The sequence below is a fragment of the Microcebus murinus genome, chromosome 15 (genome assembly GCF_040939455.1).
Source record: "Microcebus murinus isolate Inina chromosome 15, M.murinus_Inina_mat1.0, whole genome shotgun sequence".
In the NCBI taxonomy this organism is placed as follows: Eukaryota; Metazoa; Chordata; class Mammalia; order Primates; family Cheirogaleidae; genus Microcebus; species Microcebus murinus.
Genome location: NC_134118.1, coordinates 14,967,348 through 15,544,063, shown reverse-complemented (window position 1 = coordinate 15,544,063; position 576,716 = coordinate 14,967,348). Strand labels below are relative to the sequence as shown.

The following is a 576,716-nucleotide window of genomic DNA, read 5'->3' as shown; positions in this document are numbered from 1 at the left end:
GGTTGACCATGCTAAAAGGTTAGCCTAGTTTTGGGTTGCACCCGCTCCTACCCCCAGGTATTTTAGCAGACATGGCCTTTGCACTCTGAGGGGTCTCTCCCATTGCACCAAATAAGGCATGTCTCCTATCCCACAGCCAGCCTTTGCACACCTCCGAGTTGTGCTCATTGCACGAGGTTAGGTGGTTGCTGGTAAAAGTGAGGCTCTGCAACCTTGATCGCACGGTCAAAGGACGGTGCTAAACGGTTGCTCAGCTCTCATTAAATTAATAAAACAGGGGGAGATGTGGGGCGCGGTGTCAACGCCATTACAAGTTGGCGCCTGTTTCCGGCTTTGCCTAGAGCAGCAAACAAGTTCAGCGCACGCGCAATTGTCGGTTGCCCTGTGGCGCGAGCATGCAAATGAAGGGTCCTGCTATGGACTAATGCTTTGGTGGCTCGACAGCTGAGCGGCCTATCCCAGCTTAGGGGTTGTGCTTCTAGGGTATATAGCAGCCTGCGCGCTGCTGGGATGGGTCTTCCGCATCATGTAAGTCTAAAGGGAACCCCATTAAAGCACTGTCAGAAGAACTCCGGTTGCCGCGTCTTCCTTGCTGGCGAGGCGGGCGCGACACGCGGTGGCTCACACCTGTAATCCTAGCTCTCTGGGAGGCCGAGGCGAGCGGATTGCTCGAGGTCAGGAGTTCGAAACCAGCCTGAGCAAGAACCAGACCCAGTCTCTACTATAAATAGAAAGAAATTAATTGGCCAACTAATATATATACAAAAAATTAGCTGGGCATGGTGGTGAATGCCTGTAGTCCCAGCTACTTGGGAGGCTGAGGCAGGAGGATTGCTTGAGCCAGGAGTTTGAGGTTGCTGTGAGCTAGGCTGACACCATGGCGCTCACTCTAGCCTGGGCAACAAAGCAAGACTCTGTCTCAAAAAAGAAAACAAGACCCAGACCATAATCAAGGCCTCTCTCTTTTTGCTATGACAATGGGTCTGGTCACCATCTATGGCATGTGTATCTTGGTCTGTAAACCTATATCCTGTGTTTGCTCTATAATCCTATCTTTCCTCAATAAACCTCATTTTTGTGCTTGCCTTACTTTGGTGCGTCTGGTCATTCTTTGGCCAAGAGCGCACCCAGAACTGACACCCTTTCCCTGTAATAAGTTGCTCAGTAAGCAGAGGAGACGAGATGGTCTTTGAGGCAATAGTCTGCCACCATCTCCTCAGGCTGATAGCACTTGAATTAACCACCTTTCCTTCACCAACACTCGCTCTCCTGTCTGGTTCTTGGATGTCAGGTAGCCGAACTTGTGTTTGGCAATAGTTTCAGTACAATTTTGAGGAATTCCTTTAGGTACCACTTGTCTCATCTGCAAATACTCTTTTAGTTTATACAGCTCTTATATTCCAGAAGGCCATGATTTGGTCTTGAAGTAAACTAGAAATATTTTACCCCAAAATATATTTCTTTGACATATTTTGAGATGGCTGCCCTAAGTTTTACAGACAGAAGTAACATGGCAAACCTGTCTTTTGTTGGGGGAAAAATTTACATCTGTAAAAAATGCACCCAGGTCTATCCTCCCCCATCTAAAAAAGATTAACTGACAGCCTGACACTTCCTAAGGTCTGAAAAGGAACGTTTAACATCTGTTCTCTCTGAGGCCTCCTACCTGTAAGATCCCATTTACATGATGAGATCACCACTGCAGGCTACTCAAGCCTCTTTCTCTCTCCCTCCCCAAACCTGCTTTCTGCTTTCAAGCTCCCCGCCTTCTAAAAACCTCTGTACCTCATGGAAGAGTTGAATCTTCATTTTCTGAGCGTCCTCATATATACACGTTAAAATAAATTTCTATAGCTTTTCTCTTACTGATCTACTTTTTTGTGAGTTGATTTTTCAGCAAATCTTCTGAAGGCAAAGGGGAAGTTTTCTCTTCACCCCAACAGTCTTCAATATATCCCAACCCTACTTTTGGTTAAAAAAAAAGATGCGAAAACCAATGCCAATGTAGCCCCTTCAGGATTCCCAAAACAAAACACGTCTGTACTTTTGAACACTTCCAGCCACCAATTTGTCATCTGTAGACCCTGAGATGTAAAAATAAGAATACCTGATTGATATTCCTGTTTTTTCCCATAACTAGCTGTGTAGCTTTAGGTGATAAGGAAGACCCTCATCAACCTAATACTAACCTAATTACCTGGCTTCTTCAATCATGCTTACCTATTACATCAGCCACCTGAGACCCCACCCCTTGGACCACCCCAACCTAATAAAAGTAGAAGAAACTCGGTAGATGGGGCTCAGGATTTGGTGGCAAGTCCCGACTGAGCCCACCGGCAAATAAACCTTGATTCTCTGACTCTCCAATGTGCCACTCGGTTTGTCCTTGGGACCACCGACTCTAACACTTGCTGTAACATAGGGAAGTCACTTAACTCTGTGGACTAAGTTACCAGAAAAACCCTAAGGTCCTTTCTCCCCTTAGTGAGTCTTAGTGAAGGAATTATGGACTTTAACAAATGCATTACCATAGTATGGTTTTTAACAAATCAAAGAAGTTATTTATGCACCACTATAATTTACAACAAGAAGACATTTTTATAATGCCTGAAATGGTAACAGTGAGAGTAGTTGCTATTTTAGCATGTTGAAAACAGTTGTTCAGTTGTTTTGATCTTGAATGAGAAGATCCTGCTTTCCCCTATCCCAAACCTCCACAATGAGGTTCTGTGTTCCTTTATGGCAGGAAGCATTTTTTTAAAACCCTGAGTGCTCTGTACCAGGGGAAAATCCCAATGGCAACATCAGCAAGAGCTCCTGGGGCTCTCGCAAGACATTTTTCAGGATATCAGATTTCTGAGATCGAAGAGTGTGAGATGTATCTTGGAAACAAGGTAATAAATGATGTATTTGGACAGAAGTCTCTAGGAAAAAAATAGGAGGAAATTGCTGGCTTGATTTTGCAGTAAAATTACCAAGCAGACTGGAGAATAAAAGGGCATATGATCCCAGAAAAATATCGTGATTGCAATAAAGTTGATTAAGTTATGTTGTAGGTGAATAGGGGCCAGTGTTCCGAGTCATCCAGGCAAAAAATCCAGGCAGAAGGAGGTGGAAAGAGAAATGTTAATGTAGAGAAGGATGAGGGGGAGGGGCAATCAACTATTAAGAACCACCTTGTTCATTAATATCTGCCTGTTTTTCTTCCTAAGGTCCCAGCTGCTGTACTCTGGAGCCACTGAAAAGATCCTGACTGTGACGCTTAATTGCATGTGTCAACTTGCCTGGGCCACAGGATGCCCAGACATTTTGTCAAACATTATTCTGGGTGTTTCTGTGAAAGTGTTTCTGGATAAGATTAACATTTGCATCAGTAACTGAGCAGAGTGCCCGCCCTACTGGGGGCGAGCCTCATGCAATCAGGTGAAGACCTGGATAAAACAAAAGACGGAGTAAGAGAGAACTCCTGTCTGACTGACTTTGAGCTGGGACGTCCGGGTTTTCCGACCTTTGGACTTGGAAGTGAAACATCAGCTCTTTCTGGGTCTCAAGCCTGCCGGCCTGCAGGCTGGAACCTACACGTTGAGCACTCCTGGTTCTCGGGCCTTCAGACCCAGCCTGGAACCGCACCATAGGCTCAGGGTCCGAGCTTGCTCACTGAGGACACTAGGACTTCTCAGCCTCCATGATCACATGAGGTGTGAGCCAATTCCTTATAATAAATAAATATATATATATATGATATTATGAATATATATTTGGTCTTTGTCCCAGTTTTCTGACACATAGCTCCCCCAAATCCTTGGCATCAGCCAGAGTGATAAGAGTGTCTTTTGTATGCTAATGAGATAACTGGTCCCTGAGGGCCTCCAGATAGCCCCAGGATGGGGGCTGGTTGCCATGGAAACCAACTAAGAGACTAGAGGGTTGAACTTTCACTACCCTCCCCCACCTCCAGGGACATTAGAGGGGCTTGAAGGCTGAGTTGATCACCAGTGGCCAATGACTTAATCAATCATGCCCACATAATGAAGCCTCTATAAAAACCCAAAAGGGCTGAGTTTAGAGGGATTCCAGGTTGGTGAGCAAGAACTCATCCATGAGCCAGGAGGGTGGAGCACCTCCATGCCATGAGCTCTTCTAGAAGCCCCTGCACTCAGGAACCTTTCAGGCCTTGCCCTGTGTATCTCTTCATCTTGCTGTTCATCATCATCCTTTAAAATTACCCTTCGTAACAAATGGGTATCTGCAAGCGTTTCTGAGTCCTGTGAGTCACCCTACCAAAGTAATCAAATCCGAGGAAGGGACTGTGGGAACCCCAACGTTCCGCCTGTTCGTGAGAAGTTCTGGAAGCCAGGACTTGTGACTAGAGTCTGAAGGGGAGAGGGGAGGGTCTTATGGGACTGAGCTCTCAACCTGTGTGATCTAACCCCAGGTAGATAGCATCTGAATTGAATCCAACTAATGTACACCCAGCTGGTGTCTGCTGCAGAATTGATTGCTTCCACACACATATTTGGTCAGAGAAGCATTCTGTGTTGTGAGAGTATAGTAGGAAAAACAGTTTTTCAACTCTATATATGTATATATCTATAGCTACATCTACTGATATCTATATCTCTTTTTATATATCCATATATATATATATATATTTCCTATTGGTTCTATTTCTGTAGAGAACCTTAATACACTCATGTTCAAGTATGTTCAGATACAAGAATGTCTATCCATTCTGTAATGGGGGAAAAATAGTTTACGGATGCACAATGGTTGCCCGAGAAGCCAATATGCTGAGCCAGCAGGTTTTATGGCAGAGAAAGAGCTTTTTTCCACATAGCACTAAGCGGGGAGACGGGAAATTTCTCAAATCTGCCTCCCCAAGACTTTGGGAGACAGGGTCTTTAAGGATAGTTTAGGAGGCAAAGGAATCAGAATTACAGGGGTGTGGAAATCCTCTTCCTGTGTTGCTCCAGTCCCTGGGGTCACAATTCCAGTTGAGTCAGTTTCTTGGTCTGGGCCACTGGTCTGGGTGGGCCCATCGATCCACTGGAACGCGCGGCCTAGAAGATAACTTGAAAACTACCTTTTAGGTTTCGAAAAGGTGATGTTCGTGTAACAGAGGGAATGAGCTGGAAAACTTCCCCCACTCTTTTGGGACCCGCAGCCTGGCCTGCATCCCTGAGACAGGTTAAGTCTTTCATTAAAACTCCCAGGTGGCTGCCAGCCCTCCCCCCCTCATGGGCGGTTGGCAGGGTTCACAGGCTTTGTTTTTGGCAGAGAAGGGACAATTAGAATAGTTGATTAGAATAGTTAACCACGGTAATTGCCTGAAGCTGAGAACCTTCCCTTTAAAAGCTCTGTGTTTCTGGCTGGGTTCAGGAAATTTGGGATTTTGAGATGAGAAGGTCTACCCTATTTCCTCCTTTGCCGGCAAAGTAGACCCTCTCTTTCCTTCCTCCTCAAACCGATTGTCCTCGTCATTTGGCCTTGCGGACAAGTGGCCAAGCTGTCGGTAACAGTATCTATGGAGAAAGTTAAGAATCTTTATGGACACCAGCTGCATTGCTCTGGAGTGGCAATTACAGGGGACAGTTACTAATTATTATCATTACTTATAGCTAGACCTGTGCATTATTTTTAGCTAGGCCCTTACCACAGTTCTCGGCTTGCACCCTGTTATAGAAGGGCGGTTTCACTGTAAAGAAAGTAACATACCATGTGGCTCTCGTAGCATAGAAGTGCATATTCACTCTATTTTGTTCACATTCAAAAGCTTACCTGGGGACCTAACTGGAGAGACAGGAGTAGGACCCGAATTCATGGGCATTGTCTTTAGTCTGTAATGGGGAGCGGGGCTGGGGTGCGCTGCAGTTGGGGGGGCAGGAGTGCAGGGAGGGGAAGGCAGGACTGAGGACACAGGGACTACAAGCTCCTGTGCCCCTCCCCTGGGCCAGGCTGGGCCAGGTCCCCCACATGCATGCTCCTAACAACAGTCCTGAGAGGTTGGTGTTGAATTTTTATTTTTTCAAGGCAATTTAGAAAAGCATATAATCCCACTGACTTAAAAAAGAAAAAAAAAGGTAAGTTGGGAAAACAAGGCAAAGAGAAATTAAGAGTATAGGAAAATAAGATGGATCCAGGGGTGAGGTTCATCCACAAAATGAAAATCATAAAATCTTGTGCACACTCCAGAAACAGAGCACAGATTTGCCTAGTCATGCTCTAGCATCAAGTACAAACAAGAGAGCGAGATCAAGTATGTGATGAAGCAAAACTCCCCCTGGGATTGATACAAGGGAGACATTTCTTCCAGGCATCCTTGGAAAGAGCACCTGGGAGATTTGTGAGCAAGAGCCTCCCTATAGAAGTTCCAGCAAGCGGCTGCACACCATGCCCTTCCAGGTGGGCAAATAGAACAAAGCCAAGGGCAATTCAGCCAAAACAATTATACAGGATGCAAAAAACCAACCGTGTGGCCCAGATACACAGGACTCTCTTAATCCCAACAGTAAATATGAGAGTATCTGGAGTAGAGGCTCATAAGGGTGCATTTTGGGAATTCGCCCTGGAGTCTGGGGTTGTCACAATGTGAGGGTGCTCCTGGCAGTTGGTGGGCAGAGCCCAGGAATGTTCAACCCCTTGCAATGGGCAGACGGTGTACGTGATAAAGAAAGAACTGTCCCACATCCAAGGAAGAACTGCCCCATATCCTTCGTGGCTTTTTAAATATAATGTTGGATGTTTGTGTAGGAGAAAAACTTGTTTATAACACGTCTCATACACTGCTGGTGGAAAGGCAAAATGGTGCAACTTCTACGGAGGAGAATTTGGCAATGTCTAAAACTCTAAATGTTTCATCCAGCAATCTCACTCCTAGGAATCCACTCTCAAGTTACACCTCCACAAATACAAAACAATATGCGCATGAGGTTATCGATCACAGCATTAGTTGCAATAAAAATAGATTGGAAACAGTACAGATGTCCATAAATGGGGCACTGGTTGAATAGACTAAGATGCATCTGGCACAATAGTATGATGTGGGCATGAAGAAAAGAATTGGGAAGATGTATAGGGACAGGCTTCAAGATGTGTATAACATCTACAAACTGAAATAAAATCTTAGGGCTCCCCCAACCGGCTGACTGAATGGACCCCTTCCTGGCCAAGGGAATATCCTAAAACTAAATTGCATATCATGAAGGGGAAGGTCAGATATGCCTCATCATGTCCCCCTACCTTCTTATAGATAATGTTTGTAACTCATTAACAGGACTAAGGCTGTGCAAAACTAACCTACAGGTCTCCAATTTAAACAACAAACGTATGTCCCCTGGCTTGTCTCTGATTAATAGACCTCCTTATCTTAAAACATTCTGAACCTTGAGACAAAGGCTCATGTCTTCAACCAATTACAAGTCAAAGAATCTTCAACCAATTACAAGTCAAAGAATCTTTATACACCTATAACCTGTAAGCCCCCCCACCTTGAGATGGCCCACTTTTTCAGGCCAAACCAATGTATGCCTTCCATGTACGGATTTATGACTTTACCTGTAATTCCTGTCTCTCTGAAATGTATAAAACCAAACTGTAACCCAACCACAGCGAGTCCACTTGCTCAGCGCTTCTTGGGCATGGCTCTGGATCTTGGTCCTCAAATTTGCCTCAGAATAAATCTCTTTAATGTTATTTTAGAGAGGTTGGCTTCTTTTCAATTGACACATCTATAGCATAAAGTATGTTGCCTTTTTATATTAAGAAAAGAAAGGAAACAGAAGGGCCAAAAATAAGAAGTGTTACTCTTGGGAGGTTGGGTAAGAAAACGGAGTGAAGAAGGGAAGAGGAGAGGTGGCAAGACTTCTTGGAGGAAAACTTTTAAACAGTTTTCATCCTTTAAACCATGTTTATGTTTCACCTATATTTTAAAAAATAAATCAAAAGAAAACAAAACTGAATGCAAACAGAACCAAATGAACCTAATCACACACCATAAAATAACGATCATGGCAAAGAGAAAAGAATTAGTTCTACTAACTTTTTTTTGAACACGATTCTCTGACAATTCGTTCTTAGTGGGATGTAATCTAAGGGCAAAATTAACCATAAAGAAACCTTGAAATTGATTAAGAAGGTTTATTGTTAATAGTACTGAGACAGGGAACTGGCAGGTACTTCCGCCACTGCTTTGAGCATTGCAGCAGCGTTGCCTGAGTCAGGAAGTCTCAAAACAAAGTTTCTAATTGCCCTGCTCAAAACAGGATGGAGCCAGGGCAAGTTCCAATGGGTTAGAACCAAGATGGTGGAAGGATAGAGGGTGTCACCCTGACTCCAGGAAACTCTGCCCCTTTCATGAATATTCCTCTCCTTGTTAATTAAACCATTGCTTTAATAGCAAGGCAACAGGAACCAGGGGGCCAGTACTCTTCTGCTGGGAGAGCAAGCCTCTGCTCTTCTGTGGAGTAGACTTTCTATAGTTTCTGAATAAATCTCGCTTTCACTTTGTACTGTCAGCTGGCTCTTGAATTCTTTCTTGCATGAAGTCAAGGACCCACTTGGACTTCAAGTGGCTCCCAGCATTGAGTCACTTTCCTGTGTCAGCACCATTGGTATGGTTTTTATTATTATTTTTTGGAGACAAGGTCTCACTCTGTCACCCAGGCTGGAGTGCAGTGGCGTGAGCATAGCTCACGGCAGCCTTGAATTCTGGGACTCAAGCGATCCTGCTGCCTCAGCCTCCTGGGTAGCTGGGACTACAGGCCTGTGCCATCATGCCCAGCTAATTTTTTTAATTTTTTGTAGAGAAAAGGTGTCACTAGGTTGCCCAGGCTAATCTTGAACTCTTGCCCTCAAGTGATCCTCCTACCTCGGCCTCCCAAAGTGCTGGAATTACAGGCATAAACCACTACACTCTGCCTGAATTTCTTTTAAAATATTTTTATATGTTGAGGGAGAAATAAATAAGTGAATACGTTAATGTTTTAGGAACATAATTTTTCAGCCTAAGAGATACAAGTTGGGTGTGGGGGCACACACCTGTAGTCCCAGCTACCTAGGAGGCTGAGGCAGGAGGATGGTTTGAGGCCAGGAGTTCAAGGCTCACACATGTGAATAGCCACTGCACTCCAGCCTGGGCAGCAGAGCAAGACTCCTTCTCTTAAAGAAGAAGAAGGAGATACCAATATAAGTAAATTAAAACATGGGGGAAATTCCCATAATGTTTCGTTTGAATTAGAGAAAGCATATAATTCAATTACAAAAATACACACACTGTCTTAGCTCTATCCACAAAATTAGAAATACTTGGATAATTGGCTGATCCCAATTGTAAGGAGGGAAAAGCAAAGTTACTTTCAAAGACTAATGGCAGATGTGTAAAAAGTTACACATCAGAATCAGAATTGGACATTATATAAGACAACTGGCTTAGACTCTTACCCCCACCAAAAAAAAAAAAAATCAATGTCTTTGGGAAAAAATGTGAAGGGATTGTTCTAGATTAAAAGAAACCAGTAAAACATTAAATAAATACAATAGGTGAATGCTATTTGGATTCTGATTTTCAAAAATCACATCTATGAAAGTAATGCTTAGGTCAATTGGAGAAATTTGCATACAAACTAGATATTAGATGGTATGAAATTATTGTTAATTTTCTTAGGCATTATAATGATATCATAAATATGTAGGAAAATGTCCTTGTTCTTAGATGCTGCATAGTGACATAAATTGTTGTGATATCGTAACCACTTTCAAATGATTCTGAGGGAAAAAAGGTTGAATTTGAGTGGAGGATATACACCAGTATTCATTTTGCTATTTTTTCAACTCTTCTATATGTTTGAAATTTTTCATAGTAAAAATATCAAGTAAAATACTTCTAATTTTTTTAATGTAGACCCTCACTCCATTTTGCACACAAGCTGAAATTATTTTTCAGTGTAGCTCTTATCCAGCGAATTTTCCAGCAATGCGCCTACTATATGAATCAAGGGAAGCTTTGGCTTAGTTTTTAGGTTTGTTTTTTTGGAATGTAATCAGTAGTTATTCGCTCCAACAACCTGTGCTGATAGCTGTTGTGCATTCGCGCTTACAGTGAAGCATCTAACTACTTCATTTTGTCTTCTAGAGTGGTTGTGCTGAGCATTTAATACTTACTGAAATGCACAAACATGCATTATACATTCATCTCCTTTTTTTTTTTTGAGACAGAGTCTCGCTTTGTTGCCCAGGCTAGAGTGATGCCGTGGCGTCAGCCTAGCTCACAGTAACCTCAAACTCCTGGGCTCAAGCAAGCCTGCTGCCTCAACCTCCCAAGTAGCTGGGACTACAGGCATGTGCCACCATGCCTGGATAATTTTTTCTATATATATTAGTTGGCCAATTAATTTCTTCCTATTTATAGTAGAGACAGGGTCTTGCTCTTGCTCAGGCTGGTTTCGAACTCCTGATCTCGGGCAATCCACCTGCCTCAGCCTCCCAGAGTGCTAGGATTATAGGCGTGAGCCACCGTGCCCGGCCTTCATCTCCTTTTAGATGTCCTGTTTATATTCTAGTTAGAATATTATTTTGGTGTTTTTAAAAATTGTGTGTGGGCTGGGCGTAGTGGCTCACGCCTGTAATTTCAGCACTCTGGGAAGCTGAGGTGGGAAGATCACTTGAGGTCAGGAGTTCGAGACCAGCCTGAGCAAGAGTAAGACCCAGTCTTTACTAAAAATGGAAAAATTAGCCAGGCATAGTGGCACTTGCCTATAGTCCCAGCTACTCGGGAGGTTAAGACAGGAGGATTGCTTGAGTCTAGGAGTTGGAGTATGGAGCTATGATGATGCCACTGCACTCTAGCCTGGGCAACAGAGCAAGACTCTGTCTCCAAAAAAAAAAAGAAATGAAAAGAAAAAAATTTGGTATGGAGATGTTATATTTCTCATGAATTTCATTTTAGAACAGTAAAAGGAGTCTTTATAAAATTTTGTCATAGACCAGGCGTGGTGGCTCACACCTGTAATCCTAGCACTCTGGGAGGCTGAGGCAGGAGGATCGTTTGAGCTCAGGAGTTCAAGACAGGTCTTGAACAAGAGCGAGACCCCATCTCTACTGAAAAAAAAAATAGAAAGAAATTAGCTGGACAACTAAAAAAAAAATATATATATATATATATAAAATTAGCCAGGCATGGTGGCACATACCTGTAGTCCCAGCTACTCTGGAGGCTGAGGCAGGAGGATCGCTTGAGCCCAGGAGTTTAAGGTTGCTGTGAGCTAGGCTGATGCCACGGCACTCTAGCCTGGGCAACAGAGTGAGACTTTGTCTCAAAAAAAAAAAAAAAAAAATTTGTTATAAAAGGGTAGCCCAATAGGGTGGAGAATTATTTGGCTGAGGGATGGGTGCAGTACACATTCTTCAGGCCCAAGGACACAGGCCAGACATTGAGTGGCAGCCCCATAAAGGGGACGTCTATCAGGGAGCCGTCCAACAGTCAGCAGAGACACCTGACCCCAACCACAGACCCGGCCTCAGCACAAGCTAAAATCTCCACTCCTCTACCTTCATGCTCAAAGATAGAAGAGTTACCAAGAGATATGTATTACAGAGCAGAAAAAGTTCCATTTTAGGGTTAATTTTTGGTCTTTGTGAGAAGAAATTTGCACTGTTGGAGACTTTCTTTTTTTTATAGCATTTCAAGAAGTTTATATCTCTGATAATAATTAGAAATTACCTTTTTCTGAACCAAAATTGGAACATGGCTTGACAAAGAATCATCTATGATTTAAGAAGGTATTATAAAGAAATTGTACAACAGTACATAATACAAAAATGAATGGTTATCTAGTTAGACAGTTAATGAGTATTCCTTATTGAAAAGAAAATGTCACTGCTGATTGTTCCAGAAAATACAGGAAATAAGTTTGCTTTAACTAAAGTTCTAGAGGGAAGCAACAATCATTCATTCATTCATTCATTCATCCATTCATTCGTTAGTATGTATTATATGTGCCAGGCCCTGTATCAGGTGCTGAGGATAAAACCATGAGAGACAGTGCTTGCCCTCAAGGAGCTTTTAGTGCAATAGGAAAATAGGGTTAGTGAACATCAGTGCTAGTGGTGCGTGTGTTGGGGGAGTGTCGGACCAGGCAAGGACACAGAGGTGCTTGAGAATCAGCCAGGGAAGATGCCATGGCACAAAACACTGCTTTTGTGGACAGAGAGAAAAACAAAACCCCACACGAAGCAAGGTCAGTATACTAATAAGAAGAAAGTGAAAGATATCCTATTACCTTGTAATACAATGCCAGGGCTAGAGAATTCCTCCTAAAAAGGCAGAGAGAAAATGCTGCATAAGTGAATTCTACTTGAAAGAAGGTGTCTGTGCTGTAGAATTAGAGCATAAAGTCCTGGCTACTTGCCTTAGGGACCTCAGGCTGCTGAGAAGTGCAGAGGACACTGGTGTTGTCTTTTGGTTTATTTTATTCATTCAGGATCTGAACTTCCGTCCCCTCTGCAGGACCCCCTTTGTATGAGTCTCGACCATTCCATCTCCCACCATGGGAGCCAAAGAGGGCCCACCCTTCTCCACCACTCCCGCAGGGAGGGCGCGGACACCTGAGCTAGGTGCAGCCATGGGATGCTCCGGCCCCAACTCTGATTCTTAGCTGAGCATGCAAAGCACAGCGGCAGCTTAAATCCATTTTCAGGGACTACATCCAGCGGTGACAATACCTACTACGCCTGTGACAGTGTCCTAACTGGACTGCTTCTGCGGCATGACCTCAAAGCTACTCAGCTTCCCTAGGCTCCTGCCTGCTTTGACCTTGTTCTTTAGCTCTCCATCAGCTTGAGCACGTCTAAATAGTCTTGCTGAGGATATATGGGGATGAGTAATTTTTTAGACAGGAGGAGAATAGGTGAAGGTAAGGCGAGTAATTAATGAACAGAAAGTCCTTCTCAGCCTTCAAGATAGACAAGATCGATGGGCAATTGTAGAAAAAAAGACGTGGAGAAGATGGCGAGGGGTGGGATCAATGCGAGGCAATTTAAGAGACAAAATAGGCACGGGAGCCAACTCGAGGCCCACACGGAGTATTGACGGGGGACTGTCGGGGGAGGGAAAAGAGCACTAACAAAATGAGGCCAATGTGCATCAGGAAAGCTGGATGGGGGGAAAATGGCAGAAGAAAACTTCGTTAGGAAAATGTGGAAAGATATCAACTGATGCAGAAAAGGGGGCAACAAAGCTCAATCTTGAATAAATCTAGACCAGACCACCAAAAAGAAATGGAAGAATTTTTCTCAGATGTGTTCATAGAAAAGAAAAAGAAAGGAGGAAATATTAAAGAGCCATCTTCGTTAGATTCTTTGACAGGCCTGCATTTTAAAAAATTATTTTCACTATAAATATAATATCAGGATACAGAAAAATGAGGGGAAATTGCCCATCATCCTGTTAGGCCTACCATAACCCTATTAGCATATTGACATGTGAGAGTTTTTTGTTTTGTTCTTTTTCAAAATTACATAGGGGTTTTTTAAACATGGTAATAATTTGTTTTTCTTTTTGAGACAGAGTCTCACTCTGTTGCCCAGGCTAGAGTGCCGTGGAGACAGCCTAGCTCACAGCAACCTCAAACTCTTGGGTTCAAGCAATCCTTCTGCCTCAGCATCCTGAGTAGCTGGGACTACAAGGATGTGCCACCATGCCCAGCTATTTTCTATGTATATTTTTAGTTGTCCAGCTAATTTCTTTCTATTTTTAATAGAGATGGGGTCTGGCTCTTGCTCAGGCTGGTCTCCAGCTCCTGAGCTCAAACGATCCGCCCACCTCGGCCTTCCAGCGTGCTGCGATTACAGGCGTGAGCCACCGTGCCTGACCCATGGTAATTTTTCTTTTCTTTTTTTTTTTTTGAGACAGAGTCTCGCTTTGTTGCCCAGGCTAGAGTGAGTGCCGTGGCATCAGCCTATCTCACAGCAACCTCAAACTCCTGGCTCAAGCAATCCTCCTGCCTCAGCCTCCCGAGTAGCTGGGACTACAGGCATTCGCCACCATGCCCAGCTAATTTTGTGTATATATATTAGTTGGCCAATTAATTTCTTTCTATTTATAGTAGAGACAGTGTCTCGATCTTGCTCAGGCTGGTTTCGAACTCCTGATCTCGAGCAATCTGCCCTCCTCGGCCTCCCAGAGTGCTAGGATTACAGGCGTGAGCCACCGCACCCGGCCAGGTAATAATTTTTTAACATGATTTTTCACTTACTAGTATTGAAATAACAGGTTTCTCTGCTGTTAAAAATGTCTTGATTAATATAAATTTAAATGGCTGCATACATCTATAAAAAAACAATGGTGATCTAGCACCTCTTGTACTATCCTGGATAGAGCTGGAGCCCATTCTACTAAGTGAAGTATCCCAAGAATGAGAAAACAAGCACCACATGTACTCACCATCACATTGGTATTAACTGATCAACACTTAAGTGCACATATGGGAATAACATTCATCGGGTGTCGGGCAGGTGGGAGTGGGGAGGAGGGGATGGGTACATACACACGTAATGGGTGTGATATGCACTGTCTGGGGAATGGACATGCTTGAAGCTCTGACTCGGGTCGGGCAAGGGCAATATAGGTAACCTAAACATTTGTACACCCATAATATGCTGTAATTAAAAAAGCTAAAATGAAAATAAAAGATCAACTTGATTTCCTTGGTTTTAGATGTATGCGTATATGTGTGTACCACTTATTGTGTGCCTACTCTGGAATTAGAGTGCTAGATGCATTCTCTTTAGTCCTCAAACAATCCCGTAAGTCAAATACTATGGTCACTGTTACAAGTTCAGAGAAGCACAGTGGTCTGCCACAAGTAGGTGGTAAAAGCAAGATCCATGTTCAAGTTTGCCTGATTTCAAGTCAGTGCCTTTTCCATTATGCCATGTCACCTCCAAGTTAGTAGTTGCCAAATGTTTGTTGTCTTGAATAATATTAGATTAATATCTTTATGTCAATAGTTTTTGCCTTAGTTTGGATTGATTCCTTAAAAGTGTTAATAAAATTACTAGGTCACAAGAATATTTTTGTTTCTTAAATCTCAATATACATTGCCAAGTGGATTTCCAAAAGGTTGAATGCCATTTATAGGGTTCTCAATAATGAATGAGTATTTCAATACACTCTCATCAGCATTGAGGATGATCATTGTCTTTCTAATTTAATTGTAAAATTGTCTTAATTTTTTGACAGAGGTTTTTGATGTAATTGGTTAAGGAAGAATGACAAGTTACATAATGCACATTTTTTGTTTAAAAATTATTCCGGGATGATAGTATATCAAAAGGCCTAATCAGTCACCATTCCCCCCATCCTCCTGGCCATCAGAACCCCAATTTTCTTTAAGAATCTGCATTCCTGTACAAGATGTCTGGGATGGCTGGCCTCATCTCATCCCTATGCGGGTAAATTTTAAGTAATTTAAACCAATCATGATAATTCCTTTATCTTGCCAGTGATGGACTTGGGAAATGACATATGATCCTATTCTGGCCAATGAGCAAGGGGTGATTCCTAGGAACAACTTCTTTGCTCTTATGCAAGGATAAGAGGTCCCTATTCCCGCCTCTGGACATTGGCCGACGTGAGATGGGATGACTGGAACCACTGTAGGCATTTAGGAACTGTGAGGGGAGCTAAGTGACAACTGAAGTTGGCAGGCCAGAAAGGGGGAAGGAACATGGGCCCTTCATGTCATGGAGCCACTTAGCTGACCATCCTCAGAATGCCCCTCCTTCCAGATCTCTTAATTTCTTTGCTAGTAAAGCCCTTGTTGTTTAAGCTTGTCGAGTCTCAGTTTTTGATCCTTCGCTGTTCTTTGTAGCAGACGGTATCCCATCTGGTACACGGAATCCTGCCTGAGTCAGAGGCCTTTGATTTATTGGACTGTAGTATTTCAAGCACAAGTGTTGATCCTGTCGGGAAGAATGTCACAGACACTGACAGAGTGACACAAGAGGCCCAATAGGGCAATAACAGGAGACAACATGCAGTGAGTTTATTCCCTTTGAGAAACTGTCACTTATAAAGGCAGAGCGGAAGTCACCTTCCTGGTGAACCAGAGTCCAAAGAAGACCTTGACAAGACCAGGCTTCACTTCCTTCTTTAAACCCTGTGAGTCCCTGGCCTCTACCCAAGCTGTGAGGTCTGTGGTCCCCAAAAGAGGAAAACACAAATGTGGCGATGGGTCACACAGTGAATGAGAAGAAACCAGCAAATGGAGCCCATGTACAGTCAGGTAGTTTGGAGGTTCAGGTATCAAGTGTCTGGGGGTTACTGTATGCTTAGAAAAGTCACCTCCTTTTCCAGGGCTTTAGTTTCCTTAATTGTAAATTTAGTTTCTTCAACTGTAAGTTGAGGGGACTGGACTAAGCGATCATTCAGATTCATTTCAGCTCCAAAGTTAACCAATCGGTTCTACCAATTTTGAGAGGGATAAAGTAGATGATCATGCGGCATTTACCTGTATGTATTACTCTAATTCTTGTTGTAGTTATCACTAATACTTTTAAAAAGAGAGAGAGAGAGCTGCAGTGGAAAAGAGTAACAGCTCTGAGAACATACAAAGCTGGGTTTGAATACCACTTATTAGAAGTGTGATGTTGGGTGAGTCACTTACCCTCTCTAAACCTTGGTTTCCTCTCCTGCTCTCTGAGTATAATAATAGTAAAATCCCCCATTAAAGGCTTGTCATGAGGATTAAATGAACTGCTGCGTGTAAAAAGCCTACCCCACAGTAGGCATGCAATACCCTGCTAGCTATTGTTTATATAACAATACCCAGCCTTTATATAGCACATTACAGTTCACGAAGCCAGGATTAGCACTGGGGTTTTCTAACTCTCAATTTTGTGTTCTTTCTGATACAGCACATAGTCTTTCAAGATAAAGTTGAGTATCAGATCCCTAAAATAGAGAGAAAATGAGAAGAAAATATGTACAAGGACAGCTGTGTTGTAGCAAGCATGCATAACACTGTAATAATAGATAAACTACCATAATACTATATCCTATTCCATAAAGCTGCCTATATTTGCCACTCTGCTATCTCATTTGATCCCCAACCCTGCAGAACAAGTAGGCAGTTAATTGTTTCCTATTCTGCAATGAGATTGGCTCTGCCCAAACCAGCATAGTAATAGTTTTCTCCCCTCTGTGCAATGGTGATAATGAGTGTTGAGAGGACGAGGGGACAGTCTGGAGTTGGGCCAGCCATTTGGTGGAGTCAGCTCACTTATCTAGGAATAGGAGCAAAGCAGAAAATCTGCACCCAAAACATAGTGCTCTCAGAAATTCAAAGTCATTCTTAAATGCACATATTAATAGTTCTCAGGGTAGAAAAGAGTGTGAAACACATTATCTAAAAGCAGAAAAGAAAGCCATTAAAAGCCCAGCAGTATATTCAGTGTTAAAGGATAACAAAACAAGAAAGAAAGGGACAGATAGAAGTTAAGGACTATAGAGCCAGGAGCAGAGCAGCCCTAGTCTCTATGGAACAGACTCTGTCTCTTCAAAGAATTTCTAATTCCTTTAGAAAATATAAATATATGTTATGTCTGACTATAAACAGTCATAGTCAAATTGTCGCAATTGAGTTTGCATTTTTGTTGTTTATTTTTATAGAACAATAACCAAATATAGCATATTAATATATTCAGGCTATAATTCATATTTTAAAATGGTGAAAAAGAGGCTGGGCGCCGTGGCTCACGCCCGTAATCCTAGCACTCTGGGAGGCCGAGGCGGGCGGATTGCTTGAGGTCAGGAGTTCGAAACCAGCCTGAGCAAGAGTGAGACCCCGTCTCTACTATAAATATAGAAAGAAATTAATTGGCCAACTAATATATATAGAAAAAAATTAGCTGGGCATGGTGGCGCATGCCTGTAGTCCCAGCTACTCGGGAGGCTGAGGCAGGAGGATTGCTTGAGCCCAGGAGTTTGAGGTTGCTGTGAGCTAGGCTGATGCTACGGCACTCACTCTAGCCTGTGCAACAAAGCGAGATTCTGTCTCAAAAAAAAAAAAAAAATAGTGAAAAAGGGAGTGAAAGATATCTTTGATTCAATCTGCAGTTGTTATCTGAAGGTCACAATAACCTTTAAGAAGGATAAGAATGAAAAGCCTTTCTTCCTGGAGTGGTTTGGGTGAGAAATAAAGAAATAAAAAATAAAATAAAAAAAAAAAAGAATGAAAAGCCTTAAGAGACAAAGACATAAGAAAAAGGAACACTGTGAGAGCTCAAAGCATAGTAGAATCTTCCTTTTGCCTCTTCTCAAAACCCTTAAATCCACCATATGTAAAAGGGCATGCACAAGGGAGCTTTATGGCATAGGGAATAGTGTAACGATAGTATATCTGTTATTATAGTATTATGCATGTTCGCCCTGACAGTTCTTTATGTATGTTTTCTTCTCATTTTCTCTCTATTTAAGGAGCCCAATACTCAACTTTATCTTGGAAGACTACATACTGTATTAGAAAGATGGAAGATTAAGATTGAAATTGGGGCTGCTAGGAGAACCAGAGTTAATGTTCTCCAATTGGAAACTACTGCAATTTAGGGAAACTGTGGAAGAGCACAATTGGAACCTGGGAAGGAATATGGAGGGACCTGGGGAATATTTGCGCCCAACTTAGACAGCGTAGGGACAGGACTAGGGCTCCTCACCCCTGACCATGGAAGTCCACATACCCAGGCCTAATGAGCTACAGGAGAGCTAAGGCAAATAGTTTCCTAATTGCCAGAATTCAGCCCATACCTATATAAGGAAAGGGCTAAACCATTTGTCTTGTAATATTTTTCAGGGCCACTGGAACAGATACAGATGTAAACTGATAAGACACCTGGTTGCAGAGAAACCAGACCTAACCGCCTCAAGCCAGAATAGACCCCCATACTGACTTCATCCTGACTTTTTCCTTATTATAATACTGAAAATCACACTCAGGGGTGGAGACTTTATATGCTAATGAGAAGAAGCACATCTACATAGATGCAAGAAAATCTCCACCTCTGCATGCTTACACTTCCCCTTTTCCCACCTAAGCCTCTTTAAAACTCTCCCTGACCCCAGGGAGTCCGAGGACTTTTCCTTTGTGCTGTCTCCCCTGTGCTTGAGCATAAGTCCCAATAAAGCCGTTCCTGTGACTCCACTTCCTCTTGTTAATTTCTATTACAGAGAGAGCCCCAGGGCCCACACCAGTGCCACAGTTCTATCGAATAAGAAAAAATGCAGATAGGAATGAGGTATATGATTTACCCCAGGTCTCGCAGGGACTAGAATGCACCAATTGGTGGGGTGGAGGTCCCCTCCAACCCCCAGGGAGAATTACTATCTCTTCTCCTGCACCCTCGCAGATAGCTAACAAACCGAAGCCAAGTAGACCTCCCTCCCACCTTCCCCAAAGCCCTTCAAGATAAAGACTATATTTCATTTGTCCCTTCATCCACAGGCCTATATAGAGGGCTTAATATTGATCCTCATAGTTGAGACTCAATAGGTGTTTATGGAATGAACTAATGAACAGAAACGTAGATGGTGGGTGGATATGTACACGTGGCAGAAAGACACCCAGGGCGCCTCCAGGAGTCCAGACCAGAGAAGGTCTCTTCTAGTCACTGAGCACACAGTTCACCTGGGAAAGGGTAACTAGATTGGGGAAGGTTCTAGAAGCTTACAAGTGCATTAAGGAGTCATGGAGAGAACTAGAGGTAGTTAGCTTTAAAAAGAGACATCTCAGGGAGTGGGAAATTATCAAACCGCATTGATTATTTCTCAGGGGTGCCTAAGGGGCTGCAGGAAAATACGGAGCAGAGAGGCAGTGGGTGGGACAACAGGCCCCTCACCCAGCTGCAAAAGGAGAGGTTCTGCTTTTAACTGTTTTATACATTGGGCTGTGGCATAAGATTCACATGGAAGAGTGGTGGGCAGTGGGAGTCCTCATAGTAATGAAGTTTGAAAAAATCATTGCCCAGAGCACTATGATAGGAGTCTTTAAATAATTGGAAGGCTGCTGTATGGAAGAAGATTTAGACTTCCTGTTTGTGGCCCTAGTAGTCTGGACTAGTAACACAAGGCAGGTCTTGGGTCACACAAGGGAAGTGACACCCAAGCATCAGACCCAATTGTAAGGACCTGTCTAGATTCTGCCCTATGTAGTCCAGCTGGGGCCACTCAGGCCTACGGGCCTGGTCAGTATGTTTCCAAGTTCTGCCCCACCCCTGACTCTGAGCAGGGATTGAGCAGGCCCGAACTCAGGAGCTCAGAACACTCTGCTAAATGGGTCTTGCTGCTGGTTCCACTCTGGCCCAAAGTTGGGCTCTTGTCTTACTCCTCAGCAACCATGCCCCCAAATTATATCCCAGGTTCTGGACTGTCCTCACATACCCAAGCTTTACAAACTTCTCAGTCCTACAGCCGGTTCTCAAAAGACCGACACTTCATTTCGGAACCTTAATCCTCACTGCCAAGGCCCTTCGTCATAGCCCACCAGCTGTCTTGATCTCCTCCACAATGCCTGTGAAAATGATGCCCTCCCTGTGACATGATAGCACCTCCCCGCCCTCTGACACCTGCCCCAGCACCTAGCTCCAGCTCTCCTTGTCATCCCCCTCCCCTGCCCAGGCTGGACTACTGCCCAGGAGCTGCTACTTGGCTCTTCTGACACTTCATGTGCTTGTCCACATTTCCTCCCAGTGCCTGAGGCTGGGTATTTAACAAGTGTCCAGCCTCCCCCGGAAGATTTTGATTATCATATGTCTTTCTCTCATATTATCATATGTCTTCTTAGAATGTCAACTCCATGAGAGAGCTGTTTTGTTCACAGCTATAGCCCAAGTGTCTAAAACAGTGCCTGGCACATAGTAGGGACTTAAAAGTTATTAGTCATTGGCTTTGTTTAATTCCTTGGTGCTGACCCTTTTAACTTGGCCGGTGTGTCACTGACCAAACTCCCTGGGGACAGAAAATGGATAGCCATTCTTGCTTGGAGTGTCACCAAGGTAGTGGGGAAGGAGGCGGGTGACTATACTGGATGCCTTCCAAGGCGCTTTACTATTTATCAGGGACAGATTCCATACAAAGATGTCACTCTTAGTTCAGAAAGAAAATCAACTTCCTAGGCCCATTAGTCATGCCCTTGATGGACTGCAATAACTGTCAGCTGTCCATCCGCCATGCCCTCGTAATGAGACAGTTCTCACTACCAATGGGCAGCCATCACTCGGACCCCTGGCCACGGCTGGCTGGACTAGGGGAGGCACGTGTTCTAGGGAGAGTCCCCTGATAGTCTGGCTAGGACCCCAGCCGTGACCCAGTACATTGGGCTGGCTCAGTCATGTCCCCACTCAGGGACAGGAGCTGAGACACACTGAGAGACTGGAGTGGATAACAGGGTAACCTGAAGCTGAAGGAATGTTCTAGGGTGGAGTAGAGACCATGGTGCACCATTTTCAGGGCAAAATTATGAAGGAGCAGGAACCAAAGAGAAACAGAGACCAGGAATAAAAAGCATAACACAGAGAGGAGGATGGGAAAAATGAGGCAGTTGGAAGAGAAACAGATCAGAGAGGAGCCTGGTGTGGCCAAGAGCCACCAAGTCTCCTGCTGAGGTTCCCTGAGCCACTTTAATAGAAAGCTCCCCGCCCCCTTCCTAGCGGGTGGGCTTCTGAGCACAGGTCTCCTTAGACTAAACACCTCATTGTTGGCGGTACACTGTTAATCCTTGTCACCAAAACAACCTAATTAAAGCATGCTCTGATTGGGGGAATGTTTGAGTTTCCTGTTATTTCTGTTACAGATTACCATAAACTTTATGACCTAAAACAACCCAAATGTATGGCCTTATGGTTTTAGAGTCCAGACTTCTAAAATGGGTTTCACTGGGCTAAAATCAAGACATTAGAAGTGCTGTGTTCCATCAGGAGGCTTTAGCAAAGAATTCATCTCCTTGCCTTCTCCAGTTTCTGGAGGGGCTTTTATTTCTTGGTTGGAAGACCCCAGCCCTCACCTGCACCACTCCAGCCTCTGCCTCCCTCCCCGCTCCTCCTCCGGCTCTCCTGCCTCCCTTCTTCCTACTACGGGACCTTGGGCCCACCCATGTCATCCAGGATACTGTCTGCATTTTCAAGGTCCTTAACCTATGTCACATCTGCAAAATCCCTTTTGCCATCAAAAGCAACACATTCACAGGTTCGGGGATTAGGATGTGGACATCTCTGGGGACCAATATTCTGAATACTACAGGCAACAAGGGATAATCCCCCTAACAACAGCAAAGTAGACTGGGCCCTTGCAGATACCCACAAAATTATACATCAGCTAGCAGAGGGCTGCTTACGTGTTAAATGCTTTAAGATGGGAAGGAATCAAGATGGCAACAGGCCTCGCACAAGCATCTGAGCAAGAGGAGCAAACCTTCTCCTAGATCTAGGATTCTAGATCTTACATTTAACACGGGGGGGTTCCTGGGAACAGGGGCTTCATTTGAAATGCAAGGTGAGAGTCTCGCCCTGCTGGAATGAAGTTATATAGAAGGAAGTAATATTATCATTGCAATGAATAAGCAAGCAGTCTAGGGAAAGCGAGGCAGACCAGAGTCATGGGAGAGATGGGTAAGGACCCACCTTTGATTACAGTCCTTCCTCATTACAGAAATGTGCTTAGCTATGTTTCACTCAGAAGAGCCCAGTGACAGCCGGGATGGAGGCACACACTGTGTAATTATAGGACTCTAAGAAATGACATGATGGGAAGAGGGGAACATAAATGATAAGAAAATAATTCCTGGTAACAGCGTTGACTGACAGCGCAGAGCTGGAGCACCATGCCTGGGTGTGACAGGCAGGAAGGAAGGGAGGCACCCCTGTTCCTTCTAGTCATTTCTTCTCAAGGCCTTGTTTGGGCTGTTTGTCTGTCATATAAGGAACCCCAGGTGCCTTCCCTCGTGTTTCTCTAGGAAGAAATCCCAGAGGCCTGGCATTTCATGAAAACCAGGAAGTGGTTGGTTTAGGAAGCAGAAATGCTTACCAAAAAAACCTGTTTGTTGGATTCAATTTTAAAAATATATATATAGACCCTGTTATGGACTGTCTGTGTCCCCCCAACATTCATATGTTGAAATACTACCCCCACCATGGGATGAGTATTAGGAAGTGGGGCCTTTGGGAAGTGATTAGGATTAGATGAGGCCGTACCAGTGGAGCCCTCATGAATGGGATTAGTGCCTTTGTAGGAGTCATGAAAGAGATTTCTTCCCCTTTCTGCTCTCGTTTGCATGGGGATACGAGAAGGCAGCAGTTAGCAATCCAGAAGAGCTTTCACCAGAACTTGACCACTCACGCACCCTGATCTCAGACTCCCAGTCTGCAGAACTGGGAGAAATAAATGCCTGTTGTTTATAATCCACGCAGTACATAGTATTTCGCTATATCAGCCCAAACTGACTGAGACAGGCCCCAAGCAGCCAAGCATAGCACCTTCAGAAGTCAGTAACTGACTGTTCAGCTGTGTCCAAGGGTGACCCGATGCTCACCCCTGCCATTCCTGGGTTCTATAAAAGTCCAAACGGATTATGCTGCAAGGATTCCAGACAGGTTTGTAAAGAAAATGAAATCAGCATGAAGCAACCAAGTTGATTCTTTTCAATTTGATACTGAGTAATGTTTCACACGCGGACAGAGGGCTGTAGGGCTCCCTGTGACACTTTCGGTCTCAAAGGGATCTGCATTTGGTTAAAGAGAGATCCACGTAGAGATGCAGAACTGTTAGACTGAGATATGAGGTCAGAGAGTTCGCTGAGTATTCCATTTGGACATTTTTAGGTCACTGGGACCTAACTGCTCATACCGAACCAGTCAATGGAAATAACTTCCGTCTTTAAGTACATTTACTGGACGGCCAATAATCCACACGTGCAACGTCTTTGTGTGGGAGGCAGACCATGCACAAGTTCCTTCTGTCTTCAGTTTCTGTAGGAGCTCTTGCCTGCCCTGGTGTTGCTCAGGTAAGTGTTCTGTTGTCCCATTGTGATGAGCTCTGGTTACAGAACAGTAAGAAAGCAAGTTATGTAACAAATGAGATCAGGAAGACAGTGGCAGTGGCGGATGGGGGCAGTGAAATTGCTTCTTACCTGTTGAAACAACCTAAGGCAATTTGGAATATAACGGACAGCTCGTTTGACCTATCAGAGCCCAGAGCTGAGCTAATTTCATCCCAGCATGTGGGTTCTGTGGACTCAGGAGAAAGGGAGTCGGAGGGGAACAAGTGACTCTTGGTTCCAAGATGGATTTATCCTGACAAGAGAGCATACAAAAGAGGCATGGATACATATAGCCAACTCCTAAATAGAAGCACAGTGGAATGATGAGTCTATTATGGGCTCCCAGATAGAAATATCCGTGCTTAGGAGCAGAAAGGCGTAGAAAGCCTGGAAGAAGAGTTGCTTGTGCTCTCTGATCTGATTCCAAATGTTGTGTCTTCTATGAAAAGCCAGAGGCAGAGCCCTTATGGGCCCAGAGGGAGAATAATGAAATGACCTTTAGAAAACCAAAGCAGTACTATTTGAGGCCAGACGTGTTCTAAATAATCTACCACAGTAACATTAAATAAAGATTACAGAGAAGGAAAGGGGAATTTGTTTTTCCTTCCTGCTATGGTAGACAGAAAAATATTCCCCCCTTCCCTAAAGATTTCCACAGTCTAATCCCCAGAACCTGTGACTATGTTAGGACAGAGAAGGGGAAGTCAGGCTGCAGATGGCACTAAGACTGCTAATCAGGTGGCCCTGAGACAGGGACATTGTCCTGGATTATCTGGGTGGACCCAAGGTAATCACAGCCTTTAAAAGTGCAAGAGGGAAGCAGAAGAGAAGGTCAGAGAGACGAGATGTGGTCAATAACTTGGTTGGTTTTGAAGCTGGAGGAAGGGGGTGTGAGCTGAGGAGTGTGGGCAGTCTCCAGAAGCTGGAAGAGAAAAGGAAACACACAGTCTCCTAGAGCCTCCAGAAGGATCGCAGCCCAGTGGATAGCTTGACTTTAGCCCAGGGAGGGCCATTTTAAGTGAATTTCTGACCTCCTGAATGATAAGATGACACATTTCTGCTGTTTGAAGCAACTATGCTTACGTAGTGTGTTTTAGCAGCAATAGGAAATTCACACCCCTGCCGAGTGAGTGCAGGACGGTAATGCATGTCTGAATTGGTCTAGATGAGCATTAGATGTGTACATCATGCTCCCCGCAGGAAAATGTCCGAGTCCTTGAGGAACTCTAAGCAGTTGCTTGAAGAAAATATTTTCAGACTCATTGATTTTAACTCTTCTGACTATTAAACTGGGGGAGTCTGAATCATGCAGAGGGCCCACTGTAACGCAGCTGAGCAATGAACTTGACCTCCAGTGAGGCATAGGAACCTCTACTAAGGACTGTGTATTAGCAATGAAGAGATTTCCCTGACCAACAAGGCCTCCGCTCTGAGAAAGATTTGAGATATGCTACTGTGTTTTCTGTTTGGGTAGTTTTTTTTGTTTGTTTGTTTGTTTTTGTAGAGACAGGGTCTCGCTCTGTCACTCAGGCTGGAGTGCTATGGCACAATCATAGCTCACTGCATCCCCAAACTCCTGGGCTCAAGTGATCCTCCTGCCTCAACCTCCCGAGTAGCTGGGATTACAGGCATGTGCCACCATACCAAGCTAATTTTAAAAAATTTTTTGTAGAGATGGGGATCTCACTATGTTGCCCAGGCTGGTCTTGGACTCCTGGCTTCAAACAATCCTCCCACCTTGACCTCCCAAAGTGCTGAGATTATAGGTGTGAGTCACTGTGCCTGACCCCTATTTTGTTTTAAAACTAGAATTTCATATATCAAAGTCAAGGTGTAGAAGATACTATTGGTAGCAAATAAAAGATCATTCCCCATTTCTCCTTGCTAGAGAACTCCTGTTTTGTTTAGGTGTCTACTCCTCTCCATGAGACTCAGGTCAAGTGATGACTGATCTCAGCCCTTCTCAACAGCCATGGTTACCTATCTATGCCCATGACAGGTGTCACCATGGGCACATGATGCCTTCTGGCCAATGAGCTCTGAAGGGAAGTCAATTCAAGGGCTTCTTGTGGAAAATCTTGAAGAGACTTGAAGAGACTCAAGGAAGAGAAGAGCCTCTTTCAGTGTCTGGATGTTGTTGTGATAAGGAGGTGATTTCTGGAGTTATGAGCCACCCTCTCCAAACCATGAAGGCATGAGACTGAGAGCAACACCATACGTCAGGGATGGCAGAGTGGAAAGACACAAGTTATCTCTCATGGGGCCTCTGAATTAACAAATTCCAGAGCTTCCCTACTTGGGTCTTTATATTTATAAGATTACAAATCCCTTGTGTTTTCTGTTGGTTGCAACTAAAAGTACCCCACCTGATGAACAGATGGTTAATTAACATCCTTAAAACATAAAAGTTAATGAGAAGAAGATGCCTATTTCAAGATTTTAAAAATTAAGCAAAAGAAGGGATAATTCTCAAATGAAGAAAAACAGACAGTAAACATTTGAAAAAGTACTGATAACTAAGCAAAAGCCCATAAAAATAACTAGATACTACTATTTTTCCCTCTAAATAGATGATATCATTTTATTAATAATGATATCTAATATTGTTGGTGGTTTAGGGAAGTGTGTATTTTCTATCGAAAATGTATATGGACTCAAACTTTCTTTTCTTTTTTTTTTTTGAGACAGAGTCTCACTCTGTTGCCCAGGCCAGAGTGCTGTGGCATCAGCCTAGCTCACAGCAACCTCAAACTCCTGGGCTCAAGCAATCCTACTGCCTCAGCCTCCCAAGTAGCTGGGACTACAGGCATGCACCACCATGCCCAGCTAATTTTTTTTTTCTATATATTTTTAGTTGTCCAGCTAATTTTTTTCTATTTGTTTAGTAGAGACGGGGTCTCACTCTTGCTCAGGCTGGCTTTGAACTCCTGAGCTCAAATGATCCACCTGCCTTGGCCTCCCAGTGTGCTAGGAGGCCTGAGCCACCACGCTCAGCCTGGACTCAAACTTTCTGAAGGACAATTTAGTCACACGTTGTAAAGAAGAGAAGATCCCTGATGGCTGAACCAGAGATTAGAATAACCTAGGCAGACAACATCCTTCTTCTCTAATGATATCATAAAAGATATCATCAAACAGCCATTTAAATTCACTTATTTGCTGGGAAGCTAGGAGCTGTCCAAAACCATGTGCTCATCTGAAGTTCAGGCATATTTGGTAAACTTAGATGGGCCACCTGAAGTTAAAGTTTCTAGGAAGAAATATGGAGTCCTTGGGAGGAAATCTTCCATGAGGAAGGAGAGGCAGGCAGACTCAAGAGGCCACAGGGTTTCTGAATAGAGGCATAGTGTCCACACACATTGGCAAGTGCACCAGGGCTAGGAAGGAGGCTTAAGGAGCTGTAGTTACTCGGATTGAAAGAGGGGCCCTCAAGCTAGTAAAAGCCCAATTTCACCAGATTTTACATGTGTCCATATGCTGCAAAGACTTGAGTGACATTCACTACATCAGAAGACCTAAATCTGTTCATGCTATTTGATCTGGTAATTCTGCTTCTAGAAACTTATCTTTGGCTGGGTGCGGTGGCTCGATCCTGTAATTCTAGCAGTCTGGGAGGCCGAGATGGGAGGATGGCTTGAGCTCAGGAGTTAAGACCAGCCTGAGCAGGAGTGAGACCCCATCTCTACTAAAAATTAGCCGGGCTTGATGGTGTGTGCCTGTAGTCCCAGCTACTTGGGAGGCTGAGGCAGGAGGATCGTTTAAGCCCAGGAGTTTGAGGTTGCTGTGAGCTAGGCTGATGCCACGGCACGCTAGCCAGGAAAGCCGAGTGAGGCTCTGTCTCAAAAAAGAAAGAAAGAAAGAGAGGAACTTAGTCTAAGAAAAAAATAAACATTCACACAAAGATCTTTGTGTAAAATAGTCATCATAATATTTTTATAATAGCAAAATACTGAACAACCTAAAGGTTCAAGAATTGGGGAAGGTCTACGTAGCAATTTATGATATCCTCATTAAAAATTATGTTTCTAAAAATATGTTGAAAAATGCTAAAAATTAACTAAAGAAAAAACTAACACAAGAACGTAATGTATGTTATGATTTTCATTTTATTTAAAATAAAAACTATAGAAGAAAGACTGGAAGTTTACATACCTCAATTTTTTACAATAATTAACTCAAGATGTGGGATTTTACTTTTCATTCTTTTAAGGGACAGTTTATTTTTCCTTTTTTTTATGTTTTACAAATTGTTTCACCATGAATGTGAATTACTTTTTAAACCAATCATAAGTTATCATAAAGTTATGAGAACTCAATGCTAATGAATTGGAAAATTCCTATTCACAATCTGATGTTTCAAAGCTTATCATTTTAAGAGAAATGAAAGGAATAGAATGAATAGTGGTGGGTATCATGTCCAGAGAGTAAATTGGCCACCAACTTCTCCTCTGTTAATCAATCTGCAAGACAATACATAAGATGATTACATTTCGAAGCAGGCTCTTTGGAAAGCTATATCTCTTTGTGAGCACTTGGTACATTTCTCTGTGATTTAAAAGAGATGATTATTTCCAGGCTGAATGTCTCATTTGTTGCCAAGTTTTCCTCTGAATTGAGATATTCAGTTTTAATGCAAAATTGAACCATCATTTCTCTTTAATCTTTCATTTGTCTTCTTTCATGTAAATAGAGGGTTTAAGCATAGCTTTTTTTTTTTTCACTTAATGAATTTGAAACTAAACTTTAAGGAAAAAAAATGTAAAAGCTAAATAAAAATATATGTATCCTCCATTTTTACATTTAACCCCACCTCACAAGAAAAGCAAATTAAATGTTTAGGTCAAACTTACCTGTGGTGTGTCAGGGAAGAAGAGCACGGTTGTTTGAACTTGGCAGTGGGTCTTCTGACCCCTGAGTCCTCGGCTACCCTGGGGAGCAGGCCTGGCAGTCTCCGTGGGGCGGCAGCCCAGACGGTGTGGGGGGAGTCCTGTTCCCTCTTGTCTGGCCTGAGACTGCCTTCCACTAAGCTAAGCCCGTGGTGTTCCTCTAGCAGAGAGTAACTGAAGCGCACCAGGCTTCAGAGCTTGCAAATGTCCCTTTGGCCCTGTTGTCTGTGAGCAAGATGTTCAAGTGCAAAAGCCTTCTCCATTCCCTTCACTTTCCTGGACGTCAAGACCCGATATGGATTCCTGATGGCCCCTAAGGAGCTGGGCCCTCTCAGAGCCAGCCCTACTGAGAAACAGGAGGAAGTCAGGGCCAACCCACAGTTCCTCGGAAACCAGACCTTGCCCTGAATTCCCACTGTGTCATCTCTTATGTCAGTCGCATCCATTGTCCTCCCTTCTTCCTCTCTCCCCACTGTCTCACCAACCTTCTCCTCCTCCTGCTATCTTTGGCCTTCCCCATTTCCATGGCCAAGCCCATGTCACTTCTCTCTCACCTCTCTCACTTGCACACATACTCTCTCTCTCTTCCTCTCATTCTCTCCCTCTCCTTCCACAGAAGGACACGCAGCACACACACCTACACACGTTCACCAGGGTTTTGGAAAGAATTCTCAGATGACACACTATCAAGTGAACATGATTTGCTTTAAAACTAAATATCTCGGTGGCTGCCTTCCAGTTCTGCTCCTCGTCTTTTTAAGTATAAAGGTCCCTTTCTTCAAACACCAGTGGAATGTCCACAGGCCGATAGCTGTGCCGTGAGCACCCAGGCCACACACAGGATTTCCAGAATCTTTCCAATACCCCCACGCCCCACCTCTGCCCAGCAGGGCTGGGGGCAGTGCTGCAGGTCAGGACAATGGCATTCGGTCTCAGCTCCATACAGAGCCACAAGGAGCGCCAGACTCCAGACGCCCAAGGACTGTGGACGATCACATGGTGTCGATCTGATCAACCGCAGAGAGTGCCCGAGGCTAATCGCATTATCAAATTACCAGCTCAGCTCCTCGAGGCCCCAGGAGTGGATGTTTATCTGTGTCGCTCTGATCATTCTTTTGCTTCAGTAGCAATTCCCTTACAGGAGCCTCCACAAATTAGGAAAGAGGACTGCGTGACTAAAGCCTCACATGGTGGTCATTGTGTGACCTCGGCTCAGGGGACCACAGGTCTCCATGACCTGTCATGCTCCCCACTCTCATGGACCTGAAACCCCCTGCCACAGTCTAGCTCCTTCCTGGCCTAAAACTCTGCACCAAACCCCACTCTTCCCAGCTGTGCTTCTGACCCTCAGCCTCACTCTTGCCAGCCCCCCTCCTTTATGGCCGCATCCAGCTCCCTAAACCCCAATCTGCAGAGTCCGTGGCTATGCTGCAAATGGACTCAGTGCCCAGAACTTTAGCTGGGCTGCTGCCTGACTTCACCTGTTCAGCCACGGCCTCTTGTGCTGCCCCCATGCCAAACCCAGGGAATTAGAACTCTGGGATTATGACAACCTCTAGAATCCAGTCCACCTTTGACACAATCTCAAGACATCTCCTCTAAGGAAAGAAAATCCAGTGGCTGGGTTAGTTTGTCCAACCTCTCCCCCTACTCTATTTCTCCCCAACCCTTCACCACTACTCGTCCTCCCCATTCCCACCTCATTTGAAGAGTGGGATGCAGCAGAAGGGAGCAACTCTGGAAGCAGAAACACCTGGATTCCCATTGCAGCATTTGCTGCTCCCTAGCAATACACGGTCAGACAGGTGTGCCCCTCTCTGCCTCACCCGCTTCATCTAAGAAATGGAAATAACACGTCTGTTTTGCAAGGTTCTCTGGAAGGTTAAGGCCAGGTGTGGTGGCTCACGCCTGTAACTCCGGCACTCTAGGAGGCTGAGGTGGGAGGATCACTTGAGGTCAGGAGTTTGAGGATTAAAAGCAAAATATGTAAATATAATGGTTGGCACACAGTAGACCACCAAAAAATGATCACCACTATTATTATTCAGTCTCAGCATATACTCCCCTGGAAACTCTGGTCATATATACCCAGATACAAGAAACTGGTAACAACCACAGCACATTCCTGAGTGTTATTGCAAGACTGGTAAATTGTGGGTCAGTTTCCTAGACAAATGTAGGCTTTCGACCTGCCTGTAGTCTATACCTGTAATTTCTCAATTTGGACTTTGGCTTGTCATGAAATCCCCCTAATGCCTGCCTTTAACAACATACACTCACACCAAAAATGGAAAGATATTCTATGCTCATGGGTTGGAAGAATTAATATTGTTAAAATGGCAATACTACCCAAAGCAATTTACAGATTCAGTGTAATCTCTATCAAAATATCAATGACAGCAATAGAAAAAAATAATCCTAAAATATATATGCAGCCAAAGCAATCCTGAGCAAAAAGAACAAAGCTGGGGCCAGGTGCAGTGGCTCACACCTGTAATCTCAGCACTTTGGGAGGCTGAGGTGGGAGGATCACTTGAGATCTGGAGTTTGAGACCAGCCTGGGCAACATACCAAGACCTCACCTCTAAAAAAAATTTAAAAATGAGGCCAGGCGAGGTGGGTCACGCCTGTAATCCTAGCTCTCTGGGAGGCCGAGGCGGGCGGATTGCTCTAGGTCAGGAGTTCGAAACCAGCCTGAGCAAGAGCGAGACCCCGTCTCTACTATAAATAGAAAGAAATTAATTGGCCAACTAATATATATACAAAAAATTAGCCGGGCATGGTGGTGAATGCCTGTAGTCCCAGCTACTTGGGAGGCTGAGGCAGGAGGATTGCTTGAGCCCAGGAGTTTGAGGTTGCTGTGAGCTAGGCTGACGTCATGGCACTCACTCTAGCCTGGGCAACAAAGCGAGACTCTGTCTCAAAAAAAAAAAAAAAAGAAAGAAAGAAAAAATATAGCCCAGCATAGTGTTGTACACCTGTAGTCCCAGCTATATGGGAGACTGAGGCAGGAGGATCACTTGAGCCCAGGAATTCAAGGATGCAGTGAGTTACCATCTTGCTACTGCACTCCAGCCTGGACCACAGAGAAAGACACTGTCTCTAAAAAGAAAGAATATATATATATATATATATCAAAGAACAAAGCTGGAGGCATCAGGCATTACACTACCTGACTTCAAAATTTACTACAAAGATATAGTAACCAAAACAGCATTGTACAGGCATAAAAACAGACACAGAATAGAGAATTCAGATATAAATCCATGTATTTACAAGCAACTCATCTTCAACAAAGGTGCCAAGAACACGCAATGGGAAAAGGACAGTTATTCAATAAATGGTGTTGGGAAAACTGGATAACTATATGCAGGAGAATGAAACTAGACCCCCATCTTTCACCACACCCAAAAATCAAATCAAAATGGATTAAAGACTTAAATTTAAGACCTGAAACTATGAAACTTCTAGAAGAAAATATTGAGGAAACACTCCAGAACATTGGTCTGGGCAAAGATTTCTTGTGTAAGATCCCAAAAGCACATGCAAGCAAAGTGAAAACAGACAATTGGGCTTGTATCAAGCTGTAAAGCTTCTGCACAGCAAAGGAAACAATCAACAAAGTGAAGAGACAATCCACATAATGGGAGAAAATATTTATAAATGATCCATCTGACAAAGGATTAGTAACCAGAATATATAAGAAGCTCAAACAACTCAATAGCAAAAAAATAAACATTTCTACTAAAAATGGGTAAAAGATATGAATAAACATTTCTCAAAAGAAGACATACAAATAGTATATGAAAGGTATATAAAAACATGCTCAACATCACTAATCATCAGAAAAATGCAAATCAAAACCACACTGCAATATCATCTAACCCCAGTTAACATGGCTTGTATCAAAATGATAATAACAGCTAGTGAGAATGTGGACAAAGGGGAACCCTCATACACTGTTGGTTGGAATGTATATTAGTGCAGCCACCATGGAGAACAGTACAGAGGTTCCTCAAAAAATTAAAAATAGATCCACCATATGATCCAGAAATCCCATTGCTGGGCATATATTCAAAGGAAAGGAAATCAATGTATCAAAGAGACATCTGCACTCCTATGTTTATTGCAGCACTATTCACAATAGCCAAGATATGGAATCAATGTAAGTGCCCATCAGTGGATGAATGGATAAAGAAAATGTGGTACGTTATACAATGGAATATTAGTCAGCCATAAAAAAGAATGAAATCCTGTCATTTGCAGCAACATGAATAGACTCCAAGGCCATAATGGTAAGTGAAATAAGCCAAGCACAGAAAGACAAATGTCACATGTTCTCACTCTTATGTGGGAGCTAAAAAAGTGGATCTGTTGAAGATAGAGCTAGATTGGTGGTTACCAGAGGCTAGGAAGGGGAGGCGTTAGGAGATGGAATGAAGGGGAAAAAGAGAATATAAATGTATTTATTACCACTGAACTATATATTTAAAAATGGTAAAGATGGTAAATTATTTTTTACCTCAATAGAAAAGATTTTGAAAAAGAAAACAATATTCACTCATCCAATGGCATTCTGGAGCTGGTTTGTACTCACTAAGAAAAGCCAGTTGTTAAATTTTCAGGAATTTTGCTAGTCAATTGAAATCAGCCATGGCAGAAGTATTTACATCAAGGAAATTGGCAACCATTATAAATAAGTCAGGGCTGATTCATTAGCTCACCACTGTACCCACCACTTCCTCCTGGATGGGAGTCATCTGTGCCACATTCCCTATACATGTTCCTCCCACCAGCTCATTGCCTGTAACTGAGACCTCACCCAGGTAAGTCCTTCCCTAGGACCTAGTCTCCAGATCCACGTTCCCCAGTGTGGCATGGACAGGGCCCCTGATCTCTCACTATCCACTAGAATAACACAAACCCTAGGCATCCGAAGGAGATTCAACGCTTTGTTTACTATCAAGTTCCCACATATCTGAGACAGCTCCTGTCAAAATAAAGTCAATAGACCATTTCACACATTAATTATCTCAGACTGCAGCCCTAATGGGAAGATTTGAGAGGTTCTCCTATCGAATAAACAAGCCCTGTCAATGTGCTATATAAAAGATTCTGAAAAGACATGAGCCCAAATGACAATCTCCCAGTTATATTTTAATTGAGATGATGGCGTGTGACAGAATGGATTCCATTCACGACTTTCCATTGGCTTCCATGTGACCTTTTCCCCCATTTCTTGACAGATGCATTTTGCTGAACATCTTGTGGAAAATGTAAAAAAAAAAAAATCCCTTTTTTCCTGTCATGCTGAAATTTGAATCTCATGAATTTATTTTCCTTAAAATAACAGTTGCTGCATATTCTGATCACTTCTTGCTTCAATTATATTTGGTCTGAATCCTCCTCTTCTAAATAGCTTCATGCGTTTTCTCTCCTTCCTATCCTTCTCCATAGTCTTAGCCCACCAGTTGAAGGTTACTGTTTTGACCTTTAAGTTGACCAGAGCTAGGGAATTACCAAAGGGATCAGTGATCCTTTTCTACGGCTATACATTCAGAGTATAGGTTTTTCTTTTTGAAACCATCTTTAATGCTTTTAAGCTAAGCCAACTAGCTTAAGAAGGTCCTGTAAAATAGTCACAGATTTAGGACAGTTTGCAACAAACACTCCTATCCATCCAGACATTCATTCAGTTCACCCACATTTATGCAGCTGTATGAACTAAGCCCTCTGATAGGCTCTGAGACTCTTGAGGCCCCTCCCCTCAACTGTCTGTCTAGCAGGGGAAATAAACAGGCCAGCAAATAAACACAGTAGGGTCTGATATGTGCAGCAATGAAGGTATGAACAAACTACAGGGATAGACAGTAAAGAAGAGGGAGTGACTACATCAGTCGAGCAGTGTATCAGTTTCCTATTACTGCTGTAACAAATAAGCAGTGACTTAAAACACCAATTTATTCTCTTACAGTTTCAGACGTCAGGAGTCCAAAATGAGTCTTATGGAGCTAAAATCAAAGTGTTGGCAGATCTGGTTCCTTCTGAGGATTCTAGGGGCAGAAGCCAGGTCTTTGCTTCTTCTACCTGCTAGAGACTGCCTGCATTTCTTGCCTGTGGGCTTGTCCACTCCAATCTCTGTTTCCATGGTCACATTGCCTTTTCTTTCCTGCCTTCTCATGTTATAAAGGAGTCATGCGATTATATTGGGCCCACCCAGATAAACCAGGATAATCCCCCATCTCAATATCCTTGGCTTAATCACATCTTCAAAGTCCCTTTTACCAGGTAAGGTAACTCACTCAGCAGGTTCCGAGAATTCAGACACTGGTGTTTGGCCCACTGCAGGGAGGATGGAGGGGGGAGTTCAGAGAAATTTCCTCCCATGCATCAAATAATGGTGGAGTTGACTGCTGTGTACTGACTAGTTCTTGCCACTCTGCATCTTGCAATCTCACCTATCATGGGGGCCAGGCTCCACCTGCTGCTGCCACACTGCTGCCCTCTTTACTTGGGAGGTGACTTCAGCCTCCAGCTTCTCTGTGACCATGGGGGCCTATTGGGCTGGAGCTGCCAAATAGTCTCATCCAACAGTTGGCTAGCAGTCCACCTTAGGGATGGACTGCCAACCACCACCTTCTTCAGCTAACTCAGCCAAAGTATAAAGAATTTCCACCACCAGCATTCTTTACAGATCTAGAAAAAAATAATTCCTCACTTTGTATGGAACCAGAAAAAACCTTGTATAGCCAAAGCAATCTTAAGTAAAAAGAACAAACTGGGAGGCATCAGTCTTCCTGACTTCAAGCTGTATTATAAAGCAATAATAGTTAAATCAGCCTGGTACTGGCACAAGAACAGAAGCATGGATATCTGGAATAGATCTGAGATACCAGAGATGAAACCTTCAGTATACGGTAAACTAATCTTTGATAAAGCAGACAAAAATATACAATGGGTAAAAAGAATCCCTCTTCAATAAATGGTGCTAGGAAAACTGGTTAACTACATGCAGAAGATTGAACCAGGATGTCTACCTCTCACCTCTCACAAAAATTCACTCAAGATGGTTAACAGACTTAAACCTAAGGCATGAAACCTTAAGAATCCCAGAAGAAGATGTTGGGACAATCCTATAAGACATTGGTCTAGGCAAAGAATTTTTGAGGAAGACCCCCAAGGCAATCGCTGCAGCAGCAAAAATAAACAAATGGGATCTGATCAAATTAAAAAGTTTCTGCACAGCCGAGGAAACTATCATTAGAGCAAATAGACAACCCACAGAATGGGAGAAAATATACACTTCTGATAAAGGTCTAATGACAAGAATCTTTCTAGAACTTAAAAGAATTAATAAGAAAAAATCAAACAACCCCATCAAGAAATGGGCAATGGAAACGAAGAGAAACTTCTCCAAAGAAGACAGAATAACAGCCTGCAAACATATAATAATATGCTCAACATCTCTAATCATCAGAGAAATGCAAATCAAAACCACAATGAGATACCAGCTAATCCCAGCGAGAATGGCCTGTATCAAGAAATCCCCAAAACAACAAATGCTGGCGAGGATGTGGAGAGACAGGAACACTCTTACATTGCTGGTGAGACTGCAAATTAGTGCAACCTTTGTGGAAAAGAAATTGGAGATACCTCAAACAGCTAGATATAGAAATACCATTCAACCCTGCAATAGCATTGTTGGGCATCTACCCAAAAGAGCATAAGACATTCTATTATAAAGACATCTGTACCTGAATGTTTATTGCAGCACAATTTACTATTGCAAGGTCATGGAAACAACCCAAGTGCCCGTCAATTCAGGAGTGGATAATTAAAATTTGGTATATGCTCACAATGGAATATTACTCAATTCTAAAAAATGACAGTGAGCTAGCACCGTTTATGCTATCCTGGATTAAGCTTAAGCCTGTTATCCAAAGTGAGGCAACACAAGACCAGGAAAATGGGCTCCACATCTACTCGCCATCAAATTGGTACTGACTGATTAAAACTATGGTGCTCAAATGGTGGTAGTACTCACCAGGGATCGGGGGTTGGGGGGAGAGACCCACATCCTAGGGATGTGGCAAGCATTGTGGGGTGGGGAAGGAAATGCCCCTAACCCTTGTTAAGAAGAGGCAAAGATATACAAGGTAACCAAAATGCAAAAGAAAGAAAGAAAGAAAGAAAGAAAGAAAGAAAGAAAGAAAGAAAGAAAGAAAGAAAGAAAGAAAGAAAAGAAAAAAACTTTTATGGGGTGGTGGGCAGGTAGGGGAGGAGGAGGGGAAGGGTGTATACTTACACAATGGGTGTGATGTGCACCACCTGGGGGCTGGACACCCTTGAAGCTCTGGCACGGCGGAGAGGGAGGGATGGCAAGGGCGATATACGTAACCCTAACAATATCTGTACCCCCATAATATAATGAAATAAAAGGAAAAAAAAGAATTTCCCAATTTTACATTGCAATATAATGATAATTTCTTTATTCACTACCTGTTATTAGCACTTATTATGTGTAATGAATGATGCTAAGTGGTTTACAAGAATTCTCTCATTTAACCCTTGAAAATAATCTGTATGGCAAATACTATCTATATTATCATGTTCACAATAAGGAAACTGAGGCTTAGCAAAGTTAACCAATTTGCCCAATGTCATTGGCTAGCAAGAACAGTAGCTCAGACTTGAAGCCTGCTTTGCCTTGTTCTAGGGCACTTACTGTTCCACAGCTCTGTTCTACTGCCTACTGCAGCTGGTTCCCCTCATAGAGAGCTATTCAGGAGATGGCTAGAGGCAATACAGTGGAAAAGATAAGATCATGGGTCTTGGACTTTTGCCATGTATAAATGTATAAAATTGGGTCAATTGCTTAATTCCTGTGTGCTGCAGTTTCTCATCTGTAAATTGGAGATAAAAATATCACCCATTTCATAGAGTTATAATGAGGATTATGAGATAGTATTTATAAAGGTCACATACCTGGCACACAGCAACTAATCAATTAATGTTAGCTATTTTACTGGTATGTAACTAACTGAATAAGAGTTGTTACGTTGTTGAAAGTAAAGAACAGACAGACACATCTTCGTGAGGACTGGAGTAGGGAGAGGTGTTAGTTGACACGGAAACGTCAAATGAGATGGATGACAAGCTGCCTGGTGCACAATATAGGTCCAAACAAATGTTAACTCCACAGCAAAGGGCATGCAAGTGTAATCACCATGGGGAAAGGACCTTTGTCTGTTATGAAGTGTTGTCTCTCAGCTCTTCACTCTCTTGAAGGGACTCATTGCCATCACCGTCGGCAGCACCCAGGGACAGCTCTCCATCCTGGCACCCGCAAGCCGGTTCTAGTCACAGGTTCTAGTCCAATCTCCAGCTACTTCTCGCTCTCCTGGAACCTGGTTCGGGGAGCTCTCAGCCTCTCCTTGGAGGTACACGTGCTTGCTGTGCAGCACCCTTTCCTCCGGGATTGAGTCCCAGCTCAAGGGCTCCTCCTCCAAACTCCGGGGGTGCCAGCAGCAGCTGGACGGTGTCCTCTCCTTGGCAGTCTGTCATTCACATGGGGCCTCCATGCAGGCTTCTCATAACCCCAACCTCTCCCCTGTGTTCTCCCTGCCCTAGAGTTTCCCGTTGCCTCCTCCAGTGACCATCTGTGTGTTCATTCACCAGAGCTCCCTTTTTGCTTTTTCTGTCCTTTAGCAGCTATTGAATCAATGCCCTATAGTAAATTCTCTCTGTTAAGGTAACCAGTGTGGATTCTGTTTCCTGACTAGACCCTGGATGATGATAAACATACACACACACTTATGTACAAGCATGGTACATGGACATTTGTGTACACACACATACATATTTGCATGTATCGCATATGTGCATGTTCAAAGCACTTTCCCCAGTATGTTCCAGCCCTGCATCAGCTCCACTAGGCTTCGTTCATGCTCTATGATTCATTCATGCTCTTCTTTGTCTGTCTTGTCCTTTTTTTGTATCTGAAGTACCCAAGAGAATACCCAATGCTGAGTAGAAAGTTACGTATGTTGAAAAAATGAAGTGGTGAACGATTCGATAGGTAGTCTTTACACCATCGAATTGTTTCAAATTTCCTGGTTGAGCCAGTAAGTCATTGACAAATGTTACCACCACAAATTTCTAATGGGAAAAAGAGTTGTCCTGTAAGTTTTCGGCTATAGAAAGCATCAATCAGATGCTTTTATTTATACAAGGGAAAAGATGTTGCATCTAGAACTCTGTAACTCTGTAACTAGAGATGGGGGGTGGAAAATGGTGCGTACACAGACCCGGGACAGGGAAGACAGCCTGTGTGTGAGAGCTCTGGAACCCACCATCCGGGTTCAAATCCTGCCTCCACTACTCACCACCAAATGACCTTGGGAGAGTTCCTAAACTTTTCCTGTGCTTCGTGTTTGCTCTTTATACAATAAGTACCTTTTTCGAAAGATCACTAAGAAGGTTCAAGAAGAAAATAAGCAGCTCTTGGCACAGTGTAGGCACGGGGTAAGTGCTGGTTTTCGTTACTCTCAATGTCATCAGCAGAGCTGTGCTCGGAGGGCTCCTTTGCCTTGACACATCCGACCCATTAATCTGCCAGGGGGCCCAGAAGGGCCGACGGTCAGATCCTTGTGTCGCCATTCCCCAACTGGGTCATCTTGGAACATTACATAGCTTCTCTTAGCAACCATTTCTTCTTCGTGTGTAAAAGGATGGTAACAGTGCCTGTCTCGGAGAGTCGAGGCTTACATAAAAGCGCCCAGTGTATACACAGCCACTAGTACCTAGGAGGTGCTTAATTAATAGCACTCACTCCTCCAACACATACTTCTGGGTCCCTACAATGTGCCAGGTGCTGTTCTCGTGGTGGGGTGCAGTCATGGACGTGACAAAGTTCCTGCCCTCAAAGAGCTTACATTCTCAGGATGGGGGGTAGACAAGAAGCAAGGGACAAGCCAATGTACGCAATTCCATAAAGAAAAATAAAGCAGGGTAAAGGGGTAGGGAGCTCAGGGTGGTGGTGGTGAATGAGGTGGTCAGGGAAGTTCTCCCTGGGGAGGTGACATCTTAGCAGAGATCTGAAAGAAGTAAAAAAAAATAGGCTGCGCAGAGATGTGGGAAGGATAATTCCAGGCAGAGGAGAAAACAAGTGCAAAGTCTCTGGGATGGGAATGAGAAAGGGGCATTCAAGGAGCAGGAGAAACAATGTGGCCAGAGTGGGGTGAGTGAGTCATGTGGAGAGGAAGGTGAAATGGAAGGGTGGGGCGGGCCAGATCAGGTAGGGCTGATAGGTGCAGTGAGGGTGTTGGAGTTTTCTTGTTTTGTTTTGTTTTTGAGACAGAATCTCACTTTATTGCCCAGGCTAGAGTGCTGTGGCGTTAGCCTGGCTCACCGCAGCCTCAAACTCCTGGGCTCAAGCAATCCTTCTGCCTCAGCCTCCCGAGTAGCTAGGACTACAGGCACACGCCACCATGCCCGGCTAAGTTTTTCTATATATTTTCAGTTGTCCAGATAATTTCTTTCTATTTTTTTCCATAGAGATGGGAGTCTCACTCTTGCTCAGGCTGGTCTCGAACTCCTGACCTTAAGCAATCCTCCCGCCTCGGCCTCCCAGAGTGCTAGGATTACAGGCGTGAGCTGCCGCACCTGGCTGGGGTGTTGGATTTTTAAAGTGATTATCAGGGGAGCTATTGGAGACCTGAGGTTTTTCTTTCTTTTTTATTTTAAAGGTTATTCCAGCTGCTCTGTGCACAGCTGTAAGCAGAGAGAATGGAAACCAGGAGTCCACAGGAGGCTGCCATATTTGAAGCAAGAGGTGGGAGTACAGAGGTGGGAGGTGACAGGAGGCTGAATTGAGATGTTTCGAAGGTAGACCTAGAAGCATTTGCTGATGGGTTGGCCAGGAGGATTCAAAGACAACAAGGAGCCCCGTTTCCCCGCAATGGAGCAGAGTGCGAGAGGAGCGTGTGGGGGCAGAAGAAGCAGCAAAGGTAGCTGGAGTTCACGGCCATGAGAAGCAAGATGCAAGTCAGACACCGGAGCAGGAATGGAGCACGGGCAGTTGGATACCCACGTCTGTGCTGCCTTCTGCCCACCCACCTCTGCTTCCCTTCCCCCTCTACAGGGTTATTTATGGGAGTCAGACACTGACCTAAATAGAGGCATTAAATCACCATTTGGTCATTGGTGTGAATTTAGTTAATTATCCAACTGCAGTTTGCTAAGGGATTGAGAATTTTTATGGTGCCTTGGAGCTCCCACCCAGCCCTGGAGAGAGGTGGGGGGTTCCAGGGTGGCAAACGGGGCACAGAAAGGGGTGGCATCTCTCCATCTATCACGTGGCAGGGCTGGCACAACCTGCACTGCCTTCAAATTGCACACGAGACTGATGAATCACACGGAGAGCCTCCTTCGGGTCATTTATTCCCTCTGTCAATTACCAGCCGGGCCAGACACAGTCTGAATTTAAACCAAATCACGATCGCTTTTTCCAACCCACCACCCACCCATGGAAATCCTCATCAACCTCGTTATCGGCAACTGCCCGGAGCCTGCATCCTTCCTTCCAGGGAGGGAGACAAAGCAACACCCACGTCTTGAAAATGAGCTTTCCGGTTGCCTTTCTTCTCTCTCCACGTGAGCCGGGCAGCGCCGTGAACCCCATCCCTGCCTCTCACCCTCGCCCGGCTCACTGCTAAGCAGCGTTCTTTATCATCTTAATTGCATCTCGCATGCCCACCTTTCTGCTCCAGGAGCTCTGAGTATTAATCACCTCCAAGTCACTTTGGGTAATGCTGACCGCTTTATCTTTTGTTCTGTCACCAGCGTGGAGGTGCGGGAGGGCGCAGCAGGCAAACACAGCTTCCTCTTGGATCCCAACCTTCCTGAAATCCTCACGCAAAGCTTCTGGCGCTTTCCTCTGGGGAGCCATTCCTCACTCCGGTGCGTCTCCTCCAAGGACAAATTTGTCAATGTTCCTTGTAAAATTATAAACCATTTGATGCTGTATTAACCCTTTGCAAGCACCCTGTGCAGAGGTGAAAGAGCATAACAGAGAGCACTAGCTTCAAAGGACCGGCAGCATCAGCATCTCCCGGGCCTCGTGCAAACACAAATTCTCGGGCCAGCTGGATGATCAGAATCGCTGGGCGTGGGCCCCAGCAACCTCTGGTTTATCAAGCTCTCCAGGTGCTCCTGACACATGCTCAAATGTGAGAACCACCGAGAAAGTGCTCGGGATGGGAAAGGGGAGTGCCAGCCACTCCGGAGATTAGCAAACTCTGTGCCTTGAGTTGGGCATCCACCTTGCAGCATGTAGTTTCCACGCTCGAAATCAAGGCGGTCTGACTTGATCCTCTCTACGAACCCTTCCAGATCTGAAATTCTAAGGGGGGAGGGGGAAGGGGCCATGGTATGAAATGATGATCATGATCATTGTTAATATTTCCTGAGTGCTTCCTGCGAGTCTGCCTTTTGGACAAGCATCTTATTACCGTTGAGATGCAGATATCTTGAAGGTGGGCAAATATCAAATTGTTCTGGTCCCCCTGTAAGACTCAACTCAGCCTTTTTTGACACACCCTTGCTGGTGGAGTTAGGTGCATGCTCAGGGCTGTGCCACCTCCCAAGTTCATCCCTGTCCCCGCACTCAGCCCTGGACATTGAGACTGTCTGCCTTTGTCCTGTTCTCCCCCACTAACTGTGAGCTCTTGGAGGGGAGGGGGCACATTTGTGTCCCAGCATCCTGCCAAATGTCTAGTGCTTAAGTGACTCAAGGTTAGATAGATATGATTGTATCAATGATAATTGGAAGCAGGTCTATGGCAACAGGAGGGAGAACCTGTATCAGTGGAAGCTTATTGTGCACACCTGGGGACATACTGACTCCACTGCATCCAGCATTGGGCAGATCTCAGCTAACATCATTTCTTGTTCAAAACACATTTGGAAAATGTCTTCTGAGAGATTGGGGGGTGAGAAATATGTTGGGTGGGCAAGAGTTGTAGGCTGTGTTTGTTGGCAGGAAGACAGCCAAAGAGGGAACGTGGCACTGGAGTTGAAAACTGAGAACCCTAACCCTAACCCTAACCTGAGCACTCTGTGCTCAGAAATTCCACAGGCATCGACAGGGTTATGTCCTTGGAGTCCCTTCAGTTCTTACCTCCTCCTCCCTGCACATCCCTACCACCCCTTTCTTATTGTTGTACCTCTTTCCCACAAACTCTTCATGGTGGCCGTTATATCACTTAACCAGTGGTCCCCAACCTTTCTGGCACCAGGAACCATTTTCATGGAAGACGATTTTTCCACGGACCAGGGGTGGGCACAGGGTGGGGAATGGTTTCTCAGAATGATTCAAGCACATTACATTTATTGTGTACTTTATTTTTATTATTATTACATTGTAATATATAACAAAATAATTATACAACTCACCATAGGTTGGGGACCCCTGACTTAAGCCACATCCCTCCATGGAGCCCACACTCTGCACCTCTTAGCTCTGCCTTTGTTTCATCAGAGAACGAATTAGCTGGTCATTTCCTTTATAAGTTTGTATTTGTAAATATCCCGTGAGAGATGTATTTTGCCCATTCATTTCATGTGTGGTGCACGATGTCTAAGTGGAAAGTATAATGAAACTGTTTTCATCAAAATGTTCCTGTATTTCCCCCCCTCCAACAGAAACAGCTCTCCTCCCTCACGGACTGCCCCATGGTAGATTGCTTGGGAAGTTCAGCCTTAGGTCTCCTTGATGAGTTGCCGTTAGCGTTACCATAATTCACCCATAAAACAAACGTATTGTGCGAGGACTGTATTACAATTCCAAGACCAACCCCAGAGACCAAGCAGTGTAGTGAGCAAGGATAGCTAAGCAGGAAACCTCAGGATGTGGTGTGCCCAGTCATGGCTGAGCCACTGGGCTCGGACACTGCTCACACTCGCTGGTATGTTTTAGGAACTTTGTTGAAGATGCTGCTTCGGGCAGAATTTTAAGAGGGTGCCCAAGATTGCCCTGGGCCCTGATGTACACACACTTCCTCCTGTAGATCAAACATGAACCCAGGTGCTGCTGTGAAGGCATTTTGCCAATATAATTAAGGTTCCAAACCACTTGACCTCAAGAAAGGAAGATTACCCTTGGTGGGCCTGATCTAATCAGGGGAACCCTGGAGAGCCAGGACTATTCTTAGCAAGACATTGAACTGTGAGGGGCAGTCCCAGATTCTGGCTTGGAAGATGAAGGAAGCCACAGGCAAGGGATGCAAGTGGCCTCTGGCTGACAGCCAACAAGGAAACAGGACCTCAATCCTACAACCATAAGAAACTCAATTCTGCCAACAACCGGAACAAGTTTTGAAGGCGGATTCTTCCTTAATCTCCTGATGAGACCACAGTGTGGTCAACACCTTGATGTCAGCCTTGTAAAACTCAGAATCGAGGACCCAGGCATGCTGAGCCCAAACCTCTGAACTGCAGAATTGTAAGTTAATAAGTAGGTATTGTTTTCAGCTGCTAAATGTGTAACACTTTGATAGCAATAAGAAACGAACAGAGAGGCCAGGCATGATGGCTCACACCTATAATCCTAGCACTTTGGGAGGCTGAGGTGGGAGGATTGCTTGAGGCCAGGAGTTCAAGACCAGCCTGAGCAAGAGCGAGACCCCGTCTCTACTAAAAATAGAAAGATTAGCCAGGCATGGTGGCACACACCTATAGTCCCAGCCACTCGGGAGGCTGAGGCAAGAGGATTGCTTGAGCCCAGGAGTTTGAGGTTGCAGTGAGCTATGATGAGACTACTGCACTCTAGCCTGAACTTGTCTCAAAAAAAAAAAAAAAAAGAAAGAAAGAAAGAAAGAAAAGAAAAGAAGAGACCACAGAAGCTGATAAGTAACTTCCCTCCACCTTTATCCTAAAAGGTAAACCTTCCTTACCAAATATATGCCCCATGTACTCCACACTGACCCCTAAGCCAGTCTTCACCCTGCCAGAGAAAGTTCCAGAAATATAACAGCAACCCCATGGTAAAAGAAGGCCGACACAGGTGCGAGGACAGGAAAAGGCCAGCTATTCTGTGACAGACTGTGCCACCCCTGCATTCCCTGCCTTGCCCCTGAGCGTGGATATCATGTGCTTTTTGCAAACAATCCATTCCTTTTATGCCTGTGATCATCTAAAACATAACCTCTCACCCTCACTCCAAAGCTGCTCTGTACTCAGTGACTGAAACATCAGAGATAGTGCCAACCGCTGTGTGACTTCCACAACCCTCGAGCTGTCTGCTTTGTTTTATTGACTGAGATCGATGGCCTGGCCTTGCTACATCACAAAACCAAGACAGGCCCTATTCTTCAAATTCCTCCACGCACGCGCCCTTGCAGAGGGAGACTCATTTATGGTCTCTCCTGCCGGACTCTCTGTAAATTACAAGGCTTTCAAGTTTATAGGCTAAATGCTCTGTAGGAATATCCAGCTCAAGGCTGAGGAATTTCCCTGCAGGGGTGATGACAGGGAAAGTGAGGGCAGTTGCTTTTTTTTTTTTTTTTTTGGTGGTCTAGGGCTAAGCAGTTAATATTGAATGTAATACATCACCATGAATCACTGGAGGAGGCTCTCCCATGGTACTCATTAGCTTATTAAAATGAACACAACTGTTCTGGCTGATCTAAACATAGAATGATGACAATAACAGTAATAATAAATCTTATATCCGTTAATTACCTTTTTTCCTGCAACAGTTCAGCTTGTCCTCACCTGAGTCTGTAGAATAGGGATGGGAACTTGTAATTAAAAGGGAAACCTACCTTCCCAGCCTAAGCAATCCCACCTTCTCAGCTCAGGATGGCTCCCACTTGGGATTGCTCTGTCCTGGTAGCTCAGGGAAAGCAGGAAGGGATGAGTGGTCTATCCTATACACCCCAGCCCAGCAATTGATCTTCCTTTGAGAGGCAAGATAGCCTAGTAAATGTTCCCAAACTTTACTGCCCATTGGCACCAGCTGGGGATCTTCAAACAATACTGATGCCCACTCCCTCCCCAGACATTCTGATTTAATTGATCCTGGGTGTAATCTGGGTGTGGGGAGTATTCAGAGCTCCCCAAGTAATATGCAGCCAAGTTTGGGACCCACTGGCCTAGTAATTAAGACAGGCCTCATGTCAAGGCCACGTACAGCTGGACAAGCTGGAGCAAGTCATTTATTCTTTCTACACCTCAGTTTCCTCACCTGTCCAATGGAGATAATAATGGTACCTACCTCATTGGTATCATTAAATGAAATAATACATGCTGACGATTTCCCTCAGGCCCTAGGACATAGCATTACATGTTGATTATTGATATTCTAATTATTGTTGTAGTTTTTTCTCTTGGCCTCTCTGGAGATTGTCGAGCCAAAAAAAATCCTATGTTGCCAAGGATATGAGGGGCCATCTACATTCAGGAATTATATTCCTAAAGTGCCCAGCAGGTGACTGTCCACTTCTGGCTCACTAGTGCTTCCTGTGCTCCATCAAAATTATCCTGATATTTAGATCCCACAGAGACCCCCCATGATGTGGGGGAGTTTGGGGGTCAAACTGGACAAGTAGGTAGTGTCAGTAAAGTTTCATTCAGCAAGCATTTGTTGAGCATGTTCTCCACTCCAACTACTGCGCTGGGCACACTAAGCAGAAAGACTCACAGTCCAGTTAGCATGAATTGCCAGCTCTCAGTCACTCTACAGCCAGTTACAGCCAAGAAGGCCATGGCCAATTTGTAAATCGGTTCTCTTGCTGGGGCCTTTCTGGTGCTTAGGATCCCTCAGGCCAGGGGTAGCCCTGCTCTTGAGCCCTGAGGCCTCTCCCCATTTGGCCCAGTCTAATGCTCTCCCTGCCCTGCCCCTCTCCCTCCTTTCTCTGATCAGCTGTGTCAGTACCACACTCCAACTCTCTCGCCTTTTCCAGTGTCACTTCTCTGCCTCTCCTCCATGTGGGATATTATCTTTCCAGACAACTTGTTAACCAGGACCACATGTCCTAGTTCATTTTGTGCTGCTATAACAGAACACCACAGACTGGGTAACTTATAAAGAACAAGGATTTATTTCCCACAGATCCGGAGCCAGGAAGTACAAGATCAAGATGCCAGCAGGTTCAGTCGTCTGGTGAGGGCTGCATGCTCCGGAGGGGGGGATGCCACACCCTCTCAGGGCAGAAGGACGATGGGGACTGAATGCTGCCTGAAGCCTCTTTTATAAGGGCCTGAATCCCATTCACAAAGGAGGAGTCTTCATGCCCTAATCACCTCTTAAAGGCATGTTCAAATCACAGCACCACATAATACACACCTGCTCTTTAATAATAACTCATATGAATGCTTGTCTAGGGCCTTATTCCCTTACAAATCAACAATCAACAATGGAGTAGAGTTCAGTATCATCCTACCATCCTATTTTTCTGTTCCCTTTCCCCAAAAATTCTTCCCAAAGCAGTTGTGTCTCTACTTGCTTTTCCATATTTTCTTCTAAACCCTCTATAATCAAGCTTCCACTCCAGCCACACCACTGAAATCACACTCAGCAATACTGGGGGTATTGCAGTGCTTTCTGACACTACTCACATGGAGTTCACACCAGACCCCGTTTGTTAAGGTCTCAATCCTTGACAAGACTGCCCTTGCTTCAAACACCAGCTACAAGTTTGGGAGTCTCCAGGCCATCTGCACTTCTGACCAATTGGCTACAAATTTGGGGATTCCCATGATCCTCAGGTTTGGTAATTCTGATACACAAAATTCCAGAAAGTGCTATATTTGTGATTATAGGTTTAGTATAAAGGTTACAAATGAGGAAGAGTCAAATAAAGAGATACATAAGGTGAGATCTGATAGGATCCTGAGCACAAACTTCCAACCCTACGGTAGAATAAGACTGTGCCACCCTTGTCTACTGGGAGTTCACTACATATGCATGACTGATTGCATCAGCCATTAGCTACATGATCGAAATTCATCTCCAGCCCCTCTCCATGCCGCAAGTTTTGGAGATCAGGTTGATATCATGTGGCTCAAAGCACAGACCCGTTAATCACATGGTTGGTTTTTCCAGCACAACCAGCTCCCATCCTGAGTCATCTCACTAGCATAAACTACCTAGGGCCTCACCCTAAATAAAGAATACACTCCTATTGCTTGGGAAAGTCTAAGAAATTAGAATCTTTCCCCCAGGAATAGGGACAATGACCAGACAAATTCTTCATTATACATCAGCCCCCGTCCTGCAGAGCCAAAGACTAGTGTTTTACCTCTCCACAGCATTCGATACAGTGGATCACTTCCTTTGTCTTGAAAGTTTCCTCACTGAGCTCTCTGCTCTCCTACCATATTGACTCTGCCTTTTCCTTTGTTGGATTCTTCTGTAAGCCTCTTCCTGGACTTTCATTCTCAGGTGCCCAGACCTCTATCTGTTCTTTCACCCAGATCCATGCCTTTAATTTTAAAAAGTACATAGATAGTACCAAATCATTATCATTGACCCAATCAGTCCCAAGAGCACCAGACCTACATATCCAGCTCCCTACTCCACTTGGCTATCTGATGGGCCTTAAGCTTAACACATCTATCTATTAGCGGAAAATGTCTTCTCCATTCCTGGTGTTCTCCTGTTTAAGGAGTTCAGCTAGTAGAACTCCAGGCCTCTCTCTGTCCTCACCTCCTTCCACAGCTTCAAGTGTTCTGATTAGTAAATGTTTGGACACGCTCACTTGGAAGCAAAGAAGGCATGTTCTCCTTTGTGCTCCAGGATTCACCAGAGGGTCTGACCTAGGCAGCACTGCCTGGGGCTGTTGCCCAGCCACTCAAGAGCCAGACTTGAGGGCAAATGTTGGTGAAGGAAAGGAGGTTTATTCAAGTGCTGGCAGCCGGAGGAGATGGTGGCTGACTATTATCTCAAAGATCATCTCAAAGACCATGTCATCTCCTCTGCTTCCTGAGAAACTTACAAAGGGAAGGGGTAAAAGGGGTTGGTGGTTGCAAGCTTTGTGCAAGTCACCAGGACTTGCCTGGTCTTCTGGTGGATCCTATTATAAGCAGTCTATGGTTGGCCTGTTCTGGACTCTCGATCTGTTTTTCCTCAAGGTCATTTTCTAACTCTAGAATTTCTTTTTGGTTCATTTTTATGTTTCCTATCTCTTTATTGCTATAATTCAAATAATTCTCAATTATTCTCTCAAGGTCATTTTCTAATCTTGTGCCTCGCAGCTGTATAAGCAAGCAGCAGGTTAATTCTAAACTATTAAGACAGAACAAACCAAAAGCATACTGGAAACGAAATGGCTTCCTTTCAGCAAGCCTAGCATGATAGTCTGAAGGGCCCTTGGGGTGCACTGCAAGACTGAGTGATGAGTCTGCCTGATTCTGGAGGTCAGTTAGGGGGTCATTTGCTCTCACTCTAAGCCACAAGCTCCAACTGTCTTCTATGGGCAGTAAAGTGACATTTTGGCCTCTGTTCTAATCTTTATTTCTCAGGCAGAGAAGAGAGGTGCCACTTGAGGGGGCTCCCACCAGTGTCCTGAGCAGAATGCTTGACTTCCATCCCTAAGCATGATCCTCCCATCCATCTAAGCAAATGACAATTCATTCCTTCCAGTTGCTCAGATGCATTACTGACTTCTCTCTCCCCTTTGCCCCTCCCCATATATCCTGAATCTGGCTACTCTTCACCACCCCCAGGTCTATCAGGCTATTCCAAGCTACATCATCTCTCAGCTGTACTACTGAAGTAGCCTCCTGACTGGTCTCCCTACTCCCAGGCTCCTTTGCCCATGGTTCACTCTGTCCCCAGCAGCCAGAGTGACTGATCTCCAGAGACGGAGACCATGTCACTGCCCTGCAGCTCCCCATCATGCTCAGAACCCCAAGCCCTTACATGGGACCTGGCCAGGCCTCTCCCTCCATCCTCATCTCTCACCGCTCTGTCCTGTGCTCTCCCCTGCTAGGCCACACTGCGGGCCCCACCTCAAGGCTCCCTACGTGGGAGCCCTCCTGCCCAGACATTGGCGTGTCTCACTTTCTCACACTCCTTCAGGTCTCAGCCCAAATGCAGCATCTCAGCATGCAGACATTCCTTTCTAAAGAGCTGGCACCATTCCAGGCACCCTCTGTGCTCTTACCCTTATCACCACTTGTTTTTTTTTGTTGTTGTTTTGTTTTTTGTTTTTTTTATTTTTATTTTTTTTTTTTTTGAGACAGAGTCTCACTTTGTTGCCCAGGCTAGAGTGAGTGCCGTGGCATCAGCCTAGCTCACAGCAACCTCAAACTCCTGGGCTCGAGTGATCCTTCTGCCTCAGCCTCCCGGGTAGCTGGGACTACAGGCATGCGCCACCATGCCCGGCTAATTTTTTATATATATATTAGTTGGCCAATTAATTTCTTTCTATTTATAGTAGAGACGGGGTCTCGCTCTTGCTCAGGCTGGTTTTGAACTCCTGACCTTGAGCAATCCGCCCTCCTCGGCCTCCCAAGAGCTAGGATTACAGGCGTGAGCCACAGCGCCCGGCCTATCACCACTTGTTTATTCTATATTTGCCCATTTTTATTTATGTTTGTCTCTACTGGTAGGGGATACATTAGTCTGCTTGTGTTACTGCAACCTCAGCACTTGTACCAGAGGCCGTATCAGAAGAGCAAGGACAAGTAGTTTAAGGAGAAGGAAAGAGGAGTTTATCAATTTGAGAGCAAATGAGGAGTATGGCAGACTCACATCTTAAAGTACCACAGTCCTATGTGTAAGCAGAAATGCAGAGCTTTTAAAAGGAGTTTTCAGCTTGGGGCTATGGCTGTTTAACTATAGTTGATGGTCCTGATCCGCCAGACCCATCCCTGGAGAAGACAATCTCCTGACCTCCACCTAGGAGCCATCTCCCATGGTACAAAGAACAAAGGCCACTGCCCTGCCCCTCTGGTACTGGCCCTAGGCAGGGATGCAGGTCTTAATTCCCAAAAGAGTATGTGAGTATTGGGGAGGGGGGTATTAAAGAGACAACGCCTGAAACATTTTACCCTTTTGCTGAGACGTTCCCTCTGTTAACCTGGGGCTGCCATAACAAAATACCACAGACTGGAGGGATTTAAACAACAGACTTTTAATTTCTCACAGGCTGGAGGTCCATGATCAAGGTGCTATCTGGGCTGGTTTCTGGTGAGGGCTGACTTCCTGGTTCGTAGACAGACGCCTCTTGCTTTGTCTTCGTGTGGCCTTTCCTCTGCACATGTGGAGAGAGAGAGAAGTCTCTGATGTCTATACCTCTTCTTATAAAAAAAACCACTACAGTGGATTAGGGCCCCACCTTATGACCTTGCTTAACCTTTCTTATCTCCCAAAGGCCTCAACTCCAAACACAGGAATATGGGAGAAGGTACAGAATTTGGGAGGGTTGAGGACCAGATTCAGTTGTAAGCTCCTTGATGGCAAGGACTTTGTCTTCCTTGTTTACTATGATAACCCAACACTATCTTACTGCCCAGCACACAGTAGGCACACAGAATGGTCGCTGAAAAAAAAAATGTCAAAAGTTACCAGCTTTGTAATCATATTGATGTGCATTCCAGCCCTAGCTCTTCAGCTTACTAGCTGTGTGACATTGGACAGCTCCTAAACCTGCCCTAGCCTGAGCAAGGGGGTAAGGCTTCTCATCTGCAAAATAGGAGTAGCAATAACCTTGTTGTAAAGATTAAATGAGAAAGTGTTTGTAAAGCTCTTAGCGTAGTACACATCCCAAAGTAAGAATCTAGTATTTGACAGCTACCAATAATCTTATCAATACAGACTTATCCCCATCTCATATGGAAAGCCACTTGGACTTTCCAGAAGTCACCTACCCAATCTCCATCATCCATCCATCTCCTTCTCCCTTATTCTCAGAACTCCTATGCTCTTGGCTGCAGCAATGTCTCCAGCTAAAAATACTACATTTCCCAGCCTCCCTTGCAGATAGTGATGGCCATGACGTATAGCTCTGGCAGATGCTATGGAAACAGCTAGATGTGCTATCACTAGATTAGCAAATAAAAATACAAGACTCCCAGCTAAGTCTGAATTTCAGATAAACAATATATAACTTTCTTAGCATAAGTATGTCCCAAATATTGTTATATGCCAATTAAGTATTTGTGGTTTATCTGTGATTTCAACTTAATTGAGCATCCTACATTTAATCTGGGAACACTTCCTGGTAGTGGGACATTTGAAAAATTTCCTTAGAGAATATATTAGTTAGGCTTCTTCATAGAAACAGAACCAATAGGATAGAGACACAGAGAGAGAGTATGTGTGTGTGTGTGTATGTGTGTGTGTTATAATTATAGCCTTGTGTCTTTTTCTACTTCACTACTCTGTGAAGTGTTCTTCATGCAGCAGGTTGTGCTTCATAAATCAGCATGATATTTTTCCCCTAAATGTTCAAAACAGCAACCAGACACAAAACCATATCAGCAGTCAACCCACCAGATCACCTGACAGGTCCCACTCACTGCATCTGTGCCTCTTTTCAAGTCCTTCCAAATATTTGTACAACCACAGAGCACCATCAGCTACTGACATGGGCAGAACAAAGAGGCCACCCAGGGCCCAGACATAAAGGGAATCCAAATGACTTGTATGCAAACACTATGATAGCAAACAAAGACTGTGACTTTCATTTCTGTGACACATCCACATTGTTTTGGAATTCATCAGAAAACACTTGGACCATATAAACACTAGAAGAGCAAAGGCTATGAATTTGCCCAGCTGTCCAGAGCCTCTTGTAGACAAAGTTAAGCTATTTAAGTGCTTGTGCATGGCTACAATTCAGCACTTCTGCCCCTCGAGCCGCAGAGCTGAATGAGAACTACAATTATGCTTTGACCTTGACTCTGATTTGTACATAGCTCATTCAGCAATGTGGTCCCTGAGCTTATCCAAATGGTAAGATTTTTAAGAACTAGGAGCTTGTCCTTATCGTCTCTGGATCTCTTGCCCTCCCTACGGTTGAGCTTCATAATCAGCACTCAAAAAACATGGATTGGGTCTTTGGCACATGTTACTGAAAAGTGACTGGGCTTCTTCGAGTTTGGCACATTACCAAGTGGAGGTAATATTTTATGTAATAACACGCATTTCACTTGTAGGTTATGAAAAGAAAGTCCATATCATACAAAGAACTTTCTAGAAAAAAATTTTAAGTTATAGCACCAAAGAGGAGAAAAAAATGTCACAGATGGTTTTAAATAATAATAAGAAAAAGCAGGTGTCTTGCTGTTGCTAGCAGAGCTGTTTTGACTGAACCCTGCATCAGCCCCTCTCTCGTGTCTGGGGACATGACCCAGTGACAGGAGACTCAGGCACAGACACCTGGGGGCTCACTCGGCAGTGAAGAAATGGCCCAGAGGCCTGACCATGCTGCAGGAGAAACTGGCAGACACTTTGGTTGCTGGAAATGGTAAGTCCCTGTAAGCTGTGCCAGGCATGGTGTGTACATTCTTCCATCCCAAATACAGTGGTCCTCTCTATACATATATGATAATACATGTTCCATATTTCTCTGGGTGTCTGCAATAGTATGTCTTTCTGTGCAATCAGGCTTTCTCCAGATGGCAAAAAGTGCACCCACCATACTTGTCCACCAGTAGCCACTGTTTTATTTTCTTTTGTTTTTTCCCTGAATACATTCTGCACAGAACCAATAGCCACTGTTACGGGCTGAATTATTCCCCCAGTATTTGGGATTCCCAGTACCTCAGAATGCGACTGTTTGCAATAAGGCCTTTACAGAGCAATTAAGTTATGATGAGGCTGTTAAGGTGGACCCTAATCCAGTACGACCAGTGTCCTAAGAAGAAAAGGAAGAGACACCAGGGATGTGCGTGCACAGAGTAAAGGCTCCATGAGGACACAGCAAGGGCGGCCATCTGTGAACCAGAGAGGCCTCAGAGAAACAAGTTCCACTAACACCTTGATCTTGGACTTAGAGCCTTCAGAACTTCAAGGAATTCTGTTGTTTAAGCCTCCCAGTCCATGGCATTATATTAATATTTTGTTGTAGCAGCCCCGACACACTAATATAATTACCAACCGCTCCCCACATTTACTTCCGACAGCTTCCACATCTAGATAGAGTCACCCTCTCTGTTCTAGTTCCTTAGATACCCTGGGGGGACTGGCCTGGATTAGAGGCAGGTCACCCTTGGACCCTGCAGGCCCCAGGACTGTGCTGCCATTCCCCTCGGTTCATTCTTGCTGATTCCCTTCAGGGTTCAATCAGAGAACCCCCTGGGCAACCATGTAAGCACACACACGTAAACACTTATCACAGGGATGTGACCTCACAAAATGGCAGGCACTGGTTTAACAGTCTCTGCAAGGCCGTTTCTTGGTGTCCAGTGCTGGAAGTTGAAATTTGCAGGTCAGATAGCCTAGGAGGAAAGATGGATGCAAATTTTGTGTCCATGCCCCTCAAATTCTTACGTTGAAGCCTAATCCTCCATGGGACAGTATTTGGAGATGGGCATTTGGGAGGCAATTAGGTCATAAGGGCGAAGCCCTCACAAATGCGATTAGTGCCCTTATAAGAAGAGACACAGGGAGATGATCCTGTAGAGACAAGCATGAAAGGAGCCATTTGTAAACCAGGAGAAGGGTCCTCACCAAGAACCTGACCCTGCTGGCACCCTGATCTTAGACTTCCAAAATCCAGAAATGTGAGAAATACATGCTTGTTGTTTAAGCCACCCAGTCTATGGTATTCTGTTACAGCAGTCTGAGCTAAGGCAGTGGCAGAGAGTGAGGACAAGCCAGAACCCACAGGATGGACTGAACCCATGTCATCCCCTCACTGCCTCTACCCTTGAGGATCGAGTACCTGCAGGACTCAGAGCCAGGCCTCTTTGCCACAGAGCTAAACCCCCACCTGACCCAGAGTTTGGAAACGCTGAGAGGGATCCAGAAAGTGCAGTAGCTGCAGGCCAGCTGCTGTATCACACCAGCAACAGGAGTAGTCAGACAAATGACAGCATGCACAGGCTGCCAAGGTGCAGAGCTATGGAGCGCAAAGCCAGTATGCTGCCCACAGGTACTGTGCAAAATGTCTGCTGTGGCCCATCCTAACTGGAACTATTCAGGGAAGGGAACTCTGGGAAGCACATGGCAAAGTGCTAGTCAAGGCGACACATGATAAAGGCAGCACACTTGTAGAGCACAGCTCCTCCCTGCAGAACTGCATGGGTGGGTCTTCACCAGAGGCAGCCTGGCCTTATTTTCCCACATCCCTCTTCCCACCTGGTTCCCTCCTCACTGCCTGTCCACTTTCTCCCTTATCCATGAAAGCCAAAGAGCCAAATGATTGGGAGTGTTTCAGTTGAACCTGCTTGTTCGGGTCAAGAAGGGCCCAGAGGGCACTGCAGCCACCAGCTGGGCTGTGGAGACCACTGCTCTTCAGTGGTCAGGAAGCCTGGGCCCAGACCCCCACCAGGGGCTGCCAGCACCCCCCCCCAGTACCAGTCTGAAATGGTTTTTGATTCTATCTTCTGGAACCCAAAAGGTGAGAATGAGGAAGATTATAACAATAATTTTACTTTTTCATATTTGAAAACATATCTATCTAGTATTGAAGAATATTCTGGAAATAGAGGATTTTTCCCCCTTCTTCCCAGAAGGGGACAATTACCTTATTATCACAAATGGAACTTTAACAGATTCAGAGAAAGTGCTGCACCATCCCTAAGAGGAGTCTGAATCCAGGTCCTTTGCACACATGCCATGGGCACAAATCTCACTTGTTCATCACCTCTTGTTGATCATCATCAGAGGATAGAAGTGACAAATTTTCAAGAGGAGGATGGGTCCTCAAGTAGAAATACCTGTTTCCATGGTGACAGCCTATTAAGTTACAGTTTAGAACAGGGAACTGAAAAAAGTAGTTGACTAGAGATTTCAAATTCCATACAATAAGTTAGAGAGTTGGGGGATTTGAACACTCCAAGAATGACTTCAAACGTTTGGAAGGATGAGTCACTACTCATTTCCTAGCCATTCCTAGCTTGGTGGGAAGGCCTTAGATCTAGGCTACCAGGAAGGCTCAAGGAGATAGACATGAGTTTAGAATGCTTAATGATCCCAAATTGGGGAAGCAGAGCTTTTTTTGCCCAAGTACTTCACATTTCTCTGAAGCAGGGGTCCTCAAACTTTTTAAACAGGGGGCCAGTTCACTGTCCCTCAGAACGTTGGAGGGCCATTGGAGAGTGCGGCACACATTCCACACATTCGCACTGTGGGCCCGGGACAAGTCGGCTGCTAAGCAAGACAGCCACTGCTGGCAAAAACACCCACTGGGCCAAATAAATGTCCTGCGCAGGCCACATGTGGCCCTCGAGCCGTAGTTCGAGGACGCCTGCTCTAAAGAATGACTGAGGAATTACTTATTCAATGTGTAGGTTTTCCTCTCTTGGGGTCAATTAAATTCTCATGAGAACATTGGTTTTCGGTGTCAGCTGTAAATTAGAATAACCTGGAGGGCTGCTTTAACAGTCCTGATGCCAGGGTCCTACCCCCAGAGATTCGGATTCGATTTGCACCGGAACTCAGGGGATGGCATTGTTTAACTCCCAGGTGAGTCTAATATGCATCCACAGCTGAGGACCATACCTGGTTAGCTAAGCTTCTGTGGTTTGTCTTGATAGAAGGTGTGTCTTTGCTGCTCATACTTCTATTTATTGAGTGTTTATTCTGAGACCTTCATTAAATTATCTCCCTTAACCTGTCAGCAACCCTTTGGGGTAGATGTTATTATGATCTCCATTTTGTATATATAAAAACTGAAGTATGCAAAGGTTACACATTTGCTCAAATTTACACAGCTGAAAAAACATACAGCTGGATTCAAACTCCAGCTTGAATGACCCCAAGCTCATTACAGTGGCTGCTCCATTACTGAGTGGCCCACTGGCCACTGAGAAAATGCCCAGTTCACTAATCCTCATCCTCTTCAAGGTAGAGGCAGAAGTGAGGAGAGAAGATAATGGCATATTGGTGACTAGACTCTAGAGGTCTGCTGAAAAGCCCGTATTGTCTTGGTCCTGGTGGAGACCTTCAACGGCACCTGTTTCAACCACTTCATTTTATAGATGAGGAAATTGAAGCCCAGAAAAGTTAAGTAAGCTTCCAAAATTACTGTAATATCCAGATTGACTTCAGGGCCCCATCTCCTAGTTCCAAGCAAAACTTTCCCCGGCACCCCTTGGGCTCCTATGAGTCATCTAGCAGAGGAGAGGAGACAAATGGATCATCAAACATAATCCACATCTGGCTAACATGAGTGCCATGATGGGGGATGGGTGGGATTGGGGACAATTTCATGGAGGAGGTGGCATTTAATTTGAGCCAAAGTAGGTAGGCTCTCAATCTGCTATACTGAAAGAACATTCCATAGGGAGTAAAAAGTGTCAGCGAGGGCGGGGAAGAGGGGAGATGTGTTCTGGGAAGGGGTGGGGCAGCATGAACTGTCTTGAGCAGAGGGGCTATGCGCAGAGAAGGAACGAGAGACAAGACAGGCCAGGAAGACAGAGCCAGCGCCCCACCTGAGGGGCCGTGCGCTAATCCAAGAGCAGCGGGGCCATGGCGGCTGCTGTCAGTGAGCGATGACTGCACTTCTGAGGCAACATGGCGCAGACGGAAGGGAACAAGTCATCGAATCCACACCATCTCAAGGCAATGAAGGCCTGAACTGCTGTCAAGGTCGTGGGAAGGGGAGAGAATCACGAGGGAGTGGCAAAGGGAAGAACAATAAAGCTACAGTGGGGAAGGGGATGAGAATGAGGGAAAGGGAAAGATGTGAGAGACAAAAGTCAAACCTTGATGGGTGATGGAACTGGGCTTACACTGGACCTCAGCCCGCACAATGGAACCAAGAAAGAGAAGGAAAGGGGTGATGAGAAAACCCTCTGGTCCTTTCAGTGAAAAATCTGCTTTCCAAGGTGAGAGCTCAGTGGGAGAGGAAAGCCCTGCAAGAATGAGAACCAAGGACAGTGGCAGGTGGGAAGAGAGGAGAGGGCGGGAGGTGGGAGGGACGGGCAAGTGGAGAGGAAAGAACTGGGAGGGGCAGGTGGGAGAGCCTCAAAGGAGAGCCTCTATTTCCTGCCCCTTGGCCTGTCGGGTAGGCGACCAAAGCGATCTCCATGGTTATAGCGTGTGGCAAGGAGCAAAGTGCCGGTGCTATGAATTCAATTTTATTGAACCAAATTCTCTTGAACACAAATTCCATGGTATCAATAGAAATCATGGAAAGAGAGAATTCTGTTCAGGTGCTTCAGTTGAAGAGACTTTAGAGAAGTTGTGGGCAGAGCTAAGGAACCAACAAGAGACATCAAGGCACACGGAAACTAGCAGTACTGGGAAGCCATGACATCCCTAGGCTTGCAGGGAGGACAATGAAACAAGGGCTGTCGTCACCGAGGGACACAGTTGCTGTCTCCATTGTGGCACCAACACAGGATGGGCAGAGAAGAAATATCCCGACTTCTCTCTTCTCCCACCTGCCAGGGTCCCACGTGCTTCTTGTTGTCCTGAACAGGTCAGGAAGCCGAGGCAAGGCAGCCCGGGGTGCACTTGCAAGGGATCGGCCTCCCCAGGCCCAGAACAAAGCAGAGAGGGGCAGGGAATGGGCTTGGGGGAGGAGGAAGAGCAAATGGAGAGGAGCCAGCACACCCAGCACAACTAGCGTGGGACACTACCCGTCAGTGTGCACCAGTAGGGGACTGGCCCAGCTTCCTGGGGGGAAGGGGGGAGGCAAAGCTTTGCTGCCAAAACTCACCGGCTCTTTCTTCTCAAATGTCTCATGACTAGCATCTTTGGAACCCTGCGTGGGTGTTTTGTTTTGTAAAACTTATAACCAGAAAAACACAAGCCTTTCATGCGATGGCCAAGCTTGAAGCCCTTTTATGCCCATATTTTCCATAAACAGACATGGGATTTTGCAGTCTGGTAAAGATTTTTGTCCTTCCTAGGTGTGGGAGGAAGTTTGGGAGATGTGGTTTGGCAGGTGAATCATTGAAATTCCCGGATATTTTAGGTTTTTAAATTGTATTGTAAGTTGGCACTTTATAATTGTCTGCATTTATGGTGTACAAAGCGATGTTATGATTTATGAATACAGTGTGGATAATTAAATCAAGCTAATTAACATATCCATTGCTTCAAATACTTATCACTTTTCCTGGTGAGGACATTTAAGATCTACTCTCTTAGCAATTTTGATCTGTACAATACACTGCTATTACCTATATTGACCACACTGCCATAGATCTCAAAAAAACCCATAATTCCTCCTGAGACTTTGTACCCTTTAACCATCATCTCCCCATTCCCTCCACCCCTAAGCCTCTGTAACCACCATACTAATCCCTACTTGTATGAGTTCAATAAATTCCACATATAAGTGAGAACATGTGATATTTGTCTTTCTATGCCTGGATTATTTAACTTAGCACAATGTTCTCTAATTCCACTCTTGTTGTCACAAATGAAGAATTTCCTTCTTTCCTAAGGCTGAATAATATTCCATTGTGTATTATACCACATTGTCTTTATCCATGTATATGTTGATGGACACAAGTTGATTCCATAACATGGCTATTGAAAATAGTGCTGCAATGAACACAGGGGTGCAGACATCTCTTCAACAAATTGATTTCAAATCCTTTGGGTAAATACTCAGAAGTGGAATTGCTGGATCTCCAGATATTTGGGTTTTTTTGAAGAGAAGAGAAAAAAAAATCATTGCATCCCTCATTAGGCCTTTTGCCACACCAAATGCCAGATAATTCATTGGAGCAAGAGAAAGGAAATGCAGGGAACAACTTGTGATCAAAATGTAAAGTCATAGAAGATTAGAAAAGACGGAGATGAGATGACAAGTTACAAAAGCTAAGGCAGGGCGAGGTGGCTTATGCCTGCAATCCTAGCACTTGGGGAGGCCCAGGTGGGAGGATCATTTGAGGTCAGGAGTTCGAGACAAGTTGTAAAACTGAGAAAAGGTGAGAGTTATTTACACAAGAACAGAATTCCAAACCTTCCTTCCATGGCCTCACTCATCTCCACTGCACCCTGGAGACCACCTCTGAGCCTCAGTGGATGCCACACCAACACCCCCCTGGCCTGCAACCCCCTGGGCCTAATTCGATGGTGTGCTAAGATTCCATCAAATCAAAATTGCATCATCAGTTTAAAAGTAGGTTTTGTTGAGGAGAAAAAGACACTACCAACCACACCATATGTATACATTGATTTTCCAGGAACATAAAATTAGAAAAAAATCTTCCATCACACTTCAAATTTTCCAACTTCCAGAGTGCCAGCTAAAAGTTGTTTCCTTGATTACAGCGATTCTCATGAAAGTGCCAATGAGTCTTAGTTAGCTTGGGGAGAATTTCTCTCTTCAAAAGAGTAGCCTGCTAACTTAAATGACTCTCCCATTTGTGCAACAGGGAAGAGGAGATATTTTTGATCCAAGAAAACTATCTTCAGCCATTTGGCATTCTGTTTCCAAATATGACTGCCTCCAGGCTTTCATCTCAAAACCTCCGAGGGTTTTACTGTGTTACCCTTTGTTTTCCAAGAACATCAGCTAAAGGACAGTAGAAAGGGATGAACATCAACCCTCTAACATCAACCGGCCCTCTAACATCTATCCAGCCCAGCATCAGCAAGGCCCCATGGCGTCACCTAGGAACTACCTGTGATTTTTGACAAAGTGTCACCAATGATAATGAGATAGGATAAGCCTCTTTTAACACAAAAAGGTAGTCCTGCTATCTCTAAACCAAGATGAAAGCTCACTTGTGACCAGTGCTAAGAAGGAGAAAGGCGTATACATGCAGGACAGAAGATTAGAGGGTACTGTATGGGATACCAAATGTTTGTGTCTTCCCAAAACTGATATGTTGAAAACCTAAGCCCCAGTGTGACAGTGTTTGGAGGTGAGGCCTTCGGGAGGTGATGAAGTCATGAGGGTGATTAGTGCCCTTATAAAAAGAGAACAGAGAGCTACCAAGCTCTCTTTCTAGGATACAATGAGAAGTTGGCCATCTGCACCCCGGAAGAAAGCCCTGACCAGAACATGACAATGCTAGCATCTCGATCTCAGACTTCCAGCCTCCACAACTGTGAAAAGAAATTCTGCTGTTCATAAGCAGCCCAGGTTATGGTATTTTATTCTAGCAGCCCAAACTGACTAAGACAGAAGATTTGCTTTGTCAGGAATGTAGGGAAGTCTTAACCTGAGATCTGAAGAATAAATAGACATCAACTATGCAAAGAGGGTAGGGAAAGTATGTGCAAAGGCCCTGTGGTAGAAAGGACCATGACAAGTAGGAAGTATTCAAAGAAGTCAGTGCGACTGGGACAGAGAGAGTTGGGGACAGGGAACATGATACAAGATGGGCCGGGATTTTCAGGGCCAGTCCATGTAACACCTTATGGCCAATATTCAGGAGTTGTTTTTTGTTCCCTTGCATGTTTTCCATCCTTCAAGCAAGAGAAGGTCCTGAAACATTTTAAACAGGAAGATGGCATTAGCAGGCTTTAAAGGTGATCACTCTGGCTGTAACATAGAGAATTAAATGAAGGAGGCAAGAGTGATGTGGGGCAAACCAGGTAAGAGACCAGGTGAGAGATGATGGGAGTTTCAACCAGAATGGAAACAATGGCCAGATTTGAGAGAGAGAGAGAGATTTAGAGGGAAAAATCATTGGACCTGGAGCTATTAGAAAATGGAGGGAGGAAGTTAGGCATCAAGAATGGTACCTACATTTATGGCTTGTGCAACCTGGTGGAAGACCAGGTTGGGAGGAGGAGATGGCGAGTTCAGGTTGGGACATACTGTGCTCAGGATGCCCTGGAGAAATCCAGGAGGAAATATCCAGGAGGATGTGGGTATGCCATTTAGAGTGAGGTCACAACCAGATGGAAATCTGGCAGTCATTTGCATGAGGTTAATTAAAGCCATGGGTGTAAGCAAAGAAAGCATACAGTTAAGGGAGAAAATAAGGTTGGGTAGAGTAGAATATGCCTAAAAGGAGAGAGCATGGTCAGAGGCAGTAGGAAGAAAATAGGGGGAGGCGAGGGGAAGTTCCCAGAACCCTATTCAAGGGCACTTCCAGAAGGACAATGTGGTCGATAGTCCCAGAACACCTGAGAGGTCAAGAAAGATGAGACCTGAAAATAGGTCTGTTGACTCGGTAGACATAGAAACTATTGTTGAGCTTGGTAAAAATAATAATAATAATAAAAAAATAAATAATGAATAGGCCGGGCATGGTGGCTCATGCCTATAATCCTAGCACTCTGGGAGGCTGAGACAGGATCCGCTTGAGGTCAAGAGTTCAAGACCAGCCTGAGCAAGAGTGAGACCCAGTCTCTACTAAAAATCAGCCATGCATTGTGGCACGTGCCAGCTACTTGTCCCAGCTACTTGGGAGGCTGAGGCAGGAGGATCACTTGAGCCCAGGAGTTTGAGGTTGCTATGAGCCAGGCTGATGCCACAGCACTCTAGCCCAGGCAACAGAGTCAGTCTCTGTCTAAAAAAAAAAAAAAATGTGTTAATAGATTTTATGTTATCAGTAAGGCTTCCAGTAGTTCAGTTTTGGGGAAGTCAAAAGTTATACACGGGTTTTTGACTGCTGGGGGGGGGGGTGTGCTCAGCACCCCTAACCATGGTGTTGTTCAAGGGTCAACTGCACTGATGTTTGATGAAAGGGTGTGAGAGTTGGATTTGCTGGAGGAAAGTGGGAGAATGTGTAGGCATCAGATGCCTCAGGCAGGCGGAAGGAGGAGGGGTGAGAATCTCTAATGGGAAAGAAGACAGCTAACTTTACACAACTTGTTGGCTTTAGGCTGACCCCAATCAAGAGACTACGCATGATTGATTGATAACGGTGATCCATCTTGGTTATTTTTTTTTTTATGGATATAATTCTAGCTACTAAGAAGTAAGGCTTGCTGACCTGGAAATGTGGAGACGGCAGCCCCCTAATAAGGTGGGGAGCTGGTGCCAGTTGTTCCAGGCTATCAGATGAGCATCTTTCATATCTAGGGCATGGATAATAGCAGGCTTATCCCGTTTCATTATATCTGAAATTCTGCAGTGCTTTTGCTTACACCCCAGGGCCACCTCTATAATTTCGGCTTGTGCCTTAAGATGGCTCTCCCCTTGATAAATCATGCTGGTAATGTGAAATCACTTTTTAAGCTGGGAAGGAACCGAATGTGTAATCGAAAAGCTGTACTCAATTTGCTCAGCCCAAGAATCTGACAGTTCGAAAGGTAGAAAAGTGCTTCTTACGAGGAATGTGTTGTGAAATGGATTAGAAAATCAAGGCTGTTATTGCAGATGCTACTTTGCAGCTCCTAAGTACCCTGACAGCTGCAGTATAACCCCATCATTTTGGCTGAGTGGGGATTGTGTCTACGGTTTCAAGTCACTTTAACCATATTCTCCCCCCAAACTGCAGATAAGAATCAGGATTCAGAGTTAACTCCCTTCTCCTTATTAATCGGTGAAGAAAAATGAGCCTGTTTACCAGGTTCTCGGGAAGTTGGAGATTTAGCTAGATTTAGTAATACCCTATGACAAAGACAAAGTATTTCCAAGAATAATAGAAGCAATACATAATGTGATATTCTAAAAGTGTGTTCAATTATGCATTCCATTAAAATGAAAAATAAATTGTAGGTAAAATTGTACGTAACAAAAAAGACTTCCAAGCTCTATCCCTGATGCACTTATAAAGAACTGTATTCAGTAGGTCAGAATTCTGATATACCAAAAGAGGTTGGCATATCTTGAAGTTTGTCAAAATGAGTTCGACAGGTAGTAATAAAATAACAACAATAATAATAATACCTAATTGAAACGCTTATCATGTGCCAGAGGCAAAGCTAATCACTTCCATGCATCATATAGTTGGCACAAAAATAAGCATTCAATTAATGTTAGGTATTGTTACAGTTATCACATGTAACTATTATAATCCTATGAGTTATTTATACTTATTACATCCATCCCCATTTTGCAGATGAGGAAACTGAGGTCCCAAGCCATCAGGTAATTTGCCCAAGCTTCCACAGCTGTGTATGATAGACCTGGGATATCGACTCGTTTCTATCTGAACTGGGAGCCCGTACTTTGGACCTTTGTGCTTTAGTGCCTCCCTGCTGTCCACGTTGTCCTTGTTCGGGTTGCATTCATCCATGTAGCAAAATCAATTATGCAACTGAAAGTAAAAATCACATAGATGATACATGCAAATTTTAGCATGATGGTTAAGAGCGTGGGCTTTGCAACCAGCTCTGCTATTTACCAGCTGTGTGCCCTTCTGCAAATTGCTTAATCTCCTTAACTTTGTCTCCGTTTCCTCATCTGTAAATGAGGATAATAATACCTCTCTCATAGGGCTGCTGGAAGAAAACAATTAATGTCCACTGAACTCTCTGTAAATATTACCAATTATTATTACTAAATGTACCTACTATCTTAAATGTATTATAGATGCATAGTAAGTAGCCTCCCTGTGGCATACTTGCCTAGACAGTGTCTGTTAAAAGTTATAGTAATGTCTGAAGGACATTTTTTCAACTTGGAGAGATACCATCATCCTAGCTGATAGCTGTAAATTCTAGGGGACTGAGCACACCCCTGTCCTGTGAGTGATGGTTGGAGAGAGCCCTAAGCCACAGGGAACAGAAAGTCTATGGTGTCAAGTACATTTTGCCTTTGGGATTTGCAGACACTGATGGCCATGTGTGAAGACAGCCTAGGACCAGAGTCCTTTTTACACTGAGCATGTGTTAGACTGTCATTTCAGCTATGGCCACAGCTACTGCATACAGAACAGCCAGCTGAGTCAGCTCCTAGTTAGAGACGAGGCTTCTGCCTTCATTGGAGAGACAGGGGACGCGCCAGGCAGGCTCTCCCGCCAGAAAGTATTAATCCCAGATTCACCAGCACAGCTTCACCCCTCTACCTCTCAAAGGTCCTTTCTCCCCCCGAAGAATCCACTAACAGGATTTAAATATGCCTGGAGGGTTCGGAGCCTTAGCAGAAGCCACCTGGATTGGCTAGTCCGATGAAAAGCACTTCCAGGAACTGGATCTGGGAGAGTAATGGAGCAGGCAATGAAACCAGCCTGCGGGGCTCTGTCCTGGTGTGGGTCTCCAAGCCCCCGAGGCATGAACACTATGTCTTGCCTACAAAGAGACATTCAAAAAAATTGTATTGACTGTTTGTTCCTTTGTCTACAAGATTATATAGGAAAACTGATGCCCATAATACCCAGTCTTCACATGCCTACCTGAAGATTCCAGGAACGGTCTCAGGCTTTCCAGAATGAACCAAGGGCCTCATTATTAAATTATGCTCGTCATTAAACCATTAGGGATTCATACATCTAAGTCTAACTAGACATCAGCAACTCTGCTTACTGACTGCTGCAGAAGAGGTGACTGTTCAATATTTCTAAACATTTAACCTCTGTCTTTAGCAGGAAATACACGGGCTGGGTTACCAGGGCTTTCTCATTAAACACAAGTTACTCTCAGGCAAGTTCAATTATCGTCCTTCTATTAATAATGCTACCTTCAAATTCTTAGATGCTGACGTTATTCAATTATTTTTAAGGCAAAGAGGCAAGAAGGGTATTGAAGAAGCTGGTGCATACAATCGTAGAAGAAATTCTCTTTCCTGTTCTTTGCAGTTTGAATGAAAAAGTTTCTTTACCCAATGAAGACATTCAAGATTCATACCTAAATCTTCATTTTGAAAACTAAACTGTTTTATGTTCTCATGTACTGTATTTGCTTTTCTTCCCTCTGAAGTATGTTTGCTCATTTTTTAATTCAAAGTGTCATAATTAGTTTTCACACACACACAAAAAAACTTATTGCCTTTTGGGTTTTGTTTTTGTGAGTTATTGAGAAAGAAACTGATTACTGAATGGTTATGCTGATACCTTTATGTATCCTTGCTCAATCCCCCACCCTTGAAAATCACATTTGGATTTTTCAGGCCTGTCCTATCTGTTCAGTTTTCTAGTTATGGAGATGTAATGGTAGTAATGTATAATAAGGATGATGACAGACAGGAACACTGTTCATAATTACTTCTTTCTTCTCCTTTCCTAATACGATGTATAGAATTCAGAAACAACCTAGACCAAGGACCCAACTTTTGCCAAAGCCTTAAGAGCATTGGCTTTTTCTCCTTATTGGGGACCCCTGCAGAGTAAGGACACAGGCATATGGCAGTGACAGCTGGCTCAGAGGTCCCAGGTGCACCAGGAAATCCCCTCTCCTGGCTACTGAGGAAGCACAGTTCGGAATCAAGAGCTGGCATTTGGCTTGGAATCTTGGATCTGCCCTTACTAGTGAGCAAGACATGAGAACATTGTTTCCTAGCTTCCTGAGCCTCTGTTTCTCCACTTACAGAACTATGGATTGGAATAGGTCCATCAAAGATTTGTAATGAGAATCAAACAAGACCACATTTGAAAGCAAATGGAAAAGACATTTAATCCATGTCAATTTCCTGCCTCTGATCTGGTGATTGATTATGAGTTTCCAACTCCCTCTATAAACCATTCTCCTTTTCAGAATCTTAATCTAGTCTGATCCTTAGCTGCTGTCCTCAAAGGAGTTATGATTTATGAAGGTTCAAGGCAGAATGATAATATAAAAATCTTTGAAGCTGCTAGCAAGACTGACTTAAGCAGCACATACAGAACAATAAATATTAGGTGTATAATGTGCTGAATGGTTCTCTCTCCTCCTCCACAAAGATATACTCAAGCCCTAATGCCTGGAATCTATGAAGGTGATCTTATTTGGGGAGAAAAAAAAGAATCTTTGCAGATGCAATGAAGTTAAGGATCTTGAAATGAGTAGATCTTCTGGATGATCCAGACCCTAAATGGACCCTAAATGCATTGACAAGTGCCCTTTTAAGAGACAGAGGGAAATTACATAGAAATGACTTAAAAGGAGGAGGTAAAGTGACCACAGCAAAAAAGACTGCAGTGTTGCTGCCACAAATCAAAGAATGTTGACAGTCACCAGAAACTGGAAGAAGCAAAGAACAAATTCTCCCCCAGAACTCCCAAGGGATTGCTGCCCAGTTAGATTTCAAGCTTCTAGCACCCAACCTATGAGAGAATAAATTCCCGTTGTTGTAATCCACTAGATTTGTGGCACTTGTTACTGCAGCCACAGGAAACTAATACAAGATGCTACTATTATTGTTAATACATATAGATTGGTTTTATTTCATTTTAAATGTTTACTTTTTAGCCTTGATATAGAAAGGGCAGAAAAGTCCCTACTCTCCGTAGGAAAGGTTTCTAACCAGAACCCTTACTCAGACAGTGGCGGTTGAGATGGGGGTCAAGGGCAGATGGAAGAGTTCCTCAGAACATTGGAGTCATATTAAGTCATTCTGCTTTAAATCACCAAATGTGTACCATGAGTACAGGAAAAAAAATAAGAAGAGAAATGACATTTAAAGAAAGTGTTAACCTTCACACTTGCTTACGATTTTGATGGTGCCTGTGAGTACCAATACATCTGATGTTCTCACCAGTGGGGGATTTCCCAGCCCCACCTCACAACCACCCCAAATCCAGTAAACAGGGATAATGGAGACACTTCATGACTCCATCACCTCTCCTGCGTAACATGCAATGCCAGTAACCCCCAGCATGATACTCTTAAATAGCAGAACTAAAATGCTATCTCCCTTCTCTGACCTTCTTTTAAAAAGTCCATGTGTCACCATTTGGCATCTTCAGGCTTGACTCATTCAGGATATTGTGTTCTTTTCATGAGTACAAAATGAGCTAAGGTTCTCTCAAGGGTATAGCTATGTGCTCAGGAAGGAAGGTGTAGATTTTCTTCTTAACTCTCATCATTGACAAGTAGTTTTCTCATAAAATAAAACAATTTTGCTTTTTTCCTAGGGGTGTAGTACAACTGGAAGATCAGAGCACGTCAAGAACAAAATATCAAATTGAATGTAAATGTGGTATTAAGAATGGTTTAGAACTTTGAGCGACAGTGGTCTGCTATTATTAGGATTAGAATTTGGGGCCATTGTTTTATATCTTAGTTCAAATGAGGTTAGCAGGCTTTTGAATCGTCACTGGGGAAGGGCAGGTAGACCCCAGGATCTTTTATGTAATGCTATGAGTTCCTTCACTTGTTTTGCAATTCCTTTAGTCAGTATGTGACCTTTTATTTAAGTCAATACTCCCTCTTTTTTCATTTCTTCCACTTATTGGGTACATTTTAATCTTCTTTTCCATAAGGGGCAAGAAAGCATCAGATAGAAAGCACTTCTAGCTATTTTTGGCTCTTTTTCTTCAGGAGAAAGTTTCATATACGCATTTCCTGCTTCTAAATACAAGCTCTCCCTGGAGACTAAGCAGTTTATCACAGATTAGGATACCAACTTCACATATTCCTGTACCTTTGTTTCCAGCACACAGTAGGTACTAGATAAATATTAGCTGGATCCTGAATAAATAATAATAAATATTAGGTGGTTCCTGAATTAATATGTATGAATGTACATGTTGAACATAATAAGTAAAAGATGTCAAATCAGGCTGGGTGCAGTGGCCTCATGCCTGTAATCCCAGCACTTTGAGAGGCTGAAGCGGGAGGATCACTTACGCCCAGGAGTTCAAGACCAGCCTGGGTGACATAGCAAGACCTAGACTCTACAAAATATTAAAAAATTGGCTGGTCGTGGTGGCATTACCTGTAGTCCTAGCTGCTTAGGAGGCTGAGGCAGGAGGATCACTTGAGCCTAGGAGTTTGAGGTTACAATGAGCCACTGCACTCCAGCCTGGTCAACAAAACAAGACCCTGAAAAAAAAAGAAGAAGAAAGAAAAGGAAGGGAAGGGAAGGGAAGGGAAGGGAAGGGAAGGGAAGGGAAGGGAAGGGAAGGGAAGGGAAGGGAAGGGAAGGGAAGGGAAGGGAAGGGAAGGGGAGGGGAGGGGAGGGGAGGGGAGGGGAGGGGAGGGGAGGGGAGGGGAGGGGAAGGGAGGGGAGGGGAGGGGAGGGGAGGAAGGAGAGAGAGAGAGAGAAGAGAAAGAAGAAAGAAAAAAAAGAAAGAAAGAAAGAAAGAAAGAAAGAAAGAAAGAAAGAAGGAAGGAAGGAAGGAAGGAAGGAAGGAAGGAAGGAAGGAAGGAAGGAAGGAAGGAAGGAAGGAAGGAAGGAAGGAAGGAAGAAAGAAAGAAAGAAAGAAAGAAAGAAAGAAAGAAAGAAAGAAAGAAAGAAAGAAAGAAAGAAAGAAAAGCATCAAATGAATAAGTTATGAAGCAAAGAATAAGACACTAGCAAGCAGCAGGAAAGAATGGAGTGGACATGAGCAGAACACCACAAAGTAATCAGCATTTAGCCAGCACCTACTACTGACACAGAGACATGAAGTGAGCACATGCTGTTGGAAAAAATGGCACCAATAGACTTGCTTGACACAGGGTTGCCATGAATCTCTGCAATTTGTAAAAAACACAACTTGCAAAGTGCAATAAAGTGAGGTGCAATAAAATGAGGCGTACCTATATTCCACAGGACACCTTTGGAGAATACTGTTGAAGATAGTGAACTAGTTTTTTAGTAGAAATGTCTTCATTTTGAAGCAGCATAGCACTCAAAGCAATATGAGTTTAGAATTTATATCCTTTAATCAGAACCTGATTACTTTTGTGCATTTTAGCATTTCTGCTTGTGAATTAACAGACCTGTCTAGAAAGCAGATTCTTGTGAGTTCGGCTAGATGAATCAGACCCTGAGATCCTGGTCAGTTCACCCCTTGGGCAAACTAATAAAGTCAAGTTTCTAAACCTGAAGCAAAGGGCTCAACTTCATAAAGTCTAGGCTAAAACAGTTTCATCTGCCTTTATCTATTATTTTCTTCAATCCAATGGGCTTCTACATTCAGGCCACCACCTGTCACACAAATCTTTGTCACTTTCAGCCCAGGACCTCTTGTCCTACCACCATCACAGTGGTCTTCCCTGATAATCTTGTGTTTTCCCCTAACTTTAACCACCAGTACACCAGTGACTCCCAAATCCATACCTCCCGCTCTGTCTTTCTCCTGAATTCTCGGATGGCATTTCCGACTGCCATCAGCACCCGTATTGCAGTATTCTAGAAGCATCTCAAACTCAGTGTTTCCCAAATTGAGGTCAACTTTTCCCTCTAAACATGTTCTTCCTCCTAAAATGTTTGTCTCAATTTCTACCACCAATTTCATTCCTAGTTTCCATTTTCACATGTATAAATGCCGAGTCCTCATGCAACTCGTATTTGGCTTTCAACCCCATTAAGCCACAAAAGGGAGTTCCCAGCAGCGCATCTTGTGATTCAAGTTTTTCCCTTTAATTTGCTTGTTTGCCTCCTTACAGTCCGCCCACGCTGGAGGAACTGGAAAAATCCAAGAGTTGAGACCAGAAGACAATTTAACCACCACCCTCAAAGTCATCCCTCCTTGCCAATCCCTAGCCCATGTTCCAAACCAGGTTGTACATTTTGACTTTCTGCTCAGAGTGAGTTCCTTGTCTCTCGAGGACACCACCTAGTGAGCAAATTGCTTACAAGTTTTAGCATGAAGCCAAAGCAGCAGCCTAATTTGGCTGGAGTCATGGTCTTGATGAGCCCCAGGAAGCTCATCAGACTCCCATAACCCATGGCGTTAGTGCCTTATGGTTCACCCACTGCCACCCTCGCTGTGCCTCTTGCTGGAGGTTCAAGGCCCAAGTCCTCTCTCTTGCTCCAGGGATGTACAACGCTGGGTGTGATTACTCAGGTAATTACAGCACAGCACTTACCATGTGTATACCATAATTATCTGAGAGAGAAGGAAACTAATATTTATTGAGAGCCTAGTATAACCCAAGTTGTTATTAGATGCTTTACGTACGTGATATTATTTCATCTTCATGCCCATCCTTTGAGAGGGGTATAATCATCTCTAGCTCACACATAAGGAAATAATTCAGAGACATGATGTGCCTTGTCACAGGGTCGCACAGCTAATGCAGGGCAGAGCAGGGAGTCACACCTAGTCGTCTGACTCTGACGTCTGTGCTCTCGCCTCTCCAGCATGCTACCTCCCTCCCGATGACCGTGAGCTCCTCCTTGGCAGTAACTACCAGTAATTTGTCATTGTATACCCACTGCGTCTGTCATACGCTACGTAGGGGCCCAAACGGCATTTCTCCATGAAAGAAAAAAGGAAGGGAGGAAAAGTAAAGGCCCTGGACTTTGCCTTGCATTTACCATGTTTCCCCAAAAAATAAGACCTACCCATAAAATAAGCCCTAGCAGGATTTCTAAGCATTTGCGCAATATAAGCCCTACCCAGAAAATGAGACCTAGTGATGGGAGTGGCTACGCAGCGTATCTGCACAACCCACGCATTTCCTAGCGGAGCGGGAAAGAAGACGAGCAGCCCTTCTCATCTGCCCCATGAGAGCTCTATTGCTTGACATGAGAGATTGGGGCCAATGGTTCTAAAGGAAATAGAGTTGCAAGGAATTCAGGGTGGAATTTGGGGTTTGGAGAGTTATGATGATGTTCCAGAAGAAGACGACTTAACTATATTTGAATAAATGTAGATTGTTGTACTGTACTTAAAAAAAAATAACATATCCCCTGAAAATAAGCCCTAGGGTGTCTTCTTGAGGAAAAATAAATATAAGACCCTGTCTTATTTTCGGGGAAACACAGTAGTAAGTGGTTAATAAGTGTTTATGAATGAACACCAAGGTTTTCGATAAGCTCTGGAAGCTTCCCCTAGGACCATGAAGCAATCTGATTGGCAGGACTCAATTTATCAGCCTCCCCCAGGCAAGCTTGTGAAACAGCAAGAATAATGGCACTGGAACTAATGTAATTTCAGATGAATCCATTAGAGTCCTTGCCACTGCTGGAACTGGGACGTAGAATTAAAGTGCCCTTTATAATTTATACTCAAACGCAAATGGGATGTGCAAAGTGAACCCTTGCTTCCTATTCTGATGCCTTTTCCTCTGGCCCTGGAATTGGTTGTGAGACGAACAGAGCCTCTGTAAAGGGAGAAAACTGGGGTGATTTAGGCAGGACCCTTATCCCAGCCCAAGAGCTAGATGAGCTGGCTTCCCGAGCCCTCCTCCAGCCTTTTGGTTTTATGATTCTGTTATTTGGATAACAGGAGGCAGGAGATGGGCAGCCAGACTCAGAGAACGGCTGTCTGATGAGATGCCATCAGGTGCACCAGAGCATATTTCACTGTGGCCCTGCATCCTGTCACTGAGACACTGGGATAAATCATTGCACATCAGGGTGCTGATGTTCCCACAGCCGCTGTGCATAAGAGGAGTCAGCTGGAAGAGTATGACATCCATGTCCATGGACCTCTGCATATGTTACCATTCGCAAAGAGATAAAAAGAATATTTCAGAGCAGAAGTGAAGAGACAGAGAGAGTAGATTTTAAATTTATGCCATTATCTCATCTCTGGGAAGAAATTAGAGGAATTGAAAAGTTGAAGACTTCCAAGGCAATTCTCCCTCTCGCAAGACCTCACAGGCTTTAGGAACATATGACTTTAGAGCCAGAAGGGAACTGTCATGCATCTTCCTTATTTTGTGGATGGGGGAGCTGGAACCCACCAGCGGATGAGTTGGTAGAAGCTTGCACTGGTGAGAGGCAGAGCCCTGGCCAAACTCAGGAGTGGAGAGCCAGCCACTCCTGGAGTACTTAGTCCCACCCTATTCTCTTCTTATCTCTGCCAGCATCTCAGGACTTAGGGTCCTTCTCCGTAAAATAAGGATAACAGTACCTACTCTTTACCAACTTGTTTTAAGAAGCAAATGAGGCTGCGTGTGATGGCTCTTGCCTATAATCCCAGTACTTTAGGAGGCCGAGGCAGGAGGATCACTTGAGCCCAGGAGTTTGAAGTTGCAGTGAGCTATGATCAAACCACTGCCCTCATGCCCAGGTAACAAAGTGACACCTTGTCTCAAAAAAAATAAATAAAAGAATCAAATGAAACCATAAATGTGGACTGAAAAACCATGTAAGATGTTATAAACCTCTATGCAAATATATGCATTATTAATACTACTGACATTAAAACAAATTTGCCCCTATTTTATCATCAATATAAATAATGACAGATTTCCATTCTTCACAGAAGACTTTTCAGTAGACATTCCTTTTTCAACCCTATGATAACAATTTCTCTAAGTTTTCTTTATAAGCTCTTTTTTCCTCATTATAATAAAATGTGCTCATTATAGATAATTTTAGAATACCAAAAGACATAAAGAAAAAAATGTCATCCATAGTTCCCAAACCAAAAGATAACCACCATTAAATTTTTAATATATTTCCTTCCAGTTTTTCCCCATGTGTATTTTAGCAATTGTGATCCTATTGAATTGTATATTCTATTTCCTAGTTTTTCCCATTTAACATTATAATGTATATGTTTTCCCATGTTACTGAAAACTACTTTTTTGAGACAGAGTCTCACTCTGTTGCCCGGGCTAGAATGCCGTGGCATCAGCCTAGCTCACAGCAACCTCAAACTTCTGGGCTTAAGCAATCTTTCTGCCTCAGCTTCCCAAGTAGCTGGGACTACAGGCATGCACCACTATGCCCGGCTAATTTTTTGTATGTATTTTTAGTTGGCCAATTAATTTCTTTCTATTTTTAGTAGAAACGGGGGTCTCGCTCTTGCTCAGGTTGGTTTTGAACTCCTGACCTTGAGCGATCCTCCCGCCTTGGCCTCCCAGAGTGCTAGGATTACAGGCATGAGCCCCCGTGCCCAGCCTGAAAACTACTTTTTTTAATTTCAAAATATTAAGGGGGTACAAATGTGTTTGTTACACGGATACACTATATAAAGCGGAAGTCAGGGCTTTCATTGTGCCTGTCACCAGGACAGTGTTCATCGTACCCGATAGGTAAGTTTGTACCCCTCATGCCCCTCTCACCTTCCCCCTTCTCTGTTTCCAATGTCCGTTACTTCTCTTTGTGCCTGTGTGTACCCCTCATTTAGCTCCCACTTATTAGTGAGAACACGTGGTGTTTGTTTTTCCATCCCTGAGATACTTCACTTAGGATAATGGTCTCCAGCTCCATCCAAGTTGCTGTGAAAGACATTATTTCATTCCTTTTAATGGCTGAGTAGTACTCCGTGGTGTATACATACCACATTTTCTTTATCCACTCATGAATTGATGGGCACTTAGGTTGATTAAAAACTACCTTTAAAATGCCCTAATTACTGTATAACATTTAATCCTATAGATACACCATAGACTACTTAATCATTCCTGCATATTAATGGAACAACTAACTGCAAATAAAGCTTTACTGTATCTCAATTTATGAACAACATTTTAGGATAGTTTACTAGAAATAGAATCTTGAAAATTTGTATTTTCTTTTTTTTTTATTTCGGCATATTATGGGGGTACAGATTTTAAGGTTTCAATAAATGCCCATTTCCCCCCTCCCCCCACAAGTCTGAGTCTCCAGCATGACCATCCCCCAGATGGTGCACATCTCACTCATTAGAAAATTTGTATTCTCTTAAGAAAATACAAATTAAGATTTACATCAAGATGATTTACAATACATCTGTTGAATTGCTTTCAAGATTTTATCAATTTACAACTAGCCCACTGAAGGTATATATATTAGTTTCCCTGAGATGCTGTAACATATTACCATAAACTAGATGGTTTAACACAACAGAAACTTACTTTCTCACAGTTCTGGAGGCTAGACGTCTGAAATTAAGGTGCCATCAGGGCTGTGCTCCCTCTGAAGTCACCAGGGAAGAATCTTCCTTGCCTTTTCTAGCTTCTGGTGGTTGCCAGCCATCCCTGGCGTTCCTTGGCTTTCGGCAGCATAACTCCAACCTGGGCGTCCATCTTCCATAGCCTTCTTCCCTCTGATTTGCGTGTATCCAAATCTCTCTCTCCTTGTAAGAACACCAGTCTTGGATTTAGGGCCTGCTCTAACTCAATGTGATCTCATCTTGATTACATTTGCAAAGACCCTATTTCTAAATAAGGTCCCATTCACAGATACAAGGAGTTAGAACTTCAATGTAACTCTTGGGGGTGGGAGTCACAGTAAGTGGTATATGCAAGTTCCCATCTCATCATGTGGCTCCCAGCAATGTCACTTCATATTTTAATTGCATCACTTATATATTCAAAACAGACAATAGATTTCCATAAAGATCTTCATCAAAGTTGAGCATAATGGAGTTAATCACTTCTAATTACATTTTAGGTTTTTTGTTTTTGTTTTTAGTCAGAGTCCATTGTACATAACTAGGCTTGATGTTATGTTGATTTGGGGAGCAGCATTGATCTGCTTTGGATGTGTACTGTTTGCCATCCCTGCTGTGGGCACTAACCTCCCCAGAACCTAGGGAGGAACTTCTATCAGGAACTATCCTGAAAGGGGGAAGCTCAGGAGCTTGGGAGTGAGATAAAGCTGGGTTCAAATTCCAGCTCTCCCGCTTAGCACTGTGTCACCTTGAACCATGTATTTTGTGTCTCTAGCCTTAGTTTTCTCCTCTTTTAAATGAGAATTTAAAACATGTATGAGTTAAGCACTTAGCCCAGCACATAATAAATAGTGAATGCATGTTAGCTGTGATTATTCATGTTCATTAATGCTGTCATTATTAGAGTCATTATCACCCTGATGCCAGTCCTTGCTAGTTTTTTGTGTAATAAGGCTCTGTCCCCTTGCCCAGGCACTATTCCTGGGGCTCAAGTATTTTCTGTCTGGGCTCTGACTCTGTGACCCAGTCATTTATTGTCTGTGTTTCTAACTGGCACCTTGCATGTCTGGAGTCTTACCCAGATGTCTCCAGGTCCCTTACAGGGACTTGCAATCTGCTGCCAGATTTTCCTTTCATGTCAGTGGATATTTTCCACTACAGAACTAAACCCAGGTTCAGAAGTAAACCCTCTTGTGCCCATCATATTTCAGAACTCTAAACCTGGCCTGCATATCTAGAATTTGCTTTGCATACGAGTCCTCCTGCCTATTCTGCCAAGTATATTCCAAGTATATTCCTTTAACCAGCCCTTCCCTTGCGATCATTATAGTCCATTGAGATTTTCTGCTACTTGGTTACTGCTGTCTGGACAATACCAGGCTCAACACCTTTCTCTTAGCCTATCCAATCTCTTCTGTACTCAAGTTCTGGATTCAACAATTAAATTAAATTCCCTAAAATTATGGGCATTCTCAGCTTTGAAAGGATTCTTCAGTATCATATACAATAATTCCTATAATAAAAAACCAAAATGACATTTTCCCCCAGATTCAACAGTTTTTTGTTCCTCGTGTATTTTATACCCAACAGGATCAATCATAGAGAATGAAACGAAAAGAAAAAGAACCATCAATGCTAAAGTGGTCTGGGGCCATACAATGACACACACATTCTCTCCCAATTCTAATCAGGGGAAAAATCACTTATTTCACTTAATAAGGTAAGGGAATTGTAACACTTATCTATACATATTTTATCCTGTGTATTTATGCTACTTTGGGGTGCCTGCTTAGGGTAACTAAAGTTAAATTCATTAAAGATGACTTTTATCTCTTCTTAATGTCAGAGCCATCTGCTTGACCTCCCTTCATGGATATTCATGGTGTCATTAACAGCAAGGCCCGTCCCCTCAAGATAGGGGGAATAGAATGATGAGGCCGCCACAACCTGAAAGTGTATGATAAAATATCACACTTTAAATAATGATGTTCCACACAAGCAACACTTAGTTTTACAGTTCAGAAACGGCTTCATTGCCCTACAACACTATACTTATGCTGTCCTAAATGTTGCCAAACATCTGCAAGCACGCAGACACCAGCACCTCCCCTGTTGTTCTTTCCAGGCCCTCGTGAGAATCAAATCTTTTAATTTAAGAAAACAGCCATAGAGATTCAAGAAAAGTTAAAAATGCCAAGACTTTGGTTTTCATCAAGGCAAGTCTCCAGAGGCCAGGGAAACGGACTGGATCTGATCCAGTTCTCCAGTTGTGTAGCTCATTTCCATGCTTTGTAACTCATAGTTATTAATATTAATGTGGTATTACATGCCTGTATGTAGGTCTACACATGCCCATACACACACACACACGCCTATTGAAAACTCTGAGTGTGGCATTCCCATGCTCAAGTTTGCAAACTGGCAATGGCTTTGCTTAATGACTTGATCTCATCACACTTTATCAGATAGACTGGTGTAATACAGTGGTAGAAATAAAAAGGCTTTCCCTTTGGGCCCCTGAGGTCACACAATCTTATAATTATGAGAAAGACTCGGGATCTTATGGAGGTAGCAACCACCACTAAGGATTAGAATCCAGGGAGGTGCTGAGCTCAAGCTCAGGTCAAGAAAGTATCAACAACTCCAGGGTAGAATTCTAGAAAACTGGGAGCTCTGTTGTTGTTGTTGCCTAATTCTTAAGAATAGAATCTTGTGGGAAATCAGATGTCACGAAAGACTCATGTAGCTAAATAAATAATAAGCAAATGAAAGAAAGCCAGGAAGATGGGAACCAAATTAGAATCTCCTTAAATCTGACTGATGTTAACAGCTAAAGTTTGGTGATTCAAGGAATATTTACTTTCGTTGCCCTAAAGAAAATGAGTTTGTGCTAAAGTGTAAGCAGTCAAGAAAAATCTTATTCACAGCACCCATGGAAAAGCTTACCATGTGGATTATTTGCTGCCATCATGGAAGAGCTGGGAGAGATTGGCAAAGAAGTAAACGAAGATGCACTCTTCACTGTTAGAAGTGCAAGGACCTCAGGGCTGAGTTACACAGCAAAGTCTGACTGTGATTTGGTTTTAGAGACAGTTTGACACTGGAAATTAGGTCTCTAACTCAGGGTTGCAGCCTCACATCAAAGGCCATTGCATTCCCTCTGCCACATGCTGGTGGCCTCAGAAGTCTCCCCCCTTCACACCCCTCTCTTGGGGCCGTCTGTCTGGACCTAATCCAAGGAGCTCTCACTGGCCTCTTGGCTCTGTCAAATGCTGGAATGTTACTCTTCTAAACAGTGGGGGCACCTTGTTGTCATTCATTGTAAAGTGGGAAAAATTATTTTCTCATGCTCCTGGGCCTCTCAGCAAGGGTGACAAAATAAAACACGAGTTTCACTCTGCTTCTGAATAAACAAAAGCCTATGGTTTGTAATTAATTTTTTTCTGCATCATATTCTTCATATTAGGAATTTTAATCTCCCCTTTCCTTGAAACCAATGTCCATTCCTTCAGTCTTAAGAATACTCCTTATGTCAGGGAAACGTTATCAGACTTTATCTTCACCTTCATATTGTCCAACAACTATTGTGCATTGACTTAGCTACACTATGCATAAGAAATACGTGGCCAGTCCTAACGGTCAGCCTCTATTCATTCATTTGCCAACATTTCTTCAACTCTCTCACAGTTCTCAAAGATACAAATACACAACTGACACCTCAACAAGTTCATATTCAAACACAAAGGGTGAGGGCAGGAAAGTTGAAGGTAAGTCAGGAAGATTGGTTACCAGATATTTGATATTATTTTAGGAGTGTCAGAAGTCCTTCGAGAGCCTTAATTAAAGGCCTGAAACTCCTAGACATCCTTAAAAATACTTCATATTATAAAAACAGAGAAAAATCTCTACAGCATTCAAAAGGACAAAAAAGGGAAGCTTGCCCAAAGAGGAACAAAAATCAGACTCCATAGTGGTAGTTAGAAGACAACGGTGTGTGGTTCTCAGAGTTTTAAGAGGAAAAGGCTATATCCCAAGAATTCTATACTCAAATTGTATGTAAGTTAGGGCTGCCAGATTGAGAAAATAAAAACACAGACACAAAACCCAGTTAAATTTGAATTTCCCATAAACAATAAATATGTTTTTTATGTAATTATGTCCCAAATATTGCATGAGACATACTTATACTAAAACATTATCATTGTTTATGGGAAATCCAAATGTAACTGAATTTCCCATAAACAATAAATATGTTTTTAATGTAAGTATGTCCCAAATATTGCATGGGACATACTTATACTAAAACGTTTTCATTGTTTATGGGAAATACAAATGCAACTGGGTGTCCTACATTTTATCTGGCAACTCTGATATAAAGGCAACAGAAAAATATTCAGATGTTGTTCACACATTAAAGAGAGAATTTACCACCCCTATATTTTTTCTAAAATAATTAGTTGGAGATATTCACAAAGTGAAGAATTTGAAAATTTGAATAAGAAACTCATGACTTAAGGAGACTAGGGACTAGCAGTGAGCAATCAAACTAAGTTTTAAAATTTGATGTAAATATGGCTAAAATTCTAGGAGAAGCTATGTATTATTAAAAACTAATTACTTCAAATTAATACAAATGCTAATAATTTGGAGTCTATAATCTTAAATAATGTCACCAAGAAGTGGATATGACCAATGGCTGGGGACAAATTGTAAGCATATTCAGAGCACATTTCACCCAGCATAGCAAGCTTAGAAAGAAGAATGATAACATGCCTCCTTATTTTATAGAGTGCTATTGCGTGTATTATGTCATTTGGACATTATCTCATTTGGTTCTCACATAATCCCGGAAGAAGTGAGAGAGTCAATAAGGTAGACAAGCACACACCTTCTCACCTATACAGTTGGGGAAATGAGGCTGAGAGTGCTTCAATGGCTCACCCTCTGTTTAGAGGGCTGATATGGGGTGGGGAGAAGCTCTCACCAGTGGCTATTTGCCAATTGAGATAGCTTTACCAGTACAACCTAGCTGAATATAAACCCTGATTGTGGGAGAAAAAAGGAGAGAAAGAGACAGCTATGAGAGTCTTTTGACAAGCAAAATTGATGGGCTTGATTATGAAGAATGAAGTGCAAGAGACAGTGGGTAGAGACAGCATTATCAATAAGACATAAGGGCTTGTTTTCCAGGTAATCCAAGGTTGAGGCTCTCAGGGTGTTTCCCGAGCATTCTTTGTCCCAGTCCCTGATACTGATGCTAGACCAGTGCAGGGCCCTGTCTAGGAGATGTTAATGAATTCACTTCTCAGACTTTAGATCCGATGAGGATCCTGGTGTGAAGCTGCCAGCAACTGCAATGTGTCAGAACAGACTGTTTACCAAGCTCCTGCAAACATTGCAAAGCCCAGGGGACTGTTCTAAATTAGGAGAAAACAAGTTCTTTCAAGACAGTTAGTGCCCTAGCCAGAAATTACTAATAAAAGGTTGCTTTTCAGTATCTCTGAGCTGATTAGGAGTTTCGGTGGGTCCTAATTAGCATGTGAGGCTTATTCATCTGTAAACTTGAAAAAGGAATGCTCCCTAGGGAATGGAATAAGAAAGAACTGTTGTTCCCACTGCTAGGACTTAACTAGAAATGAAGACAATTTGCCTCTGTGTTTTCCCCATTAGGCAGGTAGACTGGAAAGGAGATTATTTCTTGATGATCCCTTTCAAACATTTATTAGACATCAGTACAGGCTTCAGTGATCTAGCAAATCAGTCCTTAGTATTTTTGGTGAAAAAATTATATGAAGCCTCATTAAAAGTGCATAATTTGACTCAAAGGGCAGAAAACTGAGAACTAAGGTCAGCAGAGCAACTCACACTCTATTCTTCGCATAGATGAGTAATCACAATGGGTGCTTTATGCTTGATCAGAAAAATCTCTAGTGAGCATTACAGAAAAAGTAGAATTGCATAAGTGTAATTTGCACTTATTGCAAAAGTGGAGTTTGTTTGCTATAAACATGCGATAGTAATAATAGGTTGTAAGGCAGTGGCGCATTCCTCCCCACCCCCTGCCCCCACATGAACAAAGTGAATTTATTTATTTTTGCTGTCATGCAACTATAGAAAGAAAGCTCAAAATTTAATAGACTCACCACCAAAGAACAATGAAGTCCTGTTCTGCACAGATACCCACTAGGTGTCACACAGCTTCAGAAAAACAATCCTTGCCTTCCAGGAGTTAATATTTTAATGAATCCTTAACTTTCCAATGCTAGGCAAAAATTATTTCCATTTCATTACATTCATTTGTTACAGATGCTTACATTTGATTTCTCAAGAGAATAGAAATAAAAGACTGCAGAAAATGCCTTGACCTATATTTTCCAAATCCCTATCTCTAGCAAATCCCATACTTCCCCCTTCCCAGCAAAAAAAAACTTCACTGGTTCTGGCTTTTTTTTTTTTTTCTCCTTAAGAACTGTGTAATAAATCACAGGAAATCAGAACTGTTTAATACTCAGCTAAACACTTATGAAATGCCCTGAGGTTAGACCATCTGTATGATCAAGGCAGCAACTCCATCTCCCCGCATCCAGATATCCCAGAACTACTTCACCTCCAAGTACCACCGTCTACGGGCAATGCTTTTCCCGACCGAACAGAAATCAGGCATTGGGTAAAAGAGGCGCCAGCAAGAATCCTGGCCCTAGATTAGTTGCTTTTCACAGTACAAAAGAGGAAGGTGGGCTGAGCCTGAGCCTTGACCAGAGCAAGAAATGAGAACAAGGCGATGCGGCAGCCAAGGCAAGGCGCTCTCCCATCTCCTCCCGCCAGCAGCGCAGCTGACCCAGGGCCCAGCCGCTGTGCTCGGAAACCCGCCCCACGGCTTCCTGCATGTTCCTCGCACCGTGGGGATAACAAGGCAGGCCTGTCCGTGGGAAACGCGGGAAACTCCCCTGACGGGCAGCTTTGCCCAACTTTCCCCAGAACTGCATTGCAGTCTGAGTCACTTCTATCCAACCTTCCTTCCTTCCTTCCTTCCCCAGCGTCAGACTTGCATCATGGTCAGACGGCTCTCCAAGCCTCTCCCTGCTTCCTTCTCTTTTTCTTTCACAGTTTCCCCAAATAAATTTCTGGCACATTCCACAGATCTCGGTGTCTGCTTCTCAGGAGTATCTGGACTAACATAAACAGGGGGCTGCCAGGAGGAGCAGAATACAGCTGGGGAAGGTGGAAAGGGCCTGATCAAAGAGCAAACTCAAGTTTCTGAAGGTGGGCCACAGCCCGAGGCCTATACATCAGAACGGCCACTGCGGTGGCTTTGTGAGGCGCTAACTTGGCTAGACCCGACTACGTTTCCCAGAACTCCTTTTCTTCCCACGTTTCCGGTTAGTATGAGCTGAAGGAATATTCTCTCGCGAGAGTTGGAAGGAGGCATGGTGGCAGCAGCCATTTTGTAGCATGTCGAATGAACTTTGTTGGTCTGTTGATTCATGGTGTCGGGGTGAAAACAGTAGCTAGGCCTGGCACTCCCTTTCCGTGGACCTTCCTGCAGTTTCTCTGACCCCTGGGCCAGATGTTTACTTTTTTAGCAACTGACACAGGGCCTCGGCTTCTGCTGGATGACCTCGTCATCAAGGTCAGAGGACGTGGGTTTCAATATGGCCTCGTGGGGTTCCAGCTCTTGCCTGCGGGGTTCTAACCTAGTTTCATGAGCTCCCCTCCCTGACTGCTTGCTCATGGACATCTGGCTCCAATATTAGTCAAGGAAACAGCCTTGGGGAGACTGCTTAGCCAGCTCCTATTTGTGTTCCCAATGAATATATATCTTGTGTGGTTGAACCTTGAGTTATACGCTCCTATGTTCCATCTCCCCAGTTTACTTCAGGGCAGTGGTCCACGGTAGGAGCAGGAATAGGCACTCAACCGTCACAGAGAACACACAATACCAACTCTCTGCTCTGCTGCTTTAGGTCAGACCTGGACACCTACAAGGAAAAGCGGGGTGACACGGCATTTTGAGGACAAGTGCACATTCACAGCCCACCTTGCAGTGGAGGAAGATGATAGTCTGAGCTCAGATAACAACTGCAGCAAAAAGACATTCACCAACCATGTATCTCCTCTCCTAGCCCATAAAAGCATGGAGGGAGAGGAACATGATTTTATCAAACTCCACAACGAGGATGTCAAGTAGGTAACATAGCTTTCAGTGTACCCATGGTAGACATTGTCAGTAAATCACAGTACTTTTTCTGCTGAATCCAGACATGGCTCCACTTAAATTTGCTCCATAAACCCAAGGGGTAGAAACAGTATAATTTTGTTTGTTTTGTGTTTTAAACTAAAAATTATTTGGCTTTGTGCCCCCACCTCCTTGCCTGGGAGGACATCCCAAACCATTCATTATTGGGACACTACTACCACCCTCACCACCACATCCCCGTTGTATGGAACAGGAATCTTGAGAGTTCACCAGGAGATGGTGCAGGGCCTGGCTTTTAGTCCAACTTTGTTGCTGTCACCTCCCTTTCTCTTTTTATTTCCCAGTGCTGGTGTTGAGTCTGGCTTCCGTTGTCTATTGGGCATAGCTGCTGTAAGGTTTTTCGGGGGCGGTGAAAAGAAAAGACAGAGAGAGAAAGAGTGGGGGCCAAACCACATGGCTTTATTATACACTTGTGGATGAGGTTCTGGGGCCCCAAGAGAGGGGGGCCCCCGGAAGTCACCGCCGTTTGAATGGGCTGAGGCCTTTTATATCCTTTGGGCCTGGCTAGGGACTTTTGGCGGAAGAGCTGGGGATTTTAGGAGGGGCTGGAGGAATTTGTGGAATCCAGGAGCGAATCCAGGTGGACATCTGGGTGTGGTTCCTCTCAGTGGGGCCTGGCAGTTTGTCCTTGTCAGGTCACTAAGCATTTTCTTTTTCCATCTAGGGAGGGGAGGAGCCCCTGCCACCAGCCTTACAGCTGCCACAGAGAAACCCATCAGCATTCCAGTCTGCCTCAGCCTGGGCCACAAGGCTCCAAAACCACGATGGTTAATGATGTCCCAGACAACCAGATACTACATCATCATAGGTCCTGGCACCTTGAGGGGCGCATGGGGGCAAATACCTATACCATCCCCACTCACAGAATGTTTCATGCCCAAGTCTCGGAGAATTCAGTTATCTCTGGTTTTAGCTACTTCCAGATGAACCCAAACTCATTTTTTACCCTCGTTAGGTTTCAGTTATCCAAAATAACAGCCTGTTCATTCCCTTCAGTGTTGAGAGAAACCCCTAGGGAATGATACCTTCTGCTTCCGTCATGGTAAGTGTGAAAATTTTTATTTCTTTTTAATTTTTAATCTGTAGATTTAGAAGTCAGGATAACTTTGGGAGGAAGGATGGAGGTACAGATTGGAGGGATCACAAGGTGGGTTTCTGTGGAGCTGGAAATGGCAATGTTTTATTTCTTGATCTAGGTGATAATTTTACAAATGAGTTCACTTTTTGATAACTCATTGCTATGATTTATGTGATTATCTCTGTGTTATACTTCAGTCATTGAAAGTTTAAGCAAATTCAAATGCTAACAAAAAGGTTTAGAGTAAAAAAATTTTAAATCTCTTTCCCACCCTTATCTCCCACCCCTCATTTTCCCTCCCCCAGTGAATACCCCCATCTAGGAGCTCTGATACCTAGTAAACTTTGGTAGGCCTGAGTGCTGTTCCGCTTCTCCTCCCACCCGAGGCACACGGTCCCATTGCATTTCCTGGCCCTCCTGTGGTTGAACAGGGTTGTGTGACTAGTTCTGGCTAGTGAGCTGTGTAAGAGGAAATTATGTGTATCACTTCTGGGCCAGAGCATTCAATTGCCTATATGAGATCCTCAGGATATCTCATGTCCTCTGCCACATGACACGTAGTTTTTCAGTTAGTGTTCTCCATCCGTCTTGGTTCCAGAGGGAGGATGACACAGAGGTAACTTACAGTGGGAATGAGCAAGAGGCCTGGGCAAAAAATAAATATTTGATGTTTTAAGTCACTGAGATTTTGGGATTGTTTGTCACTGCACTGATTCATAATGAGACCTCCTGTTGTGTGTATGTATGTGTGGTGTGCATGTGTATCTCTCTGAAGAGTACACAAGACAAGAAAAAGAAATATAGGGGAAAATGTGAGAATAGTTAATATATCTGTATCAGAAGTTTTCTGGATTTAAATATAGAAACCCAAATTGAAAATTGTTTACACAATAAGACTATTTATTGCATTATATAAATAAGGTCTAGTGATTCCAAGATTGGTTGGTTCAGCTACTCAATCATGTCATCAAAGACCCAGATTCTGCCCCTGCTGCAGTCCTCAGTGTGTTGGCTGGCTAACTCCCCTCTGGATGCAGGATGGCTACAGCAGGTTTAGTTAGCACTGTTGTCTCTGTCTGTTGTCTCTCACACACACATATGCTAATATCCAGAGACAAGAGACTATTTAGCAAAATGTTGAAAATGGCAAAGGAATACAAATCAAGCATATTCAGGATATTATGATCTTCTTAGCCATTGTATGATGGTGACTTGAAGTCTATTTTAATAGATTAGTGTATCTGTTATTAGGACTTTTAATGAAGTACAAAATGTTTTTTGTTTTTGTTGTTGTTGTGGGCGGACACAAAATGAAGTAGGACCAGTCACTGCCCAAACTAAAGGAAAGTGATAGGATGACATTTATTATTTCCCAGTACCTTAATTTTGCCTGATGCTGAGCTTCATAGTCTTCAGCAAGTTACTTAACATCTCTCAGTCTTACTTTTCCTCTCCTCCTTATAAGGGAATTAACAACTGTAACTTTATCACAGTTCTGCTGTGAGACTTAAGTTAACACATATAAAGTACTTGAACCATTTCTGGCATATAGTAAATCCCACAGAACCGCTATCTGTTATCATTTTAATAAGGTTTATAGGAGAATCAAATGAAAAGTACATGTAGAAGACTTGGAACAATGCCTATAGTATATTAATAGTAAGTTTTTAATAAATCTTTGCTACTACAATTATTATAGTTTTAAATAAGATTGAGGAGTTAAAGAGGTTAAAAAATAAAATTAATCCTTTAAAAATGCATTTAACTGTATAAGACACTACTGTCATCTTATTGTTATGATCAATAATAAATTTTCACTGAATGTTTCTGTGCTACATAGTAACTGATCAATAAGAAGTCATCAGCCCAAATATGCTCTAAAAACTTTCTAGGATATCCAAATTGTACAAACCATCTTTTAAAAAGCCTTCTGTAAAAGACAAAACTGCCCAGGAAATGTTTAATACTTATGTTTGATACTTATTGTCATCAGCATATTGATCAAATTTATAATGCAGGATATTTATATTATTTATGTGTTGTTTACAGAGTTTGTGATTCATTAAGACACTTTATATAATCTTACACTTTTTTATGGGTCTTAGAGCAGTACCATTTGGTTTGAATATCTAGTTTGTAGTTTGGAAACTGTATCAAACCCTAATATCTGTTGTTAATGGGTTAGGGAGGTTTGAATATGATTCTCAGTTGGCATATAATAATTTGCATTATTTGCAAGCGTAAAATTAATGGTGGAGTTGGATCTGGCTAGGAAAATAAAATCAGAATTCACAGTGTTCTTGTGGTTACAGCCATGAAAAACCATGATGTCATAGCAAACATATCACAGAGTGTAACATACAGTTTAAGGTTTAATATTTCAACCAAAGAGGCACAAAAAAATCTCCTACCAGTAGGTTCTTTTTACTTCATATAGTAAGTGACCTTCTGAAGTTACAAATTCTTGGATAAAGTTAGGAGCAGAGGATGTGCTTAACTATACCAATGTGCCATTGGTGTAGTTAAGGGTGGGGTGGCTGTTGTTTTTTCCCTAAAGGTTTTGCTGTTTGGCTTAAGGCCTCATCTACTTTTTCTTGTACTAGGTGCAAACATTTAGAGTAGTAACTAGTATTAGTACTATTACTACTAAAACCACTCCTATTGTACAGATCAGAGCATCTTAGACTTTAATCTGCATAGGAATCACCTGAGGATTTTATTAAGATGCAGATTCTAATTCTCTGGAACTGGGGTGGGGCTTGAGATTCTGCATTTCCAACAAGTTGCACAGGGCGGTGATGCTGCTGGTCTGTGCACCACACTTTGAGCAGCAGGCTATGATCGATGACACTGGGTTTAGAAATTATCCAGATTTCTAGGAAGTAACAGAGTATGTATTCAAATCTAAGTTAGCTTGACTTCCAGGTCACTGACTAACTACCTAGCAAAACAATCATTTACCTTTTGACTCAGCAATCCTACTTGTAAGAATCTATCCTGAAGATTTACTTCCAAAAATATGAAACTACGTAAGTACAATGTAATGCATTACAGCATTATTTGTGATTGCAAAATATTGGAAACTATCTGAATGCTCATACACAGGTTGAATGTATGGCACATTCACATATATTCACACAATGAAGTACTATGCAGCTCTCACAAAGAACAAGGAAGATTTCTATGATCTGATTTAGAGTGTCTGGGTTACAGTGATTTTCAGGACATACTGATAAGTTAATAAAGCAAAATGAAAAAGAATACCTATAGTATGCTACTCTTCAAGTAAAAAAGAAAGGGATTATAAGAAAACACATATGTATCTCCTCATTCAGTGCAAAAGAAATACAGGGAGGGTAAACCAGAACTAAAATGGTTGGTTACCTTCTGGGAATGGAGTAATAATGATGAGGAGAGAGCAACATTTCTGAGTGTACCTTTTTATTTTTTATTTTTTTAGGAATGGGGTCTCACTATGTTGCTGGAATGCAGTAGCTATTCGTAGGCACTATCCGGCTACTGATCAGCACAGTAGTTTTGACCTCCTCCATTTTTGACCTGGGCTGGTTCACCCTTTCTTAGGCAACCTGGTGGTCCTCTGCTCCCAGGAGGTTACCATATAGATGCCAAACTTAGTGCTGGCATGCCAGTGGTATAGCGCACTACAGCCAAGAATTCCTGGACTCGAGTGATCCTCCTCCCTCAGCCTCCCGAGCAGCTGGGACTACAGGCATGCACCACCACACCTGGCCTGAGTGTACCTTTTGGTGTAGTTCCAACTCTTAGAAGTATAGTGATATTTTTCTTACCCTCCAAAATAAATATTAATAAAGTCAACTAGGGCAAGGAGGCCGGGAGTGTGGATAGGGCCCAAAATGCAATACAAGCAATAACAAATGAACCTAGTTGTATTACAAATGAGTAATATAACCATACTGAAAGGAACAAGGGAAGAAAACAACTTCAGAAACTTTAGAAAATAATATCTTGACTGGGTGTGTAAGTACGTAAGACTCAAGACAAAAAGAACTATAGACAATTACTGTACTCTAGTTGGTAAATCTTTCCCATAGGGTATGGGTTAGCAATTCCGTAACTCCTCTCTGTAGTTTGGACAAATACATACAATGATCAACTCATCTTGGGACTGACTGTTTTGAAAACAGAAAGTCCCATGTCCCAGTAGCCTTCTCAGTCCTAGACAAACAGGTAAGTTGATTACCCTATAAACATGTGAATACGTTTTACATCAGGAGAGTGACACTTCTCATGCTTGCTGATAAAGTTACACATAAGGAAGGGGAGAAAGATATGATAGAATGGACCTTGTTGTATTGGATTAGAAATGGAGGTGTCCATATAAACTCATAGTTTTTAATATATATATACAGATAAGTAGATATAAAAATAAACACAGTTGAGTGTATAAACATGAGTTAGTATACATACTTATATTTCCTAACTGTATGCTGAGAAGGTCTAAGGGCAATGACACCCAGTAGCACCCAGATCTTGGTTTCTAAATAGCATTCTCTAATAAAAGGAATTAGAGTCTTTGGAAAAGCTGATTCCAGGCAGGGGCAGGGAAAATACAAGATAAGCTTGAGACATTTTTGGTGCCAGAAGTTAAGAAAGTGCTTGAAAAAGGATCAAATACATAAAAAGGACACAGGAATAAACCTGAAGTAACTCTCAATTGCCAATTGAAATAATTTAAGTGACAAAATAAATGATAGCATTGAATTATAACCCATAGAATAAAGAATAAAGTACATAGAATAAAGTACATATCCATGAGTTCACACTGACATAAATAATTGCATAAACGAGTAAACAGAGGAGAAGAGATAGCTTTTCTTTATTTTTTTATAGTTTTGAGACAGTCTCACTCTGTTGCCCTAGGTAGAGTGTAGTGGTGTCATCTTAGCTCACTGCAACCTCAAACTCCTGGACTCAAGCAATCCTCTTGCCTCAGCCTCCAGAGTAGCTGGGACTACAGGAGCATGACGCCCAGCTAATTTTTCTATTTTTAGTAGAGGCAACGTCTTGCTCTTGCTCAGGCTGGTCTCGAACTCCTGAGCTCAAGCAATCCTGCCGCCTCGGCCTCCCTGAGTGCTAGGATTACAGGTGTGAGCCACCATGCCCAGCCAGGACAGCTTTTCTTTACAGAATAATTCTAATCAATAAATGTAGAAGGACTGAGAAAAATAAAAGTCATTACTAGGTGAACACCACAGTAATAACTGTTGTAGACAAGGTCTACTGATGGATGTTAAAATTATTTTGTTGTTTGAGACAGAGTCTTGCTTTGTTGCCCAAGCTAGAGTGAGTGCCATGGTGTCAGCCTAACTCACAGCAAACTCAAACTCCTGGGCTCAAGTGATTCTCTTGCCCCAGCCTCCCAGAGTAGCTGAGACTACAGGCATGAGCCACCACACCTAGCTAATATTTTGTTTCTATTTTTAGTTGAATGGCTAACTTTTTTTTTATTATTTTTAGTAGAGATGGGGTCTCATCTTGCTCAGGCTGGTCTTGAACTCCTGACCTCAAGTGATCTTCCCACCTTGGCCTTCCAGAGTGTTAGGATTGTAGGCATGAACCATCATGCCCGGCCTGGATGCTAAAATTAATGAGCAAAAATTTGAGAATAAATGGAATATTAGCCTAGTCTCAAGTATCTCCCCAAGATATTTATCAATTACCAAGGAGAAAGTGGTAACTTTACAGTAGAGAAACTGTGTACACCCATCTAAACCAAGTGATCAATGTTAACACCAGAAATAAGACATTAACCTCATGAAACCCCGATATGATGCACTAAGAAGGACAAAACACTACTTCTGTGGTGTTTTGTCAAAAATGTATAACCTCAATCTAATCATGAAAACACATCAGACAAACTCAGAGAGATGTTTTATGAAATAACTGGCCAGTGTTCATCAAAAGTGTCAAGGTCTTGAAAGACAAGGAAGGACTGAAACACTGTCCCAGATTGGAGGATACTAAGGAGACATGACAACTGAGAAAATTATGCTGCCCTTAAAATAATTATGAAAATAGTGTACAATTATAAAAAGCACTTGATACAGTATTAAGAAAATGAAGTAGAATATAGAGTTGTGAATGCAGTATAACAATGAAAATAAAAATGTGCAGGAACAAATATTGGAAGAGAATGTGCAAAAATGGAAATTATTTTTCTGTTTGAAATGGTTAATATCATGCACCGATTTTTCTTTCTTTGAAAAATTATCTTTAATATTTTTATTATGTTCTTCAATTAAAAAAAAAAAACTCAAATTACCAGCATTCTTCTCTTTTCTACTTTCCAGGCTTAAGTAGGTACTTTCCTAAGGAAACAGGGTTGCAAATTTAGCAGAAAATAACACAGAACACATGGTTAAATTTGAATTTCAGATATACAATGAATCATTTTTCTAGTGTTTATATGTCCCATGCAATATTTGGGACATGCTTAAAAATTGTTTTTGTTTCTCTGAAATTCAAATTTAACCGAGCTTCCTGTATTTTATCTGGCAAACCCTTTCGGGAAAGAATGCAGTATCTTGATGTACTGCACCCGAGGCCTCTGTGTCATAAGAAGGGTGATGTTAGGACATCTTCTCAGGTAAAAAGATGCAAAATTTTTCCCACTCAGTATTACACTCTCCCTTTCAAAATTCTTAACATGGTCTGTTAGAGGGAAAATTTCTCCCTCAGAGAAGAGGAAGAGGCTGCAGGAAATGAAGTCCGTTAAATTATTTCAGGAGATATTGAGTGCAGCTTTGGCCTCAGCTGACCCACCTCAGCAAGAGGGGTGGGGGAGAAATGGGGACCTGGGAGCGCAAGAGAAGAAGAAGATGCCCACAGTTCCATAGCAGGGTAAAAAGACCCTCATTTCTTCCACATTGGCCTTATAGGAAATAAAATTGTGGGCCTATTTAGATTCTTATAAAGCTGAAAATATACCTGTCCAGGCCAGTGCCAATCTCCTGTTACTGCCTCTAGGACCAAGCTGTAGTCCCAAACAGACTACTCAAGATCTGTTTCCAACAAGCTTGCTGCAGAGCCTAGTTCCAATATAAAATTTCTGGAACACAAAGCAGTCATTTAAGAAACACCATAAAAAGCATCCTGAGACTTGTACCAGTGAGAATCCAGCAGGTTTCCTTTGCATGGGAAATGTTGACTGCTGCCTCACTTAAGCTCCTTCACCAGAAAGGCACAGTCACTAACGCTCAGAGCTGGGACCGTTCTCTTGTCCTTCTCCCTCCCTAGTCCCCTGCTGGGTGTCCACACTACACTCCATCCACCCCACTCCAAGCTCATACGTTGACCAGAGTGACCTTGAAGTCCCCTTTGGCTACCACATGGAAGCTACTGCTACCACGTGAAAACTGCCTGCAATTTGAGCACCACTCCTTCCAGGGCTTTTAAAATTTCAAATAAACAATTTCCTTGTTGTGCTGCAGTTTTTCATTTATATAAACTCTCTGTTTTTCCACCTGCCTCTGCTACTTCCCTTGGAAGCCCTAACTTAAGTGATTTTTCTCCCACTAAATATGAACATGTGTTGATATTTAACCCTCAGAATAGCCCTTGAAAATCAGTCCTACTGCTTTGAGGCTCCCAAAGGCATTGTGGACAGTAGAAGCAACATAGAATCTAGAGGAAGAAAACATGGATTCAAGTACTGGCTATATGACCTTGAATGACTTAACCTCTTCAGATTCCTATCTCTTAAAATGGGATCTGACCCTGTATGTTTATCTCACAGATTTGTGATGTGATAAAAATGGGAGGAAATGATGTCAGAGTTTGTAAATTGTACACATTAGTACCCTGCTATGCTAATAATTTAGCAGGCATTTCTCGGTATTCATTTTGTGCTAGGCACTGAACTCTGGTTGGTTTATCTCACTGAATTCTCACAGTAACCTACAAGATAAATATTATTCCCATTTTACAGATGACTATGCTGAGGCACAGAGAACTTAAATAGCCTACTCACTTGCCAGCTACGCTGTGCTACTTGCCAATATAGTGTACTAAAATCATTGTTAGAAGTTAAGGCTGAAGCTGCTCCTGCCCTGCCTGACTTCACTGGGGTAGAAGGCGATGCGGTTGCCATGGGCTTTTTCCTGCAGCCTTTTCGTTCTGTGTCTTTGACTATGGATCCCTTTGTGAGGCTAGTTTGGAGGAATCAGAACTACTCACTACTTAAAAAGGTCTTTTCTGTGTCCAACTGTTTTGTTTCAGGGATATATGTGCCTGGCAGCATAGCCAAATTTGCATGATAGTGAGGTGTGCCATAATGGAGTCCTGCTGTTCTGCGGTAAACTGGATACATTTATGGTTGTGACACGTCAGGCATGCTGGGTGTAGCATAGGATTTCTGAAATGTGAATCAAGTACAGACACATTTCTAAAGAAAAGTGTTCTCGTGTATCATGAAGACCACAGCCATGGACCCTCAGTTTGAGAAATGCTGATGTATAGTAGAAAAGGCAACGCCAAACCTGGACTTGGGGAATCTAGATTCTTGTCCTACCATTGCCACTACTCAGACAGGTCATTATTGTTGCCTCGTCTATAAAATGAAATAGGCCAGATCAGAGCTCACAAGAGGCTGCAAGCCCAAATGGGGCACGACTGTGAGCTAAGTGTGTGCCCAGACCTGGTGAAAGCAGGAGTGAGTAGCAACTCAGCTGCTCTGTGGCTGAGAAGTAGGCAGGGACATTCACGCTTATCTTCTGATTTTCTAAGAGGAGCCTGGCATCCATGTCTTTCTGCAAAAGTCTGCTAATTCTAAGGGTTAAAACTAACACATTTAAAACATTGGGAGGGCCGGGCGCGGTGGCTCAAGCCTGTAATCCTAGCACTCTGGGAGGCCGAGGCGGGCGGATTGCTCGAGGTCAGGAGTTCGAAACCAGCCTGAGCAAGAGCAAGACCCCGTCTCTACTATAAATAGAAAGAAATTAATTGGCCAACTAATATATATTATATAAAATTAGCCGGGCGTGGTGGCGCATGCCTGTAGTCCCAGCTACTCGGGAGGCTGAGGCAGCAGGATTGCTTAAGCCCAGAAGTTTGAGGTTGCTGTGAGCTAGGCTGACGCCACGGCACTCACTCTAGCCTGTGCAACAAAGCGAGACTCTGTCTCAAAAAAAAAATAAATAAATAAAAAAAAAATAAAACATTGGGAGAACCAAACAGAACACACATATGTAAGCCAGAGCCATGACTCTAAAACCACCAGTTGGAGACAGGAGGAGATCAAGAGTTTTCAAACCCAGTCCACCAAAAGGTTCCATGGAGCTATTGTGAAGGCTCCGCTCCATGGGGCTGTGGGTGGCCAACTCTTCCCTCATCCCAACCAGAATGGCTCTGTCTGCTTTTCTGTGATGCTCTACCAGTTTGTTTAAGAAGTGTTTCCATGGCTAACCACTGGAATAGTTGATATTTAAGAGTATTTCCTGCTCTAACATCCACATGTCTACCTGCAACTTTAGAGGGAAGTGTCGATAGGAAAGTCTTTATGGTGTGCTTGTTTAAAAGAAACTACTCAGTGGGTCCAGAGCAGGGGTCCTCAAACCTTTTAAACAGGGGGCCAGTTCACTGTCCCTCAGACCGTTGGAGAGTGCGGCGCACATTCCACACATGCGCACTGTGGGCCCGGGACAAGTCGGCTGCTAAGCAGGACAGGCAGCGGTGGAAAAACACCTGGCGGGCCGCATGTGGCCCATGGGCCGTAGTTTGAGGACCCCGGGTCCAGAGGGCTGGAGTAGGAGAGTGTCATCTCTTTTGGAAGCGGCGTCTGTGCTCATTGCTTTGGCGGGCTCAGTTTTACTGTGCACTGCTCTTGCACCTTGGCATTTCGCCACAACTGAAGCACGAAATCACTGTTCTAGAAGCAAAGTCCCAGCTCTAAAGAAATAACCAAGTTCAAACAGCCAACCAGCCTGTCTCAGTCCCTCTCAAGTTCTTTGGGCTTATTTTGCGGTAAGCAGTGGTGGCACTTTCTTGGAAATGGCTCTCTGAAAAGCAATTAGTTTCTGTATGCAGTTCAACCTCCCCTGCTTGTAAGTTCTTTTTAGACCTTTCGTTGCCTGTGTAGGTAATCCGTGGAGAAAGAGGCTGTCATGTTTAGGAGTGCACGCTGCAGCAAAGCCGAAAGGGACACAATAATACAAGAGTTGGGGAGCCTCTCCTGGAAACGTGTGAGGAGTGTTTGCTGTATTTGCACAGTTGAAAGATGTAAGGTGTTGACAATCCTGGCAGACTCAACAGATAAAAACTGCTGCTTGGATGTGGCAGGGAACCAGCATGTGTGCACACACATGTTTGTGTCAAAGACTTGTCTACCTTCTTTCTTTCAGTGATAATTCGAATAGTTCTGCAATTATTTTACCACATTATTAAACCACTAACCTAACAGTGGGGATTTCTTTAGAATGGGCTAGGGAAACCAAGGTGGATGTAAGAGAATAAAAATGAAGGAAAAATGTATCCCAGCACTTTGGGAGGCCAAGGCAGGAGGATCAGTGAGGCTGCAGTGAGCTATGATCATGCCCCTGTGCTTCAGCCTGGGTGATAGAGTGAGGCCTCATCCCCCACCCCAACCCACCCCACCCCCCAAAAAATAAAGGAAAGAAATACAAAGATCTTGTCAGGAAAATCTTTTGAACATTGCTATGTGATTATCTTAATATAGTTTCTCAAAGGGAAATAGCTGGAAGGTCCATCACAGAGAATTATGTAAAACTGAGATGAAATCATTTCACAGCATTTCATTTACAGAGGCTTTATGTTGAGAGAGTGGGAGGAAAAAGTAAAGGACCATGTGATGTTTTCCAGAACTCACCCATGCCTCTAACTCTCATCCAAACAAATCCGGAAAGCTCAGTTAGTGAGATTTCCAGGATTTGCTTCACTCCCCACAACTTCTCCCCCTTCTCTTGAGAGGGAAGGCGTGTTAGTTAACTCCCTGCATCTTCTTTCAGTTCGATCCAGTTTATCATGAGGGAGACAGTATTCCAGCACTGGTCTATTTAATAGTATTCTTCTGTACTTGAGTGTCTTTCTGCCTGGCTCGGTGACGTTTACAGGCTTGTATATATGTCACCAACTTTTCTGGGGCTCTAGTCAGATCATGCTTTGTCTTTTTTTTGTTTCTTTTGCTTCCTCCCCACCCCCAAGAAGAGCTCATGTGAGTTTGGGAATAGAAGCACTACAATAATGTCTTTGATGACTTTCTGCTTGGAAATCCTCTCCCATACTGCGGCACACTTTCACTCACAAAAGCATTGAGCTGTTGTGATTTTAAATGGGATTGATGGCATGACCTTTCTTTGCTTTTGATGCACACCCATAATTACAGGTGTCCTACAAAGCAGGAACTCCGCCTCCCTTTTCTCTTCTGTCTGTTTGGGATAAACAGTGCATTAAGCGCACTATTAGTCTGTCATGAACTGAAGCTCAAATGTGAAAAGCCAGGGGCAGTCCTAACCCAGCCGGCACCTCTTCTGAGTTCCTTGACACGTGTATTTTAAGTGTAAACCTAAGCATAAAAGTTGCTGATAAAAGCACTGTTATTTAGATGTTCATTGACAAACCATATAAGATGTTCTTTTGCCATTTCACACAAATTGATGTTTTGACAGGTGCCATGTTATTTAGTTGGCAGAACGTAATGTACTGTTTTTCTCTTCAGCCCTTTTTGAATTTCCTGTACAAGGTACAAATGCCAAGCTAGCATAATAGATAGATTCGTTGGTCAGAGGTGATTGTCAAAAGACAAAATTAACACATTCTAGAAAAGACCCTATGAGTACTTCATGGTATTTTATCTCATAAAATGGTTTAAATGTAAGTTAGTGAATTCTTTTTCTTTCCTCTGGTGAATCATTGATTCCTCAGCCTTGAAATGGAGAGTCAAACAAATACGGGGCAATGCAGATGTGATGACCCTGTCTGTTTTACTAGACGGAAAACATTCATCCTCTTTATAATAGCTCTGTGGGCTTCACTGAAGTGTTATTTACAAATCTCTCTGGAGAATCGCAGCACTCTCTCTCGCTTTGGCTGTACTACCCTGTGGAGAATTTACATTTCCTTTTTTTCTGTTGCTATAAGGAGGTGAGTTTCATGGAAGACTATAATTTGGACAATTCTCATCTTCCTCACTTGATTTCAGACAAAGAGAATAGGTACATTTCATGAGTAGTATATCCAGAAGCTAAACTTCTCTGAGTTTCCTTTCTAAGGGAGAGTTCAGAGAACCTAACACCTCTCTCCCTTTTTTTGAAAGCTTTTGCTTAGCAAGAAGATGCTGCTATTTGTATTCTGCCACTTAGATTTCTATATTTCTATATTTGAATTTCTATATTTGAAGCTAGACTTTAAATTCCTAAGCTAGAGTGCACCCCCAACACCCTCATTTACTCCCATTATCTTAAGGTTGTTGGGATGTGGTCACGCTCGTAGGACTTGATGGACTTCAGATCTCTCAGAGGTTGTGCTTTTTATGCATTTTTCCCTGTTGGCTTCCCTCAGCCTTTGTTCAGGTTCTTTTGACAGGGCTGTGTGACACCTCTCTGTATTCCCTTCACCCCTGACTCATTCATTCAGAAGAACTGGGAGCTGCTCTTCAACTGAGAACATAAAGAACTCCCTCTCCTTTGGAAACCGTTGTATACCTTTGATAAAAACCTCTCTCAATCTACCCGAGGAACTGCTAATAAAAGAATTAGAAGGAACCTGATAATGTCAGCATTCTCTTTGGAAAGGCAGGAGGGCCACCAGGGAAAGAGACTCTCTTCATAGGGTGTGCAGCATGGGAAGTAGGGTGCTGTCCAGATCCCCACTTCATGAAGGACATCCCATCAGATTGCTCAGCTGTGGAGAAACTCCCTTGGCCAAGGTCACTCCCCTTCCCAGAGTGGCCCACAAGCTATGACTGACCAACGTGGGAATATAAGGGCCGGGTCATCTTGGCCCAACTTGGGACAATTCTAAAGGGACCTTTTAGTTCTAGCACTCCCAGTCAGCTGAGGCTGTTGTGAGCCCTGAATTGCAGCTTCAGCTTCTGTCTACACCTTCCACAGATGTTGATCCTGATGCCAGTCCCTAATCAGCATCCTGTAAGCTATGCTCTGGGGGGCCCAACCTGTGACAGGGTGATGTTTATTTGGGCGAAGGAAAGGACGTCAGCATGGTACGCTGTCTTCTTTATCCTCCTCAGATGCTGGCCTGTTATCACTAACAATAGCTGTAACTAGCCCATGGTAAGGAGACAGCCCTGAAACAAAGCTGGACAGAGTATACGCGAACAGCAAAGGTGGAAAAACTGGAGTTTTTACCTCATCAGCAACAGCATCAGTGGCACTAAATTGCCAGCCCTTCATTTCTGTTACTTCATTTCAGCCACACAGATATTTCATGAAGTAGATCCTATCCTCATTCTGTGGGTTAGGAAACAGACGTGGAGATGGAGAGTAACTTGACTAGACCACAGGGCCAGAATGGATCTAGAGCCCCAGACTCTGGAATCGACCACTGCTCCTCCTTGCCCCCTGCTCCCTGGCTGCCCAGCTAAAATGCTGCTGTATTCAACACGTAGTTAAATTTTGAAAACTGGGCCTTGCTTGAGAAGGATATTGCTCTCACATAAAGCTGCATTCTAGTACACTAGTGTAAAGTTCATTTTGTGGTTTAAGGCAGTGTCTAATTCGGTCTGTGTAGCATGGAGGCTGCATCAAGTTGAGTCTCTAAAACCCATTGAAAAGAGAGGGTGAAACGAACAGGTTTTTATTATGCCTCTATGTTACTCCTGTTTTCTAATATTTAATATTTATGAACAAACTCTGTATGAGGATAGGTCAGCATTCTTGTCCTCAGAACTATTTTATTAAAATACTGTTCAGTCCTTTGACCCCTGCTAACAGGTGTCTTTGACCCCATGTCAGGCGTTTCATGTTCATACGGCACCCCTGGCTTCCTCTTTATCCTTCATTGTTGCTTTGCCCTCATTTCCTTCATTACTTAAATACTTGTTTCATCTGTTAACCTGCTGTTTATGTTCTTCTCAGCTGTTTCAAATCCTTTTTGGAAAATCATTTCTGTGTTCTGTATTAACTACATTTTTTCCCTGTAAGAATAGTACCCAAATATAATAATGACTTCTTAATCTTCTAGAAACCACACAGATATCTGAGTCAGCATGGTGGAGGAGTAACATAATATGTGCTTCTCCCACATATTTGCTATCATTAGGGAGGCAGAGTTACATGGTAGAACGAGCGTACGGTTTAAAGTTAAATGGACATGGGTTCAAATCCCAGTGCTACCAGTAATGTGGCTTTGAGCACATTACCTTTGTACACATTGACCTCTCTGAATGTATAATAACATTTAACCTAAAAATTTAGGTAGACTAAATAAAGTATGTGAAGCACCAGAAGTTGTTCAGTAAATGGGCCTATCATTATTTTTACTAGACTTTAAGCCCCTAGTGGGCAAGGATGGAGCGAATTCGACTCTGGCCTCTCAAATCATACCTGGCAGTATTGAGTGTACTGGGAAGTAATGATGCTCAACTGAACACATGTGGTGACATCGTGGTGGAAGGAAGAAGAGTGACAGATTGTGGGCTCTGCCATTAGTCAGCTTTATGACTGTTGGGAGCCTTGTTGGGCCTCTGTTTCTGCAGAGGTAAGAGAAGGAGGTTTTAACTGCATCATTTCCATGATCCCTTCCGGCTTTAAGTTGGATGATTTTATGGGGTCTGACATATGTTTAGTCCCAGCAATGGGTAGGACGAATCAGAGATGCCCCATCCTCTCTCTCACCATCGTCCTGCTTCACAGGATGATGGCTGTGTACTGAGGTTGACTTTGCCTGGGGCTGCCCTGCGCCTAGCTCTGCCGGGGTGGAGAGGTTGGTAGGGCGACTCCCAGGAGTCACACTGGCAGGAATAAGAGAGCTTCATCCCCTGTCACAATGCCTTCCAACCAGACTTCCTGGCTCCTTAGGTTATCTAGGAGATATAAAGGACAGAAGTCCTAATACCAATTAGGACTTTACTTACCACTCTGGTTGAATTTGCTGGCCCAAAGGAAACCTGGAAAATACTAAAGGGAGCTTAGGAAGCTCCAGAAAGGAGGGTTGGTCCTCTCATTTGAGTAAAGATTATTAAGTTTGAAAGTAAGAACTATGTCCATTAGTCTACAATTAAAAACATTTTCAGATTTCTGGTTTTTTCCTGGCAAAATTCCTATACTGGTAAATCTGATAACCTCTGGATGGGTAATATGGATTCAAAAGATCTAAGAATTAGTCAGACTTTGAGTATATAGGTATTCATTCTACAATTCCTTTAATTTCTCTGTATTTTGAAATTTTTGAATCCTAGTTGGATCTCTTGCAATCTGCATGACTTCAGATGGGTTAACCACCTTCTGTAAGCTTTGGTTTTCTCATCTGTTAAACAGAAGGGTGGGGGTAATAACACCTACCTCTTGGAGTGCCATGGGGAATATGTAAAGTGTCTAGTATATAAACATTTAAGGAAAGTTGTTCACTTGACCCTTGAACAATGTAGGGTTAGGGACGTCAACCCCTGCACAGTCAAAAATCCAAGTATAACATTTGAATCCCAAAACTTAACTACTAATAGCCTACTGTTGACTGGGAGACTTTACCAATAACATAGTCAATGAACACATATTTTATATGTTATATGTATTGTATACTGTATTCTCATAGTAAAGTAAGCTAGAGAAAAGAAAATGTCAAGAAAATCCTAAAGAAGAGAAAATATATTTACTTTTCATTAAGTGAAAGTGGGTCATTATAATGATCTTTATTCATTATCTTCATGTTGAGTTAGCTGAGGAGACAGTGGGGGTGTTGGTCTTGCTGTCTCAGGGGTGGCAGAGGCTGAGGAGGTAGAAGGGAGGCAGGAGAGGCAGGCACACTCTGGGTAACTTTTATTGAAAAGCATCTGTATGTACGTGGACCTGTACAGTTCAAACCTGTGTTAAGGCTCAACTGTAATAGAAATTACTTCTAATCATAGGGGGTTAGGCTGTGTTTTAAAGCCACAGTGAAATGGTGTATACAATAGAAACATCCTATCTCTGTCTTCTCTCTGGCAATATAGTAACATAAGATATCTCACCTCCCCCAACCCCCCACACTTTCAAGAGCTCTCAGCCTTTGGAAGAAGTGAAAATGCCCTGGAACAACACAGCCTGGGCTAAAATGGCCTCCTGGCAGATTCTAAGGCTTTTCTGATTCATTACTCAGCTTTCCAGATTTATTTGTTGTTTTTCTTTTGTCACATAGTTGCACCAATTTTTGCTCTAACGGTTTATTTCCAGTGAGTCTATCCCAACTGGGGGCACCCAGCAGACTCAACTGATCAATAGTGTGTGTTGGGACCAGACGATGACAACAACCTTAAAGCCTCCTGACTTTTAGATTGCTAAAAGGGCCCCTAAGGAATAGTTTCTTACAAAGAAGTACATTCCTTCTTGTAATTAATTGTTTCATTAATGTGTTCCCAATAGATGTAGTGACAAATATCAGGGATGTTAAGCCCCATTGTTTTAACATGTCCAGCAGCCTTGGCTTGTTTTGTCAACTTATCCATCAGGAATGTCCTCCTTTCACAGTCTTCAAATTAAGACCCAGCTTGACAAACCATTCTTTGCCCAAAACTCTACTTTTTGTCTTATGTAATTTATAATTTATATGCCTACACATTAATAGCTAATACTAATTATACCAGATGTTGGACTAAAAACTTGACATGTTAATGACTTGCAGCAATGCTAGAAGTTAATTGCTAATGTTACCCTCACTTAACAAATGAGGAACCTGTACTTAGTCCCAGCAGATGCAGCTTGTTAAGAAGCAGTGTTGAGATTTGAATCTGGATCTAATACCAGAGTCCAAGCTTATAAAATTTATAGGACTTTCTATCCTTTTTTGAGCCACCTCTTTAGTAGTCTCATGAAACTTACTAACCCCTTCTCAGAATAATGTTTTTAAACTAAAAACAAAATAGACATTACAGAGAAAACCAATCGTATTGAAATATAGTTATCAAAATGTTTTTTTAAATATGTGATATAGTAATTTTATTAACTAATTAATATATAGTAATTTTATAGTTAATTTTATTAACACCTTAGATAGGAAGATCTGGTGACAGTTTGTGGGTATAAACAACAAATTTTGAGATAGTTGCAACAAACATGATGTACTATAAAAATATCTATGAAATCTCACCATGGACCCCCTATGGATTCCAGACTAGGAACTTCTATAAAAGGCTGAATGTTAAAAAAATAATTTAAAGCTTTAAGACCTGCATTATCTTTCATGTGTTCTATATACAAGGAGCACCTGGTAAGGCATTGTACTTGGTGTACAATAGTTGAATGAGACTCTCTGCCTACTCTCACCACCTATGAAGGGAATAGAATATATAAACTGATAATATACAATTATAACATGGCACCAAGATATAACAAATTATTATGGATGCATTTGTTTATGATTTCTAAGTGTAAGCTGTTGTGTGTACATTCCCTCTGGCTAAACAGTCTGAAATAGACTTCTACAATTATTATATATCCCTTTTCTGCTTCTTTCATCTCTCACAGATGCCTTCTACCATGCATGCATGTTAAGTTTGCGGGTTTTCCAATTAGTTGCTCTATTGGTCAGGGTCTGAGTATCTAAAAATGGAGAAAAAGTACTGCAGGGAATCATTTACACAGATGGTGGAAGAACTGAGAAAACAATAGGAAACTGTGAGGCATCTGAGAGATTAGAGATGGAAGCCTTTAGCACCCATAGGGTGGAGGAACAATGGGAGGAGGTCATATGACCAGAGTCCAGAGGCAGGGATAGCCCACTCATCGGAAGGTGAAACCATAACAGGCCAGCATTCAGTAGGAGTTGGAGCCACAGAAAATATACAGCCATGGCAAACTTACAGGAGAAAAAAATACCCTGGCTTCTCCCTTTTTCCTATCTTTCCTATCTACCTGTGCCTCCCACTGGACAAAACCAACTTGAAGACAGCTGATAGGAGAGCCCCAGAGGTGCAGGCTCTGAGAGTCAGCCTCTTGTATAATACAGTGGAGCTGGGGAAAAGCAAGAGGTGGACCCAAAGGCAAAGAAGCCCAAAACCAGTATAGTTGCATTCCTTCTTGACATACAGTGCTACTTCCTGTCCCTTTCCTAGGTGTAAGACTTTGAAAAGTCCTAATAGGTATAAGGGTTAAATTTAGTTATATTGTTAAGAGAGAGTTTTACCTAGTAGTTGCTTTTTAAGCTTACTTTTTTGTGTGTCCTTACTGTGTATTCTGGTATGTACAGGAGGGTGTAAATGTCACCCCAAAACTCTCTTTTCTTGTTTTGTTGTTAGAGTTATAGAAACTTCTTTTATTAGTAGTCCTTCTTTGTCATAGCCATAATATCTGCACATTTGGAGATCAGACTTCAAATTTCAATCTGATATTGCTTTATCAGCCATAATCTCCAGCTAAACTACTAGTGTTCAAAAACCAAATTCCACACACAAAGTTGAATCTGGTCTTTTCATGCCATCTTTGTGGCAAATGTTTACTGCCAACATCTTCCTTTATCTTGCAGATTCAAGGCCTTCAAAGAAAAAAAAAATACATGAAACAACCATCTGTGATCCACTCACTGCTTAGGTTTCCTAACAAAGGCTTCAGAGTCATTGAAGATATATTCCACATTATTTCTGATGCGAAGTTATTGCATCTGAGTCTCTGTTGGTTTTCCATCAAGTCTCAGATAAACAGCCCAACCTCTCTGTTGAGCTGATACAAATCTACATTTTGTTGCCCCAAGCCTATTAGCAAACACCAGAGACTCTGTCTCTTCTTCTTTGGGTCTGTAAGAAGATTTCCCAAATGTGCCTAAAAATGTTTGTTCCAGAACCTTAGATACTACTCTTTCTGAAATAACCCACTATGGGACAAAGTTCCCTATGTCTCATACCCCAAAGCATGAATTCTCAGGGGAGATGATATTTCCCCCAAGAGAAAAAAATTGTTCTTGGTGGGGAGAGGAGAAGGAGTGAAAAAAATCTTGGATTTCATAATGATTTGGGATCCTCCAAAGCTCAACTCTATCTGACAACATCTTATTCCTTAGTATTTAATTTCTCTTGTTAGAAATTTAATTGAATTGTAAACTTTAAATAATTTAATTTTTCTCCTTAGGAAACAATAATTCAAAAACATAGAGAAACATTTCCCCAAAGGATAAGAGTACTTTTTTCTTATCTTTCACCTTTTTGATACATTCTTATACCAATAGAATTTTTCACTTAACAAGCTTTCTTCATGTATTAGTCCTTTCATCCTGCTTAGACACTCTTCTTTACAACTGCAGATGTCCCAAAAGTTGCCATTCATAGGAAAAATGGGAAATTGTAACTAAATGTACCTTTAATTACAAAATATTTATTACAAAAGTTTTCCTTTTGGGACTCCCTGTAGAACTATGGGTTCTAATTGTAAACAATAAAAATCAATTTTGGTGGATTTAACCAACAAAAAGACTTATGAATAGATTATTGAGATCTTAAGAAAATTTTCTAAATTACAACAAAATAAGTTTTTTAAAAAAAACTAGAGAGAATGATTTGATAAAGAAAAAAAAAGCAGAAATTTATCAAAATAAAAATAAATAGATATTACCAGGGGAGGATCAAGATGGCGGACGAGAAACACCGCCAGAAAGAGTGTCTCTGCAGAAAAGACAGATTCTAGCAGAAATTAGAAAAAAGAAGCAAGAAGGCGAGCATACAGCAGACAAGGGCCGGAAGGAGGGGTACCTGAGACCCCGGGAGACTCCACGGGAGGAGGCTGTGGAGGAGAACTGGAAGCTGAGACCGCCGGAGCAGCCCGGAGACCAGCGGCAAGGGTAGGTGGATAAATCACCTTTCCACTCCCCTGCATTTGGGACTGCTGGTGGGCTCCCCAGGGGGTGGAGAGACCTGCGGACACCAGCCCAGAGACGGCCGCCGCCAGCTAGCGGTGAGCCTGTAGCGGACGCGGCACCAGACTCCCAAATCCCTCAGGGAACCTCCGTGTGCACAGACCCGAGCCGCGCGGCAGGCGCCATATTGCCTCCTTCCCCCCTCCGCTGACCCTACCTGTGGCTACCCAGAGAGACAATACAGCCACCAGCCGGAGGCACCTCCAGGGAACGGGACCTTCCCTTCTGGGACCCTACAGCTGACTAAGGGGAACTCAGACTGTGAGCTCCCTACCCGCCAGCCCTCCCAGGTGCTGCTGGCACGGTGTTCCCAGGAGAATGGTGCCGACTCAGAGGCTGAGAGACACAGACACAGCTTGGGCTCCCTGTGGGTGAATTGGGACCAGAACTCCTCTCCCTGGTGGGGATACAGTTTGAACTCTGGGACGCAGAGGTCAGACCTGCAGACCAGATCCTGTGCACTGAGGTCTCGCATTGCCCGGGGCACAGAAGGGATATTTGTGAACAGCCTGCTGAGGTGTGTGTGCCTCCAGGGGCAGATCAGTGTCCTAGAGGGCAACCCTCCCACCAAAGGGAGACCGTGCGCCCAGCCCAGGTGGCGTTCCTGCACAGGGAACCTCCCTGCCAGCATCACAATCTGGGGAGGCCTGGTGGCGTGTGGTCTGGCCTGCTGGCAGAGGCCCAGGAGTAGCTGCAGAGTTGGGGAGGGTGGAAAGAAGCGAGGCCTGCTCCAGACTGCAGGTCTCAGACAGCCCCACCCCCACAAGCAGACTTTCTGGCTGAGCGGGACCATTCCAGCCCTGCCCTGACAGCTTTTCCTGGAAGCAGAGAACAGAACTTTGACCCCTGCTAACGGCATTGGTGGTGCCTGAGGGCAGGCTTACCCAACCCAGCTCCGCCCAGAACAAGAGCTGATAACAGGACACAAAATCACCAGCATAGCCTGTTCCTCCAAGCAAGCGCCACCTACTGACAGGGACGGCATCCTGCACAGCCTTTCCACGGCACCCACTGACTCATTATACAGGGAGTGGTCCAATCTCACCCACAGACACCACCTAATGGCTCAGAAACTAAACAAGGCGTGTGAATACCCAAACAAAAACCTAAAGGAAAGAAACAACAACTGATCGACATGGGAAGAAATCAGCGAAGGAACTCAGGAAATATGAAGAACCAAACGGAAAACACACCCCCAAAGAGGAGCACCAGCCCCCTAGAAATGGACACCAACCAAAATCAGGCAACCAAAATGACAGAAGAGGAATTTCGTATGTGGATCATAAGAACACTCACCGAGCTGCAACAACAACTCAATAACCAACACAAAGAAACCACAAAAAGCCTCCAGGACCTAGAACAAAAGTTCACTAAAGAAATAGACACAATGAAGAAAAGTTTAACTGAACTCCTGGAAATGAAGAATCAATTCAGGGAACTACAAAATACAGTAGAAAGTCTCAAGAACAGGGTAGATCAAACAGAAGAAAGAATCTCAGAGATTGAAGATAACACCCTCCAACTAAATAAAACCATCACAGAGATAGAGCAGAGAAACAAGAGAAAAAACAAAGCCTACAAGAGATGTGGGATTATGTGAAGAAACCTAATGTGAGGGTCATAGGGTTACCAGAAGGGGAAGAGGACAACACCCAAGGGTTGGACAAGCTATTTGAAGATATAAGAGAGGAAAATTTCCCAGGCCTTGCTCAAAATCTCAATATACAAGTTCAAGAAGCTCAGAGGACCCCTGGGAAATTCAATGCAAACAGGAAGACGTCACGACATGCAGTCATCAGACTGACCAAAATATCAACTAAAGAGGCCCTTCTAAGAGCTGTAAGACAAAAGAAGCAAGTGACATACAAGGGAAAGCCAATTCGAATAACACCAGACTTCTCTAATGAGACTTTACAAGCAAGGAGAGACTGGGGCCCCATTCTCACTCTTTTGAAACAAAACAATGCCCACCCTAGAATCTTATTCCCTGCAAAACTAAGCTTCGTATATGAAGGAGAAATAAAGACATTCTCAGACAAGCAAAGTCTCAGAGAATTCACCAAGACAAGACCAGCACTACAAGAAGTACTCAAAACAGTGTTACGCACGGAACCCCATAATAAAAACTCACGAATATAAAAACAACTAAAACCCAAAGATTAAAGGCCAGATAATACAATGGCTCAAGAGAGAAATCAAAGCAACAACATCCAACCCAACAGAATGATCAGTAATCTACCTTACCTATCAGTTCTCTCAATAAATGTGAATGGCTTAAAGTCTCCACTCAAGAGACATAGGCTGGCTGAATGGATAAGACAATACAGGCCAAGTATATGCTGTCTTCAGGAAACACATCTAACCTGCAAGGATGCATATAGACTAAAAGTAAAAGGGTAGAGATCAGTATTCTAGGAAAGTGGAAGCCAAAAGAAGGCTGGCGTGGCAGTTCTAATTTCAGACGATTTAGTTTTTAAACCAACAAAAGTAGTGAAAGACAAAGAGGGTCATTATATACTGGTGAAGGGCACACTTCAACAAGAAGAGATTTTAAATATATATGCACCCAACTTAGGTGCACCCAGTTTCATAAAGCAAACCTTACTGGATCTAAGCAAATGGATTAATAGCAACTCCATAATCACCGGAATATTCAACACCCCACTGACAGCACGACAGATCCTCCAAACAGAAAATTAATAAAGAAATAATGGACTTAAACAAAACCTTGGAACAACTGGGTCTGACTGACATCTACAGGACATTCTACCCAAAATCCACTGAATATACGTTCTTCTCATCAGCTCACGGGACATTCTCTAAGATTGACCATATCCTAGGACACAAAGTAAATCTCAAGAAATTTAAAAAAATAGAAATCATACCATGTACCTTCTCAGATCACAGTGGAATAAAAGTAGAAATCAACCCTAACAGAAACTCACATTTCTACACAAAAACATGGAAATTAAACAACCTCCTACTAAATGATTACTTCATAAATGAAGAAATCAAGATGGAAATAAAAAAATTCTATACTCCTACACTGCTGGTGGGACTGCAAATTAGTTCAACCTCTGTGGAAAGCAATATGGAGATACCTTAAAGCGATACAAGTGAATCTACCATTTGATCCAGCAATCCCATTGCTGGGCATCTACCCAAATGATCCAGTGACACTCTACAAAAAAGACACCTGCACTCGAATGTTTATAGCAGCACAATTCATAATTGCAAGGCTGTGGAAACAGCCCAAGTGCCCATCAATCCAAGAATGGATTAATAAAATGTGGTATATGTATACCATGGAGTACTATTCAGCTCTAAGAAACAATGGTGATATAGCACATCTTATATTTTCCTGGTTAGAGCTGGAACCCATACTATTAAGTGAAGTTTCCCAAGAATAGAAAAACAAGCACCACATATACTCACCAGCAAATTGGTATTAACTGAACAGCACCTAAGTGGTCACATAGGTAATACAGTAATAGGGTATTGGGCAGGGAGGAGGGGGGCGGGTATATACATATATAATGAGTGAGATGTGCACCATCTGGGAGATGGTCATGCTGGAGACTCAGACTTGTGGGGGGAGGGGGGAAATGGGCATTTATTGAAACCTTAAAATCTGTATCCCCATAATATGCCGAAATAAAAAAAATAAATAAATAAAAATAAAAATAAATAAAAGCAGATAAATCTAAAAGCTAGTTCTTTGAAAGGAATAAACATCCATAGACACAGGAAAGATTAAATATAATTATAAATAAATATTAGGACAGGTGTGGTAGCTCACACCTGTAATCCCAGTGCTTTGGGAGGCTGTGGCTGGAGAATTGCTTGAAGCCAGGAACTTGAGACCATCCTGGGAAACATAGTTAGACTCCATCTCTATGAAAATATAAAAAGATTAGCTGAGCATGATGATTCATACCTGTAGTCCCAGCTACTTGGGGTGCTGAGGTGGAAGGATCTCTAGATCCCAGGAGTTTGAGGTTACAATGAATGATCTGTAAATCATGCCACTGTACTCCAGCCTCGTTGACAGAATGAGACCCTGTCTCTAAAATATAAGTAAATATTACATGTACATGTATGGCAAAACATTTTAAAATCTAGAAGAAATAAATGATTTTCTAGCAAAATTAAAATTAGAAAACCCAATAATAGGAAGAAAGCTTAAATAACCACTTACCATATCGGGTACTGGAAGGTATTGGCTTAGAGACAGACAAATAGACTAATGGAATAGAGCCCAGAAACAGATCCATGCACTAGAACTCCTTATCAAACTATAAGCTTTTTCTCAAGAATTAATACTTTTCCACAGGAGTGTGACTTTGGTTAAAACCCAAGGGTCCTCGCTGTAATTTTCCTAACAGGTTTTTCAGATGGTCCATACAATATATTTTCTGCCACAAACACTTTATTTATTTATTTATTTAGAGATAGAGTCTCACCCTGTTGCGCGGGCTAGAATGATGTGGCGTCAGCCTAGCTAACAGCAACCTCAAACTCCTGGGCTCACATGATCCTCCTGCCTCAGCCTCCCAAGTAACTGGGACTATAGGCATGTTCCATTATGCCCGGCTAATTTTTTCTATATATTTTTAGTTGGCCAATTAATTTCTTTCTATTTATAGTAGAGACGGGGTCCTGCTCTTGCTCAGGCTGGTTTTGAACTCCTGACCTTGAGCGATCCTCAAGTAAACATGATTTACCAAGACACCTAGGCTGCCTGTTACTTCCTGTTTGCAAGTTTATCAGTATGGGGTCATTAGTCCACACTCCATGGACTAAACTTGATAGAAAGTCAGAGAACTGGCATCACCCTGAGGCACTGTGCTAAAAGAACATTGCAGATTGCCAAATGAAAACAAACTTCTTCTGGTCTCCCACTTACAGGGATAGAAAGAAAAAGCAGAAGATACTCAGTGGGGATTCAAGATTCAGGATATTCTCAGTAAACTATGTTAGATTACAAAGGCTGGAATGGTTTTAAAAACTGGTGAGAATGATTCTTCAACTTTGGATGAAGTTATCTTAATGTGGTTTTATTTTTAAACCAGCAAACAGTAGTGCAAAAGAATAAAAATTTAAAATATGTCAAAAGTTTGGTAGAATCAGTAGTCTTCATGGAACTAGTAAGGATTCTGATCTGCCATTTATACTTTCACTCCTGGGGAGCCACAGAGGAATATGTGAGTATCCAACGGTCCATCTCATTACTACCTAAGAAAATTCTTATGCTCCACAATTACACATTCCTGCATTCTATTTTTGAATTAGGTAATTGGGTCTTCTGTAGATTTCAGTGTAGCATGCCTGGCCATGGCCTACATGAATCATCTAAATCTTCCCGTTCAAATTCTCCAGGCCCACTCTTCCCCCAGTCAGTGCTCCAACTTTCTCTTTAGAGACCAGCTGAGAATATGAATTCAACTCTTTTTAATTCAGAAATTTTTGTGATCAAACTGTACATTTGGTATTTAGCTTTCTTCGTATTTCAGTGGCAAAAGATAAGAAATGCTTATAACAAAGCCAGGGAAGCCCCTGCTTTTTAGCATATGCTTTGAACTGAGACTTTAGGAATTTGGACAGGTCTTTTTTTTTCTTTATGCTATCCATTATAATTAGAAGAAGCCATCTTATCCTTTGAATTCCCCATGACCTTCATATTATTCAATAGGTTTGATCTTAGTTATCCAAAGCTTTGCCTACAATGGGCAGTTCTATCTACATGCACACAGATGACAGTTTGATTCACTGCTTCACTCTAGATCATGACAAGAATCCTGGGTTTTCTTTGTCTTTAACCTCAGTCAGGCCAAATAACAGCACTCCCATATTCCCATATGCATCCCATATTTCTCTAAGGCTCTATGGCCTGCAGTTACTCTGTTTCTGGTTCCAATTCCTGGATCATTCAGAGTTCTTAGTTTCAAAGACTAGAAAAAATTTTGTCTGATTGAAGCAGAAAATGAATTTATGAAAAGGATATTGCGTGGCTCACAGAATTTCTGGGAAGGCTGAGGAGTCAAGTTTGCAGCTAGGCAGCCAGGAAAAGTGCTCACTAAGAGACGATTGCACAGGCAACGGGCTAATAATTGGACGTGGGGCTGCTTTCGTCCCCCTGGCACTGCTACTACAGAAAATCAGTCACTCCGCTGCCCCTGAAAGACCCGGGTTCTCCCAACTTCATGACTTCATTTCACAAGTGGAGGCCCTGACTCCCATCACTGTAGCAATGGAGACGGGGAAAGCAAGCGTCTGGCCTTTCAGTTTCTACAGTGGAAGGTACATTGTGTCTTTCACTAACACAAGATGGGAAAATCCAAATATAGGAAAGGGTTTCGTACTGAACAGCTAAAAACAAGAACAAATGTTCACTTTACCTTCTAATCAGCCTCAACAGGGAGAGCTGTCCCTTTCTCTTCTTCTCCAATATAGAAATAAAATCATATCCAGCAAGAAGACAGATATGGCACATATCCTGGGGGGTCACTGAAACACTTTTATAATTGTGCCTACTGCCTGAGTCTCACATTGAACCACCGCAGTGTGTAGTTAGGGGAACTATATTAACTTCACTAACTACATTGACTTCAGTAGTCAATTTATCTCTCTCCACTGGGGATTTGCCATAGCACAAGAGCTTACTTGGCCGCTTGCCTCCCTCTGGGTTCCATCCTCTGCTAACCTATTAAGTATTCATATCTCACACTGATTTTTTACTGAAACCTTGTCCTTCTCCTACTCAGTAGCAGCTTGTTTGATGAGCACTTGTTGAACATCCATGCGTGCTAGGTGATGTGCCAGGCTTTGAGGATACAAAGACTCACAGCCTAAGAAGGTAGACACATACAAACAGGGGCAATTGAAGATTCAACAAATGTAAGAGCTCTCAGATCCTTGACAGAAACATCTCACATTTAAAGTATCTGTGTCTGAAAACGAGCAGAAAACCAAAACAAAAGAACCAACAACTCCAGTAAACTCCCCTTGCACTTAGAATAAGCCCACACTCCGAACCATGCTGGGCCTATAACACCCTACGTGATTGTGCCTAGCGTTTCACACTGACCTCAGCTCCCACTGCACTCCAGATCCAGCCCCATTAGCCCTCTTTCCAGGCTTTGAACAGGGAATGAACCAAGTTCATTCCCACCTGAGTGTTTGCACTTCATGTTCCCTATTCTCCATAGCCTTCCCGTGGCCAGCTTCTCAGGGAGGTCATCCCTGACCACTCTGTCAAAAATAGCCACTCTCTTCCCAGTCACTCTGTCTTCACTCAAATTTCCATTATGCCGTATATTTTCCACCCTCCTTCCCACTAAGAGCACATGCTGCCAGAGAGCAGGGACCTTGCCAGCCACATTCATTCCTGTGGCCAGGATACTGCACAGTACCTGCACGTGTTCTGATAGAAAATGTTTGCTATATGAATTAAAGTAGAAATGAAGGAATGATGTCAGTCCATTAGTGCTGCTTTAACAAAACACTTGAAGCTGGGTAATTTATAAAGAATAAATAGAAATGTATTTCCTCACAATTCTGAGGACTGCAAAACCCAAGACCAGATTCTGGATCACTGACAGGTTCGGTGTCTGGTGAAGGCCCTGGTCTCTGCTCCCAAGACGGTGCCTTGAGCACTGTGTCCTCACATGGTGGGAGGGGTAGAAGAACAAACAAAAGGCCGAGGCTAGTTCACTCCAGCCCTGTTAAAACATACCATTCATGAGGGCAGAGTCATGATTTAATCACTCCGCCAAAGGCCCCACCTCTCTTAAGACCACAACAGTGGGGATTAAGCATCAACACATGAATTTTAGGGGACATCCACACTATAGTAAATGATAAAGTTCAAGTCCAAACTGATAGCAGGGGCCACTGTGGACATTCAAGGGATCCAGATATAACAGTGATACAAATTTCCAAGGTATGCTAGGGCATCCTAGATTTTCCTATTTCTGCAGATTCATATCTCTATTTATAAGTCTCACCAGAAAGTGGAAAGAAGAAAAGGAGGTATCTTTAGTCAAGAGAGGACAGTTCAGCCCAGGGGGATCACCAGGACACTATGGCATTAAAAGCTAGAGAGGCCTGAATTTGGTCATTATTTAAAAAAACAATCTTTTCCAATAGAAAGCAGCACTTGTCTGCAAAGGAAGCCTCACCAAAGGCAGGTAATTTGGGAAGGCCCCATTCTGGCCTTTTCTGTGTAGTCAGGCATGGCAGCATCTGCCCTCTTGTCTGGTCATGTGAAAACAACACTGTGTTCAGTCTCATTAAATTTGAGGACTAGCAGCAAATAATGGAGCCAGCTCCTCCAAGTCCGCTGCTTTTCTTGTTAGCAATAGTCTTGGCAACTGTTTCTCTTAATCTCAGTACTCTAAAGCTATTTATACACTGGCATAGGAAAACATATTATTTGCAGAAATGCCTTAGGATCCTATGTCATTTATACAGGCACAGAAGATGTTTTCAAAGAACCATATTTCTGTAGTATTTTTTGCGACAAAGACTGTACAGCAATGATCTGCCAGGCTGTGTGGGTGTAAAAACAGCCTCCATTAACTGTTCTTTAATTCTACTTCGGCTGTTTAAATATCTATTCAAATATTTCAATCTGCCCAGACTCAGATTTTGGATTTCACTCATGATCAACTTGCAAGCTCTGGGAATACAATGGAGTGCCCAGAGCTCCTTTCTCAATCCTCTCCTCCTCCCTGTTGGGTTTTACTTGAATCGAACCAGTATCAGTGCACTGTGGAGCCCTTACATTAGATGATCTGGAAACATACAATTGCAGGGATAGTGCAGGTCTCTGGTTTCACTTGCATAGGCTCCTCCTTAGTTCGGATCCTCTCCAGATGCCAAGAATGCTTTAGAAAAGCAAGAACTTTATTGAAAGAAATGCCAACGAGGGGAAGGGCAGAGAACTGAACGAAGCGAGGAGAGCTGAGAAGGATGAGCAGGAAATAATGAGGGGGCGGGATGGGCAGTCTCAGATGGCAGCACAGTTCCAAGAAAGTCTCAGCCAGGTTGATGGCGAGCCAAAGTCACCCATCAGAGGAGTCCCCCATCTTGCAGGAACAGGCTGGCACTAGCAGTCCTGAGGCACTCAGTGGGGCAGCCCTGGGGGAGCATGGACCCAAGCAAGTGCTATGGGGGATTCCCATCTGTCACCCCTGTTCCCAGCAGAGCAGCAGCTGACTAGGGCATTTTCATGGCCACCACGGCTCCCACCCAATCTGCTTAGAAAGAGTAAAAGGCAGTAGCCTTTAAATTGTTTAAAGCTGTGGGTTCCTAACACGGCCCAGCAGTCCACACAGAGAGGTCAGGAACCACTGCAGAGATCCCCGTCCTTCTTCACCCAGAGAGACGTTTACTGTTTTATACATAGGGGTTCTACGTAAGATTTCTTTTAGGGGGAAAATGATGCTACTGCTTTGATAGTTTCAAAAGGTTAGAGGAATACCACTGGTGGGGAAGTTCTTAGTAGGACCCCAGGCTCTGCATTTGTGGGTCACTAGAGGGAAAAGATGTTTCTACGTGATACTCATTCCCACATGCCGTGTTCTCCCTCACATCTGTGGCTTGCTGTAATCTGCTCCCTGTGCCTGCAATGCCTCTTTTGTTCTTCTCTACTTAGAAAATTTCTCATCCTTGACAACCCATATTAACTGCCATCTCTTCTCTGAAGCTTTCCCTGACTTCCTTGGGCACAGGAAGCAGCGCCTGCTGCTGTGTTCCCGTTGCACTTTGTCCTTGATTACAGCTTTTGTCATATTGTGTAATAATTTGTTTATATATCTGTGCCCTCCAAATAGTAATATTTTGATGTTTTATTCTTTCCCTCTTTTTCTAAAGAGGGAAACATCGATATCATTCCATAAATATGCACATGAATTCTCTGCTCTGTAACCATAACTAATGGTCTAGTCTATTGTTAAAACCTTCCATTGTATTTTGTAATTTCCTAAATGAGTCTTCATTTCCAGAAGTTCTGTTTATTTATTTATTTTTTTTTTAGGTATCTATCTCTTTAGAAATTTTTTTAGTCATATCCTGATTTTTTTTTTTATTTCTTTGTGTGGGTTTTCAACTTTCTCTTGGATCTCATTGAGCATTTTTGTAATCCACATTTTGAATTATTTGGTATTTCAAAGATTTCATTTTGGTTTGGATCCATTGCTGGAGCATTAGTGTGATCATTTGGGGGTGTTGTAAAACTCTGTGCTTTCATATTGCCAGAATTGTTTCTCTGGTTCCTTCTCATCTGGAGAGACTATTTATTATCATTATTATTATTATTATTATTATTATGGACTTTCTTTTCAGTTGCACTAGGGATCCAAACTGTACTGTGTATAGTTTATTATTGCCTAGCTTTGGCTCTGGGTGCTTTCAGTGGCAAAAACTCTGTATGAGTTCCTTGGTTATAGAAAATCTTTACGTGGTGGCTTTCACAGATGCTGCCTGTAGTAGCAGTGTACTGGATGTGTGAGTAGGTTCACTGCCTCCTTCGGGGCCAGGATGGTATAAGTCTCATGAAGCTTATCTCCTTCCCCAATGATGTGCTCTTTTGCCCCCCATACTACTTTTTTCACTGAGTTGAGCAATTCAGCCTTCAGCCAGTAGGTGGCACCCACAGGCAAGAACAGGCTGCAGCAGAAGCAGATGGGTATATGAAATACTCAGTGGTGGGCAAAAGCCCCAGCCCTGTTGAAGTGGGAGGAGAGGGCCAGCGAAATGCAGTGAAGTCTTCACGGCAGGGAGGGAGCCGCCTCAGCTCCACTACCAGACCAGCAGGAAAGCAGTCTACCTCCCTGTCACACCCCTGCCCAGTTCCAGATATTCAGATCAGAGACCTCTGTCCAACTGCAGGGATGCTGACATTCTGTGTAGAGAGAAGGCGGGTCTCCATCCCTCGTGCAAGCCTGAGCCTGAAAGGCACACCTCCCATGGGGACACAGTCACCCCAAAATATACAAGAAAGGCCATCCACAGGCACATCTGCGCTGAGCTCCCGCGGGAGAAGCCCTGGCTATGCCCACAGTGCTGGGTGAGGGAAGAGAAGTCCTCCCCTCCAATCACTGCTCAAGCACTGGGGCTGCTCGACTGCCGGGGCATACGCTCAGTCTTCCCCCACAGAGCCCAGCACAGCGCCCATGCCTTTGCTAAAGAAGCTCAGCCACGCCCTGCCCACGAACGGGAAGTTCTGGGGCACAGAAAAAAGCTCTGGCTTTTTTAATCCCATGGGGTGCTCCCTTGGTGTAATGCACTCCCCCTTCCCAGTCCCTGAGGGCCACACCCCTGGGAATCCTGCTGCCCCTCTGGGTCTAGCTGCCCTGTGGGGCTTCCATAACCCAAGTGGGTGCTGGGGAATGTCTGTGGAGGCTCTGGTGATGTGAAGACAGGGTTGAAGGTCTCAGGGCAGGACAAAGTCCCACAATGGGTGCATACCCAGTACGTGCCTGCCACCATGGCCTGGGTTCAGAGGGGAAAGCAAGGGACCCGGTGCAAGCTGGTAGCCCAGCATAATGCCCTCAAGAAGTCCCCAAATCACAGCCCCCTCTAGTACTTAGACTTACAAGAACAAAGAAGCCCTCCCAGGTTCAGATGGCAGCAGACTGCCACAAGGGCTGAGGAGCCAAAAGCACTCCCCCTACACTTTTCCACGGAGTACTAAGTCCCTCCAGATTTGATATCTGCCAGCTTTTCTTTATTTCCTTTTTTTTGTGTCACAGATTTTTCCAGTAAACTCTCTGATAGGCTCCAGCACACTCCCCTTAACACTCCACTCCAGCTATGACCATGCACCTGTAACTTCTGTTTCTTCCCTATGAGGAGAATTGGTCACCAACATCTCCAGTCAGCCATCTTTAGTTTTGATAAATTGTAACTATTTATCATAGATGTATGTATATTTTATAGTAGTTAATGATAAAATAAACTAATATCTACATATATTTTATGCATTCATGACATACTTTTTCTTAATTTTTTTTGATACTTCTAGGCTATGTGGTTCATCTGTGAGTTTCTTCAAATTGTTGCAAATCTCAACAAAATTCTAATATGTTTATTGAAAACATTGGTGTATAAGCGGACCCACACAGTTCATAATATGTTTCTTTTGGTCATTGCTCTTATAGAAAATTCAAAGTAATCTATAGTGACAGAAAACAGATCAGTGCTTGCCTGGGAACAAGTTGGGGGACATAGGAAGGAAGGATAAACTACCAAGGGGCAGAAGAACACTTGGGGGTAATAAAAACCATTTGTTAACTTGATAGTGGTGATATATACATGGATATATACCTATATCAAAACTCACTAAATCATACTTCAAATATGTGATGTGATGTCAGTTATATATGGATAGATGTGTAGAAAAAAATTTAAGTTTATTGGTGTGTTTTTAGATTTAACATTGCAAGTAATTTTTAGGCAACCATCACTTGTCAAGTTTTCGTGTAGTAGTAAAGAAGATTATCTGTAACAATTTGAAAAGGTACTAAAACACTCCTCCCATAATACACTATTTATCTGTTTGAGGCAATATTTTTTTCACATACTTCACAAGAACAACATATCTCAGTAGATTGGATGCAGAGGCATATATGAGATCCTGCTGCTTATGTTAAGCCAGACATTACAGAGATGTACAAAAATTTTAAACTTGCCTCTTATCTGACTAGTTTGTGTTTTTGAAAATATAGTTATTTATTTTTCATTAAAATGTTTATGTTCATGCATAATGGGTTTTTATTGGTAACTTAAAATTGAATTAATAAATATTTTTAAATTTTTTATTTAATTAACTCCTTTCCATTTTAAGGCTGGAGCCAATGAGACCATGTTTATACAGATAAACATACTTTGTTTTTTTAACATGTCATCAGACTCTTATAGAACATCTGGATGCATCACATGATTTTTAGGAATGGGGAGCATCTACAAGAAATTTTGATGCAAGCAAGGAGAAAAATATACATGTATATTTTTAAAAATCAGTTTAAATATATGTATTTTTAAATCAGTTTCTATATAACCCAATCCACTGGGATTTTAGGAGAGTCCTCTGAGCTAGAAATAAAAATGTACTTTCTCCCTCTTATCTGCAGGAAGTTTTTAGCAATCAGCCATGTACATTTCATGAAGACCCCACTGACCCCAATCTTATTGTTTCAGCAAGCTTATCAGTCATGATCCAGAAAGAAGACAGAAATTACACCAGTTAGTTTAACAGAGAGAATGTCATATAAAGGGCTGCTAGCCCAATACTGGACAACTGAAAAGGCGAAAAAGGAATAGCGAGGTATCTCAGAGATAGCAGGCCCAGTATGCAGCGTTCCCCTGAGGGCTGAGGCACTCGAGAAAGGGGTTGGAATTATCGAAACTCAGCACTTTGGAGAGCGGGCACCACAGACTGGAATTCAGACCTCTGAGGAGGGGAGCTGCTCAGATATACAGGTGCCTCAGAAACCTGGGAGCGGGTCCCTGGGAGCTGAGACCCAGACCTGTGAGGACAGCCCGGGAGGTTCCCCTGTGACTGAGGCTCCACCTCTGAGAGTGCATGATAAGGCTGGTCCTTGGAGTTTTAGTAAATCAGTTCATTGGAATCAACTGATGTTTCTGGAAGGAGCTGCTGCTGCCACGCAGAGGAGTGTGGCTAAGGTGATGCCATCAAAAACAGAAAGCAAACAGGAAGGGGAGCACCTCCTCTTCCTCCTCCGGCCTTGCAGTGTCTCTCCAGTTTCCAACTGGCAGAGCCTACAGGAACCAACCAGCGAAGAAAGGTTGCAGAGTCACAGCGTCACAAAACAGAAAATCAGAGGTGGGTTTGAAGCACGCTAGCTTAATCAGTAACACTCTAGCAACACTTAGATTCCAACAGTTTCTCTCAACATAATACTTAGCTTGATGTGTAATTCACACATATATAAATTATAGTAACATATATCATTCATGACTGTGTCCCTCCCTCCTCTCATGCTCATCTCCATAATAAACATGAGCTTTGTTTTATTTATCTCCCAAAGCCTTTTGGAATGCCTTTCATGGAACGTATTTGTCAAATAAACTATTAATTAAATAAAAACAGCAAAGAGTCATATGCTATTAGATTCAAACTTTAAAGCCTAGCAAGGTGAAATGTCTGAGGAACTGATGAGAATTGGCATGGATAATTTATTCTGGAGGCATTTTAAGATGTTCACTCTTTTGGTCCAAATTTAATGATAGCTAAAGATGATTCTTGTGGGCCATAATGTAAGATATAATTGATTAATTCTGAAATGGTCCTTTACTGATATTTGGAAAAAAATACCATGCACAATATGGGTGTTATATCAAGCAACTCATAGCATATTTGCATAGTTGATTTGATCAAGTTCAAAATAAAACTCCAAAGCATTAAGAATACAAGATAGGGCTATTTCCTTTCTGTATACGCAATAAGAACATCAGACTACATTTCAAATATGAATGCACCAGTACGCAAACTTAATAAATCCTCACTCAATGTGAGGAGACGTACTCAGCAAAAATCTTTCTGATAGTCAAACAGAGCCCCACCTGTAAAAGCTTCTCCTGGACATAGATGTGTTGCAGGGACTCTGTCCTTACACCTTTAAGTCCAGTTCTAGAATGTTCTTTTAAGCTCCAGCATCCCTAGTCTCATTTTAGACTTTTATTTTCCAGTGCTTTCTCTCTCGTTAGTCTTATGTCTACCCTCTTCTTTCCAAATGTGCCCTCTGTTTTCAACATTGTATGTGATGCTACAGGAAATACAAAACAAATATAAGACATAGCTCCTACCCACTGCTATCTTAATCTAGTTGGGGATGTAAGTCAGCATTCATGAAACAATTAATAAAGCAGTATTACATACATAATATTATATATTAACAAAAGAAATTACTAATTTCCAACATAAAACAATACTCAATTCATTTCATGTAAGCTAAACCAAAAAGTTTTTCAAGTAACCTAAAGAGCCTTATTTAAATAATCCCTTTATAATATGTGAGACTTCTAGGATCAAACAGTATTTTTGAAAGGAGATATATAAACTTGATGACTTTATGAACATTTCTAATTAATATTAAGCTGTCACTCAGTGTTTTGGAATAGTAAGTGCCACATAGCAAATGCTGAAGAACAGCCTTGGAAAGTTAGTTATTTTGGCATTTCCCTTGTATATTACCATTGGCCTTTCTTTAACCTAAACCTGTTTTTGCAAAGGGCATTGCATGTAAACAGCAGTATATGTAATGCCACTCTAGAACTGACCCTTTAAATCTTAAGAATTATATACATTTAATGAAGGATCGGACCAAAATCCTTAACTTAGAACATAAATTCTAAGTAAACTTTATGGATTCCTGCTTTATCCTATTCCCACCCTGCTATGGTTTGGATGTTTGTCTCCTCCAAATCTCTTGTTGAAACTTGATCCCCAATGTAGGCAATGTTGGGAGATGGGGCCTGGTGGGAAGTATTTGGGTCATGGGGGCAGATGATCCTTCATGAATAGATTAATGCCCTTTCTCAGGGTGAGTTCTCACTCTGTTAGTTCCCATGAGATCTGGTTGTTTAAAGGAGCCTGGTGCCTCCTCCCTCCTTGCTTTCTCTCTACCCGTATGATCTCTTTGCACCCACCAGCTCCCATTCTGCTTTCCATCATGAGCGGAAGCAGCCTGAGGCCTTCATCAGATACCGATGCCCAATCTTGAACTTTCCAGCCACCAGAATCCTAAGCCAAATAAACAACTTCTCTTTATAAACTACCCAGTTGTGGGTATTCTGCTATAGCAACACTAAACGTGCTAAGACACACCACAAAATTCTGAAATAGAGAGAGACAAATGCCCAAATCAAGAAATTTAAAGCTCTTAAGCCATGTAAACACATCAATTAATGTTCTGTAAACATATTTCTTTTTCTGTAAAATTACTTTAAAATAACGGCGCTCGAATCAATGCCTATCACTAGAAAATGCCAGAGAGTTAGAAACACTTGGCTTCTCCCCCCTTTGTAATCAGCCAAATTCATTATGCCTTCTGCCTAATAATTATAGATCTTATTAACAGAGATGGGTTTAATAACATAAAAATAATAGGCATTACAAATTGCATGATCTCTCAAGGGACTAGAGACTTATGTCATTTTGTATACGAATATGAAAAACATGACTTTTGTTTAATGCAAGTACTGGAGTCCTCTAAATATAGTAAAATTATGCAACTTCATAGTAATGTAAGATGCACACATTCTTTCTGAGAAAATGTCATTTTAACCCTCCTTGAGGAAGTAAAAATGGTATATCATACCTGTGCCATTAGATTTCTTTTTCCCTATGCATGAGTCAATTCATGTATAACTAATATAGAAATATGCCACTGCCTCAGAATTTTTTAAAATGTCTTTTTGGTTTTTATTATAATGGTAACAGTGCTCATTGTGGAAAATTTGGAACATAGAGAAATGCATAAAGAAAATGAAAATCACAATCCCACAATTAAAAATTAACATTTGTCAGTATTTTGGTGTCTTTTATTCCAATGTTTTTATAAATATATATTTTGCATAGTTCAGACAATTTTGTATCATTTGTATACTAATTTTTTTCATTTAACATAAAATTGTGAGCATTTTCTCTTTTCATTAAAATCTTAGTAAATGTACTTTTTTTTTTTAATTCTTTTTTTTTGAGACAGAGTCTCACTTTGTTACCCAGGCTAGAGTGAGTGCCGTGGCGTCAGCCTAGCTCACAGCAACCTCAAACTCCTGGGCTCAAGCGATCCTCCTGCCTCAGCCTCCCAAGTAGCTGGGACTACAGGCATGCGCCACCATGCATGGCTAATTTTTTCTATATATATTAGTTGGTCAATTAATTTATTTCTATTTATAGTAGAGACGGGGTCCCACTCTTGCTCAGGCTGGTTTCAAACTCCTGACCTTGAGCAATCCACCCACCTGGGCCTCCCAGAGTGCTAGGATTACAGGCGTGACCCACCGCGCCCAGCGGTAAATGTACTTTTAATAGGTTTATCCCCCATAGCATGAATGCACAATGTTACCTTGTCATTCCCTTATTGATGAACATTTAGATAGCTCACTTTTTTTTTTTTTTTTTTTTTTTTTTGAGACAGAGTCTCGCTTTGTTGCCCAGGCTAGAGTGAGTGCCGTGGCGTCCTAGCTCACAGCAACCTCAAACTCCTGGGCTCGAGTGATCCTTCTGCCTCAGCCTCCCGGGTAGCTGGGACTACAGGCATGCGCCACCATGCCCGGCTAATTTTTTATATATATATCAGTTGGCCAATTAATTTCTTTCTATTTATAGTAGAGACGGGGTCTCGCTCTTGCTCAGGCTGGTTTTGAACTCCTGACCTTGAGCAATCCGCCCGCCTCGGCCTCCCAAGAGCTAGGATTACAGGCGTGAGCCACAGCGCCCGGCCTAGATAGCTCACTTTTTCACCATTGTCAGAAATACTTGATAAATACACATGAACATTTATTCTATGAACTGGGATCAAGGCTTCTAAAGAAGAAGGGTGAGGGTGGTTTCTGTATTGACTGAGGCCATGCCGCTGAGAGTTTTTAAGGAAATAGTCCTATAGAATTATATGGTCAAAGAATACAAAAGTCTTTAGAGCTCTTAACACGTACTAACAAATTACTTTCCAGAATATGGCCCCAATTTATACTTCACTAGTAAAGCATAAGAATGCCCCCACTTCGCAATACCTTTGGCAGCATTGAGTTATTAATATTTTTTAGAATGAAATAATTTTCCAATATTATTTTGATTTATGTTATTGTATTACTACTGAATGTGAACATTTTGCTGCCAGGATATTTTAACTCTTGATGCAAAATGTATAAAAATACATTTTTGTAGAATATTTCCTTCTAAATTGATATGATGAATCACCTTTTCAGCCAATTCTGAATATTTATATGAAAAATTCTGTAATTGTCATTCTTCATTTGAAGTTCTCTTTCCCTGATTTAAAAGAGACACTGTTTGTTTAACATTAAATTATGGCTTAAAGCCAATTCTTCAGTCAAGGACACAATCCTTTTCTTTTTCTAAGCCAAAGGCTTCAATATATTAGGAAATATAGAAGGATACAGAACAGTGGAAAATGCAAAAAGAAAAAAAATCATGATTCAGAATTTTGCTAAAAATCTGTATATCCATCCAGTGGGGCTTCCTTTGCCATGGACATCATTTGCATGTCCGTGGCAAATGATTGCCTGTTCCAATCTGAAGCCTTTTCCTCATTGATTTCTCTATATGTGACCTGTGTTTTAAAGCTAGAACTTAACATTAACAGAGAATCGACTTTCCTTTTGAGCTCTTCTCTTTACAGGCATCACTCATTCACTCACAAATCTTTTTCTTAAAGGTCTACAGTTCATTTTTAAGAAGTATTTCAACATTAAAAATTATGTACAGTTCCGAGTGATTTCTTCAAAATTTCAGTACACACTAACAAAGGAGATAGGTTAGCTAAGAAGGCAACAGCCAACAGAAGCAAAGACAATGTCTGACCACAGTCTGCCTATTCAGTCTGCCTAATAGGATGCAGATGTCCTAGCACAATCTCTGCTTCATCCCCCCATAGACTTGTAGATAATAACATTTCCTAAAGACGTGCTATGTGCAGACCCTATGCATTCTTTACATATGTTATTTCTAAGCCACACAATGCTGCTGCTGCCCATTTTGTATTATGATTCTCAGTCTATAGATGGAGAAGCCAAAGTTCAGAGAGGCTAGAGCTGGGATTTGAACGTAGGTCTGTCTCATTTCAGAATATAAGCATGCTTATTGTTTTCTTTTCCCTTTCAATAAAATACATACACAAAGAGTACATAGGAGTATACTGTTAATACATCAAAAAATAAAATAAACACCATCTCAGTCACTGTCAATTTACCTGTACCTTTGAAGCCCTTATGTGCCTCTCCTCATGACATATGCCACATTGCCAGGTAACTACTCTCCTGAACTTTGTGTTACCAATCCACTTACTTTTCTTTGTAATTTCACTTCATATGTCTGTATCTATGAGTATTGCATATTTGAGTTTTGCATGTTTTATATTTTATCATTATTCAGAAATCATGAATAAGGTCTATCTCTGAACACTTCCTTTGTCATGGATTAATCAGAAGCCTATGACTCTATCTGTAGTTCTTGAGTTCTGAAACCAGCGTAAGTAGAAGCCTAGATTCATAGTTTTCAGGTAGAATTGTGATGGGGCTCAGAACACACCATCCTATCGTATGGCACTTTGGCATTTGAAAACAATTGAAGCAAGAAAGTTGTTCTCACTTTCCCCTCACCTTTTCTCCCTTGAAGTAGGTCATAAATCTCTCCCTCTAGGAGGCCCACCCTGTACCTGGGGGAAAAGAATATGCCTATCTCTGAAGACAGAGACACCAAGAAGACTCTGAACAAGCGGGCCTTGTTAAGTGCCCTTCTGTTTAATACCATTAGATTGGCTGCGAGCAATGGCCCACGTCTGTAATCCTAGCTCTCTGGGAGGCTGAGGCAGGAGGATTGTTTGAGCTCAGGAGATGGAGACCAGCCTGAGCAAGAGTGAGACCCTGTCTCTACTGAAAAATAGAAAAAAATTAGCTGGAAAACTAAAAATATACATAGAAATTAGCCAGGCATGGTGGTGCATGCCTGTAGTCCCAGCTACTCGGGAGGCTGAAGCAGAAGGATCGCTTGAGGTCAGGAATTTGAGGTTGCTGTGAGCTAGGCTGATGCCACAGCAGTCTAGCCCAGGCAACAGAATGAGACTCTGTCTTTAAAAAAAAAAATATATATATATATATATATATATATATATATATATATATATATGTATATATACAATTAGACTGGACACCTTTTGTCCAGTCATACTAGGACATACAAACTGTGTCCATAAAAATATACATTTTCTCTGTTCCTTTGGATAGTCATGCTGAAGGTTCCCATATCACATAAAACTTATTTCAAATAAATTTGTTAAACTCCTCTCTTGTTGATCTACCTTTTGTTACAGGGATCTCAGCCGTGAACCTAGCAATGAGTAAGGAAAGAAATCTTTTCTCCCCTGAAATTGCCAGATTTAGCAAATAAAAGCAAGTATGTCCCAAGCAATATGTAGGACATATTTATACAAAAAAAAAAGTATTTGTTCTTTATCTGAAATTCAAATTTAACTGGGCATCCTGTATTTTATCTGGCAACCCTATTTTAAGGAGTCTTATTACATCAGTTTTGATACTTTAACACAGCCCTGGAGGGTAATCAGCATCTTTCTAGTGGTCCCAACCCCAACATGATGGTGGAAATCACAAGGATTCCAGAGTTAGGAGACCCAGGTCCTAATTTCCACTCTGTCAGTCCTTGGTTATGGGACCTTGGACAAGTCCCTTGAACCTCATGAGCTTTGGTTTTCTCATCTTCAAAACAGGAATCCTAAGAGACTTCCTCAAAAAGGCTAAATCTTCTTTTATTATGAGAGAAACTAGATTGACAACATCTAGACTTGATAAACCGAGAAGTGATACTATGAACACATCACTCAGAGATATATACGTGACTCCAAGAAATCCTAAAAATACAAACAGCTAAGGGTTCCCAAAGCCCTCCTCTAGCTGCATAACTAGGAATGTGGGAAGGAGTAGAATAGGGAATGTTCCTCCTCATGACAAGCTCTTTAGTGGTATTTAATGTTTTTTGTTTTTTTTGGTGTTTTTTTTTAATTTTCACTGATCATCTCTCAGGTAAAGTATTTCATGTTTTTAACACCAGTTTAACTTCAAAAAAATTAATATTATTAAAACACAATTTGAATTTTAAAAACAGAGATTGAGTTTTAAAATAACAACAAAATAAGGATAATCATAAAATCTCCCCCACAGGGTTGAAGAATATAAGAACGTGCGCGTAAGAATTCTAGGAAAATTCCAAAGTTGATGTCCCACCTGTCTTTTTAGATGAAGTGAAAGAGGAATGTCATCCTGATGTCCCTGAAGAAATTGACTGATAGCAGGAGAATGTCCCTCAGCATTTTTGATAGGACAGTCAAGCTTGACGGGACAGCGTCTGTTTATTCCATGATCAGAAGAGTACAATGCTCCTAAAGGACTTCATAAAATATTTGTTATGCTGATGATGAATTCAAGTTACAGAATTCAATCACAAAGAGGAAAACTCCTCCTGGGCTTCCGATGCAGGGCAGTGTCGTGAGGAAGGCAGGGTGCCCCTCCCTAAGTTTGCCTCTCAAATAAGATAGACTCTCCCTACCAGTTCAAGCGGGGAACTAACTGACAGCTGGTGACACGATTGATAGGTCGTTTGGCAGCTGATGGGAGCTGCAGCGCCTTCTGGAGACACACTGGGGAGATGCAATGAGGTGACTAGTTGGTCCTGCATCCTCGCTACCAGACCGCTGGCCGAGGTCTGCCCTCTTGTGGCTGAAGAGGCCAGTTACACTTCAAAAATGTTCAAGTGCATCAGCGAGAGCTTTGAGTTGCAAGTAACCAAATAGGTAACTGGGGACACAGAGAAATGAGAAACCGTTTCAGATGGCACGTGATTGAGATGTAGATGGGAGAGTGAGTTTCCACTCATTTAGATTTCTCTCCTCTAAGCCAGTGGTTCTCTAGAAATTGGAAAAGTACGGCTAATAACACAAAGTAAAGATGTGTTTAAGTTACAGGATTGCCTTTCATTCTGAGATTTTTGCTCTTCTGAATTTTGGGGAGTTTATGAAATGGTGATAGCCAAACACAAAAGGTCACATATTGTATGATTCCATTTACATGAAATATCTAGAATAGGTAAGTCCACAGAGATAGAAAGATTAGTGGTTGCCAGATTCTGGGAGTTAGGGGGGAGGGAGAAGACTGCTTGATGGAAACCGGGTTCCATTTGGGGAGAATGAAGATGTTTTAGAACTAGATATGTTACCGAAAGTTCAGTACTTGTCCCCGAGGCAGAATCAATGAGAATGAAGAAGGAAGACAAGTGGCTTGAGGCAAAGGAAAGATAAGTTCATTAATTTGCCAGCAAAGGAGGAGGCAGACTCAAAAGATCACCAGCCTAACAGCAAATGCCTGGAGGCGCAAGTGTGCCTGCCTGTTTGAGGAATGAGGAAGACAGTCTGACTGGAGTGGGAAAAACAAGGAAGAGAGTAGCAGGTGATGGCATCAAAGAAATCAGGAGGGTCCGACACAGTGGCTGATGCCTGTAATCCAAGCACTCTGGGAGGCCAAGGCAGGAGGATAGCTTGAGGTCAGGAGTTTGAGAAGTCTGAGTAACAGCGAGACCCATCTCTACTAAAAATAGAAAAAATTAGCTGGGTGTGGTGGCTGGCACCTGTAGTACCAGCTACTTGGGTGGCTGAGGCAGGAGCATCCCATGGGCCCCGGAGTTGGAGGTTGCAGTGAGCTATGATGGCACCACTGCACTCTAGCCCAGGAGACAGATAGAGGCTCCATCTCAAAAAAAAAAAAAATAGTCAGAAGGAGACAGGTGTTATGGAGCCTTTGGGTCAGAGTAATGACTTTTGCTTTTCTTCTGAGTGAGGTAAGAAATCATTAGTAATGTTTGAGCAAAGAAGTGACAGGATATGACTTTCATTTTTCACAAGGTTGCTTTGACTGTGATGTTGAGAGGAAACCAAAAGAAGGAAGGGCACAACAGGGAGGCCAGGGAGGAAGCTGTTGAGATAACCATGTGTCTTAGTCCAGCCAGGCTGCTATAACAAAATTCCTGGGACTGGTAACATCTAAACAATAGAAATTGATTGCTCCCAGTTCTGGAGGCTGAGAAGTCCAAGATCAAAGCACCAGCAGATTCCATGTCTGGTGAGGGCCTGTTCCTCATGGATGGCACCTTCTCTGTGTCCTCACATGGTAGAAGGCTAAGGACAAATGGATCTAGCTAGTTCTCTCCAGCCCTGAAAAATGGACACTAATTCCATTTATGGGGGTGGAACCTTCATAACCTAATCACTGCCCAAAGGCCCTACCTTCTAATACCATCACTTTGGGGTTTAAGTTCCAATATATAAATTTTGGAGGGACACAACACATACTTTCAGCCCATAGCAGCAGGTGAGAGATGAGGGCATCCTGGAGGAAGGAAGAGTGAGGAAGATGAGAAGTAGTCAAATTCTAATATATTTTGAAGGTGACATCAAGAGGATTTCTTGATGGATTGGAGGTTGGGCATGACATACAGAGAGGTCACAAGTGATGCCATCGTTTTGGCTTGAGCAAAATCACAAAATTATCATTAACAGGATGAGGAAGACTGTAGGAGGCAATATCAAGAACTCAGTTTCAAAGGTGCCACGTTCGAGATGCTGTGCTTTGAGAGGTAATTCCAGCAAGTCTAGAATTGGCCTGAACTCTTTTACTGAAATGAGAACTACACCTGCACAGCATTTTCCCATGTGAAGACACAGAACATGCTGGTTGCTGGTGTTGCTTTTTACCATGGAGTTTCTGGGTGGTTTGTATGAGCTTGTTGGCATTGTTGATTAACAATGGTGAGACCGATGATTTACACCTGGTCTCAGTGAGGACCCTCCCCACACCCCACACCAAGGCTCTGCCACTGGGCCCAGTTGCATAGGAGCAAATGCCCATGTGACGCCTATCAGATAGGCACCCTGGCCTCTCTGAACCCCTTGCTGTGAGAATGCCTTTGGCTGTGACGCATGCCCTTACTTCAATGCTGTTGCTATATTGTACCCTTTTCCTGCAGTAAATTGTAGATTAGAAAGCATTGTCATTTTGGGTCCTGTGAGTCTTCTTTAGCAATGGAACTCTGCTCAGCTGCCACCATTATGCAGATACCTGTTAAACATTGTGGTAGGTTGATTACAGAAATGGACTTTAAAGCTCCTCCATCAGAGGTGAAATCTTTCTCTACCTTTTGAATTGACCTGTGACTTTCTTTTGCCAATAGAATGTGGTGATAGTAACAGTTGCCAGTTCTGGGCCTACGCCTTGTTAAATTCAGCTAAATTTGGCCTGAGGTTGTCTCTGTACTTTGAGTCCTTATGTAATGAACTGCAACCTAACTTAGTACGTAAACTAACTGGAAGTCTAACTTAGGAGTAGACTTTTGTAACAAACAGCTGAGTCCTAGCGAATCACAGCAGCTGAGCTTCCATCAATCACAGGTGGCCAAATGATCAGACCATGTTCAAATAAGGCGTTTTCGGATTGGTAACTGAGCTATAATCGATCAAGCTGTTTCTCTACCTTGCTTCTGGTTTCTCTATAAATGCTGCCTGTCCACATTATGAAGTGGAGCTCTTAGAACCTCTTCTGGTCCTAAGGGTTGCCCTATTTGTGGATCATTCTTTGCTCAATTAACCTTTATTAAATTGATCTAAAGTTTTTCTTTTAATGACCTATAAAGGCCCCGTGTGCTTCCCCTTTCTCTCTCTCTCACTCTTCTGCCTTTGCAGAAGACGAGACCATGCTCAGGCTAGCCTGCTGGAAGATGAGACGTGTGGAGCAGAGCGGAGTCAGCTCAGGTGACCCAGCCGAGGCCCCAGACATTTGCGGAAGCCCAGCCAAGATCAGCCCAGCCACCTGGCAACCCCACAGCCGATGGCAGGTGCATGAGGAGCCCTCCCAAGCCCAGTTCCAATCATCAGAACTGCCCAGCTGACAGCTGACCCACAGACTGTGAGCGAAAGTAACAGTTTGTTCCTGCAAGCTCCTGAGGTTTTGTGGCTGTGTGTTACACAACATTATTGTGGCAATAGGTAACAGATACAGATGTGCAAGTAGAGATGTCAAGTAGGCAGTTGGATACGCATGTCTGAAGGTGTGAGGAGGGCGCTCCGTGGCTAGCTTGTGCTCCAGTGCAGCCTTCGGGAATTGGAAGAAAAGGCGAGTGGCAACAGGCAGATGAGACGTGCTCTTTATTGTCGGGGTATACAGCAGCGGCGAAAAGCATGGCTGAGAACATGGCGAGCGCTTATACATGGCCCTGAACAGTAGTGGCACCACGCCATGGGAAAGCGCGATCACATGGCTTCACACAGGAGATAACACCTTGGTTACACGAGTGTGTGGACTCACGCCTCCCCGGATAGCCAGCTAACCAGCGGGGCTGGCCTGGAAAAAAACACTGCAGCAGTCGTCTTAGTTTGGCCTAAGAAACCTGTTGCCTATACAAACGCCATTTCCCTTACAGGTCAGAGAAGTCTAAGCTGGAGGAAATTTCGAGAGCCGTCAGCATGATAGCGGGCACTGTCTGGGGCTCCACCCAGATCCCCTTGAATACTGGTTTTTCTTTTTGTAGAGCCTTTTGCTTCTAACACCTCCAGCACCTGCAACTTCCTTGGCGAACTGGTCTTAGGCTACTGGAGCCGCTTTGCCCCCGCAGCCAGAGAGCAAGAAACGCCTGGATACTAACGTCCCCCCAGGACAGTCCTTGACCGATGACAGACACAGGCATGGGGTGGGGTGGGCAGGGTGTATGCAAGCCCAGCTCCCTTGTCTCAGAAAAGCTCTGAATCTGTTGGTCATAAATAAATGAGAAGGAAAAAATTTTTTTAAATGCAGTCATTGGTCATAAATAAGAAAGGAAATTAAAAATTAAAAAATAATAATAAAGAAAAACTCTGAAGCATAACTTAATCCCCAGATTTTTCTTACACCCAAGATCAGGTCAAAACTACCCTCTAGAAAGACTGCCTGACATTATGTGTTTGCTGGGCTTCCTCTCCTCCCTGTTTTGCATCTCCCTGCCTGGTCTACTTCCTTCAGAAATAACATTGCCGTAAGCGCTTATCTCAGGGGCTGCTTGGGGGCATGCTATCTAAGACAAACACACAAATGAAATTTGAAGCCATGAGTCTAGATGAGCTGCAAGATAGCAAGGGACTTGATATTTATATTCTCTATATTTAGGATTTTAAGAGATTTGGGGTTTGACTGCATTACTTTTTGGAACCAAGGCAATTCTGAATGTTTTCAAGTATAAAATTTGCCCTTGCATTGCTGAATTTATAAAGCAAATATCCAAGATTCTGCTAGAACAGGATTTTCTAACCAGGTCAACATCCCCTTGATACATAGATATTGGCTTCTGGATGCAAGTATGGAAATTAATACAGGAATAAGAGTATGAGAGTCTATGTGTGCGTGAGTGGGTGTGAGTCTGTGTGTGTGTGTGTGTGTGTGTGTCTGAGTGTGAGTCTGTGTTGAGTGTGAGCCTCTGAGTCTGAGAGTCTGTGACTGTGAGAGTCTATGTGTGTGAATCTGTGAGTGTGAGTCTGTGTGAGTGTGAGTCTGCGTGTGTGAGTTGAGACAGGGATAAGGGAGTCCTGTGCCTGTGTTTTGCCATCAGGCAAGGGGAGGAACAGCCCCAGCGGAACTGGAAAATACTTTCTGGACTCTGGAATGTTTTGTCCAATATTGAAGAGTAATATAGTCAAGCTCCAAAAAGGAAAAATGTCCATAAATGTACATCATTATTCACTCAAAAATATTTACTTTCGGTCATCTACTATATGCCTGGCACTGCGCTGGGCACTGGGGTATGAGGTGACCTGGTCAGACACGATTCTGCCCTCACTGCCCTTAAAGTCTAAAGGGCAGTAGGGGCGGGGGGAGTAGAGACAGGCATTAAATAACTACCCAGGTAATTATTTACTTACAGTTATTTGTGTTAGAAAGAAAAAGTGCATGGCATTATTGAAGTAAATAACTGGGGACTAACGTCCTCTGGATCAACAAGAGAGGCCTCTGTGAGGACGTGACCTCCAAGCTAAGCCTGAAGGATGAATCGAGTCAAAGGGACATAGAAGGTGCGTGCTGGGGACTGGGGACATGGAGAGGGGTTTTCTTCAGAGGATGTTAAAGCCCTGCTCCAGCCCCACGAACCATTCCAGCAAGACCACGCGTGCTTCACCCCCTCCAGCCTTTTTGTCTGCATGTGGACTTTGTCCCGGCCTGAAATTTCCCCGCCCTGAGGCCATCTGCCCATCCCTCCAGATTCAGTTAATGCCACTTCCTCTTTGCAGCTTCTGCTGAAAAGTTAGACAGTCCATCCTCCGTGTGCTTGTGTGTGCCTGTTAAATTTTCATTAAATGTTTAGCAAATAAATCTAACAGCGTGTTATTCGGTAACCTTCTTTTACGTATTCAACTCATCCCCAGACTCCGAGCTCCCGGGGAGCAGAAGCTGTGTCTTGTTCATCCTCCAGCACCATACCTGATTTGTGGCACTTTAACACATTAACTGCCATGTAAGTTGTATTTAACTCACGCTAGTTTTGAGCCCAGGGCCTCGTGAAGCATAGGTAACTCACATCTCTTCACCTTGGGAGCCACGAGAACTATTTTTCAAGTTGCATAATCACTCATGCACAGAAAACAATAAAAGAACAACAAATTTTTTGTTAACTTGGAAAGGATCGTTTCATTTTTTAATTCTGTTTTTTTTTTTTTTTTTTTGAGACAGAGTCTCGCTTTGTTGCCCAGGCTAGAGTGAGTGCCATGGCGTCAGCCTAGCTCATAGCAACCTCAAACTCCTGGCTCAAGCAATCCTCCTGCCTCAGCCTCCCGAGTAGCTGGGACTACAGGCATTCGCCACCATGCCCGGCTAATTTTTTTTTTTTTTGTATATATATTAGTTGGCCAATTAATTTCTTTCTATTTTATAGTAGAGACAGGGTCTCGCTCTTGCTCAGGCTGGTTTCGAACTCCTGACCTCGAGCAATCCGCCCGCCTCGGCCTCCGAGAGAGCTAGGATTACAGGCGTGAGCCACCGCGCCCGGCCTTAATTCTGTTTTTGTAATAAAACAACCTTGGCTCCTAGGAAAAAAATTTTTTTCTAGTGTGGCAGTCAATGTGTTAAAAATGTTTGTTGAATGAATGCATGAGGTTAAGGATAAGAGCTGTGATACAGGAGACTAGGAGATGAGCTTTGAATGTAAGTTAAGGTCAGATCATGGGAGGCTTTAAATATCCTTTGAAGGAGTATGGACTTCATTGTGTGGGGCCTGGGAATCCACTGAAAGTACCTGAGCAAGACTGACCTGGTTAGAGCCGTGCTTTATGAAGGGAACTCTGGGGAGGCGGGGGCAAGGAGACCGGTTAGAAAGTTACCTACATTCGTGGTTTAAAAAGGAGGAGCTACAAGGGGATGGTCAGCACATCAGAACCTGAGAACTGAGCCCGAGTGAGAGAATCATTCTGAGGCATTTGCCACCAGAAGCTGCATTTTGCATAAACTCTCTATAATGTTTCCTAAGAATTCTCCAAAGGCACATGAGTTTTCTAGTTAGGTAATTAAGAAATAGTTATGTTCTCAAGAGAATAGCCGAATGCCCTAGATAATTTCTCCAATTTTGATTTAGCAAAAGGGTGAGATAACTGTGCCATAATTCCTTTTTGGTTGATGTCCACTAGTTTCAAACTAAATAACCATTTAATCAGGCAGCAGCAACATCAGTCTTCTTTGTTTCTAGAAACCTTGTTTCTAGAAGCTTCACTATATCAGCTCCTAGATTCAGGCTTCCCTCTGATGTTTATGTTTCATTTTTATTGCTCCATCTCCCAGTAACTTTAATTACCAACATTGTAGATAATGCTGTGGGTTTGTTTGTTCACTAAAAGTAAATAAAACCAAAAGAAAAGGGAACTCACAAAAAACTAACACCGTATTACAAATTTTATACCAGAAGTCGGGAATGAGAAAATTTAAGATTCTCAAGGCACGTGAATGTTAATTTCTCTGCCCTGCATATGTTTTAAAAGATGTTTCAAATCTGATCCTGAATCCAGATCTAATCATCTATAACGTGGGTGGGTTATCATTAGCATAATTTATCTTCTGATTTTTTTTTATTTCATAAACAATATTTATGAGCATTCTGTGCACTCCTAAACATTTATGAGGGCCTATTATATGCCATGCACTGTATTTTGTATCTTTATGTATCTAAAACTGTAACTTTTATGAAACTCCTGCATGATGTTGTATCATCATCTCTACTGTACAGTTGGAAAAACAAGCTCAGAGTGGCTCAGTGACTTGCCTGAGGCCACACAGCTCATCTCCGAAAGGAGCCTGTTGGGAATTGAAAATCAGCTTGGCTCCAAGCCCCCCTGCACCCCCCCCCCCACTGCCTCTCTCTAAGATTGAACCATAGCTCCACAACCTCAACAAAAAGGTTGAAAATCTTTCCTAAAATAGGTAAGTAGAATTAACGTTTTCGTGCTGTCCTGTGGTCAAAGCAGAGGATAAGCCTCAGTAAGTCTAACAGTTTGAGCAAAAGAAAGAGATTCCCAGTGGCAAACAGAATAACCACCACAAAGTATACGCTCATTTTAAAGTCATTTCCTCTTTCTGATGAAACAGTTTTCTCAGAAGGTCGTGGCCCTGTGTCAAAGGTCACCGGACAATGTGATTGTAACAATATTACAGGCCCCAGTGACCCGTCTCATAAGAAATCTCTAACACTTTATAATCGTGTGGAACAATTCTCCAAAGTATCTCAAAATAACTGGTTGATTGTTAGTACTGACAGGGGCCCTACAAGTAGATTCATGCTTAATATTGTTTATATTTTCTTTCCTGTGATGACTTATGTCTTGAAAAATCAGGGAGTCCTAAATGGACCCTGCAATTAATATTGCAATTAATATTGTTCTCTTGCTATAAATCAAGTGGGCCTTTATGTATTTTAAGATGCTCATTTATTATCATATCTAAGAAAGTATTAATAATAAACATAGATATAATCCTTAAGGCTGCAAAATAGAATTAATATCCTCATCTTCTTTTCTACTTCTGGTGTTATAGAAGAAGGAAGCTGTGAATTCTTGTCCTCCTGCTATGCACTGCTGCCAGACACAGTGTCACCATTGTGTCATTTGGTCCCTCACAACAATCACATGTGGTAGATATCATTACTTCCATTTTACAGGAAAAAGAACCTCGGACATTTAGGAAGTGCCCAAAGTCACTTGTCCAGCAAACGACAGACCCAGGGTTCAAACCCAGGTCAAGCATTGCCCCTTTTGTCCTACCCTTTTGGTACTACCTCTTCTCTTGTTATTTTTTAAAATACTGACATCTGTCAAAAAATTTAAGAGATAGGGCATGAGAACAGTTAAGATTCACAGAAAACTGCTAATTCTTATTTTAGTTTCTCTTCCAGATCTCTAATTAGAATGTCAGAACAGTTACGTAGTCAGATTGGCTGGTTTGAAATTCCCTGCTACCTGCTGGCCTACGCTCTGCTGGAGGTGAAACTGACAAACGGTGACTGTAAGGCCACACCAGTGTACATTTCTGTACATTCAGGACTTGCTTTTGCTTATATGCTACTGTTTAAACAGTAAATTTTTAGGTTTCATAATTTTATATTTTAAATAGGACATGTATAATACCAGTAAGAAGTAAAGTTTTTTTTGTGTTTGTGTGTGTGCGTGTGTCATGGAACTTCAGGACAGGTATTTTTATCATCATAACAGACTAACATGCCTCATTTCTTTCCCTGGAGCCTACCTGCATTGTGACACAAATGTGCCAGGAGAATACTAAACAGTTTTGTTCCTTTTTAAACAGAAATAGATATGGAGCTGATGGGGAAAGGTTAGTAAGCAACTGCTGTCATCAAAAAGAAAGAAAGAATCAGAACCTAATCTGTTATTGTCAAGCATTTTTTTAAATCTGGGTTTATAATAAACAGAAGCAGCAGCTTTTGTTGTTAAAAGGTATCATTTCAAGATAGCCTTAGGATGTTATGTTCTTTGTAGATTCCATCAAATTAGTCACTTTAAAACTCAATAGATCATAATAGAATTCAATATGAAAAAGGGCACACAACAGATTTTTAAGAAATTACATTATCTGAAATTCATATATGCCATTTTTTCTTTTTCTTTTTCTTTTTTCTGAAGGAGTCTCACTATATTGCCCAGGCTGGTCTCGAACTCCTGGGTTCAAGAGATCTTCCTGTCTCAGCCTCCTGAGTATCAGGGACCGCAAATACGTGCCACCATGCCCAGCTCATATGTACCATTTTTAAAAACCTGCTTTTAGAAACTGTTAGGAAACTCAGGGTAAAACACATTAACAAAATATAGTGAAGGAATAGACTGCCTCTGATTTTAAAAATACCCATTTCTAGCCATATAAAATTCATATACACAAATATTCACTGCCAACTCACCCCCCACTCACCACACTCAGTGACACTGCCATGATGTGAGATAAAGTGAGTTCAGTAGCAGCAGAAAGGACAATATTACAAAGAGAGGTTACAATGTCAGAGAACTGACTCTAGAATGGTGAAGTGGAAAATCATGGATTTTGGAGTCAACAGACTTAAGTTAAATTATTGGCTTTATTGATTACTGGCATATGCCCTTAAACAAATTACTTAACCTCTCTTAGCCTGAATTTCTGAATCTATAAAATAAGGGCAATAATACATGCCTCACAACGTTACTGAAAGGGTTAAATGACATGATGCACATGTAGTCCTAACTGAAGCCACAACCCACGTGGCCCAGTCCCAGAGGAGTGCCACAGAAACATAGACTCTACAGGCAAAAAATCAGGGGAAAGCAATTCCAATATTATTCAAGTTTCTCAACATTGAAGAGAATCTAGCTCATAACCAATTGCAATATTTCTCACTGCTGCTTGTTTCTTCTGCCCAATTCACTTATATCCCCAGTCTCTGGAGTTCCTCATTTACCACCAAAGAACACTTTCCTCCCTTCCTTGCTTTTTCTGTCACTCCCACCCCAAGCCCTGCCTAGCCATTCCATCTCTTTCCCAGTCTTTATGACAATGGTAATTTAACCTCTTTTGGAAAGTCATTTCTTTTCAACTCCAGTCTCCCAGATTCTACTTTTCTGTGGCCATTCTGTATTACAAGTATACAGAAACCATTCTGAGAGAGAAAGATAAATGGCTTTGATTTAGGGGGATAAAGCTTGGCAGAGAAGGGAGTTTTAATTAAACTAGAAATTACAGAGTTTTCCTTGTCAGTATGGGAAGGTGATATGGTAGAAAGTCTGCCAACATTCCATGTTGATAATTTTCACCCCGTGATACATGTAAAGAAAATAGCACAGGATCTGGCACAAAGTAAAATCTCAACATTTGTCAGTCTCTCTTCCATTTAGCATCTGTTCCAGATATCTATTGCTGCATAACAAGCTATGCCAACACCAAGTGGCTGAAAACAACAATTATCATTGTCTCTCACGGTTTCATGGTGGACTGCGCTCAGCTGGCCAGTTCTCACTTGGTGACTCTCATATGACTGCAGTCAGATGGCAACTGAGGCTAGAGTCATCTGAAAGCTCAAATGCATGATCTAGTGCCTCAGCTGGGATAGGTGGAAGAGCTGAAGGCTAGCCAGAGAACTAACACACACACATATCACATACTCTCTTTCTCTCTCTCTCTGGTCTTTTTGTGTGGCTGGTTTGGGCTTCCTTCCATTATGGCGGTCTCATGGTGGTCAGACTTCTTACATTGTGTCTGGCTTCCTCAGAGTGAGCATTTCCAGAGACCCAGATAGAAGCTGCAGGGCCCCTTATTAAGTAGCTTCAGAAATTTTACAGACATCATGCTTGCAAGTTAAAAGCAAGCCATGGGGTCAGCCCAGATTCGATGGGAAGAGACTATGTCAGGGCTTGGAAACCAGGATGCACAGTTGATTAGGGGGACATCTTTGGATATCACCTATCACACAGCCCACTCAACTCCCCCCCCAAATTTTTCTCCCCATTGTGGAAATTTAGAGATATTTTGTTACACTTTTATAATTAATTTTGCCAAAGAATCAAGAGCCTAGGTCAGATTGGCAATCTCTTACTCTCAGACAACAAAATCCAGTATCAAAACATCCAGTCTCATCCTTCTTGGAAAAGCAGTATAGCACTAAAATCAGACCGCCTGAGTTTGACTCTTGACTCCAACCTACACTGTATCTGAGCATGAGCTAGTTTTGAAATCTCTCTGGTTCCTCAGCTACAGAATATTACTGATAATGTTCATCAGTTGTTAAAAGGAAATGGAAAAGGAAATGAGATCACATATATAAAAATGCAGGCCGGGCGCGGTGGCTCACGCCTGTAATCCTAGCTCTCTGGGAGGCCGGGGCGGGCGGATTGCTCGAGGTCAGGAGTTCGAAACCAGCCTGAGCAAGAACGAGACCCCCGTCTCCACTATAAATGGAAAGAAATTAATTGGCCAACTAATATATATACAAAAAATTAGCTGGGCATGGTGGCGAATGCCTGTAGTCCCAGCTACTTGGGAGGCTGAGGCAGAAGGATTGCTTGAGCCAGGAGTTTGAGGTTGCTGTGAGCTAGGCTGACGCCACGGCACTCACTCTAGCCTGGGCAACAAAGTGAGACTCTGTCTCAAAAAAAAAAAAAAAAAAAAATGCAGATAGTCCCTACTACATAGTGTGTGCTCAATAAATATTATCATTATTGAATGTGAATACTTGGTCTATTCATAGGAAAATTTTGCCTGTAACTACAACAAAACATTCTGGTAAGGAAGCATTTCAACCTCACCCAGGGATTCTAGGCAGTTAACACTAGTTTCAAAGCATACAGATAATATAATTTATAATGTGAATATAACAAATAAACAGCAGGTTTCTGGCAAGAATGTTTATGGATAGAGTCTAATAAAACTTGCATTTATTTAGATTTGGAGCATCTCCGAACAATTTTGTCTTCTACTTCCTTAGGAAATGATGCAAAATAGCACCTTACTCAGCCTGAAATTTTTCCAGTTCATTTTATTGTGCTGATAGAATTCAACCAATGACAGATTTATTTGGGTGAACAAGTATAACCAAGCTTGGCAGACAAACAATAAAATCTGCTGAGTGAATTCTGGAGAGACATGCCTGGCTAGAAAGGAGTGAGATGTGTAGGGACTGGCTTCTGAGATGGGTGGGAGGAGAAGGAAGATCCGAGCCTCACCATTCATAGGGAAACAACAAACCAAGCTTCACTCATGGTCCAACAAACCTTTAGAATCAAACAACAGAAACAGCAAAATTTCCAAGGGCTTCCTTGGGTGAGAGTATTGAGATAAGAATTCGGGTTTGAGTGAGATCCCTCAGTGGAATAAGAAATATCTCATCCTTTTGAGATTATTGTCCCTGAGTTCATGGCACAGACACAGCGACAGAGTGGAGAGCTATATCAGGATTCTTTGTGTCAAGCAATAGAAAGCAACTCTGGCACACCTGAACAAAAAGGAATTCTTTTGGAAGGATATGGGGCACAGAAAGATAGAAAAGAAGGATGGATTCCAAAAGGACAGGCCCAGGCATCTCTGGAAATTCCTAGCAGCAGGAATTACTAAATGGTCTTGTCTGGACATCCTTACTAGGAAGAATAAACCACTTTTCATTTTCACTCTTTACATGATTAAGGTCAAGGAGGATAACAGTGCTTAAGCCTGGTGGTTTGCCTGACCCTTGGCTAGAAAAAAGGGGAATGCCGTAATTCAAAATCTCACTTGGGAGAGAAGTAATGCCTCCCAATGGGTGCTTCTGCCCAAGGAAAGCTAAGGGGTGGTGGACTGCCAAAAGCAACATGCATGTATGACATACATCAGTATTTGCATGCAAGAACAGTGACACCAGTGGTGAAATGAAGCATCCTGCCTCGGCAGGCAGAATAATCAGGCACGTGGGTTGCAGTGTGCTGCTGTGTTGCCAGATAAACCAGGAGTGGCCGGCTTTGCCCCAAGAAGCTAAGAGGGGTAATTATATATAGTCTGAGACAACCCTGTTATGGTCCAGTGTCTGAGAAAAGACCACCTTAGAAACTGAATTGGGTCAAATTGTGAGTCTTTATTTACTGGCCAGGACTACTTCTGCCCTGCAGAGTGACAGGCTCAGAAAGTAGTGATGAGCTAGGAAAAACGGCCCCTTTTTAAAGGCAAAAACCACACTCTAAAAATCTAGTTAGCAAGCACTTTTATAAAAGCGAGAGAAAGCATTAATCTTACATTTCTATCTTGTTTTAGCACAATCGGGGGGTTTGGAGCCTTGAGATGGGTTTTGTAGGAGTCACCGGCTGCAGCTAAGATTCAGCCGAGAGGAAGCCTCTGAAGTATCCTAATTACAGACATTAATCTTAGTTGAAATACATTCTGCATTCTGTGATCTAAGCCTGAGCACCTCTCACTAGGTGCATGAAGCATGTCAGGTGTCTCAGGGGTCCAGGATGTTTCGACCCTGGACTAGTGGCTATATCTTGTGGGCAGTTGTGCCATGCACCACTGCCCTTCTCCTTAATTTCTAAAGTCAATCACACTAGCAGAGGCAGGATGGCAGGTACGGAGTCAGATAAGGGTCAGCTGAAAATTTTCCACTTTCCTAAGCAAGTAAGCAAGCATAATACTGAAGCTAATTGCCTGGTTATTGGCTACCTATGGTCCCTAGGCCCTAACAAACCCTTGGGAATAATAGATTTATTATTGTCTTGTATTCCCTTTGATCCTCCAAACTCCTACATCCAGGTGATATTGCAAACACAGAATCACCCATTTGCAAAGACCTGAGTACTTACAAAGAGGAAAAGGCTCCTAGAAAATCAGATGTTAATTTGAGTTAATTAATTCTGTTGGGTTTCCTGTTAATGTCAGTGATGCCCATGGTTTGAGTGAAGAAATGGAGAAGGAAGTTGATGATTTGAGTGCCCTAGAGAAGTCAGGGCCAACCTAGATGAAGTGCAAGAGCTTAGGGCAAATGAAGGCTCAGAGCCCCTGGAGTGGAAGAGGATGATTTAAGCTGACCTTGGACCCAGTAAGGAGGAGGAACACTTTCTTCTCTGCCTCTTCACTAAAGACATGGTTCCCCACTCCCAGGCGCAGAACTCAGGCTGGTATTGTCACTCAGCCATGTTAGGGGTTAAACAGCCTTCTATACAGTAGGACTTGCAACTGAATCACCATTTATAACTTTGTTGCTTAGGGGGAAAAATGCGTCTTGGGTTGTTAAACACAGAAACTTTGGAGCCCAACCTTTTCATGGATTAGGCGCTGTCCATAACGTATCGTTTATGCTCTATGATTTTGTTGGATTTATTCTGAGCGCTCTGGCTTGGGGAGTTCCATCATAAAGCCAGGATTGGTCTCGCACGCAGTAATTCAGTTGAGCCTTTAATGATGCCCAGTGGCTTTTATCATGTCTGTCTCTGTGTCTTTATTTAGTCTGACTGATTTACTAACTGGCCGCAACCCTGTGCCTCCGCAGGGTATATAGACAAATAAGGGTTCAACCAGGTCTTGTAAACAAACCCAAGGATACTTTACAATTTCCTAGGGGACAGCGAAAGACTTGAGTAGCCTTTCTAGGGTATTCCTATCAGAGAGCTGCCTGCCCCAAGGGTACCCAGTAACTAGAGGCTAAGTAGCTAACTGGGTCAGATTACCAAGGTTAGGAAACTGCCAGAGGGCAGATGTGGGGGGATGGGGGGGGACCTCTGGGCTCCCTGCAGAGAATATCATGAGCCCAGTGAAGAAAAACATCTTTCCCTTCTCCCTAGTCTGTCCTCTCTCCCTGCCATACCAAGAGAACCTAAAAGCAGAAAAAGGAAGAAGAGCAAAAGTGAAAGTGCAGGCCAGGCCTCACCTAGTCCTCCTCTCCTCAAAGGGTCCAGTGAGCCAGGCCTGAGGCTCCAGAGGGCAGGAGACCAGGATGGAGCTTTAAGCTGGACTAGACTCTGTGCGCATGCATGTGAGCACATGTGTAAAACTACGAGTTTCAAGAAAGCCACGCCCACGACAACTTTACAATGTGAAAAAACCAAAACTGCAAGTCTCCTTCAGTTAACTTATCTCATTGCTATCTCTGTTAGCTTAGCAAAACTATAAAAAATGAGAATGCAGCCGGATGGTGTTTTGATCTTAAATCATCTATATGGCTAGTCATGAGGTTAAAAACCGTCAGAAAACTGAGGTGGCTCTTGGAAATTAAGCCTGAAAATTACTACAGTTTTATAGAATGAGAATTTTTAAATATCCAATTTATAATGCTAATCTTTATGTATCTCACTTTTCTTTTTTGGCAAACACTGTAGATTTTGAAAATAAAGTAAAAATGAGCTCTTTTTGGCAGCTGGCATCCATGCACCCAATGTGCAGCAGAAATAGTCTCATCTGTGAAATGAGAGGATTAATTCACCTCTACCCGGCATTTCAGCTCTGAACTCTGTGAAACTTAATGCTGCTGAGAAGCATGGCAGTTTCCCAAATGCCAACCTCCAGGCTGAGAGAGCAAATGTACCATGGGGTCACCATCTGCTATTATAGTGACTTAGTTGGGGTCGTATGTTGTTTAATGACTAATTGGCTACTAACTGTGGAGTTCTCCGGAGTCATTTATTCTAGTCAAATGAACACATAAGCTAAAGTTCACAACTAAGAACTGTGCCCTTCATTTACCATCTGGAAATGAATAGCTTAATTTTACTTTGGGCAAAATTGAAGACATGGAACTAAAATATCAATAGGTAGCAATAAACTAAGTTTAAAAAAATTCACACCCCCATGCCTCCATTAAGTCTAAATAATAAGACCTACTGACTGCCATTTGAGGAAATTGTATTGCAACCCACTTCTTTCTGCTTCTTTTAATAGTTTGTGGTATGTGTGTGTGTTTCAATTTTGTGAAAAACAAACAAAACACTTTGCTATTTTATTTTATTTTTATTTATTTATTTATTTTGAGACAGAGTCTCACTTTGTTACCCAGGCTAGAGTGAGTGCTGTGGCGTCAGCCTAGCTCACAGCAACCTCAAACTCCTGGGCTCAAGTGATCCTTCTGCTTCAGCCTCCCGAGTAGCTGGGACTACAGGCATGCACCACCATGCCAGCTAATTTTTTCTATATATATATTAGTTGGCCAATAAATTTCTTTCCATTTATAGTAGAGACGGGATCTCACTCTTCCTCAGGTTGGTTTCGAACTCCTGAGCGCAAACGATCCGCCTGCCTGCACTTTGCTATTTTAAATTGCTGAACTTAAGGTTTCATTTCGACAGAATATATTTAGCATAGACCATGGTAGTTTTGCATTTATACGAAAATTTGATAAGGTACTGATAAGGTATTGGCTTTGTTGGCAGGAAACCTATAATTAATATTTATTTATGCAGTTTTCCAAAAAGTTTTCAAGGGTAAGTAGCGCTCTGAGGAGGTTTTTCTACCTCCTGCTCACTAATGTGGACCAATTCTGGTGAGGACGAGCAGCGACTGTCTGGAAGGCAGAGCCAGAGGATACCCAGGGGAATTCGCTGGCATTGACTATGGGTGGAGTTCTGATACCTGAAACCACAGCTGACACTAATCCTCACTCCCATTCCCATTTCAGCCTCTAGCTATTTTCAGGGCAAAGAACTTGAGACTTTACATCAGAGGTTAAATTTAGTGATAGATATGAAATAGGGAGTTAATGGAAACTCTCTTCCCGCTTGAGATACATCATCAGGTTTGGGTAAAATGCACTTGCCTCAGATGCAAAAAGAACATAAAGAAATGACAGGAAAAGGGGACCAGTTTGAAAGCTGGATGTGATCTTTGGCCGAATTCCATTTGGCCTGTGGGACAAGCTCCCAGATCCGATTTGATTTAGAGCTGCAATTGTGAAAATGCAATAAGGTATTACAAACATTTAGTAGTGATATGATATATTAGAAAATGAAAACAAGATGGTTTATGGTTCCTTAGGAGTAGACAAAGCATTTTGAAAAGAGAAAATAGTCAGTGTGATCCATGTTTCCCAGACTGTACCCTACAAAAATAAAAACAAGGGGGCCTGGGGACAGTAACAGTTTTCTGACTTGCCAACCTGCCAAGGCCAAACTCCAAAATGCCAATATATTCTGCTTCACCAGCTTAAGGAGTAACATTATTACCCAAATTAATCTCTAACTCACCTCTCACTTGAATGCTTTTCTTCCCTTCTTAGGTGTTCTTTCTCCCATAATAAATTCAAGAACTCAGAGATTGTCTTACTTGCTTTCTCGTGGCTGGAGACAAAGCTCAGATTCATCCCCATGCAGCTAGAGAACAACTACTACTGGCGTTGTAGTCGTTGGTTGTTCCGTGCAAAAATTGTCCTGCACTCCCAAAGAAGCCGTGTCTGTTGACACAAAATCACACATCCATTTCCCACACCTAACCCCAGATCCTTCACTGTGCTCAAAGTGTCCTTCACTAATAGAAGAAAGGATGTGCTCTGGTCTCAGGTGACCTATACAAAACTTTCCTCTCTTCCCCAACCTATCTTGCCTTTCTATCTTGCTCCCCATGGGTCCTCCTGAGTGAGACCACCTTGACCTATCTGAGCTGTTTTCTGTTGGAGGACTTTCAAAAGAGAAAGAGCGAGTGTCTCTATGTTTGTCCTTTCATGGGGCTCCCTGGACCTTATGAGAATTTGCTCACTTTTTGACTACAACCTTTAAGATTGACCTACTAACATGTTTTATTATACCCTTCCTCCGTAATAATGGATGCATGTTTGCATTTATCTGTGTTCCTGTAAGAGGCCACAGGAATGATTCTGCTTAGAAGACAACCTGCTCCAAGATAACTTGCTATCTCTACTATTTAGACCCTGACGCATGCTTCCCTTAGTAATAGGTTTACAGATATTACAGAGGAAATGGCCTGAAAAAAAAATGACAAAACTGTTTTATGTCTCTTTAAAACATCCCCCACTCCTTTTGGAGAAGTAGGACCTGCATCCCTGCCTCAGGCCAGTGGCGGGGAGAGGGAAGGGGATGTCTTTTGTTCTTTGTGCTAAGGAGATGGCTCAGTGGAACTGCCAGCCTGCCCAGACCTGGCAGACAGAGGTGCTGGGCGGAGGTCATGGCATTGTCTTAGGGGGAGATGGGACGGCAGAGATGGGATGATCAGAATCGGCATTTGTAGTTGAACAGCAATTGCCTGAAGCTGAGAACCCATTCTTTAAAAGCTCTGTAATTCTGCTTATTGTTAGGATGATGGCATTTTAAACAGGAGTCTCTATCCTTTTCATTTGCTGGCAAATTAATAAACGTCTCTTTCCTTTTCCTCAAACCACTTTTCCTCATTCTTCTGATGTGGCCTGGAAGACAAGTGCTCAGCTTTTGGTAACACAGGCACTTGAGAAGTTTGACCAGTTCCTTCTGAAAATTCTTTCTCAGAGAGTACAAACTGCCTAAAAGTCAGTTGAGTCCCAACAATTCAGGAGGCCAAGGTGGGAGGACCGCTTGAGTCCAGGAGTTTGAGGTTACAGTGGGTTATGATTGTGCCACTGCTCTCCAGGCTGGGTGATATAGTGAGACCCTGTCTGTAAAAATAATGTAATTAATTTAAAAAGAAAACACTAATCACCTTGTAGCTGTCACCTTACCTCTACATTAGAAGCTCTTCAGAGGTTAGCGTGTGCCTTTATGATACCTTATTTCTTCATCTGTAAAATGGGAAAACAGTAAGTGTAAAGTGCTTAGAATCCTGTCTGGCACAAGTGATCTGTTAGTAAATAATAGCCATCATCATCATTAAAATAACAATTTAAGATAATACTAATGCCATTCCTACGTCCCTGGCATCTAGTAGAGTAGCCGGCACAGGCAGAGCCTCAACAATGGTTTGTTGCGTAGCTGATATAGCAGAAAACCATGAGGAGACAAGCCTTGCTGGATGGAGGGATGCATTTCAGGAGGCAGTGGGAAACCGGGAGATGTGGCGTGCCCTGTACTGTCCCCAGGCCCCAGCCCTGTCATACTCTGCTTGTAACGGAAGTAAGGGCCTAAAAAAAGGGTAAAATGTTTTTACAAGCTGTCTCTTTAAAACACCTTCACCCTTTTGGGGAATTAAAACTTATTCCTGCCCAAGACTAGTAATCAGAAGGGCAGGGGAATGTCCTTTGTTCTTTGTACCACAGCAGATGGCTCAACAAACTGAACAGAGATTGCGAGATCTCTTCACCCGAGATGCCTCTTTACTGGAGATGACGTAAACAGCAACAGCCTGAAGCTGAAAATTCCCTTTAAAAGCTCTGTATTTTTGCTTCTAGATAGGACGATGGTTTTTTTTCAGTTTTTTTTTGTTTGTTTGTTTGTTTGTTTTTAAAGATGAGAGCCTGGCATCTTCCTCATTTGCCAGCAAATTAATAAACTTCTCTTTCCTTTTCCTCATGCCACTCGTCCTTGTGTTTCGTTTGGCCTTAGGGACAAGTACAAGTACCAACCTTCCGGTACCACACTTATGGGCCCAGGGTCTCCTCCTTACTGCAGCCTCCAGGTGAGGAAGGGGGTCTGGGAAAGGATGGGGCTCCTGCTTTTGGATACTGTTTGTCCTTTGACATTTACACTATTTTAAAATGTTGAAGTTTTATGGAAAGTCCTTCATTGACTAGCTAATCCACCCCCTCCCCCGTGCCAGGCTTCCTCCCGAGGCCCCACAGGAGACGAGTGGTGGCTGGCCAGGCTTGCAGGAGCTCAATAATCACACTCGCTTCAGGAACAGAACTCCGGCTACACAGCAATAGGCCACCCAATGTACTCCACAGGCTTTCCTTGGCTTATTAAGACCACAAATGCATCGGTTCACTTCCGTTTCTGTGTATAAGCAAAGACAATGCATAAAGTAGGGGAAACCAATATTTCTATATGTAAGAACTACTTTACGCGAAAAGACTCAATTCTGCTTCATAGAAAATAAAAATAAAAAAAAAATAAAAAAAAAAAAAAAGAACTACTTTACTTCCTTTCCTCTGTTACTGAGATTCTCAGCAAATCATAAAAGCAATGTTTGAAAACTTACCCTTGACTATATATAAGCCTCTTAATTGAAGCAACACCAGTGAAAACATTACCTGATAACACACCCAATACATTGTCTCTAATTTAGCTAGTAGTGGTTTATTCCCCCCTCCTCTCCCTTGCAAGGACTAGGAAACAGCCCCCCATAGTCCAAAAGCAATTCTGTTACATAGACAGCCGGCCCCTCCTGGGGTCAAAGCCAGGTGCCCCAGCAATTGCTACATCTGGGGGAGGAGGGAAGGCCCTACGAATCAGCCAATCAGAACTTAGTGTGCCAACTGCAAAAGAATGCAGAGGACTCTCTAGCCCTCATGCCAAGATGCACGGGTACAGTGGCGTCTGGAAGGTGACATAGGACAACCTAACGTTAATTGTGTCATGAGTTTAAATCTACATTGCAGTTCACCCCACCAAATGGGCTTTCAGAGAGGCTCATGGGAGATCCGCATGTGCAGTGAGACTCAGGCCAGTTACAACTCCCAACTCTCCATCAGAGTGGTTCCATGGTGACGTCTGAACCACGAGGAGGGAGGGCTCAATCCAGACACTATCAAAGAAGACCCCAGACCATGACCAAAGCCTTTTTGTTATGAAATGGGGTCTGTAAATTGTGGAGAATGTATCTTGCTCTGTAAACCTGCATCTCTTGCTCTATAATCCTTTCTCTCCTGAATAAGCCTTGTTTCATGCTTACCTTGCTTTGAGTGTGTCTGGTCATTCTTTGGCCAAGAGCACACCCAGAACCGACATTTCAGACTGCTGACCTCACAATGCTTGCCCTGTTTTGTATGGTTTGACCCTGCAACCCTGGTCACAGTAGACTGGGCCAGGGACCAGTACTTGGCCCACAGGCAGACACACATAGCCTGGGGTGGCCTGGCACAGGGACTTTGCTTCCAGGAGGCATTCTTTGCTAGAAGAGAGAGTGGCAGTGGCATTCAGAGACGTATTCTGGTTACTCGGGGAGGGGCACAATCGCTAGTAGTAGCAGAAACCAAGAAACTTGGAGAGAGGAGTTGTTAAGCTGAAGTCATAGGTGGCAGATGTTATACAGGAAAGCAGCATAGAAAGAGTAAAAGGTATCATAGAAGCAGGGAGAGTCAGGAACAAAGACAAATGGGACTGGAGAACTTGCCAGGGGAAAAATGATGGACACTTTTTCTGACATGACAGCGACTGGAGGTGCTATTAGGACAGTAGAGTGTTTGTTGTTTCCCTGAATGGTATAGGGGGAAAGAAATATCTGTCCCTCCCATCTTAGGTTCATGGCTGAAGCCCCTATGACAAAAGACAGAATAACAAGAGAAAAGCATACAAATGTATTTAATATAAGTTTATGTCAGACAGGAGCTTTCATAAGGAAATGCAGACACAAAGAAACAGGTAATCTTGTGTATTTTTATGCTCAGGTTTGTTGAAAAGTGGAGGAAAGTCATGGAGAAATATGATTGAAAGACAAAAGGGTGCTTTCCCTCAAAGCAGGCGGCGGCGGTAGGGGCTGAGTAGCAATGGTCAAGATTAAGGCTCGGGACCTTCGTGGCAAAAGAAGGAGGAGTTGCTGAAACAGCTGGACGACCTGAAAGTGGAGTTGTCCCAGCTTCGTATCGCCAAAGTGACAGGCGGTGTGGCGTCCAAACTCTCCAAGATCCGAGTCGTCCGCAAGTCCATTGCCCATGTTTTCACTGTAATTAACCAGACACAGAAAGAAAAACTCAGGAAGTTCTACAAGGGCAAGAAGTACAAGCCCCTGGATCTGCGGCCTAAGAAAACATGTGCCATGCGCTGCCGGCTCAACAAGCACGAAGAGAACCTGAAGATGAAGCAGCAGCAGCAGAAGGAACGGCTGTACCCACTGCGGAAGTATGCAGTCAAGGCCTGAGGCCTGAGTCTCTTGGCATCAATAAAAACATGAAACTGGCAAAAAAAAAAAAAAAAAAGACAAAAGGGTGTGATCTAATGGCAGTAAACTGGTGGGAGATTAGCAAGACCTGCTTATTCAGATTTTTCTTGGTGTCTTTGTCTTTGGCTCCTTTCCTCTGAGTATAGGGAGGGACCCTTTCACATGACAAACTGCTCATGTGACCGGCTACAGGGGACAGTCAGAATATCGTGCCTGGGGCTAGGTGTGATGGCTCATGCCTATAATCCCAGCACTTTGGGAGGCCAAGGCGGGAGGACTGCTTGAGACCAGGAATTTGAGACAAGCCTGGGCAACACAGCAAGACCCCATCACTACGAAAAATAAAAAGAATTAGCAGAGCATGGTGGTGAGGGCCTATAGTCCCAGCTACTCAGGAGGCTGAGATAGGAGGATCCCTAGAGCCTAGTAAGTTCGAGGCTGCAGTGAGCTACAGTGATGCCCTGCACTCCAGACTGGGCAATAACAGAGCGAGACCCTGTCTCAAAAAAAAAAAAAAAGAAATCCTTCTTAGGTTTTAGGACATGCTTCAGAGGAGAAGGGTGGGGTTGGGGTAGGGAAAGGTCAGAGAGAACTTTTTGCTTCTATGGTTTTCTCAAATGCCAAGGTGCCATATATTGGGGTAGCATGTCCTGAAACCTATCAGTGGCAACAAGAGTCTTCCAGTTCCAGGAGGCCTGGCTGCCTCTAGGCACAGTTGATTCAGAGCTTCCTCCCTTTGCTGTGTAGGTATCTTTACAAAAATACTGCATCCCTCGGGTGGCTCAAGCACACCTCCAATCCTGGCAGCCTGACAGAGCTATTGCTTCCTCCTATCAAGTGTCTGGTTTAACTTTCTCTTTTGCCTTCATCTCACACTGTTGCCTTCAAAGTCAGCTAGCAGAAGTGCTGGGTGGAGCTTGCAAGGGCTCAGACAAGTGGTGCATGAGCTGGGAAAGGCGAGGACCAGTTACAGCCTGGACTCCTGAAGCCAGGGATGGGCTCGTGGATTCCAAGTTCACAGTTGCTGTTCTAGCAAGAGCGCCTGCGGCCTTCTTCTGCAGGGCGGCTCAGGTCTCTGTGCTTATCTCTTGTTCCAGTCCTGACTGCACCTTAGAATCATCTGGGAAGCTTTTAAATAGTATGGATCCTCAGACCAGTTAATGCGGGTCTGGGGATTGAGGCCAGGTATTGGTATTTTTATTATAAAATGCTCACCACACCGTTTGAAGGTGCGTCCAGGCTTGAGAACCATTAACTTAATTGCAATTATAAGTATCAATTATTTTAATTAATTATTAGGCTTTTCCCCTTGCATGTATTGAGCTAATAGTAAACTACAGGTAATAATTGTCTCAATCTTCTCTCTCTCTCTCTCTCTCTCTCTCTCTCTTTTGCTACTAATTCTTTTTTTTTTCTTTTTTCTTTTAGAAACAAGGTCTCAGTCTGTCACCTAGGCTGGAGTGCAGTGACGCAATCATAGCTCACTGCACCCTCGAACTCCTCTTCCCTCAGCCTCCCGAATAACTGGGACTACAGGCATGTGCCAACACGCCTAGCTAATTTTAAAATTTTCTTTTGTAGAGACAGGGTCTTGCTATGTTGCCTAGGCTGGTCTCAAATTCATTGTTACAAATTCTTGTTAAAGAGTTTCAGTTTGTTCTTAAGTTCTCCTGATCAAAGATATTTCTATGCCATAGTAGTTCAGTAGATGTAACTTTTTAGATATACTCTGTCTAGGGGAAACCATTTATCTGTAAGAGTACAAGATGTAGTCTCCTTGCTCATGTAGAGTTCCTACACTTCGAAGAATGGATTCACTTGGCTGTTTATGAATATTTTATAGACCATGTGGATCCAAACATAGATTAACAAAAAAATAAAAGAGGTTTCCTCTTCTAATGCATGGTGTAGTACCTTTCTTTTTTTTCATGCAAGCAAAAGACAAGGGTAGGTGTCCAATTATTTTATTATAGTGGAATAAAATTTTGGAACTCAAGTAGATGCAGCTGAGATGTTCTTTCAGTTTATCTCATGTAAAATACTCATTCCCAACTTTGCTGTCCCAGATGTAACTCCAGACAGTGCTTGCCATCTAGGTCTATTAGTTTCTGTCTTCAGACTTTGATGTCCTCTACCCTACTTCTCTTGTGTTCTCCAATTGCACTCTAATCTTTGCTCCCATGGGTTGGAATTCCCCTCCTCTGCCTCCCTGGTTTCTATCTCTGCTTTCCTTTTCAAAATGCCATGCTGATGTCACCTTTCTAGCTTTATCTAGCTTATCTTACAATTAGAAATACTCATTGCTTCACAAGAAACATTTAGAGCTTTTACATGGATTCTTCCAGCATCTTTAAACTCTTAAAAGTTAAAGATATCAAAAATATTTACCTTTTAGTTTAAAAAAAAAATCACAGATAAGTTAGTAACCATACACTCAAACACCTTTATAAATCTAAGTTAGGTTTTTGTCACTCAAATGATTATAGTGCCTTTTCAATTACTTTAAAAGACCTCTGCCAATAAAGTGTGAAATCACCTGGGTCCTACAGCCTCTTCTTTAATAGCAGCTTCCTCTGTGTTCTAAGTCTATCAAATCCTCATTTATCACTTTGTCTACAGTAAGAATCTATTGAGACAGGAAACCCCCTTTCCTCAGCGAGTGTCACAGAGATGTGCTTCTCACATGTTTTTTTTGAGACAGAGTCTCACTCTGTTGCTCGGGCTAGAGTGCCGTGGTGTCAGCCTAGCTCACTGCCACCTCAAACTCCTGGGCTCAAGCGATCCTTCTACCTCAGCCTCCTGAGTAGCTGGGACTACAGGCATGCACCACCATGCCAGGCTAATTTTTTCTATATATTTTTAGTTGGCTGATTAATTTCTTTCTATTTTTAGTAGAGATGGGGGTCTCGCTCTTGCTCAGGCTGGTTTCGAACTCCTGACCTTGAGCAATCCTCCCGCTTTGGCCTCCCAGAGTGCTAGGATTACAGGCATGAGCCACTGCGCCAACTCGGGCCCTTCTCACATGTTAACGGGAATATAAATCACCTGGTGATCTTGATAAAATTCAGATTCTGATTCAGTAGGTCTGTGTGGAGTGTGGGATTCTGCATTTGCAAGAAGCTCTCAGGTGACACCCCCTGCTGCTGAGCACGAAGCACTATCCCAGGGAACATTTTTATAGATTTGATGCTTTGATCAGTTACTTTGTACCAGGTACAATTTCTGAGAGGTAGAAGAGGGCTCAGTAAATGACACCCCTCTTTCTTACTTTTGTGAACCAACTGAAAAATAAGACAGTAGAGTCAGCACAGAGTCCAAACATCACTTTTATTTCAGGGAAGGCTGATGAAGCACATGGCTTATATTCATGGGCAAGCAAAACTCCTAATACGGAACCTCAGATTAAGACTTGCCCACCTAGTCACAAAAAGCACTGAGTCACCCCAGCAGCCGGTCCTTATATGACAGAATGAATTCTCTTTGTTGGATGAAAAAAGGGAAAGAATACAGGACCGAGATCCTTATTTCCCGGCTCACTAATCATCATAATCACCTACTCTCCACCAGGAAAGGCTGGGTGTGTTATGTTAGTGGAGAAGCTTCCTCCACCTGGAAGAAAGCATCAAGAATGGGGAAGAGGTGTTCCCCCAGCCATAAACCAAGCACTTTAACTTATTTAATTCCCTCAACAAAACAATCAGTATTGTATTTATTGGGTGTCTGCTGTGTGCCATTTACCGGTAGGTGCTGGGGTTAACAAGACAGGGGCAATTCACAACAGGGCCTGTACTTGTAATGCCCACCTCACTCCCTCAACCAATTCCAGCACTGTCAGAGCCTGTCTTTATTTAAAATTTAGATATTTTGTTCATCACGTATTTTTTCACAAATTTTGAATTTTTAAATATTGCATTAAAATATTACTTATCTTAATCACTGAGCTTTTTGGTTCCCCCTTAAATTTTGTACCTGAGGTGAATGCCTTATTTGCTTCACCCTAATCCTAGCCCAGGTTTTAAAATAAATTTGTAAACAAATAAATTAATAAATAATTATATTAAATAGGTATTAAATGTTCTAATGTGTATTAAGTTGAGAAACAGGATGTGTGATAGGAAGGGATTGGGTGGGTAACTTGAACAGTCATCTTTTGAGATGTTATTTAAGCGGAGACCTGAATGTCATGAAGAAGGCAACCTGGGACGGTTTGGAGAAAAGCTCATGAAAAGGCCTCAAGGTAAAAATGAATCTGGAATTTTCAAGGAATACAAAAAAAGCCTAGTATGGCTTGAGTGTCAAGGAGATGTTAGGTGAGTAGTAATCAGTTTGGAAAAGAGTGTCAGAAAGGATTCAAATTTTAGGACTTTTCTGGGGTAAGGAGTTTGAATTTTATTCTAAGTGCACAGGAAGCAATTGGAGGATTTTAAGCAGGGGAGCAGCATGATCTGATTGATCTTTTCAATAATTCTCTCTGGCTGTTGTGTCAAGGATGGATTCCAGGAGTGTGGATGGCAAAAGAGCAGAATCAAGGAGACCTGTCAGTGTTTCTAGTGAATGATGATGGTGCCTTGGACTAGCATTGATTATACTGAAGAAGTAGAAAGGTGAGCAGCTTCCAAAACACTTTAGAAATAAAGTTGATTGGATTTGATAGGTTAATCTGGAAGATGAGGAAAAGAAAAAAACCAGGTGTGATTTCAAGTGTCTTAACTTGAGCAACTTGGTGGATGGTAGTGCCATTTACTGAAATGGAAAAGACAGGATGAGCAGGTTAAGAGGTGAGTATGCAATGATATTTTGTTTTCTGTACATTGGTTTGAGATGTCTGTTGGATACACGTTGAGTACACAACTGGTATGAACTGAAAGAGAGAGGAAGGACGGGGCTGCAGATGGAGATCTGGGAGTCATTAGTGCCTTGATAGAATCGCCTGGGGAGAGCACATTTGGAGACGAACAGGAGCTGGGATGTACCCTTGGGAGCAGCTGTGGAAATAGGAGAAGAGGTGAGGGGGTTGCGGGAAGGGAGAGAGGAAGTATGGGGTCCTTGAAGGCAAGAGAAGAATGTCTCTTAGGGATGGCCTGATAAACCGCATTGAGAGGCACTGAGAAGTAGAGAAAAAAAAATCAGAGGAGTAACAAGCACAACACAGAGGCCGCTGGTGACTTGCAAGAGGCTATCTCCTTGGTGTGTGGGGCACAAAAGCCTCATAGGGGTTAAAGGAGCGGATAGTAAGGATGTCGAGGCGGTTGATTCTTATTGCCATTTTATGAATGGAGACACCGAGGCTTAGAATGTTCGTCTCCTGCAAGGTTAAAGCCAGCGGGGTCAGATCCTAGAGCCAGATCCATAAAGTGATCCGTTACAGGGAGCTGCAAGCTATCGACGCAGGAAATGTATCCAACTCTTCCAAACCCTGAAAACCAAAGCTTCACTCAAAGAAGCCCTCAACGCAAGTCACCCTCCCACGAAGCCACTTGCATTCCAAAGGACAGGCACAGCCTGGAAGGAACGCGGAGGAGCTTCTCCCCCCTGGCCCGCAGGGAAGGCCCGCCCCTTTTCCGCGGCCCGAGCGCGGCGCGGTCCACTGCGGCTGCGCGGGCCGGCGCGCGGCGGGGGCGGGGCGGGGCGAGAGCGCGCGGGCGGCGGGAACGCGGAAGGGGCCGGGGCTGCGGCGCGGGGCAGCGCCGGGCCGGGGGCGGGGCCGGCCGCGGGAGTGCGGGGTGCGCGGGTGACAGGTGCTGCGGGAGGCCGCGGGGGTCGCGGGCGGCGGCGGCGGCGGCCGCGCCAGGCCTGAGGGGAAGCGGCCGGCGGCGGCGATGCTGGAGACCCTGCGCGAGCGGCTGCTGAGCGTGCAGCAGGATTTCACCTCCGGGTGGGTATGCAGTGGGCGACCGAAAGGGACCCGCTCGGGACGCCCCGCGCCGGCCTGGCCCGCTCCCGGCCTGGCCCCGCCCCGCCCGGGAAAGTAACGAACTTCCCGGCGTCCGCGCGTCTGGCGGCGCCAAGTAACTTCGGTCCCGCGGGGCTGGCTCTGACCCGCACCCCAGGGCCGGGAGGCGGCGGGCGGCGTGCGTGGGACCCCTCCGCGCCGCTCCCGCAGCATCGGCCGGGCCGAGGAGGGGACTCACGGGAGAGGCGGTCGCGCCTCCCGCTTCCGCCCGCGCGGGACAGCGGCCCTGCGCCCCCTCGCCCCCGCCGACGCCGCCGGCACACCTGCCCCCCGCCCGCCCGCCCGCCGGAGCCGGGCCCTCCGTCCCCTCACGGGCCGCGGGGGCGTCCCCGCCGTAGCCTCCGCGGGCCGCGACCGAGCCCTGCGCCCCCGGCCCCAGCTCTCAGGTTCGCCTCGCCGGCCTAACCCGTGGCGAGGCTGGCCTCTTCCCTGCAGCCTTTCGTGTCTGCCTCTGCCCTGGGCTTAACGCCGCGGTGAGGGAACTCTTGGGCAAGAGAAACAACAGAACTATAGCAATGCTGTTAATACCCGGCGGTTAGGAGCACAGAGGTTTCCAAACTTTGCTTAGAGCCGCCTGGGAACGTTCACAATCCGGATGTCCAGGTTACACCTTATACCAATTAAACCAGCATGCCTGGAGATGGCGTTTTAAAGCTCTCCATGTGATTCCAGTGTGCAGTCAAGTCTGGGAGCCACAGGCCTGCACTCCGGCGTCAGGTTGCCTAGGTCCTCATCCTGACTCTACCGCTTAGCCAGACGTGTGTCTGCAAGTTTCTGCAAGAAGTGTGTTGCCTCATTGTACTGTTTCTGCGACTGTAAAATGGGGATAATGATGATACTCGTAGGGTTGTTGCGAGGATTAATGAATTAACATGTAAACCAAGAAGTCACTATTTTTAATACTTTGCACTTAATCACTTTAATTTTTTCATTACTTTAGAAAGAGTGCCACCTTTAAAAAAGTTCTGTCACCTTTAGCTTACAAATCATTTTGGAGAATGCTGTGAATGTGGGAGGTTCACAACCATACTGTTTTCAATTTCTAAGGGGAAAGATGTTAGCCAGCATTTTATTTTATGCGACAAAAATATTTATACTGTTCTCCTATTGGGTGCTGAATGGTAACAAGCTGTCAAATGCTTTAGTGCTTACCACATATAAAAACATTTTTGTTAGTTTTAGTTTGGTGTTCTTTAGAACGTTATAGATATTCTAGGAAACATTCATTGATAGGTGTGCTTGCATGCATGCATTTTTTTCTCCTGATAAATTTAGAAAAAGTAACTTAAGGGTGTTAAATTAATTGTTTTGGAAACTTTTAGTGCTGAAAATGAGAGTGGCCATAGATAAAACCATCTGCATACACTACTGTTACTGCATCAAGGAATTCCTTGAAGGCTTAACAGTCTGTCTTTGGGTACTCTCTAGCTCATAGGGTTGCCTCAGAACCATTCATGTTACTGATCTTTGCTTAAGAAGATCTTACCTAGGATTATGTACTCTGGACTGGGATCTGGACTGCCCAGGTCCAAACCATCCTGGGAGATCTGGGTAACCCAAAAAGTTTAGGGTTCAGTTAGGGAGAGGTGCCAAGGGGATCTAGAACTCCTTGGAAACTGACTTGACTTCTTGAAGATGCCTTAGCCTAGGGCCATTTTAGAATTGGACATCCTGAGAAGGCTTCATTCCATTTAGCTACTTTGTTGGCTTCCTCATCACTTTCAGCTGACAAACCACTGGGCTGTCAGTGTGTGCCATTAGCCTATCATCTGGCAGAAAACTCATCTCCAAGTGACCTCCGTCTCCTAGTTGACCAGCACCTCTAACCTCTTATGTTCACTTTGTTCAAGGCCTCGATTTCTTATACTATTCTTACTAAGAAAAACCCCACCTAATCCATTGTATTAAATTCTTCCATATTCAGCTTAAAATAAATCTAATTTATATAACTGAATATTTTTGCGTTGCTGGGAAAAGTTGAAATTAAACTTAGCACACATATGTTTATTGAGTGTAGGCAATGTGGGATTCAAACATGAAAGAGACATGAACTGGCTGAGATGGTGTGCACCTATAGTTACAGCTACTTCGGAGGCTAAGGTGGGAGGATTGTTTGAGGCCAGCTTGAGTTTGAGACCAGCAGCCTGGGCAACATAGCAAGACTGTCTCAAAAAAAAGATGAAAGCAGCATGACTCTGGCCACCTGTAGAACACTTGGTAGCAGAGCAAATGTTTAGAAGCCAGGACAACTGGAATCACCAAGTGTTCAGGTTGCGCCAGGGAATCAGCTGAAGGCCTGGTGCCTTTCTGGGCTCCTTCAGTGTGGCCAGTGTCACTCGTGATTACACCCAGAGCAGCAACCTCTCCTCAGAGATGCTCTGCTCATTTTCAGTTTCTGAAAATTCATATAATTGGAGCTTAACTTTAGGCAAATTTACTTATTTTTTTTTGTAAAATATTCCTCATCAGTCTCATAAGAGAATGTCACATTAGTGGTTAAAGTGTGTCCAATAAACACAATGAATTTCTACATTCCATGCAAAATTAGAAAAAAGTGCAACTTCCCATGATTCCTTAAGGGAAGTGTAAAGATTACTGGTGGTTTTGGGGGAACTCTAGGTTGTCCATGGACTTTGGCCTTTTTAATAAATTTTTATTCATTGTAACAATATGTTACAGTTTGTTCAACATTGAACAAACTAGTAATTATATCACAGTCTTTCTGCCTTAATTGGATGGCAGGCTGGCCCAGAGGCCATGGGTCTAGAGGGCATTGGTTCTGGGTCTTACCAACATCTTTTCCTCTCACCTGGGTCCTAATTTGATTAAACTCAGAATCTATTTTGAAGCCTTTTGGAGGGTTCACATAGAACATTCATTTTATTTTTAGGGATTGGCTTGAGCTCTAAGGGAAACTTGGACATTCTGAAGCACATATTTCAAATCCACTCTGGTCTTTGATTTTTACCTTTTGAGCAGTTATGACTAAAGCTTTCAGGATTGAGGTATTTAGGCATGCAAAACCCTTTAGGGAACTGAAGATCAGATTTTCTGAAGGTTTATAACTGCCTGTCACAGGCTGGTGTTTCCTGTTTGTAATACTCTGGGTTCCTGTGGTTAGGGATAAAAAAACCTATTTGTTGTTGCAGCTAGATAATGATTTTCTGTCAAAGCCTCCACTGCCCCTTGACCTCCACCTGCACTCAGTATCCTCATTCTCTCTTCCCTCCATAGTATCAAAACCTGCACAAAGGAGAGGATCCAATAATCTAATTCAGTGTATTCAAATGGTGACACTTTGCCTGAAATGTTGACTTTTCCAGGATTACTAACCTTTTTAATGAGGAGGAAAAAAAATCTTAATATTCAACTGGATTAAATAAATAAATAAATAAATATTTACTGAGTTCCTGCTAAGTGCCAGACACTAGGCTAAGCACTCAAAGTGTCCTTTTTTATAGTAGCTTAAAAAAGATTTTAGAAACCATGTGCTTAGTTTTGCCTAGTTTTTACTCAGCAGTGTCTGTATATTGGGCTAAATCCTGGGGCTACAAAGCTAACTAAAATAGACTTTGTCCTCAGGATGCCCTAGACTGGTGGAAATGTAAAGCAAAGCAGAATGAACTGAATGTTATATACAAGTGGTGTGGTATCTGAGCCCAGGGGAAAGAGCCATTAATTTGGATGCCGTTACAGAAGGCGTCAAAGAGTAAGTGGCTTCTAAAACTGGACCTTGAAGAATGAGGAAAAATTATGATAGATTTGGGTAAGGGCATTTCAGAAATGGAAGCAATCCTGGGAGATGAAGCTGGAAAGGAAGTTTAGTGCCTGATCATAGAGGATCTTCAACGCTTTGTTTAATTACTTAAATTTATAAAATATTTATTGAATGCTTACTCCATGGCAAGCACTATTTTAAAAGGTGCTGAGGATATAGTGGAGGAAAAAAACAGACAGCAAATATGATCCCTACTCTCATTCTGGTGAGAGGAGGTAAAATACCTAGAAGCTAATAAATTCTATGTCTAAAAATCAGGTAAAGGGAGAAATAGCCTACCTGTATTTCTGGGAAAATATTTCTGTATTTCTGGAAGGATGACTTGGGAGGCAGTGTGATAGGAAGATTAGGGATGGGGAACATGGAGATTATTTAGGAGGCTGTAATTATGGGCCAGGTGAAAGACGATGAGGTAGTGCTGATAGAAATTTAAAGGAGAGGTTTGAAGTGACAGGCACTGGTCAAATTTGTCAGCAGTGACATGTGGAAGGTGAAAAAGGTGCAGAAATTGAGAATGTTAATTTGGGGGTACCTTGGATAAATGATATCATATACCAGCATAAAAGGATTTAAGAATAGGTTTGAGAGAGAAGGAGCAGTTTACAGTGAATTTGCTGTGCAGCAGCAGCTTGACATCTGAGAAGCAGTTAGAAATTTCAGATGCACTCACAAGAGAGGTGAGAACGTGAAGCTGTGTATTTGGGGTTAATTAGGGAAAAGATAGTCTAGATTATTCTCCATTTTCCTGAGTCTTGTGCAGCTTCTGTGTGAATTTCTCAGGCTTTGGACCTGAGGGGTCATTTGCACTTTTAAGTGTGATCACTGCTTTTGCTTTCCCTGATCTTGTTTAAGGTGAGAGAAAGGGAGTTGATAAATACTAATATGTGAAAATATAATAGATTATGGTTAAAAAGGAATTAAGCCTTATGACAAAATATGCTAATTAATATACTTTTGTAGTGTTATAAAGCAATCATCCTCATCTTTTCTAATAGCTGATGATTGTGAACAGTTGGAAATTGAGGTGCAAATAATGAAATGCCATCTAGGTCCCCCCACACCATTGAGTCAGCCGGGGATCTGCTCATCGTTTGATGTGGTGCTCAAGGCATCATTCTGATTATCCACTTCTTTTTACACTTTTCGTCTAAGCAGTTTTGCTAATCACCTTCATTTCTTAGTAAGATGCTTCCATTTTAGAATTTTCTACTAAGCTTGAAGAAATAAATATGCTGGTGTCAAATTAAGGTTAAGTCTTTGGGGCCATCTAAAAATAAAATTATTGAACTGTTTTGGTGATTTTGAGGTTTAGTTCTTTGAACTTGAAAGTTGTCTTTAGTAGAGAATAACTGACAGATGGCTCACTTAAGTCTGTATATTAATGTGCTCACACAGCAGCACTTATGTCTTCCTGGAGGTGTATGGTATTGGGGAAAAGATTGAGAATGGGGCTGGGCAAGCCTTTTATAGGAACTAGTGCATTGGGGACCTCTACTGCATTTCACCCTGGCCCAGTAATGAAGTACATAGTTTCTCAACTTTCTTGATGAGGATGATTTTTATTATACCTTTCATTTGCATTAGCTCTATAGTTTCCAGATGTCAAGGTCATATTTGGAATTTTATTGAATTCATAAAAATTCAGATCTTTATGGTTGTGTATAATGCTGCCATTTTACATTTGAAGAAACTGAAGTGTCCTCCGTAGGTCAGTATTTCCTTCCCAGCATGTCATGATACTATGGGATTGTAAATAGACGTTATGGGTGGGTTGTTTCCAGCATAGGGACTGTGTGAGAAACTTGAGTTATCCTAAAATAAAAATGGTAGGCTACTTTCACATGAATTCTGGGTTTTCAGGGTATATTTTAGAGAGGACCTTTTTGCTTTTTTGCTACTTTGTTAAATATATCTGACCTTTTTCTTTTGTCTTAAGAATAATAGTCATTTTAACTCTTTATCGTTTTCTCTCCTGACCTTTCATAACTGTTTCCAACTTCCTTCTGGCTACTTTGTTTTTTCCAACAGTTTCTATTCTGAATTTGGGCACATTGGTGATTTATTTGGAGAAGAGTTGGTGAGAAAAGATGAATATCTATAAGACTTTTTGTTGCTAAAGAAATTTAGTTTTTTACAAAGTTTAAAACATACACAAAAGCAGAATAATGCTATGAATCCCATATATCCATTTTTCAGATTCAACAATTTTCAGATATTGCCATGTTTGTATTATATACGTATTTATAACATAAATCTCAGACTTATCTATTATACCTCTGATAATGTCAGCTTGCATCACTAAAAACAATACAGACGTTGCATAAATACAATGCCAATATCATAACTAATAAAATTAACACTAATTCTTTGATATTATCAATTGTGCAGTCCACAATCAGATTTCCTTGGTTCTTAGAAATGCCTTTTTACAGTTGGTTTGTTCTAATCCAGATCTGATAAGTTCCACACATTACATTTGGTTAAAGACCAATTTTTAAAACAGATGGTTGTTAAAGTGTCACATGGGGAAGCTCTTATTGAATCTTTCCATGGTTTTATTTTCAGCTGCCTATAACACTCCTTCTTTCCCTTTTATTCCAGACGAATTTTTTCTTTTTTGATGGGGGAGAGAAACTTGGCATGTTACAATTGAGAAATTAAAAGTTTATTTTAGGAATAAATGTTTGAAATACCAACTTAGAGATTTGCCAGACCACATAATTAGAGTAGTCCAAATAGGATTTTAGGACTTCTCTTTCACACTTAACTGTATAGAATTGTCCTGAATCACTAAAAATAATCCTAGAATCATCCTGAGTGTGATGTACTGCTGTGTATAACTATCCCAGGATAATTTTGTCTGGGATCTCTCAGCTAAGTTCCTTTCTCAAGTTTTGGAGCAGAAATAGTACAGCATGGCCATAAAATATATTTTTCCCTAGCTTTAGCTTAATCTTGGTTTAAACCAGAATTACTAGTTTCCAAGATAAGCGTAGAAACTTATGTTGTTTCTCTGGGACAGATTAGACTTTTATACCATTTCCTAGACTTATCTGGAGAGATACACATACCTATTTTGTGTTAAAAATATTGCTGAATATTTTGAAAATTATAGAGAAAATCTCATTAATATTTTATTTTTTGAAAAAGGTCAGAGAGCAATATGAAACTCTTTGTATGAAATTGGCATTCTAATTTGGTTTAAAAGATGCATTTGATCAGAAGTCCCCTTTTGGTGCTTAACAGGCTTTATTGAAAGGAAAGATAGAATCCTGTGTTAGGGCCTGTGTATGTAGTCACAAAGATTGCATGCTGTACAGTGCAGGGTTGAGGCATTTATGGGAGAGACAGCTTGTAAGGACCATTTCTGGCTGATAGCAGTAAAGTGTCTTGAGAGAAAGGAGCACCTATTTCTATTTTTACAGAGACTTTGTAGGGGCCTATGTTTCAGTTACTATTTAGAAATGAATAGGTGGTGGTATAATTAAGAAGAATGTATGCAGCAATATCTCATTTTATATGCGCTTATCTCATGCTTTAGCACTGTCTGTTACAGAGTCCACAGCCAAAAGAAAGTAAAACCAGGCCAGTGAAGTGAAAATAAATTGGATAGTTTATGAATGCATTTTATATTTAGAAGAGCCAATAATTTAATTTTATAAATGTAGTTCTAGCCTATGTATCTGTTTTCTAGCTCAATAATTTAAAAACAGCAAATAGAAGGAGAGGAGGCTGCTAGCAAAAGCAGTAAATGGTAGCTGATAACCAGATGACCAGTGGTGGAAATTTAGAAAAAAATTTAGAAAAAATAAATACAAGAGCCCAAACAAACACAAATGAAACTACCATAGATTGGTTGGTTCAGGTTAGTAAATGAAGATGCATTTCTAGCTCAGAAGCATCTGAGAAGAGTATTGGTTTGCTGAAAAATGCAGTTAGTAGTTTTTTTTTTTTTTTTGTTTGTTTGTTTGTTTTTAGACAGGGTCTTGCTCTATTGCCCAGGCTGGAGTACAGTGGCCACATCATAGCTCACTGCAACCTCAAACTCCTGGGCCCAAGTGATCTTCTTGTCTCAGCCTCCAGAGCAGCTGGTACTACAGGTGTGCAGAACCACGCCCAGCTATTTTTTCTGATTTTTGTAGAGCTGGGGGTTGTGCTATTGCTCAGGCTGGTCTCAAACTCCTGGCCTGGAGCAATCCTCCCACCTCAGCCTCCCAAAGTGCTAGGATTACAGGCGTGAGCCACTGTGCCTGTCCTGTAGTGTTCTTAATAATGAGCTAGAGTTATCAGAAAATGTTAACTGGGATATACCAAGTCCTCTTTAATGAAAGTAGTTTGTAAAATATTTTAGAAAACTTTTTAATCAATGAAAATTTCAACTACTATGGGTGTTTAAAGAGATTTGGATATCTGGGATAGTATCTATTTAATAAAGTGTGCTGCTTAGATATCTTTGTTACATATTGAGTTCACTTATGTGGACCACTACTTTTTGTAAAGATACCAGATAAATTAGGTTTCTCCAGACTGATCACATTTAGGGAATCATTGTTTCTACAAAAGGTATTTGGGGCACATAGAAATATAAAGGCACTTGCTACATATTTTCCACTTATGGTGTCTAACATGGTAAACACACAACTGTTATTTGCAGAGGTGCTTAATTTTTGCTTAAAAGATTAGCTTATCTGACCTAAAATTTTAACAGATGTGAAAATTTGTGGTTGAAAAATATCTTGACCTGTAAAAATATTATATTTTATACTTGTTGAATTATAGGCTGAAGACTTTAAGTGACAAGTCAAGAGAAGCAAAAGTAAAAAGCAAACCCAGGTAAGCTTGTGCTAAGATTTTAATTTACCATGACTTAAATTTCACACAACTTTTGGTTGTATTCATAACAATATAATTACTTTTATGGATTTTAGAGTACATCTGACTGCAAAACAATATATTGATTCTTTCTAAATTTTGTAACAGGAAAATTTTCTGATGAAATTGTGAAATGATTGAAAAATGGTGAAGTATAATTGTTTTACTCCATGACAATCAGTGGCTATTATTCGATCACAATTAATCATTTTTTGTTTTTATATTAAGAGCAAAAGTAAAAGTCCTGCATTACTGAAAATCAAATTAATAATGAAATAATACAAGTGAGGCTTTTTAGCTGTTACCTGTTTTATATGAAAACAAGAGTATTGTGCTGTTTAAAAATTTTTTTTTAACAAAGTATGTGACCAAAATTCACTTTCAACCTAGAGATGATGAACTTTGATCATACATATTTATTCTTATGTAGCATCACATTAAAGTGTTTATTGTATAGTATGCTAAAAATAATCTCCATGGGCCAAAATGATGGTTGATTGTAAATTATAGTTCATTACATTAACTCTGAAATAAAATAGTATATTTTTCTAAAAGTTTAGATGAATTGTCATTAGTGATTTAAAAATACCTTATATTACAATTGGCAGTGTTGAAATTCTTGTATGTAACCTTTTTTTTAGTTGACTAAATCAGAAACAATTTTAATAGAATAAGTGTTTCTTTTAGCAGGACCGTTTCATATTTGCCAAAATACTCTGCTGGACTGGAATTACTTAGCAGGTAAGTGCTTTCATTTACAGAGGAAGGTTATACTTCTCACTATTTTATTGGCTAAAAATATTTTATTATTTTTTTAAACAGTCTCGCTTTGTTGCCCAGGATAGAGTGAGTGCCATGGCGTCAGCCTAGCTCACAGCAACCTCAATCTCCTGGGCTTAAGCAATCCTGCTGCCTCAGCCTCCCGAGTAGCTGGGACTACAGGCATGCACCACCATGCCCGGCTAATTTTTTCTATATATATTAGTTGGCCAATTAATTTCTTTCTATTTATAGTAGAGACGAGGTCTCGCTCTTGCTCAGGCTGTTTTCGAACTCCTGACCTTGAGCAATCCGCCCGCCTAGGCCTCCCAGAGTGCTAGGATTACAGGCGTGAGCCACCGTGCCCAGCCTATTGACTAAAAATATTTTATAATTTTATAGATAAAACCTTAAAACACCTAAATGTTACATTAATATAGTGATTGGAAATTACTTATTCTTTTCTCCAAGGGCTTTCATTTTTCACTGATTAGTACAAAGGCCATTAAGATTTTGAGCAGATAGGTCACTATTGTATTTACTAGTCAATACTTTATTATGTGTATTTATCATATGTATGGTTGCTTTGTTGTAAGAATATTGATTTGAATTTGAGAACTCAATAATTTTGTTTTTTACTTTAATTCCATAGCATGTCTCTTCCAATCCATTCTCATTGACATACAGATTAATATTAAAATACATGGCATGACATGACACCAAAAGCACAAGCAACAAAATAGAAAACAAAGAGCTGAGTGTGATGGCTCATGCCTATAATCCCAGCCACTCAGAAAGTTGAGGTGGGAGAATTGCTTAAGGCCAGAAGTTTGAGACAAACCTGGGCAATGGTGAGACCCCCATCTAAAAACTTTTGTAAAAATTAGCCAGGTATCGTGGCACAAGTCTATAGTCCCAGCTACTCAGAGGCTGAGGCTGGAGGATTGCTTGAGCCTTGGAGTTTGAGGTTGCTGTGAGCTAGGCTGACACCACAGCACTTTAACCTGAGCAAGAAATTGAGATTCCGTCTCAAAAAAAAAAAAAAACCACAGTGAGATACCACCTCATACTCACTAGCATAGTTATAAGCAAAAAGACAGATGGTAAGTGTTGGCGAGGATGGGGGGAAATTAGAACCTTTATGCATTGTTTGTGGGCATGTACATTGGTACAGCTACTTTGGAAAACAGTTTGATAGCTTTTCTCAAAAAGTTAGATATAGAATCATAGGTTGAGTATCCCTAATCTGAATATCCAAAATCTGAAATGCTCCAAATCCAAAACTTTTTGAGTGCTGACATGATGCCCAAAGGAGATGCTCATTGGAGCATTTCGGGTTTTAGATTTTTGGATTAGGAATGTTCAACTAGTATGATGCAAATCTTCCAAAATTAGAAATAATCCTAAATCCAAGACATTTCTGGTCCCATGTATTTTGGATAAGGGATACTCAACCTGTACCATGTGACTCGGCAATTTCACCCAAGAGAATTGCAAACATATCCATATAAAACTTTTACATGAAGGTACATAGCAATATTATTCATAATAGCCAAAGAGTAGAAACAGCACAAATGTCCTCAGCTGATGAATGGACAAAATGTGTATATCCATATAATGGAATATCATTCACTCACTAAAAGGAATGCATTATTGATACATGCTATAACATGGATGAGACTTAACATTATATGAAAGGAATCAACACAAAAGACCACATATATGTTTCTCTTTATATGAAATGTACAGAATAGGCAAATCCATAGAGACAGAAAGTAGATTAATGGTTGCCAGTGTTTGGAGGGAAGAGAGAATGGGTAGTGACTGCTAATGGGTTTGGGATTTCTTTTCTAGGTGATAATGTTTTGGAATTAGTGGTGATAGTTGTGCAACTTTCTGAGTACAGTATGGGAAAAAAACTACTGAATTATATACTTTAAAGGTTGAATTTTATGTTATGTAAATTATACTTCAATAAAGCTATTAAAAAAGTATAGTGTATGGTTTAAGCATGTTACATGCAATTCTATATGTAATAACATGTCATTTGACAGACTGCTTTTCCTTATCTGCACTTAATGTAACACAGTCCTTGATATCTACTTTTTCCTGTTTCTTTTCTAGCTCTTTATTGGGTTTCTTTTTATGGTTGCTCAATCTAGAGATTTTTCTTCTTTGAAATGAAAAGTGCTTACTTTGATATTAGTTTCTTCCTTGGTTTTGAGTAAAGAACAAAGTGAACATAGAAGTGAACGTGAAAGGAAGTGTATTAAAAATTAACCAATGGTGTACCGTTTACTATTTACATTTTATTTTTCTCTCTTAAGACTTAGTCAAAATAACTTCATTTCATTTAAAAATTTATTTTGGAGACATACACTTTTTTGTGTGGTAGTTTTTTGGAATGAGGATGTATTTTGGAACTTAATATGAAAAATTTATAGCTGTAGGAAGGTGTCTATAATGTGTCCATACAGTACACTGAAAAACAGTGTTTTCTCATTGGAACTAATGTTGCGTGTGGGGAAGACCATTTTAAATAGCAAGTATCTAAAGCATTTTTTTTTTTTTTTTTTTTTGAGACAGAGTCTCACTTTGTTGTCCAGGCTAGAGTGAGTGCCATGGCGTCAGCCTAGCTCACAGCAACCTCAAACTCCTGGGCTCAAGCAATCCTCCTGCCTCAGCCTCCCGAGTAGCTGGGACTACAGGCATGCACCACCATGCCCGGCTAATTTTTTCTATATATATTAGTTGGCCAATTAATTTTCTTTCTATTTATAGTAGAGACGGGGTCTCGCTCTTGCTGAGGCTGGTTTTGAACTCCTGACCTCGAGCAATCCGCCCGCCTCGGCCTCCCAGAGTGCTAGGATTATAGGCATGAGCCACCACACCCAGCCAAAAGCATATTTTTTTAATTTTTAAAAAATTGTGATAAAATGCCACATAACAGAATATCATTTTAATAACCATTTTTAAGTGTGCAGTTTAGTATTGTGGAGTACATTCACATGGCCCTGCATTCAATCCCCAAAACTCTTTTCATCTTGCAAAATGGAAACTCTGTACCCATTAACCAGCAGTTCCCCATTTCTTCCTCCTCCTCACTACCCCTGGCAACTATCATTCTATTTCTCTATGAATTTGACTATACTAGGTACCTCATATAAGTGGAATCATGTAGTATTTGTTTTTTTGTGACTAGCTTATTTCACTTAGCATAACATTTTCAAGGTATATCCATGTTGTAGCATATGTTGTAATTTCATTTCTTTGTAAGACTGAGTAATATTCTGTTGTATGTATATACCACATTTGTTTATCCATTCAGCTATTAATAGACACTTGAATTACTTCTACCTTTTATCTTTTGTGAATAATGCTGCTATAAACGTGGGTGTACAAATACCTCTTTGACATCTTGCTTTCAGTTCTTTTGGGTTTATATCCAGAAGTAGAATTGCTAGATCATATGATAATTCTATGTTTAATTTTTTCTGTGGCCATCATAGTATATCCTTCATGACTTGCACCATTGTATGTTCTCATCAGTATTGCATAAGGGTATCTATTTCTTCACATCCTTGCCAACACCTGTTATTTTTCTGTTTTTGTTTTGTATTTTATTATATCATATTCACTAATGAGTGTGAAATGGTATCTTATTGTGGTTTAGATTTGCATTTCTCCAATGACTAATGATAGCATCTTTTTGTGTGCCTAATTTGGCTATTTGTATGTCTTCTTTGGAACGTCTATTCCTTGCCCATTTTGAATTAACTTATTTGTGTCTTATGCTGTTGAGTTTTAGGAGTTCTCTATATTTTATGGATATTAACCACTTATCAGATATGTGGCTTTCAAATGTTTTCTCCCATTTTGTAGGTTGCCTGTTCGCTCCATTGATTGTATTCTTTGATGCACAAAGGTTTTTAATTTTGATAAAGTCCAGTTTGCCTATTTTTTCTTTTGTTGCCTGTGCCTTTGGTGTCATATCTAAGATATTATTGCCAAATCCATATCATGATGATTTTCCCCTGTGTTTAAGAGTTTTATAGTTTTAGCTCTTATGTTTGGATCTTTGATCCATTTTGAGTTAATTTTTATATATGGTGTTAGGTAAGGACCCAACTTTATTCTTTTGCATGTGAATATCCAGTTTTCTGAGCACCATTTGTTGAGAAGACTGTACTTTCCCCTATTGAATGGTCTTATTTTGACAACCTTGTCAAAAAATTTTGACCATATATGCAAGGATTTATTTCTGGGTTCTCTATTTCATTCCATTGGTTTGTATGTCTGTTTTTTATGCCAATACCACACTGTTTTGATAATGTAGCTTTATAGTTAGTTTTGAAATAAGAAAGTCTGAGTTCTCCATTGTTGTTCTTTTCAAGATTATTTTGGCTATTAAAGGTCCCTTAAGATCCCATATGAATTTTAGGATGGAATTTTTTCTATTTCAGCAAAGAATGTCATTGAGTTTTTTTAAGGGATTGGATTGAATCTGTAGATTGCTTTAGACATTACTGACATCTTAACAATATTAAATCTTCCAACCCATGAACATGGGATGTTTTTCCATTTATATATGTTGTCTTTAATTTCTTTCAGCAGTGTTTTGTAGTTTTCATTGTACAAATCTTCTGCCTTCTTGGTTAATTCCTAAGTAGTTTTTAATGCTATTATAAATGGAATTGTTTTCTTAAATTATTTCTGGATTGTCCATTGTTATAAAGAAACAGCTGACTTATGTGTTAATTTTGTATCCTCCTTTGCTGAGTTCGTTAGTCCTGATAGTTGTTTGTGTGGAATCTTTAGGGTTTTCTGTAGATAAAGTCACATCATCTGTGTATAGAGGTCATTTTACTTCATGCTTTCCAATTTGGATACCTTTTATTTCTTTCCTAATTGCTGTAACCACAGCAACTTCTGGTACTATGCTGAATTGAAGTAGAAAAACCAGGCATCTTTGTCTTCCTGATCTTAGAGGGAAAGCTTTCAGTCTTTCACCATTGAGTATAATGTTAGCTATGGGTTTTCGTTTGATTTTTCCTTCTATTCCTAGTTTGAGTGTACCTTCTATTTCTAGTTTGAGTGTTTTATCACAAAATTTGAATTTTGTCAAATAATTTTATGCAGTTGAAATGATCATGTGGTTTTTTTCTTTCATTCTGTTAATCTGGTATATTACATTGACAGATTTTCATATGTTGAACCATTCTTGCATTCCAGGAGTAAATCCCATTTAATCATGGTGTATAATCCTTTTAACATCTGCTGAATTAAGTTTGCTAGTATTTTGTTGAGGATTTTTTGCATCAGTGTTCATAAAGGATATTAGTCTGTAGTTTCCTTTCCCTATATGTCTTTGTGTGGGTTTGGTATCAGGGCATAATGGTCTCATAGAATGAGTTAGGATGTTTCCTCCTCTTCTTTTTTTTTTTTTTTTTTGGAAGAGTTTGAGAAGGATTGGTGTTGGGTTTTTTTGAAACAGAGTCTCACCCTGTCACATTGCGTAGGGTGTGGTGGCATCATCATAGCTCATAGCTCACTGCTACCTCAAACTCCTGGGTTTAAATGATCCTCCTGCCTCAGCCTGCCATGTAGCTGGGACTACAGAGGTGCACACCACCACATTCAACTAATTTTTTTTTACTTTTGATAGAGACGGGGGTCTCACTTTTGCTCAGGCTGGTCTCAAACTCCTGAACTCAAGCAATCTTCCTTCCTTGGCCTCTCAGAGTGCTAGGATTACAGGCGTGAACCACCATACCTGGCTGGTGTTGGTTCTTTTAAAAATATTGGTGGAACTCACCAGTGAAGCCATCAGGTCCAAGGTTTTGTTACCTTGAGGTTTTTGATTACTGATTCAATTTCTTATTTCTTCAGGATTCAGTCTTGGTAGGTTTTATGTTGTGTAGGAATTTGTGCACTTTATCTTGGTTATCCAGTTTGTTAGCATACAATTGTTCATAGAACTCTGAGTCTTCTTTTTTTCTTAGTCTAGCTATGAGTTTGTTAATTTTGTTAATCCTTTCAAAGAAACAACTTTTGGTTTTGTTGGTTTTTCTCTGCTGCTTTTCTACTTTTTATTTCATTTCTCTGATCTTTATTATTTCCTTCTTTCTACAAGCTTTTGATTTAATTTGTTCTTTTTCTAGTTCCTTATGTTGTAAAGATAGGTTGTTGATTTTAGATCTTTCTTCTTCTTCAATGTAAGCATTTATAGCTATAAATTTCCCTTTTAGGACTGCTTTCCTTGAATCCCATAAATTTTGGTAGGTTGTATTTCATTTTCAATTATCTCTAAGTATTTTCTGATTTCCATTGTGATTTCTTTTTTGACTCATGAGTTATTTAAGAGTATGTTGCCTAGTTTCTACAAATGTGTGAATTTTCCAGTTTTCCTTTTGAAATTGATTTCTAACTTATCCCATTGTGGCTGGAGAAGATATTTTGTATATCTGTCTTTTTAAATGTATTGAGACTTAATTTGTGGCCTAACATATGATCTATCTTGGATAATGCCCCATGTGCACTGGAGAAGAATATGTATTCAGGTGTTGTTGGGTAGAATGTTCTCTTTATGTCTGTTAGATCCAGTTGATTTATTGTGTTCAAATTCTCTCTTTGCTCATCTTGTGTCCGGTTATTCTATCCATTATTGAGAGTAAGGTATTGAAGTCTCCAGCTATTATTAGAGAACTATTTCTCCCTTCAATTCTGTCAAACCTTGCTTCATATATATTGAGGTTCTGTTATGTAAATGTTTGGAATTATTATATCTTCTTGCTATATGGAACCTTTTATTAGTATATAATGCCATTCTTTGTCTCTTGTTACCCCCCTTTTAAAAAAACTAAGGCCTATTTTGTCGATATTAGTATTTTTTAGTTAGTATTTGCAGGGAATATCTTTTTTCATCCTTTCACTTTCAACCTGTTTGTGTCTTTGGATCTAAAGTGGGTTTATGTTTTGTTTTGTTTTTTAAAATTCTTCTGCCAATCTCTGTCTTTTGATTGGAGAGTTAATTCCATTAACATTTAAAGTAATTACTAGTAAGGAGGGACTTACTTACATTATTTAGTTATTTCTTTTCCATATGACTTATAGCTTTTTTTGTCCTTCATTTCCTGAATTACTACTTTTCTGTGTGTGTTTGAGTTTTTAGTGAAACATTTAAATTCTCTACTCATTTCATTTTGTGTATAGTCTATAGCTATTTTATGTCTGATTATCATAGGGGTTACATTTACCATCATAAAGCTATAACATACTAATTTTCATTTATACCAGCTTAACTTCAATAACACACAAAAACTGCCTCTCATACAATTCCACCCTGCCCTTACTTTTAGCTATTCATGTCACAAAAGTACATCTTTATATGTATCCAGAAATACAGATTTATACTTTTTAATGCGTTTGTCTCTTAAATCATGTAGAAAACACAAAGTGAAGTTACGAACAAAAGTTATAATAACACTGGCTTTTATAGTTGTCCATGGATTTCTTTTGCCAGAGATCTTTATTTCTTCATATGGCTTTGAATTACTGTCTAATGCCTTTCATTTCAGCCTGAAGGACTCCCTTTAGTATTTCTTGCAGAGCAGGTCTAGTGATAACAAACCCCCTCAGCTTTTGTTCATCTGGGAATATCTTAATTTCTTCTTCATTTTTGAAGGGCAGTTTTGCCAGATATAGGATTCTTGTTTGAGTTTTTTTTCTTGGTAGCACTTGTAGTATATATTAACTAACTTCTGACTCCTAATGTTTCTGATGAGATATTTGCTGGTACTCTTGAGGACCCCTCAGTATTATTACAAGGGATCTTCAGTAAGGATATTTATATATATTTCAATATATATAAAATTAGTAAATATTTGTATGTATTTCTTGTTGCTTTCAAGATTCACTCTTTGTCTCTGGTTTTCAACAGTTTGATTATAATGTGCCTCAGTGTGGATCTTTTTGAATTTATCCTGGTTGGAGTTTGTTGAGCTTCTTGGATGTTTATCATGTCTTTCATTAAATTTGGGAAGGTTTGGCCATTATTTCTTGAAATAATCTCTTGTCTCATTCTCTCTTCTTTAAGGACTCCAGCAGTTTGTATATTGGTCCTCTTGATGGTGTCCCTTAGGCTCAATCTTTTCTGTTCCTCAGTTTCAGTAATTTCAATTGGCCTATCTTTGAGCATGCTGATTTCTCCTGCCTACTTAAATCTGCTTTTGAATTTCTCCAGTAAATTATTCATTTTAGTTAATATACTTTTCATCTCCAGGATTTCTTATTGGTTCTTGCTGATGTTTTATATCTCTTTACTGATATTACTATTTTGTTCATGTATCATTTTCTTGACTTCATTTATGTCTTCTTTTAGCTCTTCGAGCATCTTTAAGATGGCTGTTTTAAAGTCTGTCTGGTAAATTCACCATCTGATTTTTCTCAGAGACATTGTCAATTTATTTTTTCCCTTTGAAAGGGCCATACTTTCCTGTTTTTATGTATGCCTTGCAATTTTCTTTTATTGAAAACTGTACATTTTAATTGCATACTATGGTAACACTGGAGATCAGTTCCCCAGTGTTTGCTGGGGTTTTTTTTTTGTTTTTTTTTTTAGACAGAGTCTCACTTTGTTGCCCAGGCTAGAGTGCCATGGTGTCAGCGTAGCTCACAGCAACCTCAAACTCCTGGGCTCAAGCTATCCTTCTGCCTCAGCCTCTGGAGTAGCTGGGACTACAGGCATGCACCACCATGCTTGGCTAATTTTTTCTGTATATTTTTAGTTGGCCAATTAATTTCTTTCTATTTTTAGTAGAGACAGGGTCTCTCTCTTGCTCAGGCTGGTTTTGAACTCCTGACCTTGAGCAATCTGGGCCTCGGCCTCCCAGAGTGCTAGGATTACAGGCGTGAGCCACCTCGCCCAGCCTGTTTTATTTTTTGAATGTTGTAGTGTCTCTGTGCCAGTGATCAGAAATGTAAATTTAAGGTCTGCTCAGGTCTTTTATGAGCCTGCACCTTTCACTGGGCATGTATAGTCTCTATTTAAATGCCCTCATATGCAGTTGCTTTTGAATATCCTGCTCCTTAAGTGTCTGGCTTTCAAAGAAGGAAAAGAAAACAATGGAGAGGGACAAACACCAGATGCTGGGCTTTTAAATCCTCTGAAAATTGCTTTACTCAGAGAGGGAGAAGTTTGCAACAGTGGCTGCCTCTATGTCTGCTCCTCCCTGATCAGAAGCAGCAATTGTGATCAGAGCACAGATTTCCCAATACTTGGAGGACAGGTCCTTATTGGCCCACCTTGGCTTTCAGAAGCTGTGGACAAGCTTCTTCAGGAACAGGTGCATGGCTGCCTGCCATGGGATGGGGGTGAAGTAGGGATACTGTTACTGTGCTGAGAGCTGAAATTAAACTCAATTTACTTTCCAATCCTTCCTCTGGAAGTTGCAAGCCTTCAGTAGACTCCAGAGTTCCAAAGTAGTTACATCAGACAGATTGTGCCAATGCAACTGTGGTGTAGGTGGGGAGTCAGATTCCTGGTGTTGCTTATTCTGTTATCTTCCTTCTGTCTTATAAATCATAATTTTTTAAGCAGAGTAGTAAAACACAGTTGAGAATTAATCTCCTATATTCCTATAGCTCTAGACTAATGCTTTATAATCAGCACTTTCCTTTGTCTGCCTAATAAGGTAATTATTTGCATGTGTAATTACTTACATTATTTACATGTCTTTCTAACTATATTGTGAACTCTTCTACTAGTCCTACCATAATATACATAAAATATATTCCAAAATTATTTGAAAGAATGGTTACATTATTAATACAATTTCTTCTCCATTTCCTCGGGATTGACTTGTAATTTTAAAGATCTTAGAGTTTGGACACAGGAAAATTGAAGGAGTTTACATCCAGGGATTTTATTTCAGTAGAATGGTACAACAAGGTCATCCATCTGTTAAAAGCCATTGGATGAGGATGAGTTTCAAAGCCACAAGAGATGTAGAACAACTGCTGTGTGGACTTCAGGGAGCAAACTAATAGGAATGAATTTTTTTTTTTTTAAGTGCTGATTGGCAGCTAAGCCCCACGTGAGGTTGGACAGTATGCATTTGTAATGGCTTTAATGCCTTTCTCCAGGAGTGCTCCATAGCATAGAAGTAGAGCAGAGAAAATGAATGGCTGGGATAATCTAGGTTTAGAGAATGCCAGAGATACTAGGAAAATCATGAACTAAGTGCTGAACTAGAAAAGTAGATGTGAGGAAGGGTGATATATAATGGCAAGGAGAGTGTGGAGAGCATACATAATAGGGGAAAAAGGAAATGGCGAGAGATGAAGAAAGGAATGATCTGGAGTCTAGATGGCAAGTGAGGATTAATTTGCTCTTTTCCACTGATTGGAGAAAATGATAGAAAATTTTACTGTGAAGCCCTGAATTTTACATTTGCAATTAGCATATGTATTCCTCCACTGAACAGATATTTAACAAGCTTTTTTTGCTTGTCAGGCTCTGTGCTCAGTACTGGGACAACACACATGCAAAAGTAAAATTTATCTCTGAAATTCTGGTGCCTAACAGTGCTTGGCATTCAGTAAATACCTGTTGATTTTAATTGATATTTATACTGTCTGATACACCAGAGAGAACTTTCTGTTAGTTGACAGTAGCAGCAGGGCTATACTAATTGTGTGATCTTCCACCTTACTTTTTGTTATGTGTAGACTCTCGTATAGTCTGTCTGGATGATTTGGATTGATTTTCCTATTTAAATTCAATAGAAAAATTGTGAATCTCTCTTTGACTTTGTGGGGAGGCAATACAAACTCATAAAGCATGTATTCCTGTTTAGAGAATTATCAGTTGGATAGCGAGAATCTTAGATAAAATGGGAAATCAAATTTTATATCAGTAACCATGTGAATGATAGTTAAGAAGTTGTACTTTTTAACTTTTCATATTGAAATAATTTTGGATTTACAAAAAAGTTGTAAAAATAGAACAAGGAATTCCAGTTTTCCCAGTATTAGCATTTTATATAACCATAGTGAAATGATCAAAACCACAAAATTAACATTGGTAAATACTTTAATCTACAGACCTTATTCAAATTTCTTCAGTTGTCCCACCAATGTCCTTTTTTTCTGGACTAGCATTCGGTCCAGGATTATATCTTGTCTCTGTGGCTCCCTCATCTCCTTTAATCTGGAACAGTTCCTCAGTCTTTGTCTTTTATGATCTTGACACTTTTGAAGAGTACTAAGTAACTATTTTGTGAAATGTACATCAATTTAGATTTATCTGATCTTTCATGATTAAGTTCAAGTTAGTGCTTTTTTGGCAAATATGCTAGAAGATTAATGTCATGTCCTTTCCAGTACATCATATCAGGAGGCACATGGTGTTGATGTGTCTCATTACTGTTGACATTAATTTTGATCATTTGATTAAGGAAGCTCTGGGGGTTTCTCATCTGTTAGCGTTGTTTTCCCGTTTTTAATGAGGATCCTGTGGGGAGATGCTTTGAGACTATGTAAATATCCTGTTTCACTTCATGCTTTTACCCACTAATTTTATCATCCATTAGAATTCTTTTTTAACAGTTATTACTAGTTTACCAAATGGTGATTTTCTTTCAATCATTTCTTCTATAATTAACAATTGGAATTCCGTGAGAAAGAATTTTTCTCTTCTCTCCCGTTTATTTACTTATTCAGTTATTTATTTATATCACTGTGGACTCATGGTAATAATTTGTTTTATTACTGGAGTTACAATCCATTACTGCCATTATGTATTTTATTGCTCAAATTGTCACAGATTTGGCCATTTGGAAGCTCCTTCAAGTTGACTTCTGTATCCTTGTAACATGTCCCAGTTATTTTTTGAGCTTTTCTTTTCTGGTACCACAAGCTATTCCATGTTTATCTTTAGACAGTATTTCTTTTAATATGTGGTTTGCATTTCAAATTATTTTTTGCTCTTTTTTAGGTATGAGGATACATGGGCTGCACTTCACAGAAGAGCCAAGGAATGTGCAAGTGCTGGAGAGGTAAAGAATTGGCTGATGTTATACTCATAGTAAAATTTTCTTTTTCAGTGTTAAATTTTAGAAATTAAAATTTATAATTTTATGTACTAAAATATTTTGTAGGCTATCAGAAATTGGATCTAGTAGTTGATTATGAAACTTTCTGAATAAAGCATATTTTTATAATTTCTCAGTCAAGTAATTTAGTTGATAACTTTAATTCCAAAGACAGGTAAATATTTGATTCATCTTGGTATAATGCTTTGAATTTGAGTCTGATCGCTTTGCAATTTTATATATAAATTACAAGATATAATTTCCTTCTGTCCACTATTTAAGAATTCTGTACTATTTGGCCAAAAGTTTACTTTGCTCAGTCTACCTAAAATCATAAATTTGCTTGCCAGATTATTACAAAAATTTCAGGGGTCATCCTCAACTCTTAGAAGAAAAAACTGTTTTTAAACACTATGTATATTGAATAAAAGTGACTTGTAATTAAAATTATTTGGTATATGTACTTAAAGCATTATTAGTTTAGCTAAAATCAAATACTCTGTGTTATTGATGTGAATCAAACTTTATTTCTTTCTAAAAAGATTTCTGTAATTCTGACTTCAATTAGACTGACTTTCTTTACCATTTACCTAAGTTAGTGAAGCCATGCTAGGTATATAGAACACAGGAATATATATGATGAACTGTAGATCCTAGCATTTGTTTTAGAAATTACTGAAAAGGGAGGAATGTAGGTTTCTGGCAGTAAGGCAGACTAAAAGCCTGATAGCTATAAAAACACTTAATGCTGGATATATTTTTAAAAAATTCTTTAAGATGCTTTAAGCTCACAAAAATCAAGAGAAACCTAACAACAACAACAACAAAAAGAATAGGGAACTGAAATCAGAGTGGTTATAAAAATGAAACGTGGAAGCTGGCATCAAATACTAAAACAAAAGCTTAGAGATTCATGAGGATAAGAGACTTTGTTTATGGGGAACTGAATCCAAGACTCCTAATAAAGCTTTTTGACCTTTGAAGTGGCTATATCCCCTTGTGAAAGGGTAAGCTAGGAAAAAAATATACACCTGTTGGCCAATGGAGTCAAGGAGGAAACATCTCTGTTTTAATTACGAGTTGGCCTAAATATAATCTCCTTCTGGATTTGTTACAATGGTCTTATCCTCACCCGAGTGTGGAGTTATAAGTTATACTTCCTGTGTGATCAAGGAACCTGTGTGTTAAGAAATAAGAGAGTTGCAGATGACTGTATTCTTTGACACTCCACATAAACAAAAATTCTCCATGAATGAAATTGTTTAAATCTAGTCTCCTCAGATTTCCATAGACCAGGTCAGGTCCCTCCCCCAAAATATTAACAAACGCACAAAGAAGTAAACTACCAAAAGTTTGATTTGCCAGAGCCAAACAGTAAGATTTAGATCTGCAGAAGACTTTAGATATTGCACTATTGAATGTAGACTATTAAATAGGTATATACAAATCTTTGAAGAGATAAAAGATGAATTTAAAAATGAGTAAGGAATAAGATACTATCAAACATGATTTTAAAGTCATTGAAATTAAAAACCCAAAAGATGTGCTTAACAGCAATTAGATACAGCTGAAGAAAGAATTAGTGAAGGCCTGGCGTGGTGGCTCGGGCCTGTAATTCTAGCACTCTGGGAGGCCAAGGCGGGCCGATTGCTTGAGATCAGGAGTTCGAAACCAGCCTGAGCAAGAGCGAGACCCCCTCTCTACTAAAATAAGGAAGAAATTAATTGACCAACTAAAAATATATATACAAAAAATTAGCTGGGCATGGTGGTGCATTGCCTGTAGTCCCAGCTACTCGGGAGGCTGAGGCAGTAGGATCACTTGAGCCCAGGAGATTGAGGTTGCTGTGAGCTAGGCTGATGCCATGGCACTCACTCTAGCCTGGGCAACAAAGTGAGACTCTGTCTCAAAAAAAAAAAAAAAAAAAAAAAAAGGAAAGAAAGAAAGAAAGAAAAAGAATTAGTGAAGTAGAAGAGTCAAAAAGACTCTCTAAAAAGAAAGGATCTCTGAGAAAGAAAATGAAAAATATGAAAGAGAAGTTAGAGAATAATTATAAAAGATCTTCAGGTTGAACTAAGTGAGATGGCCAATATTTGACCAATTTTGATCTCTAAAATTGCAGTTTCATATGGGTATGTGTCTCCAGTAAACATTCCAGAAAAAGAGAATGAGAGAGAGAGAATGTAGAAAAAGATAAATGGCTGAGAATTTTCCATAAATGAGATTGTAAATTCTTAGATCTCTGTAGAAAGTACAAGCAAATAAGATAATTATCCACATACAGAACACTGAAGAAAAGGAGATCTCAAAATAACCATAGAGAAGAGACAGATTACTTATCAATGAATGTGTTCCACAGCAGACTTCTCAAAATGTTATCAAGAATTAGGGTAAAAGTTAGACTTTTTTAGATAAAAACAAGAGTGTTCTATCAACAGTCCCCCAGTAAAGGCCTTCTAAAGAATAATTCAGGAAAAAAGGAATACAATTTTGGAAGATAGGTCTGAGATGTAGGAAGGAATAATGAACAGAGAAAATGGTAAATATAAATAAATCTGAATAAACAGTGCATATATATATATCAGTTATCTAATTTGTGGGATTTAAAATAATGGAGCAAGATAAAACAATAATGCTGGATAACAAAACGTGTAAGCTGGAAGGCAGATCGTCAGAGTCCAAACATTTTAAGACTTCTGTCTTACTTGTGGGGAGCATGTAGATATTTGAGGGAGGGTGTATAGATATTGAAAGGTAAATATCTAAAGCATCCATTAAGGGTTGGAATCCATTTCTTTCAGACTCCTGTTAATGTTGATATTTGCTCCTCCTCCCATGAATCACAAATATGCTTAATGGCATCTTCAATGGTGAATCCTTTCTGGAAGGTTTTCAATTTACTTTTCCCGGGTCCATAGAAAGAATCACTGTCTATGGCAGCTATAGCCTTACAGAATTTATTTCTTAAATAATACGAGTTGAATGTCAAAATGACTCCTTGATTCACGGCCTTCAGAATGCATGCTGTATTAGGAGGCATGAAAACAACATTATATAGCTCCATCAAAGTTCTTGGGTGGCTAGGTGCATTGTTAATGAGCGGTAATGTTTGGAAAGGAATCTTTTTCTGAGTAGTAGGTCTTAATAGTGGGCTTAAGATATTCAGTAAACCATGTTGTAACCATATATGCTGTCATCAGGCTTTGTTGTTCCACTGATAGAGCACAGATAGAGTCAATTCTTAAGGCCCCTAAGATTTTCAGAATAGTAAATGCGCATTGGTTTTAACTTAAGAGTCTACCAGGTGTAGTAGCCCATGTCCTTTAAGCTTTGAAGCAAGGCATTGACTTCTTTCTAGCTCTGAAAGTCCTAGATGACATCTTATTCCAATAGGAGGCTGTTTTGTCTACATCAAAAACATGTTGTTTAGTAACCACCTTCACTGATCTTAGCTAGATCTTTTGTATAACTTGCTGCAGCTTCTATTAATATATCAGCACTTCCTGCTTCACCTTGTACTTGTATATTATGGAGATAGCTTCTTTCCTTAAATTTCATGAACTAACCTCTGATAGCATAAAACTTCTGCAGCTTCCTCACCTCTCTCAAGCTTCATAGAATGGAAGAGAGTTAGGGCCTTGCTCTGGATTAGGCTTTGGCTTAGGGGAATGTTGTAACTGGTTTGATATTCTATCCAGGTCACTAAAACTGTCTGTATCAGGAATAAGGCTGTTTCACTTTCATATCATTTGTATGCTCATTGAAGTAGCACTTTTAATTTCCTTTAAGAACTTTTCCTTTGCATTCACAACTTGGCTAACTCTTGCAAGAGGCCTAGCTTTCAGCCTATCTTAGCTATTGACGTGTCTTCCTCACTAAGCTTAATCATTTCTAGTTTTTGAGTTAATATGAGAGAATACCTAGAGACCATTGTAGAATTATTAATTGGGCTAATTTCAATATTGTCGTGTCACAGGGAATAAGGAGGCCCAAGGGGAGAGGTAGAGAGACAGGAAAATGGCGGGTGGGTTGAGCAGTCACACACAACATTTATTAAGTTTGCCATCTTACATGGGTGTGGTTTGTGGTACCTCAAATCAATGACAATAGTAACATAAGAGATCACTAATCATAAATCACCATAACAGATGTAATAATGATGAAAAAGTTTGGAATATTTCAAGAATTACCAAAATGTGACTCAGAGGAAGTGAGCACATGCTGTTGGAAAAATAGACTTGCTTGATGCAAGGTTGCCACAAACCTTCAATTTGTAAGAAAAGACAGTATCTGTGAAGCACAGTAAAATGAGGTGCAATAAATCAAGGAATGCCTATCATTGGGAGGAAAAATATATACTGGGCAAGTACTAACCAGAAGGAAGTGGATATGTTAATATTGGTGAAATAGACTTAAAAAGAAAAAAACAGTGTGAGGAAGAAGAGGATCATTAAATATAAGATTCAGTTCCCTCATGGGGGAAAAAGTCTAAACTTGTGTATACCTAATAAAAGTCTCAGAATATATAAAGCACAAATAGAATTACAAGGAAAAAATAGATAAATCCACATTCAAAGTGGGACAATTTTAATACATTTCCCTTAAATAACAAGAAAAAAGCAGATAAAGTAAGCATGGGATATAGACGATTTGACTCATGTGCTTAACAAATTTGACCTGATGGACAAATATAGAGTACTACCCCAACAAATATAGGATGCACATTTTTTTAAAGCATACCTGGAACACTTGTAAAAATTGACCATATTGGGCTACAAAGCAAGTCTCAGCAAGTTTCATATAAATAAAGTCATAGAGAATTAATCTCTGATCCCAGTCCAAATAAAGCTGAAAGTCAGTACAGGAAAACAGTTTTTAAAACTCCGTATTTGGAAATTAAAAATACATATTACGACTGATTTGTGGTTCAAAGAAGAAAAAATGTTGTAAATTTAAAAATAGAACTAAATAATAATTACCTACATATAAACTTGTAGAATTTGCTAAAGTACCTACATAGAAATTTTATAAAGAAAAAAAGACTGAAAATTAATGAGTTAATGTAACTGCAACATTTGGAAAGAGAGTAGAATAAACCTGGAAGAATGAATGAAAGAGAGAATAAAGACAAGAGAGATAAATGAAATAGAGTACAAGACTGTAATAGAAGCTAAACAACACGAAAAGTTCTTAGAACAGACTAATAAAATAAATTAGTTAATAATTAAATAATTAGTCACTGGTGATATTGATGAAGAAAAAAACCAAATACAAATACTTTTAAGAATTAAAGGGAATACAGCTACAGTTATATTCACAGAATTTAAAAGCATAAGAATTTATGAACAACTCTGACAAATTTGAAAACTTAGATGAAATGGATCTTAGGAATTTTTATCAAAACCAATTCTAGAGGCAGTACAAATACCAGATAGTCTAATAGCCACTAAAGAAACTGTATTAGTGATTAAAAATCTTTCCACTAAGCAAGCACCAGTTTCATAGAGTTTTACTGGAGAGTGCTATCAAATTTTCAGGAAATCTACCATTTCAATGTTGTATAAACTCTTATAGTAAATGAAAAAAGAGGAAACTATGCCCAGAGCATTTTATGAGGACACAGTCACTTTGATACTGAAACCTGAGCAGGGGAAGTATGAAAAATTAAAAATGGATTCCATGAAGACAGATATAAAACTTATAAACAGAATAAAGGCATTATCTCTTGCTTAACTTCAGTGATCCATTTCTGAAAATGACATGATTCATGTAAACATTCTAGCCAGGAACCTATTTCCCGTATTTTAAATTGGTCAGGTTACAGTATTTTACGTGTCAACCCCAAACCCTTAACCAACTTCCTTAAAGGTATTTAAAATCAGAAAAATGCCTATATATAGGCAGGAATCTGTCAGGATATAAATGCTTAAAACATTATTTTTTGATTGCTGACCTATTGGTATGATTATTAATAAAGTTACTTTGTGTATAACAACTCAGCCTCTCAATGCCATTTATTCTCTATGGATGTTTTCTTCATAATACCTCAGGATTCCTATATTCTAACAATTTTATTAGAAATGCAACTTGAGAATCTTCTCACACATTGTTTTAAAATCTGTATTGAGCTTAAATATGAAGTTTTCCTATATAAACATTAGCCAAAACTTTGTATTGGTATTTGTATGTTTTGCATTAGAAAAAGTGAATTGGCATTAAGTAAAAGTTGAAGTTGCACTTAGCTTTTAAGCAATAATTCTGCTTCTAGGGAATTTTTCCCTAGAACATTGCATCTAGGCTGCAGAAGGTCATGGAGGTGGAGCCTAGTTACCCTGGGCCCTATGAGATGAGGAGATCAATATCTTGGATACATCTGTAACTCATTTGTGAAATTCTTACTACACATGTGCACCAGGAGATTTGTACCAGAATGTTTGTAGTGAGTTATATTAAGCTTTAGACAATCCCAAATCCATCTTTATGATAAAGCTTATATGAATAAATGGTATTATTCATTTTTAATTTCATTTAATTTATTTATATATTTTGAGACAGGATCTCACTCTGTCACCTGGGCAGTGGTGCCTCCTGAGTAGCAGGGACTACAGGTGTGCACCACCATGCCCCACTAATTTTTCTACTTTTTTGTAGAGTTGGAGCCTCACTCTTGCTCAGGCTGGTCTTGAACCCCTGGCCTCAAGCAATGCCCCTACCTTGGTCTCCTAAAGTGCTAGGATTACAGGAATGAGGCGCCTGGCCTGGTCATACTTGGTTGTTTTAAAACTCACATCTGATCAAAAGTACCTCTGTTGCTTTCCAGAAATATATTAACAGTATCCATTTATTAAAAAAATAAATGAAAAATTATTTTAAAACCTTCTGTAATATATTGTTGAGTCAAATGTAAATATTTAAGCCTAGTGTTAGAGTATTATGTGCTTATTTTTTCAGACCTGCTCATGTGTCTTTGGTGACTTTTAACCAAACAACATCAACCTCTCAGGGCAAATATTCTTAGGGACAGGATCTGGTTAACAAATTATTTTATATTCATCTACTTTCAAGCTAGTTCTTACTGTGTAGTCTTAGAATTCAGAGCAATATCTTATAAAACAAACAGGGTCAATGGTAACTTTATTGTGTAGGCTTTTTCTAAGTAATTTGTTAAAAATTTTTTTCTCTCTTAATAATGTGTAAATGAATACTGTGAATAGTTAATATCTCGTGACTTAGGGGTTAGACTCCAGGGGCAGTTTTCTAAAGTTAGACTTCCAGTGTTTTTCTTCTAATTCCTGTTATTGTGAAATATTAGCTTGCCTTCAAATTGAACTTTCAAGATTTCATGGTTTTCTTGAGCAGTTTAATGTTATCCCAGTTGAATTAGAGTGTTTCGTTCTCTTTGCGTTCAGGATGGATTTCCTTTGAGTGGTGGAGAGTGAATTGAACTAGATGTTGGAAATCCTGGTTTCTACTCCTTGCTGCTAATATGTTTTGACTTTGGGCAAATAACAGTCTTTCTGTCTTAGTTTCTTTACCTATAAAATGGTGTAATACCACATATTCTGCTTATCAAATAAAATTGTTTGGAAATCAAATTAATGATGTATCTCTCAAAACCCCATATTGTAAATCATTGCTGTTACCTGATTTTTCTTCATTCTCCTAGTCTTCGGTGCCCACCAGAAGGAATTTTGGAATGAAGCACTGTGGGTTTGTCATACTCCTTAAACTTGATTTCCTAGTGCTGAATCTGGGTTTATTTGGTTATTTACTTAGAAGTGGAAAAAAATGGACTTCTGATGATAGCTTATTTTTTTATCATGAAGTAAAAAATTATACATGATAAATGAATAGATAACAGTATAGTTTTTCAGAACCCTTTTGCTAGATTTTGTCTTTTCTTTTTCCTTTGATATACCCCTAGAGTGCAATCCCTAGTATGATTATTAAGGGCAGAGCTCATTGTCAAATTCCCTGTGTTTGAATCTAGATCCACTGTGGTCCTTGGGGAAGTGGCTTAGTGACTTAGCTTAATTATGCCTCAGCCTTTTTTTTTTTGAGGCAAAGTCTTGCTCTCTCTCCCAGGCTAGAGTCAGCCTAGCTCACAGCAACCTCAAACTCCTGGGCCCAAGTGATCCTCCTGCCTCAACCTCCTGCGTAGCTGGGACTACAGGTGTACTCCATGTCACCCAGTAATTTTTTCTATTTTTAGTAGAGCCGGGTTCTCCCACCTCAGCCTCACAGAGTGCTAGGATTAAAGGCTTGAGCCACTGCGCCTGGCCACCTCAGCTTTTTAATGTGTAAAATGGAGATGATAATATTGCTTAGTTTCCAGGTTCCTGCGTGGATTAAGTGAGCTAATATATGTGAATTGCTTAGCACAGGGCCTGGCACATAGAAAATGCTCAAAATGTTTTCATATCCATGTATAATTATTGATAATGATTTCTGAAGATACATTCAACCTCTCATTCTTTTAAATAAAAATGATAGTTTAGTGCTTTCTGATAAATTCTTTCTACATATATTCTGTATTCAGAATACAATTTTCAATTTTATTGAGGTATGAACTAAGCTGTAGTTAAACTTTACTAAATTTTAACTAAATTTATTTCAATACATGTACTTTAATTTTCAGTAAGATGGTGGCTCACACCTATAATCCTAACACTGTGGGAGGCCGAGGAGGGAAGGAATGCTTGAGCTCAGGAGTTCAAGACCAGCCTGAGTAAAAGCAAGACCCCGTCTTAAAAATTATTTATTCTAGATTTTTAAAATTATTAACCAAGACAGCTCTGTAATGTAGGAATTATTTTTTCTTTTTAGAGTTTAAAATCTGAAGCTAAGAGAATTTGTGAGACATGCCACCAACTTATAAACACAAACACCAGCAGGGCAAGATTTTCTTTTCTGCTTTGTTCACCATTACATCCTCAGTGCCCAAAACAGTGCTTAGCAAATAGTGGGTAGTCAGTACAAGTTTATTGAATATTATAAATGAATTTTATGAACACAAATCCTTATTTCAAACTTCGGTTTCCTTATTACAGCTACTGTATTATCTGTTAGTACTATTAAGTATTTTTAAGGCATTTTTAGTGTTTGTGTGTGTGTGTGTGTGAGAGAGAGAGAGAGAGGGTCATGCTCTGGAGTGCAGTGGTGTGATCATAGCTCACTGTAGCCTTGAAATCCTGGGCTCAAGTGATCCACCTGGCTCAGCCTCCTGAGTAGCTGGGACTATAGGCATGCACTACCACAGCCGGCTAATTTTTCAAATTTTTTGTAGAAATGGGATCTGTCTGTGTTGCCCACGCTGGTCTCAGACTCCTGTCCTCAACCTACCCTGCCTCAGCCTCCCCAATTGCTGGGGTTACAGGCATGAGCCCCGAGGGCCCAGCTATTTTTAGAGACCTTATAAAGACCAATTGGTAGTATTCATTTTTAAATATACAAAATTAATGAGAAATACAATTTTCATAAAGCTTGGTGTCACCTTCCCAGCTCAGTTGAGGCTTGAATGTGAGAGAGAATGTGGTTGTCCCCAATAGGGAGATGTTTCATAGCTTAGTTCCGTTATTTCAAACGCAAATTCCTACTATGTTAAAATGTAGTGGGGGGGGGGATGGGCATTTATTTATTTATTTTTTTTGAGACAGAGTCTCACTTTGTTGTCCAGGCTAGAGTGAGTGCCGTGGCGTCAGCCTGGCTCACAGCAACCTCAATCTCCTGGGCTCAAGCGATCCTACTGCCTCAGCCTCCCGAGTAGCTGGGACTACAGGCATGCGCCACCATGCCCGGCTAATTTTTTGTATATATATTTTTAGTTGGTCAATTAATTTCTTTCTATTTTTGGTAGAGACGGGGTCTCGCTCAGGCTGGTTTCGAACTCCTGACCTTGAGTGATCCGCCCGCCTCGGCCTCCCAAAGTGCTAGGATTACAGGCGTGAGCCACCGCGCCTGGCCAATGGGCATTTATTGAAACCTTAAAATCTGTACCCCCATAATATGCCGGAAAAAAAAATGTAGAAACAAAACCAATCTAGCAGCACATAAAAATAATTTGTTACTTTGATTTATTGATTACTCTAAAGTTATTATGTTAGATTAAGTAAGAATCAGTTGTGTCAGATTCTAATTCTTTTTATTTTTGAGATAGTTTTCTGTTGCCCGGGCTAGAGTGCCGTGGCGTCAGCCTAGCTCACAGCAACCTCAAACGCCTGGGCTCAAGCGATCCTTCTGCCTCAGCCTCCCAAGTAGCTGGGACTACAGGCATTTTTTCTATATATTTTTAGCTGGCTGATTAATTTCTTTCTATTTTTTAGTAGAGATGGGGGTCTGGCTCTTGCTTAGGCTGGTCTCAAACTCCTGAGCTCAAACCATCCGCCCACCTTGGCCTCCCAGAGTGCTAGGATTATAGGTGTGAGCCACCACACCCAGCCCAGATTCCAATTCTTGAAGAACCTTTATCTTGGGATGTATAAATGTCTTTTTTTTAAAAAAAAAACAATTTAACTGTGAACTCAGTGATCTTATAAAATTCAAATGCATTTTCTTCTGTTATATAATAGATTTTGCTCCCTTTATTTTATTGTACAGAATATAGGTATTTTTCACAATTCTTGCACAATTCTTTCACAATTCTATGGAAAGTGATGTTTTCAAAAGCTGACCTCTCCTTGCTCCTTCTAAATCTTATTCTAGGCCTTTTCCTCTCCTATCATGTTAAAACCAAAACAAAATTGTCTGGGAGAGACTGATGTCTGTCATTTTTGTTAAAATCTTTAGGAAAAGAAGGTAGAATTATCTTAGGCTAGTCTAGAATCTCACAACCTTGCTATTAGGAGCCCTTTATATTGGCTGAATTCCTTCTTTGTTACCTTAAATCTTTTCTTCTTTTACTGAAATCTTCTTTTACTTATCAGTTGCCTCAATAATTCCTTCATATACAATTATGATTTACCTTACTTAATGCAATAAGTGTTCCTAAATGTAAATTGAATGAATCATGGCATATTCTAAATGAATTAGGGAACTTTTCTGTTTAAAGAATTCCTTTTGTAAAGTAAATAGTTACCAGTTAATTATGTTTTGGGTTTGTTTTTGTTTGTTTTCTTTTTGGTTGTTAGTGGTAGTTTTTTGTTTTATTTTTTTTCCATAATAGATTTGGATTTTCAAATATATGGTTTACTTAAAAAAAAGGGTATACTTAGCAGTGATTTCTAAGGTCATTTTTGAACATTCTCTTCTGTGGGCTAAGAAACACTGATACAAGCAGTAATTTGAGGTTTCTTGCACTGAATATTAAGTCGATTCTTTTTTAAAAAGAAAAACAACTTCAGTCTCCTTTAGAATGTACTGTCATCTTTACTCAGTGGAGGGGTTGTTAAAGATAACATTAAATGTCATTATGCTAACTGTACCTTCTTTGTGCCTACAACTTGGTTCCACTTCACCCCCTTGTGTGTTGCAGCTGGTGGACAGTGAGGTGGTCATGCTTTCGGCACACTGGGAGAAGAAGAGGACGAGCCTCATAGAGCTGCAGGAGCAGCTGCAGCAGCTCCCAGCTTTAATGGCAGACTTAGAATCCATGACAGCAAGTCTGAGTAAGTCTGATGTTTGCATCTTTCAGGAATGAAAACTATTTGGACAGGATGGCGTAATTTCATAGCTTTTAAGAATACATTAAATTCTTTGTTAACAGGATTTTTTTTGACAATCATGAGTTCTGGTTAATTTCATATTCTCATTAAGTGAGCGTTAGATAGAAAATGATTTGAAGTGTAGAAATTATTTTTAAAATATACCTCTGTTTATGCCTCAGTTTAGATCAGGAAACATGATTTTGTTGATTTTTAAAGTGACTTGGGGCTGTCTTTGTGACATTAGGTCTCTTGGGTCTCTTTTGTTTAAAAATATAAACATAGAAAATAAAAGGGATTAGGTGACTTTGCCCTGACCATAGGATGTACTCTAGAAATTGTCGCTTTTAAAATTTAGGTCTGCAAGAGCTTTATGTTTTGTAGCATGATTTTTTATCCTCAGACTGATGACAGATCAAATAAATCCTGTTAAAGGAGGGAATTTGGCTAAATTTATACTTTGTGAAAGTTTATTTTTTGTTGTTGTTTTCATTTAGATGGATTATGTTGGTATTCTTTTTTTCTTGGGTTTATGTTCAGAAAATTATCTTTTATGTTGACAATATCATATCTGAAGATGATATTATGGCTTACTATTTTCTTTTGTTTTGAGACAGAGTCTCACTCTGTTGCCCAGGCTACAGTGCCCAGGCGTCAGCCTAGCTCACAGCAACCTCAAACTCCTGGGCTCAAGCAATCTTTCTGCTTCAGCATCCCGAGTAGCTGGGACTACAGGCATACGCCACTGTGCCCGGCTAATTTTTTCTATTTTTGGTAGAGACAGGGCCTCACTCTTGCACAGGCTGGTCTCGAACTCCTGAGCTCAAACTATACACCCACCTTGGCCTCACAGAGTGCTAGGATTATAGATGTGAACCACCGTGCCTATGGTTTATTTTCTAATCAAGCTGAGATTTTAGTGAAGTAGGAGGTAGTAGCTATCTATACAGGAGATAAACTTCTTGAGCTCATACGCTGATCAAGTCTTATATGTTGTGACTTGCTCAGTATCATACAGTTAATATATGGATCCAGGCTCCTGGCTACATTGGTGATATCCTAAATTGGATGAGGGTAGGATGGCAGCTGTCAGTAGGTCTTCATGAATTGTATTCTTCAAGCCTCCTGGTTTTAGAGTGCTTTTCCAGGTTGGTGTTTTGTTCCTTCTGAAGGCAGGACATCATGGAAAAGAGAAATGTAAAATATCTGTGGTTGTCCTCTGCGTTATTTCCCTCTTGAAGGTATAGTAATGATCCTTCCCAAGCCTTGGATAACTAACTGATGGAAGTAGCCTTCAAGATATTTGGAATTTTATTTTTAACCACTTTCTTTTAGCTTATGTAACTGTATCACTTTGACTTACTTGCTTTTCATTGGTTGTATATTTCTTTGCAGAGACATTCTCCTACAATAATCACTGTGTCTTTTTTTCCAGCTGAAAGTAAACCTTTTTATCAATAGTTTTTGTTAATACTACTCTATTGATTAAATGCATTTTACCATAATTCTAATAATTTTCATAGTTAATTCTGCTTTGGAAATGAGGTCTATATAAGTCTTCTTAGAATATAGCATATTTTCATTTTCAATTAGGATTCTAATATCCTGAAAAATGTTTGATATTTAGTGATGCATGACCTTTTCAGAAACTGCATTTTGACTTCTTAAATGAATGGATTGCTCATTTGAATGAGCAAATGCTCATTTGAATCCTGTCTCTTTACTAATCTGAGAACATCTATCACTAAAGGCAAATTAAAGCTAAAAGATTTTCTGAAATGCTATTCTGGGGAAATAGTCACTTCTAAATAAATTTGAGTCACAGTTTTCCCTAGTCTGTGTCTCTAAGCTATATTGTGCCCTTTTAGAGAGTTAATTCAGTTTGCTTAGAAGATATGTTTAAAACATAAATGGTTTTTTTATAAAACCAATCTGAATTATCTATAAGCATCTGAAGTACATGCTACTTTTGGGTTTTAATCTGTTGGTGTTCTTTCCCTGAAATGTATACTTATTTTTTAGTAATGAATGACTAACTGTGGAAGATAGCACATCAAAACTTGGAATTCTGGAGGCTTAGTATTTGTTGGCCTATAATAAGCTCATAGAGAGATGTTTTGAAATCATGAGACTTTTAGCTAAGCCACTTAAGCTGCATGAAATCAAAGCTGCCATTCTTATTCTTTATAATAGGAAAACACCTTGGATCTAAATTTTGTGGATTAGGTTGTATAAACATATATCTGTGTCATGAGTATACTTTATGGATTTATTTTGATGCATTTACGTATCATTCTTAGATACTGGAAGCATTTGGTGTTTTACATGTTCACTTTCATACTAATAGATTTATATAGCCTCAAACTATCTCCTATCATCACCTAAATACCCTGAAATAATATTATAAGGCTTAAATAGTCAAGTAATAAAAAATAAAAACAACTTAGAAGAAAATACTAGCTGGCCTATAGGGATTCCCCTAACTTCTTTGAACTTTTTACCCTTTCACTGTCAGATCTGATGCCATATCCGGTCAGTCCTTCCATTTTCCAGGCTACTTAATTCTTTTGGTCTTGCCTTGCTTTGTAGAGCAGCAGTCTCCAACCTTTTTGGCACAAGGGACTGGTTTCATGGAAGACAATTTTTCCATGGGGGGGAGGGGGGAGCAGATGGTGAGCAATGGGGAGCGGCTGTAAATACAGATGAAACTTCGCTCACTCGCCTGCCGCTGTGTGGCCCTGGTCCTAGAAGGCCATAGACAGTACCGATCCATGGCCTGGGGGTTGGGGACCACAGCTTTAGAGGGTCTACCTTTATTAAATAGTAAAGAATTTATATTATGCAAGCAATTTGGACTTTTGATAATGCCTTTAGCTGTGTTATCCCATGGCTACATAAATATGACTCCAGGTTACCTAGTGCCTCAGGAATTGTTGAGAACAGCAGATAATCCATTTATATTGGTTTGTATCCAGCTTACAAAAGCCTGTTTAATTGGTACTTACTGGTAAGGTTTGACATTTTAAAAAGAAACGATAATGGTATGCTAGGAACTGAAAAGGGTTTGGATCCCTCAGATCCAAACCTCAGATCTGGGTTTGGATCCCAATTCTATGACTTTCTTTTTTTTTTTTTTTTTTTTTGAGACAGAGTCTTGCTTTGTTGTCCAGGCTAGAGTGAGTGCCGTGGCATCACCTAGCTCACAGCAACCTCACACTCCTGGGCTCGAGCGATCCTTCTGCCTCAGCCTCCCGAGTAGCTGGGACTACAGGCATGCGCCACCATGCCCGGCTAATTTTTTATATACATATCAGTTGGCCAATTAGTTTCTTTCTATTTATAGTAGAGACGGGGTCTCGCTCTTGCTCAGGCTGGTTTTGAACTCCTGACCTTGAGCAATCCGCCCGCCTCGGCCTCCCAGAGAGCTAGGATTACAGGCGTGAGCCACCGCGCCCGGCCTCTATGACTTTCTAACTATGAGACTCATGCAGGTTTCTTAACTGCTCCAAGCTTTTGTTTCCTCATCTGCAAAATGAGAAAGAGTGCCTGCCACATAGGTATTTGGAGGATTAAATGAGATGACAAATGTAACCACTTAGTACAGTGCCTGCCATGTGTCTGGGCATCTGCTGTGCGCTACACACTGTTTATGGGCTCTGGGTGTATGGCAGTGAACAGGGCTGGGTACCTGCCATTAAGATACTGACATTCTAGTGGAAGTTTCTCTCGCCTTTGCAAATTTGCAAAACCGTTATTCTGTGACAGAGGGGATTGAATGGGTGTTATGCAATTCAGCTTGTGCAGCAAAACAGTTTAGAATGCAAAACCACAGCATTAAATGTGGTGAGATTAGTATTCTGTACATTGAAAGACAGTGTGTAAGTATACAATGAGATATTTTCATCCAAATCTGTACACTTTCTTATCCTGTGAAAAAACCACAGTGTGCATTTATTTTATTGTAAAACTGGCAAAATGTTTGAAAGTATTTACTGAATTCTCTTTAACTTCCACTAGAGGGTAGTCTAATCCTGTTCCTTTATCAAAGTTTAAAATGTCAAGGGCTTGTCTCTGAATTGTCACTATTACTTAGTTTCTTTTATATGACCTATTTTAGAAAGACTGTTACCTTCATCTAGAACAGAAAATTCTGTTAATTCTTAGATAACAAAGTGATATAAGAGAATAGTAGCCATATACTGAGTTTGTCTCTCTGTTTTGATGTGACTTACCCTGATACAGTATTGTTTTGCTTGTATATGGAATTAGGGAGGACATCTGACTGGGAGACTGTCATAGCTGTTAGTGTCATAGCTGTCATAGCTGTTAGATTATCTTATTGTCCATGTTGTTAATACTTTCTGAGATTGGATTCCTCAAGAGGCACATTAACTCTCTTTAGACACCTTTTAGTCTACTACATAGATCTCATTTGTTACACAATGGCTTTTGCAAGTTAATGCACCTCTTAGAGTTTCCTTATTACCATACTGTCATTACCTTATTACCTTGGTACATACAAGTGTAACATTAAGCATTTGAAGAGTCTTGTGGTCTTTTAGTATCTGGCCTCTGTGACCCATGGGTTTGCAGCCAAAGAAGATTTCTTTGTTCTGTGAGGCTAATTATTTCGTTAGGAAAGAACTCATTAAGTGTGAAATAATTAATTTTAGTGCTGCCTCATTCTTCATATATCAGTGGTTACACTACAGATAATATGTATTTGAAACAAATGGCACAAAGAAAAATTCCAAACAGAATTGCTCTTCCTCTGGGACAGTCTTCTCACAAAGATTTGTGAAGCTTTTTCCTGCACAGCTGTCAGGCATTCCCAAATGGCTTTTCATGATAAAATTCCACCTACTTTTTCCACTGATCACTAAATGAGACATATGCTGTTGTTATAGCGAGCAAAATGGTGAGGCTCGAGTTTCTTGTAAAGGTATATTTGTGTCCATGGAGGCCTGCTAGTGTTTTATGTACATGCATTCTAAGTTGGTTGCCAAATTTATTCATAAGTACAACTTGTTTTGTAATAGGAGATGAGCAGGTTGTGACAGGGAAATTAAATTTCTGACAACTTTAATATAAAATATTCAGAATACATATCATATATGTGCTTATAATTATTTAAAGAGTTTTTTAAAAAAGTTTTTAATATAAAAAGGGAAGAAAATTCTTTTAAATACATTTCTTTTATATTTTATTACTGCTTTTAAGCCCGTTAAGAGTTAGAATGGGAAATTTCCATTGCTGCTGCTGCTTTAACTCACTGATAATGTGGCCTGGTTTGACATACTACTAATAAAGTACCATCATTTTATTTAATGTTCTCTAAGTTCTCTGCCCATGTTTAATTTATCCTTTTACAAAATTTAGCATGATCTCTTACTATTTAAAGTAGATGAATGTGAATCATAGATTTTTTTTTTTTTTTTTTTTTTTTGAGACAGAGTCTCACTCTGTTGCCCAGGCTAGAGTGAGTGCCATGGTGTCAGCCTAGCTTACAGCAACCTCAAACTCCTGGGCTCAGGTGATCCTACTGCCTCAGCCTCCCAAGTAGCAAGGACTACAGGCATGTGTGACCATGCCTGGCTAATTTTTTGTATATATATTTTTTTAGTTGGCCAATTAATTTCATTCTATTTTTAGTAGAGACGGGGTCTCGCTCAGGCTGGTTTCGAACTCCTGATCTTGAGCAATCCGCTCGCCTTGGCCTCCCAGAGTGCTAGGATTACAGGCGTGAGCCACCTCGCCCCGCCCATGTTTGCTTTCTTGATGATTTCATGTTTTAGAGAATAAAACAGTAATTCTATTACCGGACATGATTCTTTATTGTCGAGGTATTAGGGGATACAAAGATGCAAAAATACACTGTTCACCCATAAGACCTTTACTGATTCCTGAGAGAGATAAGAGCACACATCAGAATATATTAATAAGTCCTACGTGGGGCTCACAGGTCTGGGGAAGTACAGGAGGAGGAAGAAACCCTGTGGGTTGGGAGCTCTCACCTGAGCCTGGAAAGTAAGATCGGATTGGGCAGTGGGGACAAGCATAGGTATTTCAGGGACAGGCAAAGGCAAGGACGCAGCCGCATGCAGGACTCCTCTTGGAATGTTGAATGGTCTTGTTTTGCTATAATATAGGATATGTGAAGAAAAGCATTAATAGTAGTGAGATTATAAAAGTAGGTTGTGGCCGTTCAGGTCTCTGAATACTAAGTTAAGGAGTTTAACTTGATTCCGAAAGGACTCAGGAGCCTTTGAAGCTTTTTAAAGGGGAGAACATAAACATGAATTTGGTGGCAGCAATAAAGTGACCACTGATCATCCCAAGCATTTTTTAATCTATGTTTGCCATTCAACACAAGAGCATGTTGCTGTTGGCCTATCCAGAAGGATGTATGGTTTGTTTCTTTCTCATTAGGAGTTAGAAGTTGGTACCAAACCACTCTCATGTTCTCACCTGGTCCCTGTGTTATTAACAGAAGAATGGCGAGGGCAGCAAGTACAACTTGTACCTAGAATAGAAATCTCTGTCCAGGAGAAAGTAATTGGCCTAGAGATCAACTTTGTTCAAGTTTCGGCCTCTTTAGCTCTGTAGTCAACAAACAGAGCTAGAATCTAACTGGAAATTGCCACCCATCCATGTAAAGATAAAAAAGGAATGTACACATTTTCTAACTTAGAATATTTATTGACTCTATTATGTATTTTTATATTTTCTTTTTAGGAAAATCATTTGAAATTTAATTCCCCTCACCTATAGGGAATCTTAAGTCTAAGAATATAGCCTGGAGTATAATTTGTAGGTACGTAAGTTTGTCCAGAAAAATGAAAGTGTTACTGATATTTTGATCTGTTAGATCTATAGATCTTGCTTACATCATGATCATTACTGGTCAACAAAATTATTATTTTTAAATGACTTTTACAAAACTAATCTACAAAAGTTTTCTACGTATTTTTTTTTTTTGAGACAGAGTCTCGCTTTGTTGCCCAGGCTAGAGTGAGTGCCGTGGCGTCAGCCTAGCTCACAGCAACCTCACACTCCTGGGCTCGAGTGATCCTCCTGCCTCAGCCTCCCGGGTAGCTGGGACTACAGGCATGCGCCACCATGCCCGGCTGATTTTTTTTTTTATATATATATATATCAGTTGGCCAATTAATTTCTTTCTATTTATAGTAGAGACGGGGTCTCGCTCTTGCTCAGGCTGGTTTTGAACTCCTGACCTTGAGCAATCCGCCCGCCTCGGCCTCCCAAGAGCTAGGATTACAGGCGTGAGCCACAGCGCCCGGCCCTACGTATTTTTTATATTCAGTCATTATTTAATAACTGTCAAGTGCTAAGTTTAGATACTTTGGCCCATTTAATCCTTTCAACAGCATTGCAAGATGTATGTTGTTAGCCCTCTTTTCACAGGTGAGGCATCACGTTGCATCTCATCTGCAAGTGGCAGAACTGGGTTTCTAAGGTTGTGCTTCAAAGCCTAACTCTTAGCCAGTCCTCTATATGCTAAGGATGCACGCATTATACCGTAGGAACCAAGTAGCTTAGAGTTAAATGGATTCCATATTAAATTATTCTGGTTCTTATCACTAATCAAAGTGAAATCGCCTTTTAAATAATCCTATTAGCTATGATTGTCATTCGTACATTTTAAGACCGTGTCAGATTAGTTGTAACAGAATAAGCTGAATATTGGTTTTTCAGGGCCCGTAGTACTAACTCCCAGGCTGTCTCCTGGTCAATTTTTCATTCAGTACAATAAAAAAGGATCTAAATGGCAATATAATATTATTTTGCTTATTTTCCCCACATAAACTCCTTATGTACTATTTATGACATTCCTAAAACATCTTAAATATAATTACTTATTGGTTAAAATTTAGATTTTATAAATTATTTTATTTAGGCCTTCTATAAGCACATATGTTAGCTGTTTTACATGACCCCTGAGGATAGATTCGAAACCATTATGAAGTGCATTATTGTCAGCCTTTTTCAGACTTAACAGTGGTTTACAGTGATACAGCAATGTGATAAAAGTCAGTACCTAAAGTGTCTTTGAAGAGAACTGCTAAACTATTTATCATATTCCACTTCGGGATAAAATTTTATTTCTCCCCAAATCTATGTCTTTGAGCTTTTGTTTATGCCCTACCAAATAGGGGTGCTAGTTTCTATATGCACAAATATTTAGTAGAGTTAAAATTTAAAGTATTAGAAAATGTCAATGCTTCTGGATTTAATAGGCCTTTGGATCAAAGATGAAATAAAAAGCTAATTTTTAAAATTAACTAAAATTCATACTTCATTCACATTTCTTTAGTTTTTACCTAATATTCGTTTTCTGTTTCAAGATCCCATTCAGGATATCACATTAAATGTAGTCATCATGTCTCCTTAGGCTCCTCTGGGCTCAGACAGTTTCTCAGATGTTTATTTTTGATGACCTTGACAGTGTTTTTATTTTGAGGGGAGGACAGGGTCTTGCTCTGTCTCCAGGCTAGAGTACAGTGTCGTCATCACAGCTCACTGCAACTTCAGACTCCTGAGCTCAAGTGATCCTCCTGCCTCACCCTCCTGAGTAGCTGGGACTATAGGTGTGCACCATCATGCTCAGCTAATTTTTCTGTTTTTTGTAGAGACAGGGCTTTGCTATGTTGCTCAGGCTTGTCTTGAACTCCTGGCCTCAAGCATTCCTACCCTCTCGGCCTCCCAAAGTGCTAAGATTACAGGTGTGAGCCACCATGCCTGACCTCCTTGACAGTTTTTTTTTTTTTTTTTTTGAGACAGAGTCTCGCTTTGTTGTCCAGGCTAGAGTGAGTGCCATGGCGTCAGCCTAGCTCACAGCAACCTCAGACTCCTGGGCTCAAGCGATCCTCCTACCTCAGCCTCCCGAGTAGCTGGGACTACAGGCACGAGCCATGCCCGGCTAATTTTTTTTTTTATACATATATATTAGTTGGCCAATTAATTTCTTTCTATTTTTTTATAGTAGAGACGGGGTCTCACTCAGGCTGGTTTTGAACTCCTGACCTTGAGCAATCCGCCCGCCTCAGCCTCCCAGAGTGCTAGGATTACAGGCGTGAGCCACCGCGCCCGGCTCCTTGACAGTTTTTTGAGGCATATAGATCAAGTATTTTATAGAGTGTCCCTCAATTGCAATTTAAGAATATTTTCTACATTTTGAATACCAATCCTTTATCAGATGTGTTCTGCAAAGATTTTCTCCCAGTTTATGCCTGTCTTTTCTTTTTTTAATTTTTGATATTTGTATATATATATTTTGCTTTATTTTTAATTGACCATAATAATTGTACATATTTATAGGGTACAGTGTGATTTTTTTGATACAAGTATACAATGTATAATGATCAAATCAGCTTAGTAAGCATATCCATCACCTCAAATATTTATCATTTCTTTGTGTTGGGGAGACTCAAAATCTATTCTTCTAATTATTTGAACCTATACAATAAACTGTTAGCTGTAGTCACCCTACAGTGCTATAGAACTGTAGAACTTATTCCTCCTATATAGCTGCATTTTTGTATCTGTTAACCAACCTCTGGCTACCCCTGTCCTCTTCCCAGCCTATCCCTCTGGCTACCCCTATCCCCTTCCCAGTAACCATTCTACTCTCACCAATGAATGTTCTTGGTGGCTTTGTCAAAAATCAGTTGGCTGTAAATACTTGAATTTATTTCTGAGTTCTCTATTCTGTTTCATTGCTATATGGGGCTATTTTTTATGCTATACCATGTTGTTGTTTTGGTTACTATAGCTTTGTAGTATTTTGAAGTCAGGTAATGTGCTACCTCCAGCTTTGTTCTTTTTGTTCAGGATTGCTTTGTATATTTGGGGTCTTTTGTGATTACATATAAGTTTTAGGATTTTTTTTTCCTATTTCTGTGAGGAATGTTATCGGTATTTTGATAAGGATTGCATTGAATCCCTAAATCACCTTTGGCAGTATGGTCATTTTCATAACATTCTTCAAATCCATGAACATGGGATATCTTTTCATTTTTATGTGTCTCCATCAATTTCTTTCTTCAGTATTTTGTGGCTTTCCTTGTAGAAATCTTTCACCTCCTTGGTTAAATTTCATCTTAAGTATTTTAATTTTTTGTAACCATTGTAAATGGGATTGCCTTCTTGATTTTTTCCCCTACTATTTTTCATTGTTGGCGTGTAGAAATGTTACTGACTTTTATAGATTGGTTTTGTATACTGCAACTTACTGGATCATTTGTGAAGTCCTAAAAGTTGTTTGGTGGTGCTTTTAGGGTTTTCTATATAGAAGATCATGTCATCTGCAAACAGGCACAGTGTGACTTCCTCCTTTCCAATTTTGATGCCCTTTCTTTCTCTTGCCTAATCACTCTGGTTAGGACTTCCAAAAACAAGCAAAAATTTGCATTATAATAAATCTAGAATTGCAAGTTAATTTGAGGAGTTTGCCTGTAACCTAGATGCTGTGAAAGCTAGTTTAGAAGTCACATTAAAAACTAGTAGATTAATGATGGAATTGTATCGTAGCTGTTTAAATGAACCTGAGACTCGAAGGCTGCATGGCCAACTTGTTCCTGCTCTGCTGCCCCTTTCCCCCTGGATTGCTGTCAGTTCCCAACTTGGGAGTGATCTCTTGTTGAGTTGTCCCTCACTCTTTCTCATCTGTGCGAGATGCTACTTTGCATCCCCACAGCACCTGGCACCTAGCTCTGTCAGGCTGTGTTGCCACTGAAATATGCTTCCCTTTTGCTGTAAGCTGCTTGAGTTCAAGGACTGTCTTTTCCGTCTTTGTGACTGGCGCATGTCAGTGGGCATTTGATAAATGGTTATGAGGCTGTTTGGATTCTGAGATCTTTTACTCTAACGCATTTCTGTCGCATGAGAAAAAAACCAATCCTTGCCCCTACGATCATGGTTTACTTAGCATCCTATCCACTGGAAAGCATTGTAGTCTAAGAGGGACTTGGTTTAGATTCCTGATCTGCTTCACTAGCTGTGTGACTTTGGGTGAGGCACTGAATTTGTTTCTCTAGGCTTTGGTCTTGAATCTTTTCAGTGAAAAATTTGACTGGATGATCTTCATGTTCCGATAAAGCTGCAAAGCTCTGTGGCCTAGAGGCAGAGAAGGACAGTGGAATACTGGTCACCTGGTGGATGGAGCTGAGTCTCTTTCCACCTGACCACTGACTGTCCTGGTAACCTGTGCGTACTGAATATTTGTACATGTCTGCTGTGCCTTGTGTATATGATACTCAGGAGGCAAAACAAATGCTTAAGTAACTTGAGAGAGTGAATATTAAATTAAGTTAGGTATAATTTGTATTAACTGAATTTTGCTATATTCTCATGTGAAAATTAAATATTCACATACGGTATATGAGATTATTAGGATGTAATATTAGACTAATCAAGATACTCCATTTCTTCAACTTTCTGGTTAATAAAGTATTTAGGAAAGTTACATCTTTAAAATGGTTGAAATATAGTCAAAAAAGTTAATTTGAAGTATGTTTTAGTGTTATTATATTTTATTTTGCTTCAAGAAAGTTTAATGAAGAACATTAAACAAAGGCAAAACAATATCACCAATTTAAACTTTTATCTTTTTGACACTTTCTTATCTTCATGATCAGGGATTGTGATTTTTGATGTTTCTTCTTTTTATCTTATATTCTTTCAGCTCATTTAGAGGCTAGTTTTGAGGAAGTAGAAAATCACCTGCTGCATCTGGAAGATCTTTGTGGGCAGTGTGAATTAGAAAGATGCAAACACATGCAGTCCCAGCAACTGGAGAATTACAAGAAAAATAAGAGGTGAGTTTGAAACATTTGCCACTATATTCATTTTCAATCTCAAAGTTTTCCACATTACTTTTCATGCTGTTCTTTATAAATTATGATTGATAAAAGATAAAGGTTCCAACACGTAAGGCTCATTAATGAGCTTTCCAAAGTGCTTTTTTTTAAAACCACTTCTGTTGCCATTTTATGGAGATGAGTTACAAAAAGCCCAGAACGGACTAGAATTTAAATCCCTAATATGAAGGTGGAGGGGAGCAGAGCAAAGGGCAAAGTTTTCAAGAAAGTAGGAGCCCCTTCCTAGTTTTCTCCAAGGGGCAAATGAATGTCTTTCTCTTCTCCTCCTTTATTATTAGAGAGGGAGGGAATGAAATCAAGCCCCAGCCTATGGAAAGGGGCTAGATAGGTTTGAATCTCAACTCGGCCACATAGTACCTGTAGGGCCTTAGGTAAGTTAGGTAAGCTCTTTTAGCCTCAGTGTTACTGGTTTATGATGGGGATAATAATGTACCCACTGCATAGAGTTGTTGTGAGGACTATATGAGATTATTATTATCTAATTCAATTAGTGCTTGGTAAGTATTAGTTATAATAATGGTTATTATCCTAGGCCAGCCTGAACTGGAATTAGGAGTCTAAGGGTAACAGCCTGCTAGGCTAGCTGTGGCATCCCACGTCCTGCCCCATCTGAGACAGGGCTGGAAGATGCAGGGTGGGTATTTCGAAGTCCATGGGGAAGTCTATCCATGGTGGCTGGTAAGAGGGTGTAAGACTGACTGTCATCTGTGCTGGGCACAGCAGAAATTGAAGCTGCAAAGCTAGATGGAAGAAAACAGAAGTCATGGGGTAAGAATCTGGCTGTGACTGAAGAGCAGATTTGGTGGGAACAGAAGATGGATATGTTGGGCAGGGTACACCATTGGTCATAAGAATATTGGTAAGTTGAGTTATTCTGGGTGTAGGATATGACAGCAGGAGTGGGCTACTGATGTGGACAGGAGGAGCTGGTGACATATATATATATATATATATATATATATATATATATATACACACACACACACACATATAAATTGAAGCTAATGCATACATGTGGCAGGTTATCACTTTGATGTTGTAGTCTTCCAGCATGATGTCAAAGGGATAGGGCAGAGTCAAAAAGTGAGTATTTTACAGTTGAGGTTCTTAATCAGGTCCCCGTGTCCTTAGAGCCATCTGGAGAGAGTGTTTAAAATGAAGGCTCCTGGGCTTCGTCATTAAAGAGTCCAATCCAAAGTTAATTCCAGTGGTGTTGCTTTAAATAAGCATTCCAGGTGATTCTGGAATAGGTGGTTCTGGGACTACATTTTGAGAGACTGTGGGGCACAGCTGGGGGCTGGCTCATGTGCAGGCTCTAGATCAGGGGTCCTCAAACTTTTTAAACAGGGAGCCAGTTCACTGTCCCTCAGACCATTGGAGAGTGTGCACTGTGGGCCTGGGACGAGTCGGCTGCTAAGCAGGACAAAAACACCCGGCAGGCGGGATAAATGTCCTAGGTGGGCATCATGTGGCCCGCAGACTGTAGTTTGAGGATGCCTGCTCTACATAGAAGAGCTTCAGAAGAGCTCCAAGGGGGGCCATGGATCAAATGGTTCACAAAAGTTTGTATGTACATGAATCTTTCTGGAGGTGTTTTCTGTAAGTTTCCTTTGCCTCACAAAGATTACAAGAGGGTATGTGGCAGCATTAAAAGTGGAGTCCTCATCAAAGGAAGGACTTTTGAATGAGTAGGTGAGCCTTGGGGCCTAGGGGATCCCCACACTGATATCTGGAGCCTGAGAGACAAGAAACTTCCCTCAAGAGGAAGGTCGAGGATTAGAGATGGTTAGGTTAGTCTTCAATGTTAAATGAAAAGATAGGGAGCTACTGTGTTGTGAAGAAGTTAGTAGTGATGGAAGTAAGTTAATTATGATGCACAGAAGTTTCAAGGAATATGGTAGAAAGCCTTGGAATCTTGAAAGGAAATTTTTGCAGGAGGTTGGACATCTTGAATACAGATGGTATGACATTAGAAGATAGTCTCCTCATCTGTAAAATGGGGATGGTAATAATAGAGTACCTTATAGAGATGTTTTAGAGATTCAATTTGTGAAGCGTTTGGAATAGAGCTTGGTACCTGGTGAGTGCTGTGTCAGTGGTGGCCAGGCTTGATTACCTTATATTATTACTGTGCAACTATAAATAGATGGATAAACTGTATTTTTAATGCCAGCTATGTTTTCTAGCTACTTAAATATAAGAATTATATGAATATTGCTATGTTTCTATCAATATGTATTGAAATTTGATTGTTTGAAACACATTATAGGCATACATCAGAGATATTGTGGATTTGGTTCCCACCACCACAATCTGCAGTAAAATGAATCACGTGAATTTTTTTGTTTCCTGGTGCATATAAAAGTTATGTTTATACTATACTGTAGTCTATTAAGTGTGCAATAACATTATGTCTAAAAAAACAGTGTACATACCTTAATTAAAAACACATTATTGCTTAAAAATGTTGGCAAGCATCTGAGCCTTCAGCAAGATAACCTTTTGCTGCTGGAGAGTCTTGCCTCAGTGTTACGACTGCTGATTGATTAGGGTGGTAGTTGCAGAAGGTCAAGGTGGTTGTGGCAATTTCTTAAAATAAGATAAATGAAGTTTGCCACATCGATCTCTTCCTTTTACAAAAGATTACTCTGTAGCATGTGATGCTATTTGATAGCATTTTACCAACAGTAGAACTTTTTTCAAAATTGAAGGCCAGGCCAGGCGTGGTGGCTCACACCTGTAATCCTAGCATTCTGGGAGGCCGAGGTGGGTGGATTGTTTGAGCTCAGGAGTTTGAGACCAGCCTGAGCAAGAGCGAGACCTTGTCTCTACCAAAAATAGAAAAAATTAGCTTGGCATGGTGGCGCATGCCTGTAGTCCCAGCTACTTGGGAGGCTGAGGCAGAAGGATCACCTGAGACCAGGAGTTTGAAGTTGCTGTGAGCTAGGCTGACAGCATGGCACTCTAGCCCAGGCAACAAAGTGAGACTCTGTCTCAAAAAAAAAAAAAAAAAATTGAAGTCGATCTTCTGAAACCCTGCCTGCTTTGTCAACTGAGTTTATGTAATAGTCTTTGCTGTTGTTTCAACAGTGTTCACAGTATCTTTATCAGGAGTAGATTCCATCTTAAGAACCCATTTTCTTTGTCCATCCATAAGAAGCAACTCCTCATCTGTTTAAATTTAATCATATCTTCAGGCTCCACCTCTAATTCAGATTCTATTGCTATTTCTACCACACCTGAAGTTATTAATACTTTGTCTACTAAAGTCTTAAACCCCTTAAAGTCATCCATGAGGGTTGGAATCAGTTTCTTTCAAACTTCTGTTAATGTCGATGTTTTAAAAAAATTTTTAAATTTCTTTAAGAGACAGAGCCTTGCTTTGTTGCCCAGACTGTAGTACAGTGGTGCAATCACAGCTCACTGTAACCTTGAACTCCTGGGCTCAAGCAATCATCCCGCCTTAGCCTCCTAAGTGGTTGGGACTATAGATATGCGCCACCATGCCCAGCCTAATGTTGATATTTTGACCTCCTTCCATGAATTATGAATGCTGTTAATGGCATCTAGAATGGTGAATTTTTTCTAGCAGGTTTTCAATTTACTTTTCCCAGATCCATCAGAGGAATAATAATCTATGGCAGCTATAGCCTTATTTAATGTGTTTCTTAAATAATAAGACTTGAAATTTAAAATTACTTCTTGATCCATGGGCTGCAGAATGGATGTTTTGTTAATAGGCATGACAACAACATTAATCTTGTAAATCTTAGTCAGAACTCTTAGGTGACTGGGTGCACTGTCAGTGAACAGTATTATTTGGAAAGGAATCTTTTTTTCTGAGTAGTAGGTCTGAACAGTGGCTTCAAATATTCAGTAAACCATGCTATAAACAGGTGTGCTCTCATCCAGGCTTTGTTGTTCCATTGATAGAGCATGGGCAGAGTAAATTTAGCATAATTCTTAAGGGCCCCAGGATTTTTTGGAATGGTAAGTGAACATTGGCTTTGACTTAAGGTCACCAGCTGCATTTTCCCCTAACAAAAGAGTTAGCCCATCCTTTGAATCTTTGAAGCCAAGCATTGACTTCTCTCAGGTTATGAAGATCCTAGGTGGCATCTTATTCCAATAGAAGGCTGTTTCATCCACATTGAAAATATGTCATTTAGTGTAGCCACCTCCATCAGTTATCTTAGCTGTATTTTCTATATAAGTTGCTGCAGCTTCTACATCAGCACTTGCAGTTTCACCTTGCACTTGTTGTGGAGATGGCATCTTTCCTTAACTCTTATGAACCAAGCTCTGATAGTTCGGAGCATTTCTTCTGCAGCTTCCACACCTCTCTCAGCCTTCACAGAGTTGAAGAGAGAGTTAGGGCTTTGTTCTGGATTAGGCTTTAGCTTAAGGAATGTTTTGGCTGGTTTGATCTTCTATCTAGAGCACTGAAACTGTCTCCATATCAGCAATCAGGCCGTTTTGCTTTCTTATCATTCATGTGTTCATTAGAGTAGCACTATTAGTTTCCTTTGAATTCACAACTTTGCTAACTGCTTGGTACAGGAGGCCTGCCTTTCAGCCTGTCCTGGCTTTTGACATGCCTTCCTCAGTAAGCTTAATCTTTTCTAGCTTTTGACTTCAAGTAAGAGAGTCTTCCTCTTGAAATGATTATTACTGATTCAATTCAAAATTATTAATAGAAAACAATTTGCTTGGGTTATTGTGAAAAGTCCTTGAAGACCTAAGCTTCTCTGCCACTAAATTTCTTCTCTGCCACTTAACTACCTCTTTGACCTTCTCAGTGATCTATCCTCAGCTTTCTTATCTGTGAAATAGAGATAATGAAAGTTCCTGGCAGGGTTACTGAAAATAAGAAATAATTTTTTTAAAGGCCCAAATAAAAGCAGTCCTGTTTAGCTCACAGAATCACTGGTAATTCTCAATTCTGGTTAACTTGCTTCTCTAAATACAAATAGTGGAAATACCGAATATGAAACATTTCTTAAATCTGTTTATAAACTGTAATCTTCTTGAAACTCTTATCCTATGAATTATCTTTTTAAAAGAAACTTTTTGGAAGGAAGTTATTTAGTCTGATTACTTATACGGCTGATTAATCGTTGATCATAGTATAACTAATTTGGTTACAAAACTGAGACTTGAGCAATTGTATCCAGTCAAATGTAGATTAACGAAAAAATATCTCTTGAATAAATCATGTAGAAAAGTTACTATTTGGAGTTTTATTTACGTATTAAGCTTCTTCTTGGTTACTCCTCTTCAATCCTAATGTATCAAAACTGGAAATAATGACGAAGGCTAATGTAATTACACCAAAATAGCTTTGATACAGAACTTTCATTTAACACAATAGTTTGAACAGTCATCTTTGCTGAAAACCCACTAAAATGATAATAAAGAATTTTTTATAAATTATAATTGAAAAGAACAAGAAGAAGGGAAGAAAAAATAACAGTAGGTGAGAAATGGCATCAACATTTTGGAAGATGGAAAGTGGATAGATGAATGGTAACTAATTTAGCAGAGCCGAGAGGACAAACCTGTGCTGGGGTGAGTGCCAGTGCAGGGGAACATGGACGTGAGGTGTGTTGGTGTGTACCACAGGGCTCTAGAGGGCTCAGGAATTGCAGGCACCAGGAACCTTAAAAGATAATGTGTGCTGAGAGCAGGAGAACTGGTTGAAAGTACATATGCAGGAAGTTCGATCCTCTGATCCTCTGCTCAGCCGGATGCTTACCCCAACCTTTGCTCATCACACAACATGGGGTTGCACCTGAGAGGCTCTGGATTTGATTCTAGACACAGCTGAGGACAGGTAGAGGTGCAACTATTATTGAAAACAGAGAGATTAAGTGAAAGTCTACGTAGTCAACAGTGACATTGTTTAGGCCGCTTTCCCCACTGGATCCCTTGTGCAGAAGACTGGAGGCTTCGTGTGAGAAACCAGCCAGCTCGAGACATAAGACCTGCAGATGTGGACATTTAGGGAGTTCTCTGATGAAACAGCTGGGTCTGCATCTTGACACCTCCTGGTGATGAGTCACACACCTCTGTGCATGACTTCCAGTCAACTGTTTGGTTCCTCACTATTAAATGTGGATGGACAGCTGAGGAATGGTGTTCAGTTGAGGAAAGCTTCCAAAATGAAAGGGACCAAAATACATAGAAAATAAACTAATAATAGTTAAAACACACACACACACTCAGAAGAATGAGAGACTTTGAGGGGATGCTATCAAAAAGAATTAACAGGAGAGAGCTTTTAGAAATAAAATATGATAGCAAAGGTAGAAACTTCAGAAAGCATTGGAAGATAGAAAGCATTGGAAGATGATGTTAGACCTCTATATAAGAGAACAAAAAGACTGAGAAAAGCTAATGTTAAGAAAATTGAGAGTTAATTCATAAGGTCCATATCTGATTACTGGGAGTTTCTGAAAGAAAGGAGAGATAAAAAGGAGAGACAAATTTATTAAAGAAATAATATAAGAAAATTGTCGAACTGAAGGATATGAATGTTTGAGTTTGAAAGGGCCTATTAAGTACCTTACAAAATGAGTGGGAAAAGATCCATTGTGAATACATATTTTTGTAAATTTCAGACTAGGAATAAACATTATAAAAGCCTTCAGAAAGGTTATATATTAAGAATGAGGAGTCAAAAGGAACATCCACTCTTCAGCCACTACGCTGAAAGTAGAAATGATTTATACTAAGAATATTTACTTGGCAAAATTTTCAAGCACGGTTTTCATGAAGCATGAGGAAATAAAGTCATTTCCAGGTATACAAGGGCTCCAATTTAGCTTGTCAGGAAGCTACTGGAAGATACGTTCCACAAACAAAGGAGTAAACCAAAAAGAAAGATCCAACACAGAGGAGAGGTGAGTCGCCCTGAGAGGATTCATTTAATTCAGGAGAGAATCAAAGGGAATTTCCAGGTTGACGGTGAAAAGATGCTTCAGCAGGCTGGAGAGCAATCCATGTTGAAGCAGGGAGACTCCACAGGATTCTAAGAGTAATGTTTCCAAGGGAAAAAAATGAAACTAATAAGATTGTCCAGTATGCTTGACCTTATTGAAAGGAATTTTATGAACTCTGGTAGAGAGTTTGATGATGAATTAGTGATAAGTATGCTTTTTAAAACCAAGCAAACAACAACAAGGCAAATCTTAATGCTAAGGGAAAAAAAGTTGTACAAGAAAAAAGTAATATGCTCTATGGCTCAGTCATAAACAATATATTATGTATTAATAAAGAATTGTGATATAACTTATTGGGAGAAAAGCATGTATTTCTGTTGAGAGGAGGAAGGGGTCTAAAATAGCTATTCCTCGACTTTTGCAGTAGGAAATCAATAAGGAATATTTAAAATAGAAAAAAAAATCAATACTGGTACATTATTTAGAAATAACAGCAGTAAATACCTAACTGAAAGACTTGAATGTGGCTTCTTGTGAAAAGCAGGACAGAACGGTAGAGAGAGCTGGGCAGGGACAACTCTTCTTCGCTGTAAATGAACCCTTGTGAGTACTGTCTGACACAAGGAATGTAAATGTGCTATGAACTTAAAAATTGAATTTGGAAATTTTTTATTAGCTGCAACATTCCCTGAAGTGTTTGACATGGAATACTAGACTGAAAAGATAGCCACTGATAAAATATTCCACGATCAAATAATCCAGAAACACTTGATTCTGTGTTTGCTGCCCGGAACCTTGCAGTATGTGTCAGTGAATTAAAGGTTCTGATAATTCCTGTAGTAAAGAAATTTGTTTGACTCAGCATTTCACAACTTACTCACAGAACCATTTTGCATGTAATATATATTCAAATTCTGTGACTTAGGATTCTACGTAACACTAAGAAATTTTAAATACTGTTAGCAAAAGTTAAACTTTTAATTTTCTGATCCATAAGAGATAAGTTTCTTAAAAATAAGCCTCCTTCCTTTTTAATAAGATACTGTGCAAACTAATGATTTTCCTTTTCTTGCTCTGAAGAAAAAGATAATATGTGATACAGAAAGTTGGGTATATGGTATATATATATATGTTTATACATTTTTTAAACAAGGTCTACATACTCTGTAGATATCTAGAAAATTGAGGCCAGGCAACTGGATGGGGATGGGGAGAGTGGGAAAATGAAGAATAATTTCTTTTTTTCTGGTGGAGGGGGAAGAGACTCAATTTTATTTTGCTTTTTATTTCAGAAAACAGAAGCATTAAAAATATGTGGAATTTTATCAAACATACATTTTGCCAGAAAAGTGGTGTAAAATACATCACTGAGATAAAAGTCTACAGAAACACTCTTTTTACATATGGCTGTGACAGACTATCATCTTAATCTAATTTTCAAATGACTGAGCATATAAATTTTAGGATCAGAATAACCTTAATTACAATTTATTTGCATCATTTGTGATAAAAAGTAACATCTGCCACAATCATTTAATCTTAAATGTTGAAGAATCCAAAATGGGGAAAATGGTGCTGCTGTTTCTTAATTTGTTTAGAGCAGGGTCCCCAACCTATGGTGTGTTGTAATATAATTTCATTATATATTACAATATAATAATAATAGAAATAAAGTGCACAATAAATGTAATGAGCTTGGGTTGGGCGCGGTGGCTCACGCCTGTAATTCTAGCACTCTGGGAGGCCGAGGCGGGAGGATCGCTTGAGCTCAGGAGTTCGAGACCAGCCTGAGCAAGAGCAAGACCCCATCTCTACTATAAATAGAAAGAAATTAGCCAAACAACTACAAATAGAAAAAAGTAGCCGGGCATGGTGGTGTGTGCCTGTAGTCCCAGCTACCCAGGAGGCTGAGGCAGGAGGGTCGCTTAAGCCCAGAAGTTTAAGGTTGTTGTGAGCTAGGCTGACGCCATGGAACTTTAGCCCAGGCAAGAGAGTAAGACTCTGTCTCAAAAAAATAAAATAAAATAAATGTAATGAGTTCGAATCATGCCTAAAAACCATTCCCCCCCCACCCCGTATCCCACCGAGATCTATGGAAAAATTGTCTTCCATGAAAATGGTCCCTGTTGCCAAAAAGGTTTGGGACTGCTGGCTTAGAGCATTTAAGAATCTAGCAAGACAGTTAACACCAAGAATCAAGTTAAACTTTTTGGCATTAAATAAAATTATTACAAAAGGACAACATTGTATGTTACTGAGATTTCAACTACACTTAGGTCTTCAGGTGCTAAAAATGTTCTGCCAATCCCTAATGCCTACTTACCACATGATTTATGTCAGGTGGAACGATTTTAAGAGCACCTCAGGGACTAGAGAAGCAGCACCCGTGTGTGTTGGGGGTTCAGGGCGCTGCCTCTTATCCTTACCTCGCCAAGGAGGGGTCCAGACACCCGTGACTCCTTACTCTGCGTCCCAGCCCAGGACGCTGCCACTGTGTTACTGCTCCTCTGACAACTTTCAAGGAAACTATTTTCACAACTTTTACTTTACAAAGTCAAGGAACCATGTGCCCTCTGAGTACGGAACGTGTGTTCGCTTTCTGCTCACTCGTGAGTCACTCCTCAAAGACAGCGTCCTTGGCCTTAGGCCTGAGGGGCAGTGGTGGAGAATGAGAACCCTGAGTCTGCTTGGCTCCCACGTCACTCTTCCAGTCCCAGCCAGCCCTGGCTCACAGCTGCTGCCCACTGGACGGGGACCTGACCGGGGCCCAGCCCACCTGTCAGAAGGCCAGCAGCTGTCACGCAGGTGGGCAAAAGTTGAGACTTGCCCCTGACTGACACTTGGGGCATTGTGATCCCAGACTTCCTAGCTTTAGGGACCTGGCTGATCTGATTAGAGAGATCTCTGGCTTCTATCAGCAACCCGCCGCTGTTGCCTGGAGCTAGCTTGACTAAGATTCTCCTCTTTGGAACTTACAGAAGCTTGACTCTAGTAGCCTTGAAGATCTGGAGGAGGTCAGTTACGCAATATGATGAGAACAGCGACAGTGAAAGTGCTTATTAAATGTAAATACTTGTATTGATCACAAAGCCACCAACGAGAGGGCAGAATCCACTTGCCCAGTGATGGGCTATGTAGATGCTAGGCTGACGACTCTGGGCCAGAATGACTTTGCCATGTCTGAGCGCGATCCAGGACACGCCTGTGTCTGAGAGGGCCCCCTGTCAACAGTCCCGCAGGCTGCACTTTTCATACTCTCCCTCTGCCTTCATGGGCAGGGAATAGCCCTAACAGTTTGTAATGTTGTGTGCATGCACGTGTCTTTAGCACGCACTCTGGAGTTCATGCTCCTGAAAAATTTCCTTTCAGACGGTCTGTTTGCTGGTGAAAAGTCACTCTCAAAATCTCTAAGAATTGATACGCAAAGAAAATTAGAAACTGTATCACAGGAAGTTGCTATTTATTCCAGTGTCACATTGCCTGGGAGAAGATAATGTTTATTTCAATAAATCTCGTGGGATGAGAGAAGAAATTAAAAGCTAGAAAATGGTTCATGCCTTCTGTACCTGCTAGCACCGAACCTGCTCACTGCCTCTCCCTGTTTCTTTGCGGGCACACGCAGTCACCTGTACCGGTGACAGGCTGAGTGCATGCTCAGCAGAGGGGGCCGCGTGAGTGAGTCAGGCAGTGCCGTTTCTGGAAACTCGTGTTGAGTGCCGTTTGGTGCATGCCCTCCGCTCTCGGTTGTGGGAACTGCAGGTCTCACGGACCAAGCTGCAGAGCTTTTCAGACACACACAGGGAGACGAGGCTCTCACACCTTTGCCCATCCACAGGGGCTGACAAAGGCCATGGATGTGAGTCATCTTTGATTTTATAAGTTTATAAGCCACAGACCAAATTTAGTCTTATGACTTTGTTATGCCCCATTTTGGAATAAAAACTGTTTGTGAAGTAGCTTTTGGTTAATTCCAGACATCTCGTCTCTCTCCAGAAGACACACTTCCTAGAGTACCCTGGCTCAAAGGTCATTTCTGTTGGCAGGGACAGGCGTACCCCCCCATCCCCCCTGCATGCTGTGTCTCCCCATGCCACATGGCCAGAACGCGGTACGAAGAGAGCATCGTTTTATAACCATACAGCCCTATCTCAAATGATGCTGATTTTAAAAGTATTTAAAAAGAAGAGGACCATGATCCAGGTAGCACGCTGCTTGGGAAAACTTTGGAAACTGAGGCTCTACCTCACTGGAATAAGTAGAGAAGGGTTCTTGGCCATCGCCAGAGGGCTGTCTGACACAGGAACTGCCCTTGCTCCTAAGTCTGCACTTATCTGAGCTTCGACACAACTGCATTTCACTCAGGGCATGGCCCGTGAGGACCCCAGTAATTCACAGCTAACTTCTCATGGTGAGGGCATTGCTGATTTCGCAGCCAGCTTTAAACTGCTCCTGTAATTGGACTCACATTTTTCCAGGTGAGCCTTTATTAATATTTTCATATTCTAATTTGCATTGGTATAATACAAAACACAGCAAAGGAGCACACAGTGCTTTATTTAACACCATGTCTGTGACAAGGAGCCAGCTTGGAATCCACAGTCAGGAGGGAACAGGACCCACATTCTGCTGGCCTACTCTTAAGAAGATGTGACACTTCTTGGGATCGCTTATAGTTTTTGAGAGCCCTCATAAAATGAGCTCCTAGGACCACTCTCTTCTCTGGAAACCTGGACTCTGGCTGGGTCAGGGTGGTCTCCTAATTGCTCATCATGTTTTATTTTGGTCTAAGCTTGTTCCAGATCCTCTCCAGGGCTACTTTTCTCATGAAGAAGGGGACGGCAAAGTTCCACTTGAACCACTCTGTTACATGTGCTTCTGAAAATTCTTAGTTAAAAATTCCTTGTAAAATTCCTTAGTAAAATTCCTTAGTAAAAAATTCCTTGTAAAGCCATTTCTTTGGCATTTAATATTGCTTTCTGCCTTGACTCAGTTCTCAGTTCTAGGCCTTTAGCTTTAGTCTTAAGTGAATAAATTCTTCTTTTTCCTTACTAAATATCAAATTCTGGTTTGCCCGGAACTATCGATTCCATTCTTGTGTTTCTTGCCTTAATTCTCTAAGCTTTTGTTACAATGGTGATTCTTTTTCAGGGATATAAAAGTGAACAGGTCAAAGATCTGAATATTTATCTGGAGTTTCTAGCCAATCATGGCAAAATTTTCTTGAAGGGCAGAATCTTGAGACCTAGAGAACCAGCCATGCACTCAGGAAGCACAAAGATGGAACCACACATAGGAAATACAAATTACCCCAACATGAAAACCGTTCTGTTGTGTAGTATGTGATAGCTCAGCACCACACCCCTGCAATCAGTTGGCACCATGCTCTGGTGCAAGCTGACGGCGGCAGCCAACAAAGGCACAGCAGAGAGGAGAAAGAAGGGCCTTCCTCCCGCGCTGCAAGGCTGCCATGGCCCCATGACCCCCAGCTCCCCAGAATGAAGGATAATTTCTCACACTCCTCCAGTGTGCATTTTCTCATTCAGCTCACACTAGAACCGATAGTGTGGGCAGGACAAGAATGACTAGAGTTGAGAAGGAGACTGAGTTGCACGAAATCATCTGGTTACTTAGGGGCCAGCATCAGAGCCAGGGTCTTCAGACTCCCCACCTCCCCAAACCAAATATATCACCTTTTAAAAAAAAATTAAGTTGGTACAAACTGAATCAGTCCCAGGTGTTGGTATCAATGCATCTGTAGTTGAGAACAGATATATGATAAAGGAAACAAAACAGGATAATGTTACAGTGGCAAGGCATGGAGGATCACTTTAGCTAGGGCGAGCAGGGAAGGCCCTTCTGATACATGAGAACTGAGCCCTGAATAAAAAAGCAGTCAAGAGAGGATCTATTGGAAGGAATAATAGGTGCAAAGACCCTAAATCATGAACAGTAGGTTTAGGAAAATGAAGAAATAGAACTAAAAAAAATATAGAATCTCAACCTTCTAAATTTTTAATCTTCCCAGTACCACCATAATCCTTGGAGTGCTTATTGAAATTCTCTGACAATTAATTAGTTACATTATACTTAAAATCACACATAAGTATGTAATTTAGTTTAAATATTTCTTATTTCCAAACTTCTAGATCACTTATGTTTTTCCCTTCAGTACACAGCATACCATCAGAATTTCTCCAAAAATAGCTACATCTTGAACAGTAATTTTAGCAATTATAGTTAATTATAAATGACTCATAATTTTAACACAGTCTTCTGTTGGACTTGAAATGCTTAGGGGTATCTAAACTCCAGGAACATTTTTCACTGATTTATTCAGACTTTGAAATTTGCATGTCTCTTAGAACTTGTCTCCTATAAATTGTGATCACTGCTGCTTTTCCTGAGGTTTAGTGGTTATATGCATATTTTGGAAGAGTCATCATTGCTTTTGCTTTATGTTTACATGTCCATTATAGCTAATGCTAACTGCTGAAGGACTATACCTTCTTTCTGTTTGTATTTATTTTTGTTTTATTTCTTGGTAACCGAACATTCAGACTGTAGACAAAATGTACACAATCTTTAGAACAAAGCATAACAGATTTATTTGAGATATTATGGTATATCTGTAATGGTATTTGACCAGTATATGTCCTAGAGAACAACCTGCCGAAATCCTGGGCTTTGAGAAGTGACTGTCCAGGCTAACCTGGACAGGTGATGTGGCTGAAGGTCTGACCAGCACTTCCATCTCAGAAAGTTGGAGGAGGAGGGATGCCTGGGAGGAGTGTAGCCCTCAGGCCTGGCTTTGCTGAGAATGGGACAGAAGAAACCAATGGCATCTTCTAGGGTGAAGATGGCTCTGGAACCTCATCCAAAGGAGATAGGCAGGAAGGCAGTAGCTGGCTCTGAGGTTCTGCAGTGGAAGTCTGTTGGATGCTTGAATGGAAAGTGGAGCGGGAGTAGTTTCCCTCAGGCAATACTTTTATAAAAAGGGAGTGAACTTGTGCATCCTCCCAAGTTGGAGTAGCAGGGATCAGATTTACTGTCCCACCTGATAGAATAAAAAACCAGACCAAAAAAAATGAGATCACGTGTTTTAAGACGCTAGACTTTGGGCACAGAAGAGATGTGATGATACTTGATAGGTAGAAAACAAGTGAGGTGCGCCCTGTGGTTGCCCTGGCATCCTGCCTTGAGAGTTGCCAGGGTGCAGTGCAGGGAGGGGACCCAGGTAGAGCCTGGAAGACTCTGAGTTGAAGAGAGAGAGCTGAGAGTCTGGGGAGACCACGGCCGCTAGAGTTTGGAGGACATAGTCCCAGCGAGCAGAGAGTAGCTCAGAGAGAGAATCCCTGAAATCTGCAGAGAGTTCCCTTGATTATTCCGAAGAGTGCTGATAAGTAATGTGAGGAAACTACCTGAGACAGGAGGGGGAAAACACCCCAAAGGACAAATTAATAGTGCCTGGCATTCACACAGAGCCTGTTCCCCACAGCGACACTGGAAAAACTTAAAATTCACAGGGCATTGAGAAGTGAAGTCTTGCTTCAGTAGGGGGTATAATTGGCGCTTGACTGAGCACTGCCCCAGACCTGCTTAACAAATCATAAAGCACGCAGCAAAAAGATCAAACTGTTTCCAAGTGAATTAACTATATAACAAACAAAGCTCAAAAATATTTTTAGGAATGCAAAAATATCTAGCACCCAACAAAATATATCACATGTCTGGCATCTAATCAAAGATTACTGGCAAACATATTGAGGAGGATAACCAATCAATCAAAACCATTCAGAACTGACAATTAGCAGACAAGGACAGTAAACACTGTCGTTGCAACTGTATTCTGTAAGTTTAAAAAGTGAAGTAGAGACATAGAAGATATTTAAAAAGGCCCAAACTTGTCTCTTTTTTTCCATTGTTTCCTTTTACTTCTCCCCTCCCTATTAGTTGCTAGATTTCACATGGTTCCCAGGTGACTAATTGAAAGTAAATTGGAATTTTTATTTTATTATATTTGTTATAATATGATAATCATGCTTGCTAGGTTAGTGACCTCTTGAAAACAGACTGAGAGCTGTGAATTTATTGGCTTCATGAATGTGTAATCAAATCTTACATTTTCGTTCAAAATTAAACCTAAGCTTATGAGTTGGCAAGGAACTGAAGTAACAAAATTCTTGTTCTAAAGTATCTGTTAGAAATAAATCTTGGCAGTTTCGGACTATATGTAGTCACGAGAACAGATGCAGCTAGAATATTTAACAGTTTATTAGATCCTTGGGTTGACAGTAAATATGGTTTAGGACTGATATTTAAGTTCTTCATTTATTTTGAACAATGAGTATCTATCTGCCATCGGTATTAAAAAGACATATCCTGACCTAATTCTTTAAAAATACTAAATATTTCTCTAATTGGTTTACAATACTCTTTTCCTTAGCTTTTTCCTCCCAGTTATGTAAATGCCATTCTGTACACTGGGGTTCATAAGGTTTCTGTTTTTAACAGAGACATGAAAACCTAAAGTATATCTTTGAGGTAGAAAGTAGTTAAGACTAAAGATATAGCAATCTTGAGAAAGGTTTATTGAAATTCAGCAAAACATAATTAAGATTATCCTGGGTTAAAAAAAGGCAATCCTTGTTCCAAAAATAGATTGATTATAGCTTGTGCATTATCATTTACAGAGTCTCTAATAACTTTCAGTGTTTTAGAGTGGTTTATTACATTTGGAAGAATATTTTACATTTTATATGACCATCCTGAAGTTTATATTCCCTCATTAGTTACTGATGAGGGAAAACAAGCATTTTTCAGAGATGCTTTTAAAACTATGAAATTTATCAGTTATTTTAGTCCTCAGTTATTTGAATGTGGCTAAAACCATGGCATTGCCCTGTGCTTTTGTCACTTTTCTGGTATGCTCGAGGGGTGTGAGAACCGCGACCGGCAGAGGCACACCCAGCCGCCTGCTCTGACATCAGTGGCAGGGGAGTGGGATGGCGGGGGTGGCCACGGGAGAACGCGGTGCTCCTGTGCTCTGCCCCGTGCTCCTGTGCTCTGCCCCGTGCTCCTGTGCTCTGCGCCGTGCGTGAGTGTGGTCGCATTGGCCCAGTTTTCCTGTGGCTAATTGACAGGTGCCTTTGCTTGCCTGTCTTTTACCCTTTTGCCCTTGCCTCTCACTCGTCTTTGTTCTGGCTTGGAGAAACGGCACTGTGATTGTTTCAAAGGGCGTGGACCCATTTGCTACTGGAGAGGCTTGATACACACTGGATTTCAAAGAGGGACATTTCCCCCCAAAGGGAGCAACATTTTTCTTTCTTTCTGGAGGTTTCATGTCATGTTTTGTTTATGACCAATTCCTATCCTTATAACTGATAGCAGAGAAGTACATTATTGTCACATAAAATAACACATTATTTAAGGATGACAAAATAGAAGTTACTACAGAGCTCTCAAGGATTAATTCGGGTAGGTTTGAGAATTTATCAGTTGACACCAATATTCAGTGTTTTTACATGGGTTAAACATTGAAAAGTATCCTTTAAATTATTATATAAACATTGGTCTAGTTTGGGGAAAGTTAAAACACTATTTAATCTCATAAGTAAAATTTTAGAAAGATTTTTTTAGTTAAAATGAATGGACAAGGTACATGGCATACGCTGACAGTTAAAATATTGCTTAATAGAAAAAGAAAAATTGTATAAAAATTCATATAAACCTATGAAGACATTGACAGAAAACAAATCCATGATGCACTTTAAATGTTTAATCTGTATTTTTCTTCTTAGCTTTTTAGGTAACTAAGTTCATTTACAATCAATCCTTATTTGCGTGACCTCGATACTGTCCTTTCTTGACTTCGTCTTGACTAGCGTCCTAAATCTTCTTGTCTACCTCAGGTTAGTTTTTAGTTTTCTTTGTAGACGCTTCCATGTTGGTAATTGTCTCGCATTCTTGTCTTGGTTATTGCCTGCTTGTATCCTGCACACCGTCCCCAGGCAAGCCCTTCTGTGTCCTGGCTCATCTACCACCCGTGTGGTGATCACTGTCCAACCACTGTCTTCAGCTTGGCTCTCTTACTCCTGACAGAACCAGTGCCCTCTAGACATCTCCTCTTCTTGGATATCCAAACAAACATCTCAAGAGCACCAGGCCCCCAAATTATCTTCCACAGAAAACTTGACTTTTTTCTGCTTCAATAAACTACCATCGCTGCAGATTCACCTAATCCACAAACACAGGAGTTGTGATAATCTCTTTCTCCCTCTTCTGCCATCTCTATTCTGTTCCTGGTCCAGTCTAATCTTTGCTGACTCTGTGCTTGCCTGTCATCACTGGCCTTTCCTGAGCTAGTCTAGCCCTCGTTGTTATCAGTTACCAGGCTATCCGTTATACTGATAGCCTCCTAAATAGTCGTCCTGTCTATAATCTTGTCCCCCAGTTCATTTTTTACTGTTGGAGTGTTCATTTTTTCTAACATGCAGATATAATTAATATTTCATATCATCTTCAAGATAAAAATTTAAATTAAGTAGTGATGATGACGATGATGGTAATTGTAACAGTAGCCTTTATTGAGCACTTAATGTGTTCCAGGCACCATGCTTAAAAACCTTAATCTAAATTAACACATAGAATTCTTACAATGACAATTTGCATAGGTGTATACTCTTCTCTGCCAATAAGAAAGAAGACTAAGAGAGATTAAATAACTTTCCAAGAGTTAGAGAGCTAGGAAGTGGCAGTGCTGGGTCAGATCCAGTGTTTCTCTGACTTCCAAGTCTGTTCAGACCTTTTATAGTCCATTGTCTACACACAAAGCTGTCACGCTCTGGGTTTGGGTTGGGTGCCATGGAGTAAGAAAAGGACCTTGCTTTTCTCAGTGCATTGCCTGCTGTGAGTGGTCCTTGTAAGGATGGACAAACAAAGGTTTTTAGTAGTTGTGCCACTTGATTAGGAATACAATTGTGTGTGGGATGTATGATTTTTTTTTGAACCCAACTTTTACCCTATCAACCACAAATACACCAAGCCTGTAAGAATATACAGTTTTACGTGGGTAGGGTATGACTGTAGAATGCTGAGAAATGACAAACCACTGATTTGGTAATAATGAGTGCTAGAATAGTTCTTTTTTTAGGAACCTGGCTAGCCTGTTAAAAGTTTGAATTAAAAAAAATCAATAATACAAAGGTGCTATAAATTCTTTTAATAGTTTTATAATAAAATTTTTTTAGCCAATTAGTTGCCTTGGACTAGTCACTGAACACTTCAGCACAGCAGCGAGAATAAGTGTTTTATGGACCTGTGCTTGAAAACCACAAGGTGTTTTCAGGGGCGTGGTGGGGTCTTACCTCATGTTCACATCAATGATCATGACTTTCAACGTGTTTTAACAGTTTCCTTAAAGGAGTGTACTTTCACAGAGCTGGGTAGACCCAGATGTTGCCCAGAAATTTGAGGATAGCTTTGAGTTTCATATTCATAACTGGTATCCAGTAGATTTAGTGGTCTACTTAAGTAACTTTCAGTTAGAGCTAAAATATCTCAGGTGAGCCACAACCTGCATTCAGGTAAGCCATGCTTGGCCCACGAACTATATTCTGGATGCTGAAGGTTGCATGTATGTGGAGTCAGAGGGTTGTGGGTTTTATTCCTGGTCCTGTCACTTACTAGCTGTGTGGCCTTCCATCCTCAAGCCCCATTTTCCTTCTGTATTAAGTGGCAGTTATGTTACCTACAATTAGGTAATTGTGGGGTATAGGAGATAATGTATGTAAATACCTTGTGTATGTGGGGTATACAGTAGGAACTCAGGAAAAAACTCCTTACCCTCTTCTCATCCTTCCTTATCCTACTTACCTAAACCTCCTCTCCCCACCATGGATTTCTAAACCAAATAGATTTTCACATAAAAGAGGTTTAGGAATGTAATTTTCTTGAAAGTTGGGATGAAATGTAATCCACACATAGTGCTGCCACCAATCAGCCCTTTTCTAGACCTTCATTATCGTTTTTGGAGTTCATTTTTTAAAAATTTTATTCCAGGTTGTCTTTGTTACCATCCCTCTCAGATTCTTTTCAACTTTAAATTCCAAGATTTTAGGATCCTATCATCTTACTGCTTTCTAGGCTGTGTTTGCCCAAAATAGATAAATACATAAAACTGACTTACATTAATAGCATAATAAATAAGGATTTAGTGCAGTTTTTATAACAAACTAGCTGCTTTTGAAGAGGTTTTGTTTTACAGAAAATGTTTTACAGGGCAGGTTCCGTGTAAGGAATAAATAACAGGGATGTCTAAGATATAGACAGTCTGGAGAAAATTTACTTCAAGCTGGTAGGAGGTCACCTCCCCTAACCCCACCACCAGTCCCCCTTCTACTCTATCAGCCACAACCCCACCAAGCCTACAGGGACACTCATTTTCAGGGGGTACCCCTGACTTGGGGTGGGAATGAGTGGTAGGTGTTCCATTTTTGAGAGATGCCTTGTGAGATCTTTCCTAGGAACAAGTAGTTTGCTGGTAACAAAGGGATACTGTTCAAGTGTGTTCTATAAAAAAACATATTGCTGATCATACTTCTAAAAAAATTTCCCCCTAAACATTTTCAAATGTGAAGAAAGATGTTAGAGTGGATTTTTCAGTTGGCATTTTGAATGTGGTATTTTGTGTTAGCTTTTTATCATGAATTTGTCCTAGGGAGGTAGTTTATTTAGTATTTAGAGATAGCATGCTTCATCTGTGAGATGATCATGTTTGTGGAGACATTTATACAGTGCCTCCAATCTAGTAAATTTATGTCTTGAGTCTGATTTGGTTGATTTATACTCATATACAGATTTAATATACTTCTTAGTATATTAAATCTAAACATTCTATAGCTAGTATATTAAATACTATATTAGATAAATACTGTCTAAATATAGATAGTATATTAAATTCTATACATTCTATAGATTTATTTATTAATGTTATGCTTTCTTATATTTTTATTCTGCCTTTATAGCTCAATCCCTATAGAGAAAATGATTAAATAATAGCAGTTTCACCTTTTGTAAATATTACTAGCTTTTGAGTCTGGTGTTATTTTTTTGAATGTTTTACTTTCAGGGTTTCTTATGCCAAATTTCATAAAAGCATTTGCTGAATTGAGTAAATTTTAAAATATAGTAAAATCTAAAAGAGGGCATTTCAATTCTTCATACTTATTTGACCTGAAAATACTATTAAACTATGAAAAATAAGAGACTCAAATTTTTGAAACTATAAGTAACTAACAAATTGTTATCAAATGAGAGAATATGTGACAAACTTTATAAAGAATACAATACTTCAGTCTGGGCAATAGCAAGACCCCACCTCTACAAAAACGTAAGAATAATTACCTGGGTGTGGTGGTGTACACCTGTAGTCCCAGCTACTCAGGAGGCTGAGGCAGGAGGATCTCATGAGCCCAGGAGTTTAAGGTTGCAATCAGCTATGATGATGCCACTGCACTCTAGCCCAGGCAAAAGAGAGAAAGATCCTGTCTCCAAAAATAAATAAATAAATAAGTAATAAAATAAAATATTCTATAATTACAGCAATGGTCTCTTTGAAGAAGCGGATATGCTTAGTCATTTTGCAGCCACAGTACTTGATAATCCTGATTTGCTGAGTGTCTCTTGGGTCAAACTCTGTGCACATATGAGATGCAGGACAGATGAGATGTGGTCTCTGCACTCTGTGGTGTAACTCTAGAGATGGTAACTGTATGGATACAACCACATTGCAAGGCAGTTCATGAGGTGTATAACACTGATAGAGTTAAGTTGCTATAGGAGTTTAGATAAATGGAGAGATCACTGATTGGATGTCAAGGAAGCCTTCATGGAAAAGATGAACTTGAAGACCCTTTTACACTGATTATTGTTATTACTGTTTTCAATAGAGTTTGAAGGAGAATGACCAGAACTTAAAACTCCTGCTTACCTATATGTTTTCATTTGGTGAACTGAGGGTATGACATAATGGTTAAGAGTAAAATATTTGCCATGTTCTCAGTGAACATTACCCCATCATCATCATCAATTACGCTTTCCTTCAAAACTCATCAATTCAGTGCTTCTCCAGGAAGCCTTTCCTACCAAACCAAAGTGTATGAATTGCCCCTTCTTCATTATTACTAGGAAATTCTCAGCATGTCATTACCAAAACACTAATCTATGACATCAATTTCTAAGTACTGCTTTACTTCTCTCTCTCTCTCCCACTAAAATTTCTTGAGGTTATGGAACATCTATATCCCAAACCTAGCATTATTCCTAATGGTATTCTTAACATTATTCCCAGTGTCTAAAGCTCAATGAATATTTTTCAGTGAATGATTGAACTCAAAAGAAAGATTAATATTCAGTATAAGGAAATAGTTATATTTATATGAGGTTGATGGCAGTGATGATAGAGAGAAGTGGACGAATTCAGGTTACATTCTGAGGTAGAATTGACAGGATTATTGATGGATTGGATGTGGTGAGTGAGGGTTATGGATGAACTAAAACTTGGGCTGGATAATGCCATTAATTGAGATGAGGAAAACTGGAGAACTAGCAGGCTCTATTTTGCAAATGTTTGAGAAGCTTATTTCACTTTTGAGTAAAACCATCAAACAGGCAGTTGCATGTGAGTCTGGAGCTCAAGAGAAGAAATGTAAATCAGGAAGTCAGTAATATGTAGATGGTATTCAGAGCTATGCAGCTGGGTGAAATTGACTTCTGAATGAATGTAAGTTAAGGAGAGAAAAAGTTCCAGAACCAAGCCTGCAGCACACCAGCATTAGTATTCTGGAAGGGGTAGAGCTGCTAGCAAAAGAAACTGAAGGAGACCCCTAAGGAAACTTTCTCAGGGAATCGCCAGTTGGGTCAAAGGCTGCTGAGGGGTTAGGATAAGAAGTGGGAATCGGTCACTGGATTGTTGGTCACTGGATTGCCTTGATTGTGTGGTAGTGGGGTCCAGAAGTCAAATTGGAAAGGGTTTGGGAGTGACTGTGAAGCAAGGGAGGGAGGGAGGAGCTGTCAGAGCCACGTCCTTGAGTAGGCTGAAGGGCGTGGGAATCCAGCCTGCAGCACCCCCAGCCTTCCAGGTTATTTCAGCAATATGAACTCATGCACTGCTCGAGATCTTTTTCTCTTCCTTCTGGAGAAGCAGACTGGACCCCTCATGTGGCAGGTTTGTCTCCTTCCTCCCCCGTCCCCATTTAATCAGGTGCCGTGGGCTGTTGAGAATTTTTCAAATGGCACTCCTCTTTTCATTGCCATTGCCACTGCCACTTATGTCACTTTTGCCAGGCATTAATTAGCTCTTCTCCAAACCACTCTCATAGTTTCCTAAGTACTCTCTGCTTTTATTCTCTCCCTTGCCAATACATCCATCCATCACGGCTAGAATGTTCTTCCTAAAGCACAGCTTTGCTCATGTTATTCTCCTACTAAAAATAAAACCAAATTTTTCAGCCTGGCACTGAGAACCATCTACCTTTTAATCTAAACTGCTTTCTCTTCATTCAGCGTGCTGCTCTGAAGTATTTGCTCCAGGACAAATACTTGCTGCACTGAAGTCAGTTCCCTACCTATAACCTGCATCTTTTGGCCTCCTTGCCTTCCCAGCCACCACTGCCTCTGCTGGACGTGCCTCCCTGCCGTCTCAGTACCTCTAACACTGCAGTTCCCAACTCCCGGGCCTCGGACTGGTACTGCTCCCTGGCCTGTTAGGAACCAGGCCTCACAGCAGGAAGTGAGCATTGGGTGAGCGAGTGAAGCTTCACCTGTATTGACAGCTGCTCCCCATCATCCGCATCACCGCATAAGCTCCTCCTCCTGTCAGATCAGTGGGGGCACTGGATTCTCACAGGAGCATGAACCCTGCTGTAAACTGGCACGCGAGGGATCCAGGTTGTGCTCCTTATGAGAATGTAATACCTGATGATCTGAGGCGGTGATGCTAGCACTGGGGAGCAGCTGCAAATGCAGATCATCATGAGCAGAGAGGTTTGACTGCACAGAGACCATAATAAATCAATTGCTAACAGACTCATATCAAAACACTGTCAGTGACTGGCAAGTGACAATTAAGCTGCATCTGGTGGCAGGCTTTGTAGTGGCAAGTGAGCACCTTAATTGTAGAGCTGCATGTGGCGGCATGCTGTAAGTCTGAATCCAACGCTTATTTTAGTCCGTGTGTGACCGGCCCATTATTTTATTTACCACTTCCATCCGCACCTCTTTCACGCACTTCACACTTGTCTCAGTCAGTGTTTTGGTAAGTCCATAAGCTAACTCTAGCAAAAATGAGTAAGAAACAAACATCACAGGAGAGCTTCTTTGAAAAGGGGGAAAGATCCAATGATGAGATAGCAGCAGACTCTAAGACTGCCAACAAAATGAAAGCTGCATTTAAAAGAAAATACCGAGAGTTCTACTTGAAATACGTACAGGTTCATTGCAACAGGTGATTCCCATTCTCCAAGCCTGCTTTGTATAAACTGGCAACCAGCTATCCAGTGAAGCCATGGAACCTTCAAAACTGCTCCACATGGTGATCAACAACCCTTCATTTAAAGACAAGCTTTTGGAGTTTTTGAAAAGAAAAAAATGTGAACACCACATGCCCTTTAGAATTTTGAACTGCATGTTCTGTCAATGCCCTGCACCCCTCCAGTGACTTCAGGGAATTACTAACGTGAGGGCATCACTAACAAGTAAATTGAAAATGTCTTTTCAAGATTCTTAGCATATATGCTACCTTCCTGTTAAGTACTTTGGTTTTCATCCCATTATTGGAGTATAAAGTAGCTTTCAGGCGTGCTTAACTTGTACCTACCTAAAATTTTTTTTTAAGAGGCAAGATCTTGCTCTGTCACCCCAGCTAGAGTGCGGTGGTGTGATCATAGCTCACTGTAGCCTTGAACTCCTGGGCTCAAGCGATCCTCCTGCTTCAGCCTCCAGAGTTAGTTGGGACTACAGGCACACACCACCACAGCTGGCTAATTTTTAAAATTTTTGTAGAGACGGGGTCAGGTTGGCCTCCAACTCCAGCCCTCAAGCTGATCCTCCCACCCTGGCCTCCCAAAGTGCTGGGATTACAGGCGTGAGCCATCACGCACAGTCTAGCTAACCTTTTAAAAGGAAATTGACTATTGACTGAAGGGAAACAATTGCATGGTTTTTTGAAAAGACAGGATTGAAAATTATATTCTCTTTCGTAGTTTATGAACCATGGTGCTGGAGAATTATTATGAGGAGTAGGTATTTTTAGGAAAAGAGGAGTGGGATGACCATCTGATTTAAGAACCTTCACTTTGGCTGTTGCAAGAACATTATCTGCTTGGCCTTTCAGTAGGCATCTTGCCAGTCCTTCGTACCAGCTGTTAATTGTAGTCAACTATTTTGGAACATGAGGGTATTGTAATTAGAAGTGTAGAATACTGATTTGAAAGTTGAAAACATTTCTGGATTTTTCGTAAATGCAAATAAAATATAAAGGTCTCATATTTTAAGTGGGATAACAAGCCTTTACTAAATAAACTTGCCTCCTCAATATTACTTTTTATTAGTACTGATACTGAGAAAAAAAATATACAATTGCAAAATTATGATAGAAGACCTGAAAATAACTTGCTTTGTCCTCTTTGTCACAAAGTGTTTATTTTATGATCATTAATCTCATTTCCCCCACTGTACATTTCCCCAGGAAGCTTTGTGTTTTGGCATCCTTAATTGACATTGACAAAATAACAAACCAGAAGATTCCTGGAGGCTTGGACCTTTTGTGGCAGGATGAACTGTGAATCTCCATCCCTTCCTATGTGTTTTCTCCCTTTTCTCCTTTGCTATTAAAAGGGGGAAATAGCCATTCCTATGCTGGATAATTTTTGACTAAAGATCTCAAAAACTCATTATTTAATCTTTATCAATGGAGGAAAAACCATGTTAAGTGCTATTATAAACTGATTCTTATATATATGAGATGTTCATAGCTAGCATTAAAATGCTGTCTGTTTTCTTATAAGTGTTTTGTTGTTTTAATAGTTTAAATTTTGGTAGGATTGTTTTTTAGCTGTTAATAGATAATAGCAGAAATTACTAAAAATAGTTGCTTTATCCTAATATATTGGTAATTTCAGTAAAACATAATTGATATGTGAGCATCCAGAAATACCACTCTGGGCATTTAAAGCGCAAACATTTTTGTTATGATGTATGAGCATTTCCATTGGGAACTGATTATTTTAATTTTGCATTTTCTTTTTTTCTACAGGAAGGAACTTGAAACGTTCAAAGGTAATTTTGTGTTTAATTCTTCACTTGAAAGTCGTTGAGAGTTAATTGATGTCAGATGTACTCTCTTGATGATGATGAAAGAACTCATTCCTTTTTTTAAATCACTTTACATCAAAAAGTAAAAGTTTGTTTAGTGCTGTTTTTGTAGGCTTTATTTCATCACAAGTGGTTTTGGCATTCTTCTTAGCAGATGTACCAAGTGAGAGTTTCTGCTAATGACCATGATAAGTAGTATGTTAGGAAGAGGACACAGCACCCCCTTTGAGGTTGGTGAGAACCATAGCTTAAGAAGATTTGGTTTCTGTTGTGCAGTCTAGGTCACATGGAAAGGGGATAGTGACACAGAGCAAGATGTGCCCCTGTGGTTGCCCTCACAGTCACTGCCACGAGGCCTTCAATGCCAGGTCCTGCCCTGCTACTATCTTGTGACGTTGGATGAGTCTCAACTTTTTCAGGCACAGTTACTCTCTCCATCTGTAAAACTAGAGGCCCTGATAAAATATATTCTGAGGTTCTGAGATAAAATATATTCTGAGATTACCCAGCCTTCCTTGTTAATTTTAGGGAACTTTTGAAGAAGGGACACTGGAGATGACTCTTGGTCATGTTGACCCTTACTGGTCATGGAGAAATACTAGCAGAAAAAATAGAGAAAACCACAAACTTTCCAGAAGTTCAAGACTGTTCCAATTTGCCATTTTTCAATTACTCATGAGCAATTAAGTAGTAGAAATCACTATTCTTAGAGGGACTCATTTCAATAACCAGGAAGACTTTCTGAATTAGTTACTAAATCACTTCTGCTTTGTATTCTTATTGTATTTCACATATAAACTAATATTGACCTTTTGATTTCCTGACTGATTAAAGATTTTCTAGTATATAATTTATAGTTGAATTGTTTATATGTCTGATGTGTTTAGATGTTTTAGAAAAAAATGACTAATCCTCAAGGTAAAAGGTATAAGGGCTAATTCCTGCTACAGCTATAACTGAACAGCTTTGATTGGGCTGGATTTCTCTCTGACCCGCTACAGCTGTGGTAGATGATTAAGCTCATGACCAGTTTGTTGAAGGTACAGTTAAATGATCATGTGATATAATGTATTATCGTGGCTATCATTGTTCTTATCCTATTTGTGAACCACTACTGAAGAACATTATTTTTCATCAGTGGTTTAAAATAAGACTTGAAATCCTCATAAAAATGCTTTTCTTTCTTTTCATTCTTTCTTTTGGTTGATTAGTTTAGCATCTTATATAACATTAAGAGATGGAAAAAAACAAGTTAATATTAAAAGACAGTCAGGGAGGCAGATTATGTAAAATGTCAGTTTTACTTGCATCTCAGTGCTAAGACATTCTTTTTTTTTAGTATGACAATATTCACAAAAAAAGAAGAGAACAGCAGTTTGCAAAAGGTTAGGTAGTGTTGCATGTTATCTGCAACACTAGAATAATTCAATTTAGGCTGAAATATTTTGTTTACACATCCCTAATTGTATACAACAATTAACAGCACATCACATCCACCCACAGGCCAATTAAAGATCTCAAATTTGAACAAATCCTAAATTGAGTATTGTATCTAGATTTTTAGTATGAATGTTCATTAAAAATTGTTTTTTCTTGAGTGTTTTACTAATATTTCAAAAGCATGAGTAGCGATAACAAGAAAAACAGAAATTTAATGGCTCTTCTGAAGTATTAGCAGAGAAAAAGAGATTTTTTTTTTTTTTTTTTTTTTTTGAGATAGAATCTTGTTCTGTTGCCCAGGTTAGAGTGCGGTAGCGTCAGCCTAGCTCACAGCAACCTCAAACTCCTGGGCTCAAGCAATCCTCTTGCCTCAGCCTCCTGAGTAGCTGGAACTACAGGGGCATGCCAGCACGCCCATCTAATTTTTTCCATATTTGGTAGAGACAGGGTCTCACTCTTGCTCAGGCTGGTCTTGAACTCCTGAGCTCAAGCAATCCTCTTTGCCTTGGCCTCCCAAGTAATCCTCAGTGCTAGGATTACTGGAGTAGCCACCTCGCCTGGCCAGAAAAAGAGATTTAAAAATTTATTCAAACATATTGTAGGCCGGGCGCTGTGGCTCATGCTTGTAATCCTAGCTCTTGGGAGGCCGAGGCGGGCGGATTGCTCAAGGTCAGGAGTTCAAAACCAGCCTGAGCAAGAGCGAGACCCCGTCTCTACTATAAATAGAAAGAAATTAATTGGCCAACTGATATATATATAAAAAATTAGCCGGGCATGGTGGCGCATGCCTGTAGTCCCAGCTACTCGGGAGGCTGAGGCAGGAGGATCGCTTGAGCCCAGGAGTTTGAGGTTGCTGTGAGCTAGGCTGACGCCACGGCACTCACTCTAGCCTGGACAACAAAGTGAGACTCTGTCTCAAAAAAAAAAAAAAAACATATTGTAACAATTTATTTTTTGAATATTGCCTTTGTTTTTCCTTTTTAAGTTGCAGGAAAACAAAAGGTGTTACTTTCTCCAGTCATTCAATTTATAGTTGTATTTAGAAGCTTTTTTCTAAATGGGGGAAAAACTAACTTTTGGGGACTAAAACACAAAATTAGTAACCCTCAAAGTTAGTAATATAGATTCAGTTATCATCCACTCAATTCTGAATTCTGCCTTCTGCACTCCATTGAGGTTAATGGATTAAGTTCACCTTTCACTTCTGCTACATATGGCAAATCTCTACCAGATTATTAAAACCAGTTGTTGTTATTTTAATGTTGGCAGCAGGAAGGTTTCCTGTGTTTCCCAAATATTGCATTCATTTAAACTTTTTAGTGGCAATCACTTGAATATTAGATAATATAAAAAGGAGAGTGGGATCATAAAAATCCTAATTTTATATTTTTAATGGGGAAGGAATTTCATTATTGTAAGCACATGTAGAGTAAATAAGCTTGCACAGTCCTTAAAGACATGAGAAATTGGCCATGAGTAGACATGTCTGTTTTTCGGGGATTATTAATCATTTTTCCACTTTAATTTTTTAAATAAATTATCATTCTATGTATAATCTTAAAATCACTCGTAAGATTTTTAAAGTATAGGTCTAGGAATATTGTGCCACTGAAAAGAGTAGAGGTAGTGAGATCTAGGGTTAGATAGGATTCTTACCTCCATAAGATTCCTGCCTTGACATGGCTTTAAAATGTAGGCTGGCTCTGTGACCTTCACCTGAGTGCCTCACCAGATTAACCGTCATTCTCCATTGTCTCTATACAACATAGAGCATACTGAGTGCTTGTGGCTGGCAGTCTACTTGTTCCTACCAGTGGAGTGGAATGCTTACCCAGAGCGAGCTGTGTTGCTCCTATTATGTTGTTATAATATGCATTTTAATTAAATATTAGATCAAATGATGAAACCTCAGTGTTAAGGAGAACTATTTATAAGAAAATAAAGTTGACTGCTTTGGAAGACTTAATATAGGTAAATAGCTTTTAAGGGTTGCTGCAAAAGTATAGTTAAGAATTAGAAAAGACGGGATATAAATAATAAAAATCCTGAAAGATTCCATACACAAATTATTTTACACATCTTAAATTTCTGCTTGCATCATATAGGAGGATGTCCATGGTAATCTCCTTCTCAATGTAAAATTATCTGACCGTGTCAGAAATGTGATTAATAGTGTGAAAACATGTCAGGATTTAGGAGTTACCACTATCTCAGTGAATGTGGTCATCATGAGAGTATGTGGGAAAAGGTAGCTGAGGCCATCTTCTTATTGTATGATCACATTTAAGGTTTGGGACTGGAGAGCAGAGACAATAGATGAGACAGGTCAGAGAAACAGGAGGAAGACTAAGGTAATTTAATGACAAAGAAGCCTAAAAAGGAGAAAGTTTAACAGGAGAAGTAGTTATCAGTGACATAAGTAATGCAAAGAAGTTGTGCAGAATGAGAATATCCCCTTGGATTTGACAATGAATAGGTGACCTGGAAGAACTGTTTGTAAAGGGTGGATCCAGATTGCAAATCATAAATATACGAGGAGTTAGGAAATAAAGGTGACATGAACTAACTATATTTTCATGAATGTAAGGAAAGAAATGAAAATGTATCTTAAGATAGGATCAGGGTCAAGGTCAGGGGAAAAGGTAAAGTTGAAGATGTTAAAGAAGGAAGACATATATGATGAGCCAGCAGGGCAGTGTAGCCATGGGTGCTAATGAGAGCATGATGGAAATGATTGGCCATGCAGTCCTGGCTGGGGAGGAGAGGCCTGGCAGCCTAGGCAGGTGAGGAGGTGCAGGACAGTGCCACCATAACGGGGAAGAGCTCTTTCAGGGGTTGAGGTGGATCTTGTGGTCAAAGAAGGATTTTCAGTTTGAGATCTTACAGGTGGAGCAATACTCAGTGATGATGATAATGGCTAAATTTCAGTAGAAATAGAAGTCATCACATGGAATAGGTCATCTGAATCAGAGAATTCTGAGAGTGTCAGGAGTACCATTTGTTTGGATGAGTCCTGGGTGTGGATTATGCATATTGTTGGCTTGGCAGCCCTTAGCATGTTACAAATAACAGATGTTAAACTTGAATAGAGTGAGTTTGTTCAATTCAAGGGTTATCTTAACATATGGCAGCTATTCAGCTGCCACTTGGCAATATGTGATAGAGAATCAGGTTGGATGACAGTCCTCTGTCCTCAAGAAGCTAAAGGACTGTGGCACAGCTTATAGAGAGGCAAATGTATAATTTGAATACAATATAGAAATAATAAAAATAAGCACACAAAGTGAAAGTAATCAACTAGAGAGAGGCAGTCACACTTGATCTGAATGACGAGTACTCACTGGGCTGAAAAGGATGATAAGGACATTCCAGGAAGAGGAAAGAACAATTGCAAAGATGCAGAGATGTTTATTTTGTTTCAGGAATGCAAGTTAAAATTTAATTTCTTCTTCACTGAAGGAACTACAAATAATTTGTCATGGTTGAAGCATATGGTATGTGGGGTGAAGGGGTGAGGGATGAAGTTGGACACATAAGCAGGGAACAAATGACACACGGCTTTGTATGTCATGCACAGGAGTTTGGACATTTCCCTTTGGGCCAGTGGTCTCCAAAGAAGACTGTCACTATGCAAACCAATAGTAATGGAGAAGAAAACTGGAACTTCTATTTGTTTCTTTTTTTTATGTCATCCTTTTAAATGTCAAATTCATGTCTATTATGTAATAAATTAGTACAGGAATTCATGTTTATGATATGTGAATATTCACATTTGGGGGTACATGTTGAAAGTTGTTGCTCAAGGTGGAGGTGCATGATCAATAGAGCTTAGAGGTTACTGTTGTAGCAGATAGAAGCAGGGTAAGGAGTAGGAGAACCCAAAGGGTTTTTAGTCAGGGTGGAAGGATCAGATTTGTATTTTACAGTGAGTTTTCTGGGATCATATAGAAGATAGATTGGAAAAGAACAGGTCTAGACTAAAACAGATTAGTTGGGAAACTATTAAAAAGATTTGAATTAAGGCAGTGGTAGAATGGAAAGAAAGACAAAGATTCAAGAAACTAACTAGAATAAAAACAATATCACTAAATTGTTCCTTTTTATTACTGAATTAATATTTTATTGTATGACTATACCACATTTTGTTTTTCCACTCACCAATTGATAGAGATCTGGATCATTTCCAGGTTTTGGCTACTGTGAATAATCTACCATACACTTTCTCGTGCAAGTCTTCATGTAGACATGTTTTCATTTCTCTTGGGTGTACAGCTAAGACTAGAATTTCTGGATCATGTGATAAGTTTATGTTTAATTTTTTAAGAAACTGCTAAATCATTTTCTCAAATGACTATACCATTTTATGTTTCCATCAGTAATGTATGAGGGTTGCAGTTTTGCCTCATCCTTGACAACAGTTGTTATTGTTAGCTCTTACATTTAGGTCTGTGATCCATTTTGAATTAAGTTTTGTGTTTGTATGAAGTAAGAATCTAAGTCCATTTTTGTATAGATTGATATCCAGTTGTCTCAGAACCATTTTTTGAAAAAACTATCTCCCCATTGAATTGCTTTGTCACCTTTATAGGAAACCAGTGACCATAAATGTAAGAGTTTATTTCTGGACTGTCAACTTTGTTCCTTATTGCCAGTACCACACTGACTTGATTATTGTAGCTTTGTAGTAAGTTCTGAAATTGAGAAGTCTAAGTTCTTTTTCTTCTTTTTCAAAATTGGTTTGGCTATTTTAGGTTTGCATTTCCATATAGATTTTACAGTCATTTTGACAATTCTAACAACAACAAAAAAAAGCCTGTGGGACTTTTAAAGTGCTTGTTATGTTGCATCTGTAGATCAATTTTGGGATGATTACCATCCTAATTACACTGAGTCTTCTAATACATGAACATGGAGCGTGTCCATATTTATTTAGACCATCTTTGGTTTTTCCCAGCATTGTTTTGTTATTTTCAACATATAAGTCTTATACTTTTATTAAATTTATTCCTTAATATGTTGTTCTTATTGAGCGAATTCTGTCTTGGGCATGTTAAATTTGAGGTGTCTATGAGACATTATCAATAGAAGTATCCTGTGGGCTGTTGGACCTCAGGAGAAAGATCTGAGCTATCTCTGGGTGTAGCCAGTGCAGAGGTGGGAGTGGAAGCCTTGGGTTGGAATGAAGTTGCTCCCAGAGGGCAGGCAGAATGAAAAAAGACGACACTGAATAGAAATCTAGGAAGCACCAACATTCACCAGACAGGCACAAGAGGAGAACTAGCTGTTTATAATGAAGGCTGTCAGCTATCAGCCACAGAGGAGGTAGAGGGGAGTGTGGTGTCACTAGAAGGAGGACATTTCAAGGGAATGTCAGGAAGCAATGTCATATTGCGAGGAGAGGGCAAATGGAAATATAGTCTGAGAAGGGTCATTTAATTTGGCAATTAAGAGCTAATTGGTGGCCAGGCACAGTGGTTCACACCTGTAATCCTAGCACTCTGGGAAACTGAGGCAGGAGGCTCACTTGGGGTTAGGAGTATGAGACCAGCCTGAGCAAGAGTGAGACTTCGTTGTTACTAAAAATGGAAAAAGTAAATTAGCCAGGTGTGGTGGTGCATGCCTGTAATCCCAGCTACTCAGGAGGCTGAGGCAGGAGGATTGCTTGAGTCTGGGAGTTGTAGGTTGCAGTGAACTATGCTGATGCCAGGGGACTCTAGCTGGGGCAACAGAGTGAGACTCTGTCTCAAAAAAAAAGGGGAGGGGGTGGTGAGGGCTAATTGGTAATCTTAATGAGGACAATTTCAGCAGCATGGGTGTCTGTGTGTGGAGGTTGGGGTAGAAACCAGATAGCAGAGGATTGGAATGAGTGGAATGTTCTGCCTTGTTCATCACGGGTTAGTGACCCTGGTGCTTAGTTCGCACTTTGGTGCTTATTAAATATTTGAATGAATGAGGAAGTAGAGACAGTAGTTTCAAAAGCTAAGGGTAGGGAAGGAAAGAACTGGGGTTAGAGGAATGAGTTACGTGGAAGGGAGGAATTCTTTTTTTTTAGTTTGAGAGAAACTTGAATATATTTATATGAAAAGGGAAAAGAAGGAGAGGTTTGAAGTGAGAGAGTGGCTGATTGACAGAGCTGTGAATCAGAGAGGCCAGAGGGAGTGCGATTTAGAGCATACTGTGTTGAAAAAGGAAAGGACTATGGACAAGTGCTTATAACTATTGGAATTATAGTGATTTAAGATACTTATTAAAATGTATATAGTGCATTCCAAGCCACTGGTTAGTGTTGCTGAATTTGAAGAAACCTTTAGGCTAAAGTTACATTTAAAATGAGGTGGGGGAAATTTAAAGATGCCTTATGTGTTATGCAATGAACTATATCCTTAATTTTTATGTTATTACTTTCAGACAGCAAGATTTCTCCTCTCTTCCGGTGTGTTACTAATGTATCTTTGTGCCTGGATGATAAATTCAGATGGATTCAGTATATTTTCAACCCCTCCCTCCCCCCATTTTGAGCAGCATTTGGTATGGTCCCAGATCGGTGCATACATCTTTATACACTAGAGCCCCTGAGAGCTTGCGTTTTGCTTTTATAGAGGCAGTAGATTCCGATGTATGTCTGCTTAAGCCATCAGCAGAAAACTAACAGGCTTAATACAGTTTCTTTGGAAAAACCTGCTTCTGGCTTCAGCCTCACTTCCTTTGTTCTACATCCCAGAAGAGGCACATGAGGAAAGCTGCCTGCTGACTGGAGGCTTCACTTGACCATCACTGAGCTTCTGTTTACTTGTTCAGGTCTCACGTCCATGTCATCTCCAGGACTCACCGAAAATAGTCAGAGGAATCCCTGTAGGTGGAACTTTATTTTATGTTTTTCCTTAGCTGCTTTTCTTTAAAATTTTAAACCCCATGCTTGGGTACATGGCTATATTTGCATGGTATGCAGATGATATATTATTAAAAAGCAGAAATTTCAACTTAATTTGAACCTACATGCAGTACATTTTAATGAGAGCATTATTAGTTTCTTTATATTAATATTACCAACAAGCAAGCATTTCTAAATTAATATCTAAAACAGGTAAAAAAAGGTTGCGTGGAAATCTAGGACTTTTGCTTTTATAATATGTGTCTTATGCATGAAGTAAAATTCACCAAACAGATGTTTTTTATGAAGTAGCATTTATATTGAAAGATACAATAAATATAAAATACCAGGGAAGTAATACTAGCTATTAGAATAATGAATCCAGTGCAGCTCCATAAAACTGATTAAGCATCCCTTGCTATTAGTATGTTCATTTTCCAAGAAGCAGTTAATATGGTTAAATATTTGAGCTATATCCAAAGACAGTATAAAGTTAAAATTCATTCCATTTTACTATATGGGTTCATCTAAAATGGCTGATTTTCAATATGGGTTTTTGGAAATGTCATAAGGCTTCATACAGGTTAAAACATATATATTCTTTTCATAATTTTACAGAACTTCAGTGTACTCTTTATCATCTGTTGGCCAGAGGCCACAGTTTTAATGACATCTTCTTGTGGCATTTTTATGTGTACATATACAGGAATATTGAACTTGTGAAATTATACCTTGAAAATTAATTGTTCATTTTTTTTGGTTGAGTAATTTATTATTCTGTCTGTGAAGATAACTGAGGAATGATTTTAAATAGTTATTGCATTTTTAGAAACACTCTATTATGCTTTTAAGGTGGTTTGTATTATGACATATATATCATGCTTTGTCAGGTGGAAGCCACTTATTTTTAAGTGGAAAAAAATGAAAGAAGTACATGTTATCTGTAATCTCTTACTCTACCAAGGTTACTTTGTGTTTTTTTAGATTACAAATTAGAATAGAGTATATCAAACTTTAATTAAAAGAAAAGTTCCTTCTTTTTCTTCCTCTCTCACATCCATATTTGTATAGTGTAGCAAGTCCCTTCCAGATCTTTAAGCTTGGATTAACTGAAGTAAAATGATAGCTCAGGAATTTATTATAAAATTGGAGCATTAAGGGAATGAAATTCTAATGAGAGATATTACCATATTCGTCAGTATTTAAGTATTGAGGAAAAAACTAATAGTAATATAGGGAGTGAGAACTTTAGTTTTATTTTTCAAGTATTTATAGGGAATGTATAATAAATGATATATATTCTCTTCTTTTGAACATAGTGGTTCTAAGGGTAAAGATCTGCATATAGGTATAATCTGGTATTAAATTTTAATATTTTAAATTATTCATCTAAGAAATTACTCCCTGAAAAATCTTGATTTGTTAGGAGATACTGGCAAGATTTTTAAGGGTCTGCTTAGCTTTTTTCACATCAGTATGTTAAGTACATATTCATTTTTAAAAAGCTGGTTTATATTTATGTAACAGTGCTTAGATAAAGTTAGTTCCTATGTCCTTTAGTACAGAAATGTTTATATCCTGTTGTTAATTTTGGTTCTAAGACAGTTTATTTTTAAGACTTAGTTGATTCTTTATTCTAATACCCTGTCATAAGATATCATACTGGGCATGACCTGAAAGTCTCTAAGCTAAAGCTTTATACTGAAAGGGAATTGGCATTCTCACAGCTTGTTTAGGTATTAAACTACATAAAAATAGAGCCTTGAGATGAGAGTTGTGATGCTTAAATGTTACATTTCTGTGATTTCTTATTATGATTAATACCATTGTATGATCAATAATTATAGCAATAGAGTATTTTAGAAATGGATCAGGACAACTTTTTATTGTTTATCATATATGTTTGGTATCATGAATAAATACAGCTATCTGTTTCACTGCCCTTTTTGCTGGAACATGGTATAAACTTGACAGCAAAAATTAGATCTTTCATAAAACTAAATTTCAGTACCAGAAAAAGGGTTCTATGAAGATTTTAACTGTCAGGCTCAAAAAGAAGTTTTGTCTGTTGAATTGATATGGAACTTCATGATTTTGTCTTAGCTTTTTGAAGGTTTGTGCCAGATAATAACCTGTGGGTTCTCACAGCTTTGCTGACTAAACCATTGAGAGCAACTCAATGTACCTTCTCAGAAGACTGGTAGTTAGTTGCCTGATGGTTTTTAAAGACATCCAGGGAAAGGGAGAAGTCAAGTGGCCAATTGAGCCGAGAAATTCCCACTCCTACTTAAATATTCATCTGTCTTTCCCTGTAGAGATGTGCTTGTACCCTGAATACACATATGTGAAATTTGGTTAATTTGATTATATTTGAGAAATAAAACATTGTTTACCCTAAAGTAGGGGAAATAACTAAAGAAAAATTTGGAACAATACTGAGCTATTTAATTTCTTTTTCTATTTTTCTTAAGGATTAAAGTATTTGTATAAGACAAAGATTAGCATAGGATACTTAATAATATACTATTCACTTGTAAGTCTTTAATTCCAGTTTAGAAAACTCATGAAATAATTACTCTAGTAGATAAGCTGGAATTGAACACTCAGAAACTTACTAGGTAAAGATGATTCATCAATTCTAATTATGTTTATTTTTAATTGGAAAGTAAAAATATTTGTAATAAGAATTGTCACAGTCATTTCAATGAAGTGATCAAACAATAAATAACATTTGAATATATCAGCCTGCCATCAGAATTTTTTCTTTCTTTAGTAAAATTTATGGGGCACAGAATATCAGTCTTACAACCATAGGTCTATGAGTATAATCCTGTTATTTCTATTAAAATTACTATGAATCAGAGAAAGAAGGAAACTACTACTTATTAAGCATTTACAGTGTGTTAGCTATGTGTGTTGCATATGATAGTACCACAACATTTCAATTAGTATCACAACAGCCTTGTGAGCTGAGAAAATTGAGACCCAGAGGGTTAAAAAAGACACCCAGCTAGAAAGCATTTCAGCAGAGATTTAAACCCAGAAACGTCTGTGCTCAAAACCTGCGTTTTTCTCACTTTGCCACAGTGATTCCTAGGAAGAGCTGAAAAGTAAACAATAAAATTTAGACACTTGTTTATTTCCTTAGTGTTCAGTTTTCTTTATGTATTGCATTTGTATCTAGTCCTTTTCTCCTGTTCACTTTCTGTACCACAAACTTTAATAGTTAAGTAGATTATTGCGATTTCATCTTTAAGTATTAATATTTTATCTGCTTCCTGGTCTTGATGTGTAGCTCTCCTTTAGTTATACCAGGCTATTTTAAAAACAAAAACAAACAGAAACCCAATGTTTTTATTAAAAAATAAATTATTTAAAAACTGATTTATGTTGTAGAACCCTGGAAAGATTCCTCTAAATTTAGGATGTGGGTTGAGGCTCAGAGCAGGACTGGAAGAGACAGGTAAGGCCTCCAGAGCCCCTCCCGACACGGTCTAAGTCAGACATGAAATATCTGACTGTTCTTAAAATGAAGTCTTCTCTATTAGAGATACTAATTTCTGAGTAACAGTTTTTCATGTCCCGTTTTTGTACTTCTAGCCTCATATCTTAGGAAAACCTTCTCAGTCTTATTATCCAACACCCTGTCCTATGTACAGTACCTTTTTGAGCAGTTCTGAGGATGTTTATTATCTAGAGTGTATTTAACAGTCCTTACTTTCCACTGACTTTCTTGAGTTTTGGAGTGATAGTTCCCTCAACCTTTTCTTTTCATAGTAGCTGATTGTAGATGCTTTTTTCTCCTGGTCACCCTCGTTTGGACACATTCTAGATTTCTAGTTCCCCTGATAAAAGTGGTGTTCGGACCTGCACAGTCTTCTGGAAATGGTGAATCTTATTACCATAGCTTTTTATTAGGTCATTAAATATGAAATGTCTGATTTCGAATTAAAAGTGTAGTTTATTTTGTCTCAAACAAGAAGCAGTACAATTAATCAAAGTGTACGCCTAAACTATCCACATAGTTTCGCCGTCTTAACAGTAGCCTGTTTATGCCAGCAGCAAAGAAACCTGGAGAGCAAGTGTCGATGAAATCGAGAAAGGCATTTTCTATAGCTTGTTGAGAATTGAATATTTTTCCTTGCAAGAAGTGGTCCAAAGCCTGGAAGGAAGTAGTAGTCAGTTGGTGTAAGGTTGGTGAATATGATGATGACAGAGTTTCCAAGTCCAGCCTCTGTAGTTTGAGCAGCATTGTTTGTGTGACATGTGGTCAAGCGTTATCTTGCAAGAGAATTGGCCTGTGTCTATTGACCAGTCTTGGCTGCTTAATCGCAAACATCTTCATCATTTTTTCCAACTGGTTGCAGCAGACATTGGTTGTAATCGATTGACCAGGTTTCATACAGCTGTAGTGGATAATACCAGCACTAGACCACCAAACAGACACCATTAGCTTTTGTTGGATGAATATTTGGTTTTGGACTGTGTTTCAGTACTTCATCTTTATCCAGCTATTGTGCCAACTGCTTGCGATTATCAAAAAGAATCAGTTTTTCATCACATGTAACAATACAGTGTAGAAATGGTTCACTTTTATGTTGTGACAGCAAAGAAAGGCAAACTTTCAGACACTCTCTCTACTGATACTCGTTTAATTCATGTGAAACCCATCTATCCAGCTTCTTTACCTTGCCTATTTGTTTCAGATGGTTCAGTTTGTCAGAATAGTAATGTCAGACCTTGCTGCTAATTCACATGTAGGTTGAGATGGATTTGCTTCCAGGACAGCTTTCAGCTCATTATCCACCTTAGTCTCAGGTCACCCACGTAGCTCATTTTCAGGATTCAAATCACCAGAAGGAAACTTCTCAAACCATCGACGTACTGTGTGTTCATCAGCCACATCTTTCCCAAACACTTTGTTGATATTTCAAGCTGTCTGTGCTGCCTTGGTTCCACAACAGAACTCATATTTGAAAATAACATGAATTTTTGACTTATCCATGGTTTCACAAAAATTGCTCTAAAAAAATTTGAGGGAACCGGGAACAGTGGCTCACACCTATAAATCCTAGCAGTCTGGGAGGTCGAGGCAGGAAGATTGCTTGAGCTCAGGAGTTCAAGACCAGCCTGAGCAAGAGTGAGACCCCCTGTCTCTACTAAAAATAGAAAAATTAGCTGGGCATCGTGGCATGTGCCTGTAGACCTAGTTACTTGGGAGGCTGAGGCAGGAGGATCGCTTGAGTCCAGAAGTTTGAGGTTGTAGTGAGCTGTGATGATGCCACTGCACTGTAGCTGGGGTGACAGAGTGAGAATCCGTCATCAAAAAAAATTTTTTTTGAAAGATAATCACAAGCCAAAATGTGTGTTTGCAAGACCGAGGATGTACCTTCACAATAAAAATAAAACAAGAAGTGTTTATCTTCTTTCTGGTTCATCAAAAAAAAAAAAAAAAAAAAAAAAAAAGAAGTGTCAAAGTGAAATGTCAGAGATATCAATGGTCAATACTTAAGGAAATTGGACATTTCATACTTCATAGCCTAATAGTTACTTTTTCTGCTGGGTAGCTCATATTTAACCAAATGCTCAGATCTTTTTAACATGAAAGACCCTTAATGAACACAAAAGTGTCCTTAACTTTTATTTTTAAAAATAACTGTAAAAGCAGTGGATCCCAATTGAAGACAATTAGGAAAATACAAAAATCTGTCAGGAAAAAAATTAAATCACTAGTCTGAGAAAATCTCAAACATTTGAGGTTTATCTACAACATACATGCACATGTCTAGACATAGCATCCAAAGTTGGCATAGCATGCAAACAATTTTGCTCCCTGTTTTTTCATCTTATGCGTATTGCCCTATGTTATTAACATATTGTTTTTGAATTTTTGAAAAACACTGTTTTCCTTTTGTTGGAAATTTAGGTAGTTGTCAACCTTACACTAATTGTTATATAACTTATGCTATAATAAGTATCTCTGTACATAGTTTCTTAGCATCACAGTCTTTTAGGGTCTACTCGTATTACATTTTTTAAGGCTCTTGGTGTGTGTTGACTGTTAGCTTGTTGGAAATGTTATGCCAGTTCACACTTTCATTAGCAGTGTATGTGACTGATCTATTTCATGGACCCTCGCCTGAGAATTTTTTTCTGGTCTTTACTAACATGATAGCAAAAATAAAGTTTGATTATTGTTTGAGATGTGGCAGTCACATGAAATGTGATTTATTAGCTTTTAATTGTTGTGAACTGTTTATGCCTCTGGCCGCTTTCACTTGGGGTTTTGATGTACTTACAAATTTGAATGAGGGTGTTAACATATTAAGGATATCAAATCATCATGTTTATTGCAGATATTTTTCTTCAGCTAATTATTTGCCTTTTAATTTTGTTTGCTTTTTTATTACCCACAGGAGTTTAATATTTTTTCTATTCAAAATTATTTTTGCTTTTATTATTTTAATTTACATATAATTACATGTATTTACGGAGTACAATTTGACATTTCAATACGTGTATGTAAGGTGTAATATAAAATCAGGGTAATTAGCTTATCCTTCTCATTACTTTGTTTTAGGAACATTCAAAATTCACTCTTCTAGTTATTTGAAAATATACAATAAATTATTAATTATAGTCACTCTACAGTGGTATGGAGCACTAGAACTTATTTCTCCTGTCTAGCTATAATTTTATATCCATTTACCAACCTCTGGCTACCCCTCCCACCCACCATTTCCAGTCTCTAGTAACCACTATTCTACTCTCTACTTCTATAAGATCATCTCTTTTTTTTTTTTTTTGAGACAAGGTCCCACTCAGCTACCCAGGCTGAAATGTAGTGGTGTGATCATAACTCACTGTAACCTTGAACTTCTTGGCTCAAGCGATCCTTCTGCCTCAGCCTCCCAACGCTCTGGGACTACAGCCATGAGCCACCATGCCTGGCTATGAGATACACTTTTTCAGTTTCCACTCATGAGTGAGAATATGCAGTATTTGTCTTTCCGTGCCTGGCTTATTTTACTTAACATAATGTCCTCCAAGCTCATCCATGTTGCCAAAAATGATAGGATTTCATTTTTTTAAATGGCTAAATAGTATTTTATTGAGTACATATACCACATTTTCTTTATCATTTTCTCTGTTGATGGACACTCAGTTGATTCCATATGTTGGCTATTGTGAATAGTGCTGCAGTAAACATGGGGGTACAGATGTCTCTTTGACATAGTGATTTCCTTTACTTAAGATATGTACCCTGCAGTGGGATTGCTGGATCATATGATAGTTTTTTTTTTTTAGTTTTGGGGGGAACCTCTATACTGTTTTCCATAATGTCTGTGCTAATTTACATTCCTACTAACAGTATATAAGAGTTCCCCATTCTCTACATCTTTACCAATGCTTACTTGTCTTTTGTCTTTTTGAGAATAGCCATTCTGACTGAGGTGAGATGATAAACTCACTGTGGTTTTGATTTGCATTTCCCTGATGATTAGTGATGTTGAGCATTTTTTCATATACCTGTTTGCCATCAAATGAATATTTTTCAATGATATCTTCCATTGCTCTTATGTGTAGAAAGTTCTCTCTCAGTCCTCAGAAATAAGTGTTAACTTGTAAGTAATTTCTTCCAGTTTTTATTCTAGTTTCATTTTTACTTGTTATTAATAATTTAACTCTAATTAACCTAGAACTTATTTTGATGTACAGCATGAAGTGACCACGCCATTTTTTGCCATATAGGTAATTAGTTTTTCTAGTATTGTGGAATAACCCCTTGCATTGCTCTCCCTCTGTTGTTGGCAAAATTTAATTGGTTAAATTCAATCCTGCCTGCATGGTGCCCGCTCTTGAGCAACTGACCGTGGCTGGAAGGAAACACACACTCTTCCCTGCAGTCTCACGTTGGATGTTACCCACGGTTCACCAGAGAGCCTGGAGCCCAGCCTGGCAGTCCCAGTGCCTTGCTCTCTTTTCTCACACTGCTGACATCCTCTCCCTGCTCCTGTTCCTGTTCCTGATTGATTTCCTCTGATTTCACTGAGGAACTGGAAGCAGTCAGAAGAGAACGGCTCTGTGCCTCTATTACTGCTCCCTGCACCCCATGACAGCTTGCTCGGGCTTCCTCCCTGGCCCTGTGGCGACCGTCCCTGCTTCCAAAGCAAGCCCCTCCGTGTGGGTGCTGGATCCCATCCTCCTCTCCTGCTTAAGGGCTTGGCTCTGCCAGGGTTTCCCTCTCTCTCCTGCACCGTCCATGCTCACATCTCTGTGGAATCGAGCCCAGCGATTATTCTTATTGTCCCCCAAATCCAGTTTTTCTCCTCAGTCTCCTCTGTGTCATCATCCTTTTACTCCTCCACCCAAGATGTTGATGTGCTTCTGGGCTTAATTACCAGACCTTTTCTCTCCTTTGGTCTCATCCAGTCCCCAGGCTTTAAATACCACCTGATGCTAATAACTCCCAGATTAAAGGACTTCGATCCTCACCTCTTCTCTGTTTCATTAGATGGTACCACCGTTTATCTCAGGCTTAGGCTAGAACAGACAACAAAAATTGTTGCAACCTCCAACTTCTGGGCTGAAGTGATCCTCCTGCCTCAGCCTCCCAAAGTGCTGGGACTAAAGGAGTGAGCCCCCATGCGTGGTGGCCCTTCTTATCCATTGAAAGCGTGTGCTTTCCCTTGGATTCTGCTCGCATAGCACCCTTAGCTGCCTCCCACATCTCATCCAGTACATTAAATTGTGGTTATCTGCACAGTGTGTGTTCCCTCCACGAGTAGACTATGAGGTCCTTGAGGACAAAGGTCTTGTTAAAGCCAACTGTGTAGGCCTCACACCAGGCTCAGGCCCCACACGTAGGGAATCAGAGGATAAATGGCAGTTGGATGACAGGCCCCTGCCGAGGGAGGCACACGTGCAGACAGAAGAGAGTGGCGGGTCTCTGGGCTCACGGGCACGGAAGCAGAGTGACCTGTTACAGAACACCGTTAGGCATGTGAGACTGGTGAGTGGCAGGGGCGGATGAGGAAGGGAGGCGAGGGTTCTGGAGGTTGCTGGAAAGGGCCAGGGAAGGTGGGTGAGCTGCCAGTTTGTCCTGCCTTGTCCACTGCCGTCACTAACTTTATTTCTGCAGACGTCGTGTCCTGGGCTGCGGGTACAAGTGAAGCCTGCTGTTGGATGAGGAAGGCCCGAGCTGGAGCATTAAAACTCATGAAGTCAAATTACAGGAAAGTGTAAGGAAAGAAAAAGTTTGGGGAAAACAGCGAGTTTCTGTTTGCAGTGAGCTGGGGAAATAGGACAGAGGGAGACAAGAGGACAGAAGAAGTGTTTAAAGAGAGGGCAGAGGTGGGATGAAGCGGCCATCTGTGTGAGTGCTGCATAGCCAAGTCGAATAGTGCTTGTTTTCTACATTGAAGTGTTTGGGTCTGTGTTTCCAGAGTTTCTGCTATTTGTAGGATTCGAGTGTTAAAAAATAAAAATGCATAACGTGCTCCCTCTGACAGCATGAGGTACACCCATTGTAGGGCTTACCGAAGAGAATAGGGCAGCCAGAATTTTTTTCTATACCTAAAACTTAAAGGACATAACAGTTTGCGGAGTTTATCTGGGACCAGACACTTTTTTTTTCTCATTGATCTATAATAAAGCTCAAAAGGAAAATATATGTCATACTGAAAGTACTTTTGACCACCAGGCCTGACAACCTTGGTAGCCAGCGACTTTTCCTTTTCCTCCTTTTCTGGGGCCCCTTTTTAGCAGTGACGTTTTCCTGCTACTTTTGCTCATTCCCCTGTTTGTGCCTCTGTGAGATGCCAAAATGAAATACCAAAATGTCAGTTACAACTGGAAATGTTGCCATAAAATTAAAGAGAAATAGTTCTGTGGGCGCTCGCCCATTCGAGTGGTTTTAGAGAATAGTGGCAACATCATGGGGGATGAGTGAGTGAGTTGGCTTTCTTTTTTGCCTTCCAGTTTCTCTCATATCCAGTCTTTTCTCAAATTGCCCTGTCTCAGCATCCGTAATTACCTGCAGAGGATTTTGTAGTATATTACACTTTAAATAAAAATGGGTTTTGGCCGGGCGCGGTGGCTCACGCCTGTAATCCTAGCACTCTGGGAGGCCGAGGCGGGCGGATTGCTCCAGGTCAGGAGTTTGAAACCAGCCTGAGCAAGAGCGGGACCCCGTCTCTACTAAAAATAGAAAGAAATTAATTGGCCAACTAATATACATAGAAAAAATTAGCCGGGGATGGTGGCACATGCCTGTAGTCCCAGCTACTCGGGAGGCTGAGGCAGCAGGATTGCTTGAGCCCAGGAGTTTGAGGTTGCTGTGAGCTAGGCTGATGCCACGGCACTCACTCTAGCCTGGGCAACAAAGTGAGACTCTGTCTCAAAAAAAAAAAAAAAAAAAAAAATGGGTTTTGTTTCCTCAGACCTGTGTTATACAGGTTTATATTACTATACACCTTCCCCCCTTTCAGATTCAATGAAACAGCCCAAAGTTTTAAAAAGTGGCTTTCAAGAAAGTTACATGAAGATATGGCTGATTTGGTTTGTGTAGAAAGAATAGAGAGTGAAAACATTGTTTTCTAGAATGGGACAGTTGGGCTAGCATGGTAACATTATGTGCTTTGTATTCAGAGAGCATATAGCAGAAAAAATTTGTTTATATTTATAAAATGTTTTCAGTTTTCTATTTAGAAAAATCAGTACTAATAACCCCATGGTGGAAAACTATTCTGACCGTGTCAGAATCCTCTAACTCGTCTCTTAGAGCTGTGTTGAGTAGGACTAGGAAACTGAGGTTACTCCATTTTGATAGGAATGTTAGGGGTCTTACCACTAGCTAATAAGTAGGTTTGTTTTTGTTTTGTTTTGTTTTGTTTAAACGTCCAAGTAACTCCAAACAAACTCTTCCTTTGAATGGTTAGGCACTTCACTACCAACACCCTCCTCCTCCTCCTCCTCCTCTTCCTCTTCCTCCTCCTCCTCCTCCTCTTCCTCTTCCTCCTCTTCCTCCTCCACCTCCAGAAACATTTTTGAGCATTTGTATGGAACAGCTTGCTGAGGACAGTGCTCTGTGCAGGAGTATATTTATTTCTGCACACATTGGAGAGCATGACAGTAGGTTCACTTCTATTGTTAATAATTTTTGGTGAAAACCATATGCCTAGAGTGGACTGAAATATATACAAGGCATCCCAAATTACATGGCTGTTATACCCTGAGTGTTCATCTTCATTTCTGAGAACCTTGATGGCTACCTCATGGGACAATGTGTCCTTCTCTTGGCATGCTCTGCTTAGCCTCACTTCCCCCAGACAACTTCTTCATGTCTCAAAATCTGGTCATCCATGCATTGCCTAGTCTTGCCGTCTTCCCTAGCCAGTGCTCAGGAGTAAGAGGAATAGGGAGGTGTTTCCTTATTTCCACCAGTATTTGCGTCTCTACAGCTATTGCACCTCTTGGCACACAGTAGGCCTCCAGCCAGTGCTTGTGGAGGGGAGAGAGGAAATAAGCTATTCATTTATGTAGTCTCTACATTTTCTCCTTGTAACTTTTTACTAGTGATCAGAGAACCCACCTGGGATTCTGGTTTGTGCTCAGGTTCTGGAGATGTGAGCATCTCCAGAGACAAGATATCTCTGTACCCTTTGAATACTTAACCATCTGGATTTATTGTCTTTCAGTTAAAGATCTTTAACAGTAGGAGCAGAGATTCCCCTTTGTTTTTTTAAAATAGTACTGGGAATGCATATTAACTGCATGCAGCAAAAGAAAATGTTTGTAGAATGACCATAGTCTATTTTTCATTTTTAAGAATTTTCTAGTTGACTCTGCAATAATTTACATAAGCTCATTAGAGCTGATTAACCCCAGAGATGTTATGGATTTGATAAATCAAATTCTTGAGTTTAAAATGATCTTTGCTTTAATTTTCTCTTAACATATATCATGTATTAAAATTTTCCTACATGGTTGGCTGGGCATGGTGACTCACACCTGTAATCTTAGCACTCTGGAAGGCCAAGGCAGGCAGGAGGATGACTTGAGATCAGGAGTTCGAGACAGCCTGAGTAAGAGAGAGACCCCTGTCTCTACCAAAAATAGAAAACTAGCTGGGCATGGTGGCATGCACCTATAGTCCCAGGTAATCGGGAGGTAGGAGGATCGCTTGAACCCAGAACTTTGAGGCTACAGTGAGCTGTGATAAAACCACTGTATTCTAGCTTGGGTAAGATAGTGACACTGTTTCTCAAAAAAAAAAAAAAAAAAAAAAAATTCCTAGATGGTGATAAAGATGGAAAAGAACAATGTCTACTTTAGTGCATTAATGTTGATCATTATAATTTTCATAATTTTGATACTGAAGACTAGACTATAAAATATACGCGGTGGCTCACGCCTGTAATCCTAGCTCTCTGGGAGGCCGAGGCAGGCGGATTGCTCGAGGTCAGGAGTTCGAAACTAGCCTGAGCAAGAGCGAGACCCGTCTCTACTATAAATAGAAAGAAATTAATTGGCCAACTAATATATACAGAAAAAATTAGCCTGGCATGGGAGGCTAAGGCAGAAGGATTGCTTGAGCCCAGGAGTTTGAGGTTGCTGTGAGCTAGGCTGATGCCATGAGGTTGCTGTGAGCTAGGCTGATGCCACGGCACTCACTCTAGCCTAGGCAACAAAGGGAGACTGTCTCAAAAAAAAAAAAACCTGGAAAAGTAGTGTAGGTGACAGTAGTAACTTTGCTCCTATTTAGGGGTTATACACAGCTTAATCCTTAAACCACATATTTCAGGTTAACCTAAGTATATATGTAGGGATTAAGGAGTGCAGCGGGTGATTAAATACATGGAATCTAGAGCCAGTCGTAGTGTTGAAATGCTAGCTTGGGTGTTATCTAACTCCTAACTCCATTTTTTGATTAGCCATAGGCCGTCTCTTTCTTTAATGAAAACAATGGCAAAGCTCTAGAGCAGGCGAAACTACGGCCTACGGACCACATGTGGGTGTTTTTGCCCGTTTGTTTTTTTACTTCATAATAAGATATGTGCAGTGTGCATAGGAATTTGTTCATAGTTTTTTTTAACATATAGTTCAGTCCTCCAGTGGTCTAAGGGACAGTGAACTGGCCCCCTGTTTAAAAAGTTTGAGGGCCCGTGCTCTAGAGATTAAGATGATTGTTCCTGGGCAAATATTAATTCGCTATTTTTATCATAAATATATCTTCAGAACTCAGACTTTCCTTTCAGAAACAGTTTACTAACAAATGTGTAATAGTAAAATTAAAATAATTTTTGCAAAAGTCTTGAAATTACAATATGAAAAAAATCTTAAAATACTTAGAGTTTCAGGATAAACTACTAATTTTGAGATTTGCAGATTTATTCTCTTATTCCTCAAATGTTTATTTTGCACATGCTAAATCTAAATAGAGTATATAAAGTGGAATAAAACCAAATGTCTACCCCCCAAGAAGGTCAACAGTGACAGTGCCCTGAGTTGACCCCCAGGGCTAGCCATGGCCTATGTATGGTTGTAGGGAAGATCAGAAGTGGACCAGTGCCCAGAGGAAGAGCCTTTGGCATCCTTGCAATCATGTGGCACTAACTAAACCTGTGGGATTCTGTGCATCTGTCTTGCAAATATACAAGTATCTTGAAAAAGATCCCACTTGGCTATTAAAACCCCAGGAGCAGTGGTTGTAGTGAAACTAAGAAAGGGAGAGAAGAACAGAAGGAGGGGAAATTCTTCAAGGATCAGTGGTTTACAGTCTTTAAAGAGATTAATGTGAGGTTTAATGTGACAGGTAGTATACTTTTTCAATCTTTTAATTGAGATTGACAGGTCTTTGAATAAATTTGAACTGTGACTAGCTGAAATCTCTTCTTTGATCTAGTAGGCAGTTAAAAGAATTATGCTTTATCTGTCTTTTTTGTTATAGACGTTTTCAAATATGTACAGAAATAGAATAAGTAGTATAATGCATCTCCACGTCCTATCACCCAACTTCAACAGACAACACACAGCCAGCCTCAGGTTGTCTGGCGCCCCGCCCTCCTCACTGCCTTACTTTTAAAGCAGATTCCATATGTCATGTCATTTCCTCTGTAAATATCTCATGTAAATCTCTACGAAATAAGACTATTTTAAATGTAACCCTGATATTATTATTCTTAAAAAGAATATAATAATTATTATAATTCCTAATACCATTAAGATAGAAAGATATTTTAATGTTAGGTTAGATTAATGAGTGAAATTTAGATGTTAAACCATGTGTTATATTTCTGTTATACCTAATTTACTAATTTCTGGTTTACTGTATAGTTTTGAATTTCTCTTTATTTTCCTATTGTCTAATATTCAGTTAACAAACTGCCATAGTTCACATTCAAATTTTATTCAAATGTTATTATCAGAAACTTGTACCTCTTCTAATTGTAAATTTACAAAAAGCTGTATAATTGGCTTATTTTTAAGCACTTCCAAAAAGAATAGAGTAATAACTTTAAAAAGTAAAATGTTTACTCTACAAATAGAATCTGCATGTCTTATGGATCTGCTGGAAAAGGAAAGAATTTAATTTTTTATCTACCAGTGAGTTCCCTGGTTTAGAAGGTGGAGTTCTTGATGCTTGCCCAGAAAGGAAGAGGAGGCAGGTGCAGAAAGAGGGCATTGTTACCGTGGTTAGTTCATTGTTCTTACATCAGCTGACAAAATAACATATTTTCAGGTTCCTCTTCTTGTCCTCCTTTTGTTCTCTTGATCAGCAAGGTTAGGCTAATGAGCAGAACTATTTCTGGTATTATATAATTTTTCAAAAGTAGGTGATACATGTCACAGAAATTCTAGTAGTGTCTCATTTGCTATTTCAAATTGCTTTAACATGTTACACCGTGAAATATAGCTAAACACATGCTCATCCTTGTATAACAGAAAAGCAGAAACAACTTCAAAATACAATGATTCTGGATTGTATATTAGGTACTGCTTTCCACTTTAAAAAGTATTTTTTGTTAACCTCTATTACTACGGATATGTAGAATTGATTTTTTAAGTTAATACGTTTGATTTATTTCTGCTAATGATAAGATTTTCTTCTTAGCTGCAGAGTAATATTGAGTCTTCCTGTGGTTGAGGATGCAGGATGATGGAAACAAAATGGCTTAATTAAACAAGGCTTTTCAAAGATACTCTTTTTGCATTTGCAAGAGAGGGGGGACAGTGCCTCAAATTTGAGTTTACATTTAAACTGGAGGAAAAATTGAGCTGCTGTTATAATTAGTTCTGAAAGTTTTGCAGTATTATATTAAACATTTGTATTTTTGCAGCATTGTGGAATAATATCTGAAACTGCCCTTTTTCTTATACATATCTGTTTTCTATTCAGGGAATAAAACTCTTTAGCAACTCTTTTATAATGTTAACAGTGTGTGAATTGATTTAAGAGGAAAGGATGCTTTGGCTAATAGTCTATTCAGTACATCAAATAAAAACATGAAACAGCCCAAAGAAAGCATTCTATATAACACAGTACATTATTGAATGGAACTTGCTTTTTTCAGAAAAATGATTTAAACTTTAGATCTTTAGTTGAAAATATGAAGTCCATTTTCATTGGAGTGTGTTTTGTCAGGGTATGAGGGTGTGTCTTAGTCTGTTTTATGTTGCTATAAAGGAATACCTGAGGCTGGATAATTTATAAAGAAAAAGGTTTCTTTGGCTCAAGATTCTGATGGCTGGAAAGTTCAAGGTTGGGCATCTGCATCTGGTGAGGGCCTCAGGCTGCCTCCACTCATGGCAGAAGGCCAAGGGGAGCCGGCCTGTGCAGCCATCTCACGGTGAGAGAGGAGGAAAAGGGTGGGGGGAGTGCCGGGTCTTTTTAACAACTAGCTCTTGCAGGCACTAATATAACTCACCCATGAGGGGAGGGCATCAATCTATTCATGAGGGATCTGTCTTCATGACCAAAACTACTCCCATTTGGCCCCAGCTCCAACACCAGGGATCAAATTTCAACATGAGGTTTTGGAGGGGACAAACATACAAATTATAGCAGTAAGTACCGGCAGAGGCTATCAATTTTGCTTTCAATTTTCAGTTTATCCCAAAAGATTATTGCTAGCAAATCAGAAATTGATTTAATCACTCTCTAGGGCAGAGTAGAGCACAATGCTAAAATATGTTTGCACAAAAATATGGAAAGAGTATAGGGTAGTGGTAGGAAGGTGTGATACCTTTCCTCCCCATCATAAGGGTCACGGCCAACACTCCTATAACAAAAGACAGGTCAGCAAGAGAAAAGATTAACAAATATATTTACTCAGAGTTTCATGTGACACAAGGGCCTTCAGAAATGAAGACCCAAGGAAAACTTTATGATTAGGTTCATTGAAGAATGGACAGCCGAGTAGAATGTGATTAGATAAAAGGGTGTGATCTAACGATAATAGACTGAGAGGGGAACCCAGCCTCTCAGTCTGTTCGGAGAGTTCTGCCTATACAGACTCTTCTTGGCCTCTCTGCACAACATTCCTTCCCCTGGGTGTGGGGCGGGACCCCTCTGGAATGAGGTGGAGAAAGGAGAGAGCGACCTTTCTGGCTGGCTTTGGGGAAGAGGAGTTCTAGTGTTACGACCCGCCTTGGGGAAGAGGAGTTCTGGTTTCTATCAGTCACATGGGGGAAAAGGGCAGGAGAAGGTCAGAAAGAACTTGATTCTGAGGCCCTTCCAGTGTCCTTCAGTCCAAAGCACCGTGCTTTGGGGTGTCATTTTCTGATCCCCAATATTAGCCATGTGTGTTTTCTTTTCAGATTTTTTAATTAAAAAATTAGTTACTTAGATTTACTTGTATGTGGTAAGTGTGTTTTATGGAAAGTAAAAGCAGGCTCTTTGGAGATGATGTAGGTGATTTGGCTTTTATGTTTCTGATTAGCTATTTATTTGAAGCATCAAAGTAAAACCAGTCCATTTATATATTGAGATCTATAAAAGTTGCCCAAATAAAAGTCAGGTCTTTAAAAATGAATCTTGGTCTAGATCAGTATTTGCTGATCCATAAAGATTTGTGCCTATTTCCTTGTTAAGCATTGGGGATTCAAAATTGGAAAGATTCTTGCCTTCAAGGAACCAGAAGTCTAGAAGGAGGAGACAGATAGAAAAATAGTAAGACAGTTGCTTTAATGTGAGTATATACAAGTGCATTTTGGAGCAGAAAGGGGTCTGTCGGTTGTCTTGGGGCTGTCGGGAAGGGTACTTTGAAAACTACAGGCTAATGGTGATTTTTATTCTGCAAACCTTAACAAAATGTAAATAATAGAATTCATTTGTTGGTTGCTTACTATATACCAGGCACTCTGCTGGTTAGGAAGTTTACATATATATAATAAGTATTCATTTAAAACTATATATGCACATACACATGTGTGTACATACATACACACACACACACCTATACAGACAGACAGAGAAAGCCAGGGAGAGGAGGAGAGAGGGAGGTGGAGGATAGAACCACATGGAGTTTAGTCTAATGGGAAGAGGCAGTTTGCACGCAGTAATTGGCATTACCGCAGGGACCTAATTTAGATTGGTCAAGAGAGGTAGAAAGGGCAGGGACTACCTGAGGTAGTGACTATTAAGTCTGAGGCTAAAGGACAAGGAGAGGACCAATATGAATAAGGAGGGTGGAAGAAATTGCCATGCAGAAGGAACTACATGTTCAAATATTCTCACAAAGTGAGGAACTTCTGGCATGTTTGAAGCAACTGAAAGAAGGCCCGGGGGGCTGGAATGCGGTGAGGCTGGAGAAATCAGCAAAAGCCAGGTCTCAAAGGACTTTGTGGAGGGAAAAGCACAGCAGACCCTTGAACAACTGGGGCTGGGGGCAGGTGTACCAACCCCACTCCCCAAAAACTTAACCACTAATAGTGCACTGTTGACCGGAAGCCTTACCAGTATATAAACAGTCGATTGACACATTTTGTACTTATATATTTTATATCCTGTATTCTTATAATAGAGAAAAGAAAATGTCATTAAGAAAATCCTAAGGAAGAGAAATAATTTACTAGTCATTAACTGGAAGTGGCTCATCAGAAAGGTCTTCCTCCTCCTCATTTTCACCACTCTGAGTAGGCTGAGGAGGATGAGAGGTTGATCTCGCTCTCTCAGGGTGGCAGCAGGGGTGGAAGGAGAGGAGAGACAGATACTTCGATCTTTTTGAAAAAAAAAAAATTTTTTTTTTTTTTAAGAGGTAGGATCTTTCTCTGTCACCCAGGCTGGAATGTAATGATCATAGCTCACTACAGCCTCCAACTCCTGGGCTCAAGCCATCCTCCTGCCATAGCCTCCTGAGTAGTTGGGACTACAGGAGCGCACCACCATACCTGGCTAGATTTTTTTCCTTTCCTCCAGGTACAGGGAGGGCATCCCACTCATGAGGATCTCTGTGACCTACTTTAGGGGGAGGTCAGAGAATTCTGTATAGACTACTTTAGGGGAAAGGCCAGGAGAAGGTCAGAGTGGCCTTCCTGACTGCTGCCTTCTCAGGTGCCATGGTGCCAAGGTGCCATGTTTGGGGTGGTGTATCCCGAACCCCACCAGCCTTATGGAGAATTATAAAGTTGATTGCAATGGAAAGCCAACAAAGGAGTTTAAGTAGTGCATGGGATGGTGTAACATCTGATTTATAATTTTAAAAGATCAATGGTTGCTAGGTATGTGGAAAATAGATCGGAGAGGGAGAGAGACCTGTCCGGGGGTATTACAGGGACTGGGACTAGGATGAAGGCAGTAGTGATGGTGAGAGGTAAAAATGGATCCAAGAGATAGTTCACAGGCAGAATTGATGAGATTTGGAAGTAATTAGATATTAGAGAAAGTGGTCAACTTTGCCAGCATCACCGCAGTGGGAAGATTGAACTACGTCGATTGATTGGATTTGGCAACTCGTAAGTCATCAGTGGCTGAGAAGACCAGCTTCTGTGTAGGGAAGAAAAAGTAATTTCTTTGCTAGGTTCACAGCTGAGGCCCCTATAACAGAAGACAGATTAACAAGAGAAAATCATGTTTATTTAATGTAAGTTTTACATGACATGGGAGCCTTCAGAAATGAAGAGCCGAAGAAACTGTATTTTGATGGACAGTCGTGCAGAAGTATGATTGGACAAAAAGGGGGTGATCTAATGGCGTTAAACAGCAGGGAACTTTCAGGGCCTCTTTGTTCAGATTCTTCTTGGTGTCTCTGTCTTCAGAGACAGGGTCATTCTTTTCTCCAGGTATGGGGAGAGGCCCCTGAAGTGAGAGTCTTATGACCTCCTTCAGGGGAGAGTAGGCTAGGTTTCCTGACACGCTTCAGGGGAGAAAGGACAGGGAAGGGACGAGAGACCTTCCTGCTTCTGCTGTTTTCTCAAATACTAAAGCACTATATTTTGGAGTAGCATTCCTGAACACCATCAGGGGACATAAGCCATATTGTACATATATTATTATTAATCCTCATAACAACTTGTAATGTTTTGTTTCTATTTTAATGAGTTGGAGAGTTTAAGTAACTTTTGAAAATTACCCAGCTAGTAAGTGGTGAAGCAGGTATTAAACATTATCATCTTTTTTTTTTTTTTTTTGAAACAGGGTCTTGCTCTGTACCTGGGCTAGAGTGCCGTGGCGTCAGCCTAGCTCACAGCAACCTCAAACTCCTGGGCTCAAGCAATCCTTCTGCCTCAGCCTCCCAAGTAGCTGAGACTACAGGCATATACCACCATGCCTGGCTAATTTTTTCTATATATATATATATATATATATATATATAGAAAAAAAAAATATATATATATATTTTTTTTAGTTGGCCAATTAACTTCTTTCTATTTATAGTAGAGACAGGGTCTTGCTCTTGCTCAGGCTGGTTTTGAACTCCTGACCTTGAGCAATCCTCCTGCCTCAGCCTCCCAGAGAGCTAGGATTACAGGTGTGAGCCACTGCGCCTGGCCAACATTATCGTCTTCAATTCAGAGTCTGTGCTCTTTCTACTGTATTAGTCTGCCTCGTATAAAGAAGCGGAATGCTTGTAGAATATTCCGTATTTCTCCTCTGAGTGCTTGATATACTGAACACTTCACAAAATAAGTGCTAGAAAGGAGCTGCTTGGTCACAGGAGGTTTTTGTTTTTTAACAGTTTTATTGAGGTATAATTTACAAACCATAAAATGCACCCATTATAAGTGTACAATTCACTGATTTTTAGTAAATTTAAAGAGTTGTGCAACCATGACAACAATCCAGTTTTAGAACATTTCCATCACCTCAAAAGATCCCTTTCTGGTCAGTTGCTGTCAATAATAGCTCCCAGCCCCCTCACCAGACAACCATAATCAGCTTTGTCTCTGTAGATTTTCTTTTTCTGGCTATTTTGTATAAATGGAATCATATGTTATGTGTAGTCTTTTGTTTTTGGCTTCTTTCCCTTAGCATAATATTTTTGAGGTTCATCCATATTATAGCATGTACCAGAACTTCATTCTTTTTATTGCTGAATGGTATTGCATTGTAAGAATGTACTACATTTTGTTTATCCATACCGTAGTTGATGGACATCTGGGTTGTTTTCAGTTTGGAGATATGAAGAAGTAGTATGATATGAACATTCCTATACAAGTCTTTGTGTGAGCATATGTTTTGATTTCTCTTGGGTATATTCCTTGGAGTGGAATTGCTGGGTCATATGGTAAATTTATGTTTAACTTTTTGAAGAAATGGTCAAACTATTTTCCAGAGTGGCTTTGCCATTTCACATTCTCACCAGCAGTGTATTACTATTAGGGTTCTAGTTTCTCTTCATTCCCGCTAACACTTGTTATTGTCTGTCTTCTTTAATCTAGCCATTGTAGTGGGTGTGATGTATCTCATGTGATTTTAATTTGGACTTCTCTAATAACGAATGAGGTTGAGTATCTTTTCATGTGTTAACCATTTATATATCTTCTTTGATGAAAGAATTACTGAAATATTTTGCCCATTTTTGAAATTGGGTTGTCTTACTGAGTTGAAAGAATTCTTATGTATTTTGGATACAAGTTCTTTATCAGATATATGATTTGCAGTGTTTTCTCCCAACTTGTGGATTTTCATTTTCTCAAGAATATATTTTGAAGTACAAAACTTTTTAATTTTGAAGTCCATTTTATCATTTTCTTTGTTTATGAATTATGCTTTTGCCACTATATTCAAGAAATGTTTATGTAACCTGAGGCCTTGAAGATCTGTTTTCTTCAGAAGTTTCAAATGAAATTTTATAATAGGTTAGGTTTCACTTAATTGGGGAGGTCATAAAATTCTTCTCTGAGGAAGTGGTACTTTAGCTGAGATCTGGAAGCTGAGTAGGAGCTAAAGGGAGGGAAGAGATTCCAGCTAGAGGAAAGAGCATGTGCTATGTGACTGTGTCCAGTTTGAAGAGCTAGGAGCAGGTCAGGAAGGCTGGAGTGGAGTGTGTGCATTTATCCGGTGGGGCCTGGTGGGACCACAGCAATAGGCTCAGGAAGAGGATTTCGTAGGCAGGGAGACAAGATCAGATTTGCTCTACAGAAAAAGAATTCTGGCTGCTGTGTGGAAAAAAGGATTGGAAGAGGGCCAGTGTTGGATTGGCCGGTTAAGAGGCTGTTGACCAGTTAGTGAGAGATGATGGCAGGTTAGACTTAGGGGAATTGGGCAAAGAGAAAATATTAGGGACCTTTGAGAGCCTACCTGCCATGAATGGTGCATGGTTAGGCTTGCCAGCCAGGAGATTATAATAAGGGTGATTGTGCTAGTTTTTGTGGCTTCCCTTCCATTCTCCCCTGCACACACCTCTTTTTGGTTCTGCTCCTTGAGCTTTCTTTACTGGGAGACAGTCCTGGCAGCCTCCACACAGCAGTTTAGTCTAAACATCTTCAGTGTTTCCTCCTTTCATAAAACTTTGGGAAAAATTTGAAAGCAAGTTACTTATTCTTCCATACATCCATATCATGGTTTTTTTCAGATGTAAGTACTGACTATATGCCAAGCACTCTGCTATATACATATGTGGGGAAGAAAAATAATTTTCTCTCTACCCCTCATTATTTTTAGTTGGGACACAGACCCTTGTAATAAAGGACAGGTTAACAACAGAAAACAATCAGAAGTTTAATCACAGGCAGACCTCCTGTGTACATAGGAGATACTGAGGGAAATCTCAAAGTGTAAAATCTCCAAGAGTGAATCTCAGAGGGTAGTTCAGACTTCAGGCTGAAATACCATTGTTTACTGAAACAAAGACCGGTGTGGGGGTGAGGTTGGTTATAGGCAGGTGGTGTGGGGAGGGGTACAGAGTAAGGCTCATTCAGATTTTATAGGGTATTGGGAGTGAGTGTGGAATTGGAGAAGAGGCATTAGAGGCAGAAAAATAATTTTCCCTCTGCTCTTTTATTAATAAGTTCTCAGCTGAGGCTCCTACGATAAAAGATAGATTAACGAGAGAGAAACTAACAGAAGTTTATTAATACATGACCCCCATGTATACATTGGTGATACTCAGGGAAAACTGAGTAACTCTCAGTTACTCAGAGGTGGCTTAGAACTCCATGTAGCATCTTCACCTGAAACAGAAAAAGCAGGCGTATTGGAAGGAAAGTTATGGGGTGGTTACCAGGAAAAGTCAGTAAACAAGATCAATTCCGTACCTTTCCCATTGTTCAGAGTCTGTTGATTGAGTCATCCTTCTCTTCCTGGTGCAGGGAGGGAGATCCCCTTGCAAATGGAGATTTTCTTTACAGTTAAATTTCTCTTACAGAAGGGTAACTTCTGCTTTGTTTTTAGAGCTTCTCCCGTGGCTGCTGTTTCTCCAGATAATTCTTATGTCAGAGAAGCACGTTTAGGGTGGCAATATCCAGGTCTCCTACAGTCATATTTTGGGGTGGCATGGTGTGGGCCCCATCAAATAGAAGGTTGGGTCCCTTTGTTGCAGAAAAGAAAATCTTTGGGTAAACTGGCTCATAGTTCAGACTCACAGTAGTCTAGGATTGACCCACCTGTTCTGTTAATTCGGGGGGCCATCAGGGAAAATGTGACGGGTCTGGTCAATAGAGAGAACAATGCCAGTGACACCAACTGTGAGCTCTGATCCACTCATTCAGCAAAAGATAATTGTATTCAAGGACTGTAGTATCTACTTTAAACTCTGAACTTTTATTTCAGTTCTGAAATATAAAATGTGGAAGCATATTTTCTATGATTTTTCCAAGAGTGTCCTTCAGTTGACTTAGTGAATTAATAGAAGCAAATTACTTCTCAAAAGAATTACAATAAATCTAGTTCGTTTTATCTTTTAAAATAGAAGGCACTGGAATTTTTAAGCCAACGGTGAGAAGTGACTTGTGCAGAAAACTAAAACATGTATTATTTTTTACTAAGTGCTTTCTATTCTATATTGGCAGTTGATACATAGGAACATATTTCCTTTCTATCATTTTTCTGAAGTATACAGAGAGTCAAAGGTTTCTCTTGACTTAGATTATAAAGAGGCAAATGAAATGCTGTTTAAGAAAAATAGAACATGAAATTGAAATCACTTTGCTAGCTCATTTTAAAATCTTAATGTCCTAATTGGTAAAATGTAGGATCTTTTTGACCATCAAAGTCAAGAGATTCTAGTTAAGTTGGAAAACATTTCATCTCTTGTGTGTGTACTCATGTGGGGGGGGGTATCTTTTCCTCACCCATTGTAGATTCATGGCTGAGACCCCTGTAACAAGAGATGAACAAGAGACAAGCAGTCTGACGGCTGGAGTCCAGGGCCGGGAGCGCTGAGGTCTAGGTCGGGGCCCCTCGAGGCAGTGAGCCCTGCTGCAGGCACTTCTGTCTGGCGATGGGGGTGGGTCAGGGTCCTGGAGGGTGTGCCAGGTGGGGCAGGGATGCCCAGCTCTGAGTGGGAAGCCGGAGTGGCGCTCCAGGCCACGAGAGCAAAGGCTGAGGCAGGCCTGCAGACTGCGGGCGCCGTGTCTGCAGCCAAGCCCACGTGCGCACTAGAAGCACCTGTCTGGGTGACTAGAAGACAAATGTACATGTATTGGAGACCAGACCAGAAGCACTTCTGAATTAAGATCTCGAATTCTTTGACTTAGACTAAACTTTTTCTTGTGTGGGTATCTCTTCTTGAGTCCTGTGCTCTTTTACTCTCGTCTTGTAATTAATCACTGATTCACCCATTTCACAGTCACTCTTGAGTTCCTACCACAGAGTACTCCAAGAAAATAACTTATTTTTGTCTGTTGGACTGGTGGGCAAATCTTCATTCTAAAGAATTTCAACATATCAGGAAACTGCATGAAAAAGACATTCTCACATCACAGTTTTCAAAACACCATGAGTCTTATTTTAGGAATGTTAGCTCAGTTTATAAGTTACACTTTTCTCACAGCAATAGGCTTCTTGTATATGAACTGCTCTCATCTTAACTGGGTACCTGTAAGGGAGTTCACATAACGTCTTGCATGTGTTGAGCCTTTCAGTGAATGGATGCAGGTTGGTCCTATGCCAAGTAAGCTCTCAGTATTCTGCCAGCCTCCCTGCCTACTGTCAGTAGTTGTCAACACCAAGGGAAGGTTCTTTGCATGATTTGGGGAGAACAATCCAGAGGCTATATTTTATTGATAATTTGGGTGTGATTTATTATTTTTGGAATGCTATTTTTAATGCATTATAGGTTTCTTGGCCAACTTTCCCATAGTACTTGGGCACTGGTACTTTTGTGCTGAAATGAATCTTGTTAAGTGCAGGTGTTTTTGGATGGGTACCGCACTTATCATGTGACATCATTGTCCATTGCCTGTCCCTGAAAGGCCGTTGTAGTCACTTCCTGCTCCCACTTTTAGCTCCGGTGATTATACGGGTTTGTTTTCAGCTCATATAATGGTATGCTGGTGTTTCCTGTCAGCTGGGCTGCTGTTTCCCGAGCTGTTGTGTGCTGTTTACCTTCTGCAACTGCACCTCACACATCTGGCCTGCTGTGCTTGCCTGCTGCAGCTTTGGGATCAAGCGGCCGATTGAAGGCCTATTCCTATGCACTGTGAGGCTGGTGCTTCCCTGCTCCTGCCATTTGACATTTCCTGTGTGGCCCGTTTTGTGATTGTTTCCAGTACATGTGTCGCCCTTGCTGAGCACCAACTCTGTGGCAGGCACTAAAGCTGCCAGGTTGAGAGACGCACGCAGTGTCTGCCCTCAAGGAACTGAGCGTCTAGTGGAGTTAGGGGCAGGCGTGTGTCGGCAACGCTGAGGTGCCAGTCACACGGAGCGTGGAGGGAAGAGAGCCTGGATCTCCTTGGTTTAGTCAGAGAAGGGAGCAGTCGAGCTGAGACGCGCAGGATGAGCGACGTTTGCTGAGTGCAGGGCCCTCGAACAGTAGAACTCAGTCACCAAGTCGGGGGCACGGGGCTTCTTTGGAGAACCGTCTGCTGTGTGCCGTTCTTGTGTGGCTGGGAACGCGGCTTCACAGGGATACTTCCTGAAGAGCGGCTCAGTCTCTCAGCTGTTCTGGTAAAAGTCTTCACTACCCATGACATACTTGAGGAGCCAGGAGAAAACAGGACGGGCAGAGGGGAAACAACCTCTGAACACTGATTTGAATCAGGAACGGTGCATCTTCAGCATTTCGTACTCGTCTGTCTCGCGTCCCTCTGGCTGCCGGGTACCAACCCCTTCTTGGCGGCCCAAAGCCCTGCTGCGGCCCCCACCGGCTGCCCCGTCCCCCTCCACCCCTGCTCATTCTTCACGTCCTCTCTCCCTGCCCGTTTCCTGCGCCATCTACACAGCAGTTAATCCTACGGAAGTGGCGGGGGAGAAGCAGGCCCCACAAACGGATTCACGCTGTGCTGAATGTTACGGTTTCCTCAGAGCTCCCCAGTGACAGTATTCTACTTGCTGAGAAGGGCCATGCTAAAACACACAAATGTCTCATTGGTGAAATTCAGGAAGTTTACAAAGGAAGGTGAGAAGCCTCAGACTACTGAACAGGCTGCCCACTCTGACACTCCCCTCCTCATGTGGCGTCTTCCTCTGCTTGTGGGCTCACCCGCCTGCCTGGGAAGGACAGGATCCAGCTCTCATTCTGACCTCATTAGCTGGCAGGAAGGAGGGCACCAAGGCAGCCACTCATGATACTAATTTATTCATAAGTCACTTATTCATAAGCCTTCAACAGCTTGTAATTGAAAGTGATAAATCCCCATTTCTAAAATATTTTCTGGAAATAATGAGGTTTCCAACAGATATGATCAGCTTTCAAGCATGCTGAGATTTGACTGTCACTGAACCTTTTAGAGGCAGAATATTTGCAGCTGGTGGCATGAGGACATTTATAACGAGAGGCCCTTGGACCCAAAAGCATTTTGAGCTGTGTGTCCTATGTGATAAATATTTTGCATTGCAAGTATATGTAGTATTCTGTTTGAAATGTGTATAAATGTTGTGGGAAATCAAATTCAAAGCTATTTGAAGTGCGACTGAATTCATAATAGATTTTTGTTGTCAGATATTTTCACAGTAAATTGCCAGAAAAAGTACACCCACTCTTAAACTTGAAAAGGTTTGAAACCCATTGTCCTATATTGTAACTTTGGAACTATTTAATTTGAAATCAAGGCAGTATGAGTGAAAATATCTCTATGAGTGGTTGTTTGTAATGAAAGTATTCTTCAGTGATATTAAAATCAAAAGAAATCTAATATCTGGATTATTCTAATTAATGTTGAGAATCATTACACTAAGGTGACATCTTAAACATGATTGTGACTTTCTGGAGTCCCACTGGTGGACTGTGGGGAACTGCAGGTGTCAGGATAAGGCACTGTCCCCTTTGGGCAGGAGCAGTTATTGAAGTGGAGGTGGGGCTGGCCAAGTCAGGAGGTGGGCCACAGTGTGCGGTGTTGGGCCATCTAGAGGCAGGAGCCCCTGCCCAAAAAGATGAGAAGTGATTCCTCCCTGTAGCTTTATTCCTTGAGCTTTAAAGGCTTTGGATTCTATAGTGTCCTATTAAAATGCAAATGTCCCTGGGAGATACTAGACCTAAAAATACTGAATCTTGGCTCTGAAGAGTTGAAAGGATCCTGTCTTGTTAAAACTTTTCACAGGGCTTGGTCTTGGTGGACAGCTAGCTGAGTATAGCATGCTGGAAAAAAAGATAATGCAACCCGGTGAGAACAGGAAAATGAACTCCAAGAGGGGAGGACCAAGGCGGCCGTGGGGTTCAGAGGGAGTGAGGAGGGCAGGCGGGAAGGGCTACCACCAAGACACCAGGTCCACTGCACTTGCTGCCCACAGCCAGCTTCCCTGTGTCTGGGCTTTGATGTTTCAGGTTCCCTTTAAGAAGAAGAAAATCAGCTTTTTTTTTTTTTTTTTTTTTTTTTTTTTGAGACAGAGTCTCACTCTGTTGCCTGGGCTAGAGTGTGGTGATGTCAGCCTAGCTCACAGCAACCTCAAACTCCTGGGCTCGAGCAATCCTTCTGCCTCAGCCTCCTGAGTAGCTGGGACTACAGGCATGTGCCACCATGCCCGGCTAATTTTTTCTATATATTTTTAGCTGTACAAGTAATTTCTTTCTAATTTTAGTAGAGACAGGGTCTGGCTCTTGCTCAGGCTGGTCTCGAACTCCTGAGCTGAAACGATCCACCTGCCTCGGCCTCCCAGAGTGCTAGGATTACAGGCGTGAGCCACCATGCCTGGCCAGAAAATCAGCTTTGTTTCTCAGATAGAAATGCTCAAATCATAGATCCTAAAATCTTTCTGAGTGCTTTTATTTGCAACTTCATTTTGTATTTAACCCTTTGCACTCGGATGTCAAGTGTGACTCGACACGGTTAGCATCGGTAGCAGCTCGTATGTCGAGCCACACTCAACACGTTTCACTGCAGGGGGAAGGAGGATTTTTATCTATTTTTCCAGTATCTTTTCTTGTTTTCATTAGCATGAAAGGATAAGTAAAATGTAAATGCAGAGATGATACACTAACTTCCACGGGTAGATTATTATCCACTAACTTAGAGCAATGTTTAGATGGAAAGCTCCATATAATCACACCTCACCCTAACAAAAACGAAAAAGATTGTGTTGTTTGTTCTAACAGAAAAATCAAAGGAGGAAGAAGAGAGATGATTTATATTTGTGAAACATGTGAATGTAAGCCAGGTCTTCATGTGGGTGAATGTTTCAAAAAATATCACACCATGAAAAATTATAGAGATTAAAATTATTCTTTGAATGTTATCAATAATTTGAAATATTAAAGGTTGAGTTCTTCTAAAACTTTTTTTTTTATTTCAGCATATTATGGGGGTACAGATTTTAAGGTTTCAATAAATGCCCATTTCCCGCCCTCCCCCCACAAGTCTGAGTCTCCATCATGACCATCCCCCACATCGTGCACATCTCACTCATTATGTATGTATATACCCGCCCCCCTCCCACCTGCCCAATATCCTATTACTGTAGTACCTGTGTGACCACTTAGGTGCTGTTCAGTTAATACCAATTTGCTGGTGAGTATATGTGGTGCTCGTTTTTCCATTCTTGGGAAACTTCACTTAATAGTATGGGTTCCAGGCCGGGCGCTGTGGCTCACGCCTGTAATCCTAGCTCTTGGGAGGCCGAGGCGGGCGGATTGCTCAAGGTCAGGAGTTCGAAACCAGCCTGAGCAAGAGCGAGACCCCGTCTCTACTATAAATAGAAATAAATTAATTGGCCAATTGATATATATATAAAAAATTAGCCGGGCATGGTGGCGCATGCCTGTAGTCCCAGCTACTTGGGAGGCTGAGGCAGAAGGATCGCTCGAGCCCAGGAGTTTGAGGTTGCTGTGAGCTAGGCTGACGCCATGGCACTCACTCTAGCCTGGGCAACAAAGGGAGACTCTGTCTCAAAAAAAAAAAAAAAAAAAAAAAAATAGTATGGGTTCCAGCTCTAACCAGGAAAATATAAGATGCGCTATGTCACCATTGTTTTTTAGAGCTGAATAGTACTCCATGGTGTACATATACCACATTTTATTAATCCATTCTTGGATTGATGGACACTTGGGCTGTTTCCACAGCCTTGCAATTAGGAATTGTGCTGCTATAAACATTCGAGTGCTCTTCTAAAACTTTTTAATGTGAATTGTTTACATTGAATAATACGCATACCACATTATCAAGGTTGGGAAGTTTCTGGTTAATTCAAAGTGTTTATCCATTGATATTTATCAGTCTGTCAAAGACGACCAATTTTCAAAGCAGTAGATTGTATTATAAATTTTTTTAATAATTTAGAAAGCTCTTAAAATCTTTGAATGCCTTAGTATACCATTATGCTTAGTTATATTGATGAAGCTTAAAAGTGTTGATTAATAGAAATTTCTGGTTGTAAAAATTCTGGATAACCCTAAGTATTACATCTTTTGGCATCTGTTGGCATTTATCCTCTTTCTCATATCCCACTTTGGGTGTGTGTAGTTTCTCTTGTCCTTAAAAAATTTGTATTTGCCAGAGTTGTGTCTGTTAGTTTAAAATACAAATATTAATTTTATATCATTTACATGAATGTCTAAATGGAGATGGTTTGAAAACCTCTCTGTGTTGTCCCTGAAAATGGAGAGGGTGAGAACCCACCCATGGGTATGTCTAGAATTCAGGAGAAAGCACAGATCTGGTCACAAGGGGTTTTGCATCTGCCTGTATGGAAGCCACCAAGGTTGGTAAAGGGCTGTAATAGATTCCACTGAGTATGGTAGAGCTGCTAAGGAGGGAATTACTGTCATCAGTAGTGATGACATAGGTAATGCTTGTTTATGATTATGCATTTTGGTTGCTGCTGGAGGTTTTCCTTTTTGATAATTTCATAGATATTTTAAAGAGAGTTAAGGAGATGACATTTCTGTTATTTCCATGAATTGTACTAGCTTCCTCATCTTATTTTTTCCATTGTATAAATATTTGTACAAAGTAAAAATTTAAATGATGTGATGAAGTGCTTGTACAGATACAATTTACCTAGAGTAGTGGTTCTCAAAGTCTGGCCCTTGCACCAGCAGCATCACCATTACCTGGGAATTGGTTAGAAAATGCAAATTCTTGGCTCTACTAGATTTCTAGAATCAGAGACCCTGTGCATGGTATCCTAAAATCTCTGTTTACCAGCCCTCTAGGTGATTTGGATGCTGCTAAATGTTGAGAACAACCACTGGTTTAGTGTCTCTGTAACCCCTTTTAATGGACTGTTTAGTAACTAATTTTCACTCATAGACACAGACAGTTGGTTTATACTTCTTTTTCTAAAGTCTTTCATGCAGCATTTAAGAAAAAAACCCTCTTCCATCAGTCAGTCCATTGCCCCCCCAAAAAAAGAAATTAGAAAAAAAAGAAAAGAAAAAACCCTCTTTTTTGATTTCGAAAGGATTCCTGTAGTAATCTAAACTTATCCTGTTTTTTTCCCCAAATAATTGTTAGTAAGTAGGCCAATACCGTAGTTAAAATTCAGGAAAGTGTCAGATGTGGCTTAAAAATCCTAGGAAATTGGGCTCTTGTCTAAATATCTGTAACACAAAATTTCTAGACTGGAGTTTTTTCAAGCCTTACCAAAAATTAAAAAAAGAACAATACTCTAGATATTTCATATGGCATTTTTATATTGTTTCTGTAAAAATTATCTTTTCTCAGCATAACACAGAATGGCATTTTCAAATAAAGTTGAACCACTTCTTCAAACTGTGACTCATCCCATCTTATCTGTGTAGTTATTTGTTGATCCCCTGCAGAGAGCAGCAACCCTCATGCTTTCTGGACTCGTGTAGGCCACTGAGCCCTACTGTTAGTAACCTCCTAACTTAAGTCTGTTAATTTCGAACAGGTTAAAAACTTACATAGCCTCAACCACAGATTGCATTTCTCAGTGATCCATTTATCTTAAGCTTTTTGGTCCTAATCGTTCTTTAAATAAATAATAAAATGACCAGGAAAATGAATTCAAAAATACCTTTAGGTTTTGGTTGATAATTAAATCTAATTGTCTTGAAATGTCATTGTCTAACTCAGAAGGTCCTAAATTCCTTAATGCTAACCTGATGTTCATTTAATTTTACTAAAACCTAGGCACGATTTGGGATTACCCCTTCCTGCTCCAATCAAAAGTAAATAAAAATAGAATCTTTGCATTTAAGAACTGGAAGCGACTTTCTGATCCATGTCATCCAACCTCCCTCCTCCTCCTAATGGGAAATCTCGAGGGGGTGAGTGGTGAGTGGTTTGCTCAGACCTGCACCATGAACTGGCCCTGCAGTCAGACAGGTCTTCTAAACTGCCTTGCCCCTCCCATAAAAGATAAGGTGCAGTTGTACATTCTGTCTTACTATTTCTGGCAGCCTTCTCATATTCATCATGATTCTGCAGTGTTTATTTTGCTAATACTCTAGATAGTGGTCATTTCCTTTGGGTAATTGATAGAAATTGTAAAAGTGTTCCAGAAGCTTAGATACTAGAATAGTGTTTCCTGTGACACGGATTTAGGAAACAGCACTTCCAGTAGCTGTTCTTAATTACTTATCTTTGTGAACAACTCAGTAGTTGCCATGAGTTCCTTGTTGTGTAAAAGTTATTTATTCTGACTGCAGAAAACCTGCCATTATTCTAAACTACTATATTTTAGGTAAGAATCATCTTTTCTTAGTTGCATGTAAAAGAAATAAAATAAGTACCATTTATTTAATACTTGATAAATGTATGTAAGGGGTGTGTGTGTGTGTGTGTTGGAGTGAGGGTAAAGAACAGTTCTGTAAAAAAGTCATTTAACTTTCTTTTTAAAAATGTGTTAACTTTTAAAAATGTGTACGTAGAAACTTTTCCCCAGATATGAATTCTGAGGAATAATGGCTATGTAATACTTTAGAATATTCATAGAAATAATGTATGTATGTTATAAAAATAATTATGTCCGTCTTAGAAACTACTGATGAATGCTGTACATAAAACTTTTTAAACTATAGAAACACAGGGTACAGAAGTTGATATTTTAAAAATACATAAGTAAAAAAGCCCCAATTCTAGGAAAATACTTTTAAAAGTCTCTTTTTGGTCCAATCTGAGACAACTTGTATTCAACTTGTTTAGGTGTGGGCAGGAGATTGGGAAGAATTTTAAAATGGTTGAGTGTGTCTTATTTTGAAAACTAAGATAGAAAACATAACTGTTAAAAGGTAAAACTACAGAAAAAGTGGGCTTTAAAACTAGAAGGAAATCTTATCTATTTTGTCATTCCTTAACAAGTCCTCAGTTTCTGAATGAAATTTTTCTTAAATATATTTTATTAAGCCCAAATGTAAAGAAAAGTAAATTAGAAAAAAAAAGGAAACTGTCTTAAGGAACTAAAAGTACACTTAGAAACATAGTAGTTATTGAAAGTATATTTAAGAAGAAGCTGAAATTTATTTCTAACAGGCGTACATATTCTAGGGGGAGAAAGGGGAAGGGAGACAGATTCTCTGTGCTGGTTGAATATCCCTTATCCAGAATGCTTGGAACCAGGAGTATTTCGGATTTGGGGGTTTTGGAGTATTTGCATTATGTACTTACCGTTGAGCATGGCTAATCCAAAACGCTAAAATCTAAAATGGTCCAATGAGCATTTCCTTGGAGCATCATGTCAGTGCTTAGAAAGTTTTGGATTTCAAATTAGGGACATTCCGGTATTATAATCCGTAGGTCCTATCAAATGCTGGGAAGGATGCAGAGAAACTAGATCACTCGTGCATTGATGATGGGCATGTAAACCCATGCCCGGAATAGCCACTCTAGAAAACCCAGAATAGCCACTCTAGAAAATAGCTTGACAGTTCCTTTCAAAACTGAAAAATGAACTCCCCATACAACCCAGCAACTGTAATCTTGCACATTTACCCCACAGAAATGACTTATTTTCATGTAGGAACTCATACACAAATGTTCGTAGCAGTTTTATTCATAATAGCCAAAACTTGGAAAGAACCCAGATGTCCTTCAGTGAGTGAATGGTTAAAGAAACTGTGGTACATCCATACCATGATATTCTGTTCAGTAATAAAAAGGAACAAATTACCAGTATGTCCAACGGTTTGGATGAACCCCAAGGAAATATGCTGAGTGAACAGAAACACAATCTCCAAAGGATAAATACTGCATGATTCCATTTATGTAACATTTGTGAAATAACATAATTATAGATTGGGAGTCCAGCTGAGTGGCTGGGGAGGTTGGGCATGGTTATGAAAGAGTGACATGAGGGAGTCTTGTGAAGGTACATTGAATATCTTGATTGTGGTGATTATACATGGCTGTACATGTGATAAAATTGCACAGAGCTGTACGGACACACATACACGTGCATGTGCAACTGGTGAAATCTGAATAAGCTCTGTGGATTTCTTGGTTTTGATATTATAGCATAATTATGTAAGGTATTAGCATTGGGGGAACGCTTGGGATGTACATTTCTTCACAGTACCCTGTGAACCTATAATTTTTTCAAAGGAAAAAGCTTAAAAAAGTGAATATTTCAATTTCATATAGTTCATCCTAATAAGATGGAAAAAAAGCCTTGATGGTTATATACCAAGATGCTGCTGTGGTCATCTATTTATGGTGATTTCAAAGGGATTTTCACCCTATTACATGTGTTTTTTTTAATAGCTAAAAATTTTCCACAATATACATACATTGTTCATGCATCAAAAAAACCTGTTTGGTAAATGCAAATAATTAGAAGCATAAAAAAATTAGTATTCAACTTTTAAGTTCTGTCACACTGACAGAATTTACTGTGGTCTTTTAGTAGTTATATAATTTGACAGACTGTTGGCAATTGTTTTTATCAAATAGTTTGGAAAGATATTTGTTTTATTTGTATTTAGAAAATTGTTTAGAAATTTACAGAGAACTCACAACGTCATCACTGTCTTGATGACGTTACATGTATTTTAGTACCACAAAATTCATGTTCCCTAAATCAATATAAAAATATCTAAATTATAAATATCTAAATTTATAAATATATTTATAAATATATAAATAGAATTTTAAGTTTATTCCTAGTTTTGATTATCTTGAATCAAAAATATTCTAAATCTTTATGTAATTTAGAGATATTTATTATATAACTGAGAAATGTTATTGTTTCTCTTTTAACATTTTGGATTGAGGCTATTTCTGTTAACTCTTTTAACAGAGAGGTGTGTCCTGGCTCTGCTCCCATTAGCACCTCACTCTCTTGTTAGTTACCAGCTCTGTGAAAAGGCTTAGTTGTAGAATAGGTTGAATTTTTTCCTGAAATGAGCTTGATGTATTTTTTTGTAAAGTTTCATATATCTTGTGCCGTCCTTATGCCCCATTAAAACATATAATTGAGAATTGATTATACCATCTTTGCTGGTAATGGAATTTTTTGTTGTTTTGAGTAATTATCCATTTGAAATTGATAGTGGTAGCTAAAGTGGAAGTTGCAGTCAGATAAAACTTGAGCAATGATCTGGAGTTGAAATAAAAAGTGACACAGACCTGGGTTGATAATGGAATTAAATAATTACTCCTGACTCCTGGTAGAAAAACCACTGCATCTTTTTCTGATGTTTTTCCTTTTCAATCTTCAGGCCATTTGTTGAAGTCCTTTGTATCTTTGTATTTGCCTGGCTTTCCCCAGTATAATAAATGGCATCTTAAATGTGAACAAGGGGTCATTTTTCCTTGTAGAAAATGTTCTATAATTTATATTTTTAAATAAGCATTCTAAAATTCAGATGGTGTTAAACCTCCAGATTTTAAATTTGTCCTTAAAATATCCTCCCACCATTTCACCACTCCCAGATTTGCTTGTTTCTTGACTCACACTCTGGATGATTTCGGTAACCACAGCACAATTAGAACATCCTCATTCAGTCATGTAGCTGGGCACAAATCTCTCTCAGCTGCTGGGCAGGAGAGTTATTTTTAAATGTCTGCCCTGGCTTTCACATGATCACCCTGAACGCATGGCTGGTGCAGGGCAGCTATTGGAGATAGTTCCAAAACTACTGAATAGCATTTGCAAAACTTCAAGCAGTGATTTTTTTTTCTTTTGCTTCTTTATTTTTAAAGCCATTTTAAGTTTCCTGATCCAACCCCCTTTCCCCCATGAAGGGTTGAGACTTGATTGGATTTCATTCCAATGTAGAACAAAATGAGATTAAAAACTATAGTACCTATAATTCAGAAACATGGGAGAATCAAATTTTTAATAGCAGAATTCTTAAGAAAAATGAAATGCTTTCAAGTTATGTATCTGTAGAAAATCTTAATTGAGTTAAAAAAGATATTGTTTAATTAAAACCCCTTTAATGATTTCTATATTGATCTTTGCTTTTGAGCTGCTTATTCTGGAATTATTTTTTTTTAAAGAAGATTAACTGAACTTTGAAGTATTTGAAGCATACTTAATACATTTTAGGGTTGACTTATTCTACTGCACTTGGCAGTCATGAGGCATTTGAACAGATACGTTGACAGCTGAAGTGAAACAAATGAAAAGACATCCTTTCAGTTCAATTTTTTTCTCTCATGAGTATACTCTAAATTCCTTGCAGATTTATTAAGGGCACTGAAAGGTAACTAATTCTTAAGTATCTGAGGGGGGCAGAGAGCAGGTGATTTTCATTGTTGTAGTGAGTCTTGATACTTGGTAATATTTCACATCACTCCCCTTTGAGAGCCTGTTGTTTAAATAATGCTGGTATTAATATTGGCTGTCAGCTGTTGGCCAGGGCTGTGTGCTTGGTGATTCACATATGCTACCTTATTTAATCCTGCCAGCGAACTTATGAAATAGGTGTTTTGACCTCCCTTGTGCAGAGGAGGAAGTTGCAACTTAGAGAGATGAAGTTAGTTCTGGTTAGCAATGGAGTTCTGGCTTGGGTTTCTTTGGCAACAGAGGCTGCTTTCCCCGCAGGTAGTCTGGGAGGTGATCCCAGGAAGCAGGAGGGGGAGGGAGCAGCGAGAGTGAGACAGCAAAGGAGGAGAAACTAATGAAGACAGGCATGACTGGAGCTGCTGCTCACGCTTGCCCTTGCTCCAGGATCTGTGGGGCGTGTTCAGAACATTCCTAGAATTGTCCATCCAAGGGTGGGAGACCAGGGCACTGGTATACTGAAAGCTGCCTCGTTGCCCAGAACTTCTGGACTTTGCTGGCTGTGGATTCCCTGGGACTCAGAGAATACTCTGCCTGGAAAAGCAGAGAGAGGCATCACAAGGCCTTGAGCTGGGCCCTTGCGCGCATACGGACACGCTGACACTGAGCCCCTCCCGCAGTGGCTGCTGAGAGCAGAGGTGAAGTGACTCGAGGCACCAGAACTGTCTGCAAAAGGATAGGACCAGCTGGGCTTGACTCTGAGACTGAGTCAGACCATTTGCCCACGAACACAGATGTGAGATGGCGGGTGACGAGAAGGGAGGGTGATGCGGAAATGTAGAGAAGACACAGTAATTACAACAGCACGAGGAGGATGCACAGGGAAATATTTTACGTACAATTACATGCAGTCGGGGACATTTATTTTCCTGTTTGTGTTGCTTTGGTTAACATTAGTTTGTATGCCTGGCATAGATGTAGATTAGAATATAAGAAGAATGCCCATAATATTCTAAATATTAGATACTATGCCTGATTTAAGATTAAAACTAAACTCTGTTACTGAGTCCTAAGGTCTGTCCTGCATCTGGGATTATGTTGTATGCAGGAGTTGTGAAGGTGGTGCTGGGAATGTGCAGAGTGAGGAGGGACTAAGGCAGGTCACCTGAGCCACTGTGAGATCTGCTATGTTTTTTCTTTGTTAAAAATTACGTAATAACACCCAAAAGATGTAGACACTCCCCCGCCCCCACCTCCCAGATGAACTGGAGGGAACAATGCCTTGAGCGAAATTGTTTGTTAATATAATTTATCCCAGGACAGTGAAGTAGCTGAAATTTTCTGCAGATCACTAGATTTTCTGGAATAATAGCACCCTGTCCTTTTGCCAAACTTGCTAGAGAAGGGTGTCTGCCACAGGCTAGGTGGTACAGAATAATTGCTTAAGGGAAAGAATTCAGATTGTCCTTTTGATTCTCAGTCACCCAGATTCAGGCAGGGGCTGGAATTCATACAGCCTGTTTGGAGTGATCCCATATTGCTGTGTAATAGATCACCACAAACTCGGCAGTTTAAAATGACACAGATCTATCAGCTCACAGTCTGTAGGTCAGAAGTCCAGGCACGGTGTGACCCAGTTCTCTGCCCACCGTCTGAAGGCTGAAATCAGGGTTCGCCAGAGTCCTAGTTCCTTGCAGTTGCAGGACAGAGGCCCTTTCCTCTTGCTGGCTGTCAGCTAGCTCTCAGCGCCTAGACGCCACCTGCATTCCTTGCCTTATGTTCCCTCCATCTCCACAGCCAGCAAGAGAGCTGGGGTGAAGCGGCCCCAGGGTATGCGCCAGGCCCTGTGTCGCCTCCTCCCTGGCCTCACATCTTCCTCCAGGAAAGGGCCAGTCCCCTCGCGAGCCTGGCTGGGTCCCCACTGGTGAAGTCAGCCCTACCATAGAGCAACACCTGGGCCCGGTAAAAGCCATCTCAGTCACAGTCCTGGGGTGTGTGCAGGGCGGGCACACCAAGCGGCAGAGGTCTGGGGTCCCCTCAGGACTCCGCCTGCACCCCCTGTGAAGTACAAAGGACTTAAGATCCAAAAGCAAATTTATGAAAACCCTTGGCCCATGTACCAAGTGAATAATGGTAGACGCCTGGTCCTAATTTCATTTTTTGTACTCTCCATGCATGGCCTGAGGAAAGGCTAAACCCTTGGAAAGTGTTCACCAGCTGGAAAAATTTAGGCTTTGTGTTTGAATGACCAGCTAAGGTTGATGGTGTTAGTGGTTCTTGCCTGGTATTTCTGACTCAGGCCTAACTGGACAGGTCACTGCCTATTGTATTTATCAATTTCTTTCACATTATATATGTTTAATATACATATTGGGTTAATATTTCTACCCAGACTTTCAGATGAGAAAGGCTAACTGGCTTAGCCAGGTTGCATGGTCAGTAAACACTAAAAAGCCAAGACTAGGTACTTTCTAATATGTCATGATGGCTTTATACTCACTTTTTTGTTGTTACCTCAAAACTGTGGCTCCAAATCTCTTACCATTTTTTTTATTGTGGTAAAACATACATAATTTACCATTGTAACCATTTTTAAGTGTACAGTTCAGTGTTATTAAATACATTATACATTCTTAATATTGTATAACCACCGCCACCGTCCATCTCCATAAGTCTCTTCATCTTGTAAAACTGAAACTCTGTGCTCATTAAACACAACTCCCCATGCCCGTCTTCCACAGCCCCTGGCAGCCATCCCTCTACTCTGTCTCTGCAATTTGACTACTCTCTGGACCCCCCATGCATGGAATCGTACAGTATTTGTCTTTTCGTGACTGGCTTATTGCACTTAGCATAATGTTCTCAAGGTTCATCCATGTTGTAGCAGGTGCCAGGACTTCATTCCTCTTCTGGGATGAATACTATTCCATTGTTACACGTGCTTGACATTTCTTGAGTGCCTTACTATGTGCCAGGCACTGAGCTGGGTGACAGGATATCAAAATGAATAATACATGGTCACAGTCCTGCAGGCACTCCAAGTCGTTACTATTGCGCTGTAATTTATAAGTCAGCTACAAAGGTTTACACAGAGGGGCATGAGGACATCAGGATGGAGCGCTCGAGTCAGCTGAGGGGGCCCGAGAAGTTGGTCTTGAAGGGTGAACAGCCGTCTGCCACTGGCAAGCAGGCGGCCCGGGTGGGAAGGCTGCTCCTGCAGAGGTGTGGAACGAAGGCCCTGACCGCCCTGAGACCGGCCGGACGCCGCAGATTGGGGGGCGAGGCGGCCACTGCACATGCGGCCGGGGCAGCAGCCCAAGTGTGTCAAAGCCACGCGACACCATCCGCGTGGAGTGTGGCCGGGCGCGGCTGTTTATTATACCTTTTTCCTATCTCGGTCCCTTTTCCGACCTTAACCCACGTTATGCTGTTTCCTTAGCTGGACTGGACGCAGAGCACGCCCAGAAGGTCCTGGAAATGGAGCACACCCAGCAAATGAAGCTGAAGGAGCGGCAGAAGTTTTTTGAGGAAGCCTTCCAGCAGGACATGGAACAGTATCTTTCCACCGGGTACCTGCAGATCGCGGAGAGGCGGGGTGAGCTGGGGACGCGGCTGGCGGCAGGGACTTGCTGTGTGTGGGGAGGGTGCTGGGCGGCTCTCCCCACAGAGAGGGTGTGGGGTGAAGCGGCCCCAGGGTATGCGCCAGGCCATCTTCCCTGGCTTTGTCCTTCCTATCCATCTAGTCTTTAGTTGGAGGTAGTTTTTTTGGAATATTTTTTAAAAGTAAGATAACATAAGAAAGATGACCATACATAATTCTCCAGCACAGAATAATCCCTATTACTGTCTTAGTATGTTCTTTCCAGTTTTTGTGCATGAGTCTCATTGGTATCCAACTGCACGTATGTACAGATTTGTATCTAACTTTTCTTGCTATTGAATAGGGTTCTTCCCCATTATAAAAAATTCTTTGAAAGGGTATGTTTTAAAGGCTGCATCTTCACGGTCATGGCGTATCCTAATAGTTAACTGGCTTCCCTGCCTGAACACTTAGAGTCTCTACCTCTCTAAACAGTGCTGCAAGAAACATCCAGACATAAAGGAACAGACTGATTAGGGGAGAAGTCAAGACTCTGGGCTCCTTGCTGCGGCCTTTGCGTGGGAAGAGCTGGGGCCTCGGGAGGGGCAGTGCGGGTGGGCAGGGCCCGCCTGGGTGCTCAGGGCAGCATGGCAGCCTCGCCTGCCGCCCCAGCAGTGTGGAGCTGCGCCCAAGGGTTCTCCTGGGTGTCTCAGCACCTCCTAGACACCTCCTCACCCCCCAAAGCCTCTTGGTGCTCAGCCTTCCTCCTTGCCCTGGCCTTTGCTCACCCCACCCCCCACCTAGCTCTGTGCCTTCCTGCCTTCCAATTCTGTGTCCCCTCTCAGGAGAGGTTGAAGAAATCAAAGCATGAGGAAGGAAAATAATGTAAAGAAAACAGATTAATAGCAGTTTATCTGAGTGTCTTGGAGTGTAGATGCAGAAAATCAATGATGGGAGTAATGCTGCTTTGACTTCCGGAGGCCAGTACCGATTTGAAGTTTAACATCTTTATCTCCAGGGTCAGCTTTCTCCCTTCTTCTACCCCACTGATCCTGAGCCTGTCCTCGCCTGAGTGATCCTCAGTGTGCGGGCAGGGACTTCAGCGTTGGGTGCTAGTTGCAGACAGTGGCCTTCCATGGCTCCTCCGGGAGGAAGTGGAGGGTTTGCTCCAGGGATTTTTGTCCTGTCATGGGCAGCAGCTGAGAAAGACACTGTACCGCGGGCTGTCATAACAAAACACCACAGACTGCATGACTTTAACAACAGAAGTTTATTTTTGGACTGTGCTTGGAGGCCTGAGATGCAAGATCAGGGAGCCAGCTTGGTTGGTTTCTGGCAAGGGCTTTCTCAGCGCGGCTGCCTTCTCACTGTGCGCTCGCGTGGCCGGCGGGGCGGGCTGCAGGGGAAGCTCCCTGGTGTCTCTTACGGGGCCGATCTCCTCATCGAGTCCATGACCTTAGCTCACCCTAATTACTTTTCAAAGGCCCCATCTCCAAATACCCTCATATTGGGGGTTAGGAGTTTCAACACATGAGTTTGGGGGGACACAAACATTCAGACCATACAGATACAGTATGGCCAGCCCCCAATTTTGAGCATAATGAGACACTGCTGCAATGTCTCATGTCATAGAGGAGATGCCACGATGAAGAGTCATAGAAACTGCATGGCCGTTTAGCGTAGCACTTGCTGGGTGTGCCCCCGTGGGCTCGGACGAAGCAGAGAGAAAACTAAAGTGCCGCAGAGGAAGCTCCGGCTGTCTCAGGGAGACCGTGGACAGACAGCCGGGTGGGAGGCTGAGGAGGGAGAAGCGGGCAGGTTCAGAAGTTGCTCCTCCTGTAGACGGCAAGCCTGGTGACAGGGACTGGTCTCCATCCTGCAGGAGCCTCCATGGCCAGCAAAGTACAGTGCTGGCGAATCCTTGCTGGACAGATATCAATACAATATTAAGTAGTTACACTTTATGGTTCTCAGTGTCTCAAGAATAATTTTCTTTCGGTTTCAAGAAAGTGTTGGGTTCTTTTTTTTTTAAGATAAAAAAAAAAAGTCAGGCACATGTTGGCAATATATATGGTTTTGAAAGCATTGAGGAATAAAATTGGAGGCCTTGTGCTTTTTAGCTTCTTTTTTCAGCTCGAGCTGAAAAGCCGTCCACAAACAGTACTCAGGCATTTCTCCACAGGCTATTCCGAGCCATCCTTAGCTTCCCTACCCTGACAAGTCTCGCTGTCCCTTCTTAAGGAGGAATCTTCTTCTCCAAGGATTAATATGAGGAGGTTTAATTTAGAAGAATCAATCAAAATAAAAATTCTCCAACAGTGAGATGGTATTTTGGACTCATTCCACTAAATCAGAAATAGCAGTCAGAATTTTTCTCACTTTCAAAAGCATCCTTTTTTAATTATGGCAAGGCCAGGGGAAGTTTTATCCAGAAAATGAGCAGAGTAAAGGGTGAAGGCACACCTGTGCCCACCTCCCAGAGCGGGGCACCTCTCTGGCTCAAGGAGGGCTGCGGGCAGGGCCCCAGGTGCTGAGTTACAGAGGGGACCTGGCACCTGCCCAGCAGAGTTCTAAGTGCCTTTGGGACATTATTAGGCACTTTCTTAGACCCCAGCCCAGGTCTGACCTTCCACCTGACATGATTCCCATTTTCTCAGAGAAGCATTTTCATTGCTCTCAGTTTAATGCTGCGCATCAGGGTATCCTGACAGTGCAGTTACTTGTTAATAGCTCACCTTGGAGGTGCCCTGTCTGTGCTTGCATTTTCTGGCTCTGGGTTCCGCAGTTAGATTTCAGCTTCCTGTGGGGCAGGCCCTGTGTGCACGGGGACTGCAGCTCAGCTCTAGGATGTTCCTGGTGGACCCAGTGTCCTGGGAAGAGGATTGGGTAATGTTTGGGCTAGTGATAAAATTAGCAGTAATATTAGAAAAGATAGAATTAACAGGCAAAATGCATATTTTGATAATCATTCATGCTCTAATTTGACTTCCATTCCTGAATATATTTCCATTGAATAAATATGCTATAATTTATTCATCATGTATTGATGGGTATTTATTTCCAGTTTGCTTTTTTATTAAAAACAATGCTGCTGTGGACATTTCTATAATACATCTCTCCATACACATGTGTAAGAGTTGCTTTAGGCCAGTGGTTCTCAAACTTGAGCAACACAGTCCCCTGGAGGGCTGTTCAGATGTGGGTCCCTGGGCCCCACCCCAGGGTTTCTGATTGTGTAGGTCTGAGGTGGGGCCCAAGGATTTGTATTATCAACAAGTTCCAGCCAGGTGGTGGCTCACACCTGTAATCCCAGCACTTTGGAAGGCCAACAGAGGAGGATCACTTGAGGCCAGGATTTAGAGACCAGCCTGGGCAACACAGCGAGATCCTGTCTATATAAAAAAGCCAGACGTGGTGGTGTGCACCTGTAGTCCCAGCTACTGAGGAGGCAGAGGCAGGAGGATGGTTTGAGCCTGGGAGTTGGACATTGCAGTGAGCTGTCAGCCTGGGCAATAGAGCCAGAAAAGCCTTGTCTCTCAAAAAAAAAAGGGGTGGGGGAGGCTCCAAGGTGATGCTGCGGGACCACACTTTGAGAACTGCTTTAGGGTACAGAACTGCTGCTTTAGGGCATGTATGTAATCATGGTGATTACTAGTCATAATGACATACATATCTTTAATTCTACTGGCTTCTGTCACATTGCTTATCAAAACGTGTACCAGTTGACGATCTCCCTAGCCTTGTATGCATGTTCTGATTACTCTGTATCTTTGTCAACACTTGGTAGTATCAGATATTTAAATTTCTGCCAATCTGTTGGTATGAAATGACATGTTATTTTGGCTCTAATTTTAATTTCCTTGATTGCCCACTTTTCTATTAGTTTGTTTTCCTTTATTGAGCCTTATACTTGTGAATATTGATCTTTGCTGATTATATCTGATGCAGATAACTTCTCTCATTCTGTGCCTTGTCTTATCTATTTTATTTTTTTTGAGACAGGGTCTTGCTCTGTTTCCTGGGCTAGAGTGCAGTGGTACCATCAGTGCAATCTCTCAGATTCAAGCAATCCTCCTGCCTCAGCCTCCCAATCAAGTAGCTGGGACTATAGGCACATACTATGACACCGAGCTAATATTCCTGTTTTTTTGTAGAGACGGGGTCTCACGCAGGCTGATCAAGAACTCCTGACCTCAAGCAATTCTCCTGCCTTGGCCTCCCAACACTAGGATTATAGCTGCCTGCTTTACCAACTTTAGAATAGTCTTTGCAAAATCAGCTTATTGTTAGGCAATCAGCTTTACCCATTTTATTGTTTATGGTCTATGCTTTTGTGTCTTGCTTAAGAAATCATTAATTGCAAGTTATAAGGACATTCTACCTTGTTTTATTCTAAAAGTTTTAAAGTTTTCTATTTTGTTTGGCTCTTTAGTCCACTGCCAGTTGACTTTTGTGTATGTCGTGAGGTAGGGATCTGATTTGAATTCCTTCCATGGTGATAACTATTTGTCTACCTAAGTCACACTGCCTTCTGTCTGTGCCAGTTTCTATTTGAAGAGTCCTTTTTAGGTTCTCTTTTCGGTTTCATTCTTCTATCTTCTACCTCTGAGCCAAAACCATACTAACACTTATTCATCAAACAGTGGTTCTCAGCTGGGTATACTTCTGGCCTTAGGGGACATTTGACAACCCCTGGAGACCATTTTGCTTGTTGTGACTGGGGCAAGGGTGTGCTACTGGCACCTAGTGGGCAGAGGCCAGGAATGGCTGTTAAACATCCTACATTGCACAGGACAGCCCCACAAAGTGTGGTCCAAAGTGCCATTACTGGCAAGGCTGGGAAACCCTATTTTATAGAAAGTCTTGAGTATATTCTGGGGCAATTCCCCTGCCCTTCATCCTGTATGTATTCATACATTCACTTTTCTTCAGAGTTGTCATAGCTATTCTTGGCTGTTTGTCCTTTTGTATAAATGTTAGAGTTTCAAGTTTTTGGAAAACCTTGTCCAGAGTTTCACTGGAATTGCATTCAGTTTCTAGACTGTGGCACAGCGGGCCTCTTACTGGCATTGGTTTTTCTGCGAGTGCACGTTTCTCATCACGTGTTGGGTAGAACTTGCCTCAAACACTGTCTGGGACCAGTGACTTCTCTGTTTGAAGAGCTACCTATTCCTTTTACCTGATGGTTATAGAGATTTTCTATTTCTTGTTAATTTTGGCAAGTTTTCCTAGAACTGTCTTTGGTTTTCAAATGTATTCGTATAACATTGCCTATAGTGCTCTTTTCAATATTTGCTTTATTTGTGGTCAGGTTTGCTTTCACATTCCTAAAATTGTTAATTTTTGCCCTTTATTTCTATTCATGATGAATCTTACCCAGAAAATAGTCAATTTTGTTTTTTCCCCTAAGGAACCAACCATTTTGTTCTTCCTCTCTACGGTTGCATTAATTTTTCCTCTTTAGTTTTGCTTTATTGGGACATTTTTCCCCCTAATTTAAATTGAATGTTTAGGCTTAATTTTCAGTATTCCTCTCTTAATAAGGCATTCAAAGCTATGGATTTGAGACAGAGTTTCACTTTGTTGCCCAGGCTAGAGTGAGTGCCGTGGCATCAGCCTAGCTCACAGCAACCTCAAACTCCTGGGCTCAAGCAATCCTCCTGCCTCAGCCTACCGAGTAGCTGGGACTACAGGCATGCGCCACCATGCCTGGCTAATTTTTTCTATATATGTTGGTTGGCCAATTAATTTCTTTCTATTTATAGTAGAAACAGGGTCTCACTCTTGCCTAGGCTGGTTTGAACTCCTGAGCTCAAGCAATCAGCCCGCCTCAGCCTCCCAGAGTGCTAGGAAAGCTATGGATTTCTTGTTTATGGTACCATTTTTTTCTACAAGTTTTGATACTTAATAGTTCCTGGGAATTTAACTTTTTTCATTAAGATTTCCCATTTGATGTATAAACTGTGTTTTAAAATAATTGGATATATGAAAGGCTTTCCTAGTTACTTTTTGTTACTGATTTCTAGCTAAATTTCATTGTGATTGGAGAATAAGATTTTGGTTTTCTCTACTACTAATTTTGTGGCTGCCAGGGGTGTATTAACACACGCCTCCCCCAAAATTATGGATGTTGTATTTTCATTGTCATTCTGCCATTCTTTAAAACATAGCCAAAAATATAGTCCTGCAGAAGTTTGAATTATCTTCTTGGTGAATTGAACCTTTCAAAAATCACTATTACTCTTCATCCCAATATTGCTTTTGTTTCCCCCTAAATTCTATTTTGTTTGATACAGATACGGCTTTATCAGTTTTCTTCTTAAAATTGTTTGCCCATTATATGCTTTCCATTTTTTGAGAAAACTGTTAATGTTTTTGTCTTTTCATTTCAGGAGTATTTCCTATAAACAGAATATAGCTGGATTTTATCATTTCAATCATATACTCTCTTAACTGGCAAGTTTGGTTTTTTGACATTTACTGTGATTACTGACTTACCTGCCTGGCTTCCTTGTCATCTTTATTTGGTGCTGCAGCATTTTCCTGAAAACTTTCCCTGTGCTTAATTTTAGTCCATTTCCCCCCGACCTTCCCTTTTTAAGAAGATGGCATAGACAGAAATGGGAGCCTGTGCCCCTTCAAAACTGAAGTCAAAGAAAGGCCTAAAATTGAAAAGCCAGAAAGGCCTTGCTGAAAGGCGTCCGTGGCCCCAGAGAAAACCCCCCCTACCCCACCCCCGGCCACCCTCAGAAGACTGCTCCTAAGAGGAGCAAGTTTGGGCAGTGGGCTACTGTCAAGTTCCCCTGACCAGCCAGCCTTGTAGATCAAGGACAGTCACTGATGTCCTCTGCCTGGCCACACTCCACTCCACACCCGGGTCAGGTCTGAGGCAGGCGGGGCAGGCCAACTTCCACTGGCTCCTATGTCGCCTTGCATGCTGCCACCAAACATGGGATCATCTAAACTATAATGAACTTTCACCCACCTAAAAGAGAAACTGTGCACTCCTTACCTCCCATTCTAGTGTAGAACTGTAATGAGTTTGTGAGCCTAATGACAATGAGGCTCTTACCTTCCTGCCAGGTAAACGGGGATCCCAGGCAACTTCTGAGCACACCGTCCCCGGCCGCCCGTGTCATTACTGTTGAGCAGGTTAATTGGGCCACAGCAACTCCCCTTGCTGCTGTTCCAAGCTTCCTGTCACTCACAAACTTAGAAGTCTCTGCTAACTATGCTTTCTTGCACTTAGATCTTCCTTCTTTATACCTTTAGTGAGAGTAGGTTCATGATAGTGTTTTTTCTTGGTCTGACTGTGCTTGTATCTTACACTTGATCTTAAATGATATCTAATGATGTATCATTTTAGAGATGACATTTATCTCTCCTCTTTGAACTTATTCTGCTGTCTTCTGGCTTTTATTATTGGTGTTCAGAAGTTGCCTGTCATCCTAATTATTTCCTCCTTTTTCGTAACCTGCCCTTTCTCTGTGGCTGCCTTTTAGAGCGCCTCTGTGTCTCTGATGTTCTTCAACTTCAAAGCAATTGATGTAGGTGAGGATTGCTTTTATCTTGCATGGAATGCATTTTTCCTCTTAAATCTGGGTCCTGAGGTCTTTCAATTCAGGAAAATAATCAGCTTCTTTGAATATAGTTGCTCTTCCATTCTCTTCTTTTGGAACTGTGAACATATGTTAAATTTTTGCATTTTCCACATCTCTTAAGCTCTTTTGTATTTCACATCTTTTTGTTTCTGTGCTGTAGTGTGGCAAATATAGTCTTCTATTTTATCAATTTTCTACTTAACTGTGCGTAATCTTTACCTGTGCCCTTAGTTTTAAATTTCAGTGATTAAATTTTTCCTACCTAGACATTATCTGGCTCTTTTTCAAATGTCTTGTCTGCATTTTTGACACTGTGTTCATTTTTGTACTCCATCTTTTATTTCATTATATGTAAACAGCCACCTGTAAAGTTCTTGAGGAAGGGTGCTGTTTGTTCCTGACCCTTACTCATAGTGATTTATTTCCAGGTATGTTATAAATTCCAGATCGGATTGGAACTGATTTTGCATCAATCAAGGCTAAGGGTGTATCCTTCCAGGGCGCATCCTTTGCATTTGCTTCTGCCAGGCACCGTCATGCGCAGGGTAACAGCTTGTGGTTTTCTGGACCACAGAGGTCGTTTAAATATGAGCTCGGTCCCCTGTGATTCACGCGCAGGCCAAGGCAGACGAGCAGCATTCTTGGTCTCCTTTCGCTGGTGGGCTGCGCTGTTTCTCCCAGCCCGTGCTTTCACCGCAGGGAGCTTTTGGCTCAACTTCCCAGCTTGCGGATGCTCAAACCCTTGTTGCTGTTGGGACTGAGCTGTGTTCCAAAAGCAGTGAAAACTTCAACTGGAATTATAGGATTATACCTGCCTATGACGTTTGGGGGCAACTGCAGGCAGAAAGCAGAGCTCTGTCTGGCGGGGAGGGAGGGAGGCTGCTACCTTTGTGCTGCTGCAGCGACACTGGCCTCTTTGAGACCGCGCCTGCTCCTGCCCGAGTGCCCTACACCCAGCAGCGAGAACTGCTTAATGCAGAGACTGTTCTGTCTGCAGCACCCCCAAACAAAGGGTTGGGAGTAAACAGTAATTGTTATGGAATCAAAAGGTTCAGGTGACCAGTGGTGATGTAGTACGGATGTGAAGTACCAGCCTGGGCTGTGTCATTTAGTAATACTTTGCAGGTCGTTTTGAAGCAAGCAAGCTTGGAGTAGCAGGAGATATCTCATACCTAGATCAGCCTAATGGCAACTGAAGTTCTAAAGCTTTTAAAGTAGTAATAAAGATAAAAAGGTATACTTTCTTGTGTTGCCTATCTGTTCCCAGAGCCCATAGGCAGCATGTCATCCATGGAAGTGAACGTGGACATGCTGGAGCAGATGGACCTCATGGACATATCCGACCAGGAGGCCCTGGACGTCTTCTTGAATTCAGGCGGAGAAGATAACGCTGCCCTGTCCCCTGTCTTAGGTACGGTGTACAGACTTGCATAACCAAGGATTTATTAATACCATTCACTACAAAGAGAAGACGTCAGAATTGTGTGACCTGACACAAGGTGCAAATCCCTAAGCACACAGCCCCCGTCTCGTCCCGCTAACCCCCATTTCCACGTACCTGGGTTTGGTCTGGCAACAGGGAGGCAAAGGAAACGGCAGTGGTTCAGTCACGAACTTTCCTCCAGTAGTGTTTGACCACAGTACAGTCAGCGAACAGGAAGCGTTCTTAATTGTGTTTTACCTCCTTCTCCATCCCAGAAATTAAAGTTGGGTTTTTAATCAGGGACTAAAATTTGGCGATAGGTAGGGATACACCTTGTACCTGGTCTAAGCATTTTTTTTTTAAACTCTTCCTACTTCAGCAGATATTGATGGAATGTCTGCTGTGGGCATGGCCATGCTGGGTGTTTAGCACTTGGCTTATATTATAAAAATTAGTCGCAAATTGGCTGGGCGCGGTGGCTCACGCCCATAATCCTAGCACTCTGGGAGGCAGAGGCAGGTGGATTGTTTGAGCTCAGGAGTTTGAGACCAGCCTGAGCAAGAGCAAGACCCTGTCTCTACTAAAAACAGAAAGAAACTGGCTAGACAACTAAAGATATATAGACAAAATTAGCCGGGCATGGTGGCGCATGCCTGTAATCCCAGCTACTTGGGAGGCTGAGGCAGAAGGATTACTTGAACGCAGGAGTCTGAGGTTGCTGTGAGCTAGGCTGACGCCACGGCACTCTAGCCCAGGCCACAGAGTAAGACTCTGTCTCAAAAAAAAAAAATTAGTCACAAATCTATGGGCACTTTTAGCTCCATTTCATGCCTTCCCAAAATTTTGTTTCATGTTAATTTTGTAAATACTTACTGATGCACCAGACCTATGCTAGACCTATACTGGGGTTCAGTTCATTTAAAATTTCATACCAGCTCTTCTGGCTGGGTACAAGCAAAGCTCAGTCCTCCAAGCAGCGCCGTGGCCACCTCTAGAAAGTTCTGCCATTACCATGGTTCCCACTTTCTCTAAACTCTTCTCCCAGCAAATCCGTGAAAGCATTGTTACATCAGGGAAAAGCAGGTCTCGAGTGCATTTGCCCCTGTCCTAAGACAGAATACTGGAAAGTTCTAAGACAGAATACTGGAAATGGGGATTAATGCCGGCCCTTTTCTCAGAGCCAAGGAGACAGAAATGGTGACATCATCTGCACATGGAGTTTTGATTTCCTAAACTTATTTAGTTCCCGTGAAACAGGAGAAATGCTGAAAGGTCAGTATTTTCTCTTAGCACTGGTGTCTCTGAATTACTTAAAAGGGTAAAAAGAAGTAAATCTAGACTATCGAGGTTACATGGACTGCTCCTCAGAGACATGCAGCACTGGCCCCTGGGCCTGTAAGCACACTATTATGCGGGACATTACATCGTTAGAAAGGTACATTGCATCATTATCTTTCTGTCTGACACAGGTGGCTGGCTCAGCTCAGGGACCCTGGTGTCACTTAGCTCAGTCTCCCAGGGCAGTTTCCTGCACTGCGATGGCCATCCTGGTTCTGCAGGCCCCAGAGCACTGCAGCAGAAACCGTCCACTTCTGTTACTCTGAGCACGCTCAGCAGCTGTCATCGGTGGCCGTTCTAAACTGCAGTGCTTCCATGACGGGTGTTTTTCTGCTTTACTTTGCAGGGCCAGAATCCAATACTTGTCAGAATGAAATTACGCTTCAGGTTCCAAATCCCTCAGAATTACGAGCCAAGCCACCTTCCTCATCCTCGCCATGCACTGACTCGGCCACCCAGGACCCCAGCGAAGGCGGGGAGTCCCCCCTTGTTCAGTCCGATGAGGAGGAGGTCCAGGTGGACACCGCCCTGGCCACTTTACACACCGACAGAGAGGCCACTCCAGATGTGAGTGATGACAGCGACTCTTAAATAGGGCATTCACGTTCTCTGACTACGTTCAAATCAGGTTTCAGCTGTGCACAGAATTCCACCTGTGAAGTCAGGTGGTTTTATGGAGGTTCTTGATTTTTTTTATACAATTGCCAATAACGTGTGAGAAGCTGACTGAGGAGCTAACAATAAAGTTTTGAGGACTTAAAACACTAAACAGAGGGTACAGAGCTAGTGTATACAGAAAGGACACTTAATACACACTTCCTTAAGGCCTGTGTAACTCCCAGTCCCTCCCAGCGCAGCGAAGGTGCTAGGATGGGGGGGGGGGGTTTCCCCGGAGGCTGGCTGAGCCGTGCACACTCAGTTCCCACCGGGACAGTGAGCCGCCTGCCCTTTCACAGGCTGAAAGTTGTAGTCAACTTTTGACAAAGCTTGGGTTTTCATCTGATCATTGCACAACTGTTAGTCCACAACCAACCCCTACTTTAATAAGAGCACACGCCCTGGGCCCACAAGAACAGAAATAAGCCAAAAGCAATACTCCATTCTTGCTCCCGAACAAAACCTGGTCCACGAGATGACGTGTTCCCTTCACCACCTTTTGCAGCCCGGTAAGAGGGTGAGGGGACAGACTCCGTCAGGAATTGGGGGAGTGTGGTGGGGAACCGCCAGCACGTAGGGCGGGGCAGCTGCAGCCCGGGACCACACGGCAGCCGTGTGGTTTGCTCAAAGGGGACCCGGCCACGGCAGATGGCACTGTGAAGTGTGCTGTCAGCCCCACTGCCTGGCTGCAGGGCGGCACGCTCAGCCCTCTGCCCCGAGATCCGGAAAGAACTCGTTTCATTAACTCATCTTCCACAAGACAAATGTCCAAAAAACTTTGTTTTTATTATTAAACCTTGTATTACAAACCTGAAAAGTAAACAAAAAACTCGCAATAAACCACATGAAGTCTTCCCTCCCGAGGGAGGGGTGCAGAGCAGCGCTAATAAATTAAATGTCAAACTGTAAGCCAGAGGCAGAAGTTCACTGTCAAAGAGAGGGAAAAGTACACAGCAAGGCCATAAAAACCGGACAACCACATTGGAAAACACTTGACTCTGTTTATGTCATTGTTAAATATTCCAAAACAGTTCAGTCTTCTGCAACAACAACCAACAAAGTGGATCATAGGACGTTCCTGGCAGTCACCACTGGCAAGCTCAGTGCAATATGGGTAGCTACGGGATTGATGAATCCAATTATGAAACAAAGAACAGCTTGTGAAAACAGTTTCCCTTTTTTATTCCACACATACTGTACACACAACCGGAGAAGGGCAACAGCTACTCCATTATTATTTTTTTGTTGTTGTTCAGTGATGTAAGCAGCACTTATAAATGTTACAAGAAAAACCCTGTAAGCATCCAATCCAACCGATGAAGAAACTGAAATGTAAGGCTTTTCTTCATCTTGTCTTCTCACCCCTCCCCACCCCCCCACCAAGAAAAAGGCTCAAGTATTTAAAACAATTTACAGGCGTATGTACAAAAGGGATGGGATTCTTTTTTTTTTCTTTTTTTTCCTTTTTGTTACAACATGAAGAGAAAAAATAGACAAGATGAGCGCGCAAATGCATTTTCACATTCAAAAAGAACTGCAGACCTCCTAGTGGCTCTAAATGTGATCATAAACGAAACAAATTTAAAAAGAAAGATTAATGCTGACTTGTGAAGGTGTAAAACAAGAAGCAGTGAGATGAAGATGGAATGTTAGAAAGATTGCACATTGATGACAAAGAAGCACTTAATGGCTTCAAATCACTTTTTTCTTTTTTTTTTTTCTTAAGGATGCTATTGAAGGGTTTTTTGATAAAGTAGCCAACAGCACCAAAAAATAACAGAATGGATTTCCTAATGAAATCAGGCACAGGTCTCCCTCACGTGACCCCTCCAAGGCAGGCAGTCGTCGTCTTCCTCTCGCGCTTTCCTTCCTTCCTCCAACAGATGCATAGTGATGTGCTGGTAAGAGAACCTACTCGCTCCATCTCTTCCTTTTGCCCATGGTCAGGAAACAACGTCCGCCTTCAGCTGCCATAACCGCCCAAAGAAACAGAAGGGGGGCTCTCCGGTTTTAAAAATTATAAACTCATCTTGCACATGACAGAAGAAAAAAAGACAGCCAAAGCAAAGCCATTTCTTTTCAAGTTTTTTCCTGTGTGTGTGTGTGTTTGTGTGTCTCCTATCCCTTTTCCGATCTAGAAAAATCTGCTCACATGACTGATGGTTTTTTTTAAAATTTGTTCTCCAAACTTCACCCCTCTTCAAAAATGGGTTAAAAAGCCTTTTTTCCCCAACAGTTACAAAAAAAAAAAAAATCAAAAACAAAATAAAACAAAAAGGCTTTTGTCAGCCATAGGGGCAATACAAATTAATACAGCCCCTCAAGGGTTTTTAAAACAGTGAATATAACGGCAGTTTCCAAAATCTGACTGCAGTATCTAGGTATTCTAAGTACAAAAAAAAGTTCAACAATTTAATGCTAAAACAAAATTAGTTCTCTAAAACCAGAAGAAAATCTTCTTTAGAGCTAGTGCAAAGACAGCTTGTATCCTACAGCAAGTACTCCAAACTAGAATATAATAATTACAAAAAAATATATATAAATCGACCACGGGTGTTGGCATCTTCATGATGAGCTCGAAGCACTTTTGGATGAACCGGAGGCTGACAGCCGGGAAGGCGGCACGTCCACGGTCGCTCTCTTGCGGGGGCCTCTTTTTGGTGTGGGTTTACTGAGACAGTTCTCAACGCTGCCGTTTTTACCAGATACTTTGCCACAGATCTGATTGACCAGACTAATAATCTGTTCCTGTTTGGGGGTGAAAGGAAGACACAGAATTAGTACACGAGAGAAGGGCGCTGTCCCCGGAGAACCGCCCAGGGGCGGGTGTAGGATGGAGCTGGAGGCGCGGCTGGGCAGGCGGTCACCCCACGCCGTCAAGCCCGAGACCGCGGCGTGCGGCTCAGGACAGCTGGGACTGGCTTTTACAACATCCCCAGAGAGCCTGAGACGCGGCGGGCTTGAGAACTCATCAGAGCGACACTTCAGAGCGTGGAGGGCCCCGAGATGGGCACCTGAAATTCGCCTTCCTCGTCAGGGAGACACAGGTTTCTCACTTCACAGCCAGTGAGGCGCCTGCTTTGCAGGCAACCTCCCCTAACCTGTTCCTTCATCCCCAAAATAAGAAAAGCTGATGGCACCTCCCTGGGGGGCTAAACAAATGAAAATGCTAAAGTAACAAATACAAAGTCCCATACCGGCACACAGTAAGTACATAATTATTTCCTAAAAGCTGCATTTGGATGTGGGTTTTGACATTTACTTGAGGTGTCCGGACGGCTGTCACCATGCAGCCAGGTCTGTACACGAACACGGCTCAGACAGCGGCTGCTCCTTCTCCTGGTCCCGCCTACAGCACACAGCACGTGTGATCATTTCATCCTCACGACCACCCGGGACCACCACGGGTCACCCCGACTCAGGGAGGGAAGGCCTGGGGTGAGCGCAGCACCCACAGGAGGCGCTAGGCAGAGAGGGGCTGGGGCCCTGGGGCGACACAGACACCCAAGCTCCTGGACTCACTCTGGCTGCCCAGACACAAACCACTTGACCTGGTCTTGCAAATAAATGCAAACACTGGTCCTTACATTTTCTATTATGGCCTCCTTTGTTATTTCCTAAAAGTCATCCAAGAGGACCATTCATCTGTGTCAAAAATTTGTCACTTCCCATCTTAACAGCGAACACAGGAAGGAGCAGCAGACACACGTCACAAGCACATGTCTGGGCCGGGTGGCAGGAACCATGCAGACCCGGGCAGCGGAGGAAGCAGCCCTGTCCCCAAAGCCCTTCCTCACCCGTGGCCCTTGGAAAAGCCCTGGAAAGTAAGGGCAAGAAACAAAGCACCAGCTGGCTCTGGTCACAGAGAAGTCAGTGGTGCACGTGTAACAATATAGGGTAAGTGACAAGCTTCTTCAAAATGAGTTTCTTACATGGGGCAAAAGCCACCTCGATGAGGGCCAGCAAGAGGAGGACGCCATTCTCCCACCTGCATGCTGCTGGCTGGGAGGACAGTGGCCTGCCCAGACCACTGCCCCTGCCGAGCTCGGGGTGGGGACGGCCACAGCCTCACTTGCTGGAATCTTGCACAGCCAGCCTGAGAGGACCAGGCGCCCCAGGAGGCTCACAGTCCTCAGGAACGCAAGCGTGAGCGCAGCTGGCTGTGCTCTGCAAGTTGCCAGAGAGGGTCTTACTCGTACGCTAAGGATCTATATCCTTATATTGCAACCGTGCTCTGACATTTGCTGTTAACGTGGAAAAGCAAGGATAGCAAAGTGGTTGTTGCCTTCACTGCACATGCTCTTTAAAAACAAAAAATATGCAGACAGATCTTTCTCCTGCTTGCTAATCTTATAGTGTAGCCAAAGGCAGAGTCTGACCCACCGCCCGAGTCCAGACGCACCAGCCCCTAGTGGGCCACGCAGGTGCACGCGGCTGGGCATGGCCTTCCCAGCGGGAAGTAGCGCGCGGGGAGGGAAGGACAGGCTCCGCTCAGCACAGCACCGCACAGCTTGGAGGAAGCCACGTAACTCAGGGACACGCACAGTGACCGTGACGGCAGTGCCTGGAGGAAGGCCCAGCGGGGTCGCCACGTGCAGCGCGGGGCTGACGAGGAGAGGGCATCTGAAAGGTGATCCCAAGGAGGGCCCGGGCCTGTTCACAGGCGAGGAAGCGAGCCGTGCCCTGCCAGGGGCAGGACGTGTGCCCCAGGAAGCTGCCGGTCTGGCCCACAGCGTGGGAGCGTCACGTAAGCCCGCTAGCAGCTGACCCAGAGGCGGCCCCGTGCTTGCTGCCTGGAAAGGGAGAGTCCTGGGTTCGGGGGCTTCTCCCAGAGCCCCCGGGCGCTGCGCGTTTGGGGAAGGACGAGTTCGCAGCCCGAGCCGGGGAAGCGGACCAACAGCAGGAGGGCTTGGAGCCCAGCCCTGAGGCCACGGGGGTTTGCAGTAAGCGACATGCTATGTGAGGAACAGAAACCGGGGAAGGAATGCAGTAAAGACCGGGCAGGGCACTGAGTGGTGGCACTGGTGGAAGCAGGAGTGAGAACTGGCTGGATCTGGGACGTGTCTGGAAGGCGGCACAATTGTGATTTGCCGTTCGGGAGGGAAGAGAAAGGCTCTGTGCGGGCTCAGGGCCTGTGTGTGAGGACAAAGGGCCTGGCCCAGACGGCTGACCCGCCCCCAGGCCTCGTCCAGTGCAACCTTCCCGCTAAGTGGCCACAGGCCCGCCACGTGCCTGTGCTTAGGGAAAGGGGCTGTCGGAGCCTGGGTGTGATCTGAAACTGTCAACGTAGAGTTCCCACACAGATAAAGGACACCCTGACTAGTGCCCAGAACAGGAGCGTGTCACCCTAGGTGTCCACTGTGTGCAAGCTCCAGGACACAGGTGCACCACCCTTGCAGCCCCACCCAGGCCTAGCGGGTCGTGTGACAACAGTCAGTCGCCCTAATCCTGTGGGTGGGCTCGAGGCACCACGCAGTGGCTGGAGGGAGGAGGCTGGGAGCAAGCTCACCACACAGGGTCCCGCAGCGTGGCCCAGAGCGAGCATTCCCTTCGCTGCGCTGTCAGCGACACTCTACCCCTGCAAGGGAGCGGGGAGGGGAGCAGGGACCGACACAGGGACATCTGCTGAGCTGTGGCCGAGGGAAGGGGGCTGACTCATTTCCGTGGTCTCAGAGACTGTGCAGGGCTACAGCCAGCAAGGCCCTTCTGCCAGTGTCACCCGGACCCTAGAACCAGCTTCTCGGAGAGACAAGGGGACCCAGGCAGCTACAGCTGCTCCCCTGCCCACAGCACTCGCACCAACACCAGTTTGGGGCTCTCCTGGGACGCAGGAGCCGGGCCAGGCCCTGGCCACAGCGGGCAGCACATCTCCTTAGTGGCCCGGCCAGCCCCAGAGAACCTCTGAGACCACAGCCTGTCCTGACACGAACCGCACCCTGGCAGCCGGGGCGCTGGGCCATGCAGCGCAGGCCGAGTCCTGCGGAGAGCTGTGGACGGGACTCCCCGGGCGCCACAGCCCCGCACGGCAGGGTCTCCGCGGGCGCTGCTGGCTAGGCCGTGCCCACGCCTGCGGGTGCTCTGGCTGTCCCAGCATGGGGGCGCTGCTGGCGTCAGGACGCAGAGGCTGGGGAGCCCACTGTGCACGGGACAGGCTGCCACACAGGAGTGTCTGCTCTAAGGGCTGGGGGTGGCAGGAAGGGCCTGTCTGCAAATCCTCACGCACGGCCCCGCCCGCGAACCTCACTCCCTCCAGGATCCTGACAAGGGGCCCGAACCAGTTTGGGGCCAGAGAGGAAGATGCCTGCTTCAGGGGAGAAACACGGCGCTGCAACAAGACCCCGAAACTCACTTCCCAGGGCTGGGTGAGGGGGTGGCACCGCCAGCCTGGGGAGGAGTGGACAGAGCAGCAGCCGACGCCTGTCCCTGAGGGCAGGCCGGCCCCACCTCCCACCTGGCCCCCATTCCCCATGGTCTTCCCTAAGCATGTGTTGCTCCAGGGCCCCTGGGTCTTGCCGCTGCCACAGAGGCACAGAAAGCCTCACCTGCTGCTCTGCCACGCTTCCCAGGGCCACCCCGGGCCCAGGGGGCAATCCCACTAACCAAGGAGAAGGGGTCTGGCAGAAGGCTAGATGAGCATGCAGAAGAACAACAGAATGGAACCAAGTTTCTACAGGTGAAAAAGTGTCGAGAGTTACAGTTCCTGATTTCTCAGCTCGGACTGAGGCCTGGACACACGGAACACAAGCTGAAGCCACCCACTTCCTCAGTCACATTCCCGTCAGGGCAGGCTGCTGGGCCAGAGCGCCCAGCACGACCTGGGCTGCGCTCGGCCAGGACTCGGCCCCGCAGAGCCCAGGTTGCCGGGCCAGACCAGGGAGACCGCGTCCAGCCGCACTGCCTGGGCCCCCTCCCGGCACGCCTGGCCACCAGCAGGCACTGACCTCATCATAGCGGTACATCAACTTCAGCCCTCGACAGGACTTCTGTTTCTCCACGTGGCGCAGAGCACACTCCAGGCAGAACACGACGTTTTCATTCTCCTGCACCACCTGTGAGGAGAGCAGTGTGTCTGAGGGTCAGAAACTCTAGACAGTGCGATCAGGACGGGGAGGGAGGTGCGGAGACGGTGCCCGGGACACAGCAGGGCAGGCCTGGCCCCTCACCTAGCCCTCCAGAGGCCACTTGCTTACGGCGTGCAGAGAAGCTGTGGGAACAAGGGCGGCAGGCCCAGGCCCGGCCCCGCCTGAGCACTGAGGACGAGGCGCCCGCCCCCAGAGGCCAGAACCCGCCAAAGTCCCGCGGCAGGTTTAGAGGCCGGAACAGGTGTCCCGGGCTGACAGTGGCCCTGCCGGGCACAGCCCAGAGCTTGAGGGGCAGAGGCCTGGAGTGGGGCAGAGGGCCCCAGAGCAGGGCTCACCATGGACAGGTAGCACAGGTGCTGGCAGATCTGACACCTCCGCTCCGACGTCTCCAACTGCAGCCACTTTCGAGGCTTTTTCTTGCCATCCGCCGCCGTGCCGTTGCCGTCGTGGCTGCCGTAGCGCGCGGAGGAGTGGAGGCCGGCCTCGAACAGCTGCCTGCGCTGCCGCAGCTCCGTATCCCTGCAGACAAGCAGCGGCCGGCCCTCAGCAGCGCACACGCCACCCAGCCAGACACACCCCCCCTCAGGGGACAGGGGCCCAGCTCCCCTGCCCACGGCCTGGCTGGGGACCCATTTGCCGATTGACACAGGGAGCATCGTGACAAGCAGCAAAAGCACATTAAAGCTGTGCAAGGGCTTCGGTTCTTCCTTTGTTCCCAGCCCAGGACACACTGAACAAACTATTTGTTGGCATCATCATCAAAGGTTCAAGCGACATGAGTAGAAATCCGGTGCCGTCCGTCAGCACCGCCCAGAGCCTCTCCCCTGGGCCGGGAGACACGTCCCGGAGCCACATGATAGGGAGAAGAGAAGAGGGTTACTCAGGAGGCCGGGCACCACGCCGCCCGGTCTGCTTCAGGATTAAGCAGTGCCGCCAGTCCTGGGGACGAAGTCGGGGTGACTGGCTGGCCTCACAAGCTGCCCAGTGGTGGTCTCTGTCCCTCACCCCCCACCCACAAACTATGGGGGGCTGCAAGAGAGCTGCCCACCTCGGGCTGCTCCCCACACACTGCCCCATTTCTGGGGTGCAGAGCCCTGACGCAGCCGGACACACTTCCCGCTGCGAGGCGGCCTCGCTGGCCAAGTACTGCTGCCACCAGCCTGCCAGGGCGTCCAAGCCCGCCTGCCGTCCATCCCACAAACAGAAGAGAGCTCTTGACACGGCTCGCCTTACATCAGCACCTCAGGAAATCCTGACTCCGAACACCAAGCAGAGGGAGACAAGGGGAAGTTTCAACAGCACCGCAGCCCAGCAAGTCTTCACCCACCTGGCAAAGCACCGAGTGGGCCCTGCGGCTGTGACGGGACCCACGACGACAGGCAGGGGCCCGTCTCTCACCTGCCCCCGTCCCGCCCCAGAGCCCTGGAAGGAGCCAGCTCTCCGGCCCCGGTCCCGGGGGTCTCTGGAAGCCAGACTGTGCGTTACCTGAGCTCATCCAGAAGGGATGAGATGGTGCTGAGAGTGGGGCCGTTCTCTTTCTTCGCTTCCGCTTGTGCGATCTGGTAGAGCAGCTTCTCCATGGAAAAGGGCTTGGCGATGTGGCGGCGCTTCATTTCCTGAAAGAGGAGCCGCACCGCTTAGAGCAGGCTTTCACCACTAGGCAGCCAGCAAGGCTTTTCTCGGCGCAGGGGCAGGCAGGCAATCTGAATTTCCAAATTTGGAATTGCATTTGTATTAAAAGCTATTGAACACTGCACGGCAATTCTGCTTACCTGCGAGAAAGGCACCACATACTAGAAAAAGCCACAGCACCTCGCCGCTGGCCACACTTAGAACGGGTGGTGATTTCCCATCCACTCATTCTATGTGTGCACCCTCAGTGCAGTCAGTCGCCCCAATGTTGCAGGGGGTCGGTCAGAAACGGGCCTCAATCTTTCACATACAAACAAACCCCCTGCAACTTCTCTTTCCCTGAAAACCCTTTCAGCCACCTCTTAAGCGTTTCAAAGACATATTCCAAAGGGAGCCCTATCTACGAACACATGCGGGCACAGGCGTGGGCAGCAGGGGCTGGCCAGCTCACCTTGGCGGTCTCGAAGCCCATGCTGGTCCACTGGGTGGTAGCAAAGTGCACGGTTTCCGAGACGCTGTAGCCACAGCACACTTTGGACACAAAGGATCCCGGGAAGCAGACGACGAACTGGCCGCTCTGCTGCACGGTCCTGTGCACCTTGATCCCCTCTTTGCACAGCACCTCCGGGGAGATCTGGGGAGACAGGGCCAGGCTGAGGCTCACCCCTCTCCCTGCGCACGGACACCTGCAGAAGGGGCTGCTCTCAGGGGAACAGATGTTGTGTTTCTCCTTCAGAAAACAAAAAGTCCTAACTCCTAAGAGGAGGAGGAGGCGGAGGTTCTAAGTAGACACTGGCCCAAGTGAGCACACACAGCCCCACGAACCTGGCAATGCCAGGGGCAGGGAACAAGACAAATTTACAGGACCAAGAGGCTGCCAGGCCCATCTCCAAAGCCAGGTGAGCCAGAGGGCCCAGCACAGATGAGACCAGGCAGGGACCGGCAGAGGCCAGAGAAGCCCTGGGCTTGGCTGGTCAGAGCACAGCGGAGGGGGACAACTCTTGGGAACTCTGCAGCCCTGTGACTTTCTGAGGACAGGGTAGGAAGCCTTGCTCATTCCTGTCCATGACCCAATCTCCAGGTGCCCAACAGGTAGGAATAGGGGCACAAGAGCCAGAGCACCAGCCCAGAGACCAGGTTCCTGCCAGCCTGTACGCACAACCCGAACAAGCGCAACACCCTGGCGTCCTGTGCAATGTGACGCAAACTCAGTTTGGGTTCTGCGCCATAGGATCTTCATTTTGGACCCCTTGAGGACTGATTTCGCTTTGTCCTCTTTGCCTCAAGAGGCAGGTCAGTTAAGAGGTGACTTTATAAAGCGGCTGAAAGCGCTGCAGCGGAGCCGCCAGGAGGCCCTGTGGCCCTGCGCAGGGGGGCGGCCGGCGGACCTACCATGACGTTGCTCTCCAGCATCTGCAGCCCTGGGGTCCCGTTGGCCTGCAGCAGGGTGTGGACCACGTCCTCCAGCTTGCTCTCCTCCTCAGCAGGAATGCAATACCTGGTGGCGGGGACAGGGGCAGGAGCAGAGGCTTGACTCGGCCCCTGTGCGGCCATCGCCACCTCCCCCAGGCACCCGCACGTGCAGGCCTGCCAGGTGCTGCAGGGCCAGGGGTGGCAGGACCCCACCCTGGCAGACAGGGAGAGCCAGCCTGGCCCGGCGCCTGGCACCGTCACCGCCAGCTCCCGCCTGCTTCCCACGGCAGCCGCACCGCTTCCGCCCAGCACGCAGCCAGACCGCAGCGCACCCGCGACGCGAGGCGCTCATCTCGTATGCAGATCTGACCCACTCAGTGAGCCAGAGACTGCAAACCAAAAACAGATGTGCACAAACCCTGTAAATCAGAACAAGGCACGCTGCTGCAGCCTCCGCGAGCCTCTGGTGCGGAAAGGCCTCATCTGGCCCTCCCAGTTCCCAGGCCAGCATCACACCCTCCCTCTGAGACAAGGACGGGGGTTTGATGCTGTTCACACAACCAATATGCAGTCGCCTCGGGCCTCGGGCCAGGGCAGGTGAGGCCAGCCCCCACTGACCCGCACAGCGCAGGAACGAGGCTCACAGATCCTTCTGGGTGGAGCTACGAAGCCAGCAGCAGTGTCAGGTGGAAAAAAGGCTGAAGATACAGGTGGCACTCAACCAAGAGAAGACTCTGGAGCAAGCTAATGGCAATCACGGGGGCTGAGGAGTTTCTGCCTGTGTCCTCTATGTCCCAAGGAGACCACCGGGGCCATACTGCCACCCACGAGTCCCTGGTACCGCACAGAGGGCACGAACGAGGGGGCCTCTTCAGGGCTGGGGGCGCGGCTGTGACCCGCCCCGCCCTGGGGTCAGCAGGCTGCAAGGAGACACCGGGACTGGGGAGTAGAAAGCGTCTGACGGGGCTTCAGGCTGCCAAGCCAGTGACGCCTTCCCCGCCAGTAAAAACAGAGGCGGCCTTCAGCGGTCACTCCCAGCGGCTCCCTCTGCTCTCGGGCGGCCTTCCCCGTGTCTGTGACGAGAGCATTTTGCTTTGGGGCCAAATGCTGGTTTCAGTCGCTGAGTGAAGGCAACAGCCACATTTAAGTAAAGTCTTTAAAATGCTTATGCCGCTTGGATGCCAACATATTCTGTTACTGATTTGCAATTTAAACACAGAGTTTCTAACCTAAATCACATGTTTTAAAAAGAGCCACACACCATAAAGTCCTGTGATCACATCCCCGTCTCTTCTTGATTTCCCATCACTGGGGTTCCAGGGGTGAGTCTTCAAAGAACCCGCAGGTTCTCGCGTTTCCCTACCTGTGACTCAACTTTTAAGCCACTAAAAAGACACCACCACCACCACCAAACCCCACACCCCTGACAGCCACTTCACACCAGCTTCTTAGGAGGAAGAAACCCGGCCTCAGGTGGCAGGCCTGGTGGCCCCGGGAATGACCAGCAGAGCTGCCTTGCAGCTCCCCAGGGAGGAGGCTGAGCCGCTGTCCACGCCCAGCTGCCCACCTGCTCTCTCCATGTGCACCAGCCACCACAGACCACCCTGGGACAGCGACGACCACCACCATCCACAGCACACAGGCCCGCCCGTCCTGCCCGGGCTTGACGGCACGCCTCACTATGAAACCCAGCACGCAGACACAGTGCTGACACTGGCTCCAGGGACAGCGAGTGACATCCTAAGACTTAGTTCATTTTAATAAAGAATGCCTAATCAGGCATTCACCCCACCAGGACAATAAGCACAGCTAGTGTGGGATGCGTACTGTGCCGGTAGACCATCAGACGACACGACATCCGTTATTTGTGGTCATTTCCAATCTGCCGCCGTAAACAAAGACACCAAAGAGACCAGCCCCTAACAGGACTGTTCTAGTCGAGGATCACAGGCGGGGACCGAGGCCGAATGCCTCGCCACGCAGCAGCAGGACACACGTGTGGCACGCACATCTCCACCCAGCAGGAACGAGATTTTGCAAGTAAACTGCTCCCCGCGCAGCCCGGCAGATGAGGAGACAGCGGCTCCAGAAATGCCGCAGCGAGCCCGGTCCATAATCAGCTATTATTACAAGGCTGACGTGTTCACTACCATCGGTCCACATTTTGTGGCATTTTTACTACTGTTTCCTATCCCCAGTATGAGAGACAAACCTGAACACACAAAGCAGGTTCTCCAAGACCTTTAGCCACCCGGATGGGGGGTTCCCTGCAGGCCCCACCCAACACCTGGGCCTGAGGTCTGCACAGCCGCCCGAGCCCGGCCGCGTACTCACCAAATGCAGTCAGCACCAGTGTGTAAGTAGTCAATGTATGGAAGGTGATTTTGGTCTCGAGACCAGCATGAGGTAGAAAAGACCATGCCAATGTTTAGCCAGGGAATAGTCACTCCTGAAACAATGGGGGGAAAAGGCATTTTAAAGCTTGGCGACAATGTCTCAAAGGAACAGTAATTAAAAATCACTTTATTCTCCCAAAACAAGAAGAAAAAGAAATGGGGTTCCGAACCAGAGCAAACCCAGTGAGTGGACATTATCTGTGCTTTTCCGCTTGCTATATAGAAGTGACACCAAGAATGTGGACACTTTCAAAAGAGACGTAAAAGAACATCTTACAGAGTGAGTTAGGGGGGCAGCAGGAAGCTGACTGTGATGCCTGCTGTCAATGAACCCCCAGAACAGCAGCGCCCAACCTGAGAACTCCAATGAGGGTGGGGGCAGAGGGCTCCCTGGCTCAGGTGGGAGATGGGCCTCTTTTGACAGGTTCCAGGACTCTCACCAGGACTGAACCTCCACCACCCCTGACTTCCTGTAAAGCCTGCAAAGCACCCATCACTTATGAGCCTACTGGCCATCTTAACACATTTCGTACCGCATAGAAATCTCTAAGACGTACGCCAGGGACCACATGTTTTTGGGCAAACTGCACGTTATTTAAATCATCATAACTACAGATCATAATGCACTTTTAGTGTTGCTTTTCAATAATTATAACATTTTTATTTACAAAAACAATTAAACAACTAATTAAACAATTAAAGTTCCTAGTACTTTTGTAACGTATGGTACTGTGTAAAACATTTTCCTCTATGAAGAGGGACCAAACAAAATTTACATAGGTATCTACATTCGCTTTTTCCATGGGCGACACAAACTCTGCAGGCTCTCATAGGAAACTTTTTCTTTCCACTCACTGGAATACACGTAGGTTCTTGCTGCTTCGTATCCACCTGACAACCTTTTGGGTGATCTTTACGAGGTGCTCTCCTTGCACCACCAGGGGAAGGGCTGGACAGATTTGTCTCTGGTTCTGGAGAACCTTCATCATTGTCATCTGTGATCTAGCCTCTTGCCACGGAACAGCAGAAACTGTTTACATTTTATTTTTGCTTGTGGATTGCGGCCGTTGTACACTCTAAATGAATCCACAGTTTATAAGGTACGGCATTACTTTTTTTTGTCCATTTCATTGTTTTCCTTAGAATGGAACAACACGAAAGGAATTGATCCGCACAGTCAACGCCTTTCAAGTGGGCATTGTATTCCTTGATGCAGGCAGGTTTTACAATATTCTCTCCCGTTTGTCTATATTTTTTCTCTGTTGTCGAGACAGAAGTGTCATGGATCGTTGATATCATTCGGATAACCCGCTTGTCTTTCCACGCTAGGAGAAGAATATCACCTTTTCTGGAAAATATTATGTCACCTTCCTTCATTCTTGATGTTTTCATTTGCAAATTTGGCAGTAAACCTCTACTCTCCCTAATGGACAAGACAGTTGGTGTTGACATCTAAGGTCCATAACAGATGGCGTGCGAAACACTAGAAAACTCGTGAGCGGTACGAAAGGTGTTAAGAATTTAGGATTTTAGCTTATAGTAGAGCCCTAAGGAGTTGGGAGTTTAGCAATGAAAGCGCCAATTTCAAGGGTCAAAGTTGGCCACTGGGCTTCTGTCCAGCTCTAGACTCTGTGGTGTGGTTCATTCTTCCACATTTTACTGACTTCATCAATTATGATCTTAAACCTCTCTTTTTTGCTAAACATCAAAGTGTTCGATGTACATACTCTACACCTGAGGACCCCGACCCTCCCAGGCAACACTTAGAAGGGTTCCCCAGCCCCGGTTCTCGGGGGGCAGAAGTCGCCATCAGAGTGGCCCCGGCAGGCGGCCGCAGCCAAGCTTACCAGGCACAGCACCGAGGTGACGCAGGATGGACCCTGTGTTATTGGGGAGGACGGTGAGGTTCCATCCGTGCCTGCAGAGGGGAAGACAAGGGACGTCACAGATTGGCAGGGGAAGGACGCCAGTCCCCAGAACGTGGAGAGAGTCCAGCCTTACCTTGAAAAGGGTTCGGATTTTCCCACTGGGAATCCGCTGCCGTGAGTGTTGGTGTCCACCTTGCCACAGTGCACTGCCACGTGGCAGTCCTTCTCTTCCACTAGCCTCCAGTACTCTTGCTGCGGGGGGAGAGGGCCGTCAGCAGTGCGGGGTGCCTGGGCCAGAGCACGGTCCACCCTAACGACACTGGCACCAGCGCCCACACGACAGACACCGTGTTGCCTGGCACTGCGCACGGTGCTTCCGGCAGAACGCTGAAATTCACACGGCACCTCGTGTGCATGCTCAGGATGGCCGAGAACAGGGTCTCAACGCGGAATCTGCACACCGGTGTTCACGGCGGCTCTATTTCCCGCCGGAAACTGAAAGAAACCCAAGTGTGCGCCCGTAACAAAAGGTGGACCGTCCACACCATGGGTTACTGTACAGCCGCTGAACGGATGGAAATCCTGACACGTGCTACAGCTACGACAGGGATGAGCATGGAGGGCGTGATGCTAAGAACGGTAACTGCCGGTTTCGAAAGCTGTCTACGTGACTTTGACGTGTTCCATCTCAACCAACAGGGGCGGAGGGTGGGTGAGAGCATGTTTGGATCACAGGCCGAGAGAGGTGCTCAGTTTCCCTTGGAGGCGGCCCTCCCCCTTCAGAGGAGCCTTTTCACTTTGTCTTCAGTTATCATTCCAGAAGCACCTCATCATCACCTTCCCCAATCTCCCAAACCCGGTAAGCTGGGACCACATTTAAGGAAAAAGGCCAACCAATAAGCACCAGGCACCATATCGTACAATTCACCTCAAAGGAGTGTCCCTAACAGTGTGGGTGCAGGTGGTCACGACACTGTGTGACTTCTACAAAGTGGGGACCAGGAGGGGTGACCCATGTCCACAAATCAGGAATGAATTGAACATCATTAAGTGACTGGATTCCTGAAGCAGATGTCCTTGAATGGGGCAAGAGTCTGATGGAGCACCCTAACCCTAGTCCCTGGCGCTGCCACCGCTTGCTGGCGTTGACAGCAGCGGCCGCTGGTGGGTCAGTAACGACGAGGGATGGGAGGAAGGGGCCCTCTAAGTGCGGCCAACCCAAGTTGCTGTCGCCCAGTGAGAGAAAGGCCCAGCCTTCTGGGGAGACACAGAGCACAGAAGCGAGGCAGTCCTGGACTGAAATTTGAATTTTAGTAAATCTTCTGTGTTTAAATAATCACAAAACTGCTAGAGCAAAACCTAGACTTTCAGAGGGAATTAATGCCTGAATGGGAAACTATACAACGAGCTAGCCTTTCTTACACCCTTGCCCAGAGGCAGCCGCGACAGCCACACGTGTCCTGGAAGCAGCGCTCCGTGGACGTTGTGGCTGATGGAAAACGAGGTGGGGGGTGCAGCAACCACAGCCACAGGGCTGGGGCAGGGGCAGGGCCAGGCCACAGCGCGGTGGTCGACAGCTGCACCCAGGTGCAGAGCTAAGGCGTGTCAGCAGAGACCAAAGTCCCAGAAGTCGGATGAAAACAGTGCTGAAACGTAAACGTCAGACTCCCCAAACCAGGAAAGCAGGCTTGAGCTCCAGCTTGGATGTCCTGGGCTCTCACGGGACCATCGGGAGATCTGACACCGTGTGTCTGCCACACATGCGGGGGCCCAGCCATCCTGGCTGAGCACTAAAAGTCCCCCCTGCAGGAAACCACAGGATGGTTCAACGCCTGGTGGTCAGCAGGTACACACGGACAAACCCATCCAGGATTTTAAAGAGTGGTGCGTATCATTAAAGACACAGGGATGTGACCCGAAGCATGCCACAGGCCAGAAGTCAGGACAGACCTTTCCGCTCCCTGGCCAGCAGCTGCCTTCACCGGCCCAAGAGCTGGGTTTGGTCTCTGTCCCTCTACACGACCACGGCCTGCCCAGCCCAGCGACGTCAGCGGCTGGGAGTTCACACGGACGCGGACGGGCACCGGCCAGGGGAGGCAGACAGACAGATCGGGTCTCCGTCCCGCAGCGCCTCGCACAAGCCTCCCCTAATTGGGCTGGGCACAGAACTGCTCGCTGTCTCCTCGGCCTCGTGCTAACTCAAAGAAGAGAGTTGGCAGAAACACAAAAATGGCAACCTGCCAATCCCATTAAATACAAAATAGGAGAGAAGAAAAAGCACAACTGTGGTTTCAGGGGATTCCAAACATTCTCTTGCGTAACAGACACACGGAGGGCAGGCGGGCGGCCAGAACCCGCCCGGCCTCGGCGTCTCACCACCTTCCTCGCACTGGCGCTGGCTTCCGGGCCAGGTCAGATGCACCCAAGTCGACACTCAGGCCGCCCGGGCGCACGCTGCTCGCGCAGGACACACGCTGCCCCGCCGGGCCCCTCCAGCAACTCAGGCTCCGGGACCAGGCGGACAGGCTCCCCGCTCCGCCACCACGGGAGGCCACCCTCACTCACCTCGATTTCAGCTGGTGCAGGCTCCTTGCTGAAACACATGTTCATGATATTTCTCGCTGTTCGATAAAAAGTCGTTAGAGAAACAGACCTTCCCTGAAAACAAAACAGAAACAAGAGTGAGGCGTAAGAATCAAAGCTGAGCCCTCCTCCAATTAGGCCACACGCCTGTGCCGGCCTCGCCCATGGCTTCCCAGGGCTGTGGGCCACACTGCCCTGGGTTAACAACAAGCAGAGAAGCACTGTCCTGAGGATGCGCAGCGCGGGGAGGGGGGAAGATGGCTCCACCAACCGCCGCTGCCACGACAGGCACGCCGGCCGCCGTTCCCTTGGGAAGCACGAGAGGCCACTTCCAAGTCACTCTGTTTAGAGAGCGTCCGTGCTTCAGGCAGGCCCTGCGTGGAGGGAGGGACACAGCTCTCGGGCCGGTGAAGAAACTGACGGCAACTGTGACCTGATGGAACTCACGTCCGGGACCCCAGACCTGGAGGCCCAGAAAGACAGACACTCAGCTCTTCTACACAGTCCTTACCACACGAAACTGGCCAACGAGCACCTTAGTCTGAAGGTGCAACCGGGTCACTGAAGCCACCGCTGCCCTGCTGGCACCTCTCCCATCAGTGCCCCTCTGTCACCCTGTTCCCAGTGACATCAAGGTGCTCTGGGAGAACAGCCGACGACACCAGCCCGGGAATCCGGAGCCGGCTCCTGCCCTCAGCTGCCACACGAGCCTGGTTCGTGTCCCTGGTTCGTGTCCCGGAGGCTGGGCTCCTAGACGCCCGCCCGCCCTCCCTCTCCACCAGGCATGGGAAACGCTCACCGAGCACCCACTGTGCACCGCACCTAATTCTGCAGGCTGGGGACGGAACAGTGCACAAAACAGACAACACCTCTGGCCTCAAGGAGCTTCTGTCCCGTCTGGAGGACACACTCTCAGAGAAATGAAGAGAGGGAGGGTGCAGGGAAGGCTTCCCTAACGAGCATCTCCACGGAAAGTGACAGAGCTAGAACAGGTCCCAGACTCCTTCTGCCACTGGGCAGACAGGCCAAGCAGCTGGCAGGGAGATGCTGGCATTTGGCTTCTCTCCGGCAGTGTGAGGGACCAGACAGGGTTCCGACCACAAGAAAATATTCCCAGGCAGTTCCGAGCCTTTCCTGACATTCTGGCCGTTACAGAGTAAGAGGTAACCACAGGGAGGGACCGAGTTTTGCCCTGACGCGGAGTGCAGTGGACGGAGGTGAAGATGACGGCAGCACGCAGAAGGTAATGGCCAGGACACTGGTGGCCACACAGAGCCGCCCGCTCCCCGTGGGCGCACAGCGGCCTCCTCGCCGGGCTCCCGTCCGTGTTTGCGTTGAAATCTAAAGATACCCTTAGTGTTACAGCCCTTTCAGAATTTGTCTGGCAGGTTTTCTAGTCCTCAGCAAAAGACAACCACCCTCCCCAAAAAATTAAAAATTAAAAAATATATATATTCTTGATGGGGTATTTTAAAACAAGCAAAAAAAACCCTCTTACTCAGATCTAACACATGCTCACGGAATTGATCCTTTTAAATAAGAAATAATAAACATCATCAATGTATCATTTCATGAGCTGCCTATTCAGACACAGGATTAATGAGTGGCTTTTTTTTTTTTTTTTTTGAAACAGAGTCTCGCTTTGTTGCCCAGGCTAGAGTGAGTGCCATGGCATCAGCCTAGCTCACAGCAACCTCAAACTCCTGGGCTCAAGCGATCCTCCTGCCTCAGCCTCCCAAGTGGCTGGGACTATAGGCATGCGCCACCATGCCCGGCTAAGTTTTTCTATATATATTAGTTGGGCAATTAATTTCTTTCTATTTATAGTAGGGACGGGGTCTCGCTCTTGCTCAGGCTGGTTTCGAACTCCTGACCTCGAGCAATCCGCCCGTCCCGGCCTCCCAGAGTGCTAGGATTACAGGCATGAGCCACCGCGACTGGCCAATGAGTGGCTTTTAATGAGGAAAGGTTCTCGCCAAACATTCAAGAAACACGGGACCAAGGTGCCCAAGAATGTACCCAGAGTGGACAGTCCCGGGGCCGCCTTCTGCCCTCGAGTGACAGTATTTCAGAAGCGCAAGGAGGCTGTTCACCAGCGGCTGTGGGAGCCGTTCTGCAAGCCCCAAGCCGCTGCTCCCCCAGACAGCGGGACGGGGGGTCTTGAAGCAGAGAAGGCCAGACCCTCTCTGGTTCTTAAGAACAGAAACACTCATAGGCAAACAAAGCAGTCCTTTCCAGAAAAGCAAGGGCTAAAGCCTAGGAGAGAATTCAAAGTGTAGTGGGTGCAGCTTGAGGTGGGACCACCCGGCCAGGACTTAAAGGAAGACGACAAGTCCAGGGGACAAGTCGGACTCTTGCTCTGCGTTTCTGAAGCACGCGATGGAATCACAAGCCCGCATCATCTCAGCTGCAGGCGACAGGCCAGAGCCTGCAGCGAGGCAGCTGTGGGCCCTGGGAGCATGGGTGGGATGAGGCCATAAGCAACAGCCAGTTCCCAGCGTGGCGGAAATGCACTTGTCCAGACACTCCTATGGCTCACTGGGCTGAGACCTCACCAGAGGAGCATGGCCCCCCACCAATAAATCCAGAACTGGGACCCCAGGGGGCGAGACAGTGCCAGGCAACTCGGCAGAGACCTCAGAGCTGACTCTGCCAGCTGGGCCGGCTGGACTCTGCCTGCTGCCCACCGCAGACCTGAGGAGGGAGGCACCAGGCCCGACGGGAGGGCTGCCGAGGACGGCCACCGCCGCAGCCCCGCTTTTTGGAGGAGCGAGTCTTCTCAGGATGACCTGAGCTGCAACAAGACCTGGCAGGACTGGGGAAAGCTCTGCTGCGTTTCAATTTGCCGATCTCTCCCCGCCTCTTCCCTCCACGGGCCGTCATGGCGAGACCTGCGTTGACAGCTTTATCAGGGACGGTTCTGCAGGAAGGACATAGCCACGCAGGGCTGGAGCATGGAGGCTGGGAGGCAGGGAGCTGAGCGGAATGGGAAAAAGGAGAGAAAACAAGCACTCGGAGCCCGTGGAGGGTCTGGCCAGGCAGACCCCAGCAGGTCGGGCAGGTCTAGATGAAACGGGGGTGCTCAGAGTGGCAGGCACAGAACCATGGACACGGGGAAACTAAACATGCTGCCTGGGCTGGCACAGGGGAACATGGGCATACACACACCGTTTAACACAAAGGGAACCAAGTCCCAGAGCAGGCACACATGGACTCATGACATTATCCTGGAGTAAGTCTGCCCCCACCTAGCTCTCTAGACGCCCCTTCCACCATGTGACATGTCACGTCTATGTCATGACAAAATAGGAAGGCCCTCCGCCAGTTGCCGACACCTGGGTATTAGACTTCCCACTCTCAAACACCAGGTGTCGAAAAATCTCATGACAATCGGAATAAGACAGTGTCCTCACCCCGCACAGCGGCCAGCGCCCCCCTCGCCCCACCAGGACACCACCCCGTCCCGTGGGCGCTCTGCAGAGCCGGGCACGTGGCAAGGGGCAGCGCGGGAGGCCTACCTTGTAGATGCACTTGTGGAAGTCGTTGAGGACGCCTTTGTCCTCCTCCTCCTCCTTGACCACTTCCTTTTCCTGAGCGAAGAGTCGCCGCCGGCCCGTCTTGAGCTGGGCCTGGCCCACCTCCTTGAGCTTGCTGCGGAAGCCGTTCCTGGGGGTCACGCCGTGGATGAGCCCGTTCTTGGGCTCGAAGCGGGGCAGGGGGTGGAACTTGTGGTGGTCGTTCTCCGTGTGGCCCTCCAGCGGCCCCTTGCGCTTCTCCAGGATCTCCTTCTCCATCAGCACCTCCCTCTCCAGCCGCCGGTGCTCCTCGGGGGACAGCGAGTCGTAGGAGAGCAGGTACTGGCAGTAGGCCTCCTGCAGCTTGGCCAGCCGGTCCTGGGCCGTTTTGGGGATGCGCAGCATGTCTGCTAGTTTGTTCCATTTTTTGAGGTCAGTCACTTGCTGCATACCGCCCATCTCGTTAATCAGCCGGAAAAAGCAGGCCAGGTCGAGCTCGCAGCCTCCTGGACAGTGAGGGGGAACACAGGGTGAGTAAGGACACAGACAAGACCTTCCTCCCGGGACCTACAGCTCCCTAACGCCTGCCACGTGCCAGGACTCTGCCAGGCTCCAGGGCCAGAGCAGCAAACGGCAGGCTCAGTCGTGGAGAGACAGATGTCACACAGGGACGGGTCACAGTCAAGTGCTACAAAGGCAAAGCGCATCAAGGGCAGCTGTCTTGGGGGGTGATCAGGGAAGGTGTGGGGGAGGCAGTGTTTAGGCAGGGGCATGGCTGGAAGAGAACAGAGCTGGCGGTGGGGCAGGTGGGGAGGAACATCCCAGCGGGGGCGAGTCCAATGAGAAGAGCAGCAGCCCCTGGCCAGGAGTGGGCAGAGCCCCCGGAAGCACCTACGTCCAGCATCACATGGGACAGCTCTGACGTCGGGAATCATGGATAGATTGCAATGCCTGTTAGCAATCCCCAACCCCTCCTAAACCTCCAACACTCTCACAGGAGCAGAATTTATTATTGACCCCGCTGCATTGGCAGGGCAAATGGCACATGGGAACAGCAAGGTCCATCTGTCCCTCGGCCTCTTCCTCCACCGCCCAGCCAGGGGAAGCATGCTTCCGAAGGATGCCAGGCTAGTTCTTGCTGCTTCTCTTCACTAGAGCGGCACAAATGCACATCAAAATATTCAATTTTTAAATGTACCCCAGTAACTGCATCTAGATGGGAACTGGGAAAGCAACATCTTTGGCCAATAAAGGGGGGGAGGAATCCTCCAAACTAATTGTAAACAAAATGCTAGATGAGCAAAGTAAAAATTAAGACAATTTTGAATCTTCAGAGGGTGGAGATACATTTACATCAAAAATAAAAGTGAAAGCAGGTGTGGCTCCGGCTGAGACCAGCGTCGGTGCGTGGATAAGGCTGGTCCTGCAGACACCTGGCACCTTGGGACCCCGCAGAGGAGCCCTGGCCCCTGCAGGGGTGGGAGCACAGTGGCCTGAATTTCACTAGCTCTACTTGGTGCACGGTGGGCTGGTTTGGGTGTGGACCAGGGTCAGTCTCGGACAGGAGGGGCTAAGATCCCAGACGCCACAACTCACTGCGGGGCTCACACATTGTCAGAGTCACAGGTGGGACGCATAGGGGCGTGTCTCTGGCAATCAGGAGCTCTTCCTCCAAGGGCTGGTGGCATGCCACCTCATCTTGTAGAGGCAGACAAAGAAATCAGGCCCTGCAACTGTGTCAAAGTGACTCAGAACACGGCTTAAACTGCAAGGGGGGAAATCCACACTGCATCTTTCTCTGTAAGTAGATTGTTAGAATCCACAGGCCCTGAAATCACACCGTGCCTGTGAAACCATTTTTCATGGAATCCGCGTGCACTGCGATCACCCCTTCCTCACTCAGCGCCCCCTGGGCTACACAGCCCCTGCGCAGATGCAGAAGGTGCTTACACCACTGTGAGGGACTTGGAGGACACTATTTCAAAGTGGTTAGGTCCCCTCTGCTGCTTGACGGCTGAGGGCCTAGGCCTGAGGGCTCCATGGGTACCAGGTCAGACAGACAGAGCATGAGAAGCCTTGGACGTGGGGTGGTGGCAAAGAACACACCACAGGGAGGGGTCCGCTCGGTCTCTGGTGCTGGGTGAGGGGGTCAAGGTCAAAGGACAAATCTACTCTGGAAAGAAGGTCCCAGCTGTCATTATGCCGTCACCTGTGCCCCACAGCTGCATCACTCGACTAGCAGGGTAGGGGACAAGAACGTTTCCCCCTCGTCCACCTACAGCCGTGAGGACTCAGGAGGCTCCCTGGCCCAGCTGGGGTCACTAGGAGGCCCAAGTGCTCACTAAGGGCGTGGTGATGAGCCAGTGCACAGGTGCACACGGGCACGGCTGTTCCCTCACCGCCACCTACCACGTGCAGTCCCCAAGAGCAGGCCACAGACCAAATCAAGTGATTCTCACTCAGGCTTTAGCCCTGGCAGGCACCTGGCTGAGAGAAATAATGAAACCTCCATCTTGCAACAAAGGCCAGCCTGCTGCCAACTCCTGACACTTCAAGGGGGATTTGAAATGTGGGGCTCTCCAAATGGAGGCCAACCCTGTGTCCTTTCCTGGCGCGGACCCGGGAGGGGAGTGTGGGGCCTGCCCCAGCTGTGCCCTGCTCCACAGAACCCACGCCGCCCTGACAGGGCCAGCGCCTCCATGGTCCCGCGTCCTCGGTGCCAGGACGAGGAGAGGCGAGAGGGGAAGGAGCCTGGGACCCACGCGGGGCGGCATGGGTGCACATTCACTGCGGGATTCGCCGTGGCAAATTCTCCAACTGCCCCAGCCAGAGCTGCACCTGGTCCCTTGACCTGTGGCCTTGACAAGGAACTGGCTGGACACTAGAGAAACTGAAGCTCTCGGAGAAATGAAGAGGAAGGACAGAAAAGGATAAGAAGGATGAACAAAATGATTTAAAGTCTAGCACAGGGTTATGGGCTTATGGCACCCCCCCCCCAATATGTACGCTGAAGCCCTAACCCCCAGGACCTCGGTATGTGAACGTGTTTAGAGGCAGGGCCTTTGCAGAGGCCACTAGGTTGAAATGAGATCATTAGGGTGGATCTTATAAGGCATCTTATAAGAAGAGGAGATGAGGACAGACACACGGAGGGACGAATGACCGTGTGAGGACATAGGAAGATGGCCATGAGTGGGCCAAGGAGAGAGGCCTCGGGATAAATGACCCTGCCCACAGCTTGACCTATACTTCCAGCCTCCATCACTGTTGTTCCCGCCAGCCTGTGGCACTGTGTTGTGTGGCCCCAGCAGAATCCAGGGGAGCAGCGGTGGCCTTTCCCCTTCTCCCTGGACCCTGCTCTGACGCCAGCAGTGTCAGGCAGCAGGTGGCAGCCCGGCTGGGGCTGGAACACAGAGCCCCCCGTGCCCCCCCACCCCGATCTAAGCCCCAAACGCCAATGCTCTTCCTGCCACCAACGCCAGAGCCCGAGGAGGCGGGCTGCGGGCGGCGCTGGGCAGGGAACGGGAGCCGGAGCTTCCACAAGGGAGCCGCAGGGACCGGGTGGTGGCAGGAAGCCCCCCAAGACCTCACCTATGAGCGGGAGCTCGTCCATGGTGATGCCCTGAGATCTGAGGTGCTTCTTGATGCAGGCCAGCCGCTGCACGTTGGGGCCCCAGCGCCGGCCCAGCTTGTGGATGTGCTGAATCTGCGTGACAAACCGCATCTCGTCGTTGAGCTTGCACTCGGGCCGCCAGTCCGGAGGGGGGATCACCCTGCACATCCCGACCTTCTCCGCCTGAGCGCGCACCGACTCGATGTAGACGAGCGGGTCGTGGAACTCCTTGGCAGAGGGCCTGAGGACGGGGATCTCGTCCATGGCCGCCCACCCGGCCTTGCCGCCGCCCTTCTCGGCCTTGGCCGGGTCGTGCGGCTTGTGCAGGGGCTCCGGTTGCGAGGTAGAACGATTTTCACAGGAGGCGCCATCCGCCTTGCCGTGTGCTTGTCTGCCTGGCGTGCTCTTCCCGGCCGTGGCCCGCTTCGGCCGGTTCCTCTCCAAACTTCGCTCGGGCACTTCCTTCTTCACGTGTCCGTTCAGCAGAGCTTTCTCGGCCGGGGCCTTCTTGCCGGGGCCGTCGGCAGGGCCGGCCGCTCCTTTCATTTTCTTGGGGGGCGACTGCGGCTTCTCCGCCTGCTGTGTCTCTTCCAGTCTCCTCTTGGAGTTCCGCAGCCCCTCCCGCAGCTGCCGCCCCCCCACCTCCTTAGTGCATGACTTTGGGTTCAACCTGCCACTGACCTTGAGGCCGTTGACGGCGGGCCCGGTGGACTTGGACGCCCCCCCGAGGGATAGCACCTGTTTGCGGGTTTTTGCATTGCTACTTTCAGTTTTCCCTGAGATTGTGTGGTTGACGGCGGAACTGGGCTTGTGGTGATTGGGTTTGGTTTCCTTGACCAGTTCTCTCTTGGCTTTGGTGTATGTGACAGCCCCCTTAGTCACCGTGGCAGTGTACTTCACAGTTTTGGATGGTGAAGGTCTGACTTCGCGCATCTTTTTGGCACTGGTCGCACCTGCACCCAGAGATGACATTCGAGTGACTCCATTTACCTTAGACACCTGTGGGGCAGCAGAAGCAGAGGGGGAAAGAATAATTAGTGCCCGCCGAGACAGCGACCGGCCCGCACGTGAGGAGGAGCTGGGAGCCCACTCATGGTAAGGAGAGACGTGGGGATACCAGCGACAGGAAGCAAAACACACGTCCAAGAATCAAACTGTGGCGTTTACTTTCTGAAGCTCTGCGCAACTACACATCTATCTGTCGCACAACCATGCAGCCTGCCCAGATACCCGCAGTGGGGGTTACTGGATGTGTTTTCACATTTGTTTCTGGCTCTTCCAGAAAATGCAGTGTTTTGCAACGAGGCCCTCACCACGTGCCTCACACTCACCTGTCTTGGGTTTGTAAGAGTTCACGGCAGAGAAATCCTGCCCATTTGGGGGAAATACAGACGCACACACATACCCATTCCAGGAAAAGACGTGCGTGCTGTTCTTTGTGTGATCTATGCAGCACACAACCTGCCCACAGAGCTGAAAACTCTATGTGGCTAAAAAGAAAAAGAAAACAAAAGTACCATGGAAGGAAAAGCACGACAGCACTTGTGGTTTGGCTGGAAGTCACAGGCCTGGCCCAGAGGTGTGGCTGCCACCTGCCAGCGGCCGCCCTGTGTGCCGTCGTCTTGAAGACCGAGCCCTGTAAGGGCCTCCCTGGGTGGAAGATGGATCCCCGACCTCTCCGATGAAGCAAAACATGCCCACCACTCTTCTGCACATGTGGCTCCTATTTTCCCACCTCAACAGACTTCCACGGGAGCTGGGCACACACACAGGCAGCCTGTCTGCACTGGCTGTCACACTGCTTGGACACCGCAGTAAGTCCATGACACACAAGTGTCAGAGAGAACAGGGAGTGACACTGGTAGACAGCAGAGACGGGTGACCTTCCGAACACAAATGACAAAGGGGGCCACAACAGGGCTGCAGCGTGGATGTCTTCTCAGCTCTGCCGTGACCCGGCTGAGTGGCCTTTTGACACGTCACTTAACCTCATAAGCATCACCTTTCATCTAAGAGATGAGTTTAAAGTCAGGGATTCCAGGGCTTTATGACCACTGCCATCTCAAAATGAAGCAGCCTAAAAACCATACATTACTGAGAAACGCAGAGCTGAAACAGCCCGAGAGAAGGTGCTGGGGGAGGCAGCTGCACTTCTGGTCAGGAGCGCTGACTGCACGCACCCATGGGCACCGTAATGTCCCGCGCCTCCAGGAGGCTGTGCAGGCAGCGCTGACCACTAAGGACAGGTCCCCAGAGGACAGGGCCTGAGCCTTAGTGACCTCTGCACTGAGCCCAGGCCCAGCTCAGGATTAAGCACAATTTGCTTAACTGGGGGAGGGGAGGCTCAAACTTTCCCGCAGGCACCCAAACCAGTGGCTCTTAGAATCCCCTGGGGGGTGGGGTCACAACGGATCACTGGGCCTAGCCCTGGATTCAGGGGCCTTAGGATGCACATTTTGAACCCGGTCCCAGGTGATGCTGGGCAGGGGGCTACACTTTTGAGAACCCCCAAGCCAAGTCTCAGTAGAAGTTCATAAAAACAGAAAGGTAAAAAAGCCACTAAGACCCCTATCTCTGAATATGCTGCCTATTATGTGTGGTCCCATCAAGGCCGTACGTTCTTGGCAGGACATCCTCTCTCGGGGGCTGACACCAGGGCACGCGCTGGCCACAGCCTCGGTGTTTGGAGGGAGAGAAGCCCCCTCCCCGCGCCAGGCCCTCAGCCCTGCCAGAGAAGCTGCAGGGAAGGCCCAGGAACCCCATCCTGCCTCCCAACCCACCAGCCAGCACATGAGGACACGGGACTGGGAAAGGCTGGAATAAATGATGGGACACTCAGAGGGGAGGGGTACCCGGCAACAATAAATTAAAAACAAATTTATAAAACCAGGAGATGAAGGCAGATACACATTTTCCGTGGTGAGTATCACTACTCGGGAAGAGGGGGTAGGGAAACGAATACAAATACCTCTCATTTTTTAATTGTTCTTTTGAATGCTTCTATGAACTAAAACCAAAATAAGACTAAAACACTTTAGAAAAACAAAAGCATGTAGTAAACTCCAGCTGCAGCTAATCTTTATTTCCAACATCAAAGACTCAAGGAAGGCAGGTACACATGGACCTAAGTATCGTGGGTCTCAGAAGGGCTTTCTCTCTATTCCTGAGAGTGGAAGACAACCCAGTCTTCTTCTCGATCTCCTTTTAACCCTTTGGGGTGCAGCTTGCCCTAACTATACAACTGGCGCACCTCGTGCAGACTGCAGGATGCAAGTAAAACTCTTCTTGCAGACGGGGACTCACCTATCACAATGGCAAACTCCGGACAGTGCCCGAGAAACCAACTCCTACAGAGAGAGGTCCAGCCTCTTGCTGAGGTTCAGCTCAGTGCTTCTCAAACCTGGGCCCCTGAAAATCCTGTGGGAGCTTTAAACTAATGCACATTCTACAGAACCTCCCCAGCAGATTCTAACTGGTGAGGACAGAGGAGGGCAATCAGCGCTGCAAAACCCAGATGGCTCAGTGTTTCCACGAATAATTTGGGCCTGCTTTTCCCCAGTGCCACTGTTCTATGTGGGAGCTGCGGAGCAGGGGTCTCATCTCTCGTATTCTATGTGAAATAAGAGTACAAGGTCCTGCATCTATCCATTCTGGCTTCTCGGATCACCTGAGTTAAATTTTCTGCACAGTGGAATTCAATTTAAGCATGTCACTATCTTCAATTGGCAAAAAGATCACCTGGTTAGCATATGTATTTTTGTAAAACTAAACACAGCATTATCACCAAGCTATACATTCAGCTAACTTGCTCTATGAGAAAAATGAGCTGCTCTGTTCATTTTCTCACTGTTTTAACAGTTATCTTCAACAGTATGCAGCCAAATATCATGCATGCACGTCCATCTGACAAGCTCCAAGACTAAATGGATCTGACCCACACCACCATGAACTTTAAAGAGAGATAAATTACTCACATTAGAAAGGGCAAGGGTCATTGGCCATCTTCCCCTCTCCCCACCAAGAGCCCACCCAGTGGCCGGGTTCTATGCCCATCAAGAGGCCATGAGGCAGCTAACACAGGAAGCAATCTGTCCCACAGGATGTGTGCCATGTGGCCTAGAGGTTAGGGATAAAACAGAAAAAACAACCCAGCCGGGTCCATTGCTGGTGAAAAACTTGGGACCCACCAATCGAACACGGATACTCCGTTCCTTAGCCTATGTTTAATCGGTACCAAAGAAAACAAAAAAATGGAGGCGGGCATCACCTTACCTTGTCACTGAGGACTGCCCCCAACCACTTCTATAGCAATTAAAACCATGCAACCCTGGTCATGCCAGCCAGCACACTATGGGGAAGGTCTCCGGTCACCACCGTGTCCCCTGAGTCGTGTCCACATAAGAGCACAAACGAGAAGTCGTCTGAACCCGCAGAGGTGGCCTATGGCAGGTCCTTCAAATGTGCAACAGTTAACATATTTCAGCCAAGCAGCTCTGGATAAACTGTTCAAGCTGCTCCTGCTCTCAGCCCTTGCAGCCTACTCGCCCCCCAGCACCCCCCCCCCCAAGCTCTGCTGAAAGTGAGGTGTCTACAGCTTATTCTCTGTGGCCCGTAACCACCCACCTGTCACCTGTATCTCGGGTGATCCCAGACACACAATATTGAGGTTTAGAGCAACCAGGCCCAGCCATAAAAGCATGATTGCAATTTCACAGGCAAGGCCGAGAGCTAACAGCATTTTCAAGTCACATTCAGCTGGGCCAGTACTCACAGCATCCCAGATAAACAATACTTCATTCTTCTTGCATGAGGGATATATAAGGTGAGGCATGTAAAACCCTGGAACATCAGGTATTCCTTCTAGACATTTTTCTTAGTAACAGAAATTCCATTTGCCGAACTGCAACCAGTCTACACTCTGATCACGTGTGCTTAATGTAAAAATATAACCACCCCGTCACTGGTATTTCTCCACCCCACCGCTCACACACACAATGCTCAAATCAACTCAACTCAATGTGAAGACAGATGAAAAGGAAAAACTCGCATTTCCAAGGCAGAGCAGAAGATGAGAAATGACTCTATGATGTGTTTGGTTAACTAAGCAAAAACGCTGTCCTCAGTTCAACCAGGCTCCACTGTGTCAAGCCCTGATTCCCCACAAGAGGGAGCCATTGAGCTGAGGCCCTTGTTAAACTTTCGACACGGAGCTGGGGCTTGAAAGGGAGTGTTTCTTTAGGCGAAGTCCATTTGGACTTCAAAACTTGAACTAAAAAACATAAGAGCCCACACAGAAGACAACTACAGTGGATATGCAGGGAAACATGGAAGGGGGCGGAAACCCTGCACAAACATGGACCACAGAAGCAGCATAAGAAAGGAGCCCTTCGGCCAGGCCAGGGCCAGTGCGCTCTAGAAGGAAAGCCTGAGTTCTGGCGAAGCCCCTGGATGTATTTATAACCCCGCCGTCCACTACAGGCAGCATCCCTGACTCGAAATACCACGCCACAAACAAGTGCAACTCAAACTGCAAGTACAACCTAGTGAGGAGCAGAATAAAACCTTAAATCTGCTTTTTTAAAGGACTAACATAGTTTTCTATTTATTTCCCCCTCTGGATAGTTACATTTTTCCAGAACTTTAAAAGAGTATTCCCAAATCTTTGGCCCTAGCTGAATCTTACAAGGCCAAGACTTTTCTGCAACTCCTGTACATTTTCACGTAAAAAGTTCTCCCCCAACAGCCACCGAGCTCAGATGCATGTGTCTGTTGGCTGTCCCTGCAAGATGACAACCTTCTTTTCCAAGTGATGGCTCAGCTGGGGCGTAAGGAATGAGAAGTACACATCACCACAACTCGGGGCAGCCTCCTAGTCTATATCCTGGCTGAGGGACCACACACATTTCTACACAGCAAAAACATGCTCATGACTCTCAGGAAACTAGCTTCAAAACCCTCTCTAGGGAATTTGTTTGACCATCCTAAACTTGTTACTGTCTTCTACTACATTTTCACTGAAGTACTAGTTCAGGAGACCAAAGGAAAACATCATGTGCTCCTTTGTTCACCTACCACACACATCCGCATTATTATCCAGGGACAGCCACTGCCACTGACAATTCCAGGGCTAATGTTATCCAGGCATGTGCACCCCGGGACACAGATGGCTCGTGTGGTGTTATAAAGAGTAGAAGGCTGGCCAGACCATCACACAAAGGAAAAGGCATCTATGGAGTGCATACTCACGTGTTCTGAGTCTAGAGCCCTCGGGCCTTTATAAAGCTTAAGAACTATCATCTAGCATTATTCAAAGTTATTGCCCCCAGAATTCATCAGAACAAACAGGGCAAAGGCACCTCAGCAGCACCCCCACAAAAGTATATCCCTCCACCCTAACCATCCACATCTCATATAAGTGTCCATCCTTACCTTTTACGTTGACATAAAAAAATAAATCATTTGAAATTGAAGATCAGAATATCCTTTGGGCCCATGTTTTTTACACAGTTGAAAAGATGAAAAGGTTAGAGTCTAATCATTTGCATCAAGCAGTCACAAAGGAATCTACAATTTGCTCTTATTGACCTTATTTTCAGAGTGCTTAACTAATGGGATCTGATGGGTTTAAAATTTTCCTTTCATTTCTCACAAAGCCCCAGTGAGAGGAGTTGGTGTGGTCAGCTGCAAAGAAACAACAGGGCCTAGGAAGGTTGAATATAGCACCTCAGGTGTCAGTGAAGGGCAGCGACAGAGCTGAAATAGAACCAGGAGCCTGGGTCATCAGCCCACCTGGGCTGATTTAGCCTGGATGAGGGAGGAGGGAAGGGAGCAGGGGACGAGGTGACCAGAGGGCATCCCCCTTCAACACTTGCAGGGTCCCTGGCTGAGCACAGGACACTACGTGCAAGGACTCTATTCTGACCCATGGCAGCATGCCAGGCTCCTGCAGTTACTCAGATGACGGGAGAGTGTTCTACAAAGAGAGCCTCGGGGTGTGTCCTTCAGCTGGGATCCTGAACATGAAGCAACGGGCCAGACCCCCCCAAGGGCCGGTGTAACAGTGCTGAATCATAGTTCTCAAGCTTTGTAAAGGCCCCAGAGCTAGGGGGGCAGAGCCAACCCAGCGCACAGTGGCGCTTGTGGCTACCTGCAGCTCTGTCCAACTGCGCCAATTCCTCTCGTTCATTTATAAAGGAAGCCTCAAACTGAATGAAGGGCAAGTGCTGAGAGTTGAGATAGGATGCACTGAGACAGGACATTTACGCCATCCAACCTGAATAAGTGAAGTGCAGAAGAAAAGGGAGGGTGGGTGTGTGTGTGTGTGTGTGTGTGTGCCCGCGCGCGCGCACAAGAGAGAGTAAAAAGCTCACAGACACATCACTTACTCAGCCACCCCATACCCATACTCCTGCCACACAGGTGGGTTCGAAGGGCAGGAAGGAAAGATCCTAAAGATTCTAGAAAAAAACCTCTAGTCCTAATATGGCCCAAATTATGCTCTAGTATTAGAATTTCACCACAGGGAAACTATGAAAGAATGTTTTATATTTTTCAAAAAACTCAACCCTAGCCTGAGGTCCTTGGAAAACAGACAGGATGCAGCAGGGCTGAAAAAGTACAACCAACACCTGTCTCTCTGGGTCCCTTCTGAGTCTCTTCTCATTCACATGCAAAAACATACGTAGAAAAGCTCTGTACGAGCTTCTACTGGGACAAGAGCTCTGGAACGGGTGTGGTGGACCCGAATCCACAGTGTGACGGATCTGCACACGAAAAATGGACACACAAGTGTACCTGTGTACGAAGGTAATCGCGCTCTCGAAGGTAATCCCGTCTCACCTTTGGGCACCATTTCCTGCTTCCGGAGCCCTCCAAAGATGCGTTTTAACCTGGTGAAGCGGGGAGGTGGGTTCCGGCAGGCACGCCTGGGGGCTTTACCTGTTTCCGTAAGTCCTGAGCCGACCGATGCAGGGGGGGGTGGTGGTGGCTGGCAGCGAGCCCCTTGGCCGAGGCGGCCGCGGCGGGGGCTGCCGTGGGCTGGCTCGCCGAAGCCTGCTCCCGGCGGCCCTCGGCCCGGTGATCGCTGTGCTTCTCCTTCCCGGGAGTGGCCTCTTTGCTTTTGTGTTTTTGAACAGGTTCTTTCTCCCGTGTTGACCTGCTGGAACCATTAAAAACTGGAGAGGAAAAGAGAGGAGGAAGAAGGTCACACTACCTTGAGTAGATGATCACCAGCCTGTAACCTGCATTTCCTGAAGTCACAAAGAACCGACCGCCCTGTGTCGCGTGTTCTCAAGGGAAACAACCAGCACCCTAATGCAGACTACAGGAAGAATCCTAAACCTCAAGGGACAAAATTAAGTTAAAAATCACAAACAAGTCCTAAGAATTATTTGTTTTGCCTGAAACAATGGAAAGATCCTTACCGAAAAATAAATAAACAAACCCCTGCAGCCTTCAAAATATCAACATCATACCTTAAGAAAAAGAGACTGTAACACAAATATTAATAGTCTTATTCCTAGAACATGGCCACGTTGAGTACAGACAGACGGGAGGTCTGGAGTAAGAACATGTATTCTCAGATTTAAAAATGATGTGTTTTAAGGCTGGAGAGCTGCTTCCTTGCATGCGTCAGGGATGCAGCTGCTCCATCTGACCTACTAGTGACAGCAAAGCAGGAAGAAAGGGGTGGCAGAGCTTTGAACCAGACCTGCTTCCTTTTCCTAAATTCAAAAACAGCAATAACAGCTCATCTTCAAGTGCCTGACACCTAACAGACACCAGGGGAACTATGCTAAAGCCTTGAAGTGCATTTAGCCTTTGGAACCTTGAACAACTCTAAGGTACAGGAGGCTTACAGGTGGAGGAGGTGAGTGTCCTGCCCAGGCCACGCCACCTGTCACCGGCACAGGAGGTCAGCCTGCCTCCCAAGCCCCCCTGAACCCTTCCCCAAGGCCCAGGTGGTACAAGTGGGAATTTCCAGTGTGCACGGTGGATCCTACCCACTGGGGAGGGACTTTGGAAGAAAAGGGGTGCTCAGGTTTTGCGGTAAACTCAGTGGTGCTGCTGCTGTGGTTCTTCTCTTCTGCTTTGCTGCTAGGACTTGCAAACCCAGACAGGCTCCCAAAGTCCAGCCCCTTCCCCGTGGAATGATGTGGCCTTTCACATCTGTTTCTCGGGAACCTTCAGGCCTCCCCTCCCCTCACACAGTCCCAGCCGAGGCTTATTTCTTTAGGGAAGGAGGAAGACACCCTGTCCGTGGGTGGCTTTAGGCAGAGCAGCAAGGGGAGAAGCTATGGTGATCACTTTTAGATCTCATTCGAAATTCCAGTCAGACGGAGACTTGAAAGGTTACTGTGTTTACTTGCCCATTTGCCACCTGAGCAACTCCGGGCCACACCCACCCCAACCAGAACTTGTAGAATTCACTGCCTGACAGCTGAAAGGGAAAATCCATCCTCCTTTGAACTGCAACCTCTTTCTGCTGACCTGAAACAGCGTAAGTCAAATCTTGGTCTCTCTTCCCAGCCCTTCACACAGTTCAAAAACTCCCTCTCTCCCCTTTTTGAATATTCTACACATTTCTAAATTTGTATCTACAACCCTGGTTCTTTCAACACTCACTCTCACGTTGGTAAGAATATTTAAGATCTACTTTCTAAGCAATTTTCAAGAATGTTATGTTTAACTATAGCCATCAGGCTATAGAAGGTATCTCCAGAACTTACTCTTCCTAACAAAGTTTGCACCCTTTGACCAACATTTCGCCATTCTACCCACACATATTGTCAAATAATCATCTCCTAAAGTTTCCTTCTAATTGTTTTCTGGTTAAATTGCTTAGATTTAATTCTTTCATCTACTTATTATTTTGTATAAGACAGAGGTTTTACATCTTACCTATCTGGATTGAATGTGAACCTTGACTCAAAGTTCTTTCCAGTACTAGTGATTAATAGATTTTAAATACTGAACAGAAGACAGGGCCACATGAAAATATGGACTATGATCCTGTGTTCCACAAGGTTCTACTGGATACTTATTCTCGATTACAGAGAAAACGGAGAGCTTCAAACGGCTGGCATTTATTCTAAGTGTAAGTAACTACTCATTGTCAGAAACCATCAATCATACCCAAGCTGCCAGTATCTGTGCTAGCTTTCAAGACAAATTAAAAGCAACATCCGTAAGAAGTCATACTTCAATGTGATTAAAACTCAGGCCAGAGAACATGAATCCAGGCAATTCTTGACCATTCACCAATTTTCTAAGGCAGTGAACACAACTCCTTTATTAAAACACAGCAAAGGAAGTAGTTTGTTTTCTTAAATCTCTAATATTCCATACTTTTCTCTGCTTTTGGCTGCCACTAAGGTATGTCTCATGGTACAGCCTGTTATTAAGAAATACCAGTTCTATAATTATTTCTTTTTATTCAGTTAAAAAAAATATTACTTTATGGATTTCCCTCCTTTATAACAGGATATTTGCAATTCAGTTCCCAGCCCTGCTGCTCAAAACAGGGCAAGTTTATTTATTGCTCAGTTTTCTCATCTATGAGGATAACAGGAGCATCTGTGGGTAGAACATCTAGTACAATGTCTGGGGTTCAGGGAGGCAGTATTTGGGAGGCGTTATATTACTACCATAAAAGGGCCATTTCAGGTGACTATATAATCTGACTGTGGCCAGACCTGCTCTTCCCTCCCTGCAGGTAGAATATAAAGAAGGATTTCAAATACAGCCAAACGCTGGCCCTAAGCAAGACCCTTCACACCCTCCTACCCCTCAGTGTTATTAACTCAGCCATGCTGACCTTGCCTGTCACATGCCCCACGCAACTGCCAGTCCCTAAGTGGGAGTGTGCGGAGAAAGCCCAGCAGAGCCAGGTGCCTCCTAACGCCTCCCAGTGTTGTTTTCATGGGGAAAAGAGGAGTCGCTAATCAGTCGCCCAAGCACGAAGTACGACGCTGAAAACACACCCCACATGTTCTATTAATACCAGCATGATGAATGATGTGGTCAGACCAGCAGCTCTCAAAGCAGATTTACAGGCCCTTCTAGGATCTGGAAACCCTTTCAGGAGATCTGCTAAGGGTCAAAGTATTAGTATTTTCCTAATAATACATAAGACGTTTTCAGTGGGTTGATATTTGCACTGGTGGTACAAAACAAGGGTAGGTCAATCATCAGGGAAATGCAAATCATAATCACGAAGAACTACCACTTCACGTCCACTGGGACGGCTATCATGCAAAGGACAGTCCTATCATGCGATGAGGACTGGCAAGGATGTGGAGAAACTGGAACCCTCACACCCTGCTGGCGGGAATGTAAAATGGTGCAGCCACTTTGGAAAACAAGCTGGTAGTTCCTCAAAAGCTGACACAGTAAGAATTCTCATGTGACCTACTAAATCTATTCCCAGAAACATACATAAGAGAAATTTTAAAAACATATGTCCACATAAAAACTTGTATACAAATGTTCATAGCAGAATTATTACTAATAGTTAAAAATCGGGGGGAAAAAATCACAGATCCATCAACGGTTGTTCATTTTGATAAACAAAGAGGCATACCCACACAATAGAATATTTCAACCAAGTATTGATAGCCCTAGCTACTCAGGAGGTAGAGGCAGGAGGTTTGCTTGAGCCCAGGAGTTCGAGGCTGCAGTGAGCTATGAGCTATGATCACACTCTAGCCTGGGAAACTGAGCGAAACCCCATCTCTATTTAGAAAAAACAAGACAAAATACAGAAAGAGGTCTTGAATCTAACAACTCCTGAAATCCTGGGGCTGGAACCATCTTTTCCATGATTAACTACATCATGGTTTCAAGAAGCTTTACGTGTAGCGTGAAACCAGTAGGAATCATGTGTGCATAGTTCTACCTCACCTCTTTCCAAGGCAGCTGTGAGGCAAGGGCAGTTGCTAAACTAGGACTTCCCAGGAATTTGTTAAGAGTGGCATTGTGGTTATTAGCAATATCTTTCTGATCTAGAAAACCCAGATCTTTCATCAGTACCCGAAATGGGATGCATAACTCTTTGGTATTATTTTAATGCCACCCAACCTACTCCTCTGGAAAGCAAAGCCCTACAAGTCAAAGAGGAAGTGGTGAGGTACTGGGGGTTATAGGAAACAGGAACCTGAGGGGAGAAGGAGGCAGGTGACATTAATGTAACAAGCCCAATTGGCTGCACAATCCTCTCATCAAGAATATTTTAACATCCACAAAGAAGAAGAGTTTTAAAATATACAAAAATTTAAAACTGAATCAAATTAACTTTGATTTGCAAACAAAGAGATGGTTTTCAAATGAAGCCACTTTCTGTAACTATCTTGCTATTTTACAGCAGCAATATACCAAATGGCAAACATAGCCAAAAAGTCAAATCATGTGTTAAATGGGAAGAAAGGGGGGAGGAGGAAGACTGGGCAAAGACGATGGAGCCAAAGACAAGGTATATTTTGTACTCAACAGCTCATTAATTTTAAGTGTCGTGGGAACCTGCCAGTTTTACCCCTCCAAGTAATTATCTTTTGTCTTAATTTGTAAGGTTGGAGAAAGGGAGAGAAGGGGGAAGGAAAAAAAACTCACTCTCACAGGGAAAGACTAAACCCTGTGAACATAAGAGACAGAAAGACAGAGAAAGTTCGATGTATAGAAGTCCTCTGCACACTGTCCCCAATTAAAAGGAATAATTGGACTAGTTTCTTTAAGGAGAGGAAAAAAAGCATTCATCACTGCGAACCACATTAGGAAACTGTATTGTACCCAGATACAAATAGCTTTACGTTAATGAACAGAGACAAATATATTGATTTGTATACACATACTCTGAAAGTTAAATAGCCTATAGACAAGTGTTTCCACACCATGGAAAGCACAATCTTTAAAACTAAAGGCTGGTATTTTGATTTAGGGTCACTTCATTCCTGAGAAGTTAAGGTTTGCTCTCAGTGAGAAACGAAAAAGACATGGACAAGAGCAATTACTTTAGAAACGTCTTTAACAGCAGTCCTGCAACAGCTTGAAAGGTGGATAGCTACACTTTTCTAAGGGGAAATTCACAGTTATAGCTTCAGGGAACTTGTTCTAAACAATGTTCCCCAAAAGCTCACTCACATATTTAGATTCTGACAAGCTTCCTGGGTGAGATCCTTAAAGCAACCTATGAAAAAGCCCATCATGAGGTTTTAAAAGCTCTCACTACCTACATGTACCCTTGATTTAGCCTTCCAGTTTCCCAAACACACCAGTGCCTCAATTCCTTAAACCACAAACCAGCTAGGTGGCCTCCCCTTATCTGCCCTCCAAGACTTGCTCAAGTATTTTAAATAAAGTGTATAAAATACTTTGTGTTCTTCAGAGAAAAGAGTTATGCAACTATAAGAAGGGTGATCTCTTTGAAAGCTCTTGCTACAATGGCAAAGAAAACATGCACATTTGAGAAAATTAATTATTTTTACAGAGAGCTGACAAAGCCAGCCATCTACTTCTGTCTCCAAGCCCCTCCCAGAACCAGATGCCCCTATCTTGCTAATTACTCGTGCTAATAATAAAGGCTGCTCATTCAAAGGCCAGGAGGGAATCCTGATGTTTTTTATTAGGTGAGTGGGAAAGAGGAGTCCTTACTTGCCGTCTGACAAAAGTTATATGCTATCCTGGGATTACTCAGTGTCTGACCTAAATAATACAGCTCTGAAGGCCGAGCCTCCTTGACAGAGAGATGTGGACAGAGCCATCAGAGGGAGCTAGGCTGAAAGGTCTGCTGGCAGGGAAATGAAGAATAAGAAACAAAATGAACAGAAGACCCTGGTGACTGGACCGAACTAACCCCCAAATTAAAAGACCTTCCTCCAGTCCTCACTCCCGAACAAATGGAAGGGGCAAAGAATGAATCACTGTAAATAAAAAAGAAATGTGTTGAGGAAAGGAAAAAAAAAAAAAAAGATCCACAGCAAGTTTCTGATCTCAAGCCAGATATTTAAATGCAAGCTTCATGTCATTACAAGGCATCCTGACTCGGGCAGGACGCAGACTCCCTCAATTGGCTGGCATTAAATCCTTGTTACTGTACAAAAGCCACACTTGCTCCCTGGAGCCCGTTCAACTTTGAGTCACTATTGTCTGAAAACAATGGCATGTCTGCCAACCTGTGCCAACAGTTCAAAAGGATTTTAAAGCAGCATGTGTGAATGCTGTAACCCGGTTTGCCCTGGGCCAAAACAGCTCCACTAACTTAGCTACAGCACCTACAGCACCCCTACATGTAAAACTAGGGAAAGCTGCAAGAACATAGCTCAGGTGAGCAAAAGTCCCATTATAATCCAGCAGTCAGCAAGCAGCTCGCTCACACTGGGAGGAAACATCAAGCCAGAATGCCAGAGACGAAACCTATAGCAGCTTCCTTGCACCCCGACTCCAGCAACAAATTCCACTGGTTTACAGGGGGTCTGCAAAAACCTTCTGCAACTTTTACACAATGAAATCTCTCTCGCTTTGATTACAATTACCGTAGGAAAGAAACATGTAAAAAGAATTTAAAGCCAATTGCAGGCCGGGCGGGGTGGCTCATGCCTGTAATCCTAGCTCTCTGGGAGGCCGAGGCGGGCGGATTGCTCGAGGTCAGGAGTTCAAAACCAGCCTGAGCAAGAGCGAGACCCCGTCTCTACTATAAATAGAAATAAATTAATTGGCCAACTGATATGTATATAAAAAATTAGCCGGGCATGGTGGTGCATGCCTGTAGTCCCAGCTACCCGGGAGGCTGAGGCAGAAGGATCGCTCGAGCCCAGGAGTGTGAGGTTGCTGTGAGCTAGGCTGACGCCACGGCACTCACTCTAGCCTGGGCAACAAAGCGAGACTCTGTCTCAAAAAAAAAAAAACAAACAAAAAAAAAAAACAAATAAAGCCAATTGCATTTTCTTACTTTTCTATAGAACTTAAATACTGTTAAGTCACAGAATATTTTCACCCAATCACAATTTGGTTGCCACCGTCCCCAGATCTAAAAATACATTATGTGCAACAATATGAAATAACTAATAGACTTGGATATTTCTGTCTTTTAAATATATTTCTTATATACAAGGGCTGTCTGGAAAGTATCCAGCCATTTATTAACAATGGTTGGATACTTTCTGGACAGCCCTTGTGTATTACTGATAACTTACAATACTGAAGTTTAAAAGGCCATAAGACCTTTATAAGAATATAAAGGTCAGGAAAACAGAAAGACCATAAATCAGGATGAATGGTTTTTGTCATTGAAAAATGGTTTCTTGGCCCTCCTGGCCCCCACAGGGGCTGAGGAAAGGACCAATGGTTACTAGCCTGTGTGCATCAGTTGGTTCTAAGGCATTTGCATTCTCCAGTGTGCCAGAGGGGGGCCATGGGAGGAATATCTGGGCCAGTGGCCTTTAGGAGCAATGGGCCTGGAAGGTTCTCATACTTTATCACTGGCAAGAAGACAAAGCAGCACAGAACCATGGGCCATAGCAGGAATGGGACAAGCATTAACAAACTGCAGAGGTACCACAGTTCTTAAGCAAGAGAGTCCTGGGGCACAAGGTCTGTGACAGGAGTGGTAGCCACCTTCTGCTTTCTTGAGAACTCACCAAGTGCCAGGCCTGTACTACGTACACCTGCCAACCTCATTTAGTCCCCACAGATTTTTGCTTTACATCTTTAATAAGCTACAATTCACGCAGCATGTAAATCACCCATTTAAAGTGCACAATTCAATGGATTTTAGCATATTCACAGAGCTGTGCAACAATCTCCACAATGCAAGGTTTAAGCCGTTTGCTTGACCCCAAAAAGAAACCCCATACCCATTAGCAGTCACTCCCACCACCATCCTACCCTGCAATCCCTAAATGGCTTTTTGAGTCAGGTGTTAATAACAGCATTTTATAAAGGAGGAAGCTAAGGCGTAAAGTGGCTAAACAACCAGCCAGCCTAATGACACCTGCTTAGCAGGACCCAGAGCCAGGAACCTCTCTTCCACCACTAGGTGCAGCATCTATCTCCTAGCCAGCTGTCACAGCAGGTGTTAGGAAGGTGGGGCTCCATACTGAACTACATTGGGGCCAGCGCCAGCTGTGTTAAGTGTTAATATCCCTAAGGTCCTACCTGTACCTTAGGGATATAACTAATAAAGTGAAAAGAAACTGGGATTAGATGATTATACAGACAGGAATTACTGCAAACCCTCTACCATATTGAAACAGCTCACAAAACGGTTCTGGGATGGCTGATAATATTGCAACACTCAGTGGTAATAGTCAACTCTTTGACAGCCCTCATCATGTGCCAGGCATTTGAGACATATGAACTTTCTGGAATTTTCTCAGCAATTATAAGGTTGTTCTAAGCTTTCAGATCTTTTCAATCAAATGTTGTGTTAATAATGGACAATAAGGTGCTTTCTACCATGAGCTGTTCTAAAACTCATTTAATTCTTACCAAAACATATGAAAAAGGCACTCCTATGATCATTTCATTAAAGATAAGAAATCTAAAACACAGCAAGACTGTAGCTATAAGAGGTTCAGTGCCTGAACTGTACTCTGAACCATTCTGCCAAGTGGCCTCAAACACAGGCCACTGCCCCAAATGTGGAGGGGGGATGGCTAGGAATGCATACTGTGTAACCCGACTCTGCACATACTACTGCCCATAAAAAATAAGCTCCCAGCCCATATTCCAACTTTGCAGAATATTCGCTTGTGACAACAGGAAAAATGGAGCTACCAAAGGTTAAAATGAGGCAAAGAGGCTATCCCATGAAAAAAAAAAAAAAACACTGGAGAAAAAAAGCATGTGTCAGAGAGCGCCTGTCCTCGCTGACCGTAGCTGTGGTGAGCCCCTGGCCCTGCTGCACGCAACTCCCGCCCCGCCCAGACAAAGAGAGGGCTCAGCGCACCTCGAAGGCAATCACAGAGCAGAAATGCGATAAACTCGTCCAAATGATTGCTTTTTGGCCCTTATACAACATGCCCCCGGTGTGAATCCAAAAGCAATTAAATCATTCCAGCTGGGAGTCCAATGACATGTTGTTTAAAAAGTCTTCTGAGAAATATCCCTCTTCAGAAAAAGATGCACACAAAAGGAACAATAGTCTTGCCTATTCCTTCCATTTTTCTTGATGGAAAAAAAGCACTGGAAGAATATACAGTATGTGGCTGATTTAAGCAACAAACCTTCACCAAGTTCTCCTCCACAAAGAACTCAGGAAAAGCCAGAGCCAGATTCATTCCAGACTCATTTATTAATTCGTCTAGTCTACCTCACTTACCCCAGTGAAAAAAATAACCAATTACGAGCACGTTTTAAAAACTAAGGCATTTCAAATATCAACTTGTAACATAAACACCCACAAAGCAGTGTTTTGATTGTGTTATTTTGTTTCCAAATAGTGATTACCTAAGGGGTCTATTGTTAGGATCATTTGAGGTTCTGTATATGTAAGAGTATTTTGGAAACTCTGATGAGCTATCAAAATAGAAATCGCTGGAAGCATTGTTATTGTAACCCTTGAGTGTTAACCCAAGGTTAAAAGCTCACATGATGCTGTCCAAGTCACTTCCGATTATGTATTTTAATAAACAAATCCATTTCCATTAGGATGTGCAGTGGATTATAAATGAGAACATTAGAGTCCTGTATAATGTTTGCAAAACAAAACATCTGCCTGGGGACACTAGGCTCTTGTAGGAGACTACTGGGAGCAGGGGACCTACTGCAAAGAAGAAGAGCGCTGTCCCTGACAGGCCTGCGTAGACACTAACTGCAGCCCAGTGTGGATGGCGTGTCCAAGGGTGTGTACTCTCTTCTTCCACCTCTTCCCAGGAGACCAGATGTCCTGGCTCCAAGCCCTGAGACACACTCCTGCTCTGTTTGTGGAGAAACTGGATAAAGCAATATATACCACTGAGCAATTTGGGTTCTAGGTTCTTCAAACACAGCTGAAGTAAAACCACTCTCTAAGACGTGGGGCCTAATCAAAATTTTGGCCAAACATACCCCAGTATGAAAGTATTAGTTCTCCATATTTTGTTTTCATGCATTCATTTCCCCACATGTCAGTGGGGGGTGATCTCCCTGGGGAGGACACAGATGTTGCTGGATTTCCTGACATGCCTCAACAACTCCAGCATACAAAACAGGGAAAAGGACAAATTTGACAAGAGAAACCACACACACACAAAACCAGCTTGGTCTCCCACGTTCCTTGTAAAAGATCCAACAATTCTGAGCAACTGCTTCACTACTCAATTATTATGCCCTCACTTAGGTTCTTCCTGTTAGAAAAGCTACTTGCCAGCACTATGGGAGGCCGAGGCAGGAGGATCGCTCAAGGTCAGGAGTTCGAAACCAGCCTGAGCAAGAGCGAGACCCCGTCTCTACTATAAACAGAAAGAAATTAATTGGCCAACTGATATATATATATAAAAAATTAGCCGGGCATGGTGGCGCATGCCTGTAGTCCCAGCTACTCGGGAGGCTGAGGCAGCAGGATCACTTGAGCCCAGGAGTTTGAGGTTGCTGTGAGCTAGGCTGACGCCACGGCACTCACTCTAGCCTGGGCAACAAAGCGAGACTCTCTCCAAAAAAAAAAAAAGAAAACCTACTTAACACTTGCGCCTTCTTCACCCAAGTCAAAAACCAAAAAGGAAATGGAGATCGTCTGCCTCTACATTTGAATTTTTAGGAAATGAAGGAGTAAAACTGAGGCATGGAGAGGGAAGGGAGAGTCCTAACCATATTCACAAACCATAACCAACCTCTTTCCATGCATCCAGACAGCTGATTTTCATCTGAAGCACTGCTGGGTTATTGCTTATTTCACCAAGAGCTCCATAAAACCCGACAATTGGTGGGGGTAGGAGGAGCACAGGAGCAGGACACAGCGTCCTGGCTTCCCGAGGTGGCAGGTGTGGCAACCGCAGGGCCCTTTAACCCATTCCAGGAAGCAGCAACCCCATCGTCTCACCTGCATGGGTCAGGTACCCCCACATCTGCCTGCTGATTATTTGGAGGCAAGAGGCACCAGTGGCTGGAGAATCTAATCAAGCTCACAGCTCTGCAGGAGCTCGGAGAAAAGGTTAGCAATTTTCCAAACCTGAAGGCGGCCTCCTCTGAACCCCAGACAAAAGAAACACTCTGAGTACCTCAGAATACTCCACACCTCAGGCCACATCAGGTGCAATGGAACTTCCAGGGGCAACCCAGGGCCTAGCATTTTCTCATATGCATAATCACCTACCACCTATCCAGTTCTTTAAAGATAGAAGCATTGTCCGAGTGCCATGCCAACAGACTAGGTACCTTTTGTACTCCTATGGACAACTTTCTATTGCAAGTGAACCCTCTGTGGGAGTATCTGTTTCACTTTATTATATGTCCCTTTTAAACAAATATCCCCTTTGATAATTGATGGCCACACTCATAATGAAACCCCATTCTAAGGAATTTCTAGGATTTCTGTTCTAAATTTACAAAGAAATGGACCTGAGTTAAAGGTAGCAGGAAAGACAACTTTAAGCTGCCACGGCAATTGTTGTCAACATGTGATCAGCATTTATTACTTATGAAAACCGAGTTCTCAGTCTGACCACTCAGAGGATTCCTGTGTGAACCACTGGAGTCCTCGGGTTTATTGCTGACATTCGGCAATTCCCACTTTGAATGGAGGACATCACAGGACACCAATTTTCCTATGGTTCTAAGAGAAGTAAGAAGACAAATCGTAGATAGGAATGTGAACCAGTAGAAAACAGGGTGAGTTTTTTAATCTTAAAAAGGCACTGTTGTCTCGAGTAAAGCAGAGTGAATTACAAAGACAGGATTTTAACCAGAACTTTCACTCAGCTCAGAAGGTAATCCTGGAAAAGTCATTCCCTGAACACATGGCAGTGGGCATCATCCACCGTGAGCTATCTGAACGGTACTACTGCTGTGCAAGGGACACCAGCAGTAATGAGTTCTTTAGGATGGGATATAAATGAATCAATGAATGGACAAATGCATGCTAATCTCTCCACCCTGCTCATTTCACAGAAGTGAAAATTAAGAAACAGAGAAGCAGTAGGGCACGGTGGCTCACGCCTATAATCCTAGCACTCTGGGAGGCTGAGGTGGGAGATCGTTTGAGGTCAGGAGTTCAAGACCAGCCTGAGCAAGAACAAGACTCCGTCCCTACCAAAAATAGAAAAAATTACCCAGGCGTGGTAGCGCTCGCCTGTAGTCCTGGATACTCAGGAGTCTGAGGACACAGTGAGCTGTGTTCATGCTGCTGCACTCCAGCCCAGGAGACAGAGCAAGACTGTCTCAAAAAAGAAAAAAAAAAAAAAATGTGAGGCATGGGGACATCTTGTCTGTAATCCCAGCTACTTGGCAAGCTAAGGCAGTAGGGTCACTTGAGCCTAAGAAATCAAGGCTGCAGTGACCCTGTCCCCAGAGGAAGGAAAAGAAACAGTTTTGTAAACTGTAGAGACCTCTATGTATGCTATTTACATAGATCTACAAGTTCTTACTGTATAGAATAAACTATTAGAAACCATGTATCAAAAAAAAAAAAAAATTAGAGAAGCTAAATAAATTCCTTACCCAGGAAGACACAGCTAGCTAATTAGTCATTTAAAAAAAGAAGGTGACATGAAACTAATTTCCTGATGGCTATGATAAAGACACTCCTAGAACCTAAAAAGATACACCACACACAAATGTTGGGAAAATTGGTATTGTAAGTGTTATTTTGCTCTTTTTTTTGGTGGTCTGTTTTTTCATCTTATAGTGTAATTTTAATTATCTAGAAATGATTAGGGAAAGAGCAATGTTAGACATAAGAATATTCCACAGCTGAAAATATTTACTTTTTAAGGAATACTCATTTCCGTTTTATCCATTTTGGATGACAACCTTCTAACACCTATAACTTCCTTCTCTACTGCTGAAAATAGTAACTTCAGAAATATCATTCCACTTAACTAGTACCTCTTGCCTGAGGACTGACTTCCAAGCACCACCAGTACTTGTACCAATGGCTGCTTTAATAACTGCTGACATTAGTTTCTTTCCTTGTCATCTTCCTTGATGAAAAGTGGATACAAAATAAACAGGGTAAGGCAGCAAGGCCAACTAGGAAGTGAGAGAGCTCAGTGTTTTTCTGAGGCTGACATTGGCCTTCTTCAAAGCTGACTTCTCTGTTTCAATGAAACCATCATCTTTTGCCGGGTCATTTGAAATTGGAGGAACATTCCAAGTGGCTGGTACATTTCTAGGCTGGCTCCACTCCATTACCTCCACTGGCTTTCACAGGGAAGCACTGCCATCCTGTGGATTGCTACTATTTGGCTTCCAAGGACATTAAAGCCACGTGGCAACAGCATAACTGCAGACCTCAGCGGAGCCGTGTCTCTCAGGCAGTGCCTCGTGGCGCTGGCTCCTTGCCACCATCTGCCAGGCCGGAGGGTGGTGACTTCACCATCAAAGCACAGGCCCTACCCATCACGAAGTTCAAGCTCTCTTCCTTACAAGAGAAGGGTGCAAAGGCCGGGGCACCGGAAGAGACATTTCAAATCCTTGGCTCTTGGCTGCAATCTGCCGTTTTGGGCAAGGGCAGCATTTTAAATGCCTCTTCAGTAACTAGTGTCCTTCCCTTCAGAAAGAAGGGAGGGAAAGAACTAACCTGGTGATCTTTACATTAAATGACTACCTAGCACTAAAGACTAAGGTCCTGTTTTCTTTTCACACGACTTTACAAAAGACCTGGTACTGAGATGCCTGAAAAGGGAGAACAAATCCACAAAACCCATAAATGTACAGAAAAACTACAAACTGCCCTTTTTAACGGAGCCCAGACTGGAGTATACAGGCTGCTTACAGCCAACAGCACCTTCTGATCAAGGTCCACGGTGCGTGGATGTGAGGGGTGGGGCTACAAACGGTCCTAAGTGGCAAGACACAAGGGGCACATGCCAGGAGACAAGAGTCAGGAGGACAGAATATGAGAAACATAAAGTGACAAGGGGATGACAAAGACGAATGACACACTCAAACCTCTGGGACGAGGACGAACACATGGACAGAGCCTGGACTTCCTAGAGCACTTCTGACAGATTGGCCAGGGGACGTCCTGTACCATTAGGGCCTTGAGGGCAGACCGTGTATGCCATGCTCATGTGTGTTCTCTCACAAAGCACTTGGACCGGCACAAGCGCTTACACGTTTCTCATATGCACAGAAGTTGAACTTATTTTATATCTGATGGAAAAAATAACTCCGCAAATGGTTAATGTGGCAAAATCCTGCCCTCAAAGAGTCTATGATTATATTTCAGCACTTTCCCCACTGAAATGTCTTGCGGAGCTGCTTCCCAAATCCGCTACAAAGACAGCAATTTCAGGAACACGTCAATATGAAATCTTCCTTAACACAGGCATTAACATTTGCTGAAAACTCGCAAGGTCATTTTGCAGAAAACAGTGCAGTGGAGTTGGTTTGCTGCCTGCGTGTATTTCACTCATTTGGTCTTCTGAGCACCCCACAGGATGCGGGTTTTACTGGCCAGGTTTAAGGTAGCAAAGGATGTGAAAGGTATTCGTGCCCAGCCACAGCAAAAACAAGAAAAACTCAGATAAAACACAACTCAAACGTCTCTGTGAGGCTGCTGAACAGAGAACTGCACTCCAGAGGGAAACGCCCAGGGGAGTGGGTGCGTGGTCTGGGAACGGGCACAGGCCTGTTGCACACAGACGGCCTCACAGGGCTGGGGCTTCGAACAACAGCATGGGATGGCAGGGCGGATGGAGTCTAGAAGAGACCCAAACAGCACAAGGACAGATCGCTTGGGCCTACAATTGACCCCTGAACCAAGGCTTAGGTTCAGGCAAACAGAAACTGCACGGCCGTTTCAACAGCTCTCACAATGATGAGAGTTTTGGGACTCTGCTGGAGCTGGGGACTAAGGCAGCTCTTTGCCACAAGTGCCAACCCCTTCCCAGCTCAACCAGTGACGTAACCAAAGAGGCAGAGGCTTGGAGGTTGGAGATTGGGCCAATCACGGGTGATCTCAATCTAACTAAGGCCATAAGCCAGCCACCCTAACTGCCAAAAAAAGAAAGCCCTTCACTTCCTGGGAATTGAAGACATTGTACTGGAGACTACAGTACACTTTTACACATAATTTGAAAAAGAGGCATAAACGGGATCCATAAGCAAGAAAACAGTCATCAGAAGCAGGCCTGAAGGAGGAAAGGACTGTACAGGGCCTTCTGGTTTTGCTGTCTACGAGTCTCAGAGCAGCAGGCTCAGAAGGGTTAGTCCCCTAAGCCCAGCCGGTCCAAGTATGTTTCCCATCGTTCCTGTGACTTATGCCGTGACTCTACCATGTGAAAGGGGACAACAGAAGAGACAGGGAGCAAGGCAGCAAGAGGGGGCACACATGGATTATCACAGGACCCCCCACCCACCCCTTCTACCTAAGTCCTCCCAGCCTGGAACTAAAGACTCACAGTATCCTACCGGCCAAGAGACATTAAAATGTGTTAGTACACAAAACAACCCAACAGTGTTTTGGGAAACCTTTGAATTAACAAAGCAAATCCCCAAAGGGAAAACTTTAAACCCTTTCCAATCACCAGAGTATTGTTTTTCCAAAAACGTTAACTGTTTAAAATAGTAAAAGCCCATAAGATTTTTGAAAATTAGTAATGTATCTGTGTGTATGCATTTACAGATCTAGACAGAAAAGTTACACGAATTTCCTTCACACCTTATGACAATGGACAGTGGTCAAAGCAGAATTGTTATTGTCTTCTTTTAGGTGAAAATTCAGCCAATTCAGTCACTCTCATCCACCCTCTTCCTATACTCTTGTAATGTGCTCTCAGACATTCACTGCCTCTTTACCCTGTAGCTCATGTCAAAAGATAATTAAAGATCCATGTACACAAATGATGAAGATTTTTACATCACAAGTTTTTTTTGTAGACAAGGTTTCACTGTTGCCCAAGCTATAGTGCAATAACGCCATAACTCACTACAACCTCAAACTCCTGGGCTCAATCCAATCTCCCGCCTCCATCTCCCAAGTAGCTGGAACTACAGGTATGCACCCTACCTGGCTAATTTTATTTATTTTTAGTAGAGACAGGGTCACCTTATGTGGCCCTGGCTGGTCTTAAACTTCTAGCCTCAAGCAATCCTCCAGCCTCAGCCTCCCAGAGTACTAGGATTACAGGAGTAGGGCGCCCTGCCCAACCATTTATTAACTCTTGATTCTCTATTAAATAAAAAAGAAAATAAACTAAACTCCTTCTCAAGACTTGAGGGAAAGAAAAAGAGTTTCTCAGAAGTTTCCTTTCTTTCCACCTTATATCTCAGAAAGTTCGTCCAGTTTCAACCAGCAGCTCCCTAACGGTAAATCCCATCTGTCCTCTGCAATTCTGAGAATGACTACCACACACTCAGCAGATAATAAAGTTCTTGCCCCCAGTTCAACCGCCTTCCTACTTCCTATTCCACTACCTTCAACCTGCCTCTCTGCAGGCCCTTGTGAAAAGCTGCACCACCACTGTATCTTCTCACGTCCAGGTTCTCATCTGATGTTCCCTGGATAGAATCCTCAATGCCAGTCATTTTTCCTTTTATTTCAGACTAAACTGGGGAATCTTTCAGAACATCACTCATCTCATCTCCTTTCCACATCTAAAGTCATCAACAGTTCCCTACTCTATCAGAATTACTCTACCTGCCCAGGAGGGCGTATATTATTGACTCTCTCCTGTCCTTCCAGGTCACCTGAAAGCACACCCCTCCCCATATTGGTGGGACAACATGCCACCATCCTACAACCAAACACTATTATGCATTTCACCATGTATGTTGCTGATCTTCCCTGGAAAGCTCGTCTGCATGTCGGTACCTGCACCCCAACTCACATATGCAGTGCTCTTTCAACCATCAAGATTCCCTGATGACAGCAGCTACAAGGAACAACCTTTTTCCTGAAAGGTTAAAATTTAGTTACCATGTTGTATTAGGCCCCATCTCCCCAATTAAACAACAAATCCTTAAAAGGGGGTGAGGTCTTATACCTCTACAGGTGTACCTAAAAACAGCCAGAAGCAGGACCGATGAAGGCACATTAAGTACACGCTGCCCAGCAACAAGGAAAGGCAGACGCAGACTTCCATCGTGTCTAGGCTATGCTTGCTCTGAGCCTGTCTCACGTAGAGTGCAAAACGGCTGGTGTGAACTCTGTACAGGCACTGAGGGGGGAAATGACAGACATTCCTTTGCCTCAGTCACTCAGCACTGATTTTCTGCCACCTGTGAACAGGGCCTCTCTACCTCATAAGGTCTTTGTGAGTCCTGAATAACACACATCTAGCAGAGTAGCTGGTAGGAAATCCAGAGCACGCAGCCATGACATCTCCTGACCCCCACTCTCTTTGCTTCCCTCTCCTTTTCCTTCTTTTCTTACTCCCTTCCCCACACTTCATGCCAGCCCAATGAGTTACAGGGTCCTCTCCAAGCTGTCTCTGGACTTCTCTCCCTTTTATACTGATATGACATTGGGAGAGAAAAAAAAAAAAAGAAAAAAAAAGAAAAATATATATATATGTATATATATATTTTACAAAACCAATTTTTAGTCCTTATTACTTTTTACCAGGTAACTGCCTACAATTACAACCTCCCAATGTATTTCCTCCTTCTTGAAGTCATTTCTCTTCAAGAAATCTTCATCATTGATGCCAGCTCTATCTTTTCAGAGCCCAACTCCAATTAAGTCACTTCTCAGCTGAATATTCACTAGGCATGTTCTACGGCCAACTTATTTAAACAAAATGAATTCCCTCACTGTGATACCCAACCTTTAATCCTCCTCCTCCATACAATACTCAAGGGAAAAACCAATCTACTTCATGATACATGTGCATTTTCTTAATTCCATGAGGAATAATAGTTTTCTGTTTACACTGTATCCATCTGCTAAACTCACCATAATACTTAAAAGTGGATCACAAAAATTGCTTCACAAAACCTTCTTGACCATCCCTCGTAGATGGATGATTTGTATTCCTTCTTCTTATTATTTGTATTATATGCGGCTCTTGTGGAAATTACCATCCTTTCCACAACCTAACGATGTCTATATATATTTTTTTTCTTTTTTTTTTTTTAATTGAGATAGGGTCTTGCTCTGTCACCCAAGGTACAGTGGCATGATCACAGCTCCTGGGCTCAAGGGATCTTCCCGCCTTAGCCTCCTGAGAAGCTGGGACTACTGAGTGTACATCACCACATGCACCCAGCTCATTTTTTAATTTTTTGTACATAAGGGGCCTCGATATGTTACCCAGCCTGATTTCGAACTCCTGGTTTCAACCAATACTCTCGCCTCAGCATCCTCAAGGGGTATGGACCACCACGCCGGCCAATACTGTGTTGTACTAATAAAGCGTCCCATAAAGTATCTGGCACTTGGTGAAGTATCCAGAACTAGCTTTGCCACTACCCAGTACTGTCTCTTCTCTGCTTCTCAGCAGGTGTTGTCTTCCAGCTCTCTCACCCAAGCTTTGGATATTATTTTCTTTACCTAAGTTCAACGGTAGACCTACCATGCCCGTTGTGAACGTGCTTGTGGGTTTTTCCTTTCCTGGGGGTTGACTGGCATGAAGATGAAGCATTGTTGGTGGCTGTTTTGACATCTTCTGTCTCATCCTCTTCCTCCTCGACATCCTCCTCATCCTGAGAGCTTCCAAAATATACCATGCTGTTGGGCAGCGCAGGAGAACCTGGTGGGTGAAAGAAGACAGCTCATAGACACAGGTAGTGGCCGTCAGCCCTTCTAGAAGGAAAACCACAATAAGACACTCATGAATTTATACACCTAAATCCTCACAGCCAAGGAGATAACACAAAGCTACTCATTTCCAAAGCCATTTTAAATTTCGTTTTCCAACAGCCCCAGAAAGAGAACTTCATCTTTGTCCTTCCAACAAATTTCAAGGCAAATTCCCCAGCAGGGGGATGATGCCACTCACCAAACTAACACATCAAAATCTAAAAGTTTCACCTGACTAGTTCCTGAGAAAAAACAAAACTCACCACTGAGGACTGAACTGAGCAAAAAAGATAGGTAAAATAAAAACACTTAGCCACGCTGCTGAGGAAGAGAGGCTACTTTAGATTATTCATTACTAGACTTTAAAAAATGAAAGACGATCGATCACAGAAAAGTAAAAACAATATAACATTTCCTTATATGAAATAACTATGTTGTATTCATAAAGAATGAATGGCAGATATGGGTTCCTGAACATTCCAATGTATTTGGAAGCTACTTTGATGCTATGGTTAAAGGAAGTAAATTATAGGAAGTAAATTACCAAAGTGCTGGATTTAAAAAAAAAAAAAAAAAAAAAAGAACCTACATTCTTGTTACCTTTTTATATCTTAACCTCTCACAAATGTTTTCATTCTGAATTTTAAATCAGTAACACAAGAATAAGTTCAATATTATACAGAAGTGCAATGTAGTTCTTCCTTATCAGACAAAGACAATTCAGAAGGAGGTAAAGTCAAGGCATCGGTGTATTATTTGGGACCACGGCTACTACCACCCAAAGATAATCCCCTTCAAACTTCTTTCCCATTCAGTATTTTTGAGATAGCTACTATTAAACTGCACAAAGCTAATAAATATGAAATTCATTTCTCCTCTTGTCCATTTTCCTGTGAATGAGCTAATAACACTCCAGCGATATCAACAAAGATTCAGGTAACCAATGTGTAACAAAGAAATGGAAATGAATAAGCAGTATGAGGAGATGAGATGGCAAACCAAGGATAACCCATCTCCCCAAAATGCAAAGACTCAGTGAGAGCTCCAGTCCCTTCCTTTTCTTTCAGGTATTCTCAGGACTTATCAATATCCCAAAACCCTAAAAAGTGGCCAGGCACGGTGGCTCACACCTGTAATCCTAGCACTGTGAGAGGACAAGGTGGGAGGACTGCTTGAGGTCAGTAGTTCAAGACCAGCCTGAATAAGACTCTGTCTCTACAAAAAATAGAAAAATTCTGTACTCTAGTTAGGGCAACAGGGTGAGAGTCTGACTCAAAAAAAAAATTTTTTTTTGATTCAAAGAGAATCAAGTAAAAATCCACGTGAAGCACATGAGAAATAAGAGAGCCATTAACTTCCATTTACAGAATCCCATTGAGGATTTTTAGAAACTCAAACCTTAGAGAAGAAGCATGAAGCAACAACTATCACATTCCTTACACTCGAGATATTGAGAAAACTGACTTTATATTCCTGAGAACTGAAATGGGGAAAACGTCTAGATGTTCAGTTCAGCATCCAGGCTTCACTGATACCCCCTAAAGAAAAGTGTTTAGGGTAACTTCTTCAAACAAAGTGAAAAAGCAAAAAATGCCCAATCTAATGAATGGATTTGTTTGAACAGCAACTCAGCAAATATAAACAAACAGATGTGATCTGCCAGGATATTCTAAAACAAAGTTAGAGGCTAAAACAAAAGAAATGGAAGATAGGAGACTGAAGACCAATAAGGAATATGGGGGTTTCTGAGTGACATGCTCTCAAAGTAAACTTAAGTGTCCATCTGATGGGACCAGCCCTGAAGTGGGAGGTGGGGAACACGGGGATAAAAGCAGATCGCCTTCACCCTAAAAGGCGATTCTGCTTCTATTCAGATGATGACAGGTCGGCCTGGGTCTAAAGGTGAACCAACAACAAAGAAAGGGTTCTTGAAGCAGACAGGGAGAGGTAGTATGATGAAGGGAAGGAAACTTCTGGGAGAAGGGAAAGTGGAGGAAAAGAACTGAAGCTCAGTAAGAATTAACTCCAGAGGTGGAGGTCAGCTCACCACCACCAGAGGCAAGAAAGTGCCCTTAGTTCAAATGTTAAGCTTGCAACCATTCTCCCCTCTGGCAGGTACCCTCAAAGGTACCACTGTCCCTTCTAAGCCTGGATATCGCCTGACTGTCTTTCTTCCTAGGTATCTTCCTCCAAGAAGCCACTGCCAATCTGCTACCTATCCACCAGGAAGGGCATGCAGGAGCATCCAGCATCGCCCCAGAAGGAAGAGCCCTCCAGAATCTGTCTGAACACCCTCCTACCTATACGTCTCATTAACCTCACAGTCGAACTGAAGTAAGTACAAAAGAATAACTCCAACAGAGGCTAATGCTGTGTATGCCAATGCTCTGTCACCATGTGGCCGTCTTAAATCCCACTAAGAATCTTTCTGGCAACTCCGTATGCAAAGCAAAGCAGAGGCCAAGCCAGCATTCCAGACCAGGAGAAACCACAGCACTGGCAAAAATGTAGCAAAAGTGGCTTCTTCTTTTTCTGGTTGAGACAAAACCAGTAAGATCATCTCATGTTTGGTGCCAAAGTGAAAATAATCAAGGTGATAGAGAAACACTGAACATTATAGGTTCATTCCTAAGAAAAATAGCTAAAGGACAACCTCAAATATTCAAAAGAAAGCAAAAAGCATCTGAGAAACTAAAATTAAAGACATTTATACAGAGAGTAGTTATTTCCTCTTTACCTAGATACAAGCTTGATTACTTAATTTACAAGTAAGTATAGAGAAGGAGGAACCTGCTAGATACAAAAAAGATAAAGGATATTTTAAAACCCTCAACTCACATACCAGTCTGAGCTATTTATTACTGGGGGAAATTATCCCACATTCCTTAGTATAAAATGGGTGAATGGATGCATTATATAATTAAATTATGCTGAGTCAGTAGAAAGTTGAATTAATATTTAGTAGATGCATTTGAAAATAGAACGTGTTTTTCATTAAAAATTGCTAGTAACTAGGCCGGGCGCTGTGGCTCACGCCTGTAATCCTAGCTCTTGGGAGGCCGAGGCGGGCGGATTGCTCAAGGTCAGGAGTTCAAAACCAGCCTGAGCGAGACCCCGTCTCTACTATAAATAGAAAGAAATTAATTGGCCAACTGATATATATATATAAAAATTAGCCGGGCATGGTGGTGCATGCCTGTAGTCCCAGCTACCCGGGAGGCTGAGGCAGAAGGATCACTCGAGCCCAGGAGTTTGAGGTTGCTGTGAGCTAGGCTGACGCCATGGCACTCACTCTAGCCTGGGCAACAAAAGCGAGACTCTGTCTCAAAAAAAAAAAAAAAAAAAATTGCTAGTAACTTATAGATCCTGGCACATACGGGTCAGCTTCATATCCACAAAATTTATTAGGGAAACTTTTCCCTACCAAATGTCAAATGAAGCAATCTCCTGAAATGCTCATTGTGGGTCCCGCGTTCATAAGAAAATGGGAATGGAGCTACAGGGTTGAAAATAACAGCAAGAGAGAACTGAGGACAGGTGATTCACAATCTGAAAATGCTGTCTGAAAAGAGACCTTCCCCTTCCCACAGAAGGGATCACCGACAGCCTGCTGTGAAACACCAAGGATGGTGAAAACAAGGGAGGCTCAGAAAGGCCTCAGCAACCCTGCGTTGGGAGTCATGTCCTTACTTCTCAAGGGTGGACTCTGCCCCATTCATATTAATTAGCAAGCGAGAGGCTGATCACATGGAAGCCATCACATCTCTCCTTTATAAACTCCATGGTTTTAGAGAAGTAACCAAGGTTTATGTTGTAGAGGGCTGAGAATTGTGCAGGTTTTCTTGGGTGGAGGAGGGAAGACTTTATACACCATGATTATAAAAGCATATTTTAGTATATACAGTTTCCTATTAAAATTACAGGCAGATTTTTCTCTCCCGATTATTCAACTGCATTAGCAAATGTGGAAAAAAAAAAAATCTGAACTTGGATCAGATAAGAGGAATCGGGAGTTCGGAATGCATCTGCTCTTTGCCAAAGCCGTATTTCATTACTTTTCAGAATTAGCTGGCAATGTCTCCACAATATTTACTGAAGTGCAAACCAAATGTTTTCATCTGGACAAAAATCAAACTGTGGTATGTTACAACCACAACAGAAATCATTTTAATCCAAAAGCTTGCTTTCTCTAATTTAGGCTGTGGTTTCTATAAAATTGGATTCTTCTCTGTGAATCATGTACACAGACAAGCCCTCCTTCCCATTATCTTCCCTCCCTCGACCAGTTCTTGATCTTAACAAGCCAAACATAGCTTGGGTCTATTTTGGAAAAATCCCTGAAGGGATTCCCTGTGGGCTGTCATTTAGCTGGGGAGTCAAATTTTGTTGCTTGACCCAATTAGCATGGGATTGGCCCACTGAGTTTGCATATCTCATGATTCATCTTTAGGACACACAAACAGAATAAAAAGCAATCAGAATAAAAAGCAATCCCTACCAGGATATTAAATTAAGAAACAAAACTTCGAAGTGAACTGGTAGGGACTGGGGTGAGGGACAGAGGAAGACCAGAGAAGTCACAGAAATAAACACTTGCCACAATTACCTTATTTCATTAATCCAACTATGTGTGTACTGGGCACTCTTATAGGAATCGGGGACCCAAAAAGACTAGATGTGCACACTCATGTCACACATTATGTATGCACAAATGTAGCACACTTCCCTAAAAGCCTTTGGGACAACTGTATTATGCTGAATGGCAATCTCTGTGGCCCTGCCAGGTCTGACTATATAACATACAAGGGAAGAAGAACTGACAATAGAATTTCCCAAGTGTTATTAATTTGTATAACATCCTAAAAATATTTGCTAGATCCAGATACTCCATGTGCTAATATTTTCTTTAATGTGATTCACATTCACGTCTTAAATAATTATTGTATTAATAGAAAACTAATCACGGCCGGGCACAGTGGCTCACGCCTGTAATCCTAGCACTCTGGGAGGCCGAGGCGGGCAGATTTGCTCGAGGTCAGGAGTTCGAAACCAGCCTAAGCAAGAACGAGACCCCGTCTCTACTATAAATACAAAGAAATTAATTGGCCAACTAATATATATAGAAAAATTAGCCGGGCATGGTGGCGCATGCCTGTAGTCCCAGCTACTTGGGAGGCTGAGGCAGCAGGATTGCTTGAGCCCAGGAGTTTGAGGTTGCTGTGAGCTAGGCTGATGCTACAGCACTCACTAGCCTGGGCAACAAAGCGAGAGACAGACAGACAGACAGACAGACAGACAGACAGACAGAAAGAAAGACAGAAAGAAAGAAAGACAGACAGAAAGAAAGAAAGACAGAAAGACAGACAGACAGAAAGACAGACAGACAGACAGAAAGACAGACAAAAAGACTGACAGAAAGAAAGACAGACAGAAAGAAAGACAGACAGACAGACAGACAGACAGAAAGACAGACAGACAGACAGAAAGACAGACAGAAAGAAAGAAAGACAGAAAGACAAGAAAGACAGACAGACAGACAGACAGACAGACAGACAGACAGAAAGAAAGAAAGAAAGAAAGAAAGAAAGAAAGAAAGAGAGAAAGAAAGAAAGAAAACAAACTAATCGCTTGACCTAAATTAAAGGCAGTGATTAAAATTATAATAAAACTGATGTGTCCACTAAAGTCATAGCTGGCATGCAGAGGGATGAGTATAGCAGAGATGAGACTGGGGTAGTAGCCCTCCACGCCAGAGGCCAAATGCAAAGGGAACCCATATTCCTTACCGAATAAGGAGCTGCCTACCCAATAATGCCCATCTTGGGATTACACTTTAAATATGTGCACATCCAAAAAAAGATACAAATCACTGAAATGGACCCTACGTGGAATCTAAAATTATAATGAAGTCTCAGCTCTGACAGTTGCTTACTTGTCATGAGGCTTAGAGTTTACTCAACTGCACCACGAGCATAAAGTCTTCTGACAAAACAGTTTTTTGACCCCAAAGGTTGAGAGGTCACGTATGCAAACACATGTTGAGCTACTCACACTAAGGTGCTGTCATTAGGCTAATCCCTGGTTTCAATGATAAAAACAACTTATGGCTATGAAATCATACTGTCTTTGTATAGGTGACAGCAAAGGCAATTTATTTCCTAATTTCCTTCCCAAATGAAAAATAAGCAGATTGGTGCCCAGGATCTAGTGGGGTGTGAAAATGCAAAATGAACTCAATGGTTAGAGTAGGTATGAGAGTAATGCCACACGAGAGTTGGAAACCTTCAACTAAGGCCAGTCTGTGTCAAGGAACGAGAGACAGCCAGGCCACATGGCCAGTCTTTCCCTCAGCATTCCACCTCCTCCTGGGTCACAGCCCTCAGGCACTAGCATAATAAATGCACGTGCACCCACGTTTGCCTATGTGATCCCACACATAGGAAATTCTGCACGTTAGGGCAATGTCTATCTGCAAGAGCAATTAAGACAAGGTATGCAGCAAAGACAATACGATGAATAACACACCACCCTCCCTCCCAGATCTGGCATCTCTATAATTAAAGCTGGAACACTCCCTTTACAGCCTTATCTGTGTTGTTCTCTGCACAGGAAGCTTAAAACACAAATACACATCCAATCAAATGCCACAAGGTCTCTGGTTCTCTTTATCTCAAATGAATACACAAATCATATCATACATATCATACAGCTGCTATGATGGTGCATAACCTACATAACTTCTAACCATCACAGTATTATCTCAAGTTGAGAAGTAGATTCTTCCTCTACTCACAGCCACCATAGACCAAGGTCTGTGTGAAACTTTGCAAACCATGACAAGCTTCCTCAGTTCCCAATAGAGACAATGAACACTCCTCTTTCATATGGGACATGCATACCAGGGACTTTAGAGCTGTCAGTAATAACAGCCTTGCAGTCAGCAAGGTGTTCAGCAAACAAAGTAGTGCTGGCATTCCCCCCAACCCCCATATACTCTAAAAACATTTCAGAAAGGACAAGAAATACTAAGGGACTTTCTAGAAAGTAAGGAGAAGGCCAGAGATGATTCTCAGAAGTACTACTGAATCTGTGCCAGCAGCCGCTGGCAGGAAGAGGAGATCCTGCTTTATTTTCAGGAAGGGCAGAGCACGTTCAGAGGCCAGCTGGCCTGGAGCAGAGAGAATCTTTGGGGCACAATGTCTTGGAGTCTTAACAACTGATCAAGGTAGCAGGGCACTTAAAAGCGATCCATCCTTCCCCTCCTCAGACCTCAAAATTTCCAAGGCTTCATATTTCTTCGTTGCTAGCTGATAATCTATCCTAGCAAATAATTAGCTTGCTCAGCATAACTGAGCTAACTAACATAGACTCTAGGGGAAAACCAACCATATGAGAAACATGAGGCTGCTTTAATCTGGAGAAAAGAGGGGGTGTCCACTGAAACCCTTAAGGCAGTGATGATACCATTCCGGAACACACACTTTCACCATTGCAACTCTAAAAAATTAAGACGCAACACCTCTAAGAGACCCTCAAAAAATGTTGTGTACCACTGTGACAGTGTGCCTTCCTCCCATAAGAGTTTATATAATGTAGAGTATTCCCATCTTGCGCAAGGAAGTTCATTATTAGTGCCATAGTGTTCCTTGCATTTGGGGGATTACTTAATTGCTTTCTAGCAGGTTAATCCCCTTTCAGTCTGCGACCTCTAAATCACCCCAGGCTTTTGCATTTGCCCTACTTAGGATTCCTAGTCCTTGATACCCAGGCTACTACAACTACATTTAAAACATGTGCTCCTTGCAAGTTAACACCAGCAACGGGCTTTAGAGAAAACTCCACTTGTGGGCTCTCTCTTCCATTACCTGTCATAATTGAGCTGGTCTTTTAAGACTGTCCCACCTAAATCTCAATCTAATCCTCTTCCTCTCCATTACCCCTACCTAACTTCACTGGGAAAATACTAAATAAACGTACACCTGACCCTCTGTATCCAAGGATTCTGCACAAGCATGAATTCAACCAACTGCAGGCAGAAAATAGAGAAAAATGAATAATTGTGTCTGTACTGAACAGGGACAGACTTTTTTCTTGTCATTATTCCCTAAACAACACAGTATAACAACTATTTACATGGTATTAGGTATTGTAAGAGACTGGAGATGGTTTAAAGTATAAGGGAGAATGTGCATAGGCAAAGTACACTGGAGAACGTGCATATAGGCAAATACTACACCACGTTACATAAGGCACTGAGCAGCCATGGAGATCAGGGGGTCCCCAGAACCAATCCCCCAAGATAGCAAGGGATGACTGTGCTTGGATGACTGCCTCGGGCACCATTCTGGGCTGTTTCATATCCATTGGGTTTAGTTTAAATCCACAGCAATTATGTGCTATAGATAATACCCATTTTACAGAGAAGGAAAATCAGGTTGAAAGAGATTTAAGTTATCTGCCCAAGATCCACCAGCCTGTTTTCCTAGGATGGCCTCTCTGCAGCCTCAATCCATTTTCTGGAAAGGAGCCAAAATCATCTTCCTAACCTCCTAGGCATATTATGTCATCTCTCATTTGAAGAACCTGTGTGGTGCTCTAGTATCTTAGCCCAGGGCCCAGAATCTGACACATATCCCAAAATTCTTGATTTAACTGTGGGCCCCCCAAGTAATAAATGTCAACACCAATCCACGCCTTAGAAGGGGCTTCTGCAGAACTCCTTCCTGTGTCATGCCCTTCCCACAAAGGTTCCTGATATACTCTGAAAGAACCACCTCAGATGTCACTTCCATTCTGCAGACAACAGAGCTTCCTTCCCATTTTCAGGGGTACACAAGGCTACCCACCCCTACATTTTCACATCTATCACCTGGTACTGCTTTCATATGTCTAATCTCTGTTTCCTAGGTGTCTAGCCCATACAAAGGGTTCAATAAAGGTTTGCTGAATTAATTAGCAACTGAATGACAGCTGATCACTGAAGATTCTGTAAGACAGGGGAAACAAAAGGCAGGCAGTCCCAAAACAAGAAGGCATTGTTTCACAATGGCTGACAGCAAGGACATTTACCAGGAATTCCCCATAAAAAGGCTCTCTTTACGGGCCTCGCTGTGGCAGTGAACTGTGATGCCCACGGTCATAAGAACGAACTGTGTGTAGGTTTGCATGTTTCCGGAGTCCCCTTTGGGAATCTCCCTTGTTTGCAGTGCCCCATAAAGAGGAAAATGTAAATAAGAGAGTCATTTAACCTGCCAGTGCTCTGCTGCATTAAGCTCTTTTTAATCTGTTAATAATCATAGTCAGAACAAAGAGGAGACGACAGAACTCATTAAGAATAACGAGAGTGGTGACAGGGAATACAGCGATGGTACGAATCACTGCGTGCGGCACACGCACAATCCCTTTTCCCCGCGTGTGCCAGAGAAAGATACTAATTATGCCTCTGGCAAGAGACATGTGGACCCTTCAAAGCAGCTATTTAAAGATAAATACACTGCGGGCAAACACTTCAGGCCTGGCTGCAATATTCATTCCAGCCTCCGTTCCTTTAGAAATTTTAGGTCACGATATTAAATAGGAAAGGAACCAGCCTCATCAAACTTAGCCAAGAGGCCCCTGAGTGTTTTAAAACGGATTTTTAAAAATTCTCTAAAGCTTTTAACCCAGAATGACTACTAGCTGGTGCATTTATATATTCTATACTAACCCCAGTATTAATGATAGACCTTCTCCCCACCCAGGTTTTGTTGAGGAGTTTTGCGGAGAAGGCATGGTCTTGGGCTCTCTTGCACAAGAGATAGCAATGGATAACAAACAACAAGATTTAAAGAAATCCACCTGCTGTCTTTCCCTCAGCCTCGCGATTTATGCTCTTCCGTATTCCAAATCAGCTAGAGACTATTTAAGCAATAATTGGGGACGGGAAGGAAAAAAATGACCTGTAATCCTTGGCAACAAACATCACTTCCAGGTCTTTGATTTGATTCCTTCATTATTTCTGCAGCCAGACTTTCTTTCCTATAAATAATGAGCTTATTAAAGACTGCCTCCTTAACCCCTAACAGGGCCACTGTCACCCAAGGGTGATGGACTGACTGAGCTCTCTATGGTGAACACTAGGTTTGGGGGCTCTGACGAGCTATGTTTGGTTTGGAATCAGCACCCCCCCCCCAAAAAAGAAAAAAGGCATTAGAATGCAGGTATAAGAATGTTAATCCGATTCCCACCTGTCAACTTTGCCTAAAAAGGCTTCAGATGAGGCAAAGATTTAACTGTGAATACGCGTTATCAGCAATAGATATCAAAAAGTTAGAAATATATCTAAATGTAAATCAGGAATAAGAAAAATTATGAAATATCCACAAAATGGAACATGGTTAAACTATTAAAATGATATGACAGGCAGGCATTTATGTGATACTATTAAGTAGGAAAACCAGACTACGAAAATGCATAATGCAAACCATTTCAGAATTTCAGGGAGAATATGTATTATATATGCACATAGAGGCTCAGTAAGAGATTCACAAAGGCGGCGGTTACCTAGCGGTTGTCTCTGAGAGATGGAGGGGAGGCTATTTTGAGTGTATCCTATTGCCTACTTATCTAAGCTTTTCTGCTAATATTCCCAAGATGAACAGGAAACACTTTTATGATTAAAAAAAAGTTCAACACCTTATTTTTTCTTAATTTAAAATTCAAAGAAAATTATTACAGTACCACAACACCAGGGATCATGTATTTAACCTTTGTATGCTTCGAAATACAAGTTTTAATTAGTGCAAGCTGTTACATATTAAAATATGCCATCTAATGCCACCAAATCAATCAGATGTCCAGGGTCACAAAGGTATCACAGAATTCATCTGTCATTTGGAGCTTGCCGAGCCAGAACCAGGTAAACACACCTGTCCTTATGAAAAGATGACATTTTAAAGCTAACATGACTCATTTTTAATGCCACAGATTTACAAAGTATAGGAGAAATAGAAAAAGAGTCCAATAAGAGTCCTTATTGTATACCAGAGCTAAAAACAAATAACAAAACCTATTTTATTGCCTGGCTCCTAAATGGAGGAATAAATTTCCAAGGCTCAGAGCACTTCTACAAAATTGTTTTAAACATCTATATTTCACATATTTAAATCTTTGTTGCATTTGACATCTCAAAGAAGTAAATTGTGTCTATGAAAAGATTCTGTCTAGAATCTTAAAACTTCAAAACTGGGTATTTACTTGGTAATTTCCCTAGATGCCATTTATCTGAGCAAAAAGCACACCTCTCCAAGTAAGGTCCTCTCCAAATTCCCCAGAACCACAAAAAATATGTCAAACAGTAATGTATTCACAAGTACACGTGGCACACACACACACACACACCTCCCTCTCTACATGCAATGGCTGAGACACTCCCTCATGTTCTCTACTTCCCCACCTCTGAGACCTACAAACAATAGTCACAGCCACTCCACAGTGAAGACCTGCATATGTGAATTCCATGATCAGCAGGACAATTTTCAGACATTCTAATGGAACAGGATTGGTGGGTCTTCTAGAGTCATAGGCCATTATTTCACGATATAGGTTAAGCAAACTGCCCACGGCAATTCCAGACATCAAAATCTCTTTCCTGGTCAGGTGTGGCAGTTCACTCCTGCAATCCTAGTATAATGTGGGAGGCCGAGGCGGGAGGGGCGTCCCTTGAGCCCAGGAGATTGAGGCTGCAGGGAGCTACAATGATGCCACTGTGCTCCAGCCTGGGCAATAGAGGAAGACTCTGTATCTACCCAAAGAAAAAACAATCCCTTTCCTAAAGAAACATAACCAAAATAGTTAAGTCATAGGTACCCTTTAAAAAAAAGAAAAAAAAAAATATATATATATATATATATATATATATATATATAGCTCCAATTGCCTTAAGCAGCCACGCTTGAACAAAGTCACAAAATAAAAGGCCCATTAGCATAGAAATTTTATTGTTTACTTGAACACATCTTGCTGCTGATGATATTGTTGACCTTTCAAAGATTCTATTAGCTCAAATTCCTTCCTCTGAATCCCCGGTTCCACTCACTCTCCATTCCTGAGGATACCACACAGCACCCTACCAGCCTCACAGCCTGCAGGTCATTTTCCCTCCTCCCCTTCACGGCCAATCCAGCACCAGATTATGTCATATTTCATCCCCACACCTTCCTTTCCATCTTCACACTCAACATAGAGGATCACGAGAATCTTTACCAAGGCACGATGTAAATACTAACGGACATATAAATTGGTGGGAAGCCCACCTACCTCGTTCTCCCTTTTTTCAAGGCCCAGTGATCCACAGCTGCTACAAAATTTCTAACAATTTCGTGTTTCCCCAAAAATAAGATCTACCCATAAAATAAGCCCTAGCAGGATTTCTAGGCATTTGCACAATATAAGCCCTACCCAGAAAATAAGACCTAGTGATGGGCGTGGCTACACAGCATATCTGCACAACCCATGCATTTCCTCGAGGAGCAGTAAAGAAGACGAGCAGCCCTTCTCATCTGCCTCATGAGAGTTCTGTTGCTCAACATGAGAGCTTGGGGCCAATGGTTCTAAAGGAAATAGAGTCGCAAGAAATTCAGGATGGAATTCGGGGATTGGAGAGTTATGATGATGTTCCAGAAGAAGACAACTTAACTATATTTGAATAAATGTAGATTGTTGTACTGTACTTAAAAAAAATAACACATCCCCTGAAAATAAGCACTAGAGTGTCTTTTGGAAGAAAAATAAATATAAGACCCTGTCTTATTTTGGGGGAACACAGTATAACCACTCGCCTTCATTATGTCTAAAGGTTCGCTAAGGGCTATCAACATAGCCTACAGTGCCAAATGTAAACCTCAGTTCTTTGTTTCCCCTTTCCTAACAATTAAGTCCCAAAGTCAGGGCAACCAGGGAAGGGAGGTAGTGAGGAGTAGCCATGCAGGATGTCGGAGCCAAGTGAGATGAGAAGTGTTCCAATGGAGCAGTGGGACAGAAGAGACGACAGGAGGTGGGTTACACTGAAAACCCTGGGCAAAAAATATATTAAGGGTAATAGGAACAAAGTTTCTCAGGGTTGAATGCAGAAAGGAAGAAAGTTAGATGAACCCTTTGGTGTTAAATTCAAATTGATAACTCCATGGTAACCCGTGGATTTTAATATACACAGAGCTCTAGAGATACATCTAGATATAGTCAATGAGCATGCAACACATAACCTCAGTCCATAGACAGCATCGAGGGGAAAGGACACTCCAATAGCTTCCAAGAAACTAACACCCAGATCTTGGCTTCTAAGCAACACAGGAGACCCAGGCACCTTGGAGAAAGGGCCAATTCCAAGGCTGAAGGCAGGACAGTACAAGATGAGCCTGGTACGTCTTGCTGTGCTAGGAACAAGGCTGGAAGGATGACAGGGATATGGCAAAAGAACAAAAAAGCCAACCCGAAGGAACTTCACAGATATGATCCGGGGCAATGTGAACACTGAAATAAATAATGATAGTAACAGATTACAAACTCTTTGAATAAAAGATGAAATGAGTCCAAATAGATACAAACAATAATTTGATGAGTAATGAAATATGTACATAGCCTCAAAGAAACTCCCTCCAAAATACATCGGATATAAACACCATCTGTAAAGGAGCAGATGAAATTATGTACTACCAAGAGGGCACAACAAGAACAAGAATAGCTTCTGTGTTATTCCTGCCAAAATCGCAAACCTGAATGCAATCACAAGGACACACCAGGCAACCCAAATCAAGGGATATTCTACAGAATAAGTGGTCTAAAATCTTCAACTGCCAACATTATCAAAGACCAGGACTGAGGAATTGTTCCAGACTAGGCAGAATACAGACAATTGAAAGCATCGTCTTTAATTCTTAACGGGATCCTTCTACTCTAAACCAGGACATTCCACAGCACTGGAAAGAACAGGTGTGCATCGTGGACTCCCTGGCTGGGATGCTTATACGAGGGTGTCTTTACTTGAAGGAAATACACAGTAATGCCTTCAGTGAGGGGTGATGGCTGGAAAGTTACTCTCAAATAGGTCACAGAAAAGTTATTTATAAGGTTCTTAAATCTTTAACTTATTTCGAAATGTTTAATAAAAAATAAAGTAACCCTAAGCCTCTCAACACAGATGTCCAATAGCAAAGACCCTCCCCTTCTATTTATTGTCTCTCAACTAAGCTTACCAAGGAGCTCTGGGCGTTCACGACTTCCCAATTCTCCTCTCCAACCATCATTTCCTCCAGAACAGCCTCCTCATTCCCTCTGACAATCTGTTTGGTTTGTTCCTGACAGCTGTTAGAAAACTTAGTTCCTGTAATAAACAGCTTTGCAAATAGTCTATTCAAATCCCAAATCGTCACCTGGCCTCTTTTAACTGGTCCTATTCACAGACAAGACCAATATTTTCACTGCTCTACTACTGTTTTCCTTAATGTGGCACACATGGAGAGAACAGAGATGCCCTGGTCACCGTGGGCTGTCACTACTGACAGGCCTCAGGAAGCAGTAGAAAAGGTGCTTTCAGCCCCATCCACAAGTGGCCCCGCCAAGAAAAGTTACCTAACCAAGCAAAAAAGAAAGTCAGCAATGTGTGTGGGAAGGCGGTAGGAGGGTTTAAAGAGGTGATGGGGAGAAAAATTATAAAAATTACAAGTTGCAATGTGCAACAAGAAACCAAGGAGGAGGATATAAGAGTTAAATGAAAACAGAACTATGAAGACTCAACAAACATTTGGTTCAAAAACCATACCTAGAATGCACCCTCTAGGTAGGATTTCTCACTTTCAATTCTCCTTCAAACAAGCCTGGGGACTGGAAGATGAAATTGGCAGAGAGCAATGCTAACATCTACTCTGCTTGCGGTTTTAATCGTTTCTCTTTCAGCTAGATCAATTCTTGCTAAAGGACTGGTAATGTCTTACCTCGAAGGCAGAGAAATGTAAGAAAATCTTCTGTCTTGGGCTTCCTTTTCGAGAGGTCCGAAATCTGAGTAGCTGGAGGGGGTAGCAAAGGCTCCGCTATCTTGACTGGAGTTGTGCTGGGACTATTCGGCTGAGATTGAGCAAACTTCCTTTGTGCTTGCAGCCTGGGCCTGTAAAAGCAAAGGAAAATTAAAAATAAATTAACCAGAGACCAGAGGATATAGACCTACGTGCAGCAATAAAATCATGACACATAAGGGGAAAAAGATCCTATTTCAAACAAACTCTTTCTAATTAAGGTTCTATATCTCTCATATTCTCTTAAACCATAGGCCTGCTTTAAAGTGCAAAAAATTTGGTTAAAGGGCTATGTTTTATACATGGATAAATAAACATGTGCATGAATATGTGTGTGTGTGTGTGTGTGTGAGTGCAAGCCTGTGTACAAAGCAAACGTGTGCTCGATAAAAACGGCACACTGTGTTTGATGGCACAGGATTAACAGCGCTTGTACTTTTATTTCAGCCCACAGTAAAGAAGGAAAACCAGGTTACCTGCTGCATTTATACGGCATCCCCTACCTTCCTCTGATAGGAACACAAACACATACAATTCCTCTCTTACTGTGTCCTTACACCCAGTCCACCTTCACCCTATAATCCATCACCATCCCAAGTTTCTACTCCAGATGAAGAAATGCTTCCACCTCTAATCTCTTCTGAATTCAGCCATAAAAAAGTTCACCCCAATAACTGCAGCTTGTAATACAGAAAATAATAATAATAATAAATAAATAAAAAGGTCTCTGTAGTCTACCCAACCCCAAATTATAGGTTACCCTCTGCCAACAGGGTTGAGTCCAAACTCTTTAGAGATTTCCACACAAACAAAAGTCGGGGTGGGGGTGGAGGGTGACCTTAATCTACCCTTCAGACCTCTTGCCCATTATAATCCTGCATTAACTCCCTGGACCTGTTCATTTGATAACTACAGAGTACAACGCAAATTTCCTTAACTAGACCCATTTCATCTGAAAAATCTTGTCAAAGACATTCCTTAATATCAATCTGAATCCTAGAAAACTTTCTTCCAAAACTTTCCTTCTTTCCTAACACTGTAGCCAACAGTGAATTTTCCTTTATCTACATGAAAAAGTAACACAATTTACTACATGAATAACTAAACCTGAGATTTATCATAAACTGCCTAATACTAGCTCTTCCTCTAATTGAAGGATCTCAACTCATACTGAAGCAATAAACGCCTCTGAGGATGGGAACCTGTTTGTGTGCTATTTTACACCGTCCATCCAGACCTGCTCATTCAGATGTTTGAGAAGTATCATTTGAAGACAGGAAAACAGCAAAAAGAACCAAGAAGCAGGCGCATGGTATAAGGCTTGAAACAGACCTCGTTAGAATCCCCAAAACTGTGTGTGACTGGAAATGCCAGCCCACTCAAAACAATTTAGTAATAAAATTAAATAATAAATCAAAAGAAAGCACTGATAAGTCTTTCCTTGAAGACTTATTGTTGGGAATAGTCTCTTAAACTGTGATGGCTTGAATACTATTAACATTTTAAAATAACATTCTAGTATTTAACAAATTGCTACAACAAAACATACACACACTTTCTCTCACAGTTGTCCATTTTGTGAAATACCTAACATTTAACGTCATAAATCCTCCTCCATTCCCCCCAAAAGATTAATGCAATGTATCTATTTTTTGCCTCACTTAATTAGCAAAACTGTTTCCTTGATTCAACTTCCCTCTCCTTTAACTTCCCTCTTATCCTAATCAGTATCTACCTCTTGATTTCCTTATGACCCACCAAAACACTACTGTCTAGATCATATTCCCAATACAAATTGACATTTGATCAAAAGGGAGAAAGCATGACTACCTACTTCAACTACTTACTGGGTAATCTTCAGTCCTTAAAACATCTACACACATCATACATCATCAAAAAGCAATCTAGAACCTAGGAACAGCCAACCTGAAATAGTCCCAGGAACAAGGTATCGAGAGAAAGAAGATCAAGTTTAACAGAAATTCCTGAGTTATGCTATAATAAGGGAATAAGGCAATGCCACTATCACCATGTTAAGGGGAAGACAGCGTTTCTGCAACCAACTGACCATCGGTATATAAGACACGACAGACCAGAAGTATATAGGCTGAGGAAGCAGCTAAGCGAGAGAGGGCACCTTCCCTGGGGACACTGAGAGATCAGAAAGAGGGTGGCAGGGGCCTCCACAGACAACTGTAGAACAGTGCTTCTTAAACCATCTGAGATGAGGGGCAGTTTGGGATTTGGTTATTTTTTCCCCTTTAAATTTTCTATCTGTTGCAAAAGGATATAGTTTTAACAGCATCCCAGAAAATTAAACTAGGGAGGGGAAAGACATAAAGCAGGCAAAAATACAAGCCCAATTTTATTATGAGACACAAAATCATTCGGTCAAACTGCTTTCAGTTTCTACAGGCTCACACCCAAGTTCTGTACTGATTCACTGGCACCTGGCGGCAGGCACACCGTGAGCACTGCCTCGGAGGAAGGGAAAACATGCCAACAAGCCCCCAGGTGAACTAACCCCCAACAGAACTACCCTCCTTTCCCATCGACCTTTTGTCTGTTTTAAAACAAAAGAAATTTTGCGCCGTACTTAAAAAAATTGTTCTATTTTTTGCTCTACGGAGAAGTTTTTTTAATTGGCAATTACATAATGTATACATCTTCATTGGAATGGACACAATTCACACTCTTGAGCATTGCAGGAAGTTTATAGAAATACTGCCTGACTGTGAACAGGATGTTAGTGTTCACCGAGTTTTTGGAGTCCAGGAAAACAAACGCCACACGATGAGAAGACTCTGCAGCCGTAATGAAAAACAAACAAGTAAATACAGACGAAACCCAGATGACAGAGAGAAACACCGTAAGACAGTTTATAATTTCAGAACCTCAAAGATAAACTGCTCCTACCGCTGTTCAAATAAAAGGTAGTTTGTGCCTGACGACTTTCCCAGGGAGACTTTGAGAAATAAGGCAATAACAGATTAAAAAGTGGCAGCAAAATAAATTATCCCTCAGGGGAAGCAGCGGAGCTTCCGGGTGATTAAGTTATTTGTGAAACTCAGATGACACTAGGAACTAAAGAACAAGACAAACCAGTTATCCTTTTTAAAGAGGGCAGAAGAATCTGTGCTGTCCACAAACGGCAGGTCCGAGGTGTGGCTTTTCATCCCGGAGCCCCACGAGGATTACAGGGGTGTTGACTCTGCCTTACTGGCCCATACCACCAAGGAGTTTGAATGACATGACTTAGAGCCGAATTCTCTGAGTAAGCACTCTGCTGGAGGGGATATGTTTCAGGGACAGGAGATTCCTTCTGGAAGGCTTGATACAGGGAAATGGAGGGGGGTGATTCAGATGCTCAAATGCCACAGTATTTGCACCTGGAGATGCTGGGGACAGAAGCAGCAAGTTAGCCCATGGAGTGAAGGAGGAGGATGCCCAGCAGGCATGAAGAAGGTGGTAGGGTTGCTGCTTCTGTTTGGTGTTTGGGGTAAATGTTAAAAGCTGTGAGTTTGGTATCTTGAGGGATCTTAAGAAGATGCCCCTCACTGCACAGATGAATAACTGGGAAAGGAGTGAGAGCCACCTAGGGGCCACACAGCAGGGATGGCAGAACAAACAGGACCAGCAGCCAAATTGTGGGCTCCCAGGTCAGAGCCTTCGCCCCCATGCCACCTTCACGTGCAGGTGAAGCAAAGCCCTGCCCTAAGCAAGGCCATCTGGCATGTACCCCTCCACCCTGCAAGCTCTCTGGATCAAGGAGCGCCCATAGCCCTTCAGCTATGACCGAAAAAAAAAAAAAAAAAAGCCATTTAAACCAAAACTCCCAATGGAGAAGAGAAGAAGTATTGAAATGAAAAGTCAATTTACTGACCTGATCCCATAGAGAGTCACTCTACATGGGTGGGAATGGCAATAAGATGGAGGCAGAGGTTGTAGCAATGGTCCAAAAGGACCTTGCTTACTCAGAACTGTTCCCCCCATCTGGAATGCTCCTCCCTTTATACTGGCATGGCTGGCTTCTTCTCATCCTCCAGGCAAGATAAGGGAAGAGAACATTCCAGGCCAGTTACTTTGTAATGGGGGCCACTTCCTTCATGTCTCTGCTCAGAAGTCTCCTCCTCAGAGACCTACGACCATCCTAAAGTACATGACCCAGCACTCAACGGCAAATCCATGCTGCTGCCATGCTTCTGATGGCCTGTGCAGAGTACTGTACTCTGCAGTGCAGTCTCTCCTTGCGGACTGCTTCTACACGTAGGCCTTACCAAGTACGGAGGACAAGCCCTGCATAAATGATGGCGAGGAGGAGGAGGAACACTGCACTGCTATACACAATTCATTGCTCATTACTTAGGAATCGCACAATCAAGCACGTGCACAGTTTGTTGAGCAAAGGGACAGACTGAATGACAATCCAAAGGTATAGGGAGACAGCTAAGATGCACGTACAACCAATCCAATAGCAACAGGAAAGGAGGAGGAATGGTGTTCTGTTCCAGGTAAAGCTGGAGGCCATCCCAGCAGACTGGAATTCAGTGTCATTAAGAATAAACTAATAGGCCGGGCGCGGTGGCTCACGCCTGTAATCCTAGCTCTCTGGGAGGCCGAGGCGGGCGGATTGCTCAAGGTCAGGAGTTCAAAACCAGCCTGAGCAAGAGCAAGACCCCGTCTCTACTATAAATACAAAGAAATTGGCCAACTGATATATATATAAAAAATTAGCCGGGCATGGTGGCGAATGCCTGTAGTCCCAGCTACTCGGGAGGCTGAGACAGAAGGATCGCTCGAGCCCAGGAGTTTGAGGTTACTGTGAGCTAGGCTGATGCCACGGCACTCACTCTAGCCTGGACAACAAAGCGAGACTCTGTCTCAAAAAAAAAAAAAGAATAAACTAATATGTCTTGAATATATAGCGGCTAGTTTAAAAAAAAAAAAAAAAGAATCCACTAAGCATTTGTGCACATGGTCACAACTTCCACCGTCACTTGAGAATTTACTGAGCCACTTGCTCGTCATCACCAAATAAGGTCTGGCTCTGGCTTTTAACCACAATGGGGCACAAGGCACCCTCCTGCCACATGGCCCGCCACTGAATTCCATTTGCCCTCACACCACACTATCGTCCATGGGCCACAATCTGCTGGACCCATGAAGATGATTCTGCCACACCCTGTGCAGACAAGACCACCACATACATCAGAGATTACTGTGCTTCTGGATCAATCTGCATGAGCTCCACAGGGGGGGAGGGTCTGCTTCTTTCTCTTTTCCCTTCTACTCCCTAAGGTACACAAAAGGTGACCTTTCTCATATGCAGAGCCTCCCACGGCCTCCTCTCATTTGGAGTTAGGTGGTGTCACCATCAGCCAAATGAATGTTTAAACCTAAGCTGGGTACAGTGGCTTGTAACTGTAAGCCTCACTACAGGAGAATGGCCTAAAGCCAAGAGTTCCAGACCGGCCTGAGAACATAGTGAGACATTATGACTTGAAAAAAAAACACAAAAAAACATACAAATAGATTGTGAGACTTGTAAAGAGAGCCTGAGATGAGCTTACAAAGTCCTATGCCAAATATTTTTTGTTTTTTAATAGCCTCCCTGCACCCCCATCTCTCCTCCCCAAATGATATATTTAGAGGCTTACTGGGCATCCTGCCATTAGAAACCTCATAAGAGGGTGGCACTATTTCTCCAGGTTTTCTCTGGGGTCCTCTACAGTGTAGAGTCAACCAGCTTCCTGCTATCTGTGCATTCAATCTCTAGGGTAGTCCTAACGACGGCACAACAGCAATTTCCAGGTTAATTAAATTGCATTTGTATCCAGGAATTCTGAGAGTTTGCAAACCCAAGAAGGACACAGCACACGCACACAAATCGGCTGGTGCAAGGGGGACCAGGCGGCTTAAAGTAAATGCACAGCTGGTCCCTTGTTGAGGGACATGCATGCCAAAACATCATTTTATTAACTCAATTTTCCAATATTAAAAACGTAAGCTGATAAATCCAATTATTTAGATTACATTCCAATTCTAAACAAAGGGTAAGGAATGGGTGGGAGGGAGGGTCTGTTCATTCAAAAAATAAGACACTCTGTGTCTGGCAAATGCAAAATGACCAGCATGGCAGCGCTCTTTGTGCCGGTGTGGGAGCGGGCCCTGAAGCTTTGCCAACTTGCTGAAAGGCCTATTCAAAAAAAATTTCCTGTGTTTCCAGTCCCCAAATAATTACCCACTCTATTCTACCCCCAGACGCACACACTACAAACCTGGCAGCCACTCAAAGAAACGAGAGCGTGCCCCTGTGTGCGCACTGGAGGTTGTGGGGGGTCGGGCCGGGGATACCCCTACCCAGGGCAAGCTGCCCACCAAATTCAAATGCAAGTGCAGTTGCGGGCAAACCACACAGGATGGTTGTAAACATCCTGAACAGTAAAGAGAAAATAAACACATCCTCAAGTGAACCCAGAGGCTAGCAGAGACCAGCTCATACCAAATGAGTATGTAATGAGAAGCACCAGCGTAGACTGCGCCTTTCTAAGCTCGCATCCCACTCACTTCTCATAGTTTGAAACGATCATAGTTTGATTTTCCAGGTTGTGAGGACATCACACAATGATAAAAAGGGAGGCCGGCTGGCTCCATGAGAAGAGCCAGCTTTGTGGCACTTCTAGAGACCAGGCTATACTGGTCCACAGGCCACTTCTCTTGCTTTTACACATAAACAGATGAAATAGTTTGTTTATGTTAAAACCCACAGGATATTAAATATTTGCAGCACTTGTCTTAATTAAGTTACATAGGGAACCATTCAGAGTAAGTCTGCCATGGCTGGATTTGCCTAAAGGAACTTTGTGTTGGTTGAATCCCCTCAAGATGAATCCTTAATGAAGGTTTGCTTGGTCAGAGTGGTATAAGAAAAACAGCAGTGGTATCACAAAACCTAAGCTTTGGTTCAACAAATTTGTCATCTAAGGGAAGTTGGGCCTTTTTTCTCATTTGAATTATTTCTTTTTTTTAAAAAAGGACTACAAAAAGGGGAAACAAACTAAGGTGCTGTCTCGCTTCCAAGCTTTTGTGATCTCAGACCTCCTCTATAAAACAAAGGGGAACCTTGAATATAGTGATTCTTAACAATAATTTCTTTGGATCTATGATTTCATAGTTCTAGACTAAAAGTACTGATCTTTTGCCTGCACCCAGTGGGAAGTTAGAATCTAAATCTCCAAATCCCCCGTATTGCTCCACTAAACATTCCTAGCACCAAGTTTCTATTGCCAGTTGACAGGTAGAGCAGCAAAATAGATTAACTTTTAGATTTGAGATAAGAATACCGATTAGCACTTTAGAAGATTGAGGAGGTGGTGAAAATTTTTCATATATTTTAGAAAGACGTAACAGTTCCCAAAATCATCCCACTATTCCATTAAATGATTAAACAGTAGCAATAGTAAGCTCTCATCTGTGCTTCCTAAGAATTAGCCCTTCCAATGAAGAATTAACTCATTTAGGTAACACGTTAACCTCCGTCAGAACCTTGAGACACTCTTAGGAACACTAACATGACTACTTATAAATATATTCATCAGCTCTACCCATTAAGAAGCCAGCACAAGGAGAAGGCAAGCAATACAAACCCAAACACCACCACCACCTGGGGAAGACGTCACCACTGATCACAAATACTCTACTCCCTCAGAATATAGGAAGTAAAAAGCAGGCAGTAGAAAAAAAGGTGAACCTTTCTTCTCTTTTATTCCCGGGAAAGGATTAGGGGAGGGTAAAGAGAAAAGAATATCAAAGTTAATAATACTAAATATCTACAAGCTACGAACAACTACTTCCCAAATAAAACACGACTTGGTACACATAAACTTGTGTGGGGTAGTGACATCCCACACAAATGGTATAAAAAGCAATATGCAATACAGCTTTTGATTCAATTAATAAAAATTATTCCATTCTGTTTCTTGAAATCTTCTGTGGCATCCTGAAACGTCAAAGAACCAACACTGCCTGAATATCATGACTGTCATGATCAAGGAAACATTTGACATTGAGTTCTTTTGTGTTCTAGAAAGCAACCATGTCAAATTTGAGAGGGATCATCATTAATCAACAATTAAAGTGGCAACAAAGCCCTTTTGTTCTGTCAGTCACAAATGTCACAGTTACAGTTTACCCACCTATGGAAAGCTGTCTGCCCTACCATCCCCAGGCAGCATAACCCTGTTCTTATCAGGGATCCAACTCCAAAACCAGGAGCTGAGGGCCACAAATACTCATAAAAAACTGTTGGTCTCTGGGAGGTCCTAAGCCAAAAGCAGATTTTAAGGCAGCAGAGAGTAAGTAAATAAGGATAACAGGAGCTAGAAGAATAACACATGGAAATATCTTAAGAATCTAGGCAGGATCAGGCCAAAAAATTTTCAAATAGGTTATTGTAGTTACAAGGTGCGAGCAAATTATCTAAAGTGCATTCAGTTTTAACTATCTAGAAGAGCCGGTTAAAATGTTAATTTGGCTTTCTACTCTTTCTCGGCAGGATTGCCAATTTAGTTTTTTAAAGTGTCATTTCAACAAAAACCCTAGCACTTTCTCAATTTTAGGTTACTCAATACCAATTGCAAACTGCCAGAAATCTCCTGGCAATGAAGAGGGTTGGGAAGGGAGAGTGAATGGCCCCACGAGGTGAGAATCATGTTTTACTTCCTTCTTTCAAGAAAAAAGAAAACTAAACGAAGACGCTGCATTCTACAGTGCTACACAACTCACTCATTAAAAAATAAATTACAGGGGAATCCTTCTAAACATGGCTATAGAAACTTCCCACCAGATATATTCTACTCCATGGAGTTATGCGGTAGGTGGGATTCCAAAAGTCCATTCAGCATGTGAAAGCACAAAGGCAGCACCCATAATGTCCACTAGTCCCAGAAGAATCAGAGTGGGTTTTGTCTTGTTACATCCTCTCACTCTCAGGTAGTAAAGTTGCTAACAGATTTTCTTTACTTAAAACGTAACAAACAGGAAAGGGATCCCAGGCAATTTCCCCACCCACTGGCAATCTCATGAAGTAGCCAATAAGCACCAATAGATGGCAATAGCGAGTCTCCAGACTCCAGCTGCGGGATCACCCCAGGGAAAGAAAGGAATTCTGAATTATGACAAGCACTGGCATTAGCCAATTTTTAGGACCTGCACTAAAATCTGGCGCAAGCTAAGAAGCCAGCCACCGTTTACAAGAAGCAGTAACAGGAACGCCGTTAGCAATACCTCTTCACCCCACCAACTCCATTGCAAGTTCCTCACTTGTATGGAAAATACACAGAAGTACACAATCCAGCTTTTTGCAATACTGAAAGATATGCCTAAAGCCAAAATCCACAGGACTGTTTTCTGATATGCACCGGAAAAGGGTGATTTTACCAAGAAAAGAAAAAACTAACGCAGTGCACCATGATTCTAATACATGTTTCCCTCAGGAATAAGCCCAAAATACTTATTTTGGGGCTCTGACAGAAAGGTATTCAGTAGGCAGAACCGTAATCATTTGTAGCTTTCAAAGCATAGGGTGTTACTAAGCTATCATCAACCCAAACGCTGAGTGACGTCTGTTCTATAATAAAAGGATTCACTACAATTCACGCATTGTCTATTCCTGAACGTTTGCAAAAAGAGGTCTAGGTTCTTAAGACAATTGCCTGAAGTAGAGAAAACATGGTCATAACTAAGGAATGTGCTAATAAACATAAGAAGAGTAGTTCTCCTCCTGTTTACTGTTTCCGCTTTGTGATCTGGGAGCAACAGCACACTCTGCCACTGAAAAGTGGGAGCTCACAGGATATTACACACACAGTGTCTCATGTCAGGATCCACGTCACTGGCACCTGCCATGACAGAACTAGGAAACACATCAGTGGCATAGAAATTCAAATAAAAACCAAGGAAACTATACCCATTCAAAGTAGGCAATAGGGCAAGGCGTGGGAATCACCTTTCTAATAATGTCTGGAATATCCTTTAAGTAACCTTACATTTCAACCAACATTCAAGGTTGCAGAGGGTAACCATATCACAGGCCACAAAGCAGAAAAAAAAACTACGGATGGGGTGGAATGGAAAGGAGTCAGCTCAAACCTTCCTACTCACAATATTCTACCTCGTTTACAATCTTACTAACATCCCATGACCTCAGTACTCTCCCCAGTACATGAAAGTCCTTCCAATTTTTCCTCATCAGTCACCTGCCAGGCCCCATTTGACCCTGTAAGCTGTCAATCCACCTGATCTTATGAATGTGCCTAAATGGGAAGAGGTCACGTAAGTGGACAACAGATGTGCAGCGAAGATCTGTAGAACATATATCCCCACCCTAACTGTGTATGGCTTAAATGAACCCGCAAAGGGGCCAGGCAAGAATGTCTTTTGACCAGACCTCACATCACAAAATGAAAAGTTCTCCAAGAGAAGAAAGTCATTCTCTTTGATTTGCAAGGGGTCTTGAAGTCAAATCTGACGTTCAGCCAATGAAAGGCATTGCTGTTAATGAAGAACCTTATAGCTCCTCTCCAGAGATACCATATTTGCATCTGCTGTGATACTATAAAGGCAGTCTATGGGCTTTTGAAAGATTTGAAGAAAGCAAGGAGGAGACACTCCCAGGTGAGACTGGAGGGATGAGGAAATCAAAACCACCCCTCTCTTCACTCAGTGAAGCTGACTAGGCACCACCACCCCTTCCTGAGCATTTTAACTCCATGACAATTTGTGATCCCTACTTAGTTCTAGGAAACATCCTGAGAAAAAAATTCTAACCTCTTAAACAAGACTCAAGATAAAAACACCCAAGCTGTGTGGAAGTCTAAAGAGTGAAAGACAAAGACTTCCTGTTCAATTAAGTCCTTCATTAATCCCCACTGCTTAAGCCCATTTTCCCTGTCTGTAGACAGGAAATGATAAAGCCACAGGGTCAGCCTCCTTCGGAGCAGCTTAAACCCTCCAAAGGCTGCAGCCGGGGATGTAGCCTGGGTCCCTTCACAAAGCCTCACTTCAGCCGCCCGCTCATTCTCTCTGTGTGGCATTAAAAAATGGAGGGAAGGGGGATAGAAAGTATAGACAAGAGTGAAAACCATGAGAGAATCGAAGTTCTGCAGGATCGTATAAAATGTGAAAACTATAGGGATGCAAGTAGAGGAGAAGGATACAGGTTCATGCAACACTTATAAACCAACAATACAGGAAGCTATCAATAACATTTCTGAGCTAGAAATCTTAAAAATTACTAACTTCCAAAATCTTATCTTTTACCCCCCAGCCCCAAACCTAGCTTCAGTGAAGTTTCTCACACAAGGAGTAATTAATGCTTTTGGTGCTTCCTGCAGGCATGTAGCTGCGTTTTCACAAGGCACCATTCTCCCCTACTCCAGCCAAAATCAAAATATGGTATTTCCACGAAGCAGATAAAAGCACACTGTGAGGAGAACTTGCTTCCTGGCTCTTTTCAAACTATGCTGCACCCCCACCGCAAGCCAAGCAACATCTGCCCAAGGGGAATTTTAAAGGGGGTTGCAAGTAGGAATCAAAATAAAGGACTAGGTGAGATAGTAAGAGAAATTATCATATTGTCGAAATTGGTCAGAAACGATGTGTGTGCTGAGAAACTGTGGAAATGAACTACATGCTTCTCTATTCTGCAACTGATGAATTAAAAGAAACAGAATCTATGCAAGTACACCATCCTCCCTGCTGGCTTCAGCAAAATGCTAAGCCAGCTGTGAGGCAAATGTAGAATGATAAAGATGTGGGTGACAGACACTGGGTTGGCCAGTGTATAACTACTCCCTTTATAATGCGCCTCCTTCAATTCCCCCAAGCTAAACATGCCCTAATGGTCCCCCTTTGATCAAGGGAGCATCCATCTTTAACTGTGTCAATACCCTGCCAAAGTCCACACTCTCTGCCATATATCAGTCCTGGTGGCTAGGGCTCCACTTCGAGCAATTTGTAAATGAGAACATTTCCAACTAGACACTTAAAGTTTCCAGTGTCCTGCCTCTCCCTCCCCCCCATTCAAAATACCCTCAGAATGCAGCTATAGTAATAACCTCACACTCAGAACAGACCCCAAGACAATGACCCTGAGGAACCTCTGGGTTTGGAAAATGACAGTAATTCATTCCCCCAGATTCTTCCTTCAGCAGCAATCTTCCTCAAGTCTAGTTTGTTTGGGCTTGAAAGGTCCAAAATGAGCCACTCTGGCATAAATATTATTTTGAGCAGAAGGCATTTGAGTTCCTTAAATTCCCTATCTACCTAATATCAAATCCTCCCCATAAAAACTCAAAAGTCATAAATCCCCTCCCTGGGAGCAACTAACAGACAATGACACAAAACTACCACATCTTTCATGTATTCTGCTAAGGGCACATTTATCTATCAAAAACTTCACTTGAGGCCAGGCGCGGTGACTCACGCCTATAATCCTAGCACTCTGGGAGACCGATGCTCAAAGTCGGGAGTTCAAAACCAGCCTGAGTGAGACCCCGGCTCTACTAAAAATAGAAAGAAATTAATTGACCAACTAAAAATATATATATAAAAAATTAGCCGGGCATGGTGGAGCATGCCTGTAGTCCCAGCAAATCGGGAGGCTGAGGAAGTAGGATCGCTTGAGCCCAGGATTTTGAGGTTGCTGTGAGCTAGACTGACACCACGGCACTCACTCTAGCCTGGGCAACAAAGTGAGACTCTGTCTCAAAAAAAAAAAAACTTTACTTGTGTCCACCAGTGTCCTTTTTCCCTCCCTTCAAAGTCATTTGTTCTGCCCCTCCCTCATGCCCTCCAGTAAGGTAAATTCTAACCTCCTCTTTGAGTCACAATTCTTTGTGAACCCAATTAAATCTGGGTTTTTCTTCCTCTTGCTAATCTGTCTTTTGTCCATCTAAAACTAAACTTAAAAGGGGAGAGAAAAAAACTTCCTCCTTTACAAACACATATTTAACACAATCCCCAGATTTCATCCAGCACTTTCTGAAATGGAGATACAACAACTGTCTAATTTCACAGTTTTCTAAAGTGTTTATTTTTTGTTATATGATTTTAAAGTTGGAGAATTTTATACAAATAATGCAGATAGAACTGGGCTACATTGTTGGCGTTCTTGGTGCCACCACTTTAGTTACTGAACGTGTTCTACATTTCCATGATCTCGCAGTCCTAAGATTATAAAGACACCAATTGACCTGAGCTAGGAGTAGTAACACGAAACACTACTCAGTGACAGAATCAATAAGCGATGAAAAGTGTAAATGCAATTCACAGAAGAGTAAGAAGATGACTGAACTGCAAATTCAAACTCAGAAAGCTAAGAAAATCTATCGTTCCTCATTCAGCTTCTGCTTCAAAAGACCAGCCCAGTAACTATTTAAGTACAATAAGGGGGGGAAGGGGACCCTCTCATAATGTAAGCATAAGGGAAAAAATGCATTTGAATAAGAAACTTATGCAAAGATTCACTATGTATTCATTTCACAGTGTGACTGAGCTAGAAAGAAAAGGGGGCAGAGACCACAGGGAATGGGCCAATGAAAAAGGAAACACATGCTCTGCCTTCCAGGTCTAAACACACAGTGACCTAATCCAGTCACAGCATGACAACATAAAATACAACCAGGGCTACACCAGGGAGTCAGCTGGGAGTGCCATTCCCAGCCAGCCCCTGAAACAAACTCCCTTTGGGATAGAAATCAGCTTAGGAACTCAATCATTCACCATAAGGGAACCTTCCAGGAAGAAGGCTACAATTTATTCCCAAGCCTAAAGCATCTACAGACAAAGTCAATCTCCACACTCTTGGTCTTCTTGGTAGAATCCAGCTCATTAGTTGAACAACAAAACAATAAAACCATACAGCTGGAGGATAGAGGAGTTGCATGCAGGGAGGCTCTAGAAGAGCCTGGGTATGCTGGGGGGGGGGGGTAGGGGGATGTCCCCATTTACAGCTCCAAAGGTCCAATACCTACAATACCTATCATCAGAGCAGGTGAGCATTCAAATGCTACCTCAGGGAATAATACTGCATTGGAATTTCATTCTGTCATAACAGAACTCATTTTAAGTGAGTATAAAAACACAGAATATAAGCATCATCATAGAAAAAAAAACTTCACGAGAAAGAAAAGCTATCCAGGCTGCCACCCACACCACTGAGACTTAGAACCCTGGAAACTGAAGAGATCTTGTAGATTTTTCCAATTCTGTGCTTCTCTAACTGGGCTCTACAACGGAGTGGCAGGCTAGTAGAAGCCACAAAATGCAGTATCCAGTATCACAAGTCATTTCCAGGAATATAGCAGGCCAAAATATTCCAACTAACCCTTAAAGACATCAAAGAAGTGACGATAATAAGAAATTACTGAGGCAAAATCTAAGAGAAAGGTGGAACCCCAGAGCTCTAAGTGGAAAAATGAATCTACTTTTGTACTTCTAACCCACACAAACCTGAACTTGATTTCACTAGTGAGTAATGGGGAAAAGAAAGGTGGCTCCTACAACAGGAGACCCCTTTTCTATATTCTGGTAGGATTCCCAAGGGCTGGATATCTTTTCGGAGAAGTTGTAAAAATTAAGTGGCCCTCATGAGGATTTGGAATTGAAAATCATACTTTAAACCCTCTAAATAATGTTGGCCTGATGATAATCCTAAGGTGCCTGGCAAAAAACAACATGAATCCTCTGGAAGACAGTTCCTTCCTCTCAAGTCTCAAAAGAATCCCCCACAAATAATTTTTCATTCAGGGAAAATGAATCGCTGTCTGCCAAGGAAATAAAGCACCATGAGCAAAGCCCAGCAGACGCCAAACTAGGAAAATGTCAGTCAGTCATTTCAATCATCAAACTATGTTTTAAACCAATAAAAGCCAAGTCTGAAAATACCCGCATAACAGGAAACTAACACCCAAAACAGTGAACACTGAAACTAACCCTGAACAAACATTGAAACTAACATTTGAATATAACCTAACATTTGAAAAGAACTAACGAGAACTTCTGGAAATCAAAAATAAACTAGTCAGAATTAAAGCTTTAACTTGGTGGTACCAAACCATTTCTCTATTAAAATAAGCCCAAATTGATTTATGAAGTAGAAAGCAAAAATTTCATGAATTACATAGACCACAAGACTCAAAAGTCACACCCCAGCAGAGGTAGGCTCTTTCTAGGCTGGAAATACACAAAGTTGAGATGCACTGTTCCATAGTTGAGAATCTTGTCATTTCTTCCCGATAGATGAGGAAACAGCAGCTCAAGAAGGACAGTCAGTGACTTGAGTAGTATTAATGTACTAATGAAGAATACACAATAACATTTTATCAAAATACTTAAATTAACACTTCATGAAATTCACATAATGGGATACTGAGACTCACACTTAGATAAATGAATGGGTTCATTTCCTGTTGTGCCCAGGGGTGTTAAGAGTTTCTGTTGTCACGACAATGATAAACCAATGCATTTCTTCCCACACTTCACAGTGGCTAAAATAAATACAGATGACAGCTGACCCTATTTGCCCTAGTAAGAATTTTTCAAAATCTCTCCCCATAGGCTCCTCTAAGGAACTGGCTCTACTGCAATCTCTCTGCAACGCTCTCTGAAAAATACCACACCACCCTAAACAACACAGCAGGCTGAAAATACAACAAATTCCATTTTAAAAGATAAAAGTCACTGAGAAAAATGTTGATCAGAATATGGAAATGAGCATCACAGTGAACATGACTTGAGGCACAGATTCTGCGCATAGAAGGACAGCTATAGTGTTAGTCTCTCCTATTCTGGTCTACAACAAAACTTGCTTTGTTTGGGAAAAAAAAAAAAAAAGACAAACTCCACACACTGTTAGGAACATAGCGAAAGGTGGTGACAGACTTATGGAGGTATATTGTGTTTTATGGGTAGATTCCTCTGCTGGGTATAAATTAAATTAAGTCTTGTGCAAGCTGATGCGCGCGAAACCAGGTCAAAAATCAGAGGTGCACGGCACATACAATGTATAAATATTCCACCCCTGCCCCCCCCCACACCCCAGGAAAGGCAATAGGGAAAAATTTTAAGACTCATAGGAATCATAAAAACAGGGATGTGTTGGATACAACATTCTTGTCTGTCAGCTAGAATGTCATCCATGAATACTAAGTATAAGACAAAAAGAACAACTTGCAGGGACAGAGTACTATCTTCAAATTTTTATCCTCCCCAAAGTCCAGAAAGAATAGTCCCCTAACAGCGCAATTGTGTGATAGCAGGATTGGGTGCATCCACCTGGCCAAGAAAAGCACCATGTACTAAAACCTACAGGGAGCTGGGAATGATCTTATAGATGTGAAACTGCAGCCAGCATACGACCGCCCCATGCAAAGGCAATCCAAGATTAAATCACCTTGTCTGCTCAGATGAGTTGTCTGCAGCAGAAAAAGACTTTCACTTAGGTAGGGGTGCAGGGCACCTAAGCAACTGTCTGAACTGAAATTACACCAAAAAAGAAAGTGGGGGTTGGGGAACAGGCATGCAGCCAACAACTAGTCTATAAATAATTTCAAATAAACCACAAGGGAAGGAAAGACATTATTACATTTCTGTCTCTGCACAAGGCAGATGAACAAGCTGAGGAAGGAAACATTTGGGGATACACAAAAGAAAAAGGTCTCTAAAGGGAAATGGGGCTAACTGGCTCCAAGGACTCTTAACCACAGGCATAAGCACTGTCTACTTCACAGCAACGATATATATTAATAGAATAAGCAACTATTATTCATGGAAGGAAAATTATATCCTAAGTGCTTTAAATCATATATAGCACTTAATCCTGAGATAAGTGGGTATCAATGTGTGATTCTCCAATGAGCAACAACATAAATCCCTTGGGGACTTTGAAATGCAGGTTCTCGGGCCCCATTCTCAGACCTCCTAGATCAAAAACTTGGAAGGGCAGGACCCAGGCACTCTGTAGTTTAACTAGTCCTGCAGGTGATTCCGATGCATGCTCTGAAATGAGAACTACTAGGTTAGAGCCAATGCTACAAGGCACATAGTTGTCATTTATCAGACAAAGAAACAGAAGCTCAGAGAATTTCAGTAGCTTTACAAAGCAACAGATGCAGGCTGGTCTGAAGGTTGTGAGTTATCTGAAATGATTATTCACAGTCAATTACATATGGAAACTCTTGTTCTACTCTTTCCTTGTCACTACTGCACTTGACTGGTCTTCAAAAATAAAAGCACAGATGCAAACCAAACACCTACTTTAGTCTAAAACCTGTGCTCACACTAATGCCAGATGAACTGGAGGTCCTAGTTGGCTTAGCAAAAATATATGGGCACTGCTGAGCACCATGCACCTGCCATGCAGTCCTGAGAACAGTCTCCCTATTGGTTTTATTTCCCTTCCCGTTAGACTTCAGCTGAAGCAGGACAGACTGCTTCACAGTTTTGATTCAGTGTTCCCAAATAAAGGGTTTCACACTGGAGCTCTCTAGAACATCCACGGGGTCACTATCCAAGCTGACATCTGTGAGTGTCTGTCTGACAACATTTTTTAAATTGCTTCAATGAAAGGGAAAATCATACTGACAGTCTTAAACATTTTCTTTGTATAATAATTTCAGTTTTTAAAGTATGCAATTTAAAAACATATACACAAGCAAACATAAGAGAGTGTAAAGATGAACTCTTGGGACTGTGAGGAGCAGAGGGCAACTGTATAGTCCTCAAAGAGAGGTACAAGTTTATCCTGATCTTCTGATGCTTGAACCAAGAAATGTGAATAACATGTAAAAGCACTTGTTTACACCAAAGGTAGTGGCAGTAGAGGCGGTCGCAACAGAAGCAACACAAGAGGCCCAAGCCTTCGCTACGCCACCGAGGTGTTTGCTGGCATTAATCTTCACAACCTTCAGCAGAAGAGCATCTTTTAGTAGACACAAGGATTTCAGCTGATGGAAAACAACAGTGTACATTTTGGTTCCTAAATCATTCAAAACATTAACAGACATTCTATAATCATGAGGACGCACAGTGCCCAGTCCTCTCTGAACCATGGATTCTCATCTAGGCTATGGGATGATCTCACACTCAGATGATCTATAAGGGCTCCATTTATTCCAGCACAGTTCAATTAGACTGAATTGTAGAAGGCATAAGAAATGAGAATCAAGAGAGAAATTATGGTAAAGGCAGTTCAAATCCCTACAAGGGGGAATAACTACAAGCTCCAGAAAGGCCAAGTGCCAGTCCACATTATACAATGGCATTTTCCGGAACAACAAGCAGATTACAGCCCTGTAGTCTGCAGGCTGTCACAATGAATGCAAACATATTTCTCCGGGACTGAATAACAGGCTGAACAAATTTGTAACTATGTTCCAGAAAAAGAATGGCTCTGAAAACAACATATATTTAGAAACTGCTAGAATCCCATCCTACACAGCTCCAAGATGACAGAATAATAAGAAATGTAAGTTAATGAATACACTATAGGCTAATTGCAAAGTACCCCCAGATCGGCCTGTATCATGTTCATGGTTAGTTGACGCAGCCCCTACAGTCCATTCATTCCCCAGGAGTGTGGAGATTCTAAAGTGAGCTTTGGACTGGAAAGAACATCCAGCAGTCCCAGAGGTGCAGGCATTGACAAAAATGATCTTACCAGAAGATTATCAATAACCACTCCATGAATTTACATCACATTGCATAAGAGCCAATGCTTGCTTAGTGCAGTTTTAAAATCAAAGCATCAGAGAACAACTTACTTGACTCAGTAAAGCATCTGGCCTATTATTCTGTTATATACTCAACAGAATGGTACTTCATATAGGAGAAGTAATATCTCAAAACCCTCCACATATTTCAAGAAATAACCTGAAGCAAAATATAAATAACAGGACAAAGACTTGTTTTTAAGGTATGGCTTTTGTTTTCCTTTTAAATGTTTTCATCATTCTTTGTACATTTTTAATATAGTAAACCACAAAAATTAACATGAAGGTTAACTCTATGTAACTGAAGTTTTCTATAAAGTGGCCATTTACAAACTTCACAAAAGTTTCCTTTGAAAATTAAACTCCAGAAATACAAATAAGCCAAAGCTAGGTCTTCTTCTACCTCAGGGAAAAATCAAAATCTAAGGGTATTACATAATAAAAACAAATGTTGGATACATTAATTACCATCATTACAAGATGACATGTGTTACCGTGGACTTACATGCTCAGGTTAAATATTTTTTAATTTTAAAGAGACTAGAAAAATGAAGTCAACCTTAAATTGGCACTAAGGAAGGAAACAGATGACCCTTGGGTAAGAAGATGACATTTTTCCTTCTCTTGGCATCATTAATTAAAGCTAGCTGCTGGCAATTCAGAGACGGTGTACTGAAGTTTGAAGACAACAGAGCTTGCTATGGAACTAGAAACAAGCACCTTACATCCTAATCAGATGTCCCAAGGAGTAGAACAAAGTTTACAAGGTATATTTTGGTTTCAGTATACATGGACGTGGAGTTGACCCAGCAAGTATTCATGGAGTCAGAGAAAGGTAAGAAGGATGTAGAAATGGGAGGCGGGGGAAGGGACAGAACAGACAATTACCACCAAAAGAAGTTTGCTCAGTTCCTTGTTAACCCTTTAAAACAACAAGTATGGGCAGTAGTTTAAACACGCATGTGCGTACCCACTCCTTCCAGTATGACAGAGTGAAAAAGATCTGCACAATTATAAATAGTAATATTTGTTCCTGAAATATGACTCCTTTACAAAGATTTCCATTCCTTATATGTGATTTAACTAGTCCTAGAATTTGTTTGCATTCTCAAAACATACAAATATTTATTGCACACCAGATACTGTGCTGCCATGAGGGATACAAAGATAATCAAGAACTATCCGAACTCTCTGAAAGCTTGAACATCACATGGGCACAGCCTAGATAGCAACGGCCACCCACCCCTGTCCCCACCCAAACACAGGCAGGAAAATCACACATTGATCATGTGGATTTAAACCAATTCTGTGGAATGAGCATTAAGCTAGTAGGGTAGATCTAACAAGGCATTTTTATAAAGATTACACTCCAGAAAATTCTATCACTGCAAATCAAAGCCATTGACCCTAAGGAAAAAAAGAAATTATTATTAATATTACTTGATATTTACCTTATTCTAAGGGGGAAAAACCCAATTATTACCATCTCCTCTTAAAATTTTCCAATAGCAGAAATTAACCAAAATCACTCTGAAACAAGTAATTTTTGGTTGCTGCCTACCAGGGCCAGCCAAGGCCCCAACCAACCAGAAAATGAAAAGGGAGGGGAAGGAGGGTGAGAGGGTGCAGGGAAAGAGTAGGGTGATAGCAGTACAAAGGAACATTCAATTCCCATCTTAGTCAAAACATTTTTAATTGAGCTAAGCAGCCAAGTGAGGCACTAACATCACAGAGCATTCTGCATAAAAAAAAAGTATGTCTAACAACCCCCACATAAGCACTCACATGTGAACCACAAGTGACATTAATGGCTGTCACCTCCTTCACTAACCAGGTGACTCCAAACTCTCACAATTCCAGCATTTAGTGCCTTTCATGTGAGATGCCAAGAACCAGTGTCTATGTGTTCACTACAAATTTCATTAAGGAAGAATCAGGAACTGGTACAGTATTTCCAAGAGGGTCAGAAAATGCTGAAACAGATCAGGGCAATGTTTAGATTTATCCCTTGAGGGTGTGAAATGGCAAGGAAGGCATAAGCATGTTACATTCCTGTTGAGACATTCCTGTTTAAAAGACTAGCAAGAGCTGTTATGGAAGAGAAGGGAAGAAACTGGTACCCAGCAGTTTCCGTGGCAACCACAAAGCATGCTAGACCATAATTTGCATGGGAGGTGGATGTGATATCCCTGCAATCTGATCTCCGAGGTAACAAAAAAAGGAAATGGCCACAGCGGTAATAAAGCCGCCTCAAATGAAGTTCTAGACATTTTCCTAGGTAATAAATACATGTAGCAGAAGCCCGTGTGCTTACCAGAAGCCTTAAGCAAATTATGGGGGTGGATGCTCGCTGGCATGAGTGTTCTGCCAATGTTTAAGCCTGCACAGGACACATATATTCCAAGGCAGGGCTCGTGTTTTTCATTCCTTCCCTCACACTCCAGCCCACGTGCACCGACACCCTTAGGGCAGTGGTATGGTGCAGGTTTAAGAAGAAGAAATGAGTACCTATACAAAGACCTTTCCAGACAGTGACCCAATTCTAGCAAGAAAAGGAACTTGCTAAGGAACGATGACTTCAGTCTCACTTATGAAAACACTTACACAACTCCAGGAAGGTAAGCGTAAAATGGTAAGTTTAAAAATGAATTGCACACAGCCAAAAAGAGTTGCCAGAAAGACACATTCCTGCTTTACATCCCTACAAAGTGCTAGTTCGCATCTGTCAAGGTGCCGAGGCACCTCTAATTACCCAGGCCAGATATGTGGTGCTACAGTGCACACAGAAACACATGCACACTTAAACACGGAAATTCCATGATGACTTTAAAACTCGTGACATGTAAATTTATACGATAAGCACTCAGATTAAAACCATAAAACAACAGTGATAGCTTTCAAACAGTACAATCCCCAGTCCCTTTTAATTGGCCTAGAACCTCTTATGTTTAAGTCACCTCTTCCTTTGAGGGTAAAAAAAATGGCAAGGAAGATTGGGGTTTGTTTTTCATTTACTAAGGTTAACATAGGAACCCCTCTTGGAGCTTGTCTGCTCCCTACCAGAACTGAAGTAAGCTCATGTTGTCATTCCACATCCACACAACAAATATTGAGTCAGTGCCTCTAAGCACATCTTGCCTTAGACTGATTTGGACACAAGCATACCAATCTCCTACCCTAGTGTGGAGATTTGTTATCTCATTTAATTCTAAAAACCACCTGGGCTGGGCTGTTGGTTATTTCGAGTCTGCCTAGCTGGGACTGGCCAAGGCACAGCCAACCAACAACCATATGTGTTCTTTCAAATATCAACTAACCATCCTACCTCAAGCTCACCACAAAAAAGAAAAGTTAATATCCAAACCCTGCATTCTCCCAGCCCTCTTGTAATGTCAGTCAGATAAGAGCATGGCTCTGGAAGCACGGAGGCCTTCCAGAAGGAGGCTACTTACAGAAGCACAAGGAACCCTTCACTTGTCAACCCTCAGCCCCCACCCAAGGATTACCAAGAGGCCCAGCTTCACAGCCGCTGGCAAACAGCCCAGCACTCGAGATGCTCATCAAGTTATTAATATAACTCCACTGCACCCAGCTGCAGGTACTGGGCTTGTCTTCCTGAGAAACCCATAGCTGGCAGCTCCCATCAAGCTCAGATAGGAAATCATAGAGGCCTGACTTACCCAGAAAAGCATGGCAAGAGGGAAAGGGTCTCCTGCTCACCCTCTTTGATTCTTACTCCCTCCCACACAGTGAAAAATGAAGTGCACAAATCACCTTACTGAAGCTGCCCCAACTTTCCTATACATTTCACTAGGCACTCAGCCTGTGTCCCACAGACTTCACACATCCTTGTGCAGCACCCTTCGCACTGTGGCTCAGTCTGTTCTGTGCTGCTTGAACAGAATACCAAGACTGGGTAATTTATAAATAACAGAACTTATTTCTCGTAGCTCTGGAGGCTGGGAAGTCCAAGACTGCAAGACAGGCATCAGGTGAGTGCCTTCCTGCTGTACTGTAACATGAAAGAAGGCATCACATGGCAATAAAACAGACACAAGGGGGCCAAACATTCCCTTTTATAAGGAACCCACTCAATCCATTCAAAAGGATGGCGTCTTCATGATCTAAATACCTCTTAAAGGTCCCACCTCCCAACATCTCTGCATTGGGGATCAAGTTTCTAGCACATGAACTTTAGGGGACACATTCAAACCACAGCACACTGCAAATGAAATTATTTGCTTCTCTGTTTTCCCTGAATGCAGATATCTGGCTGCTCAAATAAGGCTTAATCAATCATCTCTTTAGCTGTCAGTATCTGACAAACTATTTGCATTTACAAATTAGCATCCATGGACCCTTGTTCCTTGGAGGACACATCCTTCTGCTGGTTAAAATGGGATCACTTTGCCCAGACACCAAAAATTCTCAGGCCACTCAAAAATCCACAATTCTTCAATCTTTCTTTATCATCATAAACCATGATGGTTCTTCACCGATTTACTCTAGGTAAGCAGAAATTATTTATTGACTCTCTATACCAGGAGCTTCATCTCCTAGGCAAAATATAGTCTTCTATGCCTCAGTTTTCTTATTTATAAAATGAGAATGATAATAAAATGACCTACCTCAAAGGATTTGCTGAGAGAATTAAATGAGCTAATATATGAAGAATTACAGGCAGTGGCCAGGCGCATCATAAGTTTGTGTTGTGTGCTTGCTTGTGTTCATATCAACACAGCCACCCTTCAAAGTTGGTGTTCTTTTAGAGGACTGACTCTCCCATGGACAGAGTAGATTCAAACCTAGTCTACACGAATCTCAAATCTTAATTTATCCTTACTCCTGATACCTAATCAAAGGTCTACTATAAGATTGTGCTAGGAAAGCATGTTGCACCTTAAGCCATCAGATTCCTGTGATCACTGAGGGTCAAGGCATCCCAGAGTCTCTTCCAAATCAATATAGGGCAAGAAGGTCTTGAAGATCAGGAGGCATCAGAGATGGACACATGCTAGTCTATACACGGCTGTATGCCTCCCAGGGACCCAGAATCACTTTGAGAGTTTAGGAATGTGGGCTCAGAAGTCTAAGCAACATGCCCTGGTCACAGTTCCCAGGAGTGAGGAGGCCCAACCACTAGGGGAAGAGTAGGATTGTCCAAGGAGAAAAGTGCTTTGAGAAAACAATTAAGGAGACTCCACTCAAGGGCAGAGAATCTGAAAACAGCAGGGCCATAAAATGCAATTGCAGTTGCAAAGGCCCTGAACACTGCCTGCCAGACCTGTTTCCCACTGCCTCCCTTACCATGCCCCTAATGAAAGGCCAGCAAGGAGTGGAGATGAGAAGTGACCAGCTTCCTCAGCTCCTGTATAACAGAGATCTCACCCAGGATAAAATGTAGGGGGCCCAGCCCAGAGTGAAGTTAAGCATACAGAAGTATCTCTCAACCACAATTATCCTGATCTGGGTGGTAACAATTTGTCATTGCTTCACCCAGAGGCACAGAGCAGAACGTGAAGGAAAACCTTAAAAGGGAACCTGCACTCCATCCTGCCATTTAGGCCACAAATCCACCCATACATGTCCCATAAAGGTGAACCCTAAATACCAGGCTGCCACGGATCCATCATGCAGGAACAACGTGCCCCAACAAACCGTGTTCCCCACTTAGTTCCAACTCTTCCTGCTATGAAGTGGAATTCTACCTCCAACTTCAATCCTTCTGGACTCAGTATTTTTATGGTTCTTCCCAAAAGACAAGACCACCACCCTGCCCCCACCCCTATTAAAACCACCTGGACCTCAGTTTCCCTTCCCCTGATGGCAGACTGGACTGTACTTCTGGGCCTTGATAAAAGAGGTTGCCTGGCACCTTTCAACACTATTCCCACGCAGAGTCAAGTAGGCCTAACACACGAGAAGACACTGATGGACTCGGATGCTTCACTAATGAGAAAGAAGGATCAACTTTTTGTAAACTGGAACAATGCAGGATTGTTTTATAACTCCAAAGTAGAGGCATACGACTGGTAACCTGCCAATTTTAACTGCTGTTAAAATTCCAACAATCAAAATTCCAACAGGAAGGAGGAGAGGAAAGCCCTAAAACATTTCATGTGCAAAATCCCTCAGATGTAATATTTATTTGAGGAGCTTCATCTTTTCTACAAACAGCAACCATGAAGCTAGAGAGAAGTATAGGTGGGGACACACAAAATGCCCTAGGTATGGAGGGGAGGGGAGAGAACTTGAGTTATCACACTGCAGTCTGAACTAAGGGCTTCTGCTGCAGGGGAAGAACGTGGCTGTGAATGCAGGTAAGTAGCATGTGGCAGCTTCCAGAAAACAGAGCCTATGAGTACTTCAGAGGAGAAAACCTCTGGCAAGCTCAGAAACACTACATTAGCTCCACTCTCTGCAACTGCGGACTTCTAACCCAAGGACCTCACTTTCACCTTGGTGACTTCAGCTCAAGGTGATGGTTCCACTCCCAAACTTGGACTAGTCGGAAAGGTAAATATCTACAACCAGGTACTATAAGGTGAGCCAAGACTTTTACCTTGCCCCCAAGACCAGTAACTCCAGTCAACTGGATAAAAAGTGAAGATATATATATATATATATAACATATAACATATATACTTTCAGAGCAATTGAAGAACCACCCACCCACTAACATCACTAAAAACACTCCCGGATCTCCTTGGAACAGCTCCCTAAACACAACAATCAGCCGGATCTCAATTGCTCTTACATCCAGGCTGCCTGTGCTCACAGGAAGGCATGAACCTGAAACACTGGAGGACTCCAGAGATTATTTCAGAAGCTGAATGCACTTTGTTCAAGATAAGCTAAAGTTTCCTCCTTATCTATCTATTGCATGGTTTACAATGAAGGAAAAAAATTCCACTTATTTCATAAAAGAAGGAATACAACGACTGGCAGAGAAGAGACTGTTTACTAGGCAATATGACCTAAGGAGCCACAGAGATGCCCGCACAAAGGTGCTCAGTGTGTGCAGCTGGGGGCCAGCCACACCTCAGCTCACTTAGCAAGCTGCTGGCCCTAAAGGAATGCCCTTTTATAAAATCTGTCTGTCCAGAGGAGGCACCTGCAAATAAGACCTACCTTTGATACACCTTATGGAAGGTGATATAGCACCAGTCCAAGCATTACAGATATGAAGACTTGGATTCAAATCATGTTAAATCAATTGTAAAGTGGAAACAATGAAACCTTAAAAACAGGCATTTCAAGAAAATATGGGCAACATTTTTTTTAGCACAATGTTAAATGTGCTAAGGGGTAGTTCTTCCAAATGGGTAGTGACTGATAGAGTCAGATTCTATAGCTTCAAAGAAATGTAAGGATTTCTAATAGTCATAAGGCCTTATTGTGGAGTGAGGCTTACCATTTACGGGTCAGTCAAATGCTTCTTTATGAATTTTGAAATGCTTTCTCATTGGGTTAGTGCTGACTTACAATATCCACTTTTTTCTTTTCCAAAGGACTAACAAAACTAAATGAAAAACTTATGTGCTGAAATTGAAATTAAAAAAAAAAAAAACAAAAAACTTATGATCATGGCTAAGATACAAAGCAAATGTGGTAATTACCATTTCCTGAAGGTCTCTCTCGCATGAGCTCTCTCTCATTCAACATTAAAAAAGAAGAAGAAACTTCTAGCTTCTACCAAACATGGCATAATAGGGACAGGAGTTACCTCCTGCCTGCCTGAAAGAAGTAAAAATCCACAGAAGACAATGGGCATTACACAACAATGAAATGTGATCCCTGAGAGATGGAAAACAAGTGATTCTTCAGCTTACTGCCTTGAGAGAATTCTCAGGCTGCAGCAGAGTTAGGAGAGAGTCAGGCAGAGCCTACAGAAATCTAACATGGAAAAGACAAGGGGAGACCAAGGTGAGCAGAACGTGTAAGACAGAACTCTGTAGGGCCAGAGGCACACAGACAAGGCTGGAATCTGCCATGGGGGGCAGCTCCTCAGGCTTCTAGCTGAGTACTGGAAACCACATGTGTGTTAGGAATCTACCCAAGGGAAAGAAAGGATTAGAGGGAACAATACTCAGATGCCACAAAGGGCCAGGAATAGTGCTGCTTCCTCCTAGGGCAAGTGGTAAACATCATAATTTACAGGACAACGCAGTGGTCCCCAACCTTTTTGGCACCAGGGATCACTTTCATGGAAGACAATTTTTTCACGGATGAGGGGTGCTGGGGGGGGTGTGGGGGGGGGAATGATGATTTCGGGATGATTCAAGTGGGTTACTTTTATAGTATAGTCAAACCTCTCTGCTAATGATAATCTGTATTTGCAGCTGCTCCCCAGCACTAGCATCACCACCTCAGATCATCAAGCATTAGATTCTCCTAAGTAGCACACAACCTAGATGCCTCACTCAACCTAGATCCCCTGCATTCACAGTTTACAGTATGGTCTGCCTGCCTATGAGAATTTAATGGTGCTGCTGATCTGACAGGAGGCGGAGCTCAGGTGGGGATGCTAGCTGATGGGGAGCAGGGGTAAACACAAAAGCAGCTTCCCTGGCTTCAAGGCAGCTCACCTCCTGCTGTGCAGCCAGGTTCTGGTCTAGGGGTTGGGGACCTGGGGATTGGGGACCACAAAAATAAAGTACTCATAAGGGTTTTACCTGAATAGTGAGGAAAATATTGCCCTATAGTGAACGCTGCAATAAAAGCAAGATCCAAATGGATCAAACTGTTCCCCAATAGCTTAATCAGATCCCAGAACACTCAAGAATATGTACAGAAATACACATATTTCCTGCACGTACCGAAGAAAAATTTACAATGCCTGACATGGGAAAAAAAATTACCAGACAAGCAAAGTAGCTGGAAAATATGACTGAAAATGAGCACGGGGTAGGGGGATCAATCAATCCCAAATGATCGAAGGAGCTCAGAGGAAAGATCACGCATATCAGCAAAGACACCGAAGATTATTCCAAATATAAAAGCAATGCCTGAGATCAAAGACATACTCCATTGGGTTTAGAAGCCATACTGGGTATAATAAATTATCTAAAAATGAAACATAAGACCAAAAAAAAGACTAGGGGAAAAAAAATGAACAAGCACCAGTGAGCTGTTAGACAACTTTAGACAGAGTACTATATGTGCAAATGAAGACCCAAAGGGAGAAAAAGGAACAGACAAAAAATATCTGAAATACTAATGGCTCCAATTTTTCCACAATAGATGCAATCTTCAGAACTAATAAGCTCAATGAACCCCCAAAACACAAGAAACATGAAGAAAAACTATACCAAGTCACACTACAGCAAATTTCTTAAAACCAATAATGGATTGAAAAGTAAACTGGGGAAAATAATACTTCCTAAAAAGCTATAAGAATGACAGCAGACTTCTTGTCAAAACGATGCAAATCGGAGGACAGTAGAGCAGTATCATGACAGTACTGGCAGGAAGCCACTATGAACCTACACTTCTATACCCAGCAAAAAAATAGCTTTTAAAAATGAAGGTGAATTCTTACAACCATGAGTGATTCTTCAATTATCATAAAATGGAAAGATTTTCTAGACATATTCTGAGACATACAAAAGCTGAATAATTCCTCCATCACTAGCACACCTATTCTTAAAATGTTAAAATAAAATAGTTCAAGGAAATGATACCAGAAGGATAGCTTGATCTATAGGAAGGAAAGAACATCAGAAATGCCAACTATGTGGGTAAATTAAAAGAGGTGCCAGGTTATATAAAGCCACATTTACTCTGTATTTGTTTCCACATTTTCAGAGATCAAAGGTGCCACATAACATCCTATTTCTCAGTTTTGTCCCTTCCTTACTTCCTATGAGTAGAAAGCATATTTAAGTCATGACAGCTCTAAACTTTTAAAATTACAATAGTATTTCTCTATTCTTTGTAAAATACTCCTCAAAGTTGTAACAGCAGAAAGCTTTGCTGCTCAGTGGAGGCTTCTAAACCTCTTCAACAGTTAAGAGAAATATACCTAAGCTATCTGTTGCTTGTTTTGCTTTGATTTTTACTTTGGGGGAATAACATTTCTGTTACAGGGACATGTAAAAATGATTTAGGCATTTAAAATTCTAATTCTTGGCCGGGCGCGGTGGCTCACGCTTGTAATCCTAGCACTCTGGGAGGCCGAGGCGGGCGGATTGCTCAAGGTCAGGAGTTCAAAACCAGCCTGAGCGAGACCCCGTCTCTACTATAAAAATAGAAAGAAATTAATTGGCCATCTAATATATATATATATATATAAAATTAGCCGGGCATGGTGGCTCGTGCCTGTAGTCCCAGCAACTCGGGAGGCTGAGGCAGTAGGATTGCTTAAAGCCCAGGAGTTTGAGGTTGCTGTGAGCTAGGCTGACGCCACGGCACTCACTCTAGCCTAGGCAAGAAAGCGCGACTCTGTCTCAAAAAAAAAAAAAAAAAAAATTCTAATTCTTAAAGATGCTCACTGGAATAACCCAATTTACAACAATGCATGCTGTCAAGGAAGACTCCAGTACATTTAGAATTATCCCCTTTTCAAACTTGAGGTGAGAAAAGTATTTCATACCAACAAAGTAACTCAGAACAAAAAGAATAAGGAAATCAGTAACCCAGACAATTCAGCTGTGAACATACTAGTTAAAAGCCTGAGATGATTCTTACCATTTTCATATCTAGAAGCTAAACTATACTCAGTTTTGACATCCATACAACTTCCAATAATTCTTGGCATTCAAAATACAATCTACTGAAATAGGACTGTGTTTGAACTCAGCAAGCCTCTTTCATCGAACGCCTAACTAAAAGCAGCAGCTCCTTGTTTAACAGAAGAGAAAATTTATATCCCTGCAAAGGCACAGTCTGCACTGTTCTATTAGTTCAACAAAAACTTTCAAAGTTTGCTTTGTGAAATGTGTTAGCACACAAAATGCACTGTACACTTCAACAGAATACGAGGCTGTCGGAGTTAACAAGGAATCTCAGCATTACGCACTAGGGCCCAACCATAAGGTGTATCGGGATGACTCCAGTATGAATAACCATGATGGACTCTGTCCACCAACACCATGTTTTCACAAATTATAACCTCTACCGACTCCTGTCTGCTCCATGCAAGCAAATACCAGGCCACACCAACCTCTGTGGAGGAAAATCACACCATACACCACAGCTTCTTTCCTGTGACTCAATCACCTTAAAGAGGGGGACACGCCCACACTTTTCCATCTGCCTACAGATGGCTGCAGCGGGGTGGCATGGAGGAAAGACATAAATCGTAATTTGTATAAATCAGCAACACTCTGAAACACGTCTGAGAAGTCTCCACTGGACATGCATATTAACATGTAACAGTTCAGCTCGGCAAAGTGGCCTTGAGTCCCAGCTCCTTTGGACTTGGGAGGCTGAGGCAGGAGGATTCCTTGACACCGTAAGTTCGAGACTAGCTTGGGAAATACAGTGAGAACCTGTCTAAAATTAAGGAAAAAACAAACAAAAAACACGAACACGTGTAGCAATTCATGCGTCACATACACTGACGATGCTAATAACATCAAACACAGAGAATGGTCATTATACATCTGAAAGAATATGCTCAGGTCACAACCCACCACCTGGTAGTTAGTTACTGCTGCCTCACATCTCACAAATGAGTGAACTGAGGACCAGAGTCATTACATAATCTGCTCACGGGCACACAACAAGTGAATGTTCAAGCCATAGTAAGAAGCCACACATTCTGGCTCAAGCCTGTGCCCACAATCACTGTAATACAACACAGTCTCCATGAGAATCCCACTATTGTCTTTATATTTTTCAACCCTTTTAGATAAAATATAAACAGTTACTCTTGCTCTCTCTATGAGGGGCCAATTCAAATGAACTCTTCCTGAGCACAAATTTTGATCTTCCACTGACTTACACCTAAAAGTAAACCATCACTAAATTCACTCTACAACACCCTCATTTCCATTTGCCAAACAGATAATCTCCATAACCAGCCTTCCAAAGAGTTTCTCACCATCGCTACGCAACTGACTGACCAAAATCTGTATGTTCTGGTTTTTGCAAATACTGACATACTTCTGGGAGGAAATGCAAATTTCACAAGAGGAACCAAGTGAAACAGAATGGGCAAGTTAAGAACACAAGAGGGCTGACTAAAAACTCTGTAGTGTTATTCTAAACAACAAAAACTATGTTAATGTGAAAAACAAAACTGTCCCAATGCTCAAAATAAAACCAACACCTACAACAACTTAAAGATGAAATAAAACAAGACAATGACAAAACCATTCAGCCTGCAATGTGAGCTGAGTGTCCCACCAGCACAGAATCCTTCTGGTCATCTGTGGTTGGGCTGCTCTGCCCATCGGGGAGCTTCTGATGAGAGGGTGAGCTTTCACTTTCACCAAAAGTGACCTCGTGATCTCAGAAGATGACATTTTAATGGCTGGGTAAAAAGATATCAGTTTGGGGTGGTGTTGTCTACATAAAGAAAAACTGAGGAAAAGAATTAGAAACTTGAGAAAAACACAAAATCCTATAGAACTCTGGATTATATCTGCGAGAAAGATCTCCAATTTCAAGTAAAAGCAATGATACCAAGTATATAGAACAAAACATGGCTTAGTGGGTTTCCTGTAGAAAAATTAACACTTTGTAAACAGATGGATGTTTTAACTGAAGACTTAAAACCATATCATAAGCATCAGATAAGTGTAATTGATTCAATTGGTAGGTTGAAAAATCAGACAGGATAATATCTGAACTAAGGCTGGCCTCATTCTTCTCCAGGGATTTTTATTTTTCTTAAGAAGGAAGTCACTCATATATAATCCATCTCCCTCTCCTCCTTCCCTCTACTCTAGAAAAAAGATATATTAGCTGATGATCTTAAAGTAAGGTACCTCAAGGGTGTGCACAGCAGGAATAATTAAGTGTACAATAGCCAACAATTCATACCATTTAAAAAAAAAAATAGAGAATGCTTTTTCCAAAACAAACACATAAATCGTGAGTCTATGCTATGGTTTGAATGTATCCTCCAAAATTCAAGTGTCGGAAACTTAATCCCCAATGCCACAGAGCTGAGAGGTAGGACCTTTAAGGGGTAATAAGGTTATAATGGCTCAGGAATGGAATAATGTCATTATCTTGGGAACAGGTTTGTTATAAAAGTGAGTTTGGTTCTCTCTTACCATGTGATACCTTCTGCCACGCAATGGCACAGCAAGAAGGCCTTCTCCAGATACGGCTCCTCAATCTTGGACTTTCTAGCCCCCAGAACTGTATATGAGCCAGTAAATTTCTGTTTTTTAAAAATTACCCAATTTCAGCTATTATAACAGGACAAAAAACAAACTAAGTCTCCCTGGATTTTTAGAATTCTGTGTTTTCTCCCCCAGAAAGACTAAATGTCAAAAAAGAATGCAAATGGTCACTCTTAAAACATGCTCTTCCCATGTATATGTGACATTTAGGGAATTTAAGACCCATGAGGGGAAAAAAAGCATCTGGTCAACAATCCACCCAATGCTTGAATTCACATTTCAAAATAACTAAGTAGCTCCTCGGGGCTTGACTTCACTACACTCCATCAACTTATTAGAAAAGGAACTGTATAGTGAAATGAAGGAATGTCGAGCGCCGCAGTTTGAACATTACGCTAATCAAGGTCCAGGAATCCAGGTTCCAAGCCATTCACCCTGCATTAGAAGGCAGGGTCACAACAAATAACAAGGCAAGATCAAAACAAATGAGTACTTCAAGGCCAGAAACTATTAAAAGTTATTTATTTCATACCTGCCATATACCCTGCAACACTGTAAGAAATGTGTGCCCTAATAACACTATCTGTTTGAAAGGTACAAAAACCTCCTCCTGTAAGCAAGGTCACCCCAAGATCAGCAAAATCTACCCTATCAAACCTTAATCCAGACTAGGCTTTGTGGCTCCCTCCTGTAACCCTCGCATTCTGGGAGGCTGAGGTGGGAAGACCATTTGAGGCCCACAGTTTGAGGTCCCAGTGAACTATGATGATGCCACTGCCTGAGCAACACAGTGAGACCCCATCTCTTTAAAAAAAAATTTTTAAAGTTAAAAATTTGTTGAGCATGATAGCACACGCCTGTAGTCCCAGCTACCTGGGAGGCTGGTACAGGAAGATAGCTTCAGTCCAGGAATTTGAGGTTGCACTGAGCTATGATGATGCCATTGCACTCTAGCCTGGGCAACAAAGCAAGACGCTATCTCGAAAAAAGGAAAACCAAAAACCTAATCCATATGTGACCTCGATAGACTTCATTAGTAGAATGTGACCATAACAAAATTACACTGCAATGAATCCTTAATTCAGTAATACAAAATATTTGGCATATCACTAATTAAAAGAGGATTTGTAATAATTAGTTCTCCTTAAACTATCTCTGAAAAGAGTTTCTCTTTTCCACTGCCCTGGACACTTCAAGTTAAATGACTGCTACACAACGTTCCCATGCAAAGATGAGTCAGCAGCGCTGTCATCTGAGAGAGGCAATAGGAGTTAGGGACAAAGAGTCACCCCTCCAAAAGAATAAAGCCTACTGACATTCGCCGTTGCACTCTGATGCTGACCAGATCCCAGCCAGAAGTGAGGGTGACAGTCACACAGCTAAAGGAGTGGGTGCCCAGACACAGGGAATTCTGTCCCCCGAATGGAGATGAAGGTTGATGCCAGATGCATGAACACTCGCCAGTGCTGGAGGCATGGATAATATCATCACACATTCCGATATATTTACTGACATGATTTTTTACACATCCTTGAAATCCCTCTCTTGTGATGATTCATTTTTCAAACTGGAGCAGGGAGAATGTTTGTTATGGAGTATCTGTAATATAATAGGTTCATTACTTAGAACTTAGACACTCTTTTTAAAAGAATGATGCGCAAAGCCTACTATGTTGGCAGATCTGTCTTACACATGCTTGCTAACTATACTAATAACAAATCACATGACACCTTCTAAGACAACACAGAGGATTAAGAGAAAATGAGGGCAGAACTTAACACAGAATCCATGAATTGTGGGCTATTTAAACACAGACACTTAATGATGGAGAAAAATGAACTAAGGCTTTGAGCTATGAATCTCAAATTTCAGATCCAAAGGCTGTTCTGCCAAGAATTTTACATAACTACACATGGCTAATTTGTCCTTTTCCCTTAATTTCCACTATACTCACTTCTTCTGTAGGTAGACACACACAGACTGTTTCAAAAAAGTGACCATACTTCTCCAGAATGGGTAAATGAAGACAACCAGGCCAGGATTGTTTTTGTTTTGGTTTTTTTCCCCTTTTCTTCAATCTATCAAATGATCCAACTCTAAGAAAAAGTCATGAGGACAGTCATCCAGAACAACATTGAATATAAAAAATGAAATATAAATTCTAAAGGGGGGCAAAAAAGGAGGAACTACCACATAAGATATGAAAAAGGACAGAAACCAGCAAAGGGTTTTAAAAACACCCATTAGAAGCATTACTATTTAATGTCACTGCCACTGTTTGACCATGAAACCACAAACTATTATCAAACCACCATAGCCAACTTCCTTATCAAACTATCTTAAACTTATTTAGGGAAGTCATACAAAAATAAACGCTGTTATAACCAATTCCACTGCTACAAACTTGGAACTTGGTAAAACAGCAATGGATCAGAAATACACAGTGTAATTTTTGCTTTCCTGGCAAGGGAAAAAACTTTAAGAAACACCACACGTTTAATTCTTCATATTATTTGAAACATCTCTCTTCAAAAACGGCAAAACACCACCTAATACATTCCCCAAGAATGCTGCTGCTGAGAACGAATGAAAATGAATAGTTAAGACAGGTGTCGCACACTGGGGGCTCTTTGGCTAAATCTTCCAGCAGGAACATGTTTTATTTGGTCCTTAGCACTTTCTGTTTATTCATGTTTAATTACAATTACTGGACCATACTTAGATATCAGGGCATTTGATACAAAACCCATAATTCTGGCTCCTCTATGTAAATCAAATAATTGGGTGAGTGGGCCCACATTTGTTCCCATGCGGCAAAAACTGGCACCTGAGTTTGCAGTTTCTGGTTTAGGTACCAAGATTTTCAGCCTTGGGTACTAACCTTTTCCTCGACGGCCCTTCTTCAAAATCTGAAGAACTAACATCGTTGCTAGTAGAGGACACTTGGGATGCATCGTCCTTCTCATTCTCTGACTGTTCTGATGCTGGTCCTAATCCCTTAGACTGGTCATTACCAAGGAGCCCTACAGGTGAGAAAAGGGGACAAACACTTAAATACATCACATCAGGAAGCAGCACTTTACCACAGTTAACCCTACACGATGGCTGATGAGGACAGACAAGAGTATGGAGAGAAGAGAATTTAAAAGCACACATCCCTTTTGAATGGGTGGAGAAAAGTAAAACCTCATCCTATCTTTGACCATCTGTAAGAGTGAAATGCCTATCAAGAAAACAATTTCTACAGTAGGAAGTTCAAGCAGAAATTTGGAATCACAATGCTGTAGCTTCTAAAAGTACATAAACATGTTTTGTGGCTCGGGGATGGAAAGGAAGAGTATCAATTATTAACAAATCAAACTAGTTATTCTTGAAGTGCTAAATATTTAACCTAGAGTGACTGGAATCCATTTTGGAATTGCCTGTGGTAATCAGTACCTGGCACACATGAAAAGGCATCATAAAAGGCATCATTACTTTGTAACCACATCTTAGCTGTTGACTAGAAATCCTACTATATATTATTTTTCCTCATATCCATTCCTTGATTAGATTGTAACCAGATTTGCCTTTGATCATCTCAAAGGATAATGATTCTCTATGAAGATACATATGACTTCAGGCATTATCAGGACAATCTTGGTGCCTGTGGATGTTCTTTTATTAACCAAAATGTAAAAAGGCCCCAGAAAGGGGGCCTGCTGGACCTCAGGAAGCTCTCCAAGCAGTTATTTACTAAGAAATATACAAGTATTTAAATAAGCACTAAGACCACGTTAGTGAGTAAAAGCTAAACGAAAGGTTGTCTTCTAGCACTCCCTACATCAGCGTAGGTTCTACCTAGGGGAAGTTTCCACTGACATAGTGTCCACAACAACTGGCTTCCCGCAATGCTAGCACAGCATCTGCAGTTTCACAGTGTTTGACCTTGAAGTCAAAAGTATAAGGTGGCCCCTTGATTTCTGCTCTTCCACCAGCTTTGTGAATCCTTCATTTCCCTGTATCAAATGTTTTTAATTGAAGTATCCCAAGAAGTGGCTCCTGTCAAGTGGCACTAAATACTATATAGAACACTGTATTTTACGTATTTGCTTAAAAGTTTCTAAATGAACATAATACACTGCAAAAAAAAAAAACCACCGCCTTGGGGCCTGGCCTATTTATGCATGCATTTCCCCAATTATCTATTCGGTACATCATTTCACATAATGGGTAATAATACAGGTTGGAAATTTAATTGCGATATAGTAAGTGAAATCTCGTGGCTATTCACTTGGACTTCTGTGGCTTTAAAAGTCATGACCACAAAATGGAAAGGAAACATATATGAACTGCCCCCCCAACATACAAAAAGGAAGAAAATGCAGGAAGGTTGCAGTATGAAGCAAATTGTGAGCAGTATGAGACACAATTGTGTGGACATCTAAGAATCCAAGTATTAAACTATGGCCAACATTTCAGAGAGATTAGAGCCCTGTTATCCATTACAGTAGCCACTAGTCGCCTGCAGCTATTATGCATTTGAAGCATAGTGAGTATAAATAAGAAAATGAATTTTAAATTTTATTTAACTTTTATTTTAAAAAGTGAATGTGACATTTCGATAGTTTTATATTAATTAATTGTGGAACTATTTTGGATATATTAGCTGAAGTCTAACACGTTAAAATTCATTTCCCTAATTTCATTTTGAGTGTGGCTCAAAATATACATACATAATACATATGTATACATACATAATACATATGTATACATACATAATAATAAAAACATACCATACATGATTGAAAAATATATTGATCAACACTAAATTAGAGCAAGTTAGTAATGTCATGGGGGTGGGGGTGGAGGCCTCTGCCCAATCAGTAGGATGATACATACACTACTTAACCAAGATTAGAAATTGGCCCAGGGACCTAATATATATCTTATTTGTAAAAAGAGGGAAAGATGGATAAATCATCACACTTGAAATGATGGGAAATTGAAAATAAAATTCTTGATCACAGAACTAAGCGTCAAATTCAATATAAAAGAAGGAGATGTACATTGCAAATAAGTATACTTTAGGTTGAGTTCATATTTTTCTGTTTTCAATAATGTATGTACATAATGGAGAATAAAGCATAGAGGCAAAGGAAAAGAGGGAGGGATTCCGAATTCGCCCATTCATTTACATAACACCTACTATATGGCAGGGCACTGGGGAGACAGGTGTAATCAAACAAAATCTAAATTCTAGTGAGAGGAGATAGACAAACACAGATGGATGAACCACTCAGTAGTATGTGCAGAAAAGAAACGCTGCGCGTGCAGGGCAAGAGAAGCGTGGTATGGGAAGTTAGTGCGTGTGAATCAGTGGAGCCGGCCAGCAGGCCTGCACTACCAAAACAAGAACAGGAAAGCTGGGATTTGCAATGTGCCTAAAAACAAAAACCAAAAACAGGTGGTGCTGATGGAGGAGAAGCAGACAGAGGAAGAGGAGGAGGTTGTTTAGAAGCTGTATTTAGAGCAAGGAGGAACTAAGGAAGGACCAGGTGCTGCCAGGAGCAGACTGGAAAAAAATGCTCCTCTACCCTTTGGTACCTAATAGGAGCTGAAGTACTTGCTGAATTAGGAAGCAGTGAATGCATGAATCAATGGCTGAATAAATGATTTAGGAGTACACTAACGTGAGAAAGTTAACGTCTTTGATGACAACATTGCTCTTGTCTTTCTGACAAAAATAATCTCAGTGGATTGTAAAGTGAAGTGGTATCAAACTTGATCATGCAACGAAGTCAACTGGGCCTCACCCCCAACTGTTCCCCTAGTCTAACACATTTCCAGGAGATGTTCTTTGCTGCTTTGGCTGGTCCCAGGACCATATTTTGAAAACTACATGCAGGGTCCACAACAGTAAGAGAAGCTGCCCTAAGCCACTAGAAAGCTGTGGGCAAGTGTGAATAACATCACAGGGAACTGATTATGGTAGCACAATCTATCACAACACAACTCACAGTGAGGCATTCATACCCTAAGTTCGGTCTGGGCATCCGTCCACCTTTATCAATAATTTTATGAAGGGAAAGAAGCTTGCTTACAAAACTTGTCACCAAGTTACAAGACTCAGCTAATATGACAAATATAGACTCAAAAAAAAAAAGTAACAGGTTGGAAAAATGTGCATGTCCAAGAAGCATAAATGTAACCAGGCTTATAACGTTTTATAATATTTTCCCACCCCCCCCCCAAAAAAAAAAACAAAACTCAACGTCTTAGCACAAATTCAAGGAAGCTGCACCAAGAGATTTTACATGAAAAATACCAGGGAATACTAACCGACTGGATGTGAGCTCAGTGTAAGGCGAAACAGTGGAGACTGGTCTGATACCAGGGCATGGCTGAGCTACATGTAAGAGAATGAAAGTAGTGACTCCATCGTCCCATGCCCTTCAAACTCATTTGGTAGCTCCAAGCTTTCCCTCCTTCGAAGGATTAACAAATGAGCACCTGAACTAGAAACAACAATGGGTGTCTGAATGACATTCACTATCCAGAGTCAGAAAATGGGGCCCACACATAGGGCATTAACTGTCTGTTATGCAAACTAAAGGACCACAGCTTCATGTGGCCTTCGTGAAGGGACAGGACAGACTTTGACCTGCGCATCATCTACTTGTTCAATTTGAGTACTCCCATTTTGTGTATAACTGCTGAGAAAAAAGCTTACATTTATTTTTAGTTAGTCTACATGGCTAGATAAACCCAGGCTTCTTTTTTTATCCCCTCACCCCTCTGCACCTTCCTCAAATCTCCACTGCACTGACTACCTCATTTCATTTTGAACATTTCAATCCAAATCATACACAGCCTGCCCAATCCAAGACAGCCGGGTCAGCAAGATGGAATATGATGCCACAGGGCAGAAGAGCCATTATTATAACATTAGCCAAGCTGTCTAACAGCTTGTCTAACAAAGCCTTGCCACCGATTGTTAAAATTATTATTTTTAGTCAACGAGAAATAATGAAATGGCACCCCCTCCTTCGTCTGCTCAAGCTGTTTTTATCTTTTCAAACCCCTCCCCCCAACCCAAACCTTTGTTGGGGAGAGGAGGTTAAACAGAGGAAACCGAATGAATGGTCCAAAGATTCAGTCTCTCCCATTAGCATTTGTTCTCCTCTATTAATATTCAGTAGGTTGAACTTAAATTAAACCACGTCTATTGTCTTTCACAAAAGCAATAAATATGAGCTGAAAATTCCAAATCGCTGCAGTAAAGGTGGCTTGGGGACTGTGCCCGCAACCTCGGTTAGTCACCATCAGCTGACAGGAGCAGTGTGTCGTGGATCTGAGACCACTCAGCCACCACAAGACAGTGCTTGTTCTCACAGCGCAGAACTCCAAAGAAATCATCGAATACAACAGAACGCTGCCATCAGAGGCTGCGCACATTCGGGAGCTTTTCTCTCCATCTCTCGAATTAGCAAGAAATGAAAAGGCTTCTAAGGCCACACAAGACAATACAACAAAACTGGCTTCTTTCTGAGTCTGGGACAGCAGCAGAAAGGAGGGAATAGTAATTCCTGTTGTTCTTGGCGATTGGAGATGTGCGTATGACCATCTTCTTCTTGCCTTAACATGAAAGGGTTTGGGGAAATCGAAACACAAATTAGACCAACAATTCCTTTAGCTGACTGAACTTCTAAGGAATTGATGAGAACTATAGACTTCGGAACACTAATGTATAAATAGAAGATAATTCTTTTCTAACATCTGAACAGAAAGGACTGGGGCATGCAGACCTTATAATTTTATGATGTTTTAGACACAAAGACATTTCTCACCAGTCCTCTCCCATTAGCTCCACATACATGACAGAACATAAAACCAAAGGAAAACCCAACGCCTCTGTTCCACAAAAGCAATGCCAAAAGAAGGGTTAAAATGGAAGGGGAAAACAAGAAGGGCTTTGAAGCTGTTCCAGTGCTTCTAAAACATCTGGAGCACACCAAACTTATTAGCATATTAGGGAGAGTCAATGTATTTAGCTTTGTTGTAGAAGAGATGCACAAAAGGTAATTCTGTATTATAGAGCCAATGCCGTCTGTCACCCTGTCACTGTGAGACAAGGTATCACATTACATATTAAACAGCCAAGCATCCAAAGAGAGCTTTCATTTTCGGCAGCAATTTCTCTGTGTGTGCCCAGGCACAGCACTTTGAGTTGATAGAAAAATTATAAAAGCGGCCCCCTTGGCTGAGGGAGGACCCTCTCTCTCTCTGAGGTAATCAGAATGCATGGTTTGCTGCCACTACCAGTGAAAAATAGAGCTTATGTTCATTTAGATTTTAAAAGAAAGATGGAATTGTCTAGCAGGAGAGACATTGTCGTGCCCGGAGGGTCTGGCCGGGCCGGCGTGGCAGAGGGCCTGGCGCACGGACAGGCTCACCGGACCACACGCTGACGTGGCTGAGAACAAATGCCAGTCGTGAGGCAGGATGTCAGTGGCACGCTCATGGTCAACCAGGCGCAAATGCAAGCGGTTTCATACCTCGGCTCCCGGAAGGTAATTATCCCTTTCCCCCATGAGAACGGCCCCTGAGCAGGCCAGCGCTCCCCTTTGTCTACTCTCCACTCAGCTGCGCAGATTTCCCGTTCTGGCCATGAAAATGTAATCCAAAAATGCCCCCCACATATGACCCCTCAAAACAGTCCAAGATACTGAAGGGTAGGGGAGGAGGCATGCACAGGTTTTTGTTAATTTAACCTCCCACCCTGAAAATATAAACACTGATTTATAAATCAGCAATCCCACAGGAGATTGTGGGATTGCTTTCACTGCCACCACGCTCCTTCCCCATGACACACCTTTGGCAACCTAAACCTCCTTTGCGTGCCCCCTTCTTTTTGAGAAAACATGTTAGACAAAAACCTGACATGGTGACCATTATTAACATGGAAAGTTGGGCCACTGGGTAGGCAAGGAAAATGTCTGGCCTTAAGCCTTTTTTCCTATTTCAGAATCAAGGCCATGACCCCACAAGGCAATTCCTCACCTTGAGCCATTTATAAAGGAACAAGCCAGGCACATCCCATATTTGCTCACAGGGAAGGGCAAGCAGACCAGTGCCACCACTAAAATGGGCTCTCTTCTGGAATAAGCGCCCACCACCAAAAGACAAAAGACCTCTCCCTTCCCACATCCTAGTCTAACTGTATGGGGAGAGAAAACACTCCTCACTGAGAAGCTCCCACAAAAAAACAAAGCTGACAGTTGAACTTTCTTCAGCACAAAATCCCTCCAAAGGAAAGAACTGGGATCTTTCAGAATGATCTCTGATGATTGTGACTGTGAACATCATGTACCTTTTTGGCAAAACTCCCTTTCTTCTTTGGGGCAAATACTCTCCTTTTTCAGTCCCTCTTCTGCCCTAATATGACTTTTGTAACACTCAGAACAAGTAGAATGCGTTGAAGAATGATAATGTCTGAATCAGGAACAAACGCAATGCTCTCCAAAGACAAGTTCCCCTTCGGCGCCCAATGGCTATGACTGCTCCACCCCAGGCCACAGCTCCTCAAGGGCCATACTTCACCCCTGGCACACTGTTCATTTCAGTGACAAACCAGTCCAATACATACCTACCCGGCAACCTAGTTAGAAATGTTCACCAAAGCACAAATCCTTGGAATCCCCCAAGACATGCAACTCACTTCTATCGGCTAATGAAAAGGGTTCCACAGCACACGGGGCCCAGGAGTGACCATTTCCAAGGTCAAAGGCTGCCTTTCCACATTCAGAAGAAAAGTGATTAAAGGCAACAGTGGGCTAGGCCGGTGTGGAACATGAGCTGCAGAACAATGGCACCACTGCAGAGGCAGGGAACTCGGAGTCACATGAAGCAGAGGTAAACACAAGGGCATTTTTGAGAATTGTTTTTAGATAAATGAGACCAACATGTTCAAAGCCTTATGTTCAGAGAAACTGACATGCCAAATTTTGATTTTACATCTCGCAGAATTTGCACTAATCAAAAAGAGATTTCCCAATACATAGCATGTTCAGAGACAGCTAATGACATTCTACCTTTAAGTAATTACAATGTGTGTGTGTGTGTGTGTGTGTGTGTGTGTGTGTGTGTGTGTTTAGGTCTTTAAAGCTTCATAGCATCATTACATTTACCCTACAAATGTAAGGTACCAAAAGCAATCAGCTTTCTAATATTAGCAAGGCTCTCCCCAAAGGTAAGCAGAACTGACTTTACTTCCAATCAACTAGCGCCACGACATTATTAGTTTGTGTAGTAATCTGTGATGATGAATGAGCAAAGCTCCACATACTTTGTGTCCTGACTGACATCATAATTTGTAGATAAGTAAACGGCCACACCCTTTGCCCCCAAACCTCTCTGGCCTTTATTCCCTGAGATGACAAAAAGGAATCCCTTAGAAGTTCTAAGTTCTGTTTGCTTTGTAGCATGACAGGGGGGAACAGTTAGTGCCCCCAGACTCCTTACTACCTCCCTCCCACACAAGCAAGTCAACTGCCCCCCCACTCTTAGGATAAATACAGAGAGCATTAAGTAGTCTATTCAAAGTAAAAACAATACCAAAAAACCCTGCTGACAACAAGTAAGTTCAGAGAGGCCTACAGCCTCCCAGAGCAACATTCTTTCCAACACTGAAATATAATGGAAGCAGTACAGAAAAGCAGAACTATAGGAATGTGTCCATGGTATCTGCAAAGATTTGAGGTGCCTAATATTGATGGCTCCTAAAATTCATCGGGGTTTATATACAGTAATACAAGCATGGATTAATGTACGAAATGTGGGAGAAGAATCAAGAGCACACAAGTTTAAAGCGTTTAGCTCTTAACCTGGAATCACTTGAAGACTCAGTATCTATTGACATGCCTCAGTTTCCTCCATCTTTCAAGGAGGGACAGACACAGAGGTAGAGAAAGAAAGGATTAATGGAAATGAAAGCAAACATGCTGTTTATAAAGGAAGCCAGAGCTATGGTGAGGACAAACTAATTTACTTTAATCAAATACCTATTTTTAAATGCTGGGAGATGATCAAATAAATTGGTAATAAAATAAAGGGATCAGCTATAGCCGGATGGCGTTCAGTCCCCAGAGAAATGTCTAAATTCATATGAGCCTGGTTAAAACTGCAGATTTGGCCAAAATGGTCAACAGAGCTTAATGCTTTAAGAACGACATTAATTCTCTCTTGTAAATTTCCACAGTGCCTTTGCAGGAGCCACCATTGCCCCTAGGGAGGATATCAAGGCTAAAAGAATATTAACATTAACCGAATCGCAACACTTTTTACACAGTCTCTCATATATACATATACATAGAGATAGAGCACCTTGCCATCCATAATGGATTTAATCAGGACCCCAGCAGGGAAAGCCACAAAGGCCTATTTCTCCAACAAAAGCCATACCAGTCTGAAACGAATCTAGAGCTATTTGGTTTTTGTTTTATTTATAGGAACAGACCTTCTATCCCAGGTTCCTCAAGATAAGCCACCAAAAACTGCACCTGACAGACCCGTGGAGCAGCCATCCTCAGAGCCGGATCATTGCAGAGAGACAGAGAGGAAGAAGGACAGAGGGAGGGAGGGAGGGAGGAAGAGCGCAGTGAGGCAGGCTCCGGAGCACTTGTCAACAATCCTCCCCTGTACGTAATAAGCAAGCGGCAGTGCAGTGCAGATTCCGCGCGGCAATAGGACGGCCAGAACAGCAACGGGGTCGGGGGGAGGGGAGGCAGCCAGGAGAGAAGGTTATTTATGTGCATGGGAGGGAATCGAACACCAAAGAGGAGGGGTCTCCGGCTGGCTCCCCCCACACCCCCATAAATTAAAAACGAGAAGGAAACCAGCCACTAGCTTTTCATCCTGCCATTTCCCCAACCTGCAATGCAGACAAATCCGAAGTATAGAATTTCTGACATATGCGGGGGAGGGGGACACTCACAGTTTAATTGTGTACACTTTTGTGTCCCCGGCCCATCAGATGCCCTCAGCAAGCCCCCCCCTCCAACACACCCCACCCCCCAAGAACAGCGGACTTCGGGGCACAGTTTCAATGGCATCCCTTTTTAATATCATAATCTGTGTCATTCAGCACTTGCCTTTTATTTATTTTTATTTGTTTTTTTGGCTGGGAAACCTGGGCAGCTCTCCAGACAGACTGCAGAAATCTCTCTCCACATGCTCCTCCTCTAGCCGCCCTCCCCCTTCCTCCCACTCCGGCTACCACAGAGCCTCATTACTTAGGAAGTGACCACATGGGCCACCGCTGTCCGCCCCGCCAGCGACTCGGGGGCACACCCCCCTCCCCAAGGCACATAAATTGATCTAATCTAATCAAACAGAAGCTGTTTTCCCTCATTGTTTCTTGAGGATCTTTCACAAAACAGACTCTGTGGCCTGGCAGCTGCTGAGAGGGGTGAAAAAGGCAGGGGTCCAACTGAGGGCTGGCCAGCTCCCTGGCCTCAGATAGCTGGAGTACACAGCTCCTTTCATATGTCATAAGCTTTTCTGATTTTTAAAGTTCATTCTCTGGAAGCTTTTGAACTACATCTGGCAATGATAATGTCCAAAACACATGCTCTCAGCGTTACCCACACGCTTTCCTCTTTATGCCCTTCCAAGGCGGGGGAAGATGGTGGCAAAGCCCTCTGAGCCCACATGGCACTGGAGTTCTCCTCAGACTGCATCCAAGGGAACTGGAAAAATGCCTCACTCCTACTTATAGTTTGTTGTTTCCCAGCTGTTGGACTGTCTAATAAAGCCCTTCTGGGTTCTAAATACTTCAAACACATTCGCTTATTTGTACCTCACAAAACCCCTGAAGGCAGATATCAGATTTACTTGGGAATGAAGGTCACTGAGCTAGCAAGTACCAAAAGGCCAGTGGGTACTCTTCCCACGATGGCCAAATCCTGTTTCCTAAGTCGCCAGAGTTCATCTAACTGCCAGATTATTTTTAAAACAAAGTAGATCTCAGAAGGTAGGTGATGGTCTTCCCTGACATCTACTTGATACCGACCACTTGAAAATCTGAATTACACACAGAGCCTTAGAGATCGCCTAATAAAATCCTCCCACTTTACAGATAAGGAAACTGTGGCTTGAGCAAGTTTGGTAAAGATGACAGAGCTAGTCCCTATGTCTCAACAGACAGGAGGACACTCAAGGATCATTTGAGTCATTTGGGGAGAAGGGTGTGCTAACCTCAAGATACAACTCCCTATAAAGGTTGGGGAAAAGTCCCTCTCCAATCACGCCCAGTGTGAGCCCACACAGCGGACCCTTACTTAGTGCTCTCCAATGCAGTGTGTTCCTGTAGTGTCGAACAAGTGTTTGGAATGGATCCCACTGCAGCATAAGTCATACACAGTCAATTAAAGGACATTCAGGGGAGGACTCTTTGGCTTTTTTCCTATGCCTTCTACTGGGACGTGTCTTTTGGCTCTTTCTCTAATCAAAACCACCCAAAGCAGAAAATTGGAAAGGAGATTTGAGGCAGATACTCTGATGTATGCAAGGAAAGGTTAGTAAAATAGGAGAAACCTCCAAGGCACAAATAGCTCGCCAGAAATGAGTCTGAGAATCATGGATGGATACTGGTCCTCCTGAGGAGCCTTCTCTCAAATACAGAGTGCACACAGGCCTCAGCAGAGAACACTATTCCCACCTCTACTCCTGCCTCCCTCCTCTTCCCATCAACTGAAAAGGAAAAAAAGGAATTTAATTTTAAAACATCAGGAAAACCTAATCATCATCAGCCATTATTTCCTGATCGTGCAAGCAGTATTCCTTAAAATGCTGGAGATGCAAGTTAGTCCTGTGTGTCCACTCTGAGCTATGCATGGCTTTTGGGGCACAGGCCTATTATAAAACTTATAGCTTTGAACATCAATAGGCTTTGGAATGTTTAGATAAAACAGTGATTTCTGACTAAAGTAGAAACATACAAGCAGTACCGGATTAGACTAACAGCATCCTCTTGTAGACAAAGGATAAAACTAAGAACCAGGTTCAGTTTAGGAACAGCAACACAACTTTGAATATTTAAGTATTAGAAAGAGGAGCTGGCAGAAAGATTGGAGATGTATTTTTCTTTATGCCAAGTTAATACGATGAAGCCACCATCATTTAAGTTTCAATATTCAAATATCCCATCAATTTCGAAACCTTAAATGGAGACTCCCCAAATGTTATCAGTCTTCCTTCCCTACCTCCATTACTAATAAATTTTTAATGATATGAAGTATATCTGCAAGCTCACAGCCAAGCCCTAATACCAAACATTACCTAAAACGCTATGTGCTCATTCTTTTAAGTTACAGCACAAATACATATGTTAAAATAGCATACTTTTTTTCTATGCTTGATCATAAACTTTACCAAAAAGGTATCACAGTAGGACTTGGTTTTTTGCAACTTGACATCAGGCTACTAAGAGTCACTCATGACTTTACTTATACCTTTAGTCCATTCATTTCCATTATTATACAATGGAATTCTGTATTTCAAAATTTATTTTGATTCTCTTGTCCAACGATATCTGAAGTGCTTCCAGTTTGTAGCTATCATGAACCATGTCACAGTTCCTCCGCTAAAAAGCTAGCAGTAGAGTTTCTCCTGGATATTTTATTTAGGAGAGGAATTAGTGGAAATCCTTGGATACACAAATAGTCCATTTATAAATCGAATGGCAAACTGGTTTCCAACGGAGGTGTCAACTTTTGATTGTGCACCAGTAATGTTAACACGGTAATCTCTAAATGTTTAAAGACCTTCTATTACTTGCAACACCAGAAAACAAGGTGCTGTACTCAAACTGCTACTTTAAGAACTCAGAATTTCAGAAAGGATGTAATTAATACCCAAAGAAACTCTATGTAGCCAGCGAGGTACATGGCTGCCATCTACCTAATCATTACCTAAACCCCAGGACATCTAAGGACGTCGTTTTGCCTCTAAGAGCTTCACAATCGAGCATATACCTATCTCGACAACCTTTTCACAACCAGATTTGGGCCAACTCGAACACGCCCACTACATGCACTTAGCAAACAGAAGTCGTTTAGACATCTTAATCAGATTTAGATTTCTAATAGTGCTCCTTGGCTGACTAATTAAAGAACCTGTTGCCTCAGAAGCATAAGATCTTGTTTTATTCATGTAACCAATCAGGAAAGTGAGCCCATATTGAGAGCTAGGACCCACTTCATAGAGGGAAAGGCAAGCTATGGCAGCAAACCAAGGCAGCTCCTTATAATCAATCCGTGATCTCCCTCCCAGGGCTCTTCAATTTCTCACAACATATACAAGTTACCGCATACCCAAGGTAGCACCTAGATATCTGAGTTCCATGCAATTAATACTAAATTCCAAAAAATCACTAATTATAAAAAAGGATAGGCTGATGCAATGTGTCATGTGTGAGAGTAAAACTCCACATATGAATTTGTGGAGTTTGAGGATTTCATATACGAAACAAGAAGGTTTTAATGATCACACAGCATTAGCTGTGATATTTCTACAGTATTTGGGGTCAAATTTCATAGTATTGATCATATCACCTAGGTTGTGATAAAAGCCAATGGAGAAAAATGATCCGCTGTGTTAATATTTGACTTTCAAAAATATTATTAAACTGTGGGCACTCTATGGCAGCAGTATAATAATAAATATTACTTGTTTGAATTTTATTTAAATACAAGTTAATACACTGGCACTATACCAAACAGAGTTAGGTACACACAGAGTCTGGCTTGGACTCCTTCCAAGAGGGCTTGGTAATTCCTGAGGCACCAACGGTGCTGAACTGTGTAATGCATGTGGGCTGGCCCAATAGCCAATGTGACTTCAAGGCCAAACCATACAATTATAAAATAATACCACTGTTTATAAGAACACAGTGGAGTGATCTGAGTTGGGTGATGGTATATAAACTAGTGAAACTAACCTGGTTGTTAATGCTAGCAAAAGGGCACTAAAATTAAAGCAGATGTACAATTTAAGAAGCTATCAGGAAAGACAATACAGTAGCCCATCCTCCCCAATACACAGTTTTGCTTTCAGTTACCCATAGTCAACCACTGTCCAAAAACAGCACATAAAAAATCCCAGAAATAGACAAATCGTAAGTTTTAAGCTGCACGCAGTTCTGAGTAGCATGGTGACAGCTTCCACTGTCCTACCCAGCATGTGAATCACTCCCTTTGTTCAGTGTATCCATGCTGTATAGTATATATGTACGTATGTATAGGAAAAAACATACTATATAAGGGTTTGGTATTATCTGCGGTTTCCAGTATCCACTTGGGGTTTGGAACATATCCCTCATGGATAAGGAAGATGGAGGAGCAGCTACTCTGATCCACATGAGATTTTTAAATTTAAAACAAACTGATTTAGTAAGCACTTTCCACTGAAAACATTAGTAGGTCATGGCACCCACAGCCCAAGCAGGACATGGTTGTCCAGTTCTACCTCTAATTTTACTCTTCTCGTTAACTCACTGAAACTTCTCTGTCTCAGTTTCCTCACCTGTTAAATGGAAGTAAGAACAACACTGGTTGTTGGGAGCACTCACTATATAATAAAAGAATTTGTGCTACATTATAAATGCATCCATAAGCTTCTATCATAATGAATTACTCAAATAATTTATCAATATATTTCAAATTATTTGGTTAAAAAAAAAAGAAACATAAAATATCCTTTTGTGTTAAACATATTTCCAAATGATCCAGTTAATAGATTCAAAAAGTTTAACACAGAAATGATGCCAACATAAACAAGATAATCAATATTTTGACAATATTTTGAAAATGTCATCCCATAATATGAAGTAAAATTCTACAAGAATCACAACACAGTCATTTCACCTCCTTAGGAATAATGAATAAAAAAGTTGTGTTTTAAAAAAATCTGAAAGAGGCCGGGTGCGGTGGCTCACGCCTGTAATCCTAGCACTCTGGGAGGCCGAGGCGGGCGGATTGCTCGAGGTCAGGAGTTCGAAACCAGCCTGAGCAAGAGCGAGACCCCGTCTCTACTATAAATAGAAAGAAATTAATTGGCCAACTAATATATATAGAAAAAATTAGCCGGGCATGGTGGCGCATGCCTGTAGTCCCAGCTACTTGGGAGGCTGAGGCAGGAGGATTGCTTGAGCCAGGAGTTTGAGGTTGCTGTGAGCTAGGCTGACGCCATGGCACTCACTCTAGCCTGGGCAACAAAGCGAGACTCTGTCTCAAAAAAAACACACACACACAAAAAAAAAAATCTGAAAGAAAAGGCTGATGAAGTCACAACTGAAGGATTGTTAATCACCTGTTCAAATTTTTCATTCTGACAAAAAAAGATACTCTCATACACTGCTATAAGAGTGGTAAACTGATAAAGTATTTCAAAACAGCAACTTAGAATGGACACTACGTAGTCTTTAATTCAGTAAATACACTTGTAGAAATGGATAGTAAGGAACTAATGAGAGGAACAAAGATTTATTTGCAAAAACTCAACCTAGTTTGCCTTAATTATTTGTTTGCTCCTTTGACTCATTTAAATTCTATCTGTGTCCATTTCAAAAAGAAAGAGTTCTGCATCAGTTTTCTGAGCTATGCCATATACTGAGTAGAAACGCTTCCATTTTGCAAACAGCAGACACCACACGAGGACACTAATGTAAGTCAGCTTGAGAACTTGCATGTATGACAAATTACACATTCATTCTCAAAACTTCAAGGCCTTTGCACATGCTGTTCCCTTTTTATTACGGACTATTCTCTACTCTCTTGCGTAGAAAGTTCCTGCTCCTCTTTCTGCTTAGCAGGCACTATTCCAGTATAATACCGAAAGTTAAGGAGGTTCTGTTTGCCCAACTGTCACGTTCCCTCAAGAAGAGGATGCACATTTAGTCTTGCTCATCTTAACAACCCTCAAAACTTAGCACCGTGCCTTAGAAGATAATTGATGCCCAGTAAATACTGTTGAAAGAGAAAGCTCCTCTTCAAGGCCAGTTCAGGCCTTCAAAAGCCGGAGGTGCGCTTATACACGAGGCCCTGTTCTACATTATGTCCAACAATCAAATGCACTGCTTTTCACATCCAACATTTTCCTCCTGGAAAGGAAAATGTATCAAAGAAATCTTTCTCTCTTTGTGTTTAAAATTCTAACGCTAGGAATAATGCATGTAATTTACAATAAACTTTGATATTTCAGCACTCTGATCAAAATTGGGAATTCTTGGTACGTAGAAGACCTGAGCCTTCAAATTTTCAGGTAAAATAAAATTTTATGGACATTGAATTTAACACTAAAATTTTGACGTTATGTTTTTCTAGATCCCTTTGTTTTTGGTTTGTTGGGGAGCTGGCTTTATTCTGTATCTAAAGCTGTTCTGTGTCTTTCTCAAAGTACCTTTTATATCCTAATTTAAGTATCTTTTTGTTACTAAAATATTTAAATAAAATTCAAAATTACTTACAATCCTCCTTTTATTATAAAGTAAAATTATTCAAGTCCCAATATATGAGTAATCAATGTTAAGAAGTTTGTGTGTATTCTTCTTGCCATTTTCCTTAAAAGTTTCACATATGATAGAGAAGACTAGAAGTAACCCTAAACACCTCAACACTAAATATGGGGTATCATTTACAGTAGTCTTTCCATTGGCAATCTCTGTAATTTTGTAAAATTTTGAAATTCTCTGTAATTAAAATGAATTAGTTCCTTTGGTGATATAGTAAAAGGAAATTTTTACACAATATCACAAGCAAACCGGCTGTGTCTACAGCACATAAGTAGTAGCCAATCACAAAAGAATTACTCAACAATGGAAGATGATATATTAAATGCTACTTATGTGAAGCTAATGAAAAAACCAGATCAGGTAAATGACAATGGTAGAGAAAGACAATTTTGAAGTCTGTGATAAATTGCTATGATGTAGTAAAGAAGAATGTCAACAGAGTGGAATGAAAATCATGGGCAGAAGTGTTCTAAAATTGCCCAAAACACTGAAAGACATCAGAATAAAATATCACTATTTTCCCACTTTTCCAGAATTGTCTACATAACATACCAAAAACAGCAAAAGGAGAGCGTATAGGGATGAAAGAGAAGAATTTCACCACCATTTCATTCCTGTCTCTATAGTCGCACTATCTAATTTGCTAGCCTCTAACCACATATAACTTTTTAAGTTAACCTAAGATTAAATAAAATATAAAATTCAGTCTCTTAATCACAGCAGCCAGGCTTCAAAGGCTCAAGAACCACACGCAGCTAGTGGCTACCATATGGGACAACACAGAAACAGAACTGTATCATCATCACAGAAAGTTCTGCTGGGCAACAAAGACCTATAGCACAGATCACACTGATTGAGACCCTGTCCCCATGTCTGCAGGCAGCAGCAATCCTCTTGCCTCTCTGTAGTCCTCTGGTTAAAGCTTAGGACCAACCACTGCTCCCCCCATCCCCCCAAGGCAAGTCAGGCAGAAGTCTCCTTTTCAGGGGCAAGGTGAAAAGGAGAGGCACGTGCAGCAGCACACTGACACATCCCCTCAAATACAGCAGCAGATGGTTCGAGGTGGTAATCAGTCTAGCTTGTAGAGGAGGGGAGAAGGAAAACAGAGACTGAAACCATTAAAGAGCCACACGCTTATTCGGAAACCTAAAAACCATAGAAAAAACTGGTCTTTTTGCAAAGTAATTACCCCAAAGGGTGATTTTTATTAGAAATGGTTTTAGTATATCCTGATGTGGCTTGAAGGTAGAGGAAGGGCTCAGAGGTCAGCATCACCAACCAATACTCATGAACAAGTGCCACTTGAATGTATGCTGAGCTGCACTCACATTTTGCTACCTGTGGGGTACAGGTACACACACACACACATTCTCTCTTTCTCTACCTCTCTCTGGGCTCACTGTGTTGATTTCTTCACATACCATAAGAGAGGGACAGTGACTAAGGAGGGGACATTTGCTCCAGATGAACTCTCATCGAATCCAAATTCTACAGAGCATCCAAATGTTTCCTGATCCAACAGTAATCGGGCTACCAAATTGAGAGAACATGAGCATGCCATAAACACCCGGATGTCACTCGCCACTGAAACAAAACCAAACAGGACAAAGGGATCCCCAGGGTTTTATTTTACATAAGGAAGAAGCCAGTGAAAGCATGATTTGCTCACAGAGACACCCAGTTCCAGGCAGAACTAGAATTATGATCCAGTGTCAGTGCCCATTCCAACATATCAAATTTTTGATGCATTCAATATTGCTTGAGATGGCCAGAATCCAGAAACTCTGGTTTAATATGATCTGACAGATTGCAAAGTGAATGGTTACATAACATAGCCTCTATCACTTCTAAAAAGCTACTGAAAATACATAGGCCCTAAGACATTTCCTTCGGTGACCCTAAAGTTCATCCCCGTCTGGTTCTCTCCACAGTCACTTTCTCCCTCTGCCAGCCTCAGGCCTCTCCCCTTGCCCCAGCTGGCACAGACCCACCCTCTTTCACACACCACGTGCCAGCTCAGAAGTCCTGTGCTAGGGGTCCCCAGAGACTTCAGAATCAAACACTCTGTGTGCGAGTGAAGGTGCCCCTCCTACACACACCTAAGTCCTACTACTCCTACAGGGCAGATGTAACCAACACCACCAATGGCCTGCTGGGCAAGGACTAAAGAGGTTGGCAGCCCTTCCTTCCAGCTCCATCAAAGCTGCAGTGCTCTCTGTCCTAGGGTGAGGCCTAATTATGAGACACTGGCATCTAGAACCACACAATGGAGCAATCCTGTTTTCATGGTGTTTCTCGAGTGTACAACTTCGTCACACCGGTACAGCATTAATGGGAAGTAATTAGGTCATGTATAGCTCCAGCCTAACAATTACCCTTTCAGTGTTTACATTCTGTAAAGTACTAAGTTATTTAAATAAAACATCACACTAATCCTAATACCACCTCTGAAGAGGGAAAAAAAACTATTGTCCCATTTACAGATATGGAAAACAATAAACAGGAGGCCAACAGAATGGCCAGATCAAGGTTTTTTGGTTCTTTGGCCCCATGGTGGAACATCATTGTAGGGATGACAATATGATCCTCTGACAATTTCCACTAGTGGAGCTGGGGGGCTGTGGCCTACTGGCCCTGAGCTGGCAGGAGGATAAATGCCCAGGCACTATCTCCAAGAAGCCTCTAGGTGGACTTGGGTCACAGCTCCAGGTCCCTGAGCTCAAACCCTTCCACCAAGCCCACCTTCAGTTTTTCAGAGGACACATGGGAAGGTCCAGCCTAGGCTGATACCGGAACCTTCTTCGAGGCTGTAAAATAAAGCTGTTCTCAGCTCTGTCTACCACCCCTCAACTCCCCAGAAGAAGAGGCAATTCCTCGGACAGAAAGCACTAGAACTTATTTTTCACAGAGGGGCTAAGAAATTAGCCATCAGGGATCCTCTGCATCCTCCCATCCACTACCAAGAGCAGCCACTTGATGGCAATGTTAACCTATTCCCTTGGAATTCTTCCATAAAAGGAGACCCCAGAAGACTAGAAGCACCAAGCATGGGCTGCACAATGTGGACAGGGCTAGAAAGGACACCTCTGCTTGACCTGAGTGTGTAAGAGTATAAGGGGATGGATGGATAAAGAAAAAAACTATGCACCAACAGTGTCCCCTTGGGTTCTTCTCCATCTCCACAAACTTCCCTGAAGACTAGGTAGAGGTGACCACAGGTGATGTGGTCACACAACTCAGGAAGGTGGAACACCTCTCAGGCCCCACAGAACGTTCACATCAACAGACTCTAATCCAAGTCAGACAGATGGCAACAAACCAGATGATAAATGAAGATCCTGCTCCTTGTCCCCTGAAATCAGGGGGGGGAACCCCAAAATGAAAAAAGTTGACTTCCCTTAGAAGGAATAACATCTGTTGAATAAAGCACCCCAGTCACTTTCCTTAAACTGTCAAAGGAAAAAAGCTATGTGCATCTTACATAGAAAAGGCTCTCCAGTTAAAAAAAAAAAAAAAAAAAGGAATATACTGTAAATGAAATCACTACGTATTTCTATCTTCAGTGGCAGGAAGCAAGGGCTCTCCAAAACACGGAAACGTCAAAATGGAGTGGGATAGGGAGGAGATAGTATCATATTATCATAACAAAGTCCACTGGCTTAGTGTGGATAATGGCACGTTTCCCCACAGGCTACAACCTAGACCTGTGCAACGGTTTCCCAACTCCTGCCTTCTCAATTTAGAAAAAGAGTTCAGGCAGAAGAATGGAGAGTTTGCCAATGTTTTCCTCAGAGGGATTCAGAAAGTGCCAGCTGAGAGCCTTCCAAGCTCACCCTTTAAAACTCTGTAACACTTTCCAAGTGAGCAAACTGGAAAGGCCCTTTCAAAGGACACTAGTAACAAAGTCTACAGGAGGACAAACTGCTGGTGAGCCACGAGGGAGACTCACTCCGGATCCCCTCTTCCAGACTCACTCTAGGAGGCAGCAAGATGCAACTTTTAAAAACATGCATCCAAATACTTGAGCCCCTTCATGAATACCCTAATCATATAGGAAGGAAGGAGAGTGTCAGAAAACAACAGGGAGTTAAATGATTCCAAAATGGAGCCGGTGGGCTTGCCTTCATGCATCATAGCAATCAATGTTAATTCTGAGGGCCAAGAAACAGCAGGAGGAAACGACCTCTTCAGAGAGCACCAGGAGCTCGTGTGGAAGGGCAGGAGGCCTTCCCTGCCACCAAGCTTGACCAGGATGCCCACCTACCTGTCGAAGGGAAACGTGGACCCAGTTATGGATTAACCCAGATGGCAAGGGCAGGGCAGCTCACACAGGAAGAGGACCTGTGTGCAGAAAGAGCTGAATCAGCCTTTAGATCCAAAGCATGAACGGCACAAGAACACCAGTAACAGGTCAGGAAACCATGTAGAAAGGAGGGACAGGGTCTCAAGCCATGGGGCACAAGCAGCCCTAAAGCACAATAGGTGAGCTCTCCTACACGTGCCTCTGGCACAGGGCTGGCCTCACAGGTTTATCATCAAGGCTGGGCTGTCACTGGCCACTGCTATCCCAGATAGGCTGGTCCAAGGTTATAAAACAATTCATGTTTCCGTCATCATCCCCACATCTCCAAGAATGAGAGCCCTGTACTTTCTTAAGATCTCTGGGAGAGAAATGATGAAGCCAAATCTGGAACTCAGCAGAAGCATCCTACAGACTACGGAGAAAACTAAGATAAATGAGATTTGGCAGCAGGCAAGATTAAAAAACAAATTGTAACTTATGGGATTTATTGGCTATGGGATAATTTCCCAAAAGCATATCTAGGAATTCATCATCTGGCTTTAGTGATATACCATGTAGGACACATTTAATGTGGCTTGAGTAACAAACACATTATTTCCAAAAGCTAAGTAAAAGGCCCGGTAAGGTTGAGGAAAATGAGATCTAAGAAATTAACAAGCAGAGCTAAACTACCCTGGTCCATCGTGGCAAATCTGATAGTAATTAAAGCTCCATAATTACACATATCACAGAATTTAAAGCATGAAAAGGGTCAGAGTTAGAAAACACGTGAGGCCTTTCTCTGGTGGGCGACAGTACCACCCCACAAGAATGAACACAGATAAACAAATCCTATTCACAAGCAAGTCACCTCTGGCGGAAGGCAGCCCTATCTGGTGACCGCACAGGGTCGTCCCTTTCTACGTGTGTTGACAGCGAAGCACGGTTGGAAAGCATTGCCTTACACTACACTCCATCAGGCAGATAAGAGGAATTACGGTCTCACAAATAGGATTCCTTCAACCTCAAAAGTCCTCAAATCATCCCACAATATTCCTCCAAAGAATCTCTAACTACAGACACATCCTTTCTTTGCAATCTTCATTGCCATGCCCCTCTCAAACTCTGGGGTCCTTTAGACCACACTCCTTGCCCTCCCCACTCATCCTCCCTCCGCTCCTGTTCCGTGTGAATCATGTTTCTCTCCCCCTTGGAGTAAGGGATTTTAGGGCAAGTCGTGCAGTATCGCAAAAGCAGGCCCTTAGTAAATAAATGTCCAAGTTTAATTCCATCCAGCTGAGAGGAACAATGACTTCTCAAAGGTCAAACAGCTCGTAGGGCTTTCTGACTTAAAAAAAAATGTTCTAGTATTACATAAGCACAAAAGAAAACAATGTTGCAAACTGACATGGAAATTCAACTAAAATTAGAACGAAATAAAACTGTCACCATCTTCAAGGCCTACAGAGTAATGGACTGTAACAGACTGATGGTTAATGTGCCCCCAAAATTCCAACATTGAAGCTCCACCCCCAATGTGACTATATGTAAGAGGGCCTGTGCAGAGGTGATAAAGGTTAAATGAGGTCATAAGGGTGGGGACCTGCTCTCTCTTACCCCAACCACGTGAGGACCCGGCCAGGAGAGGGTACTCAATAGGAACCCCGCCGCCTTGATCTTAGACTCACAGCCTCTAGAAATTTCTACTGTATAAACCACCCAAAAAGTCTACGGTATTTTGTTATGGCAGCCTGAGCTGACTTAATAAAGGCTTTCATCACAGCCACAAGACAATGATTAGCAGTCACACCGTGCTGCTTGTCCCTGCATCCCCAAGGCAGACAGGCAGATCATGGGCTCCTCACGGGAACGAAGCTAACTGAAAACACACTGTATTAAGCAGAGGACGTCTCTTTGGTGTGCCTTTGGGGAAAAGCCAAGTCTGGAACCAGAGTTCCAGAATTTTTTAAATTAATACACCCAGGCTGAGTGTTCCCAACACTCACAGATCACAATAGTGGTGGCGAAAGTGCTATAAGAGAAAGGTGACACTCAAGAGCCCATCTGCTCTGGACTTGCACAGCAGTTCAGAACCAGAACTGTGATGCCAGTTAAAGAGACAGTCTCGCTCTGAGAATGTCACTATCTTTCCACTTGTAGGGTTTTTACCAAAACACTGTTTGGTGCCTGCGTAAGTAGCTTCAGGAGCTGCTGCAGGGATGAATGTGGGCCTCTGGCCTTGAGGCACTTTTACTCCCAACAGATGTGCGCAGGCATCTGGTACATTTTGGGTAAACATCATAAACCCATGTACAAGCATAAAAGCTCCTAAAAATAGAGACAGTGTGTTGACAAACTTCAAAGGGAGCACATACTTTAATGAAGTCAACTGAACTGCAAGGGAGGAAAACTTTTGGAGGTGATGGGAAAGTACTTTATCTGCACTGGAGGGTTGGTCACTCGGGTATGAGTGTACTTGTCGACATTCCAGTGAAGATGTTATACGGGTGTAAAGTTTTCCGCAATTTAAACACGCGAGCGCTTGTGATTTGGAGTCAGGAGTCCTGGGTCCAAACCCTGAGTTGACCACTTCCTAGCTATTTGGCCTTGTGCAAGTTACTTTACACATTAACACTAAAACTGTAGGCTCACTAAGCTAAACCACAAAATTGTGATAGTGAAAGTACAAGTGCCACAAATGAAGAGCTGACATCTACCCAGGGGGCTAGGGTGTCAGTGTGAGTACTTCCCAAATCAAACGTGGAGCCTCACTCAGTTGGCAGACGCTCAGTTCTCTAGACAGACGGCAGCATGTCCGCAACAAGGCCACAAGGGGTGCTGGAGAAGGGGCGGTGGGGACGTGGGTGGCACACAGGCAAGCAGCCTGCATGCTCATTCACACAACACAGGCGCCCAAGCCCTGGCAACAGAAGTGAAGGTTTCCTCTCAAGGAACTTGCAAGCTACTGCGGGGAGAGAACAATAAACAACTGCTACAGCATCAGGCAGTGAGGGATGCTATGCAGACAGACAGGTCAGTTCAAGGTAAAGCACTAAAGAGGAACAGAAGCGGGTACCATTTTTACTAAGATGTTTGAGTAAGGACTCTCATCAGGGGGCATTGGAACAGAAAACCAGAAACACAGACCAAGATCAAGTCACATAGATATCTAAATGGAGAGAGTTCTAGAAGAACCAGAAGGACCAGCAAGAGCAAAAAAGAGCATACTTGGTATATGTGGCATAGCAGGAAAACTAGAAAAGGTGAGGCAGAGTGAGGGGGAGAGAGAGAATGAGAGCAGAGAGTTACCACAGGGCCACATTAAGTGGCCAGGGTGCGGCAGACGCCTCAGAATCAGAGTGGGGCATGGAACACGCTAATTCACATGTTTAAAGGACTGGGCAGGCTACTACTTGGAGGGACACAAAGGCAGGCCAAGAGAGAGAAGTAGGAGGCACAATATGAACCCAAGAGACGGTGTGGCAACCTGGACCAGTCACAGCAGTGCACGTTCAGATGCAGACGATACTGTGGGTTTAAATGAATTAGACCACACCCAGCTAAAGGAAAGAATGGAAAGTCTGAAAAAAGAAGTAACGGGTAACTCCAAGGTTTGGGCTGCCACAACTACAAGAAAGGACCTGCTATTATTGATAAAGGGTAAGATGAACGGGCAGAGGTGGATGGAGATAGAGAATTGGCTTTAGAACAGCTAAAGTTCATGCAGCCTATCAAGAAATCAAAGTGCAGAAGTCAAACAGGCAAGTGGAGCTCAGGAGACATCCAACCATGTCAAATGCTGCTGAATGGGCAGCTACAATCCACAGTGATGGAATGTGGCTTGAGCAGTCATTATTGGCTTTTCCAGGTGGCCCAACTCGAGGGGTTTTGAAAGTAAATGGAAGGGGAGGGCTGGAGGATATTGATACAAACATAAATAGTGGTACATGAGACCTATCCTTTAAACATTTTCTTTTGGGGAATTTTGCTATACAGTAAGAAACTGATAGAGCAGCAAGACATGTAAGATCAACGGAGAGTTTATTAAGGGGGAAATAAAGATGTGTTTTATATAGTGACAGGTGTGACCCAGTAAACAGAGGTTAATGATGAAGAAAGGAGGGATAATTTTTAGAGTGATGTCACAGGGGAAGGGTGGTGTCTAGTGATTAATTCAATGTACAAAGGGAGAGGTAGGCAAGAGATAAAGACTTTTCTTACCAAAAAAAAAAAAAAATTCCAAGCCAGGTGCACTAGTGCATCCCAAGTCAGGAAGGTCACTTGAACCCAGGAGTTTGAGGCTAGACTGGGAAACATAGCAAGACCTCATCTCAAAGAAAAGAAAGAAATTCCCGATTATAATAGATTTGCATGCATTTGACTTCCATACCACTTGAAGCTGAGCTTCTATGAGAACTGGAGGAAGCAGGAAAAGGCAGCAGCAAACAGACCCGACTCAAGCTCAGACACCACAGACCCACACGTCCCACCTCTGCCCTATGTGTGGACTGGCCTCCCAGGTGGCAGTGTGGTGTGCGCTCCTACTGAAGCAGCCCAAGATTCGGTGAGAATGATGATGTAAGTGGGGAAACCCTGCCCGTTCACAGAGCTGACAAAGCAGGCGGCCAGGAGAACTGGAGGGGCAGTGGGTGTGGAGCACAGTGACCGAGAGAGGAGCACATTAACCTCCGCAGGCACCTCCATTCTTAACGCTCCATGAGATGCAGTGTGCAAGCAGCCCTCCCTACTGGGAAGCGTGGCACCTCGCTGACACTTAAATTGGATTTCTGGTTCCAATCACTCTTTGGCATGATCCATTCCTTCCAGTTAAGCTTCTCATCAAGGCTCAAAATTCTTCATCTGTAAAATGATGAGTTTGACCTATATACTTCTAAAAAGACCCTTCCTGCTCTTGCAATCCTTAATTTTGCACATCACTCCATTGGTGCCACACCAGTACAAGTGGTTTGGCCATAGAAAACTGCCATTACAGCCATTTGTCCCACTGGACTCTGACGTTGACACTCCAGTCAAATATTTATTTGCTGGAGGCCATCCCTTCCACCAACATCACCTTTCCCAACTCCCCAGCCTTGCTCAGAAAAGCTCCAGAATCTTGCAAGGAGGCCCTTTTTGCAAGGTTCAAGGGAAGGCAACTTCTTCGATGAAGTTTTTCTGGTAGCTTACCTGCCTCCCTGCTAGCTTCCTACACTCACCCACACTCTTCTTTGATTTTTAACCCTTTGCATTTGCTTGCTTTTTTCTCGATTCCTTTATTCTACGGGGTATTTAATTTTTTAAATACCCCAGATTTTACAAAGTGCGGCAGAATAAAAAACTGGAGTTTCTTTTCATACAAACTTATTTGGATTTTTTTATATTTCAAATTATTGATACATTCAAAGAGTAATTTTAGGCCGGGCACAGTGGCTCACACCTGTAGTCCTAGCACTCTGGAAGGCCGAAGCGGGTGGATTGCTCCAGGTCAGCAGTTCAAAATCAGCCTGAGCAAGAGCGAGACCCCATCTCTACTATAAATACAAAGAAATTAATTGGCCAACTAATATATATAGAAAAAATTAGCTGGGCATGGTGGCGCATGCCTGTAGTCCCAGCTACTCGGGAGGCTGAGGCAAGAGGATCGCTTGAGCCCAGGAGTTTGAGGTTGCTGTGAGCTAGGCTGACGCCATGGCACTCACTCTAGCCTGAGCAACAAAGCGAGACTCTGTCTCAAACAAAACAAAACAAATAAGAGTAATTTTAATCTCTATAATTTTTGCTAACCATGTCAAGTCACACTCGACATCCAAGTGCAAAGGGTTAAAGCATTTATCCTACAGCATTTTATCTTGCTTCACAAACTTTAAGTTACATATATTTTTCTCCTGTTATTAGCACATGCAACTCACAATTTAGAAGGCTCACACTCCCAAAATTATCACAAGCATTTTTTTGTTCTTTCTTACTGCTACATAAAATAATGGTACATCACTCAATGACATTTTGGGATGAAATAAGTTATTAGGACTCCATCGCCAAAATAAGCAACTCCAGCTCAATCTCTATTATCCACAATGCCTCCACCTATACACTGCAATACGGAATAGGCCGGGTGTGGTGGCTCACGCCTGTAATCCTAGCACTCTGGGAGACCTAAGCAGGCAGATTGCTCGAGGTCAGGAGTTAGAAAAATTAAAATTCGACTGAGAAATGCCCTACCTGCATAACCTGTCAGAGTGCAGCACAGCTGAGAAGAAAAAGAGCAAGCCTTCTCAACTCTACCTCCTTCCAGGCCAGATGTAGCTTTATTTTTTAAGCAAACTACAAACAAGTTGTTTTCAACAAAGTGCAATGAGCCCTTCATTTCACCCAGCTTTCTTCCCATGGAGTGTGTCTCACACTTCAGAGGACACAGGAAAGGTAAAGTGTGAGAGAAAGCTCAACTCACTACCCAACTTGCAGCTGCTGCCTTGAAGAGGAGCCTGAGCTGGTGCTCCCCACAGCTTGCAGAGATGGGACTAGCATTTCCACAGCAGCATTTAGGGTGAAGCAGAAGGGTAAGCCACTTTATTCAGAAGAAAAGAAAAGAAAAAAAAAAAAAAAGATATATATATATATACTTTCCTGTTGAAGTAGGGGCCAACTTTAGAACAGTCAGATCTGAAAGCCTAAGGCCAAAATAGACAGGAAAGGTGTCCCCTTTGTAAAGGGAAGGTAACCAAACATCCAGGACACTTATTTCAAATACCACTCCATAAAAATACTGTATTAATCAGATCACGTGCCCTGACTTTTTGACTTTTAGTCACTCACAAGTCATCTTTAAGGCTTTTGTGAATACATGTTGGGAACAATGAATTCGCAAGAGATAGGCCCACATTCCATTCCATAGACATCAGGAATCTCTGAGAAAGACTAAAAGATACTGAAGGGAGCTTAAAAAATTGCTGGGGGCAGGGAAATCCACCACACCCGGGGAATGTCCTATATCTTCCAACACTGGCTACAAACTGATAGCTTTTGCCTGAAAGTGCATGGGCCTGTCCTGTGATCCCCAGCCATGGATCAACAAAGTATTAAAAATACAAGTTGAATTAACAGAAAGAAATAATGAGAGGAGGGTAGCCAAATGAGGACTGTAATTTTTTTATTCCCTTTCACTATCAATTCAATTGTAAGCCACAACAAAGCCCAGAAACATGCTCACGTGAATAAATACTACTCCCTTCCAAGGTATCTTTCTCAATGCAAAATTTCATTTATCTCCTTCAAAAGATATTGTTATGGGGGGGGGGCGCTCGTACGCGCCTCCCTATAAATTCTTATTTTTTGATCCTGTCTTTAGGAGGGATCCACAATTACTTCTATTTATCTAAGTGGTGGCTAAAAGCATTCTGGAGTTCTAATCCGGAAAGCCTGAGTTTCTATCCTGGCTCTACTATGTGGTAGCTTGGTAGGCAAAATGCTAATCCACTCCTAATAGATAGTATCCTCATCTATAAAATGGTGTGTTCTGAAGATTATTAAGTAAGTAAAATACAGCTAAAGTACTAGAAGAGTAACTGGCAAAGTAGTAGGCTGGCCATCACAAGTACTGCCCAGAGTACGATTCAAAGGAAATAGATGCAGGTTCCCTTAAATCTAGTCCAGAGCGGTTTTGCTGGCCAAAGGGCTTGCTGATCTGAGATGACATTTATAGGAAGCAAATGAAATTCAAATACAGCTAATAGCTCCCTTCTCTTACTGTGTAATTATGTGTACTCATTATTTGTGTAGCATGTTAGTATTTAAATGTCCCTAATTTCAGCCCCAGCAGGCCAGGGGCCCTCAAAGAGTGGCCAAGGTCTCAGCCTCTGCCAATCCTTTCCAAAGCTTTTTGTCAATTTAATACAGCCAGGAAAAGTAGCATTATCCACAGCAGCAAGTAGAAAGCTCACAACTGGCACATCTTAGCACCACCTCACCCTTGAGCCCAGCTACAACCAAAAAGCTGTAATGATGGCTTCAATTCCTATACAGACAATATACAAGGCTGTTCAAGACTCACATTTGCTACCTCCAGCAGAGAAAAAAAAAATTCATTCCTTGTCACTTTAGAACCACAAAAGCAAGACTGATGGCAAACATGGATTTTATGACATAAAAAATGAGGTCTCCCTACTATCTTATATCTGCTTGGGTTATTACTACTCACAAACCTACAGAACTGGGGCAGCTGAGCTCACCCTTGCTCAGATACAAGCTATAGTATTTGCACGCTGTTAACAGACCCCGGACACCCGATCCCCTCACACAAATGTTAAGGGCAAAGGGCTGCCTGCTCATCATGCCAGCGTGCCAACGATTTACCAGAAGTGATGTCGACTTGTTCTCAAATTAGATAAAAATTATGTGAAGCCCATTCTGTTGTTAATGCAAAGAATTACTGTAAAAACAACTGACTTTCCAAAGGAAAATCTGGCAGAACCAATAATTCAGAAATATCTTTATTTAAAAATTGACATGGGAAAACCAAAATAAAACATCATTCCTTTCAATACTATTGTTGCACAGATCTGGTACAATTTTCATGCATTTTGTGTTGCAAAGTAAGTACTAGGTTCAAAGTCACAGGACTTGAGCTATAATTCCAATTCTGCTACTGTAAGATAAATAGCTGTGTGACTTCTGTGAAAATAAATGGCTCCATACAGGACAATCTTAAAATTCTACCACTAAACAAATTTTTGTGACAGTTAAAACTGGACCAGCTCTCTGGGAGGCCGAGGCGGGCGGATTGCTCAAGGTCAGGAGTTCAAAACCAGCCTGAGCAAGAGCGAGACCCCGTCTCTACTATAAATAGAAAGAAACTAATTGGCCAACTGATATATATATAAAAAATTAGCCGGGCATGGTGGCGCATGCCTGTAGTCCCAGCTACTCGGGAGGCTGAGGCAGAAGGATCACTCGAGCCCAGGAGTTTGAGGTTGCTGTGAGCTAGGCTGACGCCACGGCACTCACACTAGCCTGGGCAACAAAGCGAGACTCTGTCTCAAAAAAAAAAAAAAAACAAAAAAAAAAAACTGGACCAAGGGCAGGATGCGGTGGCTCACACCTGTGATCCTAGCACTCTGGGAGGCCGAAGCGGGCAGATTGCTCGAGGTCAGGAGTTCGAAACCAGCCTGAGCAAGAACAAGACCCTGTCTCTACTATAAATACAAAGAAATTAATTGGCCAACTAATATATATAGAAAACATTAGCCGGGCATGGTGGCCCATGCCTGTAGTCCCAGCCACTTGGGTGGCTGAGGCAGGAGGATTGCTTGAGCCCAGGAGTTTGAGGTTGCTGTGAGCTAGGCCGATGGCATAGCACTCACTCTAGCCTGGGCAACAAAGTGAGACTCTGTCTCAAAAAAAAAGAAAAAAAAAGAAAGAAAGGAAAAAAAAACTGGACCAAGGGAATTATTTCACTTTCGATAAGGAAGCTAGAGGGGCTTAGACTAAAGAAAAGAAAAACATATCTTTCATGACTTAAAATCACTACAGTGCATCCCCTATACCACCACCCCTACTAACCTAACCTCTGGTTTCATTTGACCTTTAGGTCAAGGTCTTTCTGTGGGATAGGATATGCATGATGACTGCCTAGGAAAGCATCCATTCTAACTAAACACACACACACACACACAGCTCCCAGTTACAATTACTCCTACTCTCAACCCCACAAGCCCCTGCTGTCCCAGCTTTCTCTGGATCCTGCAGATTTCAGGACAAATGCACCTACAGAAAAGTAGTTATTTATTCCCATAGTGCTGGTTTCCTGCTTTTCCAGTATCCCAACTTCATCCTCCCAAACAAGAAAGCCACTCTAACATGTTAGTTAGATGCCACCAAGATAATGATTCTAAAAACATGCTCAAGTTCTGAAACAAGGAAATGTGTTTACTCAGAACTACTACAGAAATCCAACCTACAGAATAACAAAAAGGTAGCCTTGGAATTCTGCCTGCACAAACACCAACACGAACCAAAAAATGCTGCATTCACTGCAATTTCACAACCAAGAAAGGAGTCTGGTATCTCCACAATTTTTTAAAGACAGTAAGTCTTTATCTGGATGAAAAGCAAACTACCCCGACACAAACTAACTTGTCATTAGGAAGGCGGTGCCAGAACTATTTCAAGTTTGCAGTGATCCCAATGGAGATGTATTTTCTTAGCATTTCTCCTCAGTATGGCAAACCCCCTGATAATGCAAAAATCAAAGCCACATTTGGCCAATTGGCTGGCTGCTTCTTAAACGAAGAACTTTTAATTTTTGTTCATTGACTGAAATTCTAAGCTTTATTAAATCCAATGCAACTGGCAAGCTTCTTATCTTAAAAGCTGGTGTTGCCAGTTAAGACAGTTTGGGTTTTTTCCTCATTGTCAGCAATCCAAACACTAAGACCCTGCCCCTCCTGAATAGCACTGTGAGCACTGCAACTGTAAAATCTAAAACTGGAACAGCTACTGCTCTACTCTTAACTCTAGGATTCAGCGACATTCTCCCTCATAACCCTACCCAATTTAATCAAGCAAAACACTAAATGCGAGGTGAAACACTGACAATAAACAAGAACGATCACATCAAATGTTCTCTAAATAGAAACGGTTTTGATTATACTGTATTATAAGCAATGGATGGATGGGGTTCCTATCTGCTGGAGATCCGCAGGGTACCCTTTAGGAAAACAGCATACGGGCGTCCAAACTGCATATTATGGCAATAGATTCCACAAGTTACTTTGCTTCCTGCGAGCATAAGACTCAAAATTGGCTTTTCCCATACATGTTGGCTCAGATTTGTTGGAGGACACACACATGACTGAGCCACTATGGCCTTAATAGTTGACCTCCAAAAACAAGTCACCCATAAGGAAGAAAACCCAGGGGGCTGGGGGGAGCCACTTGCTTCGAGTCACGCAACAGTGGAAGAATAGAGCCCGACTTGGGGGAACAGCAAAGTTAAGAGAGGTCATCTCAGCAAACTCTGCCATGGGCCTGTGGACACAGAACAGCAACAGGCCCTGGCTGTAAGCACTAGCTCCAACAAAAGGCCGCAAGACAACTCCCCTTACAAACAACACAGGAGTGTAAGACACTGGAAGCCAGAGTGAACCTGTCCCTTTGCACACTGACAAACACCAAGTACAGCATATGGGATGACCCCTGTGAGCAGAGCCAATCTCCTCTTTCTCACCTCCTTGCCCCAAGCAAGCATAAAACAAAACATATCGATTCGTTCGCATTTCACTGTAACCCCGATAGATGAATGAGTGCATGAGAAATTGTGGAATGCCATCGTAGCTGCTTCCCCTGAAATGAGATAGCAGACCACAACCAAATGTTTGTCCTCAAATGGTTTTTTGGGGGATGACTTCATCTGATTCATACAGACCCCGTTAAAAAGGGACATCAGAACAAACTCACATGGAGTAAGTTTCCTTCTAAGCCTCAAGGAGCCATCCGATAACCACACAGGAAGAGGGATGCTTATGGATGCAGAGGAATACTAAGCCACTGTATACTCTGCAGCAGCCCGCCCAGCCTGATCAACAAGGAAGTAGATACTTAGAAGGCTGTTGGGCCAGAGAGCAGGAAGGGCAATAGGCATGCGGATTTAAGCTATTTCCTATACAAACAGGACAAAAACTAAATACCCCACATCTCAGCAAGATCATCAAAGGGTTCTGCTCACATACCTGGGTAGAAAGACAAATACCCACAGAAAAACCTGTAAGAGAGGCTCCATACTCAAACCAGGACCTAGGGAACAGACTGACTAAGGCATTTTGTCCATTATATTATGCAGTATATAAAAGAACATAATAATAAATCTATAACCCCAACAGGATATCCAGAATATATATTCACATAGTTTACAGACTGCCATTAAGTGCCTAGACTAAGAAGTGCAAGCTGTCGGACAATATCCAATTCAGAAACAAGGCCATGCTCAGAGATACCGTCGTACATTCCGAAAAGATATTCCAACAAGAGTCAACTCACCATTCACTGTTTTCAGGCTCCCAGCAATGCCTTCCCCATGTTGCCTCTTCTGGGAATTCTTGAACTCCTTCAGAGACAAATAAAGGACTTTACGGACCACCCTTTCTTCTGACCACGGAATCCCATCACTGTCATCCTAGAGAAACATACAAAAGGAAGGGAAGGGGAGTTACTAAAAAGAAAGTGAGCAGATATTGAGAGTCAGAATAAACTTGAAAAAAATTCCAAACAAGTATTCTGTGACCCAGCTGTGAGGTGAAAATTATATCGTACGGTAAAGGGAAAACCTTGGCCCTTCTGGACAGATCTCACGCAAAACCTAACCCACAGGCTCTTAAAAGGACTGAGAGAAACTCGCAATTGTCTCACTTCTTTAAAACACTCCACACACCCAATACATTCATTATTAGTAATACTGTAGAGTCTGATATTCCTGAAAATTCAGAAAAAAGAGATACTATGCCCACAACTACAGGTGTGATGAGCCATTTTACTGGCATTTATAAAGCACGTAATGCCAGAGTGCGCACTACACTACATATATGTAAAGTGCTGTTTTGGAAATTTTGTTGTCAGCACTAGGAGTTGAGAAGATACAGCAAAATGTAGGCACTACCTTCAAGGAATTCACAACCCAAGCAGAAAAAATAGAATTTGATCTACACTGGCCTCTTAAGTAAATGTGTCACAAATGAAAGAGGGGAGATCATGGCAGAAGAGGGCATCCGATCTTGGGGGAGTAGAGGTGGCATGGTGATCTTTTTCTAAAAAGCACATATTAATAACAGATCTTTGAATTGTGTGGCGCCTTCACGTCTGTTAATTCAGATCCAACGGAAGTTCTTTGGGGAACAATTAACAAGGTAAAAGGCAGGTAAAGGGAGGAAGAGGAAGGGAAAGAAAGAAAAGAACTAGCAGCCAGCCAGAGACCATTCTAGCAATTCAAGTAGTAAAGAGATAAATAAAGAATAGAATTTTAAAGGCACTGAAGAGAGGGAAAATATTGAGCAGGGACTTGAGACAGAGCCAGAGCTAGAAAGATGGAAATGGTGGGCACTAGTCACAAAAAGGAGGTAAAATGGGAGGACAGGAAGCAGTAAGAAAGCTGTTACGGTTTTCAGGCACTGGTTCATGAGATTACGGGCATTCAGAGGTTCTCTTCTGAGGCTAGCTGCACACTGTTACTCTAAGAAGGGCTTATACTTGCAAACGGACTTCAGGTCTTAAGCCTTAGATAATGGGGGTCAATTTAGAGATGGATGTATTCGAGCACAGATATTTTAGACCTTAAAAGAATAAGGAAAACATTAATATCTTGGGCAAAAGCAGGCCTTTGGATATTCAGGTCCCTTTTGTTCAAGCAGACAGCCAAACTCCTCAGAGAACTCTAATACATGAGCAGTCTGTGCTGTTTTCCTGGGTTGTACAAAAGGATTGGTTTTCATTCCTTGCCACTAACAGATTGCGTAAAACCTCCATGGGACTCAATGAGAGGGCTGGATGATCTGAGGTCTTTTCCAGCTCTTAAATTCCTAAACTCTGCATAAACACAAACTACATCTTGGAAGCCCAACCACGTAGATACTCTAAGCTCTAAATAACTTAAGCTGCACTCTTGGTTAAGCTTCAAGGATTTCCTAGAATGAGAGCAATTCTCCATCTTCTACAATATGGGGAAGAAAGGCCCAGTGAAGTTAGAGAGCTAGGATTTCCACCTTCCCCTGGACATCCTTCACTCCTACAGGCCTGCCAAGCTGAGATTTCTGTTTGCTGGAAAGCACAACTCTGGAGGAAGAAGGCACCTCCTGTCTTCTAGGTCACTCTCCTGTGAGAGCCACAGGCCAGGCTGGTGGTCGGGGTTCAGACATGAAGGATAAAAGAAGAAGCCAGCAACTTTGCCTCAATGTGATGAAAAATACAAATAATTTCTAAACTGCTACTAGGTACAGGTCACTAGAGACCTTCCCATCACATGATTAAAAACCAGACATATGCAGTATCCTGACCAGAACCCATTTGAGAAACCCAAATAACCAACCCAAGTAAAATGCAGATTATGTGAGTAGGAATGACATAGCTAGGTTTTTATAACAACTCCCTAGATTGTTCATGAAAGCTCCGGTAGCACGTTAGCTGTGATTGAAGGACAGTGTTAACTGCAGGAGGGGTCGATGCTATTTGGGCAGAAGCGCATCAGGCAGAGTTCTCTGCACCGCCACCAGCTTCCTACTGTCATCCTTCACATCCCCACCACAAACAGTGACACGAAATTATAAATTATAATTTCTGACATATACACAGTTTATACATCATAAAGGCCCCCAAAACAGCTTCCAATGTAAAACCCCAGTGACGATTTACTGCATCCTGCACAGGCCGGTGCCTTCGCCCTGACTGCATGCTCCAGATGAGAGAATTATACTCCTACAACTAACGTCTAATTAAAACATAAACCATGCGCGATGAAAACTCCTGCAAAGGAAGCGCATTTAAGGTTCACTTACTGACACAAGCAGCTTCATTACACCTATAAAGTGCTTTAAATACAGGAGAGGCAAATCCATGGCACACATTATGGGGCTCTGAATGCAAAACATTAAAACTCAAACTTTAAACAGGCACCCAAGTGTTCTTTTTTTGTAACCTACAGTGCTGGTCAAGACTTGTCACTTGTGCAAGACACAAGCCTAGAAGATAATAAACTGACTCAGTGCTGTTCCCAAAAAACACACCGGTGTACGATAATCCCCAACATTCCTAATTAAACTGCCTTTCCAGGTTGCAGAGTCATGGTGAATCCCTCTAACCTCACGCTCCTAGCTATGGGAGTGCTAGCTGCGGAGAGCAAGCGGGTGCCTGCACTCGCCCTCCACGCTACCCAGGCTGAGCGATGGAAAGGCCAGAAGGAAGGTCCTTCCAGTTTAAGGCTCACTCTGCTCTGGCTGGGCCATTGTTCAGAATCGCCCAGGCAGTGAATGCTCTAGAACACAGCACAGATATAACTCAATCACGAGAGGTCAAGCAAACTCAAAATACATATATTAAATTCAGGGCTTCCTTCTTATTTTCCCCTTTTCAACAGCTGTCTTATTTAATTAGCCACTCAACCACAGGATCAGGAAATCATTTCTCTCATTCATCACTGTATCCTAGGCTCCTAAAACACACCTGATATAGTAGGAGCTCAGTAAGTATTTCTGGAATCAATTAAAATCTCAGTCCCACTCTTCCCACTTTTTACCTACAGTAGCCCTGCCAGTACCTAACCTTGGCCAACATCCAGTATGTTTTAAGTAAAGTGCCAGAAATCACGGCTACCCTGATAAAAACATTCTCCACAGTGACTAATCCAAAAGGGCTTGGCTACACCTCTCGTTCTCAGCAGTAAACTGGCCATCCTACTGAAACACCCCTCCAACACAGTGGCTCCCACCACGCATTCCTTAGTTCCCTGCAAGAAAAAAAGTGCCCATCTAGGCATACACATGATCTCATGGGGCCCACATCTAATGACTCTTTCATTCTCCCTTCTGCTAAGTATTGTCTGGTTCTTTTGCAACATACACCTTTTGGCTCTTGCTCTTCCCTCTACTTCTCTTACCATACCTGTCCAGGCCCTTCTCCTGTGCCCCCCATGAGTCCCTCTCACACTGTCACCTAACCTTCTACACCCCAATCACTATGTTCAAGTCGCCTAATATCCCATTCATTCCTCAGTGTTTGCAAATCCAAAATTACTCCCTTTCTAGACCACCCACAAGGCCACATGGCTCTGCTCAGAGTCAGCTGAGATTTGACAGTAAAGAACTGAAAAGAAAGAGACCTTTTCATGGCCTACTCCAGAATTCTCCACAAAACCAAGTGCCCTGTCCAAATGGGTTTACTGGTCACCTTAATGTAGAAGATACAGTAATAAGCCCTTTAAAAGAAAAGGTGACGGGTTTTCTTTTAGTTTTCAAAACGTTTGCCATCCTTTGAAATAATCAGAGAGTTTCTTACCAAAAAAAGCAACTGGTAGAGAATCAAACCTGAATGATCCATCATAATACTTTCCACTATAAAGAAAGAGGAGCACAATAACCCCTCACTGCTTTAAGTTCTAGAAAAGACAGGTAAGACCCAGGAGCACAGAAAGTAAGCCCATGAAGACACTATACACCTTTTAGCAGGCACCATCATTTCACAGTTCTCCAAAGTTCACAGTCCAGGTTAGAGATTAAACATAACTTTCCATATCCTTGGTGACTCCAAACTGTGGCCCACAGAGCACCTGTACCTTAAGCACGGGGCATCATGTTAGAAATGCAGGCTCTCGGGCCCTATCCAGACGTACAGGCTCAGAATCTGCACCTTACCAAGTTCCCCAAGTGATTCCTATGCACAGTAAAGTTTCAGAAGCACAGCTGTGCACAATGGTGCCCGTCACGAGCCTATTATATATTGCTTTCTAATTTCCATCAGAATACAGGCAAAGGAAACCTTTGAAACCTCAAGGTGAATGCTTTCAACATCCACCTACTGTTGCCAAAAGTCTATATAAATACACCCTAAGAATTCTTCCCTTTGTCTTCTCTGCAGTGATCAAAGAGCATAGGTGAAAACAATGAAAAGGGTATGGCACCGAGTAATGCCAGTTCCTTTAATCATTTCTTACGTAACACAGTCTTCTCAACCCCTTTTTTCTGCTTACCCAACTCGGCAACACCCAGAATTAAACACACATTCAAACGTTAATATTTTTTTCAAAACAGGACCAACATACACAAGAATATCAATTATATTTCCACGCATAAATCCAAAAGTTAGAATAAAATTTAGCAGTCCCATTACACTCTGAGATCTCATTAAGCCTGCAAATTAATGACACCCTCTCCCCTCCATGGTGATTTTGCCTGTTTCTTTGGGGGAAATGGGGGGGGAGTAAATTTACTTTATCACAGTGAAACACGAACCAAAAAAAGAACGCAATCTAACAAAAAAAGCACAGGTTCCAGTTGTACAGTTTTATTTCTGTGATGTATGCCCTCTACCCCTTTTTGTTTTAAAAACCAACAGAAGCAAACACACAAAAATAAAATCGCTGCTCAGAACACTGACAGAAAGCCATGTGTGCATGATAACAGAAACCAAGCTGTATTCAAACCAAGTTAAGAATTGCTTTACATTAAGAGACTGAAGCACCTATGTGATCCATGGTTTTAAAAACTGGATTACTATTTTGATATACTATATTACTAAACCAAGAGCTCTTATAATTTGTCTAAAGACTGGACAGATCACAGGCCCAGACAGAGCCTCTACCAGCTGCTGCTCCCCAGCAATAGCCAACTCTGCAGCAACTCTTGACAGCAAGATGGGCTGTCAAAATCTCCGCAGAGAACTCACATTCCTTAGTGCAAGAAAAGGGGCATCTAGGTCAGTAAAGCTTGTGGAACAGGAGCTAGGCAGGGGACAATAGCCTTGCAGTCATCTAAGGATGGTAACACCAGAGACTGCTATCCTTGGAATTATATTGATAGCAAAAGCCTAGTGGGTGCTATTTACTAAGTATTGTGCTCGGCACTCACATGCATTTACAAATCATGATTTCTCTGTGCAGCCTCTGCTCAGGCTAAGGTCCACATCACTATTTTCTCACTGTGGTTAAAAATGTAGGGGAAAGGAAGTAGTCACAAACTCTTTTAGTTATTTCTTAGAGATGACTTTTGGTGTCTTGCCCAAAGGTGATGCAGCCACATAGAAACAAGAGCTGGAACAGGTAAGTCATTCTATGGCAAATGCCAGATCAACTAAAGTGAAATTTGAAAACTTCAAAATCCAATGGTAACAAGAAGACATTAGAAGTGTAATACACAGTGATTACTAAGTAAGAACAGAATTAAAAATTACTAATCTACAGAGGCTTAATATTAATATAAACAATACATGAAAAATAAAACACTACTAGTAGTAAGCGGGGTAGGGGGAGCAGAGGAAGGAGCGTTCTATTACTAGCCTCTACAGACTTGACACACAGTCTTGTGCAATTTGTCCATGCCTTGGTTTTTATTATGGTTTCCAATTCAGGCCATTTTGATTTAGGAGAGGGAAAACAAGGATGAAAAAGCATGGGTTGGATGTAACCACATTTCTGATCAATTAAGAAATCATTTTCTAACAATTGCAACTATTTAAAAATGAAAAGTAAGTCCAATGAAAGATAGTTAATTACTTACCACTTGCAGGCAAACTGCATAAAAGACTCATGCATTTCAGGTAGAGGGGTTAAATCATTTACCATGGAAACCCAGGCCACAGGTAGTAATGATGGGAGGACAGCTGTTGAAAATTGGGGCAGGGGCCAACTAAGCCCCAACAGAGATCCTTTCTTGCCCACATCCCCAAACAAAACTACAACCAATATAATAAAGACATAGGATTGAAGTGGAATAAATACCTATGTTTTAAACCGAAATTCAGAACATCCCACCAATGTCGTAAACATCAACCTGCTCATAAAAGAGGGACCCAGAGGAGGAAGGTGGAAACAGGCACAGCTACGGAAGCCACCGCATTCCACAAAAAAACTCTCTTGCTTCCCTCAGGAGGGGGCCCAGGAAGTCAAATGGGCTTCACCACCTCTAGTAACTAAAACAAGCATGCTAAAATGGGAAAACAGCCTTCAAGTTGATGGGGGCAAGGTAGTTAGGAGAAACAGAGTGCTCAGGATCACAGGCATGAAGACCATCTCCTAACACAGAACCTCTTTATTAAAACTTCCAACAGCTTCTGATAACTGCTTCACTTTTTCTTAAAGAAAAAAAAAAAAAAAAAAAAAAAACTTCCAACAGTATGAACTGCATATATCCTATTCTTATTTACTTTGCCAAACTCTGCAGGTGGAGGGATGTGACTTTTACCCATTAACTACTTTTAAAAAGAAGTACAATTCTTAATTCCAGGGCCCAACCCTACACCCCCTGAGGTGGACCAACATGAAATGCCGTACCATGGGACTGCAGATGGTAGTCTAATTAACAGCTGCACAGAACTGAATATCAAATAAGAAAACAAAATTTAAAAGACTAGGTCCAGGACGAGGAAAGAATGAAAAGTCAATCCCTTCTCCCAGGGACAAATGACTGCAAACCTCTACAAGAATGCCTTTTGTTTTCAGAAGAACAAGTCTGTCATATACCTGCAGTTATATCATACACCTTAAAATAATTTTTGAATGTCTGGTATGTCAGCCTGGTCCATCAATGGCTTGAGGAGAGAACAATGAAATCACCAAAAAAAAGTTGTTTGTGATATTGATTCCTTACATGGATTAAATACAAACAAGGATTTACTGGGTGGGGGTTGGGGGGCAGGGGAAGATGGTTAACAGAAAACATGAAATAGGCACCACCAGGTCAACTTAGGATAAAACTACCATTTCTTCCTTTTTAATAAAGTAATAGCAATATGTCTAATCAAGTTTAATTCCATAAAATGGCCCAACTGTCAACATTCAAATGTCAAAGTGAAAACTGGGATAACATTCACATTTAGAAATAATTTAAGTGGCCAGGAAACATCCTAAGAGAAACAACTGATTTGCTGAACTTGTGAAGGATGTTCCCTTGCCTTGGTTTTAAATTAAAAGCACTTCAAGCAGCAAATTTCCTCAGACAGACATGTTTCCTGGGTTAAAGTAAACGGCCTGAAAATGCTTATGCAAGGAGAGTTTTACTTCTTCCAAACTCCCATTAAATAATGTGTACTTATCTTTGATTACCGCCTATTTAAAAAAAAAAAAAGAAAGAAAAGCTACAGCTGAAATTGGATTAAGAACTTCTGCTGAAAACGATTTATTGCATAACACAACTCTGACAGCCTGAATCTCCGGCCACCAACTGAGCCTTTATAAAAATCTGCTGGGCAGCTGCCAAGTCAGCTCTTTTGCGTCTGAGCATGTCAGACATCCGCCGTCGTCAAGGCAGCAGCATGGCAGCAAGACATCCGCACACTCATGGTTAAAGGGTGCAGTCCGGGAACAGAGCAGCCAGGACCACGCTACACGGCACTAAACCCTCCTGCAGCGCTGTATCTGACAGTTTGCCTTCTCAACATAATCAAAAAAGACCCAAGATCTACAGCAGGATTATCTCCAAGAATCCAGCAGAAATCTAGATTGTCAATCTTCCCTCAGTGAAGGGCAGAAAAAATGAAATCAAATTACAAATAAATTCTTACCCCATGTCTTCAAAAAAACAAATTAGAATGACACAGACGAGTACCAACAATGCCAATGTGCAACTATACAACATCATTTTGTAAGTAAACTACTAACAAGTACATCCCCAAAGGAATTCTGACTTATTTGGATCTTTTAATTATAAAATCATCTTATGTTAATAAGATTACCCAAAGATCCCCCAAAATGCCATATTCTAATCTACCCTGTCCAATATAGCAGCCACTAGTCACAGGCAGGTATAATCACACTATTCACATTTCAGTTACTCAGTAGCTACTCTCTCCACCGTCCATGGACAACACACCTACAGAATGTTTCTGTCATCACAAGAACTACTTTTGACAGCAGTATTCTAGAGCATACACATTTGCATTACATCGCATTGGGTTCCAATTGCTGGTGTGTTATTACTTGAGAATGCATTTTAACAGTCTTAAAAATACATGACTTACACACTATTCCATTTACCAAGAAAATTATGGGAGGTTAGGAACTTTTTGCCAAAAGATTAGAGGCTAACACAGGCAAGGACTACTGAAAGTGCAGATACCCACTAATGCAACTCTCCTGGAAAGTGTTCTCAAAACCGTCTGCTACAGCTGGCCTTTAGGTTTCGTAGGTAATATACATGAAATTCATTAAAGATGAAGTATAAGTCAGTCTATAAATCTTCAAGACACACACTACTTTCCTATACCTTCAAATCCTTTTCTGAGGAATCCACTACAAAATAAAGCCTTCAGGATTAAGACCAGACAAAAAGGCAGTCCACCAACGGCCAGTCTCCCAAGTACCAACAGGGTGGCCCAAACCCCCTCCTGCCATGACCAGTTAAAATTACGGGCCTGTGAACCATGGCCAGGGGTTAGAGCAGGTTTTACATTTCTCCTTCTTCCACCAGGTCCTAGGACACTGCTGGGGTCATTTTATGAAGGTGATCAATACCCAACTGACTTGCCGGTCTTTGTGGCTCAGCAATGCCCCCAGATAGGAAATAACCAGAAGTGTACATACGTTGTCGGGGAACGGTCTGTCAAGTTATATTATAAACCATTCGGTTTATTTTGGTCCATCTGATGAAAATTTTGAAACTACTGAAAAGTCTACAAATAAACTATGTCCTTGGATGTAACATAAATTTGACACCTTCCTTATTCTTTCCAGAACCGGTTACAGTTGTGCCATGTCCCTTAACCCCTTCCTGTACCCTCCAGCCCTCTCCAGAGTTAACGACCACCTTGGCACTGGTTGGCGCCCTTTCATTACAGAACTGGGTCTCCAGAAAGCCATAATCTCTGCTTTCCCCTCCTAACAAAACTTCCCACCGATGACATGTGTGGTCCACTGCTGCAGGCCCACTTACATGTTTCTTGTACATATTCTACCTCCACATTTTACAAATAGCCTATGAAATATTACATAAGCATTTTTAAGTGAGGAAACTGAGGCAAAGAGTTGTTCAGTACTACAGATCACACCCCGAGTAGTGTGCAGTCCTATTCATCCTTGTTCCCAATATGTAGCAATGAGTCTAGCACACAGCAGGCAGTGGGAAAACATTTCATAAGTGAACACACAAGGAGGTGGCAACTAGAACAGTGGCCTAGAGGTAATAAAGGGGCAGGATTCCAATTCCGGAATCCTATGAGCCTTAGACTGGCTCAAATGTATAAAACAATTTTGTAGGGCAGAGGTGAGCACATAGCAGAGACACCTGGAGGGCTAGAGAGAGCACTGCTCAGCCCCCTGCCCTGAGATTCTCCGAGGTGACACTGACGCTGCTGGTCCAGGGATCACACACGCAGGGTATCGCACATTCACCCTAGTCCTCCACGAAAACTCTTCTCACTGCCATGGAAAACACTGTAATTGCCAAATCTAATGCAAACTATTTTTTACTGGCAACCTGACTCTCCTTGGTTTTCCTGGCATCACCTACAAATTGGACTGTGCTGCAATCTACTAAATTATTTTCTTGACATGCTCCTCCCCCTTCCCCACCTACATGATTCTGTCTCGCTTAACCCTGTAAGAACGTTCTTCCTCCTGGCTACCCCTAGTTCGAGAACCTGGCCTGAACTTGGCACCTTCTTTCTCACTGTTGACATTCCCTTTTTAAATCAAGGTAATGCTACCTGTAAATCACTTCCCTAGACACATACAGGCTGTCATCTCCTCTCTTACAGAAGAAATCTTCAAAAATGCCCCTGCTGCAACCACCCAATCCCAATTCCAACCACCCTCCAAACCCTCCCCACGCCTTTTCTGCACAAACACAGACACACGGCAATGAGTCAATTCACATCACTCCACCCCCTACTGAAGCCTTCCATGATACCCTGATGTCTATGATTCCAAATTTCCTAGGAGAGCCCATAATGACTTGTCATCAGCCTAACTTCCCTGATAAGCTCTAATTTCTGCACAACTACTAACACCCCTAATTGATAAGGTGTGAGCACCTCAAGTAGTGGCAACAGCTGTCATCTTTAGATGCCCATGTCAAAACAAACACCAGACAAAGGTCATGCTTGGCTAACATGACCATGTCCTTCTGTGGCTAACAAGGTTTTCAGAGCCTTAGGAGCAACATATGAAGAGTGACTGAACTCAGAGGAGTGAATATGGAAAGAAGACAAGGAATGTTTCACATACTCAAGATACATTCTATAAAAATCTACATTTGACATCACAAGCCCTAACTCCTAAGTGGCAGAGTTTCACTAATGTAGCAGCAGAGGACTCTGTCAGTCGATGCTGGTAAGTAAATTCTATTAGCCACTCCAGTCATAATCAAGCAATCTCTTTTCTCTCTGATTCTGTCTCTCTCTCTCTCTCTCTCTCTCTCACATACACACACACTCACTCTCTCTCCTCCTGCACCTCCCTCCCACAGAAAGCCCTGTTTATATTTAGGCCTCACATGCAAATAATGAAAAGTGGAACGGCAGAGTGCTTTTAAGAGATACTAGCCTGCCCACACAGGTAGCCAAAATATGGTCACAAGATACTCAGACAAGTTTTCAAGTGGTCACAAATCACACAGATTAGTGTGGCAGTGAAACAAGCTGCCAACTGTTTTCTCTCAAGTGAATGAACCCAAGAAAGATCCAGAACAGCTACCTCTGGGTGCCAGTCACTGGCTGGACCTACAGTCAGGAAAGCTGTCAGGACTCAAGAGTGTACAGGAGCACAAAAATCTAAATGAGCAAATCCTAAGAATTGAAAGGAAACACAGAAAATAAATGACAATGAGAAACATTTTTATTTTGACCCACCTCAGAGTCACACGCTGCTGCCATGCCTATGCTGTGGTTTGAACTTCTTCTTCAGTAAACCTTGAGCTTCTGAAGCAAAGATTCTCCCTAAAACGTTCTTTACTGGGTTTCCTGGAAAACCGTATTGCTATCCTCCTACCAAGTCGTTCTTGTCCCTATTGCTGGTGGTTTGTGTTCAAGTTTGAGCACCACTAGAAGCACTTCTTTAGAATACTAGTTCAAGTATTCTAGAATACTTGTTAAGCTTGGCTGCTCTGGAAATCACCTGATGTGCTTTAGTAAATTCAGCCCTCACGCCCACTTAGACTTCACTGGTCTGGGTATGGCACGTGCTCTCAGATTTTGATGAACTCAGAATGAGTGCTCTAGAACTATGTCCTGCGACCTCCACACTCCTACCCTTGAAGAAATCAAAGTCTCATGGCATTAAAATCATCTGTGTATTCTGACAACTCCTTAGCATGAAGCCTAGTACACATTAGAAGCTTAACAATTTAATTGTATGGAGGAGGAAGGGAAATCTTTGTAACTAAGGACACTAGATGACTGTTTAAATAGAGCACGTGAAATTTCTTAAACACTTTTTATTTTCTTGACTGTAATTCTTTTTGAAAACTAGGATCTGGTATTTTCATAAACCTAGAAAAGCAAAACATTCCAGTGGACACTGCAGTTTTCATTCACTGAAACATAAAACAAGCACATACTAGCTTCAAGGAACTGAATCAATCTGCTATTAATCCACACAAAGCAGAATGAGGAAAATCTCATTAATCCCAAGTCGGAGGTAAGTCAGTCCTTATCTGCCAATAATACAAAAATAATGTCTTGATCCAGTATCAGGAAACTTGGTTGTGCCTATTTAATTATTAATACATCAGAAGAGGGAGATTGGAAAAGGCAGCTCATCTTTCACCCAATATCCCCTCATCAGAAACTAATAACTCAATTAAGGTCACCATGTTGGGAGAAGAAAGGAGTTTTTCTTCCCATTTAACGTTAAAGTTTATGGTAGACATGCTGAAAAGTAGCAGTAAACAGGTTGTGTTAAACAAGCCTTTTTTTTTTTTTTCCAAGCCAGTTGGGGTTTGACAAAATTCTTAGACCATCTCACAAAAAGCCCTGACCTCAAACAAAACATTTTCCAATTTTAAAACACATCCCCACACAAAGAAACACAGCAGGCACTCCCCATGGCCAAAATAAAATGCTCTCTAGTAATTACCATAAATAGGAAAAGGAGATGGGCCTCCTGAATAAGAATACAGAGCACAAGAAAAACCACCAGCAACAAAAACATCATAAAGAAAATTACATGGCCAACAATAAACTCCAAAGAGATTGGAATTGCTTCTTTGTGAGACAGAAGGAAACACAACTAGGAGATGCTTCAACAAGAGAAGGGATGTACATGAGTCTGCAGAGGGCTGTGCCTTCCTTAAATACAAAAAAAAAAAAAACAAAACCACAGTGGCAATTCACTTTCTGCAGGAAAGTTTAAGATCCCACAATCTATAGTTTAAATAAAAGATCTGAAAAAAGATTTACTTCTTATTACTCTGGGTATTATTTCCCCTAAATTTGGTAAAGAATTTCTCAGCATTTAAAAAAAAAATCAATAAAAAAAAAATTAGAGTGATTTTTCCTGAACAGCTCGCTCGAGAGCCTCCAAATACCTGTCAAAGGAACATGTAAGACAGTTGTGCATAATTGACCCATCACCCACGGTTATCAGTTTGAAGTTATAATTTGTTCATTGACATGTACTATTTAAATTTTAGATCATATTCATAATAAGGAAGCTGTGATTAAAGACTAATAATGAACAAGGAGCATAAAGTAAATCTGTACTTTCACCTGACAATCTTCACCAGTCTACAAATCCTACTGTATTTGTATCTGACCAAAAATTGTACTATTCTGAACGTTGCTAACTTCTTTACTACAAAATTCTGTGTTGAGTATGCTTATGCTTGCACCAGCTGAGCTTGCTGGACGCCATGCCAAGAGATTTACGCGAAATAATTCGTCGATGAAGACACACACACACATGGCTTCCCCAGGTCGCCAAGGCTGCTGGCTGCAGCACCCACTGTTTCACAAGGCCTCTCTCCCTAGAGATGATCTTTCACTTCCCACTAACCGAACACACAGCAAAGACCTCTGAGTAACACGAATAACAAGGCGGGGCGCGGTGGCTCACGCCTGTAATCCTAGCACTCTGGGAGGCCGACTGCTCATGGTCAGGAGTTTGAAACGAGCCTGAGCAAGACCACGTCTCTACTATAAATAGAAAGAAATTAACTGACCAACTAAAAAACATATATACAAAAAAAATTAACTGGGCACGATGGTGCATGCCTGTAGTCACAAGCTACCTGGGAGGCTGAGGCAGTAGGTTCACTTGAGCCCAGGAGATTGAGGTTGCTGTGAGCTAGGCTGATGCCATGGCACTCATTCTAGCTTGGGCAACAAAGCGAGACTGTCTTTTAAAAAAAAAAAAATAACAAGAGTCATAACCATGAGATCATGAAAATAAGTTTGGTCTCTTATCTCTACTTAGTTCATGTGTTTATTAATACACAAGTAAAACTTACACATTAATAAAGCTGTAATACATGTTTCTGTCCCAATCAAGCTTATATTTACTAATTTATTGGATGAAAAACATGCTTTCCCTTATATATTAAACACCATGTACCATCTGACAAATATGATGTTAAAAGGGTGTATAATTGTTAAAGGTTCCATTAAAATGAACTTGGACACATCCACTAGGATGACTATAATAAAAACAAAATGAGGCCGGGCGCTGTGGCTCACGCCTGTAATCCTAGCTCTTGGGAGGCCGAGGCGGGCGGATTGCTCAAGGTCAGGAGTTCAAAACCAGCCTGAGCAAGAGCGAGACCCCGTCTCTACTATAAATAGAAAAATTAATTGGCCAACTGATATATATATAAAAAAAATTAGCCGGGCATGGTGGCGCATGCCTGTAGTCCCAGCTACCCGGGAGGCTGAGGCAGAAGGATCACTCGAGCCCAGGAGTTTGAGGTTGCTGTGAGCTAGGCTGACACCACGGCACTCACTCTAGCCTGGGCAACAAAGCGAGACTCTGTCTCAAAAAAAAAAAAAAAAAAAAATGAAAAATAATAGTTACCGGTGAGGAAGAAAAGAAATGGGAAGCCTTGTACATTGACTGTGGGAAAGCTACCTTGGGGAAGTGGGGGTTCCTCAAAAAGTTAAATATAGAATTATTCAGTTCTACTAATAGGCACTCATGCAAAACTTGTACACAAACAGTCATAGCAGCATTATTCACAACAGTAGAGAAGTAGAAAACAACCCAACTGTCCATCAACTGATGAATAAGTAAAACAATATGTGGTATATACAAAGGAAGAAATTAACATTTAGCCATAAAGAAGAATGTATGGAACAGCAGGGATGAACTTTGAAAGCATGCTAAGGAAAGAGGCAGACAAGGAGGCCACATACTATGATTCCAGTGACATGAAGTCTCCAGAACAGGCTATTCCAGAGACAGGAAGTAGATCTGAGGCCAGGCGCTGTGGCTCACGCCTGTAATCCTAGTACTCTGGGAGGCCAAGGTGGGCAGCTTGCTCGAGGTCAGGAGCTCAAAACCAGCCTGAGCAAGAGCGAGACCCCGTCTCTACTGTAAATAGAAAGAAATCAATTGGCTAACTAATATATATATATATATGTATATAGAGAGAGAGAAAAAATTAGCCGGGCATGGTGGTGCATGCCTGTAGTCCCAGCTACTCAGGAGGCTAAGGCAGGAGGATTGCTTGAGCCCAGGAGACTGAGGTTGCTGTGAGCTAGGCTGACGCCACGGCACTCACTCTAGCCTGGGCAACAAAGCGAGAGTCTATCTCAAAAAAAGAAAAAAAGAAAGTAGATCTGTGGCTGCTAGAGATTATGGGGAGAGGATTATGGGGAGCAACTGCTAATGGTTTTGGGGTTTCTTCTTGAAGGTGATTAAAATGTTCTGGAAGTATACTAAGTATAAGTCAATGAACTGTACACTTAAAAATGATTAAAATAGCAAATCTTATTATTGTGATTTTTTTACATAAAAGAACAAACTTACTTTAAATCTGCTAACCTCCCATCAAATTTTACTTAAAATGATTGCACAAATAACAAAATTATTTTATTCCCCTATGAAAGTTCTAGAAAGAACATATTACTGGCAAACAGGGCTTGCGTCGAAAACAAAAAACTTCTACAATCATCTAACAGTATGCAAAACAAAACCATAATCACTTTTTACCAAGCAAAAATTTTACAGCAATTTCTGAATATAAAACATAACACTGATACATTGCAGCCTAACTGAACCAAAATATCAGCTTGCTTATGTTACCAAGTTCGTGAACAACTTCTAACACTGTGTGATCACTTAAATTGAAAACGAGCTTTTATATAAAATGTACAAGCAGACAAGCCCTTTCTAATTTCACCCAACGACTTTTGAGACCCATAAGCTTTCCACTGAAAGGACACGATGCGGGTGTGATGCCTGCTCCCCTCGCACGGTCTGCACGGCTCCCAGTAGGTGACGTGTACAGAAAGGGAGGGCGGATTCCTGCTAGAATGATTTCGATGGACGTTCTTCTGGGCTTCATTTCTTCCTTGAACTCCTGCCGTGATTAGCAATGGTGTAAAGCCACATCCTAAGCAATTCTTTTGTGCTGGTCCCCCCCCCCCACCTGGAATTCTCCCCCTCCCTCCTCTGGATCCTCTCTTATCACAACAGTCACTTCTCAAACATCTGCTTCAGGAAGAAGCCTTCTCTGACCATCCTACCACCCAATCTAAAAAACTGCCTTAACATTCTTTCTTAGACTTTTAAATTATTGTTGGTAAATAATAGTTGTGTATCTTTTTTGGATACATGTGCTGTTTTGACACAGGCAAACAACGTGTATTAATCAAATCAGGGAATTGGGGTATCCACCTCAGGCATAACATCTCTTTGTATTAGGATCATTCCAATTCCACTCTTTTAGTTATAGTATTTTAAGGTATACCCAATGTTTTAACTTTCTTTACAGCATTTATCAACCATAAAATTCTCACTTGTAGGAGTAGGTATTCTACAGTTTCCTAACTAAATTACTGGCTGAATTCCACCGGTAAGTGATAAAAACCTTTAATCAGCATTCAGTATATTCAACAGTTGGTTTTTAAGGATGATATTAATTGTCATCCTAAAAAAAGAAATCAGCTAACTCATATAGCTAACAAATTCAAGCTTGAACCCCCATATCCCTATAAAATTTACTAGTTAAAGTCATGGAGTTTGGAGCCACGTTGCCTGGGTTCAAATCCCAGTTCTGCTGCTTACTAGCTGTGTAATATTGGGCAATTTAAGTACATGTCCATTTTGTCATCTGTGATATGAATTCGTGGTGCATATACTAATATAACACAGTGAAGGTTTTTAAATACAAGTCTGGCACATGAAGTATTTAACGAGCATTACTTGTGGCAGCAGCAGTATCACATGTCTACCTCCTCTGTTAATGAGGAACAAAGATAGCATTTAGCCTTAAAGCATGTTCTACTTTCCAGTTGCTGCTGTTAACAAACACAGAGTCTTAAGACAAACATTTATTCTTTAACAGTTCTGAACTTCAAAGGTCTAAAATCAGTTTCACTAAGCTAAAGTCATGGTGATGTCAGGGCTAGATTTTTATGGAAGCTCTGAATAAAGAGAATCCTTGTCTTTTTCAGCTTCTAGTAGTTGCCTATACGCGTTGACTAGTGGCCCCTTCCTGCATCCTCCCACTGCAGGTAGTTTGCTAATATTTTGCTCTCTGTGATCCACCCACCTCTGTTTTCTAAGAACACTTGTGATTACTTTGGGCCCACCTGGATAATCTTGAATAATCTCCCCAGCTGGCAATCCTTCATTTAATCCCATCTACAAAACCCCTTTTGAAACACAAGATGATTCCAGAGATTAGGATTTAGATAAATTGGGGGGCCGTTATTCAGCCTCTGAGAAAGCAAATATTACCGTCTTCACATGTGAGTAAGGGAACCATGTTAGTGCCCTCTTAGTAAGACAGCAGTCACTGCAGTTCAATACACCCCCCTGCTGACCTCTGAAACACCTGTTCTGGGATGTATTGGCACAGAGGGGAAATGCTGTTTTAAAGTGCAAGATTCAGGAAGGTAAGTGGCAGGGTTTTTTCCCATTTGTTTTTATTGTAGTGTGGATGTACAATTAGTTCCCCCAGTCAATTACTAATGAAGTCTGAACCACTTGAGTGGGTCAACAATAATTAGTGGCCCAGGTTGATGCAAAATTAACCATTTCTATGTTTCCCTAGAAACAGGAAAGTGATTGAATGTTTTGACTAAAAAGAATTTTTCCTGCACTGAAACCATGAAGGGAAAGGAGGAATGGAGAAATGATTAAAGGGTTTTACCACTGTTCTGACTTCTCAACAAAGAGGAACATGGGATTCATATAAGCAATAGTATTCTAATATGGTAGATTGCTACTTTCTAAACCTGTTATTCATAGATATAGCACTAATTTACCTAGATCAAATGACATTAGATTTTGGAATAGACTTTTATATGTTTTTATTTTATTGTTCAAAAAGAGCCCTTCTTGGATAGCAATCATCTTTTCCTAGAGGAAACAATTTTATTTTCAATCTCCAAACTGCTCTGTTCAAACCTACCACGAAAGTCGTAATTTAAATAATGAATATATGAATGGCTCAAAGCTTTCCCAGTACAAGTATGATATAAATTAATTGCAAGATTTCTACTCTAATATATACAAATGAACAAAATACACATGAAAAGATACTCAACACCATAAGTTATTAGGGAAATGCAAGTCAAAACCACAGTGAGATACCACTGCATACTCACTAGGATGACATAATCAAAAACACAAGCAGGAACTGTTGGCAAGGATGTGACATATTGGGTCTTCAAACACAGGAATGTAAAATGATGTGGTGGCTTTGGAAAATAGCCTGGCAACTGTTCCTCAAGAGGTTAAGAAGTCACCATGTGGGCCGGGCGCTGTGGCTCACGCCTGTAATCCTAGCTCTTGGGAGGCCGAGGCGGGCGGATTGCTCAAGGTCAGGAGTTCAAAACCAGCCTGAGCAAGAGCGAGACCCCATCTCTACTATAAATAGAAAGAAATTAATTGGCCAACTGATATATATATAAAAAATTAGCCGGGCATGGTGGCACATGCCTGTAGTCCCAGCTACCCGGGAGGCTGAGGCAGAAGGATCACTCGAGCCCAGGAGTTTGAGGTTGCTGTGAGCTAGGCTGTCGCCACGGCACTCACTCTAGCCTGGGCAACAAAGCGAGACTCTGTCTCAAAAAAAAAAAAAAAAAAAAAAAAAAAAAAAAAAAAAAGAAGTCACCATGTGATCCAGCAATTCAACTCCCTTCTACAACCAAAAAAAGTGAAAATATGTCCACACAAAAATTCGTACACAAATGTTCACACCAGCATTATTCATAATGACCAAAACATGGAAACCACTCACCCAAATGTCCATCACTGAATGAATGGATAAAATGTGACATATCCACACAATGGAATATTGTTTGGCAATAAAAGAGAAAGTAGTTTTGGTATATCAATACAGTTGCCTTTTACGACTGTAATAAACTGCTGTACAATGTGTATTTATTTGCAAAAGTTACTCTGTATGTTCAAAGAGTGAATGTGAATTTAGTGAATTTAGACTTATAATCATGTCTGACAGGGAAAAGGTATTAAGTTACATGCTACCTTTTAACTGTTCTGCCAGCTGGAAGCACACCAGCCACTGTCCCCTACATGACAGGACAGCCAAGTGGACATGCAGACAACTTCATGTTTACAGGAGAATAAGGGAGAAAATGGGGGTGGGGGAGGGGTGTAGTCCTGCAAGGAATCCCCAAGATGCAGAGCTTCCTTGGTATCCCTGACTTAGAATTCCCGTGCCATTAATCCAGCTTGTCATTCCACACTCCCAGATTCCTGGATGTGGAGAGTAGAAGGTTACATGTACCTCCTGCAGCTTTCTTACTTAGGAATCTCTCTATCTGGGTTGGGGGGGGAAAGTTTTCACCTGCAATGACAATGCATGTGTTATTAGGAAACCGCTTATATAGACAGAGGACATTGTGGCAGTAACACAGGGAATGGGGGTAAGGATCCCTAAATAAAGACAGCTTCTCGTTTACTTAAATCAAGAGATCTTTTTCTTGTTAAAATTACAGTCTCTTAGGAATATCAGCTAAGCATGATTGCTTGGATTTATAATAGTATTTACTATTTTATGTTACAATGAACTGCATGTCAATAAATTAATTTGAGTGCAAGAAATAAACAGGACTTTGGATATGGGGACCGGGGAAGACTGGCTTATGACATGGAAGACTCCTGCCGGTCAATGTGAGGAGCTAGTGGTCAGAACTGTGTTACTCCGCTACGCCTGAGAGAACTGGGAGCACTGTCCATTCAAAATAAAATAAATACATAAACCACTATCTATCTTAAATACCTCATGGCCTCAGATTAAGCACACTGATTTTCCTTTTTTAAAAAAGGTAGTAGTAACCACTTCTTTATATCACTCAAGCAAAGGCAAAACCAGTTTGAAGGGAGAATCTCCTGGAATGTGAGCAAGGCACAGGGAAGGGAAGAGAGTGGAGAGAGCTTGGAAGAAGCACCAGGGGAGAGTGACTCAGGCTGTCTCTTTCCCTGCCAGGCGAAGCAGCTACAAGTGCCAAAACATCCCATTTATAATGCTGCACAAAAGTGGATGCATGGCTGGACCACACAACAACGCTTCAGAAGCCTAGGATAACTTCCCAGATGAATCCGTAAATTGGCCACTTCCCCCCTCCCTGAAAAACCAGCAAATTAAAACTAATGGGGAATGGGAATGGCCCCCACCAGCTGTGAATCACAAGGCTTGCATGACATGAATGCATCAACTTCCAACAACAGAACACTACGCATGTACCAAAGTTTTCTCCATTTCACATGAGGAAAGTGAGACCCAGAAAGACTAAAGGACAAACTGGCTCACCCTGAACCCTACTGAGAAGGGCAGGGATGAATCCCAGGCCTCCTGCTTTATTAGCCTAATGTTTTTCCATGACAGTACACTGCCACCTACTAGAAAGAAGGTTTTCAATTTGACTATTTAACCCTAACAATCTCCACCTGGTTGCTACTGATAGGTACAAACCAGAAGTTTGACCCAAATCCTCCCAGCTTTTCCCTCAACTTACTCATATTCATCTTTCATTCTCTTTGCCACACAAAAGTTCTCCCCAGATCCTATCAGAATACTAGTTAGAGTTAGTATTACTCAGAGATTCTATGCAATGCTTAGTTCCCATACTGAACTGTGAGCTCCCTCAGGTGAGCTGTTTTCCCCAAACCTGATGAGCACAGTAAACACTTAGAATTTTGATTAGCAACATCCTTTCACTTCCTTCACCAAAATGATGCCTTCAAGTATGAAATTTGCCATTATACCATATACCACTAAAACTGAAAACAGTACCGCTAATCAGCTATGACATGATCCCTTAATCATGCTGCAAGACAGCAGCTATGTTTTGCTTGGAATTTTCTTGGAGTCCAAGGATGCAGCAGTTTCTCCTGCCTTCACTGCCCTGGAATAAACAGATAATCCTTGGGGACCTAACATTACTTCACTTATTTGAGGACCACTTTCTCTTTTTTAGCCGCCCCCCCCCCAAACACCTGGTAACTGTTTTGCAATACAACATGAAGTTTTGGCAATTCCTCCCACAACAAATATTTCTTTCACTACTATCAAATTTATAGCCTGCTGCTCCCTTTCCATGCCTTTGTTTGTTCAAGGTAATTTTAAAATATAATTTGGTATTGAAATGAAATCTTTTTGAATCTTATTTAAATGGCAACTAAATGCAATAGGTAAAGGCCCAACAGTGCTTATAATGAAGTGATGACAACATAACCTTGACTACCTTCAATCAAGCTCAGGCTATGGAAACTATATTACAGATGCCACCTGGTTATTTCTTATTTTAGGCATTTTAAAATATGAAAACCAAGTACATCTTACAATTGATGCAATATGATTATCATTGAGCACTACTGGTCAGTAATACCAAAGTTCTTCCAACTAGCTATGTGGTCTTCATATTATTAATGAAAGAACATCTCCACTTGGACACTTGATTTGACACATTTTGATTCAAATCTTCACATAAAGATGAGAAGGAATCTAGTGAGCTAGACCAGGAAGACAGGTGGCCTGCCTTCATCATGAATGCAGCAAAACAGAGCCTGTCTGTTCACTCCAAGTGCGTGGCCAATACACAGCACACAACAAGAAAGCAATAATAAGCACTGGCCTCTCAGTCAAATAGATCTTGCTGGTGGTGAGTCTGTGACTTGACTGATGTCTGTCTCATCTCATACCCACAACCTTGAAGGAGAGGATCAAACTTTAGCCCTGTGTTAGACGCTAGGTACCCAGAGTTCAGGGAACAATCCAGCAGGCTCACCCAACGTTTAGTTCCAGGATACAGCAGGCACAGTCGCCCATCTCTGCAACTTTCCTCATCTATCAGGTGATGTGTGATCACAAAGATTAAGAATGACCAGGTCTGACATCCTTGACAAAAGATCAGGGGTCTGGACCTGAGAAGAAGCGTTATTATCATATATACACTTAAAAGGTGTTTGTCTCTTATCCAAAACACAGTCACTTCAGGATTTTAGCTAGAAAAGATGACACATGCATTACAATGAACACCAGAATAAGGCACTCCTTGGAAGAGAGAGGGGGAAGGAAATGTACAGATCTTCAGCTTCCCCTGTCTTGATGGAATGAAATGCTAGCCTACAAGAGAGGAACTGGGAGGCTTAGTGTTTCTGTTCTAGTTTAAACTTCCCTTCATGGTATCCCTTTTCCTTTCTTCACCAGTGTTTCCTTCAGAGCTCCTCATGGTTGGTGAGCCAAAACTCATCCATGGTCTTTGGCCAAAACTGCAATTATCCAGCTGCCAATGCCAAAACCCAGTCCCACTTCTAAAACAGTGCACTTTAATTTGTACTCTACCTCCAGACTGAACAACCCTGGAAATAGAAATGAGAATTTTCCAACCTGAAAATAGTTCTTACTGAAAACACTCGCCTCATTCTCGTTGGCTAACCCAGTTAAACCCACTTTGCTCACACGTGCCTAATTAGGGCACATAATGTGGTATGGTAAGGGATGGAGACACTATAAATTTCCCTGCCGACAAAATTCCATTCTTAGATGAAAGATTTTTTTGTATCTTCCACCACCAAAGGAAGTCACCATCTTGGATTAGAGAATAAAAACTAAAGTAGCAATTAGGTCTTTCTGATCTACCACATTACCCACAGATGAGCTATGACCTCAAAGTGGGAATCCATATTTTTCTTTTTTTTTTTTTTTGAGACAGAGTCTCGCTTTGTTGCCCAGGCTAGAGTGAGTGCTGTGGTGTCAGCCTAGCTCACAGCAACCTCAAACTCCTGGGCTCAAGGGATCCTCCTGCCTCAGCCTCCCAAGTAGCTGGGACTACAGGCATGTGCCACCATGCCCGGCTAATTTTTTTTTTTGTATATATTAGTTGGCCAATTAATTTCTTTCTATTTATAGTAGAGACGGGGTCTCGCTCTTGCTCAGGCTGGTTTCGAACTTCTGACCTCGAGCAATCCGCCCGCCTCGGCCTCCCAGAGAGCTAGGATTACAGGCGTGAGCCACCGCGCCCGGCCCATATTTTTCTTTTAAGAAAAGGGAAAAGCAGGCCGGGTGTGGTGGCTCACGCCTGTAATCCCAGCACTCTGGGAGGCCGAGGCGGGAGGATCGTTTGAGCTCAGGAGTTCGAGACCAGCCTGAGCAAGAGCGAGACCCCGTGTCTACTAAAAAAAAAAAGAAGAAGAAGAAGAAGAAGAAGAAAAGAAAAGAAATTAGCTGAGAAAAGAAATTAACTAAAAACATATAGAAAAAATTAGCCGGGCATGGTGGCGCATGCCTGTAGTTCCAGCTACTCAGGAAGCTGAGGCAGGAGGATCGCTTGACCCCAGGACTTTGAGGTTGCTGTGAGCTAGGCTGACACCACAGCACTCTAGTCCGGACAACGAGTGAGAGTCTCAAAAAAAAGAAAAGAAAAAAAGAAAAAGAAAAAAGCAGACCAATATAACCTGCAAAGTCAATGGGGGACTTCATGTTGCAATGCAGTTTAAGGAATATCAACCAAAATGTTTCCCATCCCTAGTGCACACACAATTAACTTGAAAACCATTTTCAACAATGTCCCTGGTGTTCCTGTCGTGGCCTTAATTAAGAGGTCCTGAACTTCCACCCTGTTTGCCTCCGACGGTATACTACTGAATTAAATAATTTTTATGCGATTAATTGGCTTAACTCATCCCCCGTTTCCCAGCCCACCAAGAGGCAGTAAAGAGTAAATGGTATGCCTCTATTAACTTGTGACAAAAAAGAAAAAAAAAATATAAAAAAAAAAAAAAAGAGTAAATGGTAAACCTCAGCAGCGATGCCTACTCTGCTGACATCTTCCCGTCCAGGTTCTCCTGCTGCAGCTGCTTCCCATCTAGCGGGGAGCTGGGGAGCTGGGTCGGCAGAGGCTGGATTGTGGGCTTTTTTACCCTCTAATGGCTTCCATGAAGAGCAAAGGATATGGTTGAGTTTTGACATTTTTACATTTGAGAGGAAAGCAAAAGCAATTCTCTCTGCCCTTTCTAGTATAACTTTAGAGAAAATGAAAAAGAAAACCAACAAGTTAACTTATGGAACAAAAAAATTAAATAAAATTAAAACTTTAAACCATTTCTCTGAGCTTTATTAAAACCCTGAACCAGTCCATGAAGTTTCCAAAATACATTTAGGAAAAAACACTGATGTCTCACCCCTCAGGAAGATTATCTATTACGATGAAAATTCAGAGGAAAAGAGACAGAAAGTTTAAAAAATTACAAGAAGCTAAAATAACTTCCTTGTCCTCTAAAACGGATTTTTCAGCCACAACAACCAACATATAAAGTGTAAATGTTTTTCACTCCACAAGAATTCTGTTTCTTAAAGTCACTGGTGTAATAGAAGACTATCTCATACTTTGTCTCGTATGCTTCCAAAAGCTAAAAAAATAAAACATTACACAGTATGCCCAGAAATCTAAAATAGGTATCATAGAAAATTAAAAATTTCTCACGAATGCTCACCAGCCATGTGAATCATCAGGGAAAACAAAACAGATTGTGAAGGCTTAAAAGGGTAAAATACTTAGAAGAATGCTTGCTTGCATAATACAAAATAACCATTTCTCACATCAGGACACACGCACTCTCTTCCCCTGTAAGTCCCACCACCCCAGCATGCACACACCCACAGGCATTTTCATTAAATCCTAAAGTATACCAACATACTTCCTTTCTACCTACCTTTAAAAAGGTTTCAGATAGCATTTTACCAGCTACCTAGGTCCTTCATTCCCCCATATCCTCATTCTGCACAACATAAATTATAGCTACATTCAACCCAAATACTTAAATATATATAGTAACTGCTGAATGTTTAGTTCCATAGCACGACTCCTCCTGTCCTTAACTACGTATTGTCTCAGGTGGGAGACTCAGTCCACCTGGCTTTTTTCTGCTATGAAATAGTTGTTACTTTAATGGAGATAAATTTGACCACAAACATCCAGACCCATATGGCTCAGCTCAGGCTCCTGGAGATGGCTCCACATGCCCTCTTCCCTGAGAGGCGGAGAATTAGGTACACACAGGTGCACTGACCAAATGCATAAAAGCAGAAAGAAAGAAGGAAAAAAGCCACACCAAAGCCAACTAATCTGCTCTGTAAACTAGAGAACCATCAGCATGTTAATTGAAACCAGAATCTGGGAAAAGCCAAGCAAACTTAAAAGGGGTGCAAACATTTATAACAAGAGGAGGCAACTCATGGCTTTAATTACTTCCACTATACATGACAATTAAGAATAAATGGTGGAAAACCACAAAACAGCGGACAGTAAAGAAAAAAATTGAATGTTGATTGTGATCAGTGCTAACAACAGGAGTTTCTAGCACCTACTATAAGCTACTGTGTAATAAAAAATGAATTACTCTCCTAGTGAATAAGTGAATACATTAATGGAAGCCAGGTTCTTTGGGAAGCACATTTAAAATACTTTATGACACCAAAGTAACATTCACCAAACAGATGTCTTAATGCAAATTTAACAGGATGAAAAAGTCTGAACTTCTAAGTTTCCAATCTACATCTGACAACAAAATGGACTGTGATCAGGAGACAGTAAACTGACTCAATAAGTCATTATTTCAAATACAAACAGCTGAATAACAAAACAATGACCATTTGTTGAATACATATGTCATATATCACTACAACTAATTCCCAGAACACCCCATGAAGGAATGTAACTTGCCCCAGGTTGCACAGTTAGTAAGGGACACAGCAGAGATTCAAACCCAGGCAGTTTCCTTCCAAACCCTATGCTTTCAGCTAAATCAATGTCAGCCCTCTGGCCTACAAAAGGCTCAGTGCAACACAAGGGCTATGTTGAACCAGAATCTAACCCATGCTATGAAAATAAACAATCGAACACCTATGAAAAAAGAAAATGGAACACCTCTTCAGAAAATGTCCATCTAAAGGGAATAAGGTTACGACAGGAAGGGAAAAAAAAAAAAAAAAAGAATAAAAATTTTTTTTAAATAAAATAAAGGGAATAAGGTTAAAATTCATCATTCAAAGGGGGAGTAAATTTATAAAAGCTATAAAATTTATAAAATGCACCCATGGTCATATTTCATTCCCAACAATGCAATATTAATAAAATATCCACTATATTAAATGATAAATTTTTGGCTGAAAATTTCCCAAGAGATGAAACAACTTTCCCATACACTAATAACCCATCAAAAGCTCTTTCCCAATTACACAGGAAAAATTCAATGACTAGGCCAATATCAACTGGTAAACTCAACCTCCAGGTTTTCAATTAGAACACAAACAAAATAACAATGGTTCTCAAATAGAGATTCGGCTCCCAATCATGAGAGCAGGACATCACCCAATTTACTTACTCCAAATCAAAATTGGGTAGCTGGAGCAGAGGCCACATTAGGAAATTTTTGTACTTTCATAAGAGATTCAGGTACACAGGCCTGATTAAGAATATTGGACTATACTACATTCCTAAATCTGCTCCAGTACCTCTTCAAAAAGCCTTGAAAGAAAAGAAACTTTTCTACAAATATAGATGATAAGTAGTGGATTGAGCTCTAAAGCTTAGAAAAGAACCTGTACTAGAACTCTGGGCAAGCATCATAGTAAAGCAGTAGGAAAACTCACTAACTAGCATCCCTGAGCCTCAAAAACAGCTGCATCATTTAAAAAACAAATTACAGAGAGAACTCACATTTGATGTGCATTACATGGTTTTTGCAACAGCAGCAAATTTACTTCCATAATTAAATTAGGCATTGGCAAAAAATTAAAATGTATCCTCAACTATCGACATAAAAGATGGAAGACAATAATTCAGAATAGCAAGTAAGCCAAGTTGGCAAAGCATGTATTGTAATATTCACAGTATTTTTACAGAATAAACTCTTAATAAAATTATATACCAATTTATGTCCAATGCATTACAAGAGTTGTAATCATCATAACTAAAAACTTCAGAGAAGGAAGAGACAGACAGCCTGGGATTAAATTTTTTCTGAGGCAAATCTATGAAGATGATAACATAAAAAGCTATGTGCCACATAACCTACATATTTGTAGAAAGATACAGTCATAGATGATTACTTCTAAAATCAGAGAGACTAAGGGATGGGAATGCTATAGATTTAGATTATGGTAGTGATTGCCCAACCTTGCAAATGTATTAAAATAATAACATCTAACTATACATTTTAAATGGGTGGCTGGTAAGGTATGTGATATTTCTCAATACAGCATTTTTTTATATAGCAGAGAACTCACCAGACTTCAGTTGGACCCTCATTCACTCATTATAATTCTGTTTCTCATTACATCATTTGAGTCCGACAAAGTCACACATACTCCCACACACCAATATAAGCAGGGAAATTCCTTTATAACAAAGTGTGTTTTATCTTTCTTACATGATATGTGACAGAATGGAACAGAGGAAATTATAACACTCAATCATCACTCCTTGAATAAAAATGACGGAGAATCAGTAAACATCTCCCTCTTTCATCTCCTTTCCAAAATTGCTTTATAAGGGTTCACCAGTACTATGAAAGTTGAGTTTCATACCCACCTTCAGAAATTATAAAATCACCACTCACTCCCAAGTTTGACAGATTATCATGTATTTCCTTAAAACTTAAGCAAACCCTGCATTCGACTCCTTAGAGATCTGAAAGGATGGCTCCCACTAATGCAGGCCCAGATCCAACTCAGCAGATCAGCAGTATGGGGTTTAATACTCTGAAGCTTTTTTTTTTAAGTAAAAGGTTCTCCCAAGTAAATCTACAAGGAGCATACATCACAATGAATCTCTTCCCAAGTCCAAAACACTGAGGCCATTCTCCCATTATTAATTGCTTTGTTTTATAATCTAACAATTCACCACCAGCTCTTGCTTGTCTAGCTGGCTTATAATAAGTCTTATGATCACTATGCCAAGATCAATGTACATTAGTCTAAACAATCTGATATTAACCAGACTCTGCTTCTGTCAAAGATAACTGAAGAGCAACATTAACTCAAAAAACGTCTGCTAAGTGTCGTAGGACGCAATGACAGGATATCAGGCTGCCCCCCCTCCAAGGCACTGAGATGGAACCACAGTTAGCACAGCCCTCTCTGATGTACAAAAACCTAATTTTATACCAAGAGATTATCATACTTTCATTACACATCCAACTCTTTAATGTAACCTCAATTCGGTTGAGGGTGGGGGTGTTTAATGGCATACTACCATCGCTGAATTCTTCTAACAATTAATAATGCCCACCAAAATTGTAGGACTAACTTGGTTGCATATGAAGAGAACTTAATAACACCCTACCTTTGCAGTTAAATGGGAAAACCCCAGAAATGAGGGGGAAAAAGGTTTAAAAGCATGTACAATACCTTTTTTAAAAAATCATAAACTAAGCACAAGTAATGCAGCCATTCACCATAGCAATCCTAACAATTTTACCTACCTAGGACTGGGTGTAAATATCTTAACCCTTTGCACTTGGATGTTGAGTGTGGATAATGTCGAGTGGATAATGAGAAAAAAGCAAGTGAGTGCAAAGGGTTAAATCAAAGCCTCTTAGTAATGACTGGCTAATTTAGTACTAGTACTAAATGCCTAAATGGGTAAATAAGGATAACAAATAAATACTTACATGGAAAAGGTTAAGATTCGTAATAACGTTCATTTTGAACTAGAAGCAGCTATTTGAATAATCTTATGAAAACATGTTGCCAATAAAAACCATCTATCTCTAAACTTTTTCTATAATTTTAACAAACTGGGAAACTTTAATTTTAACAAACTAGGACAGGAGACTTGAATTTTAAAGTTATCTAAAAAGTAAGAATTATCAAAGACTTTTTTTTTTAATTTTATTTTGACCAAGTAAATTCACTCCTTTTTATTATAAGAATATAATTATGAAGATGCACCAACTTTTGAGGGTGTTCACTACATTGTCGCTTGTAACACTATAGAATTAGAGGCTGGGCTGGGCCAGATGAAGATGACAGTCCTGGAGTGTCAGACCACCCTAAGTGGGTATCTGCTCTACCCTGGGGTTCCCAATCTATACATACCTCATGGGGTAGTCTCAGAGATCAAAAGGTGGGTCGGGGATCACATTGCCCAGTACATAACAGATGTTCAATAAATTGAGGGTGGGCCCATGGGGAATGCTCATGGCTATTCAATTCAGCTGCACAGTGGAACACTATACACCCAATTACAAAGAAAGATGCAGAAAATTATTTGAAAGGCAGACTTTCAGAGAAACAGCATGTGCAATAATGCTTTAGCTATGGTTTTTGTTTCTTGATATTTCACCATGCCAGATGAAAAAAAGGGAAAAACTGATACCACAAAATGTTAGTAAGTAATACTGAGCGTTACAGATGTCACTATTTTTTTTCTTCCTTTAGCAGAATATCTAAATGTTCTAAGACAAAATATTACTCTTGTAAATCAAATATAAAATAGGTATCAAACTGTACTGAATTATACTCTTCCTCTTTCTGCCATTCCTATCTGAGCCATTCTCAGGACTGCAGACCATTCATAATATTTTATTATGTAATTTCATTTGATTGATCATTTATTATCTATCAATGCACATACTATGTGATTCTGCCCATGTGGGCACTATTCCAAACCCAGCCTTTCATCACTCTCATTTCTCATTGCCATTTAGTGAAGAATAAAAACTAATCGAGCAATTTGTGCAAAATTAGCTAGCATCTCTTCAATAATTCCTGGAGTCCAGTATTACCCCCCGCCAAAAAAATGTATATATAAATAGAAACTTTTCTGATGACAAAACGAAAGGTCTAGTCAATGCAGTGGGGTAAGTCTTGTTGAAGCATTATTGAGTACTTAAAATGTGGCAAGTCCATGAAGGGTAGGCAAGGATTCTGGAAAACACCTATTTTAGCCTGCAGAGAGAAACTGAGACTGTGTCCACTTGTGTGTTGTAGAGAAGCTGAAACCCCTACCCCTTGCAGATCCTACACACCTGCTGTTTCAAAGTAAAATTATAAGTATACATAAGAAGAATTTTTAAAATTTTCCCACTCAAATATGGAAGAGCATGAAAGAACATATGGGCGGGAGAAACATTCATGTAAACAAAAGGTACACATAACAAGTGAAAAGAAATGGACTGGAAAGTGGGTGCTATTTCTGCATGAATATTTTATACCTTTCCTTTCCACCAGCAAAGAAACATCTCAAAATTGCACGGAAGAAACCATCAAAAACTTTTACACAACAGTGAAAATAACACTTTGTCTAACATCACAAGAGCAGGAAGGAGAGCGTGGGTATAAAAGAAAACACTTCCTTTTGAAAAGTGTCTTGTGCTTGACTTTTTTTAAAAAAAGAGACAAACACCCTTCCATATATAAGTATGGTAATCAATCAGCACTGCCTCTTGCTTCCAGGTGGTAAGGACTCTGACCAGGTTTAAACTGTGATGCAGAGACAGACACATCCCAAAACACAGCTTGGAGGCAAACCACAGTTAACATCCTCCAAGCTGACTTCAAGACTTCAGCTAGGTCACAGGGGAATCTGAGTATTATCCAAAACTACCTTACATTCACTCTCACATTTTTCCCACTGAAGAGGAACCAAGACACATTTCTGATCTTCAAGGAACCAACTAGGACTGAAGTAAAGATCATGACATCCATGCCACAAATGTAACTCTACAGTCACGGTCATAAATGTAGTACATGCACAGAACATTGGCAGGGCTCCCAAATCCAAGGAATGGAAGTCTGTCCTAAACAAATCTAATGTTTTGTATGTATCACTTTTTCCAATACTCATCCACTAAAAAGACCACTTAAAGCAAGAAAAGGAGTAGACTTTATAAGCCTAGGGATTGGCATATCTAGTCAAGGAATCAAAACCAACTTTTTTCATTAGCACCAGACTGGCTGCTCATTAACTACACCCATGAAACCAGGAAGGTAACAGGTCCAACTAATGAAAAAGTACCATTCATGTCACATAAGTCATAGACTGAGCATTAGACTTGGAAACCAGGCCATGATTTTTACCAACTGTGTGGTCTCAATGATCATCAGCTTCCTTCACATGTAAGCTAAGAACTAAAGGAGATGGTACGCACAAAGTGCAAAGGCCATGCCTGGCACTTCACAGGAAACCCAAATTACTTGATCTTTGTTCTTTAACAACTTTAATGCTGCAGCATCAAGACCTAGCCATGTCTAAATTAATAACCCTAGAATCTGCAATATGTTTAAGAAAGGTGATTACAAATAATAGAGGCTGACTTTTACAAATGACCTATTGAACACACCGTCGGTACTCAAAATAAGTTAACCCTTGTCTGGCAAGAGAAATTTGCTAACAGCCCAGTAATGGGCAGTCTAAACTCCTGACTGCCCATCAGAATTAACCTAGAGGAAAAAAAAAAAGCCATAATCCTGATTTTATGTTTAAATGCATAGAACACTACACCCCAATATCTAACTATAACAATGCCTTTTTTTGTAAAGTCAATTCTGAATTTTACTAGCAAACCAGTGCTGAGATATTAAATAGAATATTGAAGGGGATGTGTTTTTAACAAGCTCCAGAGAGCAGTTTTCAATATTCGGGAATAAGTACAACATTCTTTCGCCAGGCAAAATGGTTTCCTTAAAAAATCCTTATCCTCTCTCACTGTATACAAGGTTTTACAAATACAGTTTTAAATGTGTGCTTAAAATGTACTACAGTTTTAAACAAAAGTTAGCAAGTATTACTTTTTTGAGTTTGACCAAAGTGGTTGACTCCAAAATTTGTAAAAGAAATATTTAATCTCAGATTACTATTTTTAACAATGACACACTGAAATTTTGAAACCAGCCAATTATTTCTCAACCACCAGCGTGGTAAAACACATGAAGTTAGACCTGATGTACTTTCCTTCCCTCCCTCAGCCCACGTTTTCAAAGTCTCAGGGACAAGAAGGCCAGCCATCTCCATGGCGTTCACTGGAACCACCCCTTCTCCTCCAGGGTGAAGGACCCATGCTTTGGACAGCCACATCTGCACACTGAGAAATCAGGGAGTCTTCTGCAGCAGTGTGGACAGTGTACACTAGGAGGAAAGAGTGGCTCAGAGATACCTCAACATGGAGGGACAAGCAGAGAAAGAGGAGCTGCAACAAGAGAATGGTCAGACACACAGGAGAACAAAAAAATAATGGCATGCCAAATGCAAAGAAAGAGAGAACTTTTAAAACAGATGCGTCAAATGCCGAGTTTTAAATAGAACCCTAGAGTAGAAAGAGCCTGCCCTGCCACAAGCAAGGTGACCCTGATGTCTCTAACATGGTCATGTACAAAATCAGAGGTGTGGACACAGTAACCCCTGGGGGCCCATTACAGTAAGACAGAGCGAAGATGTACTGACTTTCAATTACCTTTGATAAAATCAAGAGAGAAAAAAAGGCCGGGGAGTGTTTAATAATCTCCATCAAGAAGAAATTAAATATACCCCACTGGTTTAATACCACTAATTTTTGAAAATGAAACCAATGAAAATAAATTAATACCAACATTCATAAGCCTAGGTGGTATTACACTCCAGTTATTTAAATGGCAGTAGCAGCCAATTTTGAACAGGAACTAAAATCTTCCTGGTGGTACATTAGCCCATATTGTACTGTTCCTTCATGTAAAATTTCTAAAAGGCCTTATGTATCTACAGTTGTTATACTCTCTCAAATAATAGAGTAGTGAATCTAAGAAAGAGACAGGATGTCTTCCAAGTGTCTTTTGGTAACAATAGTCTCTAACTGCTTGATCCATCTGGCAGTCAGAAAGCTGGTACTCCAAAAGCCAAAGGAGTGGGCAAAACTGCTGTGTAATTTAAACCAAGCCAGACCAGCTTGAGATGAAGAAAGGATGGTCAGAAATGCAGTAGCAGTAAAAACACATGCAATGAAAACCTTCAATATATATAAAAGGTCCTCACATTTCAAGCATACATGCATATATAAAAAACATCTTCATAGAAACAATTGCCAGGAAGCATTCTCTCTCTCCCTCTCTAAGACCTGAGTTCTCCCAAAGTAACACAAATAGGGCTCCTGTTCCTGTTGGCAACATAAGCCATCGCTCCATAGGAACTCCTGTGATTACAAGGTCAAATTTTATTCCATTATGCAGCACACTGACAATGCCTCTTCAGAGACATGATCTGTTAATGTATGATTTATTGTAATTAAGCAACACAGTTTAATGTCATCAAGAGGCTTTAATTAGAGAAGGCTGCTGTGTCTTCACGCTGTCAGATCAATTCCTGTTTGCACATCTGTACAGACTTATACATGCTCTGAAAACACGTCTGCATGTTCCAAGCAAGCCTTCCTCTGGGGTTACGAACTTCCACGCACTACGATGTCATGTTTTAAAGGTTTTCCCACTAACTGTTTTTTGTGTCCATCTGAACCAATAAGCACATGCTAGGGGCGGGAGGAACCCACTTTTCTATTCACCAGAATATCCTGGGCAACAGCTGATTCCTCCTGAACTACTACTACTTCAAGGTTATGTTTCCCTTACCCCAAATTCTCTGATGTGTTATGGCACCAACTTTGAATCTTACTTCTGATCACACATAATCGAATCTCCTTTCATTATTCAAACCGAATTCCTTTCATTATCCTTCTTTTTTTTTTTTGAGACAGAATCTTGTTCTGTTGCCTGGGCTAGAGTACTGTGGTGTCAACCCGGCTCACAGCAACCTCAAACTCATGGACTCAAGCGATCCTCCTGCCTCCTGAGTAGCTAGGTCTATTGGCACATGCCACCATGCCCAGCTAATTTTTTCTATTTTTAGTTGTTTGGCTAATTTCTATTTCTAGTAGAGACGGGGTCTGGCTCTTGCTTGGGCTGAGTCCAAGCAATCCTCCCGCCTAGGCCTCCTGGAGTGCTAGGATTACAGGCGTGAGCCACTGTACCCCGCCTCCTTTCATTCTTTTACCTACACAGTCTTGAACCAATCTGGACACTCAACTAGCTAGAATATTTGATGGCTGGATAAATACCATGTGGTGTGTTCTGCACTAAAGAGGAATAAATTATGCAAATGATAGTGGCAATGGTAGCACAACAATGCAAATCTAGTCAATGCCACTGAATTGTATGCCTAAAAATGGTTAAAATGACAAAATTTCGTGTTGGGTATATTTTACAAACATTTAAAAAATAACTATGGGGAAAAGGGCCAGGAACAAAATATTGATTCATGGCACAACACAGGGGAACTTTGAAAACATTATGCTAAGTGAAAGAAGCCAGACATGTGAGGCCACATAGTATATGGTTCAATTTACACAAAATGTCCACAGTAGGAATATCCACAGTGGCAGGAAAGATATTAGCGAGTGGGTTCTAGGGACTGGGGGAAAGGAATGACTGCTAATTGGTACAAAGTATCTGTAAAAGTGTCTGTTGTGGGGTGATGAATTAGTCTAAAATTAGATAGTAGTGATGGCTTGCATAACTGTGAATATACTAAAAGACACTGTGTTGTATACATTGATACTTTAAAAGGGATAATTTTACAGTATATGGATTATAATAGCTCAATAAAGCTGTTCATTTTTTTAAAGAAAAAAAGAGAATATGGGAGGAAGCTTAAGAGACAAGGAGTAGACAGGTAAGAACATATGTACTGAAAGCTTTTTCCCAATTTAGACCATTTCTTAGGACAAACCCACACCAAAAATTGCTCCCCTTTTCCAGCTCTGCTGGTGTAGACAAGTGAATCCCTAAAGTGTGGTGACAACTTAGAAGGCCTATCAGATTGGTGGGAGCCCAAGAGGGTCAACTGTACTTAGCTCAAGAAGGTCAACTGTACTTACAAAACAAGAATCCACCTAAGTCACAAGCCAATTTCTTTTTCCAAACACGTTGGTCTCTTCTGGAGCTGAGATACAGGCTTTTGCACTGTAATACTAGATAAATATTCCCTCAGAAGTATGAGGATGTTATGGGTAATTTGGAACAGATATTAAATTTTGCTCTTTTCACATAATAAAACTGTTTTTATACAGTGCTGTTTTCAAATACCTGCACACCTAATGAAATGAAAATTAAGATTTGGTTTTAACTCTTGGGAGTCTTTTATGTTAACACTATTACATATGTTATAATTCATTAATAAAAAGAATTGTGAGCCAAGTTAAGCTCCAGTTAATATTCAGCTATATCTAAAAGTTAAATTCCTGGACGGGCGTGGTGGCTCATGCCTGTAATCCTAGCACTCTGGGAGGCCGAAGCGGGCAGATTGCTCGAGGTCAGGAGTTCGAAACCAGCCTGAGCAAGAGCGAGACCTCATCTCTATTATAAATAGAAAGAAATTAATTGGCCAACTAATAAACATATAGAAAAAATTAGCTGGGCATGGTGGCACATGCATGTAGGCCCAGCTACTTGGGAGGCTGAGGCAGCAGGACTGCTTGAGCCCAGGAGTTTGAGGTTGCTGTGAGCTAGGCTGACGCCACGGCACTCACTCTAGCCTGGGCAATAAAGCGAGACTCTGTCTCATGAATGAATGAATGAATGAATGAATGAATGAATGAATGAATGCATGCATGCATGCATGCATGAATGATTCCTGAGGCAAATTGCTAATTTGTTTTTCTGACAAAACCATAACACCCTAGCAAATATTTATAATAAATTATAGATAATGTTGTTTCCACATACATGTTCTCATCTTTCTTTGTTAGCATATTTTTCCTAGCACATTTCAATTCCCTCCCCTCATTTCTACCTTCTGAACACTGCTATACGGTTAAGTTAGAGCAAGCTGTTTCTAGCTTGGCCCTACTTCTTTCCAACAGCCTCGGTTCGTACGCCCAAGCATGCATTTACAATGGCTTGCACCTTAGCAGGCATGTTCGCAAATATCACACAGCACGATGCAGTCCAGAAGTAAAGACATTAAGTCTGGGATACTTCTTAAACTGTTGCTTAAAAGGACAGCTTTAAGTAAAACACTGTGGGGGCAACTCTTTTTGTTTTCCATCCCAACTATGGACCTAACATGTCTGGGTTGCTTTTCTAAATGAGGAGTGGAGAGTAGTTCCAGGACTACTGGTCATTTCACAAGACAATGAATTTGAAGATAATTCCACAAGACAATCAAGTTTTCTCTGCATTTAGAAGACTATCCTAAGAAACAACTGCTTAATGACAACACCTAACTGTCTTTTACAGAACATGAAAAAAGTCACCTTTTTAAAACACTGACTGCTTTGAAGTACGTATTCAATCCTACCAGGCAGGAAGGTGAACTGAGGGAGGATTTAAGAGAAAGCTTTTGATGTCACTTTCCTAGTATTAAACAATACCTCTCTGCAATGATTGCATCTTTTGGCTGATTCACCAAAAATAATGACTGCACAGAGGAGTTTCTGACTACACAGTTTCCATTATTCACGCTGTGGAGTATTCAAAATGTTAAGTGTTTTGAATATTTTCTTATTTTCCATCCTATGCTTTTCATGTATCAGGACATGATACATTTCAATTTTTGAAATATATATTATCCCTTTAATAAACACTATGCAGTAATCTAAGATTGCAAACTTAAGCATATTTCTGCTGGAAGAAAAATGCACTGAAACAATTAACATTATTGGAGATTAAAATGAAAAAAGAAGAGAGCAAAACCCACACACTGACACCACACTTCCTCCGGTAATTTGGTCGTGACCACTGTGTTGTATCAGACTCTGGCCACACAAGTGGATCAACTTAACCATTCCGGTGCCAGCCCAGGATGTGGACTCAGTGGTATTAACGAGTACGTGAGCTTATAATGTAACCTCACCAGACCATATAACCCCCTGGCCACACAAGTAGAAAATAATTAAAACAAGCAATTTAGCTTTGTAACCAGATGGTGAATGAATAAGCAGACAAAGACTCCTTTTGTGAATAACCTGGGGAACAGCCCCTACAGTTTCTTTTAAAGTTACAGCCCAACTTGTGAAATCAAAGAGGAAAGGGGAACACAAGGGTTCTCACCAGAATTCACTCCTGGAGCAAACCTACCTCCTTTTTCCTGGGTCATGACCAGAGAACATCACAACTCATGCCTTAAATGAATGCCAAATTTAATTACAGTAAAAACCCAGAAACCCAGTGAGAATTAAGTGAGGGCAAAATTCTGCCGTCACTGTTCAGCACTGACCTGCATGTAAAGAAATATCCAAGGTATAAGTTTTTCAAATCGAGACTGCAAAACAACACAAACATCCACCCAAATTCTACAAACATTTTTCCCCGAAAAATAGACAACATTAACAACCTAACTTAGATTGATGCTCTTTCTTTTCCTCCCTCTAAGAAGGAGAAGGGTATTTCATGGGTGGGCGAAGGAAGACAACATTTTAAAGCCCAAAGAATCCAAAGTTTCCGCAAAAACTAACAGCGGTCTAGAAATGGGAAGACAAAATCCAAATGGCTGCCTGACCTTCAAAGTCTGAGTGTGTACTGTTTAACCCGCTTATTAAAGATGAAAGCTCTTGATCATAAAAGGGAGACATTAACTAATCTGTGCACTCTCCAATGGGGACAGGGACAGCAAGAGACCATCACACAAGTCTGGTATATCACACACACACACACACACACAATTCCCAGAGGTTCACAGTGAGAAGAGGCAGAATGGTTGAGTTTGTCTCAGCACAGCAGCACAATCATCCTCAAACCTCTCTCAGTTAGATCTCAGTAGGGTGTCCCTTTAAACCCCACCCTTTGGCAGCACCAGGATCAATCGCAATCACAGAGCAGAAGAATACCAGACCAGAGTCCCTAGGGATCATGAGATCGATGATTAAGGAGGGAATTGCAGGCCTACAGGGATTCCAAAATAATTCAAAGAAAGTTATTAAAAGGACATTTGTTTCTCCCTCCTTCAACTCAAGCATCAACACACCAAATGTTTCCTCAGGTTCCTAAATTCTGTTTCTGACCCACTTTGCTTTCCTTAAGCCAATGGGTTCAACAATGGGTATACAGATATGAGGCCACAAGGGAAAGCTGAGAACCTGGTAAAAAAGCCCCTTAGGGGCGACTTCCAGCCGCCCCCCCCCCCCCCGCTCTTGGGGCCCCAGAACCTCGTCCACGAGTGTATAATAAAGCCACGTGGTTTGCCCCCCCCAAAAAAAGCCCCTTAGAAGGGCATTACATTTGAAGGCCTAGAAGTTACTTCCCTGGCTTTCACTGCTGCCCACTGAGCAGTAGCTGCATGAACAAGGGGTGTGCCTCTGAGCCCCTCCTGTTCCCACATGGGTGGGGCCTCCTTGGCTGCAACTCTAAGGGAGGGCACTTTACACTCTGCATGCCTGACAGGTAACCTCCTGACCCATTAACAGGTGCTGCACTGGTATAAATGAAGTTATTATCAATTTTAATCAGGGGAAGGGGTTTCTCAACCAGTTGAATCTCTTGCTTTGAGCCCACAGACACCTACATTATGTCTGTATGTGTTCTGAAGTTTGGAGTAAGATGCATAGATTTCAGTCCTGGCTTTAGCACTTACTGAAGTTATATTACACTGGGCAATCTCCGTAAACATTTTTATACCTAGGATCCCTCTTCTGGAACAACAGGACTAAGCATTCAATAAAACTTAGCAAGATAAGCAGCGCACACGTGTAACCATTTAACCCTCCCAATGACACTGAATGATAGTAAGTTTTGCTATTACTCTCAATCATCAGCCTTTCAAGTAACTTGTCCAATTCCTACAGACAGAAGGTGACAGACCAAGGGAAACAGCAAACTGCAAGCAAAGGTTTTTACAGGAATGGGAAGTAAAAGATGTGAAGCACATTTTGCACCTGACTGGTATGTAGTAGCTTCTCAAGAAACAGTAGATCCCATCCCAAGTTCTACGAGCCACCAGAAGTCCATGCAGGTGCCTCTGTGGGGGCGCTCTTTGCTTCTTTAGGGCGAGTGTATGCAATCCTTATGTCAGGAGCTACAAAGATGTACGGTGTGCTGGAAAGTCTTTCCTGGGGTGTCATAGGACATTGACCCTTATACCTCACCTCTTGGTACTTTTCCCTTCATGAACCCAGGGCGATTCTTTCATTTGACTGTCATTTACTGAACAACTACACGGTGCTAGGTCTGTGGTAGTATTCACTGACAATCGCACAACAGGCTGGAACAAAGAAGGCCAGGACAGCTAAGAGGGAGGAGGTGCCTCTGAAAACAAACCATTAGGATCCCGTGTGGTGTGTGGGACAAAAATGTGTACACACAGGAGATACACCGACACGGAGGATGCATCTAGCAGAGGGGGTGGAAGAGGTTTCACAAAGGAAGTAACAGTGAATCTTGAAGGATGAGAGTGTAAATAAAGAGGGCAGAGATCTCGTTTAGGCACAGTTCATCTCGAAGTGTGTTAATCTGATTCTTGGATTTACAGATTATACCTTTTGTATAGACTGCCCCGGAACCAAACTTCTATAGTCCTGCTATTTTACCCCAAAGAGACTGTTATGGGGTCTTCTTTACCCAAGATCCTTCTGTGGCTTCATGAGACCTTGCCATGCTCCCTCATTCCTAATCATCTTTTCTTCTCACCTCCCGCCCCCGCCCACCCACAGCCAGCCACCACCGTGCCTGTGCACACACACCGCTTCCAGAACGCAAGAGATGGCAGCTGAATTTAGCCTCCCTCCCATGTACACCTGCATGAGATGCCATCAGATCTCCCTCTCGTGGCCTCACCAAATTGAACATTACAAATGAGAGTCGCGTCCACAGAGACTGATAAGGGAATGAAATATTAAAATATGGAGGGGGTAATATGGAAGCCAGTCAGAGGGAGCCTAGAAGATACGGTTTTTATTAATTGAAAAAAAATTGTTTTAAAGAGTTGAAGAGGGAAGAAAAGAAAAAGAAGGGAACCCGGCAGAATAAGATTTGGAGGGGGGGGGGTCCTATCCCAAAACCCTATCAGCAGTGTGTTTCTGTTCAGGAACAAATGCTGCTGGCAGACACAATTTCACCCTCAAAAGTTGTGCCTCTTGGGACAAGTAACCTCATTTATTCAAGAAAATCAAAGGGGGGGAATAAAAAATAAAGTATTATCCACCAATCTCAATGTATGAACCTTATATTAACCTTTATTTTAAAACATGACAGACTAAATAGGTGAAATTTGTGAACAGTGACACATAATTTATATTATCAGTATCATGGGTATGTTGGCTCCAAACAGAATTCTCATGTTTTAAAGATTAATACTAAAATGTTTACATATTAAATATGTTGTGTGAGATCTGCTTCACTACAATCCAAGAGGTGAAAGTAAAGGTGTAAATGAGACAAAAATCACCATGCTTGACACTTACAAAGCTAGGAGAGGGTCCGTAAGAGTATATTGTATATTTTGACTACCTTCGCATATGTTTGCAATTTCCTAAGATAGAGGTGGGGATAGGGAGGTAGTATCTCTCTAGGAAAAAAGGCATTTAAACTACACAGCATGTAGATAGAGCAGCAATTCTCAAACTGATCTCAGGGTCCCTCTGAACTCTTATCAATTGTTAAGGAGTCAAAAGAGCTGTTGTTTACATGGGTTTTATGTACATATATTGATGTGCACCATACTAGAACTTAAAACAGAAATTTGTAAAACATGTATTAATTCATGTAGAAAATAATAAAGCCATTATATGTTAACATAAATATCATTTTTATGAAAATTATCCAAAATGAAAAACTGAAGTGAGAAAAGTGGCACTGTTTCCACTTTGTGCAAATCTCTTTAATATCTGGCTTAATAGGAGTCAGCTGCCTCCTCATAACTGAATTCAATCTGATGTGGTATCACACATCATGTAGCATCTGGAAAGCCCAACTGCACATTTGGGAGAGGAGGAGAATGGAAAAGGAAAATGTCTTGGTATTACTATGATACCACTTTTTACCTTACAAACTCCCCTGAAAGAGACTGATCCAGGGATCCCTGGATAACTCTTTGAGAACTACTGTGACAGACAGAAAAGTCTGTAGAGGAAAAGCAGAACTTCCTCAATACCATAGGAGTCTTAACAAGGACTCTCCAGTCTTCCATACTGCTTGGTGAAATGACTGCCCCGAGTTGCCGAAAAGAACGTCTTGTCACCCGAGAACCCACCCCCACCCCCACTCACAGCACCATCATGAAGGAAGGGCCTCTGTGTAGCAAACACTAGTCCTAAGTGCCTTCAAACATTTCCACGTCTAAATCCAGGACAAGCTGTGAACGTTCAACATGCACTGTTTTCTAGACTGCTGATCCCTAATAGAAAATCAATATACTGGGTCTCCTGACAGGCATTTTTCCTTTAAATCAAATGGGGGGGAAAAACTGGATAGATCAGAGTACATCACAGATGGTAATGATAGTGAGGCTAAATTGAAACTTGTTTGTGTGTGTGTGTGTGTGTGTGTGTGTGTGTGTGTGTGTGTACACATGTGCACATTTACCCAAATACTCAGTTAAAAATTTCTTAGCACAAATAAAGGTCAAAATTTACAAAATCTACTACCTCTCAGGTAACAAGGTATCTAACAGTCTTTATAAAGAAAACAAAACAGAAAGAAAAAACAGTGTTTGAAGAAGAAGTAAGTGAAGGTGGTGGGCTGGTGCCTAAAGTTAAGTGGAAAAACTCAAGTTTTGAAAGTGTGGTATGGTCCTTATTATGGGGGAAAATGAAATTATACACACATACAAATACAATGAAAACATTTCCTCTAGAGAGAGGGATTAGACAGACTAGAGTGTAATTTATTTACTTTGCTCCTTTCTAGGCTTTGAAATTCCCTGACAAAGAACATGGATTGCTTTTAGAGTTTAAAAATCAAAAGAAAAAAAAAACATTTGTTTTTCTTAAAAATCACCTCCAACTCATCATTGTAACTCATAAAGTGACTGTGGCCAAAATGGGGGGGAAAAAATTATAAACCTCTTAGAGAAAGTCTAAGAGAGAATACTATTTCTTAGGACACAAAATGGATGAATGATAAAGACCCCTTTGGCTGCATGTGAATTAAAACCCAATTTTCTCCAAACGGCAACGTTGTAAGTTTTAAGGGCCGATCTGTGTCCCCTAAAAAGTCATGTATGCTGAAGTTCTAACCTCCAGTGTCTGAGAATGTGACTGTATTAAAGGGGTGATTAAGGTAAAATGACAGCAATGGGGCAGCACTAACATGCAGGACACAAGGTAAGAAGCTCCATGTCAATGGAAAAGCACCAATGGGCAAATTTGCCCAGGTCTGACTCCTGGGGCAGTAGGATGTCGCCCACACACCTGTGAAAGCCATGGGCAATCCAGGAGGGCAGGACTTCCCTGGTGCTGCAGCATGCCCAGGCTAGGCTACAATGAGTCACACACAGGCACACACACCACGGCTCATTCTGTCATTGTAAGAAAGGAGAAGCAAAGAATTAAGAGATAGTTAATCCTACACCATTCAGATGTGCTTAATGGATGCAGAAAGCAATGCGTTTGGGGAACCAGGCTGTGCCTGCCCGCCCATCAGGCAAAAGCCCACCACCCACACAGATCTAAGGGGTTCCTCACTACAGCCGCGAGGAGGGGAGAAGACAAACGGCCAGAATGAATGTGTCAGAAAATCTATAGCCAGAGTGGTGTGGGGGGAAGTAACCTAGAGTCCTGATGTTTGCTACCTTTGCATTTACGACCAAATCGCATACAGACCAATCTCAAATGAACCAGATAATTCAGAACAGCTTGGAATTTTTCTCTCTGCTTTAAGAGTGTGCTGTTATGTTTATATTATGGTTATGTCTGACACTCTGGAATCCGGGGGCGGGGGGAGTTTTATTTTGTTCAAAGACATAATCTGGAAGTAGCTATGAAATCATCTATCCTTCTGTATACTGAGATCTGCCCTGCTATCACCGCCCCCCAGAGTTTAGAGTCCTCAAACACCCCAAAATGAGCTGCTCGTTCCCTAATTTGCTATGCGACTGGCTAAATGACTTAGAATAGGTCTGGGTCAACCAGTGGCTGACCGCAGATGCTCCCTGACCCCTGGCTAAAAATACTGCCCAGGATTTGGAGTTAGACAAATCCCTGAAATATGCCAGGCACTATTCTAAGCATTTCTCAAGTGATTAAAACTCACTAAGTCCTTGCAGGGTAGGTGATTCTATCTAGGATTTCCCACTCAGAAGAAAAGGAAAGGAGTCAGGGGGATGTTACAAAGCACACACCTAGCTGGTGAGTCTAGAGCTTCATGTGCACAGGGAAATACATGGTATCATAAAACATCTTGCAGGCACTTGCAAATCAATAATAAATTGGTCTCGAGAGGAATGAATACTGTTCTATGTAAGTACACTGTTCTTTAACCAGGTCTGGGAATCAGAGGCAAAAAGCTCATACGCCTTTCCCTCACACTTCTTATCACTCTTTGACAACTATGTTCCAGTAATTGATCATTATTCTACAAGGGTTTTTTTCATATATTTAAAATGTCTACTTTCCTGTTTTTCATTCTATTGAAGCTATTAAGATTTCCCGCCCACCCCCCCATCAACCACTAGACTTAATTCTAAGAACTCTTCCAATTATAAAATTAGGTTGCTATTCTAACTCACATTCTATTATTGAGTAACTTTTCATACCAAGTATTTCTGTTGTTTGTGCTTATTGATGCTAATTTACTTAGCCACTGACCCAAAGAAGAGTGTAGCAATTAGTTTTTAAATACAAGGGGTTTTTACATGAGATGCTGAAGAAAATCGTGTTTTTTAATGACAAGTTATCAAATAGAGAAGTCCCCTGACACAGTCTTTGGTTCTGAACAGATAAGAACTTGATTTCACTGCCACCAATATTTAAGAAACACAGCAGAAGTAATAAAAAGCTACACAAACCATGTTTTTTAACCCAACCAAAAAGGTTTAAAATTTTGTTAAATATTTGGTCAAATACACTTTGAATTGTACTTGCTATACCACTTAATTCTTAGCTAATGAAATTAATGAAATGTGTGCTATACCTAATATTCTGAACACTCATGTGGGAACAATTAGCCTCAGTTAGTACATAGAGCAGACAACTCACAAACAAGTATTAACAAGTTTATGATTTCTTTCTGCTTCATGTAAAAAACTGGGATCTCCTTGATTCACACAAGGAATGGTTGATTATACTGATATTAAAGCTCAATATAAATTGGCATGGGGCTAGGTGTTCTGTAATTGACAACACTGAGAAATCAAACTATTAAATTCTTGCAGAGATCTAGTTTATATTCTTCCTAAAAATCTTCTGTGACTTTCTGGCTTCTTCAATCTGCTCACAACATACTACTGTAAAATACTACTTGTACAATCAATATATATGTCCACATATTGAAGGAACCTTATTCATTATGATATGCTGCCTCTCGTCCCCTTAGAATACTATAATTTCACAAAAATCCCAAAGAAGATGGGTAAATGCATCAATAACACAAAATTATTCCAAACTGCAGGTCATATTTCATACCAAAATAAAAATTAAAAAAAGAAAATCAAGAATAACATATTCTTGTGTAACCCTTCTGAAAACATTATAGACTGCTCTTTTTGGCTTTATTTTCATATGCAATACATGTAAATTCAAGACCATATGGTTAATTCCACAAATGAGAAACCGTGAGTAATTATTTCCTATATTATCCTTTCAGAATAACATCTAATCTAGGTGCTCAAGAAAGATTCCTGATTAGATAAGAAGGAAACATTTTATGTCATTAGCTATATAGTTTCATCTTGTTTAGCAACTGCATTGTAATGAATACTAGATGAAGGTAAAGTACAGTAGGATTCAAAAAAAGCTCCCAAATCACATCTACCTAGCATTTGATAGTGAACAAGTCAACATTTCACCTTCTACTTCAAACTACTTGCATGAAAGAGCCCCCGTAACCCACCAATCCACTCTAAATTCATGTAAGGGACAATTGCTGAGTCTCCTAAATATATTTTTCTATTCTCACCCATTCGTTCTACGAACTGCCATTCAAGGTTTTCCTCTTCTAAAATTGATCATGATAGAAAAGAAACAGCATTAACTTCGCTTGGGTTACCAGCATATAACCAAGACTTTGTCTGCATCATAACTGAGTAACAAGTCACTGCAATGGTGGGGGAAATGAAAATATCAGTGCATATTGTATTCTCTTCGCAAGCTTCCACAACCAGTGTCTCGCAGCCAGCTTTCCCTGGACGCTGACCCACAAGGAAGCTATTGGGCTCCCTGTTACATCTAATGTATTGGCCAAACATTTGAAACATACTGAAAAAACAAACTGTGACAATGGAACAGTGAGCTCAAATTAACCAGGTTGCATTTACATAGATACCCTCCCTAACTAGGGTGTGGCTGAAATATTTCGGTCTCTCAGCCCCTGTTCAAATAAGAAAGAGAGTCATGGGGCAGAAATTCTCTGAAATCAAAAGGCAAATGATTTAAAGGCTTGTATCTTTTTCTAAAAAAAAAAAATAAAAAATAAAAAAAAAAGGCAAATGATGCAGTCAAGCAAAAAGCTTGATGACTGCATCAAATTTACATAATTTGTTTAAGAAGTACCCACCCTGTTTTTTTTTTAATTTACATAATTTACAACCATAGATTAGGTAGTTTTTCATCACAGAAAGTTAAAGGGCCATCCTCAGGTTAAACTTTTCAGGCTTCGCCCTCAAGCACTCCCTCACAGATCTCATTTCCTAACTTTGTTCCAGAAACCAGATATTCCATGTCACTCAGACGCCTAACAGCCAGCACAGACAGGGGAGAGGCAAGCCTTGCACAAGATACAAGGACTGTCATAGCCACCCTTTTAACATTATGTTTAAGACGTCACCCCCCTTCACTGGTGGTCCAACATCAAACCTTCCATGTTTTGAAACAGAATGTGTCTCATGAATCTCTAGTGATTTGTAACATTCCAGCCATAATATATACACTACTGATGGACGGACAGACAGCCATCTCCCTTCCCCCAGAAAGTGAGTAAAGTAAGCCTTAAAAGCCAGCCAGCCAGGCGTGATGGCTCAGGCCTGTAATCCTAGCACTCCTGGAGGCTGACGGATTGCTCAATGTCCGGAGTTCGAAAGCAGCCTGAGCAAGAGCAAGACCCTGTCTCTACTAAAATAGAAAGAAATTGACTAAGTAATAATATATACACAAAAAATTAGCCAAGCACGGTGGCACATGCTTGTAGTCCCAGCTATTCGGGAAGCTGAGGCATGAGGCAGAAGGACTGCTTGAGCCCAAGAGATTGAGGTTGCTGTGAGCTAGGCTGACGCCACAGCACTCACTCTAGCCTGGGCAACAAAGCGAGACTCTGTCTCAAAAAAAAATTTTTAAAAAGCCAGCCATCCTACTTTCTCTGAGAGGCCAGATCTTTTTTCCCTCCTTTTGGTTGAGAAAACTGATTGGAACTAAATGTCTAGGCTGCTTCCTTATGCCCTTTTAATAAAGCCAACCACAGTAAAGAAAACAGAAATTAGTGGGAAGTGCAGAGCTTTTTGCCACTGGGATTCACAGCAGCCTTTGGACAAGCCATTATGGTTGTCTGGCTCCAGCCTCTTCTCAATAACCACCACCCCCTTTCTTGCCTGCCCCACACCACCCTCCAAGATCAAAGGCAGCACTTACAGTTTATAACATCCTGAGCAATCCAGGAATCCCAAGAGGTTTCTGTTACCTTTCCCACCCCTCATTGTTTCTGCTCCAACACAATATTTTTTAATGAGGCAAGCCAGCCCTACAGAGTCACTCCGGTCAATTGGGCCTGCCCCAAGTGATGCTCCTCGAGATGCCTTGGACTGAGAGGGGGAGGGCAGAGGTGCCTCCAAAGCCAGGGCAAGTGCGCGTGTGAGGATCCCGGCCTCTACTGCCCTGCAACTCTGCAGCTGGAGTGCTAAGAAGCAGCTTCTCTCCCTGTAGACAGGTGGCAGCAACCACCACCGCCCAAACACAGACAAAAAGCCCTCCAAGTTCTTGCCCCTGGTACAGCGTTGCAGGTATCCAAAATCAAAGTCCTGCCTGTTTCGTGGGCACATCTACATGCCTCTTCCTTTACACCTCGTTCCTTTCTCTGCATCCTTCCCCACTCAGTGTCAAACCTAACATGCTGGCTAGACCCACGTGTCCCCCAGCTGGGCCCTGGATTTCAGCTTTTTCTTTGAAGTTTAAATACAAACGCAGAACAAGATCTGTTTGTTTAATCATTCTTATTCTCACTGCTGACATACTCACTTATCTGGAGTGCACTCAAAGCCCCGCAACATCAGCAAGCCTCAGAGCCAGAGAAAACAACCTTGTCTCTGCCTCCCTCTTGCATCCTCGCCTATCTGCTGCCGGCCAGCCTGGTGGGAGGAGGGAGGCCGAAATGCACAAGTTTTGTGTGTGCAGGTGTGGCACTGAAGAAACCAAACTCTCGACAGGGATCAGCACCTCCCCCCTCGGGCCCAGTCAACTCCCCACCCCCAGGTTTGTGCGGCCAGAGCCCATGGAGGCGGGGAGCGGGGAGCGACAACAGGCAGCCTTCTTGGCACTTTCTGAGATTCAAAATTCTCAGTAAGAGAAACACACTCAAACGAAAACCCAAAAATTGCATTCCAGAACCAAACCCGCAGAGATTCAAAGGGCACCTTCTGATGAAGACTGGGCCCAGTAGTTACATGGTAAGCACTCAGGTATCTTTGGGAAAACACACCTTTACTGATTATGTAAGGAGGGCAAAACTCAAGTTCAAGAGGCAAAACTAAAACTCCAGGTTTACTGAAGTAAAAGATAAAAATTTCCAAGGTAGTTTTGGAGGAAATTACTCTTACCACAATGTCGGCTGATTACCTCAGATTTCAAACAAAGCATAAATCCATGTATCACCTTTAAATGACTCCTAACCTTACACCGAACCGTAACCACCTTGGGAAGTTTAACTATTAGCCTAAGACTTGCATTTTCCTGTGAAATATTAGGAGGAAAAAAACCGACGTATTGATATCATCTCTATGTTTTACAGATAATTTATTTTTGAACTGATCATGAAAGCTGTTTCTTACTCCTTTCTCAGGGGGATTTCAGAGGGACTGGAAGAAATTACTTCAGACTACAAAAATTCTATTGCTAAATTGATAGAATCAAAGTAAATACATGCAACAAAGAGCCATTTCTAATTATAAATAATTGGTTTAGAACAAGGAAGTATAAAATCACAACCAGCAGTACTTAAGACTGTCTACAGGGACTCATTCTAGATCAAACATACAGTCACAAAACACCATGACAACCCTATGACAAAGGTCCTACTATTATCCTCTTTTTACAGTTGAGCAAACTGAAGTGCAGACTGGATCAATGAGTTGTCCAAGGTCATTCACGGTGGTCACTTAACCAAATCATACTATTTTCAAAGGTCTGTTAAAAACTGAACAGTAAGGCCGGCAGTGTTGGCTCACGCCTGTAATCCTAGCACTTTGGGAGGCTGAGGAGGGAGGATGGCTTCAGGTCCAGGAGTTGAAGGCTGCAGCGGAGCTATGATGATGCCACTGCACTCCAGAGCGAGATCCTTTCTCAAAACTGAACAATAACTCAGCAGCTGAGCTCCTTAAAGAGACTAACATTCTAAAAGTAACTGGATGGATAGATATTGCTCATTTTCTACAGTCTCCAATAAAAAAAATTACATTCCATTGCTATATTTAGTAGTGACAGGTTCAATGGTCTGCAAGGCTGCACACACAGCTCACTCCAGAGTTTCTCTTTCCCCCACCCCCAATCCAACTGGCCAACATGCAAAGCAAACACTAAAATATGTAGTGCTTCTCTGCTGGTTATTTCATATTACTTGGGGGAGGGGGGTGGTAAGAGTAGCTCCCCACTTTTTGGATGGTACCACCACTATCACTGGCAAGCAGCACAAAGCGTAAGGAGTATTACCATCCTCAGCAACAAACCTTAAAATGATTAAAGCAGCGATCTTCGTTATAAAACATCCCCAATGGCAACCTGTGCAGGGTAACATTTGCATCTGAGAGTAGAGGCACACAATCTGTATTTTATATATCTTTACATGCACGCAGGCCCCTTTTTAGAATCAAAACTATATATAGGTCCCATTTCTGTTGTACTTTTAGTGTTAATTGAGAAAATACTTAACACAGTAACATTTGTGGAATAAGACCAAAAGGAAGCAGGACTTATGAAAATTATCTGTGCTCTAACCCTGGCTCCAGTTTACACCCTCGATTACTGAGGAATCAATCTTAACATTAAAAAGACCATTAATTTTAAAAGTATCACTTTATTGTTCATAAGTTTGGGAACTATAAGAAATTTTAAAATACAGTAATACCAGATACCAAATGCACAGAAAGCACACTGGGCCCAGGCAGTACACACCACAGGACTTGCTTCATTAATGTACTTTTTCCTGTTCTGCTTACAATAGTAAACCAAGAAAAAAGTACAAAAAAAGATCTGGGGAGAAACTCTTGAGGTAACTCAGGACAACCACAATTCTAAGGACTGGCGGCTAAAAAGTAACTTGAAGCAGCTGAAGAAATTCCACTTATTTGGCTATATGTCAGCCCAGTTAGTAAGGTATTCTGGTCTCCCTCTGGATAGGTGACAGTTGCTATGTACGCAACTTTTTTTAGTTGAAACACCAGGCTCCACATTTGACTCTACAGTTTCCTGAAAACTGTATGATTCCCATGTTAAAGACCAAAGCTATGTATGACTGCGGTCCCTCACCCATAGGCCACAGACTGGTACCAGCAGAAGGTAAATGGTGGTGGGCCAGCCAGCAAAAGCTTCATCTCTATGTACAGCCACTCCCCATCTGAGGGGAACTGAGGCAGTGATGCTAGTGCTGGGGAGCAGATGCAAATACAGATTATCATTACCAGAGAGGTTTGACTGCCATGGAATAACTGTCTTTCAGGAAATCGGTCCTGGTGCCAAAAAGGTTGAGGACCGCTAATATACGAGCCTAATTTCTCTCTCTGTCTCTCTCTCTCTGTCTCTCTCTCTCTGTCTCTCTCTCTCTGTCTCTCTCTCTCTGTCTCTCTCTCTCTCTCTCTCTGTCTCTCTCTCTCTCTCTCTCTCCTCTCTCTCTCTCTCTCTCTCTCTCTGGATTCCTGGCTCCCCAGAATTAAAGCGTCTTGCCTTAGGACACCCTGAGCCTTGGGTCCAAATGCAGTATCCCCACCACCACCACCACCAAATGAAGAAAAACAAAAGCAGATCTCCATGGGGACTTCTGGGCCACCAGGGTCATCAGAGGGTATAAGGCTATGGGGGACAGGCAAGCCAAAGATAACTGTCAACTCCTACCCTCCTTAGGCCAAAGGCAGGACTCACTTGCCACTAGAAGAGATGCCAAAGGTATTTAAGCTATTTTCTTGTCTGAAAAATCCCCCCAACTGGGAAGAAACTATTTTTCTAATAATTGGTTCTTTAAATGCAGTTAAGTCGACAAGTTTCTATACATCAGCCAGGGAGTATTTCCACCAAGACTTCAGTTCTCCAGATTTGCAAGTCAGAAACCTAGTGTCATAGGGAAAAAACACACCCTTTCTGAGAGTCTGTACATGGCTCCCAACTCCACGGCGCTCACAGGGACGGCACGCCTCAGCGGCACCAACGCCCTGCCTGCAGAGATAGAACAGTTCGGTTCGGTTTTGGCAGCAGATTTTCCAGAAAAACTGGCTCCCTTCAAAATGGGAAGTCACCAATGAAAAGCACAAATGCAGTGTCTATGAGTACACTGTCAGTGCCTCCTGGGACATGGAGAGCTGGCACGTGTACCAACGGCAAACCCAGGTCACCCTGCTGCCCCAGACAAGATATATGTTCTCACCCACAGCACTTTCTTCCCACAACTAAAAAATGAGATGCTACATAGTGCACGATCAGGCACACAGAGCCAACAGAATGGGACCTTCTCATCAATGAAAATGTCATTAGCAGAGACTATAAGACACTTTCCTGTTTCCTTGTCAGCACTTTCTCCTTACCCATCAAAAGGGGACAAGAAAGGAGGGGACAGGTGCCCAGCACCTAACTCCATAACATACAAAAGGCTACCATTACAATCCATTAACAGCATTGAATTCTTTTACCAGATAGATTAAGATTAAAAACAAGCAACACAAAGAACTCACAGTCTTTGTGGAAGGCACTCTAGAAGTGGAGGCTGCAGCAGGATTTGAGAGAACTCCAGTCTTTTGTCTAAACAACAAGATTTGAGTCTGTTGGCACGTTTGCTGGTTTCTCTCCCTAATCTGGGGGGTTAAAGCTAAAGGTGAAGGTGGAATCTGGCTGGATCGTCTCCCCAGGCACTACCATATGCTCTTTCAGTTTGTGTGAAAGATAACCATCAATGCCCAGTTGAGAAAAGACTCTACAGGGAGCAATGAAAGGACCAGACAGAAAGACAGAAAGTCACAAGAAAACAGAGAAAGAGGAAAGAGACTACTAGGCCATAAAAGGAAGAATCAAAGTTGATATACGCAACTGAGTAAATCTCAAAAACAAAGTGAAGGAATCTAAACACAGTGCTTGCATTTAATTTATAGAGTTTTACAATAGGCAGCACTAATCTGCAGTGCTAGGAATCTGGTCGGTGCTGGCAGGAGGGCAGACTGACTGCCAAGGGGTACAAGGGAGCTTCTCAGGTGATGGAAGTGTTGCAAGTATTTTCATGGACTGGTAACACCCAGGTGCATGCAGCTGTCAAAAGTTATCACACTGTAAACCTGAAATGGCTACAATGTGTAAATTATACTTCAATAAAATTGATTTTTTTAAAAATCCAAACGGATTTACAAGATTTTTTTTTTTAAGCAAGAGCGATAGGACTGCAGAGCAGCAGAATTAACTGTGACAATTTATTAGGTTAAACTGATTTCTCTGGAAACTAGCCATCCAAATTAAATAAAAGTCAATGCCAAAAGCCACACCTCTGGCAATACAATCCATGGACCCGGTCCAAATGTGGAAAATTTCACAAGTTTCATGCTGTTAAATATGAGTTGGTAAAGAAATGTTTACAATGCAAACTCCTTTTCAGGGCTTGGGGCATTTCAAGGAAAGAATAGACTTTTATCTTTAAGAAAAGAGAGAGAGAAAAAGAGAAACCCAAGAAGTCACTGTTTTTGCAAGCTGAATCACAGTGCTATTTGTGGCTTGTATTAAGGAATTTGCTTTTGTGCTGTACAGAAAAGCAGGTGTAATATTCACCTACGAAGAGAAAAGGCTTGCTCATAAGTTTTCGGACTTTTTCAACTGCTAGCTGTACCGCTAAGGGCTCACCATGCCAGTGACTGGCACACGGAGGTGGCAGGCTGGAGATGGGCACAGCTCGGGGCAGACACTGGATTCAGGTGGGGGTGGTATTAATGCTCAGCCTACTCTCACCACCTCCATGATACTCCACATCAGGGGTCCTCAAACTTTTTAAACAGGGGGCCAGTTCACTGTCCCTCAGATCGATGGAGAGTGCGGTGCACATTCCACACATGCGCACTGTGGGCCCAGGATGAGGGAGATGCTAAGCAGGACAAGCAGCTGTGGCAAAAACACCCAGAAGGCCGGATAAATGTCCTCGGCTGGCCACATGTGGCCCGCAGGCCGTAGTTGGGGGACGAGGACCCCTGCAAGTCCACATGAACAGGTCTCTAAGCCCAACAGCTTGTTATAGATATATTACAGCAACTATCTTACTGCAGCAAAAGAATGTGCCATGTTAAGTACCTTAAAGGTGAAACTAAAATCTCTGCATCCACCACCATAATATGCTTGCTTAAATAAATGAATGAATGAATGAATGAATGAATAAATAAATAAATAAATAAAAATAAAATAAAATAAAATAAAATAAAATAAAAAATAAAATAAAATAAAAATTTCTGCAACCCAAGCAACACTCGATCCTGACATTCACTCTATGAAGGTTCCCATTCCCATAAAGAGACTGTAGGCCGGTGGCTGTAAGAGACAACTCAAAGAGTCTGAGCAGGGCACAGAAAATCAGGGCAAATTCCCAGAGTTGGAATCAGCCGCCTCTAGCCCCACAAATCAAAGTCAGCTCAGTTCCTGGCACAAAATGATTTACAAGTCATCCTGGCAGTAGTCATATCCAAAGCTTATTTAAAGACAATAATCTTGGTCTAAATCTCAACTTCCAGGACTGGGCCACCTCAGAGCCGAGAGAGAGGTATTTTGAAGATCGAAATCCCATCTCTTGGAAAATCTCAGAAGACTCCAGCCCATTCCACCTCTGCACCTGTCAAAGCTCATGTAGATGAGGCTGTTGACTTCCCTCCAGAACTACCCAGCAAGAAATGCAGAGATGAACATGGCCCATAAGCAGGGGAGGGGAGGGGAGGGGAGGGGAGGCGAAGGCAGTCATAATAACACAGCTTGTGCCATCTTAAGAATCCCTGCCATAGAATTCAGGGCCAGCCTTGTTTAACTCAGAGGGTGTTTCCCTATGTAAACTACTATTTCTGTTTTGGTGGGATAATACGGGAGGGACTGCCAGTGCTATCTAAAAAGAGTAGGTTCGACAGACAGTATTTTCCACTGTGACTAGTCATTTGTATAGAATACTGATTTTCTTGATTTTATTCTGCAAAGTGGCTATGGCAGGAAGCATCATCTTATCATACTGTTTCTTCTGCAGGGCTATGATAACAACTAACATTCATGTATTTTTACATAAATCACATGCTTATTTTGCTCTAACTATTAGCAGGAGGCAAAGGCATTTGAGCAGTACCTCTGGAAATTAAATTAGCTATCTGTACATCAACCAGATGTACTTCTTATGGCAAAAAAAATAAAATAAATTAGCTATCTGGAGTTCACCTATTCCATCAGAGATGCCCAGTCCACCCAGTCAACCTCGAAAAACCTCCCTGATCTTAATCTCATTTATGAGTCCACAATTCGAAGCCTTAAGACACAGAGCATTGTCAGTTTTCCCACTGCTTCTCTGACGTTCTTCTCTGTTGAAGGAAAATTCTAGATACCTGTTTTTAAATTACAGAGTAATATTAATACATGTTTGCTGGAGAAAATATAGGTAAGCATTATATCCTGAGCATCCATCCTTCTTCCTGAACTCTCTGATGCCTTTTATCACCTCTGGGCCTTACACTTAACTCTGGAACACACTGCTCAACACCCCATCTTCACCTGACTAGTTCCTGCCCTTGAAGTCCCTATACTGTGATATACTAAAGTCTTCTTTCATTCTTCAGTGTGGATCAGTTGTCCCTCCAGACTCTGCTCCAACACGCTGATGCTTCATCCAAAAGAGAACTGGCCCCTCCCTCCATGATAATGTCATAGCCACTGCTAACTACTGAGTGCCTGGCATTTAGGAGATCAAGAACTATTTCCCGCCGGGCGCGGTGGCTCACGCCTGTAATCCTAGCACTTTGGGAGGCTGAGGCGGGCGGATCGCTCAAGGTCAGGAGTTCGAAACCAGCCTGAGCGAGACCCCGTCTCTACCAAAAATAGAAAGAAATTAATTGACCAACTAAAATATATATATATATACAAAACATTAGCCGGGCATGGTGGCGCATGCCTGTAGTCCCAGCTACTCGGGAGGCTGAGGCAGTAGGATCGCTGAGCCCAGGAGATTGAGGTTGCTGTGAGCCAGGCTGACGCCACGGCACTCACTCTAGCCTGGGCAACAAAGTGAGACTCTGTCTCAAAAAAAAAAAAAAAAAAAAAAAAGAACTATTTCCCTTACAAACAAAAATAAAATCCAATTTATTTTGACCAGAGATAAACACTATTGATTTTGGTACACATCCTTTTAGTACTTTTCATGAATATACAATTTATTTAAATTATCACCCCCCAAAAATCAAAACAAACAAACAAAAAAAAAAAAAACATTTAAACCGTGCACGCTGTTTTCTCACTTGTTTTCACTTACATTCTGTCATTCAATATTCTTTCTACCACATCATTTTAATGGCTGCAGGGAACAGATGTTCCATAATTTAACCAATTCCCTATTGGTTAAAATTTTTTACTATGATACAGTAAAGTATACTTGATACACATCCTTGAGGCTAAATTTAAGTAAATTCCTAGAAGCAGAGCGGCTTAATGAAATGGCATGCAAAACATCATACTAGTTATAGTATATACCGGAAGCTTAAACCATGGAATATGCATTTTTAAAGGTACTGATAGAATCTCCACACAAAGAATGAGGCCCCTGAAACCTTCTTCATAAAAGAAATGACTGGGAGAGCATAGTACTGTTTAGCCCCAAAAAGATGAGCAATGAGCCTGCTGGACCCGATACAACACTGAGTGACTTCTGAGGACAAAACTGGAATGCGCTGAAAGAAATGGAAGGAGGTGCTCGAGAGAATGGAATTTTCCCAAAGAGATATCCAACATCGATCTTGCAGTTGCTTCAACTATTCAGGCTGAGCCAGGAAGGAATCCTGACAGAGGAAAGAAACTGGGCCAACTTCACAGGAAGGTCAGTCAGTCAACCAAAAAGGTCACTCATGTTCAACTACTACTATTTCAACCCTCCAGGGGACCTCCCCGCTGCACTCTTCAAATGAAACTGGAGAAAAGCCATGATTAAACTTTCCTGTATTAGCCTAAGTACTGTCCAAGCACATAGCACAATTACTGCTCAAAAATGCTTAAACCAATTTCGCCAATAAACGAAATGTTATGGCGGATCAAAGAGTGGGTCCCATCAGTGACTATAATACAGTAACATGTTTTCCAGACACTTCCCGCCTTAATTGGAAGGGTCTGACTTAGCTTATGGCTCTCACTGTAACAAACATGTAATAAGGTATTAAGAGAAGATGAGGCTAATGACCAATTTATTGTAATTGTCTAGTCTCACTGTTTTTAAGGAAGGAAGGCATTCAACAGATCAAACTGTCACTATTTAACCACAGGAAAGGAAACAGGACTACCTCTTCCTGGTTGTTTTTTTTTAACCAACGTTTATATGTAAATGAAACATTTCTCAAAGAAACTTACTTTTAAAGATTTTAAAGGAATGAAGAGAACAACACTGTATTTCAGCTTCTGTGAAAGGCTAGTTTCTTTAGAGAAGCTGAAATTAGCAAAATGACAATGCCAACTTGGTGGCTAAGAATAAGGCTTCTCAGAAGCCAGATGGCCTGTGAGTTTGGTTTCTCTGGCTTCTACTTCCACAAAGAATCAACTTCAAATAGTCTGCCTTCTAAAAGTTCATTTACAAATCAGTTTAAAACTCAGAATCCATTTCATCATAGAAATGATATTTGAATGGTACCTGGTTTTGTTTTTTTTCCCAAACCAGAAAAAAAAAAAAAAAGTTAAACAAAATTCACCACTATAATGAGAAAAGAGAGCAAGGGTGAAAGAAAACTAAAATTTAACAAGAAAGCCCAGTCACCAACCATGGTGTGCATCAAATTTAGAATGGAAACTCAAGGTTTAAATAGGAAAAACCAAGTGGTGGTCTATCATTGAGCAAGAGCCTCTTTTAGTTGTCACTTGAGTGGCTCCAGAGAAAATAATTAAGTTTTAGGCTACATTGGCTGGGAGTCTGAATTTCTTAGACCCAGTGAATTATGTACCATAATGAACTCTGTAAATGAAATGAAACCAGGCTCTGCTGTCCTAGCAAATCTGGGCAATGAACATATTTCTCATAGGCTCTCAGCAATAAATCTGAAATTAAACTAATCACATAATTATACAGGGAGAGTCTAGGTAAAATACAGAAATATACAAAATTTCTCCCCATAAACCAAAACTTTCTTGATGAAGTGCATCACCAGAAAAGGAAAATTATCCAAAGGCACTTTCAAAAATGGACCAGTCACATTTTCTAGTTGGTGAGATACAGGCTTTTTTTTTTTTTTGAAAACCATAACCCCTTCCCCAGAGGTCCAAGGAATTTTAAAGTAAAAATTAACTGCAATACACTAAATACAAAACCAAGAAAACATGTATTAAAACTAACTTCAGGCTGGGTGCAGTGGATCACACTATAATCCTGGCACTCTGAGAGGCAGAGGCAAGGAGGATCACTTGAGGTTAGGAATTCGAGACCAGCCTGAGCAAGGATGAGACCCTGCCTCTACTAAAAAGAGAAAAAAGTAGCGGGCATGGTGGTGTGTGCCTGTAGACCCAGCTCCTTGGGAGACTGAGGCAGGAGGATCGCTTGAGCCCAGGAGTTTGAAGTTGCTGTGAGCTAGACTGAAGCTACAGGCACTCTAACCCAGGCAACAGAGTGACTCTGTCTTGAAAAGAGAGGGGGAGAGCGGGGAAGGGGAGAGAAGAGAACTAATTTTGAAATGTATGAGGTCAAGAGAAAAGAAAAAAGATAGGCTGTCCATTTTTCCCCATCTTCCGTGTGTTCTGCACTCCACTTGCCCTTTATGCTTCTATCTCTAGGTTCCCTGAACCTTGTTCTCCCCTACTCTTGTGAAAAGTTTACCCAAACCTATTTAAAGGATAAAAAATATATATATATATATATTGGAAACTGGTACTAAAGATCTAGGGAGGGGCTGTTAAGGTTCTATTTCTGGTTAAACAGGTGTGTTCAGTTTGTGAAAATAAAAGTTCAAAAATTTTAAAGTGCCTGAAAATGCAATTAAAGGACACACTACTGTTATTCTCCTTTCCCCAGAATTTAGACTGAATAGCAGGATCTGTATGAAAAATGGCCAATCCAACAACTCTGCTTTGTTGCTGATGGGAGAGGAGGCTGCCCGGCTGGTGGGCGGGAAACGAATCCCAACTAAGTCTGTGTTGTCCCTGCTGCTGGGAATGATGAACTCCAAACCACAATCAAGACACACCACAGGACTGTCCCCCTCAAATATAACCACCCATCTGGGAAGCACTTGAAGCATCTGCCATTTGAGCATACCTCAAAGTATGAAAATTGAAGTTGCTTGCCAACAGAAACCCAGGAAAACTTTAAGCCTTGAGAATCTGCTGGTACAGCTTCTACAAACCTGATGGTTAGAAAAAGGACAGATTTGGTACAAGTGGACCTCCAGAAGTAAGCAGAATTCTTCTTTATATTTTCAAAACAGACACCAAAACCACAAGTGAATACCAGAAAATTCTTTCCTTAAAAAAGGTCAGAATAATGTACATATGTCTAAGACAATGCTTATAACACAAATTCCCTAATTGTAAATTCATGCATGCACTGCCCCAGTAATTCATTACACAACAGTTCAGTACATTTCGCACATACAGAATGTTAACAATTAAGTACTAGAGGAGCACTGCATAGAGACCAGGAAAATCAAGTCAAAGAACACTTAAAACTCCTTGAACTTCCTTTATTTTCAGTCAGCAATGACGTCTGCTTTTACCTAGTACCTAGAGTAAGCTGTGGTTAGCTTAGCGGTGCTTTACTGACACACCAGAATCCCATTCTGGCTTAAACTTAAACCCGTTCACAGATGGAAGCGAGAATCACAGCACCAGAGAATGAAACCAATTTTTAACTCTAAGCTGAGGAATGTTATAGGAAAAGACGGCAATGATGACGAATGAAATTTACTGTAGTGAAAACTTACATCAACCACCAAAGGCATCTAGCTGTTTGGAAGAAACTACATACAGTGACTATTTTCTCTCTCCAAAAGGGAGTAACAAAATTAGCTAATGTCAGCACTCTCCCTGCACCCCCTTGAGGTGCGGGTCCGGGGAGGCCCAGATCTCAGCTGATCTCTGAAGGGGAAATCCCACATTACATTATATGGGAGGAGGGGGGGGAGCAGTGTTGCTTAAGGTCACCAGCCAATATCAGCCTTCGATGGACATTTTTTTTAAATCCTTCGCAATTTCTCTAACAATGCTAGCAATATGGTTAACATGCAAAGGACAGAAGGCCTTTTGAAAGCCCGTGACGACAACTTCCGCAGGACAGGCTGGTTTTCCAGCTGGGAACTGCAGGCAAGAATCCCTGTCCACCCTTTGGCTGGCTCGCAGCAAGTGCCCCTGCCGGTCAACTGAGAAGAGGGAAACTTGGTTGAGGTAACTCCAAAACAGGCTGCAAACGCTCCATCACAACTGGTGGTGAAAAGCCTGCAGCTGAAAGGAAAGGGCCAGCACAGGGTTTATGAAGCACAAGGTGAAAACAGTTGCTCAGCCTCTCCCCACCCTGCACCAACCACACGGAGAAGCCAGGATGCACCACAACCTTGCAACAGATCACACCACCTGCCAGCACTGGACACCCAGGAGAAAGCAGAATGCTCAGCTCCTGGCCATAATCTAAGAAACAGACACCAATAAATTAGCCAGGGCTACTGCATCCTCCCTGGACGCAGGGCAGAAATCCTTCAGAGCCACAGAACAGTCTATTGAGTGGATTTTAAAGCCTACAAGGAAACGTTCAATAAATATTTGTTGACTGATTCTTTTTTAAGAGATGATTAAAGGGTTAGAGGGGGAAAGGCCACAGTACAAAGGTCAGAAGTAAAGCATCACTCATCTAGGTCTGGGAGTCTGTGAAGGGTCATTTGATAACAGGCCGGCCGCTGCAGAGAGGGCTGTAGCCATGAGCTGGCTTCTGCCTGGCGTCTGAGGATTGACGGACTGGGAGACACTGCCACATGAGGCATTAGGGTCCTCTCAAAAAATAAATTATCACCTCTCTGGGTGTTACCAAAAAATGGTTAATCTACTTAAATTATAGTCAGCAAACTATGCCCATTCTCTACCACCAACTACAGGAGGAGGGGAGAAAGAGGCTGGAAGACTCCAGCTAGGCAGTGCAAAAGGCAGATGATCTCCAGGCCCATGTGCCAAGTCTGGTTTTATCAGGGGGCGTAAACATTAGCACCTTGGCTTACTCAAGGACTATTTGCATCACTTGACATTTATTACCTCCTTAAATCCTCACAGCAACCCAATCAGGGAAGAGACTGTGATCCTCTCTCACTTGAAGAAACTGAGGCAGAGAACACAGGCAACTTGCCCGGAGTCACACAGCTTAAACACAGTATTGTTGATGTTGAGGTTTGAACCCAGTGCTCTGAAGCACTAAATTATGCCCTCGGTTTAGCACGGGTTTCAAGATTACTTGTTACTAAATTTACAGCCAGGACTCACTCAGGTGAACTAAAAGGAAGGCACCTACCACTTCACAATGCAATCAGTAACTTCTGCGTCTGAAATAACATTGTCCAATGGTATGTGACATGCTAACATACCATTTTACCACTTGTCCTAGTCAAATGGTGTTTCAGAAGTTCAATATTTCTATTCTCTTCGATTACTAACCTTGTTCAACTAGCTTGCTTTGTTTAATGGTGACTGGGTTTGGGTTTTTTCCTGGGAATAGGTTTCAAAACTTCTCAAAAATATTAATCACATTATAACAAAATATGGGCAACTTTTCTCACATTAGGTCTTATCTGGCCGGGAGACAGAAATAAATAAAATAATGCTCCCAATAAATAAACAGAAAGCAATCTAACAAAAATGTTGGATTTTAGAGAATCAAGCCACAAGGCTAAAAAAACATCCCAAAGAGGAAAAGGCAGCAGCAACAACCTGAGCCCCAGGAGTTAGGTGGCCGAAGGCTACCTCAGCTCCCTCACTGCTTACTCAGCAGTATTGCCTACAGCCCTGCTACACAAGGAGTGTCAGCACCACCCAGTAGCTCGCTTGAAATGCAGACTCTTGGGCCCTACCACAAATATACGGAACCAGAATAGGCAACATTTCACCAAGACCCCCATCAAGATGGGCAATCGTTCACTGAGATTCCTGGGCATGTTCAGTTTGCATGCTGCCTGTAGGATATATATATGCCTTAAGACATGATCAGACCTTCTACCAGAAAGCAAGTGGAGGTAGGGAGGTAAGGAACCAGACGCTACTAGTTTGTCACAAAAAGACCAGAATTCTATAACTTACCTTATAATCATAAATCAGAATTACCATTTTATTATAACTCCTCTTATAATGTCAAATTTATTAAAAATCCTTTGTAGTTTAACTTCACGCCCACTCCCCATTTTGAAAAATAACCACCAAATATCCTGATCATAATAAATGTACATAAAGTGATGTTATATGTTATCATTTGCCCTAAAATGGGCCGTCCTAGGAAATGGACAGCCCTGTCTTGAATATGTAAGAAATTCTCACTAACTAAAACATAGAAATCAACAAAGCTACAAAAATAAGCAAACATAGTAAAGAAATATCAAGTACAGTGACCACAATCAATATAAAACATGCACACATTAACCGTCCTGAATGTCATCAAGCCAAAAACTGGACTTATGCTACTTAACCAGCAATGAAACACATCACTCTTAAAGTTAACACATTTGTACTCATTGTAAAAATGAAGGATTTGGAGATCATGAATCATCTTTCACAAAGAAAGATCAAAAGGCAATGCCTTCCTTACCCTCCTATGTGTCCAAGGAGCTATAAACCATTTTCTTTCCCTTCAGAGATACACTTTTCCAAAAGTTACCAGTGACCAAAAACCCATACCAATGCACAATTCACCACCATTGATAATTTATTTTTATTTTTATTTTATTTTTTTGCGACAGAGTCTCGCTTTGTTGCCCAGGCTAGAGTGAGTGCCGTGGCGTCAGCCTAGCTCACAGCAACCTCAAACTCCTGGGCTCAAGTGATCCTTCTGCCTCAGCCTCCCGAGTAGCTGGGACTACAGGCATGCACCACCATGCCCAGCTAAGTTCTTCTATATATATATTAGTTGGCCAATTAATTTCTTTCTATTTATAGTAGAGACCGGGTCTCGCTCTTGCTCAGGCTGGTTTGGAACTCCTGACCTCGAGCAATCCGCCTGCCTCGGCCTCCCAGAGTGCTAGGATTACAGGCGTGAGCCACCGCGCCCGGCCTGATAATTAGTATTAATCAAAAATCTTCCTGCTCCAGAAAAATAAACTGCTCTCTTTCCCTATTAGAATCCACATCACTAAACCAGACATTTCCTTCTCAAGCTAATAACATATGTTCATCAACACACCAAGAAGGCTGCCCCATTTCCTGATTTGACTATAATGCTCAAGCATCCACATGATTTCCCTTATGTTTCAAATATGCGGGACAACTACAGCTTTTCATTCATTCTTCCGATCAGACCCCTGCGGGAAGAGAACAGATTCATCCCACACAAACTACTTCTAAGGACTTATAGACTGTAGTTAATTCCAGAAAAGAAATGAAATTTGGCTAATGATACCTATTTATTGTTATACTCATATAGTGGGAGACAGATTGCAATTTTATTCATTAGTGTAATTTAGCCTCCCATAGTCAATACATAAGCATCACTTCCAGTCACTCAGATGAAATTTAGGTGAAAGGGCTAGAAAAAAATAAAGGTATAAATGAGACTCAGTAAACATCTAAGGAACACACTGATGACTGATTTCAAGCAAAAATGTCTAAAACTCATGACAGAAAGTGAAATGCCCGTGATTAATATGGTGTCACTTCTGAATGCATTAAAGTTCAGTTAATACTCTCAACAGTCTCTGAAAAAAGAAAAAATTTTTAAAGTAAAAAAGAGCTCAGGCTGCAATTTGCTAACTCAGGTCACACCCTATCATTTTGTAGCTTCTCCCCTTTATGTGGCCACCACTGTTCCTTTGGAATTTTTTAAGAGCTTGGTATTTGAGTAATTATAGCCGTTTCAGAAATAGTTACTGAAAACCCAGTTACCTATCTGCGCTGCTTTAAACCTCTGCCTTTGAGTCTTCAGTATGGAATCTTACCTAGTTCATTTATTGTCCACAATCTTCTCACCCCAATATACTGTGCTTCCTGGCTACCAATATTCACTCATTAAACAATTATCTGCTGACTGACATCAGTAACTATCTCTGATAGAATGTGGGTAACCCTAACCTTTCTTTAAAAATTTTTTCCAATCAACAATGCAACCTTTGTGCAACACCACAGTCCACGTGGCTACTGGATCCTTTAACATCCCTAAGAATCACCGATAAAGGGGGAACTACCTGCCCCCTTTCTCTACCCACCTTACATACACACACACATATACAGGAGCACATGCAGCAACAGTGACAACATGGGAGCACTTGGTCTTTGCAAACAGGCTCTACCATCCAGTAATTGGCTCATAAATTTCACTCATAACTTGAAACAGAGAGGGTCTAAAATGAACAATCTGTAATTTGAAATGTTGTCATTACTCTCCTGCCTGCAAGCAGTTAAAGAAGGCCTCACAATGAATTACGGGTATGGTTTATTTCTCTGGATGGGTTCAGAACACGCACAGTGTCTCAGGAAGCTGGAGATGACAGGGAAAGGTTTCTAGGCCCAGATGCTTCCATGGAATGGAGCGTAAATGTCACACATCCAATTGCAGTGGAATGACACTTTCTACTCCCAGGCCCTCTCTCTTCCCTAATCACACCTTTTAGGTGAAAAGATTGTACAAATGTATTATTATGCACCTTTCCTTAAAATACGTCAAATCAGGTACTGTTTACTAGCCTTTAATCAGAGTCTCTTAAATGCTTACTAGAGGAAAGGTAAGGCATCAAAGAATTAAAAACAGGACAGAACACCCATCTAACCGGCACTGTGGAAAATTTTTCCAGCAGCTCTCAGCCTGAGCATTATGAATAGTTCCACACTATTCCAACCCCAAAAACATGGGATAGAGAGGCACACTCAGGAATCAGTGATGCATTCTTAGAAACACTGGATCAATTGAAAAAAATCACATTTCAAGCCTGTCTGGAATATCACGTTGGTCACTCACAGAAGACGGAGACATCAGAACCTTGAGGGCTGGGGGAAAACAGAAGCCCACATCCGCAGGGCCTGAGACCCTGGCATTGGCCAAACAGGACCCCTGTTCTCTTAAGGGACTCCCCCTCCACCATTCTATTAAGGCAAAGTAGGAAGAGGAGATGAAGTGATCATCCTCAAGGCAAGTAAACCAAACTACCAGAAACAATGATTTAACCAGTAAGTATTCATTCACCCACACTCACGCCCACCACTCTCAAGTGAGGAAACGGACAGATGTTGCCTCAATAACTTCCGGCCACATGAGGACTGCTCTGGGAACTGCAGCAGGACCATGTGCATGGCCCTCAAGCTCTGGTGCAGTGCAGAAAGGGAACTGAGACATGACCGCAGGTTTCAGCGGACCCAGGTTGCCATCTTCTTGTTTCCCCCTACAGGCCTAGCCGAGCAGGAAACCAGCAGCTCTCAGTGAGGGCCAACTTAGGTTCAACCTTCAGCTCTACCCTCTCCAAACTTTAAGTTCCTTCCTATAGAAAAAAAGCTGACACCAACTTCTGAGAGCTGATGGGAGGGCTTAATAAAATAAAGCATAAGAATCCACCGGGGGCCAGGCACAGTGGCTCACACCTGTAATCCTAGCACTCTGGGAGGCCAAGGTGGGCAGATTGCTCAAGGTCAGGAGTTCTAAACCAGCCTGAGCAAGAGTGAGACCCTGTCTCTACTATAAATAGAAAGAAATTAATTGGCCAACTAAAATTATATAGAGAAAAAATTAACCGAGCATGGTGACGCATGTCTGTAGCCCCAGCTACTCGGGAGGCTGAGGCAGAAGGATTTCTTGAGCCCAGGAGTTTGAGGTTGCTGTGAGCTAGGCTGACGCCACGGCACTCTAGCCAGTGCCCTGCAACAGAGTGAGACTCTGTCTTAAAAAAAAAAAAAAAAAAGAATCCATGGGGAAAAGCTAGGTCTGAACAAACGTCTGGGTTCCCTCCAAAACTGCCTGACCTCCTCACCATGCAGACAGGGAAGTCACCACTCGATGCAGATGGCAATGCCATTCCTCCCGGTGCCAATCACACCTCTGCTGTACAGACACCCAAAATGTAAAGATTACAAGTTACCCTACTCATGCCCTCATCTTGATAAACTAGTTGTCAGTAGCAGGAACGTGATTAGAACAGTCAAGGCCCTTTACACTACTTTGGTCTTTCCCAAATGGGGTTCCAGAGAACCCTAAGGTCCCAGGGGTAGTATTTAAAAGTAGGGCTCACTGGTGAACTGAATTTGAGAAATGTTGGGTGTCGCCAGGTTTCTCTCCTTCTGGTGTGTTCATGTACACCATGATTCTCTAAGAGTCCTAGTACCCCCAAATTATATGACCACCGAAGTATTCTCTCCACTTCCCCCCAAAATAATATATTTCTCATAATACATTGAAGATATCTCACACTACTTTCTCTCATTCAATTTTGTTGGTGGTTTGATTTGGGTGTTAGTACTGAGGGGAGGGAATGTTTTTACAAGTAAAACATGAATAAATATTCGCTTTAAAAAATGCAAACTCTATATTGAGTGTGGAGGGTAAAATTAGGAAAGTTTATTTTCACCAGCTAAGGGAAACTGGAAAAGGCAGTTATCCTAATCCTTTGAGGTTTCGACTGTACAAATAACAGATAGTTAACAAAATGTTAAGTGAGGAAAACTAATGGAATTTCAAGTTTTCATCATAGTGGGGAACCCTTGGGAACCTTATCAGAACTATAATTCCATTACAAATTATTTAACAAAAACTAGTAGTCACCTCTCAAAAAAACTTTCCTTCTCTTTTTACTATCAGTGGAGATTTTGTAAGCATAGGAGAGAAAAGTCCTAAGATACCTAATAAAGCAAATTAACAAACTGGGAAAAATGACTGATTAAATTCTGATTTCCTGTTGCCATATATCAAATGATTTACCTCATTTTCTGTTGCCATATATCAAGAAATGGTTTGGGACCGGGCGCAGAGGCTCACGCCTGTAATCCCAGCTCTCTGGGAGACCGAGGCGGGTGGATCATTTGAGCTCAGGAGTTCAAAACCAACCTGAGCAAGAGCGAGACCCCATCTCTACTATAAATAAAAAGAAATTAATTGGCCAACTAATACATATATAGAAAAAATTAGCCGGGCATGGTGGTGCATGCCTATAGTCCCAGCTACTAGGGAGGCTGAGGCAGGAGGATCACCTGAGCCCAGAAGTTGAATTTGCTGTGAGCCAGGCTGATGCCATGGCACTAATTCTAGCCTGGGCAACAAAGCGGGACTCTGTCTCAAAAAAATAAAATAAAATAAAATAAAAAAAGAAAAAGTTGGGTAAACTCCCCAAAATGCCTTGGTTACTAAGTTTCTGCTAAGGAGTCCTTGAAAAGAGCCCTTTCAGGAACAGGTACTGCGTTGTAAACGTGATTCAGTTTGTGATTCGGTGATTCGGCCTTAGATCTATTTGTGCACCAATTTGGATTAATGTAAGAGGGCATTAAGAAAGTAGTATTTCCAGTATTGGGTGGTGTTAAAAGACACACACAGAAAAAAACCGACCAAGAATGTTGTATTTTTCCAGTCTTTTTATACTTTCTGAATGTTCTGTTGTATCTGTTAATTTCCAAAAATAAAAATATTAACAGGTTAAATAAGCAGAGAAAATATGGGACTGACGAATCTAATACTTGTTTCCACTCTCCTGCTAACTCTGATGGCAGTGTTATATGAAAAGGAGTCTGAAAGGGGTTGATTAGAAGAAGGCTAGGATCTGCTATAGATCCTACAGAGAAAGGAAATGATGACGTGAACTTACAAGCCCAGTGAGTAGGGGCCAGATATCACTAATAAGACTTGTGCAGATTCCTGCTAGTCAAAGGCTGTAGAAAAAAAAGAAAAAAAAAAAAAATAAAAAAATAAAAAAAAAGACTTGTGCATGGAGAGGAAGAGTCTGCAAAAGGACTGTGACTTATAAAAGCATCAGCAACTCAGACATGGTGGCTCACACCCATAATCACAGCAATTTGAAAAGCCGAGGCAGAAGGATCGTTTTAGACCACTTCAAGACCAGCCCAAGCAACATAGTGAGATCCCATCTCTTTTTAAAAACATTTTTATAATGTATGCACATAAGCCAAATAAATTTTTTTAATTAGTTTCTTTTTTAAAAAGCATCATCAGCAGGCCAGGCGTGGTGGCTCGCGCTTGTAATCCTAGCACTCTGGGGGGCCAAGGTGGGAGGATTGCTCAAGGTCAGGAGTTCAAGACCAGCCTGAGCAAGACTGAGACCCGTCTCTACCAAAAATAGAAAGAAATTAGCTGGACAACTAAAAATATATAGAAAAAATTAGCCAGGCATGGTGGCGCATGCCTGTAGTCCCAGCTACTCGGGAGGCTGAGGCAGCAGGATTCTTTGAGCCCAGGAGTTTGAGGTTGCTGTGAGCTAGGCTGATAGCCATGACACAGTAGCTGGGGCAACAGAGTGGGACTCTGTCTCCCAAAGAAAAAAAAAAGCATCAGCAGATAAAGAGTAGATGAATAACACCTGGAAAAAAATTCTAAAAACATCTGGCTGCCACAACAACACCTATAGAGGTGCTTTAGGCGACAGGCCGGAGGACTGAGATTCACCAGTTACTCAAACTGGAAGTGGACACTTGAAGGGTGGAGACGGTCAGAGGACATGAGCAGGAAGCCAAGACACAGCCACAGGCCAACCAGGGAGTGCTATGAATACTGCGGTAGAAACTAAATGTGAGAAACAAAACCTTTTACAAAAGTATCAAAAACCATAAACATGGTCAAGATTTACAAGGGCTGGGAACAAAAAGGATGAACCTCCAACATCTTGATGTGTCAAATAGTGAGGACGTGCTCAGAGGACGATGGGGACATGTTACAGGGACACAAGTGGCAGCTTAAAGGGGTCCCAATGCTAACATCCTGATAACTGTACTATGGTTTTAGAAAAAAAATCCTGAACTTTAGAAAATACACACTGAAGTATCTGGGGAGAGAGGAGCATTACATCTACAACTTACTCTGAAATGGTTCAGAATTGTAAAAATTAGAGTTATGGGGAATGGGAGACAGAAAGGAAGAGAGAGAATGCAGTCACACAAATAGGATATGATTAATATTTGGGAAATTCTTTATACCTATAAGTTTTCATTTTTAAAAAAATCAGTTGTAACACATACCACAAACTAAGAACAAAAAAAAAAAGTATTACGGAAGAAAAAGATGCCAAAGAGCCCTTAGAGATGCAGAGACTACAGTGTCACTATTTATACTGATTTGCTGCTGCTGCTGCTGTTCTCTCTTGGCAAAACCTTCAAATACTCCCAAAATGATCCCATTAGAATGCATGCTACAAATGCCCAACTGCAGTAACTTATGCCGGGAATTATGCCAAAAATAATTTTAAAATAGCATTTACTTCAAACAAGTAAAAAATGTTACTGACAAAGGCATTGGGATTTTTGTTTGTTTGGTAAGTTGTTTAAAAAGACAAATGGAAGCTTCTCTTTTTGGATTGAAAAGAGGCAAGATCAGAAAATGAAGGAAGTAGAAAAAAATATATCAAAATACTTCTGTACGGCCCGGCGCGGTGGCTCACACCTGTAATCCTAGCACTCTGGGAGGCCGAGGCGGGTGGATCATTTGAGCTCAGGAGTTCGAAACCAGCCTGAACAAGAGAGAGACCCTGTCCCTACTATAAATAGAAAGAAATTAATTGGCAAACTAATATATACAGAAAAAATTAGCATGGTGGCGCATGCCTGTAGTCCCAGCTACTCGGGAGGCTGAGGCAGCAGGATTGCTTGAGCCCAGGAGTTTGAGGTTGCTGTGAGCTAGGCTGACGCCACAGCACTCACTCTAGCCTGGACAACAAAGTGAGACTCTGTCTCAGGAAAAAAAAAAAAAAAAATACTTCTATGCACAACGGTCTAGCCTCACAAAATGGCCTGCAAGATGTGGCCCTTCTCTTATACATTTATGTTAGGCATAAAATGCTTTTTAAATATAAAAAGCTCAGCATCCAAGGAGTTGTTCAGTAATGAAATACACATTTCTTAAACCATTCTTCATCATACAGCAATCTCCTTCCAATCAAGTCTTCCAGCAATGCACGCAATATAATTTCCATTACATAACAGAGCAGCTATACCACTGGTGAACAAGACAAGCTGAGAAACTCAAACTGCATGTCTCTGGTATCCAATGGGCAATAGCTATTTGTTAAAAAAATCATTTTTTCAACTGAAATGGCCCTAAAATGCTTCGCTTCTTCAAATCTTACCACCTATACAAATTAACATCACACCAATAACACATCTGGTCACACTAATGGTCCACATAAAACAAAGAGATGGTTCTACACCAAGAAGAGTTTACAAAAGACCATGGCAGGCCAGTTCTACTTACCCATTATGGAGCTCTCAGGTTATCTAAATCCCTGAATTCGAATTTATACGTTTTCTCTTTGAAGAAATTATATTGTCAATCCACAAAATAAAGGAAAGGTTCTCTCAATTCGTAACACTCTCTCCTAAAACAGCTTCTGCTCCAGGATCCTTGCTCTGTCTTATGCTTCCAGATGTCCCCCAGTTGACAAAGTCCTCCCCCTGTATCTCTATTACCAAAGCCAGATTGAGGTCCTCACACTGAAGCCAAATCCCATTAGGGGTGTGCACCACTCCAGCTTAAAAATCTTCAAGGGCACCACTCTCTGGTTCTTGATTCCCGAAGGGAACAAATTCTACTTATTCAGCCTCACCTCCCCCACACTCCAGCAAATGCACATGCTGGTGCACGCATGTGCACAAAAGCAAACACAACAGGCTGCTCCAGGCCCTTGGGCTTTCACTCATCGCTCTCCTCTAACTGCAATGTTTTGGCCCTGCTTCTTTAACCCTGCAACAGCCTTTTAATTTCTCCTCATTCTTTAAACTCTAATTTCTACTCATTCTTTAAAACAACAGGCCTCCCCTCTAGAAAGCCCTCCCTGACCCACTCCCTAAAGTGGTTAGACGCCCCCTTCCTGGAAGCTTCCCTAATGGCCTGTGTACGTCGCAGCTGTTGACGATTACTGGGAGTTGCAGTCTGAAAACTCCTGCAAACTGCATCTTGGTATCACAGTCACCAAGAAAAACAACAGTCAAGCACTGGATGGAACAATGCTTTTACACAGAGAAGAGAGCACAAGATTAACTTTGGGAACAGAGGCTGGAGCCTCATGGGCAGCAGGTCCCTCCTGGCAGGGCCACTAGCCTGCATGCCACCATCTCATGCTGCAACAGGAAGGCCCTGGTCCCTCCCCTCAGGGGATAGATATAGCAGAAGAGTTGGCCACATGCCATGACACACACACTTAAGTGGAACAAAGGAGTACACACTGATTCTGAAACAGGGAGAGAGATTCCCAAACAAAGTGAGAAGTCCAGCACAAGCCATAAGAACTATATCTCCTGGTACGGAAGTGTCTGTGCCCAAGACCCATTCTTAGGGTATCAAGAGGGGTCAAGGCCGGGCGTGGTGGCTCATGCCTATAATCCTAGCACTCTGGGAGGCTGAGGCGGGAGGATTGCTCAAGGTCCGGAGTTCGAAACCAGCCTGAACGAGACCCTGTCTCTACTAAAAATAGAACGAAATTAATTGACCAACTAAAAATATATATACAAAAAATTAGCCGGGCAAGGTGGTGCATGCCTGTAGTCCCAGCTACTTGGGAGGCTGAGGCAGGAGGATCGCTTGAGCCCAGGAGTTTGAGGTTGCTGTGAGCTAGGGTGACGCCACGGCACTCACTCTAGCCTAGGCAACAAAGCAAGACTCTGTCTCAAAAAAAAAAAAAGAGGGGTCAAGATTGCAGCACAAAACCACCTTATATTAATCATCGGTCTCTGTACCTATCTCCCCTGCTAGAGACAATCTTACCAGGAAATACTAAGAAGTCTATATTTACTAAATAAATAAAAACATATTTAATAAGACCTTATCACAAACATATACAAGTATCATTCAAAAGCCCTGCCCACTAATTCCTTTGTTTGCAGACATTTGTCTCCTTTCAAGAACTAAAGCTCTTTTAGAAAAGGAATTTCTAAAATAATTTTGACTAGAAAAGTTTTACAAGCATCAACAGGTGTGATGATTTCATTTTAATAAAAGGAAAAAGGGTTATCCTTTGAAATGTGACTAAAACACCATGAATTCATAATGCATGAATTTGAAAGTTTGCTACTTTTAGAGATCAGCTCTGGCTCTGTAGGGGCAGAAAAAAAAATAATTCCAGCAGACCTAAACCTAGCCACAAATCACCAATCACAAAAGTTACTGACACTCTGGCACACTCTAGGCCAAGGGACCCTCCTGGTGAACTAAGTAGGGTCAGGGGCATGAAAGACACCAAGCAGGCCCTGGAAGGGAAGACGTCTCCTTTCTGTAAGGGCCTTCATTTATTTCAAAATCCTATGCATTTGGGGATATAAACAAGGAAATTAATAAGCCTAAAGCTAACAGTGTAACTTTCATTTAACTGGTCCGTTTCTTAGATTATTTTAGGATACACAGCTTTCAAAAATCAAACTGTTTTTCAAAGCTTGAAAATGACAAATGGCAGTCCTAAAAGAACTCACCAGACTATTTTTTGTATTTGCTATTACACATGAAAATCTTTCTAAAACGGTGTCCTGCTTTGCACTTTATTATAACTTCATCTTCCAGTGGCTCTGGTTTCACAGCTTGCACATATATGAATGACTGCTACAGTGGTCTCCGGAGTGCTCTATGAGCCTAACCAGGTAGCAGCTCTATTACGTTCTGGTGAATCATTTCGCCAAAACAACAAAAGGCTTAAGGTAAGGTGTCTATTCCCACTGATGAGGTATTATTCCATATTTGATGCAACATCCTAAGAACACACAGTAAGTTTAACACATATAAGATGGTCACAGTTAAGAGGATTAATCAAAATTCAAAACAACCAGAAATCTTTAAAGGCTGTGTAATCAATGTTTAAAGAAAACTGCAGTTGTACATTCAAAAATTACATAGCTGTTAAAACTACTATTATGGGCCGGGCGTGGTGGCTCACGCCTGTAATCCTAGCACTTTGGGAGGCCGAGGCGGGTGGATTGCTCAAGGTCAGGAGTTCAAAACCAGCCTGAGCGAGACCCTGTCTCTACCAAAAATAGAAATAAATTAATTGACCAACTAAAAATATATATACAAAAAAAAAAAAAAATTAGCCGGGCATAGTGGCGCATGCCTGTAGTCCCAGCTACTCGGGAGGCTGAGGCAGTAGGATCGCTGAGTCCCGGAGATTGAGGTAGCTGTGAGCCAGGCTGACACCACGGCACTCACTCTAGCCTGGGCAACAAAGTGAGACTCTGTCTCAAAAAAAAAAAAAAAAAAACTACTATTATGAAAAACAAAAAGGCACACAAAAAACAAATACAAAAACAAGCCAAATCACACAGGGATGGCAACCCCACAGAATACCTAAGACTTGCCCATTAGGAAAACCTAAAGTAAACGGGGTTTGTTTGAGAAAAGATAGCAAGGCGGGGGAGAGGGGCTTTAAAAATACTATTATGGAAAGTATGTAACAACATAAAAAATGCTTATGATAATGTCCAGTTTTAAAAACGGAAAACTTTACTTTCCTGAGAAATAAATAAATAAACAAACAAACAAACAAGGCCGGGCGCGGTGGCTCACACCTGTAATCCTAGCACTCTGGGAGGCGGAGGAAGGATGATCGCTTGGGCGCGGGTGTTAGAGACCAGCCTCTGCAAGAACGAGACCCCAATCTCTACAAAAGGTAAAAATATTAACCAGCTCCTCAGGAGGCTGAGGCAGGAAGATGGCTTTGAGTCCAGGAAATTGAGTTTGCAGTGAGCTATGATGACACACACCACTGCACTCTAGCCAGGGCGACAGAGTGAGATTCTGTCTCCAAAAGGGAGGCAGGGGGAGGCTCGGGGGACAAAGAAAAAGGAAAAACAAAATTGTATATACAGTAGGATTACAAAAATATTTGCATGGAGAGAAGGAACAGCTATTAAAAAAATTATAGCAAAGTGTTTACAACAGTTGTGTGGGGTAGTGGAACTAGGGATTAACTTCTTCTCTGCCTTTCTGTGGTTTCTGTGTTACTACTTGAGAAAAAATATTATTTTAGAATATGCATGTGGCCACTGTGCAGGATGGTGGCCCACCTCTACTGACCCGGAACGTCTGTCTGCCTGCTCAGTACGCTGCTCCTGACCATGATGACTATGGTCTCACAGGCGCTCTCTCCACTGCGTCCCTTCACTGGAGGGTCAGTGCTCCTCCTCTAGTCCAAGAAACTCCCCTTCCTCATTTAAGTGCTGCTGAGTCTGATATAGCCTGCAAAACCAGACCAGTTAGGTCCCGTAGAACTGTAGGGGGAAACAGATTGTGCCGGTAACACCTCCTTCAGTACAGCAAGCGATACCACGTGTGAAAAGTGAGGGGGCTTGGGGGTAAGAGAATCAAAACTTCAGGAAGATGAATAAAGGAAAACATTTAATCTAAGAGAAGACAAACACTTTAACCAAGATGGTTTGCAGCAACTATACATGCTTCATCTCATGTGAATTTTTAAAGTATTTTTAAACCCATCTAAAAACATCCACTAACTCTGTATCACAAGAGCTTGATTCTGGCTTAACACTACAAACCACTTACAGAAAGCAGTTAAGACTGACAATTCTAAAGTTGACAAGAATGTGGAGTAGCTGAACACTCGAATTGCAGAATGGTGCAAGTATGTTGGAGAAGTGTGGCGGTTTCTTACAAAGTTAAACACAGCCTTTGTAGGACCCAGCAATTACACACCCAAGTATCTACCCAGGAGGAAGGAAAAGCTGTGACTACAAATAGCCTTGAACACAAATGTTTATAGCAACTAACACCCCAAAACTGGAAGCAACCTAAAGTCCATCACTCAGCACATAAACAAATTGCAGTATGTCCATACAATGGAATATTATTTGGAATGAACTACTGATACATGCAACAACATGAATGAATCTGAAAACATTATGCTGCAAAGAACAGGCAATATTTTATCTATAGTGATATATATCAAAACAATAGCTAAGAAGAGAGGAGTGAATAGTGAGGAAATACTTTTAGAGTAATGAAAATACTCTTTCAATTGTGGTTGGTGGTTATAGGGGGATATATAATAGGAAAAACTGCAAAGATCTGTATACTTGAAATGGGTGCGTTTGACTATATGTAAATTATGCAGCAATAGAAGTATGTTACTTTGGTTATTAGCAAAATCTAAGAATGTTATCTCTCCTTTCTGTGAATAAAGGTGGTTCAATGGCTTATAGATTCATCTATTTTGCACCCCCAACTGATGCAATACACAGCTTTCTATCCCAATGAAATCAGGTTTTTTAATGATTTAAAGAGTAGCTATGATTGGCTTTATAATAACAAAATAATATTTCCAGCCGGGTACGGTGGCTCACGCCTGTAATCCTAGCACTCTGAGAGGCTGAGGCGGGCGGGTTGCTCGAGGTCAGGAGTTTGAAACCAGCCTGAGCAAGAGCGAGACCCCGTCTCTACTATAAATAGAAAGAAATTAATTGGCCGACTAATATATATATAAAATTAGCCGGGCATGGTGGCGCATGCCTGTAGTCCCAGCTACTCGGGAGGCTGAGGCAGCAGGATTACTTGAGCCCAGGAGTTTGAGGTTGCTGTGAGCTAGGCTGACGCCACGGCACTCACTCTAGCCTGGGCAACAAGCGAGACTCTGTCTCAAAAAAAAAAAAAAATAAATAATAATAATAATAATAATAATAATATTTCCTATCCACCCCCCAAACAAAAAGAGTAACACCAGGCGGCTGACAGTACTCTGAATACAACATTCATTCATTACTCTTCCTTATTCTTCCAACTCAACTTAATCTTTCCCTTGGACTCATCCTTCAGCAGAAGGAAATCACAATAACTTCTTAGACTGGGCACAGTGGCTCACGCCTAAATTCCAACACTTTGGAAGGCAGGAGGATGGCTTGAGGCTGGGATTTCAAGACCACCCTGGGCAATATAGCAACGCCCCACAGTAAGCTAGGTGTGGTGGTGCATCCCTTTAGTCCCACCTACTGGGGAAGCTGAGGCAGAAGGATCCCTTGAGCCTAAGAGGTGGAGGTTACAGTGAACCATGATTATACTACTGCACTTCCAGCCTGGGTAACAGAATGAGACCCTGTCTCAAAAAAAAAAAAAAAAGAAAAAAGAAAAAAAACAAAACTTAAAGACCCAGCTCAACTGCCACCTTATGGAATTAACTATTAATTGAATTTCACCAACCCCAGTCAGGATCATTTATTTCTCTGTGCAACCAATTGTTCTCCAACTGAACTGTCCTGAGTGGTAACATCTCTCTTCCATCCATGGCTTGGACAATCACCCCTGCTCCATGCCCCTAGTCCCTCAGTCTGAAGCTATCAACTAATACAGGCTCAAATGCTCCAAAATGAGGAAAGGTGACTGACCTAATAATGACATATCTCTGGTTTGGGTCCCAGGCTGTGGGGGACTTTTCCTTTCCTCCTTACTGGCTGTTTTAAGGGTCCACCTTTATCTTCTTAACCCTTCCAGAAGGCAAAATCCAAACATGATTCACTTTTGTAACCCCACAGAGCCTGGTTAATGTGCTACCATAAATTCTCTTTTAACTGCAGAGGGAAGAAAAAGACTTTAAAATAAGCTGGAAGAGGCTTTAGGAGGGAACCTTATTTGTAGAAATGAAGAACCTACAATCTGAAGAAGATACACATTCATACATTGGAGAGACACTGAGCACCTACTATGTGCCACTCACTGCAGTTGGACTAAAGCCATATGTTCATAACATGTGAACATACATGTTAACACAACAGATAATATAAAGTCCAGCCCTCATGGATCTTACACTCCACAAGAAAGAATTCAAACAAGTAACATCATGTATTCTTTCTTGGCCACTGTTCTACTTCAATGTACTCACCACACTTGCAATGTGCCTTCCACATGACCCTGGTGGTCATCCTTGAGATTATCATACCTTCTGAGCTTTTCTCACGTGGTTTGTTCCCTCTGCCTAAATTGCTACCTGTGTCATCCCAGATACAAGTATAAGAAATGCCTGTAATACTGTGCTAGGTATTGGGCGATCAACAGTAAATGGGGCAGAAACAGTCACTGCACCCCCAAAGCTCAGAGAGTCAAAGAGCTCACGTGTGGGAGAGAAGATATTATACAAATCATTTAATAAATGCTCATGATTCAAAGTGCTGCAAGTGAGTAGAGGGTACAACTACGGGCATGTTTAACATGGGCTCCTAACTTAGAAAGGCCTCCTTGAGGAAATGACACTGAAGCTGAGGCATGAAGGTCAAGGTAAGACCCCCCTGAGAACAGCAGGACAGTGTTCCAGGCAAAGGGAACAACTGCAGGAAGAGGAAAGGAGATTCTCAGGAGTACTTAAGTCTGTGAATCTGGATGAGGAAAGTCACACTTTCTTTCACTAATCTCTTACTGACATAGTATTCCCTAATACTATGAATGTAGGCCATAAACCAGATATACAAATAACTGTGAGTTTGGTATCAATAAAAAATTGCAAATACTCTTAATACTCATCATAGTGGTTGCAGATATCTTCAAATATTTCACTGCTTTCAAATTACAGCAACTGGATCCAACATCAGGACTTGTTATTCAATGGGGAACAAAGAAGCATATATCGGCATATCACAAATTTGCTCTTTGGGATTTTGATGGCTACACTTCAATGCAATCCTTTGTAATCTTGGGTATTTTACTTACAGCATTTGGAAACACTCTAAGAAGGGGTCAATAGATTTTACCAGATTGCAAAAAAGGTTAAGCACCTTTGAGAAAAAGAATATGGCATGTGGTTTGAAGCAGAGAACAAGAAAAAGAAAGGCTCAGGGGTTTCTGTTTTGTTGGGTTTTTTTTTTTGGGGGGGGGGGCGAGGAGGAGTCCACAGGGCATGGCAAGCCCTAGCCAGAATGTTGACATTTAAGACCCAAGGGAGGCCCCCGGAGGTTTTAAGGTGTAGCATGATTATTTTCATTGCTATCTGGAAAATGAAGAAGGCCAAAAAACAGGCAGGTGGCAAAGCTAAGGTGGGTCTTACTTAAGGAAAGGAGCTGAGTGGCTCATGTGCCCCAACATGAGGTCCTGGTGGCCTGGAGTAGGAAGACAGCAAAACTGAAGCACTTTTAGAAATAGAGCAATTTCAATAGAAACACAGCAATGAAAGAAAAAACCTTAAACTTAGCATAACCAATATATAAAGAATAACCCTATCACTCAGTTATACTTTTGGAAATTGCCGAGGTTGCTTTCATTAAGTGGGTTTTAATATATATATCTGATACATCATATGTCTTCTATGCAAGCGAAATTCATCTAACAGATTGCAAAGGCTTTCTAAATTGTTTTGTTGCAATACAAATTTCTTTTAAGGGGATGCATGGCTAGAAATCACACTTCCTGTGTGCAACATGCAAGACTTACACTTGCAACAAGGCACACATTCCAATCCATGGAGGACGCAAAGGTTAGAAACACAAGACATTGCCTTCTTTTCTAGAATTCTGTTACCCTCTAATCTCATTTATTAGGGAATGTGTTAGAGAACTAGAAAAGGTCTCTGAGGAATCAAAAGCAATTTCAAAGTCCATGCATGAAAGCAAGGACACCCTCTATCAGGATTTTTTTTAACCTTTACTTCACACAGTAATAGCCTGGTTAACTGATTTCCCATATTATAATTAATCACATGATGAAAATATAAAGATACACTGACAGTGGTAAGTGGCAAGGGTCCAAAAAATCAGGAAAACCTCAAGCTAATGAAAAAGGCACAAGTCAATGCAGTTGTTCCGAAACGTTTTTAAAGCAGTTATAGCCTCTAAAAGAAATCTCATGAGTGCCAAGTATGTACAACAGGTAAAAGCAATGAGCACTGACTGCAATCCAGGTGAGCGGCTCAGAGCCAATTCTCAGGGGAAAGCTACCAGACCCAACTAAAGCAGTTTTATTTAGTGGCAAACTCCTAGTTTTATCTCTTTGCTGCCTTTTGTCTATAACACAATGGTATTAACACAAAAGGATGCTACCTCTTTATCATTCTTCTTTTGGCCCTTTCTAAGGATTATAAAACTCAAAAAGTTAATTTATCTAGACTTCTATGTATTTAAGTAGACCTTGAATCCAGAAACTCAGACGCATAGGCCAGAGCTGTTTCCCTATACATCCATGGGATGTATGAATACTTTTTATTTAGACCAGGATAACAATAAACATATCAATAAGCCTTTGGGTAATAAACCCTAAGGTATCCGTAATAGGCAGCTGATAGAAGAAATCATTTCTAGAAGGTTCCAGTGGGCTGAAGTTTAATACCATTTTAGTGGATGATGTGAGAGTGCAGAAAGGACTGAGAATTAGAGCATGGTGTTTAACCAGATGGGAAGTAATAACCAAGGAAAAATTTTCTCAAAGAATTATTTTCATATTCTTGGGGTCAGAAAAGCATTCCTAAGCAAAGACATAAAACTCATAAAAATTGAACTACAGAAAAATGTATAATTTCTATGAGAAAAGACACTATAAACATACATAAAGCACAAAGGACTACCAGAAAATATTTGCAATATATTTAATAAATATCCAAAACATAAAGAGCTCTGATAAAAAAAAAAACTAAGAAAAAGACAACCTATTAAAACATATATATGGATCGCTGACAGACCAAGGAAATAGGCTCAATACAGAGAAATGCAAATTAAAACAATGATAAGTCATACTCTACATTCATTAGTGAACCCAAGGAAGCTTTGTAATCCTAAGTGTTGGCAAGAATGAAGGGAAATAAAGACTCTCACATCCTCTAGTTGGATGTCAACATTGGCTAAACCTTTCTGGAAGGAAAAAATCTTTCTCCTATAAAACCTGAACCCTGGGACTCTCTGTGCTTGCAATTCAATCCTACGTATGCTACTATTACCAAATGTGTGAAAGATGGACAGAAAGGAATTTTTTTAAGTAAACAAAATATTGGCAACAACCTGAAGGTCTACTGAGTGCCTCTTAAATGGCTGGGGACTCTTCTAGGAAGAGAACCATCATAAGGAAGTGGTTAAATTAAGAATGACATGGAAAGATCTTGTAAGTGAGAAAATGTGAAATCACTGGCCATGACCCTACATTCTATTTACATAAGCAAAGGGGAGGGGGAGAGAGGGAGGGGAGGGAGACCTATATAAACATGTAGGTAAATACACAGAAAGTTCACACCCAGCAGGGATGCCAAAAAAAAAAACAGGAAAGACAGGAGGGACATGCAAACCACTAGCAGAGTTTTTGAGGAAGACAGTGGGAGTGCAGGACGGATGTAGGGGGCTTCGGGTTTGTTCAGAACATTCCTTAATTTAATCGTAAATTTGGTTTCAAAATTCAAAATTCATACATACCACAATGTATTCACATTATTTTTATTTTGGACCAAATTATTATCTTTTTTTTTTTGAGACAGAGTCTCACTTTGTTGCCCAGGCTAGAGTGAGTGCCGTGGAGGCATCAGCCTAGCTTACAGCAACCTCAATCACCTGGGCTCAAGCAATCCTTCTGCCTCAGCCTCCCGAGTAGCTGGGACTACAGGCATGTGCCACCATGCTAATTTTTTATATATATATTAGTTGGCCAATTAATTTCTTTCTATTTATAGTAGAGACGGGGGTCTCCCTCTTGCTAAGGCTGGTTTCGAACTCCTGACCTTGAGCAATCTGCCCGCCTCGGCCTCCCAGAGTGCTAGGATTACAGGCTTGAGCCACCTCGCCTGGCCCAAATTATTATCTTAATGGCATCACCTGAATTAAACTGCAGTGGAGGGGAAACACAGCCAGTCTGGGGCAAATCCAAAATGACTTTGTAGGTCACCTAGCCAAACCAGTTAGTTACTACAGTAAAGGGTTTGTAAGCCATATGCCTTCTAAGTAACGTGTACATATTCACTCACATTGGGCTCTCTCACACTTAAGACACACCAAACAGTGGGATATTTCAACTTTCTAACACACCCCCAAATCTGTCTTTCAAATACCAGCTAATACATGATAACTCTGAGTTACCACTTAAATGGTGGCCCCACATGATGTTGGCCTGGATTTCCTAGCTAGTAATAAACAGTGTATTTTGCAAGTGTAAGGAAAAAGTCATGTTAAAAACCACAAAGTTAAGGTTCTACCTTTACTTACCATTTTGTGATTCAGAATTCACTGCCTTCAACATAGATTATCAAATTCCCTATTTTAAGATTACCACCACCAACTTCCTATAAAGAATGTAAAACCTGGGTCTTTGTTCCTTCCACTGACATTTTAGCTGGATCTTTTTTAATGCAGGAGGAAGAGAGAAACAAGAAGAGAATTACAGGAACAAGAGTATCCAAAACTTAATTTTTTCTAAATTGGAAGGAAAAAAACCGAGAATCTAATTTCTCAACTTGGCCCTGCTTTAGTTTAACTCGAACAAATTTAGAGAACCAACATTACTACAGCTGAAAGAGTGCCAACATTTACTTTGGCAGAAAAAAACCAAAGTCACTAAAGTTATTTTTTATTACTACTGAAGTGCTGCAAGCAGGAGCAACAGCATGTTTATTTTATCCTTTTTTAATGGATAACCAAGAGCACTGTTTCAAAATTTCCAAAGTCGTAGATTAAAGGAAAGAAAGTAGACACTGGGTAATACACATACACACAGCCTAATGTTAATTTTTCAGTCTAGGCGTTGAGTGCTCAGGTGTTCATCATACTATTCCTTCAACTTCTTTAGATACAAAATTTTTCATAATATGAAGTCAGCTGGGGAAGGGGTTTAATCAAATTCATCCGGATGAGCCTCAGGTTAATACGGAATGCAAAATCAGAACAACAACCAACACTTACTGATTGCCTCCTAAGTACCAGTAGATTGATTTAATGAAGGGTCTTCAGTAATGCTTAAGAGTTTAAATTTTATCCCATAAGCGATGGAAAGCTAATGAGGACTGGAGCAGGAAAGCAACCTTTTTCCAAAGAAAGAAAACTGTGACAACAATAGGGAGATTAGGTTGTGCCTTATCACTTCTGACAAATCAACACAGTGCAAAATAATAGTGGTATGCATGAAGTACAAGAAAGTTGTGCTGGGAAAACTAAGGGATTTTAATGCAGATGGTGTGTTAATCAGGCAAGTACTTAGGAGATAAAGGTTTTGATAAATTAGCAAGGAGGGAGATACTGAGTAATATACTTGGGCACAAACCCTCATGACCCCAGAGCCCCAGGGTATCACTGAAAATAGGAACTGAGCTTTACCATGGAGCTTAACGTGTAAATCCATACACATATGAAAAGTCAGTTGCAAAAAACTTACCCCTCCAAAAAAACTGACAGTATCAGACTTTAGCAAGGATGTGTACCACCAGGGACACAGATCTTGCTGGTAGGAGTGAAGTGTGCCAACCTTTTCAGCAAACATTTCAGTATTTACCAATGTTTGAAATACACACACCCTATGACTAGGCAATTTAAATCCTAGATCTGTATACTGCAAAACTTCCCATTATGTGTGTGCAGGGAGATACAAAAATGAAGGGGCTCAGCTACGTTATCTTTAGTGGTAAAAACCAAAAAAAAAAGAAAGAAAGAAGGCAGCTTATTGTCCATAACAAATAGGTTTATACGAATTAAATTCAATCTCAAAGCATTTCCTCCCTAAATCACATTTCACATGTAAACTCTTTTTTCCTTCCTGAGCCAGACAGCCTTCCAAGCCCTACAGCTCTCCTTCCTCCGCCTGGACACCTACGCCAATTCCAGCATCCTCTTTCACTATGCCCGCAGCCTATGCCCGCAGCCTCCTATATGCTTGCTGAAGAAGGCAAAGAAAAAAAGATTTAAGTGAAAATTAATAAAACCATTCCAAAGGTTTGTTGCAATACCAGGCATGTCCTTCTCCTTACATGGCAGGTATGGTGGGCCCACAGTGGTTCTTCTCCACACTCAAGTTTTGTGACAAAAGATCTTTCTCTCTTTTTAATTCTGGAATTCTTTTTATCCTCTAATTAGAATTCCTTCTTTATACTCTATAAGGATCTAGCTTTCCTACTCCTTGAGTTGAGAAACACGTATTCTCTCTCCCACTTCAAACTCCATCCATCTCCCTTCTCCCTCCACCCCTATTCAGTTCCACATAAAAATCCCACACAAAATGTGGCAATGACGGCTGAGCTAGACCTGGGGTGGTGGTGAAGTCCCCCAAAGGCCACTAGCAACAACCACTATGGGGCTCTGCAGAGTGGGTTTATGCTATACAACATCTGGGTAACTTCTGCCTATTCCACTCCTATAATCAATTCCCTCGAGGTGGGCACAGTGGCTCACTCCTGTAATCCTAGCACTCTGGGAGGCTAAATCAGGAGGATGGCTTGAGGGCAGGAGTTCGAGACCAGCCTCAGCAAGACTGAGACCCTCGTCTCTACTGAAAATAGAAAAAATTAGCTGGCCAACTAAAAATAGAAACAAAAAATTAGCTGGGCATGGGGCATAGTGTGGTGTGCGCCTATAGTCCTGCTACTGTGGAAGCTGAGGCAGGAGGATCACTTGAGCCCAGGAGTTTGAGGTTGCTGTGAGTGAGGCTAATGCCACAGTACTGTAGTCTGGGCAACAGAGTGAGACTCTGTCTCAAAAAAACACACACACAAAAACTTCCTTGTGGGCCAAGCCTGGTGGCTCACGCCTGTAATCCTAACACTCTGGGAGGCCGAGGAGAGCGGATTGCTCAAGGTTGGGAGTTCGAAACCAGCCTGAGCGAGACCCCGTCTCTACTAAAAATAGAAAGAAATTAATTGACCAACTAAAAGTATATATACAAAAAATTAGCCGGGCATGGTGGTGCATGCCTGTAGTCCCAGCTACTCGGGAGGCTGAGGCAGGAGGATCGCTTGAGCCCAGGAGTTTGAGGTTGCTGTGAGCTAGGCTGATGCCACGGCACTCACTCTAGTCTGGGCAACAAAAGTGAGACTCTGTCTCAAAAAAAAAAAAAAACTCCCTTGTGTAGCAGACTGGGCAAATATGAGACTGGCGGGGGGGGGGTGGGGGGTGCCCCTCAGAGCCTACCTCTCCACAACTGTACCTGAATTTCCATCAGCCGGCTACCTTGGTATTAGAGTTCCCATTCCCTGTGGGGTTTTCCCCTTACACTTTTTATAGCACACTCCCACAGTGTATTCTCTCTCGAATAAGGAGTTGTTCTGCTTTCTATCCATATTTTTCTTGCCCACTTTCTCCTGAAATTTTCCTATCATTTCTAACTAGACAGAATCCTTGACTGGTTTCTTTTTCAGACTTGATTATCTATTAATAATAAGCTATAATGAATAATAAGAGTTGTTCTCTGTTTTTCTTGTTAAATACTTTTGGATAGATATAATAAATCTTATGCTTCAGTAATAGCTATTCAATTAACAAAAATCATATTTTACCTTATTAACTCATTATTTTTAACAAGTACCTTTAAAAACACAGTGAAGTCAGCTGGACCTTGATTTCAGTTTAACTCCTCTTTTCATTAAGAGTTTCCTGGAGGCCAGGCACGGTGGCTCACGCCTGTAATCCTAGCACTCTGGGAGAATGAGGTGGGCAGATCACTCAAGGTCAGGAGTTCGAAACCAGCCTGAGCAAGAGCGAGACGCTGTCTCTACTAAAAATAGAAACAAATTAATTGGCCAACTAAAAATATATATAGAAAAAATTAGCTGGGCATGGTGGTGCATGCCTGTAGTCCCAGCTACTTGAGAAGCTGAGACAGTAGGATCCCTTGAGCCCAGGAGTTTGAGGTTGCTGTGAGCTAGGCTGATGCCACGGCACTCTAGCCGGGGCAAGAGAGTGAGACTCTGTCTCACCAAAAAAAAAAAAAGTTTCCTGGAAAACAGACTAGCCAACAACCCTGGAAAGCCCTACCCATGACAGGTAACAAGCTGAGTTAAAAATCTCTGAATCTAGGCCCTGTGGGGTTCAGAGGTATCATCTCGTTTTTAGTAATAAAATCAGAGCAGTGGAGAAAACTGGACATCCATCCACTACAGCCACCATCCTCCCCCTACACGTTGCTTCAAGACACTTTTCTCTCCAAAGCCCAGTCTGTTCACCAGTAAAATGAAATAATAGATTCTGCTTTACAAACCTATCTGAGAATAACACATACTTCTGTTACTCAACAGGGCAAGGCACTCAAAATACTGTAGTTACCATCATGGAGAAAATGCAACAAAGCACTTTTACTATGAACTCGTTTATGAAGAACTAAAAATTAAGAAAGTGTTGCTTTCTAATCAAACACATGGTAACAAATTTTTTGCTTTAGCCAGTGTTCCCTTGTCCAAACAGTATACCCTGAGTTTCAGTGCCCATGGCTTTGTAACTTGGGGAAAAGTCCAAAATCACAATCTGATTGTGCCAGGCCTATTTCCAAGAAACTAGCATGGCAACGTTGTTTGGAATGGTCATTGAAAATTCCAGGTGGCATGGATGAACCAGAGGAAGACCGCCTCTGACAGCAACACCACAGCAACTCTCCTCCAAGGGCCAGCTCCATCCCAGCCTCCGACCAGGTACACGGGCCCAAAAGACCCCTGCATGATCCCAGAGGACCCCAAGAGACTGAGTTATTTCCATGTCAACAAGGAGTCTGGAGATCTCTCACCTAACTCGGAAGAGGAATCACTAAACAGACAGGAGAGCATGGGTCCTCTTAGTCAAGGGACTGCCAACCAGATGCATGCTCTCTAGCAACTTAAGGGGGGATGTGGAAACAAGAGGGGCTGAGCTGGACAGGCCATTGTTCCAGTGATAAGTGGCCATATCCAAACAGCCTGCAAACCTAGAACTCCTCTGGCTCTCTCTCCCAGTGCTCAGTATGTGACAATGCCAAATCACCCTGGACAGTGATTTATATAATTCCCTAAGTGCACTGACAGGAATATACTCTCTCTCTCTCCAGGGACCCTTTTAGGCAAAGATCATGTCTCCCACACCACGGACAATGCTTAAGCATTTTAACAGGCATGCAGAATCTGATGGATTTGCATTAACCTGGTTTTTCTGCAAGTCAGCTAAAACTGGACTAGACACTCGTGGGGAGGAGAGGGACTAACACAAAATTAAATTAACTAGGACATTTATCAAGTCAAACTTTACTCAACTTAGGTAGCTTAAATAAGGAAGGGAGGAAACATTCATTTATCTCCTTTCCTCCAGCATTGCCTCTTTTCCTCATTAACATCATGGGGAGAAAAATGCAAAGCAATTTCCCCTCTAACATTTTTTCTGAAAATTAAGGCAGTCTTTTTCTCCTACAAGCTGCTCAGTGAACATTATGCATCAGTACAGAAGCACCAAACAGCCACACCATAGCCTTGTTAACTTTTTTGTCCCCTTCTAAGAAAATAGCCCCACTGCCCCAAAGCCCCACTATTCATGGCTTAATTTGCAAACCCCATTAGACGAAAAGTACCAGAAAATTGCTTGTCCCATTTCATGCAGTACCTTCCCTGTAGCAGTGACACAAGCAATTAGGCTAATACAACTATCTCCCAAGAGGAGGAAAAGGGACAAAAGTCTCAACTTTCCTAAACGGAATGAAATTTTCCCCACTACAGAAGCAAGGTTCAGAGGGTGAGAAAAGGGAATTGCAATGCAGTTAAATTCACTACTTAATAATACAAGACCATAATCAACTGCAAGTCCTTGAACTTACATTACGCCTTTCTACTGGGATGCTCATGTAATTTCAAATGTATTACTGTAAAAAGCCAGTCACTGGAGAGGCAAGAGACTGGGGGGGAGGGGGAGATAAAATGGACTTTAATTAAAATATGAATAATCCAAGTCCAGCTAATTCAAAGCATCTGACTTGAACACCTCGTCAGCTGGGAAACAGCAGCTGCTTCCAATTACAAGCGATTCTGAATTAACCGGTATCAGTATCTAATGAAGAAGCTGTGTATGTAGGAAATTTTCCAATTCCGAACATACAGCTGTGCACGCTGCCTTTTTTAAAAGGGAAACGCCAAAGATCCAAAAGCCTGTCTATATAACCTCTTTCTAGGTCAGGACAACGTCTTCCAGCTCATTCTTGTCTTTGCTTCTGACCCCAACGGCCAGACTTTCTGCTGCTCCATGCTCTGGGGTTCTCCACTCTCGGACCCCAGACACTTTGCCAGAGAGATCAAACAGCTGTTCCTGCTGCCTGCACACCTCCTCTGCTGGCCCAAGGTTGTAACCCCAGGACAGAGAGATGGAGGAAGCCCAGCAAAGCATGTTTTAATCCTATCACACAAAATAGGAAACCTGAAGGGCGCTTGCAGTTCAGTGACCTGCCCAGAGACTGCAAAGCTAAAAGCCCAACCAAAACCTCCTTTAGCCAGGGAGGTTCTTACCAGCCTCCTGTGGGAAGAACAATCCAGCAGGATGACCAGCTTCTAACTGCAGGTGGAGCTTCAGACCACCAGATTATAAATGGCTTTTTAAGGGTCCTAGTGATGTGATCAGGAATTGGAATTGTGGGAGGGGGAAAATGGGAAACGGGGAGTGGAAACCTCTAAAATCTCCTTCCTAGACCCAACCAAAGACTAAAGGTAGCAAAGATCACCATGGACAGAAAAATCCAAAATCAAAGAAGAGCCAACAAAACTGCTTGCTCTGACCTTCTAAGTCACCCCCCCCTTCAAACATTAAAATTTTACTTTTACCTGCTGGACTGTTATATAATAAACCACTCTGGAAACATCGGTTATTTGGCTGTGTTTAATTATCTGAATTTAGGAAAATAAATTTAAGCACAGCAACATGCTGCTGAATTGCCCTTTTCCCACACATTTCCTGTTTTACAAATGCAGCATGTTTCTTCAGAACAAAATACTAGATAATGCATAGAAACAGTTAGCTTTTCTGTAAAGATAAAACAGAATCACATAATTCTCTAACATAAAAATGCATGTTTCTTCCCATTCCTCTAAAGAAACATGCAAAAACGCTAACGATATCCCCCTAAATTCTCATAAAATGCAAAGAAACGTTTATTAATACCAAGACTTTTTAAAAAAAAGATACGGAAGGAAAATAATATAGACAAATTTTTAGAGATACAGAGGAGAGAAAAATAAAACAATGTGTTCTTCAGTCAGTATCCCCACAGTAATGGCATTGATCTTTAGGAAATCAAAGCCAGGGTCCTAGAAATTCATATTATTTCCAAAAATCATGCTTCAAGAAAACTACCCTGAAAAACAATTTTTAAAAGAAAACGATCTGGCCAGGTGCGGTCCCTCACGCCTGTAATCCTAGCACTCTGGGAGGCCGAGGCAGGAGGATTGTTTGAGCTCAGGAGTTCGAGACCAGCCTGAGCAAGAGAGAGACTCTGTCTCTACTATAAATAGAAAGAAATTAGCCAAAAGAACTGAAAATAGAAACAATTAGCTGGGCATGGTGGCACGTGTCTGTAGTCCCAGCTACTCGAGAGGCTGAGGCAGGAGGATCACTTGAGCCCAGGAGTTTGAGGTTGCTGTGAGCTAGGCTGACGCCATGGCACTCACTCTAGCCTGGGCAACAGAGTGAGACAAAAGAAAGGAAAGAAAGAAAGGAAGGAAGGAAAGAAAAGAAGGGAAGGAAAGGAAGAAAAGGAAACAAGGGAAGAAAAGAAAAGGAAGGGTAGGGAAGGAAAGGAAAGAAGGAAAGGAAGGGAAGGAAAGGAAGGAAGGAAAGAAAGGAAGGGAAGGAAGGAAGCAATCCTTAGTTGAAAATCACTTCCTCACTTTTACAAATATGAGCTTGTCAAGGAGGAAACTAGGCCAGGTGAGGTGGCTCACGCCTGTAATCCCAGCACTCTGGGAGGCCGAGGCGGGCGGATTGCTCGAGGTCAGGAGTTCGAAACCAGCCTGAGCAAGAGTGAGACCCTGTCTCTACTATAAATAGAAAGAAATTAATTGGCCAACTAATATATATAGAAAAACTTAGCTGGGCATGGTGGTGCATGCCTGTAGTCCCAGCTACTCGGGAGGCTGAGGCAGGAGGATCGCTTGAGCCCAGGAGTTTAAGGTTGTAGTGATCTATGATGACGCCACTACACTCTAGCCTGGGAGACAGAGCAAGACTCTGTCTCAAAAAAAAAAAAAAAAAGAAAAAAGAAAAGAAAGAAAGAAAAACTCAAAATTAAAAAAAATAAAATAAAATAACAGTGCAGGAAACTAGGGCATGCAAAACTCTCAATATGAGGAAGCTGTGATGTTTCCAGGCAGAAGGGATCCCCCCTCCACCTACCCACACATGAGGAAACTTAGCACTTAAAAAGTGAATACTCACAAAATCTAATAAACACCATATTCTGAGAATCACCCAACTTCCTTCTCTGTAGATGGCTACTTGCTGGGCTTTATTCTTTATGTTGATAATAAAACATAAACATAACCTTTTAACCTAGTATCATACCGTTTCATTCCAGGGACAAAAATCATTTAGACTGCTGCTTCAACTCGAGGGAGAATGACTTTTAAAGAACCACTGGTAGGGAGGGGGGAGAGGATGGGTTTACAAACCCAGTGACTGTGCCAATAATACATAAAATACTAATAATATAAATAAAATGTACAGCCAGTGTCACTCAAAATTCTCAAAATTGAGTGACCCAGGCACCAAACTTATGACTTCCATTTTACAGGAAACTGAGGCATGGAGATACTAAGTAATTTAAGGGATTAAGTGATGGAGGTGGTGTTGAAACCCAGGGCTCTGGCTGCAACTGAGGTAGTACCTCCTGCCAGGATAGTGAAGACAAACATACATCAGCGTGAAACATCTCAACTTAGGGAGAAGGCTATCCAACCCTGGCCCCTCTTTTTCCAGCCTTGTTTCTAAAGCTGCAATTTGGAGGAAATGGCTAAATCACACAGTTATAGTAACACATGAATAGGCAATCGTTTGTATAAAGCATTTAGGTAAGATATGCATTCAATCAATGGCAACTATTCTCCAATGAAGAACTTTTCTTTTTTAAAAGACATGTTTAAAAGCTTTCAAGGTGAGTTCTGGATACAAACCAGCAAAACAATAAGAACTCTACACAGAAATCCCTGAGACTGCTCTGTGTCTATAAAACAAGAAGAGTTTTGGAAAATGCATGCTAACACTACACAGGCAATGCATTATAGCTCATGGTCTGTCAGGCTTCCTTCCAGAATAAAAACTGAAGAATGGTCCCCAGAAAGAAGAGCATAGAAAGCACTACACCAAAAGAGGCTATTTCAAGAACTGTTTAGGCTTTACAATCCCATCACTGTTTCTAAATACCTTTAAAACCAGGAGACTGGCTCTTCAGTCCCTACTGGTTTAGAAAGCTGGATCTTCCAAAATGGATAGTTTGAAACTTTTGTTGGTAGATCTTATTGGGGGGATCCCCACCCCCCTCTGTGAATAAAGGGCTGCTCTGGTTGGGACAGAGACATGAAGAAGAAAGCGAGCTTCTGCCCTAATCTACCCACAAGAAAAAAAAGTCAGTCCCAAGCCCTTCTACACAAAGTGTGAGCTCAGTGGCAGGAGCCTCCCCTGAGAGCTTGCTAGAAATGCAGAATCTTAGGTCCCAGCCCAGACCTGCTGAAAGAGAAGCTGCATTTTAACAAGATCCCTGCGTGATGAGCATGCACGGGCCTCAAAATCCTCCTGAGCCTCTTCGTCTCAATCCTGGATGCCCACACATGTTCCTTCCCATCACAGAAGAAAAGAGTCAGGCCAGGCATGGTGGCTCACGCCTGTAATCCTACCACTCTGGGAGGCTGAGGCGGGCAGATTGCTCAAGGTCAGGAGTTCAAAACCAGCCTGAGCAAGAGCGAGACCCAGTCTCTACTATAAATAGAAAGAAATTAATTGGACAACTAATATATATAGAAAAAGTAAGCCTAGGATGGTGGCGCATGCCTGTAGTCCCAGCCACTCAGGAGGCTGAGGCAGTAGGATTGCTTGAGCCCAGGAGTTTGAGGTTGCTGTGAGCTAGGCTTACCCCATGGCACTCACTCTAGCCTGGGCAACAAAGTGAGACTCTGTCTCCAAAAAAAAAAAAGAAAAAAAAAAAAAAGAAAAGAGTCTACATTCAGACAAATAATACAAAGTGGTTAATAAATATCTGTAAAATTAACTCCTTGCACTCTGAGAGGTCGAGGTGGGAGGATTGCTCAAAGTCAGAAGTTCAACACCAGCCTGAGCAAGACTGAGACCCTGTCTCTACTAAAAATAGAAAGAAATTAGCCAGACAACTAAAAATATATTAAAAAATTAGCCAGGTATGGTGGCACATGCCTGTAGTCCTGGCTACTCGGGAGGCTGAGGCAGAAGGATCGCTCGAGCCCAGGAGTTTGAGGTTGCTGTGAGCTAGGCTGATGCCAGGCACTATAGCCCGGGCAACAAAGTAACTCTGTCTCAAAAAAAAAAAAAAAACTGGGAAGCAGGTGTGCCTGGTTCTGGCAGGGCCTCTGCTTTCTATTTAAACAAAAAGAAAAAAGAAAAAGAAATTTTAAAAAAAAGAAGAAAACTGAATACAATGAAAGAGAAGTAAAATCTTAGCATTCTGGAGAGGAAATTTACCTTCTAATCAGACAATGCTGCTGGCAGACTAAGGAAAATTCAACTGTAGGAAGGTAAACCAACTTGCCCAAGATGCCATAGCTTTTTCAAGGCAGAGCAAAAACCTAAACCAGAGGGCAACACCTCTGCAACACAGTCACTAAGGTCCAAAGGTACAGTCTCCAGTTCTAGCTCTACCACACATTAGTTTGACCGGACTTGCAATCATAACCTTCCATAAAGTATCGATTCAACACCCTATAAAATGAGGGAAGGGGACTGTCAGCTACCTAACAAATAGGTTCAAATACATGAAGACCCAAGGAAAACCCTGAGCAAATCATTTCCTCTGAAGTGCTAGGATCTACAGAACTACTAGAGAATGTGCATGTTCCCTTTGCAGACAACCCTTATATTATTATTCTTTATGTAAAAAACAAAACAAACAACAACCACCAATGTCTATATAATTACTCAGGGAAGAAATGAAACTGTCATAGTGAAGCTAACCACATCACCAAATAAATGTACCTATCTGTGAGGTAAATTCTAAGCATCCTTCGTGGAGATCCTATAACAGGGTTTGACTAGCCCACTAATTCAGCCAGTAAAAAGCACTTCAGACATATATAAATACTGCCTGAATGACAGAGTTTTTTCCAACACTGTAAATGTGCATTGTTCAAGGATATTTGTAAAGTGTCCTAGACCAAGAAACTGGTCTAGCACCCAAAATGCTGAGGGACACCTCCAAACACTAGACTACAAATCCAATGGTAGGAAGTGGTTATCAAACCAGAAGCTTCACTTTTTAACAAGACCTTCCACAGCTCAGTCTTGGTCTAGGGCCTACAGACTTAGGTTTTACAGAGGGCTGGGAGGAGCCCAAAAAGCTATTTAAAGGTTTTCCACCTCCCAGAAGGGAGCAACCACCTAACAACTGGCAAACATTTTGAAGCCACCAAAGAGATCATGGCTCAGCATTATCTTTTGATAGATTCTAGAATATTCCCCAAGCACACACCAGACAAGCAGGCCTTTTAATTTTCTAAGGAGGAACAGCCGCTGGCATTTCCCACCTTGCCTGCCACTGGCACAGGCACACGCCTGACTTTAAGAGGTTTAACAAAAGAGTTACAGCCCCCAACTTCCTTGACTTTAATTAAACTTGGCTTCCACTTCTGAAAAATCCTCAAGTTTTTATTTTGTTTTGTAGTCTCACTAATGCTTTTAAATGAGAGATGCTGTGAAAAGGAAAAGCAAATTCTTTGCAGCTGCGTGTGAGCATTCTGCCAACTGAAGCACAGGAAGAAGCTCTCCCATGTTAAAAATTTCCAACTGGGAGATTTACAAAACAGCAGGGGGGAATGGATGGAGCAGAGGGAGACGTGTGCATGTGAAAGAGCTGCAAAAAGCTCCCTTTTTTGTGTTCAAGTCCCAGGAGCTTTGGAGGCTTGTCATGCTTCAGCGATTGCCACCCCCTCCCGTTTTACACCCTTTCTAAAGCCACTGTCCTTTCCATGCAGGCAGAACCATTCCATTCTGCAGAACCACTTCTTAGCTGTTCCTTTCTTTTACCCTCATCTCCCCAGGCCGCCCCAGCACTCATTCTGCCGCAACTGGATAACGGAAAGAAGCTTAACAGGGAGGTGGCAACCATTTTCCTCCGACTAAATGAAGTCCTGGCGTTAAGCTGCACTCCTAAGAAGGAAATGACAAGCGTTTTGGCAAATGAACTTTTTATTTTCTATTAGCAGCAGCAAGAAAACCCACTGGAGACAACAGCAAAAGTTCAAAGATGAGCTTTTAGGTTGTGTTTTGAAAGCTCTTCGGAAAATTCTAGCTCTACCCTTACAAAAAGCAGGTCAAAAATGCTGTCGGAGAGGGTTTGAAGATTTTAACTTTCTATATTAAGTGATGGGGTTTGTTCTGTTCCAGAGAAGGAAAAGTGGTGGTCAACTACCCCTTATCACAATTTCTAGGAAGTACGTGGGCACACTAGGGGCAAACGTCCTTCTGCCATTCACCACCCAGCCCCATTCTGGGGTGGGGGGAGGGGGGAGTCCATACTTTCCATAAGCCCTTCTATTAACTGATCCTCTCTACGAGCTCTGCAGTTGGTTAAGGCTTAGAAGAAGTTCTAACCCCACAGCATTCTGGGAGGCTGTCAATACACATTTCATGGAACCAACTTTCTTCTTACTGAACCCTCAGCTGAATTTTATTCTCAGGGCCCCAAGTAACACAACCACATCCTCAAGAGCATAGGTAAAATACACACCCCTCGGGCGCTCAGCATGCACACTGCCCAATAATCTGCTATTGCACATCTACAGGAATGTACAGTACCAAAGAGCTGGCAGACAGAGGGCTGGGAGCCACTTGCTAAAGGTCCTCAGTAATGCAACCAACGTGAAATTTTGTTCGTGCATCACACCAGACTTCTGAAGGCAAGACAGACAAAATAATGTCCTCCATAAGGAGTTTTAACGCCATGGCTTGAAATAATCAACCAGAAAATTCCCCACAACTAGCACACTCTATTCCTAGAACATGCAGAGTCCGTCCAGCATGTTACTATCCCTTAAAACCTGATTCTCAGAACATCTCTGTTCCTGGATTATTTCACAACTGACACACCTAACTGCTGTTTACAACCAGCTTGTTAGGATTCTGGATCCCTTCCTGGTGTGGTTGTCAACATGCCTTTTGCTTCCCCTCTGAGCAGATCTTTGAGCTATCACTACACAAAAAAAGGAAAGGCACTCACTTGGTCATATGTCAGATACAGGTGAGTGGCCCTTAAGTTTTTTAGTTTTTTTGTTTGTTTTGTTGTTGTTGTTGTTTAAGAATGGGTCAGGAGAGGAAGAAAATGACATCCCAGGAAGTCCAGGGTCTCTGTGGACTCCATTTTATGTTCAGAGAATTGAAGTCACCATCTCCCCCTACAGCCAAAGGGGACAACTTAACTGCTTGCCATCCAGCAAGTTGTAATGTCAGTATTAATCCAAACTCTCCATCACAGCAGCTAAAAGCAGGCAATACTGATGTGCAGGTAGAAGGAAAGGCCTACGTCTAATCTTCACTCAGGGAGGCATGTGCACCCCAGGTTGCAGAGGAGAACACTGAGAATTTAAGACATGACCTGAACACTAGTGATCTTCCTGGACACTCAGTAAGTGGCCAGGGGACAATCAGTGGTCAACTGCCACCCTGACTGCTATTAGAGCAGAGCATTTTCTAGGCCAGCCACAAGGAAGGTCTCCTGGGGTCATGAGAACGAACAAACACACACACACACACACACACACACAACTGTGTATGTATTCACAAAACTATTTCTTACCATCCCACCACAATACTTTTTATAAACATTTGAGAATGCAGAACTTACAAACTACCACAAAAATAAGTTTTGCCTCAAAATGACTCAAAAACAGCAGAAGGGGCTTTGATAAAAGATTTCTGTAGCCCAAAATATACTATACACACCCTAGCCAGGAGAAATAGGTTGAGCAACGGAAGTGTGGGGAACAATGACCATGAAACTGCTGTTTCCTTATGAGGCCCAGCAAATTAGTCCTTCCCCCAGGGGAGAGGATGTGGAACTCACTGTTTGCTATTTTCCTTTTCATTACCACTGTTCCAGGGTGAGAGGGTGAGAGAGACAGACAGAAAGAGAAATGGAAGGTGGGAGGGTGAGGGGAAAAAGTAAAAATCTAGACTGGTATTTATGTTTGTTCTGTTGGAAGTTCACTGTAACTAAGAGACGAAATAAACTTGTCAGAGACCACTTTAAAGACCTTGTTAAAGGGAGGACATACAAGGATCCCCAAACTCTGCTTAATCAGCACAAACACGGCCTGAGATTCATCGGACCCATGAATCTTCTTGGGCTCCAGCCACTTCCTAGGGTAAAATGTGAAGACGTAAATGAATCCGGGAGAGCACATGTGACAGTTCTTTGAGCTAAAGCCGATAGTACTGACCTTTAATTTGGAGACCCTGAGCCTCGTGCCATCTTTTTTATGAATATGGGAGAGCACTCTGGGACCTTTCCAGCTGGGAGGAAGGAAGCATAATTATTCACCCACGTTGGCTCAGAGACCTGACAGTGACAAGCTACACTTTTAAAACCTTTACAAACTGGCCACCACCCATGCCCTCCAGCTTCCATGAGGCAGGACTTTCAGAAGGACTTTCAAACTGGCCACCACCCATGCCCTCCTAAGCTGAGGAGGGGACTGGATGGAAATCAGATTAAAATGAAAGTGGGGCAGGGACAATTCCACACTATCCCATGAAGTACATAGATGCTGGTCCCAGACTTTGGCCTACTCAGCCCAAAACGAACTGTAGCAGGTCCTTGGGGGAGGGGAGGTCACCTTACCCTGTTGAGACAGCATGCACACAGAGCCCTGCAGAATGCCCTTTAATTGGCTTGAAAGTGACCTGTCCAGTGGGACTTCCTTAGCTTCTTGGATTTGAGCCAAGAAGTAGCCTTAACTTCTGTATCCATGGGGATAGATGGGGCAATTCCCAAAGCAATATCACTTTACAAAAGAAATCTCAACAGAGCCAAATCTGGAATGTTACTGCACAGATATGTGAAGTCCCAGCTGACAGTCCCATACGTATTTGGAGCTGGGGGGATGATTATTAAGGCTTGTGAACTAAAACATAATTTTAATTCTCTCCTCTACCACTGACTAAATGGATCCCCTTTTGGCCAAGGGGATATCATAAAACTGAACTGCCAGCCATGAGGAGTGAGGTCAGACAAGCCTCATCATGCCCCCCTCCCTTCTTGTAGACACCCTTTGTAACTCATTAACAGGCCCCTAAGGTTATTCAAGACAAACCTGCAGGTCTCCTCAATTTACACAATAAATATAAGTTCAGTGTCTGGTCTCTTCCTCATCTAAAAACATTCCAAGCCTTTCCTTAGACATAGGTTCGCTTTTCAACCAATTAAATGTCAAAGAGTTAAACCTACCTATAACCTGTAAGCCCTACCCCCACCCCACCCCTTAGAGATGGCCCACCTTTTTGGGCCAAACGAATATAAGCCTCCCATGTATTGATTTATGGCTTTACCTGTAAATCTTGATTCCCTGAAATGTATAAAAGCAAACTGTAACCCAAGCACTTGCTCAATGCTTCTTGGGTGTGGCTCCAGGTCACAGTCCTCAAATTGGTCTCAAATTTAAAGAATAAACTTCTTTAAAAAAAAAATTTTTTTTTTTGAGACAGAGTCTCGCTTTGTTGTCCAGGCTAGAGTGAGTGCCGTGGCGTCAGCCTAGCTCACAGCAACCTCAGACTCCTGGGCTCGAGAGATCCTTCTGCCTCAGCCTCCCGAGTAGCTGGGACTACAGGCATGCGCCACCATGCCCAGCTAATTTTTTCTCTATATATCAGTTGGCCAATTAATTTCTTTCTATTTATAGTAGAGACGGGGTCTCGCTCTTGCTCAGGCTGGTTTTGAACTCCTGACCTTGAGCAATCCGCCCGCCTCGGCCTCCCAGAGAGCTAGGATTACAGGCATGAGCCACCGCGCCTGGCCAAAAAAAATTTTTTTTGAGACAGAGTCTCACTTCGTTGCCCAGGCTAGAGTGAGTGCCGTGGCGTCAGCCTAGCTCACAGCAACCTCAAACTCCTGGGCTCAAGCAATCCTGCAGCCTCAGCCTCCCGAGTAGCTGGGACTACAGGCATGCGCCACCACGCCCAGCTAATTTTTTCTATATATATTAGTTGTCCAATTAATTTTTCTATTTATAATAGAGACAGGGTCTCGCTCTTGCTCAGGCTGGTTTCGAACTCCTGACCTTGTGCAATCCGCCCGCCTCGGCCTCCCAGAGTGCTAGGATCACAGGCGTGAGCCACCTCGCCCGGCCTTTAAATTTTTTCTTTAAATAATTTCTTTGAGTTTGGTTTCTTTTCCGTTGACAGGCTTTAAACCTCAGTTAAATATAATGAAACTCCAAATATGCAAACCCAAGTTTCGGATGCAGAACTGAAGGGATAAGAATTCAGCACCTCCACCTCATCACAGAGGGTCGGGTTCCACAGGCTGGAGTGGTAGCTGTTAAAAGACAACGGTTAGGCTGGATCCGGCCAACATGACAAGGACAACCAACTGGTCCCGTTCCTTAGTCTTGTGCTTTTAAAGGGCGGACGATGTGCCAACTATTTTAAAGCTCCAACACACTAATTCTGTAAACAATAATGGCTACAGCCTGCACACTGCGCACTGGATTGGATTCCTCAACTTGGCCTCATCACTTATGCAGCTGATGAAACAAACACTGACAGCTTTTTTGCATTTGTAAAGGCCCCACAGCAGCTGTGGTGATCCCACCATAGAGCAATGAATTAAGCCTGAAACCCAGCTGGGTCTGAACAGAAGCCTTTTTTGCACAATACAGCAAGACTATCATTGTTAACCTAGGCATTATTGGGAAATATTCTGCATTACATTATAGGGCAGTTCTAACTCAATTCTTAAAATTAGCTCTAATAAGCAATTTTAGTAGGAGGGATGTGGCGTTTGCTTTTGAAATGGCACAAGTATGTGTATAGGTTATAGGTAGGCCACACAAAAGCAGCCTGGCAGAACACATGTTTCCAGTTAAACAATGCAAAGTTTTAAAATATTAACTCCTTCTTAGATATCCTCACACTCACCCCTATTTTCTGAACTGAGGTAACTAACCAAGTAAATTCTTGGTTATTTGGCTACTGCAGAGAAAATATTGAATACAGTCGCCTGTGTCAAGGGCTCCCCAGTATGTAAGCCAAATTAATGACCTGGGCATAGGAGTCAATTTGAAATAAAGAGCCATACCAGAAAAACCAGAACGTGAAAAGCATGATTAAACACCATCAGAAAAGAATTTTTTTTGACAATGAACCTGAGCACTGTGTAGTAAGACTCCAAATACTGACAGACTCATTGGAATCTGGCTTCCTATCACCCGGAAGCTCAAGGAAAGCACACGGTCAGCCACAGCGAGACGCGCACTCCTAGAGAATCAGAGTATGTACCCCCACTCCACAAAGCGCTTGCCAGCACCATGGGGCCATGGGACATCTGCAACATCACCACCTCCTCTTCCACTGCCTTACACTTCTCTGCACGTTTAAAAATGGGCAAAAATTACCTGACTCTAATAAAGACCAATCTCATCTCCACAATTTCACACCAACTTGGGGAAAATAAATCTCGTAAAATCAGAATATTAAAAAAAAATATGGCACTCTTAATAGAACTCCCAGTTCTTGAAGGAGTTCATTATGAAGGACATTTTTTTCTTAAACCATTTTTGGTTCAGCAGGCGTGGAAGGAACAAGAAAATCAGAAAGAATTTCTAGGTCGATAGTCTATTATTCCCCATAGCCCTCTGCCAAGAATCTTAACATAGATAACCACAAGAAAGTCAAAACCTAACCCAAGGCAGGAAAATCAGTCCCTCCTCCAAAACCACACATAGGAGCTCTGGGAAAGTAGGGTTTTCAACTCTATCCCTTCCAAAACTCTATGTGGTGAATGCTGTGGAAAGACTCATATAAAGACCCACAACTAAAGACACCTGTGCACCCACAAAAAACAAATCACCCCATGATGAAATTCAAAGTCCCACCAGTAAGCAAGTGAAGCATTCAATTCTAGCACAAGCATGTGTGAACAGTGCTCATATTTTGCAAAGGGGTGGGAAATAAAAGCACTGTTGGCCAACCACAAGTAGAAGGTAGAGTGGAAATCAGGCAGTGAGGAAAATGAGGACCCAGCCTCCACATCTCCCCAATCTACACACACACACACACACACACACACAGCCAAGGCAAGAAATAAATTTAGTAATGATGCATATTGTGCATGCTTTTCTAACTTGAAGTATCCCAAGAGAAATGCAAACATATTCACACAAAAACTTGCCTACTAGGCCGGGCGCGGTGGCTCACGCCTGTAATCCTAGCTCTCTGGGAGGCCGAGTCGGGCGGATTGCTCGAGGTCAGGAGTTCGAAACCAGCCTGAGCAAGAGCGAGACCTCGTCTCTACTATAAATAGAAAGAAATTAATTGGCCAACTAATATATATACAAAAAATTAGCCGGGCATGGTGGCACATGCCTGTAGTCCCAGCTACTTGGGAGGCTGAGGCAAGAGGATTGCTTGAGCCAGGAGTTTGAGGTTGCTGTGAGCCAGGCTGACACCACGGCACTCACTCTAGCCTGGGCAACAAAGCGAGACTCTGTCTCAAAAAAAAAAAAAAAACTTGCCTACTGGCTAGGCGCGGTGGCTCACGCAAGGCAGGATCGCTCAAGGTCAGGTGTTCAAAGTCAGCCTGAGCAAGAGCGAGACCCCGTGTCTACTAAAAAAAAATAGAAATAAATTAATTGACCAGCTACAAACATACAGAAAAAATTATCCAGGCATGGTGGCACATGCCTGTAGTCCCAGTTACTTGGGAGGCTAAGGCAGAAGGATTGCCTGAGCCCAGGAGTTTGAGGTTGCTGTGAGCTAGGCTGACGCCACAACACTCACTCTAGCCTGGGCAACAAAGCGAGACTCCCAATAAAATAAAATTATATATATATATAAAATATAGATATATATTCCATGACAGTATCTATTCAGACAAGTCCCTTAAATTAGTTTTGAAACCATGCTTGAATTCATATATAGAAAGCAGTTTGAAGAACGGGATTCTAAAAGTAAATCAAGTATTACTTACTAACTTTAGAAATGTTTTAACTGTCAAAAAAGATGACTAGCCGGGCGCGGTGGCTCACGCCTATAATCCTAGCACTCTGGGAGGCTGAGGCGGGCGGATTGCTCGAGGTCAGGAGTTCGAAACCAGCCTGAGCAAGAGCGAGACCCCGTCTCTACTATAAATAGAAAGAAATTAATTGGCCAACTAATATATATAGAAAATTAGCCGGGCATGGTGGCGCATGCCTGTAGTCCCAGCTACTCGGGAGGCTGAGGCAGCAGGATTGCTTGAGCCCAGGAGTTTGAGGTTGCTGTGAGCTAGGCTGACGCCACGGCACTCACTCTAGCCTGGGCAACGAAGTGAGACTCTGTCTCAAAAAAAAAAAAGATGACTATTTGCTGTTGATAGCAGAAAAGAAAGAAACCAGGAACCACATTCCTTCAAAGAGAAACACCATCCAAGGCCTTCATGGAAGGTATACAATGCCTGTCCTGAAAAACAAGTTGTGTGATGCTTAGGCAAGGTGACACCTTCTGTTCTTTACTGGGATGACCTCCATGTACAAAAGGAGTAAAAGGACTCCTCTTAAAATAGGTACTATTATGGTCTTCATTTGTATTAAACAACTGTAAGCAAACACTGTTTGGCTGTAAAAGCTTTGCAAGTCAAAGATAATGGCCTTCCTTGGTAAACTAACTGTTCTTTATAATCATCATTATTTATACTCCCAAAAGGCTTTGCCTAATGCGCCAATAAATTCTGGAAAGAAATAACATGACAATTTCAGCATGTCTCATGAAAGAAGGAAAGGGAAAAAAGGCTAGTTGAGTAAAGACTGTGTTTCATCCTAGGGTATGTCAGTGTTGGGATAGCGACCACATCTTAATTAGAGCAGGAAGAAGAATTAGAATGAAAAGGAAAGAACATTACTTTTTAGCTTCAGATATTTCTAAGTCAGACCCATCCTCCCCACCTCCCAAAGCTTTCTAGCTTACCAGGGCCAAAAGAAAACCCATTTTAATAGCATCATTAGTGTTTTGATTTATCACAAGTACAGTGGACTGTGCAGTATTGCACTCCTTATCTCATCTAGACAAGAATTCAGCATAACACTAAGCTCTGCAAGTTCTTATTTGATGCAGGAGTTTCTGCAGAACTAACTGATGGTGTTTACACTGAACAAGGGAATGGGGGTGGGGGGAGTCCAGTAGAGTGAAAAAAGTAATCTCTTCAACTATGAGACTTGGCCCATGGCTTAGATATGCCCAGAGCCCGGACTCTGGGACAATCAGGCAAGCCAAATATGTTCCTTATTTAAATGAGGTTTCCTTTCACTCTGTCAGCCACCTTTTAGATTCCAGCAAAGTTTAAACCACAGTGGTTTGGAATCCCTAACAGTAGTTTTGAGGATTACGATATCCTAATTTTAAAGAGACAGAACATGGAATCATGCAGTAACACCCACCAATCGCTCCCCCTAAAGTAACTCAAGTTCAGAAACTCATTATTAAAACCAGACTCCCCCCAGCCCCCTGCCCTGTGGAAAAAAGTGATAAACTGCATTGGCATTTAAACAGAAATTTGATTTCTGCCACTGAAGGATGTAATCATCACGGGGAATAACTCTTATGCATCTTTAAAATTCTTTCAGATTAAAAGTTCTGTAAGGGGCCGGGCGCTGTGGCTCACGCCTGTAATCCTAGCTCTTGGGAGGCCGAGGCGGGCGGATTGCTCAAGGTCAGGAGTTCAAAACCAGCCTGAGCAAGAGCGAGACCCCGTCTCTACTATAAATAGAAAGAAATTAATTGGCCAACTGATATATATATAAAAAATTAGCCGGGCATGGTGGCGCATGCCTGTAGTCCCAGCTACCCGGGAGGCTGAGGCAGAAGGATCACTCGAGCCCAGGAGTTTGAGGTTGCTGTGAGCTAGGACGCCATGGCACTCACTCTAGCCTGGGCAACAAAGCGAGACTCTGTCTCAAAAAAAAAAAAAAAAAGTTCTGTAAGGGTGTCAATACCAATAATACTTAGCAAAACTTGCCTTTAATTAATGTTTTAGGTCAAGCTTCAAGCTAAAACAACTGCTCAGCCCAAACACTGCTGCACTGAGAACTGCTCACTATCCATATTTTAATCTGGCTGTCACTTTTTGCATTCAGAAAATGAACTTTGATCAGACAGAAACAACAATGATATACTCCTGGAATGACAGCTCATTGTGGCCTTAAATTCTTTTTGGAATGAGGTGGATACATAAATAAATATATAAAATAAACCTCCCTCCATAAATGAACTAGTTAGGAGCCCAGTGAAAAGGCTGAAGAAACCACCACACGTACTCACCATCAAATTGGCATTAACTGATCAACACTTATGTACACATATAATAGTAACATACATCGGGTGTGGGGCAGGATGAGTATATTCACACCTAATGGGTGCGGGGTGCACACCGTCTGGGGGATGGACACACACTTGAAGCTCTGAAAGGGCAATATACGTAACCTAACATTTGTATCCCCATAATATGCTAAAAAAAAAAAAGGAAGACCCAGCACTCTGGGAGGCTGAGGTGGGTGGATCGCTCAAGGTCAGGAGTTCCGAATCCAGCCTGAGCAAGATCGAGACCCCTGTCTCTACCAAAAATACAAAGAAATTAATTGGCCAACTAAAAATATAGAAAAAATTAGGCAGGCATGGTGGCACATGCCTGTAGTCCCAGCTACTCCAGAGGCTGAGGCAGGAGGATCACTTGAGCCCAGGAGTTTGAGGTTGCTGTGAGCTAGGCTGACGCCACGGCACTCCAGCCCGGGCAACAGAGTGAGACCCTGTCTCAAAAAAAAAAAAAAAAAAGAAAAAGAAAAAAAAAGGCTGAAGAGCAGGTGGAACCGAATGTTAAACAAAACCCACTAAAATAATCAGACTCCTTAATAAAACTAGAGTCTCCAGCCCCTTTCTTAAATGTGCTGGAAGGAGCCATACCAAACATTTCAAGATCTTCAAAAGATTAAGAAACCAAGTCTACCATTCCTTGGGCATCTATCACAGGTAGTGAGTGGCCTGTACCACTGAGAATCATCAGTTTGAAAAGGAGTTACATGGCATGTGTGGAGGGCCCAGTTTTGTGGCATCACAGCTCTGGAGAGCCAAGACAATATCACTAAAGATCTTCAAGGCAGATGAAAACCATGTGCTACCAATTTGACTGAGACTCCAGACCATGACTCCTTATTAAATGCCTTCCGTAGTCACGTGAGCTCTTTCATCCTCCAATATCAAGACATTATTACAAGCTGAAAATAGAACAAACAGAGCTTTAGTGCTCTGGGCAGCATAAGAATGGAAAAGGAGGCAATTTGGGCAAAACCAATAAATATTAGGTTCCACCTCATCTCTAATGGGACATCTTGACTGGAGAATGAAAAAGGAAGATATAAGAGTTCATTCAAAAGTATGCTCTTAAACATAAAAAGTAATGCTGCCTCTCATAGCCCCCCACTGTGACACTACCCTCATCTTCTCAAACTAGGGGAGAAAAAGAGAAAAATCCCATCGATAGAAAAGTGTGCCTGGATGTAAAGAGATTAACACTGCATTTTTCCATAAGTTAGGAAGAAAAAGCCAGCCTTGATGAGAAGAAAAAGTGCTATGCATCCCATACTATTCTCATTTCTATCCTCGTCCTCAGACAACCTTGATATACTATAAACAGCAAAGATGACCCAAAAACACTCTTTTACTCTGCAACCTTGCACTTGGACAATTACAGCCACAAAGACCCATAGGACTTATCAGAATAACATGGTGTGTGTGTGTATATATATACACACACACACACACACACACATATTATATATATATATATATATATATTTTTTTTTTTTTGAGACAGAGTCTCACTTTGTTGCCCAGGCTAGAGTGAGTGCCATGGCGTCAGCCTAGCTCACAGCAACCTCAAACTCCTGGCTCAGCCTCCCGAGTAGCTGAACAACAGGCATGTGCCACCATGCCCGGCTAATTTTTTCTATATATATTAGTTGGCCAATTAATTTTTTTCTATTTATAGTAGAGATGGGGTCTCGCTCTTGCTCAGGCTGGTTTCGAACTCCTGTCCTGAGCAATCCTCCTGCCTCGGCCTCCCAGAGTGCTAGGATTACAGGCGTGAGCCACCATGCCCAGCCTAGATATTTATAAAGCACTTCATGCATTAAAATTTGACTCTGCCTCCCCCAAACTGACCTTGAGACCAATAATGAAGGTATAATTCTCCCCACTTTATATATGAATAAACTAAGACCTACCTAGAGAGGTGAAGTGATATACCCAAAATCACCCAATTTGTAAAAGAGAGCCTCAACTTCAGTCTGACTCCAAAGCCAGTGCTCTCTTTCCCACAGTGTTTTGTAGCCCTGCTGCCAACTAAACTGCAAATGCTCTTAGGATAAGAGCAATGTCATATTTCCAGACACCTAACTCAGTGCCAGAACGTGGTAATAAGCAAGCAAAGAATACCAGCTGTGTTTAATTGAACCACAAAAGGGACGTTTGTAACCATAAAAAGCCCACCTTACAAAGGTGGCTGAAATCACAGGTGAAAACAATGTGATTCTGGGTCATCGTTATTACCTAAGTATCTTACATGTCCTCACCAAAAAGCATTTCATAAATATAAAAAATATCACTGTACAATTATACAGGCTCTCCCCTTCCCTTCACTCCTAAATCTGTTCTGACTAATAACACATTGTGTTCTTACAGCAATTTTGTTTTACAAAGTGCTTTCACATATCTTATCTCATTTTGTTCTAAATGCCCTGCGAGAGGACACGGAAGAAAATAGAAACTTAAATAAAACTCAACTGACATCTTTACTACTCGTTACAAATGCCTGTATTGGTTTTTAAAAGCCAGCAAACAAACAAACCCGCTGGCCTAACACGTACTACCTGTGGGACTGTAAATTAGTACAGCCTCCCTCCAAGAAAGCAATGTGCTACAAGGGATCAAAACATAAACACTGGCCCTGCTGACTCAGTAATTTCACACTGAAGAATTTGGAGTTAAGTACTAAAAGATACATGCAAAGCGCGCTGCACACATCATTTTGTACAACAGCCCTAAAACTGTGAAAAAGCCTTCAAGAAGGGACAGGTCAATAAAACTGTGCTATGTATCAACTGAGTGCCTTGCAGCCATTAATAATCATTGTATTCTGATGTGAATGCAAAAAACAGATAACAAAAAATACAGCACTTGAAGAGTGTGAGCCCATATAGATATACATTAAACTATGTATCTATCTCCAAGTGGAGAAGTATCTGGTATGTGATTTCAATGATTTCTATCTCTGAAAACTGGCTGATTTTAATGATTTCTTATAAGGCAAAAACCCATTTTCACAAGGGCTTCATTAGGCATGGGGATTACAGGTGGATTTTATTTTTCCATGAATATGAACCAATTATTGCACTTACCCTGGATAACTGAGAACCCACATCTCTCAAAAAGCATCTCAGAAAGACCCATCCAAGGGCAGTTAACAGAGAGAACTTTCTATCTTCTCAGGCACTGGATAAAAACGTGCAACCTCAGGCAGGTTGCTTAACAGCAGTACTAGACACCTGAAGAACTCTCAGCTGTAAAAGTGTCCAAATTCTGATTAGTTAAGTCCATCTTTTTCCACTAGATCCATACCACTTCCCTCCCATTACTAGGTAGTATTTGATTAACTCCACCAAAAGCTTTAACAGTTAAGGAAAATTCCTTAACTGTATTAACAGTGACCCATGAGCAAATTCAGCCCCTACTCCTGTGGGCTTAACTGGGAGATACATGTGTAAAGAAATAACTCCAGGCTGGTCCGAAGGTAGTGAGTTATCTCACGTGATTGTTCACAGTCAGTTACAGATTGAACTCCTTGTTCTACTACTTTCCCCCCTCCTCACTACTGCACTTGACTAGAAGAAAGAAAGAAAGAGAAAGAAAGAAAGAAAGAAAGAAAGAAAGAAAGAAAGAAAGAAAGAAAGAAAGAAAGAAAGAAAGAAAGAAAGAAAGAAAGAAAGAAAGAAAGAAAGGAAAGAAAGGAAAGAAAGGAAAGAAAGGAAAGAAAGGAAAGAAAGAAAGAAAGAAAGAAAGAAAGAAAGAAAGAAAGAAAGAGAGAGAGAGAGAGAGAGAGAGAGAGAGAGAGAGAGAGAGAGAGAGAGAGAAAGAAAGAAAGAAAGAAAGAAAGAAGAAAGAAAGAAAGAAAGAAATAACTCCAGCACCCAGAAGGTGTAAGGAGACCAGTCAAGAGGGAGAAAGACCCTGGGGTGGCGGAGTGGCAAGCTACCCAGGCAGGTGGTCTGCTCAGGCATTCACTGAGCAAGTAGAGGACCTGGGTTGTGCAAAGAAAAAAAATGCTGGATTCAGCTGAAGCCTGGGATATGTGAAGTGGATGGGAGGCAAGATAAGCCCAGGGTAGAGCAAGCAGAGCTTTTTATGCTGTGCTGAGAACAAACTTGGTTTAAACTTGATCCTGAAGGCCACAGACCTCGATCAGATTTTCTTTCTCCCCCCACCATGCAGGCAGTGAGGATAGATTTTCAATTTCAAGGATTATTCCTTCTCTGATTAAACACGTTAGTGCACAGGTTCAGTGCCACTCTAATCTTAATTTTCAACCTATCCCTCTAATTTACCACCAAGACATGTTTGGAGTCAAGTGTTGGCTGATACAGAAGATACAACCAACATGCGATGATGATATGGGTGGGTGGGGATTACATCACCTTCTAATCCTTAAAGCCTTGTTCTATATGCCAAAGCGAATCTGTTACTTGTTATTCACTTGATTTTTTTTAAGAGTCAAAATGCAGAATTCATTTGATTCATTTATTTCTGAGTCAGCTAGGAAGGCTGCCGGCAGGACTGATGTCTCCAGGTTGGTGATTTCCAACTGTGTAATAATACCTTGAGTATTTGTGCATCAGTATGCAGTTTACAAAGTGCTTTCGCATCAAAAATTTCCCCGGCTCTCCCAGCAACAGGCCTATTAAATAGGTGCGTGAAACAACTTTTCCAGATTAGGAAGTAACTCAGTAAGGTTGTATAGCTTGCCTTGGGTCATACAGCCAGTTTAACACAGAGCCAAACTTGAACTAGGCTCACGTTCCCAACCCTGTCCATCACCACAGAGGTACCCCATAAATTCAAAACAAGTCTGTCCAAATTCAAGGCATTTCATTACTGAAGTCGGTGCAGTACCAGTCGCAAGGCACATATGCACAGCACACAACTCTTCTGCTTAACAGAATAAGCATTCATTGAGCTCCCTTCTGCAAATCTATGATGGAAGGAATAAATGCAAGAAACACATGCTCAGTTCTAATCCCTTCTCATTTCCTCCTGGCACCTGTTTCTGCCTCCACAGGAACCAAACACTTTAACAGCTGGCAGAAATGAGAACCAAGAGATAATACACTCAACCATTGTAGACCCACCCTGCACCAAAATGGTGGTTAGGAAATAATGGAGAAAGAACCACCCAGATTTTAAGAGTGCAGTAAAACAGGTGCCAAAACATCTTCCATATTCTCCTGGACAATACAATCATGAGAGATACATGGGCTGCTGTCCCAGGAAGCAAGGGTCCCCTAGTAGATAGACACACATCACCCATCGCTCCCACTCCTCACTTGAAGGAAATACTGCTGGAAAGAATACCTGGTTGTTGTATTTGAGCACACAATGTGTATGCAGAAAGCACCTTATTGGGAGTACATGGGGCAAAATTGTGGCTAAGTATTTTGTTAACCTTCCAGGATTCGTGGTAACAAAACACTGCTGTTGATATTATTTCAGTGCTCACGGGCCTTCCTCTTCATGGGTGGTGAAGCTTGACAGACTTACAAAATTAGAATTTAAAATCCAACTGAGGCCTTTTAGGCAGCACCAGCTCTCAAGAACAGCTCTCAAGAACTTCTACCAGTAGGGTTCCTCTTTCTCTAACACCCGCATACATCCTATGATTATGTGAGTAATTATGTTTAATGTTCCCATTACTCACGCTGCCTCATTAACACATCTGGACAGCCTTTGTTTAATGGATGGCCCAGCCCCTGGTGAGGACGGAGGGCAAAATGATTTCCCCAGGGCCCCATGGTCCCATAAGCTGCAAAGTCAGGGGCAACAATACAAGTGCAAGAAACAGTACTGAAGCCGATTTGTCACAGCCGTGGGAAATCAGCCTGGCTTCTGCAAGCATAGAGAACTTCTGCAGCCCACGCTGGCCCTCAGGTACACCCCAAGAATGTGGTGGGGGCACCTTTAAAAACAGAGCACAAACCAGCCAAGCACCAAGGGATTCTGAGATCTCAGCTCTCCTTCCAAAGATGACTCGAGAAGGCAGCTGGGATAAGGGGGCAGCTCCACCAACTGGTGCTTAAAAAAACAATGCACGCGAACACGCACTTGAGACACACACTCCTGTTCTTGGAAACTGACAAAACTGCCTTTCCTTCCCCAACTTTCTCAAGCAAAAAGCCTTTCCAGAGGCTGCCAAGAGCCCCTTTTATTACCTTTTCTCCCCTTTCCGGGGCTACCCTGATCATTTTACCTCTATTTCATCTGAACTAAAAAGTGAGGAGGGAATACAGCCTTTAACCATCTGGCCAGTCTATCGCCTTGGTTTTCTCATCTGTAAAATGGACTCGAAAGCGCCTTTTCTCGAGTGAACTCACTTTGGAAACAATAAATGAGGATGGTTACTTCAGAATTGACTAGGTCCTCTCTTCACAGTGCTTTCAAAGAGGGGTGGGTGTCGTGCAGCCATCTGGAAGTGGTTTTTATAATCCCAGCTCTTCTGGCACATCTCTTCAAATGCAAACAGAGGCCGGGTGCTGTGGCTCATGCCTGTAATCCTAGCTCTTGGGAGGCGCCTGTAATCCTAGCTCTTGGGAGGCCGAGGCGGGCGGATTGCTCAAGGTCAGGAGTTCAAAACCAGCCTGAGCAAGAGCGAGACCCCGTCTCTACTATAAATACAAAGAAATTAATTGGCCAACTGATATATATATATAAAAAATTAGCCGGGCATGGTGGCGCATGCCTGTAGTCCCAGCTACTCGGGAGGCTGAGGCAGAAGGATCACTCAAGCCCAGGAGATTGAGGTTGCTGTGAGCTAGGCTGACGCCACGGCACTCACTCTAGCCTGGACAACAAAGCGAGACTCTGTCTCAAAAAAAAAAAAAAAAAAATGCAAACAGAGCCTCAGGAAAGGTGGGCAGCATCCTCACAATAATAGTGAAATCTGTGGCAAGATTTCACTGACAGTGGTAGAATTGGAAAGAAACCCAGAGATCCAGAGCTGCAGTCAAGCTCTAGCTGCTCACGCAAGTATGACCTAGACCTCTGGGACAATATCTGCATCTGGAAAACAGGAGCCCTTTCCTATCCCAGACAGCCTGACTCTAAAGGAGCAAGAAAGATAAAAGCCACCTGCAGGAAGTGAAAGGAAAAGGAAGTCCTGGAAGGGGGCAGGATGACTCTACCAAGAGCAAAATGATGGGTCAGCTCCACTTTTAATGATTATACTCTGAATCAGAATTGAATGGGGAAAAAAGCCTTATTAAAAAGTCTGAGGTTTTCAGAAGGCTACAGGATCGACTGAAGTCCCATAATGAGGAAAAAAATCTCTCACTCAAATTGTCTACAAAAAAGTAGACACACATCACAGCTTTAGAAAACCAAAGTCAAAGCTCCCATCTCCTGGAATAAAAGAAACCTGCAATGGGAAGGCTTTATGGGCAAATCAAACCAGAAAAATGAAGACTGGGGCCTGGAAAAGCAATTGAGGTTTGTGTTGGGGTGTCACAGGAATATAGTTATCTGAGAGATGGAAAGAAGCAAAAAGTAATAGACTGCAACTAAGAAACTGGGATTCAATTTGTCTCATTTTTATTAACAGGTAGGCTTAAGGATTTAAAATGAAGCAGACCTCCAGTAATATCTCATAAGTAAGACAATATAATTAAAGTTGCCGGATTACAAGATACAAGCTTCTGAACTCCATGAGTTCAGTGTAAAAATCACTAATCTTCCTGCCCCCTGCTATCCAGTGAATGGCACAATTATTTTTAAATCTAAAACTAAAACAAATCACTCAGTAGGACCACTCTAAACTGATTCACATTTTACCTATGCTATGTGGCTTGAATTAGAGCTTAGGATTAAGGCTAAATACAGTTGGAAGGTGTACAAGAACCAGAGGTGATAGGAATCAGTTAGTTAATGGAAACAAGTTTGTCAGCCAAGAAACCATTTTTTTAAAAGAACATATTCCTTAACATTTTATTTCAACTTAAACACACAAATTTTACTTTTAATTGCAATTTTCTTGATACACGGCCATAGTCTTATTTCTGAGTTTAAGACTTCTTTAAAGATTTACTGTTTCACATCAGACTTTCTGGTTTGTTGGGGAGGGAGTTTGGAAATAACTTCGGTTTTGTTCTTTAAAAAGGGAAGCACTTGCAAAGCAATGATGTGTGAGCAGTCTATACATATTTTCCCTAAAATCTCTTAAATGTCTGGCCCACATCAAATTTAACAGCCTTATTTTTTTTAGTAATTGACTTTTATCAAGTCTTCCCAAAACATGCAACTTAAAAGTTTTCACAGAAACCAACTCTTTTCACAGTGCTTTCAAGGTTGACATAATATTTAACTGTAATTACAATAATAAGCCCAACTGGAATAACCAGATTTAAGAACAAACAACTGACACTTGGCAAGACTTCTGGGTGGGAGCCAATGGGGACAGAGGCACACCCCAGAGCTGCCCACTGGCCCAGAGCTGCATGCTGGGGTATCCGCCAGGATGTCTTGCAGCCAACAGAGCAAGTAGGTTGGATAGGTCGAAGGTTAGGAGAGCTGATCTGCAACCTTGGGGAAGACTTGGAACAGTAACATTCAGAAGATCAAAATAACTTAGCAAGAATTCAGGTAACAACATCAGGAGTCTGAGTCCTTACACCATTGGGATCAGAGGCAAAACATCAGATTAAAAATACTTCAATTTAGCCTTTACCAAGTATTTTAATTGACTAAGTTTTAGTATGACTTTCCCATGTCTTCTTTGCAAGGGGAGAGAGGAGGAACAGTTCCATTTTGAATTGTATAAACACTAGTTCTATACCCCCCAAAAATGTTCTCCTACTAAAGGAGAAAAGTTTAAATAACCTTTGGAGCAGGGTATATATATTAAGATTAACACTGTAGTTATTCCCAAAGCACTTGGAAGTGAGTCAACAAGCCCTCAGCCCAGCAACAGGGACTGGTTTAACTTACTGTGAGTAAAAACAGCCATTATACCTTCTAAGTACCAAATAATTCTAGTTGGCTCTTTAGGCCAGTGTCTATAGGGACACACAAGTCAGGTATTAATTAACCTACAATAAGGTAATAACCCAGGTAATAACCCAAGTTGGATTATTTTTGTACACAATTTATTTTTCCTTTTAAATCTTACTGACACATTCAGGACTTGATTATATTTTCCTTGGGTACTATCTTTACACAGTGATAGCTGCTAAATTGCCTCTACCCTAGACTAATGTGACAAAGAACAATGTTTTCCACTTCTAGAAATAAGTAGAAAGCAAGACATGTGAACAGCCCAGGAAAGGAAAAATGTAGCAATTAAATAACTTGTGCAAGTTTTCCCCCTAGAACTGTAAAATAACCTGATTGGACAATTTGTGTAAAACAGAGGGAAAAAATTTAAAAACAAAGCTCATAAATCCGACCACTATATTATGGTGTTCTTTCTACTTTTTCTTTACAATTGTATGTAATTACAGTAAATCCTGCTTTGGAACATTATAATGCAAACTTTTTCCAGTTTTTAATCGTACTGCACTTTTATATCAGAAAATTAGATACTTAAAACTTACAAATTCTGCTTGAATTGTCCTAGAAATCAAACTGGTAATTTGTTTTCTTGCTAACTGCATGAATCATTATCTTCACGTGGCGGAGATTTTCTTTCTTATTTCGAATTCATACCTGCTGTAAAGCAAAGATCAACAAATGGTTGTGAAGCCTGGATATCGTATCTGTTATTCTCCCTAGGAATATCCAACCAGTGGAGTGATGGCAATGGCGGAAAATATCCATAGAGCAAAACATGCAACTGTTTTCACTGTCCAAGTGGATTGGGGCTTTAAAAAGGCAAATGTTTGGGGTTATTTAAGGTATTGTAGTGGGAATCGTGCCCAACACAATTAAGACGGGATTACATTGCAATTTATGAGTTTCTCAAGGATATCATTTAATATGAAATATAACAATCATTTCTCCCAAAGCCTACCATCTACAATCACACCCCCAAACTCTACTTTGCTAAGGCAATAAACTAAATGGCAACTCAGCAGGCATCTAGGCTTTTGAGACCAATTGCAGGAAATATGCTGCCTTCCATCAGCTCGAATAATAATGCCACCTCACATATAAAGAAGCATACTGTTTTACATCGTTCAGGCACACGATCTCCTCAGTGACTTGGCCAAGTGGCAAAGGCAGGGGTTACTTTTTCCATTTTACAGAACTGGAAATGGACTCAATTTGAGCCTCTGGTTCTCCTGCTCAGAAGAACTAATCCCAGAACACCTTGAGACCTAAGAGTCCTGTTCTCATCTAAGTTCATGTATCAATGACAAGACTTCCCCCTGTCTAGACCCCCCCAAAATGCGCCCAGCTGGCACAGCAAAAAGCCCCCCACCATGGTACTGCAAGCCTTCCAGAAAGGGCAACAGTTGCTGCTACGCAGCATGGACCTGAAGGGCATCCCGCCACATCCTGAAAGACACCCGCGACACGACCTAAAGTGACAAGGTGGCCGAATCCACAACACGGTCCTCCAACAAAGCGCTAGTGAGGACACGCACAAGCACCACTGTCGCCGAGACCTGGATCGGAGGAAGTGAAAACATTCCTGCGGAAAGAAGACGCCCACTCCCTGCTCCCCACCCGCTAAGCGGAGTCACAGCAAGGTCCGGTGGCACTCGTTTGGGGACCACAGGCTCGCCCGGCGCTCACCTGGTGGGAAGAGCTGCGCTCCGGGGCGGAAGGTGGAGGCCGGGCCCCTCCTCCTCCTCCTCTTCCTCCTCCCACGCGGCAGCCGGGCTCCGCGGCAGCCCCCGCCCCCGCCGCGCTCCCTCCTCCCCCGGCAGCCCCGCCGCGCCTGGAACCTCCCGCCCGACTTTTGACGTCACGGAGGAGGAGGGGAAGGTTCCACCCGGGCCCGTCCCTTTGTGACGTCACAATGACAACAGAGCGCGGCCCGGAGCGTCCGGGAACCGGGAGCAGCGGGGGGCGGAGGGCGGGCCGGAGGGCGGGGGCGCGGGCGCGCGGCGGGGGGGACACCGGGGGGCGCGGAGGAGGCGCGCTGACGTCTCGCCGGCTTAACCTGTTGCTCTCGACGCTGCGCTGCAGCCGGCGGGCAGGGCCGCGGGAAGCTGGCGGAGCCGCCGCCGCCATGCTCGGCCGTGCGCGCGGTGGGGGGCGCCCGCTGCAGCTGTGCGCCGCGCGCCCCCTCCCCGGCACGCCCACGCCCCCCTCCCCGGCCCGCAGGCCGCGCCGCCCCCGCGCCCGCCCCACCCGCCAGCCAGCCAGCCAGCCAGCCCCCGGCGCCCGGCGTCCGCCTCGCGCGCCCGCCCGCCCGGAGCCTGCCCCCTACAGGCCGCGCGCGCGCCCGCTCCGCCCGGCCCAGCCCGCCGCGACCCCGCGCGCCGCCCCTCCGCAGCCGGCTCGAGCACGTCGGGAGCACGGGCTCCGCTCCCGGAGCGCGGACTCGACTACGCCTCCCGGGCCGCCGCCGGCCGCTGGCTCGCGGCCGGACGCCCCGACTTGACACGATCCGCTGACCACCGGCCACACAAAAACCCACCCCACGCTGCTCTCCAACTTAACGAGGTCCGGGTGGGGGGGCGGTTCTTGTCCAAGTTCTGCCCCATTTGCTTTGTGGCTTCATCCGAAAGGGACGAGCCCGGGGAAGACGTCCACGCTCCAAGGCAAGGTTGTCTCCATGCAGTTTCCACAGCCCGAGTTTAAACTAGTCCTTTGCATTCTATCCAGCCCTCTGCAATGCGGATGTATTTTAATTCTTAAATTCTTTATGGAACAGCTTTCTAAGTTGGGCTTGATTATTTAACCTTGCATTTCTTTCATAGTTGAAGTTTACATGTCTAGATTAGGATCAGCTCTAGGAGAGGCATTCAGCCTTTCCATTAAATATATTTTTTACAAAACCAGTGCCCCGAAGGTCAACTCCCATCACACACACACTGATCAAAAAAGGAAAATATTAACACCAATTTGTCTACTCGAGTTAAATAAAACTTTGTTATAACATTGCATTATTCCTAATGTATGTTCATCTGGCCTTTTAAAAAAAAATGAGTTCTTTGATTTAAAGCATGCAGCTAATCACCGATCACTCGAGTGCATATTTGGTTAATCCCTCGGTCCCCCTCTTTCCTCCCTCCCCCCCAAACTTAAAAAAAAAAAAGCCACCACACACAAAACAAAAACACTCCTCATGCCAATCAAAACGTAGCTGTAATATGCACAAAACAAATTTAACTATTCCAAACCATTTAAATCTCTGAATAATCACCCAATTTCAGAAGCCCCGTTAACAGGGAAAATTATTTGTAGTCACTTACATATGCATTCACAAACATACTTAAAAACATTAGCCACAGTCTATGCCCCTTTCCCCTAAAACTGGAAACCATGAATTTTTTAAACAAAACCAGCCTCATTATTAAAGTCAATCCCAACAAATGCATTCGCTGTAACATGATTCCCAACTGGCTTATGTTGTAAACCAGATAAGCCAAAACGACCACATACATTAAATTTGATGTGCCAGTGCATGGGGAAGATCGCCATAATCGGACCCTCGATTGCAACTTAAAGGGCTTCCAACACACAAGCGTTACACGATTTCCCAAATAACATTAATAATAATAACAGGCTCATTTGCATGCAAAGTGCAATATGGGTCCAAATCCGCCTGAGAATGCAGTTTAGTTACATTACCGCAGCTCCCCCCCACCCGAAGCTCCACCAAAATCCCTTGCCTTTCATCTAAAACTAGATTATGGTTGTGTCATTCGAGGTCAATTTATTCACTTGAGGTATCTCTACACTAATCTGTTTTTTCAACCAAACTAGGCAGACACGACTTTGCCTGAAAAGCCCTCTTTCAGAAAAGAAAGAAACAGCCTTATCGGACGCTGTGTTTAAAACCCTTCAGCTGCAGAATTATCTATAAACTTGACATTCACAGCCATTGCTTAAAACTGCAAGTCAAAGGATGTGTTGTTAGGAGCACTTACGTATTTCTTCTGAATGATATTCCTCTTGGGTCTTTCCTTGCTCATTCTGAGATCCAAATGCTGATTGCAAAAGGGGACAATTGCTTCATGAATTTAAAGCCGTCAGAAATTTGCAAAAAAATATCCTGGTGGTTTTTATTGTTGTTGGTGGTGGTTGATCTTGTAATCCGACTTTTCTTCCTCTTCCCCCAAAGCCAGATTCGCCTTGAAATAAATCCGAAATTGGGAAGGAAAAAAAAAGAGCCAAAGACGAACGAAGCAAACAAAAAAAAATTCACTTTAGTAAAACACTCATAATGGAAAATTTCCCCCGAAACACATACACACACACAAAAAAAAAAACCGACGCCCTTCACTCCCCCCCTTTTTCCTCCAAAAACTACATCAGCGAAACGTGAAGGTCCTTAGTGTCTGATCTGTAGTTACATCTTGGAAAAGAAAAGGGAAAGATAAATAAAAAATGTTGGAAGTCACGTTTGTGCTGCAGCAGCAGTGCGAGCAGAAGAGTCAACTCCAGCGGCGGCGGCGGCGGCGGCGGCAGCACCACAGCGAGGGCTCGCCGAGTCTCTTTTTTCCAAGCCCCCTAACCAATGAGAGAGAGGCTATCCAGCCCAACTTTAAATGGACTCTGCTTTTATACAAGTTAGGGCTCCTCGGCTAATTCCCCGCCGAAGGCCAGCCGAAAACTCCCACAGCTGAGCACCCGGGCGCCGGCTAAACCGGGTGCCGACCGCCCCTGGCCCAGTCCAGAGGACGCCCGAAGCCCCGCCAACCGGACACCCGAGAGGCCTCTACGAATCTCTGCCCAGACAACCCCTCGGGCATCGCTCCCACGCCGAGCCCAGGAGTGGAATTGAGAGAGGCTCCCTAGCTCAATGCATGGCACGCTCGGTCGCTCCACCTCACCCCCTTTCCCCTGCTTGCCGCTCACCCCACGGCCGGCCCGCGCCGGCCCCCACCCCTGCCGTCGCGTCTACCTGCATCCGGGCTGCTGGATACGAGTGCCCCAGGACTCCCGGCCCAGGGGAGAGCCGCCTATTCCCGGGGCACCTTAGAATGGTCCCCTTGATCTTCTGGAAGTTGTAGTCCCCCGACTACAAAATGGCTATGGCCACGGGAGCTGGGAACTACAATTCCCAGCCTGCCCCGCGAAGCCTGTCACTCAATTCCCCTCCCTCTGCCTCGCCCCCTCCCCCTCACCGGCCCTGCCAACAAACGCTTGGACGTGTCCCGCGTGCGACACCGCTAGAGGCTGCCTCGGGATTGGCCCGCGGAGCGTGTGGTCCGCGAGCGAGGAACTCCCCACGCCGGCCCGCCCCCGGCCCCCGGCGCCCCTCCCGCGCCCGCGGCCAGCCCCCTCCCCGCGCGCCCCGCCCCCACCCGGGGCGCGAACCGCCTGTGGAATCGAGGAATCGCGCGCGCGCCGCCCGGAGCCCCGGGGGAGGGACGCGAGGCTTCCCCGGGGAAGGCCTCGGAGCGTGGCGGCGCGGGGGGCGGTGTCAGGGAGGGGTTGGAGCCCGTCCTAAGGAAAACTGGGCCACGCACCAAGAGGAATCCTCCGTGCGAACTAGTTGATCGGCGGCGCCTGCTGCTTCTGCCGGGCTGCCGGTGTCACCTCAGGACAGCGCCCGGCGTATTTGTACAGAGAGGGCCCCGGGCGGCCGGGGTGGTCCGAGGTCACCGCGGCCCGCGGCTGCACGCGCCCCCACGCGCGGGGCAGGCGGTGGTCGCGGTCGCCGCGTGGGAAGGCCGCCCCCCCGCTCGACACGCGGCCCCGCGGTCGCGAACGCGCCTCCGCCCGGCCCGCGGGAAGGGCGTCGCTGGTGGCCCAGAAGTGAAGCCCCGGCGGCCGCCTCCTAAAATAGACAGCCGTCTTGAGAGAGACGCGTCGGGACCTTTGTTTTTACGGGCGGATCTTGTGGCCTGGGGTGCCCGTGGGCGAGGCCAGAACACGGAGGCAATAAAAATAAGTGGAATATGGAGAGCGAGCCCCACAGACACGCACGCTGCAAGGAAGCATCTCGAACCCCGAGTGCCAGGAATGTCTGCTGCCTCGGCCACGCGAGAGCCCGCTTCTTACCTGCCTCCAGCCCCGGTCGTGCTCACTTAATCGCTGAAATAAATGAAGTAGCAGGCCCTGGTGCAGCTCCTTGGGCCTTCGCCTTATTAACAACTTTGTCAAGTCTCACACGTCGCCATTCTGCCTTGCTAATTTCCTTGTTTTTAGCGGCGGTTTTAGGGAAGTAATGTTTTCTGTGATCTCTCAGGCTAGCCTGTGAATGAATGGAAAGTGGGATAAGTGCTCCCTGGTCTGCAGGCCTCTGCATTTTATTCTCCTGCTCCTTCCATGCCGTCTGCTTACCTCAAAAGCATAAATACTCAGGTGACACAACTGTCAAGAGTTTATCTGCGGCAGTGTTTGAAGAGAGAACCACGGTGTGTCTAGAAAGGTCTCAGAAACTGGGGGTGAAGAGACCCGGATTCACATCGCACCCCACCCCACCCCCCCCAGCCACTTCCTAAGAGGCTTCTCTGACCTTGTAGGTTTCCTCATCTGCTAATTAGTGATGACCAAACCTAGTGGGGAGGCTTCTATGATAAATAACAGTAACCTAGCTAAGACCCCAGGCACATTATTGGAGGCTTTTCAATAATCGAAATAAAAGGCCGTTTTGAAAAGCCTTTTAATTCTTTTACTGTTTTAAAAAAATATCTGAATGCTGCCCCGGGGCCGCGGTGGCTCACGCCTGTAATCCTAACACTCTGGGAGGCCAAGGTGGGAGGATTGCTCAAGGTCAGGAGTTCCAAAGCAAAATATGCCATTTTATCATATTGGATTGACTAAAAAGTCTCAAGGTCTTTCTGATACCCCCACCCACCCACCACCACTGACTCTCCCAAAATCTTTTCAGGTTTCTTTATCTGCCTGAGACCCTGACCCACCTAAGAAAACAACTGTCTTTCCTACCTCTCCCTGTTACCTTAATATCCACTGCAGGAAGGAAGATCAAGAATTCAACCAGACCCAGCCCAGTCCTTTCTAAAAAAATAATACCTGTGTCTCAGGTTAATTTAATTTCCAAAGAGAATCATTTACAAGTCATCTGTTTCCCCTGTCAATTTATTCTCCCAATTATCAATTCATCTTCCCTAGTAATCATTTATTGCCCCTCAACAGAATTACCTATATTCCTCATCTCCTTCTCCCCTCTGAAATGAGTGTATATAAACTTCTGGCCCCCACTGGGATACTGGGTAATCACTCTGTGATTCTTCCCCTGCATACAGTAAATAAATTTATAATCTTCTGATTAATCTGCCTTGTTGTGAGTTGATCTTTCAGCGAACCTTCTGGTGGCAAAGGGGAAGTTTTACCTTCTCCCCCACATTGCCTTTCCTTCTTTTTTCCACCTATTTTTTACTATTTGTAAGTCGAATTTGCTCTTTCTCCTGGTGATTTTAACTCTTCAAAGCACTTGTCTTAACCTCTCCATCTTGGGGCTAGCGGAAAACTCATGTGAATACATTGATTCCATAGGACTATGTGCCAGAACTGTCTTACTCCTGAGAACACAGAAAGCCCAAACGTCCTTTGTAAAGTAGCACACAGTTCAATACAAAAGGCAGAGTTTACAGTAGGCTGTGGTACCTCCAAAAATTGCTATATTAGCAATGTAGAAAAGGTGCTAAAGGAAACCCATACCTGAGATGACTAGGAATTAGGGAGTTTCGAAGGATGTGTAGGGTTTCAGTAGTTGGAAGTAAGCATGTATTTCACCAGTTGACATTGCATCCTCATTTGCTTACATTCTCCATTTTTGTTTTATATTCCCAGCTCTTCTCTCCAAATAAAAAATAAATTTCCTAAAGTCGGAGATGATGTCATCTACTTCTCATATGCTCACAAAGCTCCAAAAACTTCATAGAATTTGAAAAGTATCCAGCAAATGCTTACTGTGTAATATTTCACCGAAACTATAAGGCCTAATTATTTAGACTATGGCCAGACATTTAGTGTGCTACTGTTATCTCCAATTCCATTTTGGAGCATTGCTATTTTTCCTCTTGCATTCTCCAAAACCCATATAGTGTTATACATTCTTTTTTTTTCTTCTTCTTGAGTCTGAGTCTCACTCTGTTGCCCGGGCTAGAGTGCCGTGGCGTCATCCTAGCTCACTGCAACCTCAAACTCCTGGGCTCAAGCGATCTTTCTGCCTCAGCCTCCTGAGTACCTGGGACTACAGGCATGTGCCACCATGCCTGGCTAATTTTTTCTAATATTTTTAGTTGACCAATTAATATCTTTCTATTTTTAGTAAAGGCGGGGTCTTGCTCTTGCTCAGGCTGGTTTCGTACTCTTGACCTTGAGTGATCTGCCCACCTCATTCTCCCAGAGTGCTAGGATTACTGGCGTGAGCCACCTCGCCTGGACTGTTATACATTCTTCAAGACCCTACCTCCAGGCCTATTTTCAATTCAGCCTGGCTGCTTGGTCTATTCATTCCTGAATTTTCATTGTCCTGTGTTATTTTGGCCATATTTTCTGAGTTTAAAATTTTGTTCTGTGTTATACTATTTCCTGATTATGTCATTTGTATATCTTGTCCCTCTTAATTAGATCGAAAATTTGATGGGGTCATGATTTGTTACATATTGAGGCAACCATTGGCAATAAGGCCAATCACTGGATGGGAATCAGATGTTTATAATATGAAATTTCTAAGTCACCTATGCCATTCACATTACCCAGCTGGGCCTCACGTCCCTCGTTTATAAAATGAAAGGGTTACTTTAATTATCACCAAAGACATTTCTGGGCTCAACATACTCTAATCCTACTTTGACTTTTGTACTTGGGTGTGGTGGCTCACGCCTGTCACCCTAGCACTTTGGCAGGCCTAGGTGAGAGCATGGAGTGAGGTCAGGAGTTCAAGACTTTTGTACAGTGCTTCCTTCTTCCCCTCTCACTGCTGGTCTCTAAGTAAACTTAAATCCACAATTGTTGAGTAAAAATTGCTAGGGCAAGTTTCTTTATACTTGTGCATTTTTAATTTCCTAATACAACCTTATATTTATCTATGATAACAATTGATACCTTTCATTTGTGTACCTTTTTATAGTGTTTAAAGCACACTATCATAATAATTTCACTTAATCCATAAAACAACTCAAATCAAGATAAGTATTACCAGCTGGGCGCGGTGGTGGCTCACACCTGTAATCCTAGCACGCTGGGAGGCCGAGGCGGGCGGATGGCTCGAGGTCAGGAGTTGGAAACCAGCCTGAGCAAGAGCGAGACCCCCATCTCTACTATAAATAGAAAGAAACTAATCAGCCTACTAATACATATAGAAACAATTAGCCAGGCATGGTGGTGCATGCCTGTAGTCCCAGCTACTTGGGAGGCTGAGGCAGAAGGATTGCTTGAGCCCAGGAGATTGAGGTTGCTGTGAGCTAGGCTGATGCCACAGCACTCACTCTAGCCTGGGCAACACAGTGAGACTCTGTCTCAAAAAAAAAAAGAGGTTGTGATTTGCTTAAGTCACATAACTAGTAGGGTGGACAAGCTAGAGGTCAAACCCAGGGTTGGTGGCTCTACATGCTCCAGGCAAGCCACCTCCCTGGTTTTCCGTAATGTGATCCAAAATGTTATTCCATAAAATGTTACTAGGTGAGACTGGAATGAAATGATTCTTTGATGAACTAATTTGGGGACTGCTACCTTACACAAAGATAACCTGATTACTATAAAGTTTTAAAAATCCCAAAGGGGCATATAGTTTTGCAAATGTATTTGGTCATAGAAACCTTTTTTTAAGAAGGAACTGGTTTCCTCAGAACAGTCTCAGAGACATGCTTCAGCCAATATGATGAATTTATACTTCATAAATGATTGCTGACTGACAATAATTCCTTCTTAAGTGACTGAATACCTTATGTGAAGTTTCTAATTTTATATAGGTCTATCTCCATATGTGAGGGGAAGAGAGTACGGAGGAGGGATATAAAAAAATAATCTTTGAGTGACATTAGCTTTATAAATAACTGTGAGCTGGTGTACTCAGAAGGTGGGGGTTTCTATTGAAAGAAGGTAGAACAGCTATTTCAAGCCAACTGAGATTTGCAAGAGTATTTTAAAACACACTAGGAGGTAAACTCAGATGTAAACAGCCTTCCTAAGAGTGAGTGATGTCAAGCAGACATTAGTTCTTTTTGTTATTCAGTGCTTCCTGTCCCTGAATTACAGTCTTATTTGTCAAGCATCAATAAAATGCCACAGCACAAACCACATACAATAAAATGATGTTTTAAAATCTACTGGTTGTCTGTGGACCTCGTTTATGCAAGTCACTGAAAGTCCCTAGTACTTTGGATTATTTAAAAATTTTGGACTATCATTACTATTCTGCTTAGATTGTGTCTTGTGTTATTGAAAGAGAGCTGGCCCTGATTCAGAAACTCTGGTAAGGCAGCCAAGACGGGAAACCTGCAGTTCCTAAGAATAGAAGTTACTGTTTATAATAATACTGTACTCTGTGTTTAGAGGGGGAAAAAACAACTTATCAATGATCAACTAATCCACAAGGGATCATTAGGAGGAAACTGAGGCACAGAGATTACATGGCTCCCCTAAGTAGGCAGGGAAAGAGGAGGAGAAGCTGTATTCATCAGGACACCTTCAGATGCACGTGAAAGCAGCTCAAGTGAAAATGGCTAATGGAAAAAATGGAGGAGAAGGGGTTTGATTCACCAAACTGGAGACCCAAAGTCCTAGTTTCGGGGCTACAGATGATGTCATCATCCTTTACCTCCCACCCCACTCCTTCCTTCTTTCTCTGTCCATTCATCTCAGCATTTCTTTCTTTTGTCAGCCTCTCCGACCAGCCAGGGAAGATAGCTTCAAAGAAAACTCCTTACCCAGAGCATGGGCATGGGGATGATGGGGATGGAGCAGAATTTGTTTTCAAAAGGGGTGAGAGAAAAACATTCTGGGCAGCAAAAAAAAGCAATAGCAATTATAGTCCACCACAATTACTTATTAGAATAACTAATCAGTTATTTAATATTAGTTCTTCACTCTGTCAGGGCCACAGAAGTGAGGAGGATGGGAGAAAAGTACCATTTCACCATCAGAAGCCTAGGGCTTCATTAGATTCCAGAACACTCTAGCTCTGTCTGGGCCTACTCGCTCATACACCCCAACTTTCATAGTTGGAGGTTTTCACAGACGAGATGACTGCCAAGATGCTGTTTGATCTCAATATCAGACACTTTTGCCCATAGTTTCTATGAATCCATAGAATTTGCTAAACAAAAACAAAGCCTCTCTCCTGCCAAATTGGGATATCTGCAAAGTATATATTCTGTTTTTCAAAACCTTAATGTTTCCAAAACCCCAGATTTACCCACACCTTTACAGAAACCCACCACTACTTCCCTTTCTGATCCTACACATACACACACACATAGAATAAAAGAAAAAAGATTTTGAGCAACAGCAGTCACACTGCAACTAAAACTTAGTGGATTATTAATTTTCAACTATTTTTGTTTTTTTTTTTAACAGTCCAGCAAGCTAAGAACTTTTCCAGCTTTTTTTCTTTCTCTCAATTGTCAAACATCCATTGAAAAAAACCATTTGTTGAAAACTTATTAGGGGTGTAAAATTAAATAAAGCACAGATCTTGTCCTCAAAGCATGCATACAAAGCACTAAAAGTTTTGCTCTTTGTAGAAAGAATGCCAAGTAATACAGAAGAAGTAGGGAAGATATTTGAGGTACGAAGGAAACATCTAGGCTCCACTCAACAAGGGTCACCAGAAACTGCTCTGGGCTTGAGTTTCACAAAAGGTTGCAGAAGAGGCCCCACCCAACCCTTAACTTCATCCCCAGTTTACCCGTCTCTCAGCTACAAGACTCACAGATGCCAAGGAAGATCATTCTCCTCTAACCCAAGGAAAAAAAAAAAGAATTAATTGATTCATTCATTCATTCATTTAAACAGCACCCAGTGACTACTTACAATGTTCCTGCTTACTCTACACTTTCCCACTTCCCCGACTCTTTTTTTTTCTTTTTTTTTTCTTTTTTTTTTCTTTTTTTGAGACAGAGTTTCACTCTGGCGCCCTGGCTAGAGTGCCCTGGCATGAGCCTAGCTCACAGCAACCTTAAACTCCTGGGCTCAAGCAATCCTTCTGCCTCAGCCTCCCAAGTAGCTGGGATGACAGGTGACAGGCATGTGCCACCATGCCCGACTAATTTTTTTGTCCATATATTTTTAGTTGTCCAGCTAATTTCTTTCTTTCTTTCTTTCTTTCTTTCTTTCTTTCTTTCTTTCTTTCTTTCTTTCTTTCTTTCTTTCTTTCTTTCTTTCTTTCTTTCTTTCGTAGAGACTGGGGTCTCACTCTTGCTCAGGCTGGTCTCAAACTCCTGACCTCAAAGGATCCACCCACCTCGGCCTCCCAGAGTGCTAGGATTACAGATGTGAGCAACCGCTCCAGCCTCCCCCAGACTCTTACAGCCTGGCAACGAGCAATGCAAAACTTCTATTGCCTTAAGTGCAACACTACTCAGATACAGAAAGCCACTGGGATGGGAAAAGGGAAAGAAGGACTGAATCTAAGTAAAGTCCCGGGAACCCAGGACAAAGAAAGTAGACCCAGGACAAGGAAAGGGAACCCAGGTTGTCAGAGTCTGGCCTTCATTACTACAAAATGACAGTTTTTATGTGTCCATATGTATATTAGGTTGTTGAGGGTTTTCAAACAGTATATTGTGCCTAGAAAACTTTGGGCATTTATAATTCCAGAAAAATACAGACACAGAGAGAAAAACTATAAAATCAATGTGGTTATTTAACACAGTATGGCCTAATGGGAATGTTATACTAGGAATTTGAAAACTCAAGGTTTTGTCTTAGTTTTTTGTAAACTTGGGCAAGTCACTTCACTAGTCCTCACTTTCTTCATTCATGAAAAAGGGGATTGACCTAGATGGGTCTTAAAGACCCTTCCAAATCTAATAGTCTATGGCTATTACAAAACATTACTAATCTTGATAATTTATCATACTAATTGTATACAACATGGCTAATGAATGTTGTATTAATAAAGTTTAAGTACAACAGTAAATTATTAAATATACATATAGTGCACAAAATATGAACACACTTTATGGGTTTGTAGACTTGAGAATATAAACAGACATGCCATCAGAAACTTCAAAAGAGGTGTATATCTAGATGGACAGACAGATGGATGCAAATAGGACAAACACTACTCACAGTCATGCTTCTGGCACTCTGAATATTTGGGTCAATATTTTTGAAGATGAGACCAGAGGCCAAGTTGGTAAGAGAATTCATATCTCTCAAGCATCCTTGGACACAATATGGGTCCCCAAGGATTCTCTTATTCTAGAGGGCAGAAGAAACCAGAGGGAAAGGGCCAGATTTGTGTAAGTTATATAGAGCAGATCCTTGGAGATTTCTCAAGCCATGTCAGTATGCCTGGGACTGTTCCAAACTTTCCCAGGTCTCAACCATAGATGGTCAGGATCGCATTCCTTCTGCTCTCCATCTACCCACTTGTAAAGTACCTAGCACTTACCTGGCAAAGTACCTGTCACATAGTTGATAAATGCTTGTTAAATAAATGGATATTTGGCATTGTGCCAATTACCATTTTGTTCACAAATAATTCTCTGCATCTGAGGTACTTTTTCAAATAGGTGAGATACCACAAGGGAGTGGCAATTATTGAGGAAGTGAAACTGTTTAACAGGTGGCACTTAAAGGATCTCCATTTTGCTTTCCAGCCAGAACTCCTCTTATGAAATATCCAAAGAAGGGAGGACAACATAAAACACATTCATGTTAGCCAGGCTTGGTGGCATGCACCTGTAGTCCCAACTGCAAGGGAGGCCGAAGCGGGAAGATCACTTGAGCCCAGGAGTTCGAGTTCAGCTTGGGCAACATAGCCAGCTCTCGCTTAAAAAACAAAAACAAAAAAGCAAATAAAAAGCCTTCATGCTTTACATGGATACTGTGAATCATTTAATAAAAAAAGAAAGGAAAAAAAAAAAGCCTTCATGCTTCATGTTAGTTCAGTAATATATTTCAGTATTCAGACATTTTGAAATAGTGAGTTTAATACTCAAGATCTTTACAGATATATTCATCTGACAAATCATATTTGTCTTCTGCTGTTGGGCTGAATTGTGTACCCCTAAAAATTCATAAGTTGAAGTCCTAAACCCAAGTACCTCAGAATGTGGCTGAATTTGAACATAGGGTCCGGCTAGAGTGTAACGATGTCATCATAGTTCACAGCAACCTCAAACTTCTGGGCTCAAGCAATCCTCCTGCCTCAGCCTCCCGAGTAGCTGAGACTACAGGTGCACACCACCTTGCCCAGCTCATTTTTTCCACTTTTAGTAGAGTCTGGACCTCCTGAGCTCAAGCAATCCTCTCACCTTGGCCTCCCAGATTGCTAGGATTACAGGCGTAAGCCACTGCACCAGGCCTGGACCAAGGGTCTTTAAAGAGACAATTAGGGTAAAATGAGGTCATTAGGTCACCAATCTGATATGACTGGTGTCCTTTTAAGAAGAGGAGATTAGGCCCTGCATGGTGGCTCATGCCTGTAATCTTAGCACTCCTCAGAGTTGGGCCAACCAGCAAAGTTGGTCACCCTAGCTTAGAAACATATTTGAGACCCCAAGCTCCAAGGGAGCAAAGCCTGTGTTCCATTCCTGACTGTGCATCCAACCAAGGGCAGAAAAGAACTTCAACAAATATTTTCAGAATGCCTGAATCAATGCATGTCCTCAGAATAAAAACTGCCCTTATCGTACTCATTCCTCTGAACACTTTGGAGAAAAGACACGATACCAATTCCAGATACCAGTTGCCATCACTGTCATGCATTCATACTCTCTGATCCAAGAAAGAGGTTTTCTCCACCCGAGTTACCTTTCCAGGAATCCCAGGAAATTCTTCCAATTTTTGGTCAGTCTTAGCCCAAGGCATAAGTCCCAGTGTAGACCTGAGAGGTAAGTCTTTAAAAGCTGCGATTTTAAAGCCAGGTACAGTGGAGAATCATGGAAGTGGCACAACTTCCAAGGTTAATAGGCTGTGAATTGCTACTTTCTTTGCTCATTGTCTGTGCTTCAGCAGTTCTTTTAACCTACTGTCATTCAGCTTGGGGAGGAGGAGAAAGTGGGAATAGCACCAGCTGCTGACAACAATGCTCTCTCCTCCCCTCACCCCCATTCCTCCCACCCAACTTGTCGCCCCAAAGCGCCAGGTGTTCAGTTATACAGTAGATATTTATACAGCCTGCCCAATGCGAATTCAAATTTATTTCCAAGTTATTAGGGCCAATTACTCACCTTTGGGCCCTGTAATATCATTTGTTCCCTGCCAAACTGATCATTTTTCCTGTCGCAAATATGATAAATCCTGCACAGTGCCGCTCAATCATGTTTAAACTGATTCAGATTGTTGCAGGAATTGGGATGAATGAATGAATGGACTGAATTATGAAATGTAGATCCTATGGATGATGCTTTTAATTCAAGAATAATTCAGTCCTATCAAGGAGACTTGGCTTACTCAGAAGGCAATACTGGTACTATTTACTTTCTGTAATTTGGCCAAGACTTGAAAGAATGCATTTTTTTTTCTGGCCTTTATTTTTGCCATTAAGGATCCAATTTGCTTCCTTCACCAGCTTTCAAAGATGTATTGAATTACAGTCCTTATATAGCACTGTGCTAGAATTTGAAAAGGTCAGAAAGACAAAGTTAAAGTAGTCCCTGCCCTATGGGAGATTGCAGTCTACTTGAAAGAAAAGAAAAAAAGTACCAACAGAAAACACACATCAGTGTCCATGACAACGTTCCAAAATAGTCTAGTCCCGACATTCCCCAGATAAACAGTATCACCGTGTCACCTAGGACTGCTTAAAAGGAAATTTTTGGACTCTACCCCAGGCCTCCTGAGTGAGAAATTTAGGGGTGAGACCCAGCAATCTGTGTTTTACAAGCTCTCTAGAGGACTGTGGTGCTCACTCAGGTTTGTTAACCCCGCTTGCAGAAGTTTTAGTTAAAGGCTCCTTGGGGGAGTGACATGGAAGGAATTGCTAAGGAACCTGCAAGCTGAGTTTGGTCTGGCAGCTCCTTTTTTATGCCAATTTTCCAAATTACCTTGCAAATCTCTTCATAGATAACTCCACAACTATAGTTTTCTTTCTTTCTTTCTTTCTTTTTTTTTTTTTGAGACAGAGTCTTGCTTTGTTGCCCAGGCTAGAGTGAGTGCCATGGCGTCAGCCTAGCTCACAGCAACCTTACACTGCTGGGCTCAAGCAATCCTGCTGCCTCAGCCTCCCGAGTTCAGACCTGGGACTACAGGCATGCGCCACCATGTCCAGCTAATTTTTTCTATATATATATATTACTTGGCCAATTAATTTCTTTCTATTTTTAGTAGAGACGGGGTCTCGCTCTTGCTCAGGATGGTTTCGAACTCCTGAATTCGAGCAATCCGCCCGCCTCAGCCTCCCAGAGTGCTAGGATTACAGGCGTGAGCCACCGCGCCCCAGCCTAGTTTTTTTTTTTAAATCACTTATGTTCATAGGTATTTATTTGTGATTGTCTTACCTTCCTTCATTAGACTACAAACCCCAAGAGGGTGCAACCCTGGGTTCTACTTCCTTCCCAACTCTTGACAGTTTGCTGAAGATAAAAGTTTAATATGTTTCTTGCTGTCTCTGGATTTTATATTTTCTCATGATTTGATAAGTATATATTAAAGGCCTATAATGTGCCTGATCTTGATATTGAAGGGAGTAAAAAGTAATATAAGAGATGACCCTTAGGACCAAATAGCCTTTGATATAAAAATTAAAAATTAAAAAAAGGAATAAAAGAGATGACCCTTGCCCTCATAATCTACTTGGAACAAAACTATATCCTCAAGAAAAATTAAATAACAGCACAAGGTGGCCTTTGATTAAGTACAAATAAATGGTTTAGATTAAATTAAGAAATGCCATAGGATTAAGAAAAAAGGGAGAAAGAGATCCAGGAGGTTGAGGAGGCTTCCTAGAAAGCCTGGGCTTGAGCAGGACTTCCAATAAGAAGGGGAGGTTTAGGCTGGCCCAGAACAATGGGGAAAGGGAGAGGAGGGCAAAACCAAGGGAACCTGTGGCAGGACCAAGGAGTTGAAACAAGTCACAGCCCGGAGACAAAGATGCCCTTGAAGTGGGAAATGGGTTGGCGTGGACAACGCGAAGGCTGGAGGAGCCGTGACTGCCAGATTCACTTAGAACTTTCCCTTTCAGTGTGTGCCTTGTTTTGTTCTGTTTGGGAGGCAAGGCAGATGACGAAAGGAAGACTGGACTGAGAGCCTCCTGCAGAAGAAATTTGAGGTGGGGAAGAAAAGAAGGAAAGAAACCCACAGAGGGGTTCTGGTGGCAGGCTCAGTCATTCAGCCTGATGCTCTGAGGTAGGAGGTGGGCTCTTCCCCGAAGGAGCTTGCAGTCTAGGAGTGGGAGACAGAACCTTCTCATGCAGCATGATGAACACCACCGTGGAAGAGGTGGGAATACCCAGCCAGAGCTACCAAGGAAGGCTTCCCAGAGAAGGGGACACCAACAGGAGGACTCAGTGGAGTGGGCTAGGTGCAGAAGTGGGGGAAGGGCAGTCCAGGCAAAGGGAAGGCATGTGCAGATGAGTCCTTGGCTTTGCCCCAAGGCTAGAAGTGAGCAAGTGACCAGGAGTGAGTCTTGGAGGGATGGGAGGGGTGAGATCAAGATGGGCTTATAGGGGAGAAGCTTCAGGCCTATTGAGAAGGTATTAGAGAGTGTGGCGTGGCCAAGACAGCCAGCTGGAGAGAGCACTCCAATGGAGGAGGGAAGGTGGGGCAAGGGCTCTTAGAGGGTCAAACCACAACAGGCCAGACCCTAGGGAGATTTGAGTGGAGGGAGCTATGGGAATGTCTGGAAGCTTCCAGAGTAAAAGAACCTGCAATACTGGGTAACAATGGTTATATGGGACGAGGGGCTGGGAAAGGTCAACATAAAGTTTTCTGAGCTTGGGCAGCTCAGTGAATGCTGTTACTGTTGAGAGAAATGGGGAAGTTAGGAGGGGAAACTGGTTTTTGGAGGGGAAACTGGGGTTGAAAGATGATTATTTCAGTTTTGGACGCGTTAAGTTTGCTCTTTTGAGCTGGTATGTTTGGTTTCTATAGTTGTTCCTTCTTCCCTTAAAACTTAGTTTCGGTGCTTGGAGGGGGAGAAAAAAAAAAAAAGCTCAGTTTTGTATCTTGCACAAGATCTAGGTGCATCTATTTATACAACCTCAAATTACCCAAGAGCCTAAGGGATCAATAGACAGCCGAGTTCTTCCAGATTTTCATTCTTGTCAATTCCGGCTGCAAGTGGAGGGAGACTTGGGAACCTCACTTAGGTTGGCTAGACTTTTGTTTGTCTGAGGAGTTCTTACTCCAAGAACGAGGGCTTCCTGGTGGACCCGTCTGACTAGAATCACAGGTCTCTCATCCTGGACCATCCCGAGCTCACCTTCCTAAAGAAAAAGCGTTCTAAACGGATGCTGCTCTCTGGGGACAGGCACTAAGGTATCTGCAGCCTCATAGTCATTCAGTCACCTCAAGTATATTCAAGTCCTACTCCAGCTGGTGGCTGGGGCTACCTGTCAGAGAGGAAATAGGCCAGCCTGACTCTCCTGACCACTGGAGTGGAGAAAGTCGCACCGTGTGGGGTGAGGACAGGACAGAACAGCCTGGCCTGGCTCCTCTCCATGGGGGTTGGAGTCGAGCAGGCAGGACAAGGCCAGCTGACCTCTCCAGCTCCCAGTGATCTCTTTGAAGCCACCAGCCATGCAGCCTCCTTGACTCTGACAAGGACGCAGAATCTCTCTGACCTTTTTAAGCACAGTAAGTTTAACCTGGGTTTCTTGGGGTCAAGCTAACCCTACTTGAGGGCCTCACTTAGCAGGACTGAAGCATTGCTCAAAAATGAAATTCGCTTCTTGGTAGGCTGAGGTGGGGGGATCGCTTGAGCCCAGAAGTTCAAGGTTACATACAGCAAGCTATGAAGGTGCCATTGCACTTCAACTTGGACAACAGGGCAAGATCCCATTTCAAAAAGAAGAAGAAGAAGAATGATAAAATTAGATTAAATTAAATTAATCTAGGAAAAAGAATGACTTTCTTAACTTGGAATTTGACAGAACTAAGGCAGAGAACCAACTAGCCCCCATGTGCTGCAACAGCCTAAGGCCCTAAATATGTGAGTGATGTCACAGTGAGCATTCTAGCCCCAACGACCCCACATGTCCAGGCCCTGTCAAGCATCCCCAGCCAGCATCATCTGGAGTAAGGAAGACCCATCCCTGTCAAGCCCTGCCCAAGTTGTAAAATCATGAGCAGACTAATGGTTGCTGTTGTTTTAAACCACTAGGTTTTGGCACAGTTTATAATACAACAGATAGCTGAAGAGTATCTTAGTCTTGGCAGGCACGGTGGCTCACGCCTGTAATCCTAGCACTCTGAGAGGCAAGGATTCAGGAGTTCGAAATCAACCTGAGCAAGAGCAAGACCCCATCTCTACTATAAATAGAAAGAAATTAATTGACCAGCTAATATATATAGAAAAAATTAGCCGGGCATGGTGGTGTATGCCTGTAGTCCCAGCTACTCAGGAGGCTGAGGCAGAAGGATTGCTTGAGCCCAGGAGTCTGAGGTTGCTGTGAGCTAGGCTGATGCCATGGCACTCACTCTAGCCTGGGCAACAAAGCAACAAAGCTAGACTCTGTCTCAAAAAAAAAAAAAAAAAAAAAAAAAAACAAACAGTGTCCTAGTCTTAAAGTCAACTTTCCTTAAAACTGTTGACCTGGCACATGCATCTCTAGCCTGTGCTTCATCTTCTATTCTAGGCCTTTGCATGCTTAAATTTATCTCACCTTTCTCCTGAGCCCCACCTAATCAACCACCAGCTTTCCCTCTCCCAGGGAACATCACTTCTTCCAGGAAATCTTTACTTCCATGAGACTGGATTGGGGACTTACCAATGCTTTCTGTTGCACCCACACTTACTTTATGCTACCACTTAGCAGATCATATTGTAATGGCCTGGTTACTTATTTGTCTCTAATTATATCCCTGTTCCTAGTACACTATCTGGCATAGTAGGTGCTATTGAATACTTGAAAAATGCATGAATCACAAATTGAATAGGCTGGGCGTGGTGGCTCATGCCTGTAATCCTAGAACTCTGGGAGGTTGAGGCAGGCGGATTACTCAAGGTCAGGAGTTTGAGACCAGCCTGAGCAAGAGCGAGACCCTGTCTCTATTAAAAATAGAAAGAAATTAATTGGCCAACTAAAAATATATAGAAAAAATTAACTGGGCATGGTGGCGCGTGCCTGTAGTCCCAGCTATTTGGGAAGCTGAGGCAGAAGGATCGCTTGAGCCCAGGAGTCTGAGGTTGCTGTGAGCTAGGCTGATGCCACAGGACTCTACCCCAGGCAACAAAGTGAGACTCTGTCTCAAAAAAAAAAAACAAAATTGAATAAGGGTTAGCACTATGGAATATTCTTTTTGGACTTCAGCATTTTTATTCTTCTTTTATAAGATCCCTGATTATCCCCAGCAGATGTCATCTTCTAAAAGCTGTGTCTCGTATTCTCTGAATCTTAGATTTCTCCTATCTCAGCTGTCTCCAAAGGGACAATAGCTGGTGCTCAGGATGGTGAGTTCTGGGACACAATGAAACCTTGAAGTGATGCATTCTCAGAGATTAAAGGATAGTTTCAATTTTTGGAAATGCAGTAAGCCAATTTATGACAACCTACATCTGTACTTCTGCATTCACCAAAATGTTAAAAACTCCCAAACAAACCCAAATGTTCATCCATGCTGGGTAAGAAAAAAAATCCCTTGCTTTTGTAAGTGGTTTTACTTTGTCAGAGGGGAGTCCATATCTGCTATCCACTGGAGTGTCGCCACAGTTCTGTGAGATGAGTGGAAGAGGTGGTGGCACTATATTTCCATTTTACAGGTTTGGAAGCGGAGGTTATGTGAGTATCCAGGGTCATATACCTGGTTAACTGTACAAGCCAGATAGGATCCATTCTGGTTTTTTTTGTTTTGTTTTGTTTTGTTTTTGAGACAGAGTCTCACTGTGTTGCCCAGGCTACATACAGTGCCGTGGCGTCAGCCTAGCTCACAGCAACCTCAAACTCCTGGGCTCGAGCAATCCTTCTGCCTCAGCCTCCTGAGTAGCTGGGGCTACAGGCATGCGCCACCATGGCCGGCTAATTTTTTCTATATAGTTTTATTTGGCCAATTAATTTCTTTCTATTTTTAGTAGAGACTGGGGTCTCACTCTTGCTCAAACTGGTTTTGAACTCAGGACCTTGAGCAATCCTCCCGCCTTGGGCCTCCCAGAGTGCTAGGATTACAGGCATGAGCCACCACACCCGACCAGGATCCATTCTGTGGATGACTAACTAGCCTGCTGCTTTGCCCCATGTGTTCTCAGTGACAATAGTAGGAATGAAAATTTCAATATAACTAACTCAAAGTTGCACTTGAGATTTTTACAACATTTAGTGATTGAAATTTCCTCCCCAGGCAATGATCAACAGAGTACAGGAGTTTGAATCTAGCCTGGGCAATGTAGTGAGACCCCATCTCTCTTTGCAAAAGGAGAAAAAAATAAATAAATGTATATATATTTTTCCTCCCCATTCCTTTGAAATTTAACTTTTGTTGATAAAAATTTTAAACATATAGATAATAAGTATATATAAGAGTATGATTGAACCCCCATATGCCATCTCCCAGCTTTAACAATTATCAGTCTTTTGCCATTCTTATTTTATCAATCTTCTCACTTTTTCTTTTCTGGAGTATTTTGAAATAAGTCCCAGACATCATTTCATTTTACCCTTAACTACTTCATTATGTATGTCTAATAGAAAGGGTAATTTTCCTCTAAAACATAAGCATAATACTATTTTGCATCAAAATCAGCAATAATGCTTTCATGTCATTAATATGCTGTCTAGATTCAATTTTTCTATGATTTGTGATTTTGCAGTTAGTTCATTCAAATCAGATTCTAAATAAGTTCCACACATTTTGTTGGTTGCTATGTCTCTTATGTCTCTTTTAATCTGTCTCACTCCTTCCCCGCCCCATACTCAATACATACATACATCATTTATTTGTTTAAGAAATCAATTTGCTTGTCCTATAGAATTCCCCCAGATTTGGCCAACTGCATCCTCTTTTCTTTTCTTTTCTTTTCTTTTTTTTTTTTTTTTTGAGACAGAGTCTCACTCCATTGCCCTGAGTAGAATGCCATGGCATCAGCCTAGCTCACAGAAACCTCAAACTAAACTCCTGGGCTCAAGCAATCCTCCTGCCTTAGCCTCCTGAGTAGCTAGGACCACAGGTGCACACCACAATGCCCTGCTAATTTTTCTGTTTTTCGTAGAGATGGGATCTCATTCTTGCTCAGGCTGGTCTTGAACTCCTGAACTCAAGCGATCCTCCTGCCTCAGCCACCCAAAATGCTAGGATTATAGGAGTGAACCACCACGTCCAGCCTCAATTGCATCCTCATGGCCATAAAATATTCTGTTTCTATACAATGCATTACATGTAACTCATTTAAGCAAATTAAATATATTGGAACACTTTATAAACAATCTATTATAAATGTTAAACACTTCCACATTCAGCAAGTATTTATGGAACATCTACTTTGTTTTGTTTTGTTGTGTTTTGTTTTGTTTTGTTTTGTTTTGTTTTTGAGACAGAGTTTCACTTTGTTGCCAGGCTAGAGTGAGTGCCACCGTGGCGTCAGCCTAGCTCACAGCAACCTCAAACTCCTGGGCTCAAGTGATCCTTCTGCCTCAGCCTCCCTAGTAGGTGGGACTAAAGGCATGTGCCACCATGCCCGGCTAATTTTTTTTCTCTATATATATATAAGTTGGCCAATTAATTTCTTTCTATTTATAGTAGAGACGGGTCTCACTCTTGCTCAGGCTGGTTTCGAACTCCTGACCTCGAGCAATCGGCTCACCTCAGTATCCCAGAGTGCTAGGATTCCAGGCATGAGCCACTGTGCCCGTCCTGAACATCTACTTTGTACAGGCTTCCCTTTCTAATTTCTCAGTTAATGCATAATAAGGTCTCCTACACTAGAAGCTTTGATCAAATCTTTGCTTTCTTGTTTCCTCCATGTTTATGTCATAGATCTGGCCATAGGCAGTGCCTAAGAAGCTCAGATTCCCCACTGACTCCTATGTGGTACCATCAGTACTCTAAGACCTCCTCAACTCAAGTCTGAATCCCTGTAATGGGAGTCAAGCTAGACTAGTAAACCTCAAATAAACCTTATGGTACCTTGTCTGTTTACCAAATGGCTTTCTCCAGTACCTAGCACATTCTCCTCCATACAGTAGGTACACATTTATGTAGGTACTTAATAAATATTTGTTGAATGAGTACATAAATGAGCTTTTCTCCTCCAATCATTATTTCTTATGCAACCTGAAGACTTAGACTAGATTCATCTTCCTAAAATGCCATCATTCATATCTCTTTACTGAATATATTCCAAGTTCAGTGGTGAGCTGTAACCAGCTCGTATCAGTTACAAAAGCCAATTGTTAGATTTTTAGGAATTTTGTGAGCTGGTTGACATTACATTGTGGTTTGAAATTGGCCATGATGGGAGTATTTACACCATGGCAATTGATAAATGCTACAAATCAGGGTATTTCTTTGCCTCCTCAGAGAGCACATTGTTAAACACTGTCTCGGTCTATGTTAGCTACTGCACCACACAAGAACCTATTACCCTATTACTATCTTCTGTAAATTCAGAAATTACTCAGTTTGCTCTTAGACTTCCTCTGTTATTTGTGCTCATCTTATGTATCTAATTTTTTTTTCTATACCCTCACTACACGAACCATCTAGAATAACTAGAATGTCTTCGCTGCCGCATACCCCAACAACCTGTCGTATTCTATTTGACACTAACCTTTTTTAGAGCAGGTATTCAACTCTGAAAACTAGCTCACAGCATAGTGCTTGGCATATAACAACAATTAACATTAACTGAGCACATACTGTGTGCCTGGTTTTTTATATTAATTGATCCTGACCATAGGTTACAAAGTGGGTATTATTGTCCTCATTTTACAAATCTATAAACTGAAGCACCATTGTTCATCCAATTGCTCAAGACATTCACCTGGGCTGGTCCAAGTGCTGTAGTGTGTACAACTAATTGATCACAACCAGTCCAGATTCCTTTGTTCCTTGTCCACTCCCACAGTTAAACTTGACCAGTCTTAAAAAAAAAAAAAAGGCATTCACCTGAAAATTATCCTTAATTCCTCCTTTTTCCCTAACCCTCAGCCAATCCATGATGAGGTCCTGTTGTCTCTATCTCCAAAATGCACCCCGAATCCAAGTCTGTCCACTTCTCTCCATATCTATGGCTGTCATTCTAGTTCGAAAAACCATTACCTTTCACCTGGATCTGGTTTCTCTACTGGTTTTCCCCCCATTAATCTACTCTTCAACTGATGTTCAGAGTGACCTTTTAAAAATGTAAGCCATATGTCTTTGATATAGAAATAAATAAAAAGGTAAGCTAGATGAAGTTGTTCCTCCGAATGAAATTCCCCCATGACCTCTCATACATTTAAACTCCAATTTTATCTTCTACTATCTTCTTCCTAGCTAGTAAGCTCCAGTCTCCCAAATCTCCTTTCCATCTGCAATAGGCCAGTCTCATCCTTTATACCTACTGTATCTTATTTATTTGTTTATGGTTGGTCTCCTTAACTAGTATATAAATTCCAGGAGTGTAGAATCCTTGCCTGTCATGTGGACTCGCTGAAAACTCAGGGACTGGAATAAATGCATGGCATATTGTAGGCTGATTTAAAAATGAATTAATCGTCAGGGCATGGTGGCTCACGCCTTTAATTCTAGCACTCTGGGAGGCCGAGGTGGGAGGATCGCTCAAGGTCAGGAATTCACAACCAGCCTGAGCAAGAGCAAGACCCTGTCTGTACTATAAATAGAAATAAATTAATTGGCCAACTAAAAATATATAGAGAAAAAATTTAGCCGGGCATAGTGGCACATGCCTGTAGTCCCAGCTACTTGGGAGGCTGAGACAGAAGGATTGCTTGAGCCTAGGAATTTGAGGTTGCTGTGAGCTAGGCTAATGCCATGGCACTCTAGCCTGGGCAACAGAGTGAGACTCTGTCTCAAAAAAAATAAAAATAAATAAATAATCATTACATGCGGGAAATAAATGATCCAAGACTCCAACCAGAGCTCTTTGGTTAAATGAATAACCTTTGGTTCAAACCAAGGAGCTCCTTTTCCCTCAGTCTGGAGGGGAGGGCCGGGAGGGGAAGCAACTATTTCTATTGCCAGTCTGTGTATCTATCTATGAGTATCCAAAGTTTCTAAAGCCTGAGGCCCTTACCTTTCACCTTAAGGGTAGAGGAAAGGCAAGAATTACCGATGTGAAGCTCACCAACAGTAGAAACATCTCAGAGAAGGACAATCCATTTATCCTTAGAAACAATTCGGAGAATTAAAAGTGCAGCCCAACTAAAATAAAGTGCTCTAGGGTGAGTCTTGGGAGGGAAAGGGATTGGTTATCTTCTGGAAGGCAGGATAAATGGAATAGTTTAGAATCTAGACAAGAGCCATTGTTCCTCTAAAAGAAGTCTGGAGGCTCTGCCAGTGGGTAAAGAGAGAACCTACTAAGAAAGGGAAAGGGGGGAGAAAGTGAAAAAAGAAATTTGGGATATGCTCTCTTTTGGATTATTTTGTTTTGTTTACCATTACCCTTGCTAGTCTGGGAGACTTCTCCTTCCTTTGGATTTACATTGTCAGGATATTTAGGCAAAGATTTTAAGAACTTCCTCATACCAACCCCAATTCTTTGAATTTTTCCTTCAGATGCAAATAAACGCATTTACCATTTGGATATACTATAATTAAAGATTGTAAAGGGTGGTTTCCTGAACCTAAAAGAACTTCCTTTTTTTCTTTGTGTGGGCTCCCAGGCATTTAAAGGCAAAGGAAAGACCCTGAGAGCTAGGGGGTGGTGGTGATGTTCGTGGTGGGGCTCTAAATTCAATAGCAGAAAATAATTGAAGCTGGATCAAATAATAAGACATCAAATCCCACAAGATTTGACATTAGACAACTCTTTATGGTAAAATGTTAAGTACTTAATATTTTATTTTCATGGCGGGTCATCTTGCATCTTACCCCAAAGCTATTTGTTCTTAGAACAAATGTGCATATGCTTATTAGATTTAACAATTCACTGCTCACAGTTAGTAAAGAGGTCAGGCTAAGCCTGACTCCCCTGAATGAATAAGCCTCATTTGCACTTGTGGTGACAAAAACCTTGGTTCACAAACCAAAAAGAGGGATGGGGGCCTGAGAGATAATAAGTAAAAATGCTGACTCAATTATTATTTCTTTTTCACATATTTTATTCTCCTGAGCCTCTGTGAATATGGAAGATTTCTCCTCATGTGTGCTAATTGGAGACTGGCTTATTATCTAAGGAGTAATCACGACAGTTCTAAAACTTGAGTCAAAGTGAAAGCCACCTCTTCTCTTTTTTACCCACCTCTCTGTACAAGTGGCTTTTATTGATTATTTGAGTGGGAAAACACTCAGAAAGGGAAAGAACTTAGCAGAAAATGAGTGTTCTAGTTTTTAGCAATTCTACTAATTTCCATTTGTTTAGGGGGAAATTTGATTCATTTTCCTAGACCAGTATTAACTTTTGGAGTCTCTCTGTTAACAACAACAACAACAAAAATGTTGGTTTCTGGGAGCCAAGAGCTGAATCATGAGTTCAGTAGGAGGTACACGACACAGTTGACTAACTGGGCCACACTACTGCTCTTCCAACCACCTTGTGACAGGGCCCTCCTACGGGGGTGCCAGGTAGAAATTCTGGGGCTAAGGCTCTTTTCCAGTTGATGAAATTCTTCGTCATCGCTGTCACCATGGGTTAGAGCAAAGACGCATCTCCAGTTATAAGGCATGACTGTAACTCCTCACCCTCTGGCTATTATTAATCATGATTCATTTCATGAAAGAGAGAATAAAAGCCTCTGTAGGCCCAAGGCACATCTAAACTGGGAGGATTTCAGGTTTGGGTGCGTGAGGCCTTTCCTTTACACGAGGAGAAATGAGTGTGTTCTCCTAGGGACAAGTGGTCTGGCTCCAGCAAAGAAGAGCGAGCCAGATTGGCCTCCTGCGTGGGGAAGGTCTTATTCATAATCATGAGAAACTCACTCTTTCTGACTCTCCATCAACAATTGGATTGATTTAATAGTCAACAGTGGGCAGGGCGAGGTGGCTCACGCCTGTAATCCTAGCATTCTGGGAGGCCCAGGCGGGAGGATGGCTCAAGATCTGGAGTTCAAAACCAGCCTGAGCAAGAGCAAGACCCTGTCTCTACTAAAAATAGAAAGAAATTAATTGGCCAACTAAAACTAGATAGAAAAAATGAGCCAGGCATGGTGGCGCATGCCTGTAGTCCCAGCTGCTCGGGAGGCTGAGGCAGGAGCATCAGTTGAGCCCAGGAGTTTGAGGTTGTTGTGAGATAGGCTGGTGCCATGGCACTCTAACCCCGGCAACAGAGTGAGACTGTCTCAAAAAAAAAAAAAAAAGTCTACAGTGACGTTATTCACTGCCCCCTCCTTAGAAAATAGAGGCATGTGCAAGTGCCTTAAACCATATACCTAACCCTAGCTGTGTGTGTGGTGCACACCTGTAAATCCCAGTGCTTTGGGAGGCTGGGGCAGGAGGATCTCTCGTGAGCCCAGGAGTTTGAGGCTGCAATGATCTAGGATCCTGTCACTGTGCTGCAGTCTGGGATGCACAGAGAGACTCTGTCTCTAAAACAAGCTATACAACCAGCTCTAACCTAGCCTGGAACTTTTTTTTTTTGAGACAGAGTCTCTGTTGCCCTGGCTAGAGTGCTGTGGCGTCAGCCTAGCTCACAGCAACCTCAGACTCCTGGGCTCAGGCAATCCTTCTGCCTCAGCCTCCTGAGTAGCTGGGACTACAGGCTTGTGCCACCATGCCCGGCTAATTTTTTCTATATATTTTTAGTTGGCCAATTAATTTTTTTTCTATTTATAGTAGAGACAGGGCTCTCGCTCTTGCTCAGGTTGATTTCGAACTCCTGACCTTGAGAGATCCTCCCGCCTTGGCCTCCCAGAGTGCTAGGATTACAGGCGTAAATCACTGCTCCCGGCCTAGCCTGGAATTCTTTGGGGATCATTCACTTTTGCTAATAGTTAACTCACAGAACTACATAGCTAGGCGATGTCACCCATCTCCTCAGTTAAAAGGAAAAGGGGGGAAAATAAGGCTAATAAGGTTTACAGGGACCTGCTCAAAGACCCTGCTACTTGACCATGTGACCAAAGAACTAAGGCTAGAGCCAGGCCTTCTAGCTCTTAGGCTGGTGTTCTTTTCACTACCAAAGAACCTGAGCTGAGTGTGGGCTCTGGAGAGTTCAAGCTTCACACTGGAGCTCGGTAAGAGGTGGGCACCTGGGCCGTGGTTAAGGTGGTAGGTGACGGAGAAGGCAGACCTTTGGGAAGTGGAGGACCTGGGTTCAAATGAAGGAATGGCCCATTTTGGAACTTCACTGTCTTGGGTAAGCTATTTACCTTTACTGAAACTGAACTAGAAAACCTCAGTTTCCTCATCTGGAAAACAAGTCTAACAACATTACCAATAAGCTGTGGTTGTACAAATGAAATACGACAATGCATGGGAAGTGTTCAGCATAGCGTGTAGCAGAAAGTTAATGCTCAGTAAATATAGGCCTGTGTTGCTATTATTATGAATAAAAAGTTTTCCTCACTGAAGGCTAAAACAAGATCAGAGGGTAAAGAGTATGTGGATTTTCTCCCAACCACATCTTAGCAGGACACTCTTTCCTTCTGTTCTGTACAATCCTGAGGATGTACATGTTGGTAGTTCACCCCTTGTTGGGACAGCAAGTGAAATGAGTCCTTAGGGTTCATTGCTTTTCTTAACCCAGTTTAGGCCACATCCCAAAAATCTAAACCTGAGACAAGCCTGGTCACTGCTGTTCCTCTCCCCCTCCCTCTCATTTCACTTTTCTTCTTGCCCTTTCTCTTCCTTCTGTCTCTTCCTTCTTCTCCTCTACCTTTTCTGCTTTTCTTTTCTCCTCTTTTGCCTCCTGCTTCTCTTCTCTTCCTCTTCTTCAGTTACTATCTCTGATCCAGCACAAGACACTCGAGGAAATCCTACAATATTTTCTTTTCCGTAGCATTTCTTAAAAAAATAAATTTAGTTTTCAGAGGCACAGCACACACAGATGTGCACCTTTAAGAGAGGACTGGCTGCAGAGCTGCTGGCCTCCAGCTGTCTCCTCCTGGAGGTCGAGCTCCTCAGGGCAGCTTCCTATGAATGCCTGAGCAAGCTGGTGCCACAAGGACTGAGCGGAGTATTTCTGCCCAATTAGGAATTCCCATAATGGGCATTTCTTGGCTCCTTGACTCTATTGGATCTACAGAGACTTCCTCACGTCTTCATCCTGGTCTGAAGGTTCCCCCTGTCCAATCCTTTATAATGAAATTGTGCTGTAGGATTTATCACCGCTATTTACTGTTGAAGACATTAAGGCTCAGAAAGGTCATGGTGCTTGCCTGAGATCCCCCAGATGCTAAGAAGTGGAGCCGGGATTTGAACCAAGACCGCTGGACTCCAGTGTTGGTGCCCTTTCCCCTGCTGTGCCCAGTGTGGAGAAGAGGGTAAGGCCTCTCACGGCCCTGCTCCCTCCTCTAAAGCCCCAAAGCTTCTGGCATCTTCATCGATGCTCTGTAATCCTATCAGAGCCAGAGGAATCACTCGGTGTGATATGCAGGATACAGAGATCAGAGTCCCCCGTTCGCCCGACTGCACCTCCCTCATCTCCCACTCTGATTGAATCTCCCTCTCTGATCCACCTTTCTCCCAGTTTCAGACAAACAGCTAACTCGCATAAAAGTAGTAGAAATCATAATAATTATTACAAAGTAATGACGACATAAACTTAGCTCGCACTTAACACAAGGGCTCTCAGGATACGAGCCTTTTCATCCCCACATTTTCCTGCTTCATATTTGTTCTTACATCTGCCTTGCAAAGAGCTCACTCCCCTCGTGAGTGTTCTTGCGGGTCTGTCCTCCAGCTGACCCTGAATTTCAAGGAGGAGGCAGATGCTCAGCTGCTGCTCAGCCCTCTGGCTATACTTTGAGCCTCAGAGAGACAAGCAGGTACATGATTTTCTGCCTCATTACAAATAGGGAAACATTAAGGAGTAACTTGGGTTGTGCGTATGGCCGAGCGTGGCTGCGCTGCCTGGACGCCCTTCCCGTGGTTTGGCTCAAAGGAAATTACCAATGTTATTAAGCGTGTGTTATATCTGTCTCACGGGAATTTCATTTAGACCCTTGATATATAAATGCTCGTTCTGGCCCGCGAGAAGAATGGAAGTGCCATTTATTGATGATTTACTATGTGCCAGGCACCGTGATAGGCGCTTTATAGGCGTCTATGTGCTCAGGAGCTTTCTGGGTAGGCGTGATTGTCCCATTGACTAATGAGCACACGGGGAGAGCAGTTAAGCAACTGGCTTAAGCTCACACAGCTAGTGAGGGGCAGAATCAGGATTCAAACTTCTTCTTTTTTTTTTTTTTCTTGAGACTAGGTCTCCCTCTGTTGCCCAGGCTACAGTGCAGTGGTGTCATCATAGCTCACTACAACCTCAAACTCCTGGGCTCAAGCAATCCTCCTGCCTCAGCCTCCTGAGTGAGTAGCTGGGACTACAGGCATGTACCACGATGACAACCGGCTAATTTTTCTATTTTTTGCAGAGACGGGGTCTTGCTCTTGCTCAGGCTGGTCTGGAACTCCTGACTTCAAACCTCCTCCCATCTTGGCCTTGCAAAGTGTTAGGATTACAGGCATGAGCCACTGCACCCATCCTCAAACCTAACTCTTTCTGACTTCAAAGTTTACTTGATGCACCATGTCATATAGCTTTGGGAAGAAATGGGGTTATGACACTCTGAACCTAAATATTTAAAAATAGATATTAAAGCTATTAATGTAATGATTTCAAATTCATGATCTGAAACCACAATTACTTTTGTACCACCCTAATATATATTGTATCTCCTAACAATTTACGAGATAGGTGACATCTTCCATCCTAAAGCAGCCTTCCCTCTTTTTAGTCCCCCAGTTACCCCTTTCAAGTCCTAACTTAAGAGAATATGAGTCCTTACTTCCTCCAAGCCTGTTATCTCCTCAGCATACTTCCCTTGGTCTCCCATGTCCCCATGTCACAGAAACTGGCCATGGTCACCAATGACCTCCATGGTGCCAAATCCATTGCACCTTACCCTGCTGGTCTCTCCTCATCTTTTTCAGGTTTCAAGATATGTTTGGCCTGGTTCATCCCTCCCTCCTTTCTCAAAAGAATCTCCTCTTTTAGTTCTGGGACACCACATGCTCGGTCCCCCTGATGCTGGTGGCGCATATTGCTGGCCCTTTATGCAATAGCCACTGCTTCCTTCTTCCTTACAAATAAAATCCCAGTGTTTTTCAGGGCAGCAAAGTGTCCAGCTAAAAATACCTCCTTTCTTGGACTCATTTCATGTCAGGGATGGCTGTGTGTCACAGTTCTGGCTAATGAAGACGCTGGGTGACAACAGGCTTCTAGGAAAGCTTTCCTGTTCTGGTTACAAAGGGGCTGACTTGCCCCCACACCCCTCCTCCTTCTTCTGAGTTGTGCAGAAGGGTGCGACTACCCTACCATTTTGTGACCATGAAGCCACAGGTATGAGGATTGTGGCCTTTACGTAAAGAGGGCAAAAGAGGAAGGTAAAAGAGCCTGGGTCTCCCAAAGTACAGTTGATGGGCTGCACCAGACTTCTTGTTATGTTAAAAGCACATACCCCAGTCTATTTAAGACACTCTAGTAGTGTTTCCTGCTGTTTGCCATCAAATGCACATACCTAACTGCTATGCCACCTGGCCTCTGAATCTTTACAAACACCCAGGCTTTAGTCCTTGACCTTCTTTTTTTTCTTTCTAATGATCTCACAAGATGACTTTACACATTCCTTTAGCTTTTTTTTTTTTTCCAATTTTTAAATTTTAATTTCTTATTTCTTTGTTTTTGTCCAGACTGACAAGAGGATCTAGTTCTGTCCCTTAGCTTTAAATAATAATTATATACTGAGGATATCTGAATTGATGCCTCCAGCCCAGACTTACTTGGCATTTTCATTTCATTGTCTTAGAGGGGTTTCTGGGTGTTGTTGACACTTCCCGGTCTCCCACATCTGGCCCCACAGGAAGTCCTAAGTTTTCTGCCTTTTAAATATGTGTAGAATCCATTCACTTCTCTGGGACCCCTGGGCTCCCTCTTTTAAAAGGACACAGGAACGGGGAAAACATCTCCCACCACACACAGCAGAGGGCTGGGAGGGTCTTCCACACGCTGAGCTTTCTACATTAACATGACTTTACTTCTCTGTCATCCTCATTAGCATGACTTTACTGTTCTTGGAAATGCTAGCCCAGGCAAATCACCTGATTGTTCATTACAGAACTTCCTGAAGAAGCCATCATATTTACAGTTTAAAGCATTCACAGACATTTTATGCCTGCCAAATTCTTTGAATCTCTTACCTGAAAATTCTAAAATTGAAAGCCTTTCTAGTTCCAGCGATCCTAAACTGTCATACCATGATCTCTATCCAACTCTAATCAAGCAGTGGCAGCAAGTGTCACAGCGGGCGGTCCCGAGGACAAACCGAGCGACACACGGAAAGTCGGAGAATTAAAGTGTATTCGCCGGTGGGCTCAGAGGGGACTTGCCACCAATTCTGAGCCCCGTCTACCCAATTTTTCCCACTTTTACTAAGTTGAGGTAGTCCGAGGAGTGGGGTATCAGGTTGCTAATGCCTGCCAGGTAATAGGTTAGTCGATGTGTCAGGTAATAGATTAGCATTAAGTTGCTGCACCAGGTAATGGGGTAATTGAAAGGCCAGGTAATAGGTTTAGTGTTATGCTGATGCGCCAGGTAATAGGTTAGTTGCTGGGCCTGGTAATCGGTTAGTGTTATGCTGATGCAGGACTTCCGTGAGGGGTGGGGGTCTCAGGTGCGCCACTAAGTAATAGATGAGGGTTTTCCTTATCAAAGCTTCCACACTGCAAGACTTGCCTTAAATCCAATTCCAAATTCTCAATAAAATTCAACCTTTTCTTTTCCATTAGAAGATGCTGGCCGGGCGCGGTGGCTCACGACTGTAATCCTAGCACTCTGGGAGGCCAACGCATGGCGGATTGCTCGAGATCGGGAGTTCCAAACCAGCCTGAGCAAGAGGGAGACCCTGTCTCTACTATAAATAGAAAGAAATTAATTGGCCAACTAATATATATAGAAAAAATTAGCCGGGCATGGTGGCACATGCCTGTAGTCCCAGCTACTCGGGAGGCTGAGGCAGAAGGATTGCTTGAGCCCAGGAGTTTGAAGTTGCTGTGAGCTAGGCTGACGCCTTGGCACTCACTCTAGCCTGGGCAACAAAGTGAGACTCTGTCTCAAAAAAAAAAAAAAAAAAAAAAAGAATATACTGCCAAAATTCTGTCTTGATCCCTTCATCTACCACCATAAAAAACAATACACTCAGCTTTTTTTTTTTTAGACAGGGTATTGTTCTGTCTCCCCAGGTAGAGTGGAATGTAGTCTTGTTATCACAGATCACTGTAACCTCAAACTCCTGGGCTCAAGCGATCCTCCTGCCTCCGCCTCCTAAAGAGCTGTGACTACAGGTGCTACCACGTCTGGCTAATTTTTCTATTTTTCTGTAGTCTTGCTCTTGCTCAGGCTGATCTCGAACCACTGAGTTCAAGTAATCTTCCTGCCTTGGCATCCAGAGTGCTGAGATTAAAGGTGTGGGCCATTGGGCCCAGCTGGAAGCCAGGTTTTGACACTATCACCTTCTCACGGGGACCACTTTATTAATAATGTAATAACTTCTTTTTATTTGTCTCCTTTTCCATCTTTGCTGGCCTCAAATCTATTCTCCAAGTACCAGCCAGAGTGATCCTTATAAAAAACACAAATTGGGCCTCATTATTCCTCTGCCTGAAACCTTCTGAATCAGATGCCTCATGTCCTCTCAGCCTTGCTTCTGATTTGTGCAGTGGTTGGGATGGGTAGTCCAGGGTGGGCTTCAGGTCAATTCAGAGGTTACCTCCTGCGCACACAAGGAAACTTTGCCTCCTGCCTGGTCATCCCCCCAAAGCTGCAGACACTGGGAAGCTTGAGGCAAAGGACAAACAGTGCCACCTCCAGTCCTGCAGGAGGACAGTGATGGAGACTTGCTTCATGGATGTCCAGGGGAATGAGGCCCCTCTTGCTTTTGCTGTAAGTGGCAACCTTAATGCACTGTTCTTTCCTGCTTTCCTGTCTTACTCTTTTGATCTCTCCTCTATCCTGGGATCATTCCAAAGAAACTATCTTCCCTATGGTTTTGTTTTGACTCTGCTTTCTGCGGGAGCCCAAGCTAAGGGACCCTGGTATGGACATTTCCTCTTCACTTGGAATCATCCACACTGTGCCTGCCAACAGGTCTCTGCTCATCTCTTCTATGACATCTCCTTCTCTCCCCTTTTTATACTACACTGTAGGCACCTTGGCTCCCTGCTAGTTACTTAAATACATACAAAAATAAAAATGTGACTTCGTGTATTTCAGCTGGAGTTTATCCTGGCTGGACAACCAGGACTGTCCACCTGCAAAATAAGCAGGTGCATCCTGGAGACCCAGGCTCAGGTCTGAGGAGTGCTTGAGAGCAGGGGTGAGAGCAAAGGGGAGAAAGTGCATCCACAGCCCCCAGCCGGGGAGCAGAGCCTGAGCCTTTCTTCCCTCCAGGGAGTTTCCTGTGTCCATCTAGTAAGATCCAGCCCACCAGAACTGGGGCTCTTCCTTGACCAGCAGGCTGACTTGATAAACAAAATTGTTTTACTGGTATTCCTTTTCCTGGGAGCTGTGCAAAAACCCCTTCCTTCTCTACTAGGTGGTTCCCTCTCTCTCCTTCCATTCTGTCAGGACAACTTTGTCTCTGATATATTACAGATATATTATGTAAGTGGAAATAGCACTTACATTTTCACATGTTTCTTTTTTTTTATGAGACAGAGTCTCGATTTGTTGCCCAGGCTAGAGTGAGTGCCATGGCATCAGCCTAGCTCACAGCAACCTCAAACTCCTGGGCTCAAGCGATCCTGCTGCCTCAGCCTCCCGAGTAGCTGGGACTACAGGCATGCACCACCATGCCCAGCTAATTTTTTCTATACATATTAGTAGGCCAATTGTTTTCTTTCTATTTATAGTAGAGATGGGGTCTCGCTCTTGCTCAGGCTGGTTTCGAACTCCTGACCTCAAAGGATCCACCCGCCTTGGCCTCCCAGAGTGCTAGGATTACAGGCGTGAGCCACTGTGCCTGGCCCACCAATGTGTTTTAAAACTCTCCCGAAGGGTGAGTGACTTGCCCAGATGCCTGCCTTTCATCTAGTCCTGCTGGCAGGGGCCTCGTGGCTCCAGCAGATCCAATCAGAGTCTTTCCCTGAGGATGGCATATGGTCTCTAGGAGAAGGAGGAGTCCTTTTTCTACTGGGACTACTAGGCTGGCGCGTGGAATAACTGGCAGTGTTGGTGGACATTTTTCCTCCGCAGGAAGAAGCCCATTGTAGAAGAAGAATGAAAGGAATATACTGGGTAGAGAAAAGGCAGGAAATGGAGAGGAAAGAAAGAGCAAGAACAGGTCCTATGTCAGCTCCTTGATCTTCTCAAGTCAGTCACATCCGGGGACTCTCCAGTGTATAGAAACCAATCAATTCTTTTTTTACAAAAATTAATTTTAACTGAGATTCTAGTATTTGAGCCAAGTGAGTAGTGGTTAGGACAGTGCTTATAAATACTACCTCATTTAGTCCTTCAACAGTTCTGCCAACTGGATCTTAGGCATGTTTTACAGACAAGGAAACTGAAATTTAGAGACAATAAGAATCTTGCTTAAAATCACTTGGGCAGAGTGAATTCTTAGTCTCATTGTATTATAGTTCCAGTTTTGTTTTTTTTTTTTCTTTTTTTGAGACGGAGTCTCACTCTGTTGCCCTGGTTAGAGTGCCGAGGCATCAGCCTAGCTCACAGCAACCTCAAACTCCTGGGCTCAAGCAATCCTTCTGCCTCAGCCTCCTGAGTAGCTGGGACTACAGGCATGTGCCACCATGCCTGGCTATTTTTTTTTTTTTTTTTTTTTTGAGACAGAGTCTCGCTTTGTTGCCCAGGCTAGAGTGAGTGCCGTGGCGTCAGCCTAGCTCACAGCAACCTCAAACTCCTGGCTCAAGCAATCCTGCTGCCTCAGCCTCCCAAGTAGCTGGGACTACAGGCATTCGCCACCATGCCCGGCTAATTTTTTGTATATATTAGTTGGCCAATTAATTTCTTTCTATTTATAGTAGAGACGGGGTCTCGCTCTTGCTCAGGCTGGTTTCGAACTCCTGACCTTGAGCAATCCGCCCGCCTCGGCCTCCCAGAGAGCTAGGATTACAGGCGTGAGCCACCGCGCCCGGCTGGCTATTTTTTCTATATATATTTTTAGTTGGCCAATAAATTTCTTTCTATTTACAGTATAGACGAGGTCTCACTCTTGCTCAGGCTGGTTTGGAACTCCTGACCTTGAGAGATCCTCCCGCCTTGGCTCCCAGAGTGCTAGGATTATAGGCGTGAGCCACCGCGCCAGGCCTAGTACCATTTTTCTTTTATATACCTTTTTTCCAGTGAAATTGTTTTTCAGTCTCAGTTGTGATGCTTAGTCTATTTGCTGCCACTTATTTCAGGATGTTAACTAATCCCTAGCTTAATGATATCTCTTCTTTATCAAAGTGTGCCAGTGTGGGGCAAGACCAGCCATCTCTACCTCTCTAGGCAGGAAACAAGGGGCCATGGAGCCAGAGGGCCCAGTGGAGTCACTCTTCTATGGGAAGAGCCGGCCGAGTTATTCTCCATTGCCCGCTCCAGCCCGGTCACAAGACACAGGCTCACACACACCAGGCATGTGTCTCTCCATCGGGGATGATGTTCTCAAGCTGACTGTCAAGCACATGAACAGGACATCGTCTCATCCTAAACAGTGGCTTGTGACATCATGGTATGTGGAAGAGTGGCAATGAGTCTTTTTCAAATCAGGGAAGGGGCTTGTGTACCTCAAAGCAGCCTCAAGCGTGATTCAGAAACTCTGAAGGGGCATTCCCCAATCCCCCCTTCCCCCAATCCTCAGGATCCACCTCTGAGCCTGGCCTGGAATTCTCTGACATCACCCAGTCTTTTTTTTTTTTTTTTTTGAGACAGAGTCTCGCTTTGTTGTCCAGGCTAGAGTGAGTGCCATGGCGTCAGCCTAGCTCACAGCAACCTCAAACTCCTGGCTCAAGCAATCCTGCTGCCTCAGCCTCCCGAGTAGCTGGGACTACAGGCATGCGCCACCATGCCCAGCTAATTTTTTCTATATATATTAGTTGGCCAATTAATTTCTTTCTATTTATAGTAGAGATGGGGTCTTGCTTTTGCTCAGGCTGGTTTCTAACTCCTGACCTTGAGCAATCCACCCGCCTTGGCCTCCCAGAGTGCTAGGATTACAGGCATGAGCCACCGCGCCTGGCCACCCAGTCTTCTTCTCTAAGAATGGCAGTGATAGTGTAGTGGTTGTGTCCATTTCCTAGGGTTACTATACAAAGCACAGATGCTCCTGGACTTATGATGGGGTCACATCCCAATAAACCCTTCGATAATTGAAAATATCAGATGTCGAAAATGCGTGTAATACACCTAACCTACCAAGCATCATAACTTAGCCTGCCTACCTTAACTGTGCCCAGAACACTTATATTAGCTTACAGTTGGGCAAAATTATCTAGCACAAAGCCTATTTTATAATAAAGTATTGAATATCTTATGCTGAATATTCTACCGAATATTGAATAGTGTACTGAAATACAGTATCTGTTGCATGCATATGACTTTCACACCATCATAAAGTTAAAAAATCCTAAATTGAACCATGTAAGTTGGGGACCCTCTGTTCCACAAACTGAGTGGCTGAAAACAACAGAAATGTATTCTGCTACAGTTCTGGAAGCTAGAAGTCTGAAATCAAAGTTAAAGCAGGACCATGCTACTGTTACAGAAAGCTTGGTGCTTGTCCCTGTGGCCACGTCAGAAGACTAAGGACGAGTGGTTGAGGAAAAGGAAAGAGAGATTTATTAATTTGCCAGCAAATGAGAAGAATGGCAAACTCTTGTCTTAAAGTACTATTTCCTAATCATAAGCAGAAATACAGAGCTTTTAAAGGGAGGGTTTTCAGTTCTAGGCTATTGTTCAATTACAATTGATGATTCTGATCTCATCTCCAATCAAGACAATCCCTGACCTCCGCCCAGGACTTCCTGCAGGCACCTCAGTGAACCAGCTCCAGTAGCACAAAGAACAAATAACACTCCCCTGTCCCTCCCAACCACCGGCCTGAGGCAGGGATGCAGGTTTTAGTTCCCAAAAAGAGTGGGTGTGGTTTTAAAGAGACAGAAAACATTCTCACATTTTTTTTTTCCAGGTCATTTTCTCTGTTATATTCCCCACCATCAATTTTACCCTTCCTGGCTCTGTGCCTATGTCTGTAATTCTAACACTCTGGGAGGGTAAGGCAGGAGGATCATTTGAGCTCAGGAGTTCAAGACCAGCCTGATCAAGAGTGAGACCCCGTCTCTACTAAAAATACAAAGAAATTAATTGGCCAACTAATATATACAGAAAATTTAGCTGGGCATGGTGGTGCATGCCTGCAGTCCCATCTACTTGGGAGGCTGAGGCAGAAGGATTGCTTGAGCCCAGGAGTTTGAGGTTGCTGTGAGCTAGGCTGACGCCCGGCACTCTAGCCTGGGCAACAGAGTGAGACTTTGTCTCCAAAAAAACCCCCAAAACTTTACCCTTCCATATCTATAGCAGGAGGATGACTACCCTGTTTTACTACCTCGGAAGGTTTTAGGGGAGAACCCTTCCTTGCCTCTTCCAGCTTCTGATGGCCCCAGGTGTTCCTTGGCTTGTGGCAGCACAAATCCAATCTCTGTTTCCATCTACACATGATCTTCTTTTACCGTTTCTCTGTCATAGTTCACTTTTATTAAGATACTTTTTCTTTTCTTTTTTTTTTTTTTGTTCCTGTATGAGGTCTGGTTTGAATGTAGGAACTGTAGGAGAAGAAAAAAAACAAAAACTTTTTCCTGTGCCCTGTTAGGTTCAGCAGCTGGGGTCTGTGAATTAAACTGATGTGAAATTGATTAACAGGAGGCAAAAAACCACAGAGTTTATCACATGAACAACCGGCATATATGTGGAGAACTCAGTGATTGGTAACTCGAAGGGGTGGTTAGAATTGTGGGCTTATCTACCTTCTAAACAAAGGATGATAGATTTGTGGAGTAGTGACAGGACAAAGGAAAAGTTGTTTGGACTCCTAGGAGTGGTGAATTATAGGAAGGTAAATATATGGGGCAAACTAAGGGGCAATAAGTGTTATTTTACCAGGTTCTGTTATGCAGTCATCTTAGTGCTGACTTTCTGTCCACAGTGACAATGGTTGTTTCCTTCTCCTGATATGAGAATGTGGGACAGGGAAGAGGAAGACCCTCACGAAGGGAAATCTATGTCCTGTTTTTGGCAGTCTGGGGAAGGCTAACAGCTCTTTCTTTGTTTGCTACTTCTTTTTTTTTTTTTTACCAGTTACAGGAACTTGGAAGTTTGCTACTTCTTAATTGCCGTCAGCTCAAAACAGCCCCTCTGCCAAAGTGGCATGTTTTGGGGTAGCATGTTTTGATGTCCTCCGAAATAAATCATTTGATAAAATGCATCAATGTGTTTGTGTTTATAGAATCATAGACTTCTTCTTTTTTTTTTTTTTTTTTTTGTTCCCCAGGCTACAGTGAGTGCCGTGGCATCAGCCTAGCTCACAGCAACCTCAATCTCCTGGGCTCAAGTGATCCTACTACCTCAGCCTCCTGAGTAGCTGGGACTACAGGCATGTGCCACCATGCCCGGCTAATTTTTTGTATATATATTTTCAGTTGGCCAATTAATTTCTATTTTTTTAGGAGAGACAGGGTCTCGCTCAGGCTGGTTTTGAACTCCTGACCTCTAGCAATCTGTCCACCTTGGCCTCCCAGAGTGCTAGGATTACAGGCGTGAGCCACCATGCCAGGCCTAGACTTCTTTTTTTTTGAGACAGAGTCTCACTCTATTGCCCAGGTTAGAGTGCCGTGGTGTCAGCCTAGCTCACAGCAACCTCAAACTCCTGGGCTCAAGCAATCCTCCTGCCTCAGCCTCCCGAGTAGAGTAGCTGGGACTACAGGCATGTACCACCATGCCCGGCTAATTTTTTATATATATACTTTTAGTTATCCAGGTAATTTCTATTTTTTTTTTAGTAGAGATGGGGTCTCACTCTTGCTCAGGCTGGTCTCGAACTCCTGAGCTCAAATGATCTGCCTGCCTCGGCCTCCCAGAGTGCTAGGATTACAGGCGTGAGCCACTGTGTCCGGCCTAGAATCATAGACTTCTAAATATGAAAAGACTTTAAAAACTATTTCTGCACGCTTATTTTAGAAGTGAGGCAACTGGGACCCGGAGACATCTGGAAACATACTGCTTATTTTTCTTTTGCCTCATATCCTCTGTGGCTCCTCCTTACTACGTACAGAATAAATTCTGCACCTGACATACTTGCTCTTCAAAATCTATTTACCTTTCCATAGTTATTTCCCACCAACTCATTCCTCTCTTTAGTTGTTCTTCTAATAGCTAACTTCTTGTAATCCCTCCGGGCACATATTATTATCTGTCCTGGTGGCTTCTCCTGTGCAGGCATTCCTTTGGCCAACTCCTACTCGGGCACCCGCTTCTCCCGGTAGCCTTGTGCAATCCCCCACCACTCTGCCTTCACAGCACTGTGTGCGTCCGGCTGTTATGGCACTTGCCCTGACTACAGGAATTAGTGGAGCCCCCCAACTGTGACTCCCTTTGGCTCAGAGGGTATGCCCCATTCATTTTTACAACCCCAGACCTAGCACAGTATCTAGCACATGATGGACACTCCCTGATGTTTATTTTATTTTTTATTTTTATTTATTTATTTTGAGACAGAGTCTTACTCTGTTGCCCTCGCCAGAGTGCCGTGGCATCAGCCTAGCTCACAGCAACCTCAAACTGGGGCTACAGGCATGCGCCATCATGCCCAGCTAATTTTTTTCTATATATTTTTTAGTTGGACAATTAATTTCTTTTTTTTTTTCAGTAGATACAGGATCTCACTCTTGGTCAGGCTGGTTTCGAACTCCTCACCTCGAGTGATCTGCCAGCCTTGGCCTCCCAGTGCTAGGATTACAGGCGTGAGCCACCACGCCCGGCCTCTGATGTTTATTAAAATAAACTGAATTGCTTCTGCTCACACGTTAATGGAATGATCAAAACAGTTACTTCACTTTTCTCCATCATACAGCAGTTTTAAAAGTACTTAATTTTTATCCCGAAACTCAAATAAGATTGCTAAAATTTGTAGGGGAACAGTTTTCTTATTTTTCAGTTAGTAGGTTGTCTCTTATTTAGGAAAATGCACTGCACTCCTTCAGCCTAGAGAACGCCCCGTTAGGTTTCTCTTTCATGCACGTACGTGTCTGTGAAGAGAATCATGCTTATGTTTCTGGGCATTTCTACTTGATTGACAGTATAATTCGATCACAGAGAGCAAACGCCTAGATGGGGAACATCAGAAATTAGTAAGGGGGGTTCCATTATTTTTGATCGTGATTACAAGGAAATCATTTCTTCTCATATTTCTTGGAAAGTCGTGGTTTAGAGCAGAGATCTTATTACGAAAATCCCCCCTTTTTTCTCTCTGCTCTGTCAATAACTAACAGGAGCTGGAACACAAGGAATGAACTTACCCTGGCAAACTGACCAAAAAAAGCACCTAAAATCCTTTTTTCCCTAAAACCCAATCATGCTGTCAATTTCTAGAATATGCTTACCATTCTGTGACTTTATGTATTTTTTTATTTGAGACAGAGTCTCACTTTGTTGCCCAGGCTAGAGTGAGTGCCGTGGCATCAGCCTAGCTCACAGCAACCTCAAACTCCTGGGCTCAACCAATCCTCCTGCCTCAGCCTCCTGAGTAGCTGGGACTACAGGCATGCGCCACCATGCCCGGTGAGACAGAGTGAGACAGAGTCTCACTTTGTTGCCCAGGCTAGAGTGAGTGCCGTGGCATCAGCCTAGCTCACAGCAACCTCAACCTCCTGGGCTCAAGCAATCCTCCTGCCTCAGCCTCCCGAGTAGCTGGGACTACAGGCATGCGCCACCATGCCGGGCTAATTTTTTCTATATATATTAGTTGGCCAACTAATTTCTTTCTACTTATAGTAGAGACGGGATCTTGCTCTTGCTCAGGGCTCTTGCTCAGGTTGGTTTCGAACTCCTGAGCTCAAATGATCCACCCGCCTCGGCCTCCCAGAGAGTTAGAATTACAGTCGTGAGCCACAGCGCTCGGCCAACATGCACATTATTTTAAGAATGAAATCGTTGTACAACTCTTGTCACTAAAAACAGCAACCCTTATTATCCCTGCCCATTTCCTGCTCTACAGATGTTTTCAACACTTTTAGTTGAGTATTTCAGAATTTATCTTCTGAAATATCAAAATTTATTCGCATAACAAATTATGTGTTTCCTTCTTGAGTTTTTAGCTTTGAGAATTCTCAGTTGATTTCCCAATAGAGGAGTGAGGCTGTACATAGCTCCCTCCCATAGCCTACCCAGTGACATGCACATCATTTTCACTCTCCTCATTCTCCCAATAGAGCTTTTTTTTTTTTTTTTTTTTGAGACAGAGTCTCACTCTGTTTCCCCTGCCAGAGTGCTGTGGCGTCAGCCTGGCTCACAGCAACCTCAAACTCCTGGGCTCAAGTGATCCTCCTGCCTCAGCCTCCCAAGTAGCTGGGACTACAGGCATGCGCCACCATGCCCGGTTAATTTTTTCTATATATTTTTAGTTGTCCAGCTAATTTCTTTCTATTTTTAGTAGAGACAGGATCTTGTTCTTGCTCAGGCCGGTCTCGAACTCCTGAGCTCAAACGATCCATCTGCCTTGGCCTCCCAGAGTGCTAGGATTACAGGTGTGAGCCACTGTGCCAGGCTCAGCTTTTTTATTTTTTTTTAAACCATCATTTATTTTGGGTCAATATTCAGTATGTACGCTATCATTACCATGTAAATGCGAACCACAACTTAGCCATATGGTATGACATAGGTAGTTTTTAATCCTTGCACAAATTTGTTTTTTCAGTTAATAATTGCCCTCTTCCCTTCATCTTCTATGTACTTACCCCCACTTCATCTCAAACTTTCATTTGTTTATATTTGCAGCTTGAGGGAATCTCACAGAGAACACTTTGGAGAAGACAGCATGGCGTGCTTCCGAGAGCTGCAGTTTCTTTATCTGAAAGATAGTGATCACAGCAGTGCCTTCATCGTATAGTAGTTTTATCATAAGGAATAATGATGAAATGAGTACCAGTGTTCAGCACACAGTAAATACTTATTAAGAGCTGATATTTTAATTATTCCATGCGAGTAAAAATAGTGGGAATTTAAGAGGCTAATTTCCATCCAGAAATTTATTTAGTTTTTTTGCTTAATTTTTTCCCCTGATTAAGTAATACATATTAATGGATAGAAAATTTGGAAAGTACATTATTTAAGTGTAAGGAAGCATAACAGAAAATTTCCTGAAATCTCACTATACAGAGGCAACTGCACTTAACCTCTTAACGTATTTCGTAATTTAGTTTTTCTATAGAAACTTTTTTTGATAATTTACATGATTAAGATTATACTGATTATAGCATTTTGAATTCTGCTTTTTTATTGTTGCTTAATATTATCCTATAAATATTTTACTGCAGCTTTAAAAAAATCTTTTTAGCTATTTTTATTATTTATTTATTTATTTATTTATTTATTTTTAAATCATTGTTCTGATCTTTTTTTTTTTTTTAGTGTATTATAGGGGTACAAGTGTTAAGGTTACGTATATTACCCATGCCCCCCCTCCTCCTCTTTTTAGCATATTTTAAAATGAAAATTGCATAGTATTCCACTGTATTGCCATAGGGCGACCAACCATCCTCATTTGCCTAGGTCTCAGAGGGTCCTCTAGAGACAGAACTTTTATTGGAAAGTTCCAGGCAGGCTAGGATGAGTTGGTCACCCTATTTTTATTAATACAACAGCTTATAATTGTTTAATTAAGTTATTTCCATTTTTTAACCTTATCAACAGCACTAATATGAATATTTTTAGCAATAATGGTCTTTTGAATTGTTTTAAACAACTGCCCTCTTACAACTTCTGTCAAAGACCACATCTTTTTTTTTTTTTATTTTTTTATTTATTTATTTTTTTTGAGACAGAGTCTCGCTTTGTTGCCTAGGCTAGAGTGAGTGCCGTGGCGTCATCCTAGCTCACAGCAACCTCAGACTCCTGGGCTCAAGCCATCCTGCTGCCTCAGCCTCCCAAGTAGCTGGGACTACAGGCATGCGCCACCATGCCCGGCTAATTTTTTCTATATATATTAGTTGGCCAATTAATTTCTTTCTATTTATAGTAGAGACGGGGTCTCGCTCTTGCTCAGGCTGGTTTCGAACTCCTGACCTAGAGCAATCCGCCCGCCTCGGCCTCCCAGAGAGCTAGGATTACAGGCGTGAGCCACCGCGCCCGGCCCTAAAGACCACATCTTTTGGCCTAGATTTTTCTGTTTAATCTACAGAGTCTGGAGCACGTATGTAGATAATCAATTAAATATGGCACCAACCAACGGATTGGCTGTCTAATGTCGTTCTGGGTTGAATTGCATCCCCCTTAAAAGATGTGTTGATTCTGAATTAACAATGTTCAGTGGATGAGAAGTAAAAAGAAAAAGAATAAAAAAGAAAAAGTGAAAATATATATATAAGAAAAAGAAAAAAAAAAGATATGTTGAAGTTTCAACCCCTGGTACTTGTCTGTTGGGCCTTATTTGGAAATAAAGTCTGTGCAGACGTAGGTAAGATGATTTAAAATGAAGTTGTACAGGATTAGGGTGGGCCCTAAATCCAGTATGTCTGCTGTCCTTATAAGAAAAGGAGAAGAGGCCAGGCGTGGTGGCTCACGCCTGTAATCCTAGTACTGTGGGAGGCAGAGGTGGGAGGATTGCTTGAGCTCAGGAGTTCGAGACCAGCCTGAGAAAGAGTGAGACCTGGTATCTACCAAAAAAATAGAAAGAAATTTGGCCAGGCAACTAAAAATATAAAAAATTAGCTGGGCATGGTGGCGCATGCCTGTAGTCCCAGCTACTTGGGAGGCTGAGGCAGGAGGCTCGCTTGAGCCCTGGAGTTTGAGGTTGCTGTGAGCTAGGGTGACGCCACGGCACTCTAGCTTGCAACAGAGCAAGACTCTGTCTCAAAAAAAAAAAAAAAAAAAAAAAAAAAAAAAGAAGAGAAGAAGACAGAGAGAGAGAGGAAAAGGCCATGGGACGCCACAGACATGCAGAGGGAAGATGTCCGTGTGACTGCAGCTAGGCAGCTTTAATCCAGGGAACATCAAAGATTGCCAGAGACCACCAGGAGCCAGGAGGGAGAGAGTGGTCCTGCTGCCACCTCAATCTTGAACTTCCAGACTCCACAACGCTGAGAGAATAAACGTCTGTTTTAAGGCCCCCCCCCCCATTGTGGTAGTTTGCTCTGTCAGCCCTCAGACACTCACGCAGGTGCCTTGGGTGAAGATGGAAGCGAGCACTGTTACCAGCCCAGCAGACGCGTGAGGCTGCGTGAACGCAGCATGTTTCCAAATTAGTTGGGGTTTTCCCCTCCCTCTTTTGCCTCTAGCCTTTTTTTTTTTCTAAGATGGGCTTTCTCTTACTAGACTTTTTTTTTTTTTTTTTTTTGAGACAGAGTCTCGCTTTGTTGCCCAGGCTAGAGTGAGTGCCATGGCATCAGCCTAGCTCACAGCAACCTCAAACTCCTGGGCTCAAGCGATCCTCCTGCCTCAGCCTCCCAAGTAGCTGGGACTACAGGCATGCGCCACATGCCCAGCTAATTTTTTGTATATATATTAGTTGGCCAATTAATTTCTTTCTATTTTATAGTAGAGACGGGGTCTCGCTCTTGCTCAGGCTGGTTTCGAACTCCTGACCCCGAGCAATCCACCCGCCTCGGCCTCCCAGAGAGCTAGGATTACAGGCGTGAGCCACCGCGCCCGGCCTCTTACTAGACTTTTTAATATTCTAAGATGATTTATGACTTTTCTTCTGGATGTTTCCTCACAGTCAGTAGGAAGACTCCCTAAATATTGCTAGCCTTATGGTTTTATATTTCATGAGTGGCCATAAATTGATCCATCCTGTGAGTATTAGTCGTACTCCAGAAGTTTTTCTCAAAGTAGCAGTGACAGACATTTCTATCCAGAGCAATTCTATTAGCATCCTTCTTGCTTTGCCTGAGCCCATTTGAGGTTCCCCTTGCTCACATTCTTGGATGTAGATCCTTATTTTAAAAAGCAACGTGGGGCCGGGCGTGGTGGCTCACGCCTATAATCCTAGCACTCTGGGAGGCCGAGGTGGGCGGATTGCTCAAGGTCAGGAGTTCGAAACCAGCCTGAGCAAGAGCGAGACCCCGTCTCTACTATAAATAGAAAGAAATTAATTGGCTAACTAATATATATAGAAAAAATCAGCCAGGCATGGTGGTGCATGCCTGTAGTTCCAGCTACTTGGGAGGCTGAGGCAGGAGGATTGCTTGAGCCCAGGAGTTTGAGGTTGCTGTGAGCTAGGCTGATGCCATGGCACTCACTCTAGCCTGGGCAACAAAGTGAGACTCTGTCTCAAAAAAAAAAAAAAAAAAAAAAAAAAAAAAAAGCAATGTGGCCGGGCATGGTGGCTTACACCTGTAATCCTAGCACTTTGGGAGGCAAAAGCAGGAGGATCACTTTAGGCAAGGAGTCCAAGTCCAGCCTGAGTAACACAGCAATACCCCTGTCTCTACAAAAAACAGAAAAATTAACCAGGAGTAGTGGTCCAGGCTTGTATTTCCAGGTACTGGGGAGGCTGAGGCAGGAAGATCATGCAAACCCAGAAGTTTGAGGTTGCAGTGAGCTGTGGTCACTCTGCCCTGGTGACAGAACGAGGTACTGGCTCAAAAAAAAGTAAAAAGTAATGTGCTTGGCCTGTCTTTAAGATTTTGATGAAAATGCATCAGAGCAATGGACCAAAGGAGAGTTTTTCCTTCATGCCTATTCCCTAATTAATCAACAGCAAAAATCTTGCTCCTCCCTAACCCCACTCCCAGGCTTGGAGACCACCTAGGGTCTCTCGCTTTGATATTGAATCTGGCTACCCCTCTGATGTTTATAGATACAGAAATAATGCAAAAACAAAAGTCTGACCTCAGTTTTGTGGTCTACTTTAACTTTTTAAAAGAATATGTATTCTAGAAGGCATTGGTCAAGACCTCTGTCCCAAACATCTGAGAACATAGATCATTCAAGGCATATTGCGTTCTATGTTGTGCACTTCTAGCATTCTCCAGGGATGGGGACCATGCAACTTTCCTTAGTTGCCCATTCTAGTGTTAAGTGACCATTGCAGTTAGGAGGTCTTCCAGTCCTCCCACCGTCTTTGTAGAATTTGAAGTGGGTTTTTTTTTTTTTTTTGCTTTATCAATGCTTTTCTTAAATGTATTTTTTTTTTTTATTAGTACTGCCTCTATGGAACTTAAATGTATTTTTTAAACTTTGAAATAGTAGAGTTGTTGACTGAAATATGAGGAGAAGGCAGGAGAAACACAAACACTCTCGGGAGACATATTAGTTGCTTTCTTCTTTGGTTTTGAATGTTGTAATTTGGGCTTCAGTTTCTAGAGGACAACCAGAGATTAGAGCTTCAATTGCTTAAGAATTCTTGCTGTTCTTTGAAACAGCACATGTTAAACTTAAATGATTTGTAGAGACAAAGAAAACATTGTATGAGGACTGGATGCCCTTCTCCAGCAAGGTCAATTGTATTTCAAAAGCAACAGAATATGTTGTAACATGTGTTCTTCTAATGGTATTCCCTGAAAGAGCCAATCCAGGGTGTGCAAAGAGACTATTTATTTATTTGTTTTTGTGTGTGTGTGACAGAGTCTCGCTCTGTTGCCCAGGCTAGAGTGCCGTGGCGTCAGCCTAGCTCACAGCAACCTCAATCTCCTGGGCTCAAGCCATCCTCCTGCCTCAGCCTCCCAAGTAGCTGGGACTACAGGCATGCGCCATCATGCCCGGCTAATTTTTTCTATATATATTAGTTGGCCAATTAATTTCTTTCTATTTTTGTTAGAGACGGGGTCTCGCTCTTGCTCAGGCTGGTTTCAAACTCCGGACCTTGAGCAATCCTCCCCCCTCGGCCTCCCAGAGTGTTAGGGTTACAGATGTGAGCCACCGTACCCGGCCTGATTTCTTTTTAAAATCAAAATGAATTCAAGCAAATTGGTTATGTCCATGATTGAGACTCTTTCTGTGAATACCATGACATTTTCTCAAACGGAAAAATAACTTGGGGGTTTGGAAAGAAAAGTATTATTTTATTAGAATGGAAAGATAACTGGGCTTAAGCATTAAGGGTCCTGGATTCCAGGCCTTGTCATCTCACCAATTACCTTCACAAGGTCAAGCAGGTGACTTCATCCTCTGGGCCTCACACTGTTCCCTGTAAACGCTGTGTGGTACACAATGGTGAGAACGCAAGGGCTCGGGGACCTCATTCCAGTCTTGGTCTGGGCTACTCCAGTGCCTGTGAGTAAACTCCTCGCCTCCCCATTCCTTTATGAAGTGATTTGAGAAATTTGCCTTGAGAGCTTGCCAAGGGGCAGGTGTGAAAAAGACAGGCTAAGTCCCTGTCCTCGCCAAGCTCGGACGTGGTTCAGGAGGCAGACGCTGGACATGCGGTCTGGTCACCGCAGTCAGTCATCAACGTCAAGGCCGAGGAGAAGCGCTGCTGACAGAGAGTAACAGAGACGCCCCGCTGGCCACGGGAGGGGGTGGGTGTGGGGTGAAGGGAAGAAAGGAAAGACCCCCCCACCCCCCACCCCGCCCCCGAAGGTTTCCCTGAGGAAGTGACTTTTAGGTTGAAACCAAGGGGATGTGTCACTCAACCAGGTGAAGTGAGTGTGTGTTTTTCCTCTCTTTCTTTCTTTCTTTCTTTCTTTCTTTCTTTCTTTCTTTCTTTCTTTCTTTCTTTCTTTCTTTCTTTCTTTCTCTCTCTCTCTCTCTCTCTCTCTTTCTTTCCTTTTCTTTTCTCTCTCTCTCTCTCTTTCTCTTTCTTTCTTTCTTTCTAAACACTTTTTAAATTTATTTCTTTCTCTTTTTTTTAAAGATAAAATTGTGAGAAAAGTGTTTTCCCTCTTTTAGAACTACCTTTCCTTTTCCTTTTTTTTTCAATTTAGAAAATATAAAACATATGTGGCAGAGATTGCTAGAGGGCCCCTAATAGCTTCTCTGCCCTATTCCTTGTCAGAGAACCCCACTGTCCCCCATCGTGGCCACGTTTCCAGCAAACTTTGCAGCGACTCATGGCCTTGTGG

At 42.5% G+C, this 576,716-nt stretch overlaps 2 protein-coding genes, 2 long non-coding RNA genes, 1 other non-coding gene and 1 pseudogene across 8 annotated transcripts; 3 read left to right on the top strand and 3 right to left on the bottom strand.

The window, feature by feature from the left end:
• Positions 1-23,691: 23,691 nt before the first annotated feature.
• LOC105865269 (uncharacterized) lies at positions 23,692-30,475 on the bottom strand. The gene is made up of 4 exons (XR_001151441.2): positions 30,448-30,475; positions 28,931-29,309; positions 24,171-24,333; positions 23,692-24,076 (listed from the first exon to the last, which is right to left on the bottom strand). It is a non-coding gene; the product is annotated as an uncharacterized LOC105865269 (long non-coding RNA).
• Positions 30,476-51,086: 20,611 nt separating this feature from the next.
• Positions 51,087-75,261, bottom strand: LOC142876398 (uncharacterized). The gene is made up of 2 exons (XR_012923298.1): positions 74,808-75,261; positions 51,087-51,225 (listed from the first exon to the last, which is right to left on the bottom strand). It is a non-coding gene; the product is annotated as an uncharacterized LOC142876398 (long non-coding RNA).
• Positions 75,262-146,356: 71,095 nt separating this feature from the next.
• On the top strand, positions 146,357-148,015 carry LOC105865251 (large ribosomal subunit protein uL29 pseudogene; annotated as a pseudogene).
• Positions 148,016-153,639: 5,624 nt separating this feature from the next.
• DTNBP1 (dystrobrevin binding protein 1) lies at positions 153,640-282,998 on the top strand. 2 transcript variants are annotated; one of them, XM_012753527.3, is made up of 10 exons: positions 153,640-153,880; positions 162,516-162,569; positions 163,299-163,349; positions 175,363-175,423; positions 186,930-187,062; positions 198,803-198,935; positions 224,250-224,272; positions 271,727-271,882; positions 280,736-280,879; positions 282,576-282,998. In XM_012753527.3, the coding sequence occupies exons 1-10, from the start codon at positions 153,825-153,827 to the stop codon at positions 282,818-282,820; spliced, it is 1,056 nt and encodes a 351-aa protein (XP_012608981.3). In that variant the 5' UTR covers positions 153,640-153,824; the 3' UTR covers positions 282,821-282,998. The 2 variants fall into 2 exon arrangements, with proteins under 2 accessions (XP_012608981.3, XP_020135710.2); XM_020280121.2 differs by having other exon boundaries at positions 153,662-153,880; positions 163,296-163,349.
• A 653-nt stretch (positions 282,999-283,651) lies between these two features.
• On the bottom strand, positions 283,652-531,653 carry JARID2 (jumonji and AT-rich interaction domain containing 2). 3 transcript variants are annotated; one of them, XM_012753517.3, is made up of 19 exons: positions 530,828-531,653; positions 527,378-527,492; positions 415,838-415,973; positions 383,857-383,998; positions 348,830-348,999; positions 333,634-333,810; positions 314,927-315,162; positions 306,967-307,987; positions 303,379-303,881; positions 299,843-299,935; positions 297,411-297,529; positions 297,257-297,327; positions 295,348-295,462; positions 292,993-293,098; positions 292,052-292,234; positions 291,454-291,584; positions 290,304-290,487; positions 289,828-289,935; positions 283,652-285,634 (listed from the first exon to the last, which is right to left on the bottom strand). In XM_012753517.3, exons 2-19 carry the CDS (start codon positions 527,435-527,437, stop codon positions 285,452-285,454), a joined length of 3,738 nt encoding a protein of 1,245 aa, XP_012608971.2. In that variant the 5' UTR covers positions 527,438-527,492; positions 530,828-531,653; the 3' UTR covers positions 283,652-285,451. The 3 variants fall into 3 exon arrangements, with proteins under 3 accessions (XP_012608971.2, XP_012608974.2, XP_012608979.2); XM_012753520.3 differs by lacking the exon at positions 527,378-527,492 and having other exon boundaries at positions 530,828-531,648; XM_012753525.3 differs by lacking the exons at positions 383,857-383,998; positions 527,378-527,492; positions 530,828-531,653 and having other exon boundaries at positions 415,838-415,926.
• LOC142876797 (U7 small nuclear RNA) lies at positions 301,215-301,279 on the top strand. Its single transcript, XR_012923614.1, has one exon. It is a non-coding gene; the product is annotated as a U7 small nuclear RNA (small nuclear RNA).
• Positions 531,654-576,716: the final 45,063 nt, after the last annotated feature.

What these genes read in the sequence shown, in the direction of transcription:
- JARID2 (XM_012753517.3), bottom strand. Translation starts at nt 527,437, where the DNA reads ATGCAGTTAGCAAGAAAACAAATTACCAGTTTGATTTCTAGGACAATT. An exon ending in TACATTTCTCTGCCTTCGAG is followed by an intron (nt 333,811 to 348,829) that starts GTAAGACATTAC and finishes TTCACCCACCAG; the next exon opens with GTTCTCCTGCGCTGCCCAAC. An exon ending in TCCCTTCTGGATGAGCTCAG is followed by an intron (nt 290,488 to 291,453) that starts GTAACGCACAGT and finishes GCTTGTCTGCAG; the next exon opens with GGATACGGAGCTGCGGCAGC.
- DTNBP1 (XM_020280121.2), top strand. Translation starts at nt 153,825, where the DNA reads ATGCTGGAGACCCTGCGCGAGCGGCTGCTGAGCGTGCAGCAGGATTTC. An exon ending in CAGCAGGATTTCACCTCCGG is followed by an intron (nt 153,881 to 162,515) that starts GTGGGTATGCAG and finishes GTTGAATTATAG; the next exon opens with GCTGAAGACTTTAAGTGACA. An exon ending in TGCCCTGTCCCCTGTCTTAG is followed by an intron (nt 280,880 to 282,575) that starts GTACGGTGTACA and finishes TTTACTTTGCAG; the next exon opens with GGCCAGAATCCAATACTTGT.